Source organism: Thrips palmi, unplaced genomic scaffold (assembly GCF_012932325.1).
Source record: "Thrips palmi isolate BJ-2018 unplaced genomic scaffold, TpBJ-2018v1 HiC_scaffold_10, whole genome shotgun sequence".
NCBI lineage: Eukaryota > Metazoa > Arthropoda > Insecta > Thysanoptera > Thripidae > Thrips > Thrips palmi.
This window is the reverse complement of record NW_023144621.1, coordinates 7,856,688-8,403,273: the sequence shown is the minus strand read 5'-3', so window position 1 is coordinate 8,403,273 and position 546,586 is coordinate 7,856,688. Positions and strand designations below refer to the sequence as shown.

Sequence of the window (546,586 nt, the reverse complement as noted above, 5' to 3'; positions counted from 1 at the left end):
TAGCCACCAGCCTTCGCGCGAGCGTAGACAAACACGCAGGCCTGGTTCCCTGAGTCTCGGACCGGCGTCCCCGATTCGTTGCTTGTGCCGGCCAGTCTTGGCCCCGCCGAAGGTGTGAACCTGTTGCCTCGTTGTCCACTCGTGCCCATCATCCTCGCGAACAGTGGTGGACAACCGGTCGCTTGACCCGCGAGTAGATTAGGCGAATCGGCAGTGGCGGCGGCAACACTGTATGCCTAGGCTTGGTCCGGTACGGCCCTTGGCCCGGCCACAAAGGGGGAGGGGGTCGCATTCCGTTTGATCAGAGGCGGAGGAGGATCTCGCGGCGAGAGGGGGGGCATCGTCCAGTGCAGAATCGTGAGGTCCCACGGCAACCCACGGCACACCGGCAGGACAGGTCCTTGCTCCTAGAGCTGCTACTACTGGAACTCCGCGAGCCGAGCCGGACCGAGCCGAGCCAAGCCGAGCCAAGCCGAGCCGGGGCCAGCGGCCGGCCCGGATGCCGTGACGAGTCGAGCCGGAATCCAGGGACAGAGCCACTGAGCCGCGCGCGAGTCCGTCGAGCCCAGCCGCGCCCTGCGGCAGGGGGCCGAGCCGGGCCGAGCCGAGCCGGGTCGAGCCGGGCACCGCGGCGGCGGGCGTTGAGCCGAACGGAACGGCATTGCAGACCAGCTAGGCCCTGGCGGGGCCGCGGGGCCGCGGGGCCCAGCCCGGCGGTGCCCTGGCCCTGCCGGCCCTCGGGATAGCGGTTAGGTCGTGTTCAGGTTATGCACATGCAATGCACCGCGGCGGCAAGGCGGCACGGCAGGCGGGGCGATGGCGGTGCGGCGTGCAATGCGACGCGAGGCTTCGGGAGGGAAGTCCCTGGTCGGGAGGGCGCGCCGACGGGCCGGTGGGCCGACGGGCGCGCTCTGCTTCCACTCGGGTATCGATTAGCCTCCGCGGAAAGGCGGGGGCCGCGTTCGAATACCGGTGGATGCACGTTTCGTCGCGTTTTGTTGTGCAGTGAGAGGTGCTAGGGGAGGGGAGGGGGGGGGGGCTTGGGGCCGAGGACCCGAGAGGACCCGAGAGGACCCGAGAGGACCCGATGGGAACCCTACCAGTGCAGCGTGAGGAGTGCGCGCTGCTACGGCAGGTGTGATGTGGCTCGTTAGAGGGACAGGGCTGCGTTGCGTGGGGACCAGGGAGACCCTGCGGGAGCGAATAGGATCCTCTCTGCCTCTGCGGGGGCGGCGGCGTCGAGCCAGCGTACGGGGGCGGCACGGGGGCGGCACGGGGGCGGCACGGGGGCGGCACGGGGGCGGCACGGGGTGAAGGGGCGGCGCAGAGGCATCCGGCCATGCGCTTTTGTGCGAGCGCGGGGCGGGGCGGCGGAACAGACAGGGCGCGTCAGCACCGAGTGGGAGAGAGAGGGCGGACGGGGAGGACGCGCTGGGCCCGAGGGCCGCGTGGGCCAGGGCGAGGTCCGGGGGGGTCGCGGGGGGTGGTTTTGATGAGGCAAATTGTGTTTGCTACCAAATCTGAGTCCACACCGCGTCAACGCGTGTCACACCTGCCATGTTTACTCTCGAATCAACGCGTCACCGCTTCCGTGGGTTTCTCTAGTCCAGCCCGTGCACACCACCGCGTAGAAGCCACTGTGGCCAACCCCTCACAGCGTTTAAACGCCACATTAAAACGCCGCATTAAACTCTGGTCGGTGCGCCTCGCACCACCGCGCCCCGCCACGCCGGCGCGCTGACATGTAACCGAGCGTGTAAGGGCTGAGTAGCAGTAGGGCCATGCCCGGTCATGCCAGGTAGGGCGCGCCGTGGCCGTCCAGGGTGGCCGGCGAGGGGTGGGGCGGGCGCGGGGCCCAGCCCCTGGCAGCCCCCGGCGCGCGGCCCAACGCCATGAGGTCGATACGGCCGGGGCACGCCGGGCCCCGGCCGGGGTGGCGCCGCGTAGTACAGGAGGCGCTGGATGACACAGGAAGGTGACGGAGGGGGCGCGAGGCGGGGCGAGGCGCGGGGGTGGGCCGGGCCGCCCTGACCGTCATGCCCTAAAGTCTGGCCGGGCCTCTTGACCACTCCGCCCCGCCCACGCCCTAGGCCCTAGGCAGACCTAGAGCGGCTCGCACAGTGGCAAAGACGCTCGAAACGACCCATAGGCCGCGCCGTAGGTCCCTCCTTTATTCTGGTAGTTTTGATTCTCCCCTGCACCCTCCAACCCGCTCGCAGGCCGCAGGCCGCGCAGCCTTGGACATGGTCGAGGACCTCTCCGCTGTGCCCTGCTTGCCCTTCTTGCCCTTCTTTTTCCCTTCGTCTTTCGCCCTTTCCCAGAATAATGAAGTCAGTCCTCCCTTACCCCTATCCGCCCCCTCCGGGCCCCTGTCGGCCCCTCCCGGGCTCCCGGCTCAGGGCGCGGCGTGGCGCGGCGTGGCGTGGCGTAGCGTGGCGTGGTATGGCGTGGCGAGGCGTGGCGCGGCGTGGCGTGGCGTGGCGTAGCGTGGCGTGGTATGGCGTGGCGAGGCGTGGCGTCTCGGCGCTAGGACAACCGCTCGCGGCGAACTGCCCTCCTTCCACTACTTTCCCGCACCCTATGCTCCGCGCGCTCCGCGCTGCTCTGGGATGGATCGATCTACGCTCCTCGGGCATGTGTCCGACCTCGCCACGGCGCCAATCTGCCGTGTGCGGCCGAGGAAGCCGTCGAGCCGCCGCCAGGCTGACCCTTCCCGTCAACCTCGCCGCGCTCCAGCAGGCCGACGTCAGCCCCGGGACGTGACGCAAGCCCTCCCTGCGGGGCCCCTCTGGAACCGCCAGGGGAAACCGAACAGCAGCCGGCGACGACCCGGACAGCTGGACCGGCACCGGGCCCAGTCTGCCCAGCCTGCCCAGCCCGGCAGATGCTCGGCGCGTCTTGATGACCGCCTTGTGGCGCGTGGCGAGGTGGCCGGGGGCGCGGGCGCGCGGGCGCGAGGGGCCCCGGTGGAACAAAGCCGACTCCTGTGCCCGCCAAAGCCCGTCTGTATATTGCACCTGCCCGCCGCGCCACTCGCCGGCCCGGGCCCCGAGTCTCCAGAGAAGTCGACTCCGAATTGCCCGGCCAACCCTTTTCCATCTTCGTCGCGCTGCAGGCAGGCAGCAGGCTGATTCCGAACAGTGGCTTCGCCGCTCTGTCTTCCTCGCACTCATAGAGAGCGCCGTAGGCGTGCGAGAGAGACAGACTGGAGACAGAGCGACGAGGCAATGTTCGGAGGCACCCTGCCGGCAGGCAGACGGGCGACGCCTCGAGGCGGCCGGTAAAAGAGTTTTGTTTCGTTTTGTGTATTGAAGGGCGGCACGAGGCACCGCCAGGCCGCCAGGCCTCGTCGAGGGCGGGCGGGGTGGCGGGGTCGGGCGGGGTCCAGGTGGGGCGGGACGGCGGGACAGGGGAGCCACCTGCAGACGACCAGTATGGCAGCGGTGTTGCCGCCGTTTCCAAAAGTAACCCTTTTCCCCCTCCTACATCCCAAAGCGAAGCGCATCTGTGGCGTTAAAGCCCGCATCAGGGATTTTGTACTCACACAGCGCCACGCGCACGCATGTGTACACCCACATACACACGTATACCAACACTCAGGCAGAATTAATAATGGTAAACCGCAGGCAGGCCGCCCCCTCCCCCGCGCCGCGGGTGCTGGGTGCCCTCGCTGTATGTGAGCCCTGTATGAACGATTATTCTGGGCTGGGTTATCAAGCCGCTGGGTGGCGGGGCGCGGCGGCGGCTTATCGGGGGAAAACACACCTGTGCGGCGCGGGCGGGGCGTACCATGGTCTAGCGGCGGGGCCGTGGCGAGGCGAGGCGGGGCGGGGCGCGGCGGGGCGGCGCGCTTCCCCCTTTTGTCGCCGGCCGGCCTGCCCCGCCTAGAGACCTGCGCCGCGCAGCGTGTCTCTTCGTCGACTTCGCTTTTATCTCCGGGCGATATTTGGTATAAGTGCGGCTTGCACACATTGCCTGGCTTATCAAGCTGACGTACGCAAACGAGGTTCACATAAGGTGGCCGCTCGGCGGGCGGCGGTTCGGTCCGGACGGTGGCGGCGCGCTCCACGACGGTACCTGTTGTTGCTGCAGTCCCGGTTCGGCTCCTTCGGCTCGGCCAAGTCCCGCAAAGAACTGCTCTGTCGTGCCGCGGCCGCGCCGATGCCGTCCCCTGCGGTCCAGTACGGCCCCTTGCCTACGCCTAGAGGCAGGCAGGTCAGGCGAAGCCTGGCGAAGCCCGTCTGCAGAGCCATTCCAAGCATTGCTTTCGTCGCTCGCTCTCTGTCGCACTCATGGGGCGTTGCGGCGTTCCGTATGGACGAGAGAGAGACGGAGCGACGAGTTCGGAATCAGCCTCCTGGACGCCGGCGGATCTAATCTGCATCGCGGATAAACCGCGCGAGGGGGCGGGAGGAGGGGGGCGTCAGCAAACTACGAGATCCGTTAGCCTTGTTGTCGGCCAGAGGATGCCCGGACGGCATGGCTTTTCTGTTTCTTGCGCCCGGTGCCCGGCGGTGCCCGGGCAGTGGCAGTCCGGGCAGCCGTCGTCGGCCCCTGTCCTCCATCGGGCCAGCAGGGCCCAGCAGGGCGCCGTGCACATTAGAGCAGCGGTTCGCATCGGGCTTGTCCCGCCTGGCTTTCCGCACCGTCTGGCTCTGAACCGCGGCAACGCGCGTCCAGGACCTCAAATGAAAACCCTGCGCGTTTGGATGACAAGATGGACCGTAAATACAGTACTAGTGACTAGTACACTGATTCGGTCGCCGCTGCGGTCAGACGCAAGGCTCCCTGCGAGGAGCGGCCTGGGATTCTTTCTGGCGACTGCCTTTCCCTTCCGCACAATGCATCAATGCCGCGACTCGACGAGTCGACGCGTAGAAAGTACTCGACCTTACCGACTTACGTACTCGGCTCTGCTCGGCCCGTCCCGAGGGCGGCCCAAGCCGAAGGCTTCACGGCCCATAACACAGCGCGCGAGGCCTGCCCGCCCGGCCTGCCCGTCCTGGGCCTTCCCCGCGCTCCCCGCCGCCACGGGCGCCCAGGGTCACCTCTGAGTGAGCAGTGAGCGGCGGCCTGAAAACAATTGCCCCCGTCGCTACCCCACGCCGAGGACGCACGGGACGGACGCGGCGCGGCCGCGGCCGCGGCCAAGAAGCCTGCCTCCATGAATCGGGGCGTAGCGTCGCTACCCCGCGCCGGGACGCACGGCGCGGCCGGGACAGGAGAGAGCGTTGTGCCCTCTGCCCGCCACGCTGCCGCGTCCGGCGAGCCTGAATCCTTAATTCTGTTGCTCCGGGTAAAGGCGTGCCTGGGCATGCACCGCGACGGAGACGGTCTCAGGGAGGAGGTGCAGGATGACATGAGCGAGTATCGCGGAATACTCTTCCGGGGCGGGGCGTGGCGTGGCCGGGCGGTGGCCCCAACTGGAATGCGCGGAGATGCATGGTGAGAAGCAAACCTATTGCCGCGCTGCCCGCCCATGGCAACAGGAATGCCGGACACGGCGCGGTGCGCGGCGGGGCGGGGCGCGGCGCGGCGCGGCCTGGCGGCATCGAGTGCAATAACACTAGGAGCTCCTCCGGCGTGGCGGGGGACGGCGCGGGGCGTCGCGGGGCACGGAGAGGACGGGCGTGGCGGGGCGTGGTGGGCCGTGGCGGGGCGTAGCGTCCGAGGCATCACCAGGATAATGGGCTGTGAGAAAGTAAGGTCCCGGGGCGAAGCCTGGCGCAGCGAGCTGGACAGTGCGAGCCAGTTGTACACGACGGCAGTGGCGTAGCTACGCTAGCTACGCGGCCACGACCGGCGCTGGCCTTGGGAGCCTTGGGCGTCGTCTCTGTAGCTAGCGTAGCTACGCCACTGGGCGGCGGGGGCGTCAAATCGAAGGGAAGGCCGCACTGCCGCCGCGTGAGGCCTCTTGAATTATTCCGTTTGAAGCGAGTGAGGATGGCGAGGATGCTGTCAACGCGGCGAGGCCGCCGACACGCGACGCAGGGCGCACGCCAGCGGCCATGTACTCGGCCTGCATCTCCGGGACAGGCCAGGGTGGGCCGGGCCCGGCGGCGTGGCGGGGCGTGGCGGGGCGCGAAGCCATCCCCCGGACCACGGCGCCAAAAGCGCTCTAATTTTTGGCCGGTGCACCGAGGCTTGGCTTGGCGGCGAGGACTGGCTCGCCGCCTCGCGGCGGCCGGGGCACCGCGCCGGGTAGGTGGATGACCTTGCCGATGTTGCACATTTAAAATACAGCGTGAAGGAGTAATAACCAACAGCCACGGCGACGGCGGAGCTGGCGGGGCGGAGGGAGCGGGGGTGGGCAGGGGCACCGTGGCATGTTTCCACGGCCTGGCTCCACGGCTCTACTTCGCCTCCATGCCGCCGCTCCTCGCGCCGCTCCCTCCGCTAGGCCCTCAGAGCTAGCTCACGCCACGCCCCGCTCCTTGGCCGATGCGCCGTGCCGTGCCATGCCCCATGCCCCTCGCGCCCCGCGGTCCCGCGGCCCCGCCCGCTGACCCGGCTCGACTCGGCTGCTGGCTCGGCTCGGCTCGCCTCGACTCCGTTCGAGATGGTAAACAGATTTCCTGTGGCCGCCACCAGAGTCCGCCACCCGTCCGTGGCGTCGCCGGCGCGCCGTACCGCGTAGCGTACCGCACACACCTCCTTCGACCCCACCAGCCGCCGTCCGCGTCCGCGAGAGGGCGGCCGGGGCAGAGGCTGTCTCGCTCGCGCTCGCGGTCCGCCGGCCCCACGGTCGGTACGGTCGGCCTGGAGCGACAGAGAGGGACTTCCCTCGGCCGCGCACTCGGCGCTCGGGCCGAAGGAGTCGCTCGGGTCCTCTTCGTGTTGGCCTCTTGCGGCGCGTCGAGCCGAGCGCTGCTCAGCCGAGGCGAGCGGCCGAGCGGCGCCGAGCCGGGGCCGAAGAGGAGCCGAAGTTGAGCCGAGCACCGCGCGGCGCGGCAGGCACGGCGTGCGGCACAGCAAGGCCCATTTGTGACTGTGTACACCGGTGCCCTGCCCTGGAGTGGTGGAGGTGCGACCAAGTCGACGCAACTTGGATGATTCGGGAGCAAGTTTCCCCCTCCTCTCGGCCTGCTCTTTTATATTATTTGTCTGTCCTTCTTGGTGCGCATTCTTCCAGACGGAGCCGTATATGTTCGTCGCACGAGATTTTGTGTGTGTGCGTGCGCGTGTGTGTGTGTGTGTGTAAGGAGGAAGGCGAGGGCCGAGAGTGTGTGGTCGGGCTCGGGCCGTGTAGGTGGGAGACTTGTGTTCTTCCAGTAACTCCGTCCCTTGAGTGCGTACGTATATGTACAGCGTGTTGCAGAGTGCCGGCTTGGCCCGCCCTACTTTCGGAACAACTGGAGTGGTTCACGTGCCAAACTTGGCGAAACTCACGTCTTCCGGGACTTAATTTGTCAGCGAGATTCATCCTGTTGCCGTCGTAAGAGCATGCCTACAGAAAGCGTAACGAAGTAACGAATCGCATCCCATTTTTCTCCGCGGGTTTATTTATGCTTGATAGTCCTCACCGATGCTGCAAATTCGTCCACTTGTCCCTTGACCCCGACGATGCCTTGATCTAAGGACGCAATCATTTGTTTCTGCGATGCTGTGGCACGCTCTGGCCAACATCGTTCTTCTTTGTCCTGCCAGCCAACACACCACGCGCGCGCGTACACACACACACACACACACACACACACACACACACACACACACACACACACACACACACACACACACACACACACACACACACAGGGGCCCCGGCGGAGGGGCTGGGGTTGGCTCGATCAGAAAAGTGTTGGAGGAGGAAGGGAAGGTATGGCATGCGGCTGCCTGGGCCATGGCCGGCCATGGCCTGGGCCGCCCAGACGCCAGCTATTTTTGTGTCGTTCGGCCTGTATTTGTGGCGTCTAATTTGGTGTATGCGTGTGCACGCGGGTACGGCGGTACGACCCCGCACCTCGCCGACGCTGCGCCGCGCAGCACCCCCGGGACTTGCAATCGCCGCGTCGTCAGCCGTGCAGGCCGTGCAAGCCGTGCAGGCCGTGCCGCATGCAGGCAAGCAGCATTACAGGGTCCTTCGATTGCAGGCGCGTCCAGCGCGTCCAGCCTGCTCCTTTACACACACATCCGTGGTTTAATGAACTCGGGCGCGACGAGGCACTGTGAACGAAGGAGGAAGAAGAGTAAGCGGCGAGGCGAAGAGGCGCGGCGCGGCACGGCACGGCGTGGCACGGAATGTGTGGGTTGGCCTTATATCCCTCGGACACCGTGCCGTGTCTTGCCGTGCCGAGCCGTGCCGCGACCAGGGTCCGTCGCTGCGGCTCCCAGAGACTCCCTCGACATACCTCCTCTTCTGGTCACATCTTGCTCTGCTCCCGGTGTGGTGTAGTTCCCCGGCGACGTCGCTCAAGCATGCACCGAGCGCGACTCGCTGGCGGCACGGGGGAGCGTAGTGCAGTTACCACAGGAAACCGAACGAAAACTAGAGGCCACTCCTCGAAAGAGTTTCACCGATAAGAACAAAAGGCTTGGAATAAACCTTTTCATCTCTGGACAGTTGACACAAACGGCGCGCTGCGTTCCTGATTTTTGGTTGATTTTGTTCTTCATTCGGCCACAATTGAGTCAAAGGGACTTGGTGGGTTCAGAACGCCTCAACGAAGCTGATCTTGCGATGCTTGACGTTGGCGATAAGAGCGGAGGACCGCGGCGCCTGGCGGCAGTGCTTCGGCCGGCTTCGGCGGCAGCGGGGCGCGATGAGCGCGAGCAGCAGCGTTGGAAGCGGCCGCGCTAGAAACTGTCCTTGGAGTGCATCCTGGATGTGCAGTACTGTTGACTTTGAGAGCGCGTGAGAGAAAGCTGCGGCCTGTGGGCGCCGCCGAGTCGAGCCGAGCCGCACCGCGACCGCGCCAGCCGCGCAAAAGGAGAGCTGCAGCATTGTGTCATCGGGGGGAAAGAACGCCGCCGTCGTGTTTCACCAGCGACGCACGCGCGCCCGCCCGGGCCTTTCACCGTTCAAACTTTGCAGCTCGCTCTGTCTCTCTCGAACCCATGCGGGGTGTGCCATCAGTGCGGGAGAAACAGAGCGACGACAGCGGCGCGCGGAATCAGGCAGCCACTCAGTCCCGGGGCACAGCGACGGCGTTGCTGCGTGGTGCGCGACGGTGCCGCACTCGGCCTGCAAGGCTTGCTATATACGAAACGGCGTTTTGTCGCTGTGTCTCTCTCGCTCTCATGGGACGTCCCGTAGGGGTGCGAGAGAGACAGCCACGAAGCAACGATTCAGAATCAGCCTGCCGCGTCTCGGCTTGGCCGCCCGCTCTGCGGCGGCGGCGTTTATCGCTCAAAACATGTCAAGGTTCTGGCTCTGGCCGAGAGTGTGTGTGGCTGTGTTGGGGCGTTGTCTGGCCCAATGAGGTTACCTCCTGAGCAGCGGAGCAGCGGAGCGGCGCTGCACAGGTTATTCCCGCAAGTGCGCTCGGTGTTTGTGTGGGCTTCCATATCGCAACGCGGCCGTGCCACAGGCCGTGCCACAGGCCGTGCCACAGGCCGTGCCACAGGCCGTGCCACAGGCCGTGCCGGTCTCAAGCATTCTTTTGTGGCCTTTTACTGCCTCGGCTTCTGATCCTGCTCGAAGAATTAGTCGGAACCGAAGCAGTAAACTCGGCGAGCGCTCGCGTTCCAAACCCAGCAATCTTCCCTCTCGCTCCTCGCGGCCGTACCGCGTACCGGTCTTCTCGCTTGTTGTCAATCTGGGGCCGCCAGCTTCGCCGCCAAGAACCGAAATCCGATTCCGAACATCGCTTTCGTCGCTCGGTCTCTCTCGTGCACATGGGGCGCTCCGTAAGGGTGTGAGACGCCGCGCGAAATCAGTCTGCTGGCGCAATGAAGGCGCGCGGTTACGGTACGGGCGTCTCAAACCGAGTCCCAAGGCGCCACCGGCCACCACCTCGGCAAGGCTGAGTCCGAACAGTGCTTTCGTCGCCGCTCTGTCCTGCTCGTACCTCTACGGAACGCGCCCGCGAGTGCGAGAGAGACAGAGCGACGAAAGCTCTGTTCTGAATCAGCCTGCAGTACGTACGTGGAATCCGTTTCGTTATCAATAGCGAGCGCGGACTCCAGCCGGATTGGTGTTGGTTGTGTTGGTATATGCCAAGGCCGGGCCGGGCACCAGTACGTACACCAGCGCAGCGCCAGAGCGCCAGGGCGAGCGACCTGCATGACACAATACAGTGCCCGCAATAAACGCGGTCGACGGCGACCTCGCGCGCGAAAACGGGACCGCGCCACCTGCAGCGGGTGGACTTCGTCGTCGCCGTCGTCCACTTTGGCGACAGGTGATCCTGGAGGTGTGACACTCGCGAACATTCTCGTCGACGGAAACCGGCCGCTCCGAGCGTGCACTTCACGTGCATGCCTGTGTCGCCGAGGCCCGCAGGCCCAGGCAGGCCCAGGCAGGCCCAGGCAGGTAGGCCCCGGCCCCCGGCCCCGATGCATTCTCGTCTCACATTAGTGGACGCTGGTATGTTGCTGTGGCCCCGCGCGGCCCCGCGGGGTGGCAGCCGCCTGCGCCGCGAGGCCCTTATAAGGGCCTGCACACTGATTCCGAAAGTCACTTTCGCCGCCGTCTCTCTTGCTCTCATGGTGCGTCCGTGCGGGTGCGACAGAAACAGAGCGACGAGAACGACTGGCGGAAGGCGGACGGCTTTTTAGGGTCACCGCCGGAGGAAAGGGAGCAACGCACAGCCGCACGCCCATGGCGCAGTCATGGCAGTGCTAACCAATGCAGAGCAACAGCAAAACTACTCGTTTCTCGTCTCCCAGTTGGAATTATCTGCCGCCGCGGTTTCGTTGGCCGCCGTGTTGTCCAAGCTAATCACCCATTGCACCGCGCTGCACCGCGCCGCACGCACGCAGTGCAGGCGGTGCACGCATCGCAGTGGTGGCAGCGAAGAGGAATAGAGAAGGAGCCTTATGTCGCGTCCCCTCCCCCCTCCCCCTCCCCCGTTCCACGGCGTTCCGCGGCGTTCCGCGGGATAGGTGCGGCGTGCAAGCAAGGCGAGCAAAGGCAGGACGGCAGCAAGTAGAATGAGAATAAGAGCAAAGACAAAAACAAAAACAAATGGCACGAATAACAACAATGAGGAGGTGAGCCAGAGGAGTGGGGGAACCAGGAGGGACTTGTCCTCCGATGACCTGGCTTCACGGTGCCTCGGCACATGCCTCGGCCGCCTGGCCTCGCGGTGCGTCCAGTCGCTCGCATGTACCTCCGCGATGTATACCCGGGGGGAGCTTCGACCGCAGCAACGGCGGCGCGCACTTGGACGCCCGTGCCCCTATAGCCTCCAGAGGGGTTGGAGGGGGTTGGTGCACCACCAACGCCGCCTCGCCGTCGTGGAATCTAAACCGAGGAAGTACATGTGAGGGGAGGGGGCAGGCCCGGGGCCAGGCGATGTAGGCCGCCTCACCCACCCCCGCCCCGCCCTGCCCCGTCCCTCCCCCGTCGTCCCCTGCGTTTGTCGCGGCTCCCGATCGATAGAAGATTCCCCCTCCCTCCCCTTGTAATGCCCTCAGAGCCTTCCCTGCCTTCCCCACCCGCCCTCTGGCCGCGCCGTGCTGTGGGACTCGGCTTCCACTGTCTTTTTTCGCCGTCCCTCTTTCTTACTCTTTCTGGCCGCCGCGGCCCTCCCCTCCGGCGTCTCTCTCGCTCCTGCAATGAGGTCTGAGTGCGCTGTCCCGCCGGCTCGTGCCGACCTCGCCGCCCGCCGCGCCCCGCCGCCACGCCCCACCGCACCCCATCGCGCCCCAGCACCCCTTATTACCCCACCTTACTCCACGCAGCGCCTCGAAGCCTCGAATCCGCGGCGTTCTGGACTGCGCTCGGGTGCATTGGCGTGCATTGGCGTGCAATGTACACTTTGGCCTGTCCGGAGGGCCGAGGGCCGTCGAGGGCCGCCGAGGGCACGGGCACGATCAAGGCGAAGAAGGGCAGGAAGTAGGTCGCCCCGCGGTGCGGCGTGGCGGCGGGGCCGCGCGGACATGACCCCTACCACTCTCCCCGCACCCTCGCCCAGTTTCCGTGTTTCTCTATGATAACAACAAACAGTCGCACGGCGGAAAGTTGGCGATTCGTGTTGCTCCAGTCGTAGTCTTTTGAACGCTGCGTTCAAAAGGCCGCCTCCCTCCAGCAGCCTCAGCGACCTACAGCAGACTGATTCCGAGAGTCGTTTCCGTCTCGCTGTCTCTCTCGGAATCAGTCTGCTGGAGTGAAGGCAGTGATCTTTGTCTGGTTGCTGCAGTGCTCTGGCAGTGCTGGAGGACTGAGACCGAGGGTGAGCCTGCCGGAGTCCTGGAGAGGGACGGAGTCCCGGAACTTCCCGGAACTTCCCCGGGCCGCCGCAATCAATACAGCGCTACTGTCGTGCCGCGGAGAGGCGGGTGAAGCGGGTGACGGGGTAGCGTGGCGGGGAGTGGCGGCTGTAGCCCCGGCTGCCTCGGCTAGCTCGGCTGTAGCCCTGGGTGGCGTGCGGCCGAGCGGGGGTGGTAGCGCTGCGCGGGCCGGGGTTGGCGGGGGCGGGCGGGGGCGGGCGGGGGCCGGGGCGGATCCAGCCTGGGATTGGATACTTCCGTCTGTTGCTGGCTGAACCGCGACAGGCAAGTGCCGCATTCAGCCATTCAGCCCGTGGCGCCGAAGAAGTCTGGCGGACCGCCGTTTTGTTTCCCCGAACAGCCGCAACCCTCCGCCTTGCAGTGCGTTGCAGTGCCTTGCAGTGCCTTGCAGTGCCTTGCAGTGCCTTGCAGTGCCTTGCAGTGCCTTGCAGTGCCTTGCAGTGCCTTGCAGTGCCTTGCAGTGCCTTGCAGTGCCTTGCAGTGCCTTGTAGTGCCTTGCAGTGCCTTGCAGTGCCTTGCAGTGCCTTGCAGTGCCTTGCAGTGCCTTGCAGTGCCTTGCAGTGCCTTGCAGTGCCTTGCAGTGCCTTGCAGTGCCTTGCAGTGCCTTGCAGTGCCTTGCAGTGCCTTGCAGTGCCTTGCAGTGCCTTGCAGTGCACGCACGGCTCCGCGATAAGCACGCATAGCGGCGCTCGCTGATCGCTGCAGGCTGTTCGTTCGTTCGGCCTGTGGCAGCACAGTGTGGCAGCGTAGTGTGGCAGCGCAGTGTGGCAGCACAGTGTGGCACCTGGACTTTGGCTAATCCTTTGACGAGATTACAATCGCCACTTGCACGGCAAGCATTGACACAGCACTGTGAGGACGAAGGCGCTGTTGCTCGCCTCTCTACTTTTCGAACGGGTGCTTTGTGCGCCCAACACGCGCCCTATGCCCCTCAGGCCCTCCCGGACTTGCTCCAGGGCGTGGGCGCGCGCTGGAGGCGTGGCGGCACGCGTGCGTAGGCCGCGTCATGACGTCATCGGCCCCGTGACGTCACGCCGTGCGCCCCGTGGGCGTCACAACCCCCACTGCTACCCCCGACTGCCCCCGACCCCCACCACCACGTCTCCGGCCGAGGCCGAGTGAGGCCGAGTGAGCGCCCGAGCGGGGGCGGACAGGGACATATCGGCCAGGGCGGCTTCCTCGTCGCCTCGACCGTAAACTAGGAGGACATGTCCAGGAAACGGAAAGAAAAGTCGCTCTGGCCAAGGCGCGGCCCCGCGCCGCCCCTTCACCTGCCCGTCACGCCGACGTCGCCGGGGCCGGGGCCATGGCCTGCCATAGGGCCGAGGGGCCGAGGCCGCCGCCGCGCCGTGCGTCCGTCTTCGGGTCTGGGCTTCGGGCCTTCGGGCCTTCGGGCCGGCCAGCGCTCGGCTCGGCTCGAGTCCTCGCCGCGCTGGAGAGCTGGAGAGCAGCGCGCGCCGCCGTGCGCCGCTTCTCCGGGCCAGGGGGAGGGGGGAGGCAGGCGGGGCGGCCCGGGGTCGTTCACTCCGACCTGGAGGGGGCAGGGGGGGGGGCTCAGCAAGGCCTGCAGCAGCAAGCTAACCTCGCGGACAGCAGCAACATTTAATCGTGCAGTGCAAGCAGGAGAGAGGGGAAAGGGGACGGGGAGGGGGTCTGTTGGGGCATGCAAGCAGCGGTGTGTGTTTGTGTGTGCGCTCGCGCTCGCAGTGTGGTCGCCGGCCCCTGAGCGCCGCTATGCTGCGCCACGCCCGGCCACGTCCTGCAAGGCTGCAAGCAAAGCCCAGACGGGCTGCTTTGTTAGAACCGCAGAACCGCGACACGGCAAAGTTTTCGACCATCGAAAATGAGACTCGTTCGCCGGGCGGAGGCGATCTGCTCAGCGGTGGAGGAGTGGTAGAGGCCGAGCATCGCGAGCTTTCCATTCTCATCGCCTTGCAACGCGCGTTCTCTTCTAGAGGGCGCTCCGAGGGGAAAGAGGGAGGGAAGGGGCAGGACGGCTGAGAGACAGCGGGACTCGGCGACGAAAGAAGGAGAGACAGAGAGACAGGGGTCGGGCATGGTCGGGCAGGGTGGGAGGGGACAGGACGAGTTCACGCTACCCGCGAGAGCGGATTGCGTAGAGGCAGCAGGCGGTACATAGTGGGGGCCGCGCGGCCGCGCCGTCGCTGTCCTTGTCGCTCTGCAGGCTGCAGCAGGCCTGGCCGCTGCGCCGCGGGGCGTGGGAGGGAGACGGCGCCCCTCCGGACGCGGCTCGGGGCACGGCGGGGCACGGCGGGGCACGGCGGGGCACGGCGGGGCACGGCGGGGCACGGCGCGCTGCGGCGAGGGCGGGGCGGAGGCGCGCGGAGGCGCGGACATTGCACCTTATTGACTGGCTAGCCGGTGCTTGCCGAGCCAAGCCGAGCGCTCCCGAGTCCTGCCGAAGCGGCCGAAGCGGACTCGGGGGCCGTGCGGCGCGGTGGGGCGTGGCGGGGCGCGGTGGGGCGTGGCGGGGCGGGGGGGGCGTGGCGGGGCGTGGCGGGGCGTGCGGGTGGGGCGTGGGTGGGGCGTGGTGGGGCGTGGTGGGGCGTCGCGCCCGACGGGTCGGCGCCTCTCCTTGCGCCTTGCGGGCCTTGCGGGCCTTGCGGCGTGCCGGCCTGGATGGTGGCGCAGCGCAGCCGCGCAGGCAGCCGGGGCGTAGCGTAGCGGCGGGACGTATGGTGCCGCCCACGACTCTGCTTTGCCCTGCTTGGCCTGCAGACTGATGCTGAGCAGGAGGTCTCTCTCGCACACGCTGAGCGTCCCGTAGGGGTGCGACAGAGACAGGCCGACGAGCCCTCGCTCTCGGAATCAGCCCCTGCTCGCAGTGTCCGATCGGCATGCACCCCCATCCATCCCGTGGTTCCATTCCATTCCCCGGGTTCCCCTCGGATCGCTTCTCCGGGCTCCCCGCTGCGGCCCTCTTGAGTCCAGGCCGCTGAGGCCGACGCCGACGCGGTGGGAGTCGCTAGCTTGCGCTAGCTCAGTCCACTGACACGCCCTCCCCCTCCCCTCGCCTCCCCGCGACGCTCCCTGGCCCTGGCGCTATGCTGTCCGCCTCGATGCCCTCTTCCCCTCTCCTCCGTGACGCCCTGGCGGCCCTGGCGTCGCGACGACCAGCTTCGGCGGCCGGAGGCGCCACGCCGCGCCACTTGGCCTGCAGACCGAGCGGCAGGCGAGGCAGGCGTCTCTCTCGCACTCAGGGGGCGTCCGACAAGAGTGCGACAGAGAGGGTCGACTCGGAATCGGTCTGTTGGCGGTAGCGTGCTGGACTGGCTGGCGCTGCGCTGCGCTGCGCTGCGTCGAGGTGATGGTATTGGTCCGGCTTTCACCATGGTGAAACGGGGAGGGGAAGCGGCTTGCCCAGGCTTGCCATGCAGTGAGTCGTGCTTATGGACGGTCAGCGCGGCGCGGCGGCTCGCAGTGCAGGTGAAACCGAGCAAGATGGAGGAGAAAGGGAGGAGCGCACCACGATTAACCAATCACTCTTTTGCGCCCACTCACTGCACTGCGAGCACAGCGTGCGCAGCGCCGTGGCTGGAGAGGCCCTCGACCGCCTCCTGGAGGGTGGCCGTCGGGGTGGCCGTCGGGGTGGCCAGAGGGTGCGGCCCGGGATTCCCGGCCACCCCCAGTCCCTACCCAGTCCGGACGCACGGACATCCCCATGCCGTGGCCGGGGCCTGGCCTGACCGAGACGGTGATGAAGTTAGTAACCACTGGGCCGAAACCGGCCAGCGCTGTCGCTTTGTCTTTCTCTTTCTCTGTGAGTGCGAGAGAGACATAGCGACGAAAGCACTGTACGGAATGAGACTGCTGCCGCCCGAGTACCGTTGATCGGGCATCGGGCGAGCTACGCCGCCTCCTGAGGCTACAGTGGCTGGCTACGCTACTGGCTGGGCCAGAGCACCAACGTGCTTCTATTACTGTCGGGGTCTGATGGCTAAAGGCCTGTCGGTTGGCTGCCGCCCCGCCGCCGCCTCGCCCCGCCGCCGCCGCGCCCTCCGCGCCCCGCTGCCGCGCTGAGGCCCCACGAGATGATTGGCAACGTTGGAGGCCATCATCGAAACCAAAATACGAACGGGCGTAACACCCTCGGTGTATTCGGGGGCGTCGGCGAGTCGGCGGGGGAAAGACTTCCTGCTGGTGTAGTGTCCACCTCGCGGCCTGCCTGGCCATTCTATTCTGAGCAGTGCAGGCGCGGTGCGGGGCGCCGGGCGCCTGTGTGCGATGTGTCTACAGTTCGATCTATCGAATCGAAACTATCGAGATCGATCGCTCTGCCAAGACTGGTGCGCGCGGAGCAAAACCAATCGGTGCGGGCTGCAAAGCAGGCTGTCCAGGGCCTCAGGGAGCAGAGAGCGTCTGCTTGTCGGCGGTTCGTTTCTTTATCATGACCAGCTGCTACTCAAGTGCACAACTCCCTACCATTCATAACCTCCGCCGGGCTTGGCTTGCTTCGCTTGCTTGGCTTCTCTGACACAATTTCACCGCGTGCGCACGCGGACGGCGACGCGGCGCTCTGACAACGCCGCCTGTACGTGATTCCAAACCGAAGGACTCTTCGTCGCTCTGCCTCTCTCGCTCCCCCCCAACACGCCGCGAGTGCGAGAGAGACGGAGCGATGACACCGACCGACGTGCGGAATGGCTGTCCGCATCCTGCCGGCCGTAGCGTAACAGTGTAGGGGTCGCTGGCCAGCATTTTGGCGCCGCGGCGACTATTTTGCTCGTCGATGAATTCGCTTCGCTCGCCTGGGTTCCACGGCTCGTCGTCCGGCGTGGCGCGCATGGCACCATGGCACTCGGCGAACGCTCGGCGAGGGCCTCTGGAGCGATAACGCACGCGGCTTTGTCTGGTGACGTCAGCGCGTCAGCGTCCAGACACCAATTGCGCCAACCGACTCTCCGCGTCACGCCCGCACGCGCACGCACCGCCGGAGTCATTTGGGTTCAGCTACTGTACCGGCAAACCCAAGGTGCTTCCATGCTGCCTGCGTCCCAGGCGAGCTCGGTGATTCGTCGCTCTTGATCCCTAGATACTAGCTGCCTGGAAGGTAGGCAAAAGACCACGCTCTGCCCCCTGTAAGTCGTCAAAATTCTCTGCCCCACAGTAAAGAACTGATGATGATTTTCTCAGCGCACCACTAGGCCGAGCGACTTCGGGGAAGGCCGAAAAGAAGGATAGCGCCCGAAGGGCTCCCCCTAACCTGCGCGCTCCCACCTCAGTTTGTGTATAGAATAGAGTTAGACGTTTTCAAGTGTGTTACACACTTTATTGTAAATGTTTACCCGCCATGTTTTGAAAATGTGCGGTCAAAGCAGCCCCGGCCGCAGTGGCTAAAGTTGCCCCAGTTTACGACATCCTCGACGGGGCGGCGCGTCGGTCGGTTCAACTGGTGGATTGAAAGCTTGGTTTGCCTCCACTCCCTGCGGGTGTGAGCCAGAGAGAGAGAGAGAGAGAGAGAGAGAGAGAGAGAGAGAGAGAGAGAGAGAGAGAGAGAGAGAGAGAGAGAGAGAGAGGCGCGGCAAGCCCCGCCGCGTCTTCCCTTCGACGTCCGAAAATAATTCAAGGAGAAGATTGTTGACGAAAAGGTCCTGGCGTCCTGGCCCCGCCCGGCCCGTCAGCAGCGAGGCGCTTTTGGACGGACGGCGCCTAGGGGGCTGTGTCGCGCTTGGGCGGCACCGCGGCGGCACCTCGGCCCGAGGTTCGAAGCCCTTCAGGCACTGCAGGCCGTGCTGCAGGCCGTGCTGCAGGCGTCTGGCGTCTTCCGGGCTCCACGGCGCTCCGGAGCGGCGAGCCTGAACTTCACGCGCTGCCTGGTTTGTTTTTGCTGGCTCTGCGTTCTGATAGCACGCCGGCTGCGTCGCTGCGCCGTCGTGTGTGTTCATGTGTGTGTGTGTGCGCGCGCGCGATGTGTGAGTGTGTTCCCCGACCCGTCTCGGCTGCCGCTTGCCGCTTGGCGACTCGGCTCGTGTCGGCTGAGCTGGCTGAGCCACCACAGGCAGGCTGGCAGGCTGCAGGCTTCGTCCGCCGGCCGGCTCGGCTCGGCACGGCACGGGGTGCATACTGGGCGCGAATGAGTTGCTGCTTGGGTTCCTTTCCGGTGCGTGCACTCGAGTCTCTCGGCCTCCGCCGCGCCCCGCCACGCCCCGCCACGCCCCGGCAGATATATTTAGTGCGCGGCCAGAAACTACTGAAAAGAAAATGTGAGCGTGACGGCGGCGGATGGGAAAGCCGGCCTCGCTGCGCGGCTTCGCGGCGCAGCACCAGCGCACCATCGCCATTCCAAAACGGCGGACTTCCCTGCCGCCGCGTCGCCGCCGTCGCCGCGCTGCCGAGGCACGCTGACGCCGTGCTGACGCGCTGACGCCGGGGACGCTGAGGCTGCCCGTCGTGGCCGTGCCGTTTTACGGCAGCAATCCGATCTCGGTCGCACGTCTTCGGACACTCAGACACCCGCGAGTAGAGCTTGTTCGCGGAAGAGTTCTTTCCCGCCGACCGGGCGGAATCAGGTCTGCCTTCCCCTCCAAAATAGCCTTCTGGACCCACCCTTGAGGGGCCCTTCGGGGCGGATGGGGGGGCCAGAACCCACAAGGCGGGGGGAGGGGGCCGTGGCCCTGCGTTGCTGCGTTGCTGCGTTGCCTTGCCCAGCCATTATGAGGGACAAGTATTTCGGGAAGCGGGTCGGGTCGGGCCGCTTGAGAAAAAGGCTGCCTGGCTGTGCCGCTGTGCCTGGCTGGCAGCAAGGCTTGAGGCTTGACTTGCCGCGCGCGGCCGATGCGGCCGATGCAGCTGCACCACGAAAACGAAAAGAAGCGCCGCAACACCGGCAACACCCACTTGCGTTTATTTTCCGAAGGGAAACCGCGGGGCCCGAGCGCGGCAGAGCGATTCCGAGCGTCGCTTTCGTCGCTCTGTCTCTCTCGCACTCAGGGGCCGTTCCGGCGGGGCGCTGTGTGATCAGTCTGCAGCAGCGCAGCGGAATCGGCCCAAGGCCTGCCTCGCCTCGTCCGGTCGCGCACCTTACGATGCGGCGAGGTACGCCTCTCTGGTGCGGCCTCTCTAGAACGCCCGCGCGGTCGCGCTAGCGAATCTCACCGCGCGAACGCCGCGCCGCCGTGCCCCCCGCACCTCAAGATCCCCGTGGGCCGCGAGTCGCACGCGCGCAAATACAAACAACAGACAGAAATAACGCCTCTGGCAGGGGCCGTCCGCGCGCCCGTCCTGCCCGTCCACCCTCCGGCCCGCAACACCCCCGCCACGCCCCGCCACGCCCCGCCACGCCCCGCCACGCCTCGCCACGCGGTGCTATATACAACACGACACATTTCCTCAAAGCCGCTAAGGCGCGGACGGCCGGAGCGATGAATAGTACACACTTCTAGCAAGGACTGGAGTAAAGAACAAGAAGAATAACATAAGCCGGAAACAGTTGCAAATTACGCTTATTCTCAATCCAAAAATCCAAAAAACCCAAAAAGCTTAGTTTTATAATACAATTTGATTTAAACCAGCCAAAACCCCCAAAAAGCCCGATTTCTTGTACTGTTTCCGGTCTATGTTCTTCTTCTTGTTCTTCACTTCAGGCCCTGCTAGAAGTGTCTATTGACGCAGCACGACAACGTTGGAGGACGCCCTGCCACCCAGCCGCGCCGCGCCCACAGTCCAGACGACTGACGTCGGCCACGTCGGCCAGGGTAAAAACGGTGCGATGACCGCCGTCATTTCTCATTCAAACCAAACCGGGCTGAGCGGCCGAGCGGTAGCGGCGCTGCACTGGCGCTGCCGAAAAGGGCCGCGGAGAAGTAGCACCGCGAGCACCGCCCGGCATGCTCTTCGGTGAATACAGTTATCGCCCCGTTTCCAGCCCGCGGCGACTCTGCGCCTGTGTGCGTCCGTGTGCCGGGCGGCGCATTTTGGTGCAGCTGCACGCGAGGAGAAGGCCCCTTGCCAGGCTGCCCCAGGGCTGCCCCGAACGCTAGACGGGCCGACGGACCGGCGGCCCGATCCGCAAGGCTGTCTGCAGGTCTGCAGCCGGAGGCGGCGCGGAGCTGCGGCCCGATTCCTCCGAATCGAGCGAGTTGAGTGCAGTGCTGTTGCGGACTGCGCCGTGGCTGCGCCTCTAAGCAGCCGGCAAGTAACTTAGAGGAACAATCGGCAACAGCGTGCTTCCCTCGCACCCGCCCGCCTCGCCTTCCCCCACGCAGGCCCCGATGAGCAGACGTGTGCAGACGTCGCGGCGGCCTCAGGGGCCCAAGGCGGACCTGGCGGCCTGGCGGCCTGGCGGGCCGAGCGCAGTCAAGTGTACTTGTTTGCATTCCTGCCCTGCAGCAGTCTGATTCCGAGAGTCGTTGTCGTCGCTCTGTCTCTCTCGCACCTGCTAAATGGGAGGCCTCACGAGTGCGAGAGAGACAGAGCGACCAAACGGGCTCTCGGAATCGGTAGGAGTCCGGGCACGGCCGCGAGGACGCTCCTGGAGGACTCCTGGAGGACTCGATCGGGACCCCCTCCCTCGCGGCAACCCAGCTTCGCCCAGTGAGCTCGGCGTGCCGCGGCTTGCTGCCGGAGAGGACTGGGAGAGGACGCCGTGGCGGCGACCTGGCCACCCAATTGGCACCTGTCGGCGAATGAGGCGTCTGGAGGCACGTTTGGGGCCGTTGGGGGCCTTGGGGGGGCCTTCGATTGGCCAAGCCTCGGTGGGGGCATTCCGAACAACATCGCTCTGTCTCTCTCACGCTGATGTGATCCGCCTTCACGAGCGAGAGAGACGGCGCGATGAAGCACTGTTCGGAATCAGTCTGCTGGGCGAGGCAAGCAGACTGCCCAGAGACTGCCCCTGCCCTGCCGCCCCCACTGGCGACACCGCGCCGCTATTTCGCTGCCGAGCCGAGCGGTCAGGGAGGCCAGAGCTGGGCCGTGCGCGCCGCCTGCACCGCGCCGAGCCGAGCCGGGCGGGCTAGCCGAGGCTAGCGCACTACAGTACTTTGCGCCGCGGTGCTCCTGCTATGAGGCGCACGCCGTGTCCATGGCGTGTCCATGGCGTGGCGCGGCGGGGCGTGGCGGGGCGCGGCGGGGAATACAGAACCAGCCAGGTCCTACGTCGGGCCGTGAGGCGGGGCGCGGCGGGGCGGCGACGGTGGCGATACAGTCAGTGAAGGACAAAAGGAGACCAGGGCGTCACGTCTCGCCGACTCGGCACTCGGCGGCGGCGGCGGGTCGCACGCAACGCACATGCACGGACTCAGGACTCAGGTTGGGCCGCCGCGACTGTAGATGGCCGCCAAGCCGCCAATCGTCCAGCCCTTTTCTCTTAGGCTGGGCGTGGGAATGCGCTTCCAAGTGGGCCGTGGCAGAGGCCGCGCTCTCCGTGGCCGTGCCCGCCGAGGCCGTGCCCGCCGAGGCCGTGCCCGCATGCAGCGCCACCGCCACCCCATCCCGAGATCGAGTTAAGATAGTGCCGCACATCAACGATGACCGCCGCCGCGGACAACGCGGGCATGGCCGCGGCGCGCGGCGTGGCCATGGCGGGGTGGTGGCTCCGCGCTGCAGTGGGTGGTGGGCGTGGCTGCGACCGCTACGGCGCCACGGCGCGCGGGGAATAGGGAAGGCCCTCGGCCGCTTCCGGGAAAGCGATGACCTCCGTGAAACGCGTCTCGTTCCCTGGGGATCCGCGGGGAACAGCCATGAGCTGGCCGCCGGCTCTTATCTAACTCCCGTAAGCCTTCCATGCGCTGCTTTTCCGCAAAGAGAGCAGGCGGGGCGGGGCGGGGCGGGGCGGGGCAGAGGCGCCTAGCTGCAGCAGTCTCTCGCACACACGGTCCCCGGATCGCCGGCCGCGAGAGAGACAGAGCGACGAAGTACTCATCGAAGCTTCAGCGACCGTGGTGCTGAGGAAAATTGGTGGCGTTTCTGTCTGGTCATAGAACACCTTCGCGGCGACGCCGGCGCCATGAAGTGACGTTGTTTTGACTTGTTTTTTCTCGCTTCGATTACCCTTCTCGAATGTCACATGCGCGTGGCGTCGTCGGCGACGGCGTCGTGGGCCTTGCATGGTCATTTCGAGGACCGCCGCCATGGCAATAACAAAACCATTTCGCGTCACCGCGCGTCCTCTGTGCGTCAGGCCCGCGTCAGGTCTGTCACGTGACGTCAGGGAGTGTGGTGGAGCGGCGGGGCCGAACGGCCGAACACAGGCAAGCAAGCAGCGATCCTGGATCTGCCTGTGCAGCAAGCAGGGCCGCGTCCGAAAATGACTGGACGGCCCCCACCCTGGCCGCCCTGTCCGCCCTGGCCGCCCTCCGCGTCGGCCGCGGGACAAGGCCTCGGGAGGCGGCCGCGTCCGAAACGCTCGCCGCGGCGCCGTCGCCGTCCTCCTCGTGCTTCGCGGTGCTTCGTGTCACGCTGTCTCCGCGAGGGAAAAAGACGGCGTGCGTAGCTCAGCGCGGCACAGCGCGGGCGCGGCTCAGCGCGGCATAGGACTATGGCCTCATGGCTGGCAAGGCTGGCAACGCCGCAGCGCCGCCGCGGTGCCGCCATGGCTTTAGCTGCTTTGGCTGCTTTGGCTCTCCCGTGGCTGTCGTCGTCGCGGAGCGGCTCTGGACACGAGTGTCATCAAGTCGTCCATTACACAACGCCATGACACCCGGAGACAGACACCGCGGCCCCGCGGCCGTTGGAGGGGGCTCCTCAACTTTGAACCGCGCGCTAAAAAGTCTTCCGAGTACGTATGTCTTTCCGCGTATGCCTTATGGAGCATAGTCCACGATGTCGCTCGGCCCGTCAGTGTCTGGGTGTGCTATGTATTTTCGCGTGCGAAGCCATGTTTCTGCTTCCTGCAAGTCATGTCCGGGCTGTCGTGCGCTGCCGCCGCGGCATCGCGGCTAATACGCGGGCTTAGAACACGCGCGCAGTGCTCAAATGGAATTGGTGGCGTAAAAGCGCCCCTGGAAAATGAGCCAGCCGCTGCTGGGCAGGGTCGGCCGGCCCGACCAGCACGAAGCGGGTGGGGGCACGGCGTCGACGGCGTCCTTCGGTATTGGCGGACGTCAGGCTTGTTCCAAGGAGAGTCTTCACCGCTCTGTCCCTCTCGCACCCTCCCGGAACGCCACACGAGGGAGACGACGAGGACACGCTAATTCGGAAGCAGCCCGTGGCCCTGCGGCCCGGCGTCGACAGCGCCCCGCTCGCTGCGCGCACGCCACCGGGAGCGTTGGGGACTTTACCGAAAAGAGAAGAACTCGGCAATGACTTGACCGACCTTCAATGGGTCCGAAAATTGGAACGGCTGCGATGTTTATCGCCAACATGCACTTGTCTGCGTGCGCGGCGCACACGTGTACGACGAACTAGCACGGCAACCTGCCCGTCGGACGGCGGACGGTGTCCACGCCACCGCGAAATGCACCAAATGGACTGAGCAGCGGAGCAACGCGGGGCAACGCGATGGCGTATCGCGAGCTTTGTAATGTGGACGCCACTGGCTGCCGCTAGCTGCCGCCACTGCCGCGCACGTCAACGCAAACACGTGCCAGGAAGCGGCGCGCGAAGCCGCGAAGCACGGCGATGCGGTGAAGGGGCGCGCGCCGCGCACATCCTGGTCGACATTTGGATGCTCCTTATGCTGGACTGAGGAGGCCCAAATCACGATTTCAGACATTTGTCGCCGTTTTGCCTAACTTTGCGGCTTCACAGCCCAAAGATCTCCGCTCCTCCCGAAAATTGTGGCAACCCTTACGCATCGGTATCAGAGTGCAGCTCGGCTGCGCGTCTCCGGGAAACTGAGACGGAGTAACCGTCGCCGGCATTTTTGGACCCCTAGTTAGATTGGGTGGCGGCGTCGCGTTGTTTATTTCAGTTTAGTGGCAATGGAATAGCTGGACCGAGCGGGCCGTCTCGAATTCGAAAGAAATCCTTAAATAGAGGCGAGAGGGGCAGAGAGGGGAAGGGGGAGGGGGTTTAGTCATTCATCAGTGTCCAATGCGGCACTCTCACACATAAAAGCGTTTCCTATTTTTACGTCCTTCCCCGCCCTGCTGGGCCGCAGGGCCGCTGCTAGGCCTCCGCGCTCGAAAACGTTCCGTTCCGGCAGTGTAGTGGAAAGGGCGGAATGCCGCCACCCCGCGATGGCTGAGATGGCCGGGGCCGTGCAGCCACCGCAGCCACAGCGCACCGACGAAATCTTTAAAACACCAATGAAAATGGGTGTCCGGGTGCGGGCCAAGCGCGGCGAGGAAATAATATGGGGACAGAACGCGGCAGCGCTGCATGCTGCTTTCGGGCTGGAAAATGGGGAAAATAAAAGACGCCTGCGGCCACGTGTGTGTCTTTGTGTGTGGGGGTGGGGGGGGGGGGCTGGGCGCGGCCGGGGCGCGGCGTGGGCGGTGACATTCGGCCTTGTCGACCAGGCTGATTAGGCTCACGCAGGACGCAGGCAGCAGCGCAGCGGTCAGCGTGGCGGCCACGCTCGCTCGGCAGGTTAGTTTCGCCTCAAGATTCCGCGACGTGAGCTGACGACATGGAGCGGAAAAAATCGTCGATTCTGGATCGGCGGTCCCCTGTGCAGCAGGCGTATACTTCCAGGATGCGCCGTAGACACAGCCGGTAAAAGAGGGGGGGGGGCTCCTAGGCCAGACCCCACGATGTCGTCGTGGGCCTCTGGACGAAAATAAACCTCATCCACGTCATCTGGGCACTCTCCACACTCCAGCTGCCTGCCAGTCAGCACCTTCCTCCGCCACTGGCTTTACCGCTTTGAGACCGGGCTTGCTCCGCCACTGCATCGCCTGCTCACTCACAAAGGTGTTTGAGCACGAGCCTCCCCACTCCAACACACCGCCGGGTTTCTCGGCTAGGTCTTTTGCTCTTCTTTGTGGAGTTTTACATCTTTTGTGCTCGAGATGCGGCAGGAAAGGGGAGGGGGCTGCTAGCTGCTAGTCCACTCATCGCCTCATCGCCGTGCTCAGGGCAATCTGTGGTCAGCTGCCTAGGAACCCCGCGCCTCGGCGGGTCCGCCTGGTCCGGCAGGACAATTGTCACCCAGCTCTCTCTCGTCATCAACCAGGCTAAACATGACTGGGACTTGCAGGTACCCCTGGTGCTGCTTAGCCTTCGGGTCTCCCCGCACGTCCCGGCTCCTCTTAGGCCGGGAGCTGAACGTCCCGCCTACCCTGGCCCGTGGACGATGAGACAACCAGTGGCGAATCCATAGTCGGCCCGGGAGGGGGGGGGGGCAAAGTAGCACTTTTTGCCTACTTACAGGGGCAAAGTTGTGCTTTTTGCCTACCTGTCAGGCGGATATCTAGGGGTCAGGGGGGGGGGAATTGTCCTTTTGCCCCCCCCCCCTCTGGATCCGCACTTGGAGACAGCAGAGGACAGCAGCCCGGCACGCGCGATGAGGGTGTGGAGCAGTGGAGTATTCTTGCGCTGCGGAATGAAAATTTGAACCCGTGGCGTGGGCTGCTGCATGCTGCATCCTGCGCTCAGTGGCGGGTGGACGGCAGACGCGGACGGCCACTTGTGCAGCCAGGGGCAGCCAGGGGCACCCACAGTCGGCGGGTCCAGTTTGGTTGACAGGTTTCGACTTCGACAGTGCCGGAGTCGTCGCGGCATGGCGTTCTGAACGCAAAGTGCCGCTCGGTGTCTGGCTGAAAGCAACAGGGCTTCCCTTGCTCTGTCTCTCGCGGGGCGCCTCGCAGGGTGCGAGGGAGCGAGGCAGAGCGACGAAAGCGCTGCACAGTGGGCCAGAAGGCCGGTGAAGGTGGCCCAAATCCCGCGGACGCGTTTTGAGCTGCAGAGTCGCTAAATGGGACTGGAACCGAACGCGTGACCCCACCAATGAACTGCTCTTCGAGCGAGGAATCCATTGGTGGGGCCACACGCTCCGTTCGAGCCCTGTTTTAGCGACTCTGGAGAAACGCGTCAAGAGTTTTGGCTGCCCGGTGGCCCTACTGTACAGCTGACGCTGTCCGGAATCAGCCTGCAGCTTCGATAGAATCGATGACACGCGTCGCGTGATTAGCACGGCGTCACGTTCCCACTCGCGGTTGGTTCCCATCGACCAATGGCGCGACGCTCGCGTGCGTCTCACGCGCGTGCCCATCGATTCCTCGATGTCGCAATTAGCGCAACTCGATACAGTACGCGCCCTTCTGAACAGCCCTTGGCATTGCGTGTCAGCGGTCGAGTCGGTGCGTGTCAAGTGGGCGCGCGGTGTCCACCTCTGAAAAGCGGTTGGCATTTACAATTGTAATCGCTATCGACGCGGCCGTGTATTTGTTGTTTTTTCACAACGAGGCTATACACGGAAGACCAGGAGTCATTTACGGACCACCCCTTTCGGTTAGCGTAGATATGGCCGAGGTCTGGGCCGTGTCGTTTACCGCAGAGGGGCTTGCCAGTGCACGTGCGTAGGGGTTGCTTCACACACACACACACACTCACACACACACATGTACGCACGCACGCGTGCGCGCACACACGGCGCGCCATCTGGTCCGAGCCGAGCCGAGGTCAGCCCCCAGTCCAGCCGAGTGGCCCAGCACTCCATGACGAGCGGAGCCGTCAGCGAGAGCGAGCGCAGCCGAGGCCGGCGCGGGGAAGCACAGGGCGGTGGCGGGGGCGAGGGCGAGGGTGGCGACGGACGGCACGGCGTGCGTGGCGCGGCGCGCGGCCCCGAACGAGCATGAACACCGCTCGCTGGTCCGTGCCGCGCGCTGCCGCGCCATGCACGCGGCCGGCGTGCCACGCCACGCCACGCCCTGCTTCTGACCGAGCGGTGCCCTGTCCTGCCCACCCGAGCGCGCCAGCCGCGCACCCGAAGTAACGCCGAGCCGAGCGCGGCCAGCGACCGAGCCCAGCCGAGGCCTTCGGGTGGGAGCCGGGCCGCCTGAGCCAGGCCGCCAGCGCGGGGTATGGCCGGTGGCGTGCCGTAGCGTGCCGGTGCCGGGGTGGCAGCCGAAGCGAAGCCGAAGCCGAAGCGAGCCGAACCACGGCGGCGACGCGGCGACGCCACGCTGCGGCAGGACAGGCCGGAGCCAAGCGCTCCGCTCGGCTCTGCTCTACGCCCATCCCAGAGGCAAGAGGCAAGGCAGGCCAGGCAGCTCATGCCCTCCCCTCTACGCCGCCGCGCCGCGCCACGCCACTCCGCGGCAAAGCGAAGCGCGAGCGCGAAGCAGCGGCAAGCCAAGCGGCCCGGCCCGCCCGGCCAGACCCCCGGCTGCCCCCGGCCACCCCGGCCCTCCTCTGCTCTGGGACTCAGGGCTCTCGGCGCGCGGCGCGGCGCAGTCCTTCCATGCCTCAGTCACCGCCCGACGCGCTACACAAGCACACGCGGACCGGACGGCCGCGCCCTGGCGCTCTGCCGAGACGTGCCGAACCCCGCGAACCACAATGCGATTCACGTAAACACAAAGTTGAACGCTTGATCCTCGCCAAGGACAAGTGCCCCCGTGTTAGCGGCTTTGCTCGCCACCTGTGTGGACAGTGACAGGCGCTTGGACGCCGCAGAAACTGATTGACACTGTTTGGATATCGGACGATCGTGTTCGACAAGTGTGTGTGTTGAGTGAGATTTCCGTTTCTGGAAGACGACAGTGATTTGAGTGTGCAAGGCCTTTGCGAAGCTGACAACCACTCCCCTTTGGATGGATTACTCTTCAACTCCCAACGGATTCATGGAGACTCTATGAGCATAGCTCCCAATGCTGGGATACAGCCCATCGTACAGGTAGATACCATCACGCATTCTAAGACCATCCACCGAGTGGTCCCGGGACGGGAAAAGCTGTCCTCGGACGAAAGAAAGTGGCGGCGATCGGCGCCCGCGCCCGGGCCAACACGGCCGGTGCAGGGAAGTCCGTGCTCCCGGCCCGACGGGCCCGACGGCGCTCCGCAAGGCGGGCGGCGAGACTTAGCCTCGCGCGCGTCGTCGCGCCACCGCGCCGGCCCCCAGGGACTTCCCTCGAGAACCTCGCGCGGCCCGACGGCGAGCCAGCGGCACCATGGAAGGACTGCAGCGTCGCGGCGTGGACTTGGCCGTGGCCCTCTGATCACATTCTGGACTTTTCGACTTGGTGATGGTGACTTGGTGACTTTATGTGCGACGGGATCGCCGCCCTCCGCGGTTGGCTGGAGGCTGCACTGTCCGGCTGGAGGCTGCAGTTGGTCCTCGCCCCGCCAGCTGCACGCCACTGCACGCCAGCCCCGCCAGGCTTCACTGTCACGTTGTCGTGGCAACACTGCGCCGTCTGCCCCGCACGCGCCAAGTGACGAGCCACCCTCGCAATCAACAGTTGTTGGTGTCGATGCGAACGAAATGCACTGCCTTTCTGGGACGCGGGTTATTCGGCATTATTTAAGTGCAACGAGAAACTGAGCAGGCAGGCCACGGCGGTGTTGGCTGTGTCGCACGTGCAACGCTGCCACCCCAAAGCAGTGCTGTGATAAGCAGCGAAGCAGCGCGTGTGTGAGCGGGGTGGCGAGGTGTAGCCTGTCTCCTTCCTGCCTGCCTACGTGTGTGAGTGTGTGTGTGGTGGGGCGGGCGACGCGCCGGCCGGCGTGGTCGTGGCGCATCGTAGCAGTGAGTGGCGTAGTGGTGTGAGTGAGCCGTGTCGAGCCTGTTATACCAACCTCCTTCCCCTCCCTCCGTGCTTCCCCTCCCCTCCCTCTGTGCTTCCCCCTGGCCTGGCTCGCCCCTGGCTTGGCTTCCCCTCATTCTCGCATTAGCATCAACATTGTAATATTTTCATCTGCTCACCCCTTCCAGAGGTGGACAGTATTGCCACTCCGACTGACTGGCTGACGGATGGCGGCACCAAATCAAATATTGTTCGCTGCGTTCGCTGGTGGCGGCCCCGTGTCCCACCCGGGGCCTTCCTGACGGCGAACAGGTGCCCCGAGGGTGGCTACGCCAATGCTCGTCGAACTCCTCCGGAGCCGGTGTGGCTGGCGGGGACCCAGGCTAATGCGTCGGGTCGAGAGGGGACGAGGCTGCAGGCCTGCAGGCGCTGCAGGTCGGGGGGCGGGGGCGGGGGGCGCTGCACATCTGCCCGGCCTGCTCGCCGAAGACCCCAAGACACACCGGTCGTGCGGAGGGCGGCGGGGCCCGTGGCGGGGCGCGGGTAGCGCGGGCCGGGCGCCCAACGGATTGCCGGATTGCCTCGCCCGGCGACGCAGTGCGCTGCTGCCGCTGCTGCCGCCGCGGTGACGGTGACACAAGCCAGACCGGACACGCCTGGAGTCCTGGAGACGAGACGCGGAGGCTCCCCTCTGCATCGTTGGCCCGCTGCTGTGCGCCCGCCCAGTCAGCCCAGACCGCCCCCACCATCAAATTCCTCTCGTTTGAGTATGAAAGGAAGGTGTCTCGTCCGGGCCGCGCGCGTTGTGTCGTTGAGTCCCCGGCTGCCCTACCTGTCCACCTTCGTCGTGTCCCCGCCGCATACCTCCGCCCGCCCGGCCCGCCCCGGGCGTTGTCATGCCCCCAGCATTTATAATGGTCTAGAACGCGTGCACTGCTTGCTGTGCGTTTGCATCCTCAGACACCGAAGGCTGCACCCACGTGCCGTGCCAGCCCGACGAAACCGTTTCGAGATCGTGTCAGGCGCGCACGCACGCTCACGCACACAGGCGCGAGCGCACGCACGCCGCCAATCGATATGAAACAAACAGGTCCTGCAGGCCGCACCGCCGCGGCCAGGCTGTCAGAGACGAGCCTAAACTCCTCCTGATGGCCGGCGTGCGGATTGTTCCTCGAAGGGGTGGTGGAGGGGGTAGGCGCATTCCCCGCGCACGGCGACGTTGCAACACTGTTGAGTCAGTCCGTCATGTATAGTGCTACTGAGCAACCCCCACCCCTCCCCTCCCCACTCAGTCCTGCCCGCGTCGGTGCGTTGTTCCCACACTCCCCTCTCTTCGCCTCTAATCAATGGCCTTTTTATTTTATGTATTATTTTCTTCTTTTTTTCCGGCGTAATTCCATTCTTCTGTCCCTCCTCGCGCTGCGGTTGGTTGGCTGCCTTGCTCTTCCCCTCTTTGCTTTGCTGGCTTTTGGCGGAACTGTTTCGCGAGTCGCGTCCTGCCGAGTCCTCCCCGAGTCCTGCTGCATGCGCTGTGATTCTGTGATTGACCTCGCCGGGCTGTTTTGTTTCGTTAACAGACGAGCGTTTCGAGGCTCTGTCTCTCTCGCACTCATGGGACTCTCCTTAAGGGTGCGAGAGAGACAGGGTGACAAAGCGATCTTCTGAATTGCTCGGCAGACGAAGCCAGGCGAGCCGGGCAGCCCTGCCTCACTTTTGGCGGCGCGCGACGTCGGGAGACGGTCTCCGCCGTGACGCCCTTGTCGTAGACGCCGCGGTACACCCCCTGCCGACCCTAACGAGTTGTGCGCCACGCCCCGCCACGCCGCTACTTCCTGCAGGAAGCAGATGTTGATCCCCTGAGGGGAAACGGAGCTGGCCGTGAGGTCAGGTCTGTGGGCTGCGGCGCTGCCGCCGTGCGGTGCGAGTTGGGTAGGTTAGTCGGGACCGTCGGCACGGCAGTCAAACAGAGAGGCCGGGTGTTATGGGTGTCCGGTCCGCAGTCCTCAGTTTCCGCCGGAGCGTCTGACACCCTCGGCGAGGTGGTCGCGGTGCGCGCCGCCGCCGCGGTAGCGCCGCGGGGAGGGCCGTAGAGGTAGGTCGCGAACAAGTACCGCGCCGCGCCGCGCCCCACCCCACCCCACCCCACCCCCACCACTCGGCGGCCCCCGGCCCCGCACCGAGGCCCTGCGGCCCCGCGGCTGGTCGGACGGCTACCTTGCACATTTTGGCAATGCGGCGCTGGCGTGCTTTTCCGGATAGGAATGGAATTTGCTACGTCCTTGCGCCTTGCGGCCGATCGGCCGGTGCTGACACGGTAGACACGCAGGCCGCAGGCAGCCTCAGGCCATGCACGGCGTGCAGGCGCGTTGCAGGCCGTGCGGCGCGTCAGGTAGGCTGCCTGGCTGCCTCCATGGCTGCAGCACGCTATTGTTCTTCATTTGGCCGTTGTGCCTCCCCTCCTCCACCTACTCCGCCTTCCCCGACCCGGCCGGCCCGGCTTTGCACGGTCTTCGCAATCAATGACTGACTGACTACCGCTGCTCCGCTGCTGCAGGCTTGCTTTGCCTGGCCGGGCTGTCTGCACCGGCGGACCGGCAACAGGCGGGACAGCCCGGGCTGGCGGCGCGGCTTAGGCAGGGCCGGCAGGGCCCCCGAGTGAAGTGACAAAGGGTGCTTGGCCTGGTCCCACACTGTGTCCCATCACGCACGGCGCGGCGGGCGCGGCTCGCCACGGCCGGGCTGCCCGGGGCGACACGAAACTCCATGAGCCACGGAAAGGTCGAACAGAGGGGATATGACTTGACGACCTTTCATGAGGACACCATTGTTTGATTTAGGTAACAGGTTGGGGGCGGGGCACTGGGCCCGGGCATGGCCCCGGCGGCGGGCGCGACGGGGCGGGGCGCGGATCGGGTCGGCCGGTCGCTGTGCCCCCATGCCCCCCGTGTCTGGCGGGGCGCGGGGTGGGCGGAGCGCGGCGTTTGTGTGACGCACAGCACGGCGCGCCGCACCGCCGCGCCGCACTGGGCTCGGTGGGCCTGGCGTACACACATCTCGCAGGCGGTCACATCGCCGGCCGGGGGGCAGTGGGGGCCCTGGGAGGAGGCCGCTCTGGTTGGCTGCCGGCCGGTCCTACTTAGGTGAACGTCCCTTGGGCCCCAGCCTCGCCGGCGTCCTCGGTGGCCCCTCACCGGAGTTTCGGGGAAGCAAAGCATGTGGGCCCGTCGCCACCCAGCAACGTGCTACGGTTTGTTTTCGAGGGAACCGGCGCGGCCACGGGGGAAACTTGGGCGAGACGAGGGTAGGACTCTTTTTCTTATTCCTCCGTCGCCCCGCCTATAATTTTTCTCAGCCGATCAACGCCTTGCCGGCCGAAGACGCCGAAGACCGAAGTGGTTGTGTTGGGCCGCTGCTGCGCTGTTGCCCGCATTGCATCCTGTTTGGCCCCACAATGCGTGCCTGCGTGGCCCAGGGATGCACGTTATATACCCTTTACCCGTTTCTTGTCGTTTTGTTTGTATTGTGAGCGTTCTGATGTGTCACCCACCCCGAGCACCGTCCCGCGCCCCCCTGCCCCGCCACCTCCGTGCCGGCCGTGGCGGCGAGCCGTACCGAACCTCTCAGCCTCCCAGCCAGGACCCAGGACGCTACGCTCCCGAGGAATCCGTCTCCATCCGGTTATGGCTCGGTGTCGAAGCAGGGCTTATCACCCTCCCCCCCCCCTCTCCTGCAGGGCCTTATCGAGACCGTTTCGGCGGGGAAACATAAAGCAGAGGAGGGGACGGAGTCATAAACGGAGTGAACGCTCTTGAACGCGGCAACGTGGGCCTGTCGGCCTGCCGGAGTTGATTCCCCTCTCCCTCCTCCCGGTGCCGCCCAGCGCCCAGCCAAACAGACCAAAAAACAAGAGACAGCCTTCCATGAGTCGCTGCCAGAGACCTGGCCGGCTCTGTCTCTGTCCCTCTCGCACTCGTACGTGACGCACATGAGTGCGAGGGTGACAGCCGGCTGGCGTTAATGAATGGTGCTCTAATTGTGTCGGCAGGCGGCTCCGGCCAAGGCCCCGGCCCCAGGGTCAAGGGTCGCTAGGACTCAAAATATCGCTTCTTTTCTGTCCGTGCCGGTGGCTGTCCTTGGGTCGCGATGGCCCCGCACCGCCTCTCGCCGCCTCGCATGACGTGGTGTGACAAGGCTGGTCTGTGCTGTGCTATGCTACGCTACGCCGGCTACGCCCGACCGGCGACGCGAGTAGACCGTTCGGCCTGACCGCCGGGTCCGGCTGGGCCCGGCTCGCCGCGGCCCCCCGCGGAGCCACATCGCCATAACGCTTATCTGGCGCTGCGTAGCGCGTAGCCGCGTAGCGGTCCGAGGCGTCCACCGACCGTCGCGGACTTCCCTGTGGCGACCGCGAGCCGGCAACGCCGCGCGCTACAGGTCGCGGCCCTCCCCGTCGTCGTGGCTGGCGTGGCTAGCGTCGCTGTCTGTGGCGGCGCCGCCCCCTACCGCCGCGTGCTTCACTTCGAGTCGCCGACGCCGTGCTCGACGACGTCCAGGCCACCCTGGCAGGCGCTCCAACCACCAGCACGCCGCACCACCGCCTCCATGCGGCGCGGCCGCGGCACAGAGCCCCCGCGCGGCCCGCGGCGTGGCGCGAAGCGGCGGCTCGCCACGGCCGGTTCCTCCCCTCCCCCTCGCGTATCAGCTGTTGTGGCGCGACGGCGCGGCGGGGTGGGGGAAGACGACGCGCCGTGCGGCGGGGGTGGTGCGCCGCGGGGTTTTCGAAACCCGGCGCGGGTCTGTCTTCGTCGCTGTCGACCTTTTAAACCCGATTAGTGGGTCATAAGACTCGGAACCCTTTGCCAAGCAGCACGCTGCAGGACGTCCCACTCGTCGAAATGCTGGTGGAGACACTTGCCCGCAGTGCCGCAGTCGCCAGAGACCAGTCGCGACCTGGTCCCACCGCTCCACGGCGGCAAGTGGACGACGACGGCGTCGACGGCGGGCTTCACGGTGTGGCGCACGGCGCGGTGGCCTTCCCTTCAGCCACCCCCTACTCCGCGACCGCGACCCGGCTCGACTCGGCCGCGGGCCGCGCGCCGGCGGCTCGGCTCGGCTCGGCTCGGCTCGGCCCTCCTCAGTCCTCAGTCAGTCTGCAGCGGGCCGCCGAGGCGCGCAGAGTGGAGGGGAGGGCCCCGTGCCCCGCCGCCGCGACGCCCCGGCCACGTGCGCCTCGGAGCCCCGCGGCGTGCCTCTGGCCGCGGCGGCGAACGCGGCGAGCGCGCTGGCGGGGAAGGGCGGCGGCGCTGGCCTGAGTGTGACAGTCGCCTAGCTCACACTGTCACTCCTTGCGTCGCCGCGTCGGTCCGCGCGGCAGCGCTAGCTCTGAAAAATAAATGACCGCCACTTGGCCGATGACGTGCAATTACTTGCGCCGTCCGGCCGTCCGGCCGCCACACGCACCGCCGCGATGACGCTCCGTTATGGATGGACGGACGGCAGACTGGTGCTCGAAGCGCGAAGCTCGAATCACATGCTGTCTGACGCGAAAGCCGAAGCCGTCCTCCTCCGCCCTTTCCACCTACGTCCCGGTCGCTCTCCTGCGGGCTGACTCCGAACTGTGCTCCATCTCTGTCGCACGCATTGGGGCGTCATGGGGGGGGGGGGGGGGGAGGGGAGGGAGAGAGAGACAGCGCGACTGATCGACATCAGCCTGCTGCCCCCACTCCCCCGGGCCGCGTTCTCGCGTTCTCGTTGACTGACACCCCCTTATATTTGGCCGCGAGCTGCTCGGCGAAACAGCGAACCTGAGGAACACACTGTAATTCTCGGGGCCGTCACGTCGCGGCGGTGGCGGCGCGTCGCCGCCGTTCGAGGGCGTCGGGGCCGTACCGTGCGGCCATGCGGTCCGCAGGGAGTGGCGCGGGGCGCCGCCGAGGCCCGGTTAGGCTAAGGGCGGGACCCGGCGGGACCGGGCGAGACGCGCCACCGCCGCCTATAGGAAATCAATACACCGCAAGCGTTACTCGTTGCACGTGTGCTCCGCGTGCTCCGTGTGCTGGTCGGCCGCCGCCATAGACAACGCCGCTCTGCGACGCGCCCTTCAGGAGGACACGCCTGCCGTGCTGCCGGCCGAGCCTGGCCGAGCCACGCAGAGTGGTTCCCACAGTTAATTTCGCTAATGGGCCGATGGCATGGTCCCCGCGACCTCTGCCGCGACCCGCGCGGCTTGGTCTGCTGGAGCGCGCGCGCGCCTGTTGCAGCCCGTGTAGTCGTACCCGCCAGCTACAAGAGCGATTCCGCACAGCGCTTCGTCGGCTGTCTCTCTCGCATCCCCGCGAAACAAGCCGTGAGTGTGAGAGAGACAGGCCGGCGATAGCTTTGTTCGGACGCCGCCCACAGCCTCGTATTAGCTCACGGCCCCGCGGCCCTCCTTGGCGGAGGTGTCGATGCCGCGAAAATGCCGGTGCAGGGCGCGGGGCCGCTTACTGGCAGCTTGCTTACCGCTGGCAGCGCGCCGAGTGGAGTGGCCTGGGGCTGCCGTGGGGCCGCCGCGGGGCCGGGCCGGGGTTGTGCTGGGTGCTAGCGGCGTCCTTGTCACTTTGCGCCGCGCTGACCCGTGCGCCCGCGACGCCCCGCCCCGCCCCGCCCCGTCCCGCCCCGCCCCGCCCCGCCCCGCCCCGCCCCGCCCCGCGCCGCATTTCAGTTGGCATCAGTGCATGAGGCGATAGCTGCTGGCGCGCCCCGGCCCGGCAAAGTGGCGGAGGTGGAAGCGAGCTAATTTTAAAGAAAACCCACCCACAAAAATATGCGATGGTTGTGATTGCTTCGTGATGTGTCGGTCCGAGGCGAAGCCAGCGGCTTGCCCCCTCCCGTCCCCTCCTCCCGGGGGCAGTAAAGACCGCCGCGCTGCTTTTTTGGATGATTGCCCCGGTGTCATAACAGCGCGCCGTCTGCTGCCAGCGTGCACACGCGCGCGCGCCTAACCTTCCCCCAGGTGCGCGACCCGACCGCGTGCATGGCCGTGCCCAGGACAGCCCGGGGCCCCGGGCCACCCGGGCGGAGCGCGGCGCGTTGGCCAAATCGATCGGATATAGGCCGCGTCCTGGCGTGTCCTGGCGTGTCCTGGCGTCCTGGCCTATCGTCTCCGAGGCCCGTCGCCGTGGCCCCCGATATTGCGTAACATAATGACGAGTGACGCTCGGCACGCCACGAGCGGCGCGGCAGCTGGGAGGCGCTTTGGAGCGTTTTACTGCATGCTGCTTCCGAATCGAACAACGCTTCGCCGCTTTCTCTCTCTCTCTCTCTCTCTCTCGCACCCCTGCGGTACGCCTCAAGAGTGCGAGGGAGGCAGAGTGATGAGACCGCTGGTCGGAATCAGCCCTGCAGCCGAGAGGTGCGCGTCCGCAGCGTTATTCAAAACGGGGCGGACGTCGTCGTCTTCGTCGTTCTTGCTCTCTCGCATCCTCACGGGGCGCCTCATGAGTGCGACAGAGACTGCGCGACGAAGGCGCCGTTCGCAAGCAGCCTGGAGTCAATAGGGTGATGTGGTCGATGTGGGTTTCGCAGTGGTGCGACGCGCCGCCGCCGTCGGCCCGGATAGGGTAACGTAGCGGATACGGGGACGGCGAGGGCGGCGAGGGCGGCCAGGGGGAGGTCGGGAAGGGTTGCGCCTGCGTGGCGGCTGGCGGGTGTTCCGGTGCGGGTCTGGAGGAGTTGTAAGACTTCCGGTGGTGCGGGCGAGCGTGCGAGCGTCTAGGTGGGAGAGGGAGGGGGCGGCCGTGTGGTGTGGTCCCATGCGTGCGTCGTGCCCTGGTCGCAGGTCGCACGAGCAATGCGGTAACCGCCGCCTCTCCGGCGGCACTTGCCGCGTTGTTCGGCGGTCCTCGCCGATTCGACGCAGCAGTTCGCGGAAGGGGTAGACCCTGGCCGGTGTCGGGTTGCGGCTAGACCAGCGCGCCGGCGGAGGGGGCCTCAGGCTGCAAACGCGTAGGCGGCGCGATTTTCAATCCATTTCTAGCGTCGCGGCTGCGAGACACACGTGCAGTCGTTGGCGGCGGCCCGGCGCGGCCCGGTCGGCCTGTTCGGTGTCGAGTTGCCCCCACCCCTCCCCCTGCACCCGGAGACGACGCCGACGACGCCCAAGTCCAGGCCGGAAGACGCTCGCGGGCGGTCGCACTGACTCACACGGAGTGACACGCCAATTGACACGTCAAGCGTGCGGTATGGCGGCGTGGCGGTACGGCGAGGCGGTCGCAACGAGAGCGAAGCGTGAGCTTGCGTCCTGGTGAGTCACCGCATCGCCGTGCGCCAGCGGAGAGGAAATCAAAACTCGACCGGTCGCCGTCGCCCTTCCCTCGGAAGCAGCAGGTCGTATTTGAACCCGGGCTGCCGCGGCTGACCCGCAGTTTCTCTGTCTTTGTGCACGCGCACAGCCTGGCACAGCCCGACGTGACGTGACTGGGCGATTTCACCTGCCGCCTGCTGCCGCCCGGCACCGCCTCTCCGCACCGGAACCGCGCTAGGCTCGGCTAGACGCGCCCCGCCGTCGGCTCGGCTCGGTTCGACTCGGCTCGGATGGAGATCTCAAGTGATTTCGACTACGCGCGGTCCTCGTGGGTCCTCGCGGTGCCGCGGGGGGTCTGCAGGCTGCGCTTTCGTCGCCGTCTCTCTCACACTCGTGGGGCGTACGGTGTGGGTGCGAGAGGGACAGCAACAGTTCGGAACGAGCCTTCTGCGCCGCCGTGGCCGCCGTTACCGGCGCCGTCGGCCGTTTCTCTCCATGAGGCGACCGCCTAATGTCGCCGCCAAGGACACGCCGCCCGTGGCTTATTCTGTTTCCAAGCCGACTCCGTTTTGACTCGCTCTCTCTCTCTCTCTCTCTCTCTCTCTCTCTCTCTCTCTCTCTCTCTCTCTCTCTCTCTCTCTCTCTCTCTCTCTCTCTCTCTCTCTCTCACTCTCTCACTCTCTCACTCTCTCTTTCTATCTTGCTCGCTCGCCGCCCGATGGGCCGCAGAAGTGTCGGTCCGAAACTGCCGCGCGTCAGCGAACCAACACGAGTCCGCGCGAAGGCTGTGCCATGGCTGTGCTACGCGCTGCTACGTGTGGCATTGAGGCGATCTGGGCCGGCGTGGCCTGGCGGGGTGGGGCGTGGCGGGGCGTGGGGGGCGTGGCGGGGCGTGGCGGGGCGCCGTGGGGCCCGCCAGCAGCGCCGCGGTGCAGCCGATGCAGCTGCACTGGTAATTGGAGCCGCTGTGCCACGCCGTGGAGTTCGCGCTGCCGATGGCTTACCTTGACGCGGTGTCTGCTGCAGTCCGCTGCAGTCTGCTGCCGGATTCAGGGTCCGCCCCGCGGCCCTCGAGGCCCTAGCGGTGGCCCCGCGGTCGGAGGGCCGCCCAGCGGAGCGAACCGAGCAGTAGTGGGATGGAGAAAGCTAATTTGTTTGGCATTCCTTTCCGGGGGGCGGGACAGGGCGGGGGCGGGCAAGGCGCTTGCTGCGCTGCTGGACGCGTTGCAGGATGTGCTACTGTACCAAGGACACGTGCTGGCTCGGCGCAGTCGAGTGGAACTGCCGTGAGCCGTGCCGCGGTGACCTTCAGCGACTAGCGCGCGCCGCCGCCCGTCGCCGGTCGGTCGTACTTGTGTTTCGCGTCGCCTCGATTTGGCGCGGCCGAACAGCCGAACGCGACGTCCAGCGGAGGAATAGAAATTGGACGAGGTGCTGGCTGGGCCGTCGGCGGGCCGCTCGGCTGCTTGGCCATGGCGCTACAGTAAACACGGCCACAGCGCCGCCGCCGACGCCGCGCTCAGGGACCGCGGGCCGCGGGCACTCTGCAAGTGCATCGGTACGCCTCGCCTCGCGCGCCGCGCGGCGCCGCCACCGGTTCTCTCTAGAAGTAGCTAGATCCACGGCCACGCCACGCCCTGGCCTCCTCTTTTCACAGGTCGCCATCTCTCTTTCTCTCCGTCTTTTCTCTTTTCTCCTCCTGCCCGCTGTGCCTGCTGCTCCCCCGTTCCATGCGGCTCGCCACGGCCCGGCTCTCCTCCCGGCACGCCGTGGCACGCCGGCCGAGGCGTATTGAAACGGTTGAGGTCAGCTCGTGGTGAATGTAGCCACGCCGCGACAGCCTTCTAGCCGCCCCGCCCCCCTCCCCCGCACTCCGTGGGGCCCTAGTGAGCCCCTAGTGGGGCCCGGGCCGGCAGGCTACGGCAGGCTGGCGCAGCGGTACAGCGCGGAGGAGCCCCTCCCCTCCCCCGCGCCAGGCGCCTGCCGTGGCCTGCCGTGGCCTGCCGTAGGCGCCCCGTTACACCGGGCCTAGCCGGCCGCCTCGCTGAAGGTCGGTGGCTGGGGCTCTCCGCGCTATTCAGCTATTCACTTTATCGGATTGGATTGGGTAAACATTCCCGCCGTCGCGCCGTGGCCGGCTGGAACCCCTTTGGTCTGACTCGGTGCTTTGTTGTGGGTGAATGTCCCCGGAATGTCCGGTAAGCATCAAACTGCCAGCGCGTTGCGTCAGCTTTCGGCTTGCTCCCCCTTCTCCCTCCAGCCAGCCTCCTGCCAGCCCCCGTGTGGCCTGACCAACCTGACCCAGTGGGGCCAATGGGACGGCACAGTGTGTGTCCGCGGGGGGTGGGGGCCTCGCGGGGCCGCGTGCGTGTGTGTTGCACGGCCCGTCACTCCGTAAGTGTGTCCCCATGTCGTGTTACTGCAACTCTGCGGCGCGGGCTTTCTGCTCCGCGCACCTAACCCAACCACAATCACCCCCCCCCCTCTCTCTTTTTCTCTTTTCTCTCCCCTGTTTTCATTTCGCACCCGCCTGCGTTGCGGCTTGGCTCGACTGAAAGTCACCTGCATTCCGAATTCCCCCGGAGACAGCGCTGGAGGGCCGCTGGAGTCGCTGGAGGCTGGAGGGGCGTGTGAGCGATACGAGGCGAGAGAGCGGCAAGGCTCCCCTTTCCCTCGCGTCACGCGGCGGGGCGGGGCGGGCCTTTTGACAGGCCGCGACTTTGAGCCGCCAAGCCGCCAGAGGCTGTCCAATTTGGCGGCGCGCTCTGGACCCTCTTCCTCGGCCAGCTGGAACCGCTGGAACGACGCTCCCTGGCGCCCCGCGCCGCGCCGCGCCGTACCGTTTGAATGGACGGACAGCGTTGCCGGCTGGCTGTCCGTCAAGCCATGCAAAGCCTGATTGGGCAACGCCGTCGTCGCACGGCCACACGGCGCACACGGCGCCAGGCTTGCATGGCGCACGAGTAGCAACAGCAGGCCTGGTTCCGAACAGCGCCGTCTCTCTCACACGCGCCTGAAGAGCCCCCATGAGTGCGAGAGAGACGGCGATGAAAACATTGTTCGGAATCTGCCTGCAGGCAGGCCGGCCAGGCCCTCCCGCGGCGCGACCTGCGCTGCGCGGTCAGTGCGCGGTACACGGTGCGCGGCGGCCGTCCGTCGGTCTGTTCCCCGGCATTCGATCAAGCCGTTGCGCCGTACCGCGAAAGTTCATCCCCACCCTCCCGCAGTCTGCTGGCCCTGCTGGCGGCGCGGCGCGCGGAGCGGCCACCGCAGACCAATCTGGAGCGAATGTAGGCGGCGGTGGCGGTGGCCGGGCCGCGTAGCCGCGCCTAGAGAGCCGGGCCGCGCTGCCGCGCCGGACCCTGCGCGCACTACGCGAACCGTGGAACGGGGTATATACGAGACGACAGCCTTACTTACTTGCAACCGAACTGGCTGTAAATCCGTCCCGCGGTGCGGCCGCCCGGCCCGGCCCGGCCCGCCATCGACTCCTTGACTTACTTTCCACGCGCGGCGTGCCGTGAGTGGGAGAGAGACGCACACGCGCACACGTACACGCTCACACAAACGCGCGCACACACGCGCAAACTGGGATGGTTCGCTTTGATGCTGTCACGGCGCGGCCTTTTGTTTCTTGCCTACGCCCATGGATGCGACAACGCCCGGCCGGCTGAGCGGTGTGTCGCTCTGTCTCTCTCGCACCCTTGTGGAGAGCCCCCTGAGTGCGACAGAGACAGAGCGACGAAGCGACTCTTCTGAATCGCCCGGCTGGCCGCGCTGGGCTGAGACGCTCCGGTGCTGGTGGTGGCGGTGAAAGCGCAGCGAATGCGTCCATACTGTCGCGCGCACTCGGCGGCCTGCTGCACGGCCTGCTGCAGCGCGGCCAGGCGCGGCCTCGAGCGAAGGGCTTGGCGCCGTCTTCGTCCCACGACGCGCCGCGACGCCCCGCCCCGTCACTCTGCCGGCCGCGGTGCGCGAGGCGACGCGAGGCGACGCGAGGCGGCGCGGCGATCACTTCCGGAAGCGCTTGCAGTGTAGCGTCCTCGCCGGAAGTGAGCAGGCCGAACAGTGACGGCGGCCCGCCACGGCTGCGCGTGTCACGTGGCGGAAAAAGGGCCGAGCAATGTGGCGGCGGCTAGCGGGACGCGAAGCCGCGCCCCGGAACAGCAGCATGGCTGTGCGTCGTGCGGCAGTGCCGGCCAGGCGGGCCCATTTCGCGCCGGTTTGCCTTTCATTGTCGTTGCTTATCTGCGTGCGCGCCATACTCGTGAGTGTGTGTGAGTGCGTGAGCGTGACGCCAGCGCCTCTTCCGCGTCAGGCCGTCCCAGGCCGTCTCCCCGCCCCGTCGGTCCGCGGTCCGCTGTCCGCACAAAGGCTCATATTTGAAAGAAAACGGCGCCGCGCTCCGCGTTGCGTTCCGCCACTCGGCGTGTGATTCGCCGGCGCCACAGCGACTCGCACAGCGACGCCGGCCGCGCTGCTGCCGAACAGTGCGCTGTCGTCGCTCGCTGTCTCTCTCGCACTCGCGGGGTGTCCCATGGCGAGAGAGACAGCGATGGAGTACTTCAGTTCGGAATCGGTCCTCCTTCTTGGATCGCGTGACGCCGCCGATGGGCCTTGCCTGGTTGGTTGGTCCTGGTTGGCAGCGACCGGAAATTCGACTCGAATCTCGGAATGAGATCACCATATGGGCCATGGGCCGCCATGTTGTGCCCTCGGCCCTCGGCCATGCGGTATTCTCTCGGCGTGTGGCTCTTCCCCGTCGTAATTCCGTCGACGGGCACACACACACACACACACACACCCCCCCCCCCCCACACACACACACACACACTGAGTCCCACTCGCCGGCCATGTGCGCAGGCTTCAGGCCCGTAGCGCCGCGTAGCGCCCTGCGAGCTGCGAGGGCCCAGCTCTGAACAAAGGGCGACAGTGCGTCGCGGGGCGGGGCGCGGCGCGGCGCGGCGCGGCGGGGTGACCCTTTGGAAAGTAGGCAATGGCTCGTTGTGTCACGGCGGCGCCCCCGCCACCTCCCTACCCGCGCCTCGCGCCCCGCGCCCCGCCACCGCCTTGGTTTGTATGGCTCCGAGCAAACAGGAAGCGGAGATCGGGTAGCGATCCACTGCGGTGCCGACCGGGGCGACGCGACGCCGGGGCCTACACTACAAGGGCCTGGGGGGCCTGCCGCGGCCTGGAGGGGGTCCACAGGGAGTGGCAGCCTGGACTGGCGGCGCGGCGCGGCCCCTTCGACTCCCACACATTACTTACACCATCACCGCCATGGCCACGACGACGCGCCGTGCCGCGTCCGTCGCCGCGCCGCGGAACGGGCCGCTCCCGTTTCAGAGCCGCGTCCTGGCCGGCCAGGACTCGCGCGACTCGCGGTGGCCGACGTGCCGCGACGTGCCGCGACGTGCTGCCGACGTCTTGCTCCTTTTACACCCCGCCTTTTGCCTTCGCCTTGGTCATTTGACGCTCGGCCCGGCAGTGCCAGTGGCGGCCCGGCTCGGGTGTCGTTTGGTCCGGGAGCCGCGCTGAGTTTCGGCGTGATCGTTTTCAGAGCCGTGGCGACGCGGAGAGGCACTTGGAGAGGCGGGAGCCGTTTTGTCGCCCTGACTCTCTCACACTCATGCGGCGTCGTGCGTAGGTGCGAGAGAAACAGCGACGAAAACGGCTCACGGAATCAGTCTGCAGGACGGAGCGGCCTGGCCAGGGAAAGTGAAGGGAACTGCCCCACGGCGGTGCATCAGGTGCCGTACGCGCGTACAGCGCTTCCGTCGCCCTGTCTCGCTCGCACCCGCCTGGGACGCACCAAGAGTATGAGAGAGACGGGTGCTGTCCTGCCGATGGCCGAATGGCGTGCTCATGGGCGGGGCAGGGACAGTGTCCCAGGGACACAGTGGCCGAGGACGTGTCGCGAAAGCCATCCCATGTGCAACCGGCGCGGCCTTGGGCCCTCATGGCCCCCGCATGGCCCCTGGCCCCGCCTCGCATGGCCAATCAGGCCGGTTGAAAGTGGACTGCCGCGGACTTGGTGTGTGGATTTCGCTCGTCGCTCTCGTTTCGCTGTTTCCTCCTCCTCTTCCCTCCTCCTCGGCCTCCTATTTCCTCCCAGTCTGCGTCTCCATTTTGAAGGCGTCTCGGTCGCGCGACGAGGCGTGACGCAGGCCGGCGATAAGGTATCGACGGTGACGTGCTTCGACTGTTTTTCTGCCCTGCAAATCATCCTGGCCATCCTCGCGGCCTCGTTAAATTTACTTCCTCCTCCTCTCCTCCTTCTTCGGCACCGCCTTGGCTCCGCCATGGTACCCGGAGCCGAGTGCCGAGTGCGCGCCAGAGGCTCCCGCGGCGGCGTCTGCGACTAATTGATCGAGCATCGCATTTGGTTGCCAGAGTCGTTTCGGTTTTTTCGCTCCTTTTTTCCCCCTCCCGGAATGGAGCGTTTGCCATGGACTGTTGCGAAATACGCGTCAAACAGTACCGCTCTGCTTCGAGGCTGAGCGACGTCGCGTGTGTGAGTGTGTGAGTGATGCGTGTGTGTGAGTGTCGCTTCGCGTGAAGGCGATTCTCAGCAGCAGCCATGGGCGCGTCACGTAAGACGCGCGCAAATGCATGCACACGGCATTGAGCGTGACATCAAACGCAGCAGGCTGATTCCGAACTGTGCCTCGTCTCTCTCGCACTCCCATGGAACGCCCCGTGAGGGCGAGAGTAAGAGAGAGACAGCAACTGTTGGGAATCGGCGTGCAGCCGGTCGCGTCACGCCGGTGACACACTGTATCGCACGGCGCGGCGTGGCGGCGTGGTGGCGCACTGGGAAGGCGACGCGCTCTATCATTATACGGCCCCTTCTAGTCTCCCAGGCCTTCCAGGATGCGGACGCCGCGGACGCGAGGCCAGGCCGTCGGTCCCGTCCCCGTCGGCCACCTTCAGGGCATCCCTGGCCGTCGTCTGGGTCTCGGGGCGTTCCCACCGCTCGCGCGGTTCGGTTCCGCTGAGCGTGCCGCCGCCGCCACTGCGTCGGTGTGCCGGCCGCCTGGCGGCGCCGCTTGCCGCCGCGCCGCGCTGTCGCGCAGGGCTGCCTACCCCCGCTCTGGCGGGCGCTCCGCTGCTCCGCTCGCGCCGCTCTCTGTCTCTCTCTTTCTGTTTCTCGGCGCGGTGCTGCCGGTCGGCACGGGCCGGGCCAGGGCAGGCCGCCGCCACGCGCCGCTGCGGGCCACGGGCGCCACGGGCCACGCGGTTGAGCAACAGGCGCGGCAATGGCACCTGTCTAGCCCTGTCTCCTGCAGAGCCGCCGCGGCGCAGCGCAGCGCAGCGCCCACGATGCAAGCGGTAACGGCAAGCCCAGCCTGGCGCTGCCTGGAGCTGTGTGAGGCAAGGACGTCGCCGCCCACGTCCACGCAATCAAATTTTGTCGCGCGCGGCGGGGTGGCGGGTTCGAATCCTGTCGGTGCTGCTGCTTTTCGATGTGCGGCTTCGAAGGCCCGCCTGTCCTCCGTGCGAGTCCGGCTTGAACGCTAGGCGGGTCCCAGACGCCCCTCTCGTCCGCCTCGTCCTCGCTGAGGGCAGCGCGATTTGCAAGTGAGCAGTGTTCGGCGAGGCGGCGAGGCTGCGAAGCTCGGCCGTACAAGGCCTAGGCGTGGCCAAGTAGCGTCGGCTGTCTGCTTATGGCGCAGTGCGGCCCTGCAGCTGCAACGCCGCTCGGCCCCGCGGCTGGCTGACAGGAGACGCGACCACCGCCGCGCCGTGCACTGGGATGTCAACACGAGGAGGACGAAGATGATGACGCCGGGGAGTGGCGTGGCGCGGCAGCGCGGCACGTCACGACTCAGTGAATGAGAGGTCTCCCTGTCAGCACCACGACGTCGACCGCGTCGATCCGATGCGAAATTGGATTGGTGGGAAGTGGGTCGCGGCGTGGCCGAGCGCGGCTGCCCCTCGGCCAACTCCATGATGCCCGTCACTGTGAAAACTTTCGCACGGGGGGCATGGCATGGGATCAGCGGCGCGGCGCCATGCTGGGCCTTATCCACGCTTGTCCCGCTATCTATATCTATTAGCGACCTCGACCGCCTTTGTGGCGCCACGGCCCTCGGCCTCTCGGCCTGCTTGGCCTGCTGCAGCGGGCGAGCCAGTGCGTGCTAAAACGGCCCCTTTTTGTCGTGTTGCAGGGAGTGGCCGGGTCCATCCGGCCCTGCTGGCCCCACGGGCCCTGCTGGGGCGCCCCAGCAGCTTTCCGTGGTGACGTCGGTGTGGGGCAACCCCGGCGGGGTGTCTTCCGGCAACGCCGGCAACGCGGGCAACGCGGGCAGCGGCGTCGGCACCAAGCAGACGGCCTGCACCACCGCCCCCACCACGGCGGCGACCACCACCACCACCACTAGTTCGGCTCAGTTCCACAACGTGTACCGGCAGACGCCCCCGACCAACGGGTAAATATCTCTCTCCTTGTTGCCGCGGCCGGGGCACCTTGGCGTCGCTCTGCCCTGTCCTGCCCTGTCCTGCCCGCCTTGCCTGTCGGTGGGCAGCGGCCTTGGACACGGCGGCCTTGGGCAGGCCTGCGTCGAGGCCTCGGCACGCTTTCGTAACTCTGTTTCGGCCACTTGCGTTTCGTTTTCGTGCAGTCGCTTGCTTTGGTGCATACCTTTACGAGTCTGTACAGTGCACGGGCCCGTCGATAAGACCTGGGCGTATTCTATCGTGGCTCATGTTGCACCCATTGCACCTGTCGTAGGCACTAGTCTGCAAGTACTGAAGTGAAAGGAAAATGGCCTCTAGTAAAATGAAAAGTAACCAAAGTACAAGATAAATATTAAACCGCTTGGTGGGCGCGCCACCTGTAGCCTCGCACTGCGTAGCTCCGCGTAGCTCCGCGTCGCCCTGCGCGGCTCCCGCTTCCTCCATTAGCACGCCTCTCTCTGTGTTGTAGCGTACCTGGTGCCTCTGGACCAAGGGCTCGGCCTTCTGTCCGCAGGGCGGCGGGGGCGGGCTATGGTCCTTCGGGTGGAGGCGCCGTCGGCGTCCCCGGGGGCGTGGGCGTCCCTGGGGCGGGCCCGGGGAGCTCCGGCGGGCCGGCGGGGGTGGGGCAGATGAGCGCGGGGGTTGGCACCCCCGGCCAGCCCCCATCTGGGGCCAGCGACGCCCCGCAGCAGCCCAGCAGCGCCTCTCAGCCCGGCCAGGGCGGCGCGGGCACGCAGTCCCAGCAGCAGCCCCAGCAACAAGCCCAGCAAGGGCAGCCCCAGCAACAGGCCCAGCAAGGCCAGCAGCCAGGCCAGCAGCAGCAGGGCCAGCAGCAGCCCTCGCAGCCCGGCCAGCAGCAGGCGTACTCGTCGTCGGGGATGGTGGCCACCAACACGGCCACCTCCACAGCCTCCGGCATGCAGCACGACGGCAGCGGCCAGTTCAACCAGGTCAGTGTCCTGCCCGTCGTCCTGCCGTCCTGCCGCGCGCTGGCGCAGGAACACTGCCTAGCTGATAAGCCCCATTCCAGTCGCGTAAAATCCGTGGAACGCCGCGGCGATTTACATGTCCAGCTCTAAATTGGATGAACCTCCGGGTCCCTGGCCGCGTTAGATATATTCCTCGTCGACAGCCATGAGGCGGGGCGCGGAACGCGGAGCACGGAGCAGCGCGGAGCAGCGCCAGCGGAGTGCCGGAGTGGCGCAGTGGCGGCCGCCCGCTCCATTCCGGGGAAGGACATCAAGGGCTTTGGCACGCGTCCACCGCGCGCCGCGCGCACCCCAGCGGACTGTGTCGCGCTGTCCCTCTCGCACTCACGGTGCGCCCCGGAGGCGTACACGAGAGACGGAACGACGAAGCAGTGATCGGAATCGCTCTGGTGGCGTTTTATTAGAATGCCCGGCACGGCAGGCGGCGCGGCGCGCGCGGACCTACCTCGGATTATGGAAACAGTCTGCGCGACCGAGACAGAGACAGACACGGCAGACGCGCATGGCAATGAGGCAATGACGACCCGCGGAACTTTCCGCCGCGCCGAGCCGTCACGCCGAGCAGACGCGACGAGTAGGCAAACCTCGCGTGGTCATCTGCCAGATCGCGTCCGAGTCCGCGTCCGCTGCAGCGTCGCGGCGCCCAAATGGCGCGGCGCACGTGCCTGGCCGCGGCGGTGGCGCCGCGACGCCGCGCAGCACCGCGCCATGGTCGCGCAGCGTCCGGTGGGCATTCCGGCATTTCGGCATCGCCGATAAGAATGACGCTGACATCACGGCGGAATTGTCGAAACGGAGCGTCATCGTGGCGGCCGCAGCCAGGCCGCAGCGCACCGCGTTCCTCGTACTGGGCCCGGCCCGGCCCGGGCCTTCCCCTCCCGTCCGCCCGTCCGCGTCCGCCCGGCTTCCCTTCGCCCGCCGTGCCCGCTTCGCTCGTCTCGCCTTCGCCCCTCCCCCGATTTAGTTCAATTTGATTCTGGTCGGTGCCAAGCGCTCGAAAATAACCGGCGGGCATTACTGCTGCACGGCCAGCCGGGAGCCGCCACGCGCGGCGTGGCGTGCCGCGCCGCCGGCCGGTCGGGGTGCGCCGCGCGCGGTGCAGTGCGGGCAGGACGAGGCGGGGCGAGGCGCGGCGAGGCGCGGCACTGAGACGTCGACGACGCGCCCGTTATAGGGAGCGCAGGGAAAGAGTTGCTGTGCTGCGCCGTGCTGCGCCGTACTGCGGCGGCTAAAGAGCGTCGAGCCGAGGTCGCGCGGGACCAACAAGCCGATTCCGTCTCCGTCTCTCTCGCTCTCGTGAGGTGTCCCGTTTGAGTGCGAGAGAGACGGAGCGACGAAAACACTGCTCGGAATCGGCCTGCAGCCACGCCAATGGGTGGATGGAGCTCGCGGCTTGCGGCCACAGAAATAGACAAAGCGCGCCGCGCCCGCCGCACTCCCCAAGCAATGACTCGAGCGATTTCACTCTAATTTCCGTGTCCTGTCCGGCGCGCCGAGGCGGAGACGCGGTGACGTACGGCCGGGGAAGACCAGCGAGTAACACCTCTTGTCTCTCTGTTGCAGATGGGCCATGGCATGCAGCAGGGCGGCCCGGGCCAGTACTACGGCGGCCGCAACCACATGGGCATGGGCATGAACGGCATGAGCCCCATGAACTCCATGAGCCAGATGGGCATGATGGGCCAGCACGCTCAGCATGCCCAGCACGGCAATATGATGGGCGGCATGGGCGGTATGGGCAACATGTCTCCCGGCATGGGCCCCAACATGAACAACATGGGCCACATGGGCATGGGCCCCAACGGCAACATGAACCACATGAACATGAACATGAACAACATGGGCATGGCGCCGAACATGGGCAACATGGGCCAGATGAACAGCATGGGGCCCGGCAGCATGAACAAGATGGGCATGCAGGTTAGTAACCTTGTCGTCCTGATCGTCATGATAAAGCTGTGCTTTGGGTGCTTGGGCGCGCGCTGACACTTTGACTCTGTTTGTTGCAGAACCAGATGTACCCCCGGAGGCTGGCGCCGTACCCGAGTCCAGCGCTCCACATGTCGCAGAAAAGACCCGCCGCCTACCCCACCGGCCAGCAGTACCCTGGCTACACCAACAGGCCCAACTTCCAAGGACAGTACCCCCAGCAGGCCATGGGCCCTGGCGGCAACATGGCCGGTAGCATGGGTCCCGGTGCCAACATGGGTGCGAACATGGGCCCCGCAGGGGGCATGGGCCCCACTGGAGGCATGGGCCCCGCTGGAGGCATGGGCCCCACTAGTGGAATGGGTCCTTCAGGAGGCATGGGTCCCTCTGGGGGCATGGGCCCAGCCGGGGCAATGGGACCTTCTGGTGGCATGGGTCCTAATGCAGGCATGGGGCCCAACACTGGCATGGGTCCCTCCGGAGCGATGGGTCCAACCGGAGGCATGGGCCCCACCGGAGGTATGGGCCCTGCCGGGGGCATGGGACCCAACGGGTCCTTCCCTACCGCGGGCGGGCGCGGTGCCATGAGGCAGTCCACGCCGCCCTACACTGCCGCTAGTCAAGGAGGCCACCAGTACTTTAGCAGTGGCAGCAGCAACCTCCCGGGCAACATGCCCAGCAACATGGCGGGCAGCATGCCGGGCAACATGTCGAACAGCATGGCCGGCAACATGCCCAGTGGCATGGCCGGCAACATGTCGGGCAACATGTCGGGGGCTATGGCCGGCGGCATGACCAACAGCATGTCCAGCAGCATGCCGGGCAACATGAGCAGCTCCATGGGAAGCAACATGTCCAGCAGCATGCCGGGTAACATGCCCAGCAACATGGGGAACAGCATACCTGGCAGCATGCCTGGCAGCATGGCGGGCAGCATGCCCGGTGCCATGTCTGGCAACATGCAAGGACCCATGGCCACCTCCATGCCCAGCCACCACAACGGCAGCAACTGTCAGCCCTTCTCCAACCACCACCAAGGTAAGCTCATCACCCTCTTTCTCTTCTTTAAGGTTTGGAGTTCACTTCCAGTGCCCCCAGAGACTTGACGTCGTGACTGTTTCGCTCTCAGGACCCGGCGGGCCGGGCGGCTACGGTGGCTCAGGCGGTGGCAGCGCTTCAAGTGGTGCGGGTGCAGGAGGAGTGGGGCCTGGACCCTACGCCGGCGGGGTGGGCCCTGGAGGCCCTGTAGGCCCTGTAGGCTCGGGAGCAATGAGTTACCAAGGGAATGCTGCGGCCAACAGCCCCAGCGTCGGCGTCGGCTCCGCAGCGGGGTCCGTTCAGGGCCCCGGCACGACTACGGGGGGCCCCGGACCCGGACCGTACACCTCCGGGTCAGGGACTATGAGTTACCAGCATAGTCCGATCCCCGGCAACCCCACACCACCTCTGACGCCTCAGCACCCGGGCTCCATGCCCTACGCTAGTCCGGGCGGTGGGGACGTCAAGCCAGCGCTACCTATCCAAAGTAAGTGCAGGGGAAGAGGTTTCAAGGACCGTTGTTCCTTAGAAGAAGGACAACATTGTTTTTAGTTCCATTTTACTGTTGGTTTTTAAACTGAAATATGTTGTGTTTTCTCCTTTAGAAGACGACGAATTGAGGCTGACATTCCCTGTACGGGATGGCATAATTCTTCCTCCTTTCCGACTGGAGCATAATCTTGCTGTGAGCAATCATGTTTTCCAATTAAAACCCACCGTTCATCAAACCCTCATGTGGAGGTAAGAGCTTGGGACTCCTTATGTTACGCCTCACTTATGAAACAAGATGAAAACTTCTAAATATAATTGTCTTGTCTCTTCTTCTTTCAAATTTTAGGTCAGATTTAGAATTACAATTAAAGTGCTTCCACCATGAAGATCGGCAAATGAATACCAACTGGCCAGCCAGTGTGCAGGTGTCAGTTAATGCTACACCTCTCTCAATTGACAGAGGTGAAAATAAAACCAGTCACAAACCCCTGTACCTAAAAGAAGTCTGCCAGCCTGGAAGAAACACAATACAAATTACAGTTTCTGCATGCTGTTGTGTGAGTCTTCATAAATTATTATCTCTTGAAATTATTGTATGGTAACTTCAAATGTTGTTCTATTGTCTAATTTTGTTTTTTTGTTTTCATGCAGTCCCATCTCTTTGTCTTGCAATTAGTTCACAGGCCTAGTGTACGAAGTGTACTCCAAGGTCTACTTAGGAAACGATTACTTACAGCAGATCACTGCATCAATAAAATTAAAAGAAATTTCACCAGCGGTGGTGGTGCAACGGGAACAGGATCTGGTACTATATGCTCTGATAGAGACGGTGTTGAACAAACAGCTCTGAAGGTAGTTTACTTGAGGACATTCTAATATTGTCTCTCAATGAAAAGTGGTTGTTATTTTTCTTTTTTCTCTGTTTATAGGTATCATTAAAGTGTCCTATCACATTCAAACGTATCACTCTACCTGCTCGTGGCCATGACTGCAAGCACATTCAATGTTTTGATCTCGAATCCTATTTACAAATGAATTGTGAACGTGGTTCATGGAGATGTCCTGTGTGCAAGTATGTACAAAGCCCGTAGTTCGCGCTTTGAAAGTTACACAATAATGAATACGTTTTACTCATATCATTTTTTTCTTACAGTAAACCAGCACAACTGGAAGGGCTAGAAGTTGATCAATACATGTGGGGTATTCTAAATACTCTCAATTCCTCTGAGGTGGATGAGGTCACCATAGATTCAGCTGCTAACTGGAAACCTACCAAGAACTTACAACCTGGCATAAAGGTAGTGTACTATTTGGAGCTAATTATTTTCTAATACTTAGCAGACTTATTACAGGAGTAATACATTTATTTTTTTCCTTCTTAGGCTGAGGATGGGGAGAATGACACATGTGGTGCTAAACGACTCAGCAAGGCTGTATCACCAAGCAGTATGACATTGCCCACCATGAATAATTGGGATACCACTCAAGCCATGTCACCTTATATTCCACCTGACATGAATAGTAAGTGCTTGTTTTCTGTTATTTATTCACTTCATAACTTTAAAATAAAGTTAAAATTTTGTGATTTTTTTCCCTCTCCTTTATTCTAATGCAACTATGTTGAATATTACAGGTATAGCAAGTGGATCAATGATGAGCAATAACACATCTTTCAATAATAGCAATATGCAAAGAGGAGGAGGCGGCCCTGCATCCAATAGTGGTCCTGGCAGCAATTCATATGACTTCCCTGGTAGTGGGTCAAACAACCAAGGTAGTAATGATTACAATAGCCCAGGTGGCCCACTATCACACCTAAGTGAATCTGTGAACTCTCTAGACCCCTTAAATGCAATGGAAAAGAGTTTAAGTGAACAGGTCAGTTACAACGCTTTGTCATTACTTAAGATTTTAAATTTTACTTGATGTGTAATGCCATTACTTATCGCCGTTTTATTGCATTTTTTTTGCAGATGCCACACACTCCTCACACCCCACATACTCCTCATACACCTCACACTCCCAATGGTCCACCCAGTGTACCACCACCTGGATCAGTCGATAACACCTCTAGCACAGCAAATAATAGCGCCAATAATTCTGCAACAACCCTCACAGATGCTGATATTCCATCAGATCTTAACTTTGACCCAGCAGCAGTCATAGATGGTGAAGGAACAGGCCAGGAAGCATTGAATGTAAGCACAAGGCAAAGATTTATATGGTTTGGTATTTTCTTTATCCCTTACAATTTTGACCAACTGTTCTGCCTTTTATTTTTCTGCAGCTCCTCCCTGATAGTATGGTGGATCCTATGGAGCTTTTGTCATACTTGGACCCACCTGACCTGGCAACACCACCATCTTCTGGGGCCAGTAGTAACGGCAACAATGTCAACACCACCTCTGATGATATTCTGGCGCTATTCGAGTAGTTGCCAGACTCCTAGCCTAGACAGCATTCTGTGATCATAGACCTATGGACCCTTTCTCAAAACATCAATGCACTTACATTCTTGCCCAAAGTTCAAGGACTTTTAACTTTGAGCAAACTTGATTTGTTTATTGAGTGTTCTGTGCAAAGACAACAAAGAGAATATTTATTTATTAAATAGTAATTTTTAAAGAAAAGAGCAACTTTTATGAAATCAAAATCAATCTAAGATGAAAATAGGTGAATGTATTATTAAATAATAATAATATTATTATTATCACTATTATATGAAAGAGTTCCTTTTGCAAAGTATTGCTAGTGTGAGAACAAAGTGATAGCAGAACATAACTGTTCATGCATTTTTGTTTTAATATAAAGTTACTAATTTTTGAAAGGAAATGTTGACAGTTGTCATACATGATATAGTGATGTGTTCCTTCTTACAAAGACTATGTGACATACTGATTGACAACATGCCATACTGTCAGTATGTGTGTGTCTGTGTCACTGCCAGTGTGAAAGAAGATGTGTATATTGGCCCCCATCAAATGTGCCAACTGCTCTGTATCATGTGGACACTGTGCGGACCAGTCTCGACAAGGGTGCAGAGGAGTCAATGTGCAGATTCAACTTGTCAATTCAGAAGATTTATGCATCCTATGGTCCTGCCCCCTCCTCTGTTCCTAGGGACCAACAGGGCCGCTTAATCAATTGCATCTCATGAATACAGCTGTAAGTCTGCCACTATTTGCTGGCACTATTCAAAAAAGCAATTTATAAACAATAAGGTATTGCAGCTAACTTTGAATCATTTTGGCATTGCAAACTATTGTGAGGTGGTCCACATAATCACATTTAATACTTAAAGCAAGTGTGTGGCATAGATTTTTGTAGTGCGTTTTACATTGCATTTAAAATAATAATGAGTAGCATTTGTGGCTGGTTTTCGAGTGTTCCTCTTCACTGAAAAAATTTAGAGCATTTGTGTTTCGGACCTTGAATCCTAAAGCCTTGCATTGCAGACAAGCTAAATTTTTGAAAAGAGCAGTTGAGAGTGTGGTGTTTATGAAGTTCTTTTGCTCGCAAGTGAATCTAAATTATGAATCCAATAACAAAATTAAAAATTTTCTTATGGCACAAGGAAAAAATAGTCAATGTCATCAGGTTTAGCCAAGCGATTGAGGAGGATTTTTTTATGTCTTTGGTCGTCTCATTGGTGGTCAATTAAAAAGTGACACTTAGCTGTAAAATTTATGCCCACCTAACGGCAGTAATTTTATTGTGATATTAATTTTATCAGCTTTAGCACTTTTGACTGGCTTAAATTTCAAAATATAAAACTGAGTTTAAGGAATGATTGAGATTGTTTTTTCTTGTCATTTCCTAGGTTTTGAAGTTGCCCGAAAATTGATTCATCTTGAGACTTTATTATGAAACTTTATACATCTGGCAGTGACATACTCAGGTTGTCATCAAAAGACTGAGAGGGGCCTCAAGTGGGGGGAAAGCCTAGCAATACCACTTTGTGTTATTGTTGTACAGGAGAATCAAATAAGGCATTATCTGTACCCCTACTGCATAGTTTTGTCAATTTGTTTAGATACCTGTAATCTAGTTAAAGTGGATTAATTCCTCTCCTCCATCTTCATGTTATTGATTTTCATATGATTTCACCTCAAGAGAGCTACACATCATAATATGTAATATTCATATTGCATAGTTGCACATATTACATTCTGAAGGAACAGCTACCCATGAGGGCTACTATCCTTCTCACACTCGAAAAGAATAACAAGGATGAGATCTTTCAAAAAGAAATCTGCATTGTGGTTTGCAAGACATATGATTGCCAAATTCTAAAGAAATAATCTGTGATACTTTTGGTTTTGTGAAATTTTAGTAAAGTAAGTGTGCTGTTTGCAAATATATTTGTTGCCATTGTTAATAATAATGTATGAGCAAAAGAACTTCACAGCAATGTGTCTTCTGTGTATGCATATTCTATTTAATTTGTGGTTTGTCCCAATGTGGTGTGACTATACATTGAAGGACAGATTGTTTTTATGTACCTGACGGGCAGATGTAGGGATCAAATTCAGTTCAAGATAGTCTCTTGAGTAAGTATATCTGCTCATTGTTGTGGCAGGGGGAGACACAATTTTTATACATTTTCATTTGCCCTCCACCTTTTCTTTCTTCATTTTTTTTCTATTTTGGTATCAAATTGTTTAAAAGCTTTAAGTTACAATTGGCTATGTTTCTGCCCTTAGAATGCCTTCATTTTTCAAACTATTCATTAAGATTATGCTAGTAGTAGGGATTTCATGTCATATGCTCTGAGGGCTGTATTTTAGATGAGAAATAAAAGCTTTGTATTATAATTTTGCAGATAAATATTAATGCAATTGTATTTAAAAAAAAAAAAAAAAAAACTCGCTTCAGAGGGTTTAGTCATGAAAGAGGGAACCCCTTTCTTTTCAAAGAATCGGACTTTCTGAGGCATTTCTATAGAATATGTTTTGTGTTCCTAAGCATTCCGTTTGCACCACATTGTGACAGACCATAAAATTTGGAGTTTTTAGAAGAATCACAAATCATTTCATAATTGTTGTCCCTCTATCCAAATCTTGAAAGAAAGGGATGCATGCCCTTTAATGTAATTTGAAATCCTTTTAAGCCAATTTTCTTGTTGATTGGAAAGTTGCAATTCAAGCATAAATAATCAACCAACTGAAGAAGTGATTTGTGATGAAATTTAGAGTCTGCATATTGTGTGAGTGAGTGAGTGAATGAGTGATATTTAAAGTGGTTTGATTTTAAACTACTGTGAACAGCCCTTGCATTTTCTTATGATTGGCTGTGCATGTATAAGCATGCATGGTCTACACTTCCATACCAGCCTGTAGTGATTATTGAGGTTCATATATGTTTTAATTTAATGAGAATTTATGGTTTTTGCCATTTTCTATGAACAATTGATTTCAGTACAAAAGAACCAAAATTGTATTCATATGACTCAGAGGGCTGAGTTATGGTACCAACCCTTTCAAACTTGTATGTTCTTCAATTTCTTCCATTTAAATAGAATTTGTTCGCCACAAGTGTTAAGTCGCTTGAGTTCTAGGGGCTTGAAGAGAATCTAAGGACAGTATATATGTGTTTGGAAAAATTAAGATCTCAACATTCTTTAATTTATTTTTAAAGTTTTCTTTCATTTGAATCTAACAATTTTATTTGCACCATCGAAGCTTTAAGCGAGCAATTCTGTTCCCTGGATTGGCCTTGAAGTACTTTATTTCCTCAATTACCAAGGAAAGAATAGCATCCTGTATGTAGTTTGGTACCAATTAAAACTCTCCAGCCTCATTTTGCTTAAGTCAAAGCGGTCGGAGACACTAGCCAAAACAAACTTTTGTGTACATATTGTATGTATTGTCAAATTGTGAAAATGTAAATGCAGCCAAGAGATGTTTTTGTTAATAATAATGAAGAAATATTCTGTATGATTTGTAACTGACTGAAAAGGAAATAGACTCCAAAATGTCCAGATTTTATTGATTCCTTCCACTCAAACCTCATACAGTATTCTGAACTTTTCAAGAGCACACGAAGTTTCTCAAAAAGCACTTTATTCATGTAAAGTTTGCATTGTGTTATAAATATAATGACATCACAAAAGAACACATGTTCAATAACAATGTTTTTTAAAAAATGTTAAAAATAGTGCAATTTTGGCTTCTAATACAATACCTACATAACAACAATATAATATAGTTTCATCAACCTTATTAAATATTTACCACAGACTGGGAATCTCAGTTCAGTATTCTGACCATTATAAGCAAAAGACTGGAAATATATGTCAACACTGCTAGGTATTTGTACTAACTATAATCTGAGCAAATAGCAATCTGACATGATAATCAAAGAGTACATAAATATACAATTCATTTCTGTTTCCAATTTTTAAAAAAGTACCAAATCACTTGCATTGAATTTAGCAGAAAGGACTTGGTATAAAGATAGTTATGCTTACAATCCTTTCTCATACTTGAGGAACAACTGAGTATCTTGCAACAAGAAGGACATGACATTTATCACATACCCGGGCAGGTTTTGGAAGAGAAGGCAGTGGCATGGTATTGTCTGAGCAAGCGTTGCAGAAGATATCACCACAGTTTCGGCAATGATGCTGCAATGAGAATTTGAAAGACATTAGGCATTGTAAAGACAGCACAATCATTTTCTGAATGTTAAAGAACAATGCTGAAAAGACAAAAGGGAATTGCGCCTATGGCTACCTTTCTTCTGGTCATATTGAATTCTTTGTCACATCCTTTGCAATGAGTAACTTCCTTATCACGCATCCAAGTGGCATCACTGATACCGGCACGTCGGGCATTGTCCACCTCCTCTTGTAAATCAGCCACTTGTAGTTTTGATACACGAAGTTGAGATCCCAGCTCCTCTAGGGTGAGCTCATGCTGATTGCACTGCTCTTTTAATGCATAGTAATCTTCTTGCAGGTTTACAAATTTCTGTTGAAGTAAGTAAAGAGAATTATTTAAAGGCAAGAACTTTCAGGATAAATGATGATAACTCTGCAAAATCTTACCACAGAAACTTCCCGCAGTTGAGTCAATTCCCTTTGAAGTTCAGCAATACGATTACGGTCTTTATTGACACTTTGCTCAAGGGACACACGCCACTCTCTTTCTACTCCAAGCTCCCCTTTCGCTCGAGTTCTTTCCTCTCCAGCTTCAGCTGATTCTTGCTGGAGCCTTGCAGCCTGGTTCTCCAAAGCACTACACGTCTTCAAGCATTCCTGGTACCTGGAGGCAGCAGGCAGCACCACATTATCAGTGAGGGTGTTGCAAAGCACAGGAGCAGAAAAAAATCATAATACAAAATGGAGGATAAAACGAATTCCCAAATTTCACCAGTGGTACAATTTAAGTGTTGTTCAAAATTTAATCTGGATGATTGATTGACCTTGTGGTACTTAATTAAAATTTAAGAATTACTATATTTTGGACAGGAAAAAAAAGCAGAGTTCAAGAAAGTTTAGGCACAATTTTTTTCTCACACCCTTTGATAACTGTTTTTTTGTTTGTGCCTGCGCCCTTAACCATTAATGGTTTATAGAGTAAAACAAAAAACTCAATGCTTTTTTCTTTCCAAAGGTAAGGCAAATTCTGATTTGATAGTTTTTTGTCTGCAGAAGAATGTGCTCTAGCTTGTGATACTATAGTTTTCAGAAATATTGTTTGTTTGTCTCCTAAAATTCTGAGGTGGTAGTAAAATTTTATAACTCTGTTGTGAAAATGTAAACCAAAACAAGAAGAGAAAGAAACAAAACTCGTCTAAACTACCTCATGCAAGAGAGTAAAAACGGTTGACAGTGAGTAGATAGATTTATTGGATATAATTGCTTCTACAGGCAGTAAGCATAACCAAATCTGTCAATACATGTCAGATGAAGCCAAACATTTACTTCCAGGTGTCACTCTTACTTGATAGGCTTATAAATCTAATATCACATACAAGTCTTAAATGTCAGTCTAAGAGAACACAAAGCATATTGGCAATACTGGCGGCGGCGGCGACTGCAGTCAAGTTAATGCCAATACCTCCCATTACTTGTACATCTCCTACATTTCCATCTTTGTCCTTTAAGAACAGGCCCTTTCCCATCTTTAAAATGCAAAAATCTTTGCAAAACATCATCTCTTAACAAAAGCAGCATTATTTTGAAGACGCATTGATAAATTACAAGAAAGCATTTACTTTACGCCTATAATGGAAAAAATTTGGTTTTGTTCCATATTTAATATTGACTACATAATTTTTTATTTAAGTACCACTGTTCCCAAGAGCCAATGGCCAAATGAAAGTTCCTTGCGAGACCTCGATGTGTGCTCAAGATAGCTTAACACTGAACAAGAAATTGATTATTCCTCTTAGTCCAAAGGGAACTATGCAGAATATACAGCAGACAAAAGAAGTCATAAATGATCGATGTTCTATTTTTTAACCTAAGATTGATGCTAAAGCTCATTAATTTATAGATTCATCCAGCATGGCCAGATTGATTTTGGTTTGGCCTTTTTTCCTTAATGTCCTACATAGTATGAAAGAGTGCAAAAGTTGGGATTCAATCTCAATCCATAGCATTAAATATCATGATTTTTTTCTTTAACATAAAATGAGACATAAAATGAGAGTAAATGAGTATAGCAATAACATACTTCTCATCCAGTCTCTGCACAGTGTCAGTCATTTCTACACTCTTGGCTTCCAGTTTAGAGATTAGCTCCGTTTTGTGCTTGAGAGAACTGTCACACTCCTAAAACAAAATAACAGCCGACTATCATCCCATTTCCACAATTCAACATTCAATAATCCAGTTCTCATCAGAGATGAAACGCAGTTGCAATATTTATGATCTTTCACAAGCAAATATCAAATACTGAAAAGTAATATTAATCCAGTACGCTATGAAACAATGTACTTTCAAGGCACAAAACAAATGAAATTTGCAACTCTGAACTTTAAAACACAAGTCAATCCTGAAAGTGTGCAGGGCATGAAAACAAGACAAAACTATCACATTAAAAATATGAACACAAGAAAGACATGAGGAAAAGAAAGAAAGATCATTAGTAAGGCAGAAAAACGAAGAATGCTCCATATCACAAAAGGAAGAAATACATGCAATGAGTTCACATAGAGCAGCCAATGTTAGAAGAAAATGGAGCCATAAAGCAAGACATTTAATATGAAGGCTACATTATTCATTTCTGTGGGTCATTCAGAGATAACATGGGTTTTGATTGACTAGGTGTGGTTGCTTTCCCTCCACCAGATTGGTTAGTATTTGATGTTGGTGTCTTCATACTGGAGCCATCAAATGGAGGAATCGGTGCAACTCTGTAGGCACTTGAAGGAGTCGCTGCTTTGTTGGAACCTGTTGGTGTGTTAGATGAGGCTAATGGTGTTGTTGGGGAGAAGAGAGGTAGAGTAAGAGGTTGCCCTCTGGAATCCTTCACTCCATTACATTTCTGCAGACCATTCAGAAGGTTGCCTATCTGAATGGTTTTCGCCTGAAGACGACTCACCATCTCACCCTTTTGGGTCAGTTCTTGTTCACACTCCTGCGGTAAAGCATGCTTGTCATCAAAATGAACTAAATTCTACGCAAAAAACCACCCCATGAAATATTCAGGACAGAATAAGTTGATACCAACATCAAACTATGTTTTGGTTTAGAGGAAGATAAAATACAGAAAGAAAAGAGAAAATATTTCACCAAATTTCCAGGTGGTAAAAAGACAAAAAAAAAAAAAAAATGAAAATTTGGTGAGTAAAAGATATGGCAATCAGTTGATCGTACCTGTAACTTCTTATACATGTCAAGATTGATCAGTTTTATGTCCTCCAGCTGCCTTCTCAAAGAAATCACGGTATCCTGCTTTTCATGAATATCTTTCTCCAACAGCTTCATTGCTACCTCCATTTCAGCTCGCAGACTTATCTGTCATAGAAATTCACCAAAATGTTGTTATGAAAAAACAATTTTAAATTTTGCACAAGGTTGAGATCACTAAAAATGAATAAGTTACCTGTATATCAAGTTCCTTTTGTAATTCTGCTTTTTGTTTACGTTCAGCTGCAAGCTGTTGTTTTATTTCATCAACATCATTGGAGCTATCCGAAGATTTTTTTGATATTGAATCAGCATTGGCCTGCAAAGGCAAAGAAAATAAATGATGAAAATAAGGACTAAGGATGACTTATGATTTATTCTTCTTTTTGTTCTTAATTTTCTGTACCATACTACTCACATCATCAGGAGTTTTAGACAATGGTACAGATCCGGACTGAGCTGAGTCTAATTCTCGCTTAAGACGATTATTTTCCTCAAATAACGACATGAGACCATTTTTGGATATAGCTAGATCTTCCTTCATTAGAGCATTGGTAGTGCTGAGTGTTTCAACCTTTGCTTGTAGATTAGTCACAGTAGCACTAAGAAAGAAAAAGTGTTAGTAAAAATGAGTGAGCAAATCCAATGGGTCCTTGCCCAAAGATAATTATTATATATTGAGGCTTAATCCTACTTTAGATGCCTGTTTAGTTCCTCTATATAATTTTTCTGATCAAGCACTGTGCTCATGTTGGAATGATTGTTGTCAGGATGATCAGGGTCAGTTGAACTGACAGCATGTTCACCAGGACAATGATGAGTTGATCTCAAATACAACGAGAAATCTATAACACCTTGTGGACAGTCTAAGTCTTCCTCCTAACGAATGATAAAAAGGAACCCATAAATCAAAAATAAATTTAAAGTATTAACAGGAAAATGAAAAACAAATGTTGCTTGTACCCACCTTCACACATAAATTACAGTCTATTACATTTAAACCAACCAAGAGGCCCATAATTACTATAGCTTCATCACACATGATAAGAGCGTCTGGTTCAAAGTAATCCCTCAACACATCATCTCTGTGATCAATTAATACTTTCAGGTAGTCTGCAAGTTTCTTCTGCATTAACGCAAGCCTTAGCCATGCCCGCGCTCGACCCATTGCTGTCCTGTTGAGAAAATTATTTCAAAGGTTTAGAACAAAGAACATTACTAGTTTCAAAGAATGACACATCAGGAAGAAACAAACCTAACGGTGGGAAGGTCTCTAACACTACTTGTGATATCTTGCGCCTCTGGTGTATACTTTTCCACCAATTGTAAAATATCCCATAACTCCTTTTTGGGACCTAGTAAGCCCTGCAAGATTGGAAAACGAAAAAAAAATTAACGTGAATTGGAAGGAAAAACAGGAAAAACGTAGGGGTTTTTTCTTATTGAAACAGCTGTAGCTCTTCTCAGCAATAAATGTCCAGAAACAAGGAAGCAGAAATAAAGCACCTTTTTGGGGCGCAGCCCGTGTCGCAGCACGTGCTCCAGCACGATGAAGAAGTGCTGCAGGGGCATGTGGTCCGAGTCCAGCATGCGGCCGTACTTGAGCGATGTCTCGATCAGCTCCTTGACGATCAGCTTGGAGATGTTGAGCAGGTTGCTGCGCTCCACGGCGGCCGGGTCGCGGGCTGCAACACACAACGAGTGTTAGCGGGGCCCACGGCGAGGCCTCGGGGGCGTGGCGGCGTGGCGGCGGGACCGCTGGACGGACGCAGCCTTACTCAGCATGCTCAGGAGCATGGGGCCCGGGTCGTCGGGGGAAGGCGTGGAGAAGGCAGGCGACAAGCTAGGGTTGTCCGCCCCGCCGGGCTCCAGCCTGTCCAGCTCCAGGCCATCCTGGTCGAGCTCCTTGAGGCACAGCCACTCGCCGTCCACCGACACGCGGAAGTTGCACAGGTAGATGGTGTCCTGCGCACCCGGGATGCCCGCCACGGCGGGGGCTCCGTCGTGCAGCTGGCGACCCGCGGTCGGGTGCGCCACCTGGGGGCCGTGGGGGCCCTCGAGCGCCACGGGGTGCATGCTGCCGCTGCTGCTGCAGTGCCCCTGAGGGTGTGCCGACGCCCCTACGGCATGGCTCTGCGACGTCTGCGACTCCGAGCGGCGGGCGGGAACGTCGGCAACGTCCGGGACCCCCTGGAGAAGGTCCGGGCGCACCAGTCGCGCCCCGAGCGCCTCAATGATGGTCCTCGTTTAGCCGGGCCGGGTTGCTACACAACAACGGGACCGCGGTGGCCTGTTAGAGAGAAGCGGTCGGTGAAAATAGTGAGCCAATCTGAGAGAGGGCGTGGGAGTGGGAGCGGCGGATGGCTTCTCGTGTGTCGGGTCACTTTGGCGGGCGCGACATTTAAAACTGGGGCGGCATTTGGTGGATGGCATAAGCCTGCCAACGGGCACTGGCCCATCATCGGCGGATCAGCCCATCGGGAACACTAGATGCAACAGACGGCCATCAAGGACACGGCGGACAGGCGACGCCGCTCTGGGACGGACCGAGCAACCGGACAAGCAAGTCGCACTGAATCGGAACAAGGGAATTGAACGGGTAGGCGGGGATACCCGCGATGTGGAAACCCTTTTACCCGCGGCACCTGCCCAGGCGGCGAGGCGGCGCGAGAGGCCACGGGGGGTGTCAACAACGGCAGCGCGCTCGCGGCCTGCGCGGCCTGCACGGTGGGTCACGGGGACGAAGCCATCCGCCGGACCAGTTAGCGGGGTACGGCGAAGTCTTTCTCGTACTGCACCTGGACGACCGGGACGACCTGCACACAACCAGCAGCACCGCGACCCCCTCAAGGCTCTCGTCGAGGGGAAAAGGGCTCCTGGAGCAGACGACAACCACAATGGCGGACACGGGGCTAGCCAGGGCGCCAGGGCTGTGCACACTGTGCACGGGGCGCCGTGGGGTGGGGCAGCGAGGGTCGCGCCGCTCGGGCCGCTCGGGCCGGCAGAGGGGTGCTTCCCAGCAGTGTTTCGTCGCTCGGTCTCCCTCGCACCCCTACGGCAGGCCACACGAGTGCGAGCCGGACGGGGCGACCAACGCACGGTTCGGAATCAGCCTGCTGGCCGGGTCGATACTGCCGCCGCCGTCCGACTACGTCCGACTACGTCCGACCCACCCCCCGAAAGAGAGGGCATGAGGGTGGGGCGCGCGGTCGGGAAAGTCGGGTCCGTCCCGAGTGCAGCCCTTCGGTACCCTTCGATGAGGGTTGGGGACTAGAGGCGCCACTAGAGGCGCCACCGAGCGGGCGCCACCGTCGAAGGCGCGGATCCAGGACTTTTGCAAGGAGGGGGTGAAGTAATGCTTTTTGCCGACCAAAGGCGCTAAGCGATGCTCCCTGCCTAGCTTCCAGGCGGCCTATCTAGTCAAAGACAAAGGGCTAACTACCCCTACCCCTCCCCTGCACGGCCACCGGGACGCAGCGGGCGGGGAGAGAGAGGCAAACAGTCTGACGATTCAGAAGAGTCGTCTTCCTGCTCTGTCTCTGTCACACTCATGGGGCTCTCCATAAGAGTGCGGGAGAGACAGACAGACCGACATACAGCTCTTCTTGGCTGGATGTTTTAGAGTCTCTCTCAAGAGTCGACATGGGAAGAAGGTGGGTGATGTGAGCAAGCAGCAGGGTCTCTGCACACCAGAGGGATTACAGGATGTGAGGGCGCTCTGATTTTTTTGTTTTTTTTTTTACCATTTTGCCGACAGTCACTAAAACTCAGATGCTCACAATGAAAACAAGCAAATAAGGTTCACATACACGTTCTCACACCAAATCAAAGAACATTGAAGTACACAACCTGAACACTAACAAATACTAACATATAAAACAAGCTGAAAATAATGATTTAAAAACTGTTGCAAAACAATGTCATGAGCAACATTGGTAGACACAGTACACTTGAAAAGGCATGACAAAGAGTGGAAAGGACAGATAATAAACAAAAACAATTTTTCAAACTGAACGAAAGCACAGAACCAAGGACAGTGGCAAAACAGATAATATTTTAAAAAGCAAGCATCCGCAAGAGCATTTCAAACAAGTGACACATATAAAATAAATTAAAAAACATGCTTTGACAGCTGGAAAAAAAATGGGATGGAAGCAAAATTTTACCCTCAATCTGAAATATTAGAGCTGCACATGGAAACGCCTAGTGTAACACTGCAACCCGCATACACAACGCAACCTGACAACGTAAACAAAGAGGAAGTAAGGTTAGGTGGCGCGGCGTGAGACCTGAGATACGGCGGGGACCACGGGGAGCATTCCACCTCGGACACGACATTTCAAGAGGAGGTCAAACAAAGTAGCCACGTCGTGTTCGAGACGACGCTGTCCGCCCCAGGGAGGAGAATTGGAAAAGAAAACGGAAGTCGCCTGTCACTCACCATTCTTGTACTGGCGCACTTTGGACCTGTTCCGGGACACCAACAGCTCGGGCCAGCTGTCGAAGCGCAGGGACGAGATGGACGGCGACCGCGAGATCGCATTTTCCTCGAACGAATCCTGCGCACCCACACTTTCTCTATTTTCTTTAGCACTTGGCCCTGAATCCGGACTGCCAGCCGCCGCCGCCGCCATTTTCAATAATAATAAAACAAACGCCTTCTAAGAACATCTGTTGAATCGGGAACGCCCCCCCAGTATTCGCAGGACAGGCCCTGTACTGCGAACTGCGAATAACGGAGAGAGAGGGAAGTCGTAAGTCGGATGTCCATTCCCGCCCCGCCGGAAAGGCTAGATGGAAAGCATGGAAAGAGAATCGCAAACAGCAAAATAAATGGACTCGTTTGCTGCAGTGTCCTGCGATGTCCGAAAAATGAAAAAAATTAGCGGAACGAAAGGAAATTGGCCTTCTGCAAAGAAAGTGGGGTGACGATTTTCATCGACACAATTTGTTTTTATTTCGTTTCATTTCACCAACCATTCTTCACGTCAGCGAAACTTGTCAGGTTCTTATCAGACTTGTGTGATGTGAGATGCTTTTGTTTTTCTTCGTGCTATTGATCCCGTACCGTTTTATCTCCATTTCCCGTTCATGGCATTGGAGGTGTCAGATCAGCGGCGAGTTGCCTATCTCTATCTTTCTCTCTACCTCCTATCTGTCCGCATTACATTGCGATTGTTCCTGTGCATTGCGTATATTTTTTACGTACATGAGAGCGCCTGTCAGCAATATTTTTTTTGTCATCCTTATTTTTTTGTCGGCACGACACTGTAAATCATTTTTAACACTTTTGAAACAATCAAAAATACCGAGTTTGCAACTCCCACGATTTATAAGCACTCTGGGGTACAGTTATTGTAATATTTCACTATAACGTCTAAACAGTATGCATTGTTGCAACATTGCATTACTGTGTTTCTTACTGCGAAATGTGAAATGCGAAGTGCAGTTTGAATGATAGTGTAAGAGCTCTTATAACTGATGAGACTTTGTACAATGGGCAGTGGCCAGTCCAATATGCCGCAGATAAGTGGCTCGTGAAGGCGATCTTGTTGTCGAAGCGTCTACTGCGCAGTTGCTGCACGACGGGTGGTATAACGTCAAAGACAGGCCCATGTGAATGGCCAGCTCGCTGATTCCGAGAGCCGTTTTCGTCGCTGCGTCGCTCTCGCACCTACACGGGGCGCGCATGAGTGCGAGAGAGACGGAGCGGCGAAAACGACTCTCGGCATCAGTGTGCTGAACGAGGCCCACGACTGTGTCAACGAGGAGCTCGGGGCGAGCACGGCGAGCACGGCGGCGAGCGCCAAGGGGAGCTCCTCCCTCCGCCACCGCGCCACCGCCGCCGTTTTGGGCTTATGTGTACAGACAGGCACACGGCCTACAGCACCTCTGTCTCTCTCGCACTTGTGGGCCGTCCTTTAGAGGTGCGAGAGAGACAAGGCGACGAAGCGCTGTCCGGAGTCGGACCGCGGCGCGAGCCAGCAGGCATGCAGGTCTGCAGACCCCCAGCGGGGCCCAGCGGGGAACAACAACTACAATAACGCTGACAGGTGCAAAGCAAAATGGGCCGGAGCGACGACGCCATTTCGTCCTGGCTGCGTCTGGCTGCGTCCCTGGCTCGCAAATCGGTGCGACGCTGTCAATTGGGACCAAGGAGAATCGGTGACGTCATCCAGCGTCGGCAGTGCACGGCCAGCCAATGGCAAGGCGCCGCGACGCCGTGGCTGCGCCGTGATAGGCAATCGTCTCGCAGCCTCGGCCGCGTGACTTGTGAGCCTCGAGTCAGCCATCGTCGCTCTGTCTCTCTCGCACTCAAGGGGCGTTGCCCACAGGTGCGAGAGAGACAGAGCGACGCAACTGCAGCCACGTGAGCGCGACGGGTCCGACCAGAACCCCCGCTAGGGCCGTTCCGTGTTGCGGTATAGTTGTTTTTTTTTTGTTTTTTTTTTTTTTCAAAAGATAAAACACGAAACATCTTTGTCTGCGCTCGCTCTCACACGTGGGTTTGAACAAGATAGTCGAAGCGGGAACCTCTGCATTATTGGCACAGCAGAGGGACCGCAAACACGTGCAGCTGTTCGGGTCGCCTCGCGCTCGAACCGACTCAAACGTGACGCAGCTTCCGTTCAAGGTCTGTGCCGCTCCAGTCGCAGCGCAAGGTGCGCGCGCTGCCGTGCACCCGCGGAGCAGCTCTTCCAGTCGTCGCTCTGTCTCTCTCGCACTCGTGGCGCGTCCCACCGGCCTCGTGGGGGTGCGAGAGAGACAGAGCGACAATCTGCAGCAGCACGAGCTGTTTTCCTTTTCCTCCGCCCCTCCAATTTTCTTTTCTAACCACCGCCAGGACACTCGGCGGGCGACCCACTTCTCCACATCCTCCGCTAGTTCTCAGTTCCCGCCACGCGGCTCGCGGCACGCGGCCTGTTGTTGTGGTGCGGGGGCCGCGGGGCCGCGGGGACGCCGGGACACGTGACTCCGCGGCGTGCACGTGACCAACGTGACGACCCCCCTATCACCAAGCGGGACGGCGCGGGGCTCTGAGGCGGCCGACGTCGCCCCGCAGACCGAATCGTCGTCGTCACTCCGTCTCTCTCACTCATGCGGCGCCCCGTGTAGGTGCGAGAGAGATAGAGCGACGAGAACGACTCTCTCAGTCGGGTGAGAGACGAGGATGGAGGAGAGGCTGCCTTCGACGCGCCCCACGAGTGTTGCCCCCTGGAACGCCCCGCCCCGCCCCGCCCGCCCCGCCCGCCCGCCCCGTCCCGCCCCATCCTGCCGCCCCGCCCCGCCCCGCTGCAGCCGGTTCGGACGACCACGAGCCGGACCGACAAGGCAGCATTGGGCTTCCCTCCCATGGGTCACTGCGTGGCGTGCAACTCGGGAAACTGTGGCGCTTTCCACCTCCATTGTCAATTTCTCAAAGCAGACCCAAAGTTCCGAAAAAGAGTTTTTTTCTGCGCGGAACTCCAAGGCGCGCTCGGTGCTCGGTGCGATCGTCCGAGATAAAGAAATGGTCGAAAAACGTGCACGACTGAGGTCAATATTGAAATAAAAGGCCGATGAGGCAGAGCGGGGCGGGGCGGGGCGGGGCGGGGCCCTGCCCGTTCACCTCGCACGTGGCGACGACGCTTTATGTTTTGGCTGGGGATTTTTTCTTATTTTTTCAGCCGGCTGGGGCCCCCTTCTCGCGGTACCGTCGCGGAGCAAGACGCGATTGGGGGAGAGGAACGGGAACGATTGGACGTTGCCCCGTTGACTGTTCCGCCGTTCGCTTGGCCGTTCCGGCCTGCTGCCGCGTGATTCGTACACTGTAGGCCCTTGACTAATTCCGAGTGGGGGTCTCTCCGAGGGGTCTCTCTCTTACACTCACAGGGCGCTCCGTATCGGTGCGAGAGAGACAGACCGACGACGTTGTCCCCACAAACCCGTCTCGCCGGGCCAATTAACCTCAGCTGCTATCATATTTCACTCCGTGGCGAAGCGACCCCCGTTGCAGCTCGATCCCGACCGAACACTGCTCTCGTCCTGTCTCTCTCGCACCTCCACGCGACGCACCGTGGGCGCGAGAGCGGCAGAGCGACGGGAGCGGCTGCTGCTGCCGGTGACGCGAGCCGCGAATATGGATGTCGATAAGTGGCGAGTTGCATCAATTATGCAATCGGGTCTATTACTGTTGTGGCCGCACCTAGGCTGCAGCCATGCAGTGGCGCCATGTTGCGACGCGCCGACCCGCCCGACCCGCGGTTGCGAAGAGGAACACAAAGAGTTCCATTGCGGGCTGATTCCGAACTGGCGGCTGCAGTCGCCTGCAGTCGCTCTGTCTCTGTGGCACCTTTACGAGGTAGGGCGACGAAAGCACTGCTAGGGATCGGCCGGGCCGAGGCCGGGCCCCCGCTGCAGAGAGGGCGTGGCGCCCCGTGGCGCTGGACACGGCCATGCCATTCGTCGAGCCACGTGTTCCACGTGTCTCCGCGTCCGTCGCGGTCGCGGCGTCGCGGCGTCGCGGCCAGAGGGTTGCCCAACCTGAAATTCGAGGCGCCCAGCCCAGCCTAGCCTAGCTGCTCCCGCGAGGCTGCGATTCAAACCAACAACTTTCCAGTTCGCGCGGCCCAGCCCGTCATCCCATCCCGCAGACCCCCCGCATCTCGCCACCACAACACACAACGCGACCGCCACCGCCGCTGCATCCGGCGCGCGCTGCAGCAGCGGGGCAGCGCGACGCACAGTGTTGCCAACGAGCCTGCCTGCCACCGCGCCACCTCCGCGTTCAACGCGGTTCAAAACCGGTGCAGGACTTTTTGATACTTTTGATCGAGACTGCTGCTTGCTCCTTATCGCGACCCACCCGGTCAAGGTGAAATTTCGTCTTATCTGCGCTTCAGCAGGGCAAGCAGCAGGGCGCCGCGAGAGAGACGCGCCCGGTGAAGTGAGCACGCTGAGGTGTTTGCTGTTGGTCCGCTGCGGGTCATAGGGGTGGGGCGGCGGGTTGAGGGTTGGGTCGGGGAGCGGAGGGAGGGGAAGAGAGGAGAGACGGGAGGAGGAGGGGAGGAGGGAGGGCACGACGACGCAGCCCGATCCGGTGCGCACCGGTGCCGGCGAGATGGAATGGGTTCGGATGCGTGCGGCCAACAAGACCCTCTACTTCCCGAGGAGGTATTCCAGACGCACACGTAAACAAACACACGCACACACACACACGCACGCACACACACACTGCTTTGCGGCGGAGTTCCCGCGCAGCATCAGCAGGCGACAGCACGATAACAGGTTCCAGTTGCACTAGCAGACGCAACGTTGTCCTTTGTTTGAGGAAGGAGACGACTCTCTGAAGGCTGCCGCCGAACGGAGCTTTCGTCGCTCAGTCTCTCTCTCACACACACCCGAAACGCCCCGTGCGTGCGGGAGAGACAGAGCGACAAAACACGGGGCTGCCTGAGGGCGTGTTCCCGTGACGTCACTCCGAGTCGGCCAACGCCGCCAACGTCGGACTACACCTCGCCGCAACGCAGCAGACAGTCCGCCGGGGGCGTGACGTCATTTGGCGGCCCTTTCCGCCAGGACGGCCGTCATCACAGGGCGCCACTCGGAGAAAGGCACGAAAGGGAGCAAGTGCGCTGGAAGTCGAAACCCGAAGTGTTTACGGCGAAACTGGGCTACGCCAGAGATGTTCGAACCGGCGTGCGTGTGTGCGTCACGGCGAGGCCGGCGGGGCCGTGCGTAAGCAGCATGAGTCACGCAACAGGCGGCGGCCGGCAAGTCGGCTCATTCCGAGTTCTATCTCTCTCGTACTAGGCCGCCGTACCGTAGGGGTGCGAGAGAGACAGGCGGCAGGGGCCGTCGGCAAAGCGGCTGGCCGTAAAGAGGCGCGCGGAGTGCGGAGTGCGGAGTGCACGCAGAGGGGGCCAGCGACCGACCAGCCGCCTGTCATCCAGCGCGTAGGCAACCCCAAGTCTCGCGTGGGGAAGAGTGGCCTACCTGGCAGGGGCTCCGCTCGGCCCACGCCCCCTGACAAACTGAGGGCCAGGTCAACTCGGGGGTAACTCGGGGGTAACTCAGGGGTAACTCGGGGGTAACTCGGGGGTAACTCAAGGGGAAGTCGGGGGGAAGTCGGGGGGAACTCGGGGGGAACTCGGGGGGGAAATCGGGGGGAACTCAGGGGCAAGTCGGGGGGAACTCGGGGGGAACTCGGGGGGAACTCGGGGGGAACTCGGGGGCAAGTCGGGGGGAACTCAGGGGTAACTCGGGGGCAAGTCGGGGGGAACTTGATCGACTCGCCCAAACACTAGAAATACGCTCCAAACTAGCACCGTTGCCTTTGTCTCGTTGCCCCGATTCTAAAAGTGCCCCTACTTGCCCCTCTAGCTCAGCGGTACCCAACCTTGGGGTCGCGACCCCAAATGGGGTCGCGAAAAAATTTTGAGGGGTCGCGGCGAGGTGGCTGGGGTCGCCTGGGGTCGCGGTGGTTTCCCGGCTGGCCCACACGCCGAGCACTGGCTGCTTAAATGCCGCAAAGTTGATCAAAACGGTCACAAATGTGTGTAAAAGATCGTGTTTTGGGTCGACTTAAGCATCCACTGCTTCTGATCCGAGGCGGTAAATCGCCCTCCCTCAACGGGCAATTGGTCTTTGGACCTTCCTTTTGCATGCCTTTGTTACGGAGTGCAATTATCTGCCTCAGTTTGGAAGCAGTTTTGCCGCAAAGTTGGTCAAAACGGTCACAAATGTCTTTAAAAATCGTGTTTTGGGCCGACTTCAAGCATCCACTGCGTTTTGATCCGAGGCGGTAAATCGTCCTCCCTCAACGGGCAATTGGTCTTTAGGGCCTTCCTTTAGCATGCCTTTGTTACGGAGTGCGATTATCTGCCTTAGTTTGGGAGCAGTTTTGCCACAAAGTTGATCAAAACCCCAAATTTAAAACGGTTTTGTGACCGATTTGATCAACTTTTCGGAACTGATCCCCTAAGGCAGGAAATCGCCTCCGTAACGGGCAATTGGCTTAAGACCTTCATAGCCATTTCCGTTACGGAGGGCGATTTCCGCCTTTGGTTGGGAGCAGTGGATGCCCTAAAGTGGGTCAAAAACGGTCACAAATTTGAAACTGTTTAGACCAACTTTGCGGCAAAACTGCTTCCAAACTAAGGCAAATAATCGCACTCCGTAACAAAGGCATGCAAAAGGAAGGTCCAAAGACCAATTGCCCGTTGACGGGGGGACGATTTACCGCCTCGGATCAGAAGCAGTGGATGCTTGAAGTCGACCCAAAACACGATTTTTCACACATTTGTGACCGTTTTGATCAACTTTGCGGCAAAATTAAGCAGCCAGTAATCGGGGTGTAAGGCCCGCAGGGGAAAACCACCCGCGAAACCCCTCGGCGACCGCAGTGGATGCTCGACGCGACCCCAAAAGATTTTTCACGACCCCTTTGGCTGTTAGACCCCCAAAGTTGGGAACCGCTTGAGCTGAGGGGGAATAAGTGCACTCCGTAAAAAGGGCAAAAAGGAGGGCCAAAGACCAAGGTGCCCGTTTGGAGGGGGATTTCCCCAGGATCAGGCAGTCGGGTCAAGTTTCCCCCCGACTTTTTCACACCATTTTACCGTTCTGATTTCCCTTGCGGATTTGCCCGCCAGTTCCCCGCGTGTGGCCAGCCGAGAAACCCCGCGACCCCCGACCCCCCACCTTCCCCCCGCGACCCCCAATTTCCCCCCAGTTTTGGGTCGCGACCCCCGGTTGGCCCTGAGTAGAGGGGCAAGAGGGTTTTTAACCAACGAGACCCGGTGAGTTTAGCATTTCGAGTGTTCGGCGAGTCGATCAAGTTCCCTCCACTTGCCCAGGGACCCCTGAGCCCGCGCCCCGAGCCCCCCGGCCCCCCACCCCCCACCCCCAGTCCCCCCGACTTGACCCCCTCCACATTCCTCCGGATTCCCCCCGACTTCCCACCGACCCTTGGCCTTGAGTTCCCCCTTAGCCCGAGTGATGAGGGCCCCCAAAGGCCGGCCCCCGGCGGGGGCCCCCAGCCCGCGCCCCGTTGCCGCCCGCGGGGCCCCCCCCCCCCACCTCCCCCTTTGGGGCCCCCCGACACTCCGGGTCCATTTTAATCGCCTTGGGGGGGCATTTGGCGGGCAATGCAAGGGGGGCCCCAGGCCCCACCCGTGCTTGGGGGGCCCAGCCCCCCCGCCCCTTTTGTTTTGGGTTCTTGGGGGCAGACTTCGAAAGAGTCGCCGTCTCGCCACTCGGTCTCTGTCTCACTCGTGCGGCGTTCCGCGAGGGTGCGAGAGAGACAGAGTCACGAAACGACTCTCGGCTGTACAGTCGCCGCTGCGCGCTGCGCCGCCTCTGCGTTTGCCGTTTGCCGCGGTTTGCCGCCACTTCGAGCCCGCTGCCGCCGCTGCCTTGACATTGCTATCAGCAGCTGCGATGCCCAGCTGCACGCTGGCGGACGGGCGGGGGGCGAGCGCACGTCAGTGACAGCAATCGAAGAAGAGAATCGATTCTCGAAAGCGGCAGCGACGAAAAAAAGACGTGACGCCGTGCGAACCGGCCGACTGCAGCACGACAGCGGCGCCAGAACAATCCCGCTTAATTAATCTAGATAACACCACCGCGCGATTGCAGTCATCGTTTTCGCGATCACGCGGTGAACTCGGGTTCAAATACCGCCGAGAGATAGTGTTTTTGTTGCATCGAAACCGTTATCTGACGCTTTTTATCGCAAAAAGTGCATCCTGGTTGACTGCCGTCGCTGGCGGAGCGGGCGGGGCAAGGGGCGGGGCGTCACTGCCACACCTGTCAACCCGCGACGGCGATGAGTGGAGAGCGTTGAGAGCGTGGAGAGCCACCAACCGCGCGAGCTGACTGTTATCACCGAATCGCAAACTACGTAAGCATTTCAGGCTTTAGCCTAGCACACGTCGCGCCCGGGCGCGCCGGGGTGGGGTGGCGGGGGCCACGCTAGGGACGCAGCCGCAAAACAATAAACAAAGGGACGTTATCGAAGCCAGACTCAACCAGACCTCTCAGCCAATTTCATGGCAGCCCTGCTGTCACTCGATGGGCAAAACACACGCTGACGTGAACGAACCAAAACAGTGCCTGCTCCCCTACCACCACCGCAGCCAGAGCCTCGCGCTTTGTTTTTGTCGGTTTTTTCCTTTCTCGCGGTTTCCCGGTCATGAAAGCTGCTGAAAGCCCTCATAGCTTCCAGCGCGGCGCCCCACTCCGCCCCGCCGGCCAGGCGGACACAATGCGAGTCCCCGCCACACAATACCACCGTGGCAGTGCTGGCCGCGTCGGACTTCCCTCGGAGATTATCCGCATTCCCCCATGTGAAGTGCCGGGGGATGTACAGCAGGACTGGGGCCACGATGGGGGCTGGGACGGGGCCCGGACGGGGGCCAGGACGGGGGTCTTCCAGAGGATGGGGCACAGCTGCACCGGCCGGGGAGGGAGGAGGGGTTGGTTTGCGCCACTCCCCGCACCCCAGGGCGGCCCAGGGCGGCCAGGGCGGTGCAGTGGTACAGTACGCGCGAGAAGAAGCCGCCCTGGAACCGCTCCCACTTGGCACAAATCATGATGCAGGAGTCGCAGCAGAAATAAACACACCTGCCCATGCCATATTGTAATGGGAGTTTATTTTCATGCTTCTTATTGCCGCGGCGGGGCTTCCTAGCGCATGTTTTGTTGTCGGTGTTTTGATTTAGCGGGGCGGGCAGGGTGTACAGAAAGGTGCATGCTGTCTGCGCCGGCGCTACTCATGGGTTTCACTTCGGGGTGCTCTCCGAGGGTTGCGAGAATGAGGTTGACTCGAGTGGAGGGGGCGGCGCGGGGGCGGACGCGGCAGCGCGGCAGGGGCGGGAATCGATGTGGGGTAGGGGGTGGCGGGGGGCGCACACCCCGCGCAGCCCCAACAAGCGGCGCCACGTCCACGGCAGGCCCGCCAGCCCGCCAGCCCGCCACGCCAGTAGACGCTGAGCGCTTGGCGCGACGCTTGGCGCGACGCGAGGCGTCCACAGCCCCTTCCCGGCCCTTCCGCGGCCCTCGGCCCTCTGCCGCTGGCAGCCATGCAGGTGGAACGGCAACCAGGACCAGCGCCGCGTCAGCCGCGTCCCACGGGATAAGGAGAAGCCGAGCCCAGCTGTCCGCCGCCCCGCCAGGCCTGGCCCCGCCCGGCCCCGCCACCCCGCCCCGAACGCGGGCCTAAACAGGCCACCCAGCAAGTACAGCCGACCCCAGCCGGACAGCCGCGCAGCCAGCCAGCAGCGGCAGCCGGGCAGGCAGGCAGCCCGACGGCGGCGACGCCGTCCGTTTATAAATAGGCGCGGTGGTGCGCGCACTCGTCACTTGGTGACGGACTCGCGCCGCGACCACGCTTCGGAGCGCACGGCTTTCCCTAGGTGGCCTTTCTTTTCACCGTTGAGTGGATATCGTTGTATGGGTGAGTACTTCTAGTTTGTTGTGACTGCGCCATGCTGCGCCATGCTGTGCCGCCACCCACCCCCTTCTGCGCACGCGGTCCCCACGTGTCATCGTCGTCGGCATTGTCGTGCTTTCCTCGCCGGTCGGGTCGGCTTCCCACTTCCCTTCTGCTTCTTGGCAGCGGAGTGACAGCGGCCAGCGAACCCCGCCGACACACCGCGACACCGCGTGCGCTGCCGAGCGCTGCCGCGTTCGCTGAGATGGAAGAGTCCATCAAGACCATCATGGCCCAAAACTTGGAGGATGCAAGCTTGCTTCATGAACCAACTACTTGGGTGGCGGTCATGACTCTTTCATTCTCAGAGTGGCCGTGCTGTCACGCGCGTCACGCGGTCCGCGGCCAAGTCGCGCCGTGGCGCCGATAAGGCGATAAGTGGTCGTGTACGTGGAAGGGCAAGGCTGGGCAAGGCTCCACCGCTTCGGCCGCCCAATTGGCGGGGCGGACAGCGCTCGCCGCTCGCCGCGGGGTGTCGTTCGTTGATCCCCATCCCCGCCACAGTCACAGGGCGAACCAACACCCAACCGCGACCTGCCTGCCTGACCCGCAAGGGACAAAGCCCTCCTGCCGCCAAGCCATTTCGAACAGTCACTCTGTCTCTCGCACTCGTGCGGCCGTGCGGGGCGGGGGAGAGTGCGACAGAGACAGCCGCTTCAGAATCAGTCTGTTGGCCCCGGCGGCGAGGCCGGCCCGGCCAGCCCTCCGCGGCCCTCCGCGGCCCTTGGCCCTCGCGTGGACAGAGCATTCCTCCCCTCGCGTGCCGCGGCGCCGCCTGGGGCAAAGCCCTTCCCGCCCTTCCAGCCAGCCTTCCCGTGTTCGATGCGAGACAGCCCTTTGGCGGCCCTTGGCGCTGCTCGGCACGCGTTGCGAAGCGTTGCGAAGCGTTGCGGGGCCTCCCTCTTTTGGGCCAGCGCGATGCGCGGAAGGCAAGCCTGCCTTCCGTTAACTTGGAGGGAAATTCTGGTGGGAAGGGAAGCCATGTGGCAACGTGGTGCTGCCCCGCGTCATCGGCGTCATCGTGTACGCCGAGTGCGTCGAGGACCGCGTCGGGTTTCTCCGTCCACTGCGTCTCCGCGGAGGGGAAGGACGGCGCAGGGAAGGAGGAGGGGAGGGGAGAGTTCCGCGGACCAGTGAATCACGCTCACGCTTCACTTCGCGTTGCTTCGCGTGCTCGGCGTTCGGTGCGGCTGATTCACTGAAGCCCTATCGTCACTCGGCGCGAGCGCCGTGCCGCGGGCCGAATGCGCAATGCGCAATGCGGCCTCGCCGAACTTTCCGCAGTACTCCACTTCTGTCGACTTCTTTGCTTCGCGCTCCAGCGTCCTACTGTACAGATCAAAGCGGGCCGCGACGGGCGGGCCAGCAGCCGAGTGGCCTGCCTGGCCTGCCTGGCCACATCACGTGGGGCGGCTCGTGGCTCTGTCAGCCTGTCCTTCGACTAGATCTTGGGCACGTGACCAAGGAGGGGCGCGGCGGGGCGCGGTGGGGCGGGGCGGCACAAGGGCAGCAGCTCCTTACACAAGTTGCGCGTGGCGCGCCTGGCATTCCCTGTACTGTACTGACTGTACTTCTTCTTCCTTTCCAGATCAGGAGAAGCTCATCAAAGCGGAGCCCCCTGTAGAGCCTATCAGCAGCTACAGGGATGAGTCAGGATACGTGCCTCTGGTGGGCCGATGGGGCAGCGAGTGGCCGAGTTGACTCGAGAAGACACGCGATGATGCCTCTCCACTGAGAGGGGAGCCGGGAGGGGGCTGGCCTCAGGGCCACCCTCTTCCGCTCCCCGAATGGGAATGGGACCCCGGATGGGGCCCCTCTAGCCCGACGGCGGGACGCCCCGATGAGGGGCGCCCCGGACGCGGGCGGGGGCGGGGGTCGGGTCGGCCGGCCGTGCGCGTCGCCACCGTGGAGGCCTACGAGGAGCTCGCGTCGCAGGTGGAGCACACCACACAACAACTGCTCCGCGACCACCACTACAACACCGTGGGCAACTTCCTCAGGTAAGCTGAAGCACGGCTGAAGCCAGGCAGTCGAAGGGACCGAGTCGGCGGCGTGTTTCCGGGTGGCATTGCTTCCGGTTCCTCCGGGGGCCGGAACGGATAAGGGCAGAGGGCAACAACGGGAACGGGACGGCACCCTCGCCGTGCCCCGCGCCATGCCATCCGATACGCCGCGCCCGGGCTAGGGCCTAACCCTCGCCGCCCGCTCCCGGGGGACGGGCCGACGAGCCGTTCGATCAATCCTGACATCGGTTGCGCAGTTCGGGCAGTACTTGGCCTGCTTTCGGGAATCGCGGTCGATATGCGTGCGTGACGTCGGGCTGGCTGGCTGGCAGGACTAACCCAGCCCCTTGTTGCAGGTTCCACTCAGCGTACGAGGAGCGCGCGGGGCTCGGCGACCATGACGTGGGTCGCCTGTACCGCGAGTACCAGCCGCCCATCACCGACGAGCACCACACCTGCGTCGGGCTGGGGCTGACCCTGATGCGCCAGCTCGCCAGCCTGCGCGTCCCCGTGCCCTCCGCGGGGGTGGCGGCTGGCGCAGCGGCGGCGGCAGCGGCGGCGGAGGCGAGTCTTCGCGACGCCCTGCACCTCGTGTCCTGCGAGGAGGCCATCGAGAACCCGGCCGTGTACTTGAACGAGGAGCCCAGCCCGCAGACGTCGGAGAAGGAACACGTCCTGGTGGCCGCGCGACTGGACATCGGCGGCCGCCGAGGCCTGCTGCTGCTGGACCCCGGCTACCACGTGGCCAGAGTGGTGACAGTCATGGCGGACGGACTGTACCCTCACACCGGTAAGCACCAGAACAAAAAGCAAACCCCCCTGGCTGGGATCGAACTCACACCGACCACCTGAACTAACTGACGTTTCTTATCCCCAGGTTGGTTCACGCAGGCGGACGAGCCCGACGTGCGGCGCGAGTACATGTACACGCTGTCGCCCGACGAGAAGTACGTGCTGTGGACCGTGCGCGAGACGCGCGGCGAACGCCAGAGCCTGTCCGTCAACCTGGTGTACATCGAGAGGGCCTACTTGTCGGCCGTGGACGTGACGGAGCGCAGGAACATCGTGTACAACTTCCGCACGCTCCTGGCCAGGAACACCAAGGGCCAGCTCACGGCAGGCGTGTACTTCCCCCTGGCGATCGTCTCCGCCGAGGGCGGCCCGGCCTGCACCATTTTCTACACCGAGGGCACTGCGGCCGGCAGCCGGAAACGAAGGGTGAAGATCCCCTTCCAGAGTCTGCTCGACCCTGCCCAGGTAAGGACGAAGACGAGGCACTGTCTGCACCTTCGTCGCCACTTGCTGGCTTATCCTAATGGTTGCCTTTTGCCTTGGCAGGAACTCGGCGAGGAGCAAGACCTGGCGCTGGCGCTGTGCAGCCAACAGCTCGGCCTGCACGACGACGGCCTGGAGGAGCTCCTCACCAAAGTGGCCTCGGTGATGGCCGACACGGCCTTCATGCAGCAGGTCCTGGACATCAACAGCAGCATTGAGGAAATGTCTGAAGACAACTAAGGAGAGTTGTTTAGAAAGATCTGAGGGTTATTATTTTTTTTATTTGTATGGTTGGGAACTATTTTACTTGGTGTGGTAGAAAATATATTCAGTTGAGCACAGAGGAGATACTCTTAATTTCAAGCATTGGTTCTATTAATTTACAGCCTCAAATGTAGTTTGTTAACTTATCAAGATTAAACTGAGCAGCTTCCATTTGAAATTGATGTTCTTTGATTGTTTGTGAGCTTTCTATTGTTTTTTCTCATGTTATTGGGTCATATACATTATGTTGAATAATGATTAAAAAAGGCAACAACATATAAGGAGGAGTGAGAATTTTTATTTCTTTTTTCTCTCAATACATTCATCCCTGCTAGATATAAGCACAAGTCTCTACAGAAACACCTTTTTTGTTATGGTATGTTAAATCATGGCTGTATGCTCATGAAGACAAAATTGCGTCTGAGAGACCACAAGTTAATTGTAAAGTTTCACTTAGCCACAAGCGAACTAGACACTAGGACAGAACTTTGGTTAACACGAATGTAATACACAATGGGCCTCGGGTGAAAACTGTACAATAGGAAAAAAGTTGTCTTCAGTTCCCCACCAGAGATCGTAATCCATGAAATATACTGCAAAGTCTTGCATTGGATGGTGCACTATCTAAACCTACCATACCATTATTTCAATTGACCACAACCATGACAGCATTTCAATAATATCGAGTCAAGACAGGGAGAACCAAGTTTCTTGAGTATTTCATACAACTTGGCAAGATAATAGATTTTCCTCCTCATAAATTGAAAGTTAATTATAGATTAATGAAAAGCTCAACATGAGCCAAGGAAACCTTACATATACATATTTAACAGATTCACTTTGAATTGTTTTGACAAAGATGTAACCAGTAAACACAAAAACAGAACATTGAACTGTTGTTTCTTACCTTAAACAGATGACATAACTAACTATAGGGGAATTATCACAATCCTTCCCTGGAATTGCCATAAAGTTGCATTTCCCACCACAAATAGAGAATTGATGAGGTGATGCACATGGTGACCCACAGTTGAATGCCTCATTCAAAGTAGCGAAAACCTGTTTGCTTTTTCATGTTTAAATATTTACAGGAAATTGATAACAGAATCTCAGTCCCTTCAAGATAAATAAGTCTATAAATCTGCCTTATACTGGGTACTGGGAATAAAATATGTACAGTGGAGGAGATCTTGTGAGAATTACATTAAAAACCACTTTGTCATTAAATTCTGCAAAGGATAAGAAATACCAATAAAATAATCTTTGGATAACTACTTGCCAGAGGCTTTATGGAAAAAGAGACCCACAGTAAAATACTAAAATGCCAAGTCACCCTAAATAACACAAAGTGCAAGCACACAGACCAGAATGGGAGGTTATTATAATTTTAAAAAACACTTCATGGCATTGAATGTGAGATGGACTCTTTCACATAACACCCAGACCACATAGTTACATCAATGACAATTAATATGGTTTCCTTGACTTGTGGTGACGGCGCCTTTCTTCATGGTCATCTTCAAGATCCCGCTTGCGAGAACCCTCTTGGTGCTCTTGAATATGGGTCCGTCCTTGAGGGTGATACCTTTCACGTTCTTTACCTTCTCTTCGTGGTTGTGAGTTGCTGGAAGAGGGATACTCGATGATAGGGCTTGCACTGCGCTCTTGGCTGGGAGAAGTTGCATCTGCATTGTCGTCATCGTCTGTTACCTCCGTAATCTCCACTCTGAAAAAATAAAAATAAAAGCAGATACTCTTTAAAACATGATTTAGGGGAAAATGGATGTCAAATATTCCATTAGCTGTTCTGGAGATCGCCGACATCTGTTAGTAGAAAACTGCATATTGCGAATGAACAGCAAAGTGCCACAATAGTGGCAGCATTCTTACAGTTAATATAACAGTTAATTACACCATTAATATTCTAGACACAACCATAATTATTTTAAATTATATTTAAACAATTCTCAAGTAAGGAGTAAAATGCTGATATATTCTGATCTTTTAATATAGATAAGTAAACCTGCCATTAAAGTAGCTAACAAAGCTCCAAAGGTTCCCTGAAAGAGGTTTCAGAGTCTGCGAAATCCATGAGATAGTCCACTGCAACTACAGAGTAGCCAAGCAAGGCAGCTCAGTCAACACAAAGCATTCATTCTCAAGGAAGATCAACAGCAAAGACCGCTATTACAATATAAGAAAGAAATCCTAAGCATTAAATTTCAGTGCGAGTGGTATGGCACAAGCCAGCTACCTCACTCGTACTTACATGGAAGCAAGACCCTGTCACCTCTAAAAGTTTTAAGAAGATCAGTATTTCCCCGAGTACCTGAAAGAAACAGAGCTTCTCAAACATCACCCTGGTATCCCTCCAAAGGGACAGATTTTACCAAAACCACTTTGAAAATAATTACAAGTTACCACAGAAAGAATGCATGATGAAATCTAACCATGCTACACACAAAAGCACACATTCAAAAGGGGAACTTGGTTTTTCCCAAATAATTGTTATTATAAGAAAGCTTTGGCAGGGATGTTACACACCTTGCAGGGAACATTAGGCAGGATAAGGTGACAGCTTCTTTCATGTTTCCCAACCCACAAAAATTGTTAACCAAATATTGAGTACAGAACACACACGGACATGCATAAAATATGACAAGGTATAGAATATCTTTTGGAGAATAATCCAGGGTTACAGTCCTTGCTAAAGGACAATTATCACCAAACAACCAAACTCAAACCCAAATCTTACCTAGAGGGACATGCTAATGAAAGTTGGGACCTTCTTGCTCGGGCAGCAGCCCTTGCTTTTGCCCGCAAAGAACTATGACAACAGTACAACAGAATGTTACTGAACTACATCAACATGCTGCAAGAATTTCCAAATAAGCTTTCTATCATAAATTTACCAGATTTTTTTTTTTAAATAATCGATTTAACAAATATTTTAATTTGATTTAAATTATACCAATTTGATTCAAGACCTTTTAATATAACATAATGTAATATGATATAGAGAAGGCTTTCCCAAGATGGTAGAAACAGTTCAGCAAAGATTTCCTAATGTCACATGAGACTGGTAAAATACAAAGTTAAAGGGAAGTAATTTAAATGCATGAATTATACAAGTACCTTGTTGTGCTTGGAGAAACTGGTGCAGTTGAAGGAAGTGCTAACTGGTCCTGGTATCTGCTTCCGTTGGATCTCCCGTAAGTCACAGCACCAACACCAACAGTGCCAGTCTTCTCTTCCCATTCACGGTTAAATACAGGAGCTTCATCTGGAGGAATAACCATGGGCATCATTGGAATCAAACATAAATTAGATAAATTGTGATTATAATGGACTAGAGAACCACATACCTTCATCAAGATTGACAAGGTCCACCCGCTGCTCTTGTTTCCCAGTATAAACATTTTTTTCCCTTTCAATAATGTGTGCTCTGTCACCAATGTGATGCCCTATGGCCATCTTCTTCACTCCACTGCGAGAATCACATACAGTTTTCTTTGTTTCTTTGATACCACCTGGAGCTGAGCGAGTGGTTGATGATGCTTGATATACCTGAAGCAGGACAACACAGTACGGTTACAGATGCCCAACAGTCATACAATTTATCGAAAGTAAACTGAACGAAATACATACCTGAGGTTGACCATTTGGACCGCTGCTCATTGTCATAACAGTGCTACTACTGAAGGAGTGGCAGTTTGGATCATTTGAAAAAGAAGACTGTAGGAAATCACATTATGATTAGAATATAACTTCTAAATATATTGATTGGCACATGTACTGACAAACAATAGCAGCAAAACCTTACCATATTATCAAACAAATTATTCATAGGTGGAAACCCCAGCATACCACCCCCCATCATTCCTCCACCAAAAAGGCCTCCTCCAAACATGCCACCAAATGGTGACATTTGGTTCATTTGACCCATTGGGCTCAATTGAGTCATTTGATTGGGGTTGGAACGAACTCGTTGGTGGGCATGGCCTGGCACACGATGTCCACCCATAAGACCATTCATCATGCCAAATGGATCATTAAACATGGAGTTGATCATGTTGTCCATGGTTCGCATTGACCTAGGTATTAAGAAAATGAGCAAAGAAAAAATTTAATCAAATTGTAAACAAACAGGGAAAATGTCAGGATCTCCTCTAGGATAAGAGTAGTGTATCTCACAAAAGAAAGCTAAATATAAATCAAATATTTGCAAAGTTAGCACCTGTAAAAGAAACCAACTTTTGCAATAGTGACGAAATACAGAACAAGAAGTTAGAAGAGACAAGAGCCAGGAAAATATGTCTTTACAAAAATGTCCTGCTGACAGAAATATGTATTCAGTTGCGTAACTAACTAACCCGTAGAAAGGATCGTCATCGGGATCGCCCATGCCCATCATGATGAACTAAACGAAGAGTACCGCACAAACGCAAAAACGTGCAGGCAAGAGACTTGACACAAAAACACACAGTGCTGATGCGTATCTCGTATGTTCCAGACTGGTAAATGGAGAAGGTGCACGGTGCACGACGACGCGAAGAAGAAGATGGGAAAAAGAAAAGGAAAGACAGGTTGACCAGCACAACCAACTTCCGACATGTTCGAAATGTGCCGAAATGATCCAATATTGTTCAAATTATTTGCATAAATCTACCAGGGGAACTGTGAAACAACTAGCAGCATATGTCCGAGTGAAAACAATAAAAATACCCGCTTACTTGCGACTTGCCACAGTCAAATTTCGAACCAGATAATCGACGACTGCAAGAGTTACAAGATGCGAGGAGAACGTTCGAGAGGCCTAAGTAGGAGGAAATAAGCAAATTTCTGACGTTTTCAAAAAGGGGTTTGCCTCCCCAGCACTAAGCTTAGAAAATGTTTTGATTGCTTTCGTCCCATACAGCTTTTGTTTGTTTGGTTACACTGTGCTACAGAGGTGCCGCGGAGTTTACCCAGAGTTACCCTCCAAAAACTCCAGGAACTTCCCTAAATATATGGATGGATTGGTGATGATTATGGATGCTCAAAAAGAATTCAGGAAAATGTTATGAACTATTTAGAGAAACACAATGCAGTGAAAACTGTTACAGATCTATTTAAGTCTTTATTCACAAAAACTTGCAGCCTAATGGCAACATACTGAAGAGTCTATGACAATGTGTAAGGGGTTACGTACAGACAGACAATGAATACATATCCACTATGATAAGAGAACAAAAAATACATTGTAAAATTAACAGGAATGTATTGCATCAAATCGAGCATTAACATTCTGTAAACAAGTCAGAAACTAATTTGCATACACAGAGTTGCATATGCTCTTGAGTGTACACATTACAAAAGACAACAAAGGTTCTTAAGTGGCGGTGTTGTTCCTGAAATCTTGGTCCAACGTTGTGGAGGGGTTTGCACCACGATTGTTTCTTCCACAACACATCACACTCAATTTACAAACCAAACAGCCGGCCTAATATTGTCATAAAAGTACTATTTCAAATTCTAGGGTAGTAAAACAATTGTGATTATCATAGAGATTGTTCAAGGAGTTGAATGGAAAAGAATGTTTCACCTTCCGGACAGTAAGTGATATGCTTACAGGAGAAATCAGCTAATTAAACTAATAACAATAGGCATCAAAGACTAGTCATTAAATATAAAAACAAATTTTAAAGGATCACAAAACAAATTTTAACAGGAGTGGGGGATGAAAAAAATGACTTAGTAAAGAGGACAAAACTAACAATTTAAAACAAAGAAGTCAAAACCCCTTGAGATTTAAACAACAAAATTCAGTCAGTTTATCTTTTCCCCCAAAGTACAAAAACTAAACAATTTAAAAAAAAAGAACAAAAAGACAAGCAGTTCTTATGAAGCAAGGAGTATTGATAATACGGTATCAAAGGATTACACATATTTGTTAAGGATACAACTAGATACACTGAGGGAAAACTGAATAGGTACATGATCCCAAACATAGGATAAAGGATGTCATCACCAATAGATCACAAAAACTAACAATTTCAGACCAAATATGAAAGGTCATAAAGTACATGGCATAACAAAGGAGTAACAATGTCACATCTTGTTTATTCAGAAATTCAAACATGGATCTTAGCCAGTTAAAATATAAGGGTAAAAATTCCTCAGAGAGGATGGGATAATTCTAATGCATATCCAGACTAGAATCAATATGTTCTCACCTTAGAGACTTCACACAGCATATTTGGCACAAAAGGGGGGAGAGGGCTAGAGTTGTTTCAGATCTACCATTATGCAGTATAAGTGATGATGATCTACAATTGTCTGCAATGGACAAAGTTATTTCGTGAATGACCCAAAATGGTGGGAGAGGATCAGAGCAGGATAGGCTTACAGTCCAAACAAAAATAAGACAAAGATAAGGTAAGATCACATCCAAACAAACCAAACATGGAGATTCAACAAAGCTTAAAGTAACTAACAAACACAGCAAAATTTTGTTACCAAATTATGGTTTTCCTTCCGCTTGAAGCCCAACACATCATTTTCTTTTTTAACAATACACATGAAGAAGGAATTAAGTAATATCAAATGAATTAATTCTTACTAAATAGTACAGGACATAATACACTTATAATTTAACTACCTGTCCAGGCAAAAAATGAGTAAGTCAACAAGATTCAAATGCATAAGAGAATATACAGAAAGATTACGTACAATTTGTCTGTCTATAGGCATTTCATGCAGCCTAAAGCAACAACTAAGCATGCCCTAGTCCCATCAGTAAAACTGGATATAACTAGCCACTGGCTCTATAGATTTGAGCACATTTTAAACCTAAAGTAACAGTAACAGAGATGGATTAATTCACAAAAGCAATAATCAACAGTGTTTTAAGTCACTTAACAGTATCACATGTAATGGGCCTCACCCAGAACACAGTTTGTAACAAGGCCAGTTTATCTGAGTATTCATTTAACTTAATCTGTACCAATAATTGGTGTTATTCTATTTGAGACAATTGCCCTATACTACTAATTATCACAGATAATTCTTAAAAGCTGCTCTTGAGAATCATGGAGATAGGACGCTAATCTTAAATATTTAAGTACCGGTACCATGAGAACATACAGATTATTTCCTGAGAGCCCGCAATCTTATTCTCATTTTCCACTAAGTCAAACCATTGGAACATAGTCATCTATTGCAGAGAGATGTGAAGTTTTCAAGGTCCATTATTTTCTAATGTACTCCAACAGCATAAGAATATAACACAGATGATAGAATATCACAAATAATGACTGTAATCTGATTTTCTTCTCGTGGGCCATTAAACTTCAAACAAAAATGGTACTTCTGAAGTGTTGCAAACACTTGAAATAATTCCCCTTATCGCTTGCCCCACCACGCAAGTGAGGCAAGCTGACCCCATCACCTGGACTCTGATATTTCTACTAGAACCCAAGTGTAAAGCTTATTCAACTTCAGTTCTTGACGTTGATACTGTAGGTTGTTCAGTCCATCTGTATTAAATCGTTTATTTCCGTTGTATAAAAACTCATGCCTGTAAAAAAAAAAAAGATTGATTAGAAATGCTAGCAGTGCAATGTTATTATAAAAAAGTGTGTTAGCATAAAAAAATGGTAATGGTACCTTTTGGGATTAGCTGGCTGCCGCCTATGTGGAAGCATCTTATAGCGAGCAATATTAGCTGGATATCGAGAAATATGATAGTCATGATATTTAAGGCGGTTTGCCATATCATCATCCTCTCCACCCCAACCCCAAAATTTGTTACTGAATCCATTCACAGTTTTGAATTGATCCAATGTGAGAGCACTAACTCCACCAAAAATGTCCTTGTAAGGCAACCTGTTTCAAATGTTTTTGGTTATTCTTTTAAAACTAAATATTAAATTAAAATAAATTATATAAAATGGAACAAATGAATTACTTGTATTTGAGTGTGCTGACAGCAACAGACATGTGGCGGGGCTGCTCAGGACAGGTGTACAGGTTGCGATCATCCTCTGGCAGGAGATCCACATCATGGAAAATGAAGCAATCGTACTCATGAAGCTTTTGAGCCTCTACAAATCCAATATTCATGAGCATAGCACGGTTGAAAGGGCCATAACCTGAGGAACAATCAAACAAAACAATTCACCAAATTGATGTCTGGAAAATTAGTAAAAGAGAAAATAGAAAGACAGTACAGTAATCACATATAACTTACCTGCTTGTTCCACAATAATGATTCCATATTCTAACTGTTGTTTTTGAAGGAATGGGTGCATGTGATACAGAAAAGCGTTGAGTTGAGACGGTCTATCTCTGTATGGTATGATAAGAGCAACTCTGCTTCGAGCTTTGCAGCTCTGGGGAGTATAATGCCCTCCAGGTTCTAGATTGTCAAACAAAAGTTCTAATTGGTCCATGGTGTGTGCAACATCACTGATTCCTACAGGTCCTCTGAGATCAGTTGGAACCAATGGACAGAGTGAAAGCTGACTTGTGGTCAAGTTCTTGAATTCAGATCCATTCTTGTTTGTTATATTGAGATTGTCAGCTATACTATGCAAAATAAGCGTCTCAGCAGTAGAAACAGCAGTGTTTGCTGTGAGATTCATCAGTAAGAGAGCTGCTGTTGATGAATTGGTGGCATTGTTTCGCATTGCATTGTGCCAGCTTAATGAATGGCTCGGGTGAGCACCTCCATGGATATAAAACAGCGTCTCATGGCGGTAAGTGTGAAATGTTCCACTGAACATGTACTGTAATCCAACAAGGAGCACCCCTAAGCAAATCAAAAATTTGCAAGCTGGTGCTCTCATCCATGGCTGAAGAGACATGCCTGAAACTGATACAGACACAAACTTTGGTTAAAATCTTTGACAAACATGACACAGCTTTGGGAGTAACAGCACAAAAATGTCATGATGATCGATTCAGTTGCATTAAAATAAGCTATGGGGTATCAGACAATCCACTGATAGCAATAGCACTGGCAGCAAAACCTTTCTAGCAATCTTGATATTGCCATCAGATAACCCGCTGATGGCACTTCAAAGCGACAGTACCTTCCAGGCGATTGTGATAATATTATCAGATAGCCACTTATCAGATAATCCTGAGTGATACTGATAGCTTCAGAAACTAACAGGAAATCCTGACAAGAGTTCAGTGAGCTATCAAAGAACTCTGGAAGACTTTACACCTGTGTTGAAGTGGAAACTGCCTTTATTTACATTATTGAGGAAAGTTCATTCCAGCCCCCATCCGATATGAATCACATGAAACTTGTCAAATGTTTATAACAAATGGACGCAAGGACGTGCACATAGGTCACGTGATATTGCTTTTCTAACCAGACAGTATTTCTGCCAAAAAGTCGGAGGTTAGTGTCAACATCTTGAACTTAGGTTATACTCGGAAAACCAAAATATTATAGGGTACATGTATCTTTTTTAAAGAATCCACAAGGATAAAGAAACCCTTTCTAGCGCTCCGTGTCAACAATCAAAAACTAGTTTTAAGAGGAAAGTTCACGCAAGAACATCCGTTCCCGACAGTAGGCGCCCATATACTTACAAGGGGATTTTGAGACAGGGTCTCGTAACACGGGCCGCTCAAAACAGTAGAGTTGACATTATGCTAGGGTTCATTCAACGCGGTGCGGTACGCGCGGGAGCCTTTAACCCGTTCGAGGGGGCGGATACCCGCGTGGTGCCTTTCTGCTCCTCTCGCCTGCTACTGATACAGAAAACACGATTGTGACGTGACGTCACTAGCAGAAGCACAAGCAGAAGCGGGCCCGTTGGGTTTGTTGGGTCGGCGCAGGTCGGCGCCCCCCCCCCCCCTTTTCCCTTTCCCTTTCCCACCCCGGCCGAGCTTTGAGGGGGTGTAGCAGCTAGTCGATGAGGGGACAGCCGGGAAGGGAGAAAAGAACATGAAAAAAGGACGAGAGGCCTTGATTACGATTACACCTGCAGGTGTAAATTGATGAAACCGTACCAAATATTAGTGAGGATGAGGTACATATTCAAAAAACCAGAAACCAACAATTTTTTGAGATGCTCTTATTTAATTCATACCCAGTACGTTCATTTCGTAAAATCACAGTCAGTTGTCTTAACTCATAGGTGCACATAAAAATTATAATTTACAGGTACACGATTGGTACATCGTTGGTCGGACGTCCACAGCAGTTAAAAAAATATAACAGACTTTAAATAACACAGTATATACAAATTGCTTTTTCCTAACTACTTCTAACTAAACTTAGAATGTCTTTGGAATCCGAACTCGTTCGGCGTCGCATATCACAGGAGGAGCCCAGTTAGCAAGGACGGTGCAAAATTGCGCCTTCTTACTAGGGGAAAAGGACGACCGGTTTCACCGGCCAGTTCGACTTTGAAATATTTACACTCAGAGAAAATTACTAACAAGGTAGTGCGAAATCGCATGAAGTTTCACGACGCAGTAAGAAGCCGCGCGGGTCTTGTTCTTCTATAGCGCCAGGACGAGGCAAACGAGCGTCGCAACAAGGGGCGTCCACGAGACCGGCCCGCGCCCCGCGAGGGCGTAGGCGTGGTCGCGGGGCGCGCGGGCCTCGCGGGGAGAGCTCGCCGTCAGCGCCGCCACCTGGCGTGGGGCCTGTGAGGGTGTCTCCAGAACGTTGTACTGAAGGTCCGGCCGCGCCGGGTCCGAGATGTCCCAGCGCTCGTGGCTGACGGACACGGCCTCGGACTGGGCGACGCGCCGCGACGACGAAGACACGCGCATTATAAACTCGCTCACGTGCCTCGCGCCGGTCGGCGCCTCGGTGGCGGAAGCCTCGTCCGCGGAGGCCACCTCAGTCGTGCTGTCCACTGCATCCTCCTCCAAGACCCCGTACCGACTCGCGTCGTCGGCCAGGGTGCCGTCCGCTCCATGCACCAGCAGCAGCTCGGTGGTGTCGTCCGCGTCGGCGACCTCGGTGCTGTCTTCTTTGTAGCTAGGCGTGGACATCATGGTCTCGGCGATGTCGGTCGCCTCGGTGGCCTCAGTCGCCTCCGTGGCCCTTGGTTGCATGGTGGTCGTCGGTGTCGTGGCGGCTGTCGTGGCGGCTGTTGTGGAGGTGGTGGTCCTCGGCGTGGACGACGGCAATGGCGCGGGAGGCGGCCCTGCCTTGTCTCCGAACGTCAGCGCCCCTTGCAGCGCCCCCAGGTCCCGGCCGATGTGGTTGCCGACCACCGGCTTGTCCCCTAGTGCCGCGTCGAGGACCTCGTCAACGTCCACGTCCTTGTCGGCATCGCCAAGCCAGTTGTTGTTGCTCCAGTCGCCGCACTGCGGGAAGCCCTTGGGGACGGGAGGCATGTCCTCGTGCTCGCCCACCTTGACGACCAGCGCCATGCCCAGCTCGACGTGGAACTCGATGTGGCAGTGGAACAACCAGTAACCTGCAAGCAGCGCAGTCAGAGGCAGTCAGCACGAGTCCGGGCGGTCCACCGCGAAGCGCCTGAGCGGCCGGGGGTAGGCAACCAAAGGCACAGCCCTGCCCGCAGGCGGCCTACCGCCGCTCTGTCGGGGGCCCCCGCCTTCCCGATCCGAGTCCCTGCTTACCGGGATTGTCGGCGTGCACGCGCAGCACGGTGTAGCCGCCGTCGGGCACGGTGACGGTGTCCTTGGCAGGCGGGTCGCGCAGGTTCCGGGGAATGCGGCCCTCGGCGTCCAGCCGCTGCACCTCGCTGACGTTGATGCTGCTGCCCAGGCGCTCCAGCGCCACGACGCGAAACGCGTGGCCGTGCAGGTGGAACGGGTGGTTGGCGTCGTAGCGGACGCCTGCAACATTTACAGTGTTACAGAGGGTCCAGGACGTCAAGGAGGGCCTCCTCCCTCGCCCAAGTGGCGGTCGGCGACTTACCTTGGTCGACAAGCACGATCTCCAGCACGCCGCCCAGCGGCACGCGCACCACATGCGTGCACTCGCAGTACTCCTTGGTGCAGTCTCGGCCCTGCGCGGCCAGCGACGTCTCATTGCAGAGCTGCGGCGACGTCGGCGTCCTGGGCGCGTCCAGGCGGTCGCGGCCCGGCAGCAGCGGGAAGGCGGGCAGGCTGAGCGAGATGTGGTTGAGCTGCGGCGTGAACACGCGGTGCGGAGAGCTGGGCACTGCGGGCGAAGCGTTCGATGCGTTAGCGCTGTCGCGGCAGGATTTCAAGGGATCCAAGGGATTTACAGTGTACCCACCTTGCGAGATACCGTACAGGCCGGCGCGGTGGATGTGAGGGTTGTCCACAGCGTAGAAGTCGTACGACACGAACAGCTGCACGTCGGCCTCTGGCTTGAGCGCGGGGTCCGAGAGCTGCGTCGCTTCGGGGAGGGCCTGCAGCTCGGCGGCGGTGATGGTGTTGGGGTCGGCGGAGCCTCGGTTCAGCGGGTTCACCTGCAGCCCCGTGCGGCCCGTCGTCCCCGAGTGCACGTCGTAGCTCGGCGGCGGCCCCGCGGGCTCGGTGTTGGGGTCGGCGCCCGCGTAGCGCAGGACGGCGGCCTCGTGCGCGCGGCGGGGCCCGCAGTCCAGCAGCCCGTGCATGCGCAGCCAGTAGTTGGCCACGGGCTGGTCGGCCTCCACCACCACGTCCCAGCGTTCGCCGGCGTAGCTCACCAGCGAGTCCACTGTCGGGGAAGGGAAAGGGGTGATTTATCCCGAGGAGTTTGCGACGGTGAATTGTTCAGGATTCGGGAAGCGGGTGGCGGGTAAAAAAACGTGCTTATCTCGACCTGTTCTGGTCACCCAGAGCTGCTCGTGAAAGTCGCGCGACAAGTCGGGGAACGACAAAAAAGCGTGAGGATAGCGATTTGGCCTCAGACAATCGCAAAGCGTTATTCCGTGTCGCCGTTCGGCGTTATTACGTACCTCGCACGGGTTTAACGTCCGCGCCGTCGCTGGCGACCACCAGCAGAGTGTGGTTGTCGATGGACAGCTCCAGGGGGCAGTTGAGGAAGCCGGCGTTGATCAGGCGGAACCGGTAACGCAGACCCTGCGAAACAGGACGGAGAGATTTATGTGAATTCAGTACAACACATAACGAGGCCAAAAAGGGGGAAAAAGTCAGGTTGTCGCAAGTTTTTGCGGGTTGTCGTAAAAGTGGTGCAGTATCTTCGCTGTCATGATCATCTGTTCCTCCTCCATGCTTTTACGAAATCCAAACAGGACGTTGGTTCACTGACACCGAGATCCGCTTCCTCACCTTGGTGACGGTGAAGACCTCCCGGGGGGTGAGGACGGGGCTGCCGTCGGGGGAAGGGAAGCGGCGCGCCGCACCCTTCCCGTTGATGAGCACGGAGTCGGCCTTGTTGTCGTCGCCGGCGTGGTGGTGCGCCAGGAACTTGGAGGCGGCGGGGGTGTGCGTCCAATCCCACACCAGGATGCCGTGCTCGGGGAGGTCCTCGTCGTACAGCGGGCCGTGGGGGTCCTCCACCTTGGGCACTCTGACCGTCAGCATGCCCAGGGCGCCGTCAGCGCGCTGGCAGCCTGGGAAACGAAAACGCGCCCCGTTAGTCGTGCCGTCATGTTCTCCTGGGTTCGAATCCCGGAGTTGGAACTTTTTCACTGACCGGTGTGCGAGTGCCAGAAGTGCGTGCCCGCGTTGTCGGCGCGGAAGGAGTACCGGAAGGCGGAGTGCGGCTGCACGGGGCACTGCGTCACGAAGGGCACGCCGTCCATGTAGGGGGTGCCGTGCTGCTGCAGGCCGTGCCAGTGCACCGACGTGCTCTGCTCCGGCATGTGGTTGTGCACCGTCACCTCCAGCCGGTCCCCGAGGCACACCTGGACGGGGTGGCAAAGAATTTCAGAACAACAGTGCAAAGGAGCAGAATCGGCGTGTGGGACAGCATCCGCCGACGCCTACCTGGAGACTGGGGCCCGGCAGCATGCGGTTCACGACGACGAGGGCGCGCGAGGCGCCGTCCGCCGCGATGCAGTCCGGGCGCGCGCAGTCGGTGGCGTTCCAGGGGCAGCTGTAGCACGCCTTGCTCATGGAGTGGTAGTTCTCCACGTGGAAGTCGTAGCGGCACGTCATGGTGCGGCCCGGCGCGCACGGCCGCGAACAAGGGTGCGAGCCCAGCGGCACCTGCTGTGGCACGGCCCTCACCCCCTGCAGCACCGCCAGCGCCGCCAGCGCCGCCAGCAGCGCCAGGGACGACGACGACCACCTCGGCGTCCTCCTGCGGCGCGAGAACACAATTTGAATTGACATCTTATTCTCGATGAGCTGCTTTGATTTTCACAACAGCGACGTGAACACAATAATACGCTTGAATAGTCGCCCCCTTAATCAGGTGTCCACTTTTTTGCGCGAAAAAATGACACTCACCACCTATTTTCGGTATTCCGACCCATCCTGCCGGTCCGCACCGGTAAGGTTATCACTACTGCTTGCGGCACCTCACTTCACTGCACTGCACTGCAGTGCACTATTGCACGGAGTACACTGTTGCACTGTTGCCAGCCGAGCCCGGCGTGTCCGCGTGCGCACGTGTCCGGGCCGGGTGCCGCGGCCGAATGATTCGTGCGAGTGGATGCGGTAGACTGAGGAGCCCCGGCGCCGGGACAAGTATAATATACTTGGAGGTGGCAAGAGCCGGCAGTCCGGACGGTCCGGACCGCAGCAGGGGCGGAGCCAGGCGGGGCCGCGCCGCCGTGGTGCCGCCCGGCCGGAGGATGGCGATGACGCGCTGCCCTGGGTTCTACCGTGGTTCTACCCCGCCGCCCGTCGCCCCTCCCCTGCCTCGGGCTGCCGTAGACTGCCGGGGCTCCACGATGACGTGGGCCGCGGCCAGGAGACTGACAGCAGCCGGAGCGACGCCGAACCGCCATTATCTCTCCCGAAGCGCCGCATCGCGGCATCGCGCACCGAGAGGGCCGAGCCGAAAGCGAGAGCGGGATGGGAGCCGAAAGCCGAAGCCCCGGTCGGCCGGCGGGAATTCCCTCCAACGGGAGTTACGCCCGAATCTGAATCGGATTGAATTCCCCGCGGAGCATCCGCAGTAACACGTGATCTAAAAATAGCGCTCCAGTCCGTCCGCCGCGATGCCGCGTTCTATTCGCGTCGCCGTCGTCGCGGCGGCGCCTCTAGCCGGTACAGCACACCCGGGCCGAGCGGCCGAGGGAAGGACCGGGCGTTCCGGACGACCGCACGCACGCGCGCCCGCGGGCCACGCGGACTTTTGGGCGCGATCCAAACGACCCACATCTGCCGCATTTGCACACCGATATCCATTTTAATTTGGTGCAGGGAACCGGTTCGGGTCGCCGCTGCAGAATTGCAGATCCATTGCCGCCACCGCGGTGTCTGGTTTCGCGGCGAGGCGACGCCGGCGCTCCAGGACTGCATGGAGACAGCCGGAGGGGTGGCCGGACCACTCTGCATTTTCTTCGGGAAAATTTATCCATTTTCGTAGATTCTATTTTTATTTTTTCTCAGTATTTTTTCACAGCATTAGTGCTGCGGTTACAACGACCGCGGCATGCCACATCTCATTTGAATTTTGCCGCGAAAATCTGAGGAGCGAGAGCGCTCTGTGAAAGTAGAGCGTGGAGAGGGTCTTGTCGGGGGGAAGCAGCAGCAGCGGGGAAGTCCAGCGGCCCGCGCCCCGGTTCTTCCCGCCACGCCGCCACGCCCTCGGCCGCGAGGACGGGGACGGGCTCGATGAGCTGGCGAAGCTGGCGGACACCACCAGGCACCACACCAATAAGAACTGACGCACTTGTCCAGCTGGCGGGCGGGCGCGGCGGGCGGCGGGTGGCTCAGCGGGCGGCTCGGCCTCCCCCGGCGGACGTCGTGGACGTCACGCGCGGCGAGCGGTGAGAGGAGAGCGGCCCGGCCGGCCACCGGCGCGGCACGGCACGGCGCGGCACGGCACGGCACGGCGCGGCGCTGTCGCACAATGGAACGCTTGTCCGACAACCAGCCGGCCAACAAAGACTCTCCGGGTTTGCCCACACAAGGGCCCGGTCCGGCCCGGCCGCGCGGCAGCGCGATGGGCGCCGTCCAAGTTTTGATTGGCCACGGAGAAGACCCGCAGCCTCTCGTGACGTCACCAGGAACCCCATCCGCCGGGCCTCCCGCCAGGTCGTCTTATTAGTCGGAGTAATGGCGGTCTTTTAAAACCCCCTTCGGCGTGACGCGCGGGCGGAGCGCGGACCGCCGTTTCCAACACATTTCGTGAGAACCTGAATAAATAAGATTGCTCGGCAGCCGCCGTTTCGTTTCGGAATAATGAACATGCAGAGACGAAGACTGCCAAAGTAATTGCATGCGTGCGACAAAATTAGTGCGAGCGAGGCTGGCGGTCTAAATCCGTCGGATTCGACTGGGTGGGCCAAGGGCAGACCGGAGCTGCGTGTGACTTGTTTGGCTTCGTGTGTGTGTGAGTCAGTACTTAGTGTTTTCGTGCGTGAGTGTGTGTGCGTGTATAGGCGTGTATGTGTGCGCGCGTCCGAATCACCTTGCCGCCGTCATGAAACTCTTCAAACCGGACACTTATCAGGCGCTTCTTTAACCACCGCCTGACTGGAGTGTGATTGATCGACGCGTTAGGTAAGATGCGTCGCCGCGAAAAGTGCAGACGTTCCGCCGCACGGCTGCCTTCCAGTGCTGTCGCTAGGGGCGCGCGCGGGGCGGGGCACAGTGGGCGAGAAGACGGCCAAAACTCTAGTCGCGTTTTGAGCTTCCAGAGTCGCTAAACGAAACTAGAACCGAACGTGTGACCCCATCAATAGATTCCTCGTTCGGAGAGCAATCCAATGGTGGGTTCGGTTCGAGTCCAATTTCGCGACCCTGAAAACCGAAACCCCTCCACCAGTCTTCTAGCCCACTGTGGGGCGTGCCGCAGCGTCTCCCGGACAAGATGTCGCTGAGCACTCGAGGCAGTGCTTCCCCGGCGTCCGGGGTGTCCCGGCGTCCCGGGCGTCGGTCGCGTGATTCACCGGAGCCTCCATTGATCGCCTCCTCCATCGTCGCTCGCCTCGCTCAGGGTCACGCGACTCGGCCTCGGCACTGCTGGAATGCTGGAGTGCTATCACCAGGCCGGGCTGGGCCGGGCTAGGCTGGACGGGACGACAAACTCAAACCTGAATCGTGAAAGATGCATGCGGTTCTCGGAATAGGCCTCACGGCCAGCGCGGCCGGCGAGTCATCACGACTTGACAATCAGACAGCAATAAAAAGGCCGGCCGGTGTTCCTCTCAGTTCGGCTGGGGCCGCGGAGGCGCGGAGGCGGATTGGGCGAAACCGTGAAGTGAAGCCCATCGACGGCCGCGGCCACCGGACAAAGTTTCCGTCCACGTGCACGGCGTCGTGCTTGCCGTCACGTGTCGTATATCGTGAGCCGCACGGTTCGAACGGCTTGAGTGGGAGGAAGTGGGGGGGGGGGGGGAGTTGTTGTCACTCGCGGGCCAGCGTCATTTTCGCGGTGGTCACGGGGTCACTGTGCCCGCGCCGCTTTTCACGGCCAGCGGACCGATTCCGAGAGTCGTTTTCTGTCTCTCTCGCACTCATGCGGCGTCCCGTATAGTTGCGAGAGAGACAGAGCGACGTAAACGACTTTCGGAATAAGCCTACTGCCGGACAGCCGGCCGGGCGTCGAATTGGCTCGCGGAGCACGGAGCGCTGCGCTTCGTACCGGTGCCGGGTGTACAGTGTACAGCCCACTCAAAAAGCAGCTCTCGTAGGTCGATGTCGAGCACAAGGGAGCTGGGCATGCCGGCCTAGGCAAGGCCGAGCCCGAGTGTCCACAGCAGGACGGCGGTTAGGGCATTTGTGTGCCGTTTTGGAAAGACCTCGCCTAGCCCCGAACGCTTGCTTCTCGGCGAAAAAGGAGTGCCGGACACGGAAGCGTCGTTTGGTTTTGACGGCGAGCAGATTGGGGGTGGTGGCTCGGCCTGTCGGCCCCGCGGGGCGCGGCGGGCGCGGCGGGCGTCCGCAGTGTCAGGTCGGCCGCGCCTCCCCCCTCTCCCCCTCTCGCCCGGTGAGGGGGCAGGCGCCATTCCAATAAGAATAGATCGACCAAACAAGTCGCGCACAAAACTATGATCAGCACCTGGAGGCCTCCGCCACTCCGCCACGCCGGGCGCCACCCAGGCCGTGCTGCAACGCGCCGCCGGTGAGGCAGGTAAGGCCGCCGGGGAGTGTGTCTCTACGGCCGGGTACCCGCTTTAACCCGTTTACGGGCTGAACCGGTTGCGGGCCGGGCCGAGGCATCGACCTCGCTGCAGCAGGCCGTGCTCGCCGTCCTCGTCGTCGAGAGCGCCCCCCCGAACATTTCGACCGGGCCGCCACCGCGACGCAGCCGCGCGCAATCAGCACGTGTCACACTGCCTGCCTGGCCTGCCTGGCACCTGTCGCACGGATTAATGAGGGGAGAAGGGGGAGGGCTCTCGCTCCCTACGGAGCACCCCATGAGTGCGAGAGAGACAGAGCGACGAAAGCGCTGTTCTGAGTCGGCGTGGTTGCAAGCCGTGCCGCCTGCGAGCGCCGCGATGCCCGCCCGCAACACGCGGCTGCGCCCTGCGCCGCGGGGCTGCCTACCCTGCCGACCACAGGCGCTCGCTCGGTCACACTCATCCCCTATTCGCGATACGTCTCGCTGCTCCGCCAAAACACTTTACTTTTATTTATAGAAGCAAGGAAGTGGGCCGCCCGATTCGGAGAGGTGTTATTTTTTTTTCCGGCCGACCCTGGCCCTGGAGCCATGCCGGGTCCGGGTCCGGGGCGCCGGCCGGGGCGTTGCCTGCTATTACTGACGCATAAGTGTGCCTTGGCTGTGTTTTGGCTCGGACCGCCGGCACCTCCGGGACGGTGCACTGGCGGGGCCCGGGGTGGCCTTGCCGCCTTGCCCGCCTCGGCCGCCACTCACGGCCCAAGTCCTGTCCGTCCTGTCCGGCCGTGGACAAGACAAACACAAGGCAACAGCAGACAGTACAGATCGCCGCCCCGGATTACACGCACACTCGGCGAACTAGGAACTCCACCTCCTTATCGCCTTGCCGTCGTGCCCCTGCACTGCACACTGTTCGGGGTCCCGAAGCCGGGCGGCGCCGGCCGGGGCCGGGTCAACGGACGCCGTTACGTAACACGTGGGCCCCATCAGCAACGGCACCTGTTTCACGGCCGGACGGAGCAGAGACGCGTTCGGCTGGGCGTGTGAGTGAGTGCGAGTGAGAGCCGCGATGTTGTTGTTGTGTCGGTTTCCTTGCTCTTTGAGTCGATCAAGCATGAAGGAACCGTTTTGTAAACACCGTCGGTCGGCGCGCTAGGGCCGCGGCCGCAGCGGCGGCAGGGCACGCTCCTCTCCTCACCTCGAAGCTCGTGGCCGTCCGGCCGTCCTGCCGGTGTGGGGAACGTGACCGAAGTCAGCGCTACACCTGCCGCGCTGGATAAGGCGTGCGACAAAGACAAGGACGAGGAGCGAGCATGTTACCCCTTGCCTTGCAGGCAGCCAAAATTTAAATGTTATTTTCGCTTCAAAATTTTGTTTTTAGCTGATGATACCTTCACTTTTAGACTAACTCCTGGGTTCGAGTTCTGGAGTTTGTTTTTGTTGCTCTGCCGTTCCGCGCAGACCTGGGGCAAGGGCAGGGCAGACGCCTGCGTCACCACGCATCCACGCTGGAGAAGGCTGGAGCGCCGGGGCGTGCTGGAGTAGCCGGAGTGCAGGCTGCTGCAGCGTATGACGTCAATGTAGCAAGTGCAGCCACGCCCCGCCACGCCCCGCCAAGCTCCTTCCCGCGTCAACAACAAGCAGCTGTCAAGCTGTACGTGCAGCTGTGGCCAGCTTCCGCGCGGCACGGGGCAGAGCCGAGGGCAGAGCCCTTCGGACTCCGGGACCATGCCTGCCGACCGGCGCTCCAAGACCCAGGTCGAATTCCTTTCGTGTCACATGCGACCCTAAGGCCGGCGGGCTGCTTCCGATCAGTGCCGCCGTCGCTCTGTCCCTCTTCCACTCATCGAGTGTGCCGGAGGGGTGCGAGAGAGACGGGGCGACAGTCAGCCTGCAGCGGCGTGATGACCACCATGACGTCAATAAGCGGCTAGGCACGCCAGTGGCTCGGCGCCGCCCTGGCGAAATGCCAAGGCCCGCAGAGGGCTTTGCACTCGCTGGGCATGGACATGGGCATGGGCATGATCTACAGTGTGTGCGCCGCCGCCGCCACCGCGTGTCGTTTCGGTTTCAGAGTGGCGGTTCCCAGCGATCCGCTCTCCGGCCGGCGCGGCCGTGAAGTCCGCCACGCCAGCACTCCAGGGCCTTGGCCCGGCTGGGCCTGGTCGCTCCCTTCCCGGAGGCGTCCTGCGTCTTCCAGGCATAAATCTCCCCGCCTCATCGCGCCGCCGGTGCCGGCCGGCCCTCAGGCGGCCCCCAGGGCTACGACTGGCCAGGCCGGAGCCGGCGGCGTCGCTCCACGTCGCTCCCGGCGGCGGGGCGTCTCTCGGCTGGCTTGGCGTCGCCGGGCGCCCCGACGGGCCGGCAGCGAGCCGGCAGCCTGAAGGTCCCAGTCCCGCAGCCTCTTCGGCGAGTCTTCGGCCTTGCAGTGCAGCCGCAGTCGGACGAGACGGACGAGACGGACGCGACAATAATGGCGGCAGTCTCCGTGGCAAAGTGGCGAGGGAACCAGAGGGAACCCCGAGGAGCGGCATGGGCATGGCCAAGCCCGCCAAGCCGCCAGCCCGAGCAGCCTGGCAAAGCACAGGCAAAGCTCATCACGCATGTCCTCGCCTCGCGGGCCGTTCCGCCGCACCGCGGGAACGGCGGCGGTTGCCTTGTACCGCGCGTCTCGCGAGCAACACCGTCATCCAAAACACATGCAGCTAGCGCCGCCGCGGTGGATTCAGATGCGGTCTGAAAAGGAGTGGGAGCAGTACTTTTTGCCAACCTTTCAGGCAACTAGCTAGGGGGTCTGGATGGGAAAGGGGAAGGGGCGGGGGTATTGTCCTTTTGCGCCTCCTTAGGATCCGCGGTTGAGCTACCGCGTTGCGACTTTCGAGTATGCCGCCGGGAATAAGTAGTCGCACAGTATTTGAACCAGGGACCGGACTGGGTCAAGGGCGGGCGTGCTGGGGACACCGCCTGGGAGGCTCTTCCGGGCCGATCCCAGCGGCACCAGCAGCCAGTCGTGAGTCGTCTGCTCGTCGTGTCCGAGGTGTTTTGGGCCGCCGCCAAAAGAGGCTTTAGCACGCGCCACGCGAGCCGCGGGCCGCGGGAGGGAAGCGTGGTGGCCGAGGGGCCGCCGGTCGGCCAGGCCGTTTAGGTCTTGTATGGCGGCCCACAGTGCTTAAATCGTAATCGTAACAGAAATGAAGTGAGACCCGCTGTCCGTCTGTTCGGCCGGCCGGGGTCGCCTCGCCGTCGCGCACGGCGCCTTCCTTCCTAACTTGCCCTTTGGCCGACAACAGGCCGATTCCGAGTGAGGGGCCTCTCTCTCGCACTCATGGGGCGTACCTTATGGGTGGGAAGGAGATAGAAGAGACAGACCGACAGGACCTCCCCCTCACCCTGCAGGCCGACCGCCAGTCGGACCGTTGTCATGGGGAGAAGGTTGTACATATTGAATGGGGTCGCGGTCAATACGCCGCAAGTCGAAAAAAAAATAGACTGATGCTTTAATTTTAAATAAAAATATCGTACACGCTGCTGGAAATCGAACTACCGCAAGGTCTTGTGGGAGGCTATCCTATGTAAATACCCAAAACGAGGCATGAGTAATTTTCCGAGCCGTTATGCCAAAGGGCTGGGCTGGACACACATTGAAGCCCGTCTAGCTCGGCAGACGGCAGCTTGGCCGCGCGGGCGTAGGAGGACCCCGACCTCCGTGACTGGCGTTGAAATTCCCTCAATTATTTTGTTTGGATTTTTTTTTCAGAGCTGCGCTCATTGCGAAGCGTCCGTGATTTTTTAATTCAATTATTTTTGTATTTATTTTGTGGTTAAATAATTTTGAATCGGTCCGAAAAAAAATTTGATACCCAACGCGACACGCTTTGGAAATCTTGAGCCGGCGGGCATTAGGCATCGTTACTCACATTCTAGCTGAGCTGGCTGTAAGTCCTTAATCCGCACTGATCCTGGTTCGAGTGCCAACACGCACTGTTTGCACTTCTGGAGACACTGCTGGAGTGCAGCTCGCACATCGCACCCGGCTGGAGTGACCAGGACGGGTACCTCGACGGGGAGCTCGACCACGCGGGAAGGCGCGGCGTGGCGCGGCGTGGCGAGACGGGGCGGGGCGAGGCGGGGCGAGGCGGGGCGGGGCAAGGCGGGGCGAGGCGGGGCGAGGCGGGGCGGGGCAAGGCGGGGCGAGGCGGGGCGAGGCGGGGCGGGGCGGGCAGGGCCCCTCTCCCCCCGGGCCGTTCGCTTCCCTGACGCACGCCGCGCTCCAGCAGCGCTCCAGCAGCGCTCCAGCAGCGCTCCAGCGGCGTCCTTTGCATTTCGGAGGGAATTCCCCCGCGTCCCCCCGCTCCTCCAGTCACTCCAGCCTCTGCCACCGGCCGGGCCGCGCGGTGTTTTCCAGCCCTCCCCCCCCACGCTCCAAAATCTCCAGGACCGCTCCAGCGGCGCCGGCTCCAAGATCCCAGCTAGGCGTAGCTAGGACCCGATAAAGACGCAACGACCGGAGGCTGCCCTTGAAACTGGACGCAGACGGAACGCGACTCCCTGATGAGATTGCCACCGGGTGGACGTCGACCGCCAAATGTGCCTCAGCCTCAGGTTGTTTCAGTGTTTCGGCCGTTTCGGCAAGCGGGTCCTGCCCGGGCCGCGCGGTCGCCCGCTAATTGCAAATGGTTTCCAAACGCGCTCCACACGCCAAGCGCGGCCGCGCGCGCGCCGTCAACAAAAACAAGGCGCCACACGCGCGCCGCACGCACGCCGCACGCACGCTACACGCACGCGAGCTGCAAGTGTGTGTTGTTTCACAGTGATCGCTGCATTGCATTCCGAGCCACGAGGATCCGAGCCAAGCGGAGCCTAGCGGAGCGGAGCGGCCTTGGCGACTCGGCACGCCTCTCGCGCCTCCGCCTCGCCTGCCACCGCCTTCTCCTTCTAGTTTAAGTGTCTTTTGCTGCTCTCCGACACTCTTCGGCCCCACCGGCACCAACGTCGAGCGACCGATTAAACGATCCGCGGGAATAATCGCAGCCCAGCGCTGCTGCAGTGCATTCGTCTAGTGCTCTGTCTTTCTCGCACTCACGAGGCGTGCCGCCCGGGGTGCGAGATAGACAGCCGCTCATAAGGCCCAATTCCAGGACAGTTTCGGTCATCCCGGAAGTACTTGGTGTTTCACGACAGGACTTCCCTCCCGATCGGCGAGTGCGGCCGTCCGCTGCGCGCGCTGCGCGTCGGTCCGTGTCCGGGCGGCCTGTGACGGTCTGTGAGGACGCGTCCTTTCGGCCCAATCCGGACCGCGATCCGGGAGTGAATCCGATCCAGACCGATTCCGCCGGCTCGTTTCGTCGCTCTGTCTCCGTCGCACTCACGGGCCCTTCCGTTCGGGTGCGAGAGAGACAGAGTGGCCTAAGCGTGGCGGGCCAATGTCGGTCGGGGAAGTCCCCGGGACGGACAACGCGTCCTGTGGACGGGGTCGACGGCACCGCATCGGTCAGCTTGGCCAGCATCGCCAGCATGGACGCAAGGAAAGCGCCACCCGCAATTACAGTACAGACCAGGGAGAATCGGAATTGAGGCGTTCTCTCCTTCGTTTTGGTTTCGCACTCAGCCACGCCGCACCACTCAACAAGCGTCACGGGAAAAGTCATTTTCACTCCGAATAGAATGTGCTTAAGACCATTTGCCACCGGTCATCTGTTTCGTAGACTCAGGGCAACGTTTCATATCAATTTCAGACAATTCTGAGGTGGCTGACCATTTTTGTCGAAAAAAAAGCTAAGGTTTTTGCCGTTTTCGGCCAAAAATTTAAAATGGCCCAAACTATGGCATGTTGTACTGGAGCACTCCCCAATGATTCTTGGTACAATTTCAAGGACCATTTCGGCCATTAGCAGTCATTTTCTGGCGAAAAACTGGAATGATTAGAGCCTGCGCCAGAAAGTCAGGCAACCCATCGTCCACAGCTTTCAGCCGCGCGATGTTCTTCTCTATGCCACCGCCGATTACCACTGAACGCCAACGGAGCGGAGCAGCGGCTATGAGGCCCGAAGGTAAGGTGTCGAATGGGTTGCGTACCCGGCAGGCGCCGGGCACTGTGAAATGAAAAGATTTGATTGCCTTAGTAGTTTTATTTCTAAAAAAACAAAAACAAGAAGGGAACATTTTTTGGGGCAAAACAAGGCCACTTCGAACAGCAACTATTTCATTCTCAGATCAATTTAATTGAACTCCCTTCCAGTTAAGTAGCGCTCTTTCAAGAGTTGATAACACTTCTACCTTTTGAAAGTAAGATTCAAGCTAAAATGTGCCCAACAATCACCAAAAAATGCTAAACCTCTGAGCAAAGACTTCATGACTACATAATGGAATGTACCTCTTGCAGCCAATGAGTCACAGAGTTGTAACTTGACAACACTAACAGAGGAATCTTGAGCTCAAAAGCTATGACATCAACATTTCTTCATAACCGATGAATGCTGGATGATAGCCCCAGCAATAATGTATTGACATGAATAGACAATTATATCAGAGTGGACTAGACATTTAACTTATTGGCAATGTTAGCATAAGAATTACTAACAACTAAAATACTTTATCAAGGCCTAATCCAGAAATTTCACATTTCAGTTAGCATAATTGTTCAAAAATACACTCTAAATGCACATGATTGTTGCAGATAATTTTAACAGAAAAAAATGTGTAACAGGTCTGCTTGAAAAGTAAAGATGAAGATCATGTTTTAAAGCGTAAAATGGAAACAAAATTTTCTAAGGAACATGAGAAGGGCATTCACATGTGCACTGCACGCCATATTAACAATCAATATTTACAAGAGGGGACAGGATAAAACTAATGTATGATATGTATGAAATAAAACTTGTAACACTTGTATAATAAACCAAGAAAAGAATGCTTAAAACAATATCAGCATTTTCCACATGTAAAATATACCAAAAATTAATCATCCTCTTTCAATAGAATTCACAACATTTTGTGAATTGGTCCCAACTAATTCTAATTCAATTGGACGGCTTCACATTTCCTTTACATGCTCGCTTATCAATACTTGCCAGGAACAGCACAACATTAATCATTGAGGCATAAGTGAAAAGTGTAGGCTAATTCATTGATATCATATTGTTCTCACTCTGGCAAACAAATCATTACAGATTGTGATGTGCTTTTATCAAAAATCTCTTGGAAATGGAAAAAGCATGTTGTGCCGTAAAAGCTTTCCACCTGGAAACTGATACCTTTGTAATCTTGTGGACTCTTTGAACAAAAACAAGTGCACAGAGTTTATGATATTCCGCTCAGCTCAGAAAAGCAGAATAGTTCTGATATTTCCTAAAAGTAAATCACACTTATCTGTCTTACCTATTACAAACTAGGTATAGATGGTTTTTCCCGACAAAGGTCTATCACTTTCATTCTAAAATCCATAAATTTAATTACATATATCTGTTTCAATAATCACTTCTGAGGTTTAGTAATTTCTTTTGGTGGCTATGCAGGCACCAAACAGGTACCAAACTATTCCTACCCCAAGTAATCACTTTCCATAAATTTTCATTCGTATCATACTATGAGACAATTTTGCAAAATGTGTATTTACAAAGCACGACAATGATTGTCTTTCTTAACTACACTATTCATGACTGGTTCAATAACATCAGAAACATCCTTATTTATCTAAGTAGTGGTGAGATACTGTCTGCTTTCGTTACAAGACAAAAAGGTTGGTGAATGTCCATGGGTCACGTTAAAGATTAATACCAAATAAAAAAGGGGGAAACACCAACCATAAGTAATTACTCCTCTATCAAAATTTTTTTTTTTTTAAAATCAACTTTTCTTTGTTTGTAGAAGCTTCAACTGTAACTGTCTTATCTCACCATCATACTATACTTTAGAAAAGACTAGTATTCCCCCTTGCTATCCCCTTGCCAATGCACTCCCTGATGCTTATTTGGTTCACATTATCTAGGCCCACTCAGTTAAATACTGAAACAGTAGAATTTTTAAAAGGGTACAGGTGGTGTCTGTCAAAAATTTTTCAAAAAGAACACCCAGCATTTGACTTTGATTTTTTGTCTAATTTTTTTTGCTGGTGTCCTTGCTAACACATAGTCATGACAAAATTAACCATTTACTGTCACTAAAAACAGGTACAGTTGTCTCACCTGCGACAGTGACTTCCAGGTAAAGAAGAGATTCATTGACATTGATACTATTCTTGCATACTGTCAAACAGCAGAAACTAAGTTACATTATTTTCTAATACTTTCATCATCTATAATTTTTCATTCATTCATTCACATATCAGAGTTTCGCAGCATTTTCACATCACAAGGCAATGAAATGAACCTCAAGTCCTGATACTAAATCAGTATGAGGGAATTCTAGGATACATTTGGATGTTGAAGCAATATGTTACAAGTAATGCAATGAACCTACCGCTTTCAGTGCCTATAAAAAAAAATCTATGGTGAACAAATAATTTTCATCCACCGATCAAACGGTCTACTTAAAAAATAAAGTATATATTGACATACAAGAACAGTTACACTAAAAATAATCTAATGTTATGTTTATTTGTAAGTATTGTCCAGTCAATCAATATTTACAGAAACTCTCATAGGACTCCTATTCATTTACTCAGTCATTCACTCAATCATTCATTCATTCATTCATTCATTCATTCATTCATTCATTCATTCATTCATTCATTCATTCATTCATTCATTCATTCATTCAATCATTCTTTTCCTAGTCACTGAAAATTATGTTCAAATTGCAGGCACTCAACACAGCTTGATGATCACAATAGATTAATCTTGAGTAACATCAAGTCCAAGGGAATTCCTCAGAAATCCAAACACTACATGATACTCTGACCTAACAAATGCGACCCTCCTAATGTCAGCTACCACAAGACAAGGCCACCTTAATAATTATATCACACTGAAATTCGTCAACCTGCCTACGTAGGGGAAGGCTCACCGTTTCAACAGCAAGAAAAAAAAAAAAAAAACAGATAAAGAAGGAATGTGCCTCCTTTGTTAACAAGTGTGTTGAAATGATGCCAATTCTTCTGCCTACAGCCTTCACTTTCTGTGGCACGACGATGTTGATGTCGTAGCAACAAATAGACTTGGCGCAGTTTAGAGACTGCCTACTCTGCCCTGCACTTTCTAACACTCACACGCCGAGGCACTGCCATCATGGAAGATTTCGGCGGAAGGTAGGCAAAAAGTCGCGCTTTGCCGATGTAACAGGCAATTTTCGGTACGTCGCGCAGGCTTTCCGTGGATCCACAGCTGCTGGCAGAGGCAGTGACTCTTTCCTGGTCTTCCTCGGGCGCGCTTCCCCTGAATCCAGATTCCCAACTGCTTGGAGCGTCCTAGGAGGGGCCTACAGGCCTGCAGCAGCGTTGCAGGCCTACAGGGGTGACTCCAAGTCGTAGGGCTGATACTAGGGCTTCAGCTTCTTGAAGCCCGCGCCGTCCTGGCCGAGCTTGAGCTCCTCGTAGAGTGAGGGCGCCACCTCCTGCTGCTGGGCGGGCACGTGCAGGCTCTCCTGCTTCCAGCCGACGCCGCCGGACGCCCCCGGCATGCCGTTCCCGGTGCCAGACAGCGTGGACAGGCCGCCCGCGCCCGCGGACCCGTTCATCGCCGAGGCCAGGGGGTTCTCGCCGGGCTGGCCTTGAGGAACCTGCGAAGCGGCGAAACACAAGCCAGGCAGGCAATAAGCGAAACGCCCAATCATTGAAACGCCCTTCATTGAAGAAGATAAAAAAAAAACAAAAAAAAACAGCGTACCTGAATGTGGTCCATGTTGACCTCCCGCAGGTACGACGGGTTCTCGAACGCGACGCCTCCCGGGTGCTTGCGTCCCAGCAAGTGTCGCGACCGGACGAACCAGACGGAGCCAGCCACCACACCGAGCACGATGAGCAGGGCCAGCACCACGCCGACGGCCACACCCACGTGCGAGGAGTCGTCGCCTGCAACAAGAGCACCGAGTTGACGAAAGGGAGCCCGGGGTTGGAGTGCCACTACACCGACTCCCCCCTTTTCTCACCGAGGCTGCTGGACGTGGTGATGTACTTGTCCGAGGCCGTGTTGAACACGATGGGCTCCGTGAGCGTGGACGTGCCCAGGTGGTTGCCAGCCTTCACCACGCACTCGTAGTCGGCGTTCTCCTTGAGGCCGGTCAGGATCACGGACGTGGCCTTGGTGTCGTTCTTCAGCGCCTTGCTGCCGGCGGCTTGCTGGCGGAAGAACACCCTGCAACCACAGCAACCGTTTGACAACTTAGAATTTTTGCTCAAGGTGAAGAACTCTTCAAAGTCCGACAGAAAAAATCCTGAAAACCCAAAACTGATGAATAGGTTTTATGAGATGCGGATGCGTACCTGTACACCTCGACGGTGTGGGGGTTCTTGACGGGCGGCTCCCACTTGACTCGCACCGAGTGGCTGTCGATGGGCTCCACCTGCACGTTCTGCGGCGGCCCAGGCAGCTTGTCTGCGAAGGAAGGAGGAATCATGAGTGGAGTCACGAAGTCACACAGCTAGCGGCCTAAGATGCAGGACAAAGCCCTGTAACAGTTGGGCAGGCAGGGTTTTTCTCACCTCTGTTCTCCTGGAAGCAGCTAACGATCTGCTTGGTGTAGGACAGCACGCAGAACTTGCCGTTGAGCAAGGGCTCGCCGCGACACCAGTCCAGGCATCGCCGGGGCACGCCCCACTGCGCGCAGCAGGACCGGTGGTCCGACCCGTCTGCGGGGGGCGAGTTCAAAGAGGGCGGTAATGAGGTTAGTCTGGGTGCAGGTCGCTCGGCCCAGCGGCGAGACTAGAATTCCATTTAAACGGGTCTAGGTACCTGCGGCGCACTTCATGAGCTTGTCGAACTCGCCGACGCAGGCGGGCCTGTCGATGACGGCGTCGATGTCCAGGTAGAAGGAGCAGGCGTCCATGCACGACGAGGACACGTTCTGCTCCATGCAGCACTGCGTCACGTTGTTGGTGGCCGCCACGTTGCGGATGCGCACGGACACGGGCTGCGTGGAGGAGCCGAAGGCGTTCTCGGCGTGGCAGTAGTACTCGCCCTCGTCCGTCTCCTTGATCTTGTTGATGGTCAGCTTCATAGTCCACTTGCTCTCCTCCTGCGGAGAAATGCCAAGTCAGGGACGTCGCAGTGTCTCTGTCGCACCGGCCCCATGAGAGCAAGCGAGACAGAGCGAGCTACTCACGTCGCGGGCCTTGTTGACGTTAATGTTGTACTGGCCGCCCTGGATGACGGGCATCCAGCCGGAGGCGTCCTTCCAGAACAGCATCTTGGGCTGGGGCTGCGCCTCCACGGTGCACTCCAAGTCCACCGTGTCACCTAGCACGGCCATGGTGATGCCCGCCGCGGTGATGTGGGGGCCGTCTGGAGGCGCAGGACACTTTTAGCATAGACAAACAGTACTTAATTTCATTTTTGGCGCTGAGTCACTCACGGCTGATGACGATGCGCTTGGACGCCTGCATGGGTGTGCCGTAGCCGTTGTCCGCGTAGCACGAGATCTCGTTCATGTCCCTCGTGACGTTGCTGATGACCGTCACCATGTGCCTGGTCGTCTTCTGGCGCACCAGGCGGCCGCTCAGGTACAGCGAGATGGTGGGGGTGGGGGTGCCCATGGCGATGCAGAGGACGGTCATGCTGCTGCCTTCGATCACCAGGTTCATGGGGTGGACGGTGGGCGGCTGCGTCAGTATTTACAATTTTCATTTTCATGAGACTCTAATGTTGAGTTAAGTTTATGGCGCAGTTCGAGTACGTACCTCAACGTGGGGTGGCAGGGCGGGCTCGGTCCAGGCCAGGAGCGTCTCAGAGGGCAGACTCTCGCCGGCCTGCGACACGGCGGACACGAACATGATGTACTTGGTGTTGGGGGTGAGCTGCTCCAACACGTGCGACGTGACGGTCGTCTCGATGACCACGAACGAGGGCTCGTCGGCGGCCTTGAAGTGCAGGCGGTACGTCAGCTTCTCGGAGGGGTGGCTCACTTCGGGCGGCTGCCAAGACACGGCGACCCAGGTGGCGGAGTGGCCCGAGACCACCACGGAGTGCGGCGGCGAGGTGACGCCCTTGACGGTCGAGTCGCCGGCGGCCTTGGTGATCTTGACCAGGATGACGGCGGAGGGCAGGGAGGTACCGTGCTTGTTCTTGGCCACCACGAAGATGTTGTAGTGCGCGTCCTTGTCCAGCCCGGACAGCACGATGCTCGTGTCCGTCGTGTTTTTCTACGAGAGCAAATTAGGGCGAGTGAGAGAGAGCTCGGTGGCGCTGCGGCGTCAAAGGGTTGGCGGCGACTTACCTTGGTCAACGGGAAGAAGGGCGTCGGCGACGTGGCGTTGTCCACCTTGGAGTAGTGCACGATGTACTCGCTGGCGTTGTTGGACTCGACGGGCGGCTCCCAGGACAGCGTCACGGCGTCATCCGTCACGTCACGCGCCTGCAGGCTGCCCACGGGGCCGGGCAGCAGCCCCGTGCCCTCCTCGAAGCACTGCACGATGTTGCCGATGAAGGGGATGCAGCGCGTGGCGGTGGCGATGAGCGAGTCGGCCACCACGCCGGAGCACAGTGGCATGCACTCCGGGGGCACGCCGCGCCGCCCGCAGCAGGGGCCGTGGTTACGCCCACCAGCGCCGCACCTGCGGAGCGAGCACGGGTCGTGGGTTCAAATACTGCCGGACGCCAAACCATATTTTTCACACTTGGGTTTCGGAACGTACCGTAGAAGCTTGTTGAACTCGCCGCCGCAGACGGCTCCCAGAGCCTGGATGTCGTTCATGGACGCGTCGTAGCTGCACAGCGGCAGGCAGGCTTGGCTGAGGTCGGCACTGACGCAGCACGCCGTCAGGTTGTACACAGCCGCGTCCTCGATCTGGGCCTCCTCCAGCTGCGCGACAAACGCTGGTTACATTTGGGCGAGGCTACCTGTGCGACGCACTGGCAAGGTCGCCGACTCAGGGCGCTAGCCAGGCCAACCAGACGTCTTTTCTTCGATCCTTACCTTGCTCTTGGTCTTGAACACGACCCTGGACGACGGCTCACCGGGCCCGTGAGCGTTGACGGCCTCCAGGAACACCTCGTAGCGCGCGTCCGACTGCAGGCCCTCCAGGATGAAGGGGCTGTGGGTGGCGGCGTCCACGGTGTAGTCCTGGGGCTCGTCGGCGTCCAGCTGCCGGTAGTTGATGAAGTAGCTCTTGACCTGTTGGAGCAGCCAGTGCCAAGTTAGTCTACACGGCGCGGTGGCGTTCGCGTCTTTGAGGGCCAATGAGGGGGCCGGGTGCGCAGGGACCCAGTGCCCGGCGGGGCCCAGACGGCAGGGCATTCACCAGGCACAAGTGAATAACAGGACCCCATTCGCCACCAGAATCGGGGGTTCTCACGAAGCATAATTCAATCTGCCCCGCCCCGCCACTCCCCCGGCGCGGCGCGACAACGCCCTCGCTGCAGCTGCTTTAGGGTTTAGTTAATTGATTCCGGGTGGCTCGCCTGGCGCAGCGCGGCGCAGCGCGGCGCAGCCTGGTCGCGTCGGGACTAATCCCGCTGCTTTCCCGCCCTCCCCAACCCACCGTCTCTCCCAGCGTCTTGGGCTGGTCCCAGTGCACGATGGCGAAGTCGATGTCCTCGTTGGAGACGTACACGCCCGTGGGCGAGCTGGGCAGCACGCCGTAGCCCTGCAGCAGGCAGCTGGAGTACGAGTCCATGTACTGCACGCACCTGGAGGCGGGCAGGGTCGAGAGCGTTAGTACAGCGTACACTCAAAAAAGTCTTCGAAGCATCCGCTTCGTCACGGTACCCACTTGAAGTAGGTGAAGTCGATCTGGGTGACGTTGCCGGAGCACAGCTCTTGGCAGAGCTCGGGCAGCCCGCGCGCCTTGCAGCAGTTGGTGTGGTCCACGCCGTTGGCCAGGCAGCTGAAGGCGGAGGCCGCCCAGGGCGCGCAGATCATGAGGTCGGGCACCTGCACGGCGGAGTGGCGCGCGGGGTCGCACAGCTTGTCCACGCACCTGCAGCAGCGAGAGGCCAAGGGCCGCCAAGGGCCGCCAAGGGCCAAATGAGATGCAGGCAAACTTGCGGCCGCCGGCTGAGCCGAGGGAGGGGCAGCGCAGCGCCCAAGTGGAAACAACTCCGAAATTAGGTTGGCGCAAACAAAACACTGAAAGGATAACTTTTAGAGGCCCAAGAAAACAGTAAAATTATCACATAGAGGTTACAAAAGTCGGGCCGACGTACCCGCCGCGGGAGATGTTCTTGGCGACGCAGCAGCTCTTGATGTCGGGCAGCTTGGGCGGCTTGGCCACGGACGACGGCTTGGGGGCGGACCGCGGCGACAGCGTCAGGGAGCGGATGGCGTCGGAGGGCAGCGAGGAGCCGTGTTTGTTGAAGGCGGTCACGCTCACCTCGTACATCGTGAAGGGCGTCAAGTCCTTCACCTCAGCGGACAGGTCGGTCGGCGGTACCTGCAGAAGCAATGTTACAGTTAGCTCGTCGGAAAGGGCGGCGGGCGCCGGGGTTCGAACCCTGAACCCTCACCTTGATCTGCACAGCGTGGGGCATGACGATGCTCTGCGAGCTGGGCGCCTCGGTAGAGCCGGGCCCGCGCTCCAGCGGCCGGTCGTCGAACGTCTTGAGGCTCGTGAGGTTGACGACGTAGCCCGTGAGGGCGCCGTTGGCGTGCAGGGGCGCGCGCCAGTTGACGCGCAGCGTGGTCATGGACACCGACTCGACGAACACCCTCTCCGGGCGGGAGGGCAGGATCTCTGCGGGGAAGCAGCGCGTCCGATCAGAAAACGGGAAAAGAGAGAAAAGGAGGAAGAGATACGGACAGCATGGCGCGGCGGCCCCCGGCCTGTCTGCGAAAGCATGGGTAAGATCAAAAAATGATGAGCTCCATGGCTCGGCCAGCTCGAGGGCGGGGCCTTGGCTCGCCCTCCCAGCAGGCCCGTGCTCAAATAATGCCAACAGGCCGTATGAATATCGGGGATAGATAAACCGAATTCGACCAGCCGTGAGCCGGCCGGGCTCCACTTGGACAATGAAGTCCAATAAATATTGACAGTTCATCCCATCAGGACGCGACGAGACGCCGTGCGCCGCGTGCCCCGCGCACTGGGCCTGACTGCCAATGACCCCACGAGTGCCGGGCCCCGGTGCCGGGCCCCGGTGCCGGGCCTGCAGGCTGGTTCCAAGAGGGGCTTCGGAGCGCTGCTGTCTCCCTCGCACCCCTTCGGACACATTCGGCGAGCGCGAGGGAGACAGAGCGACGATAGCACCGTTGGGAAAGAGCCTCCTGGGCCGCCCTCCTGCGGGCTCCTGCAGGCTCCTGCTGGCTGCGCGGACGGTCCGGTCCGCGGTCCTCGCGACGTCCGTGCCGTCCGTGCCCCCGCGTGAGCAGGGCCATATTAGGCGCCGGGGACCGGGGACTGGGACCTCCTCGCCGGCCTGGTACAAGCGGCCCAAGATCCCAGGGCTAAGGGCCACACTCCGGGAGGGTCGAGCCCAGCGTAATCCGCGGACCAGCGAGCGCGGACCAGCAGGCCGAGCGGGCCGGACCGAGAAAGGGAGAGAGAGAGGAGAGTGGCAGCTGGGGCTGGCTGGGCTGGGCAGTCTCAGCTCAGGAGGAAAGCCACCCCGTCACTTTGACTGGACCAGCGGAGGAGCTTTCCCGCTGGCCGCGCGCCGCTGCGCTGCTGCAGTCCGTCTCCGTCTTCTCTCCGGCACCACCGAGTGCAGGTCATGGCCCCGGCGTCCCCTCCCCCTCAAACAATCATGCACCCCGTCGCCCTGTCCCTCTCGCACACCCCCACGGGATGCACCCTGCGAGAGAGAGAGAGAGAGAGAGAGAGAGAGAGAGAGAGAGAGAGAGAGAGAGAGAGAGAGAGAGAGAGAGAGAGAGAGAGAGAGAGAGAGAGAGAGAGACAGAGAGAGAGACAGAGAGACCAAGCGCGTTTCGGTATCAGACTACAGCCTGACGCCACACACAAGTGCGTTGGTGGGTACGGTCGATCGGATCGGGTGCCAAGCACTCCTGCCGCACTCCCGAGTGGAATCACAGCAGCACGACGGAGGAGAGAGGGGGGAAGGGGGAATTGCAGTGGGCCATGTGCCCTGCTGACCGTTCAGTTTTACGATGACGTCCCGTCGCGTCGTTGTGGGGCCCGCTGGCCCGCCACGACACGAAAAGGGGCACGGGGTTAGGGGACGGGGTGGGGCGGCCCAGGAGGCGGCGACGAATGGCGGGTCGGTGTGCTGACAGTGCCCGGCTAGCTCTAGCGAGCTCTAGCTCGGCCCGACAATATGCACCATTAGAAAGCGCCAGAAAGGCAGATAAAGTGCACGCGCGACCGCGCACTCCGAGGGGGCTAAATCTGGTGTCCGGGTGGGAGAGAGAGGGCAGGGGGTATGGGGGTGGAAGTCTCCCTTGACTGATGGCTCAAAGCGCGCCTTCAGATTTCTCATCCCGCCAGTCCAGAACGGCCCGCAGTGTGCACTTATCCGGATGTCGCGCGCAAGGAAAGGGGCAGGGGGGAGTTGGGAACTAGGCCGGCGCTCTGCCTTCGCCCTTCCGTCCGCCCGGCTCCATTCTTGGACTGCGCTCGCTGCTGTCGCACATCAGGAAACGAGGCATGGGACGCATATGCATATGCATCACGCATCCTGCGCCTTCCTCGCGATGCCCCCTGCCGCCACTCATCCCGTCAGGCGAGGAGTAGCTCCCTGAATGCGTCAGCGCGTTGGTATGGAGCTGACTGCAGCGCGCAGGTAGCGCAGGTAGTCATGCTGGAGCAGACAAACGCGGAGTACATCGTTTGTACGACCTCTTTTTGTCAGAACAGGTGATAGGAACAAACCTTCCATCGCACTTCACAATTGCTGTGATAGCAGAGAGGTAGAGACGTGGGATCGAGTTACCGCAGGCCGGCGTTCGAATACCAGCGTCACAAAAGTTTTTTCGACTTGCTATCCTAAGGGTGGTTGTTCGAGGCCATCAGAGCGGAGCCGTGTGCAACAGGCCCACATGCCGGAGGTTCGACTCCTAACAAATATTTCCATTTAATTTTACTGCCTCACCCACTGCGGTTCAAACCCGTGAACGTGAGCCCACTTCGAGCGTGGGACGTGGTGGTCCAGGGAGTAGAGGCGTCGGTTCCCAGTGCTAGGGTCGGCGGTTCGACTCCCCCAACTTCTTGCGAAATTTTGACCGGGTCGGTCGAGTCCTGTTGCGTCAAGAACCCACCTCACTGAGCTTGGGGGGGAAGGGGGCTGAGGCGGTGACAAGGTCGGACAAAAAGAGGTCGTAGAAAAATATAACAGCGGGACGAATTTCGGCAGGTCGGACAAAAAGAGGTCGTACAAACGATGACGCACAGCACGCAACTCACTCGCAAACACACTTAAGAGAAACTTAAGTGGAAAGGCAGTGTACTGACCGACGCCCTGCGCGATGCAGGCCAGGGTCTGCTCCGTGTAACGGCTGCACGAGAAGTGCGTCTTGATGTTGTCCGTGATGACGGTGTACTCGCCGCGGCACACGTCTCGGCAGATGTCCGGCACGCCCGCGTCGATGCAGCACGGCACGTGGTTGCGCCCGTCTGCACCAGAAAAAAATCTCTTTAGTTCCACTTCTGGTTCATCACAGTAAAAAGTTGAGGGAGCATATCGCTTCGTCTGGTCAAAAGTTTCAAACTAATTAAATTCATCTGCGTCGTCTGCCTGCAGGCCAGATGGTCTAGACGCGCACTCCTTCCTCTGTTGCGAAAATAAACAGCCAATGGAGTGCAACTTGCTCCGAACCTCACCTGCCATGCACTTGACGATGGCGGGGAAGTCGGCCTCGCAGTTCTCGGGGTCCTGGCCGGTGTTGCCCTCAAGGATGCTCTGGATGTTGCAGAAGCCGAGGCAGGTGACCTTGGCGTCCACGCAGCACTGGGTGTAGTTGTGCACGGGCGGCGCGCGGCTCGGCTCATCTCGGATCCGGGGCGTCGACGGCGTGGTCGTGAGTGCGGAGGAGGCGGTGGGGGCCTTGGTGGCGGCCGGCGGGGCACTCGTCGACGCTGGCCTCACTGGAACGTCAAATTAAAAAATCAATAAGAGAAACTTCATCTTTTTTTTTGCGGAACGGTAGGCTGGAAACCAGGGGCGCAGTAGGGGCCAAGTCTGGCGGCTGATTCGTCTCATCGCCGTGATCCTCCTGCTCCTCCACACCGTCCCTCCCCCTGCCTCCCTTCCTCCGCCTCGGCCCGGCGGCCGGTCGGAATGTCTTATTGGATTGTGGAGTGTGGAGGCGCGGGACGCGCAGAGTGTCTTTAGCGTCTTGGCTCCGCAGCGGGCTCATCTCGTCGGTCGCTCTCTCTCGCACCCTCACGAGGCGCCCGACGAGTGCGAGGGAGAGTGCCGCCGGCTCTGTTGGCATCGACAGGCATTAGCCGGGCGACCGACACCGTGGCCCTTTAAATTGTCACGGCGGAAACGATTACGGCCCCTCGCTGCCGAGAGCTGCCGAGGGGCAGCAAAGGGCCGCCGTCAGAGGGGCCATCTCATCGACCTTCTTGTCGGCGACCGGGATCGCGTCGCAAACGGCGCCAAGAATTCCGAGTGAAACTTTGCGGAGGGAAGAAACCGGGGAGCACAAGAAATTAAAATTAATTAAAATTTATGAGGAGCATTTCTCTGGGGAATCGCTCACGCAGCATGTTGGTTGAAGGGAGTCCGGCGGTTGCAGTGATTCGACGGGTCGACTGGTCGACTTAGACTCACCGATGAGCTCGTGGAAGGAGCGCTGCAGCGGCGTGGTGTTGAGCTCGCAGGTGTAGATGCCGGCATCCTTGGTGGTGGCGTTGAGGATGGACAGCACCCACACGCCGCCCCCTGGAGCACACGGAGGAGAGCGTGTCGCTTTCAGATCTTTCAACAACTTGGTCGAGGGCCTTGCGGACCAAGCCCAGCCCTTAGCGCGGTTCCCACTCCTTTCCCACTTCCCCCTGGACAGGGAATTAATGAGGCGGCTGGCGCCACTCGGACAAACACCTGCGGCAGCGGGGCGGGGCGGGGCGGGGCGGGGCGGCACTCCCAAATTGTTTGCGGCACCACTGGCTGCGTCGCGGCGTGGCGGCACCACCACCGAGTGGCGTGTCTTTTCGATAAAACCGATACTCTGTAGCGGCGCTCTCGGCGTGCCGCAGCCACGCGACGCCGCCTATATACACTTGACAAATAATTATTATTGAACGCGCGCCCCGCCGCGGCTTCCCCGAACCACTTTACGGCCTCGACCTGCCCTCGACGATTATACACCGCTGGGTCTCGGAGCCCGAATTCAAAAACAAATTACAAAAAAAAGAAAAAAAATTAAAGGCAAAGAGGAAGAAAAATAATGTTCTAAGCGCGTTTGTTTCTCGAATGCATTGCAAATACGTAGTGGCCTGCAGGGTACCGCTGCTAAAAGGCACACGCGGCAACGAAGAGAACACAACGCCGTTGTGAGAGGAAGAAGTAAACAAGCAAAACAAAACAAAAACACGTACCTACTTAGGACATATTGTGCATCGGCGGACTATGCAAAAAGAAAAACACTTCAAAAAAAAAAAAAAAAAAATTGCACCAATCGAAAAGCTCGGTGCGTCTGGTCGCGTCCAATGGTCTAATCGCAGCGGTACGGTACCGCGCGGGCCCCGACGGCCACTCAGTCACCCACAAAAGCAGCCCGCAAATCTGTTTGCGACACAAAAAGAGGCTTCCTAAGAGTTCGGTTCTAGGGCCGCTTGGCCGTTCGGTCCTTTGATTCACGCGAAACGGCAAGTGTTTGTCTTGCCCTTCACTCCCAGCCTCCCACCCTTCGCCCTCTTCCTCAACAACTACCTTTCGGCACACCTAATAGCGCCCCACTCCACCCACTCCCCGGCGCGCCGGCATAGCAACCCCGCACCGGCCGCACCACCCGGCCCGGCCAAGCCGGCAAAAGCCGAGACCGCAGAATGAGTGCGCAGACCATGGACTGCCGCACTGCCAGGCCACGGCCAGGCCTTGGGCCAGGCTGCCACAAGCGGCCCTCTTACATCGTCCTTGGCTGCCTTCACGCACTCCATCGCGAGCGGCCGATCAAAAGGCATCACACGCGCGCGCGCGCGCGACACACACACACACACACACACACACACACACACACACACACACACAATGGCGCCGCTCTTTTCGACGCGGTCTCCCGCGAAATCCGAGCCACGCCGTCAATCGGCTGGCCGCTCTGCTCCGCTAGGCGAGGCGAGGCCAGCCGACCGATTCCCAGTCGTTTTCGTCGCTCTGTCTCTCTCGCACTCATGGAGCGTCCCCTATAGGTGCGAGGGGACGCTCCATGAGTACGAGAGAGACAGAGCGACGAAAACGACTCTCGGAATCAGCCTGCTGGCTAGGCGAGGCGAAGCCGTGGCGGCAAACCTTGCGAATTATAACGTCGTGGCGGTCGGATCTCCTCCAATTTCCTCTCGCCCCTCGCCTTATTGTCTCATCCCCCTGCACCCCCTCCCCTCCCGACAAGCCTAACCCTAACCCCGGCCTGCGCCGCTGGACCGCACATAATTTTTTCCACCCCTTTGCCAATGCTTCGGTCGGCAGGGCAGCACCCTGCCTCGACCCGCCCTGCTCAGTCGCTCCCTACTTTTTATTTCACTTTCCTTTCATATTTTGAGAAGTTGCCTGCCCTCTGCAAAAGCCCCCACCCCCTCCAAAGGCGCGGCGCAGTGCAATACACTTTTAAAATGTAAATTTGCCACGTTTAGACTCTGGGCACAACTGCCTCCCTGGCCGGCCGGCTTCGGGCTTCCCCTCCTCCCTTCATCCTAGCCAAAAGGCCCTTCAGATTACCGGCGCCGTATTCCGCCGTTTTCGCAAAGCGCGCGCGCCGCGCCCGGGATTCGAACCCAAGACCGGTGCAGAGCGACGCCGAGCGACGCACAGCCTTACCCGCGTCGTGCAGCACGCTGAAGCGCGGGTCCGACGTGATCCTGGTCTCGCCGGCGGTGAGCACTCGCGCCCGCAGCGCCTCGGGGTTGCCGTCCTGGCCGCGGCTGATGTACTTCCAGAGCACCGTGTTGTTGGCCACGTCCGTGACGACGCACGTCAGCAGCGCGTCCGAGCCCTCCAGGGACTCGACGGGCAGCGACTGGCGGCTCATGCGCGGCTCCCCGCCTGCAACAAACAGACAAAGCACGCCGTCAGCACGCTGCGAAAAAGCAAAGACACCCACACAACACAAACGCTTTGTCTTGACAGAAATCACCGGCAATTTCCCCTCATTTCCGAGCGTGCGGGGACTGTCAGAAATTCCCCGCTCGTGAATAATCATTCCAGAAAGTCAGACAGTTCCCTCAGAGCAAGAAGACGCGCATCTACAGCACGCGGGCGCGACACGCCGCCGTATATATTCCTTGGCGGGGCGAATTTTCGCTACTTTGCTCAAATTGGAATCGACTTCTCGTGCACTCCGGCGGCGCGGCGCGGGGCGGGGCGGGGCCTTCGGTTCCACACCACACGAGCGGGGCCTTCTCGGCCTCGAGGGGGAAAGTGAGTCGCGGGCCCCGCCGCGGGCCCGCCGCAGGCCCCGGCCTGGAGCGGGGCGCAAAAGATCCCCAGGTGCGATACCGCGGCCCGCGGCACCGCCGCGCCGCGCCGACACCGAGAGGGCCGTAACCCTAACTGAATCGGCCCGACCTCCCCGCCGCGCCGCCCCGCGCCGCGCGTGACCTTGGAGTCGCTTTTCCGGCCAGAAAATCACTTTGAGCGCGTTGCTTTACTTTCGCTTTTCGCCCTCGGCGTGGCTGGGCGTGGCTGAGCGTGGCTGGGCAGCCCCAGGGAGGGGGAGGCCCGACTCAAACACCAAACACCCCCGCGATTAGCTGGGCGAGCACATAGGCCGCGCCGACGCCTTGTTCCGGCGACGCTGTCTCTGTCGCACTCGAGGGGCCTTCCAGGGGTGCAACAGAGACAGGGCGACGAACCGCTGTAGAAACTCCTTCGGCGGCGCGGCTTGTCAGAGCACTCGACTCGCGAGGAGGAGAACTTGGCGGCGCGATCAGCCTCCGGGGAGCGGCGACGCGTTCGGCGACGCGTTCGGCGGCGCTCCCCGCTCTCCGCTGCGAGAGATAGATCGCCGGGGGAAGTGCCACCGACAGAGCGAGTGGACGAATGGGGCTGCGGTGCGCCGCGAAAAAGCCACAAAGGCGAAGGCGCCTTCCTTGATCCGCACCTGGATCACCGCGACAGCACCGAAGGCAAGGCGGCAGTGAGCGAGTTCCAGCCAACGGGGCGGTCGCTCTTTCTCTCTCGCACTCGAGGGGTGTCCTGTAGGCGTGCGAGTGAGACAGCACGACGAGGCGCCGCTCGGAATGAGCCCGCTGCCGGCACACCGTGCAGGCCTGCCGCGGTGGGGGCGCTTTGCCCGCTTTGCCTCATTTGAATGATTGTTTCCAGCCGCCTGGCCATAATCAGGGCATCAGTCTCCTTGCCGCCGTTCGCCGCGCGTCGGCCCGGAAGCCCCGCGGCCGCGGATCACTTCCAGGCCCTTCGGCGAGTCCTTGGCGCCCTCGACGAGGCCCAGGTGTGCTGCGTCGCAGTCACACGCGGGTCGGGCGACATGCACTCTCACGTGCCGAACAGCGGCCCGGAAATCTCATTTAAAGTTTGAGGCGCGAACGGGACTTTGAGAGCACTCGCCGCCGTCGCCCTGGGCCCGGCGTCTCGCCGACTGCCCTTCACGCCGCGACACGCGCAGCGACGCGCAGGGCCCAAAGGGCCAAGGGGGAAAGGGCTCCGAACATCGCGGCCCGTCTCCGACGATCGGGGTGCGGCCCGATCACCCCCGTCCTGCCTCGGCCTGCCCTCCACGTCGGCTACCAGCCCCCCGCCCCACGAGGTTCATTCTCCTCTGAATGCGAATCAAAGTGAAACTCGTCGAGTCGTCAATGGTCCCCGCCCCGCTCCCCAACCCCCTCACTGCGTCCACTTTACTCGGCATCCACGCCCCGCTCACTCAAAAAGGGCTGCGAAACATCTGCTCCATCACTGATGATTGCTTCGTGTTATGAAGAAATGCCTCGTACGACGAAGAAATTTGATTCATTATACGAAGCATTTCTTCTCAGATTTCTCTATGCATTTGCTTTCTATGCACTGCGAAGCGACGTCCGTGGACTTTCTTCTTTTACTGTGCCTTCTCTTCTCGCCGTCTCTTCGTTATTTAGCGCTCTCCCAGAATAGCCAGCGGCGAGCGCACGTACACTGGCCGGTCCCCCGGAGGCCGGGCGAGGCAGGCATCTGTCGGCCAGGCTGCACTGCACCCGTTTCGCAATGAAGGAAGCGACGCCCCGGCATCCTGTCCGCGGCTAGGGCTGGTACGGCTGGTAGCGGCGTAGCGCCCGCGTAGCGCCCGCGGAGGGCCGGGTAGGCCGTCCCGCCGGACACGCCTGGGCAGCGGGCGGCCTAACCGCCGCATCGCAGGCGCGCGCCCTCCGAGGGGATAGCAGTGTGCCCGCCACCCGGCCACACGTGTCCGATTTGGAGCAACACACACACAAACACACACACACACACTGACAGACACACAAAGCCGCGGCGGAAATGTTTTCCCAAGTTGGTCGTCGGCCCCTCTCGTCCCCTCCCCTGTCCTCGCCGGGGGACCCTTGTCCTCCGCGTCCCGCCGTCCCGGCCCACGTCATCGGCGGGCCATCGCCATCAGAGGGCGTCCACGGAGCCCCAGAAACACTCCCATTTTTTCCTCCCTTTGCGTAATAAGGCGGTCGAGCGGTCCTGGCGGGCGTGACGGCGTGCGACACTGTAGGACAGGCTAACAGTGTAGATGGCGTTGTAAGGCCGCGGCCCTCCTGGCGCGGAAAGAGGGCGTCCTCCAGGCGAGCAGCCTATGGGGAAACTTTGCCACCAACTTTGCGACGGCCTGGCGGCGTGGCCCTTGGCGTGGCCGGCCCCGGGAGGAGGAAGCAGGACGCGGCAATACCGTAATAGTGATTTCATTCGCCAAGTTTAAGAGCCGAAAGGAAAGGCAAGGCAAGGAGGGAGCAGAAAGCGATGCCGCTCCGTATTCACTCGCCGTCATTTCGTTAATTACGCGAGATTGATGGCGCTCGGTGACCGCTCGGGGAAACAACGTCGCCGCCTGGGAAGCGCGAAGCGCGCCCTCATCCCTAATTCTTCTGCAGCGGCGAAGCGGCGGCGTCCTCTTTGAACGAGTTCCCGCTTCGCGCTTCGCGCCGACGCGGCGCTGTCAACGCGGTAATAAACGACGGCCCGTTTAATTCCTGGACAGCGCCATCTTGCCCGTCACCCTGTACGTGCCGAGCCGAGCGGTGCCGAGTCGAGCCGAGCCGAGTGCCACTCGCATGGAGCAGGCAGCTCGCCCCGACCCGTCTCTCTCATTTCCGAGGCGGAGATGTATTCATCTGCAGGTCGCGAGTTACAGAGAAAAAAGGAGGGCGGAGCGGCAGAGCAGCGCGCGGCCCGGGGCAAAGCCTGGGCAAAGCCTGGGCAAAGCTCGGCGGGGGAGGAGAGGGGGAGCGGCGGAAGAGATGAGAATTGGGAGCAAGTGAGGTAGTTACCTCCCCGCTGCTCCGCTGCCACCCCGCGCAGCATTACCAGAGCCTTCCTGCACCTTACACTTCTTTCCCTGGTGACTGGCTGGCTGGCCGCGCTGCTCTGCGAGTAGCCGGGAAACCTTCCGGGGTCCCCGCCACGGATTGGCCAACTTGCACCTCTCTCTGCGCTCCGCGGCCAGCCAACTCCCTTCACTTCCCGGCCCTCTTAAAAAGATGCGGATTTTAGCCGAGGCGTAACTAGATCCCCGCCGCTTTGTCTCGCGTCCCGCGTCTTGCCCGCTTAGGCGGTTCGACTGCCGGTCGGCCGCCTCCCTGGACACCCAAGGCAAAACAGGCGAAACAAAAACAACAAACTGGCGGTGGGGAGATGTTTGAACGAGAACCACCAACGCTGCCAAGCACAGTTTGGTTAAAGCCCCGCAAAGAAGAAGTTTATCGAATAAAAAGAAAACGGTGGATTTGTAGCCTGAGAGGGACATTGTTTGTAATACGAACGAGAAAAAGTCCTCCGAAGAACTTCTTTGCAAAGGTGTTTTCTTTCACAAACAACTTCGTAGGCTACGAAGCTCCGTTTCCTTTGTACTGCAAAGACCCCTACCCTGCGGGAATTTAATTGTGAGGGTGGTGCACGATTGAGCGATTTCAAGTCCGTGTTTGATTGAGAGGATTGCCAGGCGGTCTGCCAGTCAGCCTGCCAGGCGGGCGGGCAGGCAGCAGGGAAGGTCGGCGTCCCTTGGCCTGCCCTGCCTCGCCCTGCCTGCCCGAGGCACACGGACTACAAGTTCCTACTATGCATGCAAATGGCACGGCTCACGGCAGAGGATCGTTGCCAAGCCAGCCGAGTGCTGGGCAATGCCGGGCCGTGCTGGGCGATGCCGCCGGCCCGAATGCCACTCGCGAAATCTCAGGGTCAGGGCGATGGCGGCAACGCCAGACCACGCCGGGCCAGGAATGAGGGCGATGGCGCTGTGGCCGCCGGGGGCACTGCAACAACAGCTGGCGCGGGCCCCGCCGAACACCAAGGCCCCGCGGGGCGCAGACCCCACTGGCCGAGGCCCCGCCAGGCCCTGCTAGGAGTCACGGCTTCCGTTTCGGCCGTGGCGCGCCACGCCGGAAGGGTCGGAGATTCACTTTCTGGCCGAGTGGACGGGGAAGGGACGGGGGTACACGCCGCCAGGCCGCCACCGCGACCACCGCGGTGGAGACGGTCGCGGTCCGCGGCGCCGTCGGCGGGGCATGGCGGTTTGGCGGCTCGGCCCGCAGTCGTTGCGGCGACAACGCGCGGCCCGCGACGCACCGCCCCGGGCGCCTCGGGCAAGCCGGAGCCCTTCCCTCTCTTTGACGCTGCCGATGTGTGCGTGTGTGTGTGATGATATCGCTCTCGTGCTGCGACTTCAGACACTCGGCAAGGAAGGCGGCGGCAAGAGCAAACAAACAATGGGCACCGCCTGGAGCGAGGCGAGGCGAGGCGCCCTGGCTGGCTCCTCTTCCCCGTGACTCCGTGAGTCGTTTTCAATAAAAGTAGTACCACTGGCGCCCACCTCCCGTCCCGCCCGGCCCGCCTGCTGGAAGGGAATCCATCGCCGAGGAAGCGACGTGTCGGACAGTTTCAATAACCCGAGAAGGGCTGTGGGCTGCGCTTTTCCGGTTTCATTCCATTCGTTTTTTTCGTTTTTTTTGGTCAGAAACTTTGCCTTATCTGGCAGCGCGCTGCGCCATCCCATTCCATACCCGAGCGCACCAAGAACCGAGGGCCCATAACAGTAAACAGCAAGGAAAACTTTTGAACCAACAACGTACACCAGCAATTGATCCGCGTTAATTGATTAGAAACTCGGCGTGCGTGCTCTCGAAATCCTTTTAGCGGCGAGCGTGTATGACGGCAGCAGACGGCAGCGCGCTGTAGCGGATAAACGAAGGGCTGACGGAGGCCAAGGAGTGCTGCATTGTGAAGGCCCCAGGGAGTGGAGGGGCAGTGGAGGGGGAGGGGGCTGACTCCGTGTAGCAGCAATCCACTCCGGGCCACACACTGGCAGCGCTAGCAGCGCACTGAAAAAAGGCCACCCCTTGCCTTAACCGAGATGACGAACAGGCGGTCCGCTTGGCCCGCTCGCTCGGGCCCCGCAAGTCAAGCAGGGACTTCGGACCGCCCCGCGTCCCGCGTCCCGCCCGCATAGTCCTGATTGAACGGGGCTCGCTCCATCGGCCGGGCGGGGCCGGGCGGGGCGGGGCCCCACCATCGCAGCGGACGAATCAAGAGATCTGCGAGGCCCCGGATGGAGAGCGTTTCCATCGCTCTATCCCTGTCCAGCCCCTACGGGGCGCCCCATGCGTAAGAGGAAGAGCAACGTTTGCGACGCGGCATCAGCCTCCTAAGGGTGGACCAAGCAAATACACTCCACAAATGACACACAATGGCCCGTGTAGAAGAAAGCGGCGAAGAGGGCGAGCGAGGACGTCAAAGAAGTCGTCCCGGCGATGAGAGGCCGTGGAGGCCGTGGAGGGCGTCGGAAGGGAGATTGCACCTCGGCGGCGGCCCAGGTCGCCTCGGCGGCGCGGCCCCTGCGGTCCCTGCGCGGTGGCTGGTGTGGCTCCCAGCCGCCCCCAGTGCAGCACCGGCAGCAGCGGCAGCAGCCTCGGGCCGGACAATCGGGGCGAGGCGAACAATAGCGAAGAATAAGGCGGGAAGTCTCGAGGGGCCCACAGCGCGCCACAGCGGCGGCGTCTCCGCCCCACCATCCCCAAGGGGGCCAAGAGGCGCATCAGGCCGGAGTGGGGCCGCGCAACGACCGGAACACAGATGTAACATAATTTGCGTGATCGTAGCAGCCGGCCTAGGGCCCGGCCTAGAGCCCGGCCTAGGGCCTGGCCGGACCGGCGGTGGCGGCGACGCGACGCAGCCCTGGGGACGTGCTGAGCCTGCAGAGCGCCGGGCCGAGAGCCGAGGGCCGCCGCCGACCAAGAAGACATTCACATGTGTTGCGAAAGGCGGGGCGCGCAGGCTCGAAACCCGGCTTTTTGCCAATTTCTTTCTTTTCCCTTTATCCGGCTGTGCGGCTGAGCGCTCCCCCCGCCCCTTCTACTACGCTGGAAGTTGTGGGTGGAGCCTCCTAAGAGCCATCGCAAGCGCAGCAGCGCAGCCAGGAGCGTTCCGGGCTCTCCGCGCACCTGGGCTGGCGCAGGCACTGCAAGTCGAGCTGGGGGCCGCAGGGGCCGCGCCGGAGGCTGCCATGTCACGGTGCGCCGGGCCTCGGGCCCCACAACTACGAGGAAGCGCTATATTCTGCTCCTTTTAGCGGCTGCTTCCGGCGCCGGAGCGAGCGACCCTCGCGACGGGGACACCTCGCCGGCGCCCCGCCGTCCCGGCCAGCCCCGTCCCGGCCAGCCCCGTCCCGGCCAGCCCCGGCCCGGCCGCAGTGCGACCAAGTTAGGGCACGGCCTCCTCCCCGCCGCCCCGCCCGGCGGCCTCGGACGCTCGCTCGGAAGCCGCAACTCCACGCCCATTGTACCAGGCAGGCAGGCAGCCAGCCAGTCCAATTAACTGCAGGCGACACCTTCACGGCGCAAAATAGCCAGCTTGCCCCCTTTCCCTCGGGCTGCAGGCTGCAGCAGACTGATTCCGAAGAGCCGTTTCGTCGCTGTCTCCGTCGCACTCGTGCGGGCGCCCCGCAGGAGTGTACGAGAGACAGAGCGATGGAACGACTTACCGCAATCGCTCGGCTGCACGGCTGCAGGCTTCTCACTCCGCACGAGTGGCACGAGTGGGGCGCTGGCGAGTGCATCCTGCGCGTGCTTCAAGGGCCGAGCCGTGAGCGGGGCACTGCAAGGCACTGCACTGCAAGTCGAGGCGGGAAGAGGGATCACGGCAGAGGGTCGAGGAGGCAGCGAGCTAGGCTGCAGCGCCGAGCCTGCCTCATCCAATATCCAGCCCGCCAGCCATCGGGCGGCACGGCGAGGCACAGCACGGCGACACTGCAGGGGAGCAGGTCGTCAACTCTAAGTGCCTACCCTGGCGGCCGGGCCGAGGGCCGGGCCCCGGCGTGGTGCGGCGGTATCGGATAAAGGCTTGGCGCGGCGCGGCGTTCTCTGCGGGGCGAAGAAGGCGCGGCACGGCGAAGAAGGTTCGATGAAAACGGCCGAATTCCGGTGACGTCGACATTCCGCGCCGAATGTTTTCCCGTTGGCCACGCAAACGGCGGCGCGGCGACTCAAAACAGACTTGGCCGCCTCCGCAACGCCGTCGTGAAGGCCGTGAGGGAATCCAGCCGACGACGTGGACGCGTCCCCTGAGCCGCGTAGAGCCGCCTCCAAACAGCCCATCGAGGACGCCGCCGAGGACGGCGGCAGCTCGGAAACCAAAGCGTGGCGCGCCATTCAAAACCGCCAACGCCCCCGCAGCCCCACAGCCCCGCACGCCATTTCGGAGTCGCATCGGCGCGGCCGGCAACGGCAAGGCTGGGCAAGGCGCGCTACCTTCCAAACCGTTCCAAACCGCCAGCAGTCATGCTATCTCCGACAATGCCGTGCCTCTGCTGCGCCAACCCTTTTCCCGGCCACACACACACACACACACACACACACACACACACACACACACACACACACACACACGCCCACGCGCAAACGAGGCGAATAATTGCGCCCCAGCTACCTCCAACCAGGCTACCAGCCAGCGAGGCGGCGAGCGCAAGATGTTGGCGCCCCCGTCAGGCTCTTCACGTTAATTTTCATCGCCCGCCATCACTGTTTGCGGTGCAGGCAGAGGGAACCACCTGCCTCAACCACCGCCTTGATTTCATTTTCACGCGGATGGCGGCAGTTTTGCCTCCGAATCTTGGAGCAAACATCGTTCGCAGCGTGGCCATGGCGTGGCCGCCTCGCCGATCTCCAGCTAACGGCTTTGGCCGGCTTTGCCGGTCCGCGACGGTCGAGGCGATGCCTGGCGATGCCTGGCGATGCTGCAATGCGCCCCGAGCACGCAGCACCGCGCAGCACGCACCAAGTGCGGCAAAGGCGGCAAGGCGGCTTGCGATAAGCAAACGACCGGGGCTCCCCGCCATAACGAGGACCGCGTCGAGGCCCCGCGATGGTCAGCGCCATCGCGCTCCGCTCTGGGGCCCGCCCTGGGGGCTGCCCTTCAGGCCATGGCCCTTCAGCCCCTCGGCCCTCAGGTCGACCCTCAGGGCGACCCTCGAGAGGCGAGGCCGGCCGGCCGCGCCAGGTACGGTCAGGTCTCTGACAACAGCCCACCCCAGCCCCGTCGCCCACGCACGCCTCACCCTGGCCGGGCTGGGCCCAAGCTCCGCCGCTCCGCCAAGCAGGCCAGCCGCCAGGTCAGCACACACGGGATGTAATGAGACAGCTTACCGCGCCCCACCGCGGTCCCCGCCCCGCCCCGCCCCGTGTATCGGAGTCGCAGTGGCGGGACGGGTGCGGCGGGGCGCGGCGGCCGGGGACAGGAAAAGGCTTTTATTCAAAGTGGATTGGACAGGCAAGAGGGTTCGGGACTGTCTTCGGCTGACGGCGTCGTCGGGGAGGGAAGGGGTAAGAGGGGGAGGGGCGGTGCAGGGGGACGCCGGGCCGGGGACGACCAGCCGGCAAGAGTCTCCGCCCCGCCCCGGCCATCGTGTAGCCAGCTGATTCAGCGGAAAGGGCGGCGCTTTGTAAATAGCCGCCAGATTTTCGTCTTCCTTCCGTCTCCTTCTGAATGGCGCATGTAGCGGGGGTAGGGGGGGCAGAGAGAGAGAGAGAGAGAGGAGAGAGAGAGAGAGAGAGAGAGAGAGAGAGAGAGAGAGAGAGAGAGAGAGAGAGAGAGAGAGAGAGAGAGAAATTAAAAGGCGAAGCCATACCATTGAGAATGGGCTGCCGGCCAATGATGGGGCGGACCGTGTGGAAACGTGAACAACGTAAGACGTATTGTTTTCCCGAGTAGAGTGGAGAGAGAGAAACAATGCACACACACACACACACAATGCAGAGATTCTAGGCCGTTGCACGAAAGTCCCCACGGGATCACACCCGTCTGGACTAACATCGTCCCCCTCTCTCCCCCTCCCTGCCGGGCATGCCTCTGCCTCCCTCGTCGGCGTCCTCGCTGTCGGCACGTCCCCCCGTAATCCCCCTCCCCTCCCCTCAGTGCGGAGACCCCAGGTCGCCCCCAGAGGAATTTAATAACAGTCTTCCAGGTCTCCTTACTGACTCGTCAAGAGGGAAGGGGCGTGGGGGCGCGCGGCGCGGCGCGGCGCCGACGCAGACCGTGGACGATCTTCACAGTGTAGCCGTGAGAAACGCGGATACATGAATGTCGTTTATGAAAGACATCTTCGGGGTTTGCGCGTCCAGTGAACGGTGTTACCAGAGGAGTGGCTAGCTCTAGCTCCCGCCGACCCGCCCCGCCCCGTGCTGCCGCGCCGTCGAGGGATTACATTCTGAGGCGAATCCGCGTGAGACCCTGTCAAGAAATGAGCCCTCGCCCCTGCACGGCGTGGCCGGAGTGGCCCGCGCCGCGCAGCCCCTGTGCGTGGTGAACCGGCCGTCACTGAAGCTTCCCTCGTACTTCATGAGGGGAAAGTCCCGCATCACACAGCCAGACAGGCACACAGACAGACAGACAGGCTGACGGACGGACGGGCGGACAAACACACTGGAATGGGATTACTGCCTGTCAACCCGTCGGGCACTGCCCACAATCCGATACACTGGAGCAATTACAAGCCGCTGCAGTGCTGCAGCGTGCTGCCCCGGACCCACGGCGGCACGGCGACGGGGAACTGCCGTCAAACTACCAGTGGGGAGGCCGGCCGAAGCTCCTCGCACGCAAAGTGGCCGTAACAGCCACACTCTGAACGGCCGAAGGGCGCGGCGGCCAAGTCCTCGTCCTCGCCCTCGCGCCGCACTCCTCGACGCGGAGCGCGGCAAGCCCGGGCAAGCCCCGGTCGCGCGCAGCCATACCGCCTAGGCCTACCGCCGAGCTCGCCGACGGGGAGATGACACCGCTAAAGCCTCCCGCTCGAGCTCCTGCTCCCCCTCATCATCCCAACTTACTTACCCGCGGCACTTACTCGCTTGGTTATTCAACTCGCGGCATATCCGATGGGAGCGCCTCGCCTCGCCCCCGCCCCGTCCCCACGCGTACCTCACACAGCGCCGCGCCGCCAACTTGGAGGGCGTCATTGCCTCCACCTCGCGCAAAGTCCGGGCCGCCGCTCCTGGATACGGCCCGGGATCGGGAGTGAGAGAGAGAGGGAAAGAGGGAGGGAAGAGGGAGGGGAGGGGGAGACAGTGAAGAGCATAACGGCTGACTTGTGCATGAGCGCGGCGCGTGTGAGAGCGGTCGGCCGTACCTGCCTGTGCTGCCTGCCCGCCTGCCTGATGGCATCATGCATTAGTGAATCGGGTCGGGGTTCGCTGTCACTCTGTCAGCCAGCCAGCCCGGCCAGCCCGGCCCCGCCCGTGGAGGCCGCTTTCATGCCCTTCTCGCTCTCGCTGCACCGATGAGTGCTTTCAAGCGCCACTGGCTTATAATTCCCTCATCCGCCTCCTTTTTTTTCCTCTCTGCAGCAGGCCGATTCTGAACAGTGGCTCCGTCTCCCTCGCACCCCCAAGCACCACCCTGACCGCCCCCATGCGCGAGCGAGAGAGGTAGAGCGACGAAACCCTGTTGAGATGAATCAGCCTGCTGCGCATTTGCGCGCAGCTTTCGTCCCCCGTGACGTCATCCTCCCCGTCGCCGCCACCCTATCAGCCCGCCGTCAGCCCGCCACCCTCCAGCAGGCCTCGCCTCCAGCCCCCGCTTATTTCCTGTTCTTTCAACTTCAAATCACGTGGGCGGCGAAAATTGGACGATCGCCGCCAACTATTTTCGCCTCCCTCGGCTCCCCTCCCCCTCCCCTCCCCTCCGCCGCCACTGGCGTCAAGTGGCCGCTCGCTCCCGGGTGCTCAAGTCCGGGCGGGGCGGGGGTGGACCGGCTACAGTGGCGGGTCAGGTATTGTTCGTGGAGAAGCCGGGCCGAGCCAGGCCCAGAATGCCACATTCAAGACGCCGCCGACACCGAGGCAAGGCAGCGCGGCAAACTCGTACTCGTCGCTCTTGTCGGCCACAGTGTGCCACAGTGTGCCGCAGTGTGCTCCCCAAGCCACTTCCAGCAGCCAGACTGCGCCGCCGCTGCGCCGGCCGACTTTTCCCGCTGACAAAAGCGAGTGAGTGAAATCTGCTTTGCCCGAAATGCGAAATGCAACGCGCTCCATTCAGGAGATGGGTTTAGGAACAAACAAGAAGGAGACATGTTGAAAAACGAGATAAAAAAAAAGCTTTGCCGCGGGGAGGAGAGGAGGAAAAATGGGTGCGACTTTGTTTCGCGTGGCACTGGCCACTCTTTATTTGGCCTTCGGAGCAATTACATCACCCCCTCCACTCGTGCAGCGGCACACAATCCATCAGGCGCAGGTGCACGGGCGGCGCGGCGCGGGGTGGACCGGCCGCCGCGTCCAGGCATGGATGCGACAGCGGAAATATACATGGAGGCGACCGCAGAGGAAATGGGTTTGCCCTTTCTGGACCGCCTGGCCTGTCTGGCCGCCGCCTGCCGCTGTGCGATGCATCGTCCGCTGCACAAATGCAGTGGAGTGAGTGCACTCACTCACAGTGCGGAAGGCACGGGCCGCTCCAATTCCACGGCAAACGAAACGAAACGAAACAAAGCGCGCCGCAAACGGCTGCGGCATTTACATTGTGGCGGCGGAGTGTCGCTTTTTGCGACCGCATCCGGTCTCTTCCCCCCCCCCCCTCTCTCTCACACCCGCAATGTATTGACGCCACGCCCCGTCACGCTCGCGTCACGCCTTGTAACGCCCCGCCGCCACGCTCGCGGCGGCCACGCCACCGCATTTCGATGAGGCTGTAAATACACGTCGCCGCGATGTGGGTCGCCCCCTCCCCCTCACGGCATCTCACACCTGGGCCCGAGGCGCGACGGCCGTGGTGTGTTTGGCCAGTGTAGTAGAAAGAGAATGACACCTCCGCCAATACGCCGCGAACAAAAGACAGACTAAAGTGTCACTTTGGCGGCGGCGCGGCGGACGGACGGGTATCGCCGCGCCGTCAGCAGTTCCTTCTTCCCCGCCAGTGGAGTGCATGGGCGTGAAACACGGCGAGGGTAGAGTGGTAAAGTTGACACTCTCCTAAAATCCAGTCCGTGTCTCTGATCCTCTCTTGAAATTTTTATCAACTTTCAGACTATTTTGTGTGCCGTTTTTTTGGGAAGGTGTTTTTAGCCGTGGAAAGCCGTACGATGCCCGGTGCGACTCGGATCCGCACAAATGACAGGACTTTCTTCTTCCCATTGCTCCGCAGGCACAACGGCTCGAGCGGCAGTTTTCCAGCGCACACTGCGCCATATGCCGCAAGCGACCGCAAGCGACTCGAGAGTCCCTTTGCGGACTCCTTCAAAAGCCCCAAGTCAGCGCCCCGGCCAACCAACTAGCACGGCCACCAGCCGCCGCACGTCGTGCGCAGACTTGGCGAAAAGACGTCGTATTTAATTAAAATGATCATTACGCCAATTCCGGTAATGACGTGAGTAATTGCCCTGACGCGCTAGCGGCCCGGCGGCCCGGCTGGCGGCATGTGGTCCAATATCGCCCCGCCAGCCAGCCAGCAGCCAGCCAGCAGCCAGCCAGCAGCCAGCCAGCAGCCAGCCGCACGCGCACAGGAACGCAGCCGGCGGTGAACCGGAAGGGGGAGGGGGAGGACGGGGAGAGCCGCCTCACTGGGATGGCGCGGCAGTTTGTGGCCGCCTTGAGCCCGCCGCCGGAGCGCGCAGCGCGCACACGCACGGCTTTGCAGCAGGGCTTTGCGCTGCTGCACTACAATGTGCACGCCGCCACGACGCCACCGCCACGCCGCGGCCGTTCTTTGAGGCGGCGGCGAGGGAAAGACGGCGGTGCACGGGAAAAAATGAATAGCCGAGCCGGCTAATTCGTTAGCTTGCCCGGTGGCGGCGGAGGAATAAAAGCAAAAACGGCAACCCCGTCGGCGAAGCGCCTGGCGGTAGGCCGCGCGCGGACGGCAGGGCAGCCCTGTGCGGCGGACGGCCTACCCGCCGTTCGGCGGGCGCGCAGGCGTCGGTCGGTCGGCAGGCTGAGGTGTCTCTCGCACTCGTGGGCCTCCCCGTAGGGGTGCGAGAGAGACAGAGCGACGGAGCACGCAGTTCGAGTCGGCAGTGGCGCCAGGGCCTGGACGGCGGCAGTCCGGTGGACACCGGTCACGTCGCTGGCGGCGCAGTGCCGCGGTCACCGACCAGCCGCGGCCATACATCACTCAGCGGCAGCGGCAAGGCACACGCACACCAAATACTCGGCCCGCGTCAGCCGGAGAGAGGCGGGGCGGGGCGGGGGCAGGCGGGGCCGGGCCGCGGGGCGGGGAGGGGCACTTGCGGCTTGATTAATCCCGCAAACCAACATTCCGTCCCGGGCCCCGCGCTTGCCCTGCGCTTGCCCTGGGCTCGGCCTTCCCATGGGCGTGGGCGGCGCAGCGGCGGAACAACGACAACAAACAGCAAAACGAAAGCAGAGTGCTGTCGAGCACCTCGCCACGCAGTACGCACGCGCCACGCCAAACACGGTGTACCGAATTTGCGATTCCGACTGCTCGGGGTGGGGTGGGGTGGGGCGGGGCGGGGCGGGGCGGCGTGTTCCCGCGGCAGACAGGCGCACTCGAGGCGCACTCGTCGGCCCGCTTGTCGCGCCAGGTGTGTCAGCCTACGACCTGACAGTGTGGCAGCCAGGCGCAGCCAGGCGCAGCCGAGCCAGCTGAAGCGCAGGCGCGGTTACGACCGCACCACCGCACCACGACCGTGACATCACGCCGCTGCGAGGATGAATGTCAGATGAATGTTTTACAGCCTGCCCGTTCGGGCTGGTGCAGCGCAGCCAGCACCGGCATCGCGGCGAAGCCTCCTGCACGACCCGCCACCGGCACACCAGCCGCCCGCCTGTAATATTCATCCAAAAACAAAAACACGCCAGACAATAACAAAAGTTGGGAGTGGGATACCGGGAGCAGGTCGGCCTGATGGCGCGGAAGCATGCCAAGGCTCGCGTGCGGCGCGCGGCCGCCCCGGGGGGCTGCCTGGCCGGGCCTGGCCGGGCAGGGCAGGAATGGGGACAGTCACCCCGCAGCCGGTTATACCAGGAATATGCCTCCCTCTGTTAAAGCGCGTACGCACGCAGGGCCGCCAAGGCGCCACGGCCGGCCCGGGGTGCCCTAGGGTGCCCGGGGGTTGACGGACTGCCCCTGTCGCGCCAGTGCGGTGCCGCCAGCACGCGCGCGTCCTCGTTCGCCTGCTGCGGGACGTTCCGTCGGTCCTTGGAATGCAGGCAGTCCCCGGCGCCCCGGCCGCAGACTCATCCCTGGGAGTCGTTTTCGTCGCTCTGTCTCCCTCGCGCCTACAGGGGACTCCCCACGAGTGCGAGAGAGGCAGAGCGACGAGAACGACTCTCGGAATGTGTCTGCCGGCCGCTCACATGGCCGAGGGCGACGGCCTTCGCTTTGGCGACGCCCACCCCCGCCAGGAATGCGGCCACTTCCCGCGGCAGGCCTCGCTCGCCACGGCCTCGGCCAGCCTCGGCGTGCACTTCCGGTATGCCGTCCTGCGCGCCAGTGTCCGCAGAGGCCGAGGCCGGTCTGCAGTGGAAAACTTTGGCGACGAGCCGAGGCCGGGTAGGCCGGGCAGGGCAGACCGGGCCACTCGGCCAGGTAGTCGCAGCGGAAATTGCACCGTGAGGGGCTGGGTGGTGCGGTGGAGGCTGCATTCCATTTTCCGAGACATTTGCTGTGCGCTCACGTCCGGTCCCGGCTGGCTGCCTGGCGGGCTGGCTGCCTGGCGGACGGTGGATGCAGTGTGCTGTCCGGCTCGGCCACAGCCGGCACGTGCTGCACCAGAAGCCCACCGGACGCGACCTATCCGCTAATAATATCGCCAGGCACGCTCTGCGTCGCTACGCGTCGCTCTGGGCACGTGTGCCACGCGGCGAAGGGTCGCTCTAAACGCGGACGATCAATAGGACGGGGACGGGGTGCGAGCGACCGGCCGCTTGCAGCCCAGCCGTCAGGCCGGGCCAGGCCGGGCCAGGCAGGGCAGCGCGGCCACAGCCGGGAATTATTAATGGATTCACTTGCTACACCGGCGGGGTGGGCCAGCGGGCTGGTTCCGAACGGCCGCTCCAGTCGCAGTCTCTCTCTCTCGCTTGCACTCAAGGCGCGTCCCGCAGGTGCGGGGGTGCGAGAGGGACAGAGCGCAGTTCGGAAGTACACAGGAAGGGCCAGGGCCTGGGCCAGGGCCCGGCGGGGGTCAGCGACACGGCCCGGCCCGCGGCCCGCCACGTGATTTAAAGGCAGGGGTGCTACGCGGCGCTACGCGCTAAAGGCTAAAGGCACGGGTAAAGGGTGTCGTTTCCAAATTGCAAAACAGCGGGGCTATTGACGACGCCCGAGGGGCCCCCGTGGGGATTGCGGGTCGGCTGGGGTGCGGTGGGGCCGCGACAGGCTTTGAGAGACTCGGGCTGGGTCAGTCAACCCTCCCCGCCCCGCCCCGCCACCGGCCGACCACCACCGCTCGGGCCGCCACGCCACACGCTGACGAATGGCCCACATCCCTCTCCGAGGGCTGCACTAGGCCCTTGGCTGGGCCCTTGGCTGCGGCGGCTGGTGGAAGTACTGGCCAGGTGCCTTATCCCAAGATCGCCCACCTCCCCCTCCCCCCTCCACTTTGCCTCGCATTATTCGCAGTGTGGGGCCCATCACATTACCTGCTGACCCACATCACATCACATGCCGAGGGGGAGCCTCGCACTCCACGTGCGTAAGTGTGTGTGTGTGTGTGTGTGTGTGAGCGAGTACTTAAGGAGGCGGTCGCTTCCGCCTTATCTCCTCCCCCCTCCACTCGGGGCGAGGGGCGGGGCGCGCGGTGCGTGCGCGTATTTACGAGGGCTGTTCACGCTCGCACAAGTCGCGACCAAGTTGCGCGCCCTGCACCCGCTTTAGCCGCCCCGCAGCCAGCCACCCGGGTGTGATGGAGCCTAAACAAGCGTCGGTGCGAAAAACAAACGGCCGGGATGAGAAGCAAAGCCGCGCGCACACGACGTCGCTCCCTCTCTGTCCCTCTCGAAGGGGGGCGTCCCTGTACAGGAGAGTGCGAGGGAGACAGAGCGGCGACAGCGCCTCTGCGGCGAAATGAGGCGGCAAACCAATGGCGTGTTTGTTTGGTTTCGCCAAATGCAAGCACGAGTGCGAGCACTAGAGCGGCGCCCGAGGTAGTCCATATGTGCACGCCTCTTTGTGGCATCTCTTTGTACTGCCCCCTCCGAGCACAAGTTCGACTTTCTTTCTGTTTTCATATGTTCTGTTCTGTTTTCGCGGTTTTTTTTGCACGCACATAAAGAGCCCGGCACACGGGAGAAGTTGGTGTGTGTCTGGTCGGCCCTCTGTGTTCCACCGGCGCGCCGTTCCAGAGTCACTCCAGCAACACTCCAGCGGACCCTCTAACGATGCAACCCCCTCCCTCCCTCCCCCTCTCTCTCCTCTCTCTCTCTCTCTCTCTCTCTCTCTCTCTCTCTCTCTCACACACACACACACACACACACACACACACACACACACACACGGAGGACCCTCCAGTAAGCTTCCTTCCGGTCCCAACCGCGCCGTCGTCACGTCTGTCCCTTCGTGGAGGTGCTCGCCAAAGGCACGCGCCAACAACAACAACAGCAAAAACAGCAACAACAAGTCGCAATGTCTCTGGCGCCGACCCAGTCCCAGCCCGCATTGACGGCCCTGCAGGCTCGCTCCGAAATGCCGATATGCTATGCGTCTCTCTCGCACCCGCGGCGTCCCCGGGAGCCGTTCCTAGCGGGGTGACAGAGCGCGCTGCAGTTCGGAATCAGACTTGTCCTGCTGCTCATTAGCGCCGTTGCGTGGCAGTGTGGCAGTCTGGCAGTGTGCAGCCCGAACTAGCTTCCAGGAGCCAAGCGGAGCCGACTGAGCGGGAAGCACGGCGGGCAGAAGATTCAGATTCAAAATGGGGTAAAAGCAAAAGCACGGCGAGCAGGAGATTTAAATTCAAAATGGGGTTAAGCACGGCGAGAAGAAGATTCAGATTCAAAACGGGGTTTAAGCACGGCAAGCAGAAGCACGGCGAGGAAGGGGAAGGGGTATGGGGTGAAGCGAGCCAAGCCACACACAAGGAGGCGCGCAGATGCTGCCAACCCCGTATACACGTTCGCTTCGGTCGGGCCCGATATGTGATACACGCGAGAGGTAGTGTTTGTTAGAGTGCGCGCGCGCAAGTGCCTGTGTGTGTGAGGGCGGGGGGGTTGTTGTGCGGCTGTGTGGGTGCACGCGTTGTGCTTGCCGAACAGGAGGTTGGCGCGGTGCGGTGTCTAAATGCATCCCGAACCCCTTGCTTGGCTACCCACACAGCCCCAGTCCGCCCACCCACTCGCTCCTCCGCAGGCCGCGACTGCCGGCGCCGCCCACAAGTCCCGCGTGGGCCTTTGCGGCAGCTCGTACCACGCTCACGGCCTCACGGCGGTGCTTTTCAATGTGTGTCGCCGTGCGCGGCAGGGAGGCAGGCAGGCAGGCAGGCAGGCAGTGCTGCCCCTATCTACCAGTTTCTGAGTGAATGCGCACGGGACAACAGGGGCGCGGATATTCCGATCAGCGAGGCCTGCCGCGTGCCGCGTGCCGCGGGTGGGGAGCGCGTGGTACGTGCGGCAACACCACGTCGCGATGTTGGCGCGCCTGCGGGAAATCTCCACGCAGCCCCCTGGTGCGCCGCCTACTTCGGGCGAAAAATGAAAAGTGGAAAGTCGAGAGTTGAGCGCCGGTATCGGTAATGGAAAGCTCTGACTACTTATACGCACACACCAGCACCGCGACGTGCGTCACGTGTGTGTGCGTGTGGGTGGGTGTATTCACGCATTGCGCCGCCCGAACTAATCTCCCTCAATTAGCGCGGCCCTGTTTTTTTGGTGTTGTTGTTTTTTGTTTCGACGAAGCTGCCCGATGAAGCTGTCGGCCGGCGTGCCGGCATAATGAAGCAAAGCCGAAGGCTGGCACGCTGGCCGGGCCGCCATGTCGGGCCGCCATGCCGGGCCGCTATGCCGGGGCGGCAAAGACGCGAGCGCGGCGCGGAGGAGGCGGCGACGCGGTCAGCCTCATTACTGGCGACTTAATTAAACGCCCGCAATCCGCGACGGGGAAGGGGGAGGGGGGTCGACACCCCCACCCGTCCGCCGGGCTGCCCTTTTGGCAGACGCCACGCCGCCAAACGCTTTTATTGCGGTCGCGCGTGTACAGTGTAGAGCACGCGTGTACAGCACGCAAGCAACACGGTCGTCCAATGGGCGGCCGCTCTGGGGTGTGCGAGAGAGAAAGAGGCAGACGGAGAGGGCGAGTGAGTGCGTGCGAGCAAGGGAGAGAGATGGAGAGAGAAGGGGATGGGGGTGTTGTTGGATTAAGGGGTCGGAGTTTTGTGTTTGACAGGAAATAAATAATCACGTGATAGGGACTGCGGTAGTGGTGGTGGGAGTGTGTGTGTGTGTGTGTGTGTGCGCGCGCGCGCGACTTGTGTGAACCGAGCGTTGCAGGAGTTATATGGCGTTATTTATTCTTCGCAAGTTACCATAAACAAGTTCCCATGAAAAACAACCGCGCGAGGAGATGAAAGGAAGGAGAACATGGTAAAGTCGGATTACGTGTGTACAGTGGTGTACAATGTGCAGCTCCGTCGGGGGAAGGGACAAGCCCGGCACGTCGCTGTACCGTCGCGAATGATAGACAAACAACGACTTGGGCTTGCTAATTGGCCTCGTGACATGGGGCGCTCCAGGGGTGCGAGAGAGACAGAGTGTCGAAGCCGCACTGTGTGGAATCGGCCTGCTGAGGGAGGGCGAACTCGCACGGCAGCAGACAGGGAGCCCAAGTCGGCCCGGCAAAGCCACAGCATGCTGATCGCAGACGCACGCGTTGTGCCGGGTCGCGGCTCCAGCGTCTGGGCCCGGCCGAGGCCGTGGAGGCCGTGAAGGCCGTGTTGGCCCGGGGCGGTGCTCGTTACGACGCCAGATCGGTGGAGGCCGCCGGGCCGAGGCAGACGCGCTGAAAGCCGCGCGGCGCGGCACGGCACGGCCTCGGCCCGGCGGCCCAGGTGCGGCTGCCGAGGCCCTCGCGGAGGCCGGGGCCGGGCCGGAGACAGGCAGGTTAAGAGAGGAAAGGAACTGCTCCCCAACCGCGCCCCGCTTTCCATTAAACTTAATGAACTTTCTGCAGCGGGGCGCTTTGGCCCTTTGGGGCCTTGTCCTTTGGAGACCCTTAAGAGCGACAGGGCGGCCCCGCGGCCCCGCGGCCCGGGAGTACAAAGACCTGCCAGCGATACCGCGGCGCGCAACGCCCCGGATTTATCGCGCAGTGCGACAGCACCGCGCCGTCCGTCATGACGTCATGTCGACGGCGAGGTGCCAATCAGAGCGCGGACACCCGCAGCCATCCATCGGCCGCGACCGCCAAAAACGCGCTGGCCGCGCCCGGACTCGAACCCGCGCCAACGCGGCGCACGGGGCCGCTCACACGCGACACTTGACACGGATTGGCGCAAGGCGGCGAAAGGGCGAAAGGGCCCGCCAAGGACCGCACACAGCTTTGAAACGGGTTCAGCCCCCCGCTGCGCCGCGCACCGCCACGCACCGCCACGCCCTCCACACCACGGCCCTGGCCTTGGCTTACCGTTGCATGCCCGACGGCCCAACCCAGTCCAGGTTCGCGGTGACGGCCGGGCGACCAGGCGGCCGCCCTGTCGACGGCCAGGTAAGCAAGATAAACGACGGCTTGAGGGGCGGCCGGGCGGCGGAGGCATTGTATCCCTTTAACGCGGAGGAGCGGCCCTCCACCCTTTAGTCCCTTTAGGCACGAATGCCGCCGGCTCTCAGTTCGAATAGGGGACCAACCTGGCGCGCACACACTGGCAAGCCCGTCTACCTCTCCCTCTTTCTCCAGGGGCACCAGCTCACTCACTCCCGCAGTGCACGTAGGGACTCCGGGACCGCCTGGGCCGGGTTGGACTCGGTTCGGCTCGGTTCAGGGTGCGGGCTGCGGTCTTTTGCTGCTTCCGGAGGAATTGCGGAACGTGCCCACTATGCGGCGCCCGGGGGCAAATTATTTTACCTCAAGTGGCGGTGCGGGGAGAGGGGGAGGGAGGGTCGTGTCGCTGTCCTGCTTCCGTCGTCCTAAATGTAGTGCGGCCTTCTGGCGAGGAGTTGGGCGGGGTGGGGCTGCGCTGCTCCTCCTCCTCTTCCTTCTCAGCGCCTCTCGCTCACACAGTCTGCGGTCGAGACGGAGTGAGCGAGAGAGGCATTTCCAAAGGAAAGGGGATAATCGGGCCGTTGCTCCGAGCCGCTCCAAGCGAACAGAACCGGGGGGCCGGAGATTGAGACAAGTTCGTCTGCTCCTCCATGCACGCCGCCGTCGCCGCCGTCGGTCCGTGTGTCTGTCTGTCTGCCCGTCCGCCCGTCAGCACTGGAGGGAAAGGCCGCCAGACTTGATTACCGCCGCCCGATTGGTCTCGAAAGGTTGACAAGCTTTGCGTCGCTTCGCGTGTCCCTGGCAAAGCGCCCCCCCCCCCCCCCCCCCCCCCCCGTGAGCCACCGCCGCGGCATCGCTCATTGCCGAATCGCAATCGACCTTCCCCCCGCAGGCGATGACGATATCGAGGCGCACGGATACCATCGCGAAGCCGATGTGACCCGCACCATTCCGCCCGGCACCAGCGCCTAAAAGTGAGAAGAAAAAATACCGAAAAAAAGATGAAAGTGTCGTAAAAATACACACGCGCGTCGTTCGATGAAAACCGTGCGAAAGCCAATAGAAAGGCAGTGCGGGGCGGGGCCAGGCGGGACGGCGCTGGCAACATGGCGGCAGCGTGAGGCGTCCCGACGTCCCTGGCGTGACAGCCCATTGGCGGGCTGGAGGTCGCCGACGATAAAATTGAATAAAGAGGGCGCGAGAACACGCGCAAAAAAATGGACCAATAAAGTTAGCATAAAAAATGACTGTCTGCACGGAAATTCCTGCGGCCGACTTCGGCCACGCCAGCAGAGCAGCAGTCCGACGACGGAAGGGAGGGAAGGCCTCCTCTTCTCCCGTGGCGACACTATCCCGGGGGCTTTTTACAACAGCCCGAGAGATAAATCCGATGAAACGCGCTGACGTTTACAGCGCGCTTTTTGCCGCCACATCGTTCACATCTTCCAACGCACGCCTCGCGCCGCCTCGCGCCTCGGCCGGCCTCGGCCTCCAGATGGCGCTGCCGACGGCACCGGCGGCCTGTTTGGCTGTGGCGTTTGGCGAGCCTGCGGCGTTCAGCGCGCCAAAGTGCAGTCTGCGTCTCTCTCGCACTCATGTGGCGCTCCCCACGGGTGTGTGTGTGAGAGAGAAACGGAGCGACGCAAGCGCAGTTCGGGATGAGGCTGCTTTGGCGCTGCACTTATTCGCCTTGCCAGCGAAACGGGGTCGCCCCTCGGGTCACCCACAGTGCGCTCTGTCCCTCTCGCACCCCTGCGGGACTTGCCGGACGCCCCGCGAGTGCGAGAGAGACGGCGCGCAGTTCGAGCTGCAGCGCGCCGCTCACTTGGCCGCCGCCATCTGCTTCTGGTTTTTCCGCGCCGTGCCTCGCTCCTCGCGCACACCCTCCTTCTTGTCGACGCGGAACGTGTCGCGGCGTCGCGGCGGCGCTTTCATGAACCAGAGCAGCGCCTCGCCTCGCCGGTCGGCAGCGCGGCAGCGCCGAGGGAGTGAGAAAAAAATCAAGCAATATCCTTTGACACGCGTTTCGCGGCGCGACCAACTACCGCTCGCGGTGCGGCGCGGTGCGAGGCGCCCCTCCCCTCCCCCCTCCTCCTTTCCCCTTTCACACGCACAACTTGGGCACATCGCCGAGTTCCGTCCCGCCGGTGCGTGATGGCGGCGGCGAGTCGAGATAGACGCGCGACCGCGGATAGAAGCCGAGCAGGCAGGCGGATAGAGGGAGAGAGAGAGAACCTCACAATCGCAGCGCAGCGGGCTCATTCCGAACTGTTGCCACATCGCTCTGTCTCTCTCGCACCCCTGCGGAACGCCCCACGAGTGCGAGAGAGGCGGAGCGTGGTTCGAGTCGCAGAGCCATAGCTCGAACCTCATAACGGCAGCGAGATTGGCCTCCGAGGATCCTGCACCGCCGCGTCGCCGCCTCGCGAGGATCACATAACTCACGCCGGGAGTCATTACACGCACCTGGAGGCGGGCCGGGGCGGGCTGGCCGCGGCTGGCGGCGGCGGGGCGGCCGCGCGGATACGAGCACTTATAGATTCGCCGCCCCCTCTGAGTACGCCCCAACCCGACACCCCGGGCCGGGCCCGGTGAACGCGCTGGCGGCGCTGGAAAAGGGCTCCAGTTACAGTGCAGGCCACGCTGGAGCGGCTGGAGCGGATGGAGCGGCGGCCTTGTTGTCGGGGCGGCAGAACCGTCCACGCCCGGACCACACAACTGCGAGAATTTGTTATCGCTTCACGACAAAATCACGGATGACATTTTGCTATATGTACGCAGCAGCACAGCAGCGTGCGGCGCTCGAGGCGGCGCTACACAGCCGCCACTGCAAAATTTAAAATTTACAGTATATTTTTGGAAGTGACTTACCGGCCGCCGACGCGAGGAGGGCATGGAGGGCGAGGCTGAGGAGCAGGCCCGCCGCCGTGACGCGCAGCGAGCGCAGCCAGGGCTGCTGCGGCCGCGACCAGGTCATCCTACGCCTCCCGACCCTGCGAGGAGAAGAAGAAGAAGAAGATGAGCCACAGGGTGCGAGAAAGGCGCGTGCAATCCGCCGTCCGGCGCAGCGTCGCGAGGACGCCGTCGTGGATGTCGCTGGGGGTGGCGGTGACAGCGCGTATAAATTGCAGTCAGGTTTCCGGGAAAACAAGACGGAAAAGAAGTGATAAGCTGGGCGCCGGGCGATAGGGGTGTGGGGTGGGGGGCTTCGTCGCCCCACTCAAGGAGGTGCTAAACACACAGCTAAAGTAGGCTCTCGCTGTGTATGTACAGCCTGGAACACCTGAGCCCTGCGCGCCCTGCGCTGTGGCCATGGCCGCCTCCACGGCGTGCTGCGGTGCGGTTTGGTTTGGTTTGGCTTTCCTGACGACGCGAGTCAAAGTGCGACCGACCCTCAGGTCCCTCTGCTTCGGCCTTCGGCGGCCCGAACGAGGTGAGGGCGTGGAGGACGACGGTGAGGACTCAACTCCCCGCTCTGCGGTCTGACCCGCCCCGCCCCGCCTCGCCTTGCCCCGCCTCCGCCCAACGCAAAACCTTCAAAGCGGGCCAACTTTCGTCACCTGTTTCTGAAGCAGCACCACACCGCGCCAGGCCAGGACTCACGTAGGGGAACAAATGTGCAGAAATCGTGGTTTCAGCTGATTTTAAGCAGCTACTGCGTCCTATCTAAGGCGGGAAATCGTGCTCCCTCAACGGGTCGGTGGTCTTTGGACGTCCCTTTAGCGTGTCTTTGTGACCGAGTGCGATTTCTAGCCTTAGATTAGAAACAGTATTGCCGCAAAGTTGGTGAGACGGTGTCAACTGTGTAGAAATCGTGGTTTAGGCTGACTTTTAGCAGCCATACGTTATACTTAAATAGTGCTGGGCTGTCCTGTGTAACGCGGACGTGCAGGTATCGAGCCGAGGCCGTGCAGGCCGTCCGAGCGACGGTCGGGTCGGGACGTGCACCTACCCGCCGCCACCGCCATGCCATAGGCCGCGCCGCCCCCTCCCCGTCACCCCTCCCCCCCCCCCCAGTGTCTGGAATGCCGGGAATGGCGATAAATAAACGCTGGAGGCACAAAACTAAAGGGTCGCCGCACCACCACGCCACCCTCGGGGCCTCCACGGCCTGCACGGCCTGCACGGCCTCCACGGCCTCCACGGCCTCCACGCGGCCCCAACGGCCTCCACGCGGCCCCAACGGCCTCCACGCGGCCCCCACGGCCTCCACGCGGCCCCCACGGCCCCACGGCCTCCACGCGGCCCCCACGGCCTCCACGGCCTCCGAGCAGCTGGCTCGCGGACAGTCAAGGCAACGAAAACAGACAAAATGACAGGAGGACGGAAAAACAAGAAAAAAAGAACGACCGAAGTGAAACGACACTCGTGTTTTGAATATCCCCGCACCTTTTTTCCAGTGTACGTGTCCGACAGCGGAATCGCAAAAGCCCACTCACTCAATTTTTTTTTTTCTCTCGTTTCTGCGGCTCGAATCACTTTCCGGGGTCCGAACACGACGCGCTGACACACGCGCGTGTCGTGCTGCCCGCGGGGCGCTGCGGGGGGCGCGAGGGAGAGGGACAGAGAGAGACGCGGGCGTGACTGCGTGCGCGCGAGACAGAGAGGGGAATCGGACCGGACCGGGCCTCCGGACGGAAATAGGTCGCGAGACAATAAAAATGAAAAGTAATAATGGCGGCGAAACCAGTCCGGCCTTGTTTTTTTCGGGGGAGGGAAGGGGGTTGAAAAACCAGCGTTATCAGCTTACCGCGTGCGTTCGGGGCGTGCCTAAAGGGCCTAAAGGGCCTAAAGGGGCTGGAGGCGACGCTGCTTTGAAGCGAGTATTTCTGTTAGGCGTCAGCATAAGCCACTCGCCATCCATCATACGGACGAAAATCTGAGCGTGCCCCCTCCCCCTGTCGCCTCCGCCCCCCGCCCCTCCCGGGGGGCTGGGGGCAGCCTCATTCATCAACTAGCATGTGAAGCATCTTCATAACAGCCACCGCCGAGTACGCACGCGGCGCGGGGCGGCGCGGGGCGGCGCGGGGCACAGGGAGCACGGGATGCCGAGGGGGCGGCCCACTGGAATGCCGAACGAATGGAAAGCGGGCTGCGGACTGGTTCCGAAGCTCGCTCCGTCTCTCTCGCACCCCTACGGGGTGACTCGTGAGAGCGAGAGAGACGGAGCGACGAAACATGGTGCGCGGAACCGCTCCGCTGCTCACGTCGCTGTAAATCACCGGCGGCCTCCTTAAAAGAGCATCAGCCGCTTGCATCCCCGCGTGGGCGGCCGTGGCGCCCTCAGACTCTGCCTGCCGGCCTGCCTGCCAGACTCTTCCGCACGCGGCGGCTCCGTAAAGACTTGACAAACTCTGCCGAATCTTGTTTGCAGAACGGATTAGTCCGGCCTAATTTCTTCGAGGCCACCCGCGCGGGCGCGCAGATAATTTGAGAAACTTGCTCAATGACCCTCCGCGGCGCCGCCCCGCCCCGCCCCGCCTCGCCCCGCCCCGAGCGTCGTGCCTCACAATGACGACTAAGTGACTTACTTCGGGACGGCTCGGCTCGGCTCGGCCGCGGCGAGACGCGACGCCGCGGTGCGCGCGGTGCGGGTCTCCAGTTGACCCGGCAACAAGTTGAACAAAGCGTCAAACGGAAAGCCTCAGAGACTCGGCGGGGCGGAGCGGCGGAGCGCGGGTCGACCCTCAGGGTGGAAGCCGGATCCCTCACCCGCCAGAAGGCGGAAGAGACGTTTCGACGCTCTGTCTCTCTCGCACCCCTACAGAACGCCCCACGAGCGCGGAAGAGACAGAGTGACGAAACGTCGCTCTCTCTCTCTCTAATTGTTTGCTATTTTTGAAAATAGGACGGGGGAAATATCTGAGCAATCTGCGAAAACGTAAACGATGCCATAGCTGACATTGTCCTCTCTCCCTCTGCCTCTTACTTCCTCACGACAGGCATTCCTGATACTGTGGCATCCGTTAAGCCGAGAGGAATCCTCCCCTTACAGGACAGGGCGGCCGTTAGCCGGCATATGGCATAGCTTTCGCTGCGATAACCCTTGAAACAGCCCAGATCTCTCTCTCTCTCTCTACCTCTCTCTGATCCGCTCACACACAGACACAGGCACAGTCCGCCATCCGTCCTAGGGTCCCTTCCCTAGCCGCCCCAAGTCAAGCAAACGCCCCGAAACAAACGTCCAGGGCCGTGGCGCCGAGGCTGTGGCGCTGTGGCCGTTTGCCCATGAACGGGCCATTAATTCGCAGGCCGTGCATCTGTCGATGGCGTCGTGGGCCTGGCCGGGCCTGGGTCGTGGGCACCGTGGCCCTAATTGCCGTCGCAGCCATCGCCCCGTCTCTCTCGCACCCCCACGGGACTCCGGGAACGTCCGCGAGTGCGAGAGAGACGTAGCGACGAAGGCGCGCACTGCTTGGAATCAGCCAGCTGCTGCTCCTCCCCATAAGGCAGTCCCGCCGCCTGCCTGCCACGGCCTGAGGCACGGCCTGCACAACTAACTCGGCTGTCTCTCTCGTACTCACGGATAGCGTCGCATGCGGGTGCGAGAGAGACAGGGCGACGAAAACGACTCTCGGAATCAGTCCGTCGGCGCAGCCTCGCTCCATGGACGACGACGGCGACGCGCGGAGGGACTCGGAGGGACTCCCCGAATTCGGCTTCTCATTAGCGCAGTAATCCTCGGGCAGCCGGATAATGAGGCTTGAGCATACGCGGCGCTCGAAAAGCTGGGCCTACACTCGAATTTCAACCTTTTTTTGCGATCCTACGTCTCTAACCTTTTCCCAATGCGGTGTTCGAATGCCAGCATCTCAATTTCTTTCGACTGGCTGCCTTTTTGGGAACGGTTTGAGCGGAGCCATGTGCAAAAGTGCGTCTGGCATATTTCTACTAACTTAGTCGGTCAAAAATGCCAATGTTTTCATCGATTTATTTAAATTTAATATTTTCTTTTAGGTCCGTCAAAACTAGGTAAGTCTATTTTTGTCGGTCTAATTTAGGTCTGTCATGATATAGACCCTTTAAAACCTGCTTTTCATTCGGAGGCTTACAGCTGTCCTTTTTGTTGCCAGTCCCCGAGCGCGGCGGATGTGTACCGGAAAAACGCTCCTTCTGTAAGCGGAAACAGAGACACCCCCACCTCCCAAGTCCGCAGTCGCGCGCCGACCTTGTCTGTCTCTCTCTCGCTGGCGCATTTTTTTCTCCTCCGACTCCCTCGCTCTCTGCAGCCTCTGCACTCTCGGCCGGGAAACTGGGAAGCGCAAAAAGTTGGTGAGGCGTCATTTGTCACGCGTTGGCGCACATAATCCAGCCAACGGGATTACGCAAGGAGGCCCTGCGCCCGCCGCACCCCGCCCCACCCCACCTTGCCCCACCGCACCCCGCCCCGCCCGGGAACAAGACGGGGTATATTCGTGTTTCCCGGTTTAATTCCATTTAAAGGCGCGCGATGACGGTGCGGTGGCTCGCCGCTATAGCGCCGCTAGCGCCTGCGAGGTCCAGGGTAGGCCGGCCCGCCGCGCAGCCCAGTCCGCGTTCCGAGCGGCGGCCTACCCAGCACGGCGCCCTTCCCGCCCCACCAGCGTGCCTTGCAGTGGCTCAGCACTGCCAGCACTGCCGACCGGACGGACCGGATCCCACGAGCACGCCATTTCATTTCTGGACACGTCTGGAAAATTTGCAATTCCGCGGCCCCGGCGGTGGCGGCGGCCACACGGGGCGGTCTCGCCCTTCTGGAGGGCCTGGAGGAGCTGGGGGTCGGCCGTCGGTCTGTCTCTCTCGCACTCGCGGGGCGTCCCGTAGGGCCCGTAGGGGTGCGAGGGAGACGGGGCGTGTCCAAGCGGGCAGGTCGGGGCGCGAAAAGCGAAAAGGGGCCGCGACTCGCAGCCGCAATTTCACGGCGAATTGGACGACGAAGAGTGCGCGACGCCCGGCCAGCGCGGCCACGCCAGCGGACAATGGGTAGCCAATCACACGAGAGCAGTCGCGCCTCGCGCCAAGCCTCGCGCCGCCGCACTGTAAAAGGCCACCGCCGGGCCAACGCCAATGTGGCCGAAAAGAATGTCGCTTCGCGCGGCTTTAAGGCCTTATATCAGTATTTTTGACAATGGCTGTCCGGCCGCCACCCCTTCTCCTCCCCTCTCCCCTCCCCCGGCCCAGAGAGTGACTCGACACTCGTCGAGGGACGTCGAGGCGGGCGGCGAGTAGCAGACACGCAGCAAGAGGGTGTTCACCTCCACCTCCCCCGCGCCGCGCCTCCACCGGTAAATACCCCCAGCGCGAATAACGCGCGTACCTCTCACATTGCGGCGCACTCGGAGGAAAAATAAAAGAGGACAAGTAGGAATCGCGCGCGCGCGCGCGTGTGTGTGTGTGTGTCCCGACTCCCTCCTGCCCCAGGTAGCGAATATGGACGGACGTAATGTAGCTGCTGGCTGGTGGAGGTGGAGGGAAAACGAATTTCTCGGACAGTCCAGGGGATCTACGAGCCACGAGCCTCTGCCCTCTCGCTGGCATGCGCCCTTAGACCGTCGCCATCTCTACCCAATTCACATTCTTCCTCTGCGCTGCTAGCGCTCGCGGACGCGCGGAACGGAAACTATTTTCTTTTCTTCGTCTTCCGACTCCACAATGCCGACTTCACTCTAAAAAAAAAAAATTAAGTCCCATCGACTTGAACTCCTAGTTGACTGGATCTTAGTGAAGAAGAACTCGTGAGGTACTCTCGAAATGATTATTATACTTAGAAAGTCAACCTTGAATAATTTGACTTAACTTTGACGGTGTGACCAAATGAAAATTGCACCAATAATTCCAAAGTTCTAAGCTTCATTTTTTTTGTGGGTCAGCTCGGCGACACAACTCACACACCCAGCAGCCCTGGCCGTCTCACAGCGGTCGGAGGAACCCCTGGTAAACAAATACGCGCGAGGGAGAGGGAGGGAGGGGGTGTTGAACCAGAAATCGAATCGGAATCCATTGAGGCCGCAGGCTGAGCCACGGGTTATTTGGCTTTCGCCGCGCTCCGCCCCGCCCCGCTCCGAAGAGGCCCTCGTGGGGCCCTCCTCGGGCCCGCGGGGTGCACTGTAAGCCTGCAGGTGGGCCGCGGGGCACGCCGCGGGGCACGCCGCCAGCGACTACTACACTGCACTGCACGTCCCCACCCCTTCCATTCCCATCCGCATATCGCATCCCGATATTCCTCTTCCCGCTGGTTTCACCAATACCATGCACCGGGAAAAGGAAAGCAAGAAAAACAAAACGGGTAAAAAAACGCGGAGACAGAAGGCGAGCAGAGTCCTGCTGCAGAGTGTGTGTGTGTGTGTGTGTGTGACGGGACGAATCTCGGCGTGCTTCGCCCAGCCGCCGCCATAGCGGGCCGCGTCCGGATAGTGGCTCTGTCTCTGTTGCACCCCTACAGAACGCTCCACGGGTGCGAGAGAGACAGGGGACCTGGCCGCCAGCGCAATCAGACTCGTCGCTATAAAGCGTCAAATTAAACGGTCGTCTGCGGTCGTGATTCATGGATTCATGGGCAGCCAATCCACGTCACCGCCTGCCTGGCGGTGCAGTGACAGCGCGCCAGCCGGTGTCTGCGTGGGGTGCACAGTGGGCCAGAAGACTAGTGGGGGCGGCCAAAACTCTAGACGCGTTCGGAGCTCCAGAGTCACTAAACAGGACTCGAACCGAGCGTGTGACCCCACCAATGGAGTGCTCTCCGAACAAGAGCAACGAGAGCGTGTGAACGGGTCACACGCCCGCTTCGAATTCCATTCAGCGACTCTGGAACGCGTCGAAGAGTTTTGACCACGTCCACCAGTCTTTCTGGACCACTGCGTGGTGACGTGTAAGGTCAGGTAAGAGCATCAGGGAGGTAAAAGTTGCATTTTCACATCCAGAAAAAAAACGCGGTGCGCTGCTCGTGGTACTCACCGGTATCGCGTCCGTTTGCAGTGTAGTTCCTGCAACAAGCAGAAGAAAAACAGAATTCAAAACGGGGAGCAAACGACCAGAGCGACATCAGTGGGGAACGGAACGGCTCCGCTTGCTATGCTCCGCTCACGGCCAGACACACGTCGCTTTAAAAATGCACGACGAATGCAAGACGGCGGCGGCGCGAACGTCTAGAAAACGTCTAGAGAGAAAGAAACACGAGGCTAAGAGGAAAGCGATGGCGAGTGAGGGGATGGGGCTTTGCCGCGCCGTGCCAAGCCGAGCCGGAAAGATATCGCAACTGTGAGGGAAACGCGGCGCGCGCAAGGAGAGCCGAGCGGAACGAGCCGAGCTAAAGGGAGGCCCAGCCGAGCGAGCCGACCGAGACGGCGCGAGAAGTGTGTAAACAAGAGCAGCGCAGCCAATACGAGACAAAAGCGGAGGGAGAGAGAGGGAAACCACTCGGCCCAGACCACCGGGAGGCGCGCAGGGCGCACCGGCCGCCGTAATATAGCGGAGAGCTCCTAAGGACCTCGACCTTCACTTGACGGACGGGGCCCGCTGGGTACACGGCCCGGCCCACGCGGCCTCCCCTTCCTGAAATCATACGAGGACACGAAACGAGAAACAACACGCGGCCGCCAAAGCGCTCCTCCTCCAAACCCCCAAACGTCAAGCAGCACACACTGTGGGGCCTCGTCCTCCTCGTGTTCCGCGCCGTGGCGTGGCCGTGGCCGCTCGCTGCTCGCCGAGTGCCAGACACAAGAGGTAGGGCCGCCTCGGGGGACGAGGACGAAGGGACCAATTTTGAGCGCCAGATCCACTTGCCCGAAGATGGGCCGGCCCGGCCTCGTGCCCGGCGGGCGGCGCGGGCCCCTGAAACACTAGCCACCTCGTCACAGCGCCTTGCCAGAAAGGGACAACGAATACACGGGACAATTGGGCCAAGAGAATGCGAAGGCGGGGGCGGGAGAGAGAGAGAGAGGGGGGGAGGGGGTAAGCGAATAGGGAAACATGATGGGGGGCTCGCCGGCGAAAGAATGAAGGGGGTTAGGGGCGCACTGCGGGCTGAGCCTCGACCGGTGGCCTCGACGCCCCCCCCCTCTTTTTTCCCCCTCCAACAGCTGCAGCGGTGCGAAGCCTGGGCTCGGCAATTAGGGGATTCCTGGGCCGAGAAAACCATTATCAGGCGCGAAATATCTCGCACATTTCGTCGCGCGGGATGGCGTGGCTGGGCGTGGCGGGGGAGGGAAGGGGAGGGGGTGTCTTGGACGAGGGTGTAAAGCTTCTTTCTTAATTTCTTGCCCGGACGGCTGGGCTCAGGGCGGCGCTGCTCGCGGGGCCGGCGGGGACGAGACGCTGCTAGCGGGGCCGGCGGGGACGGGACGAGACGCTGCTAGCCTTCAGCGCGTTCTTGCGGAGAGCGACGTGACGGGGGGGAGGGGGTGGGGAGGAGCGCCTCAAATCATGGCGATCAGACAAGCCGCCGCCAGCCCCGGTCGTTTGGCCGTCTTATTAAAACGCGCGGAATGTGTCAACAAGCGGCGCAAAAGTTTCATTCTTTAGAAATTAGCGCATATATTTTCCCCCCGGGCGAGCCGAGCGGCGAGACGCGGAGCGGCGCGCCCTGCCGCTGCTGTCCGTTGCGCCTCCAGGATTCCCAGCCATGTCGTCTCGTAATCCCGCACGTGCACGGGGGGCCCGCGGGGTGGGGGTAAGAGGGTGCTAAGTGTAGGTGAGGGCCATGAAGGGAGTTTCGCAGTGCCGTGGCGCCGCGGCGAGGCCGGCGAAGCCAGCAGGGCGAAGCGTTGTAAGCGGGTTCAGAGCGAGAGAGACAAGTCCCCGAAGACAAATTAAAAGCGCGCGCGGAGACAATGCTGCTGCCTGTGAGGCGGAAAAGGCGCGGGGGCGGCGCGAGGGCGGTGCGGGGGCGTGGCGGAACGCCTGGGACATATTTCAGGGGGGACACGCCGACGACGAGGACGACGACGAGGACGACGACGAGGACGACGACGAGGAGCACGGCGACGACGAAGCGCGAGGAGGGGACGCGGAGGGCGATACAATGAACGCCTCCAACAAACATGCCACGCCAGGCGGCGCTAGGGGCACGTGCACACGTTCCCAGACGGCCCCGCGGGGGCGTAGCAGTGTAGCGGCGTGGCGCGGAACGCACGGCGGGGGCCGCCGGCCGGGGAATGGCCCGTCCCCGTCGCGCAAGAATCAGTGTGGGTTTCGACGGCGCAAAACGGAGACAAAAAATAAAATAAGTAGGAATGAAATTTGCAGCGCGGTTGGGGGGTGAGTAATAATACCCGCGCCAGGCAGGCAATCAATTTAATTTAATTCCGGCGATCGGGACGATCTTCAGGACCGGCCGGGCACGCCGCAAATGGCATGGCAGTGGCGCGGCGGCGTCGTTTTGCCTCGGCGAGGCCGGGCGAGGCCGGGCGAGGCCGGGCGAGGCTGCAAGGCGCCTGCATCATCGGACAGCCAATTACGAGGCGATACAATCAGGTCCCTTTTTTGGGGGTGGCGCGTAAATAAGGCTCAGCAGGGGTTGACGGGACAGCGCTGGCAAGCGTCTCCGCCGCCGTCGGATGGCTGAGGGAGGGAGAGAGAGAGGAAAAGAATTGAAATCGAAATTAGCCATTACTCTGGCGGAAGCCAATTTCGGCGCCTTCCGGGCACCGTTTCGCCGTTTCCGCGAGACCCTTTTGCACACGACGAGGCGAGGCGGGGTGCGGCGGGGCGGGGCGGGGTGTGCCGGTGGCAGGCGTCCGTCTAGAGCAGTCAAACAAAATTAACAGACTGTCCACCGTCACCGCCCTCCGCGCCTCCCCAGCCAACCCGCACAGCAGTCCTTCCGTCGCGCTGTCCCTCTCGCACTCATGGGCGTCCCGACGGCGTCTCGACGGGGTGCGAGGGAGACAGAGACGAGAACGACTCTTCGGAATCAGCCTGCAGCGGGGACACCGCTCGAGGCACTCAAATAAACGCTGCAGTCTCTCTCAGCGGATACAAGGGCACAAAAGGGAGCCCAATTTGGGGCGGCACACTTTGCGGGCTGCAAAATGCGCCCATCCGTCAGGGTGGCCGGGCCTTGGCTGGGCCTCCTGCCGAGGTTGACGCCCACAAGTCGGCAACAGCCGAGTGATTCCGAAAAAAAAATTCAGTTGCTCTGTCTTTTTCTTCCTCCCACCCTCATAGGGCGCACCATAAAGTGCGACAGAGACAGAGCCACCCACTGTCACTTTTAATCATGCCCTCCTTCCAGGACGAGCGCGTGCGTGCGTGCGGTAGTCGGGCCGCGTAGGGCCGCGTAGGGCGTGGCCCCAGACAGACAGTGGTGCCCCCGATTCCGTCGTGGTGGTATATTTGTTGCTGAAAACATACCCCGCGCTGTTTATTACGCATAACCGTTCCAAATGCCCCCATCTCGCACCCCCCGAAGCTTGGAAATCTATTCACGACGACTCCTCCCCCCCCTTCCCCCCCCCCAACTGCCCGGCGGCCCGAGCCGCGCCAAATATAGTGCGGGCGGAAGCGAAGCACGCCCGGAAATACGACATTTATTTATTTGTGATGGAGAGAGGGCCTCGCCTTGCCCGGCCCTGCCCCGCCCGGTCTGGCCGCTCAATCCCTCGCTGGCTGAGCTCACTTTATTTTACATACACATCTCTCAAATTGGATGGCGCCGGGGCGTCCGTCCGCGGCTGTCGTACGGCCCGGCCAGGCACGGCACGGCACGGTCCGCGCCATTTCCAGGCCGGATGACGTCATCGGAATAGCCAATAACGGAGCGCACACACGGTTCAAAATAGGGATGCCAAAATAGATGGGGACAGAGGGAGGAAAGCGGTGCCGACTTTGCCGGAGGTTTAGGCCTGAGTGCCGGTATTTCTCACGCAAGGAGCCGCATGTCAAAAAGTCTGCCAAAACGGTGTCCACTATGTTTACAGTGTATCCAGAAGGCGTAATAGCGCCTCGGAAGAGGCCACGCGCCACGCCACAACATATTAAGTAAACAAGACGCAAAATAGATTCCCCGTTACTCCCAGCGCAAACGCGCGAGGATTCAATTTCCGAGACTTTTGTTCTGCTTTGCGATGCTAATAACTAATAACTGGCATTTATTTTTCTTTCATTTTTTTCCGTTATTTTTACGCGGACTTGTCGTAAAGGGCGCGCGCGCTCGCGCGGCGAGCTGGAAAGTTGGTCTGGAGTTTGACGAGGGCTCGGCGCGTTGCGCGACGTTGCGCTTGGCGCTTTGGCCGTCACTTGATTGCGGCAGGAGGCCATGTCGCCGTCGACGCCGTCGTCACCGCGCCGAGGCCGTAAAGCGCGCTATCGCAGTCTCACGACGATCGCGGCCAGCCCCAGGCGCGGCCAGAGCGCGGCCAGCCCCAAGCGCGGCAAGCCCCAAGCGCGGCAAGCCCCAGGCGCGGCCAGAGCGCGGCTAGCCCCAAGCGCGGCCAGCCCCAAGCGCGGCCAGCCCCAAGCGCGACCAGTCCTAAGCGCGACCAGCCCCAAGCCTTTTAAGACTGGAGCTAGCTGGGAAGAGCTATGATCCTCGAGGTGTCATCGGAGTGGGCCGAGTGCCACGTGCACAGCACTGCTGCCTCTGCAGCGCGGGATGGCGTAAGACAACAATAATGAAATATTTCTATATCAATATTTATAGATTAGAAATGAAGGTAGGTCAACTGGAGCGGATGCAGGGCAACGGAACCCTGGTGGATGGAAAGAACAACTGGGCTGGAATGTCCGGGAGAAACTGCCAACAAAGGCAAGGACTGCAGGCGCACCGGGGGTGGGGGTGGACCGGCCTCGACCGGCCACCAAGGCGCTGACAGTGACGGCGACTCGAACCTGGCTGGAAACTACCACACTACCAAAACTGTCCAATCTCCCGGCTATTTTTGTCCTCTTTTATATGAGGTCGATGGTCGATGTTGACGACGCAGCGCGCTGGGCTGGCTCGTGGCCGCGGAGCAGGCGGCCTGTTTAGTAGTCCGTTCCGGCTGCCGGGCCCTGGCCAAGGCCCTGGCTCTGCCCCCGGGGCCCTGGGGCCACATTAGCTTTAAGGGCTGTGTTCCCAGATTGCGCCGGCAGAATTAGAGCTGTCCTCGAGAACGGAGCAGCGCCCCGACACAGGGCCCTGACTCCCTGACGACGAGCCCTTATCTATCTAGGTCGTTGGAGCCGCCACAGGGCAGCCACAGGCTGACATAGGCTGGCATAAGGGCCGCCACGAGGCCGAGAGAGACAGCGATGAGAGTGCAGCGCGGACTGCCTCCTGGTGCGCATCCTGATTGAATTACGCAACCCGACGCCGCGATCACCTCATCGCCGGTCTCTCTCGCACTCACGAGCGGCCCCAGGGGTGAGAGAGAGACAGGGCGAGCCTGCGGGCAGGCCGTCGCCGTCAGCGATCTGCGGGGGCGGTACAAAGCGGCCGCAGTTGGCAAACAATGCGTAACACGGCGCGGATGCCGGGACGCTCGGATCTGGAACTCGCAGTGTTGTGTCGGAATAAAAACAGACGCCCGAGGGTCTTTGTGGCACCGCGGCGGCGAAGGGTCGCGAGGGGGGGGGGGGCACGTGAATTGGCCGGGCAGCACCACCGCCTTGCCGCCTTCTCGCCGAGCTGGCGAAAGCCACCCAGAGCCAGCCAGGGCGGTGGCGTTGGCGGAGGTGCTCGGACCAGCACGCCGCCGCAAACACACATACGTACTTCTCGGCCACGCCGCGCCGCGCGCCGCAAACGGCTGGTCATAACCCTCAACACTTTTGTCTCGCCAAGTGAAAAGTGGCCCCGTATAAAGCGCAGTAAAGTAGACTCCCTTTTAAATAGCGTGGGGCTGCTAGCCGCGCTGGACGCGCTGGCGCTCCGCCACGGACCACGAACGCGCGGCCTCCGCGGCCTCAGGGAGGAGAGGGTGGCCTCGGACGCGGACGAGGACGACGGTAGAACGCAAGGACTTTTCCACGCCGCCGTCAGAAACGGACCTCGCACCCCATACGACAGGCTAACTCTGCCCAGAGTGTCGCCGCTCCTTCTCTCTTGCACTTGGAAGGCGCGAGAGGGACAGAGAGAGAAAACGTCCGGCCCTCTATGTCGTGAGGCGTAGCTGGCGTAAGTCACACGCACACGTACGGCGCGCACGACACAGTGGCGGGGCCACGAGGGGCAGCGCCGCGCCCGAGTAAATATCCCAGACCATTTATTGTTTCGGGGCGATAAATATCCGTTCCGCGGACCGCGGCACCGCGCACTACACCGTACACCGCGCACTCCAAGCAGGGCCAGCGAGACTAGCCGATCCGCGCTCAGCGGCACTACCGCAGCCAAGGCACTGACATCCGGTGCGGCGTGGCGCGGCAAGGCGCGGCAGTGGACTGCGAGTCGACGGTCGCGTTTAGCATAACGGCGTCGTCCAGGCAATCAGTCGCTATGCACCCTTCGAAATGGAGTACATTATTGTGCTTGTCTGTCTGTCTGTCCGACTGTCTGTCTGAGCGAGTGCCACTGGGTGCATCCCACCCACGTCAGCGCCGCAGCCACAGACCATGTACCGCGGGAGACTCCGGCTTTCAGTGCACGTCCGGCTCTTTCCTCACCCGACACTCGTAATATTCACGCACACAGACACACACACACGCGCACACACACACACACACACCTACACAAACGCACGCACACACACACTCACACACACATACGTGCAGCGGCAAAGCAATAAAAAATTGGGCGGACAAAAGGAAGCAGCGAGCCTCCCCGCGCCGCAGTGTCGTCGTATTTATTGAAGTTGGTCCGCCAAAGTAATCCGACGCCTCGCCGCCAGAGCCAGAGGTCGCCTTTGGCACCGACGAGCACGGCGACGAGGACGCTTCAACGGGGCCTGCACTTGAAACTTGTCTCGGAATGCGCTGAAAGTTGGACTGGTCGTCGAGTCCGTGCCCGGCCAGCATCGATCTAGTACACAGGCACGCGCCGTGGCACACGGGGCATTGGCGGTCTTCTGGCCCTGAGAGGCCGTCGGGGCCGCCGGGGTCCTCCGGGGCGGCTGGTCGATGGTGCGAGCAGCGAGCCCCGCCAGTCCGGCCGCCCGGCGCGGCGCCCCTCAAACCCTCGAAGGTCCCTCAAGGGCAGTCGTCATTGGCCACAATGCAACATCCGCCCCACCGGCCCCACCGGCCCCACCGGCCCCACCGCCACGCCGGCAAAGGTATCCTGCCCGGAGCGCCGACGGCGGTCCCCGGTGCAAGGCAGTGGCCCCGTGTGCATCGCCATGCATCCCCGTGCGGCGTCCGCGCGTCAGCGCCCCGGGGACGGCCATACGGGCCGACGGGGCCCGGAACAGCGCGGCCCACAATAGGCCCCTTGTGTCGCCCCCCCCTCCCCCCGCCCCCAAGCCCCGCCGCACCAAGCGCCATAATCACGATTAGCATGGGTCAGACCAGCTCAGCCTCTGACCGCGTTGGGTGGCCTGCTGCACCCTGGCTAGCCTGGCCAGCCTGGCAAGCAGACCCATGTAAAGTGACCCCACGGCGGTGGCAGCCGGGAGCGGCGGGGGCGAGGCGAGGCGAGGCGCCAGCAGATGAAACTCCCTCCAGATTATCACGTTATAATCCGGCCCACCCAGTCCCCAGTCCCGCCCGGACGAGCCCAGCCGGCAATCAGGCCGCCGTTTACCCGCGTCGTCCCGTGGCGGCGTGGCGCAGTCGGCACCGCACGGGCCCTTGGCACCGCGGATCCGCGGATCGAAACGGCCTTTTTTCGCGCCTTGGTTTCTGATGACCGTGGACATAAAGAAGCCGGAGGGGCTTTGATTCGTGGCGACCCTTCCGTCTTTACAGGGTGCGAGAGGGCCTCCACAAGGGCCTCCATGAAGGGCTCCACGGGGGCAGCAGCAGACTGCCCAGCGGCACGCCGATAGATAGCGCCCCTCGGGGCCCGGGGGTCGGGCCGGTCGGGGCGGGGCGGCTGCCATGCAGCCATGTGTCTCGATTACACGGATAGCCATTACGTGGTGGCTGCGCACCGCACCGCAGGGCCCGCAGGCCTCCCTCCAGGCCTCCCTCCAGGCCTCCCTCCAGGCCTCCAGGCACGTACCGCACGGCCGAGCGACGCCAGAATAGCCTTTTCGTCGCTCTGTCTCTCTCGCAGTCCAACGGGACGGCCTGCGAGTGCGACAGAGACGGATCGACGAAACGCGTCCCCGACATCGCTCGGCGGGGCTAGCGGGACCACGGACGGCGAGCGCCTGCACTGCCGAGGATGCCCGCCCGCAGCGCAGGCGAGCCGGCCGGGTTGCCTTCCTCCACGGCGCTCCCCGCCACTGCGAGTCAGGACCAGGGCCGGGGCCGGGGCCGGGGCCGGGAGGGAAGCGAGCGGACCAGATGCTTATCGCTGGGATGCGGGCGCAGCGCCAGTTAAGGGCCCGCCAGCCCCGCCAGCCCCGCGATGGCTTCGATGACGACGTTGTGGCGGCGTCGAGGCGTCGAGGCCCCCCAGCCTGCCCCAGCCGGGCCGAGAGCCGGGCCGCCAACACGGTCGGTAAATTCAGACCGAGATAAACTCCCTTTTCGGAAAGTTAAGCGCGAAATATTTTTCCTCCTCCCAGAGACAGGGACGCGCCCACCCTTTACAGCCAAAGGGGCTTGCTTTCTGAATTTAAAGGGCACAACACAAGGCGGCCGAATTACAGTGAAAGGCCCGCCGCGCTCAAGGGCCCGGGGCGGCAGGGCGGGAGGGCCTCGGGATGTCCAAACAACTTCCACGCGCCGTGCGCTTTTCAACCCCGGCAAGGCCCTCGGCTCGGCTCAGCTCGACAGGCGCACAGGTCGCCGAGGTCGCTTGGGAAGCCCTCGGGGGGCCGCGGGGACCACCGCCGGCACGGCTGCCGTCATCAACGAGAACCCTCTGCGCGGCTTTGCGTGTCGAGGAAAGCATTTTACACGCGGCACAACCGAACGCCGCGGGGAACGCTCCGCCCCGCCCCGCGTGTGGCCCTGGTCGAAAAATCCCACCCCACCGCCGAGCATGCATAATTACAAAAGGGCGGGGCGGCCAAGGTCGGTCACGTCCAGCGACAAATGATGCATATGGAACTCGTTCCGCGCAGCTGCGGAAAATCCGCCGCCGCCGGAGGGACGCGAACCGCTGTCGTCCTTCTGGCGAGTCGCGCACGCGTCACTCCGAGCGTCACTCCCACCCGCATGCACTAGCATCTCGCCGCGCGGGTCGAGTCGGGTTTCACCGGCTGATTAGGAGCAACTGGCTGCCTGCCTGGCCGGCTGGCTGGCTGCAGCGAGGACCGGGTGGCCCTCGCGAACGTTAATTTAATTCTCATTCCCGAGACAAAACGCGCAGACAGGGTAGGCTGCCACGTCCTCAGAGTAATTGCATGGCAATCAATTTGTTGCCTAAGTGCCGGGGATCCCTGGGGGCCCTGGCCGCGGCCGGCCCGTCTCTTCCGCGGCCAAACTAAACAGCCGGACGGACGGACAGACAGACAGACGGACAGCCCAGCGTTTTATCATCACCCACAACAACGCACCCGAACGGCCTTACTATCCCTAATACTCCGGCCATGCCGCTGAGGCTGCTGAGGCTGCAAGGCCTTCCCGTTCGTTGGCTCGGCGGAGTGACGGAGAGGAACTACTCTGGCAGCGCGGACACTCCTGCAGAAGGCGAACGAGTTGGTCGGTCATTTGGAGTGTGACTTCACCTAGCACGCGTGGGTGGGAGTGCGCGATCTTTAAGCCATTGCCGGCGGGCCGCGGGGCGTGTATTTACTTGTTCAATGTTCGCGCGCTCCACTCGAAGTCCTGCTTCGCTTCCTCCGGCAGCTGCGGCGCGTCGCTCCAATGCAGCGAGGCAGCAATGCAGCCCAGTCCAAAACAAACGACGGTCGCTGCACTGCTGCTGCGCTTCGACCCGCATCTATCTTTACCCGCCGCCACGCTGTGAGCACTGCAGGCCCATTCCGGACGGCGCTCTCTGTCTCTCTCGCACTCGCGGGCCGCTCCACGGGGCAGCGAGAGAGACAGACCCCCGTTCGGGAATAGCCCGGCGCTGGGCTGCACGCATCCCGCACAATAAACGGACTTCACTTTGATCAGTGCGGTGTGAAGAGCGGGGCGCGGAGTTGCACCAAACTTGCGCCGAACTCGGCAGTACAAGCCGAAGCCTTGGACCGCCTGGCGCCTCCGAACCGCCGCGCCACCGCGAAACCGAAGCCGAAGTGCATCGGGGCGGGCACAGCGGGCACAGCGGGCACACAGCGCCACTCCCGAAAAGCAGCACCAGGCGAGGCGGCAGGCACTGGAAGGTGGTCCGTTCCGGCGCGTTTTCTCAGTCGCGGGCCGAGCGAGCTGAAGGGGCCTCGATCTCCCTCATTCCATCTCTCTTTCTCCCTCTTTCTCCAGGAGGTGGAATTGCTCCGAGAGACGTTTGGAGGGCGCGCCGGGCCGCGGCACGCGGTCTTCTTTCCCGGCGCGCGGGCCTCGCGGGCCGCCGGCCCGCACGGACGGCATGCCGCATTGCCGACGGAGGCCTCTCTGTTTAAATTCCTAGGCGAACAAACTTGGCCTTCATAATGAAGGGCGTGCTGGAAGCGGGCTTAGCCCTGCAAGGGTCCGGCCATGCGAGTAATGCCCGTGGCGTGGCGGGGCGTGGCGGGGCGTGGCGGGGCGTGGCGGGGCGTGGCGGGGCGTGGCGGGGCGTGGCGGGGCCTCGCCGAGTTTCGGACACCATAAATACGGCAGGCCAAAGGGGTCGCGGGGCGCGCGGTGTGCGCTAACGGCCTGCCTGCAGGCCGATTCCGGACAAGGGCGCCGTCGCTCTGTCTCTCTCGCACTCAAGGGGCGCCCCACGAGTGCGAGAGAGACAGAGCGGCATTGTGCGGAATGGGCCTACGGGCGCGCATTCCGCGCCATGCCCTTCTTGCCCGAGTTATGCTAAGGTTTTCATACTGGCCGGCGGTGTCGGGAAAGCCTTGCGCCACTCCACAGCGCCCCGTCAACCAAGCCCGGCCGGGCCGGCCAGGCCAGCCCAGGCCAGCCTGGGCCAGCCCCCACTCGACCCACTTCCCCGGCAAAGCGTGTGTCCCGGCCGGCGCCCCACCCCGCCCCGCCCCACCCCGCCTCGCCCCACCCTATGAGTGGCTGATTTACATGAACGTCTATTGCAAAGAGGCCCTGCCCGGCCCGCGACGCGATAAGCACGGGGTGGATGGTGTTGGCGACGAGGGTGAGGTGGGAGAGGTGGAAGGGGAGGGGGGGGGGGTCCCTCATGAAGCGGCACCACGAGGTAATGACATGCCGGCGCGAAAGAATGATAAGACACGAAAATGTGGGCGGATCGACCAACAACACCACACCCAGCGCAGCGCGGCCGACGGGGTTGGGGAGGGAGAGAGGAGAGAGAGAGAGAGAGAGAGAGAGAGAGAGAGAGAGAGAGAGAGAGAGAGAGAGAGAGAGAGAGAGAGTGCACGGGGACGCCAGGGACGCCGAGGAGACGCGACCGGCATGGCATCCCGACCCAGAGAGGATGCAGCCGTCAAATTACTTCCCTGCCACCGCAAAATCGAAAAATAAGAGCAAAGAACAAAAAAAATTTCCATACAGAAAGAAACGAAAAGGGTCGGCAACGGAAAGCCCGAGCAGGGCCACACTGCTAATTGAAACACTGCAAAGAATCAGAAGCGATACTGTAACTGTTCTGCTTGGACAGGCGGATAGTCACTGCAGCATCAGAGAGGATGCAGCCCTCTTCCTTCCTTTTTTTTTGAGGGTGGGTCGGCGGCGATGGTCGCGGTTGTCGCGACGCCGAGTGGAAAATGATAACGACGCCTCGGAAATAATGTAAACCCCGCGGAGCCGAGGTGGAGCGGGGCGGGGCGGGGCGCCCAGGCAAATCGGCAAACTTGTTTCGGAAATCGAAGCGGCGGCGTTGCGGTGCGGGTGGAGCTGGGCGACGCAGCAGGGTGGGCCGCCGTCGCTAAACGAAGTCGTTTCTTCGTTTCCGCCTCGCGTTCGCGTTTACGTTTGCGTTCACGTTCGCATTCACGTTCGCTTTCGGCGTCCATCCGCACTTCGCCTCGCTCGAACAAACAAACGGTCGCGAGCAGGCGGAGCAGGCCATGTGGGCCGCGGGCTTGGCGAGGGCGGCCGAGGCAAGCCGAGGGCTGATTGGCTGGAGCAGTCGGGGCTCGGTAATGAGGACCGAGCGCCCGAGCACGACAAGCAGTGCCGCAACAACTACAACAACTACGACGCTTTGTTTGCCAGTCCTCCCCGCGAAATGATGCGGCCCGGCAGTCGCTCTGTCTCTCTCGCACGCATGGGGCGTCCCGGTGTGGTTCGAGAGAGACAGCGCGACGAGAGCAGCACCGCTCCGCTCCGCTCTGTGTGATGCTGACTGACGGGGTGAGGCTCTCCGCGCCAACTCAACTCGCTCGGCATCATCTCCATGGAGCGCATCGATTAGAAGAAGGGAACGAGGAGGAAAACAAGACGCGCTGAATGCATGCCAAGCGCGCGCGCGCGCGCGTGTGTGTGTGTGTGTGTGTGAGCAGCTGTGCATATAAATGTTATCAAATTAGCCGGCCGTGTAATTGCGGCGCGTAAAGTGGTTTTAAAACTCCACAATCACGGCCTCTAAACGGTTTATAAATTGAATCTGTGGTAGTTCAAGGCGCCGCCTCAGCGGTGGCCGCCGCCGACAGCAGCCAGGATGAAGCACTGAGCTTTACGCCGCGTCGATCAAACTGCACGAAATTTTTATCGGTTCGCCGGGAGGGAACAGAAAGAGGGAGAAAAACACGAGGCTCTGGCGTTCCACCCGCCGGCCCGCCGGCCGCTCCGCTTGCAGAGCAAGCTGATTGAGTTACTGCAGCTCTCATGCCCTATGCACCCCTTTGCCGCCGTCCAGCCGTCCCCGTTCGGCTCCACGGCCTGGCCCTGGCTAGGCCCTGGCCGGCCGGCACGCCTCGCTGGAAGGAATGACAGGTGAAGCGCGTAGCGAGGCCCGAGTCAAAGCCTGCTGCAGAAGCCAGTCGCATCGGAATTATGCACCCTGGGTCAGCAGATGACGTAAAAACAAACAAAAAGGAGTTTGCCAGAAAAAAGGGACGGTGACGTCCACACGCCACGGACGACGGTGGCGGCGTGGAGCCACTGCGCGCCAAAGTTTAAATTGGCACGCCCAACACAACGGCGTGGTGGTCTCTGCACCGCGCCTCGCCCCGCCCCGCTCACCTGCGGCAACTTTCCGACGAGGAGCCCGCACGATGCGTCCACTGCTAAAACCGAGGGGTAAAAGGGGTGCCCGTCAAGCCATGGACGGGAAGGACGCGGGCAAGGTTAGGTCCACCAGGACGCACGACTCACGGTGTAGGAGCACCCCGTCGCCCTCACCGCAAAACGCAGCGGGCTGGCGGCGAGATCGCCGAGGTTCGGCCGATGTCGGCTGCACTGGTAAATCACAACACCGAGACTTACTCCTGCACCAGCGTCGTGGCGGCGGCGGTCTCGCAGGGGGAGGGAGCAAGAGGGTGCCCAGGCTGCTTCCGCGAACCGCTTACGTCGCGGTCTCTCTCGCACCCGTAGGGGCTGCCGCAGGGGGGCGACGCGGTTCGGAAGCAGAGACCACGGCGAGGGGCCGGGCGGTGATTCACGTGTCCGCCGCACGCCACGCCGGCCGTGTTTACGGGCGGTCGCCGTGACAACGCCGTCCAATATGAATACGGTGGCGGCGGTCGCCCTCCTCGGCACACATTCGCGTTCGCATTCGCCTTACCGCACACACAGCGGCGCAGCGCCGCGCGTGACATAAACTCGCCGATGAGATTCCCGCGCTAATCCGCCGGTAATCCGTCCCCGCCGTCCCCGCCCCCGACCCTAATCGGTGGGTTCGCAGGGAACGCCGATTCGACGCGGGGACGCAGCTCTGTCTCTCTCACGCTCACGGGGCGTCCCGCAGCCCCGCAAGGGTGCGAGAGAGACAGCGCGTTCGGAATCGCTCTGCGGCGGCGAGGGCTGCACGACTGTGTGTACACCGTGCGCGAAAAGCGGGCCGTTCCTCCCCTTCCCCCTCTTCCCGGGGAACGAGCTCGCCAAAAGGGCCGCTGGGCTGCTTGATGTAAGGGCGGACTAATGCCGGCGGATTTCACACGGTTAAAGGGAGTTAGGGCACTGCAGTGCACAGCCAGTTCGGCTGCTTCGGCCCTTTGAGCGGCTTGCTTGCGGCTCCGAGTCCCTCTACGAGTCCCGGCCCGGCTTGGCCTGCTCGCCCCACTACTCCGACACTGGGAATATCGACTACACTACAAAGCGGGCCAAAGTGGTCACCGGGCCGACCTGCCCTCGGCCTGCCCTCGGCCTGGCCCCTGGCCCGATAACAAGGGCCGAGTGGCCCGGAGGGGCCGACGGCCGCGGAGTCGACCCCGTTTCCACCGGCCAAAGGCAAATAAATAAAAACGCCGCGCGGCTCCGTGGGGGTTTGAACCCGCAACCCACGCAGAGCAAGGCCGGGCCGCGTGGCGCGTGCTGGCCGCGTTCCAAAGGCACGCGCGTGTTGCTGCGTGGCGGCACGCCGCACGGCCTGGAGGCGGCGAGCCAGCGCGGTGCCAGCCCGCATGCAGGCACCCCGCGGGCCGGGCCGCGGCGCGCCGCTCGGTCTCGTCGGGGAGGTGCAGACGGTGTCCGCGGCCAGGCCGGATTGACGTCACCGGAAGCGGGCCTCGGTGGCGGCCGTCGTTGGAAATCAATAGCCGAACCAAACCGCGGCGAACACGGCCCACCGACAGGCGTAGGGCCTCGCCGATGACGCCGCGCTGCCGCTCCGAAAGGTCACGGCGCCGCGTCGCCGCGTCGGCGGGGCCCTCTGGCCGGGACGCGAGGGGGCACCGGACCGCCGCAGCGTCGCACCGCACCGCGCATCGCAGCGCCTAGTCGGCTCAGCCTCCCAGACGACCTCCATCACGACCAGTGAGTCACTGCCAAGGCCGCGGCGGTGCACGGCCACGCTCATTCCGAACAGGGCTCTCTGTCTCTCTCGCACTCACCGGGCGTCGCGTAGCGGTGCGAGAGAGAGACAGAGCGACGGAGAGCACCGTGCGGAGTCAGCCAGCAGCTACTGTGCATTTCGCTCGTCATCCGCCGCCCGCTCGCTGCACTTGGCGTTTGGCACTTTGGCAGAAACAGTATCCCCCCCCCTCTTCCCGCCCCGCCCCACTTCCTCTTCAAATCGAGAGTGAATCGAACACCACGCGCAAGGCTGCCCCGTGGCCACTGCCAAACATTTCTCCGCCCACCAAACTTTTTACAAAAAAAAACATCTCATTTGACATTTGACCTCTTGAATGTTTTACCTCAGTCACAGTACGAGTTTCGGTTTCGACATTATTTTCAGTCACAAAATCGTTTACAACTACGTTTACAGTGCAGAAAAAGGCCCGATCGCAAACCAGTTTCCCGCAGTTTGCTGAGGGGAAAATAGCTTCCCGATGGACACTGATCGGCGAGCGAACAAGGAGAAGACGACAGATCGAGAGAGAGACGCGACGCGACGCGGCGGAGCGGAGGGAATGTGCGGCTTGCGAGGCTTGCGAGGCATTTCCCACGGGCGTGTTCCCCTCAATCAGCTGCCAGGCACACTGGTAGGCAAGTGCACTGCAAGCACGCTGCAAGCGAGACTGCCTGGCAGCCGATGCGTATCGACGGCACTCTTGGCTGCAGCCAGTGCAGCTGCCAGGCAGGCACTGCAGGCACTGCGCGGCCGCACCATCCGGGCCCATCCCATCCCGACCGCGCCGCGTCGCCGCGTCCTAGCATGACTTGGCTAGCACCGTGCGCGGCCGGGCGGCCGTTCTGTGCCGCGCCGTGCCGCGCCGTGCCGCGCCGTGCCTTCAAGGTCACATCACCTGCACGTCCCGGCGTCCGGACGACGCGGTGGCGATCTGTACCACGACGCGACGCGTGGGAGCGGCCGCGGCCGGCGGCAGGTTCACTCCGGAACGGTGCTTCGTCGCTCTGTCTCTCTCGCACCACCTCGGCGCGCCCCACGAGTGCGAGAGAGACAGCGCAGCCACTTCGCCACCGACGCGGCGCCCTCTACACAGGAAAAGTAGAGAGAAGCCGCTTGCGTAAGGTGGATGAGGAGGTGGCGTCACTCGGCCAGTGCAGCAGACTGATTCCGAGTGTCGTTCCGTTCGCTCAGCCTCTCTCGCTTAACTGTGGGGACGCTCCATGAGTGCGAGAGAGACAGCGCGACGAAAACGACTCTCGGAATCGGTCTGCTGCCAGGCCATTGTGCAGCGTGCCGCACCGTGGCGCGCCGTGCCGCGACACCGCGCATCGCCATCGCCTCGGCAGATAAAGTTTTAACGCGGCCGAAATGGGCGTCTTCGGTTCGGCCTCCGACGACGTGGCCGGCCGGCCGCCCGGGAGGGACATTGCACATTGCTCACGCAGAAGCACGCTGTGATTACAAAAAATACAGTAAAATAAAGCAGAGGGAGGGGATTTTCCAATTATTTTCGTTCCTGCGAGGCGCGGCAATGCGGCGGCTTGCAGGGCGAGTCGGTCGCTCCCCTTTCCCTCATCTGCCACAATTTGGTCCGTCAAACCGTTTCGTCTCCGCATCGCATCAGAATAATTCGGCCGCGGGACATGGCCGCTCGTTCATGTTTATTTATGCCGCGATTTTACCTCGTCTGGCGAGCACCGCGCCGAGGGGCGAACTTCCGACCACCGCGACCACGACGGAGACGTCAGAGAAAGACGGTGGCGACCCCCGAAGAAGACAACACACGCCTCGCAAAAATAAACAAAGGACACTTCCAGGACAACCAGGCGGAAAAAGTGGCCGAAGCGGTGGAGGAAAATCGAAATCAAATTCCAGCCGGAGGTATCGGGAATCCAGGAATGTGACGTATCACGTTCGTTTGAATGAGGCTCGGCGAGGCTGCGACTTTCGGTTTGACGTAATATTCAAACGAAGTATTCAAACGAATGTGACGTCAAATTTTCGGGTTCTCAGTGAATGTACGTGCAACCGAAATAGTGCCAACCGAACGGCAGCGCGGACCAACATGTTTACGAGTGGGGCGCCTGCGAGTTGTATTCGGAGAGAGAGAGAGAGACCGACCCTGCGGGCTGCCGCGCTGCCGCCGCAGGAGTTGGAAGCGGGGAGTGTGGGCTCTCCTCTCCTCTCCAGTCCCGGCCGTGGTGCGCTGCACGCTGTTCCCGCACTACTTTAAGCACCTCTCCGACAATCCGGAATTCCCCGCGCAGTTGGCGCCAAATCCATTAAACATGTGAGGACACTTTTCGTCCGGGAGAGTCGAGGGTGCTTGCCCCGCGCACCGGGCGTGGATCCAGGGGGGAGCGACGGGGGCGTCCCCTCCACCATCCCCCGAAGGTGGCGAAACAAGTCGCACTTCGCCACTGTAGGTAGGCAACTTTGGCGACATCCCCCTCCGACCCGTCTCTGGATCCGCCCTCACCGCGCATCGCGCACCGCCCGGCCTCAGGTGCGTCTCGCGGTTCCAAGAAGCAGGCCGTCGAGTCCGTCTCGGACAAAGGGGCGTCGCAGTGTCACCGACAGCGGACTGATTCCGCGCAGTGCGCTTTTGTCTCTCTCGCACTCGCGGGGCGTCCCTCCTTGGGTGAGCGTGCGAGAGAGACAGAGCGACGAAGCGACGATTCTCGGAATCGCGGTGGAAGGCGAGCCAGCGGGCCGGGCCACGGCGCTTACCTGGAACAGACAGAGAGAGAGGAGCGTTACAACGTTGCCTCAACAAACAAGGCATCCTCGCGCTTGGGCGGGCCGTACGTCCGTTTAATTGAGTGACTGGGACGAGCAGAGGTCAGAGGCGGCGGCCCCGCGGACGGGCCGGACACGTACAGTCCGCTTCACAACCAACGGAGATGAGATGCCCGCACGCCAGTCACCCTTGCGGTGGAAACAACGCCAGCTCGCGGCGAACTAGCCCGTAAACGGTTGGCCACCCTCAGTGCCACCACGCCGATGGAGGCCACACTGCGGGCCATCCCGAGCAGTGCTTTTGTCGCTCTGTCTCTCTCGCACGCCTACGGACCGCCCCATGAGTGCGAGAGAGACAGCGGGATGAAAACACCGTTCGGAATGAGCTGCGCCGGCGCGTTACTGGCCGACTCTTCGCCACTGGCGCGCTTCACGGCTTGGCGGCTTGTCGCTCCGCAAACATCTCCTACACTCTACATATTCCAAGCAGCGCCGCCGCGACTCAAAGATAAGCAGCTGTTCAAATACGGCGCGGCCACTTTGTTGTGACGAGGGGCTGGTGGTGGGCGCCGCCGCGGTGCAGCGCCGGGGTGGGCCGGGCCGGGCGGGGGGTGGCTGCGGTGCTCAACAGGTTGGCGGCACCACACTGACACGCCGCATACATGCAAAGCATGCTGAGCAGCACTTGAAGAAGCACACATACATCGGCCCGGCGGCGCGGCGGCGCGGCGGGCTGCAGCCTGGCCGGGGTAATTAGAAGCCCAGGTGGGCTCGGCGTCGTTAATCATCATCGTCGGCGGCCTTCGAGGACGCCGACGACGACGCGGCCCGTACCAGGCCGACGCCGACGTCGTGTTGCGGGTCCGGTCGTCCGCGCCGTACGCTGAGCGGGCTTGTTCGACCCTGACGACGCCACCACTGCCACTGATGCATCAGCTCTCTTCTCGGGAAGATGGTCCCAACTACCCTAAGACAGGCGTCCAGATTCGGCCACCAGGCCGGCAGGAGGCATGGCGGTATCGGGGTCCGGGCGTCGAGCCAAAGCGAGCCAAAGGGTCTCGAGGGCCTGGAGGGGCACTCCGGACGCCATGAATGCAGCAGCCGTGGCACCAGCCAGCAGACTGGTTCCGAGTGGGAGCCCCCCCCCCCCCCCCCACTCACTCTCCCTCTTTCTCTCCGTGCAACGCGGGCAAGGCAAAGCAGGGCGGGCAGGATGAATAACTCGCAGGCAATCAGCCTTGATAAGAGCAAAACGCTTTTACTTTCAAGGCTTCTTGTCCGGCCCTGAAAGGCTACGCCAAGGCTACGCCGAGCCAGGCGTGGTCATTGCGCTGAAGAAGCGCTGCTCCACTGTCCGACGCTGCTGCCGCCGCTGAAAGACCGAGCGCGCAAAAATAAGAAAGGGAGGAAAAAATGAATGATAAACAGGCAAGTAATAGCGGCCGCAGTCCCCAGCGGATAATGAGTATTTGAGGAGGGATGACGCCGAGAGGGAGGGGCGAGGAGAGATTGCCAAGTTAGCCGTCTTTCGCCTGCTTTCGCCTTATTGCCGCGGGCTTCGGTTTCGCGGGCAAAGTTGCTGGAAGGGGTAAGGAGCTCAATTATTCGCGAGGGGCTCGTTATCGGACCATTACTAGCGCCAATACGGCGAGACCAACTTCGAGGGCCGTCGTGTGGCCGAGGCCTTGGTGACAGGCCTGTGTCCTCTTCTCATTCCAGCAGTGGCTTCGTCCTCTCTCTCGCACCCCTAACCAAACTCCACGAGTGCGAGAGAGACAGAACGATGAAAAGCCTGGTGGGGGGCCCACAAGCCCCGTTCGAGAGCGCAGTCCCGTCGAACGGGGCTGAATGCGGGACTGCCTACCCTGCGGCGGTGAGGCGGGGTCTGAACGGGATAGCAATGACGCGCCGCGGACCCATTTGACCGAAAACAGCGTGGACCACGAAATACTCTTACTTACTCGACGAACCTTGAACCTCTAAGAGGCACAGCTAAAGTTCCGACACATTTCATTTTATTTTCCGTTTGTCCAAAGCCACCAAACCAGCAACAAGCGCGACGCGGCAGCGGGGAAACACAGGAACGAACGCGAAAACCTCCCGAGGCTCCGCGCCCGACCTGTTCGCACAAAGAGCGGCAATACCAACTGTGTAACGCGACAATAATGCGCTTCACACTCATTAGCATACAAATGGCGTATTTGCCGTCCACCCCTTTTTCAGTCGGACGACTGGAAGTATTGTTGTCAAACGTCCATATTCCTTTCCGAGTCACACACTCACACAAACACACACTAACACACACACACACACACAGCGTCAAAAAGCGCCAGCGGCACCTGTCCTTTGACGCGAGTGTGATAAAACGCAATCGCCGTGGTGGTCACTGGTGTGGCCGACGCGTGCCAAGCGATGAGAAAAAGGAGGGGTCTGAATTCAGCTAGCGGCGTTGCGTTTTCACTCTTCAGACCGGTGAGAAAAGCCCCGGAGACAGCGTTTCGGCATGTTTTTTTTCCGTTTCCCCCCTTTTCCACCCGCCTCCCTTTTCGGAGGAGAGGCCCTCAACGCCGTTCTTGCGGTTCACCATTCGACAATGAAAGCGCCAAACAGACAGCGCAGCGCTCAGGGTGGAGTTTTATATTACGTCGTGTTCGGCAGGGAAGGGGTCGGGTCGGGGGAGTTTACCCCTAACGCGACTCACAGAGGGCGCCCCCTAAATGATGTTTGCTCAGGAGCTGAGCGTCGGCTGGCTTCGCGATGCTTGGCGATGCTTCGCGGCCACGTGCTTGGACGCACGAAGCGGGGCTCGGGGCGGGCTAGGCAGGGCGTAGGCTGGCTAGGCGCGCCCAGAAGAAGAAGAGGAAGGAGAAAGGGAGCCGTTTCGGGACGTAATAAAGCCGCTTGCATGCTGCGTCTGTCTGCGATCAGGCCCGCCACGACTGGGGGCGGGCGGACCGCTGCGTGCCCTCGGTGGGCTGATTCCGAACCGTCGCTCTCTCTCGCACGCCTCCAGCCCAGTGCGAGAGAGACAGGCCGACGAGTTCCCTGTTCCGAAGCGGCCTGCCGGCCGTCTGCGGCGCGCCGGAATTCAGTTGTATTGGGTGGCGCGCCACGGCGGTCGCCGCCAGGCTCGCCGTCAGCGACCCTCAATCATGGCCGGATTGGCCGAGGCCTTCGTCGGGGTGCTCGGGGTGCTCGTCAAACGGCGCTAAGCACGTCAGCGCCCTGTTCCTGCTCCGCTATTCACTGCCGAACTCAATGCGCGCCGCCCGAAGCCCGATGCACGGCGCACCGAGGTCTGTAAAAAGAGGCAAAAGGTGCGGTGCGGGACTCACGGTGTCCTCATTCCAGTCAAGCAGAAAGAGGAAAAAATGTTTTCATCTATTTGGCCGCGCGCTATTCAGTACCAGCTGCCGATCCATCTGCACCTTTCCCCCTTTTCAAACCCGGCGCGCGGCATAACCAAATCCCAGGAGGCTGATGCCGAAGCGTCGTTTCGTCTCTGTCGCACTCACGGGCGTCCCGTGAGGGAGCGAGAGGGACAGGGCGACGGGGCGACCGTTCGCTATCGGCAGTGCAGAGGTTCCCTAACGAACGAAAACGGGAAGAGCACTCACACAGCTCAGCGGGCTGCAGTGGCTGCAGAGAAATATTGAGGCAGGGACCTGGGCCAGGTCACGTGGGACAGGAGCGCGTCAGAGCCGAAAGCAGAGACAAGGAGGTTGCCCCAGTGTGCCCGACTGATTGGACCTTCTGCTACACAGCACTGAGGGCGGGGCGGAAGAACACACAGCCTTTTCGGACGCCCTCCGCCTTCCGCCCTGCTCGCCCTCTGCACACACACACACACACACACACACACACACACACACACACACACACACAGAGAGTCTAACCTTATGAAGCACCGCTGCTGGATGTGCCGCCGGTGGAGCGAAAAGGGGGGCAGTGGATGAAAAATTTGATGGATTCCCCTCTCCGATACCGTCCCGGAATAAGCTCTCCATTTCTATCTCTTTTTCTCTCTCTCTGCAGAAAGGGAGCTCCGGACCCAAGACGGGGCCGCTCGCCCAAACGCGTCATCTCCCAGCGCCCTCTTCCCTGCTGCTTGCCCATTCACCACCACTCATTAGAATCCGATACAATAAAGCGAAGGGAGTGCCTTGTATTTCTTTTCGGATTCGGAAAAGAACGCGCTCTCCCTTTTTTCCTTGATTTATTTTGAGCGCGGCTCCCGATTATTAGTCAGTCCTCGAGCCGGCCGCCTGTATCGGATGCAAACAAAGTCACTGGGCTAATCAGTGCTGCAGCGCGTCGCTCTGTCTCTCTCGCACTCGTGGGGCATCCCGTTGAGGTGCGACAGAGACTTCTCTCGGAAGCATGAACTAGGTTAGCATCTGATGTGCTCCTCTTGCTTTCAGTAACTCGCCTCTTTTACAGTGCCCAGGGCGGCCAGGGCGGCGGCAGGGCGGTCGCTAACCAAGTCGCGGATGCCGGGGCTGCCGCTAAATCTCGAGGGCCCAGTTCCTAACTCTTATTTGAGGATTAAGCAACTTTGGCGATTCCATTCCGCGGCTCGGTTTGGCGGGAAGGACCTTCGACGTGCATCGCTGTGTTGTTGGCAACCTCACCGTTGGGGCTGTCCAGCTGGAGGCCTTGACCCGCCCTGCTTTCTCCAGCTCCAGCGAAGCCGTGTCGCGCGCCAAACGACCCAGAAATCTCCGGTCCCAGTTCCAGGTGGTCCTGCCGCCCCTCCGCCCCGCGCGGATTAGCGCGGTGCAGATCAGACGCGCGGCCCTGGCCAAGGCCCTGGCCAAGGCCCTGGCCGCCTGGCCCCCTGGCCCTCTGGCCCGGAGCATCGCGCGACTCCAGCAAGGGATGGCTCGGCTTCACAAGCGCGGCGCACGGTTCGTTACCTGTCGCCCCGTTCGTCTGGGCACCGCATAAAGGAGTCCGTCAGGCAGCTAAGCCCTCCTCGCGAGCAGCGGGTTGGGGCGAGAAGGAAAAGGGGGCGGCGAAACAGTTTCAAAAAAATAAACTGGAGGGTACAAAGAGAGAGGGCCGGGGAGAGTGTTACAATTATATGCTGCTTCTCCTCCTCTGGTTCTCATTAAGACCTGGTGAACGCGCGCAGCGCACAGCGACAGGCAGCAGCACCGCGGCGTTAGGTTGTGAGGTTGCCAACAACACAGCGATGCACGTCGATAGGTCCCCAACACGATAAAAAACAAAACAAAAACTGTGAAAATGTTGGTCTTCCTGGCGCTTGTTTGAGATTTGTGACGACACTGAGTGGCTTTGACGACGCGTCGAGCGCCCCCAAGCTTTTTTCTCTGCCGCGCAAATGTTTGAAAACGGGCTGGCCACCGCACTTCGTCCGGCCGCATGAACCGCGTCCAATTTACATAATTTTTCCATCTGCGAAAGATAAGGCCCCAGACGTGGACGAGGCTGACGCCGCAGCGCCGGGCACGCCAGTGGACTGCCTACGAGAGTCTTTGTCGTCGCTCTGTCTCACTCACCTGTGCGGGACGCCCCATGAGGGTGAGAGAGGCAGAGCGATGAAAACGACTCTCGGAATCACCCTGCAGGGTGGCTGGCCACGGTGGGCCGGTGCCAAATCACGCCCCATCCCCTCGCGGAAAAATAGGGAAACAAAAGAGTTTCGCAGGGAAAGGGAGATGATGCTGCAGCCGCGATGGCGGCGGTGCCAAATCACAGATGTAACCCACTTCCTACTTCATCCCGCCGACCACCACAGGCAGCAACAGCGACACACGTTTTAATTACTACAAACTATTTCACACCTTTACGAAGAGAGTTGTATGCCTTTACGGACCAGTTCTTCAAATAACGAAGTAAATTTATAGTTTGCCTCTTATAGAACTTCGTAAGATTTTCACAGTGCCAGTGCACCGTAGAATCACGTGCAAAAAACAACAACAAGGCACCATAGCAACGGTGCCCTTTTAAATACTGCTGATGAAAGAATAGCGAAATGAATGGAGTGAAAAAATGAATGGCAACTAGACGGCCTGCAAGGCAAGGCACGGCGAAGCACAGCGCGGCGCGAACAAGACGGCCAATCGGACGATCCAATTTGCCTCGTCGCCATTAATCAGACGGTCGCAAATAATCAGCGGACGGATTCCGAGTCGCGGCGCAGCGTCCCGTCTCTCTCGCTATCGCGAGGCGTCCCAGAAGAATGCCAGAGAGAGAGACCGCACTGTTCGAACCGGCCACGGCACTCGCACACAAGCGCCGTCGCCAGCGCGCCGCAGCGCCCGTTAGCGCGCCGACGCACTGCTTCTTGTTGCTGGAGCACTTGCACACCTCGCAAGGCGTCGCGCCAGCTGCAGAGTCAAGTCGCCTCACGCAACGCAACAACAAACGCGTGTCTAGATGGCGGCATGGCGACGGTGTCTTCGCGCGGCCAGGCAACAAGGCGAGGGCATCACGCGTCATCAATCTACATTCAATCTTGTTTTTATTTTCAGCATTCCATACGCATTGTATATGCATACAAGTGTGTGTGTGTGTGTGTGTGTGTGTGAGAGAGAGAGAGAGAGAGAGAGAGAGAGAGAGAGAGAGAGAGAGAGAGAGAGAGAGAGAGAGAGAGAGAGAGAGAGAGAGAGAGAGAGAGCCTGTCTGTCGTCCGTCGCTTCGTATTGACATGTTCGCATGCGCTGCTGCTAGCTATGCTTTGCTGCTCCCGTCGGCGCGACCTTGGGCTCTCCCCGCTGATGACTGCTGGGCTGGCCGGTGGGCTGGGCCGCGACCGGGCCGTATGCTCCCCGTGAGAACGACGACGCCCAGGTAATTGCCGTAGTCGAAGTCCGCTCCATTTTGCCGGCGCGAGACGAGCCGCGGACGTAGCCGCGGACGTGGCCCCCACAGCGAGCACTTCGCTGTACCGACGGTTCGGATCCAATTGGCGCTGCTCCGCTCCAGCCTGACGCCGGCTAGGCTGGGCGTGTCTGGATCAAACAAAGGCGCCGCGGCCAACCACCTCCGCCGTGTTCGCCGCGGGCCAGGCCATGGGCCAGGCCATGGGCCAGGCTGGTGTCGTCTGCTGTATCATTACTCGCGCGAAGCGGCTGCAGCGGTGGCACGAACTTGAAGCGTATAGTCGCAGGCACGCGCCGACCGACCGGCCGCGCGGCAAGGAGCTCACCTCCGTTGTCTCGGCGACTCGTAACTCAGTCACTTGTCACACTGTCACGCCGTCGCTATGCTAGTCCGCAACGAAGGCGGCAGCTCCACTTCCCAACGACGTCAATGAAGGACTGTCCGGAATCGGTCTCATCACGGGGCCGCCGTCGTGCGTCCAGAGTTCAGGCTCGGACTGGCCAGGGCAGACAGGCAGAAAAATCTGCCGGGGCCTTTGGATTTGTGACCAGTAACGTCACGAAGTTGGTCAAAAGGGGATTGAATCTCCGAAAGTGGCCGTTTTCGCTGAATTTGAGCGGCCACTGCTTCGATCTAGTAGCCGTAAAAGGCCTCCCTCGACGTCCTAGTATTCTTAAGACCCTACTCTTTCATGCCCTGTATCGGGAAGACGTTGACCACAACGATTTTGCCTTTGACCGCAACGATTTTGGGACCAAAGTTGGTCAAAAAGTGGTCGAATCTCGGAAATTTGCTGATTTTGCTGACTTTGGGGGCCACTGTGTCCAATCTAGTAGCCGTAAAAGGCCTCCCTCGACGTCCTAGTATTCTTAAGACCCTACTCTTTCATGCCCTGTATCGGGAAGACGTTGACCACAACGATTTTGCCTTTGACCGCAACGATTTTGGGACCAAAGTTGGTCAAAAAGTGGTCGAATCTCGGAAATTTGCTGATTTTGCTGACTTTGGGGGCACTGTGTCCAATCTAGTAGCCGTAAAAGGCCTCCCTCGACGTCCTAGTATTCTTAGACCCTACTCTTTATGCCCTGTTCGCATGCGTTGCCACTAGATTTTGCCTTTGCCTGCAACGTCTGGGACCTTGGGCTCTCCCGGTGATGACTGCTGCTGGCCGGTGGCTGGGCCGCGACCGGCCGTATGCTCCCCGTGGAACGACGCCCCAGTAATTGCCGTAGTCGAAGTCCGCTCCATTTGCCGGCGCGAGACGAGCCGCGGACGTAGCCGCGACGTGGCCCCCACAGCGAGCACTTCGCTGTACCGACGGTTCGGATCCAATTGGCGCTGCTCCGCTCTCAGCCTGACGCCGGCTAGGCTGGGCGTGTCTGGATCAAACAAAGGCGCCGCGGCTAACCACCTCGCCCGTGTTCGCCGCGTGCCAGGCCATGGGCCGGCCACGGTGGCCAAAGGGCAAAGTGGTGCGATCTGCGTGTATCATTACTCGCGCGAAGCGGCTGCAGCGGGGCACGAACTTGAACGTATAGTCGCAGGCACGGCCGCCCGCCGACGCGCGGTCAAGGAGCTCACCTCCGTTGTCTCGCGCGACTCGTACTCAGTCACTTGTCACACTGTCACGTTTCGCCTATGCTAGCCGCAACGAAGGCGGCAGCTCCACTTCCCAAAGACGTCAATGAAGGACTGTCCGGAATCGGTCTCATCACGGGGCCGCCGTCGTGCGTCCAGAGTTTCCTGGATACCCCGTGGTCGGACAAAAATTCGTGCTTCGCCCTTGTGCTTTGCTCAAAGTTGGCAACTTTGGCAACATGAGCCTGGTCACTGCATCGGCCCGTGGGTCTGACCGATTGGCGGGCCGCTGCTGCGCTGCGCCACGCCCGGCCACGCCGCGCCAAGTTCAAGGCCCTCCCCCCCCCTTGTTGCTTTACGGCTGGATTTGGCCTAATCGCAGCGCCGGCCGGGATTTCGAACCAGCGAGTAATCCCGCGCCGAAACCAGCAAACGACGTGGCCGCGCCGTCAGAGCCGCGCTTCGTCGCTCTGTCTCCCTCACTCCACTACGTGGTGCCCCACGCGTGCGAGCGAGGCAGACAGCTGCGCACAGAGACCGCCGCCACACGATCTGCTGATTTTGGGCCGAAGCCGCCGAAATCCCGGAACGCCAGCAGGCGGGCCAGGCGGGCCAGGCGGGCCAGGCGCCAGGAATCACAAGCCGGGCCGGATCACTGAATCCCCGATGGGCTCGCCGGGATTGGCGGTCCATTGAATCGCGGCACCGCGGTACAGTACAGTGCAGGCTCTCAAAACCACTTTCATTGTCTAGGAAAACAGCCCCGCAGTGGCAACAACGCCCTTCTTTTGCCCGGGGACTCGCAGTCTGTTATTTCGGCCGGCGCCGTCTCGCTCTCGCTTCGAGTTGGACAGATTTAATCGGCTGCGGAGATCGTCCTGGACGCAGAATGCTGAACACGCGCGCTATCTCGTATTGGCTTGTGAGGAATTTTGAGCGACAAACACGTTAACATTTTTTACAGCGCAGGCTATGGCACGTGTCTTCCAGCCCTCTATACAGTCAACACGGCAAAAACGGTTCCTGGTTTTCCCAGGAACTCCCTGGAAATCAGCTATGTCTTCCCTATGGGCTTCCAGGGAAAGCCAGGATCCGGTTTTGCCGTGAATACACGAGGAGATCCACCTATACGAGCTGCAGTCGTCGACGTGTGTGTCTATGTGTGTGTTTGTGTGTGTGCCGGTTGCTACGCAACGGCTCGCCCTTTAGCCGAGCAGCCCTGGCTTAGGAGGGACTCCGCTCGTTAGATATTGCGTGCCTATCACGACAAGACCCGCCCGCTCTGGCTATACGCGCTACACGCCCCGTCGGCATCCAGTTCCCGTTTCCACAAAATCATTTTTCCTCTCTTTTTTTCCGGCTAATTATTTACCTCCCCCGGAGCGCGTCGAGCGCGCTGGCATTGAATTAAGCGTATGTCCCGGTAAGCGCGTTGTGTGTGTGGTATACAGTGTGCGCGCGCGTGCCAGCGTCCCGATGATGGCTCGGGGCGGGGCGGGGCGGGGCGGGGCCTTTGGACCAGGTAGAGCAGGAAAAGGAAAAGCCAGACACGAAAAAGCGCGCACCGATGAAAAGCGCTTTTTAAACTCGACGCGAGCGGCGCTGGAGACAAGCAGTCCGTATCGACCCTGTGGCAATTTGCAGATAAACGCTCGTCGCTGTGTGTGTGTATGTATATGTGTGTGTGTGTGTGTGCGCGCGTGTGCGTGCGTGTGGTGATGGCACTTTGTGTCGGATCGCATCCTGGCGCCGCTCATCACCGTCCTCGCGGTGATAGCAGCGCGCCCTATCGGTCCTCTCCCTTCATTTTTCACGGCGGGGCGCCCAAAAAAGAGCCAACAGGGCAAGTTGACACTCGAGTTGATCGCGCGGGGCGGCCCGGGGTGGTGGCGACTCGCGGGGCTGGCCGATCGCTCCGTCTCTCTCGCGCCCTTACGGGGCGCTCCTTCGAGTGCGAGGGAGACAGAGCGATAAAAGGGCACTGTTTCGGAATGAGCCTGCAGTTCAATAAGGCTGTCAGTAAACGCCTCGCGGTGGCACTCTTTGACACAAAGCTCTGGCCGAGAAAGGGGTGCGGCTCGATGCTTGGACCGTGTGAGCTGCTGCCGCTGCTCTGTGGTGTGTGTGTGTGTGTGGGGGGGGGGGGTGTTCGGCCAGTAAGGACCGTGCCGTTGGCGTCGTATCGCCGGTTCATTGTGTCCAAAGAGTTCCAGAAAAAAGGGCCAAAGCAGCAAACGTGCCAGTTATTGGGAGCCCAAAGTTTGGGACCGCCAGCATCCGACACCACACACACACACACACACACACACAGCGCGCACTAACACACACACACGTCCGCGCAATCTCGTGCGGTGTCCCCCTTGGGAACCGCCAGTGCTGATGTTGGTTTCGGGGGGTTGAGAGCTTAAGAAGAAAAAGACGAAGAAGGAGGAGAAGAGGCGGCGGTGATAGAGAAAAGATGACGCGGGGTGAGGCGAGGCGGGGCGAAGCGGGGTCTCGTCACCCCGCCTCCGGGGAGCTGAGCTGTTTCGCCGGAGTTCTGCGGCCAAATAAGACGCCACTTCGTTTAATTCCGATGCGGCGGTGCGGCGACGGCGGCAGCGTGCGAAACACCTCAGCCTGCCGCCGCCTGCCGCCGCCCGCCGCCGCCACCCGATCGGAAAACACAAACTCAGCCCTCCGCCGACGGGAATCAAGTTGGGGGTCGACGGGGAGCTCGGAGGGATGGTCGAGGTGGCGCGGCACGGCGCGGCAGGGGATCGGCGCGCGGCCCTCCAGGGTGACAGCGCCCTTCAGCCCTGCGGTGCCATTTAGTTAGTAGTGAGTTGGTGCGGCCAAGTCCTGCGGCCGAGGCAGCCGAGCCCTGCGGCCCGCCGTGCAATCGATAGCTGTGAAGGGCCTGGTAGGACGTGGGGCGTGGCAGGCGGTAGGGCAGGGCCCCGAGACCCTTTCGACCCGACGGCGACCCTTCCTGTTTATCGCTTACTTTGGCGGCTCGTCACGGCAGCTGCCTCTGACGGGGGCCTCGTGACGGGTCGGCCGCGCCGGGGCCCTCCAAGCACGTCGATATCATGCTCGGCCGCCTCCACCTGCCCCCTCGGCCCCCTCGGCCCCCGGGCCCGGCCTTCACCGCGACCCGCGCGCCGCACTGGCGTACTATGCGGTGCAGCGGGGCTGCAGCCGAGCCTGGCGGCCGGCCTGACGGGCAGGGGTAGCGGCGGCAGGGCCGGGCGGGGCACACTAAGTGCCCCCCATCCCCGTGGTGACAGGGCGACGGCAGCGACATGGTTCGGCCATCACGACCGCCACCGTGTAACAGACCGAGCAGGTCAATTTTAATTCCAGGCTCCGACCGGGCAGCCAATCGGCAGCGATTCCGAGCGTCGCTCTGCCTCTCTCGCACTCTACGGCCGGGGCAGTCACACGCCGTGCGGTACCCGTCTGCAGGCGGACGGGCGGGCGGCGCCTCCAAGTGGAGTCCCTCCGCGGTGGGCACGCCGCCAAACGTCTTTCGCGGGTATGATACACTGGCGGGGCGGGGCGAGGCGTGCATCCGGACGGGCGGTTCGCGTTCTGAGCGCGGCGGGGCGGGGCGCGGCGACAGATGCAAGGGAGTGGGCGACAAAGCCGCCTTGTGTCGAGGGCGCCAAGCCTTGCCGAGCCCTGCCTCGAGCAGGCGGCCCAGTGCGTGGCGCTGGAGGGCGGCCTTTGTCCCGGACACCCGGATGCAGTGAACATGAACACGGCCCCGAACTTCCACTCGCCGCCGCGGACGTCTGCTGGCGCGGACACAGCTGCAAAAACGCGGCAGTGCAGTGCAGGGCAGGCCCTTTGTGGCAGTGACTGCCCTCGCCCTGCCCGCCCTGCTGCAAGTTTCAAGGGCCCGAACAATGTGCGGCGCGGCGGCGCGGCGATCCCTCCGCCCGGCCGGCATCGGCCCGATCACCGGCATTGGCCGCCGGGCCACCAACTTGCGGTGATTAACAAGTTTAACGAACTGCGCGCCGGAGTCCGAGGCTGGACGGGGCGAGGGATCGCCACCGACGTCCTCCGGGTGCTGGGCCGCCGTAACAAGGGAGTGCCCCGCGCCCAGCAGTCGGACCACCCGCAAACTCAGGCTGCTTCAGGCCGATTCCGAACCGTCGCTCTGTCTCTCTCGCACCCCTGCGGAACGCCCCATGAGCGCGAGAGAGACAGAGCGACGGTTCGGAATCAGCATCTGCAGCAGCCCCGCCGTGCTGATACTTGCATTTTTAATTAGAGCCGCTCGCTGCAGCCAGGACGAGCGAGCAAGACAAAGCCGGCTCTTGACCACTTGAAAAGCGCGTTTGAGGTGGGCGGGGCGGGGCGGGGCGGAGCACTTGCAACCCCCGCGGGCGCCCGGTTCCACCGCTTCCGCCGACAAATCGCGTCGAAAGAGGCGGCGGCCTGACGGCGTCGCGGTGCTCCTCGCCACCCTAATGGCAATGCCAATGCCGCCAGCCTTTTACGATGTAGTCCCACTCCGAAAGGAGCTCTGTCTCTCTCGCACCCCAGCGGAACGCCCAATGAGCGCGCGAGAGAGAAAGAGACATAGTGAAGAGAGCACCGCACGCACTGTTCGGAATGAGCGTGCCGGGGCACAGCCGAGGGCACAGCGCCCAACACCCTGCGACGCGCCGCGACGGGCAGCCTTGATTACGCGCCGCATCGCAACGCCCCAACGCCTATAATGGGACTGTCTCCAGCAGAAGTCTAAGGGCAGGAAGGGAAAGAAAATGGGGCGCGCCGGCCGGGGCTGGCGGGGCCACAGCCCAACCCCCTCGCACATTCCCCTCTCCCCGCCCCGCGCGTGCCGCTCGGCACAGGCAGTGCCGCAGTCTGGTTCAAAAAGTGATTTCGTCACTGTCTCTCGCACCCCTACGCTACCTGGGTGCGAGAGAGACAAAGCGACTATCGACAGCAGCCTGAGGTCCGGTCGACCGTTGGCCGTCAGCCGTCAGGATGAAGCAGGTGTTGGAGAGCACCCCGCACGCCCCCGTCTCGCGCCGTGCAGGCAGGCAGGCAGGCAGGCAGGCCGGACAGGCGAGGCTGGCAGCCAGCCGCACGGACCAAGCCGCGTCATAGATTAGTGTGCACAGCGATCCATCAGCACGCCATGCTGGCCGTGCCGGCCGTGCTGGCCGTGATGAGAGATAGCGAAAAGAAGAGGGTGCTGCTGCTGCACGTTTACACTAATTTGAATACGCGAGTTTAACGGCGGCTCTGATTAAATGCGGGAGACGCTGCGCAAAACGGGGAGGGAAATCCCTCGAGCTCCCCCGCCCCGCCCCGCCCCGCCCCGCCCCGCCCGGTACTTGAACTCTGGCGGGGCTGTCATAACAGGAAATTTTGCAGTTTTGTATGCCAGAGTGCTTTGGGGCGTATTGGCTCAGCGTAGGTACGTACGGGCCCCACTGCTACGTCAAGTCACCGGTCTCCAGCGTTTTCCGAAGAGAATCGTTACGGATTCTGCCACCAGCACTAACAGTGTGGCAACCAACCCAAGTGCGGTGGAACGGATACAACGGCAGCGTTCGAAGCAAACGCAAACTTTCGGGCACCAGAAGCGCTAATAGGTTCTCCCAGTGCATGACAACGGCCACCCCGCCCCCGCGACGGTCTAAGTGGCTGCTGTACTCACACCAGCGCCACCCCCGCCCTGCCCGCCGCCATCTCCGGCGCCGCCGCGGCCGCAGTTTCCTCGGCAATCTCACGATCTGCAGATTTGTCTTGTTGCTCTCCGCGGCGACGCGGCGACGCGGCCATGGAGCGCTCTGCAGTAGTTCTTCCTCGAAAGCCACTTCTCTGGCCGCGCGCCGCGCATTGAGCCGCCCGCGTTATCATCATCCCCTGCCGCCTGAAGGATCGCTCTGTCTCTCTCGCACCCTTGCGGAACACCCCGTGAGTGCGACAGAGACAGCGCGACGGAACGATGCCCCGGACTGAGACGGCTGGCGCCGCCGGGCCGTCTGCCAGCGAGTCCGTTGGCCGGGGCGGCGGGGCGGGGACGGCACCGAGGCTCATCCCTTGCTGCTAGCAGGAGCTCCTTCTCCACCCGATTCATTACACCTGTGTGTTCGCCACACCGAGGGTATTATCAGCAATACAGAGGTAGCTTTCGTTTCTGAGAGAAAGCAGCAATCCAATTTGTAGAAAGGTAAGAAACCGACATCTTTCCGTGAAAAACTTGCATCTCTGCGCGTTGCCCGGGCGATGACTACCATGATTTGAGTTAATCATTCAAGAACAAATTTGCCGATATACGGTTAATTGATTTGTGTTTTGCGATGAATGCCCCTTCTGCTCTGTGGAGGACGGCGGCTCTCGGACTCCTGAACGCGCGACCCTTCGCCCGCACACGAGGGGATAATTAAATATCGACGCGCTGGCCCGGAGTGGCCCGGGGCGGCCCGGGGCAAGCAGAAGCAGCAGCAGGGCTCCGCCAATGAAGCACGACATCATCAAAATAATTGGAGCACGTCAACAAACCCCAAGGATCAGTTCCCTGATTTCGCGCGCGTGTCCGTTTCCCGGAATGTAGTGGCTGTTTGTTCCACCTTGGCGGAGTATCCTGCCTGCACCCAGTGCTGCCCATGGTGCTGCCAACGCGGGGAAGTCCAAACAGCCAGTCGGTAAGTTAGTTAGTTCCGCAGCGGCCGAAGCTCCAACCCGCAGCAGTGGAGTGGATCCGCCTCGACTCTTTCACGCGAATAAAGCCTGGACAAACAGACGGGCCAAAGTTCGGCGCATCAGAAAGCAAGCATCCTCACTAGCAGCGCCCGAGTCCGCGGAGGGCTGCTGCCGGCTGCTGCGGACGGAAGCTGAGCTGTGCGGACGGGGTGCCACTTCCCTGTTGCAAGTGTGTGTATGTATGTTTGAGTGAGAGTGTGTGAGTGAAGCGCGAAATTCACTGGAAGTTTTTTTTTTAGTGTGCAGCCAGCCAAGCTGTGACTGTGTTTACGGCACATAATATCATCCCCGAACTAAGGCCCCACCTCACCCGCTGCGTCTTTCTCACACTCGGAGTGTGTCGTGTGCCTCGCGAGGGTGCCAGAGAGACAGAGCGACACAGCCTGGTGCTGCATATCGCGCTGCGCTGCAACTCGCCGCCGTAGTTCTTCTCTCCGTGTCTGTAGCCGCGGCAGACGAGCCCAGCCCAGCCACGTCGAGGAGGGGGAGGAGGCTGCCGCTCACTCACTGCCGGCGACACAAAAGAACACGGCGTGCGTGGATTTCCCGGTCGCGCGCGGGAATTTTTGTTTGTTCTCCGCAATAGTGAAAAGGAACAACTTCCTTTGGCGCCATTATTAATACTACCGCCATGTTGCAGCGGGCTTAATTAAAACGAGAGGGGCGGTGCCCCCTCTCCCTTCCACCATGCTTCCACACCTGTGCGAGGGGGGGAGGGGTACCACCGAGAACCGAGCCAAAGAAGCCGAAGAAAGTCTAATTAGTGCCGAACCAGGAATTTCTTCCTCTTCCTGGTGCCCGCGCGTCTCCGGCTGGGTTCATTCAATATTTTCCAGGCCGCTCGTTCTTTTTCGCCCCTTTTTGTACTGCAGTGCCGCGCTGCCGCGGTCCTTGCCGCTCCGCGCAAATAAGTGCCTGGAAGCCACCCGCCGCAGGAGCTGATTTGAATAATACTCCGGGCACAATAAACAAAAAAGTTGGCGAGTTGGAAACCTTTATATTTCTCGCACAGGCTTAGAAAGAAGTCTGAAAAAGTCGATTTTTCAGGGGATCCGCCAGGACTTGCCCGGAAGGAGGACACGCGGGGGCTGCAGGCCCTTGGCTTGGCCGCCAGGCCCGGACTATACGCAGGTGCGTTGGCGTAATTGAACCGGCAGTGTATCAACGCGAAATAAACAGCCGATGTAATGAGCAGCGGGGCAAATTGGCAAAACTAATTGGCTGTAGTGTCACGTGGCCCCGCCCCAAACTCACTCGTCTCATCGGCCGGGTCGGCAGGCCGACACAGAGACAAAAGCGGGGCGCTTCGGCGACGACACGCCACTCGCCGCTCCATGGACCCCTCCTCGTGTTTCCAGCCAAACTGGCCCACAAACACTCAAACTTTTCCGTGACACGGCCGGGACGAGCGAACACGCGCATTAACCGCAGGGAGCGGCACTGCCTCCGCCCCGCCCCGCCGGCCCGCGCCGCACGGACGAACAGAAGGCCGTCATCAACTTTGTCGACTTTGTCCATTCACTGGCTCGCCGAGGCACGGCGTAGCACGGCGTAGCACGGCGTAGCACGGCGTAGCACGGCGTAGCACGGCGTAGCACGGCGTAGCACGGCGTAGCACGGCGTAGCACGGCGTAGCACGGCGTGGCGCGGCGGGCCTTTGCGACAAGCCACAGCCCCGTCCCTGTTGGCGTCGATTGGCGCGAATAATAAGACACCCTCACACCGGTGGGCGGGGCCAGCGGGGCGGGGGCGGAGGACAATGGCGGCGGTGGAAAATTATTTGGGCCGCCGAAAGAACAGAGCAGCCACTTACAGCGGTTGGCTGCCTCCGAAGCGGGCCGGACTTTTTGTTCGGAACAGGGGAAGGAGGAAGGATGTCGACAGCCACCGGCTAGCGTAGCTACACTGGAAGGGTGCGGGGGCGGCAGCGGCACCACCACCACGACCGCGACGACACCGGGCCTGACAAGGATCCGCGCCCGGCCTGTCACACTGCAAGCTCATTCCCAACAGGGCCTCGTCCCTCTGTCTCTCTCGCACTCGCGGGCGTCCCGAAGGGGTGCGACAGAGAGGGAGCGGCGCTCGGAATCAGTGTGCCGGACCGCTGCCTGCGGCGCTGCGGCCCTCTGCTCTGCTCAACTTGAACCAACTTGTCCACCCCGCCGCGCCGGACCACCCTGGCCGTTGTCCACCCTCCTGTGAGAGTGTGTGTATGTGTGTGTGTCCAGAAGGTGCCGCACGCCGGGCTGATCATCGTCTGCTTTATTGAGCCACTCGACGCCCAAGCCCTCCACACGGAATCCAATAACACTCCACCAACTCGAGGCGTGGCGTCGCGGGTCCGCCTTTCGGGTCCGCCTTTCGGGTCCGCCTTTCGGGTCCGCCTTTCGGGTCCGCCTTTCGGGTCCGCCTTTCGGGTCCGCCTTTCGGGTCCGCCTTTCGGGTCCGCCTTTCGGGTCCGCCTTTCGGGTCCGCCTTTCGGGTCCGCCTTTCGGGTCCGCCTTTCGGGTCCGCCACCACCGCGGCGACAACAACGAGGCAGTCGGGGTGGCCGAGCGACCGCCGTGCCGATCCGATCCATTCCAGGGCACCGCCTCCCAACTTCCTTCCACCCAATAAACTTTCCGGCGGCGGGGCGGGTTGGACCCGGCCGCTTTGAAGACCTCGATGGCCATCGGTAACGAAATGAGAATAATGAGAACGCAACGCGGCAACAATGTCACCGGGGCGTCGGGAACGTCACGACAAACGGGACGCGGCCACGGCGAGCCATCTCCGGACACAATGTAACAGATGGGGCGCGGCGCCATGGGGCACGCGGCACGCCGTTCGGAAAAGCGGAGTGGTTGTCCTCGCCGCTGTCGCCACCGCAGCTGTCGCGACTGCAGCCCGTGCATCCCGCATCTGCCGGCCGCGCGCGCCACGCTGCAAAAACAGGACGCAGCGGCCGCGTGTCGGGCGACAGTGGGCGACGGCCTCTCACCCCGCGGTCGGAGGGCGGCTAGGCTGTGGCTGCCAGCCGGCCTGCCTGCCAGCCTGCCTGGGCGGCAGCGGAGTGCGTTTCGGCCGGTTTACGCTACGCGGGCAACCACTGCACGGCCGCGCAGCCGGGCCACGCTTTTCAGGCGGAGTGTATACGTGTACGTGCGTGAGAGTGCGAGTGTGTGCGTGCGCGCGCAGCACGGCGATTTAGCGCCATCACGCAGCCGAGCCACGCACCAGGTCGGCGCGTCAGTTCCATGAACGCGTACGCCACGGCAACACCACCAGCCTGCTGCTGCTTGCTGCACCGTCCGCGCCAACAACAACAGCACCACCACCACCAACAACAACAACAATGGCCGCAGGAATCTCTGGTGATTGTCCTGCCAATCGCAACGCGGCGCGCGGCCCGACCGACCGTGCGTGTCATTCACTGCGCCAAACACGGCGGCGGGCCTGCCGCTGGAGGACGACATCCTCGTCGTCGAGCTCGTCGTCCTGCTGCACGGCGGCACGCGCTTCCCGGAGGACGATGAGGTAGATCAGGCGCGTGTGCTACCTGATTCCGAACAGCGCTTTCGTCCCTCTATCTCTCTCGCCCCCCTTCGGGACGCCCCACGAGTGCGAGAGAGACACAGCGACGCAGCCTGCTGGTGGCGGCGCCGCGCATAGTTTGGTTCCGAGCGGCCTGCAGCCCTGTGCCGCTGGCTCCGTCCAGAGGCACGGCCCGGGCACGGCCGCAACCAGAAGGCCGCGCGCCGCGCATTAATGGCAGGAAAAAGAAAACTCAACACTCACACACACAGACGCCGCACGCACACCGAGACACGTGTGAACATTTTGGCACGGCGGCTGCTGACTGCGCCCGTCCTTGCCGCCCATCGCGCTGAGCGCAAAACGATACGACTGCACGCGCGGCACGTCCAGAGGCACTACACCGTGCGTGGCGTGGCGTGGCCGCTCCGCCGCTTCGGGCAGTAAAAGCGCCGCGGTCGCGCCCAGGTCGCCGAGTAGGCGCGGTGCGACCGACGGGGGCCTCAAAGGCCTCTGTTATGGGCGCTACCAAACACTACCAAAAGCACGCCCCAACGCCGCGAATCCGTGCCGAGCCGAGCCGAGCTAGGGGTTCGCGGGCAGTGTATATCCCGTGTGCATTGGCAAGCCAGCCAGCCAGCCAGGCAGCCAGCCGGTGGAGGGCTTATAAGCACGGCGGTGTGCGCTACGCGCTACGTACGCCGGCTGGAATGTTAGCAGGTGTGAACCGCCGGCCGAATGCCGCCACGGTCTTTCGTCCGTCGCTCTCCCTCGCACTCGCCCCGTCCCGCACGGGTGCGAGAGAGACAGAGCGACGAGATCCCTCGTTCGGAATGAGGCTAGGCCGCTCTGCGCCGCTCTGCGTCCGTCCGAAAATAAACGGGCGAGTGCCCCTCGGCTCGGCAGCCTCGCTCCAGTGCCGGTATGCCGCGCGCCGCGCCCAAATACGTGCACGCGCCGCCGGAGTCATCAATCCATCCCCATGCCGCCAGGCCGCCATCTAGGAGGCCAGGTACTCCGACCGATTAGTCCCCCCCCCTCTCCCTCTCTCTCGATCTCAGTTCCTGTGACCACGAATCACAGGAGGCAATACAAAAAACCGCTTACGCTAACGTGAACTTAAAACGAGGAAATTTTTGTCTAATTCGTATTTTTTGCATCGTCAGCTAAAAAGATAATGCAACTTTTTTGTTGGTGTTGTATTTATTCTTTTGAGAAATTTTACCTTTGTCTCAGCTCTCCAGTCCAGACAGTCCACGCACATTACCGCGAGCATGACGTCGGCCAGAGGAAACTCCGCCGCGGCGGCCGTGAACGGTTTACGGACAAACTTTGGGCCAGACCGCGCGAAGAGAGTCGTACCGCGACGCCTCATGTTTTCTGCGGCTGCCCGCAAGAGACCGGGCACCGCGCGCCGCGCCTCGCTGTGGCTGTGTTCGCGCTCCGCGCAGCGCGGCTGGTGTTAATGAGCCGAGTTTCAGGTAAAAACGCGGCGGCCAGCTGTGGCGGACCCAGCGGGCTGGATCCAGGCAGTGCTTTCGCCGCTCTGTCCCTCTCGCACCCGTCTGAAACGCTCCACGAGTGCGAGAGAGATGGAGCGACGCAGCTCTGTTCGGAAGCAGACGACTGAGAGCACGTCCCGTGATATATCTCAAGGCAGGCCCAAAGCACACCTTAAAGCCCGCCCGCTGCTCGCCAGGCCAGGGCAGGCGTATTGCAAGTAGTTTGCCCACCACTCGGACTGGCCATCTATCAAGAGGGCCCCCATGATCAAGGCCGCACACACACGCGGACACACACAGGCGCGCCGGGTACATTAGGCGAGGCAATGACAAAGACCGTGACCAACGAGCCTCGTATTGGCCCGGGCGTACGCAAACCACTCGTTGGGCGGCACACGGCAGGCACGGCACGGCACGGCACGGCAGGCAGGGCGCCTCGAGGCGTGCCGATCGCAGGCCCCGTCCTGTACAGCAACGCTGTACCTGGCGCACCCGGTGTACCTAGGCCTCGGGGCGTAACCAGCGGGCTGGCAGCAGGAAGCACGCGAAGCAGGCGAAGCACGCTTGGCCCAAGTCAAGGTCAATCGAATTGCAGACAAGACGCATCCACTACCCGGCAAAGCAAAGGACGGCGTCGACCTCCTGGCCGTTGTGTGTGGGAGTTGTGGAGCGATACGCCCCGTCAAGCCGCCGGGCGAACGGCCGCCGTCCTTGGCCGGGCCGATGTTGACGTCCGGAAGGCGCCCGGCCCGCCGCGCGGCCCGCCCTGCCATGACAGCCGCCGGCCGCGGAATTACAGTGCAGCACGTCGCCGTCGTCCGGCACAGGGCAGAGTCCGCGCGCCGTCCGCGTTCGGCCGCCAGGCTGGACCCGAAACGGCCCATTGACGGCATCGCAGGCGCCGGCCAGGCCGCCAACAGGTGTCCCAAGTCCCGTCCCAGGAGGAGCAGGGCCGAGCAGGGCCGAGCAGGGACGAGGTGACGGTGACCTCTTCGCGCTCCTAAACGACGTCGTGGTGTGCGAGGAACCGCTGCCGACCTTTGAGACCGAAAACCTTTTCCGCACTTGCCGCACCAATGCCCGGCCCTCGGCCCGGCCCCTTCCGAACGGCCGCTGTCTGCTCGCACGCACGGGGAGAGACGAACGCAGTGCACGCCCACGCGCGTGGCGGCGCGAGGCCGCCTCATCAGCACGCGGCACTCACCACTCACCTTTCACTGGAGGGGACGAGTCATCCAGGCAGAGAGCGCAGCCTGGCAGTCTGCAACAGAGAGAGAAAGAGAGCCGTGAGCACGTGTCATCTGGAGCGACGGCGAGGGGCTGGGCTAGGCTGGGCCGCCCGGGCAGTAGGCAACCCGGCGACACCCGTGCGTGGAGCGCGTTAGGGCTGCCTACCTGCCGGGCGGCCAGCCGCCAGCAGCGACCGCAGCCATCCTGATCCTGGCCAAGTGGAGCCCAAGGTGAAGGCTGCGCGCTGCGCGCTGCGCCGTACGAGTCTGGGCCGCGGGCCGGGTCGGCCTCCGCGCCTCGAGCAGCCTCGCTGGAGCAGCAGGCCGCCAGGCTGCCGCATGGTGCCTGCCGCAGGCAAAGCATCCCACACTCTGCGAAAAACAAACCCCGTGCCTTTCCCACGCCGCGAGAAAACGGCGCGAGGCAGCCCGGCGCAGCCCGGCCGCCCGCGGTTTGTTATTTAACCGCTCCTTTACTTGCAACCGGAGCGACGCCTCGCCGTCTGTCTAACGCATTTCTACGTCCACGTGCATCCTTGCGCTGATTGCATCGCTCCGCAAACGGCGGGGCAAGGCCGGCGCACGAGAGCAGCGGCGTAGCGCAGTGGTCAGCGTGCTGACCTGCGGAACTAGAGGACCCTGGTTCAACTACCAGCACTTTCGGATTATGATTTTTATTTTTAGCAGAAAATCTTGATCAGTCAGCTTGGACTCCCGATCGTAGCGACCTCTAAACGCTCTAACGTTCAAAATTGATAAAATCCTATTTCCTGTTTTATTTTATTTTTGAAAACCATAGCAGAGAAAATATATTTTTTTCTTGTTGTTTTTTTGGTAAGTCGGGTCTAATAGACCCTCTGTCTCTTCAAATTTAATCAGGTCACGTTCGTCACGAATAATTCGAGTCAAGGGAGGCTCGGCTTCTGAGCTTCCGTCATAGCTTCCGGATAGAGAAGGGTTCAGGGGGGATGTCGCAAAATTTGCCTATTTACAGGGGTGAAGTGCGAGTCTTTTCTTACCTTTCAGGTGGCTCTGCCGCCTATACGGTGCCTCCCTATCCAACGGCCTACCTCTCCCCCTGGATCCGCGCCTGCTTCCAGGGCGCTGCTGGTCCTCCGGGCCACTGCCTAGCCTCCAGCGGGCCTCCAGCGGGCCTCCAGGCTTCCAGAGGGACGGCAGCGCACTGTCCAATCCCCGAGCCGCGCTCTACTTGACACGAATCCCCTCGAGGACGGACCGCTTCTTGACATTGACAGCGCCCCCCCCTCCCCCCTCTCCTGCCCGTTCCGCGGCGTCACAGCGGAAAGTTCATCAGCCGCTCGTCGCGGACGTCGAGGCCCTCGCCGATTTGCAGGGCAAACGCCACCAGCATCGCGCTGGACTGGCACTGCCAGTGCAGACGCACCAGCGCGAGTTCGCGGATTGCGTCATCGACACTGGGAGACTGTATTAGGTTTAGCCGCGAACCCAGAGGAAGTGGAGCTAGCCGCGCAAAAGCCAAAGGGGTCATAGAAGCCAAAGCAAAACGGCAGAAGGACAAAGGCCACAGCCAAAGCGAGCCCTTCGGGCCCGTCAGCGGCATAGCGCCAGCTGCGCAACGTCCCTCGGCTGTCGCGGAATGGCTGGCTGCTTGTGTGCAGCACTGCAGCTGTTGTTTTCCTCCGATCCCCGCCACATTTCTCGCCGCGCACCCCTCCTGCACCATCCTGCCGCCCCTGCCGCCCCTTCGACGGCTAATCACCTCCTCAGAAGGCGTGGCACCGCCTGGAGGCGGATTCCGCACCGTCGCTCCGTCTCTCTCACGCGCAAGCGGCACCAGCGGTGCGCCGCACGAGTGCGATAGAGACAGAGCGACGACAGCGAGCGGCGCACCGACCTCCCCGCGACAATGACGCTGTAATGAGGAGGGGGAGGGGGGGCGGAGAAGCGCACCGACGACAACACGACAACACAACCGCCGGCGCGGCCGCCGCAGGTGCACACCTGCAGGCCTGCAGCGCGAGGTTCGCGGTGCGCGGTGCGCGAGGTCTAGGACGAGGTCTTCGGCGACGTGAGCCCCACGCCCGCGTCGCGCGCATCACATCGTAAAGCACGGCGGCGGTGTTGTCATCGGGTCGCGGCGTGACGCCGTGACGCCGTCGCCAGGGTGATGGGCGCGAGGCGGCGAGGCAACGCGCCGATGTGGAGCACGGCCACCGTGAGGACGGCGGGGACGACGCGGTGCTCCAGGCGTGTGGCGGTCGCCGGGGGCCGTCCGTAATCCAATTACTTCCGCCACTTGCCGCTCGCCGGCGCCGCAGACTGTCGCGAACCAGCTATCGAATCCGGCGACGGCAGTCGCCAACTTTCGGCGGGGCCGGAGAGATGGACGAGTACGGACGTGCCGCGAGACAAAAGCCAGGTTGGGCTGTGTGGCGTGTGTGAGCTCGTCATCCAGTCGAGCGATTCCGCCTCGCTCTGTCTCTCTCGCACCCCTATGGCAGCATTGCTCGACAATCCCCCGGTCCTGGTGTCCGGACTGTCCGGACTGGTGTCCGCGCCGCGCCAAGTGTCTTGTCAGCGGGGCCCTCCCATTGTGGCTGGCTGGCGGGCTGGCTGGCTGGCTGGCTGGCTGGGTCCAGCCGCTGGACGGGATCAAGCGCTGTTAACGCTGCGGGCGACGTGCGCCGCCACGAGTTAAGCTGATGGGCCCTCAGATTGACGGGCCAAACGGGGTCGGCCGGGATGGCCAAGGACACGCCGCGCCGCCGCCCCGCTGTGCGTTGCCGCTGTGCGGTGCCGCACGCCGCAGTGCCCGGCAGTGCCCGGCGAAGCGACGATCCGATTACTCTGATGAGTCAATCGCAAAGCTGCTGCCACGCAGCGGGGCGGGGCGGGGAGGACTGGCGCCGACCCGGGCTGACCCGAGAGGTGTCTAGCCGCCGATGCGCCAAAGACCCACCTCGACCCACCGCGGCAAACAGGTTCACCCGGCGGCAGGCCGCGGCAGGCAGCCCCGCTGCGCCGCTACGGCCGACGACCCCGGCTAGAACCTCCGGACCTCCGGACCTCCAGGACGAGCAGCGCGCCGACCGGAGCCCTTCACCGCGGCCACCGTAAGCGCGTCAGCGGCACAGGGCAGACATGTTTACGATAACCACAAACACGAAGCCGAAGCAGTCGGGCTTTCCGTCGTCGTCGCTTCGAAACCGTCGGTTTCCCCGAGTTATCGGAGACGGACTCCAGACTGTTCTCGCCGCTCTCGCCGCGCTGGTGGCGGCGTCCTCAAGGAGTCCTTCGCGGACGTCACCGGGACCGCGCCGCCGTGCGACACCCGACCGCGCTGACCACCACAATGGCGGCGAAATATAACGAACCGCCGAAAAACGATATCGGGTTGCCGATGCTGCGCGCTGCGGTGTCCACAGTCCACGTCCACGCGGCACGCCGCGGCACGCACAAGGGCCGACGCACACCACGGCTGCGGTGCGGCCGCGTCTGCCATATATTTTCCAGCCGCTTTTCCCGCAGGCCGAGCCAGCCGGCCAGCCAGGCAGCCAGGCAGCCGGCGACGCGGCCAGCAGGTGTGCTCGTTCCCGTGCCTCGGCAATAAGCCCCTTGTTCGGGTGCACACACACACACACACACACACACACACGCATCCTCTTGGCGCGGGGTCGGGGTGCCGGCAACCCCGCGGCACCGGTCACCCCGCGAAAGCAGCGCACCGCGGTCTCCAATCAGCCGTGCCGAGCCCCGGCCAGAGCCCCGGCCAGGGCCCCAACGCCAAACACACGGAGGATGTCCCGCGCCAGCACACCCTCTCTCTCCCTTCTCTCTCTCTCTCTCTCTCTCTCTCTCTCTCTCTCTCTCTCTCTCTCTCTCTCTCTCTCTCTCTCACACACACACACACGTCGGCGAATTAAACTTGTCCTGCTGAGTACCGGCAGGTCAAACCGGGCCGGAGTTTCAGAGCCGCATATCCATATCAAAGCCTGCACCCTTTCTGGCTGAGGGGCTCCACGAGAAACTCCATGAGGGCACTTGCAGCGCAGCTTGAACTTGATGAAAGCAGCGCACCCTGGGCCTGCGGTTTCGGGTCCGGGCCCGGGCCGTCCCAGCGTCCCATGTGCCGCCAGGCTGCGCCAAGGGAACCGCCTGGCGGGTAGGCATCCACGCCCGGCACGCACGCGCGATTGCGCGAGGGCTTGCCTACCCGCCGGGCGGCCTGCCACTTGCAGTGCAGTGCACTGCCAACTGCTCTTCGTGCGGCGCAAAAGGATTGCGTGTTTCGCGATGCCCAAAGCCCACCCGCCAAATCGGCCAAAGCGGCCGTCCAGCCGTGACGAATCAGAGAGTCGCGGAGTCCGAAGTCCGGCCGCCGCTGCGACGCCAGGCGACGCCAGGCGACGCCATGCAGAGCCTGCTGGCAAGCCCGGGCCGAAACTGCACGCCTGCTGCGTCACGTCACCACGTGACGTGTCCTTGACCCTTGCCCTGCACTGTCAAGGCTCCCCCCGCCCCGCCCCGTCCCACGTTGCACGCGCCCAAAGCCCTGAAGCCCGCCAAGGTGCCATCACCGGCACTGCCCCGCGCCCCACCCCGCCCCGCCCCGCCGCCCCGCCCAGCCGAGTCTGTGCACAACGCGACGCCGTGCCCGTGTCCTGGGCACGTGAGCTCGTGAGCAGCCCCCCTCCCCTCCCCCCTTCTAGGCAGCCGCAGAAGTTGTGCAGGTGTCCGCCCCTGGCAGTGGAGTGGACTAGCGTCGCTCGGCACGGCAAATGAGACGCCGAAAACGAGCACAGCACTCCGGACACTGGGCTGGACTTCGCTTCGTCGCTGTCTCTCTCGCGCCATGGGACGCACCACGAGTGCGAGAGAGACAGCGCTCCGAAAGCACTGTCCGGACGGAATCAGTCCCCAGGCCAACTACTCGATGACAATGGGAGCGACCGGCCGGCACCGTCGACGACGCCCGGCCGAGCCGAATCCGGCGACCGGCAAAGTCACGACACGACGCCGTTCGACACACTTGGCAGTGGAGCGCGTCCTTGGTGTGACCTTGACGCGTCCTTGGCGCGTCCTTTGCGCGTCCTTGGCGGGCGCTGCAACCCGCGTGACAAAACGCTTCAGGCGACGCCGACGCCGACGTCGTCTTGCGTCAGTGGCGGCGTCCTTATGGCATTTGTGCCGTGAAAAACGGACGAGGAGCGGGGAAGAGGGGGGCGATCATACTCTCCCTCTCACACACATACACAAGCGCGGCACGCTCGCGGCAAAGAGATTGAATTATTAACACTTGACTGCGACGGGGCCACATGAGTGGCCCACACTTATTCCACAATGGCGACGGGTCCACATGCGTGGTCCCACCGGTCCTAGAGCCATTTCGGATCATGTTTGGTCATTGGGACCACCACCTTTCTCGCCTGGGACCACAAGACCCTCACCGGCAACACTCGCGCGTCGCGGCTGGATCGGGTGCAAAGTGGGGCCACACGCGTGGCCCCACCGCCCCGTAGGAAAGTTCACCTGTGGCCCCACCGTATCTCGGCCATTTCTGGTCCGATTTCGCTCGGAGTGGGCTCAAACGATTCGTGCGGACCAGGCCAACGTCCTCCATGCCATGAAGTACGAGTCCGTAGCCCCGCGGGGCCACACGCGTGGCCCCTCCGTATCTCGGCCATTTCGTGTCGCAGACCCAGGTTGCGACCACTCGTTGAAAAGGTCTTATCATTTTGAACTCGAATCAACCATAAAAAAAATTTCTTGGACGACCCCCCTTTTCCCAGTATACAGTTTTTTGATCGATAAACTGGAAAAAAAGGGGGTCGTCCAAGAATTTTTTTTATGGTTGATTCGAGTTCAAAATGACAAGACCTTTTCAACGAGTGGTCTCAACCTGGGTCTGCGACACGAAATGGCCGAGATACGGTGGGGCCACGCGTGTGGCCCCGCGGGGCCACGGACTTAGTGTGCATGGCGTGGATGGCATAGTCCGTGCGAATCGTTTGAGCCCACTCCGAGCAAAATCGGACCAGAAATGGTCAAGATATGGTGGGGCCACGCGTGTGGCCCCGCGGGGCCACGGACTCGTACTTCATGGCGTGGAGGACGTTGGCCTGGTCCGTACGAATCGTTTGAGCCCACTCCGAGTGAAATCGGACCAGAAATGGCCAAGATACGGTGGGGCCACGCGTGTGGCCCCGCGAGATAAATATAGAAAATCCCGCAGTGGCGACGGGGCCACGTGAGTGGTCCCACCCTTCAAATTTTGAAAATCGGCCTCGCCACACGGGAATCACTGGTCCAAGACCCCGTCGCAGTCAACGTGTTAAGGAATAAATGAGAGAGACCGCGGGCGAGGCACCGCAGTAGGCCGGAGGCGGCTTTCGTGCTTTCGCAGTCCTAGGGCCTGCGTCAAGCTCCACACTCGCCGACGGCTGACGGCCGGGGAGACGCGCGGGGCGAGGAGGACGCGGCGGCGGGCAGCCCGCGGCGTCCCGGGCATCGGCAAGCGTCGGCAAGGTCGTCGCGCCGTCCGCGGCATTCCGCCATCCCGCGGTGCAAGCGCCGCCAAGAGCGGCCAAGAGCGCGGCTTCCATGTAGAGCTTTTTCTCTCGCGCCATCGCCGCCGCCATCATCGCCGTCGTCGTCGTCGCCGCCGTGGCCATCGCTCTCCGTGCAGCTCTCCGCGCCAGCCCGGCCAGCCTGGACGGCCAGCCTCCGCGGCCGCATCTTCGCGTCGAGCCATTCAACAACCGGTTTTCGCGCACATGTCTGGTGGCTCCTCCTGCCGCGGGCAAGCCGACCCGACCCGGCCTGGAGTACGCGCACACACACACACCTGCACGCACGCACATACAAACGCGCACGCACACACACGAAACAACTTACGCACCTCCACGCACATAGCTGGCATACACACATAGTCAACCGCACACACACCTACACGGATGGAAGGACGCCAAAGGATATCTGATGAAGCCGCGTGTGTCTTAAGCAGTGACCGCCCGGAGAATAATAATGAGGGAGAGGAAGAGAGAGAAAAAAAGCATCACTCGTCAAGGACGCTCGCGCGAGCGCACGAGTTTGAACGAGTGAATATATACACAAAATAATAACGAGCCCCGAGTGAGCAAGAGAGAAAGAGACAGAGAGAGCGGGCGAGGCGGTCTTCGTGAATTAATACTCGTATCGATTTACGTCCCAAACAAGACGAGCCTTATCACGCAGGGGCCGGGCAGGCCGTCGCCGAGGATCCCCGCTTCCAATAATCAAGCCAGCGCGGCACGGCACGGCACGGCAGGGCACGGCTGGTCGGCAACTAAAGTCGCTTCTGCACGACTGAGCTTCTGGCAACACAGTAATTCCCGATTGAAACGCCCCGGTGACGCTAGGTCGGGGGAGGGGAGGACGCGTAGTGGTGGTTGTTGTGGAGATCCAAATGATTGTCCGCTGAACGCGCTCAACGCCGTCCTTAAGGACAAGGGCGTGGTGGCGGTGTGGCAATGCCGCAACAAGGATCGCTTCGGGCCCGAGGCCTGGAGTCCTGGGGTCCTGGGGTCCTGGGGTCCTAGAGTCCTGGAGTCCTGGAGCCGACCGGCTCGGCTAGGGCGATACCCCGCACTGCAAATCTCCAACATCGCTGATGCCCCCCGGCCCCCGTCGGCTCTCCAGCCCAGCGATGCGATGATCTGACGAGAGAGACGGAGAGAGAGGGAGGGAGATAGAGGGAGAGGTGTGGAGTTGGGAACAATAGGAAGAAGGCCCCCCCTGGGACACATTCGCGAACTGGTGGCGTGGCGCGGCTCGGCAGGGCCCGGCGCAGCGGAAACTGGTTACACACTTACTCCTCTTCCAACATTCTAATTGCCCCCCAGTTCCAGCAGATCCAGCCAGCCAGGCCGCGCCAGGCATCCAACCTCTTTTCAGAGTCAAGGTCGGGACGCCTCCGCGGCTCCGCGGGCCTCACCTCCTCGCCTCGGTACACCGTAAAAGACAAGCGGCGAGGAAAAGGCGCCGACAAAGAAGTGGACCGGAAATTCACTGATGAATGAACGGAAGACGGGATGAAGCTTAATTCAGAACGGGCGACGGATTTGAATTTTGATGCGGATATTTGTGGGGCGTTCGTTTTTAGGGGTGTCTGCGGCATTCTTTGCTGATAACGAGGCGGCTAACGAATCGCTCCAGCCTCGGACGCCTCGGACATTAAGGCGGAGGATAACCTATCGCGGCGGACACGCGACGCTCGGCCGGAAACAGGAATAGAAAGAAAAGACGCGTTAATCCCGCCAACGCGACGTTTTTCGTCCTTCTCTTTCTTCCTCGCCGCCGCGGCGCGCTTTTAAGAAAGAGTGAGCTAGCCTCATTACGGCAGAGGCCCGCTTCGGCCGGGAAATCGGCAGTGCCTCGGCAGTGCAGTGGCGCCCTTCCACCGCGCTTGCAATAAAGCAATTTCACTTTTTTGGGGCGGACACGCTGGGCGCACGGCGCGTGGTGTCATAGCTGGATGGCCTCCGGCTAGCGTGGCTCGATTCTGAGAGTCGCTTTCGTCGCTCTGTCTCTCTCGCGCCTACGCGGGTCACCCTGTGCGTGCGAGAGAGACAGAGTGACCCTCGGAAGCAACCCGCAGGTCCGCCCCTGGGTGGCGAATCGGAAACGAGTGCCGAAAAGCACGGCGGCGACGAGGCCTGCCTCCGAAAAGGGCTCACGTCGCTCGGTCTCCGTCGCACCCGCAGGAACGCCACAGCCACGATGACGGCCCTTCGGAGCCAGACTGCAGGGCCCGACAGTGGCGTTGGCCAACGCGGCGCGCCGCGGCCGATTCGCTGGAAGCCGAATTGGCGCACTAGGTCAATGTTTTGAAGCGATAAAAGGAAACGCCGCGGCGGCAGCACAAGTGTGTGTCGCGGCAGTGAAGGTGAAGGCCACCGGCCAGGACGCCACGCCATGACGGCCGCGCCGCGCCACGCCGCGCCACGCCGCGCCACGACGAGCCATCGCAGCACCTGACAACGCGACGAACAGCATGCCGGTGATGGACATCGTCCACACAATGCTAATAACGATCATGGATGCTTTTATAGGATACTCCACGGCGCGCCTGCGGTTGGTGGCGTGAGTGTGGCTGTGTGTGTGAGTGGACACGGCCAGACAAGAGTCGACGAGTACATGGCGAGTCATTTGTGTGCCTCCGTGACAGCTTGTGTGAGCAGTCACATGATGGAGAGGTGACATTACAGTGCCGCGTGCATTTTTTTTTTCACAAGGGAGGGAAAGGCATCTCGCTGACTGACGCTCTGCTCACTCGTTATTTTGCCGCGTCGTTGTGTGAGTGCGTGTGTGACGCGCTTGTCATAGATCGCCACGCTCACGCGGCTTATTGTGTCATGCCAGTTTCATGTTTCATTCCATTTCAATTCATTTCTCGCCTTTCTGGAAAGGGGGAAAATAATGCGGATGCTCGCCTCCTGCTGCGAACAGCGCATCCCTACACCGGATACTCGGAGCCTTCTCTATCGTCACAGCGATCGTCATCACGCGCCGTCCGTTTCATTTCGTTTTCTTAAATCGCGTTCGTACACGCTTTTAAACAGACGGACAGGTAGATGGACAGACGGATGGACAGAAGGACGGACAGGCAGCCGGACAGGCGGACGGGCTTCACGTCAGCAGGACGTCGTCGCGACGCCTGCACTGCGCAGAGCGGCGCAGTCCGAGCTGAGCCACCGCCTATAGGCTCCGTCATTATTAAATTCCACTGCACGGACAGAGAGCTGCATCAGCGGTCGGTGCAGTGCAAGGGAGGGCAGGCTGGGGGGGGGGGGTCAGGACCAAACTGGGCGGTGGCGTGGCGGGGCGTGGCGGGGCGTGGTGGCGCCCGGTTTCCGAGCACATGAGCGACTCCCGGCCGCTCGGCGTGGAAGCCATTGACCTTTTCGCAACGTGGACCACAGACACCGGCGGCATGGGTTCGAATCCCGGCCGCGCCAAACGCAGCCAAACGCAGTAGCCCTTCCGGCGGGTCTGCACAACTTGGCACAACTTGGTTCAGCGGCCGACGTCGGACGCCCCGAGTTCAGGGGGTCCCCGTCTCCCTCGGGACCCACGCGGCCGTCAGAAACACTGATCCGGCTCGACGGGGGCCTCGCCAATCTATGAATCCGTTTAGCGGCACGAAGCGCCGCGAAGCACCGGGTAAATGGATGTTATCTCGGGGACCGCGAGGCGTGGCGTGGCGCGGGGCGTGGCGGTGCGGGGCCCGCGAGGCACTGCCACTGCCAGGTCTAGGCGGGCCTAGGCCGGGCCCGACTACTCTGGGCGGCGAGTTCGATGAACCTGGCGGTGACGCCCCGGCCGAAATATATCGCCACACATACACAAAGCCAGGCGAAGCCGGGCGGAGCGGGGTGGGGCGTGTCGCTAACCTCTGCGAGCCGTGGAGCCGTGGGGCCGTGGGGGCCGCCACCGTGGGGGCCGCCACCGTGGGGGCCCACCACGCCGCGTCTTCGCCGAATGACAACAACACAGGTCCGGCCAACCCGGTCCCCGGCCATCCCGCCCCACCCGTCCGGTTCACCGTTGCCGTCATCGCCGGCAGGGCTGAATCCGAGCGGGGAGGACCCTTCGCCCTGTCTCTCTCGCTGCCACACAGGGCGCCCCTCGAGTGCGAGAGAGAGCCTCCCGCTCGGAGTCATCATCGGCGGCGTCCAGCCGCTCCAGGCGCTGCGGGCCCGGCCGGCTTTTGGGCTTGGTCCAGGCTGCCCAAGCCGCCGGGCCAGGTACGCGTCGTCAACAGGTTTGGTATGCCGAAAGCTGCGGCAGTGTGCGCCAGTGTTCCATTCCGTCCGACTTGGCCGTCGGTCCGTCGGCCGTCCAAGGCGGCGAGTTCTGCGTGTTCTGCAGACCCGGTCGGCCGCCGCGCCGCGCCGCGCTCTCCGCGAGGCTGGACGGCTGGACCGAGTGCTGCAGGAGGTCGACGAACTTGCCCAGCCCCCGGCTGCCCCCGGCCTGCTGCGGAACGCTGGGCCGCGGAACGCGTCGGGACGTTCCTGTGCGTGTGTGTGTGTGTGTGTGTGTGAGCGCGAGCTATGTATGGAACTCGAAAACCACCACACTAGCCACGTGGCAGGTGCATGATGCAGCATAAGTACCGGCCTCCATTTAGCCGAGCAGCTCCGGTCGAAAAAGATATTTGTTGGGTGTCGTTTTTGGCGGTGACGGGGCTCGAACCGCAGTCCGCCACAAAAGCGTCCATCTGCATACCGCGCCACTCGCCTCGAACCATCCTCGCGGGGAGAACCGTGCTGTGCCGGGCCCTCCGCCGCTCCGCCGTGGAGCCAGGCAAGGCAGGCAAGGCAGGCAAGGCAGGCAAGGCTGCGAGCTCGTGGAAGTTTGGCGACACCCTGTGGAGCGGTCCATGGCGCCACCCGCGCCGCTCTGGTCGCGTTTAAGTAACGTGCGTGATGGGGTGAGGCGGGGCGGGGCAGGGCGGGGCGGGGCGCGGCGGGGCGGGGCGGGGCAGGGCGTTCGAGATGGATGGGACGTGAGACGGCAGCGGTCGGATCGGGCAAGGGGCTCACGTCCGTAATTAACCGCGCCGATTTCATCTCTCTTCTTTCAGCACTAATTCGCCACGCCCCGCCACGCCCCGCCACCGTGCGGCCACTGACCTTGCCCTTGGCCTTGACCTAGGCCGGGGGCGGGGTGGGGCGCCGCGGGGCCGCTGACCCCGGCGCTGGCGCGCTGGAACTGGACTCGCGGTGCGTCGCGGTGCGTCGCGGCGCGGGAGGCTGTCGGCGCTGGAGCGGGCGGCACGGCACGCGGCACAGACACCGCGGCGCCACGGCGGCGCCTGCTAGTCCGGGCCGAGAGAGTGAGGTGCGCCGCGCTCGCTGCGCGGCATGGCAGCCACGGCGACGGTCTTGGACTTCCCGCCGAAAGGCCGAAACCACGTCGCTGCTCAAGGCGTGCTGAAGACCGGGCGCCCCTTTCCTCTTTCCCTCCGAATCGCTTCACATCGCGGCTCCGAGACTCCGAGGCTCGCTCCGGAAGCGGGCAGGCCAGCAGGCCGCTGCCCCCGAGGCCGGAGGAGGCTGCCGCCGCTGCCGCCGCTGCCGGTGCATCGCGGACCGCAATGTTGATGCACTCTCCGCCGCACCGCCGCGCCAGTGGGCTCGCTCCGAACAGCGCTCCGCGTCGCCTCGTCTCTCTCGCACCCTTACGGGACGCCGCGCTAGTGCGAGAGAGCGCGTCGCTCCGGACGCGGCCTGCAGCGTCAACGACTCGTCACGGCGAGGAAGGATGTTGCATGCGGCGGGCCGGGGCCGGGCCGGGCATGCGGTCACGGAGCACGACGACGGGACAGGCCGTCCGCCCCGTCCGCCATCCGCCGCCGCGCTAAATAATTGCCACAGGTGACAACCGTTACGGCCGGGCCAGCCTGTCCGGTCCGCCGAGAAAAAGAAAACATTAGGCAGTCTGGCGGCGGGCGGTCGCGAGAGAGCCGAAGCCAAAATACGCGACGGATCGGTGTGCTGAGAGGCGCGCGGCCACGGCCAGGGCCTCGGCCACGGCCAGCCGGGCCGGCAAGGCCGGAAAAATGCGCGGCACTGTAATGTATGCACGGATGAATACGGGTCATCAATTTACCTGCGACCGCATCCACCGCACTGTATGCAGCAGGATGCGCGCGGTGTCTTTTAGCGCGTGGGGCCTCGTGAGGGATGTATATCGTTTGCCCGACCTTCTTCTCAACCCGAGGGCATAGGACTGACTTTTGAACGAACTAAGCACACATTCTAAATATTTTTTTTCCAGTGCGGGTGCCGCGCGATGGCTGGAGGGGCGAACTCCGACAAGTCCGAAACGGAGACAAAGACCGTCAAGACAGTCGCGCACACAAAGCTAGCGGGAAAGACGTCCAGGCTGCAGATGCGCCCCGGACCGCGACGCCCGCGACGCCGCGACCAGCTTGGCAGCTTGGCATGGGGCGCGGTGGAGCAGGGCGGGCCCGGCGGCCCGGGAGGACAACAATGACAAAAGCAAACACACAAACAGACGCACAACAGGTTACGTCAAACAGACCGAGTACCTGAAGGACGCGCGACGGCGCCTCGCGGCCGCGGGGTCGGCGGACCGGCCGCTGCTCTCCTCGGCGCCTCGGCGACGTGGCGGTCTCTCCTTCTCTCTCTCACGACGCTTTTACGGGGATCGTGCCCCGTCGGCCCCGCTGGCCGGCTGCAAAACGCGGAAACTTTCGAGACATTACCGGCACGCCGCCCAGACGGGCAGCCAGCCAGCCAGTCTCCAGTGGCCGCGCCGCCGCCGTGGTGACGGCAAAGTGCATCACGGAGATGATGACCCCGACGCGCGCGTGTGTCGCAGCGTGGCGGCGTGAGTGCAGCAGTTCTGTCTCTCTCGCACTCCTCGGCAGCCTTGGCCTCGAGTCGTCGTCTGGCGGCGATACCGCGACTTGACTTCTTGGACGGCGCGATACGGTAATGACACGTACCGAAACGAAACGAAACGACGCGGAATGGCAACGGCAATGGCACGGCCGTGGCTCCGCGATGGGCTTGTCCGCTTTTAGGCCTTTACGCGCGGGTGACAATTCGCTTTTAGCGCGCCACATCATCGCAACGCCGCCTCTAACGAATCAAAAGTCGAAACCCAAAAATAGAAACATGAAAATCAAAAATTTAATCTTTGGAACACTTGAAAATCAAAAACTCAAAACTTAGAAATCGCAACTCGAAAATCAAAGCTTGAAACTCGAAAATCGAAACTTGAAAATTGAAACTTGAAAATCAAAACTCGAAAACTTGAAAAACGGCAAACGCGGCAAACCCGGCGCCTCGAGGTGGCCACATCGCGGGTGCCGCTGCAGTGCTACGGTAAAGTGGCCGAGTCCAGCCGAGTCTCGGACCGGTCGACTGCAGCCCGGCCTGCAGCCCGGCCTGCAGCACGGCCTGCAGCACGGCCTGCAGCACGGCCTGCAGCACGGCCTGCGCACGGCTGCAGCACGGCTGCAGCACGGCCTGCAGCACGGCCTGCAGCACGGCCTGCATGCACGGCTGCAGCACGGCCTGCAGCAAACGGCCTGCAGCACGGCCTGCAGCACGGTGCAGCCACAGGCCTGCAGCCGGCCTGCAGCACGGCCTGCAGGCTACGGCCTCAGCACGGCCTGCAGCACGGCCTGCAGCACGGCCTGCAGCACGGCCTGCGCACGGCTGCAGCACGGCCTGCAGCACGGCCTGCAGCACGGCCTGCAGCACGGCCTGCAGCACGGCCTGCAGCACGGCCTGCAGCACGGCCTGCAGCACGGCCTGCAGCACGGCCTGCAGCACGGCCTGCAGCACGGCCTGCAGCACGGCCTGCAGCACGGCCTGCAGCACGGCCTGCAGCACGGCCTGCAGCACGCGGCGGCTTGGGCGATCGGGCAGCAGCACGTCCATAGGGGAAGTCGATGCGAGCCGAGTACGAACGACTTTTGAGAGCTTGGCGGGCGGTCATCGTCATCATCGTCGCTTTTAGGTCGCATACAGGCCTGTAGCAAGGCCTGGCAAAAATAAACCAAATTTAAAGCGACCTAAACAGTGAGATTACAAATCAATGAATCAAAATAGTTTTGTTGCGTTGTTTGTCTTGTTTTGTTTTGTTTTAGCACGCCCGCGAAGACGCCTCGCTGTGGACTGCAAATGCAACGGCGCTGCTGGACCCTTGCCATGCGTGGAAGGCAGGCGGCGGGGCCCACGCGGCGCGCAGGGGCATCCTAGCGGGGCCACCCGTCCCGGAAGCCGCGGCTGGCGCGGGGGTCGCGACGGTTCGCTGCAGCCGGTGGCAGCGCGAGCGCGGTGGCAACCTTATATTTGCCTTGCGGGGTGGCCATTTACCAGTGCGGGGCATCACCGCGGATCGCGCGCCTGCTTCCGGTGCTTCCGGTGAGGACGTGCAAAGGCCGCGACCGGCACACCCGCATCAAACAGAAACACGGTCACCACACGGCAAAAAAAAGAGTGAGAGAGAGCCGTATCAAAGGAGCGAGTGAGTGCTCAACCCACTCCCTGCGCAGGACATTAATCCACGCTCCGCGAGTGCCGGCCAGGGGCAGCCAGGGGCAGCGATGGTGACGGATGGCCGAACAGGCACCTGACCAGGAAGGCGCCTCTCACGCACGCACGCTCGCACACACGCACACACGCGCGGGAGTTGGTAATGACACTGGACACGTTCCGTATTTAAGCATCCTCTCACGTCGCGCCGCAAAACAACGCCAACACAAAAGGCGCGGACGGCGGACGGCACGGGACGGGCGTCCTTGGGGGTGGGCCTGGCAGGCCTGGCAGGCTGGTCGGGCTGTCGGTAGGCAACCTGTATGGAAACGGTCCGGAGGGGCTGACGGCCGCTGTCGCGCCACTGTCGCTCAAAAGGAGCGGGCCGGGGAGGGAAGCCCCCTCGCGAAAACACAGACAAAAAACAACAACGACAAGTTTATTTTGGCTTTCCAAATGCGACACGGTTCCCGTGTAGGCACCAGACTACCTCTGAAAAGTCGTTCCGTCTCTGTCGCGCTCATGGGGCGTGCCCCGTATTGGGTCGCGAGAGAGACGACTTTTCGGAATAACTCTGCGATGCGGGCGGCCGAGCGCGTTTCGCTCACGCTAAACCGGCCGATATAAAGGATAAAAAACCGAAACGAAACAAATGGCAGGGAGCTGTAGAAGCAATTTCAAGTACGATTCGACTTTAAACCCGGCGGCGCGATCCCGGCCGGCCAGGCCTTAGCCAGGCCGCCGGGCGCTGGGAGATCCCTTTACCCCGAATCTGAATCTGAATGCGCAGCGCAAAGAAAGGGCGCTGCGCTGGCTGCCGCCGTTTTCCCGCCACACCTGCCTTTGTTTAGCGTGGCGTGCCGGGCGTGCCGGGCCGGGTCAGGCCAGGCCGGGCCCAGCGCGGCCCAGCGCGGCCCAGCGCCCTGAGCTCCGATTGCCATTCATGGATGCCGCGCCTCGCGGTCGCAGCAGTCGCGGTGCCCTCAATCCCTCCGGGCCGGGCGACCGGGCGCGTCTCCAAGAGCCTTCTTGACCTCCAGGATTATCCCTTCGGTAACCACACGGAGGCAAGTCCGCAGCAAAAAGAAAATGGGGTGAAAAAAAAAAGTTGAACGTTTGGCAAAGGCAAGACTGATTCTCATTTTCTATTTTAAACTCTACCTTTTCCACAGTCCACTTGAAAAACCTGTGAGCTTTGAAAAAAACAGATGGAAAAAAGTGGCAAATGAATGAGCGGGTCTGCAACCTACCTCACGATCCGGGACCCGACGAAGTAACCAAATTACACCGACGTCCCCCGCACGCTCCCCGGAAATAAAAATAAAAACAAAAATTTAAAAAAAAAGTTTCGGCGCGCTCCGCTCCGAGAAATCCTCGCAATCGGGCGACGGTCAAAAACACGCGCCGGCGGCAGAGCAAATTGAATGAGAGCCGTCCGAGAGAAATCCGCGCCCTAAAGCCCCTAGCCAGGCAGGCAGGCAGGCAGGCAGGCAACCAGCCAGCCAGCCAGCTCAGCGCGGCTCAGTCTGTTTTGAAGCGACGCCTATGAGGGAGGAGAATTAATTGCACTTCCCCGGGGACGCGAGGAATCGGCCAGGCCGGCGGTGCGGCGGTCCAGGTAAAATAAATAATGAATCGTTGGCCCTTCGGCCTTCGTACCTACACCGTGGGGCCACCGCGCGGGGCCACTGCGTATGCAAACAGGCAAGACGCTCCACATTACCGGGGCCTTCGCCGCTTCGCCGTTTCGCCAGCCAAACTGCGTTGCCCGGCGTTGCCCGAGCAGCGCGCGCAGCCCTCCGGAGATTCTGGGGGAACCGGGGCAACGTTTATGATTTGCGATTTGCGCCACTCAGAGGCACTCCGAGACCGGGAGGCGGCGGGCAGGGCCAGCAGGGCCAGCAGGGCGAGGTCAAGACCCCCGGGAAGGAGGAGCAGCAGCGGGCGCAGCGGGCGCAGGTCGAGGTGCTAAACCTCGACGGGCAAATGTGGAAGGCTTTCGTTTTCACATGTAAATGTATTTTATTCTCCTTTAGCACCTCTCCTCCGTCGCGTCTGCCCCGCCCTCGAGCCTCCCGCCCCGCCGCCGCCAAGGCCGCCAAGGCCGCGGGCCGATGTACCAATCGGACCAATCGCCGTCACGTCGTGCCGATGAGATGACACGGAGTCCGCGCTAAAGCCGTGCTATCAGTGGCAAAAGGAATTGGCCTGTCGCTACTCCGCGGTGCAGGGACTCACAGCCCCGACCCGCCGACCCTGAGCGTCCTCGGGGCAAGGGGTATGGACGCGGCAGGGCCCTGTCCAAGGGCGTATACACTTTGAGGAGCCGTGTACAGACTACTCGGCTACATTAGGGTGGAATTACGCGGGTATTACGGCATTAAAATGCTACAACTTTGTCAAATTTTGCACCAAAACGGTAAACGCTTGCGCGCAATACGCGTAAGAGCCTGTGAGTTCAGGGTATTACGCAAAAGCCACGCCCTTCGCGACTCCACATGCATCTTGTAAGTACGGTCGCAGATGGGCACGCAGTGCACGTTCAAAGCCCCGCGCAGCAGCAGGAGTGGGGACTTTCGTTTTCAACTTTTGATTCACGTTCGCTGGCCACCGCCAACACAAAGGCTTGTAACCCTTTGCCGAGACGGCACGCGGGAGCGCCATTAAATTGCGGCCCTACACCCTGGGCCTGGGCCCGCCTGGGCCTGGGCCGCCCTTGGCAGTGCACTGGCACGGCCTGGCAGCGCCCAGCCGACCGTGCCGCGGCACATCACTTACTCGGGGATCGTGGCCGGCCCGGCCCAGCCCGGCCCAGCCTCGCTTCGGGGGGATTTGTGATTTGGAGCCCGGGGCCGAGTGAGTCCGTCTCACGAGTGGAAATAATAAGAGAAGTTTTCGCAAAGAAGGAAAAGGGGGCACAAAAGTCCGGTGCGCGCCTGACAAAAACAGAGGGAAATAACAAAGAAGCAAAAATAGGAAGTAAAATAAAAGTTTGGCTACTCGTATGCCAGCCACGCGCGCGCGGAAGGCGGCAGGCATTTCACGATGACGAGCTCGTCGAGGAGGAAGAGGAGAAGGGGACGCGGATGGAGAAGAAGACCCCCAAGCCTGACAATGCTGATCTAGTCGCGACGGGCGGCTTTGTTCTCCCAGCCATTCATCGCTTGAATCGCGCCGAGTAAAGAAAGCCAGGTGAGCGGGTGTGTGTGAGAGAGAAAGAGTCACACGCCGAGTCGCACTATGTGTCGCACTGTCGCAATACGGGGCGCGGCAGCCAAGCGACGCAGGAACAACAACATCCTCATCAGCGACAACAGGTAGACACACTGTTGACTACCCTCTCGGGTATTCAGAAATTCAATCACTTTTAGATCAAATTTGCGACAGCTGGTCCCACTGAAGTCGCACAAGGACTCGCACAGAGGCGTGTGTGTGCGTCTTCGGGGAGGTGAGTATCCTCGATGGATGGAAGTCCCCGCGCGCAGCATAGGCTCGCTCCGAACCGAACCGTGCTCTCGTCGCCCTGCCTCTCTCGCACTCGTAGGGGTGCGCGAGAGACAGAGCGTCCAAGCCCATTTCGGACTTGGCCTGCAGCCCGGGCGTCCATGCGAGCACCGTTCGCCCTGTTCCCACGACATTGAAAGGTTTCCCTCCGCGCGATTCGTTTTGAAAGACTGCCGCGCGCGCACCGACACAGACACCGACTCAGACACACACGCACGCTCACGAATCACGCGTGCCTCCGAGTGCCTCCGAACCGTGCGAGTGCACGCCCCGCCCAAGGAGTGTTCGAGCCGACCAGCCCAGGCAGCCCAGCACAGGCAGCCCAGCCCAGGCACAGCAGGGCCGACCTTGAGCACGACGCATCATTTCTTGCTTCGCCTTGCTTCGCCTTGCATCGCTGTGCTCAGTCTCCTCAGTCTGCAGATTGGGTTGAAGGTTCGACACCCGGCCGGCGCGGCGGTCCGCGGTTCAAGGAGGACCGCCGCCGGTTCGCTTATCCCTTTCTTCCTCGTCGCGCATTAAACATTAAGCATGAAGCCCGGAACGCGGCGAGCGCATCTCCCGCGGGCTGGTCCGCTGGTGTGGGCAGGGCAGCCCGTCCGCGACGCGAAAATAAAGGAAAAAGATTGCGAGACGGGATTCGAACCCGAGATAGTAGTACGCCTCGCTGCGGCGTGCTCACGACGCCGCCGCCAGCAACAACGGCAGCAGCAGGCGCAGCAGGCGCAGCAGGCGCAGCAGGCGCAGCATCAGCAAATGGTCATCACATCAGTGCAGCCGCGGGGCGGGGCGGGGCGGGGCGGGGCGCACAAAGCAGCCCGTCCAGCAGGTGCGGTCCAAGTCCAAGGGCGAGGCCGGCCAGCCAGCCGCGCCGCTGCCGGCCGAGCAGGCTGATTGCACAGCACACCCCTTTGCCGTGCATCGGCCAAGTACTCTGTTCGCCAACAACTATCAAACTAGCATTCCCACACGAAAACTTTGCTTTTCTTCCCACTTTGCGCGCGGTGCTGTGCACGTGATGTCCATCACCACCACACCCCATCGTCTCCCCCTGGAGCGTTGTTTCTTCGAACACCGCGCGGAGGACATCTCGCTGTGTTGGCTGCAGCAATCTGCAGGTGTATGGCATTCCGATCGGCGGGGCGGGGCGGGGCGCGGCGCCTTGCGTCACTCATAACATTGGACCCACGCGAAGCGAATAGCAGCAGAAGCCGAGTGTGACGGCACGAGGCGCGGTCAGTGCGGGCAGTGCTGGCAGGCCGCGGTGTGATCCACTCCACTGGCAGTGAACAGCGCAGCAGCACGGTGGCCTCGACGGCCTTCACGGCGTTATCGTGGCGCCGACTTGTCTGCTGGAACTCTGCGACTGCAATCCCAATTTCAGCAGTGTGTGTGCGTGCGTTTCGCGCACGTCCACGCCGCCCTGCTCCACTTCAAGGACCCCGACGGCGGGGAGGTGGCGGCGCGCGGCGCGGGAGGGGCCGACGCCAAGCTGCTCGTCCCGCAGTTTGCCGTGCCGCCGTGCCGCGGCGCGTAATGGATTTAGTTCCGGCCCTACTCTGTCCGCGGCACGCCACGCAGCGGCCCCTCCACCCGACTTGGCTGCTATTGATTAATGTCTCTCAATCAATTAGCTCCGCGATGTGCCGCCGCGGTTCCTCCCGAGGACGCCGACGTCCTTTGGTCTTCGCGGCCGCGGAATATTGCGCGCCGCGCTTGGCCAACCTGGTTTCGAAAAGGGCGCAGCGCAGCGCGACCAATCGGCGGCGGTCTCGCGTCGCAGCGAGCGCCTGCGGTGGGCAGTGCCGCCGAGCGCGGCCGCTGCGCGGGTCTGCCTGCCCCGCTGGCCGCCAGGCGGCGGCGGCGGCCGGCCGGCTCTCTTTCATTCAAGCGGCCAGCGCGGCGTGCATTTGCATAACAGTGCGCCCATCAATGGCGAGGCGCACAGTGCACTAGCGCCGCCAGTGCAGGCTGCAGTGCAGGCTGCATTTCAGGCTGCAGAGCGCGGTGGCGGGCGTGGCCGCAGACGCGGTACCACGCCGGCGGGCCAGAGGCCAGAGGCCGCACAGGCCAGCAGGTCCATTCCGTCGGTCGGTCTCTCTCGCACGCGCAGGGGATGCCCAATGAGTGCGAGAGAGAGGCCTGCCACTCGGACCGCGTCTGCAGGCCAGAAAGCACTGGGGCGCGCTGCCGGCGCCGGGATCGGAGCGGCCAGGCGGACAGTTTCTGAACGCTGCTTTCGTCGCTGTCTCGCTCTCACTCGCGAGCGTTCCCTTGGGGCGCGAGAGAGACAGCGACGGAGCGCACTGTTCGGAAGCAGAATGCAGAGCGACCATCATTGTCAATTCGCTCCGAGGGAGATTCTCCTCTAAAACGGGCGCTGGGGGGCAGCGCGGCAGCGGTGCTGCTCGCATCATTACCAGGTGCAGCCCGGCCCCGCCCTCTCTCTCTCTCCCTCTCTCTCTCTCTCTCTCTCTCTCTCTCTCTCTCTCTCTCTCTCTCTCTCTCTCTCTCTCTCCCTCCCTCACACTCATGGGGAGACTTGTGTGGGTGCGACAGAGATAGCATATTCAGGCACTGTTCGGAACCAGCTTCCAGCACCGGCGTTCATCACTCTCCTGGAGCCGAGCATGTTAGGCCCCTCGGCTGCTGCCATGCTTCACGCACAAAAACACTACCGATAACTATTTGTTCTAACCAAGTTAGGTAGGTGGGCCAACTCGATTCCCGAGTGTTCGTTTCTGTTATTTCTGGCAGGGACGCGAAACAAACGGGCGCGTCCTCGCGCACAATCGCGCCAAATCGCATGGCCGGCATGACGGTGCGCCACTCGTTCGTCTCTCCCTTTCTCTCTTTCTATTTTTCTCCATCTCTTTCTCTCTCGCAGCAGCAGTCCCGCGGGAGGCAGGGCGATGCAGTGCAGTGCACCGGCGCGTGCATCGCTGTCCGAAATCACGCCAAGCCTTTTGGGACGACGTGCGGGGACGTTAGAGGCCTTTCCCCCCCCCCTCCCCAGGACGTCCCCGCCGCGTGGGTCACTCCCCGCCGCGCCCCGCCGCGCCCCGCCGCGCCCCGCCCAACCAGGCCACGCCAGACAAGTCTGTCAGTCTGTCCGGCCGCTGGACAATTGCTCAATTGAACGGACGACGCGGTCCGCGTTGAATGCATTTCTAACCCGCGCTGCCGCCACCGCCACCACCACCGCTACACTACCACCACCGGCAGACCAACGCCATACGGTCACGCCGTAACGTCCATTTCCGGTTTCCGATTTCCTCTCTGGCGTTTCTCTCGCGGTCTTCGTTTCTACGACCCGAAACACACATTTGCAGAGGAAAGGGCCGTGGGGCGTTCGCACGCACACACACTCACTCACACACACGGCGTGGGATGCGTCGCACTACTGATTGATCCCGCGAACACCGCGCTGCGCGACTCGGCGCGGCCGATGCCATAGTATAGGTGCGGCCCGCCGCCGCTGTTCGCACACACGTGTCCTCCGCACACACGCGCGCACGCACACGCACGGACACGAACCCCGCAGCCGCACAGCCAGCACGCACCTGCAACACAAACAGAAAATGGTCGATCATTTGCCTGCAAAGGCACTAACGACACTACACCGGTAACGAGGCGCGCACCGCACCGCGCTCTAGCGGCTTTCGCACTGCTTCGCCTTCGCGGTGCTTCGCCTGCTGAGCCCAGAGAGGCTGAGCTGCCGCGGCCTGCCGGCGAGGTCGATGGAACGCGTCAAAGGACACGGCCATCGTCCTCGTGTCTTCTATTGATCTTCGCCCCGTTTTTATTTTCCTCTCTTTCTCGACGAGCACGTGTTCGTTAGGGAGTCGAGGGGGCGTCGAATTTTCGAGGTTTCACGCTGAGATGGTGAGGGAATCGAACTGGGCGCAGCCTGTCCTCCAGGTGGCTTCAGCCTGAAGGGAAGGACTCTGGCTCCAGAGCCTCGACTCTGCCAAATCATTCTTAGCACTGGAGCCAAAGCACTTCCCTTCTAAGGCCGAAGATATACCTTCGTCGGCTCAGGTCCACATCAAAACCACGTGACTCAAATACTCCCCGCCAGTTCAATCTTCATCTCCAGTGAACCTCGCCTAAATCAAACTGTGGCCGGGCCGAGCCCTGCGCCCTATGCCCCGAGGAACGGGACAGCTTAATATGGGACTGATAAATGGCTTGTCATTGGCCAGAAGGCGGCCTGCGGGGCGGGAGGGGGAGGGGACTCGAGCTTTCTTTCCTTCTGTATACACCCTTGACTTCCTTCCTTGACCAATCCCCTTTTCCTCCCCAGCAATCTGGGGCCTACGTCCAATGAGGCGTTCCAAACTTTTTCCCGTCTCCCTCTCTCCCTTCCATCTCTCTCTCTCTCTCTCCCCTCCACAGCAACAACCCTTCCTGCCCCTTCCTGCCCGCCCGGCCGCCGGTCAGTCGGCCTGTCTGGTCTGCATGCCGCGCCACACAATCCCCCTCAACTATTTACGACTGCAGTGAGGTCTAGCCGGGCCTAGCCGGGCCTAGCCGGGGCCTTGCCTGGCCGAGCCTGGCCTAGAGCCCAGCCCGGTCGGCCCGGAGACGTCACTGCGATCAATCAAAACTTTGCTGGAGGCTCGCGGGGCGCGGCAACGCCACGCCACGGGAAATAATTCAACCAACAAGACACAATGTCTTTCGTTCCCCCAACTTCCTACAGGGCCGCGCCCTGCCTTGCCGCGCCACAGTCAGTAGTCTAGGCGTCGGCGCCGCAGCTGGCTCAGGGCCACTGTGCGCCGTGTCAATATTCATGTCAATATTCTCACTGCGTCGCCGCCCCCCCCCCTCCCCCACAGCCAGATGCCAGTCAAATTAATAACGAAAAGCAGTTTAGCGGCGCCGCCGCTTCTCAAACAGTGCAGCCTCCGAGACAGCCTCGTTGGTGCAGCCAGTGGCCTCTGTGTCTGCCCCTCGGTCTGCCCCCTGCCACCGCGGCACCGCGGCCTACCCGGCCTCCGGGCGGAAAAGTGAAAACCTCATTCTGCTCCCGGCCGGGGACGCCCTTGCCCTTTCGTCATCCCTCTGGCAGGTTCATCGGCCTCGTCAAGGGCCTGCGAGGGCCTGGAAGGGCCTGGAAAGGGCCTGGAAAGGGCCTGGAAGGGCCGAAGGGACGTCCTGGAGTCCCTCCGCGAGAACGCGAGGACGCGGCGCGCTCCAGGACTCCAGGTAGCGCCGCACTCCAGTAGTAAAACACCTTCCACTCCACACACGCACACACGCACGCTGGATTCATATGGGAGAACGACGAGACCGCCCGCGGCCTTCAGGCTAGTGGGTGCGCCGCGCCGCCGGGCCGCCGGGCGCACTCACACCCGCGCGCTCTCTCTCTCTCTCTCTCTCTCTCTCTCTCTCTCTCTCTCTCTCTCTCTCTCTCTCTCTCTCTCTCTCTCTCTCTCTCTCTCACACACACACACACACACACACACACGCGCGCGCGCGCTCTCTCACTCACTCTCCGTCTCTCTCGAATACACACACAAGACGCGGAATGAAGTAGTTCTGGGTCGGTCAATCGGACGTGAGGCCGCGTGGACCGCCAGCCAGACCCTATTCAGTCATATTGGATAAACGCAGACCGACGGTAGGGAGCGTTCGCTGGTGGCCGATGCGACTGGCGGCCCCGCCCCGCCCCGCCCCACCCGAAGCAAGGAATGAAAGATTCGATTCGAAATGTGGCTGCCTTGCTCTTCGCCGCTGCTTCGCCCAGGTGGCGCGCGTCGCGCGCGTCGCCAACTACCCTGAAGCTCCACAAGGGCGAAGGCGAGGCGCTTCGCGAAACAGCCAGCGTCACGGCACTCGGCACGCACAGCGCGCGGCGCGCGGCAGTTGGCTTCCGAACGGCGCTGCCATCGTCGCGCCGTCTCTCTCGCACTCGGTGAGGAGTCCCTCAGGGCTGCGAGAGAGAAGGAGTGACGAGGGTTCAGACCCGCCGTACTTAAATTCGGACTTGTTCACGATGACTCGCCGCGTTGCCGCGTTCAGCCGTCACCGTCAGGCCAGAGGGCGCCACTGGGGCAGCCAGGCAGCCAGCAGCAGAGCTCCCTAATCACCACCACGCCCCCTCTCTCCCTCTCTGTCTCTCCGTCTTTCTCTCTCTGCCGCCCGAGGCTCGCGCGGGGATCGCGAATAATTTGTTTCCCTTTAGAGGGAAAGGTGGGACCCGACACGGAAAAAGGGAAAGGGGGAGGGGGCAGGCTGGGGCGCCTAACCCTCCTAATGGAATGTGCAGGAGCCAAGCGCGCCAAGCGTTTACATCCCGGTGATTTACACCTACACCACCGCGCCGTGCCGTGCCGAGCCGTCCCCTGCCGTGCCCTGCCGTGCCCTGCCGTGCCCTGCCGTGCCCCGCTCTGCCCTTCTTCGTCGGATGACACTGCGGTTTTCCAGCAGCGACGTCTCGCCACTCCATAAATAACCCCCCTTCTCACCTGGCGGCGTCGTCAGGTCGCGAGCGCGTTTTGCCGCCCTGCAGACTGATTCCGAGAGTCCGTCTCTCTCACGCCCACAAGGGACGCACGGGACGCCCCGTGAGTGCGAAGGAGACGGTGCGACGAAAACGACTCTCAGTCTGTTGGGCATAATACGGGCGCGTTTCCGTTTCCGCCGGAATAAAAGGACGCGCGGAATAAGATACAGTGGCGTGTGTGTGTGTGTTGGCCAGGGAGGGGGAGACAGATGGCGGGCGACTTGATTTGACCGGGACACTATCCGGGACACTGTACTACTCGGAGAGCTCCGCGTTGCTGCGCGCCCGGGTCGCCCCGCCCACTCCATCTTGCTGTCCCCTGCACTGCAAAAGGGGCGGCCAGCGGAGGCCAGGGGCTTCCCTGCTCCGAGCGGCCCGCACGACGAGGAAGGGGGGAGGAGAGGGAGGGCAGATTTGGCGCCAAAAGGCGCTAGGCAGGCCGGCGAGGTGGTGTGGATGACTCAGCCTAGCTTGCCGCTTGCCCTGGCTTTGGCTCCGGCGGCACCGGAAAGGTCCGCTCCGACCTGGCCTAGCGGCTTCGCCACTCGGTCTCTCTCGCACTCAAGTGGGGCTCTGTACGGGTGCGAGAGAGACAGAGCGGCGAAAATGACTCTCGGAAAATCGGTCTGCAGGACAGTGATCCCAGACTTTGCCATTCAGCGGGTGGCGCGGCGCGGTGCGCGGTGTCGACATGCAGCAGGCAGACGGTGCGGCGGAGCGGCGGAGCGGCGGAGCCCCCGCGGCCTTGTGCCAAGCGCCAAGTTCACTGACGTCCTGGCCGCGCGCGCGCGTGTGTGTATGTGTGTGTGTGTGTGTGTGTGTGAGTGTGTGCGGGGAGGGGGCTGAAAAACGCGCGACGAGTGCGTATGGAAGAGGGGACGCCAGCAAAGCACCAGCACAGCCTCCAATCAACAGGTCTTAATGGAGTCCTGAGAAAGGTATGGCAAAAGGGATTCCATCAAACAACGACCGGCTCGGCTCATTACGTCGTCACGACTCCAGCCGAGAGGCCACCATTTTTTGCACTGCCCTTGCTAGTGTGTCTGTGCGTGTCTCTGTGACTCTGTGTGTGTGGTGTGTGTGCGCGCGCGCGCGCAGTGCGCCTAGTCAGTGTCGTCCCTCCGACACGAGAAATCCGAAATATTTACGGTACGCAGAGACGCCGCGGCGCGTCCGAGCGAAGCGCGCCAGCACACACACGCACACACACACATTACTCGCCGCTGAATCGCAAATGAATGCGCCTGCCTGCCTGCCTGACCGCCTGGCTGCCAGCTTGCCTGCCGTCGCCGCGCCAAATGCTTTTGTTTATGAACGGCGTGACCCCGGAGTGTGACGTCACGCGTCACCGGGGTCGACCGCGCTGCGAGCAGGGCCCTCAGCCCGCCCCCCGGCCCGCCCCCCGGCCCGCCCCCGGCCCAGGGCGGATCGCATCGTTACATCGTTACAGCGACAGAGGCCCGTTCCGATAATTGTGTGTTACGCGTAACGCCCAGGTGCTGCGCACATCATCTTCACGCCGGCCGTAAACATCAGGGGCTGGCCCGGGTCAAAGGCAGCAAAATAAAGGAAAAATTTTTATAAAAAAATTCGCAGCGAGCCCAACAAGACGAAGGAGGAGAAGTGCGGCGCGAAAACCATGAGGGCCGGGCCGAGGTCCTCCAGTGTGGTGGTGGCGGCGGGGAGCGAGACTGTTGCGCAAAAAAACGGCCAACACAAATAAGGGCGTGTACTCGTTATTAGTAGACGAGGCGGCAGGACCCTTGGGCAAGCGAGCCGTGCGAGGCGCCGTGCCGTGCCGTGCCGTGCGATGCGAAGGTGTGGCGAACAATAAGCGGCGAGTTGTCGTGCCGTGTGTGTGTGTGTGTGTGTGTGTGTGTGTGTGTGAATCTGCCAGTGTGTGCCTCGCTCGCCCTGTCTCCGCCGGGAGGTAGGTCATCCATCGACGACCTCAATGCATAGTTAGGCATACACGGCTGGACTACACCCCGCCCCCTCCTTCCCCCCCTCCCCGTACTCCTCCCCCGGGGCCGCCACGGGACGACACAGAGACACAGCCACCTCCCCGCCACGCCCTGCGCCCTGGATGCTGGCCGTGCTGGCCATGCTGGCCACGCTGGCCCAGGGTTGCGTCGCCTTACCTTTGGCGCCTGCGGACTGATTCCGAGTCGTTTTCGTCGCTCTGTCTCCCTTGCACCTTCGCAGAACGCTCCACACGCGCGAGAAAGACAGCGCGACGAAAACGACTCTCGGAACCAGCCCGCTCGGCATCGCTCGGCATTCGTTTAGACCGGGATTTGAGCGGCACACACAGCAGGCAGATTCCGAGCGGTCTGTCTCCTTCGGTCTCCCTCGCACTCGTTGGGGACGTGAGAGCGAGAGGGAGAGAGGCTTCCCGCTCGGCGCTGGGTGCATTACTGCATTACGCGCGCAATGGCTGGAAGGCCCTTCTCCATGGCTCCGCTGCCTCCCCTCCAAATTAGGGGAAAGGGCGGAGGGCGCATTTTCCAGCGCATCAGCCTCCATGCAGTGCGTCGCGGCGCCCAAGCTCTGTCTCTCTCGCACTCCCGGGGAACGCCCCTTGACGAGAGCGATAGAAAGAAAGAAATAGAGAGAGAGCCGTTGGTAGAATCAGCCATCAGCCCGCAGAGGACGCGCTGGCGGCGAGCATATCGCAGTGCCGTGCCGCGCCGTGCCGCGCGCCCCCGAGGCGTGACAGTCACGACCACGACACGACTCACGCGGCAAGGACGGCCGAAACACGTGTCGCTCCGTGACCGCTCGCTTTGCACTCTTTTCTGGACCAAACTCGCACACACAAACAAACAAACGCATGCAAAGATCGGGAACACACACATGCCCTCACACACATACACGCAGAAGGGAGATGGAGTGTTGTCATTGTTTGGCGTCGCGAGGTGCGAATATGCGCCGCCTGCACGCCACGGGGCGCCAGAATGCATGCGCACACGCACACACACACTCAAGCAGACGGTGTACACCACGGCGACGCCACCTGCAAGGTGATGCGGGGACAGCGCGCGCGGCATACATGCGGGGCGGGAACGATGTGGAGTGATCGGACGGAGGAACGGACGGCCTCACGCGCCCGAAAAAAATTAAGTCTGGACGAGAAGCACTGGCGACTTGCCATTGTTCGCGGTCCGCCGTCGTCCGCGTGCACCTCGTGCGCCGGGCACGGCCGGGCACGGACACGAGGGCCATCGCCATTGCCCGCCAGGCCGCCAGGCAGACGGTCCGCTGGAAAGGTCGCATCGTCGCGGCACGAGCCGGCCTCGCCGCCAGGCCCTGCCACTCCCCGGCCCTCCATGCGGACCGCCCGTGCCACCCGTGCTCGCCTGGGACGTCCTAGTGCCACCCAGCACCCAGCGCCGCCTAGGGCTGTTTCGGCACCGAACGCCTGCCAGCCGCCAGGCCCCGTGCCCTGGTTGCCTACCCACCGGGCGCTGAGGCCGCCTGCAGCGTAGGCAACGCGCTCCACTCCCGTGCCCTGGTTGCCTACCCACCGGGCGCTGAGGCCGCCTGCAGCGTAGGCAACGCGCTCCACTCCCGTGCCCTGGTTGCCTACCCACCGGGCGCTGAGGCCGCCTGCAGCGTAGGCAACGCGCTCCACTCCCGTGCCCTGGTTGCCTACCCACCGGGCGCTGAGGCCGCCTGCAGCGTAGGCAACGCGCTCCACTCCCGTGCCCTGGTTGCCTACCCTCGCGGCGCTGACTCAACCGGGGAAAAGGGAAAAATTTTAAAACAAAAAGACACAGTATATTAATTTTTTAAAGTTTGTTTCCTTATGCCTCCTTGTTTGCCAAGCAGCTCCCTTAGTCCGAAAATGCCCTTTCAAACAAACAGAGTTTAATCCATTGACTCCACCCCCGCCCCACCTCCGTGCGAACCACTTGAAGCAGGGCCAGTCGACGCCCCTGGCCCGCTGGCCTGCCCCTGACTGCAGGCCGCGCGTAGCAGAGCAAGCAGCGCCCGGACCGACGGAGGAGAATAATGATATAATAACAATAAAAGCCGTAAACGAGAAACAAGAAACGCGAGACGAGAGGACGCGGAAACAAAGCGGGCGGTTAACGGCCGGCCGGCCGGGCCTAGGCCGCACTTTGGCCGCACTGGTCCAGACGGCCGGCGTCGGCGGCGGTTAAGACGGGCCGTTCGTTTCCGTTGCTTTTATTCCCCTCCCCTGCCGTGAACCGCGAGCGGTGACCGAAAAATGGGCCCGATTCGATAGTCGCTCCGACCAGAGTGACTCATCCGGGCGCGCGTTCGACCCATTTGAGGGGCCCTTCGCACGGCTAGGTGGATTGTGGGTGTAATTCGCGCGGCCCCCCCGCCACGCCCCAAGGATTGCCCCCCACCCCATCGCCCGCAAGAAGCACCCCGTCTCGGTTCTCATTTCTCGCGCCGCTCGTCTCATGCGGTCCTGCTTGTTATGCATAAGGGCAACTAAAAATTTAATAAGGGTCGAGGAGTTTTGTAGGTGTTTTGTAGACGAGGTTAAGGCAGTGTGCCGCGCCGTGAGCCTCACCGTGCCGGACGCGGGCAGGCGCGAGGCGCGGCGGCGTTATAGGGCGGGGTGGGGCGGGGCGTGCACAGGTTGTTTCGCAGCCGCTCTGGTTTTAACGCGCCATGAACAGTGCCGCCCCCCCCTCCTCGGTGTTGCTTGTGTACAACCCACCCCTAATCTTGGAGGAGGGAATGCGTTGTGAAGAAGAGCACAAGGCGCCATCAACTTGCCCTTTATGACGTGCTGACGGTAAATGACAGCGGCTGCTGCCGCCGCAGCCCGGAGCGCCCATTTTCGCCGCGGCCGTTCGTTGGAGTGCAGCGAAAAATCAAGGTGAACCCATTTGGCGCACACAATGGGAAATGGGACGAGCAGGCCGGGCCGCCCTGCCAGGGCTGGCGGGCAGCACCAGCGCCAGCGCCGCCACACGCGCCACCGTATCCCTTTGTCTTGGTTTTCGGCCAATCAGAGGCGCCGAGGACTGGAGGACGGACAGCACTCGTCCCGAACACACAGTGCCTCGTCGCGCTGTCTCTCTCGCACCCCAGCGGAAAGACCCACGCGAGAGAAAGAGACCCGCTGTTCGGAATGAGTCGTGGGTGCCCCTCGCGCCGGCGGAGCCCGCATGGCCGCGTGGCCGCGTGGCCCTCACGCCTTGAGTGATTGGCGAAAACCCGCGAAACATGGTCACCACCACCACGCGGCGACAGAACGAAAGACGGAAAATTGCATCAGCGCCCTCCGCGCCCTCCCCGCCCTGCTGCCGGCCTGCCGGCGAGGTAATGGAGGCCTTGTCGCGCTTCGCCAGGCTCCGCTTCGCGCGCCTTCGCGCCGCGGCGGCCGAGGTGCGAGGCGGTGCGGGGCGGTGCGGGGCGTGCGAGGCGTGCGAGGGGAGACTGCGGCGCTGCGGCACACACGTCCGAGCGACGCCGAGCGACGCGACGCAGCAGCCGCGCGCACCGTATTCAAAACAACGGGCGTCGTGCCTGTAGCCTTCACCTGCCCTCCTCTTTACCGCCGTAATTTAACCTGGTCTGACAAAAACTGAAAAAAAAACTTACTGTTTCAGTGCGCGATGTGCTTAAGTTGTGACCCGCGTTTCCGGTGCAGGACTTCCCCGCCGCCGCGCCACTCAGCTCGGTCGAAACTAATCGCAATCCCACACCTGTCCCGCCAGGCCGCGACGTTTGTCGAAAGCGAGCGGCGCAAGAAACGGGCCGGCAGCAGGCTGCAGCAGGCTGGCCCGGGCAGGGAGGCCCGGCCAAGTCCACACTGTGTGCGCAGTCTACTAGAAAGCCAATCAAACGGCTCATTTCTCGGCCGCCGAACCGCCACACCGCTATTAGAGCATTGGCGACGCGATTCGCAACGTCCCCCGCCCCGCCCCGCCCCGCCCCGCCCCCGCACCCTCCCCTTCCGTTCTTTACGGCGAGGCTACAATACGACGCAATATCGGTTTGCTTCTGTCGTGCGACGTTTCAGCCGCGCCCCTCTTGAGGGGGACGCCGGAGTCAGCAGCCTGCAGACTGATTCCGAGAGTCGTTTTCGTCACTCTGTCTCGCACTCGCGGGGCGTCCCGTGTGGGTGCGAGAGAGACAGAGCGACTAAAACGGCTCTCGGAATCAGTCTGCTGCCGAATAAATTTTCACTCAAATCCCCGGGCCGCACAATAACCCGCCACTGAATAAAATTAGCCTGCCAATGGGCCGATGGGCCGATAGGGCGGTCGGCGCGCTGCGCGCTCTAGAGTCTGGAGGGGAAAGGGCGGCTACCCGAGGAGACTCCCGGTCGCCGCAGTCCGCGAGGCCGAGGAAACGGGTCGTGTGCGTCGAACTGTCGAACGCACCATAGATCGGGCAATAAAGGCAGCCACAGCGCCCAGTGCGGGGAAAAGTAGCAAAAAACGCGATCGCTCTGTGTGGTTTACGGGCGCCGACACAGTGCGCTGCACACTGTACCGCGCTTCCGTGTGGCAGACGCCAAGTACGCGTCGACGCGACCGCAACACCGCATCCTCCCATCCTCATAACCCGCTGCCCTTTCGATCAGTGACATTGGCGCGCACCCCACCCCGCCCCGCCGCGCCCGTGTTCCGGTCAAGGTTCCATCCCAGGACTCCCTTACATAAGCGTCGCCGTGGCGTCGCCGCGGCGGTGGCGTGGCGGCGCCGTGACGACGAGTGAGGACTCTCCTCATGAGTCACGACCGCGGCCGCGGCGCCGCGACCATGCCGCCACCATGCCGCCACACCGCGCCGAGACGCTCCGGGACGACCGCGGGAGATTCGCCGGCGGCGACGCGGCAGCTGGGAAACTCGCCGCGGGGCCGGCACCGACCGGTACACTGTTTACAACTGTCTCTCTCGCACCTCTTCGGGACGCCCTATTAGTGGGAGAGAGAGAGAGAGCGCGACCCTCGGAATCAGTCGGCAGGCAGCGCCAGAACCGGCCACCCGGAGGAGGCTCCCCGGTGGAACACGCCCCCCGAGTCATAATAAAAGGGAGGCTTCTAGGAGGCGACGGTTTTACGGTTCAGCGTTCGGTAGGGTTCCCCGGGACGTCGGGACTCCGGGACATGCTCGCCCGCCGCAACAAATCTCCGTCGACGCCGCCGAATCCGGCGAGCGCGCCGCCCCCGGCCGCACCCGGCCGCCCCCGGCCGCCCCCGGGCGATTGGGCAAAGGAAGGGCGGCAAAGGCATAAAGGAAAGGAAAGGACCTGTTGTCGGCCGGCACCGCCGCGCTCCGCTTCGCCTTGCTTCGCCTTCGCATTGTCTCGGCACCGCGCTGCTGACGCTCTGACGCCGATTCGCCGATTCGCCGATTCCAACGAGAAGGCGAAGGCGGCACGTCGCGCCGTCGCGACCTTGGCCGGCGTTCTCGATAACGCGGTATGAAAAATTTATCCCGAGGCGCGTTTCACAGTTTCACAACGCGCGCATTTATGAGTGCCGAAAAAAAGGACGCGCCGAATCGCTGCACTTGGCGGAGGCATAGCCGTGGGAAGGTGACGGGGAGGGGGGCAGGACAATTCCCCGTGCAGCAGTTTTGCCAGTCACGCCCGGAGATTAAAGTCATCTCTACCCGATGGCGCGGAGGTCAAGCAAGCAGTCGAGTTCGATGATTATAATGTCGGCATTCGACACGCCTCTGTTTTGTTTTTTCCTGTGTCTCCGTGCGCAACCGTTTAAGGCGCGAGACAGAGAAAAAACAAACGCACGAACCCGCAAGATAAACACAGGCTTTGATAACCTGTGGAAGTCCTAGGAACGCCCACCCGCCATGACGCGCCCGGCAGGCCGCCGCCGGCGGGGGCGGGACACATTTGTAGGACTGCCGGGCCTGCCCCCTCCCACTGCGAGAAGCCGAGAAGCCCCGCATTATTGGAGGGCCCCTTGAACCCGCCCCGCGGCCTCTCTGGGCCCCACGGCGTGAGGTCAGGTCCGGCCTGCAGGCTGGACAGTGACTCCGACGCGCTGTCTCCGTCGCACCCCAGACAGAGAGGGACGCCGTTCATCGCGCAGCAGCAGGCCGAGCAGGCCGAGCGAGGCACACAGGAAGGGCAGCACACAAGGGCGCTGCCCTCGGTCCCTCGGTCCTTACGGCCGCTCCTCTTGGCGACCTCTTGGCCACTTAGACATCGTCGACGTTGTCGTCGCCGCCACAGGCGTTCGCGGTTTGGTCCGCGGCCATGAGACGTGCCTTGCGATGGCGAACCGCAGCGCCGCGCGACGCACCGCAGCGGCTGGACCGCACTGAAAGAGACAGGAATAACAACGGCCGAAGACCCGAAGGCCCGAAGGGCTGGGATTGGCTGAGACGCTCGGAAGGAAGTGCCCCAAGGCAAGCGACCGCCGTCAGAAAGGCGGCCGCTTCCTCCCACGTCCGCGGCCTTCGTCCTTCACACACTGGTTCGGGTTCCCCTGGCTCCTCTCCGTGCCCCCGAGCCACCGAGGGACTGTCGCGCGGCGCTGCGGTCGCCCGTCGGCGCTGGAGAGGAGAATGTCATGACGCTGGAGGCTGCTCTGCAGCCGTCCAGGCGGCCTGCCTGTCTGACCCTCCCGGCCGGCAACGCACACAAGCCTCTCGCAAATTAGTGCGGTGCCCTTCGGCTTGAGGAAGCGACGCGGTGCTTCTCCTTGGGCAGGCGCGGGCGGCGCGGGCTGCCAGCCGAGCGATCCAGAAGAGCCGCGGTTCGTCGCGCTGTCTCTCTCGCACCCCTACGGAGAACCCCATGAGTGCAACAGAAACAGCAACGAACCGCTCTTGCGAATCGCTCGGCAGGTTGGCGCAGCCGCAATGGACCGCGCGGTGCGTTTGCACCTCGCAGACTCAATACGGTATCCTTGGCGTTGCGCGTTGCCGTCATTGGCCCGGCCGAGGGTGTGCGGGCGGGGTCCCCTCGCAGCGCCGCGCAGGCCATCGACGGGGTCGGCGAGGGTGCACACTGCCCCGCCTCGCGCCTCGCGCCCGGCCGCCCGGCCCGAGGGTGCAGGCCACCCCCGCCCGCCCCGCCAGCAGCAGCAGCAGGATGGAGGACGCAATTAAAACGTGGCGCTCAACCGTGGCCGCCGCACTAACAGGGACTGTGTGTGTGTGTGACGGCGACGCGCGTTCCGAGCCCCGGGGACGACATGGAGGCCCCGCCGCACGTGGTCCGTCGCACCATTCCTTACGGGGACGCCCATGAGTGCGAGAGAGACAGAGTGACAGAGCATTGCTCGGCATTAGCCTGCAGGGCCGGCCAAGATGGAGACAAACGCGCGCGGGGCGGCGGGGCTGACGCGAGTCGCATGACGCGCACGGGCCAATTTCCCGCCAAAACGGAGGCAACCCCTTTGACCGCCGACTGCGGTCTTCCGGCCCTTTCGGCAGCGCCGGCCAGGCGGCCAACGCAGACGTGGCATGTACGCCTTAATGTGCCGCTAGGTGCCGCGTCCTGTCTCTCTACCACCCCAACGGCACGCCGAGAGACAGAGCGGCGGGTGCCCCATTCGGAAGCAGCCCCTGCTGTGCTGGTCCCTGTGGGTCCCGGCGGGCTGACGGCGGCGCCGCCCTTGGCGGGGCTTACCCTGACGGGGGCGTGCGCAGTCACGGCTGTCACCCAGTGTCACCCAGTGTCAACGCGGCGAGGCGACGGGGATCGTCACGCCCGAACACGCCAATGGAAGTCCCCCCCCCCCCCCCGGCCCGCTCCCGCAGTCCTGCACCGCGACACCGCCAAGGAGGCCGGCATTGTGTAACCGATTAGCACGAGGCTGGCGCGGCTGGCGGCAGTGGCATGGCAGTGCATGGCAGTGGCGTGCACTGTGCGCGCCGTGTATCGCCTGCATAGTTGTGGCGACAGCCGACGGCCACGCCAGCGCCCCAGCGGGGCCGGCTAGACTCACTTTTTAGCGGGAACCGTGGAGCGCGGGCGGTGGCGATGACGGTGCTGCGGCGGCAACCGTCAACCACTGTCGTGGGGGGCGCGTCACAAGGCGTTACCATGCGGTGCACGCCTCAATCGGCCAACGAGTGTAAAATCAAAGCTATCAGCTCGTGGATGAAGTGGACAGGCGCAATGGCGTCGTCGCGTTTACCTTGGATGGAATTCCCTTTCGTGGACACGGACTGAAGCAGCACCAATGCACTCCTTAAGCACCACGAGCACGCACCCGAATGCACAAACTGAGAAGTCGAAGGTGTAAATCCAAGTGGGTTGCAACGAAAACCGGCTGTCGAACAGCTAAAGTCGCGCGGAACACAGAACAGAGGCCAATGCCGGCGTGACTGGGTCTCGTCGCGAGAGAGGGCTCGTCTCTCGGCTGCCTTCGGCGCGCGCACACCAAGCAGACCAGAGCGCACTCCGCGACGGTTCGCGAGAGACTGACGGAGACTGGGCCCGCCACCGCCCGCCGCGCGCGCGCCCCGCGCGGGCCGCCTGGTAGAGGGGCGTAGGGGCGGCCCGGAGCGGCTGGCGGCGGCCCGGCCACGGCAGGCACGGCGACCGTGATGCGCGGGGCGGGGCAGCGGGATGAGCCCGGTGAGCCGCGGACGGCAGGCGGGATGGCACCTCACCAGCACGACAATGGCTTCGTCTCCTCCAGGGGTAGTAGCAAACCTGTGCAGGACCTGCTTGACTGGGGACGGGGTCCGCTGTCTCTCTCGTACCCCTACGAAAAGCCCCGTGAGAACGAGAGAGACAGGACAACGTTCGAAGTCAGACCTGATGCTGCCGTGTTTTGGAACTACAGTGAGCAATAGGAGCAACTAATGCCAACCAAGACGCGAAAGGCGTTGCCGAACTTCCGTATCAGATCAAATCAGATTTTAAGCACCCGCATATCTCGTGGTGCCACAACCATGGCAACCACAGCCGAGGTGACGGAGTGGCATTCTTTGTTGTCAAGTGGATCATTTTCATTGCTGATAGAAGTCTGATTCTGAGAAGTGAAAACGCGTCTGGGGAACGCATCATGCTAGTGGCGTTCGCGGCTTCCTTCTCTGCGGCTCGTCGAGCTTCAGCTTCTCGAGTGGCGAGCGCTTGCCGTGGAGTCCCGAGGTACTCCTCGGACTCAGCACATCGCCGCATCAAAGCCTCTGCGGTAAGTGTTTTGAATCAAGCTCGACCCAACGCCCTCGCACGGCCTTGACCTTGCCCCACCTGCAGGGCGCAGCACTAGAAGCTCCCACCAGGACCTCGAGAGAGCCATACCGGACGGTGGTCCTCGCGTCCACCCCACGCGAAAGTACCCCGCCCAGTGCCGTGGCAGGCGCGTGCGCTGGCCCAGACGAAGGAAGGGTACGTGCTGTCCTGGGACTTGTTTTGGGCCTTCCGCTGCCTTCTTCTTCGGCAAGAGTTACTGTAGCATGTGACTTTCAAAGCATCAGCTTAGCTTTGGTAAGTACCCCTCTAACTCTCTGCAGGACCACGAAGGGGATCCTGCTGTGGTGGGTGTGATGGTGGACGAGAGGGATCCCAACCTAGACATGCCGTGCCATGGTGAACCCGCTCCCAACCGCTAAGCAGGTCGGCTGATGACTCACCCAACCATCCCCATTACCAATGCTTTAAAGTTTTTTGGTTTTTTTTTTATTGCAGAGTGCCATTTGAAAGGTAGTAAGTAATGAACGAAAACAACAACAAGAATCTCACAGGTATTTTTTTTTTATTTTATTCTTACATCTTTTGTATGACATCTGAAAAAGAATTGGACAAAACTCTACTGGTATATATTCACACTGTTTTCTACATGAAGATTGCACTAAATTAATTACAGAGCCACAACACAATCATGGCAATCAGTCAAAATGAAGTACACAAAGCTAATGAAAAACAGAATTCACACTAATATCTTAAATAATCAAGGTATAATTGTGCATCATACAAATTGTATGACTCATAGAAACAGATGTTCTGTTTGCTTGTTTGTCGCAACTCTTACACAAAGCCTAAAATAAATCTTTTGAAACAGATGACCTTAAAGGCAACAATATAAATGGGCTAAGCGTAGGAGGAAACAGCAGGTAAGCTGCTGATATATTTTTATGCCCATGTGCACTTAAAAAAAAAAATCAGAATGTCCAACAAAAGTCTTGCCGTCCACAACGAGTATTTCAAACTAATTCAGAAAGCAGTAAGATAACTTCATGTTATAATGTGTGCATAAAATAAGTTATAAACATGCAATAAATCATGGAAAATCTTTTTTAAAGAATAAATGACTATATATAATATTGAGGGGTTACTTAAGTTAATTTTCAAGTAAATTTTCAAGTTAATTTTTTAAATAGTTAATTTTGAAGAGGTCTACATGCACTTAATCAGGACCCAGAAAGAAATGATGTAGATGCAGCCCGCATCAAATCATGAATTCAAAAAAACAAGACTCTGCACAGGCAAAGTAATTATACATACATATCAAAATTTAACATTGAGAGCCTACAGAAAACGACACAGTACACCAATGTGTGATGCAAATTACAAGTTATATTAAGACCTTGCTTTGAACACAAGGCAGTCAGTTATATGGCACATGCAAAATAAGCTACAAGGAGGAAATAATTTGATTCCTTGAAATTTATGAGTTTTAGATGTATTCATTTGCATTTTGTAACTATGAGAGCAACCAAAATAAAAAGGAAACAAACAAGGTAGAAATCTGTCAATATTCTTCCCTCCATTTTGTTGCTATCACAAATTGGGCAGTCTCCTTTCATTCTTCACAATTCCTTCAAAAAAATATGCAGCCACAGTGAAGGCCAGATACACATACAAAAATACACACAACTCACTTATTCTTCGATTACATGTGTAATGATGGAAACCTACTCTCATCACTTACTGCAAGAACAAAACAAACAAAACTTTGACTCTTCCTTCTCCATTTTTGTCAAAATGAAATCTTGGAAATAAGTTAATCACTAAGTATAATGAAATTCAGAAGACAGTTCCACATGACCAACAGGTACTTAGACCACTCCTATTGATAAGACTATGAAAAACAAGGAAGAAGAAAGGGAAAAAAGAGAAGAGACAAATAGCACAGCCAAAGTCAACTCATCTTGGTATGTGTTTGTTACAAGTAAATCCATTGCTTCCCAGAGAAATTAGAACTGCATCAAATATGGCTCAGTCAGTCTCAACGAAGATGCTACAGAATTGAACATCATCATTAACTTTCTCTTCATCAGGTAAGAAATTGTTAAAAAGGTGTTTTTTTTTTTTTGTTTTTGTTTTTTTGAAAGGGTTTAAATCCATCAACAAAATTTGTCATTTTAAAAAGAGAGAATAGAATTTCTCAAAATAGAAAAGAGATAAAGAGAAAAACAACTTGATACTTTTCTACATATCAAGAGACATGAGATTTGAGACTCAAAGGAAACTTGATCATAATGTAGTATCATTATAATATAATGTGTAAAGAACACTTTACAAATAACAAAAACAAAAAAAGGGGGAGGGGTGTAAACCTACTTGCTACAAAGTGTGAGAAGAGATCAACTTCCACTAATATTAAATAAAAGTCTGTGGCAACAATATACCTACTTCCTACCTATTAGAAAGAAGCAATCGTTCACATTTTTCAATAATACATCAACAAAGTGAAGATCAAGGTAACATAATGATATTTATTGAATCAAACACTCAAAACTAGAATAAATCAATTAAAATAAAGTCATATTTGAGCAAAAGAAATCAGAAGAGCACAGTGAGAGCAATGTCAAATACAAAATGGATAGTCCATGACATGTGAGATCTGTAAATATTGAGTTCATACAAACTTCCTGATTAATATTTACGAATGACTTAGACGAATAAAGTTAAATCAGTAACTTCCAACACGGAGGGATGCAGGGAAGAACAAATCACACAGGAAGAAATAATTGTAACTGGCAAATATTCGTCCTTGCTTTTCTTAAACATGCAAAGTAAAACCACTAGATTCATGTTTTATTTTCCAAACAACCGTCATTTAAAGGGAGACTTAATGCTCTTTCAACCATCACAAAGCTAAACATAGGAATATTTTTAAGGTTTGGTGGCTCTGCTGGAAGAAACTTCAGGCAAAGAGAAGGATGATCGTTTCAGATACAGAAATGCATAGTACATGAAGAGATCAATCCAAAGTTGACTTATAAACCAGCTTGACTTTAACCACTGATCTTTCAAAATTTAAGTTTCTTCTGAAGTGTCAAGAGTTTAACTCGATACAAAATGTAAACACCATTAAATTGTAGTAAGAGTCGCCCTTTCATTTATTTTTCAATTATCTTGAAGTTAGCTGAGAAGCTTTACAGTTTAACAGAATGTTTGGCACAGTGAGAACAGAATGATTTGGTCCAAGAAGAGCAATTAGCAAGGATAAAAAAAATGTGAAAGAAAAATGAAAGTCTTCCAACAGATCAGCCATAACAAAAGTATAAATAATAATGAGATATGAATTGGCTTTAATTCTAAAAGTAACTAAATTGTTTAACACATAGTTATTTGTAATGTGGCATTTGTGCTATGTTCCACAACCAAACCATGAAATATCACATATCAAAAGAAATGTTAATCCAAATATAAGCCCTTAAATTACAAGATGGGGTGTGTTTCTTTAATGGTTCTATTTGACATTGGAATATTGACAAAGTCTTAAAAAAATATAGGAAGTAATTGAAAGCAACACAGTACAGTAGGGCTCAAAATGGACAGAAGCAAATGAACAAATACAAGCAATGAGCAGCATGAGAACTCAGAAATAAAACATTGACACCTTCCTTTAAAAAATGAATACATACATTCTGGTAGAACTGAATTATTGCATCAATTCTAGATGAATAATTGCAAAGGTTAGTAATTCATTAAAAGTACAGGAAAATGTCAGAATATAAACAACTCTGTAAGTATGAAAGGCTAATGACAGTATAGTGAGTACAATCGAATACAGTATTATTGCAGTAACAAACAGTAGAAAGAATGACAGAATGAAGTAGGGTGCATATCACAACATAAACCACATCAGGGAAAGAACATACTATGAAGAACACACTGAAATACAACCAAGACTGCAGTCAAATCATCAATCATACTAATGAGCAAAACAGAAAACCTAAAATATCTTTTCAGAAAGTTTGATTAAATGTACTACAATCATGATGGAAATTTCAGTGGAAGCATGCTGTTTCTGACACTTAAACATCTCACAAAATAACACACTTCTTGCGCCTTGTAACACCTCTCAACCGCTTACGCTTCTCTTTGCCTCTTTGTTCTTTATCCTTTCTGATTTCCCGTACCAGTGTATAGAAAGCATCATCAACACCCATACGAGTTTTTGCAGAGGTCTCAACAAACGGAATATTGTACGTTTTAGCAATATCCCGAGCTTCTTCCATGTCTACATTCCAAGATTGCAGGTCACACTTGTTTCCAACCAGAACCATTGGTACCTCCTCTGCATCTTTTACACGTTGTATTTGCTCCCTGTAAGTGCCAATATCTTCAAAGGATTTAGCACTATTCACTGCAAACACCAGCAAAAAGCCTTCACCTGTACGCATATACTGATCTCTCATAGCACTATATTCTTCTTGACCGGCTGTGTCAAGGATATCCAGTAGACACGTCTCGCCATCGATGACAACTTGCTTTCGATACGAATCTTCAATAGTTGGGTCATACTCATCCACAAAATGATTTTGGATGAGTTGGATGGTGAGGGCACTCTTGCCTACGCCTCCCGCCCCAACCACCACTAACTTATATTCCGTCATTATTCTCGAAAATGAGAAGCACTTATAAAGTTTCACCAAAGACTCTAGAATTGGATCCAGGCTGAGGATTAGAACGAAGCCGGTTCGTCCTGGTAGAAGCAGAAAACGTCAAAACAACTCAAACAACAACGACGGCCATTTTCAAGGTTGATCCGCACATAGCCCACTAGATTTGCATGGAAAATAGAAATGGTCAAAATACGTCCGTAATGGTAAGCAAGGGATTGGAAATGTTTCGAAAAAGTCTGAACACACTATCAAATGGTGCCATTCAAAGATTTTGATGTTTTTGACATCCAATTTACGAAGATTTTGTTCAGCTTCGGAATCCAGGTTGGAGTGGTCGAAGTGGCGGCAAATTCGATATCCGAGGATGTGCTTTTGTAAACTTAAGATCAGTATGAAAATTTTCGCAAATTTTTTTTTATTAATTTTTACCTTTTGGAAACAGCCATAGGGTCAAAATAAAACCAGGAGCAACATCTTGCTAGCGATTGTGTGGTCTCAGAAGATTGTTTTGAAAATCCCGCGTTGAGCGGCTTCCGTTCCGGCAAGCAGAAAGGGGAAGGGGCGGGGAAGGGCAGGGAAGGGCGGGGACGTACACACAGGAAGGTGGACAGACGGACAGAAAAGGAAAAGACAGACAGACAGACAGACAGCAGCAGAGAACCACAACCGTACTGTTGCAGTGTGTTGGTTTTATTGACTGATTTCGTTTCTGCTGTGATTTTGAAACAGAACAGTTCTGGTTCGAACGTAACAGGTTAATTTGATTAATTTGCCCGCACCAGTTGCCAGACCCAGCCGTAGATATGTCCAATAAGTTTGACGCGTAAGTATCTTGTTGTTGCTTTCTTACAGTTGTGAAGCAATCAGTATTTACATTTGAACACGTAAAGGGTCTCATGTCTCGACTCGAGCGGTAAAGTTGTGCAAGCTCTAGGACCCTTATTTTTATCTTCCCGGGGTATAAAGCCCACGTAATTTTGAGGTTAGGAAGTGGTCTTGCAGGTCCACACTCGTGTTGTTGTTTAATGTGGAAATGCCACTTACACTTAGTCTGCCCTTCATTGAGGAAATACTTCCATACAAATTATTTGTATGAACTGTCAGTCCTTCAAGAGTTTCTTTCCATTCCAATTGTGAGTTATGTGTCTGTATAGCTTACTTGTAATTCTTTTTGTGTTACAGCTTGAAAAACAGTGACGATAGTGGTGAAGATGATGTTGGCAAAGACCTACAAAGTGTTGAGAAAGAACCACTGGTAAATAGTTTTTCCTAATTGAATCCCAAATGTGTTCTTTGACCTGCTTATTCATGGTACCAATGATTTCTGTCCAGCCTCCTCTAGTCATTCCAGAATCGGATCATAAGCTTCAGTTTGCTTACTGGCTATGGTTCAGCCGAAGATCTCCAGGCAAACAGGCATCTCTTCAAAGCTATGATCAAAATCTTAAGCTCATTGGTCGTTTTGGCTCAGTTGAACAGTTCTGGGCTCTTTACAGTCACTTAGTACGGCCCTCTGAACTTCAAAGCCATAGTGATTTCCACCTTTTCAAAGTTGGCATCAAACCTATGTGGGAGGTATGTTCAAATTTGTCTTTACAGTAAGCTCGCTCTTCTCTGCAAATTTTTTCTATTTTTATTTCACTTCTATAGGATGAGGCAAATCAGCGAGGGGGTAAATGGATTGTACGTCTACGGAAAGGTCTGGCATCCCGTTGCTGGGAGAATTTAGTGTTAGCCATGTTAGGAGAACAATTCATGGTTGGTGAAGAAATCTGTGGGGCTGTTGTTTCCATTCGATTCCAGGTTTGGCATTGTTTATAATTAACAACAATTGCCTCTACCATTATTTTAACAGAGTAATATTGTTTGTGTGTCTGTTCTTGCAGGAAGATATAATATCAGTCTGGAATAGAACAGCTTCAGATCAAGGCACAACAGCAAGGATCCGTGATACCCTGAGACGAGTGTTAAATCTCCCTCCTAACACAATTTTGGAATACAAAACTCACAATGACAGCCTCAAGTAAGACGTGTGCTTTGCATCATGTGAAGTTGCATTGAATGGTACTTAAAAGACAATTTTGCTCTCCATTTTTCAGGGACAATTCTAGCTTCCGCAACACAGATGTTTTTACAAGGTAGCTGATAATCCTCAAATCGACTGCGAAGCAAAAATTACCTTTAAACTAAAATTTGTTTTTCTTTCTTTTTGCAATTTCTTTTTTAGAAATCCATCGTCTGCCTTGATGTAATTACTGTTGGTCAGCGAATCTTTTTTGGTACTTAAAGTATTTCTAAATCAGCATCAAGGTGTGTTATCATCTTTTTGCTCTAAGAGACCCCATGTGCCTGATATTAAGCAGTTTACTGTTTTAGTAAAAAGTGTGGACTTGTGTATCATAAAGAATCATGTTTGTTATGCAATATTGAATGTGACTTGAAAATGAAACATTTCATTGTAATGTATATTTGTTACCAAACTATGCAAATCAAAGTGAACTAAAGCTCAAATAACTCTCTGTTCTATGTTTCAAACCTGAAAGTGCCCCTGTTCTGTACATACATCATGCATAAATGAATTTTGTAGGTAAAGTATGAAAGACAGTTACAAAATTTAATGAAGAAATACATGTTGGCAACAGATCAAGGCAATTAACTAACAAAAAGAATAATCCCTATGCTTACATTGGGGAATGAAAAATAAATTAAGAGAAACAAAAGACAAGATCTACATATCATAGCCAAAACCTGCTCATTAGAAGTAAAAGTTATGCCAGTCATAATCATTATCCTTAACAAAGTGAAAAATAAGAGCAGATACCTTTAAGTCAATAAATTCAAGTGCAGTACTAAAAATCTAGCCTTCTTTGTAAGTTACATAGTTACTCAAAACCTGTCTGAGATCTTCTGATAAGGGTAATTCAGTCAAGTAAGGCCCAAATGCACTACATAAGATATACAAGCTCCGTTTGACTGCTGATGTAAGTGCAGCTTTCAAACGCAGGTCTAATGAGCCAGGACGAAGGGCTCGTTTATGATGATGGAGAGGTAAGCGTTCTAATACATTCTTCAGTTGAACAAGTGACTTAATTATAGCTGGAAGGTCTTTTTGCACGACTCCATAAATGTCTCTCTTCAATGAAGCAGCAGACAAGTGTGCCAGGGCCTGTGCTCCCCAAGATAGGTGTTGGCTGTGCAACAGCAAGTGTCTGGCATTAGCATCTTCCATTTCACCAAAAAGTAAATTGATGCCAGGTTTGCGACGAATCCATTGAAGAGCGTTATTCAGCTGAAAAAGGATCATTAAAAAAAGGCATTATTACACTAGAACAAAAACATGACACATGTTAACATAACAAAAAGCCATTTTTATACCTGCTGCTTTGAAGCTGCCATCAAATCCAAGTCCTTCTTTTGTCTTGACTGAACACTGTCTGTAGTATAGAGCATTGAATTTCCAGCGACACTTGTGTTCAGATCATTGGCCTGATAAATAGACATGTTTCTCATACGAAGAGAAGGTGAAGTTGGTGATGATAGCACCGGAGATGTGGGTGCTATACAACTTTCATTTAGTTTCTTGGATTTCTGCGGTGAGCTTGGAAGAAGGGGGCCATTGGATGCTCGATTTATATCACAGACAGCAACACTAAGACCAGATGAAAAGGAATCCAATGCCCTCAGCACTTCTGTGACAACTCCATTCCAGTTGTGAGGATGACCTCCAGGAAGGCTGAGAGAGAAAAGTTCAGCTTGACGAGCAGTATCCCTTTCAGCGATGTGAAGGAGATCCAAGTAACCGAGCCGCTTCATCAATGGTAATGGTGATACCAAGACATCATTCAATGTCACCTGGTCACCGGAAGTGTCCGTGATTGGAAAATGACATCTTTCCGTCAAAAAGACCTGCCCCAAAGCAAAACAGAAAACACAAAAGTATAAAAACTTAAAGCATGGTTAAATAATTTAAAGACAGCTGGGTTCCCTAAGTAACAAATATACCTGAAACAGCATCTCCATTGTCCGCCCAGTCAGGATGATGATTGCGGAGAAAAGAAGGCAACGCAGGGTCAGGAAAGGTTTCATCCAGAAGAAGACTGGTATGGCAGAGTCTTCATCAATAGGTAATCCTATAAACCCTGACAGATGTTCTCGTAGGTAGCCACCACACCACCAATATAAAATGCAAAAGTAAATATAAGGCAAAACAGCTTCCTTAAAAGACTGCAGAACTGACTGGCCAAGTCTCATCTTCACTTGAGAGGACTTCAACTGCTGCACCATTGGAAACATGACACAACGAACCTCCCAAATTTGCCGTTTGGTAGCAGCATAAAAACCGATCCAAATACCACACGATAATAGGTACAAATTTCTCTCATTGAGGCACTTTCCATGCTCACTCCCACACTTCCTGCTCAAAATGTTAGTCTCGTCACCCAACAAAGCTGAATAATATGAAACAATCATTGCCCCAAACACCATATTCAGAACAGCCATTACAACGTTTCTGGGCTGGAAAGCACTGCACAATATGCCAAACCTTGTTCGCACACAAGATGCTTCTGTCATTAAGTCTTTGCTCATGAGAACTCCTTGAGCAAAAGTCATGACACCCAAGGGAAGAAGATAAAACCAAGTTCCAATGCTGCTGATGGAAGTGTAAGCATTCTTGATCCACTGTAAGGGATGCAGTATGTCTGTGTTCATCAAGAACAACACGTGAGAGACGTAGACACATTGTAGCACGATGCTCCATAAAATTGCCTTGAGCATTCGGGAAACAAATATTTCACGGGCGTATTTTCCTTTGATAGCGGCATCATTGCCTGTTGATGTTGACATCTTCACACACCGGCACACCGACTCACTAGTGGACTACCTAACCTATCACAACAGCACAGCCTTTCTCTTGTAGATTCTTCAGCCGAAGGCAGCTTTACTGTGTATTCAGTCGATAGTTCTCCGTCAATATTTTCCTTTATCGTATCATTAAACTGGAGAAAGTCGTCAATTGTTAGCCCGTTGCCTAAACACCATAAAACTAATGCAACATTTTAACTTTTGCGCCCCACAATCAGTTTCGCGCCCGATGTGACCACACAAACGCACATTAAAAACATCGTGTGCTAGTGCGGAAACAATGCCACTCTGCCAGTTTCATGGGTGTATTAAATTCTAACACTTTGAGTAAACTAATAATAAAGCGTCATGAACTGAAATGTTTTACTTCATACAATCCCCTGCGTTATGTTGATTGAAAATTTAGTTGCGGATTGTTGGCGCGCTGAACATTTCAAACGCACGCGGGACACCTGACCCTGACGTGACGTCAGTGAAGGATGCGCGTGCCAAGCGAGGTACCTCCCTGAGGAGCGCGACGGGGGCGGCGCGGGGAGGGGCGGGGAAGCGGTTAAACAGCCGAACCGCCGAACCCCTCCGGGGGCCTCGCGTTACGTATAAGGGTTTTAAGGGAGCGTTGTTCCGAGGCTGTTTGCCACTCATGGTGGCACCAATTAAAGGCCTGCATATAGCAAAGAAGGAACCTAAGCCGCAGACACAGAAAGAAGCCATCGTTCGTATTCAGAATGTCATCAGGCAATCAGTCGTCAGATAAACCCTTGGCCACTGACAGTACAATAGTAGCAAATTGAGAATTGCAGAAGAAAATGGTGAAAATTGATCACAGAGGAACACTGAAAGGTTAAACATTTTAATATTTCAACTCTTTTTTATCTACTAGAAAGCTCCGAAGTGCGCGCTCAGCAGCAACGCCCTCTGCCGGATGACTGCAAGCAGAAGGGCGGGCCATTCAAAAACCCTCACCACCCTCACATGACGCAATTCCGGGGCAAGCGGACGGCGCACGCGCTGCGACGCCGGTCGGCCGGGGGTGGTGGCGGGGGGTGGGGAGGGTTTACGCCGGCGCGCGAGAGGTTGCATCAGTATCGCGCTACCCGAACGCCTTTCCTCTCAGTTTCAGAAATGATCCCGGCCAGGTACGTGTTCGCCGTGCTGGGCTCCATCGGCTTCGCCATCATCTACGGCCTCAAGGTGAACCTGAGCGTGGCCATCGTCGCCATGGTGAACCACACGGCGCTGCAGCAGCACCACGGCGGCGAGCACGTCGACGAGGTGGCCGCCGAGTCCGTCTCCAAGGGGGCCGCCAGTGGGCCGGCAGAGCCCGCGGTAAAGTCCAGCTCGGTCAAGTCCTATCGAGAAGGTCGCTTTGTCGCTCAGAGCGCTTCCATGATCTGAGTGTGTGTTGCGCCTCGCAGGGTGGCGTCCAGGGCGGCCAGGACGGCCAGGACGGCCCGTTCGCCTGGAGCGAGACGACGCAGGGCTACATCCTGGCGTCGTACTTCTGGGGCTACTTGCTGACGCAGATCCCGGGCGGGCGCATGGCCGAGCAGCTGAGCGCCAAGTGGGTGATGCTCGCCGCCGTGCTCGTCAACGCCGTCTGCACGCTGCTCACCCCGGCCGCCGCGGAGCTGCACGCGGGGGCGCTGCTGGCCATGCGCGTCGGCGAGGGCTTGGGCGCGGTGAGTACAGCCTAAGTACCTACCTGTTTACCCGTGTACCTGCGTGAGCAGGACCTCAGCACGGACCTCCTCAAATATTGCTTCTTGCAGGGACTGACCTTCCCCGCCATGCACGTCATGATCTCCAGGTGGGCTCCCCCCGACGAGCGCAGCGTCCTGTCCTCCGTCATCTACGCCGGTGAGTATGAGTGAGCCTATCATGCCGTTCATGCACTTTGTGTACTTCGGCTGGGTAGCGATTCCGAACAGGGCTCCATCGCTCGGCCTCTCTCTCTCACCCTTTCGGAATGGGTGCGAGAGAGAAAGTCGGAGGCGAAGTTCGGAATGGCTCTTCAGCGGCGTCTCGGTCCCTTAGGCACGGCGCTGGGCACGGTGGTGTCCATGCTGCTGGCCGGCGTGCTGGCCGCCACGCTGGGCTGGGCGTCCGTGTTCCACGTGATGGGGGCCTTGTCGCTGGTGTGGTGCGTGCTGTGGCTGGGCCTGGTGGCCGACTCCCCCGCGCTGCAGCGGCCTGCACTCATCACGCGCGCCGAGCGGGAGCTCATCGAGCAGGCCCTGGGGAAGCACAAGCAAGTGCGTCGCGAAGGTCGCGAGGTGCGTATACCGCCAACCATGGCCATCCCAGCTCCGTTCTCCGTTCCCCTGCGCGCCCGCGGAGTCGAGCATAGGCAACCCGCTCGTCCACTAGTGTACTGGAGGGAAGGCCGATTGCCTCGACGCCTCGACCTACCTCGACCGAGCTGAGCTAGTAGTGGACGCACACCGTATCCTGGATGGATTGTGGTGCTTCTCTGTTCGCTCAACCATGATGTATTACTTTTCAAAAAATTTCAGGCTTCTCCTGTCCCGTGGCGAAATGTTTGGAAATCTGGGCCGTTCTGGGCCATTCTGGTGTCTCATGTTTGCAGTAATTTTGGATGGTATATGCTTCTGATTGAGCTGCCAACTTACATGAGGCATATTCTACACTTTAGCATAAAGGAGGTAAAACTATTCAATTTGCTGGTTAAGGAAATACGTATTATTGCCATCGTAATTTCGTTCAATCAACTCCTAAATATTATTTTTTTTGTTACTTTTTAGAATGCTGGTTTGTCTGCCCTGCCCTTCCTCTTGATGTGGCTCTTCAGCATGTTTCTTGGACGACTTTGGGAGTGGTGTCAGAAGCGGGGCTCATTGTCCACTTCATCTTCTAGAAAAATAAGCACCTTAATAGGTAAATTATTTTTCAAACTGTTTCCTGCCTCATGGGATTATTATCATGGTAAAAGAATGACGAAGATTCCTGGCAACATTTCATTGCAGCTTCATTAGTGCCAGCCCTGTGTCTTCTTGCTGTGTGTTTTGTGGGCTGTAACAAACCCATAGTGGTGATGCTGATGTCAGTGTCGGTAATGAGTGTTGGAGGCATGTTTTCTGGATTTTTATCCAACCACATAGATATTGCACCAAATTTTGCAGGTACCAGTTTAAATGTTATCAATTTATTATGGGTTTTAGTCTCTTTATTTATGTCTCTTAAACTACATTTATTTATTTTTAATCTAACTTTACCTCTAATATTCTACAGGTACATTGATGGCCATAACAAATACCTTTGCAACCATTCCTGGATTTATTGTACCTATCTTTGTAGGACAAGTTACTCACGGAAATGTAGGTGACTCAACTCCATGAGACTTTTAGTGACTTTTTCAGATCTTTCTTTAAAGTAACCTGTTTTTTACACAGCAAACGATTGATGCTTGGCGTACTATATTCCTCACAACAGTTGGCTTGTTCATCTGTGAGGCAGTTGTGTATGTTCTCCTGGGGTCAGGTGATGAACAGGAATGGAATGATCCTAAAAGGAATGAAGAACCACTTCAAGAAGAAGATGAAATTGAAGCTGATGTCACAAAATAGCCATGATAAAAGGATAAGTCAGTCAAATGTTTTCTTTCCAGGTATTTATTCTTAAGTAAAATACAAATGGCATGTGCTGCAATAAATAATAGGAAATGTACGTATAGTTCGGACTGCTGCAAGAACTCTTAGTGTGTAGCAATTAAACTGAAGAGCATTAATGCAGCCTTGACCATTCAGTATTTTGTGGAGTATAATTAGTTAATAAATCCGTATTCACGACAAAAATAAACAAAGAAAGTAAAAGGCAGGCTTCTGGAGTTAACTGCAAGAAATTCAGGCAAACTTAAGCACAATTTCAAATATAACATAAGACGTTTGAATGCATCACAAGTATATGTCTGATAATTCAACATGTCGTTTTTGATTAAAAAAGCGATAACTATTTTAAGGCTCTAATATTGTGTAAAGGAATTACTTATCTGCTTCTCATGATGGTTAGAGGAGTGCGAAAGAATTAAAAACATCTACATTAATGACAATACCCAGTTACATATAAAAATATTTCATATAAAAAAATACAAAGACAAAGAGTAACTGCAATGAAAATTATATAATTAGTTTTACAGCAAGCTAGTTACACACGAGCTGGGTTCCTTCAATTAAAAATCTACAAATGGGAAAGCAACTGCACACTCATTCACCACTTCTTGGATGCCTATATCATGGGCAACACCTAGGTCTTGATGTATTATTTATAATAAAATTGGTAACATAAAATAAATAAGAAGGGCAACGCACAAACAAAACATAAACAAATGTAGTCCAGATATACGTAAAATGTGAAATGACAGTTCCTCAGAGTACTTATGAAATGTAACAAATTTGTTCAGTAGAGGTGAGACTGATGATAAACAACAAATAGCTATAGAACACTAGGCTTGGATAGGCAAATCACATCACTTTTCATGCTATTATCACACACACATAAAACTTGGACTAGATGAAAGAGAGAATTATTCACCACATTTAGGTCATATATTTTTAAAAACAAAGAATCAATCTCTAAAACATTTTTCGTTTAAAGAAGCATGACTCAATTTAAATGTGATGGGAAAAACATCTTGAGAAATCAAAAGTGAGACTGCCTCCAAAGGAGCCAGCCACTAAAACACTATCCAAGGCCCGAGCTTATCACAGCAATTACACTGAAAGGCAGAGCTTTCCGCAAGAATGTCTAATATGCTAAAATTATAAATTGAAAATTGCTAGATGCACTTGTTGGACTTCTTGTGTTTGAAGGAATACTGCGCTGGAGGTGCTGGGAAGTAGTTTAGTCCTCATCTTTGAACCGCCGGTAAATGGACTGGACGTAGGTGAAGACGCATTTCCAGTCAGGTCTCTTCATCATCACCATGTCTTCAACATCCAACAGCGGAGCAATATCTGCCCGTTCCCTAAAAAGACACACAAATATAAAATTTTGAAATGTTAACTTATCAAACACTGGGATGTCTAGAACATGTTCAGAGAACATATCCAGATTTATAAAATGGAGTTTACTTACTCAGCAACGCGGAAGGCTAGCTCAAAATTCTTGCGGCGCTGTGTTGGCACAAGGGCATCATAGTCAAAGGCATCCGGAATGAAGTGGTGAATGAGTGCGCAGAAAGCAAGCCCATCGCTCCAGCTGCCCGAGAAGTTGTCTATTTTAATATTCTGAAAAAGAAACGAAGAGAGTTATTTACTGACAGGAATACAGTAGAAAACAGTGCCCATGGTTGATAAAACAGCCGGATTGTTAAATATTTCCTGACCAATACAACACACAAACAGGTCTTCCCAATCATAGCATGCCACTAAAGACCGTCACCGGAGGGTCTCTACATGCTACAATATGCAATGTGCAAGCTTACAGTTACAGTATGCGAACAATTTCATGTGGATCATATAATGCAACAACAATAACAAAACCCATCATAATAAGCCATGCATATTATGCTAATGCAGGATGGTACCAAATTCACGGGTTAAATTGAGTGAAAAATGTACACCAATAAGTATATAAAGAGGGGAAGACTATAATGATAAACTAAACTAGTGACTTGCAAACATTACGGATTGGTGGGCTTCTTGACTTAAATTAACAATGGTTGATTGTTTCATAGTGAAAGAAAACCACTTTGTGCTGAAGCAGCTGCAATATCACACAACGTGTACACAAACTCTTGCACTGCGGTGGGTGAAGTGGTATGCAGGTCTCGAGACACTAGCAATGCAAGCACAATTTCACCACACTGAACAAGCACAACTCATTTGTACCTTGTAAGTCTTGGTCTTGCACTGACACCAGTACAGCAAGTTGTCCTTGACACTGGATGCAGACCGAGCCAACTTGGGATCGGTGAATTTAAATATGGGGCTGCCCGGAGCACCAGGTGTACTGGGTGTCTTAGGGGAGCTGCCGTAAAATGAAAATTCAATAGGCTCAGTTATATGACCTGCCTAATACCTTATGACTTCGAAGTGCTAGTCCTGAGTAAGGCCATAAGAAGCAACTCCTTGAGAAACAATAATCCACAACCTGCTGCTGAATGCACACACATTGCACCCAAGTCAAATGATAAAAAGGTAATTAAGAAATAAACATAGGTACAGGAACCGCCACAGGGTTAGCAGAGGTAAAGTGCTGTCCATATTAGAAGAACAACCAAAAAACCAACCCGAATAAAAAAATGCCTACATTTGTTCGTTAGTACAATAAGTAGAGATGATAAGTGTGGCTAGAGAATTTTAATTAATAAACAAACATATGTAATCCCCTGAGCATCATAGTCTAGGCTTCACATTTGACTATCAAGTTCAAATGCTCATCCACTCATGCATGTCTTCAGCCTAGAACCAAAAGTCTACTTCATGTGGATGAAGGAAGAATACTGGAAGAAATTACCTGGGAGCTGAAGCTGCTGAATTCTGACGATCCAGCTGCTGGAATTTGGCAAATGGGGAGATGGGCTTAGGGGGTCCACCTGTAAAAATGAAAGACAATTAGCATTTTCATACATGAAATTATTTTTCATTTTTGTCATAGAAAGCAAATAATGCAAGAGGAGATGACAAACCTTTGTTAGTAGCCATGCTGCTCGTTGAGCTGAAATGAGACGTCTTTGTCCTCACTGAAAAAATTAACAAATTATCAAATAACACCTCTTTATCATAAGTACAGTTTACTGCCAAGCTGTGTGTGATCATACCTTCTGTATGAGTTGTGCTATTGGCGTCAGTTGAGGTAGAACTTTTAAATGACTCGCTCTTTCCTGGAATAACAGAGAAAAACAATGCGGTCAATACCATGAGGAGGAAATGTTTAAAATTCAGAAGCAATTTGATTTTCTCTGTGCTCTTAAGTTAATCATATTTTAACAGTTGAAGATTTTTTAAAATTTTATTCTGAATTGACAAAATGAAGATCTTACACAAAACAACATAGAAAATCAAACCACCAAGAAATTTTTTGGGGAAATACATTGATAGACAATCACATGAATTTTGTTAAGGGGGCAATACACATATGTACACGGGAATAGAGAAAATAAGGATGAAGAAAACTGTGAAGGAAAACTAAACACAAGACCAAAGATTTTCACATAAAATCAACACACACACTCCACAAGCAGGAAGCATCCTACACCTGGCATCCATCCAAAAGAGAAACCAACAGTGTGACGCACTAACACCTTAAATTAAAACAGGGTAGGAACTGCTGGTGTGAGAACACAGGGAACCAAAAATAACATTGACATTGAAAATAAGAAGGAATAAAATTGGTGAGAGAGGGTGAGGCAATATCAACCATATTTCAGAGTTAAAGAAAGGGGACATCACACTTAAAATAAATAGGTAAAAAGAATAATTGGATGCATTGAATGAAAGCTCATCATTAATTCCTACTACTGCTAAATAAGCAATATACAAGACAAAAAAGCCAAATTTCAACAATAGATGATACAATATCTGGTGATCAATATCAGGAGACATTAACACAGGTAAAACGAAATAAGAATTAAAGACTAAAACTAAACATTAAAATATTTTTCCAGCAGAAAAAAAAGAAGTTACAGTTGAAGGACAAAATTTGGTTCAGAGTTTTTTACATTCACATCTTGCATGACAATAAACCATGTATACTAGTCTAACAATACCATACATGTACTAAATCAATGATATTACAGATGGGTTCTAAAAATATATATCTAACAAATCACAGCAAATCATACTACAAAATAAATCCATGGGCCAAAATATGAAAGCTCATCTAAAATGCATGAATGCTGTTACGCAATCAAACTTATTAGCTAACAACTGGCAAGGCACAAACAAATCACAGCAGATTGGGGGGGCAGAAATCAGCTCACTTGCTGCACAAGCACACTGCTACTACACCACTTCTGCAGGATAGCAAGTCAATTAATAAATTATAGCGGCTAAGGGCAGGGCACAGGGCAGGGCAGCTAGGAGAGCAATGTTACTGGTTGGTTTGGGGCACACCATTAATCAAACTTCCAACAAGGGCAGAGAGTTTAACTCACAAGAAGAAGGTCCCGGAGGCAGGCAGCGCACAGATGCTTCCCCCATGGCGGATCAAGACGGACTCTGGGCTTCCCACTTCCAAGCTATCAAAACCTCCACGCCACAGCCAGTGCCAACACCAGCAACCGGCCTGGTCGAGCTGGCAGCCTGGCAGGGGCTAGCCAGCACAGCTTCTTGGCAGCGCACCACTATTCGGGGCGCGGGGCCACTTCGCACACAAAGGCCGCCCGACGGGGCAGCCAGGCAGCAGGCAGGCCCGCCAAAGTTGTCGCCTCACCCCTTTATGCCTTTACTTGTTCAACAGCAGATTTTGGTTAATTGCTCGCTATCAGTCTAATTAGGGATGGCCACTTTACGAGACCTAGTCAAGTGGTCCCCGCGGAACTAGTTGAGCAACCAAGATGTGACTACGATGCGACAGATCGCAGTGGGTGCGGTTAATCTCGTATTGGAAGCTTTCCAGAGAACAGAACAGTTTTTACAAACTCAAATTGAGTAGGACTGAACAATACATAATGTTACAAAAAATTGTGGAAGTTAATTGAAGCAAAAACATGTTTGACTGGTTTGCCTGTTAATTTCTACGAGTGTTCACAGTACTAAAAGTGGTGCAGCAGATCACGTTATTCCCTCCCAATAAAACAACACCTCACGACTCGGAATTAGTGATTCGGCCCGTGGCTTCTACTTACTGCCCCCCTGCACACTAGTCCTCGCAATGTAGCCGCCTGTAGCCACCTTGCCTTTCGACAGCCTTCTCCGGGAGGCGCCCTTGCCCTCGGCTGAGATCTGGCGCGACAAAGTCCTGCCGTCACTGCCCACGCTGGCCGCGAACAGGGACTCGAACGCTTCGTCCACGTTCTCGAGGTTGTCGTCTACGAGGAGCACCTCGACGGGCGTGAGGGGCTCGTAGGAGCTCTTCTTGCTCGAAGTGGACACAGAGAGCGACACGCTCTTCTTCGAGATCTGCTGCCTCATCCTGACGCTGCCGCCCTGCGGCGCGCGGTCGTCGTCCGCCTTCTTGAAGTACTTCTCGACCGTCTTCTGCTTGACCTGCAGCGCGTCGGGCTTGATGGCCGCCTCGAACTGCTTGGGGAAGGCCAGGCTGTGGCTGGACTTGGCCTTGGGCAGGGCGGGGGAGCGGTTGGGCGCGGTGGGCGGCAGGTCGGGGCCGTGCATGCTAAGTGGCCGCGGGGTGCGCGGGGCGGTGCCGGACGACGCGCGGCTCGCCCCCAGGCCCGTCTGCTGCGCGGCCAGCTGGTGCCAGGACTCAGACTTGCGCAGCACGTTGCCGGGGTTGGGCGACACGGACGGGCTGCGCTCCTCGCTCACGTACTCCTGCGCCTGGCTCTGCGTGTGCTGCACGTAGCGCTGAATCGTGTCCTGCACCTTGTTGACGGGGATCTGCAGCCGCGTCGTCACCACCGACTCGCCAGAGTCGTGCATCTCCTCCGTGCTTGTGATGAGCGAGTCAGCGGACGACGTCCTGCTGCGCGGGGGCACGGCCGCGGCGGGCCGGTTCACGGACCTGTCCGCGCCCCCGCGCGTCTCCGCATACTTCCTGGCGGCCTGCGTCCGCGCCTCTTGGTTCACGTCCACCGGCTTGGCCGCGCTGATGGGGATGCTGCCGGACCTGCCGGTCTTGGGGACGGGGCTGTGGGACCACTCGGAGCCGAAGGAACCGACGGGGCTCTGCGAGTGGTTCGAGTAGGGCGTGCCCGACGGAGTGCCGACCGGGGAAGGCCGAACGGACGTCATCGGGCTGCCGTTGCTGTGCTGGCTGTGTTGCAGTCGTGTCGCCTCCGCAATGGCGCTCTGGTTGGGCTCGCTGGCGTTGCGGTACCGCGAGCTGGACGGCGCCTTCAAGGCCTGCGGTTGATTCTGCCGCGGTGGTGGTTGCTGTTGCTTTTGCTGCTGATGCTGAGAGCCGCCAGACCTCGGCGTCGGGGAGGTCTCCTCCTCTGACGAGAATTTGTGTAGAACGGAAGTGAGGTTCAAAGCAGCCGTGCTAACGCCACCGCCACCGCTGCCTCCGTCGTCTTCGTAGCGGTGCCGCATCTTGTTGGACACAGTCACCGCCTTCTGGCACTGCGCGCCGCCCATGACCCTCGCCACGGCGGCAGAGTGCTCCTGGGCCTCGGGGGTGTTGGGCACGCTTTGTTGGACCGCGTACTGGCCAGCGTGCTGCGGCCTGGGGCTGGACGTCGTGCTGGCCGCGTCCTGCACCACGAGCCGCGGCGGCCTGGGGGGCGGGGGCTGCTCGTACGGGGGTGGCGTGGACGAGTACGAGTCCGGCGTGGACCTGGCCTGGAAGTGGCCGTGCTCGTCGTGCTGCGGGGTGGGCACGCCGAACACGGACTGGCGGACCGTGACACCGGCGCTGAACGTGGGGATGGGCGTGACGCTCTGGCTGGGCGACACGTAGCCGTCCGCGTTGCTGCGCAGCGTGCTCAGCACCAGCTTGTTGTCGGTGGGCGGCATGGGCGCGTCCTCGGGGTCCGAGTCGCACTGCCAGTCGTGCGGCGTGTGGGTGATGGTGGGCACGTACTGGTTCGACTTGCTGTGCACCAGGCCGTGGCCAAAGCCGGGCCGCGTGCTGAATTCGTGCGCGAACGCGCTGTGCGGCGGCAGCACGGGCGTGGGTGCGGGCGCTGAGGCCTGCTTGGCGGCGAAGGTCTGCGTGCGCGACTGCACGTGGCCGGTGGAGTGCGTGGGGATGAAGGCGCGCGGCGGGGGCTGCGGCGGCGCGGGCGTCCTGCCCATGGACATGCCCACCACGATGCGGTCCTGGCTCTGGCTGCGCATCACGGGCAGCAGCTGAGGCGACGTCTCGCGCGACGACATGGACTCGAACTTGGCCAGCGTGGACGTGAGGTGGTGGCCGTGGCCGAGGTCCTTCTTCCAGGGCAGAGTCGGCATGGTCGGGCTGATCGGAGAGGCCGAGGCCGCGGGTTCAGGTTCCGGGTGCGCGGGCAGAGAGAAGACGGTCCTGGCTTGCTGAGGGTGCGCGTGGGGGTGCTGCTGCTGGGGGTGCATCGGCTTCGGCGCGTGCACGGGGGCGGGGACGGGAGTAGGCAGCGGCGCGGGTTGTTCAAACTTCTTGGCGGCGAGCTGCTTGACGCTGCCGGTGGATGCCGGAGTACCCCAGGGCGCCGACGTCGTCGGCTTCTTCTCGATGGGCTTGAAGGCGGACATAGGCGCGTGGAAGAACTTGTTGACGGGGCCATGCGGTGCGGCCGCGTTGGCGTTGGCCGCCGGCCGGTTGGTGGGGACGGTGAGCGAGCCTACAACGACACCCTGCTCGTCTTGGTGGTCCGGGTCCGCCCACACCGGCCTGTGCTGCTGGCTGCGCTCCTGCTCGTGCAACTGCTTGAGGAAGGCGCTGCCCTGTTTGGTGAGCTTGGGCTCGGCGCTGCCGTTGCGCGCGCCCCTGCCGCGGCCGCGGCTCTTGAGCATGGCGGCCGAGTCATCCGCCGACTGCCAAAAGGAGCGCGCCCCAGACTGCTGGCTGCGCTCGTTGTTCAGTTTGTTGTGGTGCTGCTCCCTGGCCGTGTGGCTGGCGTTGTTCTCGAACGCCGTCTTGATGTTGGAGAAGCGGTTGTTCCACTGGTGCACCGCGCCGCCGCCGCCGAAGGGGCTGGCGCTGCCGTTGTGCTTGTCTTCGGCCCCGGACCACATGGAGCCACCGCTCTTCCTGCCCGAGTTGTGCTGCTCCAGGAAGGCGAGGAATTTGCGGTCGTTGTCCGTGCGGGGCTGCTGCGGCGAGGGCTCTCGCTGCGCGTCTGGAGTCACCCGGATCGGCCCGCGGAGCGCCAGGTACGCCGCCCGCTTGTCGGCCACGCCGCCGTCCTGGGCGGGGTGGAACACGTCGTCGCCGGAGGTGGCGTCCGTGTCCTCCTCCACCTCGTAGTAGTCGACGGGCTTGGGGATGTCGATCGTGTTGGCGCGCTTCATCTTCTGCTTCTTGTTGTTCCGGTTGGCGAAGCGCCCGGCGGTCTTGTCGTTGGTGGCCATCTTGAGCAGCCTCTGCGCCGACGAGACGGCAGACTCGTCACCCTGCAGCGTGTCCGAAGTGTCCGACGCGTTGGACTGAGTGTCGAGGGGGTCCAAGTCCCCGCCGGATCTAGGCACCTGCTGGTTTGTCCACGCTTTCTGCTGAGCCTTTGTCTGCTGCTGTTTGAATGAGGGCTTCACCTCTTGCTCCTGGCGAACCACCTTCTCTTCGACGTAGACGGGATTTTGCACCATAACTACTTGAGGCGTTGGAGCGGCGTTTTCTTTCTGCAGTTGCTGCTGCTTCGCCTCACTGTTTCTCCTCTGCACGCAGCCGATAATGCTCTCCGTCGGCTTGACGGTGAACGTCTGGTTCCTGATGACGCCTGGCGGCGGTTCCCTCGCGTCGCGGTCCTGGGCCGCCTTCACAGCCACGTGCTCCACGTCCTCGTCGACGTCGTAATAGTCTTCTTCCTCTTCAGTCTCTTCATCCGCCGACTCCGTCACCTCGCTCTCCTCATCCTCGCTCGTCTCGGAGCCTCCCTTCACGGCCTGGCCCGGCTTGCCCTCAACGGAGAGCTGCTTGTTGATGGCCGCCTTGTGCACTGCGATCTGCACGGACTGCGCGGGCGTGAACAGCTTCTTGCTGGGGTCGTAGTCCCTGCTGTCTGCCGCCACCACCACCACGTTGGCATTATCATCCAACACCCTCTTCGCGTCCGCCTTGTCGGTGGTTACGTCCTCGTCGTCGTCTTCCTCGACCTCGTCCTCGTCGTCGTCGTAGGACTGCGAGCCGATAGACGAGTACGACGAGTGGGGCGTCTTCTTGTTGGCGCGGCCGGCTGCCTTCCGCCCGACGCTGCTTTGCGAGGAGCTGTGACTGTGCTGCGCGCGGGCGTCGTCCTGCTCGGACTTCTCGGACTGGGCGAGCGAGGAGCCGGAGGCCGAGGCGGAGGCCGGCACGAACTTCTTGGGCATGAAGTGGGTGGGGCGGTAGGCGCGGAAAGTGGACGCGGCCGCGAAGGTGGGCACGTCGCCGGCCGAGCTCTGCTTCTGGAGGTGGTACGGCGACCGCGCGCGGGTGAGTGGCAGGGGTAGCGACACTAACAGCGGGGCGGGCAGAGCGGTGACGGCGGGGTCGTCGACGACGGACTCGGTGGTCCGGGGAGCTGGCTGTGGACTCGCGGCCTGCGCGACGGCCTGGGCGTCGTCGTGCTGCTGCTGCGCTCTGGCCTGTGCTTCCTCGAGGAAGCGGCGGGCGTCGGCGAGCTCCTCCTGACTCACGCCGACAGTGTGCCTGTTCTGGCGGTTTCGCTTCCCGAAGCGCCGCGGCGGCACTGCGGGGGCCTGGGGCTGCGGCTGCTGCGGTTGTGCCTGCGGTGACGGCGACGGCGCGCGCGTGCTCAGCGACGTCTTGAGGCGGTTCACGAGCTGCAGCAGCGACTCGCGCCGCGATTCCTCGACCTTCTCCCTGCCCACCACGCCGGACAGCAGGGAAGCCTCGAGCCGGGAGAGCGCCGACTGCACGTCGTCGAGGAGGCCGTCCTGGCCTTGTCCCTGGCCTAGTCCTTGGCCCGGGCCGGGGCCGTGCGGCTGGGTGGGCGCCGCGAGCTGCGCCGACGACTGCTGCCGGTGGAGTTCGATGGAGTCCCGGAGGCCGGCGGCAAGAAAGCGCAAGTCCTCCCCCGACTCGGTGCCGGAGTCCTCGATGGTGTGCTGGCGCGCCTGCAGTCGCTGCTGCTGCTGTATCTGCTGCTGTTCTTGCTGCTGCTGCTGCTGTTGTTGCTGAAGGGACGACCGCAAGTGTTCCACGAGGTAGGGAAGCAGGAGGGACTCACCGTGCACAGAGGACGCCGACGAAGCAGTGTCCCCGTCAAGCGATCGGTTCTCGTCTCGGTGTGCCGCGGCCACGACGCCCTCGCAGGCTGCGAACACCAACCCAACCAAGGGCGTTACACCCACACTGCGCAGGGCCCCCTAGTCCCTACCCCTTCCCCGTCCAGAAGTCGCGCGCGCCCTCACGAAGGGCCTCACGGAGGGCCTGGCCCATCGCAGCGAAAGCCACACCACCAGTAAGTCGCCATTACCTTTCTGTTCAGCCATGACCGTGCGGAGGCGGGCCCGGATCTTGCGGCGGCCCTCGTAGTCCGAGCAGGCGTCCAGCTTTGCGTGCGGTACAGGGCAGGCAGAGCGGGGCGGGGCAGGCACAAACAACAAGCAAAACACAGTCAGCATCCACCATCGTCTCACCGTCTCCAAGCAACAACAACAACAACAAAAGTATCAGCGACGACAATTTCGTTTTCTTGGAGCGCGCGCCGGCTCCGACAACAGGTGTCAGCAGGCGCGGTCGCAAGCAAGCAGTCCGACTTTTCGGAGTAAATTTGGCAATACGCTTAGCGCCTCTCTCACTGAGCCGGCAGCCAGAGGGGGCGTGTATATATTAAAAGTTCACTGGTAAAACGAAGGCATTAGAAAAACTACGCCCTTTAGATCTTTCACGCCTGCTAAGAGCGTAATACGGTAATGCATGTACTTTCATGGTCTATAAGTATTGACATTGTCAAACACCTGTAAGCTATATAGAATTTGATACATAACTTACACCTGTAAGAAGCATCAATACTTACGAACCGAAAGCCCATAAGCATTTTGGGTGTCGAGTGGGAGGACCAATGGGCCAGTCCTAATGAATCTGAGTGTTGAAGCCCCAGAGAGAGAGAGAGAGAGAGATCCCCAGACCGCGTGGGCAGAAGGCACCTCGAGAACCGCGGCCAAAACGACTGCCAAAAAATAGGAAGCCCATTGCGTGCGCTGGCGTGCGATTAAGGTCTCGTCACTGTGTGCACCACCAGGTGTTTGGCCAAAATATTGAAAAAGAAAGAACAAAAATACAGTGAAATTATTGGGATGCAACAAAAGAAAAAACAAAGAAGAAAAAAAGTCAAGTCATAATCACAATCGGCATTCGGCTTTCTTTTAAAAAAATGGATGAGAAGTTCCTACATCATTGTTGAAGCAAGTGGTGTCAAAGTTCGGAACGTAAGGAAAAAGGAAAACAAAAATGCTTAGCGCTGCCATAAAATCAGGACAGATTCTCAAGAGACCATTAATGTTAACAGAATAACAAGATAAGTAAATGCGATTCCATCCCGAGACGACACGTCAGGCAGGCATGGCATTGGGAGGGTCGATGCTTACCAAAGTCCGTAAGTGACCTTCGTCCCAGATGGAGTCCAAGTCTGAGATGGGGTCCTTCGCCGCTCCGTTGATGACCTGCTGGGCAAAGGTCGGAAATTAGGGCGTGGACCGGAAAGGGCCGAGCGATTCCGGTCACTCGCCTCTCCGGAGCGCACCTCTGGCACCTCTGGCCGTGACCATCGCCGAGCCTTGCGCCGTGCCGCCCGCTGGCTTCAAGCTTCGAGTCGGCGGCGTGCGTTCCGCTTTCTGCGTGCATCTCGCCGCCGGCCGCGGTCCGCGAACACGCACGCACCGGCTGGGCGACTCCGAAGAGGCGCTTCCTCGCCGTCTCGTCTCTCTCGCACACCAACGAGCCGCGCCGCCGTGCCGGCGCGCCTCGAGAGCGACAGAGACACGACGAAGAAACGCCTCCTCGGAATGAGTCTGCTGTGCGCTTTGTCACACTGCAACGCACTGCACGCGCCGCGCGGGGAAAGACGCGTCGCGGAGCAAAGAGGGCGACACGAAGCACAGAGGCTGCTTCCGAAACGGTGCTTCATCACCCCGTCTCTCTCACACTCACGGTGAGTCCTGTGGGTGTGCGAGAGAGAAAGCAACAAAGCACCGTTTCGGAATCCTGCCCCCAATGGTCCTGCTGTGAAGGCGCAAAGCTGCATGTCCCTGATTCCATCGTCTCCGCCCCATAGTACTTCCTCGACCACGTGGCGCCGCGGAGGCCGCGGAGCGAGGCGCGGCGTCTGCACTTCAAAAATAGAATAGAACCGCATCGGTTCCCTTTATTCGTCCGCGCGTCCGCGTCTCGGTGGAGAACCGAGAACCGCGGTGCGCACCCGGAGCAGGGCGGGTTCAATCAGAGTAAGACGCCCAGCCCAGCCAGCCAGCGGGGCGCACCGCAGCGCGCCATTGTCCTAGGCGCAGCGGCCCGACTCGCCTCACCTACATCAAGTCCGGGACCGTGATAACCTTTATGCTCCCGGACCGCCACCACCTTCAACAAAGCCGTGGCCGAGTCCGGGGCGTGTCGGGCCTGCCGCCCACGCCACGAGGCCGCACCGACGGGCGTCGACGGGCGCCGCACGCCGCGGGGGAAGGCCTCGGCATCCCCGCTCGGGCCTTCGGGGCCTTCGGCTCGGCGATCGGACCGCGGCTCGGCTCGGCTCGCCGAAGGCGAGGCCCATGGGCGGGCGGACCAAGTTGGGAGGTGCGCGGTGAGGCCTTCCCCCCGCCGCACCCCCACGCCACGCCACGCCGCGCCACGCCGCGTCCCCCTGGCTAAATACAGCACAGCATGGGCTGCACGGTGCGTCGTGCTCACCGTGCTCGCCGGCCTCTCGGTGCCGCCCCGCCAGCGTGCGCCAAGCCCTCGCTGCCAGGCCGCCAGCTCGCAGTGTAGCGGCTGCGTCTCGGCCGCCGCGCCCTGCGCCCTGCAGCTCCCCGGCAAGGCCGTCCTAGAGGCCGTCCTAGGGGCCGTCCTAGGGGCTGTCTTACCGGCCGCACCTGACACCGACGAGGAGAGCTCAATCCCACCCACTCAATGTCGGCGACTGAAGACCCCCCGAGGACACGCCAGGGGATTGTTCCGGACGTCCCTTAACAAAACTCAGCGCTGGCAGCAGAGAGTAATCTGACTGACACCGAACCAGAAACTCCACTCCACTCCTCTTCCCGAAGCTCGCGGGCAGTAGACGTGCGCTAGTCTTGAGTACACTTGAGCCCCCTTCTGGCCGCAAGCTGGCTCTCGCCTTGAGAGGAGGGGGTGGGGCTCTGGTGCTTGTCGCGCCGCACCGCGGCATGGCAGGGAAGTGCCGGCCGCTGTCCTCTGTCAACAGTCGTCACGGCGACGTCGTGCAGCATTCACAAGGGCAGCAGGTGACCCAGGTGACCCCACGAACGCCCTGCCTCGACGGCGCCTCCCTAACCGAGCCAGGCTTTCCCGTCGCGGAGCCCCTATAACCTGCAGGCAGACTCTGCGCGGAGTCGGTATACGACCAATTGTGATCTAGCCCCTCAGGTCAAGTCAAAGGAGGCTGTCAACACAGGCAACCCGGCGTGCATGTGCGGCGTGCGGCCACCGCCACTTCCTCGGCCTCTCCTTGCCCCACTCGGACAGCACGCCAAACGTCGCCGGCAAGGCTGGACCGGCGACAGCGACTACCTTACGACCAACCCAGTGGGCTCGGTGCTGCAGACTGATTTCGAGAATCGTTTTCGTCGTTGTCTCTCCCGCACGCATAGGGCATCCCGTGTAGGTGAGAGAGAGACAGAGCGGCTCTCGGCATCAGTGTGCTGGCCGGCGGCGGGGCGAGGGGTGGCGGCGTGCAACGCGCACGGGCCGCGCGGCCGGGCACGGGTCCACGCGCTTTACGTCAATGCGCCGCTTGCCAGACGCTTCGGCACGACGACGACGTGTCCATCGCGAAGCTGGCGAAGCGCACCACCGTCGCGGTGTAGGCCAAGCCGTTGACGACGATGGCGCCGTTCTTGGCGGCGGCGAGCGCCCCGAGCGCCCCGCCACCGCGCGATCTTGCAGGAAAGTGGACCGGGAGTCCGCTCCTTTCCGTCGGTATGCACTGTCTGCGTGACGCACACCGCGAATTAAAGGCAAATAAGAGACGGCCCGGCAGGGAGCCCACGCGGGGACGGAGGCGGGGCAGAGGGGGCTCTTGGCGAGCAGAGGACATCCTAACGCCAGTTTCGACGCCAGTCCCACGCGCTGAGTCAGCTGCACAACGCCGCTTATTCACGCCGCGATAAAAGACACCCCTCTCCACGGCACTGCGTTGCACTGCGTTGCAGGCCGTGGCCGATCCGAGTCACCCCCATGGAATTGCACACAGCGCTACACTACAAAGGGCGCATGACGTGGCCCGGGCCAAAAGCGCCCCGCCGCAGAGCAGGGCTGAACCGCGAACCATTCTTCAACTTTGACGCACACCACTTGCTCACCACCGCGGCCTCCAAACACACACGCACGTGTCTTCTCGACTCACTTCCAGAAATCAGCCACCACTCCGCTGAGAGCTTACGGGCCCGGCTCTCGACTTATCCGGACTACACTCGACGTCGCGGATTCGAGTTCGGCACGACCGACGGAGAGGTAGGGGAGGACGGGGTGCGGCTGCGGCGGTTGGGCCGCCTGTTCAGCACGGTGCTGGTGTGGGACTGAGGCCCAGCGGAACGCCACGCCGCGGAGCCGCGGCCAAGCGCGAACCACGGCGCAGCGCGCAGCCAAGCGCCACCGCCGCCGCCGCAGCAGGTCCGCGCCCAGTGGATGCAAGAAGGAAGGGGCACATCACATCCACACGTCACCATCCGCCCGGCCGGGTTGGCCGGGTCATCCCTCAGCATCAAGCAGGGCCAAAAACCGAAGGCAGCACGGGGCCGTCCATTGGAACGACCTTGCGAGGCTCGCGATACGCCAACCTGGAAATAGGGGTGCCACCAGGCGGCAGTGGCCTGGACATACCAGACAAGAGGCGTCAATATAGAGGTGCCACACGGCGGCAATGGCTTCATTCTCGGCAGGCCATTATAATACGGCAAACGCGTCCCCAGAGGGGTTGCCGACCCCGATCGCTATTTCAGATGCAGATGCCGGGGATGCAGCGAGCCAGGCAGCCAGGCACAGCGCGTGGCGGGGAAGCGCATCCCGAATCTCATGCGACTCGCACCCCGCCGCGCCGTAGCGTGCCGCACCTGGGCGCCGACATCGCAGGCCAGACCAACGCACTGCGGCAACGCGGCGTTAAGGGCGCCAACGAGGGCGACGCCTCTCGGCCGCTCATATTTTAAACGCACGCGGTCTTGGCGCAAGGCCGCGGGCCGGGCTGGGCCGCGCGATGCACTCGTCACTTTCGCAGCGACGACGGACCGCCACTGGACGACAACGACGGCCACCTCCCGATGGCGCCGTCAGCACGCCGCTGGCCGGCCGGCGCGCACTTCCGCGTCAATTGATTCTGCACCACTTCATAATTGGCCTCATTACGGCCGCGGCGCGCATCGCGGCCGGCCGTTCCTCCCCGACGCGGTGCTCTGGCCGCGCAGCGCGCGCAGCCCATGACGGCGAGGGCGTGGCGGCGCGCGGCGCAAACGACCTGGGCGTTGCAGGCCGCACCGGGCGGCGGCGGGCGGCAAAACGCGGGGAGACAATGAAGGCCCTGTCCCCGGCCGCGTCCGGGACAGGCCGGTCAGTGAGGTAAACAAATGACCGGGAGGAAATGGAAAACGCAGAGGGCGTCCACCGGGCCCAGGCCGCACGGCTCCACCCATGGGTGCACGGCTCCCTGCTCCCTCACGTCCCGCCCGGGGCAGGGGCATGACGGGCATGACGTCGACGCGGGTTTGGCGGCATTGGCAGTCCCCGGGACTCGACCCTCGCGATTAGCATCGGGACGACATTAGCGACGTGCCGACTCCGACCCCCGCCCGCACGCCTTTTTCGGGGAACCATCGTGCTCTGCCAGGCAGGAGCTCGCGGGACAGGGACAGACGCTCTACGCCAAACTCGCTCAACTTCCGCCGCCATGCCACCGTATTGCCGGACACGGCCAGCAGCAGTCCGGGCCGTGAGTGTGTGCGTGCATGTGTGTTTTAGGCACACAGCGACCAGCGCCGCTTCCTAGAATACTCCGCGCATGTTTAGCGCACAGAGCCCCTCCCTCCCCTTCCGAGCCGCGAACGCCGCGAACTACTAGGAGACCCGAGTCGTAACGGACCAACAGCTGACTCGTCTCTCTCTGCGGAGCGAGAGCGGGCGGACGCAGGAGGGGGCGGGGATGCGCGCGGCGTACACTGGTTTCATGGTCAGGCCGGCGACGGGACGCGCCAGTGTCGAATGAAGAAGAGGAAAAAACGTGTAAAAATAGGATCGAAAACGACCGCCAGGCCGACAGCAGACCTTTCCGCACCGCGCGCTAAGTGGACTCGCCTCGCCCTCGCCTCGGACCATTCACGACGACCGCACCCGAGGACGGCCACGCTGGGCCACGCACCCCACTGCAAGACAGGCGCACGGTACACTGCACGGCGGGGCGCGGCCCGTCCGTCCAAATTCACAGTTTAAAATAAATGCGCGCGACGGCGGCCAGGCAGTGGTGGAGTGGGCGTCGCACTGTCGCTCCGTCACGCCCCGCCAGTCGACCGGCCGTAGGGACGCGGTGCGTCGGCGGCAACGCGGCCACACGCACGCCGCCGGCCACGTCCTCAAGGCCGGCGGCGAGGTAACGACCAAATAAGTGTCATGTCCGGACGGTGTCACCCCATCGCCGCTGTGCCGCCCACTACACCGCGAGGCAGCCTTCAGCCTTCGGGGGGTGGTGGGGTGGGGATACCCGGGGGCCGGCCGCCAGACACGCCTGCGTTCACGTTGCCTGCCCTCCCACTTAGCGCCTGCGAGGTAGGCCATCAGTCCGTCCCGCAACGCACCGCTGTGGAGACGGTGGCCTACCTCGCCCCTGAGAAGACAGCAGGGGCGAGGTAGGCCGCCGTCTCCACAGCGGTGCGTTGCGGGACGGACTGAGGGCCTACCTCGCAGGCGCTACAGGTCCCGTCCCGCAGGGTAAGAGAGAAACAAAACGACACTGCCTTGTATGCGGCATTGCTGGGTCCTGTTCGTGTGCGCGAGAGCCAGAGCGACGAAAACATCTCTGAATCGGTCTGGTGCGGGCGGAAGGAAGGCCCCGCCGCATCCCCATACCGCCAGTGCGGCAGTGCGCGCGTGTACCAGTGTACCGGCCGCGCAATGTGGACATGAACAGGGGGTGGGGGAGGCCCCAGTGTCGCTGCCGCATTCCGCGAGGCGTGCACTGCCAAACGAGCTGGCTGTCCAAAACAGCAGTAAACGCGCACTCACACACGGAGCGCGCGACAAAGAGCAGCGTACCGTCCTTACCCCGAGACGCGGTGAACCTTCAAGGCAACGCGGCCAGCGGCGAGCCGAGCACTCCAAATTGCCATCTGTCGCTCTCTTACTCGGCGCGGCGCAACGTTGGAGCGACAGAGAGAGAGCGACGAAACACGTCTTCGAAATCGGCCTGCAGCACGCGCCAAAAGCCTTCCTCCGCCAGCCAGTCACATTGCCGCTTTTCGGGGAAGGCGAGGAAGGTCGTCGCGGCGTCCTCGTCCTCCCCGTGGTCGGTCGCTGCTGGCGGCTCACGGTTCGCGGCCCGCCCTGTCATTCACCTTCCTTTCTCTCCTTGCCTGCCTGCCGCTCCGCCCCACCGCGGGATTCATCGCACCCCGGCCCAGGAACCGGCGGCTATTTCTGCGCTTCCCTGCAGCGGGGCGCGACGGGCCTTTATCCGAGAAAAACTGCTTTCACAACAAGTCAATGACTGCGACTGGCCGCGGCCCGCGGGAAGGGATCACTGTACGCGGTGTGCAGGCGAGGTCCGCGCCACCGGTGCAGGGACAGCAGAGTCCGCTGGGCAGGGTGAAGGACCCTGTCAAGCAGGCGGGCAGGCATAGAGTGCTGCAGGACTCGAGCGTCCGAGGGTGCGACTGAGGAAGCAGTTCGCCAAGCCCAGGGCATTTCCTCCCCAGACGCCGTGCACGCGCCACCAGACTAGTCGCTATCTCTCTCGCGCCTGTGGAACGCCCCATGAGTGCGGATGGGAACCGACGTGGTTCGACCGCGACCAGGACCATCACGGCCAGCGCGGGGCCCACAGGGCCCACAGGGTGCGGCGCGGAAGCGGAGGCGCTGCATCAACACAAACAGAGCCGACCGGTCCGGCCATGTGTGCCGGCTGCTCGCTGTACTGCGCATGCTGCGTCGCGGCGGCCAGTAGACTGATTCCGAGAGTCGTTTTCGTCGCAGTCTCTCTCTCACACTCGTGGACGCTTCGTATAGGTGCGAGAGAGACAGAACGACGAAAGCGACTCTCGGAATCAGTCTGCAGGCTATTGCGAGGCTGGCCGGGAGGGGCACCCAGCTTGCCCAGCATCAAAGCGCGAGTAGGCCGCGGCGGGCCGGCCAGTAGCGCCATTCCGCACACTGTTTTGGCACTGTCTCCCTCGCACCCCAACGGCACACATCGTGAGAGCGAGAGAGGCAGAGCGACGAACTCACTGTCCGGAATCAGCCGGGAGAGGCTGGGCTGGGATCACACGCCGCGGCGTGCTAACTGCCCCCATGGGGACGCACTGCGCCAGCAAGGCGCCTGAACGCCGGCGAGCACGAGGAGGGGGCGCCAGCAGAGCGACTCCCACTCTCCCCCTCTCTCGTCGGCCTGCAGGCTGCAGGGAAGTCCGAACGGCAGGCGTCGAATGGGTGGCCTACCCCACGGCGCTTCGTGGCTGCGTTTCTCACCTTGGCGCCGCTAAGCCGCTGCCGCTCCACCTGGCTGACGAGCGCGGCCGAGGTGGTGCCGCCACCGCCAACGATGGTGCGCCGGGCGCTGCTGGTGGAGGTCGACGAGGCGGCCGTGTGCTTGTCGCCGACGAGGGGCTCCATGCCCTGCAGGATCACAGACGCGCCTAGGAACTTGTTGAGTAGCGACCGGGCCGCTTGGTCCTCCGCGCTGTCCCCGTTCTCCACCACTGTAACACGGAGACATCGTAGTATTTCATGAAGTTCTCGAAGAAAATAAGTAATTTGAAACATCGACCCCCTCGCCTTTGCACTGACGGCGCAGCAATTACCAATGTCGGCGTTGCGCATCCTGGTGAGGACGTCCTGGACGTCGGTCACGGCGGTGCGGTCGTTGAGGAAGGACCTGGACTCGGTGGCGGTGCTGCCCGGCGTGGACGGCAGGGGCGACGCCACCGGGGAGCCGACGCGCACCTCCATGGAGGCCGACTGCTTGAGGGTCGGGTTCGGACCTGGGGAAGCGAGGCACTTCAGTACAGCCGTCCTTATAAGTCGGTTGGAGAGTAAGGCTCACCGCTGGTCAGAGAATATGTTAGATCTCCACAACAAACATCCACGAGTTTAACTTTCAAGTGATGAATTTAATGAGGAGAGACCCAGGCCCCCGTACGTACCCGCTTCCGGCGTGGACGGCGCACTCGGCTGGTTTGGCGAGGTCGGGGTGGCAGGCGCCGAGCCTTCTCCACTGTTTGAGCGGAAGCTGGCTGAGCGGAAGATTAGCCCCGCCTTGGGGTAAGAGCGGTTTGATCGGGTGCTGTCAGCGCTCTCGGCTACCGGGTTAAAAGGTTAACATTCCAAAGTTACTGATTAGCAATCGACAACTTTCGGGTTAGCTTCTGCGAGAGAACAAGCGACATGACTGATCGTTTAATGGACCCAGACTAAGCTACGCCTATGGAGTAATGATTCGAGAAAACAATTTACGTCGGTTCATCGGGGTTATGATCTGGCGCTTTAGTTCCAAAAACAAAACATTTCAAAAGCCATCGTGTGAGAATGATGATCAGGGGACTAAACGTTAGATGAAAGTGTTACCGAGATAAGTGGAAATAACAGAGGCGAAAAATAGAACGAGAACATATTGAATAAAATAAAATGGCGTTGTAATGAAACTAGCTTAAGATGCTCAAACTTCAACAGCAGAGTTAAACAGAGATAAATTTAATAGCTGCAATCTTAAAGAATGGCCAAAGATAGCATTAACAGTTACAGAAGCTATTAATTTATGTATACTGAAGATATTGTTTTATGTCTAATTTTGAGGATCCCACAAAGAACCTGCAAATAATTAATGAACGACGTCTGAGCAGGTTGACGAAAATTTGAAAAGGGAAAGGAATCTTTATTTCCACTTCATTCAAAAAATGTGCTTTGGGTACAACGCCACTCCACTCGAAAAAAAAAACAGACGCACAGGTGTTTCAAAACAAGAAGGAATCACAGGAGTACCCACAAACCACACTACATGAATTGACGAGACATAGTCAATGTAGTTACCTGCTGCCTTCTGGAACTTCTCCTGCAGAGCTCGCACCGAGCCCCGCTGCGAGGTCCTGATCAAGCTGCAGGCGCTGGACCCTTCTTCGGCCACGTCCTCAGCGGCAGAGGACCGTCGTCGTTCGAGATTGGAAGAGCTACTGGTTCGAGAGGTCGAAGTGCGCGACGAGAACCGATTCGAGGATTTCGATTCCGTGGTGCTGCCCGAAGACCATTTATCACTCGTTTGCTTTTTCGCTGAATCTCTGCTGGGAGATTTCTCATTTCGTGTGGGGGATGAACTGTGGCTAGAGGTAGTGCTCCTATGAAGAGGGACAGGCAACATCAAGATTACGTGAGGCACCGCGATAAGTAACCGCTAAAGAGCAGGGCTGTCTAGGTGACTCACTTGGTGGAGACGGACGTCGACTCAGACGTGACCCCGCCCGACGCGCGGCGCTCCTTCGTGGTCGTGGTGGTGGAGTGGGTGGTGGCACCGCCCTCAGTCTTCTTGCTGGTCACCGTGTTGGACCATCGGCCGGACCCCTGCCTGGCCACCTTGTCGGCAGCGCGGCTGTCCGCCTCGTCGCCGTTGGGGGCCGCCTGGGCGGAGTGGCCTTTCTCCTGCCGGATGAACTCATCCTGGCCGGACGTTCTGCGGTAGGAGCTGCTAAATTTGTTGTCCTCTTCAAAGTTTCGAGATGACCTGGGGCAAGGCAAACACAGACGTATTAGTGGAGGCGCGTTGCACGGCGACAACTAGTTTCGCGAGTGGAGCGAGAAGGGCGCAACTCGTAGGCAGTAGTATTACGCACCTCTTGGAGCTTTGAGCGGACTCGATGAGGACGCGGTCGGGCGACGGTGAACTCCTCCTGCTTCCACGAACCTCCTCTTCCTCGCTGTCAAGCTGGGTGATTGACAGGGTCCTCGGTTCAGGAGATTCATAAGCATAGTGTTCACGGGAGACGTTGGTGACGGGCTCCTGCCCGGACTTGGCGACAGTCTCGCCTGCGGACATAAACGAGACGGCGGTGAGCTCACGGCTCCGGGGTGGCGTCGTTCGGCGCGGCGCGCCACGCCAGGCCACGCCCCCACCTGGGCGGATGACGCCGCACAGCAGCAGCGCCGCGCCGAGCAGGACCACGGTGGACAGGAAGGTGCAGGTGAAGAGGGCGAGCAGCGAGAGCAGCGCCCAGGCCGAGGCGCGGGCCGACATGGAGGCCGACATGGACCACGGCGGAGGACGATCAGGATCAGGGAGACGAGGGCGGACGCGGTGCGGGGGAGGGGTGCGGAGGCGGACACTCATGGGGGGGAAGCACTCGACCGCGGCCATGGCGGGGCACCGGAGCCATGCCTCGGACAGGATGGGGACGGTCTTGGGGAGCACGCGGCGCTCCGCGGCGCGGTGCTTGGGACCCGGGGACGCCGCACGCACTGCCCGGCGCTGTCGGCCCGTCGGCAGGACAGGGCGGGGTCCAAGCCCAGCAGGGTCCATCGAGCCTCTCTGCGGCCGGCAGGGCCGGCAGGGCGGGCCGAGGGGAAACTAAGCTAAAATGAAGCGACGTGGCTGGGAGGGTGCCAGGCTCCTTGGTGCCAGGCAGACTGCGGCTGCAGCCCCGCGCCGTGCTGCGACACGCGACACGGCCAGCAAGTGGCCGAGCTGCCGTCCACTAGACCGTCCACTGGGCGGCTAATCGCGTTGCCAGTGTGGATGCACCACTTGAGACCTTCCACTTCGGCGGCAAACATGGCGGCAGTACGGCGGACCGGGCGGACCCACACACAAGGCCCCACCTGCAGCGCCATTGCCATTCCCCCTAAGGCACTCTTAGAGCCTAATCCTGATGCACTCTAACTTTAGCCAGTAATGCCACAAGAAGACGCGCAAGACGCGGTCTATTTTCGCGCCGGGCGGCCGCAAGAGCCTGGGGTCCTTTAAACGCGCGCGCGTGCACGCACACTCACACACAAACCATTGAACGCGTCACTAGACCTCAAGCTTTCAGCACGGGGGGACTCACCCCTCCCCTTCCACACCCTTTCAGTCCCTTTGTTCGCGGCTCCGCGGCGACTAAAAACTCACCTCGGATGACGTCCCTGGTAAGAGAGACGGTGCCGTCGGGGGCCACGACCTGCCGCTGGCTGACGACGGTCGAGCGCGAGTACGACGAGGAGGTGCTCTCCTCCCTGGGCTTCTTCAGGATGCCGCGCCGCGAGTCGAGGAACGACTCTCCTGAAGGCAAAGAGGATCGTCAGCGTGCTTGGAGGCAACGCAACAGCCCCACGCCCTGCCCGAGCTGCTTACGGGAAAGGTCCTCGTGGCGCTGCACCAGGTCACGCAGCGGCGGCGAGGCGGGGCCGGCGTGGCCGTTCAGGCCGTTCCGGTGGTCCACCGTGCTCGACGTGGTGGTGGAGCTCGTGGTGCTGTTCATCTTGAGCGCGCGCAGGCCGCCGAAGAGCGGCAGGCCGGTGGAGTCGGTGATGTCCGCAGCGCGCGGTCTCGTCGACGCGGCGGTCGTCGCCTGCTTCGGGGCCTCGGCGGTGGGCTCGGCGTCTGCGGGCAGCGGGAGGGCCGGCGTTACGTACACCGCGAGAACAACCACACCGCTAAATTGGCCGGTTGAAATCACAGACAAATTAGAATCGAGGGTTCAGTTACTCACCCTGCAGCGTACGGTTCGTGTTGGTGCGGCGCAGGGCCTTGAGGCCGAACAGCGGCCTGCCCCTGTCGTCCGTGGGGCCCACGCCGTAGCTCGACGTGATGGAGTCTGTCGGGCAGGCCTCCCTGGCCGACTCACGGCCCGCCAGGCGCCCTGCAACGGCAAGGGAAACAACATCAGCACGCGGCAGGGCGGAGGCGAGCGCCCGCGATGCAGGCAACCCAAACGGCAGGCCTGCGCGTCGGGCGGGGCGTGCCGCGAGGCAAGGCGGCGGCCGTGCGCCACGCCTGGCCACGTCGCTAAACGTGCAACACTCCGCCAAACAGACAGGGGGCTGGCCGACGGGCTCGGCGCGAAGCGCAAACACGGCGCATGGAGCCAGCCGTGAATCTTGGGACGAAGCTCGTCAGAGCGACACGCGCGCGATAAACGCACCACTGCCAAGCCGGCCCAACAGTTATTGACGATGCACCGGAATGTGCACTCGGCGGGGCGGGGCGGTTTGACCCTCAGGTAAGGCCGCGCCAGACGGGCCGGGCCGCACGACGGGCCCAAGTGCTTTGATTCCATACTTTCCCAGACAGGTTTTGTACTCTTTTTTGCCGCGTTTCCGTGCGAACAGTCCCACGCGGTGCCGGCTGTACCGGATTGCACGACAGGTCTGCGGCGCGGAGCCAGAGCCGCGCGGCGCGAAGCTACGCGAAGCGGCCCGGTGCCGTGTGGGTCTCCGAGTGCATTCCGTCGGCGGGGCGTCCGGCCGGCACGCATCGCCTTCCGGGCCCCCAATTTCTTCTGCATATTTTAGGCAGCGCGCTTCACACGCCGCGGCTCAAACTGCCTGCCGTTTTCGGCGAGCTTGGCCGCTCCCGCCGCGGCCATCCGTCCCACGGCGGTCACGCTGCAGGCCGCGGCAGGCCGCGCCGAGGGTAATCATCCGGGTAATGATTATGATGTAGTATGCATACGTCCCGCAGGGCCGGCGGGGCCGGCGGGGCCGCGGCTCTGGCGCAGAGCGAGTGACTGACTGCGCGCGCGGAGCAAGCGGAGCACCGCCCCCGACCGCCTCTTACCGCACCGCGCACCGCGCTCGCCTCCCTGCTCGCCGTGACCCCGACGGACGTCCCGACGTCCCGTCCGTCCGACAGGACCCTGCAGCAGACTCATTCCGAGAGTCTCTCTATCTCTCGCACTCATGGGGCGCCCCGTATAGGTGCGAGAGACAGCGACGAAAACGAGCGCGATGGCCACGGCTAATGGCTAGTGCCAGCCGCGGCCAGCCGGCAGTGCAACATGCTGCACAGGTTGACCGCAACCTGGAGTCCGCCACTGGCCACTGTCTCTCTCGCTCCTCTATGAGGGAGAGACGGAGCGACGTAAGCACTGCACGACTGCCGGTGCCGGCGCTCCGTGGCCGCCACACCGTGAATCACATAGTTCAGTGCCCCACCTGGTGCAGCCATCGGCCGCGAGGTGGCGCCACCCTCGGCCCTCGGCACGCGTGTCAACGCGTCCAACTTCGTCGCCGCACGCAGCCGCCTCACAATGCACTTTCTCACCGTGCAAAAGTCACGCCGCCGCGCTCAGCGCCACTTCCGATACAGTGCCCGTCCCAATGGCGCGAGTGCATTCCAGCCGCGTGAGAGTGTGTGCGTGCGCGCCGCGTATGTGTGTGTGTGTGCGTGCGGGAGGTCTTCCTGCAGGGACACGCGTTCCGAAAAGAGAATGGGATGAGAGAGACACCAGCGGCGGTCCAGGACATTCAAGCAAGACCGGTCCTCCGGCAGGCGGGCGGGCTGAGGGCGGGCGGGGGCCTCCAGGCGGACCAGCCTTGTTTCAGGGCGTTCCAGGCAATGTGACAGGAGGGCCGACCCCAGGCAACAATGGGTGCAAGTCCCGGGGGACCCGGCGGCCGGTTCGGGGAGTGGCGGTGCCAGGCGGTGCCCTGAATGCGAGTGTTGCGGGTGCCCGCCGCTTTGGGTGTGGACGTGTGTCCCCCAGCAAGCATCGAATGCCCGTCCCGTCCTATCGCAGCGCGTCGCCAGGTCGCCACAAGAATGAAGCCATTGGGACGCCGGCCAACTCCCACCGCCGCACTGCACTCCATCATGGCGCCAACGAGGGCCGCGCCCCGCACCGCCAGCACCGCCAGCACCGCCCGGCCGACGCACCTGGACGCACCCCGCGGCCCTTTGGCTGCCCGATTCCGGAGAGCGAGTCCGTCTCTCTCGCACCCTCCCCGGAGCACCCCGCGAGTGCGAGAGGGACGGAGCGAGCCCGGAACCAAGCCCGCTGTGACTTACGCCTCGTAAACTAGGCATCCTCGGCGCGCATAAACTGCAGGCCGAGTTGTTCCTAATAACAGCCTCCGATTCGCCGGCCGGCCGGGCCTTCCTTTGGCCGGGCCTCCGGGCCACGCGTCCACGCCTCGCCGTACCGAGAGGTAATTACATAAGGCGACTTGGTTCAAGGCCGCGGCGCACTTTCACACGGGCCGAGCACGCCGGCCGAGCGGCACCGCCCGGTCATACATAGTTTTCGACTTACGGCTGCCCCGCTCGCTCCGCTCGACCAAGAATAATAATAAGCGGGCGGCGCTGCGCTCCGTGCCGCACGGAATGCACCGACGACAGTGGCCGGAAGGCCGGACGGGCGGACACCGCGTCAGCCAAACTCGGCGTACAGAGAACAGATAAGCGGCCGGGAGGAAAAAATCCGTGCAGGTCCGCGCGTCTCCCCGGCGATAAGGCGCTAAAACCTGCAAGCCTGCAGCCGCCGTTTTTCCGCGTCGCGACGCCCTATCAGTTTACGAGACGCCCCGACTGCCGTCCGACTGCCGTCCGACTGCCGTCCGGCATGCCGCCATGCACACGACACGTACGCCGCACGCCGTGTCGGCCTCTTCCACGAATTTGGTTCAACCTCGCCGCCATGCCCGCTGCAATCACCACGCAGCTCGACGAAACAACGCGGCCTGTGACGTCACGGGCCGCGCCGCTGCGTCATCCGGAGCAAGACGGCGCCGTCCCGGCCGTCACTCCGGAAGGGAAACTGGTTCCGCGCAGGGGTGGGCTAGGTTGTCCGCGAGGCGTCGGGGGGTCGCGACCTCCCCGTCGGCCGGGATTCGAACGCGGGGCGGCTAGGGCGCCCATAAGGCCCCGGGCGGCGGCGTCTAAGGTGTCCACGAGGTCCCGGGGAGGGGGGGGGGGAGCGTGACCTCCCCCCGCCGCGACGCGAACCCGCGGCCGATCCATCACGCCGCGGGCCCCGGGCCCCCGGCCCTGTGGGACGGTAACACGAGCCCTCGCATACCGCTCGAGGACCTCGTCGAGGACCTCGTCGAGGACTTGCACGGCGGGCCTGGCTATTCATTCCAATCCAGGAACAAGTAGGGCGTCGTCGTGCACCGCGTGCTGCCTGGTGCTGCCGCGCACACAGAGGCGGCGGAGGCGCGCCGCGGCGCCGCGGCCAACGGGGACAGACCAACGGGCTGCGCTGCGGGCCGGGTCACACTAGCTGCCCGCGTCCCGACGAGGCCGCCGTGGAGGCCGTGTTGCACGTTACGCTCCACGCTGCGGGGTGCCACCCCTCGCGGGGAAAACAAGACGGCGGCGGCGCGGCGGGGCCTCGACTCTCGGTTCGGCCCGTGTCACAAACGACATATCCACGGGCACGGCCAAGGCACGGCCAAGGCACGGCGCGGCAGCAGCGGAGAAAGCGAACAGGGCGCAGCAACGCGATCAGTGCAGGGTAAAGGGAGCAGAGCATGCTCTGGCAGTCCACAGTGTAACGGACCGCGGGCCGGGCGCTATCAGCCGGCCCGGCTGGACCCGTAGCCTGTAGGGCCGTTGTGTGGCGACAGGCCGCCGGGCCGCCACGCCGGAAGCGGCGGCTATGACAAATTCAGCGTGACGAACTCGCGAGACGGCACAGGACACCCACAGGTCCTGAATACTGTACCGGTAGGTAGCCACGCTGGCTGGACTCGCTGGGGGCCACGCAGTATGCAGGGCTGCCGCGCGACTGCCTCGCGGCTACGCGGCTACGCGGCTACCGCGCAGCGGCCTCAAGTATTCCAGCATCGAACACGACGCGTGCACTATACAGCGCAGCTTGACTCCGAACAGCGGTCTCCCTCGCACTCGTGGGGCGCCCCGTAGGGGTGCGAGAGACGGAGCGACGCCGATCGGAGCGCAGAGCCCGTCGCGGCCGGTGCAGTATCGAGGCCCGTGCCAACGAAAGCCAGGCGCGCCACGGCACAGAGGTGGCAGCCTGGCAGCCTGGCGGTGCGCTGGCTGCTCGCTGCGCTTTTGCGGTACAGTTAGGTCGTAAACAGGGGCCGATCGCACGCAACCTGGGTGTGGCGGCGTGTCGTACAACAACAGCAGCAGCGCTAGCAGCGCTGGCCGGGCCGTGTCTTTTACAGCGGCAGTCTATCGGGGCATTAATGGCTCTGCTTTACGGTAAATAGTAGTGCATTAGCCCCGCGCATGCGCGTGTGGCGGAATGCATGCGTCATGGGAAGGGACAGAGCGCTCCAGCCATGGCCAGCCACGGCCAGCCATGGCCAGCCATGGGCACCCAGCTTGTTATTCCCTCCAGCGGCTCCCTGCTGGAGAACGTCCATGCCAGCAGAGAGGAAGACTGGTCGCGCGGCCGCGCCCCGCCACGCCCCGCCACGCCCCGCCACGCCCTGCCACGCCCCGCGGGGTGATTTTGCTCGACAAAACGTGGAGGTCGTAGCAATGAGCAGGCGAGCGTGCGCACGCACGCGCGCGCACACACACATGCATGACAAGTGGCGATAGATGCAATGCTCTCTCTCTCACTCAAACACACACACAAACACTCTCTCTCTCTCTCTCTCTCTCTCTCTCTCTCTCACACACACACACACACACACACACACACCACAATCGTCGCTTTACATAGGCACGCCAAGGCGTTCCAGTGTACCAGTGACATTCCATAACACACGCCGCGTGTCAAGTACTTTCACCGGCAACGCCGCACCGAGCTGGGGCTATAGGACGCTCGGCGCGGCCAGGACGCAGGGCCCCCACGGCGGCCCTCGCGGCGCTCATTACAATGCGGTCCGTACGCAGTGCGCACGCCATACAAACAAACCCAAATTTATTTCCGAGAGCAAGGCGCCGCCGATAGCATCGCTGGGGTATGTATGACTCGTCTTCCCGCTTGTTAAGTTGCGCGACGTATAGAAAGCGGCTAGGCGGCTGCACTGCGTCGTGGTGCAACACTCCGCGCTTTACAGCCTTAGCCTTACAGCCGCCATTTGCGAGGGAAGTCCGGCCGGCCCGGCCGAAAATGGTTGCGGATCGTGTGTGAGCCGGCCTAGCCCAGCCGGCCTAGCGACCCCGGAACTCATTCGCGTGTGAGCGCTCGATTGCCGTTTGGAACGGCCCGGCCGGCCGGCCAGCCGACAGCGCTGACATGTGATTCCACCGCCAGCCCGACCAGGCCGTGAGCCAGGTCAATACAGGCCCTCCCCTCCATGAGGGCGTCGAGGGCCATGAATGCCGCCCGATGCCGCATTGTGCGCGGAGCACAGCCAAGCAGCTGTCTGATTTCGGTGCTGCGTCTCCGTCGCACCGGGCGCCTCACGAGTGCGAGAGAGACGGAGCGTCAAAGGCAGTGCCGGCAGCCGGGCGAGTGCGCAGCGGGCAGCGCGCGCCGTACCAGTTTGATGGTATCGGTATCACGGGGCGGGGCCAGGCGGGGCCGCGGCGCGCCGCCTGTCCGGGCCTTGCGCCTCGGCGCCTCGGCGGTGCCGGTCTTCCTGCCTGGCGACGCCCAGCTCCCGGGCGCGCTGCTCACGGCCACATGTCAGCCGAGAGGCAGTCGGGAGGCTGCGGTGAAAGGGCCTCTCCACGGCGGCGCTGCGGAGCTGTAAATCCCGGGCCGACGTGGCCGACGTCCTCGCCCAGGCGGTCCGTCACCGGCCAGGCACACACGGCCAGGCACACAGCACACACGGCCAGGCCGAGCGCCGCACCCAACGGCCGCCACCAATAACCCTTCGACCCGAACCGAGTCACCTCCGCCGATTCCGTACCGCGTTTGGTCTATCTCTTTCTCTCTCCCGCCCATACGGAACACCCCGGGGTGCAAGCAGGACAGAGCGACCGCGATTGGCCGCGGTGAGGCGATCACAATCACGGCGGCAGCACTTACTCGCACGCCGCACGGGTGAGGCGGGGCGGGGCGGGGCGGGGCGTCCACCTGTCCTGTCGGCGGGAGGGCGAGCCAGCTGGCCTGGCCGCCGCACTAGCGCACTGCAAGATGGCAGGACCGCGAAGCCGCCGCCCTCGTCCAGGCCGTGGCCTTGGCGTGACCTATAGCGCGCACGCCCCGACGCCCCGCGGGGTGCGACCGCAGGCTGCGTCCGAGTGGGCCGTTCCACTGGCCTCTCTCTCGCACCCACACGGGAGCCCCTCGAGTGCGAGACAGAGCGAGTGGAATTAGTCTCGGCTTGCCGCCCTGCAATCCTCGCCCGGATCGCTGGCGATGAATGAGCGCGGCCTCCTGGGCCTCTCTGTGACGAATCCAAGCAGACGATCGGCCGATAAACCTGGCGATCGGGGTCGTATGGAATCACGCTCAGGGCGCCGCTACGCTAAAAGCTCGCGAGTCTCACGAGAGGAACGAGCGGCTGGGCGCGTCTCAGATGGAGCGCGGTGACCCGGCCGACCGCCGCCGTCGTACTTACGGCATAATTGTGACGAAATGCGTGCCAAGCCGTTCCAGGCCGTGCCAGGCCGATTCGGGGAGACGGGACGGGACGGGACGCGCCACCCGGCCGAGTTGACGTAACTACGAACGCGTCATGCCCTGCCCTGCACCTGCCGATCGGACTGGAGCACACTCGGGCCGTGTCCTGGATACTACACTTGACTTGGTACGCGCACACAAAGCAGCTACATGCCCCGGGCAGCCCCGGCCAGCCCCGGCCAGCCCCGCCACTCGGGCCGGAAACGGCTCCAATTATTACCACACACTGGTCGTGTTATAAAGGCGGCGATGAGGATAGCGTCGTCGTCGTCGATAAGTCGTCCGAAAAACACGAACCTGTTCCATCCGTCCTGTTTCCGCACGGCCTCTGCCGCAGCCTCCGGCAGCAAGCCGGCAGCCTCGGCCCGACCCCGAACCCCGACCTACGTCCACGCCCCGCGCATTGGGCACCCGCACCGCGCCGCACCGCCAGGGGTAATTGGATTGGCCCAGTCCGTCGGGCCAGGCCCGCCAGGCCCAGCAAAGGGGGCTCGTCGCTCTGTCTCTCTCGCACCCCTACGGGACGCCCAATGTGCGGGTGAGAGTGAGAAGGACAGGAGAGAGACCTCCCGCTCGGAAGCAGCCTGCAGTCAGGCCGAGTCAGCAAGGCACCGGACCGGCCGGACGACGCCCCCGGGGCCCGCGAGATGGGGAGGGGGAGGGGGGGCATCGAAAAACGAAAACGAAAAGGGGCACCCTTTGCTGGCCTCACAGCAACACGTGTGGTATCAACATAACTCCGGCAGCCCAGTTTACAAAACTCTGGCCCGCGGTAGGGACCCGGCGCGGCGACCTCCCCGGAGTACATACATAATGCCACTATACATCGTGCACACGTGGCGGTTGCGTCACCCAGGTCATTCCCTAACGACGATGGGCGATGCGCGGACGCATGATGGAACCCTTCGGCCATTTGGCGTCGGCATGCCATTTCACAAGGGGGTGTCAGGGGCCCCGCCCGGGGCCCAGCTCCGGGAAGCGGCGACAGCAACAACAACCTGCACTCAAACAACAACTCCAACAACGACAGCGGCCGTCGCTGCCAACGGCGTACTTACAGTGCACCGCTCACTCAGCCTCTCAGCCCGGCCCGAAGACAGGTGCCCATCCGTGAGCCAATTGAACGAGTAGCATACGGGACGAGTCCGGGGGCAGGTCTGTGCAGCAGGGCCATTCCGAACAGCGGTGCCGTGGCTGTCTCTCTCGCACCCTGACGGGACGGCCCACGAGTGCGAGAGAGACGGCCACGGGGCAGTGTCCGGAGTCAGCCCGCCGGCCTATCCGGGCCGCGGCCCCCCAGGGCGAGGCGGCGAGGCGGCTAGCGCGGCGCGGCGGGCCTAAAGTGCATGGATGGCGACGATCGCGGCACCGCGGCACCGCGCGGCCAATCCCAACGCGGCGACGCGCGGCGAGGCGAAGCGAAGCGCACTCTGCCGGCGGCGCTGGGAAGCAGGCGAAGCAGGCAATAAGAAGGTAGGTCAGGCTCGGGCCGGCCAGCCCGCGGCCCGGCAGCCAGCCGGTGCACTGAACCTGCCCCCGACGCGGCCCGGCTTTTCGCCGCTCTGTCTCTCTCGCACCTGTGTGGGACGCCCCATGAGTGCGAGAGACACAGAGCGACGAAAACGACTCTCCGAATGAGTCCGCGGCCCAAGGCGCGGAGAAACACCGCGTATCGGGCGCACGTGCGCTTTAGCGCGTTATCCGGCAAGCTGGCCGTCAGCGTGGTGTTAGCGCGCCGCCGGCCAGCGCAGCAGATTACTGTTTGCCGAAAACGCGCGCGCGGCCACGGCGTGCCAGCGCGCGTCGACGTGGACCACGTCACGGACAACGAGGGCGTCTCGGCGGCCCCGCATTCCGGGGAGCACGGAGCAGGCACACCGCGAGTACGTTTTTCATTACCGATTTCACAGAAGAGAACGCCTTGGCCGGCGGCGACAGGCAGAGAGCGACGCGGTGAATAACCAACAAGAAAGATTGCACTTGACCGTCGTCCGTCCTCCGCGTCCCGCACCCTCGCCTCGGCGGTCACCTCGGCGTGAAAGCGGATGTGCCCCTCCCCTCCGCGCCGCTGCCACGCCCCAGCGGAAGTCCCACCGCACTGCAGACGAATCCGCACCGCTGCGGGACGCCCCGCGAGTGCGAGAGAGACGGCATGCCGAGAGCGGCGTCCGGAATCGCTCCGCTGGTCAGCGCGTACTCCTCGCAAGGAGGCGTGCTGCCCGCGTCGCCAGCAAACCGCCGTTGTTGCGCTTCGCGGACCTCGCCGCCCCGCCGCCCCGCCGCCCCGCCAGCAGGCCGTGGTATCGATGTAATAAATAGCGGCCATTTCACTTTCGTTTCGTCTGGACCGTGGGAGGCCCTCCCTCCGTGTTCTGAATGTGTATCGCGAGGCGGCGGCGCGCGGCGGGACACCGGCCGGCCGGTGCCCAACGCAACGCACGGTGGACCTGCGGACCCCGCCACCGCGTCGAGCGGCGTCGAGCCACCCACACACGCACCGCCACACGGCGAGGCGCCGCGACGCGCCGCGAGGACCAAGGACGCGGACTGAAATACCGAACACCGCACCGGCCAATCGAGCCAATCACTGCTTGGCCACGCTGCTCCCGGCAGCGCTTCCGGCACCACCACGAGTACGTGTGCGAGACGCGTTGCCGATGCGAGGCTCGATGGCGCCCCTAGGATGGCGCCTTGGCTGTGGAGCAGACTGATTCCGGGGGTCGTTTTCGTCGCTATCTTCTCCCTAACACTCGTGGGGTGTTTCTTAAGATTGCGAGAGAGGCAGCGACGGAAAAGACTCTCGGAATCAGTCTACTACACTGGGCAGTGCTAAGTTGAGTGGCGAAGCACGGCAGGCAAGGCAGTGGCGCGCCACGCCGCCAACCACCCACGCCCCCGCCTCCTCCACCACTGTAGGCGCCGCGTTCCGCGTTCCCTCGCTCATTTTGGCGGCGTCCACTTCGACTTTCGCGTCCTGCCGGGGCTGCCGGGTAGCCTTCCACACACTCCCTCTCTCCCCAATTACGGAATCGCCGAATCCATCACGGCGATAGTGCGTGCGGCGCGGCCACTCGCCGACAAAGCGGATGGATAATCCGAATTCGTTCTTCTTTCCCCGTCTTTCCTTTTCCTCGCTTCGCGCGGCCGGGCGATTCAGAAGATCGGTCCCTCCCTCGCACCCTTGCGGAGAGTCCCATGAGTGCGAGAGCGACAGCTTTCAGAATCGCTCGGCTGTTTGAGTCCACCTCTCCTCGCGGGCCGCCGCCGCCACCGGCCGCCAGAGGCTCGTAAAGAGCCTCATGGCCTCATGGCCGCCTCTAGGCCCGCTACAAGTGCAACAAGCCAGCGGGCTGCCAAATGGACCCGGACCGGCTCAACTTTGCACTGCCCGGCTCCACCAGCATCGACGCCCGCCAGCAGACTGAGTCGGAAAGTCGTTTTGGTCGCTCTGTCTCTCTTGCTCTCATAGGAGCGAGAGAGACAGAGCGACGAAAAGTACTCTCGGAATCAGACTGCAGGCACTTGCACTTGACGACGCCCGGGCGGGCCTAGGGCGGGCCTAGGGCGGGCCTAGGGCGGGCCCGCCGCCTGGCCGCGGTCATGCACCCGGGCGGGGGAACGCGCCGACTTCAGGATCTCGTTGCTCCCAAAGCCAAGTTTCAACTTCTCCGAAATAAAAAGTACTTTTTCGCTTTGTTCCTCTCGCAGTCCCGTAAAGGTGCAAGAGAGAGACAGAGCGACGAAAGCACTGAAGCCGGCATGCTCCGAGTGTTTGGCCACGCGCGTGCCGTGTGCCAAGAGACACGCAAGCCGATAAGCGAGTCGTGGTGGTCCTTGTTGCTCTAGTTCCTAGTTGTGGCGTTCTAGACTTCGAGTGTAGCAGAAGGCCGCCGCGGCGGGGCGAGGCGAGTTAGTGGGCCGCTAATAATCACTGCCAGGTCCGGCTCGCCAAAGAAAGCGTCGACATTGGCACCGGCAGTGCTGTCGTCGCTCTGCCTCTCTCGCACTCGTGGGGCGCCCGGCATGGGAGCGAGCGAGACAGAGCGCAGTTCGGAATCAGCCTGCGGCAACGCCAAGCACAGCACCGCGGTGGCGCCCCTCCTCGCGGCGCCGTGGCGACTGCGTAGCCTGGCGTAGCCTCGACGGCAATCTTTAGGTGCTTAGCTGCGCCGCTGCGCCCATGGCGACGCCGCCACGCCCCAAAGAGGCCGCTCCACGCTCCGCCCATCAACGCCATCGCGGACCATGTCCATTCCCATGCATGATGGACGCCTATGGGTCGCCTGTGGGTCACCGAAGGGACCCTTCGGGGCGTCTGCGCCGGCAGTTTTCAACGTTTTCTGACTCGCGACTTCCAAGACGAATCACCCTTTTGGCCAGATGTGTCACTCTTTGAATTTAAGTGCGGTCGCATATGGGCGCCGCCTATAGTCGCCTCAGCCGCCACGCTAACCGTGTCAAGGGGAGAGAAAAGACTAGCTTCGTGGCCGACGGCTGCCCGGGACATTCTCGGAACGAAATTTCCTCACACACTCATCACACTCACGCGCTCGAGACGAGGAGAGAGGGAGAGACGACGACGACGCGTGGCCATGGGCGTTTTTGCTTCCAGATTTGGCGCGGCAGGCGTTCCTTCTCTGCGGCTATTGGTCTGGAACGAGCGGCGCAGGCGTCGCGACGCCTCGCCTCAAAAGCGGCGACTTGACTCACTACAGTGGCGTAGCAACACGACGATGCAGGCGTGACGCATGCGTGACGCAGGCAGGGTGCAAGAAGCAAACTGCAGCCGCGCGAAAAAGAGCTGCGCTTCCATGTAAGTCAAGTCCTGCAGTCCGCGACATCGCGTACCTCTCGACTCGGCGACGCTGGGCGACGCCAGTCCGTCTCCATCTGCCGTCTGGCTTGTCCATCTGCAGCGCGCCGCGAGGGCCGCGAGGCACAGCGCACATCATGTGGCCGCGGAGCCGCGGGCGAGCGCGGCATGTGGACTTCCCCCTCCCGGCCGGCCGTCCCTCGGCATGCTTGCACTCAGCACTGCTTGCTGCTTCTCGGGAAATGAAATGGCCACACCATCCATCGTCGTCGTCCCTCGAGCGAGACGGAACGACAAACGCCGCGCGGCTCGACCAGCCCAAGCAGACCCGACCCAAGCAAGGCGGCGGCGTCATTCACTTTGGCGCCCCGCTAATGCCCCCGTACTAAACGGCCGGCCCGCCCTCGGGCCCGCCACAGCGTTCCCCACAGCGCTTTCGTCGCTCTGTCTCTCTCGCGCTCGCGGAAGCTCGCAGGGACGCGAGAGAGACAGAGCGACGAGGCACTGTGCGAAATCAGGCTATTGAGCGGAAACGGCGTCCCACCGCCTACAAGTCGGCCATCGCCTTCCAGCATCTGCGAGGTGGCGATCCCGAACAGCGCTCTCGTCGCTGTCCCTCTCTCTCTCGCACTCGCGTGGCGTTCACCGCGGGTACAAGAGAGACAGCTTGCTGCTGACCGCACGGTCGCGATAGCGCCGTCGGTCCGTCCGGGACTCACGCGCCAAATTCAAATCAGCATTGCGCATAGCTGGGAAGGTGCACCGCGCCTACAGTATGTGAAGTGAGGTTCCGGCTGCTGGAAGCCCAAGGAAAGTCCAAAGGGAAGTCCGAAGGGAAGTCCAAAGGGAAGTAAGTCCAAAGGGAAGTAAGTCCAAAGGGAAGTCCAAAGGGAAGTCCGAAGGGAAGTCCAAAGGGAAGTAAGTCCAAAGGGAAGTCCAAAGGGAAGTAAGTCCAAAGGGAAGTCCAAAGGGAAGTAAGTCTAAAGGGAAGTAAGTCCAAAGGGAAGTAAGTCCAAAGGGAAGTAAGTCCAAAGGGAAGTAAGTCCAAAGGGCAGTCCGAAGGGTAGTCCAAGGGAAGAAAGGCGCGCGTGGAAAAGGCGTGCGCTTCCGCGGCGACCTTCCGCGGCGACCACGCCCGCGCAGAGCACGGCGGAGCACGCCCCGCCCGCGTCCCGCCCGCGCACCGCCCGCTGCAGAGGGGCCGAGAGGGGCGGCTTGGCGGCCTGGAGGGTTCAACGCACCGCCACAATGTTTGGAGCGCGGCGCGCGCTACCGCGAAAACCAGTCGGGTCGGCGCGGCGTGGCGCCTGCCAGTGTAGGCCAGTGCAGCGTGACCGCGATTATTTGGAATTTCCGGACGATATTCCGGGCCGAGCAGCATGGCAGCGACGACAACGCGAGCACGCCCCGCCGAAAGGCGTTTTCGTCGCTCGGTCTCTGTCTCACTCATGGGGCAATCCGTGGATGCAAGAGAGATAGAGCCCAGCCAGCAGCCAGCCCCGCCCCCGGGCATGCACCGAGCCGGCATGGTCACCGACTGCAGCGCGCAGCGCGACCGGACCGAGAAAAAAATATGCAAAATTCCGACGCGGAAACAAACAGACACGTAGGCGAGGGCGGCACGGTGTCCGGTCCAGCTGCCCCCTCGCGCCAGGCCGCCCCACCACCAGCGTCGGGGCCTTCTTGTACCTACGCGCCGCCAAACGCTTTATGGCAACCAACAACAGCGCCTGGGAACGCCGCTGCAGTACTACACTGACAATCCATGGGTAAGTTTGCTCCGTTTTGAATGTCAAAATTTGGCCTTTTGAAATTGAATGGGGAACTGCAGTATATACTGTGAACAATGTATACAGTTTGGAGCAACAAGACCAGTAGGGGCAGATACCAGGTCAACGCGCCCAACCAGGCCAGGTGCCGCATTGTTTCCTGCACCGCCCTGCACTGAATCGGGGGCCAGCGACAAGGCACGGCGAGGGAACGGGGGCGGGGACGGCGGGGACGGGGCTGGTGGGGCGGCTGTCCCGGGGAATTCCGAGGAAACACAAGGGGCAGGCCGGCAGCCGGCAGGCCCCGGCGGCTTGTCGGCGGTACGGTGCCACAGCCATTCACCCCGCGTCCACCGTGTTGCAGGTGACTCACGCCGGATCCTGCCCAGCCCCATCAACGGCCACAGCATCCCCGGCCGCCGTATGCCGCGCCGGCCGCGCCCGGAGGCATTCCCGGAACGCAAGTGCGTCTGCCGCCGCCCGGCCAGCGGCGTTGGCTGCCCAACCGAGAGTGTCCCTGTCTGTGTTCGGACAGCGCGGGGCGTGGCGGGGCGTGGCGGGGCGTGGTGGGGCGGGGGCGAGGAGCCAACCAACCTGTCTCGCGGCGTCCGAGTCCTCCGTGGGTACGCCTGGAGGCAGGCCGGCAGGCCCCGCGGGCCCAGGCACACAGTCAGACGGAGCACTGCGTCGTCCACCCGCTTCGGGGAACTGGAGAAAAGCCGCCACATTCCGAGGGCGCCGTCAACCGCGCCGCGCTGGGCCCGGGGAACAGGAACAGAGACCGCTGCGTGGGAAAATGAATCACCGTGGCCGGATCAGACCGGGTAACGAGACTCTGGCCGTCAGCGCCGCGTCGCCGCGTCCGTCCGGCGGAGCGTCTCTCGGACAGGTATACGCCCCACCGCGCCCCCCGACGGCCCCGCCTTCGAGTCCGGAGCGCGACGGACGGCCGAGACACAAAAAACAGGCGGCGACGGCACTGCACGGCCCAGCGACGCAACAAGAGCAAAAGGACGCCGTCGAAGTCGAGAGGCAAGCCACCACTGCACCACGCCCATGCGGCGCGGCGCGGCGAGCGCGGCCAGACTGCAGCTCCTTACTGCAGACAAGAGGGGCTCGCCGTTTCGGATTCCGCGAATGCCTCGATGGCCGGCAGCGGCGGCAGACGGCGTCCACGGCGGCGGCGTCACTTTCCTCGCGCTGCACGGCCTGCAGCACAAAGCGCTTACCGATCATCGGGGAAGGCCGGTGCGCCGTCTTGACGGCCGTCGCCATGGCGGAGCACGGCGGGCCGTTCCCTCTTCAAGACGCACTCGACACTACTGTTGGCGGCGCGCGGGTGGCGGACAACGGAAAACCGCGGCGTCGGCGGCGTCTGAAGCGTCGCGACGCCGACGTCAATCACACTGCGGTCCGGCGTGGCCTGGCTGGACGGGGCGTCCCTACACCTGACCGGCGCGCAGCAAACTGAACCGAACCCACTGAGTACCGGCTTGACTCGCCGGCTGGCTGGGGCCCTCGCCGGCTCGAGGGAGCGGTGGGGGACAGAGGGGCCGAGGGGCCTGGTGCGGCGGCCGCCTCATCGGCCGAGGCGGAGGGGAGGGGGGAGGGGAAAGGGGGCGGGCAGCAGGTTGCCAGTGTTTGTCCTGTAATACGTGCTTGAGGCGGTGCGGGGACAACGCGCGACAACGAGTGAGGCCACATTGGCCACATTCATACATCGCCAGCCTACACAATTTTCTTGCATTTCACACCTACATTGTCTGCCGCGCGACCCTGGCTCGTGTAACAAGACAAAATACAGAAAACGGACAGCTCGGTTCGGCGGGTCACGGAGGAGACACGGGGAGGCTCTCAGTACAGTTAGGACTCCGGTGTGGCACCGTTGCATTGGATAGTCGTGACAGTCGGGAGATACTGCATGTAAAGCCCCTATGACTCGGCGGCTCTAACCGTGCCCCTCCCCGCTTCCCCGCACGGGGGTTATGAGCTGCGCTGTGTGGTCCTAGGCCGGAGAGAGAGGGGAGAGGGGAAAGGTGTAGGTGAGCGTGAGTCAGGTCGGGTCGTAAAGAGAGAGGAGGGACGATGGGCTTAAGACGGCATGGACACGGCGCCTTGATGGCGTGCCGTGGCGTGCCGCCCAGCCTCATGGATACCGCGATGGACCCATTCCAGCCTACAACCCCACCCGTAGAGCCAAGCCAAGCCGACCAAAAAGCCCCGACGCGTTCTTCCTCTGGGGCCGCGCGCCGCACGAGCTGCGTGGGTTTCGCTGGGACACCGGCACGTCCTCTCGTCTTGGGCACGACCGGCCCGACCACTTCGCCCAATCCCATCCTCAATCCGATCGGACGCCCCCCCCCCCTTTTCCCCTCAACCTCACACACACTCGCTGCTTCCATAGTAGGGGGCCTCGAATGTGCAGGTATGCACACCTGCGGTGAACGCTGGGGACATGCAGGGGCGTAACTCGAAACTCGATGCGCCGGGCGGCGCGGCAGCGGTGCGGTGCGACCATGGTGCGACGGTACAGTGTGCCACAAAAGTCACCCCTCGCGGCGCTACGTGGCGACCACCCTCTGCGCGGCCCGCGTTGCACCTCCAGTGCGGTGCGGAGCCTAGAGGATGGGGTGGGGTGGCGTCCCTGGCCGGCCGGGCCGTGACGTTTGGTCGCGACGCGTCGCCAAGCCGCGCGGGCCGTGGGGATGACCGCGACGGTGGGGTGGGGCGGCGCGGTCGGCGCGGTGGGAGGCGTCATGCTCCGAGTCCGCGACGCGCGACGCGGGACACCTCCTCGGCGGAGATGACAGCCTGGTGCAATCTGGCGACACTAGCGCCGCCTCCACGGGACGGTCCCGGCCGCGCCACGCCACGCTCTGCCTCGCTGCGGCGCTGCGGTCGGTGGCGGAGGCCTGTCCTGTCCACGGAAGGGGAGAAGGGACTCACCGGGCGTCGAGGCCGGCGACTTGGTGCGGCCGGCGCTGCTGCTGGAGCTCGTCTTGGTCGTCATGCTGGTGGTGGTGGTAGACGACGTGGACGAGCGGCGGAAGTCGGTCGTGTCTCTGGCCTTGGACGTCGACGACGTGGAAGACTGCAGAGTGCAGAGCAAGGATATGCTGACTAAAGAGAACCTCCCTTGGACAGACGCGGATCCAGAGGGGAGGGAATACCCTGAAAGGAAGGCAAAACGTCGCACTTTGCCCCCGTAAGAGGGCAAACTTCCCCCAGAACCATTCCCTGGATCCGCCCTTGCCTTGAATTACAAACATGAGTCGTCAGTCCGTCGATGTACCTTTCTAGTGGAGGACCGTTCAGGGGAGCGGCTCGGAGACCGTTCCGGGGACGACCGTGACGGGGAGGACCGCGTCGGCGAAGTCGAGGAAAGACCCTTGGTCGGCGACCTGGTGCCGCTGGTCGTGCTGGACGTGGTGGTGACCCGGGTGGTGACGACCTTGCTGGTGGGTGACTTGGTCGTGGTGGTGGTCGTCACCTTCTCCGTGACCGTGTTGCCCGACTTGCTGGAGGTGGTCGTCGTGGTGGACGTGGTGCGGCCGTCCTGCTTCACCTGCTTGTCCTTGCTCAGGACCTGCTCCGCCTGCACGGTTCCCTCCAGCCGCTCCTTGGCCTTGCGAATTTGGGTGCGGATGCGGCGGCGCTGCTCGTAGCCCACTACTCGCTCCAACTAGACACAACACACGGACAGCTTCTTAGAAAAGGTTCAAAAAGTACAAAGTTCAAGGCTGAACTTTCAACATGCGTCTCTTTCAGGCATGAGCTTCTCGCTGTTCTACACACAATACCATTTTCTAGTTTTGCAAAATTTTGTCAAATTAAATTTACTTATCAGAGATTGCAGTCACATACTATCTACTAATAACACCCACTAATCAAAAGAATACCAACAATGAGTCTATCCTTGAGTACGTAGCCGGAAAGATTTGACCAAAATTCTTAGTCAATGACAAAATCACAAGGTTACCAGAGTGACACAACTGTCAAAAGTATTTCACTATCTTTTCATGTTTGTTGCATTGGCCTATATTTTAGACAATACACACACCCAAACCTAATGAATAATGGATAACGCATCATCTTTTCAGCCCCTTTCACCTACTCCATATAATGTAATTTGTGAACAGACAGGGTTCTGAATGCAGCCAAAATGCTATATTTCCAATCGGGCAAATGATTGTTATTATTGAAATCTATGATGTTTCACATTCAAACATGAGCTGAGCAACGGCCGATATAAAAACCCTAACCTATAAACTAGATTACCTGTACTGTGCGTAAGAGCCCATAAACTGCACTACTCAACTCGCTCACATGAAGTTCAAGGCAGATTTATACCATTCCAAACTTAAATCATAGTCACGATAAACCATAAAGACCAAACGAAACAAACACCAAGCTCAAAATCGGTACGGGACAAAAACACTCGTCACCGGCTTGTCCAGACAGGCAGTGAGAGGGGGGCCTGCTGCGACCTGCCTGTGGGAGAAATGGCGGGAAAACGGTGGTCTTCCACCGGCAGCGAGAGAGTTGGTTGGGCTGCCTACCCACACGGCGCTCTTGCCCTGCAGCTGCGCCCTGGCGCGCTGGACCCAACTATTGACGGAAAGCATGTCTGCTCTGTTCTATTTTGGCGACTCTTTGCTCGCTGCTCGGGACACTCGGGGCCTGGGCCTCTCATTCTCATTAGGATGTCGGGTCACGCCGCGACGTGCCGCGACGTCCGCGCGGCTCACGCTCACCCACCGCGTTGGCATTATGCAAGCACGGCGAGGCGTGGCGAGGCGAGGCGTGCGACCCGGCCGGCTTAATTGGACCGGATCGGCCGAGGCTGCATTAACAACTCATTTATTCCGAGGCTCAGGGGCGTGATCCCGAGGCGGGGACGCCATGAGGCTTCGTCGCGCGGTCTCTCTCGCACTCATGCGACGTCCCGTCGGTGCGAGGGAGACATGGCGAAGATGCACTGTCCGGAACCATCCTGCGGGCTGCCCCGGTGGTACTCACGATGGTCTCGAGGAACTCGAGGTCGTACACCTCCTCGATGTCCACCTCTTGGCCGTCCAGGAAGACGGCGCTGCCCCGGCGTTGCTCCGCCGCCTTGGTCGTGGTGGACGCGGTGGAGGCCGTGGTCGCGGTGCTGCGGAGGTGCACGCCGAACTTGGTGCCGCGCGCCAGGCTGCTCTCCGTGGGCCGGTCCAGCGAGGAGGCCTTCGGCCTGGTGGGGCTCTTGGGCTGCTCCGGGAGGGTCGTCGCCGTGCTAGACGTGGTGGTGGTCGTGGAGGTTGTAGAATCCTTGGCCGCGGCCATCATCTTACGGCCTTGGAAAATGGACGGTCTGCTCAGGATGTCGATCTGCTTGGGCTGGCTGCGCTGCGGCGACGGTGACCTGGCCGGGGACCGGGTTGGCGACGACGCCTTGCTCGCGACGTCCTTGACAGGGGACGCGGTGCGTGAGGACGAGGTCGACGATGTCGTTTTGATGGTAGAGCTCGTGTCCGTCCGCTGCTGCAGGGAGCTGCGGCGCTCGCCGTCTAAGAAGGACGTCGCCGTCTTGGTCGTGGAGGTCGTCTTCTTGCTGGTGTCGGGGAAGAGCTCCCTGCGCACAGAGTCTCTGCGGGCGGGGCTGCTGGCGTCTGGCTTCTTCGGGGCGGTCTTGATGTCCTTCGGCAGCGAGTCCTGACGCACGGGTGTCGTGTGGCCGTTGAGGCGTGCGGGCTGCGGAGCCGAGGGCTGTGGCTCGGCGACGGGCTTCGGGCTGAAGGTAAGGGCGAAGCTAGGTGGCTCGGGGGACGGGGAGCGCTTCCTAGGGATCGTGTCCTTGGCGATGGTGACGCCTGGCGGCAGCACTGGCGCGGTGGCCGTGGTGGTGGTGGTCTCCACCGTGGTCTCCGTCAGCACCTTGCGGCCCTCGAAGATCGACGGGCGGCTCAGCACGTCCCTCTGCCTGGTCGTGGCGTCCGCGCTCTGCTGCGACTCGTGCTCCTCCTGCGTCTCGAGCTTCTCCGTGACGGTCTGGCCGCTGGCGATGGTCTCGAACATGGCCTTCGCCTTGCTCACGTTGCCGGGGCTGTCGGTGGCCGGGGCCGGCCGGTGCGGCGTCTTCAGCTCCGAGATGGACAGCGTGCGGGAGCTCTCCATGAAGCGATTCACCTGTCGGAACAATTTATGCATTACCGCCAAAGGTCGTAAAGGCAACACTGTAGAGAAATGGGACTTTCCCCGCCACGCCGCTTTACCTTGTCCGACACACTGAGGTTCGCCACGTCGTTCTCGTCGTCCTCGTTGTTCTCCAGTTCCCGCTGCTCGCTGGACCTGCGCTCGTCCAGCTGGGGCAGCTTGTTGACGGAGCCCTGCCGCGGCCCGGGGCCCTCCTCGTCCGACCCCGGCTCGCTGACGCGGTCCGCGTAGCGCGGCCGGCTGCTGTCCGACTCATCACCGGCCGTGCACACGGAGGGGGCGCGCCCGCCGGGCCGCCCGTCCGGAGAGGACTCCCGCGAGGACTTGGGCAGCTGCACGTGAATGGTGGCGTTGAGGAGCACGTTCTCCTTGTCCGTCACCTGCAACGGCATTCTGGGTGAGTTGTGTTGGGTAGCGAGATTCCACCCTAACGGGTAACCAACTCAAGTTCAAGTTTATCATGTACTACTGAATGATTGAAATAATCGAGAATACTATATTGATAAGACGTGAATACTTTTGGTTATTTAATAATTATGAATAACACAGGTTACAGGAGGTTTTAAATGATGTTCATTATTAGGGATTTTTTGATGTTTTTGGTGTGAGAGGAGAGAGGTGAGAGTTTTTGCTAACTTTGGGTGACCACTGCGTCCAGTTTAGCTGCGGTCAAAGGCCTCCCTCAACGCCTAGTATTCTTAAGGCGCCACTCTTTCATGCCCTGCCTCGGCAAGGCTTTGACCGCAGCTAGTTTGGAAGCAGGAGCCTCGCAAAAATAGTCAAAAGGCGATTGAGTCTCCTATGATTGTGACTATTATGATGATTATTTTACTGGTTACGAACTGGACGTACACGGTTTATCTCGAGTTGGCTTCCTTTTGGGTTCCTGTTCTATCCTTACCTTGCGCGCGTACTGCTCCTCTTGCCGGCGACGCATGTCCTCCAGCTCCCACATGTAGGCGTCCACGCCGGTGGGGGTGTCCGTCTGGTCCGCGTTCGGCACGTCTGTCTCGTCGCCCGAAGTGAATGACTCCTCGCGCCGGTGGTGCCCGTTGGTCATGGAGGTCTGGTTGGTGGAGGACGTCACCGTCGTGGTGGTCGTGCTGCTGCTGCCACGCCTTTCGCTGGTGGCGTTCTGCTTCCCCGACACCTTGTCCACCTTGACGGTGAGCTTGCTGCGAGAATTGTCCTTCTCGACGGTCTTCTTGGTCTGCTCTGTGGTGCCTCCACAACGCACGCAGCGCCAGTTCTTCTTGAGCTTGATCAGCTTGATCTCCTCACCGCTCGCCACGCAGCGCACGTGGAACTTGCGCTTGCACTCCGCCGTGCACTGGACGGTATCCTTCTCGGCGCCCAGCTTCAGGTGGCAGGCGCCGCACACCTCAAGCACGGTGCCACCGTAGATCCTGGACGTGCTCGTGCTGGTGGTCGTCGTCGTGGTGCCCGTGACCAGCTCAGGCTTCGAGGACTGCCGCTTGGGCGTGGGGGCGGGCTGCTTCTTGACGACGTTCCTGTCGCTGTTGGTGCGCGTCAGGCTGTCCAGTCGGGACTCCTGCCTCGTCCCGCGCCGCTCGCCCTCCAGGAACGCCTCGTTCTGCTCACGCTTGCTGCTCGTCTTCGTCGTCTGCTTGGTGGTGGACGTCAGGTCGATGTCGTCATCGTCATCGTCGACAAGAAACTCTTCAGGGGGCGCTTCGTTCTCCAGGTCACTGTAGTAGTCGCCCGTGGAGATGGTCTTGTCCTTGACCACGCCGCACAGTGCGCTCAGGTCGATGCGGTCCTTGGACTCCCTCTTGTTGGACGTGGTGGTGGTCTTGATGTCCGTCAGGGCCACGCCGCTGGGCCGCAGAGGCGGGCTGGCCGCGGACGAGCGGTCACTCTCTGCGCCCGAGTCGGCGAGAAAGGGGACGCGCTTGCGACTCCCGTCAGACGACCGCCGTCTGGTCAACGTCTTAGTTATGGTGGTCGTCTTCTTTGTTGTGCTGGAGGTCGTCTTGATGGAGTCTCCACCGCAGCGCACGCAACGCCAGTTCTTCTTGAGCTTGACCAGCTTGATGTCCTCACCGCTCGCCACGCATCGCACGTGGAACTTGCGCTTGCACTCCGCCGTGCACTGGACGGTGTCCTTCTCGGCGCCCAGCTTGAGGTGGCAGGCGCCGCACACCTCCTGGGACATGCCGCCGTACAGCCGGTGCGACGACGGTGTCCTCGTGTGGCCTCTGGGCTTGTCCTTGTCGGCGTCCTCTGGTCGCGGGGTTGTCCTCACGAAGGCCGACTTGGACGGCAAGGGCTGAGCCGGCTTGGCGGCGGGCCTGGCGGGACTGGGGCTCGGTGCAGGGACGCGCACGTTCGGAGTGCGCACGTTGGTCTTGTCTGCGAAGGGCCTCTTGGTGGCGGGCAGGGAGGATGTCGACGGCGTGCGCGTGTCTACGGGGCGCTTCCCCGCGGGCCGCCCTGCCGTGGACCTGGGCCGCTCCGGGCTGGACGACGACGACCGCCTCTGGCCGGGCACCTTCCTGGAGGGCGTGACGGGCGCGGACGCGTCGCGCGGCCGCTGCGTGGGCTTGCCGACAGGATGGGTCCGCTGGCCCGCCGCCCTGGGGATGCTGGTCACCCTCGTCGGCTTCTTTGACGGCGATGCTGGCGCCGCGGCCGCGGGTTTGCGAATAGGCGAGCGCTCCGGGCTGCTAGTAGGTGTACGCGGGGATGCCCTGGTTGGGGCTGCAGAAGGCCCCGCTGGCCGCTGTGCTACCGCTCCCGGCCTGGAGGGCGGGGCGGTGGCGGGGCGTACCGGCGAGCGTTCGGGGCTGGTGCAAGGCGAGATGCTGGACGACTGTGGCTCTCTGGTGGGTGTGCGTCGGGGCGGTGAGGTCCGCGACGGTGACACTGTCGGCGCGGTGCGGCGGGCTTCCTCGCGGATGAACATGGCGGTCTCCGTCTGCTTGGTCACGACCTCCGAGTCCTTCTTGGGCTCGAGCACGCCGCCCTCGGGAATGGTCCGGAAGCACTTGATGGGGGTGAAGCGGTCGGGGCTGGTGGCGTCCTTCTTCTCACCGCGCTCCGCGCGCTGGAACAGTTCGCTGGCCAGCGAACCGTCGGAGCTGTACTCCGGTGACTTCTCCCGCTTGTACGGGGCGGACGGCGTGAAGGACGCCGAGGGCTGCGGCTTGGAGGGCACGTCGCGCACCGGCGACGTCTCCTTGCTCGTGGAACCCCCCTTGAGGGTCTCCGACGACGACTTGCGGGCGAGTTCGTGCGTCCAGGTGGCCGACGACGACACGGACGTCTTGCTGTTGCTTCGGCGGCGACCCGCGGTCGAGAGGCAGGCGTCGCTGTCGTCCGCCGTGCTGGACGTGGGGGACCTGGACCGCGGCCTGGTGCCCTCCCGGGTGGGGCTCGCGCGGGGCGAGGCGCCGGGCGTGCCGGAGCGCTTCTTCGTGGCGGCGCGAGACGCGCTGGACGTGAAGCGGCGCTTGTCCTTGCTGGTGCTGCTGCTGCGCCTGATGGTCGACGAGTCGAAGCTGGTCGTGACGGACTTGGTCGGAGAGGGTCCTCGCGGTTTGTCTTTGCACGGCGACGCCCTGTTACTGTCCGGCGTCGCACCCCGACTGCTCTTCCTCGGTGACGACGGTCGTGAAGAGGGCCGCGACGACGTGGTGGCCTCACGGTCCACCGAGCCCCGGGAGTCGAGGGCGCGTGTGGGTGTGGCGCGTGCCGAGCTGGGCGCGGGGCTGGCGCGCAGCGCGCTCGCGAAGTACTGGTGCGTGGGGCTGAGGTCCTCGCTGATGCGCTTGCTGTTGTAGGAGGACGCGTAAGTTGTCACGTACTGGTCCGCGTCCACCTCGGTGCGCGGCCTCTGCGGCTGCGACTTGGGTTGGCTGCTGGGCCGCTGGTGCTGGCTGGTCGAGTCGTTCGTTCGTTTGTCGCTTTCTAGTGTGGTGGTCGTGCGCTGCTCGATGACGGTGGTCGCCGTCTTCTGCACGTCGCCGTTCGCGGCGGCATACTTTGGCTGCGGCGTCGCGTCCAGGTCGGTGGTGGCTGTCACGGTGGAGGTAGCCGTCGTGGCGGTGCTGCTCAGTCTGTTGCTCTCCTTGGTGGCGGCGGACGTCGCCGTGGTGGACGAACTCGATTCGAACACGAACTCGCTCTTGGCTTGCACGGCTGGCGCCGCGCCGGGGGCTTCCGAACACACGCTGCGCGGGCTCACGGGGGTGTTGGTGGACCCAGTCGCGTTCTGCGTGGACAAGTACGAGTCCAGCTTCCCGATCTCCGTCATGATGCGCTGGTCCACGCCTGCCTGCTGCTCCACTCGGCTGCCGCTGCTGGACGTCGTGGTGGTGGACACCCTCTGCGTCGCGTCGCCCTTCGTCTTCTGGTCCGCGGACGAGGTGGAGCTGATCTCCTTGATGACGACTCCAGGCTGGTCGCTGCTGGACGTCGTCGACGACTTGGTGGTGGTGACGGCCTTGGAGCTGGAGGTCGTGGACGAGCTGACGGCGCGCTGCTGCTGCTGGCTGCTGCTGCTGGTGGCGGTGCTGGATGTCTTGTACGTGGCGGACTGGCGGCGAGTGATGCTGCCGTCCGCGTTGTGGATCACGGTCTCGCCGGAGTCCACCAGCTGCATGCCAGACGGCGCCACCAGGGCGGCCTGGCCGGCCGGGACGGCGACGGTGCCGCCCTTCTCGGTCCTGCTGCTGGTGGTGACCACGCCCAGGTCGTTGGCCGAGTCATAGGCCGCGGAGGACGACTCCCGGACCACCTTCCAGGTGCCGGTGCCGCCCGTCGTCGCGGAGGTGCTCAGGGCGTAGTCCTGCTGGCGGCGGTGCAGGTCGCGGGTCGGGGACTCCGAGTCGCGCACCTCCTTCGACTTGAGCGACGTGTAGCCGCCCTGACCCTGGATGGACTCGGTGTGCGAACGCATCATCTCGCCGCCCTCCTTCATCGACGAGAAGGAGGAGGCCGTCTTCTTGGAGATGATCTGCTGTGACTGGTGGTGCCGCTCCGCGTGGCCGTCGGCGTCCGTCACCGTCTGCAGGTCCCGCAGCACCTCGCCGGTCGTGTAGAAGTCTTTGAGGCGCTGCTCGCGCAGTTTGTACATCCTGGCGCGAATCTCTTTCTTGCGGCCGAAGTCTTCGGTTTGCTGCCACTGCAACCAGAGAGCGAGAAAGGGGGTGTAAACTCGTGGGGCATACCACTCTAGAGTCCAGGACGCCTCACTCACCATTCTGCGCAGCAGGTCTTCATCTTGGATCCCGCCCACGTCGTTGGAGATAATCTGCAGCTCCTGGCCCCCTCCGGAGCCAGACGTCACCTCCGTCGTCATGGTTACGGTTTGGCCCCGCCACCTGCAACAGCGAAAGCAAAACGTTGAAGCGTCTCGTCCCGTCTCACTTCATGCAGCGCCCGGCGAGGCCACCAGGGCGCGCTGGTGGTGGATGGGTTGCCTGTCCGCACGGCGCGAACCGCGCCTGCAGTGTACTTCTGCCAACGACCGCACCACCAACGGCACTTCCGGCGACGCATAGCCCCCCATAAAATTGCATATTCTGTTAATCTGCGTCTCAATCGACGTGGACGTCGTAGGCGACTGAGGACACGCGGCCACGCGCTGCTCAGTGGGCTGATTCCGAACAGTGTTCCGTCGCTCTGTCTCTCTACGCGAGGTCCCGTGGGTGCGAGGGAGACAGAGTGACGAAACGCAGCCTACAGTTCGCTCCCGGCACAGCCGAGGCAATGTCACTCGCGCCCATTAATTAATATGCAGATCCGATCACAAAAGCCGCGCCGAACACGACGACGCCCCGACGGGCCGGGCCACGCCGAGTCGACGGCGAGCTGGTGGGCCGAAATCGCGCAAAGTCCGCGTTTCGGGTTTCGGGCGCCAAGTTCGCCGGCCAAGTGTCTGGGAACGTCGCCGGCGGAGCGCGGCCAGGACTGCGGCCGCCTCCTAATACGGGGCAGGGCGTCGGGGACCGTCGCGGACCTTCGCGGACCGTCGCGGAACCGAAGGCAAAGCGCCGAAACGGCTAGGATTATGGCCGGCAGGCGTCGCGACGGGCAGGCCGGGCGGCGCCTTCTCTGCTTTCCGTGCAGTTTTCGAAGGCCGTGGCCATGGAATCTCATTACTGTCAGTTTTTGGGACGGACCAGGAAAACAGGAGGGAGTTCCCAAAGAATACTGTGAATCCGCTTTCCAATACACACCCTAGAAGTCGCTCAGGGGCGATTCTGCCGGATTCTGCTCTCAGCTCCCGCCTACCGTACGGAAGGCCTACTATCTGGCCGGCGAAGCGAGGCCCGCTGGCCGGCCCTCCCCCGCAAACCGCAGCCCAGGAGGTCCGCGTTCGCAACGCGACAAATGGGCTCCCCCCCGGCGTAGCTTTCTCGTTGCCCTCGCGTTGCTCATGGTGGCGGACAAGGCCCGGTCCTCGACATTGGCAACTCCGTGACATTGGCCCAGCCTAGCCCGACCGGCAGGGCGGACGCGCCGGACGCCGCCAGCACAGGCGACTCCAACGAGGACCACGCCGAGCCGGGGCGCGCCGGGTCGCGGAGTCGCGGCCGGTTCCCGGTTCGCCAACACACGCACGCCGCGCCCACTCACGGCCGTTCGCTGCTCCGTTCCTGCAGGAAACCCTCGCCGAGGTAGCTCGGGGGTCCATTCCGATTCGTCGGGAGGTGCTGATGAGTCCTTTGAAGCTGGCCCAATGACTTCATGGTCGGAAGAGAGCGTCGTCGGACAGCGGGGGTATCAATTTAATGCGGCGGCGCCCGCGAACGCCGCTCCACTGTTGTTTGCAATTATTGGCTTTAGCGAAAACAACAGGAAAAACGAAGCCAGCCTCCGCGAGCGATGCTCGTTTCGTGGAAGCCGTGGTGATGCGCGAGTATTGGTCGCCTCGGGGATTCGGGGACCGTGGAGGAGGGGGGGGGGGTCTGCAGTGGGTGCCGGAGCAGCGGGAGGGCGGCGGGGCGTAGTGGACCCGTCTCCATACAAGGCGACGAAGGATGCCGACGATGAGCCAGCAGCTAGCCACACGACAACGACGGCGGACCGGGGAGGGGAGGGGGCACTAGAAGGTGGTGCAGCCAGCTGAGAAAACGGCTGCAAGCTGCCCGCTCTGAGAGCGGCCGGCAACGCCGGCAACGGCATGACGTTTGCGGTCAGAGGAATGCGCCAGCGTCAAAAACACGAGAGGAAAGACGCGGCAGGACGCGGCGAGAGGCCGCGACGACGACGGCCTCACTCCGGCGTTGGCAGCCTTTTGTCTCGGTGACACCGCGGTGACACGTCGGCCTACGCCCCCGCTGCCGTCGCCGCGTGACGAGGCGAGGCGCGGCCAGCCTTCGCCGACGTACTCTGCTTTGCCGGTCCGGCGCCGCTAGCCTCCAGCCAGCCTCCAGCCAGTCTCCAGGCAGCCTCCAGGCAGCCTCCAGCCAGCCTCCAGCCAGCCTCCAGCCAGCCTCCAGGCAGCCTCCAGCCAGCCTCCAGCCAGCCTCCAGCCAGCCTCCAGCCAGCCTCCAGGCAGCCTCCAGGCAGCCTCCAGCCAGCCTCCAGCAGCCTCCAGCCAGCCTCCAGCCAGCTCAGCAGTCCAGGCAGCCTCCAGCCAGCTCCAGCAGCCCCAGCCAGCTCCAGCAGCCACCAGCCTCCAGCAGCCTCCAGCCAGCTCCGGGAGCCTCCAGCCAGCCCCCAGGCAGCCTCCAGCAGTCTCCCGGGTCCTCCAGGCCTCGCAGCCCGCAGCGCCAGCCAGACCCGCAGACCCCGCCGCTAGCCACCAGCCCGGGCTCGGTCCTCGCGAGCACTGCGCGCTCATCGCCCCCACTCGCTGCCAGCGCGCCGTTCGCTGGTCGCGACAGGGACAGAGCAACATCCTCGATGGGCCTAATCCGCGCTCGCGCTCTACGACCCGCCATCCGCCGTCTGGAATAATAAACATATCACGGCAGGTTAAAGTAAAATGGATCAAACTGTCTACGGCGGCCGCCCACGAGCGCCCCGCAGGCTGAGCAGCGCTTTCGTCGCTCTGTCTCTCTCGCTCTCGTGCGGCGTTCCGCGGAGGCGCGAGAGCGACAGAGCGCCGTTCGGACTCAGCCTGATGATGGACGGCTAGACGGCGGAGCGCGTTATGGGTCCGCGATGACGATGGCCCCGGCCCCGCGACGGCCCCGCGACGGCCCCGCGATGCCCCGATGCCCTGCCGCCCTGCGCTGCACTCACGCAACACGGCCTAATCGAGCAACGTTTTCACATGACTGACAAAACTCAAGTGGGCCCCGAATTACCTTCCTAACTGGGCGACGCGTCCGCGCTGGCTCGCCTCTGAGTGCGTGTGTGTTGGTGTGTGTGTGTGTGTGTGTTTTGTGTGCGGTGTGTGTGGTTTGTAAACACGCCTTGTACGTCCGAATATCCCTTCGCGGGGACGGACGTGTATATAGTATACTAAATGAGTCGCGAAGACATGTGTGTCGTTGAGTGTCTGCGACGCCGTTGCTACAGTGCGTTTCGTACGTGTGTGTGAGCGCGGTGTCTGTGTGCCGAGGTCGCCGGGTACGCCCCGCCGCCTTGTATGGGCAGTGACCGTGCGCCTCATGTCTCCCAGCCCTGCCCTGCCCTGCCCTGCCCTGCCCGTGGCTTCAAGTACGGCCGAGCTGATCGATAGCTGATTGATCAGTCGCGTCAAAAACGCAAACTTTACTCTCGCGGTGAGGCCGGCACGACTCCGTAAACAAGAACACACGCACACACACGCACAGATATAGACAATGGTCAATGAAATTATACGGGAGGACGCGGTTCTTCGTAGGGAATACTCAGGACGCGTGCGGCTGCCCCCCCCCCCCACACACACACACGCAGGCACACACGCAGCGCTGCTGGAGCCTCAGGAGTGAGGATTTGATATGACCCCCGCGACGGGGCGAGTACCCCGCGAGTACCCACAATGGGCGCGTGACAGAAATTCAATGAGACACCTGCTGCGATGTCGTCAGGTCGCGAGGCGGGGCGGAGCGTGGTGGTGGTGGTGGTGGTGGTAGTGGATCACGAGAGGCGCGAGTGTCGTTGAAACCGAAGAAAAGCAAAAGTTCGCAACCACCGCGGAGTTTTTTTTGTTTGGTTATGAAAAATGTCGATGCAAAATAAAAGCAGCGTGAGAACGAAGGTGCGACGGGCGAAGGCGGTGGCCACCTCCTCAGCGCCGCGGGGCACTGCTCCTCCTTCTCCACGAACGCTGCAATTTTCGCCTTCGCCCGGCGCCGCGTCCTCGGGCACGGCCAGGCAGGCCAGGCCAGGCCGCCAGGGCGGGGCGCTCCGGCCGGTCGCTGCATTTGCATCCCGAGTGGACGCCAATTGCCGATCGCACAGTGGGCCAGAAAACCAGGGGAGCCAGTGCAGCCGCCACTCTGTCACTCTCGCACCCCTTCGAGACGCCGCATGAGTGTGTGTGAGATTGTCCAGAGTTGTGTGCTGCCGCTTGCCGCTGGCCGCTCCTCACAAGGAGTTCCGCCAGTTCCGCGCCGCGCGACACATCCGCAGACATAAAACTGTTACTCTCGAAGGCTGTTCCCTCCAACGCGCTCGCCGCACCGCGCCGGCCAGAGATACAGCCGCCGCCTGCGGACTTACTCCGAATTCCGGGCAGAGCAGCCACGCTCTGTCTCTCTTGCACTCATGGAGCGTGCCGTTTGGGGTGCGAGAGAGACAGAGCGTTCGTAATCACTGGCCTGCACTGAGAGCGCCTGGAGGGCAGGCCGTCCGCGCGCAGGGCTCGTCGGCGGGCCTGCCTACCCGCCGCCACGGCAGGCGCTCCGGACCGCGACTCGGAGACCGTTCGTGTCTCCTGCTGCTCCCCGCCGTCCTCGGCGGCGTGGTCAAAGCGGTGCGGTGTCCTGTAGAGAGTCGTTTTCGACGCTCTGTCTCTCTCGCACTCATTGGGCGCTCCGTACAGGTGCGAGAGAGACGAAAACGACTTTCGGAGTCAGTCTACAGAAATGGACACGCGGGCTCTCGAACGCACGGACGTGCCGCTCAGCGTGGCCGATTCGAGGAATCGACTATGCAAGCCGCGCGGCGCAGCACGCCACCGAGCGCAGGCGCGTGGCCGCGTGGCCGCGTCCGGGACCCTGCTGGGCACGCTTGCGCCCTGGCCGCTAGAAGGCACTGCAAGGCGAGCCGCAAGCGGCCGCAAGGCCCCAGGCAGGGTCATGGAGGCCGTAGTTTGACGTGCAGTGGCCTCATTCCGAACAGTGCTTTGTTGCTCTCTCCCTCGCACTCATGGGGCGTTCCGTAAGTGCGAGAGAGACAGAGTGAGAAGCTCGGAGTCAGCCGACGCGTCGACCGACGCGTGAAACAGTGGTGAAGAAACGAGTCCCGTTAAACTTTTGCGGGGTGTGCTGGAGAAAACTCCAAACAAATACGGAGGGCGCGGTGGCGCCGGTGGCGTGGCACCGCCCACGACGTCTCCGGCTGGAGTCGGCTGGAGCGGCGCTGGAGTGCTGGAACAAACTATCGGACTGACTGCGGCAGTGCCGGGCAGTGCGATGTCTATCGCGCCGACAAGGAACAAAAGGTTGTTTCACGTCAGTGGTGCCGGACGCGTGGTCCTCCTGTCACCAACTAAAGTACTTTCGTCGCTCCGTCTTTCTCGCACTCGTAGCGCGCCCCGAAGGGATGCGAGAGAGACAGAGCGACGAGGCATCTTTCGGAATCAGCCTGCTCTGTCGCACTCCTGTCGTGCGAATTTCGCTGAGCGTCGGCATCGTCGTCAAGGCACGCGATGAGAGGTCCCCGTCGGCGGACAATGTGTGACCCCGCGACGTAGCCGAGCGATTCCGAAGGCTCGTTCCGTCTCTGTCTCTATCGCACTCGTGGAGCGCCTCGTAGGGGGGCGAGAGAGACAGAGGTGCTTCGAAGCCGCCCGACCGTACCGCAGTATCGGCAGGCAATGGGCTGTTAAAGCCCCATCAAGGAGCGCAACAAAAGGCTAAAGGCTCGGCCAAGCCGAGGGCGGCAGGGCCACGGCAGGGCGGCCGAGGGTGGCGTGATCCCGGCCTACACTCGACATGGCCAGCACGGCCAGCACGCCAGCACGGCCACGTGGCCAGTCCGGCGCACTGCACGGAGCTAGCCGGCCTGCTTTGGGAGGAAGCAGGGGGAGGCGGCGAGTCGGTTATTGTTGGAAACGCGTCGGGGCGTTGCATAACCCAATCCGTCGCGAAACGACGTGGACGGTGCAGCCCTGTGTGCACACTGTGCAGCCCCGCCAACACCGAGGCACATGCAGGGCCGCCAAGGTGGCGCGACTGCTGCCAAAGCTGTCATCACGCGCGGAGCAGCGAGCGCCAAGGGGCTGGGCGGCGCGAAAAAAGGCAAGAAAGCAGCAGACAGACAGACGGACAGACAGACAGACAGACAGACAGACAGACAGACAGACAGACAGACAGACAGACAGACAGACAGACAGACAGACAGACAGACAGACAGACAGACAGACAGACAGACAGACAGACAGACAGACAGACAGACAGACAGACAGACAGACAGACAGACAGACGGACAGGCTGACAGTCGATTCGGCGGGCGAGCTAAGCTGACCCGAGGCGCACGTCGAGGACCAACACGATTTATCAAAAGAGCTGGCTCGGCCCGCTGCCCACGCGGTGCGATTGGCCGGGGCCGGAGCCATCGGCGGGTCATATAATTACCACGACACTGTAACGCGCGCGACGGATTGGATTGGGTGATTCATGGCGCGCCGCCGCTGCCGTTGCACATCCAGGACATCCCAGAGAAAGGGGGACGTGTCAATTTGCAAGTTTTTATTTTGTTTACTCGCCGTGGAGGGGGCATGTCTCTTCTTGCTTCGCTCCAGCCGACTGATTCTGCGCGCTTTCTCTCTCGCACTCACGGGGCGTCCGGCACAGGTGCGAGAGAGACGGAGCGAGAAATGGTGGTGCGGAATCGGGGGAATCAGTCTGCAGGCGTTCGGTAAACACGGTAGCCGAACGGGGCGGGGGGCGGCGGCGGCAGGCGGTGGGCCCGGATGTCTCCGGGGCGTCCCGTCCCGTCCCACGCGCGTTTTGACACTCCGATGCAGACGCCAGATAGCGTGGCAAAGCGTAGCGCGCGGCGCAGCGGCCAGCACACCGCGCCCTGCGAGCCGAACGCAGCGAACGCCGCCAAACGAGTGCATCATCAAGATGGCGTGCCCGTCGGCCGTCGGCCGTCGGGCGTCACACCACTGCAGGACGCGCCGCGGGCAGGGCAGGGCAGGGCGGGCAGGGCAGGCTCGCCGCCAGTCGCATTATTGGGCGTAAAAGTTAAGCACCCTCAGCGGTGGACTGATTCCGAACTGTGCGTTTTTGCCGCCCTGCCTCTCTCGCACCCCTACGAGTGCGAGAGAGGCGAGAGACGAACCCCTCGGTAGGGCAAGCCGCAAGCCTAATTCGCAAAGAGTGACCAGCTCGCGGGCATGCAGATGAAGTGGGCAGGAGGCGCACCTTTTACCCACAAAAAAAAATACGCGAGCAGGAAGAAATGGCAGCTGGTTAGGAAAATGATTGGAAATGAAGAATGTTGCAGCAAGGCGGGCGCCGTGCGCGTGCCACTACAAGTTCGTCTTCATCCACCACGGCCGGTACGTGCCACTGGCTCGCTGGAGTAGTCTGATTCTGAACAGTGCTGCGTAGTCTCATGCCCCTCTGCCTCTCTCGTTCCCCCGCAGACTGATTCCGAGGGTCGTGTCCGTCGCTCAGTCCCTCTCGCACTCATGGAACATCCCTTCTTGGTGCGAGAGAGACAGAGCAACGAATGGCTGGCGTGTCGGGCCACAATGAACGCTATGTCAGGGGATTATCGCGGGCCGACTTGTATCTCTGTCTCTGTTGCATGCCAACCTGCTTGTCGCTGTCCGCTCCCAAGGCGACCCGACTCCTCGGCCGCTACTGCACTAGAAAAACCTCGTCCGCCCCACGCGAAAACGGGAAAGCGGGAAGGGGAAGGGAAAACGGGGACGATAAGACACGCGGCGCGCTCTGCGATACTTACGGTGGCGTCCCTTGCGAACAAAGTGCCTGTTTCCCTCTCTCGATCACTGAACTGCACTACAGCCGGATAAAATAAAGACTGCCGATAGATGCTGCGCCGCCAGCAGACTGACTCCGAGAGTCGTTTTCGTCGCTCTATCTCTCTCGCACCCAGGTGGTGTCCCTCATAGGTGTGAGAGAGAAAGAGCGACGAAAGCGACTCTCGGAATCGGTTCGCAGCCACCGTGGGCGCGGAGAGGGCATGCCGAGATGTCTCGATATGCTAAATCCCCTCGCCTGACTCTCCCGTGAACGAAAACAAACTCCACCCAGCTCCCAGCCTAGGTCAGCAGAGGTGCGAGAGAGACACAGCGACGAAAACACTGTTCGGAATCAGCTGTCCGTGCTCTGCAGGCTTTGCATACGGTGCGTTCAAGTGTGCCATAATGATCGGTCGACGCGGGAAGGTGTCATGTTTAGCCAAACAGCCTCAACCTCCGAGTCGAGTAAGTGATTTTCGCTTCGATAGTATCGAATGAGTCGCCGGCGCGACACGCCGCCGCTCTAGCGCCGCTCTAGCGCCGCCCACCGTGTCAGCGCGCCACCTCGGTGCGCCAGTCCAGCCTATAGAGTCGCTCGCCTCTACCGTCGCCCCGGTGGGACGCCAAGTGCGAGAGGGACAGAGCGACGTGTGCTGGTGCTGCTTTTTGAGGCGCAGGACGATTGTCTGATGGGACCTCAAAGATCCAAAGCCTCAAAGTCTGAAGGCGCGACGCCTCGGCGGGTGGCGAGGCGGCTGAGACGACGGACAATGTATTGCCGAAAAAGCAACGCCGGCATCGTATTCCCTCTGCCGTGCCGTGCCGCGCCGTGCCGTGCCATCCCCCACGCCGCGCCATGCCGCGCCATGTCGCGATGTCCGATCGGGCCGCGGAGATTCTCCGTCAAAGAGCAACGAGGCGAATGTGGCGGCGGCTGCTTCCGGAGACTGCCGACGTCGCTCTGTCTTTTTCGCACTCACGGGGCGTCCCATGGCGGCGCGAGAAAGATGGGGCGACGAGGCACTGTTCGGAATCAGCCTGCCGGAGTGACAGACGGGTGGATGGGTGGTCGCGGTCGTCACTCGCGGGGTCGCACGCGGCCTCGGTGCATTCGCGCACCGGAACCAACAGCAACAAAAGCAAGACGCATGCGAGAGCAACAAGAACAAGAGGCGGAGGAGGCGACGGTTTGGACCGGGTGGGCGTGTGGCCGTGCGGTTCGCCGCGGCGGCGGCGGAGTCTTTTCGCTGAGCAGAGAGGGCGTGCAGGATAAGGCTCAAATTTGCAGCCCCGTTACATTATTGCCTCTCTCGTAGCCCAACGGGCTAGTGGAGTCATTAACAACCCACCGGGGCACCAATTGCTTTTAGCTCCTCAACACAAATTGTGTTTTTTTTTTGTTTTTTTTTGTGTCCCTGAATTTGCCATCATAGGTCTTTTTGTCAAAGGCCCTGGCGCAAATATTTAATTTTAAAAGTGTTTTCTAAAATTTCGCGTATTTGGTGTTTGCGTATCACGTCACCCCATCAGTCGTCACCGCGTCCTCCACGCACGCGCTCGCGGAACAATGGGCGGTGCTGGCGGTCTTGGTGGTCCGGCGGGCGGCCAGCTTTGGGCTGCTGTGCGCCATGCGCCATGTGGCGAGAAGCAGGGAGGGAGTCTCTCCGCGGACAGGTCGGCTCGTCTGCAGTGTCCGTCAGTGATGTCATGCGCGTCCTTCAGGCTACCCTGCGCTAACCTCAGCCAATGGCCGAGCCGCAACCTCAACTCGCTCGGCTTACCCTCTTGATCTATGATCCCGAGCGACCCTTCTGCCGCTCAGCGCCCGAGGCCGAGGCGCACAGTGGGCCATAAGAAGACAGCGGTTCAAATCCCAGACGCGTTTTGAGCTCCAGAGTCGCTAAATAGGACTCGAACAGAACCTGTGACCCCACCAATGGATTGCTCTCCGAACGAGGAATCCATTGGTGGGGTCACTTGTTCGGTTCGAGCCCCATTCAGCGACTCTGGAGCTCAAAACGCGTCTAGAGTTTTGGCGCCGGTCTTCTGGTCCACTGTGCGGCGGCGCGGCGGCCAGAGAGACTCGGCTCGTCTGGGCGCGGGAGGAGAGAAGAGCGAGGAGCGACGGCGGCGCCTTTTCGAGCAATTTTCGAAATGATACAATGGCACACCGAGACACGAAAATGACACGCGTCCCTCGCGATGCGGAAGTGGACCCACGGCGGGCTCGGCCGGCCCGTCCGCGAAGTCCGCGAGGCGATTGTCTTTGGCCGGCCTATTTGCACCTGTCACGGCGCGACGGTGCGACGCTCCACCCAGTCATGAACACGTTTGTCGGCACGGAGTGACGAAGCGGGGCGGGGCGGGGCGGGCGGGGCGCACGGGGTGCCAAGGAGACAATGGCGTCCAGCAGAGCTGCCCTATTCGGGCATGGAGATGAGCACTAAACAGGACCACGCGCGCAAAAGAAACAACAACAAAAACAACACGACAACTTGATGACAAGCTTGAGACCAAAGTAAAAGCCAAGTAATTTTTTAAGGCGTAGCGATAGCCTGGCTGCTTTTGAAGAAAAAGCGAATCGCATCGCGTGCGCCGTGTCCAGTTAGCTCGTGGCCGTGACTCAAACTGTTACGTGTCTAATAATACGGACTCCGGGCCCGTTGTGCAGGGCGGAGCGGGAAAGGTGAGGGGGGAGCGGCGGGGCTGGCCTACTTGTGACCATATGGCAGGCCGTACTCCAGCGCGGTGACTTGGCGCCGGGGAAAGGAAGGGAGGGGAGGGGGCGGCGTGACAATGTCTTCTTGATAAGCGCCATGAACAGGTAGCAGCAGCAGCAGCGCGTCTCAATCTCACACCTCGACGCCGAGCTCGCCAAGCCCGATGAAGGATGCAGCCCTGCAGCTGCTGATGAGGCGGGACAGGCTGTCCTTGTCGTCCCCGAGGCGCCGGCTGGTTCTGCAGGCGGATTCCGAACGTGGTTTCGTCGCTCTGTCTCTCTCGCACCCATATAGTACGCTAGGGGTGCGAGAGAGAGATCGGAGAGCGGTGTCGCCGAGTGCCTTATCTCCACTAGCTCGTTATGGCCGTCCAATTTGTCGCGAGAAACACGTGTCCGCGTGTCGGCGGCCGCGGCGTGTTGCGCCAGCTCCGCCACTGGAAGGACGAGTTCACACTTTCCAAATTTGCAGTGGCGGTCTGATAGCGAATGGGTTGGACGCGCCCCCACCAGATGGCGGGATGGCGCCCCCGCTGCCCCACCTGGCGGTGCACTGGCGGCGCCCTGGCAGTGGTGCCGCACACCCCGACCGCCCCGACGATGCCCGCGATAGCCGAGCGCCTGTTTGGTTTATCACGCTGTCGCCCCGTCCGGCGCGGCGCCGACGCGACAGCCCGCCACCGCGTCGTCGGCGCGGTGCCAGCGAGGCCAGAGACTGCTCCTCGCCGACGACCGCCAGCTGGAGGTGCACAAATGCATCGGCCACGCCGCCGCTCCGAGCGCCCGCGGAGTCGAGGGCGGGCCGCCCCGCGGTGCTGCGGCGTCTGGCGGCACGGCCTACCCTCCAGGCGCCCTCAGCCCTGGCCGCGCCCCCTAAAAGTGTTGCCACACAAGTAGGCACAGATTCCCTCGCCCGTCCGTCCCCACGATGCACACGAATTCCTTTTCCTGGGAATGTAAATGCTGCGGGCGCGCCGCTTTTCTAGGATAATCAATGCTGGATCGCGAGGGAAATAACAAAACAACGCGCGTTCCCACTGTCACAGAGTCACAGGTCCAGGCCGCGGGCGGCGGCAGGGCGTGCCCGTCCTGCCGCACTGCCCCGCCACGCCGCGCACCGCCACGCCCAGCCACGCCCCACCACGGCCAGTCCGACCACGCGCGCGTCGCGCTTGGCGTCGCCGGGCGTCGCTAGGCGACCCAGGACGTCCTCATGGTGCGTCGCGACGTCCTGCCAGCCGTAATGCGTCCTCTCCGGCCGCCGCCCCGCCCCGCCCCGCCCTGCAGTGGAGGAACAAAGTGGCGCCATAACTCATGGCTTTCGAGGTGTAAACGGGCCAAGGCCTCGTCGCGCTCCTGGTATGCTTATGCGCGCGAAATAAGGACTTATACGGCGCGGCGTGATGGGTCTTGGTGGCAGCGCGTGACACATTGGGCCGCCCTGCTGGCCCTGCCTGCAGCCCGCAGGAGGCGGCTTTCCCCGCGTGCTCGTCAGCAGGCTGACTCCGAACAATGGTCTCGTTGCGCTGTCTCTCTCTCGCACTCACAGGGCTTTCAAAAGGGGTGCGAGAGAGAGAGAGCGACGAAGCGCTGTTCATAGTGAATCGTGCAGTGCAGGCGCATGCAGCTCAATAATAGCGCCATTCCATTGTTGAGCAGTCTGCCCCCGCCGGGGTTCGAACCCGCGCCGGCGGTTTTCGTGCCACTTGCTGGCGGTCCGTGCGTGGGCCGCGCGCACGCACTCTGGCGGAGCATGACTGTCCAGCAAGTTCCGTTTCCAAGAGTCGGCAAGGTTAAGGACGCCCCCGACCGGTGCGGAGATTCCAGTGCATGCACTCGCCTGGAGTCTGGAGTCTGGCGTCGGGGACTGGAGTGCGGGGCCGGCTTGGCCGGGTGGCGACCGGGCCGCGTGGGGGCGCCGCCAGCCGCCGCAGCACCGCGCCGAGGGGGTCCTCCAAGTCCAGCGGTCAGCGACCATGGACCGGGAAGCGACAGGTAGGCGGAGCGGGGCGGGGCGCGGCGCCGCAGGATGAGGATCGCGGCCGGCGGCGGCTCCCACCTCCCCGTTGAGGAGGACCGCGACGTCGCCGAGGTAGCGGTGACCGCGGCGCGTCCATTAGGCCAAAACGACTGGCGGCCTGTTTCGGGCCGCCGCGTTAAAAAGTAACGCGCTCATTTACTGCGCGAAGACGAATGGGACGGATGGCGGCGCGGCGGCCTGGCGGAGTGATACAGTACAGTGTCGACGCGTGCCGGGTGGCGGATGCCGTGGCGGATGCCCAGCCCTCTCTCCCCGAATCGGGAGGCCGTAAAATCGGCGAGGGGATTTTCGTGACGGAAGGAGGGCGGGTCGCGGTCGGGAGCAGCGGGGCCACGGCGGACGAACCCGAACCGCGCAGAGAGCAGAGCCGTGCGGCGCCGACGGCGGCGGCGAGCGCTTCGCGACGCGTAGGTGGAGGCGGGCCGGGGCGGCCGGGGCGGGGCGAGGCGGGACGGGGCGGGGCGGGGCGGGGTGGGGCGAAGCGGCGTGGGGGCGGACGGGCCTTGACATTGAGGACACTGCGGAGACTCGGAAACGACGCCGGCGACGGCAAATCAGAGGCCAGCCGGTCAACCCGGCCCGCGGGCAGACAGAAACCACGAAACAGAAAGAAGGGGGCGTATTCTAAATGTGCCCCAGCTAATGGAGTCGAAGCTAGACAAGACTTATCATTTAGACGCAAAAAATAGAGTACCAGGAAAAAATCGACGAAGAAAATTTCAGCGAAAGAGGGCACCCCGACGAACCGGCCCTCTTCCCTGCGGGAGTGGTACTCACCAGACAGTTTCCACAACTCACCACTGGAGCAACCGGAGTTACAACAACCGCAGTGGTACCTCATCTGTGATGTGGAGGAGTCCTGCCTTTCCCACCTTTCCCAGTAGGTGTCAAAGAAGTGATTGAAGCCATGGGTACAACCCGCAATGGTATATGAGCCTGAGCCAGTAAAAACGTGTCGACGTAGGGATTCGATCGCCCGATCCGGGCGTCGTATACGGACGCCTGTCCGCACTCGGCCACCAACGTGCTTTAAATGCATCAGTTATTTTTTCGCCAGTGTATAATATGCAAGTAAAGCTCAGGCGGACTGACAGGTAACTGATCCCCCCGGATCCGGTCCCGGTGAAGACAGAGTGATCGACTTATGCCCCCGATGGTTATGAGAAATATGGGCGCAGCAGGTACCAACAGAAGGCGTGCCTCGCGATGGTCTCGCGGGGGGCGACGGGGGCTCGGCGCGAGTGGTGGTGTGTGTAATTGATTTAACGACCGTCGTACAGGCAATCATCCACGAATGGGCAGCACGTTCGTTAGTCGTGCGGTAGCCATGCACACGATCCCCGAGACGGCGCGTCGGTGTGTGCGTGTCTGTTTAAGTATGTGTGTGCGTGTATTGTGCGCGCGTGTGTGCCGGTGCCAAGTCGTCGTGCCCCGTACTCGTTTCGAGTCTGATTTCTGCGCCACGCGGCCAGCGGGCTGATTCCGAACAACAGTGCTCCATCACGCCCTGTCTCTCTCGCACCCCCTACGGAGCCCCATAGAGTGAGAGAGACAGAGCGACAAAGCGCCGTCCGGAATCAGCCTGCTGCCGCGGCCGCGCACACAAACACAAGATGAATCAAGATTGCGCTCGGTGATCGATTTAGAGGGCGCGGGGCGTGTTTTGGTGGAGGCGGGTCGTACGCCAGCGCGCCGGCCGGTAAGTCATGCTCCTCATCCTTCTCGGTGTCGGCGGGGCGGCGGGGCGGCGACCGGCCGCGCGTTTTCGCGGTTTTCGCAGACATGTCGCACCCGTGCGCGGCGCGGGGGCGGCACGGCGATGGCGGCACGGCGATGGCGGCACGGCGCCTTGCCGTCGGAGTCGTGCTCTGGAGGTTCATGTCCCCGCCGTGTACTGCCGTGCTGCCGTGGTCCAGATGGGACATCCCTCCCGCAGCCGGCCGGGCCTCTGCGGTGGTAGGCCGTGGGCGAGGAGGCGCGACGAGGTGTGCGGTGCGTCACGCGGCGAGCACGCCGTGCAGGCCGAGGAGCAGGCCGTGGCAGGCCGTGGCCAGGCCGTCGAGGACCGCGGGGTGATTGGTTTGTTTTGCGACGATAACGGCGGCCTCCCCGCCGGCCCGCACCTGTTTCGTCTACCCGCCTCACTCCGAAAGGATGTTTTCCTCGCTCTGTCCCCCTCGCACCCCTCCGAAACGTCCCACGAGTGCGAGAAAGACAGAGCGACAGGCGGCAGGCGGTGCCGCTGTGCCGCTCTCCAGTAAGTAGACCCCGTCCAGTATGGCGCCGACTACTCGACCTGCAGGCTGACTCCGAACAGTGCTCCGTCGCTCTGTCTCTCTCTGTCTCTCTCTGGCGCGGACGGGAAGCCCCACGAGTCCAAGAGAGATGAGATGATGAGGGACGCGCGTAATTTGAGGGTGCGACGGGCGGCCGAACGTCGCCAGGCTATGTAAGGCGGTGCGTGGCCGGGGACTCCAGCGGTGCGGGAGGTGGCGGCCGATGTCCGCGGGGCCTTCGCATCGCAGTGCTGTCGTCTCTCTCGCTCCTGTTCGGACCGCCCAATGAGCGCGAGAGAGACAGAGCGAAGCGACGACTGCTCGGAATCGGTCTGAAGTGTGTCGAGGGTCCTGACGCGAAGCCAATCACAGCTAATTGTCGGATTGTCGGCGAGGCGCGGCCGGGCCGTGGCGAGCCGCCGCCGAGGCGCGTGGAGAACCACCGCGCCCGGAGTGCACAGTGCGACTCCACCAGAAATGCGCGATTTATGGCGAGTGGATCGGCCGGCAGCAGCGCCTCTTCGCTCTGTCTTTCTCGCTCATTAGGGACATCTCGCCTGGGTGCGAGAGAGACAGGCGTTGCGAGCGCTGCGTGCTCCAGCGTAGCCACGGCAGCAGAGCTGTAGCGCGTCCCACCTGTTGGCCGCTGCCCTTCCCTTCGAGTACTCTGCGAAACCGTTTAGACGCGTATCGTATGAGAAAGCCAAATATAGAGCAGGATTTTAACCTTCTCTTTATGTTGTCGTCATCATTGTCGTCACCGTCGTTGTTGCTGTTGCTTTTGGCCAGCCGGCCGGCACTCCGAGTCCGCCGGCCTTTGCCCCGCTGGACTCGCTGACTGGCTGGACTGCAAGAATTGGGCGGTGGAGATGCGGCCCGTCACGTCGCGATGCTAAGTGAGTAAGGAGCCGTCGGACAGCCGCCACGCCGACAAGCGCCTCTCCATCCAGTAAATTGGTTACGCAAGTTTGCCGCGCGCTGCGCGTTCTGGCTGGACCACGCCGAGAGACACGTAGGAGCACCAATGAACGACAGGAGCACGGTGACACGTCCCGATACTCCACAGCCGTGGGCGCTGCAGCACCGATTCTACGATCGCACGCCAGGGGGGTCGATACTCCTCACACGGTGCCAGTTTTTTCGCAAATATTTTCGGCTCTGCTTTTTGTTTAGAAGTTGATCGAGAACGTGGGCGCGGAAAGGAAGTCTGCGGGAGACACTTTCCGCTCCTCGGCGTGGTGGATGCGTGGCTCGGCTGGGGCCACGCCGTGCTGGCCGTGCTCGACGCCCACCTGCGAGGTTTGCCGCCGTCCCCGCCGCGTCCCCGCCGCGTCCCCCGCCCCACCGGCAAGACGCCGAGACGCGGAGCCGCGCGGAAATGCACGCCAAATTCAATGAGCGCCCTGACTCACTCCGCGGAGGAAAGTCAGTGGGCCGCAGTAGGCAGCCGAGCCATTCAGAGAGCCAGGCGGCGGGAGCTCGGGAGACCTGCTACCCACAGCGGATGCACCACCTCCATCATCATCAGCAGCGCTGTTCAGCCCTCAGCAGACCTTTAACGTTGAGTCCGCAGCGTGATTTTTCGACTTGTCAAAAACTTATTACGCCCCGAGTTGCGTCTATTAATTGCTGTTCGACTGGCGATCGGCGTGCCCCCACTCCACTGCTGGCCGCTGCTGGCCGCTCTTGGCCCGGTCCGGCGCGGCAGTGGCGTGGCGGCAGTGCTGCAGGTCACCGTATATGGGTGTGAACTGTCAGCCTGTCGCTGTCGGCCCCGTCGTCCCCGTCGGCGTGCTCGCGGGGCGCACCGCTCCATGTCGCTCCGACTGGTCCCTCTCCAATACCAATACCAGCCGCGCAATCAGCGGGCCGCCCTGTCTCTCTCGCTGCCCTGCGGGACGGGCCGAGGGTGCGAGAGAGACAGAGCTATACGAATGCGCTGTGCGGGACCAGTCCGCCAGGACACGCGTAAACGGCGCGACAAACGAGTGCGGGTCATTTGTCCGCTCTCGCTGTGGACACAAAAGAGCGTATCTTGCGCGGGCTGCACATGCGACTACACTGTTGTGTGCCACTGACTGTCAGTTCAAGGGACGGCTTGTTGCCGACGTCTGACCCATGGCCCGGTCCCGTCGGGATCAAAATGCGTCGCTTTTGTTCAGTCACGACGCAAGTAAACGTGCGGCAAACTAAACTTCAGCGACGCAGTCCGCCTGAGGCGACACTCACTGACTCACCCCTTTTGCTGGCGCGGGTTGGCAACTTCCTGGGACGGGGTGGCGGTGGTGCTCCGGGCGTCGGATCCTCAGTCGAATGTCACTTTGTTCGGCAGTGCTGCCAACTCCTCTGGGTTCCAGGTTCCAGAGGTCGAGGGGTTCGAGTTCGATGATTGCAGGCCGGCCTAGGGCCGCGCCGTCCGGGTGGTGCAGTGCGTGGGTGGCCGCTCACTGGGGTGGTATGGCTTCGGTGGCAGACACGCGGAACGCCGGCGAGCGGGGGCGGTGGCTCCCCGGAACGAGTTTCACGGAAATGGCGGTTTTGGTCACTGGGAGGGTCGGAGGAGGGTGCCAGGTTGGGCCCGAGGGCCGGGCCGGTGCCGGTGCGCGGTGCAAGCCTTGTCCAGGCGTTCCTTGTGCTGCTGGGGGAGCGGCCTGCTTTTGCTATGCGTTCTGGCGAAGCTGATCGGGGACTGAAGGCTGAAGGACTCGACGCCGGCTCGGCGGACCGCGCGAGCTCCCCCCGTGGCTAGCCTGCCCCCTCCCCTCTTCCCCAAGCCGGCTGGAGTCCCCGGCCTTCCCTGCCGCGCTTGCAGATCCGCCCGTGTGTGTGTTTGTGAGTGTGAGAGAGAGAGAGAGAGTGGAGGGGGCCGATGTCCGTCCGTCCCGCGCCGCCCCGCTATGCTCCAGCCGTCCTGGGGCGGCGCGGCAGGTGTGTGGGCGTTTGCTGGGAAAGAAGACCGGATAGAATTGGTCGCGTTTAACGTGACAAGTACTGCCAAGTCCAACGGGAGTCCCACCCCACCGTCGTGGTCGCTGCCAACCGGTAGTCCCAAGCGGTGATCCACTCTCGACGGCCTCTACCCCGGAGCTTCGGACAGATCACGTGACGCGCGAAGAGGGCCGCGAGCCAAGGCGTTACGTCGCCGAGGTCACGGAGCACACAAAGGAGCCCCCCGTCATGCTTTCCTCCGCTGCCCGCCGCTTGTTCGGGTCGTACAGTGCAGGGCGCCGCCCTCCGGAAAATTGGAGCGCCGTGGCTGGCTGCTGGGCTGGCTGCTGGGCTGGCTGACTGGCTGCCCGCTGGCTGACCGGCGCCCGGGCTGCCGCCACGCACCGCCACCCCGCGGGGTGCAGGCAGCACAAGCGCCACATTACGCATACAATGCCGCACCGGCGCGCGCGTGACCGAGGGATAAAAGCAGCGCCTTACAGAAAAAGAGAGCTCCAGTTGTGAGTACAGTCACGCACGCGACGCACGCGCTCCGAGGCCTGGCCGTCCGTGCCATCGAGAGGACGTCGTCGATGAGGGGTGTCTTGGCGACCTGCCCCGTGGCGTAGCGTGGCGTCCTTGGCCGCGACGCAGGCCGTGGAGCCGGGGGATGGGATGGCACCATGGCGGCGACCGAGGCGACGGCGATGCAACAGGGCCTGGCGCGGCTCGGCGGGCCTGCCTTGTATGGACACAGTGGACCACATACTGGCCCGTTTGTTTAGTCTGGCTTCGGTGCAGCGTGCAGCGCAATGCAGCGCCGCCCCCCTTCCGCCCGCTTCCCGGGTTATCTACGCAAATCGGGCCGGTGCCGACGGCTGGCTGCATCCCGTTCGGCCGGCGGGCGCCCCGTCGGCGTGGTCCTGAAGGCCCTGCCTGTGGCGGAGTGCGCTTCCAGGTCGAGGCCGCCGCGCCGTGTCTTCGCCGTGTCTCCACCGTGTCTCCGCGTGGCCCGGCCGGCCCGGCCGCACTGACCACCGCACCGACCACATTGGCAAACTGGAAGCGGCCATTTCAGGACGTGTGTCAATGTGTGCCAATGTGCGCGGGCCTTGGGGCCGCTGCAGCCTGCAGCACGACGTGCGGCAAGTGAAGGGAGGGTCACTTTCAGGGCGCTGAGTCTAGGGTGGCCACCCGTCCGGCCGAGCGTTCTTCGGGGGCGTGCGCTACGACGGCGGCACGTTTTCGCCGGAAGAGATCGGATGGTGCTACACTCGCCAGGATGGGAGACAGCCGTCCGATCGGCCAGCCTCACTGTCACTGCCAGCCCCGCGCGGCCACGCGGCCCGCTCTCTATAGAAAGCCACTGCCAAATGTAGTCTGCGAGGGGCGACGCTCCGGCGCCATCGTCTAGCTAAGAGGTTTATGTGTGACGACGGTGCCGAGCAGTCTGGGTCGTTTCCTCTGTCGAGAGTGAAATTCAAGGGATCTCTAATCGCGCAGGGATTTTTCGACGTGTTTTTATATGGAATTTTATGAATTTTTACGAATTTTACTGTGGGTTTTCGGATGGATTTTCACACTGGACATTTGAAATTCACCGAGACTCTTCAGTCCATATGTATATGCCTATAGACCTACAGAATGATCAGAGTGATTCATAACGAAGATAAATGACGTTTCGGCTCCCCGTAGTAGACCCCACAGCTGCCAAAACGTCATGACAATCAAACCACCGAACGGCAGCAGGCCCATGGCGTCCACGGCCTGCAGGCTGCCAAAAGCGACGCTAACCAATCGGTACGCACGGCCCATGTCGGCGACTGCCAGCCCCGCCAGCCCCACCAGCCCCGCCAGCCCCGCCAGCCCCCCCAGCCCCGCCAGCCCCGCCAGCCCCACCAGCCCCGCCAGCCTGGCCGAGCGTCGTGGGCCAAGCCACCAAGCGGAGGACCCCGGTCCTGCCCTGCCCGGCACGGCCCCTGCCGCAGCACGGCGAGCACGGCCGCCCGGACTGCGCATGCGCAACCTCGCCGAGCAGACGACAGCCTTATTTGGAAGAGGTGTAACGCAGTAACGCAGCACTGTAACGCCGACAAGCCTGGCGGGACGAGCCGGACCGGGCCGCCGGGCGGGGCAGGGCTGGACGACGATCGGAAGGGGACAGACCCGATTTTCACTAATTTTGGTGAGAGTTTTTGACTGACAAAATAATCGCAATACGTGCTACTAGCGCAGCAACTAGAAGACCTGCTCAACACAGCCCTAGAAACGGGGTGAACAAAGGGGAGTGTCAGACTCGGCTAAGGTGTGTAGGGGTGAACGGCCAAACGGCTGCTCCTGCTACATACCCAAATTCTGTGGGCGTATGAACCCGGTCTACCGATAAAGCCACTACTCTCAGTAGGGACGACCCGTCACGTGCTGGTGAATCACTGACATGGCGGGGCGGGCCTGAAAGCCAGACGATCAGTTGTGGTCCAGCCATTAATCGCAATCGCAATCGCCTGCGAGGTAGGCCAGCGGCCGTCCCGCAACACACCGCTGTGGAGACGGTGGCCTACCTCGCCCCTGTCTTCTCCAAAGGGGCAAGCTAGGCCGCCGTCTCGACACCAGTGTGTTGTGGGACGGCCGCTGGCCTACCTCGCAGGCGCTACAGCCTCCTTCAACTTGAACTTGAGATGGCTGGACTACAATCTCACGTGGAGTTCCATAGGGGTGCAAGAGAGACAGAGCGATGAACAGCGGCGATGCACCGCATCAGTCGACTACGAAGTGCGACCAGTGGGGCGCATCCTGGCCGCCTAAATCGACAGGGAAGGCCCTTGGGTGGGATCCGCTGGTTCGGCCCGCCCCGCGCCGTTTCAAATGTTGCCGCGGCGAGACGCGGTGCGGCGGCGCGGCGGTGCGCCGAGGACGCGACGCGTCCCGGTGACAGCCGAGGTGCGCGGCGCAGCGTCGCGGTGCGGCGGCGCGGATCAGACGAAGATGCGGCGGAGAGGGGGAGGGGATGGGGAGAGGGGGAGGTGGGGAAAGGGAAGGCGCGACGCGGCGCCCGCGGTCTACCTCCTCGCGGCACATGCGCGCCGCCCACCTCGCGACGCACAGCGCTGCCGCCCCGACACGCTCGCGCTGACTTGCGCCGCGCCGCGCCCGCCACTGGCGTGTCGCCCAGGCCCGCCAACTTTGAATCCGCGTTTGGCGCGACGCGGCTGGCGCGCACTGGAAGCGCGCATGCTGGAAGTGCGGTCCGCTAAGGCTGCCCCGGCTGGACGGCAGTCGAGGGCAGTGCAGGCTCGGAATGAGGGACTTCTGCCAACAAACAAAAGCCAAAGAAAAGTGCGGAAACGAGGCCGAGGCTGGCCGAGGCTGCTGCTGTTTGTTTTGCTTGTTCATTAAGTCCGGACGCCCCGCCACACGGCCGCCACTCGCCGCACTTCCCTCGCCGTCGCCTACTCGCGCTAGTTCTGCCCGTGCCCGCCAGGGGGCGCTGCGCGTCCCAGGTGACACTTCATTCATTAGGCCCCCTCCCCTCCCCTCCCCTCCCTCCCCCGTCGTCGGCACGTCGAAGCCGAAAGCCCACGCCAGTACTTTATGGCGAGTGCGGCTGTGTTCCTAAGTCATTGTGAGCGTGAGGCGGCCGACGCGCGGTGGTCGCGCGGTCACTTTGGGGGTTCGCGCTCGTCTGCCGCCCTGTCGCCCAGTCACGCCGCCCCGCCCCGCCCCGCCCCGCCCCGCCCCGCCCCGCCCGCCCGCCGAAACGCCGTGCAATAGAATTTGACGACCGCGACAGCGCGACACTCGACGGCGCGTCATTTGGGCCCGAGAAATATGGACGCATTTTACGGCGAGCGGGCTGGTTCCGAACGGCAGTGTCGTCGCTCTGTCTCTCTCGCACTCCCGCGGCGCTCCGTAAGGGGGCGAGAGAGACAGAGCGTCGGCCCGCAAGGGTCATCGCGCTGATCGCCGCGTAAAAAAGAAGCGTCCCTAACATACATCCCCGACCAATTTCCGAAAAAGGCGCGAGAGCACATTTACATTGGCGTGTGCATTCACACCTGCAACGACGTAGCCACCTATAAACAGCGGTCTGGCCGGTCGAGGGAGCATAAAATGAAGGCGCTTGTCTTTTCGGCGCGGCTGGAGCGGTACTCGAACCCACGGCGGCCGCTTACATTATTTGCCAAAGCCCATTCATCACACCTCCGCCGTGCATTTCGGCACATCACCGACGATTATGCACACCGTATGTCTTCGGCGCGCGTCGCTTGCGAATCGTGCGGACGTCGTCGGGTCGCCGGAGTGGAGGTGGCGGCGTGGAGGTGGCGGCGTGGCGGCGACGGTGGAGATCATCCATTACCCGGATAATCAGCGGAGAGCTCACCTTCCGATTGAGTTGTTGTTTCCCGGCGTCGGCCCGGCTTTTCTCATCGGAACGCCACCCCTACCCCTGTCCCTCCCCTCCCATCCCCTGCTCCCCTCCCCACGACCCGTTTTAACGACTTGGCGCTGTCCGGCGTGCGGCCACGCCGTGCTTAGCCTCTTCGCGGGGGGCCTTCGGCCTTTCGGCGTGTTGGTTGGACGGGACGTCCCCGCCGACGTCAAGCAGCCCGGCTTCTTGCACAAGTCCGCCTGCTCCCTGCCGGCCATAGCCGCCCCTGCGCCAGTCGGGGCCAGTCGGGCTGCTGCAGGCGCCGGCAGGTGCAACACCGCGGTGTTCTGCGCCAAAATGTGATATAAGTTTGATCTCGGGCGATCTAGGGTAAGCCGGCCTGCCGCCCAGACCGCCGCCCATCCAGGATACGACGCACGGACCTCGCTTGGCCACGCCTCAGCCACGCCTCGCCACCCCCGCGGCCCTCATTTGTCATGTTGAGGCGCTGTTAATGTTCGGCAACCCACCGCCGCCACGCCACCACCAGCACGCGCTGTCAATCGTCCGCCGTGTGTGTGTGTGTGTCTACGCGCGCTTGTGTGTGTGCGCCTGCGTTGTGCATGAGGCTAAGACTTACATAAGAATCATTTATGTTCATAAAGCAGAGCGCTAGGGTAAAAATAAAAGATTTAAAATGTGTCATCGTTGCGAGTCGATTGCTTCGCCCACGCGGCCACGGCTACGCAGAAAAACAGGTGACTTCATAGTGTCTCCCCGTTGTGCGCGGCGTCCAAAGTTGGCACCTCCTCGTTAGCGAATAGAATATTAAATTCCGATGAATTCGATTTGGTGTTGACGGTGACCCAGACGTCGTCAAGTCGCGAGGACTGCCGCGGCGGCGAAGGCTGGGCGTGTCCGCGGCGTCTGTTCGTTTCCCAGGATGAGGTGGCCGAGAAGGCCGTGGCCCAGAAGGCCGCCGTCGAGAGGCGCCGCGTGGTATGGTGATTTAAGCAGGGCGTCGAGACGCGGCGTTCCATTCCGGCCATGCCCGGCCATGCCCGGCCATGCCGCATGACGCGGTGCGCGCGTTACGCGGCTCGCGGTCGAGCCCACCCTGCATGACGCGCTGTCTCTCTCGCACTCGTGGGGCGGTCCGTGCTGGTGCGAGAGAGACAGAGCGACGGATCGCTGTGCGGAGTCAGTCCGCCGCTCTGCCTTGGCCAGCTTTGGCCTTGGCCGGCGTCACCGCCGTCGTCACCGCCCTGCCCGAGGATGGGCGACGGTTTGAAATTCATACATTACACTGTCGCGGCCCCTCCGTCCCCTCGCGTCGCGGCCCCTCTCCGCGGCACTGCCTCGCATTGCCTGGCATCAACTGGCATCCCCGACGCGCTCCTTCCGGTCGCACGGACTCTCCACGAGGGACTCTCCCTCCACTCTTACAGTGCAGCTGGCCGGCAGGGCAGCCCGGCAGGGTGGAGTCCACAGGCCACCTCTTCCTTCGCCTCCGTGCCGAGCACCGCCCGAGAATCTGGAGCAAGAGGGGGACCCGAAGGGCCAGCAGCCTGCAGCCCGGGGCGGCGGGGGCCGGGGCAGGACCGCGGCGGGGGCGGCGACGGCGAGGGCGGCGCGGACGCGGCGGGGGCGCCCGCGGAGTGGGGGCTAGGCAACCACGCACGGCAGGGCTGCGCGGCGGCACTGCCTAGCCACCTCTTGACAGGCGTGCGGCCCTAGTGCCGCCCTTCGACGTCCCTCCCGCCCCACGGTCCAGCGGCCCTCCACCCGCCTGGAGCAGGGCCTGCAGGGCCTGCAGGGCCACGGCTCACTCGGAGTGGGTGGGCAGGGCCATGCTGAGCGCACGGAGGCGGCAGGCGGCATTGCGCGGCTGTGCGGTGTGGAGTCCCAGCGCGGCGCCCTAGACTTCTCTACCAAAATGATGAAAACTGTTCGGAAGAAAGCGTTCTCAAGCACGGCGATACTGCGCACTTTCCTCGCGCCGTTGCCGTTACTCCCCGGAACGAGGACCCAACCGAAGATCGCGGGGCGTCGCACGGCGCTCGGCCGACGCGACGAGACCAAGACGCGGTGCCGTGAAATAAGAGAGTCGCTCGCGCCTCATGGAGGCGGCTGAGTTTATGTGGCCACGCCCCGGCAGCCCCGGCCCGGGCGCACCACTGCCAATGTCACCGTCGTGGAGAAGGAGGCGGAGGAGTCCGAAACGCGCTTTCGTCGCTCGCTCTCCCTCGCACTCGTGGGGCGTCTCCCCGGGGCGCGAGAGAGACACAGTGCACTGCTCGGAGTTCGGAGTCGATCGGACTACCGGCAGCGCGGCCCAAAGTCACTTCGTAAATCACGGATCCTCGAGTAAAACGCGAAATACGACGCCTGGTCGCTCACTGGTCACTTCGGCGCCGCGACGCAGACGAACGCACCAGGACGCACGCCACGCTGGCCGAGGCCGAGGTCCATACATGGCGACGGCACCACCGCGGCGACCGCGGTGCACCGCCACCGACAGGGCCGACAGGGCCGACAGGGACAGGGGCTGCTCTCGGGCTGCCCGCCGGCCTGGCCTCGCCTGGCCTCGCCTGGCCTCGCCTCCCGGGTCTGCTGCGTGCCCTGCTTGCCGTATGCCGTCGTCCACCGCTGGCCTTCCAAGCCGTGGCGGCGGCCGGGTTCGAATACTCGCCTTTGAAACATTTTTTGGTTGAGTGCGAAGCCGCGATACCACCAGAGCATGCGTGTCTCGCTGTTATCACCGAATAGTTTGGACCTGATGCTCGAATTTCTCTCCCAAATCGACGGCTAAAGTCGCGCTTGACCTTGCCCTGAGATGTGGCGCAACAGCCTGTTGAGGTTATTTTTTATGTCGTGCTTTTCGCCTGTTGTTGCATTCATACTGCCCGGCATGGCGCGCGCTCGGCTCACCGCGTCGCGTTGTCCGGGGGCGGTGCGGGGCATCCGTGTCGCATGTCTGTCTCTCTGTCTCTCCGTCTTGCCTGACTATCTGGCCGTCTCCCTCCGCCAGGACTGCTCAGCGCCGAAATCCATCAAGCTAAACTTGACCGGACGGACCGTCACAATTATTATTAAGGCGTTCGGTCCGCCGGAGACGGACGATACGTGTCCTTTGTTGTTGTTGTTGTTGTTGTTGTTGTTGTTGTTGTTGTTGTTGTTGTTTTTTCGTGTTTCCTTGTTAATGTTGTTGCTGCCGCTCGCCTCTCATTGCGCGGCTTTTGTTCCTGCGAGACACACTGAAGGGTAATGGCGTGGCAAACGTGAGGGAGGGGGCTCGCACAACAGTCGAGACTTTATTCCCAACAACGTCCTGTTTGAGGGACACTCTCGCGTCACTCTTGATCCCCCTTCCAAATGGTCGTTCCAGGGGTTCCGTTCCGTCAGTCACAGGTACTTGGAGAGCCGCTGCGATCCTCGTTCCCACTGGCAGCGTCAAGTCTTTCCGTTTAGAAAAGGTTTATGATTATCCCCCCTTTTAGGTACTAGATAGGCCGCCTGGGAGGTGTGCAACAAGCACCACTTTCCTGTTGAAAGTAGGCAAAAAGATCAGCTTGACCCCTCCTTGGGAAAATCCTGGATCCGATGCGGCGCGTTGGCGGATGATCGCGCGCGTGGAGTGCGCAGATCCAGTATCTTGTTGCAGTGTTGGCCGGTCCGTTACTCCAAAGTGGCTTTGGCTTCAGCTTCATTTTCAGTTGCAGGCCGCGCCGGGCTGCGCCGGGCCGTACCGGGCCGCGCCGAGCGCCGCGAGACGCCTTGTTTTACGGCCGTGTGGGGGATGAGGGGACACGGACGCCGGCTGAGGCAGGCTGAGGTCGACAAAACGGGATGCCGGCAAAAAAATTCGCACTGCCATGCGGAAAGTTGAGTGAGGACTGCGATGACTTACTTGACGAAGAGGCTGAGGTAGTGAATGTTCAAAGGGTGACCCTTGAAAGTGTCTCGCGCGGAGAGCAGGAAAGTGTCACTGGTTTTTGTTTTGGTTCTGCTAGTGAAAATAATATTTCCTTGCTGTTTTCTGTCAGTGAAAATAATAAAGGTTTTTTGTGTGTTTCTGACAGTGAAACTGATAATGTTTCACTGCCTGCTCGGACTGAAAGGTCAGCCGCCATGAGGGATGGGCCACCGCGACACCACCGCGGCGGCGTGATGCGGCCGTGTCGGGCCGTGTGCACCTGGCCGTGGTAGCGTGGCGGTGCGACGCGCGGTGCGACCAGGCCGCGCACCAGGCCGCGCACCAGGCCGTACCCGCCACGGTGTACCATTGCCCACCATTGCCGCCCACGCCCATTGGGTCAAGGCGCCGAGCTCCGCTGCTCGCGGCTCGCAGACCGATCCCGCACCGTCGCTCTGTCTCTCTCGCACCCCTGCGGAACGACCCATGGGTGCGAGAGAGACGGAGCGACGAAAGTGTCGTTCGGAATGAGCCTGCCGACGCCCGGTCGGGTCCCCGGCTCCGTTCCGTAGTGTGGCCGAGTCAGCCATCGCGCCGCCGCCTGTCGCGGACGCGTTGCAATGCGTCGCCTCCAAAAGCGTCCCGGCCAACGCGCCTCAACCTCATAACCAGGAAACGGACTATCAGGAGCAACAACGCCGTGAAATGCGACTGAAGTGAGTTCTTTATTCGCAGGTCGATCTATACATTTCTCTCGCTCCCACTCTGTCACTCGCACCAACACTCACTCACGTACTCACGCACTCACTCTCGACGACACCTACACACTAACACCTCACTTTCATATGACTAGTAGGTCCTACCACTTACAAAATATCCTAATTATAAATACAATAAATAATGACGCTTAAACCTAATTTAAAAAAAAAAAGAAACTTGGGGCTAGGTCGTGGATGGGTCATCCTGGTTGACGGGAGGCACTGGCGGCGCCGTCGTGCAGAAGCACTTGTTCTCCTTGCAGTTGCCGCCATGGAAGCCCTGCAGGTAGCAGTTGGAGTAGCACTCGTCCGGGTCGCACTGCCCCGGGCCCAGCTCGGCGTCGAGGTGAGTCAGCGGGGACTTCCCTGAACAACAAACGGGACATCAGCCGCCGACCACTTCACCAGATGTTTAGGATACTAAAGACATTCGACACTTAAAATGTATGTTTAAGAATTTTTGAGTGAGAGGGAGATGTATATCCCATCCATAATGCATTTAGCTTCTCGTCCTTGGGAAGGCAGCGAGATTAAATGTAGGTCAGCGTTCTGCGGACGGCTCGTGTATCAGTCAGTCAGTCAGTCAGTCGACTGAAGGAAAAGCTCATTTCTGTCTTTGGCCGATGGCCGAGTTGCGCCACAAGTCGATACGGCGTGTAACTGCAACGACGTACTCGGTGACGCGATTTAGACTTTATAGCCATCGTAAAACGAAACGGAAAAAGTCGAGATAAAAACGGCGGGGGCCACCAGACTCACAGCATCAGTGGGCAATGGGCAATCGGAGGCGGAATCTGCCCCAGAGACGAGAGCGAGAGAGAGAGAGAGAGAGAGAGAGAGAGAGAGAGAGAGAGAGAGAGAGAGAGAGAGAGAGAGAGAGAGAGAGAGAGAGTCGAAAGACTCGTTCGAGAGACTCGTGTCAGGCTCGTGGCGATTCATGGTTACCGCCGTTATCGCTATCGCATTGCCCGCCGACCGCCGAGATGTGTGTGCTCGCGATATCGCGATACCGCCGGCATGCGTATGTGTCTCGCCTCTATCGCCGAATAGTGTGGAATCCCCTCCGCGATATCGCTGTTTTCACAACATTTCGCACGTTTTTGGACACGCGCGCAGAGAAAGTTTCCGCGACTTTTGCAGCGTTACAAAAGTTATATTTGTGACGACGTAGTTTAAAAAGACAATTACAAAGCGAAGTCACTCTCTGTACAATTTAGTGCCACGAGCCAGATAATCGCGTAAACTCTCTTTGTTTACTAGACACACGATCCTTGAAAAAATTCGAGTTATCTCTTTTTTACACAATACAATTTCATTGAAAAGAATTCAAGTTAACCCTCCCTGTTTTCCCAGGTAATTTTTATTTTTCACGCGACCCTCAGTGATATTTGCAAGCCACTGGGCCCAATGGTATGCACAGTGTTGTACTTACGGAGCCACATTCTCCTGTAGTGCGCGCGCAGGTAGTGCGTGAGGGCCTCCACGTCGCTGGCGCGGACGTTGAGCACCACTGAGTGCGCGGACGGCGGCGGCACGGCGGACGCGGCCATGACGCCGGGCTGCGGCTCACCGCCGAGGACGTCGAGGCCCTGGACGGGGTCCACGATCGTCGGCGTCCTGGTGGAGGACGGCGACGGCTCCTCGTCGAGGACTCGCTGCTCCGCCATCTGCAGCGACGCCAGCGACACCAGTACCGCCAGCAAGCGCATCCTGGGCTCCAGCGTGTTGGGCGCGGACACGGTGGTTTACGCCTTCAGCGGCACCTCACTGGACACTTCACTGGACACTTCACTTGACACTTCACTGGACACTTCACAGGACACTCCACTGGACACTTCACTGGACACTCCACTGGAAACTCCACTGGAAACTTCACTGGACACTTGGCTGTGCTGGAGCGGCTGGAGCGGGAGGTGGGCCACCGGACGGTCCGGACGTTGGCGCTGCAGCCGGGCGGAGTGGGTCCAATCTGCAGCAAAGCGCTGGCCGCCAACGCCATCAAGCCAATGGAGGCCTTATCACGGTGCTGCAGCCTCGGCCGTGTCCGTCAAGGCAGAGTGCGGAGCGTGCCGAGCCAGGGATCGACCCCCTTCCCCTCCCTACCCCTCCGCCCCGCCGCCGCCCCGCTGCTGCCCCGCCCCCGACGCCCCCGTGGCTACGCAGCACGGCTTCAGGGTTTTCCGAAGCTGACCAATCCTCGCCACGGCTCTTTCCCTTGAGACTTCCGGGCGGCCTACCCGGCCTGCCTATCCCAGCCCTAAAATCCCCGGCGCCGCCCCGGTGCGGTGGCGCAGTGCCGTAGTGCCGCGTCATTCTGCTGATAAGACCGGACCGCCCTCCGCAAACCGCTCTCGCTCCCCCGCTGCCTCCAGGTGGCGTGCTTTGCGCAGTGATGCTGCCTACCCCGCGTTCGGCCAGGCGACCGGAAACACCATTCCCATCCCGGCTCAACACGATTTATTGCGAAAATTACTATTATTTTTGTATTTGTACTTATGTGAGCCGGAATAGGACCGGTGGACAGGCCAGGGCGCCTGCAGCCAGTTGCTCGCAGGGGCATCGCCCCGAACGGGGACCTTTCAACCCGCCACCACGCACCACGCTTCGCTGCAGGCTGCGCAGCAGCACGCTGGCGCACTGCAAAAACATCCGCAGTTTGGCGCGGAAAATGGAGTACGTAAAAAGGGCGGTCCCTTCGTGCTGGTTCTCACAAGCATCTCATGTAAACTGGTACGGAAAATACGTATACTACAAGGTTGCAAAGATTGTTATCTTGCAGTTTGCAGATTCCATGCCCTGCCCAGGGCGCCACCACTCAAGTGCATGTTTACGAAGGGAGAACCCGACCTCCGAAACACGTCATGCCACAATGTCCACAGTTGTTTTGTTACGTGTACACCGGTAAACATGTGAGTCGGCTACTTGAGTTGATTACATTGCTATCTTTCTTCGGTTCCATCTCGATTTGTTGGAAATAGGGTACACAGGGTGGCCGTCTTCGCTGTGCTGCGCCGTGGTCAGGGTTGTACGTGATCTGCCCTGCCCACCCCCACACCCACCCCGAAGGGACGGCATGGCCACGGCCGCGGCCCCGGCCGCCCCTTCGCCGGACTCGTACTTTCGCCTTTCGAGCACCCCGTCAAGTACGCCCTGCCCTTGGCCTTAGCGACGGCTTGGCGGCCAAGGCCGGTTGCCAGCCGGGAGGGAAAAGGCAAGGACGCCCACAAGGACAGTCCATGCCGAGCGATGATAGTGCCTTTTCTCTCTGTCTCTCTTGCACTCCGACGAGACGCTCCACGAGTGCGACAGAGACAGAGCGACGCAGTCAGCCCGCTGAGGACGGCCACGGCCACGCGCCTCGGCGCCACGCGCCACTGTTGATGAGTGCGGTGCTCTCCGTGTAGCGAAAACAGGCGAACGCGGACAACAACAAGCCGTGACGAGTGCCCTGAGCACTGCTGCGCACCGGGCGGCGCCTATATCAAGGGACGCCAGGGAAGGCCTGGGCATCAGTCGGCAAATCAGTCCAGGACCAACTCGCCGATACCGCCGCCGCCATGGCCCTGCAAACGAAAGCCACCCCCACCGTGCTGCTGCTGCTGGTGGTCTCCGCCGCCATCGTCCTCGCCAAGGCCGTGCCCGTGGACGTGGACCAGTCCGCGGACTCCGCGGTCCTGTCGAGGCCCGCGTCGCTCTTGTTCGGTCACAACAGTGGTGAGTTCGAAATCCCGCTTTTCCTCAGGCGAGCTCTGGATCATCTTTTGCAGCTGACGCTTCCTCTCGAGTTCCAGTTGCCCTCAATAATGACGCGACTGTGGCGTGTTTCAGAAGTGCGTGATGCCGGTGCAGGGCATGCCGCCGCCAACGTGCTGCAGCCGCTGCTGCTGACGTGTGAGTCTGCCGCCTGCACCAGAAAGTGCCGCAGCCAGTGGCGCAGAGGAGGGTCCTGCGAGCGAGGGCTGTGCATTTGCCGCTGAACGGCGCCTATCCATCCAGTCTGCGAGCGCTCCACCGGTCCGGCTTGGCCCGGCTTGGCTTGGCTCCACCGACTTTCAGAGGCTCAGGCTCGCCTCGCCATCACCGCACTTCAAGAGCGAGCCGGTTTGGCGTCTGCACACTGCAGCCGTGAACATGAGCTTGTTGGGTTGCCTACGCGTTACCCGATCAGGGGCAAGGGGCTCCCGCCCGAGGGGTAGGCAACCCATTTGACGCCGTCACGACGCTGCTTCCGCCAAGAGCGCGTGCTTTTTCTGCGAACTGCACCATATGCGACACTGTGACACTTCAAATTGATCTCGATAGTTTTAGTTCGCGATGATTGATTTATCTGTCTTGAGAATCTCCCGCTTTTGTTTTTAAGGGTATTTGTTTTATAATGGTATGACCTTTATTTGGTCTAACAATAAGGAGTAACTTTGAATTTGCAAAAATAAACTTGTTCTATTGCAGGGGATAGTTGCTGTTTTTTGCGACAATGACCCAGACAGGAAAGGTTGACAAGAAATATTCATAAGTGTTTATCATTTTGATGTTTTTATTATGATTTTTTTTCATAACATTAACTACTCTCTTCCCTTACAAAAAGGAAATAAGTTAGCATTTTTTAAAATATGATTTTATTCTTTTGTTACGAAATTCCCTGATAGCATTCAAGAATGCTTGACACAAAGGAGCATCTGGCGCAACGCCATCCAAAACGGACTACCAACTTGCACATCTATATTCAACCATAATACAAATTATACAAATCCAATAAAATTTTAAAATTTCCTTTGAAATATCAAATCGAATTTCTACACAAACAGTACTGTACAGAGTATTTCATTTATCATAATCATTATTTTCAAACAGTTTTTACAAAAATGAAAATGAACACAACAAAATAAGCAAAAGAGATGTGCAAGGGGGAGTCCGTCATGCCCCACAAATATTATCTTTTTGTACTGGTTGTTTTTCACTGTCTGCTGCCTGGTGCTTTTTGTATACTTCCCTTTGAGGTGAACCACTGAGAGAGGTGCCGCCCACCACGCCATACAATAACTATACAATTGTTCAAATTTTGACAGTGAGCGTTGTGTGTTCTCCTGCTGGAACCATTCAGGACATTTTAAGGCCCTTAAGAATGGGACTTGCACAGGGATTTAGTAAATAAGAGCTCTTACATTCTTGAACCATCCGTAACCAAAATGCACAGACTGTAAAATAATACTATACAGAACTGTTCACAAAATAATCCCATCTTTTCTGAGTGTCTTCTACATCAGGTAAGTTGAATGCAAGCACCATAAAACGGTGCTCACAACAAAATTGTAGACATACATCAGATAAATGGGCTTTATGGTTTAAGCTACCACAGTTAAATTCAGCAATATGCAGCACTTAGTACCTTAAAACGGTACTAAGCTGCATATAGTGCTGAAAGGTAACTTTACATACAGTACGGGTACTTAATACAAACAACACAGTTAACGTGGTGAGAGGCAAAGGTGACTGTCCTTCATTGTCCCAAAAGCTGTCACTGGGGGTCAATGAACATTCCTAAAGAATTCATTTCAAATTTAAAGAAAAAAAAAGAAAAAAAGAGAAAAAAAAAGGAGAAAAGACAAACACAAAATAGCCAGATGAAAGAAAACTCAAGATCTATGCTTCTTTCTACAAGAATGAACTACAAAATTAAATTAAAAACAAAAATAATATGAAGTAGAACTGCAAGCAGCAGGATACAAAAACACAGCACGATTTCAAAAAAATTCTTCTGCAGTTTGAAATCAGAAAAAAAAATTGAGATCATGAACAGGACAAAGATATTGCAATGCTTTTAACTCCAACATAAATGCTTGGAAGTCCACAAATTGCTCCACAGTACTCAAATGTTGGTAGCATTAAAAAATAACACTCCTAGTTACATGAAAACTAAATAACTAAATTACTGGTTTTCAAAATTACCTTGACAGCATGCAAATTAAAAAATATTCCATGGTGGTGTTGAAAGAGAATTAGCCACAGTGACAGACACAGCAGCACTAGCCCACAAGATTGAATCAGGACAAATAATTTTTAGAGTTAACGCAAAGCAAAATAAAGGGTTTAGTTTGAATACAGATGACAAAAAATGCATTGGCCTATCTATGATAAACCAGAGTCCTAAGAATTGAATGAGGTCTCAAAACACAAACTTTAATTTTCTTTGAGCGAACCAACCAAGAGTACCAAATGATATTATTCTGAGTCAGCAGCACCATGAAAGAAACGAAATTCCAATGAAGACATTTTCTTTACATGCAACTACACAACAGGAGGCTGTGCATTAAACAATTTGCAGGTAGCCTTCAGTTGGTAGTCCATGCCAAGCTTAAGTGAATGAAGAAATGAAATAGTATATTGTCTTTTAAAGAAGCAAGGCATGCATTTAAGTTGATGTAACTCAAAAAAGAGAATTCTTCCAGTCCAGGATGAAGTTCTGATACTACACCATGATAATGTTTGAACATAAAATATCACATTTCATTTTAGGCCCCAGCAACAATGTTGCTGAACGGCAGTAACACACAGTGATTCACCTCGAGAGCACAGCTTTACACAGCACCACACATTGGACAATTAATTGTCACCATGAGGAACAAACAAAACAAATATTAGCCTGTGTTCAACACAATGTCATATTCCCTTTTATCTTCCGGAGATTTTACACAGGGATTTTCCCCATCCAAGCCAGAAGTGAGATTAAAAAAAATCTATACAATATCACTTGCGGACTTATCCGTCTTGGAAAAAGAACATTGGCAATACATTCATTATTCAGCAGTGAAGGATCTTCTGGAGCATGTTGAGTCAGCCTTATCGCATCAGTTCAGGTCCCTGTCTTCTAAGTACTTGTATTCAAATGTGAACCCTTCTCTCCTGCGCTGGATCCAATTATCAAAGTCAAAGAATATGTAGGAGCCCTAGAAAGAAGAAATGTAGTTGTTACTTGAATGTGGAGAAATTGCCAAACACCTAGAAACATCCAATTCAAAAAGGAAGAAAAGTTGAGCAGACCAAAACCATAAACCAGTGCTCACCTGTTCATATTCATCATTGATAACTCTTGGCTCTTCATGGCGCTGATACCAATGCATTAACTTTGTATGGAATCTCCAACTTTGCTTTTTCAGGGCCTTGGCTGCAAGGTACTGAGCCTTGGTCCCCTCCATATAATAGAATATGAAGAAAAGTGTTTCGTTCCCCAGCCGCTGATAGAACTCTAGGGAATCTGTATCAGGCAAAGGAACCTAAGGAGGGAAAAAGATTTATTAATAAACAACGAGTTAAGAAAATGAAAGTTCTTCAAAAATTACAAATACAAATTTTAATGAGAGCTTACCTGAGGATAATACGGTGGTGACGGACATGGAGTTCTTGCAAGGTAAGATCGTAACTTCTCTGAATCAGATGGTAATGGCAAATGATAAAATGCAGCGTCAAGCATCTGGAACTGACGTTGGTGCTCTTTCTGAAGAGGGACAGGGCCTAAAGGTGCTACTCCCAATAATGGAGGAATATGAGCTTCTGTAGTTACAGGCATCATCATCTTGGACTCCAACAAGCCTGATGAAAATAACAGAATGTTAATAAAAGCTAATAATAAACAGATCATCCAACATCTTGTGCCATGAACATCAAATAAATCTTACTTCTATTTGTCTCTGGAGGAGGAACCTCAAGACCTGCTCTATCAATAGCTTGCTGTGCAATACTTTTAAGTGAAGACAGTCCGGCAACATCACCAACATTCGGTCCATTTAATGTGGGTTGCTGCGCTGGCTGCTGTTGTGGCAGCTGTTGCTGCTGGCTTAGTGGTTGCGACTGTAGCTGAAGGGGTAGTTGGGGCTGAGGAACAGGCTGGGGTTGGCCTGACTGCTGCTGTGTTTGAACTGGCGTTGATGTGGGCAATGCCGTCACTGATGACGTGCTAAGTCCAGACGTGGGTACTGAGGTTACAGGTGATGGTGACACCAAGGCTATTGGCCCAGCTGATGAAGCTGTGGCTAATGACGCAGCTGATGCACCTAAGGTTGGTAGTGGTGAAGCTGCACTGCTCACAGGAGATGGAGGCGATGAGCAATTTACAGTTGAATTATTGTACTGGTGATGATCCATAGAATTGACCAATCCCTGGAGCCCTTGGAGCCCCTAAAAATGAAAGAGTGTGTTTAAAAATTGTATATATGTGAAAAGAAATTGAGATGATTGATTTTAGATTATGGGAAACAACACAGTGATCGACCCTTTAACTCACCTGCATTCTTAACTGTTTGCTGCCAACAATGGATGACAGTTGATTATTGGAGGAAACAGCAGGGGGAGGAGTTGAACCTGCAGATGCCTGTTGTAAGTGAGGCGGGGGATTGCTTGTGCTCGTACTGCTAACATTGCTGGTACTGCTTCCGCTACCCACAGCACCTAACGGTCTTGTGTCAACCAATGAGAGTTGGGGAGCTGGATGGTGTAGCTGCTGTTGATTACTCGATGATCCAACTGTGGTACTTAAGCTTGGAGGTTGGCTGTGAGGTGATGAAACTGGTATGGTTCCATTTTCTGTACTATGTGCTGCAGAGGAAACAAGGAAATGATCATTTTAAAAAAATATAGGGCCGTGTTTAAGTAAGTTTCACCCACAAGATAGTCAAACTGTACTTACTTGATTTACTGCTGGTGATATTGTTCGAATTATTGGAAGTTGGAGTGGTAGGAGGTGCAGGATGGCTATTTGCTGCTGCTACAGCAGCAAAATTACCCACAGAATGATTCAATAGTGAGCTTGGAGAGCTATTGTTTGGAGTTGAATGTGCCACCCCTGTACTTGTTTTGCTTGGCGTAACCATTACAGGTTTGATGCCAGGAAGGCCAGAAGTGTTTATAAGGGAATTTTGCTGGCTGGCTCTCACTGCCGTTGGTTTCACAGGCTAAATATGAAAACACAGTTGTGAGTGAGAAGACACAAGAAGCCTTAAACCAAAGTGAGAATGAAAAAACACCGAGCATACTTACACTAACTTTGGCCATTTGTTCATCTCTCTTCTTCTTTTCAGCATCAAGGGTAGGGCTCTCACTGGAATGGTTGAGATTTTGTATCGGGGAAGTAGAGGGTGATCCACCTGATCTTGTAGATGTAGGTGTTCCACCCGTATCGTTGCTGTTATTACTGTCTGTTGTTGCAGATGAGGGAAGACCTACACCAGAAAGTTCTATCTCATCAAGACCAATGATGTCATCATAGATAAACTCATTTTCTTCAAAGTCTGGCTCTTGCGAGGCTTCAATGTAATACTCCACATCATCTTTAATTTTTCTTATCTGAAAATATAGAAGAAAAATATTTTAACTCTACTGACAACTTAAGTCTCAAAATCAACAAAGAAAGGATTCTTTTTTTAAAATTACCTGCCCTACTTCCACTGCAGTATTATCCAACATCCTTAGAAGTGTCTCCAGCTTCCGGATATGGAAACGATGTTTCTCTAACTTTCCTTTCAGCTCATCCATACGATCTTGCTTGTCTTTATCTAACCTCTTCTTCTTGCCCGCAAGGAGGGACTCGATTTCTGACTCAAATTGGTCCAACTGTTAGGGGAGAAATCAATTAATTACTTAGCAAACACTCTATCAATGAACACACATAAGAACATTGCCATAGACAAGCATTTCAGCATAACATTATTCAGTGATCTGATCATTTGAATGATGCACGGGCATAAATTAAAACTGCAAGAGGCAAGGATAAAACCCATCAAACTGTCACTAAACTCATTTGATGACTTGCCTGAATATTGAGCGCGTCGATGGATGTGACTAGCCAGCAGCTGATCTCCTCGCGTTCCTTCTGCGCTGGATCCAGTTTTTGTGCAGCTCCGAGACCCTCTTTGGAGTAAGCTTTGGTTTTTGTTTCCCGCTCCACTACTTTAAACCTCTCCATTTGCTAAGAGGAAATAGAAAAACAGTAGAAAATGTGAAAATTTCTGTCTGAAATTAAGGCCCAACAAGATCTCACAATAACTTACAGTTTCTATCCACTTTCGGTCTTCAATGAGCGGTCCCTTGTCCTTGATATCCGGAGAAGCAATCCACACTTTAAGCTGATCCCGTAACCTCTGCAACTTTTTAATCTCCTTCTTGAGATCAGCCTCATATTTCTCCTTTTGGTTACTGTTTGTGGCATTGTGAACTTTGTGCCAGATGTCTTCAAACGTTTCTACGCCTTCTGCGACTTTCTTATGACACCGGTCTATTTCACCTGGAAAACGAGGCAATGAACACACATAAGAACATTGCCATAGACACGCATTTCAGCATAACATTATTCAGTGATCTGATCCTTTGAATGATGCACGGGCATAAATTAAAACTGCTAGAGGCAAGGATAAAACCCATCAAACAAACATGAGTAATGCACTTTGCAAAAAATGGATCAGTTTATGAGAGTGACATGAACCTAGAGAGAGATTGCCCAATGCCAGCAGAGCATATTCACACAAATATTTTACCTCTCGAAGCCAAAGGTGCATATTCGGAGGCAAGGCGTGAAAGAATAGGAATCACTCTTTAAGACACGAATCAAGGAGTGTTTCATTGAGAAAGGGACACATTCAAAGATTAGAAGATGCAGCAGGATGTTAACAATTGGACACCTAACCTCACTTTAAGACTGCAAGCAACCGTGAATAATGGGAGTTTTCTTCGAAACTGGAGTCTATCAGGATAATGGCAAACTGATTTAAGACCAGGAATGGGTCATGATCCTACGAAAATTGTAAAAATGGTACTGCCTTCCAGGAAAAAGAAAGAAAACACAATGGCATCATAGACCACAGAAGCTGTCATAGCCCTGAGATGGTGAGCAGTTAGATGTAAACCATTCAGGCGAGGAAATTTTAAAGCCTGAAACATTGAAAGGAGGTTCCACTTGGAGAAAGGACAAGGAAATTTGTTAAATTATGAGCAGACCGTTAGGCCTAGGCTGAGCTTTCATCTGTGTTGTTGTGGTGAGTTGAAAGAGTCTGTGTGACCACACACAAGTTTGAGGGTTATTGGGGCAAAGTTTAATAGTAGCTTAGAAAAGAGTTATTCATTACGACTCTAACCGGCAGTTTTGGGTTTCATTTTAATTGATAGTTGCCTCTCATTAACTGTACACAAACTGTAAACAGGTCGGAGAGAGGTCATGTATTTCTCATCTTTTAAGACCTTTCCTCTTACCTTGGAGCTTTCTCGTCGCGGCCATGGCTAAGTTAACGTGTGGTACAATAATTCTGACATAGTCCAAATCTACAGAATGAAGACACAATGCGAATAGTAACGAATATTTTTGTCTGAATTGTGTTCAACTAAAGCTTTGTTCATACAAGATGGCTACCTCTCCTATCAGTCGATTCACCTTCTTTATCCGTATCCTTCCACGACGAAAGATAGTACGCACTAGCGTGGAAACAAAAAAGTGCTCGAATGAAAGTAAGCAACCATTAGTTGAGAGAATTTCGACAGAGAAAAATATTTGACAGGTGAAAAGACATCAAGGAAAATTAAATAGCTTCGCAGAAGACTTTTCAAAGACAGCAACTTTACTCCACGAAGGCCGTGTTCTTCCGCTTGTGGGACTTTCGCGGTGCGCAGTGCCTGGCGAAAAACAAACGAGGCTCGAAGCAATCAGCTGTTGTTTTTCTGATTATCTGCATTAAGCAACTTTGAAATGTCATCTTCAATTAGTCTTCTCTTACTCGTGATGAATATGTGTTCTTTCATTCTCAGCCTATTTTATTCGGCTGCCATTCGTTTCTATCCTCACAATGACGTGCCGCTTGCAGCAAGTGAGGTTATGTTTCCCTGTGGGAAATCACAGCATCATGTTTTGGGCACAACCTCTAGAGAAACGACGCTCAGCTTAGTGAAATTACTTCTCTTTATCGCACCCTGTGCAGGTATGCCCGTGTGACTGTTTTAAGTATTAACTCTAATTTTTTTTAGTTCTGAATTTTGACAGCGTTTCGCTTGATTGTTTCTTTTAGATATCATATATTCCTGTATTCAGAAGATCAATCATCCCTTTTCTTAATTCGATTGCCATTGTCTATCGACACCTTGAGACACTTGGCCGCAAATCTACCCGTTCGGTTTGAATTTGGCGGCTTTTTGACAATGCCCAGTTCCGGGAATGACCACCAGGGGCGCTGAGTTCGAGTTTGTAAACAAATGTCGGGGCAGCGGTCTGTGTGATTTTGAGCGCAAGGAGAGACTGCAATAAAAATCGGTGCCGTAGGTATTCGGTGCTGCGGACTGACTGGTTTTACTTTCCATTTGAAGCAGGGCTTCTACATTCGTAATGAGGAGTCTGTCCCAGAATGATAGAGACCTTCCAAAATGTGGAAAGTTGTCGAAAGAAGGAGAGGGGTCAGACCTCAGTCTGAGTGGATCGCAGGTAATATTTTACACTACATGGTCCATTAAATTTATATATGTATCTTTCTTAATTCAAAATGCAGAGAAATTTACCACTGACCGAAAAATTTTATAAAGGCAAAACAACAATTGTGTGACATTCAGAAATCTGAAATGTATGCAAGAAGTTGTTTGTATTGTTGACTCCTTATCCATTTCAAGGCTTCAATAATCACATGGTAATTTTTGTCGTTCTTGTTTTAGGTCAGCCTAGTATCAAGATCTCGCTCTGTGGTAGGGAAAGCAAGTTTTCGGGCCCTCAGTGTTTCTGGTCCAAGAGTCAGAAGGCCAATGTCTGCTGTCCCAGCCTTGTCATTCACAGTATGTGCTTTTTCTTTATTCATGCAACTCAATTAAGTTTTTAACAAAAACAACTAAAAAATTGCTTCTTTTTTTTTGAAATTTTGAAGGAAATCACTCGTGACAAGCGGAGACCGTACTCTGCTGATAGTCAGATGTTACTTTCATCATGTCAGCAAAAACGAAATAAACTTTCTGCCCGTTTTTCTATGTCAATAGACCCTATTGGATTGTCCCATCATGGTAAGGAATTTGGTTTTCCTTTTCTCAACTGAAAATTCCTGCCTCAAAACTGACTTATTCTTTATTTTTATTTTTTACATGATGTTTAAAAATATTGTTATTTCTTTTAATGTTTAGATACTGAGACTGATGGAGACATAGAATTTTCATCCTCAACACTGGTTAGCTCTCAGTTATCTGATCAATTGGGTGGAGCATGGATGGAGCTAGAAAGGAGAGGACTCTATTTGGGGCAGTCCAGTGCACCTCCACCCTCATCTACAGACAATGGCTCAGATTTGCTGTGTTACAGTGATGCATCAGATGAACGTCCCAGATCTGAAAAGAGCTTGGGTGAGCGTATCCAGGCCATGGCCCGGGACCATGTGCAGCAAGATAGGCCATCATGTGCCCCTAAATCGGTGCATGAGGAAATTTCAGATGGGATTCAATTGGAAAAATACATGAATGGTGATGACCCAAGAAAGTTGTCAACAAAAGAATTGCACCTCAGAATGGTGGAGTCTGGCCTTATTTCTGTTTCTCCTCAACAGTCAGCAGCATATGAGCCAAAAAGCAATGACTCATCTAGGTTTAAATCTGAATACAGTTGTCATGCAGACACCAATCCAGACCCATCTCAGCAGAAGACTGAGCTGCAGGGAAGAATTGGAATGGGACGCCCTCTGCACCCTGATATCCTTATTTCAGAACCAGGACCTAGTGAGTTTTGGAATGAACACCAAGATTTCTTTCAGGAAGGTATGAATTCTACTTGTATTGACCAAATAAGCTTTCCAAAAGAACATGATGTGGATTCATTTGAGGGTGATTCAAGCTGCAGTAATAGTGGTGTCAACTCACAGAGAAGAGGCAGAGATGTTACCACTTCCTCACTTTTTCTTGGCCATACCAGCCATGAAAATGATAATCCTATTAGTTGGCGGAAAGAAGATTTAGCACCTGTACGATTTCAGCAATGGGTGACAGATGCTCAAAAAAGTAGTGGAAATGTTTCAAATAGTGCAACTGTGACATCTCCATTCTTTTGTAATGTTCGTTCCTCTCATCCTCTTGGTGATAAAAAATCTGTGGATCTTGATTGCACTGTTGAAGAAGTCTACACCGATTCTGAATATTCCAAGATGTACGATTCTTCAAGATTCAAAGAGAAACCTGTAAAGTGCCCATCTGAAACTGAAAGTAATGCCACTAAAACAGCTTCAAATTTTGAATCCCATATTGTCTTGAAAGGTGATAGTGAAACTCTATGCTCTACTACTACAAATGTAATGAAATCAGAACAAGATTCTAAGTTTAGAAGTGATTCAGATGCTAGCAATATATGTGATCACTCTGCTATATTAGAGCCCACTAAACTTGCAGCAGGGCACACTGACGGTACAATGAACCTTCGTGTGGCTACCAAGCCATTGACTAACATTGATTCTGGAGAAAAGTGTGGGAAAACTACCTCAAGTATTTTCAAAGAAGAACAATCCATTGACAAAAAACCAACAAAATCTAATTCTTTCTCTGAAAAAAAAATTCATAGTCCAAAGAATGATAGCAAAAAGGAACAGAACCATCAGGTAACACTTGGATCAAAGAGGAAAAATGAAACCAAGATAGTAAGTTCCATTTGAAACTGAAATATTTTCTGTACACTGTAATTTTTTGTTCTGTTAAAATTTTTGTTCTAATTTCTTTTTTCTTTTCAAAATTTTAAATGCTAGAACTCAGTTGGAAGGCGTTGCGGCAAAGGTCCTCTGAGCCATCGCAGTTTAAGTCAACCCAAAGAAGAGGTCTTACCTGGAGAAAGTCAACCTGAATTACTCTCATGGATGGCAATGTGTTCTGATGAGCTTGAAGACAGTACCAGACCTTGCAGTAATTTGCAGAATGAGATTTGTGAAGGAGAGAAGGATGTAGAGTCTCCATACAATGAAATTATGACAATATTGAGGGTGCTTGAAGAAAAGGAAGATGAAAGTTCTTGTGAGTTGTATTTTAAATCTTTCTGAGTGTAATTTTTTTCTGAATTATGCATTACGTTTTATCTTATTACCTCAGTGATGAAAATACTCAACAAAAGAAGTGAGTTAAAGACACCAAGTGAGACACCATCACTGCTTGGAACTCTTATTTCAACTGCAGAGAGTGACAATGCATCAAGTGCAGTAAATCAGAGAGAATTTGAATATTCAAGATCTTCACCCTGTGTTGATGGAATTAATGCTGGAGTACATTCTGAGTTAAAACTCACCACAAAAGTTGATCCTTCAAGCAAACCTCAGAATTCTGCTGCATGTGTTGGTGAAGTGAGCCAAAAACAACAGCCGTCTGTCCAAGGAGAATTAAGGTTTGTAATACCACATAAATAATTTTGGCTTCAAGGGTTTCCTCATGGGATTCTGCAAACTTTTTTGCAACCTCAACAATGCAATACTATTTTTAACTGCATGCTCTGAAATCCTATTTGATTGATGTACAATTGAAATTATTGTTTTTTCTTTTTTTTTTCCATATAGAGATCTTCTGACATTTCTTGATGCTGTGGATCAGAGTTGCTCTTCAGTTCTTCAACCAAAGATCACACCTAGTCCAAGAGCTTCTCCTTCTCCACCTAGTGCATCAGAAGATCCCCACAAGTAAGAATGGTCCTCAACCAGTACTGTAATGTGTTTTAACAATCTGTTTTCGTTTCAATCTTGACTGCTTTGAACCAACCTTTTAGTTTAGAGGAACTGTTAATGATGGGACGTTCTGAATTGGCCCAAGAGATTGTCTCACTGAGACTGGCCTTAGAAGATAGAGATGCAACGATAAATTTGCTGCGCACCGCACTTCGGGAACAAAAAGACTCTCAAGCAAGGCAAAATGCTGCTCATAAGTCAGAACTTGAGAACCAGATGCGTCAAGTGAAGGCTGAGTGTGAAGCAGTAATCAAGAGGCATCAGAAGTTTATTGATCAGGTAAAGGAAGTGGCTAGTGATTGGCAATAACAATTACTTAATAAAAGTTGTAATCATATCACTTATGAATTTCTAGTTGATTGCTGATAAAGCATCTCTAAGCAAACGTTGTGAATCGTTAGTGCTTGAAGCTAAAGAGACCGAAGAAAAGCATGTCAAAGCACTTTCTAACGTGGAGGACAAGCATAAGGTTGAGATGCAAAGGATTAAAGACATAACAGCAGCAACAGAAAAATTGAAACGAGAACGTTGGGTTGAAAATAAAACACAAAAAATCAAGGTAAATTTTTTATGCAAATTAACTTTTTAAAATTCATATTGTGTATTCAACTTATTTCATACCCTCAAATTGTTTGCAGGAATTAACTGTTCGAGGATTAGAACCAGAACTTACTCGACTGAACAGCCAGCATGAGCAAGAAATGTCAGCTCTACGAACCTTGCATGCTCAGGAACTAGAACAAATGGAAGTCCGCGCTGCTCGACGAGCAGCGCAACAAATGGAAGTTCTTCGGGAACAACTTGTTCAGGAGAAAGAAGAAGCACTTGCAAGAGAGCGAGATATGTTAAGACAGAGGTTTTATTCTTTTTCATATTTTTAAAAATGATTTTTGACTGTCAGTTAAGTAGTGTAATTGGTATTGTTTTTTTCTAATCTGAAGAATGGAGAAGCAACAGCTTCTTTTTGAAGAGGAGGGTGCAGAGCAGCGCCGCCGCCTAGTTGCTGAGGTTCGTCGTGAGCAAGATAGACTTGCTACCTTGGAATCAAGGCTTGAAGTGCAATTTGAGGAAAGAAAGCGAGCTCTGGAGAGAGAAGTAGAACAAGAAAGAGAGCGCATTCGCCGAGACTACGCTGATAAACTCAATGAGATGCATCGGAAGCAGCAGGTATGTGTTGTTGTAACTGTCTGTGTAGTTGATAGAATTTTCTCTGTATGTTTCTTTCTTAGGCATTTCATATCATTTTTTTTAGAATGAAATGCTCCAGTTTCGTGAATCGCTCAAAGCAGAAAAAGAGGCATGGGCGGAGACATATCAGCAGCAGCAGAAGCAAACTCTTTCACAGACGACCAATGAAATTCGAGATCAGTTAAAGAGGGAGAGGGATCGAGAAATTGAGGTGGTAATTGAAAGACTGGAGAGTGAAGCTACTATCTCACGAGAGGAAAGAGAGAAAGCTGCTGAGAACCGACTGAGGTAATTATTAAATCGTTTTTCCATTAGAGAGCCTATGCGGTACTCATGTAATTCATTAAAGAAACCTCTAACTGTGCAGGCGAGTTCGTGAACAATTGACAGCTGAGCTAAGAGATGTTGAGTTATCCCTGAACACACTCAAAGAAAAGCATGCGGAATTAAGAGCTCAGCTGCAAGACAGAGAAGACAAACTTGTTAGTTCAGAAGCCCTTAATCGCAGTTTGCACACCCAGTGTGTAGAAACACGGAAGGCAAGTCAAGAAACCAAAAAAAACCTATTTATGAGAACTTTAAAAAAAACAAATAATAATAATAATAAAATGTTTACCTGTGCAGATAGCGGATCAGTTATCTGCCGAGAGAGCAGATTTAAAGCAGGTGTTGCAAGCTGAACTCAGCAGTGATATGGAGGCTCTTAGACAACAACTATCTGAGCAGCACTCCAGGCATCAACAACAACTGCAAATACTTGCTGAGCAATCGGAACGTGAGAGGCAGACACATCAACAAGAATTGCAACAGTTATTTGATCGGTATGATATATAGTTTCCTGGGCTACTGTGTGTTGATCAAGTACATGTTTGAGAGCAAGCCCTGAACAGACATAACGATGCAGTATTTTTATTCATTTAAAATTTTTCTTCTGTTTTTCAGGGTAAAATTGGCCATAGCCAAGAAAGAGGATGTTGTGAAGGTTGCAAAAGCGAGGCAGAGGGCTGCTGAGGACCAAATTTCACATCTTCAAGCTTTGTTAGAGCACAGAAGAAAGGAATCTCTTCTGTCCTAATCGATCTTAGTCAGTGCGTTTATGTTTTGAAAGCGCACCAGGATTAATTTGCAGTGGAGTCTGGGCTTTTCATACTTGCAAAGACTGAGTCAAGCATTCTAGTCATAGTGGTATTATGGTGTATCATAGCTGTTGCATGAATTTTATGGTGCATTTCTTTGAACATGATAACTATGTTGAAGAAATTAATTTTTTTGAGAAATGTAATCCTTTTCTTTTTGTTTTTGCTTATCTTGGTTTGCTGTAGGTCATTTCCAATCTGTTTGTTTTTTCTTTGTTTTGATTTTTGTTGAGCTTAGTATTGTACAATACAGATCATTGAAAACATAACTTCTCTGGGTTTTCATTTTTACTTTATTTCTAAGATGATGCCTTGTACTTTTGAGAACAGCAAACACAGTAGACGAGTACAAAAATTCACACAAACATTTTTGCTATTAAAGCAATGACCGTGGTTTCTAAACAAATTACAAATGTAGAAGAACATAAATAACCCTACGATACAAAAACTAAAAGACGAGAAAGTTGGCATTTCATACAAAATGCATAAATTAATTGGTTCAATGGCCTAGTTTTCTACTAAATCCTAAACAACAACAAAAAAATTGATTCAAGTTCTGATTTATTACTTCTGTAGTTTCTGGGACCCCATTTCCAAAATGCGAGTAAAATCGGGGAAGTATAGACATAGAAATTTGATCTGATTATGGTTATTGGACGGAATTCAAGAAGAAACGGTGTGCAGATTCAACTTCTAGAATGTGCAGCTGTAACTTTTGTATTCATTTTAATATTTAAAAATTTTGTGTCCCAATCTGACTAGCAAGAGTGGATTACACGATCTCTACACATACTTTCAAAAGTCACCCAATGAAATGCAAGCTTTATCACAGGCAACGACGACACTCACGGGCATTAGTTAAAACATTGATTTATCATTACTAGTTGTGGCTCTGGATGGGTTCGAGAATAATGCCTTGCGCTGATTGAAAGCGATCAAATATTTCGTGAAGATTGTACATTCGTTGGGACAAGCAATGTAGAGTGACACAATACCAGGACGTCTATCTACACTGAGGACCTAAGGTAATCCCAGGCAGAACAGAAAGAAAGAGGAGGATGTCGTTTTGGGAAACATAGCGAAAGCGCCTGACATCCGTGGGGTAGGCTAGCCCGCTCAACACGGGTGTCCTGCAGGCATGCCTACGCTTGACTTCGCAGGCGCTCGCCCGGGATGCAGCCTTCTCTTTGTATATTGACCAAAATGAATTGGTCATTCGTTAGTCCTACCCAGGGGGTACCGTCACCGATCGGGCAGACAGAGGTCCTGGTGCCGTACGACACCGAAAGCTATCACACATTGGTTTGAATGAGGAACGGTATAGCGGCCCGATGCCCGCCCACCGTGTTTCCATTTATCCGGAGGCCGTTAAGTGGGTGGCGCCTTGCTCGGCCTGCTCGGCCTGCTCGGCGCGAGAGGAGAGGGTGAAGGCCCCCGCTGCACCGGTCGAGCAGTGCCCCGCCTCACCGCACCCCGCCCCACCTCACCCCGCCTCGCCCCACGCTGCAGCGGCGCGGCCTGGGCGTCGCGAGAGCTCTGCACGTTCGCGACTGTTCTGCATCGTGTTTTTATGATCAGCGCGAAGAGGAGACGGAGCTGGGATGCGGCGCGCTAGAAGAACAAGGCGCACACCGCCATGGTAGTTGGACAAGGTCCGGCGGCCACGGATTGACGGGCTGGCTATCGGGTTTGGCCGTCTGGCCGGCCGGCGGACTACGGCGGGCTGGCCTCAGCGCCTCGCGGTGGAGTGGCTGGTGGCTGGCCTACTGGCGGCCGGCGAGCAGGACAGTGAGGGCGACGGGCACCAGGGCGAACAGGGTGACGGACAGCCCCGTGGCGCCGTTGCATCCCTCCGCCGTGCAGGCCCCGCAGAAGGTGTTCTGCACCAGCTCGGACTGCATGGCCTGGCTGACGCGGCGGCAGTGCTCCTCGGGGTTCTCGGGCATCAGCACGCAGCCGCGGATCGTGGTGTTCTGTCGCCGCGACAGCGCGTTGGTCACTGCGGGAAGAGGCGGGTCAGTAAAAAGTCAAAAGGACATCCAAAAGGATCGTTTGTCGTCTAAGCTACTTCAAGTCAAGTTAGGGCGGGTCGCGATGGAGGCACTTACCGAACACGTCGATCTTCTGGCAGCCCATGGTGGACTGGCCGCCGCCGTACTGCGCGTACCGCTCGCCGAACGCGTCCACGCCCAGGCCAGCCGAGGCGCCCAGCACGTTGGCCATCTGGCGCGCGGCGCGCTTCACCTGCTCGACGGTGCACTCGGTGGGCAGCATCGTCTTCTCCATGGGATCAGCGCAGCGGGGGTCGTGGTCGGAGCTGCAGGTGTAGCAACGGATGGCCTCGGAACCTGCGCGACAACAAGAACAGGGTTAGCCTCAGAGTCTGGAAACCGGACGCCATCGACTGCACCGATCGAGGCTCTGCTGCCACCATCATAACAAGTCTACTTTCCGCGAGTGTGGGCGGGGCGCGTCCAAGGGGCAAGGGCGGGTCTTAATGAGAGGACTTCCTGACGGACGGGCCGCGCCGCCGCGCCGCAGCGTCATCCAGTTAGACAGTTAGACCGCACGGCGTGAGTCACACAGCCTCGCAGTCAGCCGCAAGGACCGACCGGCTGACCCGACTGACCCGGTGGGCCGTGGAGGTCGCCGACAGGAAATGCAACCCAGCCGGCCGGCCGCAGGGCAAGGACTCGCCGGCAGCACGCGGTGACGCGTGAGGAGCTCGGCTCCAGTGTACCAGCATGCCGGCCGGCGCGTGGAACTTGGGCCCCAGTGTACCACGGTGTACCAGCATGCCGGCCGGCACGGAGGCGGCCGGCGCGCGCGGAGCAGCGGTCCAATTATTTCGTTAGGAAGGACGAGGATGGGGATGGGGGAGTGACACGACACGAGGCAGACGAGCATTTACCAGGAATTAGGGAAATGAGCGAGACGCAGTGTGTATGGCCCGGCCGGCGCGGTGCGGCGAGGGCGTGGGTGAACCAGTGAACATGTCCTGGTAGACTCTACCCGCGCGCCAGCGCCGGGTAAAGTGATTTCAATTGGCGGCACCAGCACCGGACACGACGCAACTCACGGCGCCCAAGTTCAAATCTCGGCGCGACCAGGGTGGCCGCCGACACCTCGAGAGGAAGTGCCAAATTATGACCTTCACGACATAAGGTGGTGATTTTGGAGGAGGGGTGGGGAACCCCGTTGTGCCTTTAATTACGAACAAAACTCTTTGGCTCAAAGAAATGATTCGTATAGGTTCAAAGACCTTTCTTTTCTGTTGGGTTTTTATTTTTGTCAGTGCAGGACGCAATGATGCATTATGGCCCTCACGACACCAGCCATTGTCCGGATAGTAATAAACGGGAGCAATAAAGTAAACTCGGAAACTCTTATTTCGTTTTTCATCAAGCAAGAGCAGCGGGCCCCGGCGAAGGGAAACTCTTATTTCCCGCCCACGCTCCTAGTAGAGTCCCTAGCTTAAGGACTCCCAACTCCGAGCCACGAGGCACGCAGCAGGCCAATGCCGAACAGCGCCTTCGTCACTCTGTCTCTCTCGCACTCATGGAACGCACTCATGGTCCCGTAAGGGGTGCGAGAGAGACAGAGTGATGAACGAAACCAGCCAGCTGGCCGCCACCGGGACACTGAAGACCCCACCGCCGCGCGCTCCCGCTCCCCTTCATGGTCAAGGAAAACCTGCCCCCTTCTGAATGAACACCAGCCGGGCGCCTTGCGTCAGGACGGCCAGCACGGCCAGGACACCAGCTGGCACAGGTGCAACACTCGCCCCGCTCGCCACAGCAGGAGGGGCGGAAGGAAGTCCCTTCGCTTTCGGAGGGACTTCCACCGTTTCGTCGTGGCCGCTGTTTTCCCGTGGCCGATCTGGTTCTGGCGCAGCTCGGTAGCACGCAACTCAAGACTGGTCCGGCGGATTGGACTTGCTGGATTAGCGCCGTGCCGTGACGGGGCCACGGGCCACGGGCAGCACGGGCCACCATTGGGGCCACCATTGGGGCCGCGGGGCCGTGAACGAACAATGGGGCCTCGGATCGCGCTTAATGGCCTGCATCGCGGCCTGCATCTTGGTCTTGGTCATCACACCGCACCAGTGCCGCGTGCCGCCCGGGCGTCACCCATAGTGCCCCCTCCCCAGTCCCTTTTTGGGCGAGCGGGGTGCTCCATGCCCGGACGGTGAGGCTTCCCAAGCACCTGCTTCCACAGGTGCGCGGACGGGCGGACACAGGACGCGCCAGCCACCCGAAGGGCCACCCGATCCGCCGAGGTGGCAGGAGGCGGGCGTGGGTCGGAATCGCGGCAAGGCGCCGAGATTTTTCATCCGAGTGGCGATAGTCGAATCAGCAGCCAATCGGAGCGCCGAGCGCAGCGCGGACGCGCGGCAGCAGCCGTGGTGCGACTTTTCAGGAAAGGAGCGGCGAAGGACTCCGCAGGAGGCGCGGCCAGGTGCGGCGTGCGGCGCCAAGGTGCCCTCCACGACGGCGGCCTCGCCACCGCCGCCGCCAAGCAGAACCAAGCCGAGACCCGTTCAGACTTGTTTGTTTAGCCCGGCGCAGCGCAGCGTTCCACTTGGATACTCGAATCTCATCTGCCATTCATTCAGAAGCCAAAAGTCGATCTGAAATGTCGCAAGTCGGTTCGCGAACGCTGCCTTCTCGGCAGGAAGTCCCAGGCACCCGCCGGTACAGTCCACTCCAAAAACCGCGTTGAACCGGAACCTCGCGTTGCGGCGTTCCAATCGCAATGCGCAGCCTCGCGGAAACTGGAAACCGGAAACAATCGGAGAGGTCGAGCATCCCGGCCTTCCCGGCGACGCGAGTGCGCCAGCCAGCCAGACCGATAGGGCCGTGGGCGAGGAGGAATGGCATCGAGGCGACGCACGCCGTTCAAAGGCCGCGCACTGTCCTGTCCGGCCGATTGAGGAATGTTCGCCGACGACCACGCGTTCCACGTCGCGGCGCTTCGATTCCAAACAGTGCTGCTGTCTCTCTCGCACCAGTAAGGGTCGCCCTATGAGTGCGAGAGAGACAGAGATAGCGCGGACTTTGCAGGGCCTCGAAGGCCGCGCAGAGGAAGCGATGCACCGCGGCAGCACGCCGTCGTCCACTTCCTGGCCCTACACTGCATGAGGAGTCCCGGAGGCTCGAGGGGAGGCGGTTGCGGCGGTCAGGTTAGCGAGAGGAAGCCAGAAGCCGTACAGGGGCCGGGCGTGCCGCTCGCCGTGCCGGGTGGTTCCCCGACAACAAACGACAGGATTAGCTCAAGGGTACAATGCGTTTGCACTAACGACCGGCGTTACGTTACGTAGTTCATGCACGTCCCGAACGCGATGCAAATGCGCGCGCTATCTTGCCGTCCAGCGGGCCTGGCCGCCTGGCCGGGCCGCCCTGGCCCTTACCGGCCATACTTCTTACTTATGACTTCCCCGCTGCCGCCACTGCCGGGCCGCTGGCCGTGCCCGCCCGGGTAAGGTACCCCCAAAGCAAACCGCTTCCTCTTCCAATAACCATGAACCACGAACCTCCCTCCTCCCCGCGGCCAGTCGTTTACAGCCTCGGCTCTGCCGCGAGCCGCCCAACAGCACACGGCATTTCCTTCGATTTGGGCTTGGGCGGCCTGAGACTTGCAGAACTTGCCGCCCAACTCCATCGCACTCATGGGGCGCTCCGTAGGGGTGCGAGAGGGACAGAGCGACGAAACGATACTCCGGCATCAAGCGGCCGTTTGTCGTTGGGCCTTCCCTCGCGGTGACGTCACCGTCACGGCCGTGCGGCCACGGCTTGCCACGCCGTGCATGCTGATGAGATACGGTTCGTTCCGAGGAAGGGCGAAGGGCTTGGCGAAGGACTTGGCCTGCCGGCCGGACCCGCCACAGAAAAACAAAACCGGTCGCGGCCCTCATTGCAGCCAATTAATTACAATAATCATGAGTGCACCGCGCGCGCCGCCGCGCCACCGAGTGTTGGTCAACGTGATGGAGTACGCCGCCGCGGCCACGCGTGCTTTGGCGCGGCGTTCCAGGTCGCCAAGTTCAGCCAAGCGTTGTTGCGTGGCGCGGGTCAGTCTGAGCTGATTTACCGGAGATACCGTTGTTCGGGTGCCGGTGGAAATGTTCCCATGGCGCCGGACTTGGCCTGGACTTGGTGGGTATTAGGATAGTGCACCGCCACGCTCTGCCACGCCCACCAGCGTGACCTTGGACTCAACCAGAAGCAAAAGAAACGCTAATTTTTGTTTCCTTGCCGCCGAACAGTGTTGTTGGTGTGTTCGGCGTGGGCTGGCGGCCGCCGGCCAGGCCGAGACTGACTAGAGCTGCCGAACCCTTCGCTCCCTCCAGGCCGTCCAGGCCGTCCACCGTGCGGCGAAGGATCCCGAGGGATCGTTGCGTCGGCAGGCGGTGTTTCGCTTTGGAGTTTTCGCGTGCCGTTCCAGCCCGCCGTCCCTGCGTCCTGGGGTGACAGCGTGCTAAGCACGCGCGGCCCAGCTAGGCTTCACCTGCTTCACTTCACCTGCTTCCTGCCCGGCTACTAGCTTGCCCGAGGCCTTGCCTTGCGTTGGGGGTGGCGGCCGGCGCCAGAATCGCTAGAATCGCTGGAATACATCAAAAGGGGTACCGCGGCAACGATAAAGGGGCGGACATTTTTATTTCCGTTTTCGCAAAAGTTTATGACGGTTTGAAGCCTTGGCCGGGCGACCTTGCTATGGGGAAAAAGTTTGGTCGGCTGTGACGGTGATGATGTCACAGCTACACACTTATACACACTCAAACACGCTGGCGCGCTTTCGAGGACGATCAGCGGCGCGGCGTCGCAACGTCATGCCCCTCCTCTCTCTATCCGGCCTGGTGACACCAGTGACACACATACACACGCACGCGCGCCGCGCACGCCAACATACATTCGTACATCATATACGTACCAAAATACGAACACACACACACACACACACACACACACAAGCAAACACAATCGGCAGACCGCACCCGTGGCGGCCACGCCCCTATACCCCCTTTTAGGTCAGCCGTGCAATTACTGCCGCGAGGCCCCCGCGGCCCCCGTGCCCCCGTGGGCCCATCACTCCTCTCGCGTCGTTTCGCGGACGGCCATGATGGGTGCGATGCTCCACCGTAATCAATTTGCTGATTGAAGATTGACCGCCACGCCGCCGGGGAAGCACCACCGCGAGAGCGGGGCCGGGGGGACAGGAATAGGGAGGGAGGGACGGGGACGCGCGCCGTCGCAGACAGAGCAGTTTGCGTACAGCTGTGAATGTGTTCAAATGCATGAGCATGTCTGTGTGAGTGCGGGGCGGGGGACCGGGGGGGGGGGCGCTCTGACGAATCGCGGCGCTCCCAAGGGCGCCCCCGCACAGACTGGCCCGCATGCACACAGCGCGCGATGCACATCGCGGTGCTCGGTGCCGCGGCCCCCGCCATGCCGTGCGCGCCGACGGAGACACTACACTAGACACGGAGGCGCGACGGGCAAACCAATTATTCGTTCAAAAGGCGCGCTCGCGTGGTCCACCTAGGTCCACCCAGGCGCAACGGGACGACGCCCGGAAAAGAAAGTATGCCACGCGGCGACGAGGGGAGTCGAACGCGCGACCTGGCTCAGCGGACGATGCAATCCCGATCGGGTCACGCTGCACCGGGCAACCGGGCGCCAGAGCACGGCCTGCAGGGACACTCCGCGGTTTGTTTGGTAACCCTGGCGCGCTGCCCGCGTCGCTACGCCCGCCGTCGGCCGGGCAAGCGCAGGCAAGCCCAGAGTGGCCCAGAGTGGCGCAGAGCCTCAAGGTGCCCCGTGCCCGGGCCGTGGCCCCACGGCGGCCGGGGGGCTCGGCCCGAGGCTTGCTTCTAGCGGCGGGGTTCGCTGATTCCCTCGCGCCCGCCGCCACGCCTACAAGAGGAGGGGGATGCAGACCACCGCAACGCGAACGCGTGTTCACCAAATTTACGGAGCGGACTCCGTCCCATAGGCCCGTAGGCCCGTAGGCCCGTAGGCCCGTAGGCCCGTAGGCACGAAGAAGTACGAAGGCACGCGACGCTGCGGCGTTGCGGCATCCGCAGGGTCCAGTCCAGACGCCCGCATGTCACGCACGTGTGCACGTTCAACATGAACCGCGGCACGCGACTCCCCCCCCCCCCCTCCCCCGCACTGGCCGCACTGCCGCGGGCTGGTGAATCACACCCGCCGTTGCTCGGAGGGCATTAAGTTCACTTGACGCAGAGTCCAGTACACTGCGAGGGCGGCCGCGGTTTGCCGGCCAATGCCGAACTGCGCTGCCGTTGCTCTGTCTCGTGTCGTGGGTCTCTTACGAGTGCAAGAGAGACAAAGCGATGACACGCTGTTCGGAATCAGTCTACGGAGCGTGCCGAAGAGTGTTCTTCCTGCAAGGTCCGCGCCTGACAAACCCTGCCCACCGTCAGACCGTCGGCCTGCCAGACGGGATCCTGCACCTGCCCGGCGCGCATAATCTGTCATTTCCTCTCCGGCTTCCCGGTGGGTCCTGGTGGGCCGGAGCAGCCGGAGCGCCTCGCCTTCCCGGCCGGGTAGGGTGTCCGGGGCGACGCCCTCCCCCCCCCTCGTTTCATTGCTCGGATTTTCCTTCCTCATTCTGGACGCGGCCTACCGTTCCCGCACACGCCGAGCTTGTTCCTACCGCGCGCACCGCGCACCGCGCCTCCACGGCGGTGCCTGTCTTCATGGGGGCGGTGTTATGGCGCGACCGCACGCGACGCCGTGCTCGACGGAGCGACGGTGGACAACGGGGCAGGCGGCGAGCGCGCGGCCCGGATCCAGCGAGACACCCCGAGACACCCCGTCATGAAGACCCGCAGGGGGCTCTCATCCCTGCAGCCGACCGGGAGGGTTTCGGGCCGCTTCGCGCCCACGCCCAGGGCCACGCACGCATCCCGTGCGGCACGCCACTTTTGGAGGGACGTCGAAAGACCCGGGCCTAGACGGCCGGCCGTCCGACCGGCCTCAACGGCCTCAACCTGGTGGCGGACTTGAGGGCCTAGAGGGCCACACCCAGAATAGCACGGACGAGTCGGACAGCGGGGACAGCGCAGCGCAGCGCCGGGACGGGCGTCGGCGCCGAGCCGAGCCGAGCCGAGCCAAGCAGGCCGGCCAGGGAGGCGGGGCAGCGCGTGGGCGCGGCGTTTTGGGCCACCGGCTCCACCGCCCCCCGCCGCGCCATCGCCCCGCCGCGCCTCGTCATAGCAGTCATAGGCAGACAGCGAGGCATTCACTTGACAACACACACAAACATCCACACCTCTGTATTGCAGCCACGGGGGCGTGCGCCTTCGCTTTGTCTCGCAAGGATCGCGCTTGCTTCGCGTTCGTGAACAAAAACAATAACGAAAACAAAAGTCACCCGGCGCTGGGAGTTTTTATATCGAGCAGAAAATAAAAGGAAAGGAAGGAGTCGGATTTACATGCGACCGCGAAGCCGAGGCAGGCGAAGCAGTCTGCCGGACAGTTTGTCCATTTTCCAACGAGTCCGCTTGCTTGCCGTGCTGGCCGCGGTGGACGCCGGGCAACGCCGGGCAACGCCGGGCGGCACAAAGGCATAGCCAATACCACACGCGCACACGTACACACATACGTGCACACCCACACACACACACACATTTGACACGCACGAACAGACTTCTCGCCTGACATTCAAAGACGGCAACGTCCGCTGCACGCAACCCGTCTAGCGCCTGACCTGTGGCAGGCAGGGGGCTGGCAGGGGGCTGGCAGGGGGCTGGCGGCACCGCGCGGCCCCCACGCCGTCCCCGGAGACCCCTCACCTCGCCCTGATAGTCCTGATGGGGGTCGACAACCCCCCGCCCTGCCGGACACCGGCCCTTGCCAGCCATGCCGGCCCCTCCCCGACGGACCCCACTGAGTGGCTGAGCACCGCGAGCAAAGTGGCCGGGCCGGCGGGCCCCTTCGCGACCCCCTCAGGCCTCCGGGCTCCGGGCAGGGCGCCCCTCCCCCCTTGGCGTCCCTCACCTCTTTGGCCCGCGCGGCGCGCGCCTCGCACTCAGCCAGTCAGCCACATCCGAATCGATTCCCTTGTTTTCGCACACGACACGCTATTCTTCACACTTTCCCACGGAGTGCCTTGCCCCGATTGAGCTCTGTTACTCCAGGCTGGACGACAGACGGAAAGCTCCCTGTAGACTCTAGGACAGCGCTGCAACGCAGCGACGTAGTAATCAACGCAGAGCGTGCCCCAGCCCCAGCACAAACTGCAAGGCACTGCAAGGGCGGGGGCCGAGGGGCTGTACTTCCCCGGGACTTCCCCGCGGAGCGAGTGACCTTTTGTCGCGGCCCCCGCCAGCAACAGCGTTCTCCCTGGGATGGCCACGTACGCAGCTTCGTTCGAGAGGGTTCCTCACATGAGAGTAAAACCGCGTAAAATAGACACGCATCCTAGTACTAGTACTTGTACACGTCGAAGTCACCTCGTCTGCAAAGTCGCTTCAGGCAGCCCTTTCGGCAAAATCCGCAGATTTGAGAGTCGAGCCGCAGTGCGTGCAGGCAGTGCAGCACCCACCTGAGAGCAGTGCCACGGCGCAGAGGGCCTGCAGCAGGAACATGATGGTGCGGTCCATGGCGAGGAGCGGCGCGGCGAGCAAGGCTTAGTGGAGCGGGAAGGACGCCGGGCCGAAGACTGACGCGACGCGCTGAGCTGCGCTGGGCACTACGCGACTCGGGACTCACGCGGCTTGCAAAGCGACGGCGTCGCCTCCACCATGGCCGCCACCGCCACCGCCACTACCACCACCACCAGCGGCGCCGCCACGCCCTCTACCGTGTGGCGGCAGTAGCATGGCGGGTGCGGGCGGCTCCCGTACCGATGTCCTGCTGTCATGCCATGACGGCGCCCTCGCTGGTACACCGGATCCCTCCCCTTCTCCGAGGACTGACACCCCCTCCTCCTTTTTCCTTTCCCCTCTCCCCCTTCTCTCTCTGTCTCTCTCTCTCCACCTCCTGCTCGCCCAGGCGCTGGATCGACTTCATTCTACCTTGGCATATAGTAACACGAAGCCAAAGCTTCCCACCGACATGATCCATGAGGCGGTAAAGAGTGGAGTCCCCCCTCCCTAACCGCTCCTCTATCACCCCTCCTACCTCCAACTTCCTTCACTTGCATTGCGTACAGTTCTCCTCGAGGAAGGAAGTTGTCTAAAGTCCGCATTAAAAATGACGAGTGGGCACATGGGCGCTCTCCGAATAAGAAGTTCTGTGTAATTTCGGCCGTGTTATACATGCTGAAGCCTTCCGAATCGTGTGAAGCACACCAACTTGCTGCTTTCGGAGCGGAAGCCGGTGGCCGTACGGCGGAGGTGGTGGTAGTGTCGGTGGTGGTGGTGGTGTTGGTGGTGGTAGTGGTGGTGGTGGTGGTGGTGTGGTGCGCACGCCGCCATCAACTTTTACGTCCATTTCACTTTACATGTTAATGGCCTCGGCCACGAAAGCCTTTGCCTTCCAGCTTTCTAGCCCTCTAGCCTTCCAGCCTTCGACCGACGGCGCGTTACGGGGAAGTTCCGTTTCCTGTCACGTGGGCGGGGGAAGGGAGGGGAGGAGCCACCCCTTGCCCACAGTCGTACTACATATGACTCTGCCCCTGCCCTTGCCCAGCTGGCGCTGTTACCATTTGTTGCCTGTGTTGCCAATTTTCGAGCTTGCCTCCCCAGTCGATATTCGAGTTGAGTACAGTCACCGCGATTTTTTTTCTAGTGTGGTGACGCCCATCTGCCGTGCGCTCCTCTCTAGCAGGCCGCCGGGCCGGGGGAGCGCGTTGGGTTGCCTACGCTCTCGGCGCGGCGTGGAGAACAGGCGGCACTGACATTCAGGTCCCAGCCCAGCATGTGTTTTAAGTTTTCTTCATAACATGGAAAGGACATGTGTCGTCCTGTTTTGTTGTAAACTGCATATCTGATCAATTTCCAGTGCAGGACAGGAGATTGAAAGTCAAACCACTTGAACTAAAATATTATTTATTTGCGACAAATGCGTTCACTAATTCACAATGAGCTCGTGTGTGTTTCGCGACAAGTTTTTATGATCGCCAACCTTAACTCATTCTGATGTTTTAACACAATTACCATCGACACCTACCCAGCCATTCTGCAAATCCAAACCTTGGGTGTATTCTTGCGAAAACATATGCCCCCAGACGCAGGAAGTTCATCTCTAGTATTCGCACTTCCCCGGGGCCTGCAGCCTGGAGGGCCTGGATCACGAACTATACGCTTCTCTGGACTCCAGGGCACTCACTCGAATCCCTCGTCGGTGAGGCATTACAGCAGCATCTTACCCGTTGCGCACGACGGCAAGCCCTGAGGGCCGCGCGTAAGTCCACCCTCAAGGTCATTTCTCAAGGCCACCCTCAAGGCCACCCTCGAGGCCACCCTCAAGGCTACCCTCAAGGCTGCCACAGCGCGCGGTGGAGGCCGAGTACAAACGCGGCGACCGCTGCCGCCACGCTGGAGGCCCTGGCCGTGGAGGCCGTGTTGCACCCGTCGCCGTCGCACAGCTCGCAGGACTCGGTCTCCCCCAGGGCGGCGGCCAGCGCCTCGCACGGATCCTGGCCCAGGATACGTCCGGGCGCGCAACCCCGGTCCGTGATCAACTCCCCGTCCACTGCAACATTCAGGCCGAAAACTCGGCCATTACTGGAGTTCGAAGCAACGCGCGCACGGGAGGCATGATGGCTTGCCGATACCGGAAGTAGGACAGGCAAGCTAAGACAGCTAAGCTACTTCACAAGCAGTGCGGACTCACCCTCCATGTCTACTTTGTGGCAGGCCGCGTCGGGGTCCTGGTCGTCGAAGCCGCGCTGGCTGCCCCTGTTGCCCTGCCGCTGGTTGCCCTGCTGGTTGCCCTGCTGGCCGCCTTGCTGGCCGCCCCTCTGGCCGAGAAGTCCACCGCCGTGCTCACGGCCGTGCTGCTGGCCCTGCCCGGAAGACTGCCCGGGGAACGCGCCCGCCGCCGCCAAGCTAGCTTGCGTCGAGGCCTTCACCGCGGCCCAGACGTCCCCGCCTCCTGGAGCGCGCTGCCCGAGGCGCGACAGCAGCCCATTCACCTGCAGGCACCGCGACGAGGAGTCCGTGAAGGCCTCGAAGGCCGCGTTCAGCTCGGTGTCCGCTTTGTGGCCGCAAACCCTTCACAGGGACAAGGTAGGCCACCGTCCTCACACCGGTGTGCCGCCGAGGACGATGGCCCACCTGGCCGGGCTCCGCTCGTCCGAGAGGCGCTCTCGGCCAGTTCCGCTATTCCGCTATTTGGCTATTCCGCTATTCGGAATTCTCTGCGAAATTCCTTCAAGACGCACGAGTGCTTACCGCATCCATCGCCTGCCGCACGCTGTGAGCCACTTTGCAGTCCACCATTTGCAGCCCCTCGTTCTGCGCGTCGTACTGGTTGTTGTTATTATTACTATTTTTGTTATTATCATTATTGTTGTTATTATTATTGTTATTGTTGTTGCTGTTCTTGCTGTCACTGGCGTCGCCGTCCTGGCCCTCGGCCGGCTCCTCCGCGGCCTGGATGGGGTCGGCGCAGCGGCTGTCCGCCTTCGAGTTGCACACGTAGCAGCGCAGTCCTTCGGCTGTGTCAGAGAGAGACAGACACAGTGTCAGTGTCAGCCTAACGTGCCGATTTCGGATTTCGTGCGCACCAATGGGAAATTTCTTTCGTCACTTCCGTCACGTGGACTTCCCCAGAGGAAACTCACTGGCGGCGACGAGGACGGCGAGGACGGCGAGGACGAGCAGGCAGGCCGCGCCCCTCTGCCCCATCCTCGGTGCTCTGCGGCGCTCTGCGGCGTACTGCGGAGCACCGCGCTGCTGCAGGCTGTCGCGCTGTGGCTGTGGGGCCCTTGGGGACCTTCGGGAGGCCTCTGCCAGCCTGCCGCTGTGCTTGGGGTGTCTGTCCGGCTTTGGGCCATGCACTGGCCGAGGGGCTCTTTGGCCGGAGCGGGTGCGCCAGGAGTCCGTGTGCGCCGCACCGGCCACGCCAAGGGCGCCAAGGGTGGGTGGGATGCTCGGGTGGGCAGGGCATTAAGTTTTCATCCACTCTGTCTCGCGGTCTGCACGGCGGTGCGCGGTTCTGCAGAGTTGCCGAGAGTCCCTTTCGTCTCTCTCGCACCTACTATAAGGGACCGCCCATGAGTGCGAGAGAGACGGAGAGGCGAAAACGACTCTCGGAATCGGTCTACCGCTGGGTTCTGCCCGAAACCCGAAATAAGGCACACCCCGCGCCGCTCTCTTCCAGTCGAAGGCCTTAGGAGGCGGGGTGGGGAGGGGAAGGGGGCCCACACGCGACCTGCCAGTCGAGCTGACCAGAAGGAAGGGCCAATGGCTGGAAAGAGCGTCTTGCATTATTAGCAAATGCCAACTGAATTTGGTGTCGGAGCACCACTCTCGTAAAACGCAAGTCGATTTCTAAAATATTTAGATTGTCGAAATGACTCAAGTCACACATAATCTTCTGCAGAATAAAGGACCATTCACTAAGTACGCAACGTAGTTTACCGCTCCTCCCCCTCTTAAAACCGCTACCACTGGATTTCCTTCCTTCTTAACAACAACACGCCCCTTCCAGTCTCGAAACATTCAATTCCATACCCCAACATTTGAATGTTCCCGCTTGTTTTGATCCCCAGATGATGCGCAGGTCTTCCCCTTGCACGACGTCGTTGTGCTAAGTTTTCTAATAGGTCAATAGGGTAATTTTAAAAAAATCCTTTCTTAGTTGAAGTTAAAACAAATGTTTGTTTGCAAAAGTTCAACCAAATGATTTTTTTTCAAGTTGGGCATTGTGTGTGTGTGTTTTTTTTAGCAGGTTGGTATACTACGCACACCTGTAGGCGGATCTTTTCGATTTTATGAGGCAATGTTTCTTCCAAATGTGTCATATCAGATAAATTCCTTTCCTATTTAATATCCTTGCCATATTTTGCGGATCAGTCTTTCAAATATTGTTTTTACTGTCGCAGGCGATATGTCTCTCACAGATGAGGAATACAAAGGTAAGAGTCACATTAGTTTTGAGTTTAACCTGTACTTTTTCTTGTAAACAATACAACAGTTATGTTGTTTTCCAGATCGATTTAAAGCGTATGTCATGGCTAACCATGAAGTTGAATTAAAAGATATAATGTCCATAGAGGATGACCTGCAACATTATGCAGTCACTGTCAAGTAAGATCCACCATTTAACTTTAAATCTGGCTGCCTCCGCTGTGCTCCTTCTGTTGTTTGTTTACCAACAAATGTTTGATATATTTTTTATTACAGTTTTGTTACGCTGTTTGAAACGAGCACCGAATTAGGGGATGGAATTTTATCTCGGCCAACTCATCTTTTGCCAATATTTGATTCAGCGCTCTATGAAGCACAGAAAGCAATTTTGTTGAAGGAGTCTTCAAAAGGCGACTTCTTCCTAAAATCCCGAATTCATGCACGTCTCACTGGTAAATATTTATTTTTCTCTTGAGGATAAAACTCATGAAACAAAGTTGTTGCCTGGAATTAATTTTGATATTCTTTTTTTCACTTCCACTTTATTTAGCTTTGCCTGTCTGTCCTGAGTTACATAGAGCAATTTTCCCTCGAAATGATGATGTTGGAAGTTTTTTGAGAGTGTCTGGAACAATTGTACGCATTACAGCTGCTAAAATGCTTGAACACCAAAGGGACTTTATTTGTGCTAAATGCAAATATTCTTTCACTATCAAAGTAAGGAATGACAGTCTCCTATTGAGTGCATTCGGTCTGACACATCTTTGAAACGTTTTCTTCTTTCTGAATGTTTCTATTCTCTTGCAACAGGCAGAATATGAGCAATATTATTGCTTCTCACCCATCACACATTGTCCAAATCCAGAGAAATGTAAAGGAACCATTTTCAACCCCAATGAAAAAGTTGACCACAAAAATTACAAAGACTATCAGGAAATAAAAATACAGGTACTTACAGTGTTTTGTTGAGGCATTGATTGGAGATATGTTTATTTTCACGATTGTTATAATTTTCCAAAGGAACAAGTGAGCAAACTGCATGTGGGAAGCATGCCTCGCTCTATGTGGGTGACTCTGGAAGATGATCTTGTTGATTCATGCAAGCCAGGAGATGATGTAGTTGTTTGGTAAGTTACAACACTTACTTGCTTCAATCCTTGCGTTCAGTACCTTTAGCAAGATTTCATTCCTTGCTTTTCAGTACCTGAATCCATTTTATACAATTAGTGGAAGCCATTGAAACTTTCTATTCAAATCCATATCACAGTGATTAATTTTCTATGATTTTGCATGTGACAATACAGTGGAACAGTGTTAAGGCGGTGGCGTCCATTATCAGCTGGGACTCGATGTGATATTGACCTAGTTGTTCAAGCAAACCATCTACAGGTTTGCAATGATCAACGTTCATCAGTCCTTGTCACTCAAGAGATAAGAGATGAATTTGAAAATTTTTGGAAATCTCAATTACATGATCCTCTTGGTGCAAGAAATCGTATTCTTGCTTCATTTTGTCCACAGGTATTGAGGTGTACTTGATTGTTGTGATACAAAAGTTCCCAAGTGATTGATATGGAACACTTTTTGTTTTTCTAGGTTTATGGATTATATTTGGCAAAGCTAGCTGTGTGTTTGGTTCTTACTGGAGGAGTCCAGCACTGTGAAAGTTCTGGCAGTCGTATTAGGGGTGAATCACATCTATTATTGGTCGGTGACCCGGGCACTGGAAAGTCTCACTTACTTCGATTTGCAGCCAAAGTTTGTCCACGTTCAGTATTCACCACTGGCGTTGGGTCCACATCTGCTGGGCTCACTGTCAGCGCTGTCAGGGTAAGATATTGAAAAATTTTCTAGTTCCTTTTATGCAAATACATTATGCGATTATCATTTGGTTTGATGATTTCTTGTGTCTTTGACAAAATTCTTAATATGATTTGTATTTCACAGGAAGGTGGTGAATGGCAACTAGAGGCTGGTGCTCTTGTTTTGTCTGATGGTGGAGTATGTTGTATTGATGAGTTCAACTCAATCCGTGAAAAAGATAGAACAAGTATTCATGAAGCAATGGAACAGCAAACAATCAGTGTTGCTAAGGTTCTGTTTCAAAAATTGAACATTATTTCCATTTCAGTTAAAGGACAAAAGATGCATAACATTTTTATTTTCTGTTTAGGCCGGAATGGTGTGCAAATTAAACACTCGTTGTACCATTCTTGCAGCCACTAATCCAAAGGGACAGTATGACCCCAATCAACCCATGACTGTAAATGTTGCTATTGCTAGCCCGCTCTTAAGCCGCTTTGACTTGGTGTTGGTCCTTTTGGATTCCTGCAATCAAGATTGGGACAAGTACGTTTTGAATTCTCCTTTTAAATGAATATATGTATAATTAATTTTGTTTGAATTTATATCTTTTGTATTTGTTTCATGTCAGTATGGTGTCAAGTTTCATACTTGAAGGCAGAGATCCACTGTCACAGTCAAATATTAAAAAATCAAAGTCTCAGGCTAATACCTCCATATCAGGAGGAAGTCTTCTGTCAGGCCTGTGGACACTTGAACAGCTACAAGCCTACTTTTGTACCATCAAGACTTTGCGCCCTGTTCTTAGTTATAACGCAAATAGAATTCTTGGTTCATACTACCAAGCGCAAAGGAGAGCTGATTCTCGGAATGCTGCTAGAACAACAGTAAGAATGCTGGAGAGTTTAGTGCGGTAAGTTGCATTCCTTTCCTTTATCAAAATTTGTTGCTTAATTTATACCTATTTATGGGTGTTTACATTATTTACATACTTTTCTCTCCCCCGTTTTCAAATATCTAGTCTATCTCAGGCTCATGCCCGTTTGATGTTTCACCAAGAAGTGACAGTACAAGATGCAGTCATTGCTGTTTCACTTGTGGAATCATCGTTGCACAATGACGCCATTGTATCAAATTTAAGTGCACTTCACACATCATTTCCTTTGAACCCAATGGAAGATTATTGGAAGCAAAGTTAGTGTAACAAGTTACCCAACATTTCTTGGGCTTCAAAATGGGTTGTTAATTTGAATATTTTATTTTATCTTCTAGTGGATGGTTTACTACGCAAACTTAATCTGTTGGACATTTTAGAGGAGGAATGTAATCGCTGCAGACAAGAATGTTTCGGAAGTGATAATGATCAACAAATACCAGAAGTAAGAGTTAATGTTCTTTCGCTAATGCATTTTGCTTACAATAATGATATTAACTGTTATCCTTTGGTATTTTAATTTTCCTTTCGCGACAGATGGCTGATACGGATGACAATGAAACAGAAGAGGAAACATCTCCTGCAAAGTGCAACAAAGTATTTACCAATCGAGAAGCAGCTAGTCATATGAGAAGTATAGACCCTGCTTCAGATTCAAATTTAACCAGGCAACCCTCCAGTGAAGGTGAATTACCCATTGCCGGTGGAACCTCAGCCATATCAGAAAAATTGAGTTCTGTTCTTAGCAATATTCGCCACACTAGGAATCACAATTTATTAAGAACTGTTGAACAGCAGAGTTCAGTCGGTATTAAAAGAAAACGAACATCTGTGAAGGAGAAGTCAGCTCCAGATGATACGAGGGACTCCTCCAATGCCGAGTCTCCTCAAGCTAGCAGGAAGAAGGCAAAGACTGGGTCACGGGACGCAGCTGGAGAACCACCCTCAGTCTCGACGTCACCTGTAACACCTTCATCAAAGGGAAGAGGAAAGAACAAAAAAACAGGCAACGCTAGAACAGATGTTCTTGATGAAAGCAATTTTGATCCGAGTGCCAGTGCTTCCAATAACACTACCAAAGAATCTCCATCTATCCGATCCAAAGTGGAATCTTTAAAGAAGCTCTTCACTTTTTCCAAAGATAAGAACAAAATAAAGAAAGGAGAAACTTCCCCAGACCAAGAGAAGAAAGATAGTAGAACAGGAGTTCCTTTAAATGAGAAGAACAGTTCAATAATTGATGGGAACCTAGAGGAGTCAGAAAAGTGTTCGTCAAATGATGAATTGCCTGCAGCCACATCAACACAAAACAAGATCAACATAGCTGATGAAGAAAAGATTAAATGTTTAGAATCACCAAGTACTGTTGAAAAGGTTCAAAGGAATCCTCTAGCACCAAAAGTGGCCATTTCCACTTTAGCTTTTCTGAAACTCCAGAAATTCAGGAGCAAGACAGATTCAATTAGTTCAGATAGTGGTCACAGCAGTGATGGGAACCCTCCCCATTCTAAAGACACAAACATAGCTGACAATTCACCTCCAAGAGTTGATGTGTCTGCCAACCCTGTTCCTACAACCCAGACAAAGAACAACACACATGACGCATTCAAAGCCATTAAAAGTCTTGGGAAGAAGCTGCATAGCTCTCAAAAAATGAAGGTGTCCACCAACTGTGATAATCGTGATGCTTCGCAAAGAATTCAGCCTAGTCAAGGGTCAAGATGCAGTTCTCAAGTATTTTCTGTTACTGGAGATGATTTTGACGATGTTGACCTTGAACTGTAGATTTTTATTTCCTTCTAATTAGTTTGATTGCATGTAATAAAAGATATAAGATTTTTTGTTTTTGTATGTATGTGTAATTTTTTTTTGTCTCCAAGTGCCCTTGTGGTGGGATAAGAAAAGGGACTACAGTAAATGAAGAGTTAAATAGATTTAATGAATATGTATTTTGATTTCCTGATGAAACTAGTTCCTCCACACTCATCTCAGGATTTAATAATTGAATCAAGGATATTGTGCTCTCTTTGATGGGCCAACAAAATCTAGGTGATACAATGCAACAAATATTCTTGTATTATCACAGCTCTACCAAATAAACTTGTGTGCTACCCTATTTAACTTTAATATATAAAAATAGCCATTGCATTTCACTTCCACACATGATCATGAAACAAACAAAAATACTCGAAGGTGTCTCATTTTCCAATAATCAAAGGGTCTCACTAGAAGCATTGTGTTCTCATGAGTAAACACAGCAGATAAAGGATAGCTGATGCATCAAGGTTTATCGAGCAGGTATCAACATTTGTGTGCAATGCTTAACACATTTCTAAAAGTAATATTTAATTCTAATTAGCACGCCATCGATTTGTATAACTGTGCCGACGGCGCACTTATGCAATGGTGACATTCAACACGAAACCTCCAAAATAAAGATTTTGAACCACTCATTAACTCAACACACGGTCCCATCGCTTCGAGACTTGGAATGGCGCTTAGATGGACAGGGCGTGCCACTGCTGCACCTGCTGCATGGGGTTGCCGAACGACGTGTTCCAGTGTGTCAGCGCCTTCCCGCGGGCGAACATGTAGGAGCCCAGCACGCACTTGCCGATCAGCTTGTCTGCAACGGATCCCATTGTCGGTCACAAGGAAAGCATAACGTACCAGCAGCAGCAGCCTGATTCCGAAAGTCGTTTTCGTCGCGCTGTCTCTCTCACACTCATGGGGCGTCCCGTGCAGGTGCAAGAGAGACAGCGCGACGAAAACGACTTTCGGAATCGGCCTTGAGAGAACGACTGCACTTACGGCCGCGGCCGTAGCGCGTGCTCGGCTGCTCCAGCTGCAGCGCGAGGGAAGAGACGTCGATGGAGGCGGCCGGCACGTGGAAGTTGAAGCACTCGGAGAAGTTGATGTTGTCGTCCTGGCAGCGCACCGTCGTCGTCCTCTTCACCTTCACCTGGCCGTGGTGCTGCTGCAGGATGACGCGCACGTACGCCTCGCGCCGGTCGTCCCGGAACTGTGACGGCAACGAGGACACCAAGGACACTCAGGACAGAAGGGGAGTCAACACGGACCGAAGGGCACAAGGCTCAAAACGTGTCCGGACCGGAGTGGGTGGAGCCGGCCGGGCTGGATCAACGCTCATTCCGGACAGTGCTTTCGTCGTCCTGTCTCTGTCGCACGTAGGGGGTACTCCCTGGGGGTGCAACGGAGCCAGAGCGACGAAAGCATTGTTTGGAATGAGACTGCCGGCGCCGGCTGTGCTGGCCTTCCCCTTACCTTGACGCGGCGGGCCTCGATGACGGCCACGGACAGGCGGTGCAGGTTCTCGTTGTACAGCAGCGACACGAGCATCTCGCCGAGGTCCGACAGCATCTCGGGCGTGTCCTGTTGGGCAGTGCCGTCAGCGTGAGCGCATGGAGTAGGGCACGGGGATGGGGGCAGGCACCCCCCTCCCCCAACCCCACCCCGCCGCGATACACGAAACCATTTTTCTAGCGGTGTCAATTGGGTGCCCCCACAGCTTGTTTTGCCTCATGTCTTCGGCGACTAGGAGACTAGGGGCCTCCCGTCGGTCCCCGGACCCCTGCCAGCCCCCGTGCGACCCTTGGGCGGGACAGTATTCGATAACCTGATGCAGAGTGACAGGTTCAGCGTCTGGAAAACCATCAGGATGATAAGCAGTTGGATAAGTGGTAGGGGTCAGAGACACGGAGGGTCGAGGTAGAGGGGCGGCGAGCAGAAAAAGGCTGCGCCGAATTCACCCCCTAGGTCTAGAGTCTAGTAAACATAAAACAAACACATTTTTTGGGGTGAAAAAGTAAAGAGAAAGCTAGAGGGTTGTCCCATGCTGTGCTTTTTACCACAATAAAGAGAAAACATGCGGTGCGGGACAGGCGGGGCTGGCAGCCCGGCGCTAAGTGAAGCTGCGATGGGGACGGCGCGGCGGGGACGTGATGACGCAAAGCCCGGCCGAGCGCGGCCACTGCGCGGCCAGGCGTAACCGTCTTTGCTTTTGTTTATCACAGACGCAGCGGAGTGGTTGGCACGGGTTGGCACCGCAGGGGGCGCGGGGGGCGCAGGACGCGGGGCGTTGCCTCTCCCCGGCCGACGGTGGCACTGCTTGTCAAGCACCCCTCCTCCGCGCTCCGCATTACCTTCTCCAGGTCCATCTTGTACACGGCGGGCGCCGAGGCGTCGGCCAGCCGGCTCAGCGGGAAAGTGAGGTGGCCGATGACAGCCCTCCGCTTGTTGCGGCCCGTGTCCACCACCGTCATGCGCAGCGCGTGGTCCTCCAGATCCTTGGACGGCACCTGCCGAACAGAGTTCCGCCAGCCAATTTATTGTGTGACTGTGCTGGAGGCGGCGTGGCGTCAAGGCTGCGCCCCGGAAAGGGATTTGCAAGGCCGTACCTGGAACACGAACGTCTCGTCAAACACGGGGTTGCAGGTCTTCTTCTTCTGGCGTGACTGGAGGTGCCTCCGCTCGTCGGGGATGAGGTGGAGCCTGGAACAGGAGCAGCCTTGCCTGAGCCTTGACGCGCCGCCGGGGCGGGGCGGAGTGGGGCGGGGCGGGGCGCGGTGAGGTGAGGTGCAAAGGGCAGAGGTCGACCGGAGTTTGGCGCCAGTTTGTTACCAATCTCGCGAGGCTCGCGAGGCGCGCGCCGCGAGGCAGCGAGCCGCGGAGACGCTAGACGCCTAGACGCTTCACGCGCGGAGCAATTTCTCATCTCTGATTATCCGCGCGCCCCACTGCTTAATTGGGGGCTTTGTGCGCGTGTGGAGGCTGACGGAGAGAGAGAGAGAGAGAGAGAGAGAGAGAGAGAGAGAGAGAGAGAGAGAGAGAGAGAGAGAGAGAGAGAGAGAGAGAGCAGTATAGTCGAGTTCGAGCGCGCCGAGCTGCAGAGTGATTTCGCACAGCGCTTCGTCGCTGTCCCTCTCGCACCTACATCGGACGCAGCAGTGCGAGAGAGACAGAGCGACGAGAGCGCCGAGCAGATTCGCTTTTCTGTCAAAGAGCGGTGAACGTTTATCAACATCACTGCCTCGGCTCGGCAGGGTGAGGCTGGGGCATGGCGCCGCCGCCGCGTTGTCGTACCCTCCTCACGAGGCAACCAATTTTCCCTCTATTCTCCCCCTTCCCCTAACTCATCCTAATCATCGCGACAGACTCCGCATCGCTGCCTATCAAAACGGGCCCGTCCTACATTTCTCAACAGAGTACACAAGAAAAATGAGAAGAAGTGGGGAAGCAGGGAAAGTCGGCCTCTTGCCTCGCTTTTGTCGCCCTGGAAGACAAGGCCTGTTACTTCAGAGACCACTCCGTCTGGCCGCCTCCAAGTGGCATGGGAGGAGAGAGAGCTCGGCTGAGATAGTGCGCGAGACGAGACGAAAGTCCCGGCAGGACGGTCCCCGGGGTCCAGCCGGGAGGCCAGCCCAGTGGCCCAGGCCCACTGCCGCCCCGCAGCTTGTCATCTCGCCCCCGGCACTGTGTACATCGTGGGACACGGTGTCGCGCGTCCGGAGCGCACTGCGCACTGCCGCACTGAAGTGCGGTTGCGGGCCGTCCTGATGAAGTGTTGTGATGCGGGTTGCGGGTCCACGCGGTCGCCCCGTGGGTGAAGGGGAGGGGGAGGGGGGAGGGGCGGTCAGTAAATGGAGGCCGATGCTATCAAAGCGGACCGTAAACCCTTTACGATAGGCAGACGAGGCTGCAGCGCGGCCGGCAGCACGGTGGAGCAAGGTGCGAACGAGCGCGGGAAAGGGTTACTGCAAAGAAAGACGGCGGTAAATCGTCGAGAAAGCGATCCGCGTGGAGAGGAGGAGGGGGTTAAACCCCAGACAGGACAAGACAGAGAGGAGTGCGCCAACAACAGGCTGCTGTAAGCCGTAAAGGGCGGGGGCCCGCGGGGTGGAGGGCAGGGGCTGTGGGACAGGCCGCAACAAATGCTGGATTTAGATGGAGGTGAGCGCGGCAGTGCGACCCGGCGGTGGCTATGATTCTCTGAGGCCGCAGGAGACGTGGTGACCGAGAGGGCGGTGACCACGATCACGAACACGGGGCGACAAAGCCGGCAGTGCCGCGCGGAGCGGCAGAGCGCCTGCGGAGCTCCGGGTCGGCAACACTGCGACGCGCGTGTGTGCCGGGTCGCCTACCCCGCGTTCCGCAGGCGCTTCTGGCCGGGGGAGTTCTTGCTACGAGGGCTGTATGTTCGAGGCAGTTCGAGGACTCGAGCAGTTCATTCAGATGCAAAACAAAAGCGCTTTCCCAGGCGGGTACTGGAGTAGGTACGTAAATAGATAGATACACTTTTAGATCTGAGCCCCTCAGATCGGGTTGGGATCCGCTCCGCGACAGTGGAGGCAGGCCGCAGGTATTCGCGGTCGGGGCAGCAATTTTCTGCTGATCCCAGGTGGTACCGTGAGAGAAGGGTGGCTACTGAGGCTCCATATCACCGAGCCCACCACGCCACGCCCCCGGCCTGCGCTGCGGCCTACGGCCTGGCCTAGCCACTAGACCCGGTGGTATAACAGCGCGGCATAACGCAATCGGGAGGGTCCGGCCGGCCAGGCGGGCCGGGCTGCCGGGCTGCTGGGCAGGGGGGTTTCAATCACGGGCCGTCCAGCTCCATCAGGGACGGGGGGGACGTGAGGGCAGCGAGCTATACGGGCCGGCCCCTTCCTTCCGGCTTCCCCCCTCCCCCAAACTCCCCAAACTCCGCCACAAGGTCCAATCTAAGGCCTTATAGTGCCTCGTTGCCCCGCAGAGCCTCACGTGTTCCAAGTCGGTAGGACATGTTGGTGCACGGCCACGATGGCTGGCTGCGCTGCGACGCGGCACGGTGCGAATCTCTCGTTTGTTTGTTTTCGTCTCCGGCGTGTGCCGCCCTGCTCGCGATGATTGGCACGCGTGGCCGCCTGCGCCATCCGCTGGACCGTGCAAAGGCCGCACCTCAGGCTGGGGCTGCTGGGGCCGCCCGGCCACAATAAACAACATCATAGCGGCATAGCGGCCGGCGGATGTTTGCCTTGCCGAGGACGGGGACGGGCCCGGGCCGGGGACCACCCGCGAGTGACGTCATGTCTGCCGAACGCGAATCAAACTGCGCCGTAGTCGGAGCGTCCTCCTGCTCGTCCAGCTCGTTCACCGAGGCAAAGTAAACCTGTAGAATCTCTCTCTCCCTCCCTCCCCCCGCCTGCAGCACAGGAGCGCCATCGCTTTAAATCTCATTTCCCCATTTTCCTATTTTCGTGTTTGTCAGAGTGCCGCACTCTCGTCTTTCTGACTCCTGCTCTCCGCTCGCCTCACTTACTTAGACGCTGCCGCGTCATCCCCTCCGCTCCCCCTTTTGCTTCCGAGCTCTCGATCCATCATGGCACCGCCGGCCCGTTGCCGGCGTTGCCGGGCCCGCTAATTTCTTATCAAAGCTTATTGTCCACGGGTGGGCGCCTCGACCGGTTCCCGTTTCAAAGAGGAGGAAAACTGGAGAGCGAAGGGACAGGAGAGCATAATGAGAAACTCGGAGGGATTTTATTAACGGCGCCGGGGGAGAAACATGCCGCAAGGTCGCCGGAGCGTCTTCGGCAGTCTTCGATCGGCGTCGCGTCGGGGCGTCGGGGTTCGCGGGTCCGATCAGGGGCGGGGCAGCACCGAATCAACAAACGGCAACAGCAAACAGAGGGGCCGGGGCCGCGGCGGGAGTTTGCCCGCGACACGAGTAGCCACGCGAATCGCGAATCAGCTCGCCCCGAGGCTCCAGGCTCCAGGCCGGCCTGACCTTTGTCCAGCCTTCGCTCGGACACGGCGTTCAATTATCGGGGCGCCGCCGCCAATCGCCCAGCGGACTAGCCGGACGGGCCGGACTACAGCGCTACGAGCGGGTCGGCCGAGACGCGGCAGGGCGGCCGTCTCTCTCGCACCCAAGCGGGCCGCCTGGCGAGTGCGAGAGAGGCCGAGCGATGACAGGGACGTGCGGAATCAGTCTGCGGAGCGGGCCGGACCGCAGCGCGGCCGAGATCAACCGCAACACCAGGGGGAGGGGTAGGGAGGGCGGTCTGAATGTGGCACTTCTCTCTCTCGACGACGGGGTGGTGTTGTGGTGGTGGGCGTGACAGTTCCGCCACCGCTATACGTCGCCGGAGATGCCCAAGGTGAGCCGGCCGTCGCGTCGAGGGTGGACGGGGAGGGGGAACGGGGTGGGGCGGCAGGGGGCGCTGGCGATACACACACAGCAGCGGGATTGGCGCGTATCAGGTTCCAGCCGTGCGAGTCTCACCGCTCTTTGTACGGCCGTCCTTGCGCGCGCAGCACTCTTTTGTGCCGAGCTCTAAAAATACCAATGAGTCTCCCACGTCGAAGGGGTTGGGGGTTGGGGATCGGGGAGGGAGGGAGAGCCAGCATTATACCGGGAGGCAGCGCCAGACCGCGGCGCCACCACCCAGACTCGCCGACACGCCGCGCCGGGGAGTCGCATTTTAATAATTCGCTCTGCTGAGACACGAAGCGAGAAGGCCGAACCGAACCGAATCGACATCAGACACTGCGATGCAAACACCCGGTCCACTTTCCAATCACAGGCGAGGAGCCCCACGCGATGAAAGAGGCTCCGCGGCGGCCAAGCCAATAATTATTACGACTGGGGAAAGGGGAAAGGGAGGGGGAGCTGGAGGTTCGTCGTCGCCGAGGCAGAGGCTTTGCGGAGCCAATGCGGAGCCTCAGCCGCCGCACAAAACCACAAAACAGTCTTATTCCGCCGCCGGCACTCGCCCCGCACACAAAAGGAGCGGGCGCCGCTCGCCGCTCGCCGTGTGCCGAGACGGTGGAGGCGGCGCCGAGGCGCGCCGAGGCCACTGCGGGGTGAAAGGGCGCATGTCCCGTCGCGCGGGGCCGCGCGGGCCGCGCAGGGCAGGGCCCCGTGAACAAGGGGCACTATACGGCGGCAGCGCTAAAAGAGGCACGAGACGCGAGCCGCACGCTGAGCAGAAACTGTGTTCCAGTACACCGCCGCCGCCGTCGCCGCCAACGTGGCGCAGTGCCCGGGGCACCGTCTTGTACCTGGCAAAGTGGGTGGAACGGTGCGCGAGGGGGGGGGGGCGTATGAGCAGTTGTGCGCCAGCCACCGAGCCAGCAAGGCAACCGGCTGCCCCGTCCTTGAAGTGTGGCTAATTCGCAAAGAGAAGACGACGACTCTCTCCGGCGGCAACGTCGGCGTCGGCGGCGATGGCCCTGTTGCTTTCCTCCCCCACCGCCACAAGGGCGATGAATGTATCAATGTCGACGAACTGGAGTGCGGAGCGGGGAATGGGGAATCCGAGCACCTGTTATCGCGCAGTTCGCCTATTCGCGTGGCGGTGTGGCGGTGGCTGGGCGGGCGGACAGCGGGTCGAGCGGCCCGGGGGAGGTCTGCCGTCTGGGGGCCAGCGGCAGCACAGCCGCCAGCAGACTGATTCCGAGAGCCAGTTGCTGTCTCTCTCGTACCTACACGGGGACGCCCCGTAAGTGCGAGAGAGACAGAAAAACGGCTCTCGAAATCAGTCTGCTGTCTGCCTCCCCGAGTTGGACGGCCCGCCTGGTGGCCCGCGGACAACTTCTGCCGCGCGCTGCGCGCTGCGCGCCCCAGCGTCCCCGCCGGAGTGCTTCACTCATGAAACAACATCACGAAGAAAAACAAAATCGCTGAGCAAGGCCAGCGAGGCCAAGCGAGGCCAAGCGAGGCCACTTACCGCACGACGGGGTCGCAGTTGTTGGCCGTGGCCACGGTCCTGGACTGGAGGTTTTTGGCCTTGATGATCGTCACCGTCAGCTTCTCGGCCGTGGGCTCGTAGTGCGCGCCGAACCACAGCCGGCCTAGGTGGTCCTCCGGGAACAGCATCTCCTCCTCCAGGTCGGCGGCGCCGCCGCGGTACAGGCTGGGGTCCAGGGAGCCGAGCGCGCAGCCGCCTGCGCCAAAGAAGCGGTGACAGTGTCTGTAACGACCTGGCCGAGGCCAAGAAGGCCGTCGCCGATCGGTGGCGGCTCTGATGTCTGATCGGTGGCCTCGACGGCCTCGGCGGCATCGGCCAGGCGGGGGCGGCCTGGGGATAATCAGGGCCGATGTGTCTTCTTTTTTGCCGCGTGACGTCCGATCGCGCAGCCAGGGCACGCTCGGGGCGTGACGGCGTGCGGGGGAAAACACGCAGTGGCAAGAACGGGGGGCTGGGGAGGCTAGTCATTGGCCGGGGCGGGGGCGGCGGGGGCTGCGCGAGGGCTAACTGCCCCGTCCGGGCCGCGCGGGCACTGCGGGCACTGCGGCAGGGGCCAGAGGCGGCCAGAGGGCACAGGGCCCAGAGCGACTAATTTGCATGAGAAGATTGGGCGCCACCGCGCGCTTTTTCCGGTCCGACATCCACTCCGCTTGCCGCTTTGGCGCTTCGCACTGCAGGGAGCAACGCATCGGCCACGTCCGGCGGGAGGGGGGGGGGAGTTGTTCGTCTGCTACTTGCTGCTACTCGGCCGGCCCGCCGGCTGGCCGGTCCCAAAGGACCCCAATCAACCTCGCTGCCCTTTACCGACAGCCCCCTCCCCCTCCCGTTGAGCAAGCACGGGACCAGATGAGGACGAGCGAGCAGTGCGCGAGGTGAATGTGGTCTGGTACGCGCTACGCGCTCCCCACTCATCAAAGGCTCTGCGCGGCATTTCACATCGGAATAATTATTTTCGTCGCCATGGCAACGGCTCGGTCCCGCTCGGTCCGCGGCGAGGCGAGGCGAGGCTGCGAGGCGGGGAGGGCGGGTGGCGTCGACACGGCGGCGGCCGCCAAATTGTGACCACGGGCCAAACGCCACCGGGTCGGGCCGGAGGTCCAGTGGTCCAGTTTAGGCGGGTGGCGGGTCCACTCACAGCGCGCCTCGAACTGCACAACACAATCTTTAAGTGGGACTTTAAATGCAGCCTACTGGTCCTGGTTCGAGCCCCTGCGAAGCTCACAGTAGGCAATACACGGCACGCGAGTCCGGCGGGTTGCCTACGCACCGCTCTGCAGGCGCTTGGTGAGGCGTGAGGCGGAGGGATGGAGTGAGACCGTGTATTCAGAGCCGTCCGTCGGAACAGGCCGTTTGACTCACTATGTCGCTGCCCGGTCCTGTCCGCTCGTCTAATTTAAAGCGTGGCACCGGCGACAAGTTCGGCCCGCAGTGATAAAGTTGCGCCACACGGTTAAAAGGTAACGAACCAGCGGCAACAACCCCCTGGCCTGCAGCACCGGCGTTACGACGTCAGCGCGCGCAGCAGGTTCCGCGAGTCGTTTTCGTCGCTCTGTCTCTCTCGCACCTGTAGGGATCGCCCCGAGTGCGAGAGGCAGAGCGACGAAAACGACTCTCGGGTTGAGGGGGTGGGGGACGAGGGGACGAGGCGCGACAATGCCAGCGACACTCACTGAACGAGTTGGAGCGCTGCGAGTGGCTGGAGTGGCTGGGCGACAGTGTGCTGGCGCTGCCCGCGCTGCCCAGGGCCGCGTTGGCCGACGTCACGGTGCACGTGGACGCCGACGTGGCGCTGCCGCCGTCGTCCGAGTCCAGCAGGTCCATGGCGTCCAGCGAGGACGTGTGGCGCAGCTTGGCGATGGGCGGCAGCTTGAAGCTGATGTCGCTCGACCTGCGGGCAGTCCAAGGTCACGGAGTGCACGGAGTCAAGGGCGACGCAATGAGAAAACGGCAGAGCTCGGAGCGCTGTGTACGCTGTGCACTCACAGGAACTGCGGCCCCTTGCCGTGGTAGGACGGGTAGACGACGATGCTGGGGCCCAGGCTGTCGTACTCGCCGTGGCGGCCCTTCTTGTCCTCGCGGCGCCAGCGGTAGCACAGCACCACCAGCACGGCCACGAGCACGGCGCCCAGCGCAGCGCCGCCCAGCAGCAGCGCCTGCACGGCTGCAGCAGCAACAACAACAATGGCATCAGGCTCGAGTTGCCGTCCCCGCAACACCCCGCACGTCGTGTCCAGCCCTCTCCGCAGACCCCCCGGCCGCGTGCCCCGGCCGGCGACGGGCTCGGCCGAGCTCGACCGGGCTCGGCACACAAGCGCCCCGCCAAAAGCGTCAAGTTTGCAAGTTGTGCCAAAGTTTGAGTCCACCAATGAAAGCGAGGAGCGAGGCTAGCGAGGCGGTGTCGTGTCGCCTGGCCCAGCAGGGCGGCAGGGCCTACACTAGCGAAGAGGAAGTGTGGCAGTGCGGCGCACCCCCAAATTTGCAAAGTATTTTGGTGTGTGCTTTGAGAGCGGGCTACACTGTACGGCGACGCGGCGACCTTGCGAGGGGCACAGATGCTCCTCCAGTGTTTGGGGTCGAAAGGTAAAGCAAAACAAAGGGGGTTTAAATTGGCTGCTCTGCGCACCGCACTGCTGCTCGCCCCAGGACTCGCCTCTCGCTTACTTGGCCACGAGGCTTGCGAGATGTGCCTTGTCGTGGGCCGGGGGTAGGGGGCGGGGAGAGCCTTGACGAGACGTGGAATGCAGACAACGGCAGATTCTGACAACAGCGCCATCATACTCTCCGTGCGACGCCGGATCGTTTGTGCCCGGGTCTACACCGTTTGGTTCTTCAAGTACCCTGCTTGACCATCCGCACTTCATAGTCGATGGCAGGCGTGAGCGTAGAGGCACTGGCACGTAAGAACGAGGTTGGGTGCTCGAGTCCCACCGTTTCTTTGCTCTTTTCTGCACGCTAACAGGGCGAAGCGATCAAGCCTGGCTTCATACACACCGCCTTACCATTTGGTCTCCATGAGCCGCGGTGGCTGAGAGTTTTCACAAACTAAATGGTTTTTTTCCCCACTGTAACTTATTTATTATTAAAGTTGTTTTATTTTTTAAAAAAAGGTTGTCGAAAAGGTAACAAATGTGTAAAAATCGTCGTTTGGGCTGACTTTCGGCAGCCACTGCGTCTAATCTAAGGCGGCTAATCGTTCTCAATCAACGGGTGGGTACTCTTTGGGCCTTTCTTAAGAACACCTTTGTTACGGAGTGCGATTAGCCGCCTCAGTTTGAGAGGCGTATTGCAGCAAAGTTTCTCGAAACCGTAACAAATGTGTACAAATCGAGGTTTGGCGAGACTTTAGGCAGCCACTGCGCCCAATCTAAGGAGGCTAATCGTTCTACCTCAACGGGTGGGTACTCTTTGGGCCTTCTTTAAGAACACCTTTGTTACGGAGTGCGGTTAGCCACCTTAGTTGGGGAGCGGTATTGCAGCAAAGTTTGTCAAAACGGTAACAAATGTGTAGAAATCGTGGTTTGGCCTGACTTTAGGCAGCCGCTGCGCCTAATCTAAGGCGGCTAATCGTTCTCCCTCAACGGGTGGGTACTCTTTGGGCTTTTGTTTAGAACACCTTTGTTACGGAGTGAGAATAGCCGCCTTAGTTTGGGAGTGGTATTGCAGCAAAGTTTGTGGAAACGGTAACAAATGTGTAGAAATCGTGGTTTAGCCTGACTTTAGGCAGCCACTGCAACTAATCTAAGGCGGCTAATCGTTCTCCCTCAACGGGTGGGTACTCTTGCGAAAAACTGCGAAAAATAAATGCGTGTGTTTCTTTGTGTCCGGTTGGGCAGGGTGTGCGGTGTAGTGATTGGGCACGTATTAGACGATAAGCCTGCTGCCTGTTAAGGGGGAGGGGAGGGACGGGGCTGGGGGTAGCACGCGTAGGTCGCGTTATAGCCGTCCCACTTAGCCAGCCGATCACAGTGTGCCGGCCCCACGGCCCCAAGGCCCGAGCCGCTTCGGGTGGAGAGGGTGGAGTGACGCGCGGTGCGCGCTGCCCACTGCCCCCTGACGCGACCATCAAATCCTTCTCTCCATGCGCCTTGCGCCTTGTGCGGGCCGTCTCTTTCTGCGTCTTGCCGGTCTTGCGGTCGATGAAGTGCAGTGGCTGTCGCTGCTGTCGCTGCTGTCGCTGCTGTCGCTGGGCATTGGTGCAGACGGCCAGCAAAAAAAGGCGTACCGCCGACCTCGCCTCGCGCCGACCGCAGTCCGCTAGCCTGGAGCCCAGAGCCTGAGCCTGGACGGGCTGAATCCAGACACCGTCTCTGTCGCGGTCTCTCTCGCACTCAGGTGAATCGCTTGCCTTCGTTCGGGGAGCAGGGCGAGTACTCACCAGGCTGATCGAAGTGAAGATCGCTGGAGGGTGCGGGCGCCGCGGTGTCGCTGGGCGGCGCCTGCTTCGCGTCCGCGGGCCCCTTGGAGGGTCCCGGCAAGGGCCCCGGCATGGCGGCGGGGGCGGGGGCGGACCGCAGGCCGGACCAGCCCGCCGCCGGGCCGGCCTCAGCCATGCGGGGCCTGGCGGGCCTGGCGTCCCTGTCCCTGGCCAGGGAGCGGCGCCTCGCGACGGCCATCTGCAGCAGACAAGCACGCCGCCGTCAGCGCGTCAGCGGGTAATCCACCGGCCAGGTCCACTCTTCATGCCTGAAAATCTAGCCGGTGCGGACATGAGAGGGAAAACAGAGAGTTTCTCCGGCCCTGCGAGCGACGGAGTGGGATTCGGGATTTTCGCTCCGGTATTCCTGGGGATGACTCGCCTGGAAGCCGATCGCAGCTTGGCGGGGAGACGCTGCTACGCTGCTACGCTGCGCGCGCGGCGACGTGTTGAATACTCAACAGGGTGCCACCGCCGTCGTAAAGAGAGTGTCCCGGTCGGCGGTGGCCTCGGATGGCCTTGCACGGCGGGGAGTTGCCTGCAAATGCGCCAGCGGGTTTGGCGCCCCGGTCGCCGCCACGCCGCCACGCCGCCACGCCGCAAGGACTCCCTTTGCCGCCACCGCCGCCATGCATGGACAACTTCCTGACCCGCCCTCGTCGCCGTCATCGTTAACTTTCGAGTGGACGGCGCGCCCCAGCGTCCCGCTAACCGACATCCAGGACACCAGCCAGGACCAGGCCGGGACTCCACTTGGCCGACACGGCGCCGTCGGCCGCCGCTCTAAAAAAAAAGATGCGAGTCAGTTTGGCTGGGCCTTTATCATCACAGCCCCCTCGACTCCCTCGCCCTTGTCTCGGCTATTAAATCATCACCCTCCATCCCCCTCCCCCGATGGCCCGCGGCGAAGGGGCGCGGGGGCCGCGATGGGATGAACCGAGCCAGAGGAGGCCATGACTAGCAAAGGGCTGCTCTGCTGGCCGGGAGGCGAAGCAGGCGAATAGGGCAGCTGATCAAATCACAAGTATCTGAGTGGGTAGCGGCGTGGCGGCTCAGTGACCCGAGCCTCGCCGCCCCCGCCGCCCGCGCCGTCCCCGCGGACCGGGTTGCTTGACCCGCATCCTGGCCGCCATCAAGTTAAAGTTACAGCAGGGCGGCCCTGCCTGCCTTGGTATGCCTTGGCAGTGCCTTGGTCGCCCCCGTCGAGGGCGGCCCGGCGGCAAGCCGAAAGCGAACACCGAAGCCCGGCGGGGTCGGCCCAGGGGTGGCCGTGCCAGATGCAGCACCTCGCTGTGGCTGCAGTTCGTCGTCGTCTTCGTCGTCGTGGAGCTCGGGGCCCAGGGTGGGGTGGGGGCAAATTTACGCCTGGGGTCCACCCCTCTTGGGCCCTGGGGGACGCCGCGCTACGCTGCGCCCTGGTCGCCCAACGGAGCACCCGCCCCGCCCCGCCCCGCGCCCCGGTGCAAACTGCACGGGGCCCACGCTAAACATACGGCACTAGATATTCCCTCGGGGAACAAAAACACGGAGCCGGGCGAGACAAAAGACCGGAATTACAATGTGTTCCTCCACGGACACAGCGAGCACATATATAAGAATGCGAGGCAGGGGAGAGCTTTGCAGCAGTGCCGTGAGTTGTAGCGTGCCTCCGTGTGTGTGTGTAGGTGCGAGTGTGGGTGTGCGTTGGCTGTGCTGCACCGCACTGCGCCGGCCCGGGCTACGCCAGGGCTACGCGCTCCCAGGGGGGTGATAGGGGCAGCTTCGTACAGTGGCGATGCGAGACGTAGCGAGGCGCTGTTTTGAAATACAGTGGTGGTGGGACCCGGGGTGGGGGAGCCTGCTGCGCCCTGCCCGGGGCGGTCCAGGCAAACCGAGCCAAACCCAAACTCGGCCTGCCCACGAATGTCCTGTCCCGTCTGGTGGTCTGGTCGGGCTTGTAGGGATACGGCCGGGCAAACCCACACGTTCACACATCCACACACACGCTCTGAAAAACACACTCCGGCCGGCCCTGGCGCTGTACGTGATCCTGCGCATGGAATATTTGGGGTGTGTGGGTACATCGGTACGGCTCCCCGCGTGCTCGGCCGAGGGGGGCTCCCCGTGGGGCCGTGGGGGGCTCCCCGCCGGGCCCCGAAAACATTCCCACGCCCCGGAGAGCCCCGCTTCATTGGCCACCAGGTGTGCGGCGAGACGGCGCGAGGAGAGTGTTAACCTTTGCCGCGAGTCGGTGCTCCCCGCAGGCACACCGACACATCCTCCCCCACCCTCCCTGCCAACCTGCTCAGCTGTTCTGTCTTTTTTATCGCGTTCTTGTTGACACGGCACAGGGAGGAACGAGGAGAAGCGTGCGTTTTTGAGAGCGTCCTCGTTAACACAGCCGCTCTCGACTGGACCGCGGCGTTCGTTCGCGGCTAGGCCGCAACAGTCTCCCAGGCGGCCGTCGCAGTGGAGTGGAGGCCCCCAACAGCGAGACAGAAATAAGACAAGAGTCGCAGCTGAGGCTGCAGGCGGAGCACGCTGACGAGGTCGACGGAGTGGGGACTAATGCAAAACGGATTGCAGTGTCGAGCACGGGTTTCACGAGGCGCTGCTCCCTCTCTCCCTTCCTCTCCCCGCCACGCCTCGCCGTTACGCTTTCCCGAACGCGCCAGCTCTAGAGGGGTTGGTTTGCTTACGACACAGCCCCGGCCGCGCGGCACCACGCGGCACGCGCCGCGCCAATGGACCAAGCGCAGCAGCGCAGCGCCTATCTGCCGCCGAAAACTTCGGTCGAGTCACTTGGCTGCTGCTGCGCAACAAGCCTCCCCCTCCGCCTGTTTTTCGCTTCGACCGCCTCGCTCCGGCTGCAGTGCGCTTCCTCCGAGGCATCGGCATGCCGCGCACGCCTCTCGGTGCAGTGCAAGGTGCAGGAAGCGCGCAGGCAGCAGGCGATTGCCTGTTGATGTGGCCGCCCCTCAGACATGCCGACGGACCGCGCTCTATCAGGGAAGCCACAAACATCCCTCTGCCTGCCTGCCTGCATGCCTGCCTCTGTGCTTCAATCCCCCAACCCAGCCGCTTTGGAAAACGCGCACTTGCCATACACATCTGAAATTGAGTAATCCAGGGCTGTTACTTTTCCCGTCGCCAAAGAATTTTTTTGTGCGTCACAACTCGCGACACACACTCCAGCCCGTAGTTTGCCTGGCTAGCACGCCGCAAAGTGCTTCAAGCATACTAGCTCAATGTAGAAGGGGCTTCAGTGTTCTGGAAGGCACACTACTAGTGTTGTGCCCGGGGCAGCACGTTAGCTGCCTCCAGGTGTGAGGGGGGGTGAGAGAGACCGAGCGACGAACCACTCTTCTGAATCGCACGACTGGGGGTGGGGGAAGGCGCTGTGTGGCGCCGTGCCAATCCCAATACCCCAGTGTCAATGGGCCAGGTGTGGACTCCGCGTGACGCCTTCCACTCTGCTCGGCGGGGGGAGCTGTCTCCCTCACTCTCACTCACTCACTCACTCTCTTTCCCCGCCGCCTCTTTCTGTCTCTCTCACTCTCCCTCCCCGGTGCCGCCCTGTCGCCGTCCCACACAAAGAAGAGACGCGCGCTATTGCGCGAATTAATAAAAGCGGATCCAACGCGCGGCGTGCCATTTATTTTCCACGGCGCATTCTGACACACTCAAAACGACACGACACTGTATGGAATAACGCGGAAAGGCCGCGAGGTTTCCTGCACTACCATCACCATCATCACCAGGGTCACCATCCTCTCGCTTAATCCCCGCCGAACTAGCGCGGCACTGTATCGGCGGGCTTACACGCTTCCGCCGGCGGCAGGGCCAGGCAGGGCCAGGCAGGGCGCGGCACGGCCGAGGGCTGCCGGGGGCACGGCGGCATTCATCAAGCAGCATTTGGCGGACAGCGCGCCGCAGCCGCAGCCTTGTGACAAATTTCACGCGTCCGTTCTCTGTTATTGCCTCTTTTCGCGCGCGTGTTGGGCCGGGAAGAGATTGGCGCAGGTGGGAGGGGGATTTGGGGAGGGGGGAGGCTGTCGAATGGGGAGGAGGCATGGCGTCGGGAAGGGGATGGGACGGGCCAGCGGCTGCCATCTCTCATGCCATGAAGTATGCACGGTGTGCCCGGGTAAACCATATTAGCCCTAGTTGGCTATTTCTTGTTCGCGGCTCCGCGGCCCCACTCCGCGGCCCGCGCGTCGGCCAGCGAGCGCTCGCTCTGTATCCCCCCTCCTCTCTCTCCCTCTGAATAGCCGTTCACCGCTGCTCTGTGGCTCTCCATGGAAAAGCGGAGTTGGATCTGTGGTGGGGCAGCGGGCCGGTAGCGGGCCATGCTGCGGTGCAGGGGCGCGCGCGTCAAAGGTCAAACAGGAGCCGCCCCGCCCCGCCGCCCACCCCGCTAGTCCGTAGATGCGTTGTTGTCGGTCGGTCGGTCGGTCGCGCTGCACTGCTTGGAGTGCTGGAGTTCCTGGAGAGTGGCGTCAAACTTTCCTTCCAGTGGCACTTCCCGTTCTGCGGAACGCCTTTGACCGCATTCATTACGCCTTAAAGTCGTTTCGCCGGAGCGCGGCGTAAATGGAAAAGACCGCGGTAAAAACTCGAGCGTAATGAGGCGAATGGAGGAGGGGGAGGGGAGGGGAGGAACTCGAGAGGGCGGCCGCGACGACCTGGCGCGCCGGCGTCGTCCCCCAAGCCCAGACTCTCGACTCCTGCTGCGGCCAGGCTGCGGCCAAGACGCCGAGACGCCGAGACGCGGCGGGCGACGCGGGGCGACGCACAGCGCGCGGCGCGTGGGCGCGCTATGGATTATTCAGCACTTCGGCCGGAATATGGGTCTCGGTGACGGTGGAGCGACAGACTCGACGCAGCCACCACCAGCGCCCCGCCGGGCCGGCGGGCCGCGAGAAGATTCTGGGAAAAGGCGGCGACGTCGACGTGTTTGTAGCCATGCCGGGATATATCGTGAAAATGAGAAATCGCGACCGACTCCGACGCCACGGTGTTCACGGTGCTCGCGCGCTCCTTGCAGGTGGTGGTGACGCGTTCCGTCGGCACCGCGGACCGTTTAGCGAATCGGGCGCCGCAAATTGAGTCACGTTCGGACCGCGCGCCGCCCATTACGGCGGTCATAAATAGCCGCGCCCTTCCGCCTCGCCTTCCGCCCTTTACCCTTCGCCCTCCGCCCTTCCGGCACCACCGCGCCCTGCCGCCAGCCCGAGCGCCAGCCGCCCTCCGCGCGGCCTCGGCTGGCTGCGCGTGGTGGCCTAGCCCTTAATGGTAATGGTAAGGGCGGCATAGGCAGGCCCGCGCGGCGCAGCCTCTCGCCGCGCTGCCTACTCTCGGCCCGACAGGCTGACTTGATGACTGGCGGCGCGCCACTGCAGCAGACGGATTCCGAACGACCGTCGCTCTGTCTCTGTCGCTCTCGCAGGGAGCCCCGAGGAGCGACAAAAACGCTGTTCGGCATTATCGTCAGGTAGGCCCGAGGAGGCTGGGGAGGGAGAGCGCGGTGGCCTCCACGCCGGCGGGGCGGGCGGGGCGGACCGGTCAGGCGGGGCGGTGCACGGAAAGGGCAGAGGGCAGGTGTGCCGCTGTGAAACTTCCGGGCGGCCAAGTTGGATGGAGTTCGGCCTCTTCGCAGAGCGGGCCGTCAAGCTGTGTACAAACACACACGCACACAAACGCAGCGACACGACGACGCGGCGGTGGTTTTTCGACGTCGCTTTTTGGCAGTGGTAGGCTGCCGCCTCCGCACGTGCAGCAGGCCGAGTTGACGGGAGAGTGAAGGCTGTCGCGATGCTCAAGGCCGTCCGGGCGGCTTGGAGCCAGAGGACGGCGTCTGGGGTGTTTATCCAAGGCCGATCGGACGGCGGGGATTACAACGCCGCGGCGCGGAGCAACAACTATCTCATGCCGAGCTAGCCTCTGCCAGAGAGAAGGCAAGGCGATGCAAGATTCACCATTGGGGAGGTTTTATACGGCAGCCAGGCCCGCGAAGAACCCCAGCGGCCATCACGCCGCGCGTGCGCCGTTTCCCCCGTGTTCCGCGAACCAAGTCCATCCCAGTTCATGAGGCGTGCCGCGGCCGCGCCGTCTCCACCGAGGCGCACCGAGCGCGTCTCAGGCTGCGGAGTGGAGAGACCGGGCGGTGCGCAGAGCGGGGCCCTTCACCGGGGAGCTGACCTCAAAACTTTGAGCGGCGACTGGTAGGGACAAGCAAAACAGAATATCCCGCTTTGAGTTGGTTTTCAGAGTCTTCAATGAGTTTTGGACCAGGTAGTCCCAAGGCCAAAGCCGGCCGCTGTGGCTGCGCCTGGTCACAACTAGCAAGGCCGCCATCAGGCTGCAAGGCCGCCGTCCTGGTGCGCTTCATGGACGCCAAGAAGCAGCCCAGCCAGCCCAGCCGCCGAGTGGCGCCCCGGGACTGCGGACGGACAGACAAACGGACAGACGGGGGCGGAGGCGCGGGGGCCACAGAGCACCTCCGGGCCGCGCCGGATCCGTTCCTTTTACGTTCAGGCGGCCTGCCAGCAGCCAGCCAGCAGCCAGCCAGCAGCCAGCCAGCAGCCAGCCCGGGCTGAGCAGCGATTTATGGAAGCACCCCGCACAACGGGCCCTCGGTGTACTCTGTCCATCCGTCGGCCTGGCGGCGGGCCCCGCCTCGCGCGTCTTCGGCCGCGCATCTCTCTCCGTCTCTGTCACTCGCGCGCTCACACACGCACTCACGCACACGCACGCGCACTCCAAGGCAGTGACACACGTTCTTAAGCACGTGGCGCACGCCATGTGGCACGACAGTCCTTTGATCCTGCGTGAATATATTTTTGCAAATCACCAAGGTCGTGCATGAATGTGTTCGTGCGTTTGTGTGTGTATATGTGAGTGCATGTGTGCGTGAGAGTGCGCGGGGGGCGGAAAGGGCACAATCAGCTCGCTGGAGCGCGCCGCGGGGCCCGTGGGTCCGCCCGTCGAGGCCCGGCTGGCCCGGCAGGCCCGGCCACTGTAGGCGCCCCACGCCTCTGCTCCCTGGCGACCACTGGAGACGCGGCTGCTCGTGCCGAGCCCCGGGGAGCCGACTCTGGGCGCTGCACGCGGAACCAGTCTCGCGCTTCGTGCTGGTGCTTCTTGGCCTCCACCGCCTTCTTGCCAGTGTTGTTCCTGCCGCCCTCGGCCGCCTCGTCGCGCCCCGGCAGACAGCAATAATGGTATTCCTCCCTATACATACAGTACTCTTCTTCGCCCCCCGCTCCTACTCCTCGCCCGCTTCCTGTGTTTACCTCCCCTCTCGGTTCGTTTCCCCGCGTGTTCGTCCCGGGGATGCCGTCAACGGGGCGGCGGGTCGACATGTTTCGGCTGGCTGCTGCGCAGGGCTCGCCTCGCGCCGCGGCGTAGTACGATGCCGTCGTGAGCCTTTGCCTTCGGGGAGGCTTTGCCGCAGTTTGCTCGCCCGCCTGTACGCGTTTGTTGTGAGAGTTTGCCGCTGTCTTCACCCCTCGGCCACTCCGAGGGCCACTCCTTTGGCCCCCTCCGCCTGACACGCCGCGCCTGCTGCAGGGCAAGGGGGTGACAAGGAGCACGGTGAGGACGCCAAGAAGGCCGCCGCCACGGCTGCCTTCACGCGCATCTATTTGCCTTGCTCCGCAAATACTACTTGTTTGGCGTACCGGGGATATTTCCCCGTGGAAGGCCTGCCCTGCCCTGCCCTGCCCAGCCCTGCCGAGAGCGCGGGAGGTACGACTTCATGGACCACCACTCCATGCCGGGGGTGAAATTCCACACCGACAATTATTCAACGTGTGCGAACTCGCGGGGAGGCAACCTGCAGTACCAATTCGGTTTGACGGTTCAATAGACTCTCTGCTGGAAACGAAACTTTTCGCTAACCAAATTAATGTGCGCGCCAAAAAACAGTTTAGAGTGGGTGGAATTGCACCGGAATCATGCGAACCGGTCCAGTCCGAAGTGTAAATGTGGCGGGCGATATTTCAAGCCAGGCCCCAGGGGCTGCGCGGCTACGCGGCCCACCTGCTACTTCCCAGTGAAGCCGCGCCGCGCCGCTCCCAGGCCCAGCCCAGCCCAGCCCAGCCCCAGCGCGCCAGCGCTAACGCCAACGCCCAGCCCAGTCTAATGACCCAGCGGACGCTCGCGGGCCCCGGACTGCGATCGTTTTACAAGACAATGCGCCTCTGTGCCTCTCTGTGCCTCTACGGCAAGTACCCTCCGGACGAAGGGCCAAAAACAAAGCAACAGGAAAGAATTTAAGAGACAAACCGACGAACAAAAATAGGGAGGTGGTGGAGGTCTACCTCTCGGTAGACCTACACATTCCCACTCTGGAAAAATTGATAGGAATGTTATATAAATATTTTTCTAAAAATTATTTTCATTTTCAAAATTTATATTTCTTGAAGTTGAAGTTGAACGCGATTATGGGTAGGCAATCCGCTAGACAGCACGCCGTCGCAAAGTTGCCTACCTGCTGTGGCAAGCGCTTTGGCGGGTTTAGCGCGGCCCCGGGGTGCGACCGGACCGGGCCGAGCTGCATAACTTCGGACTGACCCTGGGTGCCCTGGGCCCGGGGGGCGACCCCCAAGGCGGCCCCCGCCCCGCGGGCCACTCTGCCTTGCATAGTTTCCATCTTGTTGGTCTTTGGAGCGCGCGGGCGACGGGCCGGAGGGGTCGAGTTCAAGGGAGACAGCGTCGCCGCCGTCCTCGCCGATCCGCGGACCGCGATCCTCGAACGACCCAAATCTTTTTACAAACTCGGCCCGCGGCGGCGACACCAACTTCCGCCTCCCACTTCCGGCGTCTAATCCCAATCGCATCCGGATACCCCTCGACAAGTGCCGCCCTCCCCGCAGCTCCGCAGCTGAAACCGATCCCGGCCCGCGAGGCGCCAACACGCAGTGGTGTCGCTTCGAGCGGCGCCATCCCGAGAAGAGCCGCCTTTTGTCTTCTTCGTCGAGCGAACCCCTTTGAAGCTCCCGAGTGCCATCATTGTGGCCGCCGTCCTCACCGCGTCACTGAAAGGAGCCGTCTCTAGAACCAAGAAAATTGTGCTTGCGACACGTGAATCGTCTTGAGACATTCAAGTCAATTCACTTGTCGCAAGTAAGTTTTCTTGGTTCGAAAGCGACTTTTTCGGCTGGTCCCGCTCGTGACGAGGAAGCAGTCAAATGGGGCGTCCATAAGGGTGGCCCCGCTGCAGGGCTGCAGCTGCACTGCAAAAGTGTCGCTGGAACGTTCTCGTCGGCCGCCGAGGAACTCTTTTGACAAAAACGGCGCGACGCACCGGTAAGCACAGCGAAGCACAGCCAGCGCGGCATGAATTGTTAACAAAGCCCCCCCCCCTCTTCCCCCTCCCCATTGAGCCGTGGCGACCCTCACAGAAGCTGCTTTTCGGTTCTCAAGAAAGCCCCCGGACGGTCAAGCAAGAGCAAGAAGAGGAACCGGCGGCCGAACGTTTACCTTGCGCTGCTGGCTCTGCTGCTGCGGGGATGGCTTGATCCGCCAGTCACATAATCAGGATGCACACCCGGCACGTGCAGGACACGTGCAGGACACGCGGTCGCTGGAACGGTCTGGAACGCCCTGGAACGCCCTGGAACAGGGTCACTGGAAGTCCTGCCCGGCGGCGCGCTGGAACAGGACTGGGCTCCGTGATGCTGCGCTCCGTGGAAGGGGGAGGAGGCGCGGGCTGGCGCGGCCGCGGGGTGGCAGGGGGCGGGGGCAGGCGGGGGCAAGCCTCCCTCGGGTAACAGGTGGGAGGGAGGGGAGGGTAGCAAACAAACCCACTCAGGGTGAGTTAGCTCGGTCGCGTGAGTTCGCGTTGCAATCAACCGCAATCACCTTTCTTTTCGAACCGTCGTGTTGTCATTCACTGAAAATAGAAAGGTCAGACTTTTGACCCCTATAACGGTCTTATTGAAATGTACGACCGAAAAAGGGTCATACTGACATGTAAGACCGAAAAAAGGCCATACCTCGATGTTTGACCGAAAAAATGGTCATACTTTATAGTGTATCACAGGCAAAGGCTGATATATCCCCAAGCTAAACAATAGCCAGTCTCGCTGATGTGTGACCTTTCTTTGGTCATACATTTAAGTGTGACCCTTTTTCAGTCATACATTTGCGTATGACCGTTTTTCGGACATACTTTTTGTATCACCGAAAATCAGTCAGATGTCTCACCCTTCGAATTTCAGTGTTAGGAGCTCAAAGAGGAATGAGTGAAAAGAGAGAAAGATCTTTGCGCGGAGGCCTGGAAGGACCTCCGTGCCGTAATACAGTGCAAGAATGAGAGAAAGTTTTTCACGTCAACACAATAAATAGCCTTGCAATGAGGAACCAACACAAACAGGGGGAAGGGCTCAGTCGCTCTGTCAATACGCCCCGCGTGGAGTATGCCTGCTGGCTGGCTCTAGAGGCTCAGGCGCGTGGGATAGCGACGGACAGACTCTATTCGCTGGCGATGAGAACACCTCTGCGTGGGCTGCACTTGGTGAGTTCTCCAAACTTTACGATAGGCTGTCAGAGTGCAGGCTCAATTAGATGAATGAAAAATGCATTGGTTGAGACTGAAAAATTATATTAGGAAAAGCTGTAAAATTGTTCTCATGGTTTTGTCTTGTTTTCTAGTCCGGTGTTTAATAAAGCGTCTTGGACGAGTATGCATTGAGCATAAATCTCTCGGCGTGAGTTCACTACTCTTGTTTCGTGTTCATTAGTCTTTTAGCAGTGATAACCTTTAGAAATTCAAGTTAAAGTGATCGAAGTCCGACGGGCCGGCGCGGCGCGGCGGCGCCGGCAGTCCGTTTCGCTTAAAAAAAAAGCGCGCGCGGCGCGTTCGACCTCCACGCGAGACTACCGTTGTGGCTATGAGAAACCGCTGGCTCGGAAGCAACCTCGAACTCGGAGCGACAGATGGCGCCACCAGCTAGCCGCCAAGTCCCGCGAGGCTACCATTGCCACTATGAAAACATTCATCAAGTTTATGATCTTTCAGAGCAGCAAAGACTGCCAAACGTTTGAGCCATCATCTAACTTCGCTTCTTACTTTACGAAATGCCATTTCAGAGCACGATTCAACCGTTTGGTTTGTGTCTTACGTTGGTTCAAACGTCTTTAAACCTCTGAATGTTTCAGGGAATGCCATGATAGGATAGGTCTACGTTTTACCGTACTGATTTGGAACATAATTTGCGTTTTTCAACATATTTGTTGTTCCCATCATTTTAAAAGAAATTTTAAAAGAAACTTCCAGCCTTGTTCCCGAGCACTCCGCCCGTCAGTGGGCGCTCCTGGATTCTGGTCGTGGCCCTCGCCGGGCTGTGCCGCGCCTCGTCGTCGGCGAGCTGCAGAGGCAGCAACGCAGCGCAGCAGTGCGCCGACGGACGGTGCCCGGCGCGGTCGGGAACGGAGCAGCTCCCGCTTCGATCGACGCGGGCCGCGGTGGGGCGCGGTGGGGCGCGGTGGGGCGCGGTGGGGCGCGGTGGGCGGGAGGAGAAGGGAGCCATGGGGGCGCGCTGCATCCCTGGCGTCGAAGAGCCGTCGCCACCCCAGTGACACACAAACAGTCGCCAGGACATCACGTCGCCGACGTCGTCGCGGGCGTGCGCCGAGGAGGCGTGGAGCAAGAGCCGGCACATGAAGTGCTCGAAGAAGGACCGGGGACGCGCACGACGCGCAGGTGCCGCACGGGCCGGGCCGAGACGGCCGGGACGGGATGTCGATGAAGGTGAGTCGGAAGTCAGGTTAGGGCGTCGCGCTGGCCGCTGGCCGCTGGCGCATGGTGCTCGCGGTGGCTGCGGCCTCGTGCGTGGCCGTGTCCTTCTCCACGCCGAGGGCGGCCCCTCGTCCACCTCATTATCGTGTCCTGGCGGAAGCGCGGGGGGTCGACGTGGACGTGTCGTCTGCTGGCGGCCTGGCGGTGCACACAGACAGACAAGGCTTGCTATTCGCAGGCCAGGCCCCGGCGGCTGGCGCGCATGTGCGGTGATGCTGCACCGGCTGTACTGTGTACTGCCGCTGGGCCCACGACGCCTCACCGGCGTCCGCGCGGCGCCACGACGTCGACGCCGGTGGCAATACGTAATTCGAGTCGATGCGCGGCTGCCGTGTCCCGCGTCTCGGCGCGGAGTCATTTTCCTGCCTGCCCTTTGCAAGGTCTCGCCACGCGTCTCGCGGCCGCCACGCGCGTCAGACTGATTCCGAGAGTCGCTTTGTCTCTCTCGCACTCGTAGGGCGTCCCGTTCAGGTGCGAGAGAGACAGGGGGACTCACTGAATCACTCTCCCGCACGGCCACCTTCGCCTCGATAAGGCGTCGCGTTATCGCGCTGCAGGACGAGGACAGGCTGCGGCATGCCGGCCGGCCGGCCGTCTTATCCTGTGTCCTGCCTAGCAAGGCCTTGGCCCGCTCGACCTGCAACTGCAACGACGTGCCAAGTTCCGTCCCTCGCAGCACCGCCTGCGTCCGTTCGCCAGTGGACTGATTCAGAGAGTCGTTTTCGTCGCTGTCTCCCTCACACTAATGCGGGACGCCCCGTGAGTGCGAGAGAGACAAAGCGACGACTACTGGGTCCACGTCCTCGTCGCCTCGAAGCGAAGGGTCGCCCCTAGCCCCCTCTGGAAGCAGGCGATGTCAGGCGAGGCGCGGCGAACGAGGCAAAGAAAACGGCTACAAGAGTAACGAATCGAGGGCTGGGGCCCTGGACTCGAGCCAAATGTAAATGCCGGCAACGGCAACGGCCTGCCCGCGGCGCGGACCGCGCGGACGGCGTCGACGCCCTGCACCGCTTGATGCCCGCAGGCCGGCCGGCTGGGCTGCCATGCAGCGGCCAGCAGCGGCCGGCCCTCCGGGTCCTAGACCCGACCGGCCAAGTTTAGAACGCTTTGGAGCGGTGGCGTGGCGAGGCGTGGCGGAGCGTTGCGGGGCGGGGCTGGGCTGACCGTACAATATCACGGGCCCGTCGGCTCGACGGCTCCGAAACACGGCACCCGTGGGTACCGGCGCCGCTGGACGCGCACACGGGCCCAGGTCCAGGCCACCAGGCCGTCGGGCCGTCCAGGCGCCGCGCAGCGCAGGGTGGGCACCACCGCGACACACGGCCGCGCGGCGGTACGGCCTGCCGTCCAGGCGCTCCGAGCAGTGCACCGTGCATGCCTGCGGCGCGCCGGACAGATGATGACCGCAAAAGCGGCGTTTCTCGGAACAGTAAAGACTGGAACGGATCGGGGGGAAGGGGCCGAAGGGGCCACAGAGCCGCGCGGAGGCTGGAAAAGAAACGCGAAACGCGCGGCGTGGCGCGGCGTGCGGCGACGACCGCGCAGCCCGTCCGGTCCGCCATTCCAGGTGCACTTCACGTTCGCCGTCGCCGTGGAGTCACTTTCCTCCCATGATTGATCCGAGAACGGATACAGCGGCGCCGAGCGACCGAGCGGCGCCCGCCCGCGCGCTCGCTCGCCTTTTTTCTGTCTCCGCCGGCCAGAAGAACAAGAGGGCCTCGGGCGGTCGGAGCGCGGGTGGCTAGCGGGCCAAGCTGCAATGCGGCCCTGCCCGGAGGCACGCCGCGGCACGCCGGCGCCGCCATCGAGGCCATCGAGGCGCGTGGAAGCGGCTGCAGCTGCAAGTCGAATGGGATTGAGGCGAGTCGCGGAATTGGAGTCGCCGGCGGCTAAATGTCAGGCGGCACGGCGGTGTGCCGCGCACCGCGCACCGCGCACCGCGGCCACGGGCGAGTTTCGGGGGAAAGGTCGCCAGCGGCAAGCGAGAAGCGCGGCAGTACGGCAGCCGTTCTGGCCCAGGCGCGCTGCCGTGGAAGCACAAGACACGAGTAATACGAATTTCACGTGCGCCCGATGGGAAAGGAGGAAAGGGATAAAGAATGAGGGGGGAGGGGCTCATCAGCTGCGCACACAAGATGGACGCAAACACATCCCCGATGTAGTCGCGGCGCTCGCACATCGCCGCCATCCTCCTCCCCCTCGTCCTCGTCCTCATAATGAGAGTTCAGTCAACTCGTCGCTGGATTTCCGAGGGGCTTCGCGGCCCGCGTCCAGGAATCCCAGCATCCTGGAGCGCAGTGCAGCGCAGCGCGTCCCCGCTGCACGCCGGCTCGGCTGCCGGCAGCCCGGCGAGGACTCTAGGCACGCTGGAACGGAACGGAACGGAACGGCAGGACTGGTTTCGCGCGCCGAGGTAAGGGCCGATGGGCGCTGAGAGGCTCAACACTTTTTAAGCCTGCGCGGCGCTGCGCGGCGCGGTGGGCCGCGGTCTTAACTACTGCCGAGGCGGGCGGCGCGGGGCGCGGCGTGTAGTTCCAGCGACCGTGCACCGTGCCCAGGCCGGCCTAGGCGGGTAAGCGGGCCGAGCACCGAGCCTGGCAGCAGACTGATCCCGAAGAGTAGCTCTGTCCCTGTCGCACTCGTGGGGCCTGACGTGGGGGTGCGAGAGAGACAGAGCGACGAAGCGACTCTTCTGAACGGCTGGCTGGCAGCATTACAGGCCGTCTCGCTCCAACGATCTCGCCATCCGATCGGCCCTTCCAGTCCAGGCTTCCAGGCAGGCTTCCAGGCCCGTCGCTCGCCCTTGGGGGCTAACGGCAGCGGGGGCCCTTCCAGTGACGGCGCACCGCGAGGCGCACCGCGACTAAAAAAGACATGCGTTCCGAGGGCTGGAAAACGAAGGGGAAACGCCCGAAACGCCAGGCATCCCTTCAGTTTGACAGACGACGTCGAGCAGTGATGAAAGCCATGTGTCCACGTTGCAGCGGTGTCGCACGGGTTGCCTACACTTTCAGCCTGCCTCCGTTTTCTTTCACGATTGAGCCGATAGTGCCGTTGTGCAGTGGCTTGCAGTGTGCTTGCAGTGTGCAGTGGTGCGGCTGCGTGCGTCCCGCGCGGCGCTGCAGCAGGCCTGGCCGCCTCAGTGACGCGATTACCCGCTCGACCAGGACGACCAGGACGCGCGCACTACACCGCAAAAAAGATGGCGGCATACCACTATGCAGTGCTGTGGCACGTTTTCGCGAAAGTGCCTCATGCCCCGCGCGCTCCCACTTCTTGTTCCAGAAGGAGTCCCCCCTGGACGCGCACCTCCACATCGCCGCCCTGCAGGGCGACGTGGCCACGCTGCGGAGGGTGCTGGACAGCGGCCGGGTGCATGTTGACTGCAAGGACAGGGTGAGTGGACACCGCCTGCGAGAAGTTATCAAGTTGGAATCTAGTTGTAGCAGCCCGCCGTGCTCACTACGTCCCCGAACCCGTCGACGACCTTGTCGACGACCTTGTCGACGACCGCCTCGTTGAGTGTTTCCCGTTTGCCGGCCGCAGGATGGCACCACGCCGCTCATCCTGGCGGCGGCCAACGGCCACCTGGACTGCGTGGAGGAGCTGCTGGAGCAGGGCGCCAACCCGCGCGCCAGGAGGACGGTGAGTGTGCAGTGCAGTGCGCCCGCCACGAGGTGGCCTCGAGGGCAACCTTGCAATACGCTTCCCTCCTTTCCCCGTTGCAGACCGGCACCACGCCCCTGTTCTTCGCCGCCCAGGGAGGCTTCCTCGACATCGCGCAGGCCCTGCTGGACAACGGCGCGCAGGTGGACTCGGCCAGCGTGGTGGGTATCGACCAATCCCGTCGCTCGTATCGGCCGCTGCAGTCAGCCAGTCAGCCTGTCTCCGGCCGATGACGCGACGTGCCCTTCGCGAATCATCCGTCTCTGCCACGTCTCTTCCCGAAAGACGAGCAACTTCCTCAAGCAGCGGTAGACTGATTCCGAGGGTCGTGCTCGTTGCTCTGTCTCGCTCCCACCTAGAGGGACGCCTATGAGTGCGAGAGAGATAGAGCGGCGAAACGCCGTGGCGGAGTCACTCCGCTGGCGGGAGGTGAGAGCCACGCGGGGAAGTCCCAGGCCCGCCGAGGCCCGCCCAGGCCCCAGGACGCTGATAACGGCTCAGCTAACCGTCCCGGCCGCGCGCCCGGCCCCACTAATGACTCGGAACTCTGACGGCTTCGGCTTCGACTCCCCTTCACTGCCTTCGCCGGCTCGCCCTTCACTTACACTGCAGCGCTGAAATAGCCGGCGAGGTGCGCTACGCGCACGGGCCCCTCGCTCTCCCTCTCGCTCTCTCTCTCCTCTCCTCTCTCTCTCTCTCTCTCTCTCTCTCTCTCTCTCTCCCTCTCGCGGGTCGCGGTAGGCCTATTTTGGAACGCCGCTGGCTAAACCACCCGCCTTCCCGACGGGTTCTCTGGACACGCGGAGTGTGGTGGTGGTGCGCGGCGCGTCGACGGAGGGGTCGGAAGCCGAAAACAGAAGCCGAAAGTAGAAGCGCGTCGTTGTATTTGTTCGGCGACCTTTTTCCCCGCCATAGCGCGGCTAGCTCGGCTCGACGCCCCGCGGCCCGCGACGCGTCTGACCCAGTTTAAGCGGTTCGCGCCGCGAGGTTCACCCTCCTGCGGGGCCGGCCATAAAAAACGCCCCTCCCCGCCCCCCTCGGCACACCGAAAGCCTCCTCGAGAACTCAAAATTAGAACGTGTTTGGTGCTTTGCGCGCGCCCCCTTGCACCTGTGTGTTCTTTGGGCATTACCGCGCCGTTCGGCGCTGTTCGGGGCCCTCCGGGGCGCATGCCGTGACGAGGGCACGACTGCACCGTAAGTTTGGGGCCCCTCAAGGCTGCAACTGCTGCTGCACCGCGACAAGGCGGCCGCTGTGCCGCCGTGTTCCCGAGTGACGCGGCAAACGCCAAGGCTGCGGATGAAAGGTCATGATGGTGCATTCGGCGGTGCCTGCACGGGATCAGCTGTTCCGAATCAATCGCGACCAGGATCCTCCATGCCGCGCCCCGCCCCGCCGCGCTCCGCCCTCCGCCGCGCCCCGCCCCGCCCCTCTCGCCAACAACTGGCACAGTACCGCGGCTCGGCGCGCGGAATCGCTTACTCGCCCAATTTACCATAGGACCAGCACTGCCAAATGCTAAATGAACCGCCAAGGCCACGAGTGGAGTCTTTTCGTGGCTCGCGCGCCTTTGGGGAAACGACATCCCCACAGCAAAAGAAAAATAAAATAAGTGGCCACGTTTTGAAATGCCGCAGTTGAAAAGCAACAAGGCTAATGTGGAATTCCTTTCCCCAGGATGGAGGCACGCCGCTGTTCGTCTCGTGCCAATGCGGCCACCTTGACGTCGCCAAGGAGCTCGTCAACAGGGGCGCCAACGTCAACGCGCACATGAAGGCAAGTCCCAAGTCCCTCCCTCTCCTCTTGTTTTGTTTTTGTTTTGTTTCCATGGCGGCTGCCCTTGCCCGTCACGTGCAATCCATCTCGTGACCTTCCCGTCTCGTCCGGGGTGTGTGAGCGACGGGCAAACCACAGCCACATGGCAAAACAGTATCCTCCAACAAGTTAACCAAAGAAATCCCCCCTCCTTCCCTGCCCTTCCTCCGAGGGGTGATTCACTAGCGTTAGCTCACACTCACAACTTTTTCTGAAGAGCCTGAAACCAATTTTTTGGCGCGATTTGGCATTGCGAAAAAGGCGTGAAAAGGAATAAAAAGTGTAAGCCAATCGATTCCTCAGAAAGATCGGGGCGGGGCACATTGAAACGTGCGATGTGACTTTCAGGACCGCGCGACGCCGCTGTTCATGGCCTCGCAGAACGGGCACGGGCGCGAGGTGCTGTTCCTGCTGGAGGCCGGCGCCGCGGTGGACGCGCGCCGCACGGACGGCGCCACGGCCCTCTGGATCGCGGCGCAGATGGGCCACGAGCGCATCGTGCGCGTGCTGCTGCGGCACGGCGCGGCCGTGGACACCACGCGACACGTGAGTGACCCAAAAGACCAACCGCCTGCCGCCGGGGATCGAACCCGCGACCAGGAATCACGATGGCCGTTTTCGTTTTCCAGGACGGCGCGACGCCACTGTTCAAGGCGGCGCACAAGGGCCACGCCGCCGTCGTGGACGAGCTGCTGCAGTACAGGCCCAGCCTGAAGCTGCTTCCGGTGAGCAGCGCCAAGCCGACCGACCGACCGACGGGCTGGACCAGGACGATGAACCACAGTGTGTGAACACGCTCTTGCTCTGGTTGCAGAACGGCGAGAGCGCCCTCCACGCCGCCGCGCTCTTCGGCCACGTGGCGGTGGTGCGCAAGCTCCTGGCGGCCGGGAGCGACCCGTCGCTGCGCAACCAGGAGGGGCTCACCGCGGCGCAGCTCGCCGCCGACAAGAAGCACCGTGCCGTCGTGGACCTCCTGGTGCTGGCCGCGCAGGCCAGCCGCAGCTAGCGCGCTAGCGCGCCGCAAGAATAGAGAGAGCACTATTTTTCTGATATTTTTGTACGTTATGTGATCACTTATTTAAAGGTCGACCTACTCCACCCTGGCTCGCAAGTGCCCCGAAGCTGTGGCGAGTGTGATTTGTTTAGTATTGTTATATTGTAATGTTAGTTATGGGTCGTTTGGCGACCTCGGTAATTTATGTGTCTTTGATTATTGTTGCATTCAAAAGTGTCGCCCATTCGGCACGGCGGCAAGGTGGGCATCATTGAGGAATGAGATGTGGAAAATGAAGTCTAGTCGGACAGTTATTTTTGTTTTAGTTGATCCTTTGATTTTTTTAGTATGTAAAACGCGTCACTTCTACTGCCAGTGTGAAATGCATATCCGCCCTGGTTAAGCGCCACAACTATTTTTTACGACTGTATGTAAGAGACTTCTTAATCGTAAACGGACACAGCAGGATATATATTTATGAAACGTTCTTCGTTAATAAACTTTGTTGTTGAACCAAACTGAGGGCCCCTAATTAACGCCCCATCCCAGAGCGTTCCAGCATTACTGCCTGGATCCGCCGGCGACGTGAACCGTGGTCCCAGGGAATTCCCCCGGGGCCGACGCAGCGGACGCAGCGCTCGTGGGCGTCCGTCCGTCCAGGCAGTCAGTCCAGGTGTGATGCTCCACGCACTCCGTGTGCTCCGCGGCTCCGCGTGCCCGGGCGGCTCCCGCCCACGCCCCCAGGGGCTGCCCATGTCGAGAAGCGTGTAGCCCACCAACTTTCTGATGCAGACCAGGGCTGGCGTTTACATTCCGGGCCAGGGAGGACCCAATGCTGACAGCCCGATGCCTCTGACCGCGTGGAGCGTCGCGTTGTCGGTCCCGTCAGTGCCCGACTCTAGACTGCCTGGACACAGACACCCGCCTGATTGAGTTACAGACCTCACACGACACGCGTGCCGAGTGCCGGCCCGCCCGATGGCCCGCCCGATGGCTCGCCCGACGGCCCGCCACCCCAAGTAGGCCGTCCCCAAGTAGGTCGTGCCGTCGAGGGCCTCGGCGCTGCTCGTCCCTCGCGGTGATTATTACGCTGTCGTGACATCACTTGTCGCGCTGCCAACACTGCCAACACTGCGTGCGCAGCGTGTACACTGTACAGGCGGGTTGATGCCCAGCGCCCAGCGCGTCGGACCGGCGCGTCGGACCGGCGTGGCACTGCGGAGCCTCAGGACCGCGAGGCACTGCGCTGGCCGTGGCGGTGGCAACATGCGGCCTGAAAAAACAGCAGCAGGCAGTGCATGGTGCCGAACGCGGCCCTACACCAGCAGGCCCTGGTGGGCACCAAGTGCTCGATTAATGACTCATGGCTGCGGCGGAGAGGCGGGAGCAGGCGGGAGGCGACAGCAGGACAAGGCGGCTGCTGAATCCAGGCGGCCACTGGCAAGCCAGCCAACTGCGCCACTCGCCAGTACGGCGCCAGTACCCGCAGCGCGTGCAGCACCAGCAGGCAGTACCACGCCAGGCCAGAGGCAGGCCAGAGGCACCGCCGGGCCAGGCGTCACCGAGGCGCATCGCGACGCACGGGAAGAATGCAGGGATAGGCAAGGCCGAGACTGCAGTGCAGTGCCTGTTGCAGCGAGCCAGCGTCTCCAGGCGTCCTCTCCAGGTGCCCGCAGCGTCCGCAGCGTCCGCCACTCCCCGCCGCCACGCGTGCCCGCGCCGCCGAGCGCCCCGCGCCCACGCCTCCGAAGCTCGAGGCGCGCCGTACCCGGCCACACCGCGTGAAGCGTGAATTGGGAGTGCAGCACACGTCTCCGCTCCGACGCAACGCGCGACGCGGCCGCCGAGTCTCCGCACAACAACAGTGTCCGCGATGCCGTCGGTACGCGTCGTCGCGGCGGCCGTCGCCGTCCTCATCCTGGTCGTCCCGCTGTGCGGCGCCCTGCGATCGAGTGAGTGTTGCTGGGCTCTCCCCCCAGCGAGCAGACAAAGAATCGCCCCACCCACGTCGGGGACATTGACGAGGCCGGCGCTTTTGGCTCCGAGTGTCCTGCCGCCGCCTGCCGCAGTGACAAAGGAATTTTGACGCCGTCTCTCTCCCTCCGGCTGCGTGCTGCGGGCGGTGCGGGTCTCTTTGTCCTTGTTGCCTGAGCCCTGCCTGTGTCTGTGTGTGTGCAGGTGCGAGCTGCCAGCAGCAGGGCAAGTTCTCCTGCCCCAACGGCAAGTGCATCTCCGGGTCGCTGTGGTGCAACGGCATCAACGACTGCGGCGACAACGCGGACGAGACGTCCTGTCGAGGTAGGCAGGCGCGCGATTCACAAGAGCTCTCTCTCGCACCATTATGGAATGCCGCATGAGTGCGACAGAGCGACGAGATGACTCTTCTGAATCGCTCGGCAGATCAAGAAACGCCAACGTTTGGCCACATACAAAGCACTGTTTCATTCTTGATTGTGGCTTGTAGCGCCTGTGAGGTAGGCCTTGGACCCGTCGCGCAACACACCGGTGTGGAGGCGATGGCCTACCTTGCCCCTGTCGTCTTCACGGGGGCAAGGTAGGCCACCGTCTCCACACCGGTGTGCTGCGGGACGGGTCCATGGCCTACCTCACAGGCGTTAAAGGGGACAAACGACGAACAAAGATCTTGTAAAAGATCTAAGTCCTAAATTTCCACAAAAAAGTAGCAATGCTAACGTGAATAATTTCACCTCCAACTTTCGTCAGTACATCCCGCCTTCAGCAAGCAGTTTACGCTCCTTTGAGGCGTTCCTGTGTTGCCACAACGTTGTAAATCACGTCCATTTATTGGTTTCCTTTCTCTCAGTGAGGTGGCTCTCATTTTGTTTGAACTTCTTTTGTTTCAGTATGCATGAGTGGATCTGTGAAGTGCAAGTCTTCCAATCAGTGTGTGCCATCGGGAGCCAGGTGCAATGGCGTTGAAGAGTGCCTTGATAAGTCGGATGAACTTGGTTGTGAGGTTGTTGTGACAGGTAACTATAAGACGGGTATTGAAAACGAGAGAACTTTGTGCTGGATGTTGTTCATATTGTGACCTGTTTTTTTTGTTTGACTCAACAGAACAAAGTACAGAACCAATACAGACAGCAGTACAGGCCCATGAAGTACGAGGCAGTCAAATAACAAGTGGATCATCAAGGCCTGCTCTGTCAATATTTTTCTTGACAGTTTTTGTAGCTGCATTGATAAGGTGATAATGTCATGTAATATTGAAGGAAAAAGCACATGTACTTTAAGTTTCTCAAATTTATTATTTTGAATGTAAAATAGATTGAATAAATATTTTGACAAAGGTTTTCTTTTGTTTGCATAGTTCTGGTTGGAATATGATGTGCACATTAATTGAAACAGACAAATGGCAAATAATAGCTAAAGTCACGACGAACAAGAATACAAATATCACAATATTGTCAGTTCAACCATCGCTTACCGAATAAAAAGCTAGTAGCCATCATTTGTCCAAGAAACATTGTAATCAGGGTATTCCTTTTTGAGCAATTCAGTTGTCACCTCATGATCAGCTCGACCGTAGCCCTGGGAATACCCGTACACTTTCAGTTTCTTTTCGCTAGGGTTGTGCTCAATGCGACCACCACCCACACATTCAGTTTCAAAGCCTAGTTTCTCAATTTTCTCTTGAGTAGCTTCATAGATGTCTGCATGGTATGGACCCCACTTGAATCCACGAACAATAAATTTCTCACTGTCCGTAGCACCTTCTTCCGTTTTGTGAACTTTGATGAGGACATATTTGAAAACCCCTTCGTTGTCGATGGAGACAGTTGGGATGGTATTCAGTGCGTCTGCCATTGCTGCAAAGAGACGCAAATGGCAAGGCTTAAAAGTGGGTGATACAAGCAAACGAGCGAATCTCAACATTGAGTGCAGGCACCTGGTTGTTTGGTTATGCCGATGAAGTCAGAATTTTTCAAATGAGAAAGGAGTTCAAAGTAAAAGACTCCACCAAGCAATTGTTCAAATAAGAAAATAAAGAATCATATTTTGAAATGACTTTACCGAAACTGTGGGAGCAAACTGTCACGCTGACTTGCCGGTAAAAAATAAACCTGAAAGTGGCAGTTGTTGTCTGTCTTTCTGCTTTTGCTACTAACGAGCTGAATTTTTCATACTACAAACAAGATGAAGTGACAAAAAGACCCATATTGCTATTGGGATAAGTTAAACGCGGCTAGCATATATTACCATTGCAGTTCGATGGTGTTTTAGGAAAGAGACTAGCCTGTAAAGGAGGGGGAAATGTATGAAAACCTCTCATCACAACAAAAATGTATTTTGAGTCGTCTGAATTAGCATGAAGAAGTCTAGGAGCAGGTCAAGCGCAAAGCAGACTTTACATCAGCTATTAAACACAATTGTTTCATAACGCGAACGTAGGGAGTGTTTTATAAATCAAAGTCTTACGAACCGACAAGTGTTTCATATCTTCCAGCCGTGTAGCCTGCCTAGTCTCGCGCAAGGTCCCACGCGGCTGCATGGGCGGCCATCTTGCTACTGCCACCTCCACCGCTCCACCGCGGCGGGAGTGGCGCGAAGCGGGAGTCGGGAGTCGCGAAGACCGAAGTCAGTTGGCTGTTGGCTTCGGCGCCGAGCCGAGTCCGAGCCGAGTGAACGTCACCGCTGGAGCCGAGCCGAGCTCATCGGAGCGAGCGCGGACGCGGTGCAGACAGCCGCGAGTGTTTTCGTTGAATTTGTTTATCGCACTGTTGTTTCGGCGGATCTAGGCTGAGTTGGATGTCTCCACATCCCACCGGATTCCTCCCCTGACTGCAATCAACGAACAGGTGGGTCAGGTGGGAGTTTGTGGGAGCAGATAGAGGCTAGGGTTGGCGGGCGGGCCGACCTACCTGTCATTCAGGACAACCAACAGAGGTCCTGCAGAGGACGACTTGTCGGTTGAGTGTGCTTGTCTCGGGAAGATGTCACGAAGGGATGTTCGCTCCTTTCTTAAGTGTGTCCCCCTGATTGTCGGTTTCGCTGGGTGTGGGTCTGGAGTCATGAAACGCCGGGGCCAGCCTGGTAGGCGGGAAATGTGTTGGGTTCAAATTTGAATATGGTGAGCCAATTCGATCTCAGCCCATGGGATTTCCCTGGGCCGTGTGGATTTCTGGTGGCGGCGAATGTCTTAAGCTCCTTTAAGTAATGAAAGGGAGGATTTCTGGATTTTGTAAAATAAATAAATTAACACAGATACCAAATTAAGCAGTACTTTACATGCATGTCCCTGCAGAGGACAAAATGATGGTCCCGATCGACGCTGGTTGCGTACCGGGCTTGCATGTGCCTTGCAATCAGGTGACGCCACAATCTTTGTCCACCAGCTTGCTTGGCTACCGCCAACTCGGCTTTCAAACTGTCATGTTCCTCGAGGCAGTTACTGTCTCCTTAAGCTTGTGAGGTTTTAATTGCGGGGCAAGAGAGGGGAGGGGAGGAGGACACTGTCAGGTCAGACTTCGTTGTTTTTCTTAATCAGTTATGCCCTTGCCTGTCCTGTACGCAACTTGTCGTATCCGGCTGGACTTCGCGACCCCTTGAACTTGAAATGTGGACGGATCCCAATGATCGCACTCACCGGGGCGATGACGGCTCCCCGGCGAACAGTGGTTCCATCACTGTCTCTCTCGCACAAACAGTGGCTTCATCGCTCTGTCTCTCTCGCTCGAGCACGGCGATGAAACCACTGTCCGGAATGGCCCTGCGCGGGGCGGGGCACGGCGGGTGTGAAACGAACTAATTTCTGGCGTGTCGAAGCGGCCGCTTAATTGCCTTGCAGTGGCTAGCTGCCGGTCTCTTTTTGTGGTGGAGCGCAGCCAGCGCAGCCGGAGGGACGGTGGTGGGCGGCCGCGGTGCCGGGGCTACGCCACTGGTCCCGCAAAGCGCGCAGCGCCTCTTGGTTTGCAGCAGGTTTCTTAGCGGAACCTCGTCGACAGGCGTCTCATCCACGTTCTCGGCGTCTGCATGCAGACTGCAGACTGAAGGGTGTCATCGTCACCCTGACTCTCTCGCACCCATACGGACGGCCATATGAGTGCGAGAGAGACAGAGCGACTCCCCGTGGGAGTGCATCGCATGCAGTTTGGCCGCTGACGACGCCGACGGCGATTGCACCTGCATGGCGCCTGGCCGCCCCGCCCCGCCCGCCGCAGACGCAGCACGCCGTGCAGGCCGTGCTACGCCACCGGGGGAGAGAGGGAGAGAGACGGAAGGGTACTTCCGGACGGTGCGGCGCGCGGTGCGGTGCGCGTTGCTGGAGCGTGACTACACTGTACCGGCTGGCTTGGCTGGCTGGCTGGCTTGGCTACTCGCACTCGGCCCGACACAGCCTTACCGGCCCTCCTGCCCGTTGTCTGTCCCGGCGTGTCCTGCCCTCCCCTCCACCCGCTTCACCCCTCAACGAGAACCAGAGAACCGGTAGATGCGCCGCGACGCCGCGACCCGTCCCGCCGCATCGGGCATCTGTTTTGCAGTGGAATCCTGGAACACGCGTAAAGCAGCATCCGACCGACGACGTCCTGCGGGCCGATGGTCCGATGCCTTTAGTGCTCTGGTCGCTCTGTCTCTCTCGCACTCGTAGCGCGTCCCGTTTCGCTTTGAGTAGGTACGAGAGAGACAGCGACAGCCCGCAGCGGTCAAGATGGCGGTGTGACGCTGGCGTGCTCTACATACGCTGCCGCGTTTGGGCGAAGTGGCCGCCACGCCACCTGTCGCTGGACCGCGGCACCGCGGCGCTGTGCTTGTCTTCCGCCGGAGATGAGTGAGGCTGGCTGGCGCTGGCTGGCGCTGGCTGGCTGGCCGCGACTGTGGCTCTAGGCCCCACGGCGGCGTGGGCAGCGCGGCAGCGTGGCAGCGGCCCACTCCACTCGCGGCCGCACGTCGCCGATGTGGATGTGCCCCTGCCGAGCTATTCCGCACGGCGTGTTTCGTGGCTCTGCCTCTCTCTCGCACCCACCCGGAGCGCCCCATGCGCGCGAGAGAGACGGGGTGAATGGGCCGGGCGTGCACGTGGTGCGGCCGGTGCGTGTGGGCGTGGCGGCGGGGCGTGGCGGCGGGGCGCGGACGGCCGGAGCGGTAATGCCAATGCTGGATGCTGGCTGCTCCCTGCGGTCGAGATTCCAGACGATGGCGGAGACTCATGGAAAGGAGGGCAAGAAGTTCGGTCCACTTCTAATTGCGCCCCGCCAACGTTCTCAAATTTGGAGCCGTTGATTCCCGTCATTACAACTCGCGTTCTCGTTACTATTCCTGTTCTGCTTCATTTGTAGAGTCGCGTTATCTGAGGTGAAGGAGGCGGCGGGGCGGGGCGGGCGGGAGGGAGGGGCCTTTTCAGCAGATAAGTGACGAAGTGTGCGGTGTACTCGCGTCGAGGCGTTTCCTTGGAATCGCGACGTCAAGTGGGTCTCTTTGTCCCGACCGACGGCTTGCGGGTTTTTGGTTCCGAGTGGGTGTCCGTCAATCGTGCGTCTTTACGGTGTCATGCCGTGTCATGTCCTTGTTACACCCGCAACAATTCCTTGCAGCGGTTTTGTCGCTGTTTCTCTCTGGCACTCACGAGGCGTCCGGCGTCCCGTAGGGGTGGAAGAGAGACGGAGCGACGAAGCGCTGTAGGCAGGTTACGCCCCTGTAGCCGCGCGCTGCGCGCTGTCACCGAGCCCGAGCACCAGTCAAACGTCTGGCAGCGTAGCGACACGAGGGCTGTGGCGGTGAGGCGAGGGCCGCGAGGGCTCTGCGGATTGGAGCCAGGACTAGGGCAGGACTAGGGCAGGGCGCCAGGGCGGTGCAGGAGGCACTTGCTTGGCCTCGCGCCTCGCGTCCGTCCACCCTTAGTTCCCTCAGTGTGCCACGAAGGGCGGGGCAAGGGCCGAGGGCGAAGGGCTTGAAGACCCACGGCATCGCCAGCGGGGCCATTCCTCAGTGCTTCGTCGCCCTGTCTCTCTCGCACCCTCACGGCGAGCCCACCGCGCCCACCGCGCCCCGCGGCGTGTATAAAGGGCCAATCAACTCGCCGGGACGGTTCGGCGTGACGCGCGCCAGTGAGAGTACAAGGACCGGCATGACTGCAAGGACTCGGGGGCCGCGGCGAGATAAGCCTTTCGCAGATAGCGCGCGTTCGGATGGAGTCATGAGGTACAGGGGGCTCCCGAAAGGCTACGGCCCAGGTGGGGGTCTTGGTGGCGGAGAGCGAGCGAGCTGAGTCCTGGAGGCATGGCGTGCGCCGTCATCGCAATGTCCTGGGCGCCTTCCAGGAGCCGCCGCTGGAGGACCCCGTTTAGGGGCACCTCTGACGTTGCCGCGGAGCCGCGCTCTGGTTGCGGTCGTCCGTCCCGTCCGTCCGCCCCGCCGTGTCGTCGCGATGCCCGCACTACGCGCCGCCACGCCGTGCCACTTCGCCGCCCTCGCCGCAATGTTTTGTCGGCACCCAGTGGCGGCGCGGCCAGCGGCGTACCTGGGCGTAGCTCGGCGTAGCTAAGCAGGCCGTCGTCGAGGTGTCGGCGGTCGGCGTTGTGGCGCACCTCGCCGCCGCGGTCCCATTGCCTGCGCCGATGATGAGGGCCGCGGGGCGTGGCGGGGCGGAGGGGCGGCAGACTGGCGGTTTCGGGCGCCTCCGCCACTATCATTTCAGGTGTTTATTGAAGGTTCAGCCTCAACTCCACAGTTGCGCGCGCGTCGATTTTTGCTTTCTCGGGAAGTATGGGATCACGAACACGACTTCCATGGGCTTTTCGAATTGCAGCGGCCGCCAACCCCGCGTTCCCCCGTGCCGTGGCGCGCCGTGGCGTTGCGCGTTGCGGCGGGCGGGCGTCCCTCGCAGCGGATGTGACGCATCCAACCTTGGTGCGGGGCGGGGCGGGGCGGGGGCGACCGTCCGACCCGACGCCCTGAACGAGGCGTCGCGACGCGGGGGAGGCACGGCGGCCTGCTGGGACTGCTAGCCTGGGCGCGACGTGAGCGAAAACTGGCGCGAAACTCGTTCTGGACGGTGCCGGCGTCGTTGGCGGTGCCCGTTTCCATGGCGACGGTTTGGCGGTCCGAGACGTACAGCTGAGCTATTCCGAAAGACAAAGACAGTGTAGGTCACTCCGACGCCCATGAGTGCGACAGAGACAGCGACCCTGCAGTGCGTCCAATTGGCCGCGCCGCCGCGCCTCGCTCCTCTCCTCGTTTCGACGGCTCAGTCCTAATGAAGCCTTGGTCCGCGAGGCCCGCGATGCGCTGTGATGCCTCTGTCGGCGACGCGACGCGAAACGCTGGGCCCGCCGGGGCCCGGAGTCCACAAGCTGTAAGTCGAAAAGCAGTGCCCAGTGACCTGAGGCAAACGCCTCTGTCCCTCTCGCATTCGTGGGGCTTCCCGGCAAGGAGTGAGAGAGCGACAAACGACAAAATCGACTCTCGATCTTACCGCAGGCATCGAGAGTCACCCCGTGGGGGCCGCGACGCTGCTGGTGACTCGGTGACTCCTGCCTGCCCCTGGCCGCCGCGCTCCACCGCGCCGCCGCGCTGGGTTGCCGCGGGTTGCCGGGTACAGTTGGTGCCGTCGGTACAGTGCTCACGCTCGGAGTGACGGTGCGGCAGCCACCTGCTCTGTGCAGGCAGCGTGTCGCGCCGCTCATGTGCAGTCACGTGTCGGCGGCCCTCCGCCGTCTGACCCCGCGCCGCGCTCGACCCCCGCGGCACATTTTGGCTGCGACTGTACCACTGTACCGCCGCGCCGCCGGTGGTGACTTTTGTGCCGGAAGTAGGGCCTCTCCGGAAACACGCTACCGGGACCGGACCGGGGTGCCTGCCTGGACCGAAAGGTTGACGGCGTGGCGGGCCCGGCGGGCCTGCCTACCTGCGCTCGGGGCCCTGCTGGCTTGCTGCAGTAGTACTGCCCCAGACTGAATGTTCCCTCCCGTCGCGAGACAGCTCACAGCGATCCGTACAGTGCTTCGTCGCCGTGCCTCTCGCTCGCCCAGCCACAAAAGCACTGTTCGGAACGAGTCTGCGCGGCAAGTCGTGCTTTACCGGGATCGGGGCGTCCGCGGCCCCCTAGGCCCCTCGTGGCCGGCCCATCACAAGTGGACCGGCAGGGCGAGGGGGGAGGGAGGGGGATGCTGGCCGGCGGACCACTTCGAGGCACCGCGCGGAGCCGAGCCGCGCAGCGCGCAGCCAGCGCGAGGCCAAGCGGACCGCTATCCTCGCCGCGCTGCTGCGCTTGGCCACGGCACGGATGCAGCGCTGCAGCGGCGCTGCATCGCGGCCAGCCTGTCCTTTTGCTCCGCCAGTGCGCCAGCTCGTTGTACAGTTAAATGCACTCGCGGCACACGTGCGGCCTGGCCGTGCCTGCACTCTGCACTGCCTCTTGCAGCCGAAGTCTAACGCAAGGAGCCTACTTCCTATTTCTGCTTTCGGGCGTTTTGCTTTTGCCTCGGGATGACTGGCGCAGCTGGCGCAGGACGTGACGGTGGAGACGGCCGTGACCAATTTGGTTTCCGGCTGCATGGCTCTCGTCCTCTCGCACTGTCCAGCTTCCATTGTTTGTCGTCGTCGTTCGGGTTTGTTTTGGTTTGGGCCGCCGCCGCCATGGCCGCGCTGCCGCGGTCCGAGGTGCGTGGGAGGCTGGCCGGAGAATCGGTCGTTGTCGCGTCCTTCTGGGCCTTTTGCCGAGGAATCTACCATCAGCGGATCGGGGCGGGGCGGGGCGCGGCGAGTTAGCGTGTGCGCGCGCTGCCCTCTCCGTGCAGGCAGCCGGCCGGCCAGCCAAGCGGTAATAGGCGGACATAGGCGCGTGCTAACTGAGCCATTGCTGCGCTGCCGGGCGCTGCACGCCGAGTGGGATTCCTCTGGGAAAGTGAGGTAGTAAAGCGCCTTGTCTCGCACGCCGCACGCCGCGTTTCGTAGGAAATGAAAGGAAATAAAACGGACGGGGTGCCAAAGTCATTTTTCCGCTCGGGTGCCGGCGGGGCCTCGCCGCGATGAGGCGAGAGCGGGAGGCCGCGGTGCGGTGGGAGTTATTGTGGGGGACGTTGCTGCTGCACTTCGCGGCGAAGGAACCCTGAAAAAATTGAGATCGGGGGATTCTTTTTCGGTGTTTGGTTTGGAGCAAGTCCTCCAGAAGGTCAGTCACACCGAGGCGTCCTGGAAAAGTCCCTCTGAAAAGTTGTCTTGAAAAGTTCTCGCGGTCACCTCTCGATAGGTCATCCTCCAGAGGTCCCTCGTGTTCTGGAGGCCCCCCTGGAGAGATTCCCAACAGTCCCTCGCCGAGATGGTCCCCTGGAGCGGTTCTGGTCAAGGCTGCGGCGTGCCTGCTGATTGTCTTCGCATTGCCGGCAGTAAGGATATCCTTGCATCGCGCACTCCGTCCGCGTCCTTCCCGGCCAGTTCCCGGCGTGCCTGGCCGGGGTGGCTGACCAAGCTAGTGGTTCGTGACTGGCCTGGTCGGCGGAAGCTTGCCCGCGACTTGCCCGCTCCGGCTTGCCCACGCTGCACCGTCGAAAAGATCGACCAGCTTTGTCGCCAGGACGCGCGTGCATGGCGATGTCGCCGCCAACTTAACGGACTGCACGGCGTTCCTCGGCGTCCCGCGTGCCGGCGGTGGCTCACGCCGTCGTCGTGCTGGCGCGCTGCGAGGCGATGGCGCCGCAAGGGGCGCTCTGCGGCTAACGAGTGCCGTTGCTCTCGCAAGTGGATTAGAGTGCCTGGAGCCTGGAAGCCTCGCTGGAAGCCTCGCTGGAAGCACCGCGGGGTTCACACGAGTCACGAGTTGCACTGCTGCAGCGCAACCGGGGTCCTGGGAACGCAGCAGCGCCAGGCGGCAACTAAGCGCCCAGCGCCGTGGGTGTGGACGACTTGGACGACGCCCCCGCCGTCGCCGCGGCCGCGCTCCAGGACGCCGTCGACAAGTAGCACTCCGCCGTCGCGGTATGCGCCAGCCTGCGGTGCAGACGCCGCGCGGCGGAGCGGTGCGGTGGTTCTCTAATTTTCAACCGCGCCGCCGAGGGCCGCGGGGAAAGGGGCGTCCGAACCGGGGCGCTGCGGGTCGCGGTGGCGACGGCGGCCCTCGTCCTGGCGGTCATCTCGCTGGTGCAGATAATCTCGCGGGCAGTGCCCCCTCCCCTCCCCGTCGCGCACTGCAAACCGGTTGCCCGCCGGCCAAGATAGGCCCTGACGAGACAGCCGTAGGGCCGCTAGGGCAGGGCCTAGTGCTTGGCGCTGCGGCCCGGCCTAGCGCGGCCTAGCGCAGCTCGTCGTGGGGCAGGGCCTCGGGCAGGGCGGCAGGCGGCGGGGCACTGTACCGCAACTCGTGCCCGGCCGGGCCGGCCAGCTCCACGGTGCCCGGCGTGCCCGTCGTACCCGCCGCTGTGAACAGCCCGGTACAGATGAGGCGAGCCATAAAGCCCTGCCGAGCCGAGTCCAATCCGAGAGTCGCGTCCCCCTCCCTTCTCCTCCGCAGGACTGCATTGCGAAGCATAGGGCCGGCGAGCCGCGGCGAGCAGATGAGGCCCTTGGCCGCGCGGAACAGTGGCGGCGGTGTTCCCGCGGCGTGCCCCGCCGCCCGGCCGCCCTGGCCATGTAGGGCATGTTGATGAAAGACGGACGCTGCTGCGCTCGGACGGTTTCCGAAAAAAGTAAGGAGCAGAAATCGGAAGCGACAGTGTACGCCAGTGTGCCGCCTGGCCTGCGCGTCTGTGCGGAGACCCAGAGGCAGCCTGCGAGGTAGGCAGCCCGACCGCTCCTGTGCGCTGTAGGAGGGTGGTTGCCTACCCCGCAAGCTGCAGGCGCTTGGTCTGTGTCAGTGCTGCCGCCAGGGCGCAGTCCTCGCCTCATCTTTCTCTTGCTGACTGAACATGCTGAACGAGTACTATGTGCCTGTGAATAGCTTGCAACTGAAAGTAAAGACGCATAGATTTGCATTTCGATTTGATGGAACACTTGTTGAAGTGTTGACGCTATCATCGTTTTCCCCTTGCGGTCGCGCGCAATGTCGCTTCGCGAAGAACGCTCTCGAAATAATCCCTGTTCCTCAGCCTATCCTGCCCGCTTTTGTCCGCTCTCCGCTCTGGCCCGGGCTGGTTGTACAGCACACCGCGTAGCAGTGTCCCGGCGCAGATAGGCGCAAGGGGGAAAGGGAGGGGGAGGAAGCTTGCACCGGGCCGTCGCCGTCGCGTCGTGAATCAGGCATCGAGCTGCAGACTGATTCCGAGAGTCGTTTTCGTCTCTCTGTCTCTCTCGCACTCATAGCGCGTCCCGTTTAGGTGCGAGAGAGACAGCGACGAGACCGACTCTCGGAATCAGTCTGCTAGGCGGCCGGGCCCCGCGGCGTGGCCCAGCGGCCCGGTGGGACTTTGCGCAGGGACTCGAGCTCGGTTGCGTTCGCGTCGTCGCGAGAGCGCGCTCTGTGCTTTCGTCGCTCTGTCTCTCTCGCACACGCGGGGCGTGCCGCAGCCGGCCGCGGAAGCGCTTGCTCTCCGGCGGGGCGTTCTAGGAAGCCTCAGCCGCCACGGACTGGTGCTTGCCGTGCCGCACGCGCACTGCCGCTGCAGCCACACGGGGTGCACGTCGACGCGTGCAAGCGTGCGCCGCGTGCGCTGACGTCACGGCGAGTCGTGGCTGCGTGCGTGTCGGCAGTGCACACCGTGCACACTGCCAAGGCGGCGGAGGTTGGTGGAGCAGGAACAGCCGGTGGAACACCTGTCGCCACGCCGCGCCGCGACCTCTATCAGCTGATAAGCCGGCGCGTTTGGCCGCGGTCCACGCCGCGCTGTTTAAATGCCGAAACAACGCGCCGCGAGAGGGTAGGCCGTCCTGTGCATTCGCAGTCGCGGGTCGCGGAGACCGTCTGTTGTCCTTCCCGCAGTCTGCACTGCAGTGCCGCGGCGCCATGGGCTGCCATGGGTTGCCATTGGCGGGCGCTCGCAGCTCGAACGGCACTGCGGGCACTGCCCACAGCCGGGCTCCTTTCCAGTCGCTTCGATTGTTTTCGTAAGGCGAGCCGTCCACGCACGACGACAGTTGGAGACAGCGCGGCCCGGCCACGCCACGCCATCCTGGGGACGGGGCACGACGGCGACCTGGTTTCCCTGCCGAGCGTCGACCCCTCTGCGGCGCACAGCACGGCCCAGCAATGCGCTGTGTGCGCCTGGCGGCGAGGGGTTCGACGGGCACGGTGCCGTGCACCACGGCGACGTCGCTCCGACGCGGGGCTCCCTGAGAAGCATGTACAGCGGCCAGCAAAAACGGCCAAGCGTAGGAGCTCGTCGTCCTCTGGGATGTCCGCCTGGCTTACGGTGGTCTGGTCGGCGCCTTGCTTGGAAAAAGCGTGGCGAAGAACATGGCGTGCTTGGCCGCCTGCAGCCTCGTCGCCTCGTCTCCGGACAGGCTGAGCGTCCGGGTCGTGCGGCTCGAGCGGCCAGCGCGGCCAGCAGACTGATTCCGAGAGTCGTTTTCGTCGCTCTGTCTCTCTCGCACTCATGGGGCGTCCCCTCTAGGTGCGATAGAGGCAGAGCGACGACTCTCGGAATCAGTCTGCTGACTGGCTGTGCCGCGGCGGTCGACGCTCGCAATTAGAGTTGCCGGGCGCATCCCTGCTTTCCCTGCCACTGGCGCTGGCTGTGGCACTGCGGACTGATTCCGTCGCTCTGTCTCTCTCGCACTCAAGGGGCGCCCCGTATAGGTGCGAGAGAGACAGAGCGACGAAAACTATTCTCGGCCTGGCCTAGGCGTGTTGGCGTGCTGACGACGTCCGAAGGGGCGTGTCCAGCACACTGTCCGCGAAGCGCGAAGCACCGCCAAGCCACGGCCGCGGCCAGACTGCTGCGGGCGACAGAAAGATGATCGGAAAAAGTGGCGGTGCCTTTTGCGTCTTGCGACACGCCGTAGCAGGCGGACTCTTTCTTGGTCGGCGGAGGTGAAGGTGCGACGCCCGCAGAGTTGCCCTATCGAGCGATGCAGAAGGGTGCTGTCTCTGTCGCCCTCTCGGGGCGTCCCGTCAGAGAGGCAGAGCGGCAAACCACCCTTGGCTCGGCGACGCGACGACGCGGCACGGGACAGGAGGGCTGAAGAAGAAGGGCTGGGCCGGCTCGGGGTTCGGGTTCGGCCCTCCTCGGCGGAAATGGGTCATGAGGCACTGCCCTGCACTGCCCTACTCTGCTTTGTGTGCGAAAGGGCGCGAGGGGCGCTGGGAAGGGTGGGTCACGCGCCGGCACTGGCAAGTGCAGTATTGGCAGCACTCGTAAACACTGCCGAAAACGGCCGAAAAGGCGGGCTGCTCGCGGCCACACCTGTCTGGCCGCGCTTGGCCGTGGCACGGCGGCACGGCCCATTAGGGCACTGATTGCCTGGGAGCCGCCACGCCACGCCGTGCTTTGCCTCGGCCACGCCCAGCCGGCCGCCCTTTGGCTTCGGCCATCATGTCGGCCAGCTCGCGGCCAGCCCAGGGGTTGGGCGTGGGCACACCGCGGGAGGTCGCCCCTCGTTCCGTCTCTCTCGCACCGATACAGGCCACAGGCCGCCCCGCCCGGCCCCGCCCCGTGAACGCGAGAGAGAGAGAGAGAGACAGTCCGCTGGCGGCGCGTGGCCTCGGCCTCGGCCACCAGGTATGGCCCAGCCCTGTCCGTCCCAACCCGACGCGACCCCCGGCCGACTTGTTTTCGTTGTGTTGCCGCCTGCCTCTTCCTGGTGAAGCTCTGGCCGGCCTCGGCCACGCGAGGTTTTCGCGCTTTGGCGGGCCTGTCCGCGTGTCCGCGGGGCTGCTCTAGATTTCCGCTAATGTCTGTTGCGTCAGGCGGCGTGGCGTGGCTCGGCGTGGCGCAGTCAGGGCGTGACCGGCGTGGAGGGGGCGGGGCGGAGCGGGGAGGCGGTGGGCTTTCTTCCATTGTCTGCGCTTGCAGGGCTGCGAGGCCTATGGCGTTGCACGCGGCCGCATTGCAAAGCTATTTATTCGCCATTCCCTTCGTTCCCTTCCCTTCGCTCGGGACCGTTGGTTGCTGCTGGGCTGAGGGCCGGACAACTGGACCACCACCAGGACCTCCAGGACCAGGGCCTCGGCTGCCTCGACGGCGGACTGTGACGCAAGCAGCAGTCCCGGTTGGTCCCGGTGCCCGGCCTCCTAATTATTGACGCAGGCCGCGCTGTCTGGGTCCGGGCAGCCCTCGGGGCAGCCAGGGCAGTCTGCTGTCTCGCTCTGCACTTCCGGTCCTTCCGTCCTTCCGGCGCACTACACTGTAGAGCACTTCTCCTGAGGAAATGGCGACCGGCGTCCAGGGCTGCGGAGGGCGGACGCGTCGCCGCCGCACATCTCGCGTCTCGGCCGGCGGCAAGCTAGATGCCGAATCGCTCTGTTTCTCTTGCACTCGTGGGGCGAGGGGATTAGGTGCGCACTAGGGGTGCGAGAGAGAGCGCGTCGAGGTCTCTGCTCGGAATCAAACTGCAGGGACTCGTTGACGGCAGTGACGGCGATGACGTTGGCGGACACTGTGTCCGGGCCGCGCTGCCGCGCTTTGCTTGGCTTGGCTTCGCTTTGCTTCGCTTTGCTGCGTCGTGGCGCGTTGGCGTCGGCGTTACCTCATCGCTGTCACGCTTGGGGGCGCGGGGCGGGGCCCGGGCGCGTGCCGCCGTGATGCCGGAGCAAGACGGTGCAGAAAGTGTGGCGGGCTGCGGACTGCGGAGTAGGCGCGAACCTTTGCAGCGAGTACGCTGCGCACGCGGCACGGCCAGGGTGCGCGCGGCACCTCGACGCCCCCACCCCCGCCACTGGAAGGAAAGATTGGCGGCACTCGTCTCGAAGCACTGAAGCACTCCACTCGAAGTAACGGCTGCGGCCGAAAGCGTGGTGCCAAGCCCCAAGGCCCAAGGGTGGGTTGGGCCGCCGGAGGGCCGAAGGGCCTCGGGAGGACAAGAACGGGGCGGCGGGGAAATGGGAAAAGGGGAAAGGGCAACGCGGCCTGCCCTTTGGTGAGATGGTTGTCTGCGCACCGTGTGCACTGACAGTGTGCACTGTGTGTGACGGAGAGGGAAGAGGGGGCTCGGAGGGCCGCCGGGCCGGGCTGGCCGGGGTCAAGTCTGCTCCGTACCCGTGCTCCGCGACGGCGGCAGCGCTCCATGCCATGCCGTGGCTGCCCCGTCTGAATGAAAAGGAAGAAAAAAATCTTCTTGAATTAATGTGGTTTGTTTGTCTCACTCCAGGATGGAGCGGCAGCGCGTCTGGATCCCGGACGCGGTGGAGGGCTTCGTGGAGGGCACGGTGGTGGACCTCGGCCTGGACGAGGTGACGGTGGAGCCCCTCGACAGGAAGAAGGCCAAGGTGACGGCCACGCTGGACCGGGTGTATCCCGCCGAGGTGTACGACAGCAAGGATGTGGACGACAACTGTGAGTCATTCCTTTGCAACAGTTTATTATGGCCACAGTAGAAATACACAATTTGAAAATTTTCTACAAGTGTACTGTTTAACTTGATCTCTATTATTTTTTATTTAGGTTCCCTCATGCACCTTAATGAAGCAACCCTTCTTAATAACATCCGAATGCGATACAAGAAAGACAAGATATATGTGAGTGAGATGAATCTCCTCTTGGAATGGGATTTGTAAATAATTTAAAATATTTACTAACAGCCTCTTAATTATTTTTTTCAGACATACGTTGCAAATATTTTAATTGCTGTGAACCCCTACTTTGAAATCAAAAACTTATATTCCAGTGCAACAATTAAGACTTATCAGGGCAAGAGTTTGGGAGTGATGCCACCTCATGTTTTTGCTATAGGTAAAAATTGAAAATTTTTGTCTGTTAGGCAGTCTATCTTTTATTCTCTAACCATTGTTACCTGTTCTGAACTTAGCTGACAAGTCCTTTCGGGACATGAAAGTCTTGAAACAATCTCAGTCGATCATTGTGTCTGGAGAGTCTGGGGCGGGAAAGACAGAATCCACTAAATATCTGTTAAGGTACCTGTGTGACCTATGGGGCTCGTCTGCTGGCCCCATTGAGCAACGTATTCTAGATGGTAATAAACAATTAATCTCACCCTCTGTAAGTTCTCATCTTATTCAAAAATATTTATCCTATCTTCTTCTTTTAATTGCAGCTAATCCAGTTCTGGAAGCATTTGGAAATGCCAAGACGACCCGTAACAACAACAGCAGTAGATTTGGAAAGTTTATGGAAGTTCATTTTGACTCCAAGTGTCAGGTAAATATGATATGCATCACCATTCTAATCTATTTCTTCAATATGATAATTTGGTTTCGTAATTCTAATACAAATATTTACTTTACTGTGCAGGTTGTGGGTGGCTTCATTTCTCATTACCTTCTTGAAAAGTCAAGAATTTGTGGACAGTCACCAGAGGAGAGAAACTACCACGTTTTTTACCAATTGTGTGCTGGTGCTCCCGAGTCACTTCGTAAGAAGTTTGATATCACAAAGCCAGATGATTATCATGTGGGTCTAATGGCATAGATTCAGTATTATTCCTTTGTCATTAATGTTGTACTTATTTTAACTGATTGTTTTCCTATCTCTAGTACCTGAAGCATGGTTGCACCCAGTACTTTACATCATCTTCTACAGAAAAAAGTCTCTCTGCAAACCAGAAGAGCAATGCCCATGCCAAGAATGGGTCACTTCATGATCCACTTTTGGATGACATCAATGATTTTCATTCGATGGATCAAGTAAGAGTTGAAGCACATACATTCCCAATTTAACTATGACTGATAAAAAATTATCTTCAATATTCTTATTTTGTATTGCTTTGCTTCTCCCCCTAAAAAAGGCTCTAGTACGACTTGGCATTACTGAGGATGAAAGACTAGACATCTATGCTATGGTGGCATCAGTTCTTCATCTTGGAAATGTTTCCTTTGAAGACAACCCTGAGGATACAAAGGGAGGATGTCAAGTCGCAGGCAGCTCTGAGAAGTCTCTCTCAACAGCTGCCAGTCTCATGGGTGTTGACCCAGAGGAACTCCGGCAGGCGTTGGTTTCCAAAGTGTTGATGACGAACCGCGGTGGTCTCAAGGGCACGGTCATTATGTAAGTTTCTTGTTCCTATAGTTTATTGTGTCATAAATTTTACAAACTTGCCTCATGTCTGAAATGATTGTGATTTAGGGTCCAGCTTAAGATATATGAAGCAAATAGTGCCCGGGATGCTCTTGCGAAGGCTATATACAGCAAGCTCTTTGACTATATTGTTCAGCGTATCAACAAGAGCATTCCCTTCAAAGCGTCGAGTTACTACATCGGTGTTCTCGATATTGCAGGCTTTGGTAAATATTTTAACTTGTTCTAATATTTACTTCTTGTTACTAATGTTAATATCTCTAAATGGTCTTTGTTTTTCTTGTTCTCTTTTTAGAGTATTTTACTGTAAATAGTTTTGAACAATTTTGTATAAACTATTGCAATGAAAAGCTTCAACAATTTTTCAATGAGCGCATTCTCAAGGAGGAACAAAATCTGTACCAAAGAGAGGGATTGCAAGTGAAAAAAATCGAATTTGTTGATAACCAGGATTGCATAGGTGATGTTTTGTAATTTTTAATAAGTTGAATGAAATTTTGTGCCCCAATTAATGTTTTATATCAATATGTATTTTCTTTTCCTTTTCAGATCTGATAGAAGCAAGTAAAGTTGGAATCTTGAGTTTACTTGATGAAGAATCAAAACTTCCAAAGAGTGCTGCTGATCATTTCACCACTGAAGTGCACCGTCAGTGGAGCAGCCATTTCAGAATAGGGTTGCCTCGTGCTTCTCGATTGAAAGCACATAGAGAAATAAGAGATGACGAGGGTTTCCTCATTCGACACTTTGCTGGAGCAGTTTGCTACCAAACTGTAAGCTCTGTTTCATTCTAATACTCTGTGAATTTTTTAAACGTTCAATCATGCTAATCAAATAAATGTTTCAGGCTCACTTCATAGAAAAGAATAATGATGCTTTGCATGCATCACTAGAAGGCCTGGTTCAGGAGAGCAAAAACCCCTTCCTTCAAAACTTGTTTGCAAATTCTGCTGTCCCAGCAACACAAAAGGGTAAACTTACATTTATCAGTGTTGGTAATAAGTTTAAGCAACAACTTGGAGAACTTATGGACAAACTGGGCAGCACTGTAAGTAATTTATTCTACTTTCGGATACCTCAGTTGTTATTTTCTTGAAAACAGCAGGTCTGTTTAATGAAAAAAATAATTTTTTCAGGGCACGAACTTTGTAAGGTGCATCAAGCCAAACCATCGCATGGTGGCACATGACTTTGAAGGAGGATCAATTCTATCCCAATTACAGTGCTCAGGAATGACTAGTGTTTTGCAACTTATGCAGCAAGGCTTCCCCTCTCGTGCTCCCTTCAGTGAGCTCTACAACATGTATCGAGGCGCCTTGCCTCCAGAGTTGGCTCGTTTGGATCCGAGGTTGTTCTGCAAGGTTGGCATCAGGATTGGAACTTTCCTGTCAAGTTGAAAAACCAAATGAAATTATGTCCATGTTCTATTTGGAATTTTTATCTTTACAGGCACTGTTCAGGGCCTTGGGCATGAATGAAAATGATTATCGGTTTGGCATCACAAAAGTATTCTTCCGTCCAGGCAAATTTGCTGAAGTTGATGCTATTATGAGGTCAGAGCCTGAAAATCTTGCTGCAATGATACAGAAGGTTAAAAAGTGGTTGTTGATTTCACACTGGAAGAAAGCCCAATGGTGTGCTCTTTCAGTTATCAAATGTATGTATCTTCTGTTAAAAGTTATTATTTTTGTCTAAAACAGTAAAGCATTAGAAGTTAACTTACTTTTATTATAATTTATTTTGCAGTGAAAAACAAAATCCTATACCGCCGAGAATGTCATGTGACCATTCAGAAGAACATTCGTATGTATTTGGCCAAGAAGCGTCATCGCCCAAGGTACCGTGGAATAATGAAGATCAACAGCTTGCAGTCCAGGTTAAGTCGTATGGAGGAAATTATGAAGCAGCTTAGAAAAGATCGTGAATCAAGTGAGGCTCAAGTAAAGGCTCTGCATGAGGACATGACGTCAGCTATAAGAAAAATCAAAGTAAGTGGAGATTATTTTCAATAGTACCAAATTAGCTTTGAGATTCTGATTATTGACATGGTGTTGATTCCTCCTTTGTTTCTCACCAGACCAATCCTCGGATAAGTAGTGGCGAGATTGATAGTCTTTACACACAATTAATGAATAAATCCAATGCACAAATGGGTGCTCTCCAATCCAAACTAGAACAACAAAAGAGTGCTGAAGAGCAGGAAAGACTCCGAAGGATTCAACAAGAAATGGAAGAGGAGAAAAGACGTAAGGCTGCAGAAGAAGCAGCTCAAAAAGCCATGGAGGAGGACCGCAAACGGTAAAGAATGTTGAGGGTAACATGCTGCATAGTTTTAATCACATTTTTAAATATTTTTTTAATAACGTTTTATTTTGATGTTGTAGAAAGCAGGAAATGGAAGCCAGACGCAAGGTTGAAGAAGAGCAGAGGCGAAGACAAGAAGAGGAAGATAAAAAGACTGCAGCTGCTCTTCAGGTTTGCCAGATTCGTCATCATTCTTTGCACCAAAATTATTATTGCTCCGTCATATGTGTACTTATTGCCAATTCCAATTTGCAGGCTCAGTTGGAGCAAGAGGCAATGGCAGACGCTCGATTTAGAGATCAAATGGAACAAGAGCGTAGAGATCATGAATTGGCTCTACGGCTGGCTCAGGAAACCAATGGTCAGCTGGAGGATGTTTCCCCACCATTGCGAAGGTATCTATTCACTTTCGTGCTTAAAACTATATTAGAATTAGTTCCTTGACGTTTTCAAAATGGAGACTGTGCAAGATTTGTTTTATGAATGGGAGGAGAAGCTAATTCATTTGTATATTCCAGGTCTGAAAGCACCCGAACTTTGGATGGAGCAGAGAAGAATAAATTTGATCTGTCTAAGTGGAAGTATTCAGAATTAAGGGACACTATCAACACTTCCTGTGATATTGATTTGTTAGAGGTATGTTCAGTTCCAATTAATTTTTCTTAGCTTAGTATTCTTTTGTCTTATTTTTTGGGGGTTCTTCTCAATCAGGCATGCCGTGTCGAGTTCCATCGGCGACTAAAGGTGTATCATGCATGGAAGGCAAAGAACAGACGGCGGACTACAATGGAAGAAAATGAGCGTGCTCCACGATCAGTTATGGATGCAGGTAAAATTATTTATTATGTATGATTCCATTTTTTAATTAAGTTTGAAATTCAAATTAACAATATTCATTTCTCTTTTTCCAGCTGCACGGGCTCCACGTTCTCAAGTGAAAGCCCCTGTAGTCCCCACTAGCTCCCAGCGCTATTTCCGAATCCAATTTGTCCGTCCCACATCCAATCAAAACGGAGAACTTAATCAGAGCAACGGTCACACTGAAGTTGGAACTGGCCTTTCGGAGGGGAGGAGGGGCTGGTGGTATGCCCACTTTGATGGCCAATTTGTTTCCCGCCAAATGGAGTTGCACCCTGACAAACCGGCGATACTACTCACTGCAGGTAAATGTGACAATACCACCAGATTTTCTGTATTTTATAGTTTCGGTTGTTTATATTGGTTAATAATTTTGCCCTCAGGACAAGATGACATGCAGATGTGCGAGTTGAGCCTTGAAGAAACAGGTTTGACAAGAAAACGAGGCGCGGAAATTTTGGAACATGAATTTGAAAAGGAATGGGAGAAACATGGTGGAAAGCCATTTATGCGAATGGCAAGGCCAAATAAGTAGAAAATGAGCTATTGTTGTCTAGCATCTGTGATGTCTTCAAGTTTAAAACAACTAGTGTTATGCAGTGTTAAGTTTATATACTCTGTACTATTGTGCTGTGCAACTGCAGAACTCCTGTCGTGTGTTTTACTTGAAGCACTTGTCCCTTTAAAAAAAAGAGTACTACTGTTTTAATTACAAATAAATAATAATTGTTGTTAAATCTGAGACATGAGATATCTCACTTATTAAAATCCATTGTTTATTGATGTGAATGACAATTTTACATTTTTAATTAATTGTGTAATGTAATATGAATATTTGTTGATTAATCGAGCTTTGCAAGTTACCTCTTGTTATGATCAATTCCAAAATCTTGAAAGTTAAGACTTGATTCATTCATTCCATGTACATTATGCAGACACACTATTAAGAATCAAAACTATTTTGTGAACACTATTCCATTGAACATTCAACATTCCCATTTGCCTGAATTTTAATAAGGCTGTATTTTGTATAGTTTTGAGGTATCATTTGTGCTGTAGCTAATTTGCAATGCTGGAGTGATTTATTTTGAGATAATTTGTGCACTTTGTTATTGTTAATAAATGATTGGAACGAAGCACAGTTGCAAAATTTCCTTCCTGGTGACTTTATTGTTCACTTTTATTCTTTGCACACTGTTGGTAATGGCTGTGGGGTGGCGGCCGCCGCTTCCCTGGCGGCGATCTCGACGTCCTCCTTGGTAGGCGTGGGCCCCTCCTCCTTGTCGTCCTCCTCGTAACGACCGTGCGCGAAGCAGCAGATTGCGCCACACACTGGAACACGCGGACAGCAGAACTTTGGAATGCAACATCCAATGAAATTAGCAATTCCAGCACCTGCTAGGAAAATTGGGACTCTTGGCCGCACAGTACTGTGACGGAAGGCCTCAACGCCTTACGAGGGAGGAAGGCCACCGTCTGCACAGCGGTGTGCTGCGGGACGGCTTGGCGGCCTACCTGCCAGGCGCCGCGGTCTACGAGCCGTGCGCAAGAAACACCGGGGTTGACGGCTATGCACTCTCGACCAGAGTGACCTAGGAGACCAATAGGGAAGTGGGATGTTCGAGTGTTGTCGCATGCGAATCACACCGGGAGAGCCAATTGAAAAATGTGTTTTTCTTCGCGGGGGCAAGGTAGGCCACCGTCTCCACTGCGGTGCGTTGCGTGCCTGCTCGGTGGCCTACCTGCCAGGCGCTTCGGGGCTGCGAACGGGAAAGGCGGCAAACGCGTCCCTGCTCAGGGGGATTTTGCCCTAGTTTCTTCCTTACCGATGGCCATGCTGAACAGAAGCATCAGGGGTAGCTCGCAGGATTGCTCCAACAGGTACCCCATGGCGAGGTTGCCCATGGAGCCGCCTAGCCGTCCGGACAGCATGACGCTCGCCACGCCCACGCCACTGTAACCACCAGTACGCCGTCAGCGCGTTGCTCATCTTCCATAAACACAACGCGATACCAGAGGCACACCAACCTGGCGCGGGCTGGGAAGATGTCCACGATCATGCCGTTGATGCCGATGCAGCCCGTCTCGGCCAGTGCGTTGAAGAAGATGGCCACGGCGACCACCTCGAGGGTGGAGGACGCGTACAGCAGGCCGAAGCCCACCGCCCCGGACAGCAGGTTGCACCCGGCTGCAACGACAAGCACGGCGTCCCTCAGTCCCTCACTCCCCAACCTTACCCTCCAGCGGTCCGCTTTGCCTGGCTTTGCCTACCGGACAGGGTGCGGCGCCCGATGTAGCCCGTGGTGAGCGTGGACAGGAGGTTGACCGTCATGGAGGCACTGTTGATGATGGCCGTGTTGAGGAAGGCCGAGGGGTCCACCACCGTCGCGTCGCCGCAGCTCGTGGCGCCGTCCACCTGGGGTACGCGACATGGCGTCAAGCACAGCTATTCCGGTCCGTGGTTTAAGGGGCATACCAGAAGGGCACGAGAGAGACAGCGGCGAAACCGCGGTTCGGTCTGGCGCGTGGCAGCGAGTGGACCTGGCCTGACTCACCAGCACGGGCACGGGGCTGCTGGAGTTATGGGCCGCGCTGAGGACCGCGCAGACGTACTCGCTTTCGCCGGGGTGGGCGTTGGCGTGGAGCTCGAAGCGGTTCAGCAGCTCCGGGAGCCAGTAGCCGAACCCATACAACCTGCAGGCCGACAGGTGGTCCGTCAAAGCAGGGCGACTCTCGAGTTAGAGTCAGGGGCGGCACCCGCATTTCCGGCTACTCACACGAACATGCTGCAGAAGTAGATGGTGCAGCAGAGGGCGGTGCGGTACAGCACGGGCGGCTTGAACAGCTCCGCGGACAGCTTGAGCGTGCGCGCGAGGATGTGCAGCACGTCCTTGCCGTGCGCGTGTGCGTGGCTGGAGGCCTCCACCGCGTTGGCCCTGGCCTCGGCCCTGGCCTCGGCCCTGGCCGAGCTGGGAAGGTGCAGCCGCTTCACGGGGTAGCCGTCGGCGCTCTCGCCCGTGTTTGTGGCGTAGATGCGGCGGTACACTTTGAGCGCGTCCTCCTCTCGACCGGCCGCCTGGAGGAACTTGGGGGTCTCGGGCATGTAGAGGGCGAGCCCTGCGGCGGTGAGGGTGGGCACGAGCAGCAGGGCCAGGAAGGCGCGCCAAGACTGCAGGCGCACGCCCAGGAAGTCCACGGCCCACGGCAGCGGGATCACCACCCAGGCCAGCGCGGGCAGGATGATCCAGGACGCGATCCACATGGTGCCCATGGCCTGCGAGAACGCAGTCCGCCTCCGGTCGCAGACGAACTCGCCGAGGTACAGGAAGGCGAGCCCGGCGGGGGCCATGTTCCTGCGGGTGGGAATCGGGAGTAGCGTCACACAGGCCGCGTGAGTGTTTGTTATTGCTGTTGTTCGTGGACCTACAGCATGCCGCTAAAGAGGCGCAGCACCGCGAACACGGTGAAGTTGGGCGCGAGGGTGGAGGCGGACACGCAGACGGCATCGATGAGCAAGGCGCCCGCCAGGACGGGCCGCCGGCCGTACGAGTCGCTGAGGGCGCCCCAGAGGTGGGCCGACAGGCCGCCGCCTGCAACGGGACAACAAGGCATCGATGTAGACCGGCACCTCCAGCACCGCGTTTACCTGCTCCAGGATGTACTCTACCTCCGAGGAAGAGCGCGTTGAGCACGCCCATCTGCGAGTCGCTGAGCTGGTAGTCGCACTTGACAGAAGGCAGGATGTAGGCGTTGATGCCGCTCTGCATGCCCGACGTGAAGTAGATGAGGCCAGCTGTGAGGAAGGCCACGTACTGGAACTTGCCGTGCCCTGCAATGACGCCGTTAGGGCTTCCACTGTTCGTTCAAGTTCCATCCACCATACGGCGGCAACGTACCGGCAGCGTCGATCGCCGTCGAGAACCTGGCGCCGTCCATCTTGCCGCGGACCGTGGCGGTGGTGACCTTCATCTTGGAAGGGCACGGGGCCGCTGGAAGGCTTCGATGAACTTCTTCAGAAGTGTTGGGAGGCCAAAGACGTAGATCCTGGCTCGGGGTGCAGGTTGACTAAGAAGCGCAGAAGATCCTGTACAGATGGAATAAAATCTTTCAGTCCTCGGTTGTCGAAATGGAGGGTAGGATTGTGCTTTGAATCGGCTGCTAGACAGCGCCTGTCTCAACCACCAAACCACCCCTGGACCCCTCGATCCGAACACACCAACCTCGGCGATGCGGTTTGTCTCTTCAGATGCAGTCGCGGTCGCGGTGGGGCCAGACCACTGCGAAGAGGACGCGGAGGCAGCTGTTGCAGCAGCAGCAGGTGGCACTTATCATAGCGTCACGACGCACGGCGCGCACGGGGCCATGGAGACGGGCCGGCCCGGACCATTCAGACCACTCGGCACCCCTCGGCGAAACGTCCTTCCTGAGCTGCCACTCGATGTCGACCGGGACCGGCACGGCGGGGCGGGGTGGGGTGTGGTGGAGCGGGGCGGGGCGGGGCGGGGCGCGCTGGGCTAGGGGCTGTGCAGACGTCTGCGAGTGGCAGCCGGCAGATGGCAACTGGACGCCGGGCGCCGCGACGCCGCCCTTATAGGCACCCGTGATGGTGAAAGGGAGGGGAGGGGGCAAGGTAGGCTTGGTCTTACAGTAGCAATCCCGCGGCCTGGCTGCCGGCGCCAGCGCACGCCAGCGCGCTAGAGAGGAGCGGAGGCTGATGTCACATTTATTTGATGGGTACGCGTGTGTAAGTGTGTATAGTGAGTGAGTGAGTGTGCGTGCGTCTCCCTTCAAGTCAGAAGTCCCTGAGGGTCGTTTAGGGTCGTTTATGCTCTGATTGTTTCAGTGGCTGCATGTGATCGCCAGCGTGGTCACAGTGCATCGGCGGGTCGGGGCCAGCCTGCCCAGCCTTGTAGACGCGTGTATACCGTTTGACCGCGAATGCTGCGCGCGGCGAGCGGTTGGGATCCGCGGAAGCTAATGGGAACCAGGGGGAGGTGTTGGGTTGAGTTGTAACTCCCCCTTGCGCTGATGAGCGACGAGCTGGCTAGGCAACCCCTGTAATTAAGCCCCCCCCCCCCGGTGAATTAAACTAGCCACCGCGTGAAAGGGGATGACGATGATTCCGATTCCAAAGCTCAGGATGGTGACGACGGCGACGACAACATTGTCACGCGGACATTGTCGCGCTTCGTGTTTGATAAACACGGTGGCCTCGAAAACAGCGTCCGCGGCGCGTAGCGCGTAGCGGCGGGCGAAACGCGTGGCGGGCTGGGATCTGCTTTATCGTGGACCTTTTCGGGGTCGCCAAACTTGGTCCTGGCGGCCTGGCGGCCCGGCCGGCCGCACTCGGCGCCCTCGCCCTCCACGCTGCAGGCGGATGCACGTCACTGTCGTCGCTCCGTCTCCCTCGCTCTCCTGGAGCGTTCCGTAGGGTGCGAGAGAGACGGGCAGCCTGCTCCACTACTGGCGTGACATTGTAAGGCGCCCTCGACTTTGCATCATGCTATCGCACACGACGCGGCCACCACACGTGAAGGCTGAAGCAGAGGGACGCGTGTTTATTCGGCACACCGACTCGGTAACTCGGTTACGGTCGAGAGAGATGGAGATAGAGATAGTTCCACGGATTCTGCGGAGAGTCGGTGGCAAAGCGGCAAAGCAAACGAAGGGTGCCTGTTGACGACGTGGGCCCCGGGCCCCGGGCTGGATGCTCACGATGCTTGATGTACGCCAGGCAAGACAGACAATCGCAGATGAGGACGCCCTGCCTGAGTCACTTGTTTTCAACCCAGCGGGCCGGAAGTGTTCTTGCCCGGGGTTCAAACACCGCATGGCGCACCCTGCAAACTCTGACAGACTCGATCGACAAGTCGGAGCGATTTGGGAAGGAAGACACTCTAGTCCGACGGTGGGGGGTGGGGTTGGGGAATGGGGGGCTGGAGAGGATGTAGCGCCGTGGACTTCCCCGGCGAGGAAACTCTGGACGTTTCCACGCCGCGGCCGCGGGGTTGCGAAAGACGTCTGCCTGTCGTCTGTATACTTAGGTTGGTGATAGTAGCGGTAGCAGGTTTTCACGACATGCGTCACAGTTATCAAGTGAAGAGCCAAAATTGGCCACTTTTTGGACGTGCCCTCGGGGGCAGCAGAAAGTCATCATTCGTCCAAAATGACTTTCTCCCCATGGGGCATTCCCCCGTCGCTGGCACAGCGTGGAGCGTGAAGGCTCGGTAAATTGTTGTGCTCTTGATTTGAGTGGCGCGATTGCGACGATGCTTTTGAACCTGCCGCCGCGTGCCGCCGCCTTGGACCGCTTGGACAGGGCAAGTTGGCGCTTTGACGGACAGGATGCGAATGCCCATGGACCATGCGGCTCCACGCACCAATTGGCAATGTCACTTCGCATGAGGAGCCTCGCGGCCTGTCGTGGTTTGTCGCGGCCGGGGCACGCGTTCGCCGCGTTCGCGACATGCTGCGTGTCGGCTCGCACTGCCACTGGCTGACCAACACTGGAATCGGAATGAAGGCCTCGATCGGCACCTTGCAGAGGAGGGTGGGTCGTTGGCAAGCAACTGAATTGAGTGATTTGAGTTGATTTATTCACAAGTAAATTCCATTTCTGAGAAACAGTTGACGATTAGTCATGTTACAAAACGGTGAAACACATATTCCTAAATTTTATTTTTGTTAGCAATTTGACAGTTAACAAATGAATTAAACATATTTTCTTGACAATCAATCGAGACTAGATTTAATGACTCAACTCGATAAAAATGCACAAGGTAAATTTCATTTGTGTGCAACAGTTAACAATTAATTTAACTTTTTACAAAATTACTTACATAGATAAAGATTGTGACCACAAGACTTAAGTGAACTGGAGTTGATTTGTTCACAAGTAAATTTCATTAGTGTCGTAACAATTGAACGTTACACAAAATAAGAAACAAAATTAAATATTTTCTTTAACAATGAAAGAATAAATCAAAGTTAAAACAAGAACATGACTTCGAAAAAAAAATGTGCATGGATCTTGTTTAATAGTCATAACAACAAAAGTCACCTGATAAAAATATAAACTTAACAGATTGAAGCTAGATGACTAGAATTGAACAACGCGCCAAAATCAAGTGTCACCAGTGCGGATGGGCGAGGCCCCAACCCTTCCCCAAGCAGAGGCTGTACTCATGCACGAGCGAGCTCAGCTGGAGTTGATGGAGCACAGCGAGCATCACAGAGGAAGGAGTACCGATGGAAAGTGCCTCGGCCGCACGAGTCCGACAGTCAGTCAATTGGGAGACTGGGCGACAACCGTCGTGCGCCCTCGCCATTGGCCCTCGCCATTGGACCAACGATTGGCGTGGAGTGGAATAGGCGGCGACTTGGCGGCCTGCAGGTGCCGAGGCCATTTATAGCCACGGCCTCGACGCCATGGACATGGACAGCGAGTCTAGGGGCGCGCCGCCTTGCTCGACGAGTACGAGCTGATGAGGGTCTGCTTGAGGGGCGCCGGGGTGGCGGGGCGCGCCTGCTCGTCTGCGGGGGCGGCGGGGGCCGCGAGCGCGCCCTGGGACACGGCGTGGCTGCTGACGTACGCGATGCGCCGGTAGTGCGCCACCTGGCCGGCGCTGATGGCGCGCATCTTGAGCACCTGCATCCTGGGCAAGCGCTTCGACGGCACCATCTCGAGCTTCTGCCTCTGGGTGAGTTTGGGCCCCACGAGGCAGTCGCACCTGCAACACGATCGCCTTGAGTTGTCCACCCGGCTCCGAACAGTGACGGCCCAGCCACCCTTAACCAGCAAGTGCACTTACACGACAACGGACCCCACGGGCGGCGGCGAGAGCGGCCGGTCGATCTCCCAAAAGACGGACGAGACAGTGGCGGCTCTGTTGTCCAAGCCCCGGAGGCAGATCATCTGAGAGCTGTACCACTGGCCGCGCGCCACCGAGTCCAGCGAGCCTGCAAAGCCAGACAGAAAAACACAACCGTCAAGGCACGACCAGAAAAGGACGAGGGAAGGGAGGAACGGCCACGCACCCACGATCTCGAACAGGATGTTGGGGCGGCCTCTTCGCTCAGCTTGCGGCCCCAGTCCAGGATGTTCTCCACGGTGCCCGTGATGATCCGGACTCCAAGGTCGATGTTGGGAGTGGCCTGAAATAGCAGAAACAGCGAACAGTGAAGCGACTGGACTGACATTGCTATCTTATCGGTTCCCGCGTAGGGGTAGAGAGAGAGAGAGAGGCGACAGACGTCGGTGCTTACCCTTCCGGACTGGCGAGGCTGGCGAGGCTTGTCGGCCGCCGAGGACGGCATGGGTCTGCTGCTGCTGGACTGCGGCGACTGCGAAGCGGCCGCGGGCTGGCTCAGGGTGGAGGCCTTCACCACCGAGGCAAGAGGCACTACTCTGCTGCCCCCAGGGCCGCCGCGAGGCGCGTTGGGCTGCAGGCCAAAGAAATACAAGATGAGTCCCCGCGGGGTTGGAACCTGGATGCCACGGCAGCAGTGGGGCAGTTCCTGACCTCGTCCTTCACCACCTTCGGCGTGGGCCGCGTCCACACTGGCACCGCCGGCACCACCTCGGCGGCCACGTGGCGCTGCTGGCGCTGCTGGCCCGGCTGTCGCGGCGCCTGCTGGGGCGGCTGGGGGTTGGCCGTGCTGGCGGTCTCCGAGGCGCGGGGGTAGCCGCGGCCCGTCGATGTGGAGGTGCACATCGAGTTGGTCGCCGGGGCGGCGCCGCTGGCCGTGATCGGTGTGCTCTGGGGACGAACCGACTAAAAGAGATGTACATAGAAACTCGAAAGGTGCCTGGACCTACCTTGACTAAGAAGCCTACGCACCGTCTGCGATGGCGTGAAGCCAGAGTAGCCGGACGGGGGGGTGTCGCAGTACATCCTGTCGGCTGCTGGGACTCCTGCGTACCCTGCTCCTGCGACCGGCATGTCGCCGACCGGGTAGAGAGGCCTGCTGAGCATCGGGGGGTCCTGGGGGCAAGCCTGGGGGCAAGCCTGGGGGTAGGCCTGCAGCTCGTGCCCTTGGAAGCGGCGCGCGGCCGGGCCTGGAAACCTCATGTCCACGTCCCCGAATCCCTGCTGGCCGAGCTGGCCGGGCTGGCGGTACGGCTGGCTCGGAGGAAAGTCCGTGGGCTCGCTGTAGCCTCGGCCGAAGCCGTGGGGGCGCTCGAAGTCATGAGGGGTGTACATGTCCATGGGCTGGGAGGAGTACATTAGCGGCTGGGAGGGGCCGTGGTACTGCGGCAAGAAAAACAACAAAAACGAAACAAGTTAGCTCGCTGGCGGCCAGAAGAGGGTTGCGTTGAGGCCCGCCCCTGCGTGCAGAACTCACCATCTGATGCTGTGGCCTCATCTGCTGGCTATTCTGAACTTGCATGGTTTGCAGAGGCCGCCGCGACATCCTAGGGAAAAACGAAACAAATTAAAGAGCAAAGTCGTCAGGAAGACAAGGACACGTGGAGCCAGTTTACATACTCCTGTTGAGGGTAGTAGGTCTGCCCCGCTGGATTCTGGGACGAGCCATGGCCGTACACTGAGCCGGCGAACTGGTTTTCATTACCGCCCGTATGGCCAGCACCCCCGACTTTACCGCGGCCTGAAACACGCGCCAACTTGGAATCAAGAAACTGATTTCCAACGTCCAAGCCGACTTCAAAATCTAAAGGGCCTCAAGATGGCGTCCTGAGCCATGCCCAGCCTACTCACCGGGTTGAGAGCTCCCGCTGTCCGGAGGATAGTTGTAAGAGTTGCTGTACATTTTTATCGAAATGCAACGGGAATCTTGGAGAGTACAATAAATTTCCGTGGTTCCGTGTTCCAAGCGCACTAGAACTTACTCAGATTAAGCACGAGTCCCGTCCGATCACACACAAAGGACCTGTTCTTTCAGCACTACTTCAGCCGCCCGTAACCGTCACCTTTCGTCTTCGAAAACGGCGGAAATGAAAAGCTGTCAAAGCTGCCAACCTCACCACTTTCCCGCGCGAATCTATTTTGGCATGTGATCATGGTACACTAAAAATAATCGAGCTCAAATAATTTTTTATACAAATCAATATTTTTTCATCTCTTTTCCCCAATAACCAGCTTGGAAATATTTAATTTGTGCCCAATGTGTCTTTGTTGGTTGTCAATCATGACACAGTGACCTGCGTGCGACTGTCGTTTGTCCAGTGTTGAACTTTGTTGACGAACGACAAAAACAAAGCGGCATGGCTCACGTTGGAAACTTAATTGTGGTCGGAACTTACGAGGAGTTTGTCTTGGGATATGCAATAGTGCCCGAAGAATATGACGAGGTATGAATTTTATGCATTTGAACTGTTCCCTTCTAAATCTTTCTTCTATGTTGAATTAATTTGGACTTGACAGCAAACCTAACCCCTCATCGTCTGCTACCTTAAGTGTTCGCTTTTCCTTAAATGGTCCATTAGTTGCTGCTTTTATCTCGGTAGTCTTTGATTACGTAGTTTTTTTTTAAGCAAGTAACGCTTTATCTTATCTTTTGTTCCTTTTCCAAATCATGTTTTATTTCTGTTTTCCAGAAAAAGCTTTCATTGGTACAAACTTTTGCTTGCCACTCACACCGAGCAAGTGTTCGGTCACTTGCTGTTGGTGGCGTACATTTAGCATCAGGTAGCACCGATGAAACAATTCGATTATACAACACTTTAAACCAAGTTGAATCTGGAATGTTAACACACCACAACGGTAAGCCCCTCAATTCCTTTGATATGCCCTGCTGGAAACTTTGTGCAAGGGCCATACTTGAAAAAATTGTGCTTTTTGTTGGCTGTTTGAACGACGTCTGGTGAAATCCCTTAGTAAACACTTCTCATCTCTGTGATTTTAGGCTCTGTGAATGCATTAGCCTTTACTGAAGACGGTACCCATCTCATTACTGCTGGAGACGACGGAATGATTGCTGTAGTCCAAACAGGTTCATGGTTTGTGGAAAAACAATGGGCTGGGACTCATAGTGGTGCAGGTAATGTTATCCATAATACTCGTTTGATTTATCAGCTTTTCTGTTTGTCTTAAACTAAAGCTGTGAACTCATTTGTAGCTGTAACTGGACTCTCAATTCATCCTAGTGGTAAAATTGCTCTGTCTGTGGGAGCTGACAATCGTATTGTTACATGGAATTTAGTGAAAGGCAGAAAAGCATATGTCGCCAATGTATCTAGGTGAGAAATAATTTGGTATCTTGTTTTTAACCCTTGCTGTCCTTTTTTATTTTTATAGACTTCAATTTAGGAAAAAAAAAGAGGTTAAAAGTGGCCTCAATTGGGCTACAACACATCAATTAAGCTTATTGTTGCCTTTCTTCCAGTCGTTGCCGGAATGGCTGGGGCGTTGGAGATGTTCAATGGTCCCCTTCAGGATCATGCTACGCTGTATTCATGGCCACTCATGCAGAGGTTTACTCTGTTGCCACAGCCGGAGTTACTCACACTATCACATGTAGTAGCCGAGTCACCTCTATGACTTTCCTTGAGGTATGCTGTAGCTTCAAGATTGAATCAGAAAGCTACCAAGAGCAATTTTGTTCATTCTTAACTCCTGAGCAATGCAATCTTATTTGTGTTTTATTTTTGTGTCAGGATGATATTCTCCTGGTGGGAGAGGAGAGCGGAGAAGCATCAATACATAAACTCATGCCTTCAACATCAGCGGGTCAAGAGGGTGATTTGAAGGAAATTGCACGCTTCCAGGCTCATGAGAAGAGAGTTAAGTCGGCCCGCAACTTTGGGCCAGTGGTAGATGGTGCTCGAAGTGCTACTCAGTTTGTAACTGCTGGGGGAAGTGGCCGTATTTGTTTATGGGAGCTTGAGGTATGTTTATATCACTTCTTCACTTTATAGACAGGTTATTTTATTCTAACTTACGCCTTCATTTTCCCTATTTGCTGCAACTAGGATTCTGAAGTTAGTAAACTTTGTGAAGTAGGCACTGGATGTCGAATCACTAGCATGGCAGTTGTTGATTTAGATAAGGAGCTTAAATTAAAAAAGGAAGATGACGCTGCTCAGTAAGTATTGATTTATGTCTTTTCAGTGGTTTTGTTTAGCTTACATTGAATTTAAAATTATTGTCACACAGGAAAGCATTACTGTCTGACACAAAGAAGAAAATAAAAAATGAAAATGAAGCAAAGAAAAGAAAACATGCTGATGTTCAAGAGGTTTCTGGCAGTAGTAATGGAAACAAAGCATCCTTGAAGGTAACTAAAGCGAATGGTAGAGATTCCTCTCAAAAGAAAAGGAATGGTATGAAATTCTCGTGTGAATTGCAAGAGGCAAAGCCAACTAAAAGTCCAAGAAAAAAAGCTAAAAAAGTAAAGGGTGTTAATGCTGGACAATGGGTTGTAACCCCTTTAGAGTAATTTTCAATACATCTACTTAGGGTCTTTTATGAAATATTGTAATGGCTGTGCCCTTTCCTTGAAATTGGTTGTCTTATTCCACAGTTATTGACAGAGTACAGTAGTGAGCGGAATGGGTGGTGATTTCCAATCATAGGCTATTATTCAGTGCTTACATTTTATTCAAAATTTTGTATCACTGGGCTTGTGTTGTTGTTTTTCTATGACAAAAATAATCAGAGGAACTAATACTAACATTTATCACCTGTGTTGTAACTATGTTAGTACACGTTGAATGCTTTATTTACAGCAATAGTGGTACATAAGTAGGGCATCTACTTTAAAAAAAAAAAAGTCTACATGACTTGTCATGAAACATTTGTACAGATTCAACAGTTGTTGAAATTGTAATTTCTTCATAATATTCACAGACGAATGAAACTTTTTTCATGCCTCCATGATTTTGTCAACTGTGGAGTCACAACTAAATGTCCTATACAGTATTGGCAAAAAGATGACTACAGACTAGCTACTTTTGAAGATGTTACAAAATTGAATGTGTAATAGTAAGTTTCAAGCAAAGAAAGGCAAAATTTCCTATGGATCAAATTCCTTTTGCTTGGAAAATTTCTACTTGAATAAAACTGATATGATTGGCAAATAGAATGTGTCATACATACTTTGATAAAGATGAGATAAATTTTAGTTACTTAAATTGCTACAGTAAAACCCGTTTAAGGCCTTTATTTATGAACTATATTTAATATCAAATGGTCCCTAGAGTTTCCACTGCAACCATGAATTCAGTATCACTGCAATGTAAAACAAATAAAGAGGATTTGTGTGCACCAAAAGTGATTCTTAACTTTAACATAAACAATGTTTTCATGAAATAAAACTTGTTTAAATATCACACTACTAAATTCTAGGCATTGCTATGCTAACCTTTCTAAACTCATAGTTTCAAAGAAACAAAATACAGTGGGTTAAGTAAATTTAATACTCTATGTATGTTATGGACAAAGACGAAGCTTCAACTCTCTTTAGATGAGGGGAAAATATTTTGAGGTATTGCTGGACATTCAATGGGGGCTACTGTTTTTTTGTTCAACATAGAAGGCAGCAAGAATGTAAATAACAAAAGCCAGGTCTTTGGCCATAACATGTACAAGCACCCTGGCAGGACACAATATTCTGAATGGAAATTAAGTAGAGAAGACATAAAATTCTACCAATCTTATGGTAGAACAGTAACTACCAAATTAGGATAAAGAGTTTTTTTTTGTCACCAAACATCAAATTTAAATTTTCTTTTCAAACAGAGATCTTGTCCAGTACAATTTAAAAATTGCGCTGATGTTCCTAGTTTAATTTGGTTATTCTATTGCACTTGTTGCCAAGATGATTGCTTTATACATTGGCACAGGTACTGCACACACATGAGCCATACCATAAACTTAATCAGTCTCTAGTAATAAAGACACAGCCAAATCACATTTGTTACTTCCAATAAATAAACATTCTCTGTCAGGAAAGAGCAAAGCTGTGCAAAATACACGTTTCATTAAACTGCATCTTCAGGATCTACAGTGAACTGGCTCTCTGGAAAATTCTGGAACTCTTGGTACTCTTTTAGCTTAATGCACAATTTTTTCCACAGACCACTGTACATTTAATTAAATATGTTAATTTGTCAACCAGTGTGAAGTGGGATGGAACCAGTTAATGGAACCAGTTACCAGTTGCTTTATGACGGTCTGGGTTCACTTGGATTGAATTAGGATTTGGACCCTCACCGGGAATCTTCCACTGGTCTTTTGACAGAGTAGTTAATCCATCAAGGGAATGTTTTACCTTGCTGATCCTGTCGTTTAGTCTCACCACAAAATACACTTTTCTTGTGGGTTCATTGGACTACCCTTGGGACAGTTCCAAGCTTCAGCAAACTCTTTTGAGTTGGAAAGTGTGCCTACAACTCTGAATCGATTTGGACTGTGAACCCCTTCCACAAGCTTTGACTTTAATGCCCCTGGTGTTGAATGGCCACACCACATCTAGAACAACAGAATAGAAGTTTACATATTGTTACATGAATATTACACAGAAAGTGAAGTTCAGATCAACTTACATGGGCAAATCCAACAAAGAAGAGCTGTTCTGGAGAGTATTGACTTAAACCAGGGAGGCGCACTGTGCCATGTTGTTGAGGAGGCTGTTCATCATGCCTCACTTTGGCAATTCTCGCTTGTACTTTTGCTTTAATTTCAGAATTTTCAGTGGCATTTTGTGTTTGATTTGAAGTTAGTTCTACATCCTGTTTTCTAATCTCCATTTGCGGCTGCTGTGGTTTTCCCCTTTGTCGATCTAGAAATCGTCTGTATGCACGCCAAGCTTCTCTCAATCCACCATTGTCCGCTATGTTTTCACCCTGTGTGTTTATACCATTCACCTGGAACATAAGTATGTAGTGATTATTTGTACATACAAATCATAATCAGAACTATATTTCATCATGTAGAAATTAACTAAATTCATTACTGTGAAATTATGTCCTAGCTGTGGTACATGGTACTGTCCGTATTGCTTTACAATGCACTGAACTCGGTTATGGTACTCTTGTAAAGTAGATTCTGTCCACCATTGCTGTAAGTTGCCATTTTTGTCGTATCTTCGTCCTATAAATTTGAATTTGAAAAATGATAAGAATAGAGAAGAAGCACTGAAGGCCATATATTGTACTATACTCATGCTATAGATTAAAATTGATTAGATATTGCTCTTAGTACCTTGGTCATCAAATCCATGGGTTAATTCATGACCCATTATGGACCCAATGGCTCCATAGTTCAATGCCCTAAAACACAAAATTTTGTTAAGCTATGTGTATTTGAGAAAAATAAAATGAACCAAAAACATGCTGGTGCAGAAAATTTCGCTGAAATAGGTTTGTGGTTGTACATACTCTAGACCAAGTCCATAAAATGGAGGCTGCAAAATTCCAGCTGGGAAAGCTGTTCAAAAGGGGAATAATTATTTACCACTGTACCAATATTCGGTTCAGATCAAGCATTATTATGTTTATCAAATTACTTACTGACTGAATTCAGAACTGGTGAGTAGAAGGCGTTTACAGTTGTCGCAGCAGTTACCCACCTTCACAAGAGTAATTGGAAATAAATTAGCAATGAACACATCATTTTTATGTTCTTGTGACTCTCACCTCACGCACTCACCGATCATGGTCTGGAGCCTTGCGCAGATCTTCAAGGCTTTTCTTCATTGAACTGCCAATCAATTTTAAATATGTCTCAAAAAGTTTTCCCTCTGACACCTCAGCCTGCAAAAAAATTTCTTGTAAGTTTTGCATTTGAAAATTGTTTAAAATTTTTGTTTCCTTAATTTTTTTATAAGTCTTACTCCTTGGAAATACTGCTCAAGCTGACCAGGAGTGAGCAGCCAGCCTGGGAAACCTATGAATGGTCTCATCGCTCGCACTTTATCCAACGTTCTATTCTTAGTCTCCATATCCATCCACTGTAATTCAGCAACTATGTCAGTGAAAGCTGCTTCAATATCTTGGACCATCTCAAGGGCCTAAAAATGGAAAAAATGACTTATTAGGTTTTGGACCCTACCAGCTCAGATAGGTAATTCTTTTTTTCTTTTCCAACCTTTTTTCTTGAGCGATCGTTGAAATGCTTTTGGACATAGAGATAGCTCACAGCCATGCCAAAGTTAGTATTGACATTTGAAGTGCATCTTTTCCACCTGAAATCACAAATATTTTACAGTATTGTGTGATTGGTGCATCAGAAAACAACTCATATCAAACTTGGTTGGTAGCTTACCGTGGTGTTTTCTCAGTAAGACCAAAAACTTTTTGAGTAAAGCGGAAACCTAGATCTCTGAACTCTTGAAGTGTGAGGGGTGCTAGAGATGAAAAAATATTCCACCACACAAAACGTTCTGGAAAATAACACATAGGAAAATTGATACTACAGAATGTAAAGTGGCAGCATACTTTTGAAATTCCCTTGATGGTCATTTACCTAGTGTCGTGTGGTTTGTTGTGCCTATGAGCGAGGCCAGTTTACGGAAATAACTGCTATCCATGAGTACAACTGTGTCTGTATCAAAGTCAAGAGTTACATTGGTTTCCTCCAGAACTAGAGAAACATAGCGTGTCCAGTTGAGCTGTAAAACAGGAAAGAAAGAAATGATTGAAAATCTTTTCCCTCTTGAGAATTACAACTTCCGATGTTAAAAATGCAGGACAGTAAAAACCAATATAAACCATTAAAATTGATTTGGGATCCTGAAATCGGCCATACTGTACCTTGGCCCCGCTGCCACCATCAGCGTCGGTGTGTTCTTGCAGCTGTGCCACCGTCATCTCGTGAAACTGCGATTTGACGTCGCGACGCTGTTCCGCCGTCGTCATGATCTGTCACAGAAAATAACCGCACGATCGCAATTGAAACAAGTTACACATGTGCAGTCGGAGAGGAATGAGCAAAAGTAAGAGGACGCACCCCTGCAAGCTGCGTGCTGAAGCTCAGGACATCCTCGGCGAAGCTCTCGGCCGTGCCGTTGGGCGCGGCCTGGCCGGTGCGCTGCAGGAAGACGCGCACGATGTCCGTGATGTAGCGCCGGTACTCGGCCAGCTCGCCGCCGAAGCGCTCGGCGTCCAGCAGGTAGCGCTCGCTGAAGCCGGGGGAGATCTGGTCCACCACCATCAGGTTCCTGCGGCACGGCACGGGCAGCAGCTCGTCAAGCTCGTCTCGTCGAGTCCACAGCTTGATTTAATCACGCCATCAGTCCCAGAGTCCCAGAGGGGCGGCGTCGGCAAACGGCCGGGCCTGCCGTAGGCCCGAAAATCGCGCACCCCCTAACTTATCTCTCTCTCTCTCTCTGTGCCTCCCGTGGCAATTGAGAGGCCGTCACCGACACCCGCTCGGGGGACTGATGAATGTTTAACGGCGCCGAAATTGTTTCGGGCGGGGCGGAACGGCCAGCGAGAGGTATCGCTCTCGCACTCATTGGGCGCCCCGTTCCCGTGTGGGTGCGAGAGAGACAGACGGAGCCGAGTGCTTCAGCGGCACCGCGGCACGCCTAGAGGCACGCCGACAGTGCTGACACCCACCTGCTGGTGTTCCGCACGTCCTCGTTGACCCAGAAGCCCAGCAGCACGGAGTGGCCCAGCATGCGCTGCGCCCGCGCCGCGGTGTACAGCCAGTCGAAGTCCACGGCCACGCCGAGGCCCTCGACGGCGTTCTCGCCCGGGATGGACAGGCCGCGCGTGGGCAGCGCCGTGCTCAGGTTGAGCTTCTTGAGCGTGGCGACCAGCGGGTCTAGGCCCAGACGCTCCAGCTCGCCTGAAAAATGAAGAACACAACGCGGTGGTCGCAGTTGTAGTGCAAAACAGTGCAGGGGCATTAAGAGGGTGGATCCAGTGGCGCCACCTCGCGGCGATGCTGGAGGCTGATAATCTCTGGACGTACCAGTGTCGAGGCAGGTGCGGTACAGCGCCTTGGCCTGCTTGACGGGGCCCGGCTCGTCGGCGGTGCTGTCCTCCTCCAGGATGTCTGCAACCAAACGAGGGCTTCCTCTAACACCGGACCGAGCCGCAAAGAGAGAACGGCAAAACGCGACGTCGTGGAAGCAGACCTCTGAGGTCACGGAGTAGCTGCTCGCGCAGGGACCGGAACTGATCCCAGGAAGTCTGCGACTCCGGAATGGGGTTCCTCCTAAGCCAGCCTCCGCAGGCGAACTGGTAGAAGTCCTCGCAGGGCTGCGCCGCCGTGTCCAGGGAGTCCAGGATGCGCGCCGCTGCAACCGAGGCGCCATGCTGTCACTTTCTTCCTACGCCCGGTGGCCAGAGCAACTCCGCACTTTAGTCTCTCGCACTAATGGGGTGCTCCACACAGGAGCGAGAGAGACGGAGCGATGAGACATAGCGGAGAGCGCCTGGGAGGTAGGCCGCCCGCCGGACAGCCGAGCGCGCGACGCTGCCCATTGCCTACCTCGCAGGCGCTCTCTGCTGAACAGGCCGGCCGAGCTGACCTCACCTCGTGGCGGCTAGTCTTCGTTCTCTCTTGCTGAAAAAGTGGTGGCTTACCTGTCTTAACGCAGGCTTCGGTGAGGCAGTAGTCCGCGCCTGTGTCCCGCTCCCCTGCAACGTGGAGCCATGACTTTAGAAGACGAAGACGCTCTCCTCATCAATCAGGAACCAGGGCACTGCGCACCGTGCGCACCGCGCGCACCGCGCCGAGGGCGGGGGAGGGCGGGAAAAGGCGCCAAGAGCCAAGGGCTCTCCGAGGCTTTGAGCGCGCCGCGGCAGTCGAAGGCGATGACGGGGCGGCGCGTGGGAAAGCACATCGCAACCAGCCGCACAATAAGGCCCGTCTGTATTCGCGGAGGGAGAGAGAGAGGGGGGGGCCTTCATGCCACCGGCTCGTTCCCGTCGCTTCTTCGCTGACACGCGGCCTGACCGTGGACCCTGCAGGCTCATTCCAAACTCTGTCTCTGTTGCACCCCTACGGGTCACCCCGTGAGTGCGAGGGAGACAGAGCGACGAAAGCTCCTTTCGGAATGAGCCTGGCGCCTGGCGCTCGGCGCTCCGCGCTCCATATTCGCGTCCCCCTGGGCGGGCGTGCGGGGCGCGGCGCAGAAGTCATATACCGGCCTCGGCCCTCGGCGTCGCATGCAGCGCCACGCCTGGCCACGCCGCGCCACGCCGCGCCACGCCATGCCATGGGTGGGCATGAGGGAAATCCCCGCCAGAATTTGAAATAAGGTGGAACGCGGCAAGGCAGGGCGCGACACGGTGCGACACGGCGCGTTACAGTGGTTACAGTGCGACGCAGGGAAGCGACTGCGACTCGCCTCGCGTGTACGGCAGTTGTTGTGTCCTGCGTCGGGGGTTCGCGTCGTTGCAGAAAGGGGTTACGGCGGCCTTGCGGCCGGCCAGCTTCACACGCCGTGCCTTGCAGTGCCGTGCAGTGCCGCGGCGCTTGTCCGCTATTGCCGCTAGTTGGAGTCCCGACCGGACACCGCTTCAAGTCAGCCCTTTGTGTCGCGGGGATGAAAGGCCCTTTGGCGAGGCGGCGGGCCCGACCGAGGGCCAGGCGGTCGAAGAGGAGGGCTCTCGAGGGCGGGACGCGGCATGGGGGCGATGGGGGCACGCCGGAGCACGCGGGGCTGGCTCCCTCTCGCTCGGCCAGCGTGGCTGTGCACCAGTTTATTTGGCCAGCGCGGCGCTGGGGTGGAACCGGGAGGGGGGAGGGGGGCACGTCATGTAAATTCCAGCTGTCCGTCCGGGTCCAGAGATCGGCATGCCGGGAATGACGGCGCCGGGCCGGGGCGCAGCACTGACAGCCAGCAGGGGCAGCACGGCCAGCCAACTCTCCGCTTTGACTACTTCGGCCGCGCTCCGCATTACGCCGCGCCAGTTGACTGATTCCGAGCACGCCCGCTGTCGCTCTGTCTCTCTCGCACTCAGGTGGGGGGTTCTGGATGCGAGAGAGACAGAGCGATGACGCAGCCCGAGAACCACCCCGCCGGCCGGCCGGTCAGACCGAGCTGGCGGCCGATTGGGGCGGCGGGGAGCGCGTTCCCATTCTCGCCGGCCTCGCCGTCGTTCTGCGACTTATTGCCTTCGTCCTTCGTGCCCGTCCCCTGCTGGTCCTGCCGGGATAAGGCCCCCTCCCCTTTCGCTTCCTTGCTCGCTTCCTTGCCGCCCCTTTGTTCCCAGCCGGGGTCAGGTCGGGCTCAAGTCCTGTTGGCGATGCGAAACACGTCTTCGGGGACCTCACTAGTAGTTAGTGTGGCAGCCGGGGGAGCGGATGAGCCCCGCCGTGGCGCGGCGTGGCGTGGCGTGCCACTGCTGCCGGCGGCTAGGCTTCCTTCGTTTGCGAGTTCGGGAGGAGAGGATGAAGGATGCGGAGGATGTGCCCGACGGACATCGCATCGCGCTGCAGCAGTGACGCCCCAAAGGCCCAAAACAAACGGCGGGAACACCGACGCCCCCTCCCCGCTCGGGTGACGTTACGGGCGGCGCCTCGCCCCCCGCGGGCTCATAACCTATCACAGAGCGCCCCCCCCCCCCCCCGCCTCTCCGCTCCATTCAGCGTTGTTGACTTTCACTCGGCTGCCGCCGTGCCGATATCGCGGTGCAAATCCAGCAGACGGGCCGGCGGGGCAGGGCAGGGCGACCGGGTCGCTGTCTCGCGCCCACCGACACCTGTCTCCCGATAATTTTTTGCAGTGGAGGTTCGCCGTCGTGAAATGGCAACTGGACACACGTCTTTCCGCCGTCCCCTCCCACTTAGAAGAGATGAGATACATATGATTGTTACTTCACGTTCACAAAGTGCTCAGCAAACTTTCCGCAGGAAAAAAATTCTCAGCCTCCAGCGGTTTCCTTGCCGTCCGCGCACGGCACGGCACTGCTAATAGATTCCAATGAAAGCCCTGAATGCCGCGCGGCACGCACCGACTGCTTTCGACGAGGCGAACGTCGGCGGGGCCGTCTGGGCCAGGGCAGTTCGCAGTTCGCGGCGGTAAATAGACCCCCCCCCCCCCTCCGAGGAATCACAGCGCCATTGTGCGCTATATTTCATCCGCCGCAAGTCTGGGCAGTGAATCCGAACAGCGCTTTCATCAGGCTGTCTCTCTCGCACCCACGGATGCTTTAGAGTGCGAAGGAGAGAGAGAGAGAGAGGAGAGAGAGAGAGAGAGAGAGAGAGAGAGAGAGAGAGAGAGAGAGAGAGAGAGAGAGAGAGAGAGAGAGAGAGAGAGAGAGAGCTGCCTCTTGGAATCAGTCTGCTGGACGCACCACGCCGCGGAGACCGAAAATAAAGAGCATCATCGGCGAGGCGGGAGGGGAGGGGGTGAAAGGAGGGGAGAGTGCGATTTCGCGTTCGAACATCTCCGAGCGCCAGCGCTGCGTTCCGTTCGGCCGGGCCGAAGCAGCCGAAGCAGGCCGAGGCCGCGGAGGGGAACTGCTGCGGATAGCTGCGGCGTGCCTGAGGCTGCACTTCACTCACTGTAGGCAGCCAGCAGGGTGACGGCGGCCAGCAGCGCCACGGCCGCGGTGGCCAGCAGCACGGCCAGCACCACCAGGCGCAGCTCGCGCGACGACCTCGGCGGCCGCTTGCCCAGCGTGCCCAGCACCGACTCGTCCCTGCAACAAGGAAAGGTGCACAGTCAACTAGCAAGCAAGGACAACGTCGTCTTCGTCGCGCGCAGTGTCAGTTTTTCCGCTGCACATGAACACTACAATGTATTGCGTGCGGGGGAGGGGTGTGTCCCCCGCGCGCTCTTACCCCGGCCGAGAAGGGAGGTGCGCAAAAAGTGCGGCTCTCCGCCCCTGGGAGCTGCGAGCGACCCGAGCACGCACGACGCCACCACCCCTTCCCCCACCCACTGCACTCGCTTCTGGATCCTGGATACGAGTCTCTGGTGGTATTTTGAGCTACTCGAGCCAAGTGGTCGGGATAAAGTACTGCACCTCGCAGGAAAAAGTACACGCGGGGAAAATGAGAGGGAGAAAATAGAGAATCGAACACGAGTTGCCCTTACAGAGGGCCATCGGCTACCCCAGCGGTTTCCAACCTTTTTCGTCTCGCGACCCCAAGGTGGGAACCGCTGGGCTACCCTCTGTTCAGACTCTGCGTGACGCAGGCAGCGAGCAGGGCGTTTCAAAAGCTTCAGACTCACCTGGGCCCCATGTCCTGGAGGTGCGACGGCGACGTCCTGCCGTTAGCGTCGGTGACCTGCAACCAGAAGACACGCCGTGAGAAACTCTAAGCTGGCTGGAAGGCTGGAAGCTTGAAACTGGAAGCTGGCGGCTGGCGGGGCGAAGCGGGGCGGACAGGACAAGTCCCCCGCCGCTCTTTTACGGGGCGCCGGAGTGTTCCCGGAACAAATTAAACCGAAAGCATGGCCGCCGGCACCGCCACCGCCAGGGCACCGCGCTGCATGGCGAGCAGGCGAACTTGCCAGCGGGGACTTGTTGCTAAACTTGAGCATAGCCGGCGGGGCGACTCGTAGGAGCGGCGCCCGGATAGGGTTGGACGGGGCGTGCCCGGGGAGGGGAGGGGCAAGTTATTACACCAGGGATGATGGAGGGCGTAATCGCACACCGGCCTGGCGACGCCCCTCTATATTAACGGATCCATTCCGAGGCCAAAAACACAATTAGGGTGGGTATCGCTCGATGTCACCCCGGCGGGGCGTCGCGCGTCCAGGGGGTGGCTTCTGGGCCTCTGGGCGGCGTGGTGGGGCGGCGCGGGGCGGCGCGCTGCGCGGTGGTCCACGCGGTGTCGCTGAGGCGGCGCGGCGGCGCGCGGCGGTCGTATTTTAAGCCGCGGCGCGCTGCGGAGCGTGCGCAGCTAGGCCAGCACTGGCGGACATGAACTCCCGCGGGTCTTAAACACCACATAAACACAGAGTGGGGCGGGCGGGCCGGGCTCGTGGCTCAAAGTCCGTCCGCGGACAAAGTTCTCGCCTCTCCGAGGCTTGGTCCAGGACTTCCAGGACTCTCGGCCCGCCGCAGTGAACGACGACACTCGCAACACAAACTGCACACAGACACAGACAGACACACACACACATACACACACACACCTTTCTGACCGGCAGGGTGCCGCCTGCCTGGCACATCCTGCCCTATCCGGTCTGGATTATGGCACCGGTGACGGCACTGGCTTTGCAAGACTCGGCGAGACGCTATACCGGCGCGCGCGGTCTGCGGGACCTGATCCGGGCGAGCGCGCCCCGGGCCACCACCACCACGGCGACGACGACGCCGAGCCGACTTCAAGACAGCTCCAGAGCTCCCAGCGGACTGGCGGCGGACGCGATGCGATGCGGCGTCGCGGACGCGCGCGCTTCGACTGCAGACGCCGAGCCTTGCCGCCATAAGTGAAACTACACGCCGCGCCGCGCCACGCCGCCGCGGCCACCACCGCGACCGCCACCGCACGGGGCGACGGTGCGCCGCGCCAGCCGCGCCCCCTCCGAGGGTTCTGTTTTGTACCCCCACCCTTCCCCTCCCCCCGCCGGGCCTACCCTTGCCCACCCCTTTCCGCCCTGCCCGCGCCTCCACACCGGGCCAGGACCGGGCCAATACCCCTTTGCCTGCCGAGAGCAGAGACCAGAGATCTTGAGCCGAGTCGAGCAGGGGCCGGGCCGAGTCGAGTCGAGTCGGGCCGAGGAACGGGGAGCCGGCACACACGAGCACTTTGAGGTTCTGTTACATTCATGTGGACACGCACACAAAGAGACCGGGGGAAAGGGCGGCGAAAGGAGGAAGGGGGGGGGGGGGACGCCGGGCCTGGCCAGGCCTGGCCTTATGCAGTGCTAGAGGCCTAAAGGATTCAATCACAGCTTCCGGCCCGGTCGGGCCAGGTCCAGTGGGGTCTCTGCTCCGAGCTCTGCTCTGAACCAGACGAGCCGAGATCACTGGGTCGCTGGGAACGCAACGCACTGGCGGCGGCTCGTCGCAAAAGTGGGAGGGGGGGGGGCTCGTCCTTCGCCTCAAAGAGGGCGGCCTTCTTCTCCACTGCAAAAACAGCCAGGCCGGGACGCGGGTGGTGCCGGCGGGTACCAGGGGGTTGTTTTGTGTGCTGCGCCTCGGAACTCATCAGATCAGGAGGCGGGGCACGGCCCGCCCGAGTTAAGGAAAAGTTATGGTAAACATTTACAGTCCATTAGAGGCCTGATCAACGCCCAGCAAGCAGAGGAGTGTTTCCGGAGAGTGTTTTCTGCGCTCTGTCTCTCTCGCACTCGCGCGGGGCGCCCCAGGGGCGCGACAGAGACAGCACGCCGAAAGCACTGCTCGGAATCAGCCGGCAGGAGGGCCAAGCCCCGTTCCGGCCTCAAAATTATCTCAGGAATCCAGGAGGGCGGCGCCTCGCCTCCGCCCTTCTATCGGGGGAATGCCGGCGTCCTCGGGGAGCTCGGCGTGCCCAAGGGCGTGCCGGCCGGGGCACGTGCGCGTCGACGGGCGGCCTGACTTGCACGTCGGCGACGTCGGCCAAACTCGCAATTTCTCATCGCTGTGTACGGCTTGCGGGTGGCGCGCCGCGCGCAGCCCATTGCGGCTTCACGCGCCGTTCGCCTCCGCGCCGCGCTGGCCGCGCTGGCCGCGCTCCACTCCGCCAGCCTGGCCGGCCTAGAGGCCGTGCCGCGTCCGCCGCGTCACTGCGAAAGGGCAGGCCGACCGCCGGCCGCCGTGCTGGGTACAGTATTTGGGGAGAGGAGCGCGTCAAGCCTGTGAAAAGCGTGCGCAAAGAGCGCCACGCAACACCTCGCCGCGCCGTGCTGGGACGCGACGCCCTGGGACTCTCTCCCCGCCGACGTGTCCTCGTGGCCGCCGTCAGGGCGTCGCGTCAGCACCGCCAGGGCCGCCAGGTGAATTGTGGGGAGTGGCACGGAGTGGCACGGAGTGGCGACGCGTCGTCCGCAGACAAAAGGACCAAAACGACTTCACCAGCACGCTGCGGGCGATTAGCTCGCCCCGGGCTTTATGGCTTTGCTTTGATTCATGGCGGCCCAGCCCAGCGTCGCCCTGTCTCTCTCGCACTCACGGGACGGGCCGCAAGGGTGCGAGAGAGACAGAGCGACGAAGCGCCAATGTACCGTGTGTGCTGGTCGCGGCGATGCGGTGTGCGTGCCGGGGCCGCGGGTCGCGGTCGCGGCGAGAATGCCGAACCGAAACCATTTCCGTGGAACGCCGCACCGCGCACATACAGAGAGCCAGGCAGCCCGGCCAGCCCGGCCAGCGGACACAACCCCGAGGGCGTGTGGGGCTCTGTGTTCTCAAACGGAAATCGAATCGAACATGTGACAGAGCCAATGGAATGCCCGCGTGCCCGTCGAACGAGGAACCCATTGGTATCGTCACGTGTTTGCCTCGAGTCCTTGCTCACATCATGTCCCGAGTTGTATCCGTCCGCCTAAACTGCTGTCTGGTCCACATCGCGCTGCCGAGTGCATGAGGAAGGGGCACTGGTTGAGGGAGCGGCAGAGGCATAGGTCGCCAACGGGAACCTATTTCCGGTTCCATTCGGCGCCCTGCGAATTCGGCCGCCGTGCGGACCGGTGCGGGCCTCGCCTCTGCCTCGGGTGGGTGGGGTGGGTCGGGGAAGAATGAAGAATGCGACAGCAGAAGTCAACAGTCACTCCCCGAATGGGAGCACGGCCGTGCCCCGCAGAGCCGGGCCGAGCCAGGCAGCCACGGGCGTGAGAGAGAGAAGGACAAAGAGAAGAAGCGCCGCGGTGGGTGGAGTGTGGAGTGCCGACACGGGCTGAGATTTATACGGCGGGGCGGTGGCGGTGCACTCGCAGTGGTGCGCGGACTGACTGCGTGGTGCGTGCGCCGCGGTGCGCCGTCCTGGAAGTAACGAGCCAGCCAGCCAGCCTTTTTGCCGCGGGCTGTCCGTATCTGGAAGAGGGATGGCGCGGACGGAAAAGCCTCGCCGCCGGCGGGGCGCGAACCACGTCCTCATCGGTCGATGGGATTTGTGGCGCCAAGCGGAGTGCGCGGGGTTGGGCACGGGAGCCGCGTGGCGCGAATTCCTCGCTCAAGATGCCCGAGATCCTCGAGATGCTCAAGATGCACCGTGAGGCGGCACGCCGATTGTGCCGGGGGCGTGTGCTGCCTGACGGCCCGACGGCGACGGCGGACAATCGCCAACGGGTTCCTCGTGAGTCACCATAACCCGCCTCAACTCGGGCGCCGCCGCCACGCCGCGCCGCGCCACGCCCAAGGTAGACAAACTCAGATAGACGGGGTCGCCGCCGTCGCTCCGGCAGCGTGATTCCGACAGCCCTCGCTCCGTCTCCCTCGCACCCTTGCGGTCCGCCCCGTGAGAGCGACGAAGACGAAAGCACTGGCCTCCGCCCCGGGCCATGGGTGAGAGGCTGCAGTGCAGGCAGACCGCAGGCAGATTATGGGATCATGCTGCGGATTCGTACCGCCGTGCCGCCGTACCGCCGCTCGTTCTTTCGAAACAACCCCCCTACATCACCGGGCCCGACGTAGCCTACAGACCCGGCGCGGTCCTGCACGGGCCATCAACTATTCCTTCCGCGGTGGCGCTCTGCGCTCTCCTTCTTCAAAAGCGTCCTCGCCATCCGTTCCTCGGGCTGCTCTGTTCCTCCCGGCCGAGCGAGGCTCCCCAGGGCGCGGGTAGGAAGGCCCCGGCGGTGATCGGGATACAGGCCCTGCAGGCCCCACAGGCCCGGCGGGCGCGTTCTCCGGGACTCCGGGACTCCAGGCAGGGGCAGTGATCGGCGAGGCATTCGCCGGTCCGCATTATCCGCTGCTTTCTCAGGTGATTGCCCCAGCGACCGACAGCCACGCCCGAAGGTCAGGGGACCGGGGCGGCCGGGAAGGGGCAGCGGGTGGAGCGGGGCGGAGCGTGGAGCAGCAGAGCGGGGTCATCGAGGCGGCCAGGCAGTGACCGGCCTGCCCACGCCCCAATGCCTCGTGCGTAGCGCCGAGACGGCCTCATTTGCATCGAGTGTGGCTGCCCGGCTGCGCGGCACCACGCCGCCTCTGTTTATGTTGTGGTTCGCGCGCATCCGACCGGACCGCCGGACCGCCGGGCGGCGGACGCGGCGACCGGTGGCGGCAGCCGGAATCTTCCAGCCCGAGGCAGATATTAATTCGGTACAAGACCAAACTCGTCATTCAAGCGCAAGCAAGACGCAGGGGGAAATCCTAAATCCTTGATTGTGGCGAACGCGGCCCGGCCGGCATATTCATTGTCGCTCTGTCTCTCTCGCACCCTCCGGGACGCCCCATGAGTGCGACAGAGACAGTGCGACGGGATGGGATGGCTCGAGGAGATAAGACGGGGACCGCGACGGGGACCCGCCGTACTCCGGGCCGCGCCGCCGGTGTAGCGCCGCTCGGCGGCGTCCTTACCCAATGGCGAGGCCGAGCCATTTGCATACGCGGTAATCCTTACGCTTCATAACATCACCTACGCTCCGCCCACCGCGATGTGTGCGAGTGAGTGTGAGCGTGTATGTGTGAGTGAGTGTGTGTGTGTGCGCGCGCACCCCGTTCACGCGAACACAGACTGGCCTACGCCCAGTGAAAGTGATCGGGAGAGGCGCGTGCCGCGTGCCGCGTGCCAGGCTGAGGCTGGAGCAGCGGGCCGCGGGCCGCTCGCGTACATCAACCTGGCGCGCGAGTCAGCCAGTGTGTGTGTGTGGTGGGGAGGTAGGGGGCGTAAGCAAATCGATACACTCGATCATCACGTCCAACTTGTTATTGTTGTGCGAGAACAACGAAGTCAGTCCAATTTGTGGCAGCCGGCGCGCTGGAGCACTGACCCTCAGCTATGCACGTCCCATTCAGTCGTCGCGCTGTCTCTCTCGCACCCACACGGAAGGCCCCAGGGGTGCGAGAGAGACAGCGAACCAGCCTGCTGGCAGTCCCTGGCGGCGGTCCCCCTGCCGCGGGGAGAATGTCAATGGCGGGGCCCAGGCAGGCCGGCCAGGCCGCGGTGTCGCCGCCGTGTCGCCGCCGTGTCCGCGTCGCCGCCGTGTCCGCGGAGTCGTCGCTCGCCGAGTGAGCAAGGAGTGTCGCCGCTTGGCGCTTCGCTCCTCCACCAATTGAACCGTTTTCCTGGCGAAACGTCCAGAATAGCGATGAGCGCGTGTGTGCGAGCGTGCGTGTGTGTGTGTGTGTGTGTGTGTGTGTGTGTGTGTGTGTGTGACATGTTTAGCGGAGGAGCAGGGCGCCTCGAAGGACTCCGTTCTGGGGTGGGCTGGCAGACCTCAATCAAAAAGACATTAGACACATTTTCCTGGGCTCTTTGCTGCCAGGGCCTATGGATTATGGACTTGAGGGGCGTGTCTGCTCGTGTGAGTGAGTGTGCACTCCCTCTAATAAGAAGCGTGTGACACGGCCCGGCCGGCGCCACAGCGCGTGCGCGCGCGTGCGTCCCGAGTGGCAATCACACACCGGATGAGATGCCGCTGCCGGCCCGACCCGCTGGGTCACGCACCGTTGGACGCGCCGCGACGCGCTGGCACGTGGACGGACGCGATGCTGGTTCTGCCTCACTAGAGCCCTGACCAAGGCCCTGACCGCCCTGCAGGCTGATTATCCGAACAGTGCTGTCTCTCTCGCATCCCTCCGGAACGCCCCATGAGGGCGCGCGACTGAGAGAGACAGAGCTTCGGAGCCCAGCCTGTTGACGGAAGCAAATCCTTTTGGTGGTTCGATTTTTGGTCGTGGAGCGCGGCGACGCCTCGCCTGAACGCGCTGCTTAATTTCCCGAGAGGTATCCTCGCCCAGCCCCCCGCCACCCCGCCGCAGTCGCAGTCCGCACAAAGAAACAAAAGGCGGCCCCGGTGGTATTTGAACCCGGGTCCAGTCCCGGGTTGATTGTCCGCGCGCGACTTTTCCGCGTCGCGTCCGGGAATGCGCGCCACGCGCCGCGCGCCGCGGAGAGGCGGGACGCGACTCGCAACTCGCATCGCGGCAACGCGCCGAACGCGCCGTGCACGTGAGGCGGAGAGCCGTTCGGAAGCGGGGCGCCCTGGACGCGGGTTCAAATTCCGACGCACGCCGCTGATTTTTATTCGGCTTCACGCTTACGTTTTGTGTGCAAACAATCACCGACGTGCTGGGTGGGTGGGTGGGGGTTGCTCAGCTCTCGCCGCAGGGAAGGCTGACTCCGAAAAGTCGACTCGTCGCTCTGCCTCTGTCGCACTCATGGAGCGGCCCGTAAGAGTGCGAGGGAGACAGACGGCGCTGCGGCGTCGCTCGGCGGGTGGGCACAGGCCGCACAGGCCTCTGCGAGACGCAGCAGCGGCATGTCTGCGTGTCTGCGAAACGGAACATCGCACGCCTCGCCTCGCCTCGCCTCGCCTCTGCAGCTGACAGCGCTGACGGCGCCGAATCGGACAGAGCAGCCGCGCAGCAGGGGGTTGGGGTCCCGGGGGACTAATACGATTCGGTCGGGCAGGCGGGGCCGGCGGGGCAGGCGGGCAGACAGAAAGAAAGGCAAATCAACTCAACAGCCGTCGGTCGTCCGCCAGTCCGCCAGCGTCCGCCAGTCAGTCAGACAGCGGGTGGATGCTGCGCTCTCGATGAAATTCAAAAACAACATCAAGCAATGTCTTTGTTGTTATTCCTATTCCGCCGGGCGTGATTCAGTGATTGAGTGATTGAGGCTGCGCAGCGCTCCGCGGCGCTACGAGGGCTTGTTCCATTCCTTCTTTATCCTTTATCTATCTCCATGCACTGTGCGTCTCGCAGCCTGCGCTCATTTCTCTACTGTACCGCCATGGCGCGCCATCGCTCCGGCCGCACTTCCTTATTGTCGCATCGTGAAGAAAGCACTCACGCACACACACTCACTCGCACACACCTGCTAACACATGTTTCTTTACAACTTCGGGATGAGCAAAGTTTTGCAGCCGTTCGACACGCGCGCGCTGCGTTTAAAATGAGCCGTTTTGCCGACTGCTGGTCTCATCGTGGGAAAGCAAGGAAAACTGTTCCTGTGCGAGGCGGTAGTGATGGTGCGCGTCTCGCACGGCACGCCAGCCCGCGCCAGCCATGAGGCATGAGGCTGAGGCACTCGATGGCCACGCGCGGCACGGCGCGGCACGCGACGCCCCGCGACACGCGTCGGGGACGGCCAGGACGCACAGCCTGGCGCAGCGTGGCGCTGCCTCGCCGGAAACGGCCCCGGCGCACGCGCGTGCCTCCTGCAGGTTGCAGCAGTGCGTCCCCCTCCCACTCACGGGGCGCGCCGTATGGGTGCGACAGAGACAGAGCGACGGATCTCCGTTCGGACGCTGCCTGCTGCCGGCGGTCCGGACAGGAACGCGCGCGTCTTCATACGGGACACGACAAATGACAAATGAGGTAGGAAACAAACGGCGGGGAAAATGACGGGAAATTAGTTCGGAGGCGGCCGGCCTGAGCGGCATGAATGGGAACGGCTTGAATGGCACGGGCAGCGGCTGAGGCTTTGAACAGCATGCACGGCAACGGCCTGAACGACGAGAGAGGTACACGATGAACCGCGGTGGACGGCGTGGACTGCGTGGACGGTGTGGACGGCGTGGACGGTGTGGCGGCGTGGACGGCGTGGACGCGCGTTTTAATGAACGGCCGTCGAGTGGCGCGAAGTGCGGCTGAAGTGCGCGCCGCCGATGGCAGCCAATGGTCTGCCTGCCTGGGCCTAGCCAGCCGGAAAGCCGACGAAAGTGAAATAGGACTTTCGCTCTCCTTGGCGAATGAATGGGAGAAGGCGAAGGCGGCGGCGCCGTGCCGACGGCCTGGCCTGATCGGCGGGGCGGAAGGGGCAGGGGGGCGTTTTAGGAACTCGACTAGTCCTGGTCACGAGTGGGCACTTGCTCGCGGCTGTTGCATACGGCAGACCGCACAGCGTTTCTTCGCTCCGTCTCTCCATGAGTGCGAGAGAGACAGAACGGCGATGGCGATGTTCCGGATCACCGTGCTGGCGGGGCGTCCTAGACAGACGGCGCGACCTGTGGCGCCTCGCCACGCCTCGCAGTCCTCGCAGCGGGGAGCGCCTGTGAGGTTGACCCGCCCGTCGAGCGCCGCAGTGTCGCGGGGCTGCCCACCCCGACTTCCACAGGCGCCGTGGCGGGCGGCCGGGCGCGGAGCGCGCGGAGCCAGCACGAAAGCAAAAACACCAGCCAGCCACGACGCAGCGGTGTCGCAGCATCCTAGGATCTGTTCGGAATGGCCAACGTTTTCCACAACATGTTTACCTATTGACGACAAGCTGCGGCAGGCAGGGCAGGCATCTGCATACTAGCTACAGAGCTATTGTTGGCGTCACCCGCCCGGGCCGGATGGACGTTCGGTTTTCGCGGCGGCGGGGAAAGCCGAGCCGGGAAACGGGAAACGGGATCGGGGCGTTGCAGGCGGTGCAGGCGGTGCAGGCGATGCATCTCTGCCTCTGCACATAATGCTCGCGCTGCACCGGCCTCGCCTCTCGCCTGCGCCGCCACCGCCATGCCGCCACCGCCCGCCCATCCGCGCCCTATAACAAAACAGCCATTGTGCGCTTTCTCCTGATGTATGCCCCGCCGCGCCGCCGTGTCGCCGGCCTCCCCACATGCAGCTGCAGGTGCGCCACCGCTTCACCCAGCTGCAGGTTCAGCTGCAGGTTCAGCTGCAGGTTCAGCTGCAGGTTCAGCTGCAGGTTCAGCTGCAGGTTCAGCTGCAGGTTCAGCTGCCCGCGCGCCTGACAATGGATTGATGCATGGGCGTGTGTGTTGTGCGCGCGCGCTCATCGTCGCGTCCTCATTCGTATCGCTCCACGAACACTCGCGCCGGTCGTCGCCAGCGTGGTGGGGGCAGGGGGATGAGAGAGCCCACCCCTACCGCCGCGCTCGCGGCCGGCCCCCGTGGAGCTCTCGCGCTCGTCCACTGCGCGCTGCGCGAACATGGCGGATCCTCAAAGGGAACACGAACGCGAGGTCGAGTAAAGTTAGAGGAGAACGAGGCGATGCCGCTAACTCGCTCGCCGGCCCGTCGCACTGCGTCGCACCGAGCACCTCAACAATCGCGTTATCGAGTTTGGGCCGGGCGAGGCCGGGCGAGGCGGGGCGGGGCGAGGCGAGGCAGGCCGCAGGGAGTTGCTGGCGGCTGGCGGGACGCCGCGCAGGACTGGAGGACGGCGGGCTGTCCGGTCGGCCCGATGCCCGGCGTGCTCAGGCAGGCCGATGAACCGCTGTCCAAAACGGCAAAACGCGCCTGGCAGTGAGGGCGTCACGTCTGTCTGCCCAGCCAGGGGGGGGTTGGCCGCCTCGCCTTGGCCCTCGCCTTGGCCGCCGCGCCGAAACGCGCCGCGCCAAAACACGCGCCGCTTCCGTTTCGCTTTTCGAGTGTCGCCGGTGACCGACGGCGGCGGACGGGCGGGCAGACAGAGAAGTACAGACAGACAGACAGGCGGAATTGTTGGCGGGAACTTTTTGGGCGCGTAGAGTGGGCCACCACTCCCACCACACTGGCTGGCCAAAAGTCGCTCTAGGTGAATCCAGCGCCAGCGTGAGGCGCCAGCACCTCCTGGCGCCCCATCCATCACTAGTACTTGTGCGTGTGTGTGTAAGTGTGTGTGCGAGCGAGTCTCAGAACGAGCTTCCGCGCACATTATGCGGGTAGGGCGATGCTCAGATAGGAAAGAAGCGCAAACCAAACACACACACAGGGGGTAGCAACTGGTAATAGTCGGGTCACTGCTCTGTAATAACAAAGTAAATCCGTAAGACGGCGTTAACCGTGTCGCGTAATATCGGTATAATAACGAAACCGTAATATTTTCGTAATAGCCCCGAATAACCGCGTAAAAGGTCAAAAGCCCCTTCAGGGGTATTGACAGTCCCTGATGGGTTGGCTATACTCCCCCTCACGGGTTTTCGGCATTCCCCAAGTCGGGTGTAGGGGGTACACTGTACAAAATGTAGGGTTTTCCGTGAATTTTTTAACAGGATTGCCGATTTGAAGCACGGTGTTTACTGTACCTAGGGTAACGTTTTCTGTGCCTGGAAGGACGGCGATCACCTTAATTTTTACAGTACATTGTCAAGAGGCAGTCATTTCAGACATCAAAGTCAGTTTAGCGATTTTGAAAAATTTTCTAAAACTTTGGAAAAGGGTTTAGCCCGAGATCTTTTTAATTTACGTTACAAGTGCCGCCTTGAAAACCATCTTGTAATATTTCTCGCGGTTTGAGTGAATTTTTCCAAATTTGGGCCAAATCAAGATCTTTTACAGAAATGGATTTGTCTCGACAAACAAAAAAAAAGTCTACGTATGTCATAGGTTTGGATGGAACATGAAAAGGCTTTCACCCAATTGCAAAGATGGGCAAGAAAAGCCTTTTGGTACTTTTAAAGCTCAATAACGTTGTCATTCCCCCCAAACCTTGGATGTGTTGACATTTTTTTTTTGTCTTGACGAGACGAATCCATTTCTGAAAGAAGATCTTGTTTTGGCCGCCCCCATTTCTGAAAGAAGATCTTGATTTGGCCCACTTTGAAATTCGTTTGTTGGGAAACCAGTTCTAGTAATAACTTCGAAAAACCTTCAAAATAACCAAAAAAGAAAAGAAAAACTGTCCCACTGCAAATGAACAGGGGGATTTTCAAAACACGATTTGGGGCCCGGAAGGGGAAGAAACCTTTGAAAGTTTTGGGGCGCTTTTTTTCAAAGCGTAAAAAACCGCGTAGCACAATAGTCCGAATAGAACGTAATAGCCGCGTAATTAGAATTCCCATCTATTACGCGTAATAGTCTCAAAACGTAATAGTCGGGCCGCGATTTTTGGGAGTTGCTACCCCCTCGCACACACATACACACACACACCACACATACACATGAGGTACTGTAGAAATAGAACAACATGACCGTGATCAGTATATGCCGTCCCGGGGCTCTGAGGTTCTGTGACGGCCCGCCCTGTGTTCACCCTTTCTCCTGTTACTCGGGGCAGTGCTGGCTACGGTCTGAACAGTGCTCCGTTCGGTCGCTCTGTCTCCCTTGCACCACCACGCACGCCCCTCGGCTGCGAAGAGACGGAACGACGAAAACACTGGCCGGGATCAGCCCCGCTGGTTCGGCATGCACGCCTTGGAGGCCCCAAGACGCAAGGCTTTGACGGGGGCACGGGGCTCGTATCGGGAGCCTTGTCTCTTTGCTGCGGATTCCGGGCGGGTCTTCGGCCGGGACTCCAGCAGTATAGGCTCCGGGCTCCGGTTTCAAAGCTCCGGGTGGCCGGATCTCCGGGGGGCGGCGAGCGAGAGAGGTAGAGAGAGAGAGGGGCGTATGGCCGTCTCAAAGCCGGTCCGACCCTTCCCGTCATGCCTCGGCTCGCCATGGCCCGCCAGCAACAGGCGTGTTGACGCTTGGGACGCCTCATGGTGGGTCCGTCCCTGGCAGTCCCTGGCAGCCCTGGCAGTCCCTGGCCCGAAGCTCATGGCAGTCCTTTCTTGGCACCCTCGTAAACGATGTCGTGCAGCCCGCCCCGCCCGCCGTCCCCAGCAGTACTGTACCGCACGGCGCTACGGTCCGGGGAGGGAATTAAAAACTAACGGCTTGGCGGGTTGGCCCGCCTTGCGTAAAAGTTACATAAAAGCGCCTGGCTGGCTAAAAGCTGGCTCCGCTCCGTCGCGTTTTCGCGCGTCCCGGACCGGATCGGCTAGTCAGTCACACCTATTTTATTTCGGCGTCGGCGGAAACCCGATCGGCTGCTGACCCGGCCCGGCCCGCCCGGCCATAGGCCCACCCGCCCGAAACGATTACCAACAGACGAATCACTCATTTCCCCGACAGAGCTTAATCGGCGGGTAATTCGTGTTTTGGTGAACGTTTGACGCGGCATCGCCATGGCATCGCCATCGACGCGTCGGCCGCCTCTGCCCCCGCCTGCTCCGCCCCCGTCGGAATGTTGCTCTCATTACTGGCGGCACAAATATTGATGGTCTGGCCGCGCGGCACCGCGCAGTCTGGCCGCGCCGCGCGCAGTTTGTTCGGAAGTCAACAAAACAGCAAAACAGCCAAAAAGGGGAAAAGGGGAGGGGAGGGGGAATTCCAAATGAGCGCCGCATGGCGGCGTCGGACGTCTAGTCAACAACGGCACGGCGAGCATGGGGGCAGTCGTTTGGATTGGAACTCGATGGCATTGCTTCACTTGTTTTTCATTAGAAGGCCTAACCCCTTTCCCCCACGCCGGATGGAGGATAGCGTCGCCTGGCGTCGCCGTGCGCGGCCCGCCAATAACCGTTCCTCGCGGGGTGGCTCACTGTAAAATGTTGTGTTTTGTGTTAGGAATGAGTAAATGTGCTGCAGTTGGGCGAAATTTCTGATGTGATCTCCACATATTTTGCCTAACTACAGGCGTTTTCACCGCCCGCGTCCATATTTTGTACGTACGGAGTTGCCCCCCTTTAACACTGCCGCTTCGTTGCCTAGCCTTTCTTGCACCCTCACGGCGCGCCCTGCGAGTGCGAGAGAGACAGAGCACTGCCGGTCGGCCCGACTCGTCAGCGCTCCGTTAAAAGTTTGGCGGGCCATTCGGGGGCTGCTTTACTGCGAGCCTCCTGGCCTCCCCCGGCGTGCGGCATGGCAACGGCAGAACCGCTGGCAGGCACTTGTTGTCCTCGTCCACGGCCCAGCGCGGCCGCGCCGTTGGATTACACTCCACTAATGGCAGCGCCGAGGCCAGCGCCGGCCTTGGGTCCTTGGCGGTCCTTGGCGGTCCTTGGAGGCGGCAGGCAACCCGCTGGGCAGTCCGGAGGGGTTGTTTTGCGGCACCGCGGGCTCCGCGCCCTGAGTCATTCGGCCGGCCGACTGCGAACAGCGGGCTCCATCTCTCTCGCACTTACAGGCCGTTCCGCGTTGGGGTGCGCGAAAGACAGAGCGACGAACTAAAGCACTGGCCGTTTGTTTACCTTGTACCGCATGCTGTTGATGGGCATGGCGGGGTTGGCGCTGGCCGGGGCGTCGCTGCGTCGCTAGTCTCGGTGGCGGCGGGCCGTCCGGGCTCGGCGTCGCCGCGCCGCTAGTGCTGGTGGCGGTGGCGGCGGCACGGACAGTCCCCGTTTGGAGCTTTGTCGCCGTGTCGCCCTTGCACTCCCTGCTCCGCGCCTTCACCGCCTCCTTCTCCTCCTTCTTGTCCCTCTTTTCCTCCTCCTCCTCCTCCTTCTTCTCCTCCTTCCCTCACGGCACCTGCCACTCGGCGAACGCAGTGATGCCTGCGACAATAGAGAATAAAATTAGATACTGGCTACTGTGGCACACATTGTGCCTTGACGCATTGGCATTGTGCATTAGTCTTGTACGATCGTCTGTGTGCGTGCGTGCGCTCTCACGTGTATGTGTGTGTGCATGCCTCGTATCAACTAATAACCCTACCGCACCGCGCAATCGCGTCGACATATGCACACACACACACAACACACACACACACACACACACACACACACACACACAACACACAGAGTCTGCGCGCGCACACACACACTCCGAGTCACGTATCGGTGCTTCTCCACAGTTGAACGACTGTACTCTCCGCGGCGACTTGTGCCTGTCGAGACGACTTCCCTGATTGTGCAGGAATCGGATAATCGGCCGTGCGACGGCAGGGAAGGACCAGCGGCGGCGATTTCGTGATCCGCGAGCTACGCGCGGACGCCGCAATCCGGTGGCGCGGTCGTCCGTCTCCGGTCGAAAGACAACGTCTAACCTCCAGTCCAATACTGCGGTACTGCACTCCACTCTGCACTTGCCGACAGCGGCAGGCTCGGCGGCAGACGAGTTGATGGCGATCGGAGCGCGGCGATGGCGCGATGGCGCGACCTGCAATGGCCCCTCGACTCGCGCTGGACTCGTGCCGCCCGGAGTCCGGAGCCGAAGCGCCAATCGTCGTGGACGTTAAATGTGTTTCCAGCGACCGAAACGGCTTCGCGCTTCGCAGCCGCGAGCAGAACAACACACAAAGCGAACAACACCCGCCTCTGACATTTTTAGTCGAGGCAAGAAGTTTGGGCCTTAACTAAGTCGACCCAGGGTGCGCGCCGACGAGTGTAGGCATCTCATCTCTCGGTCAAATGGGGCGTCCCACTGTGGCTCGTTGGGGTGCGAGAGAGACAGAGCGACCAGTCCGAGATCAGCCTCTGATAGACCGAGGAGGTCGACGGAGGTCCAGGGGGATGCAAAGGATGCCGTGAGCCGCCTTTGAGGGCGTACCGTGTGCAAGTGTGAGTGTATGAATGCGTTTGTGGGCTGAGTGAGTGAGAGTGTGTGTGTGTGTGTGTGTGTGTGTGTGTGTGTGTGTGTGTGTGTGTGTGTGTGTGTGCGCGCGCGCGCATGTCTGTCTGCGTGTGTTGGCAGGGGTAGATTGATTTCCCTCCAGCGGCGAGGAAGGCCGAAGGAATAAGTGGGTCGCGCTCCTGTGTCCTCCCGCTGCGCGCGCGCGCGCGCGCACACACACACACACACACACACACACACATTAACTAACAGCGTCTCAAAAGGACCAAGGGATGCGTGTGCGGAGATGGAGGGGTGAGCCGTGAAAGGGATATGGGCACATGTGTGTACAGCGTTGGAGTTCTCAGATTTTAGACGATCATTTGAAAGAGACTGCTTCTCCGAAGCGGCCGAGACGCGCGTTCAAGCTACAGTGTACAGTCCAATACAGTGCGAGCACTTTTGCGAAGCCACGGGTTGGATGGGACCCAGCCTCGAGGAGCACCCGAGAGGACAACGTAGAAGCACGAGGCATGTGATTGGTTTTCGCCAGAAAGAATAACATGTGGTTTCCGCAGACACACGTAAAATGGGTGTCGGCTAAGTACCTGTGTCGACACAGGCTGCCAAATTCTAGTGTCATCGGACGGGTCGGAGTCAGAAAGTTTGTTGACTTTTTTCCGTGAGAAGCGGCAGTTCCCCGCGATTCAAGTGTGGCCAACTTTGGCACGTTGCAAGTCGTCCTCTTGGCCTCTGCCTTTGCTGCGGCGCTGCGGCGCTGACCGCCGGAGTAGCTGCTTGTTGGTACAGCACTCGAACTCGAGGCGCTACGCGGCGCTACGTCCACTCGGACCAGACCGGCAGACCAGCGCTTGTCGGCGCTCGGCGTCCGCGCTTCCAAATTGTTTGCCCGACGTCAAGCGTGCACTTCTCGCGGTCAACAAGTTCCTGCTGCACCAGGGTCGAGGCGGGCGGAGCCGAGAGGGGCGGAGCCGAGCGACGCGGGGGACGCGATCCCATGGCAAGCCGACGAGAAGGCGGTTCAGGCGATCGTCAAACAGTTTCCCCGGTGGGTGCGTGTCGGTGTGTGTGTGCGTGTAGGAGTAGGTGTGATCCAGGCTGAGTGGGCGGCTCGCCCAGGGCTGGGGTGGTAATCCTCCGGGCTGCTGGCTCGGCTGGCTTCTGGACTGCTCCTGGAGGCCGCGCGTGACACGTCACGCAGCGGCGGGGCTTCTCCAGCAGGGCAGGCCGGCGCAGGCGTGTCTCCAGCGCGGGACGGGGGCCTACGAGACATCACCTGGGGGCTGAGCCTTGCTGGAGCCTTGCTGGAGCCTTGCTGGAGCCTTGCTGGAGCCTTGCTGGAGCCTTGCTGGAGCCTTGCTGGAGCCTAGCCTGGAGCGCGGCAGTCAACTGCAGGACTAACCCCGGCGACGCCAAGTTTTCTTAAAACCTCCCTCTGTTTTCCCGCGCCGCGTTGGCCAGCCCCGTGTTGCGAACTATCTTAATTTTGCGCCGGGGCACTCCATCTACTGCCGGATATTGCCGCAAGGGACGCGGGGCGAGGGGCGGCGAGGGGCGGCGAGGGGAGAGGGGTGCGAATCCTCGTTGAAGCGCCGCCACTTCGCCCCGACCCTCTTTCATTAATCTTTCCTCGAGCCATTCCTCAAAAAACATGTTTCTCCTCGGCGCGGTTTTAATATTGGACCGCCGGCCGAGGTTTTGGTTTTTCATCGCGGTTTCATCTCCAAGAGGCCGTGCCCGGCTGCGTCCCCCGCTCCGCTACCCTGGCAAACAATATTACTCTCGGCGCGGTTAAAATTAAGTGTGGCGGCCAAAATCAATAAATTGGGGTTGTTTGTGAATCAAAACGGCCATCGAAGGAATGTTGTCTTTTTAAATTGGACCGCCAGCTTCTGCTGGTGGTGTAGCCCGCCCCCGCTCTGCCTCCGCCCTGCCCCGCGCGAAGAAGTGCGTCTCCGTCTGCCGAGACGTTTACCACCAGAAGGGGCCGACAATGCCGGCAAACGCCTTGGCCGTGGCCTTGTAAACATTTGACCTCTTTTCCATTGGCCATATCCCCCCTCCCTTCCCCGCTATCCTGCAGCTTTTCAGCGACCTTGACCTTGGCTAGGAGCGAGGCTAGCCCGGCCAGCGCGCCGTATGGGCGTATGGTAATCTCCCAGGTGGATCCGCAGCCAGAATTGCCCCGCGTACACACACACACACAAGCTCGCGCACAGACACACACACGCTCACAACAACGTGCTCACACACGCACACTTATTGCCCGAGCCGCATCGTTCTCGTGCCCTACACTCCGACATCGTGCCTCTAATTGCCATACACACACACACTCACACACACATTCGCACACTCTATTAGGCGCGTGTTGGCTGGCTGGACCCGATGGCCAAGTTTCCCATTCTTTTCGCTTATTCATCAGCCCAATTGCCTCACTCGCCTTTTCGGAGCTACATTACTTAGCGCGCGAGATGACATTGCCGAAGGCAATTAGACTGTCTGTCCGTCCGTCCGCTCGAGCCGTGTCCAGTAGCCGCGGCTGGCCACGGCGGGCGCTTCCCTGTTCGCCACAATGTACTGCAGTCTGGGCCAACTTGACTCGCCATCATCAATAATCATTACCCACTATGCGGGGATGGGATGGGACCGGACCGGAGTCCCGGGGCACCATGGCTTCATGGCTTGGGGCTACGGCGGGCTGTCTCCGAACAGTATGCTTTGCGTCGCTCTGTCTCTCTCGCTCTCATGGGGCGTTCCGCAAGGGAGCGAGAGAGACAGAGCGAAGGAGCACTGTTCAACATCGGCCTGCTGGCCGTGCGCGCCGCGCCGAGCCCTCGCACTGAGATATGCGGGCGGGGCCCAGGCGGGGCCCAGGCGGGGCCTTGCCTTGCCGTTCCCTGCAGTGCAGCCACCATTGTCTCTATTGTAGCACCCTCTTCTTCTTTGCATGCCACCAGCGCCGCCGGCCCCGCCAGTCTCCTTTCCGCCCCGGCCTTGCCGCCCTTGAGGACCGAATATCCATTCCGATCCATTCCATTCCCTGATCCAATAGGCGGCGACACGGAACAGGCACGCCGGGCACGCCGGGCACGCCGGGCACGCCGGGCACGCCGGGCACGCCGCACGCCGCACGCGTCTGCCGTGTCTCCGAGGGGCGCAGGGCGCATCCAGCCGCGCACTGTTTCGTCTCTCGCACTCCCCACAAGAAGCCCGAGTGCGATAGAGACGCAGCGACGAACCCAGTGTTTGGGTTCGCTCTGCAGGGAAGCAGCCTGAAAGTTATTGGTCAGCCTCTCAGGTATTCGTCCGGGCTGCTGCGAGCAGCTATCCAATAAAACTCTCAAAATCTGGTGAAAACCCGAAACCAAATCACGCCGTGAAATTGATCCGAAATGACCCTGTGCATCCACCTCCTGCGGCTTTCGGCTTTTGGCGAGCTGAATTGGCGCCTCGTGTCGCCGTGCCACGCCCTGCCACGCCCTGCCACGCCCTGTCCCGCAGCATGCAGTGCCGTGCCCTGCCGCGCCCTGCCACGCCCTGCCACGCCCTGTCCCGCAGCATGCAGTGCCGTGCCCTGCCGCGCCCTGCCACGCCCTGCCACGCCCTGTCCCGCAGCATGCAGTGCCGTGCCCTGCCGCGCCCTGCCGCGCCCTGCCACGCCCTGTCCCGCAGCATGCAGTGCCGTGCCCTGCCGCGCCCTGCCGCGCCCTGCCGCGCCAGACACGCCACATCGACAGGGAGCTGGCACGGCGACCCTATCGGGGCCTATCTGGTTCACAGGCGCTGCCGAGCGGTTCCAGAGGATCACTCTGTCTCTCTCGCACCCCTGCGGGCAGCTCCGTGGTTGCGAGAGAGACGGAGCGATGGGACGATTCTTTGCAATCGGTCGGCCGCCGCCCGCCGCTCCCCTCCCCGCCAGGGCCTCGTCCGCCAGGGCCAGGCGTCTGCGGCCCGGCCGCCCTTTTATTCAAAACGGAGGATTCTGGATTCTGCGTTTTCAGCAGATAAGACAGGGCCGGGCTGGGACTGAGGCTGGAGGGCAGCAGGCTGACTTCGAACAGAGCTCCATCACTCTGTCTCTCTCGCACCTAAGCGACACCCCATCGCATGGATGTGACAGTCGGCTTGCTGGCAGTGCAGGCACAGAGCCGCAGCGCGAGCCTTTTTCCGGGCCGCTAGCGCCGAGACCCAAATCGAGGGGTCCTATTCAAAAGATCTTATCTGGGCGTTCCCCCGAAGACAATCTTATCTTAAACGCATGTGGATTTTACATAGTTTGATCATTTGGTACAGCTACTTATCAACATATTGAGAGTTTGATCGCGTGAATCTAAAGATGGAAGTGCAAAGAAACCAAAGTGCTGTAGAAGTGTTTGCTTGTCGTCCTATATTGGTTGACAAATGTGCGAAATCTGCAGGCGTTTAAGATAAGATTGTCTTCGGGGGAACGCCCAGATAAGATCCTTTGAATAGGACCCCTCGAAATGTCTGCGCCCCGTTCGTCCAGCCGGAGAGCCGGAGTCTGTCGCGTGGCGTCGCGTGGCGCCGCGTGGCGCGGCCCGCTCAGCTGGCTCGGCCGGAACACGCCGATTTAGCGCGCGGCCGGACACGCCCAGTGACGTCACTCCGCGCGGGGAATGCCCCACCGGGATCATCCCGGCCAGAGGTGAGCCAGTCGCTCTGTCTCTCTCGCACTCGCTGGGCGTCCCATGTGTGGGGGTGCGAGAGAGACAGAGCGGCAGTGACCGCGTCCGGAATGAAAATCGGCTCCCCGAGGAAAGCCCCGCGTCGTTCCGCGTCGGCGGCGCATGAAAGTCGAGCCACTCGTCACTGACTCGGCAATTCCATTTTTCTCGTTTTTTCTCGTTTTTTCTTTATCTTTATCGGCTTGCTCGCCTGCGTGGCTTACGCACCTCGTTATCCGAGTTCACGGCTCAGGTCGGGCCGGGCAGTAATTGGTCCAATTCGAGCAGCCAAGCGGCCAAGCCGAGGGCCAAGCCCTTCCCTCTCTCCCTTGTCCGGCACTTCCGCTTCCCCCATTCAACGGCAGAGGGTCCCGAAAGCACCCTACGTCTTTTTAGCAACAGGCTGCGAAAGCAAAGTCTATCAACGCAACGCGCCGTCCAAAACTTTTCTTATTGCCTTAGGTTTCCATCAGAGGGCTGAGCAGGGAGCGCCCTTGGCCCGGCCCTCGGCTTGGCCCTCGGCGTGCCTTTCTCCGCCAAGCCCTTTGCTGGTGGCCACCCCATTGTGCGACTCCCTGCCCGGCAACGATATCCGGCAGGGCAGCGTGGCCGAGCGGCTAGAAGCAACGACCTCCAACCGAGGGGCATGCGTTCAATACTCAACATTTAATCTGATTTATTGAGGCGGTTCCCGCGGTTTCCACGTTGCGCTCGAACGTGCTTTGTCCTTCCCGCCCTGCGACCAAAAGGATTACACCGTGAATGCGCCCCTTACAGTTGACCAGCCACTAGGCGGCGTGTAGCTCGGAGGCAACGCCTCTGATAGCCCGACCGCCAAACTTTTGCCTGTTTTGCCTGCTTTTGCCGGCACGGACCGGCCAAGTTGGCTCACTCACAGGCCGCGCCGCAGATGTGGGACTGCGGGACAGACAGACCGAGGCAGACTGTGGCGCTCGGTGCGAGGCTCGGTGCATCCGGGCGACCCGACTGCCACCGTGCCGCCGCCGTGCCGCCGCCCGCCCAATCTCGCGACGAACGCAAAACATGTAAAGCGTCACTTGCGCTTTCTTGATGCGAGTTGTGCTCCAGTTTCCCTGCAGCGCTGCACGGCGGCCGCGGTGAGGGATGGCGGTGGGGAGGGGGAGTGGGAGGGCACGCAAATAAATGTGACATCAGGGCGCGTCGGCCGGCTGACGCCGCCACCGGCACGCCCATCAAGGGCATGCCCATCAAGAGCGGCCCGCAGGCCTCTTCTTACTCTTGTCCCTCCGCTTGCTGCTCGCTTGCTTGCCGCCCAGAACAACCCCCAGGACCCCCAGGACCCCTTCCTCCAGGACCCAGGACATTAGCAGTGGGGCCGCGGCCGGCCGCAGGTCCGCAGGACGCATGCCTTATGCAATACCGTAAATATTTTGTGAGCGGCGCGATGGCTGCGGCGCTGAAGGGTGGCGGGGCCGCGGGGCCGCGGGGCCCAGGGCCGAAGGGCTGCAGGCCGCTGGAGTGGCCCTCTGCCGCTGGAAGCGAGGCCGGAGGCTGATGCCGCACAGCGTGTCATCGCTCTGTCTCTCGCCACGGCAGGCCCCACGAGAGCGAGAGAGAGGGAGCGACGCTGGAGTGAGGCTGGAAGCACCAGCGCGCCACTCCAGAATTCCGCGCGCGGATTTATCCCGGCGTTATTATGTCGACGAAAATGGAGAGCGTCCCTCGGCGGCGCGGCGCGACCAGCGCGACTAGCCCGACCAGCGCTCTCATTCAAATCCCTTTTTCTCGAGACTTTCTATTTCCGGTGTTTACTCTTCCGCGCCGCGCCACGCCGGGCGCCTTGCGTCCACGCAGCGATCGGCGCGCAACAATTATATTACGGCGAGGCTCGCGGGCTGCACGATCATCCGGACGGATGAAAAAAGTAGAAATAATAAACGGAGACGGGCAGAGGGAAAAAAGAAAAAGGGCGGCAGTAATGGGCGCATGCACCGCGGGGCCGGCGGGGCTTGTGCTAACACTGCTCGGCGCGAGGAGAAACTTTTGCCATCGGGCCAAAGGCAAGCCAACGGCAAGCCAACGGCAAGCCAACGGCAAGCCAACGGCAAGCCAAACGGCGGACAAGGCTTTGCCGGGCTTTGCCTGCGCGCAGTACGGACCTTACCGCGCCATCGGAAACGGTGATTCCATTTCCTCTGTCCCGCCGCCTTCGGCCGCCTGGACTCGGGGGATTCGATTATCGCACGATTAGCGAGAGGAGAGGGACCGTTTTGCAAGTCGCCGCCGCCGCGCCGCCGCCGCGATCGCGCGAGCTCGCGTGCTAGTGTGTTAGTCTGTCTATGCGCGCGCGCGTGTGTGTGTGTGTGTGTCTGTGTCCGTGTGCGCACCATGCACCGCCACCGCGTAGGTGTCTCACCTCCACAACACGTACACAAACACACACACACACACACACACACACACACACACACACACACACACACAAAACAACACACACACGTGCGAACCCAAACAGAAACTCGCGTCGTTCTCAACTTCCGCGGAGGAGGGGGGAGGGGCCAAGCCGAAGCGAAGCGCCTGCTTTCACGCCCCTCCCGGCAGGCCAGGCCAGGCCATGCCACCTCACGACAATGACTCCGGCGGTATGTGTGTCCGTGCGTCCCCGGGGACGGCCTGCCTGCGCCCCGCCCGGCCGCGCCGCACAGGTCCTAGACAAGTCACCTGTGCTTCGCCAGGCTCCGGGCTCCCTCAGAGTGTTCCCTTCCGTGTTTTGGCAGTGTGTTTGCGGGCCACTCGGGCCGCCGCCTGGCCGCCACGGACTGTGGCAGCAGGGATGGACCTAATTAGGCCGTTCTGGGCGGGCCTGCCGGTCCTGGCGGTGGCGGTCCTTGCGGGGACGGCCGGCCTGGCTTTACGCCCGTGGGCTGGCCGTGCGGTCTGGGCTGGAAGGCAGGCAAGCCACTCCCCCCCTCCTTCCCTAGGTCCAGGCCGCAATGAAAGTAAGAGTGACTGTCAAGTCAAATGTGGGGCCGTCCTCCCGCCATGCCCTCATGCAGGGCTCCAGCGCGGCCCGCTCGGCCCTCCCCGGTGGACGTAGTGGAACACGGCCCGGTCCGCCTCGAGGTCCGCCTCGTTGCGACTTGGCAGCCTTACGAAGGGCAGTGCCGGGCAGCGCCGGATGGCGGGGACCTTAAGTTGAAGTGGTGCCGTTGGCCCGTTGCGAGCCTAGCCCGCCGTTTCACGCAGAAGTGCCGTCGCGACAAAAACATGCTGAAATGGGCGAGCGGCTCATAACCGCGGCACTCAGCCACCCAGCCGTGGAGCACCGCGGAGCAAGCGCCCGCGAAGGCGAAAGTGCGAGTGCATTCGCGATTCATCACGCCGAGCCGCCACGCCCTGAACCCGAAGCGCCGGAACGAGCCGCGCTAATCGTGGCGACGGCCATCGCGGAGCCGAGCCACGCGGAGCAACGCGGAGCAAAACGCCCGGCCGGTAGACAGTCCCGCAGCACACGGTGGACCAACGGCACTGCCTGCCCTCCAGGCGCTACAAGTCATTTAAGATCGGCCACTGTCCTTTCCTTCCCCTCAGTCCGCAGCCATTCCCTCCACCAACTGGCGAGAGCCTCAGCCAGCCTCCAGCAAGCCTCCAGCAAGCCTCCCGCAAGCCTCAAGCGAGCCTCCAGCGAGCCTCCAGCAAGCCTCCAGCAAGCCTCCAGCAAGCCTCCAGCGAGCCTCCAGCAAGCCTCCAGCGAGCCTCCGGTAAGCCTCCAGCAAGCCTCCAGCGAGCCTCCAGCAAGCCTCCAGCAAGCCTCCAGCAAGCCTCCAGCAAGCCTCCAGCGAGCCTCCAGCAAGCCTCCAGCGAGCCTCCGGTAAGCCTCCAGCAAGCCTCCAGCGAGCCTCCAGCAAGCCTCCAGCAAGCCTCCAGCAAGCCTCCAGCAAGCCTCCAGCGAGCCTCCAGCTTCCACCGGGAGCGCGGCTTTGACCACCGCGCCGTGATGATTCCTCGACAACAAACGGTCTGGCCTCCCGCCGCCCCGGCCGCCCTGACCGTCCTCCATCCCGGAGAGGAGCCCCGCGTGACGGCCTCATCAGGCCGCAGAGCAGGCTGCATGTAACGGCCGACGAAAGTACGAAAGTGCGATACCGGTGTCGTGTCTGCGGGCCAGGGGGCGAGGGGGGCCAGGGGGCGAGGGGGGCCAGGGGGCGAGGGGGGCCAGTCGGGACCAGGCGGGGCGTGCCAGGAGGGTGCAGTGCTGCGGCCGCGGCGCGGTCACGCGAAAACTAAACATGATTATCCGGGCTGCCCGAGAGGTCTCGCCAGAGAAATGCCACGTCCTTCTTCCTCCTGGGGAGGCATCTCACTTCTCGTTCCCTTCCCCCTCTTTCGCACAATTATCTAACTGTAACCGCGTGTTGGGGTCACTGATGATGACCTCTGGTGGAAAACCCTACCCATTCACAGTAAATCGAAAAGGCAGAATATCTTTCTTCTGTCGAGCTGCAAACGCAAACGGCCAAGAGGCCCGGCCCCGCCCGGCCCCGCCCGGCCCCCCCGCCCGGCCGCACACAGCCTCACAGTGCGACACGGCTTGGCCCGGTTTGGCCCGGCTTGGCTCGGCCTGGCCTCACGTTTTCCTGTTTTCCTGTTTCCCTGCGACTCGGGAGGGCGGCCCACCAAGTTGGCGCGCTGATCCGCGAGGAAGCGACGCGGCGACGCGGCGACGCGGCGAGGCGCTGCGCTGTGCGGCAAGCCAGCGGCAAGCCAGCGGCAAGCCAGACCAGGTTTGGCGCGGCATTCAATTAGTCGGGCCGCCGATGGAGCTTTGGCGCTTTGGCGGGCTTTGGTGTTCCACCGCTGCTCCTCGGGCCGGGGGTCTCTGTCTTCGTACCTTCAAGGCTCCCCAAGCGCGTGAGAGAGGGTGGCCTGCTCGGAGTCAGTCTGCCGGTGTTCCTAGCTCGCTCCGGCCTGGAGATTTCTGCTTCCGAAGTCACTTCGTCGCTCTATCTTTCTCGCACCACTGTGAAGCACCTTACGGGTGCGAGAGCCGCGAGAGAGAGAGAGGAAGGGTACTGCTCCAGATCAGCCCATGCTGCTGGCTGCCGCTGGTACCTCGTCCAATTTGATAAATATAAAATGGCGGGGCGATGTAAAGCGAAGGAGCCACGCGCGGGGAAATGAAGGGGCTGGGCGAATCACATTTCCATACCGGCACTCACACATACACACCGAGCGCGCGCGCGCACACACACACACACACACACACACACACACACACACACACACACACACACCCGCCAAACAAGAAAGCCTGCAAATTGATATGAAATCGTAAAGCGCCTCGCAGACCCGCACCTGGTTTATCCGCTCAATGTGTGGGTGTGTGTGCTCCAGCATTTTGTGTGTGTGCGTGCGTGTGAGTGCGCGCGCTTCAAGCTTCGGGCACGGAGCTTCGAATAAACACGCAGAATGCTGGCTGGCGTACACACACATGCACGCTCATTCACACACACTGTCGCAGCGCAAAAAGACACGAGGGACTGTCATCCATCTCCATCTGCCCCATCTGCCCGACCGGCTCATTCCGAACAGTCGTTCCGTCGCTCTGTCTCTCTCGCACTCTTGGGGCGTCCCATAGGGGTGCGAGAGAGGAAGACGAAACGACGGACCGCTCGGCGGCAGACCGGCGCCGCCGCCCCAATCCCTCCCCCCTCCCTTTACATATACACATTTTGCTTTTGACGACGGTCTACTCAAACTCATGAAAACGCGTTCCACGCCCAAACACGCTGGAAACGGATGGAGATCGTCGAAGGCACTCATTGCCGTTCGATTAGCATATTAACTTTGCTCATCAGTTTCAGAATGTATATACGCAGGGAGGGCCAGGGAGGGTCATGCGCCGTGTGCGAGATAGCCCGGCGACGAAAGCGTTGGCGGCGCCGCGCAGTGATCAGCACTGCAGCACTGGGCTAAAGGGACAAAGCCATCATCAGGCGAGTGGAGCGTGAAATCAAGGTTGGCGTCGAAAGCGCCGCGACGGCAGCGCGCCGAAGCGCCCCGCCGAAAAAAAAAATAGAAAATTAGCCGGCGACGCGACAGTGCGACAACCAACAGCGGCAGCCAGAGCGATTCAGAACAGTGGTTGCGGCGCTCTGTCTTTCTCGCATGCACGGCACGCCCCGCGAGTGTGAGAGAGAGAGCGACGAATCCACAGTTCGGCATCGGACCACTGATCGGCGGCGCGGGCCGCGCCGTGCCAGAATCGGTGCGGCACGGTCATGGTTCGAACCGCCCGCGCGCCCGCCCAGTCAGCCAGCCCAACGAGTGCAATTTCCAATTGACGACAGGCTCAGCAGCACGGCGGCACGGCGGTACGGCGGCACGGCAGACGCAACGAGCCGGCAGCCGTTTCCTCACGCCCCGCGCCAAGCCGCCAAGCCTCACCGCAGTGGCACGCAGCGCCGCCGCAACCGGGTTTCCGCCGGGACAAACAATCTGGCCAAACAATCGCCTGGACCACCGATGTTTCAGATCGTTTCCTCAATTGAGACAATTTTGTTCTGAGACATCAAGAGCGGAAAACTCGTCGAAACCCCACTGAAAAATCAATGATATTTTAATTATCTTTTCGTGGGGTCAGCAGACGGAGGCCTCCACAGCAGCGATGGCCTGTCTAGCTGGAGAGTCTGTCCTCTGCAGTCCCGCGAGGGCCGAAGTGGGGGCAGGCACTAATCAGGCTATATCTGTTTCTATGCCTCACCCGTCAATCTGCTGGTCCGCGCGCTGGCATGCAAGGGGCACGGGAGCGTGGGCCGCGCGCACGCACGCGCCTCGTCACGGCGCCGTCACGGCCTGGCCACGGCGTGGTGGTGCCCGGTGGAGCCGCGGGGGCGGCGGTGATCGGCGTCGTCTGCTAGGCGCCGGGCGGCGCTGCGGCGCTGGCGACGGAGGCGTGCGCTGCGCGTCGGCGCGTCGGCGTGGCGTCCGGGGCGCCCTGCGTCTTGCACTGCGGACTGGCGGCCGAGCGGACTGGCGGACTGCGGAGGGAAGGACCCGGCCGGCACGCTGGGCACGCTGGCTGGGGCCGCTGGGGCCGCTGGGGCCGCTGGGGCTGGAGTACGCCAAGGTGGGGGGTGGGGGTGGCGCCGCCGCTCTGGGCCCTCGGCTAGGGCCCTCGGCTAGGGCCCTCGGCTAGGGCCCTCGGCTAGGGCCCTCGGCTAGGGCCCTCGGCTAGGGCCCTCGGCTAGGGCCCTCGGCTAGGGCCCTCGGCTAGGGCCCTCGGCTAGGGCCCTCGGCTAGGGCCGCCCCGCCGCCAGGGGCGCCGGAAGTGGGGTGCAGGGTGGGCAGGCTGCCCCCCCTGGAATTTGGCAGGGGGGGCATCGCCCCCCCTGGACTTTGGTGGGAAGCTGCGAAAATCGAGCCAGGCGGGCGGGCACCGGTCGCGCAAAGTATCTCCGCAGTGAGCGGCGAGACGCGGCGCGGCGGCCTCTTCCCCCTCCCCCTTGAATTGAATAATTTATATTAGTATTAGGGTCAGTTGGAGCAATTATAGGACACGGGGTAAAAATGGGACAGCATATTCCAAGGGGTACCCGACTCAAGATAATCATTGCGCGTCTAGTTGGTAACCAGTGAAATAATCAACATCATCCAATGAAATGACAATCATACTTGCGGAGATTCAATCACTTTTGACAATTTTTGCGAGACCACTGCTCCCAAACTATCAGCGGTCAAAGCCTTCCCGAGGCGGGGCATGAAAGAGTAGGGTCTTTAGGATAGTAAGGCGTCGAGGGAGGCCTTTGACCGCAACTAAATTGGATGCAGTGACCGCTCAAAGTCAGCAAAAACGATGATTTTTTGAAATTCTTTCACTTTTTGACCATTTTTGCGAGACCACTGCTCCTAAACTATCAGCGGTCAAAGCCTTCCCGAGGCGGGGCCTGAAAGAGTAGGGTCTTTAGAATAGTAAGGCGTCGAGGGAGGCCTTTGACCGCAACTAAATTGGATGCAGTGACAGTTCAAAGTCAGCAAAAACGATGATTTTCTGAAATTCATTCACTTTTTGACCATTTTTGCGAGACCACTGCTCCCAAACTATCAGCGGTCAAAGCCTTCCCGAGGCGGGGCATGAAAGAGTAGGGTCTTTAGAATAGTAAGGCGTCGAGGGAGGCCTTTGACCGCAACTAAATTGGATGCAGTGACAGTTCAAAGTCAGCAAAAACGGTGATTTTCTGAAATTCATTCACTTTTTGACCATTTTTGCGAGACCACTGCTCCTAAACTATCAGCGGTCAAAGCCTTCCCGAGGCGGTGCATGAAAGAGTAGGGTCTTTTTAAGCACCTTTTTTGGTGGGGGAGGGGGGTAATTAGGAACGTAGGATTTAAAATTGTTTGCCCCCCCCCTGAGGAAATACACTTCCGGCGCCCCTGCCCGCCGCGCAGGCCGCGGGCACAGCCAGCCGCGCACCCTTTTCGCGCCAAATCCGAGGGCCGCTCGCGGTGCCGATTCGCCTCGTATCCTGGCCCTGCCGACTCGCGGGCGGCCAGCGCTCTCGCCCGGCGCGGCACAGCACTGACGGATGTGGCGGTCGTGTGACGGACAGCCTCGGACAGTCGGGACGAGCGGGATGGCGTTTACCACGCCGCGCCACGTTGCCGTGGCGCGCTGTGCGGCAGGCCGGCAAGCCAAGGGGCGCTGAAGCACGCCGTCGCAGCCGTGTGAGCGACGTGCCAGCGGCGGCCTTGCTAATGGGGTAGCTCTTTATGCAAAACCGAGCCGAGCAGCCGAGCCGTGTTCCAGCCGATAAAGCACCGTTCTACGCCGCTGCAGGTGGCTGATTTAGCCCCGCTAAGGGTGGCGGCGCCGTGCACTGCCCTCCCCGCTCCCCGTCGCCGAGCTCACCGAGCTGCAGGCTGACGCCCGAACAAGTGCTCCGTCGCTCTGTCTTTCTCGCTCCTCTGCGGATCACCCCCACGAGTGCGAGAGAGACAGCCGGTCCGAGGCCAGAGCGGCCAGAGCGCAGCGGCTGGGATTCATCACCGACGCATTAGCGCGCCCGGCTGCCCGGCCGGCACCCTCAGGGCACCCTGGCACACGCCGCAACGCAGCCTCGTTAAAAGTGGTTCAAAACAAAAACAAACGAGAGCCTTGCCGGCGAGGGCAGCCGCCACCGCGCGCACCGAGCGCTCCGAGCGGAGGCAGAGGGAGACGCAGACGGCCGGTCGTGCCGTGCATCCAGAGCATCCAGAGCGCGGTCGCGGGTGCTCCACTCCCCCTCTGTTCATGTCTTCTTTTCGCTGGCAAAGGTGCCTGATGGGCACGCATGCTACACCCTCGCACACACCGACGCACCTTTTACATTGCCCATTCCAAAGGAGCTTTGGGAATCGTTCGCTCGCGCTGACGGCTTAGGTTACTCAGAGGCGGGATATATACGCTTACTGTTACAACGCAGGGGGAGGGGTCCGCAGGGTGAGCGTCCTGTACACTAAGTTGCTGTTGTTGTTGTTGTTGCTGGTGTTGTGCCCCTGATCGGAGACCCAGACGCTCACCCAACTTTGACCTCTTTTTGAGCTCTTTTTGAGCTCTTTTTGACCCTTGTACCATATTTGGGTACAAATCGATCTGAGCCACGGGCACGCTGCTGCAGGTGCATCATGGTCTACATGGATGAGAGCCGCCATAGGCGTATAAGAGCGTAAACGCTTGGCCTTTGTTGGGGAGTGACGGTTTTGCGAGAAAAACAGGGGCGACACCAGTTCGACGGATCAACCTGCAGGGGTGGGCGCCCGTTGTGTGCATCACTAATCCCAGAGCTACCGCACTCGAGGACGACGAGACGGACGAGACGTCGAGACCGGGGGTGTCGGACTGCTTCCGAGAGTCGCTTCCGCCGCTGTCTCTCTCGCACGCACTCGGGGCGCCGCAGGAGAGCGACGGAGACGGAGAGACGAAAACGACTTTCGGTATGGCTGGGGCTGGGGTTAGGCTGGGGTTAGGCTGGGGCTGCGGGCACTGCGGGTGCGGGGCCTCCAATCCAGCAATCCGGCCAACCGCCGTAATAACGTTTCGACGCAATCTTCGCCGCGTAACGCGATTTGATGGTACGCCCGCCCCGCCCCGCCCTATCCTGTTGCGCCCGCGCAGGTAGACAACTCAACCTGCTCCCTACGCCGCCGCGTCGCTACCCCGCGCGCGGGCCAGGCCGCCAGTCCGAGGGGAGTATCGCCGTCCGCCCGCCCGTCTGGCCGGGGAGTCTCCCGGTCGCAGGGTATCGCCGGCGCCGGCCGGGTAGGCAACCCATTCGACCCGGCTAGTGGAGTGGCGGTCGACGTCGCGGGGCAGCGAGTGGCAACTCTAGGGGCAAGGAGGCTCGTGATTGTGAACGCACTCGTTATCAGCGGCTCCCCTCAAAAAGCATTGTTTTCTTAGTTAGGCGTTTTTTAGGTGAATTGAGCGGCGTTCGAGGAATCGTGACGCGTGGCATCTGGCACGATCTGGCACGAGGCGCCGCCGCGTCCTCCGCCCTCCACCTGTGCAAACGGCGGAGTCGTTGCGTGTCGCCGTGTCGTGTTTCCTCGGGGCTGTTTGGGCTGGGGCTGCGCTGGCTGCGCTGGCTGCACCCAGGAGTCGATTAGCGCTGCGAGTCACACATCAACGGTCCGGAGAGAGGGGAAAAACAGCGACAATGAAATTAAACTGCGCTCACCATTGCGCTGCGCAGGCGCGGCGGGTGCGTGAGAAACAGAAAGAGAGAGAGAGAGAGAAAGAGGGAGAGCGTCCCAGGACCATTAGGCCCCATCTCGCTGCCACCCGTTCCCGGGGCTAACGAACCAGCGTGGCGTGCCGGCGACTCGCAAACACAAGTTCCGAACCGGTGCTTTGTCGCTCTGTCGTTTTGCGGGGCGCCCCATGAGTGCGAGGGAGAGGGAGCCGATTCGGAATCAGACCCCGCCCTGGCTGCGGTCTGCAAAGGTCGGATTACTTCCGTCAAATATTTCTTTAAAATGCTGCAAGCTGGCAACGAACGCGCGTTCCTCCTACATAAGGGTTCTGCCCGCGTCTGGTGGCGGTGGGGTCGTTGGCGGCACAGCCCGGCCAGTCAGTGCGAGGACAGTGTAGTGCCCACAGAAGGCCGCTCGCGCCGCCCGCCGTCCAGATGAAAGCGGGCAAGCGCCTCGAATAAACAAAACAGGTGAAATGGGAATGGCAATGCTTGCAAGCCGCAGCCTTGCCGATCTAGACGATGATGCTGGTGCGTTGCGCAATGGCGTAGCCAGGAGCCGCGCCGCCGCGCCGCGCCGCGCCGTGAGCACGCGGGGAGGGGAGGGGAGAGGGAGGGCAAGGGCGTAGCTAGTGCGGAACCTCCGGATGATGTCTTCTCCAGAAACCTGCCCGGCCGGCGCTGGAGCCTGGACGGGCCTGGACGGGCCTGACGTGTGGAGGGGCAAGTCTGGAGCCGGCCGGCCAGCCGCCCTGGCTGGGCCTGGACAGGGCAGGCTAGGCAGGGCGGGCTAGGCAGGGCAGTCAAGCGATGGGAGAAAACGGAATGGGCTGCCGTCCCCGGCACCGCGAGGCACCGCGGCCTGGAAGGCGGCCTGGATGGCGGCGTGGGGGCGGAGCAGCAACAGCAGCGCCTGGCGGCGTCTCTGAACAATCGTTGTGGTTTCAAACTCGGCCGTACCGAGCCAAGGGAAATATTTGAGTTTGTTCTATCCCTCCCCCCGTCTCCTTTCATTCGCCTCTGGGATATCTATGGGTGCCCCACGCAACGGCATATGCTGAGCACGGGGCAGCCGGGGTACTATTTGTGTCCGGCAAGAGCAGGCAGTGGACGACCACGTCCTGGACGGCAAGGGACAGCACTCCGGCCGCGCCGTGCGGTGCATGCGGTCCCGCGTGGAGGCTGCCTTAACTTTCGGAACCATCTAGCATCTGTTTACACGCAGCAGAAAGATGGAAATAAGACCTGACTCTTGTTTTACCGTACTAGCCGGGCTGGGAAGGGGCGAGGCCCCAGCTGAAAGACGGCCACAGTTAGTTTTGAACGAGGCGCGTGTGTGTACTTCTAACTAAAATTTCAGTTGTTGTGTGGTTGAAAAACGGGGGGAGGGGCAACGAAGGACACCGGAAAACTAAAATTTAAACCTTGTGTGGAAAAAATGTGAAACATAATTATTAAAAAAAAAAAACAGTGGCGGGGGCGGTTGTGATTCCCACGCAAGTCATTTTAGCCTGCCTCTGCGATACAATCAGCCTCTCTCACATTATGGCGGCCCCTGTGGCCACACTCATACACACTCGCGCGCGCGCGCACACACACACACACACACACACACACACACACACACACACAAGCACATCAACGCAAACTCACACTCACGCACGCTAAGTATGAAGAAATAATGAGCCCTACAGACCCTGCCATAAGTTCCAGCACGCTTTATTTCTTTCTTTTTTTCCCTGGGTAAAATTCACAAATCTGGTGGTGCCAACTCGAAAGAGCCTCTTCTATACGCGCTCTCCAGCTTCAGCATGACCTTGACCTTCCCCGCGCTGGCCGTGGCGCTGGCCGGTGGTCAACGGCGAGGTGGGGCGGAGGCCGGCGGGGCAGTGGAGTGGCTCGGGCGAACTTTACGCCCAAACCGCTGGAGACCACGAGCCGGCCCGACCAGCCACTGGACTCAAAGTGGCATGGCCGGAGTCTGCCTGGAGTTTGACTCCTCTGTGGCCTCGGAAAGGGGCGGTGCTCCTCGCAGTGCTTCTGTCTCTCTCGTACTCTCGTGGGGCGTCCCTTTCGGCCCTCAGAGAGGCCACGCAGGGCCAACAAACATAAAGCTGCGCGAAGCTGCTCCTGTGCCAAAAAAATATTATTACGAGTCAAGTCTTACCCACGCGTCCAGCAGCAGCCCGCCCAGCCCGTCGGCGGGCGTGCCCAAGGGCTGCCGCCATGGTGTCACCCGGGAGGGCCATCTCGGAGGGGAAATTGAAATCGGGTCGACATGCCCGACTCATAAACCTTGCTGGCCAGCGGTCTGTCTGTACAGTTAGGCCTGGCAGCGGCAACTACTCGGACAGCGCCAACTACTCGGACACAGCGTGAGTGTGTGTGTGTGCATGTATATATGTGTGTGTGTGTGTGTGTGTGTGAGTGCCCATCGTCGAACGCTGCAGAACCACTGCGAGTGCCTCTAACTCGGCTGCCCATGCTCATTGGCTGGTCCGGTCCCGCTTGCCAGCGCTGCGTGACAAATTCGCCCAAAGTGGGACAATCCAGCATCATCACACTCTTGCGAAAGGGGGGCGCCTGGAAGCGCCACGTCACCGGGCGGGATGGAGCGGCCTGGAGCGGCCTGGAGCGGCCTGGAGCGGCCTGGAGCGGCCTGGAGCGGCCTGGAGCGGCCTGGAGCGGCCTGGAGCGGCCTGGAGCGGCCTGGAGCCGAAGCCCACCGCGACTCACTTCCTCCCGGTAGCGCTGGCTGGCGGTAGCGGGCTGGCGCGGTATAGCGTTGCAGGGAAGTCCGGAACAAAGCCTCCCGGAGCGAGCGAAACGACCCCCCTCCCCCTCCCCCTCCCGGTTGCCGCTTTTGCAGCTTGCTCTCCAGTTTGACCCGCGGATGCCCCTTTGAGATTGCCGTAGACATAAAAACGGCGATGCTCACCGCGCGCCTCCGGCTTGCAGCGAGCAGTGCGATTCCGAACTAGCTTTCCTCGTTCGCTCTGGCTCTCTCTCTCTCTCTCACTCGCACTCACGAGGCGTGCCGAATGGCTGCGAGAGACGGAGCGACGACTCGCCGTGCGTCCGTTTTCGGGGCCCGGCAGTGTGCTAGTCTTCAGTGTAGGCGTGGGTGGATGTTGGACGCGAAGTGCACGGCCGGGAAGCCAAGCCGGCAGGCTGGCACGCTACTCCAGTTACCGCGAACGTGTTTCCCGCTGCCGATGCGGCGCGCGGCGCGTTCAATGGGAATGCGAATGTGAATATGAATGCGCGGTGCTGGGGCCTCGTCTGGGGCCTCGGGGGGCCGAGTGGAATGAAACGAGGAGTTGGCCGTGTTACTGCCGGCTGATTCCGGGCAGCGCGCGCTTTCGATGCTCTGCCCCTCTCGCACTCGTGGGCCGTCCCGTCCCGCGGGAGCCGCGGAGTGAGACAGAGCGACGAAGCCCTGTTCCGAATGAGACTGCGCCGGCTGTTCGGGCTCCGGCTCCTCGGCCAGGCCGGCCAGGCTCCAACCCAAACCCTGTCGGCCTGTTGGCCGGCCAGCCGGCCGGGCCAAACAAACAGCGGCCTGCCAGACGATGCGATGCGAGGGATGCTGATGCTGCGCGAGGCGGGCGAACCATGCCACCCTGCCCTCCACCCTGCCCTCCACCCTGCCCTCCACCCTGCCCTCCACCCTGCCCTCCACCCTGCCCTGGCCGCCGGGAGCAACGAAACGACCAGCGACACCGACCGCAGTCCTGAGCTAAATGCGCAAAGTGCAGCCGGGCCTGCAGGGCGGGGCTGGGCGGGGCTGGGCGGGGCTGGGCGGGGCGGGCCGGGGCCGGCCGCGGGGACAGTGCAGTGCAGCGCAGCAGGAAGCGGTTTCCAGCAACTTTCGCGGGAATGGGGCATCGGCTGGCCTGGCAGCGGTCCTCTGGCCCTGTCCCTGCTGGCCTCCGTACCCTTGCCACGGCACTGCCACGGCACTAGCAGCGATAGTGGCGCCAGGACGCCGACGATTTGCGCGCGGGTCGTCCTCGGCGTCGCCGCGGGGACCTCGCTCTGCCTCGCAGGAGCCGCGAAGCGTCGCCTGCAGACTGATTCCGAGAGTCGTTATTTCGTCGCCCTGTTTCTCTTGCACTCGTGGGGCGTCCTGTTGAGGTGCGAGAGCGGCGGAGCGACTAAACTGAATCTCCGAATCAGTCTGCTGGGCTTCTCCGGGGCATCTCCCTCTTGACGACGACGGCCACCTCCGGGGAGAAGACTGCGGCGGCGGCGAAATCGAGTCGCACCTCGCTGGAATGGCGGCGTCAAAGAGCGGCAGGGGGCGGGGAGGGGGAAATTACGCCATTTCACGGGCGACGGTTTGGCGGGGAGGGGGCGGACTAGTGCGTTACTGCGGTTGCTGGAGTGTCGTCACAGAGTCGCAGGGCTTGCGGCCCGTGCGGCGCTTGCGGCGGCCTAGCGCCTGCAGTCGGCGGGGTAGGCCGGCCCGCCGAGCTCGTCGGCGTGGCGGTGCTGCCTGCGCCGCGTTCGCAGGCGCTCCGGGCCGCCACCCCGCCACCCCGCCACCCGCTGGCCGCTCGGCCGGCACCGCTTTCCCGGTCCTGGCAGGCCCTGGCAGGTCCTGGTCACTGGACGGGCTTTTCCCGCGGTTCGCGCAGGGCACCGGTGCCAGCGAGTCGCAGCGAGTCGCAGCGAGTCGCAGCGAGTGCCTCCGGTGGGAGGCCCGAACAATCATACTTTCCAAAGATCATGACACCGTGACACACTCAAAAACAATGCGCGAGCTGCGATCATTTTCAGGGGTCGTGAGCACAGGTAGGGAATGCGGTGGGGGTCTCGGCAGCCTCGCAGCGGCCCAGTGGCGGGGCAGCGGGGCAGCGGGGCAACGGGGCCGCGGGCCTAGGCCACGCTGCGGCGGTCCGCGGGGGGCGGTGAGGGAGGGGGAGGCACGCGCCAGCCCGGCGGGGCACTTGGCCACGGCGCGCGCGAGAGGCAACGTCGCGGACCGTCCGCACCGCCGAGCCCCCGCCTTGGCATACCGGTGCGCCGTCGTACGCACACCGGTACGGTGCGCCTGTCTGTGCGTCTAGGAGTGTCATCCAAGTGCATGTGAGTGTGTGCGTGTCTTTGTGGGGGTGTCTAGTGCGTGCCGACGTCGTCTGCTGCCGCGACGGTTGCTAGTGCGTGTGTGCGTGTTAGGATGCGTGTGATTGTGGGGGTATCTAGTGCCTGCTGTCGTCGTCTGGTGCCACAACGGTCCCTAGTGCCCCGCCGCCAGCGCCCGCCGAACGCAGCATCGTCGTGTGATCGAAGTGGAATCCATCTGATCGACTCGATGACAGTTCGCGCGCCGGTTGGAGCACCGTTAGCGCTACGTGCACTGTGCGGCGGCCCGCGTCCCGCAGGCGGCGTCCTCGGCCGGCACCTCGTTCGAGTGCGTCATCGTCATCATCGTCATCGCGAAGCCCTTGGTGTTATCATCTCCTGTACTCATCACCGCACTCCACGCTCGTCAGCTACTCAGCTACTCACCGCACCGGTACCCTGGGTACCCGTAGGCCGTGGCAGGCCGTGGCAGGCCCGCACGAGTGCTCGGCGAGTGTTCGTCGTTGCCTCACGGTCGTGCGATGCGATTGCAATTGCCAGCAGGGCGTGGCTTGGCTTGCCGCGGCCCGGCACCAACGTCCCGGCCTTGTTGGCGTTGGCCTGCTCGCGGCAGATGCATACGGCAGGCGGCAGGCAGGCCGTTGTTGGGGTTTCTCGTGAGAAACGATCAGTAGCGAGACAAGCGCAGAGCTGCAGAGCAATACCCACGCCACTCTCGCTGGGCAAGCGGGGCGAGCGAGGCGGGCGAGGCGGGCGCCGCCACCCTCCAAAGCGAAATACAATAGAACGGCACCGTGGGGAGGGCGACGGAGTGAGCGGCTTTGGACTTCTACGCCTGCACTCTGGAGCCTGGAGCGCTCGAAAAAACAACAAACCTTCCCTCCGGCCCTGCCGGCCCTGCAGACTGCGCGAGAAGCGAGTTGCGCGCACCGCTGCCGGAGGGCACTGACCCCTCGGACGCCGGCAGGGTCAGGCCGTCGGGGAAGTGCCGTGGGCTGTGCGTTATCACGCTGCCATACGGGCTGCATCGGCCGCATCTTCGCCGGGCGGCAAGCCGGGCGGCAAGGGCGAAAAAATTACATCACGGATGGCGTGCCGCGTGCCGCGCCGGGGTGGCCGGGGCTGCCGGGGCCAGCGATCCCGAGAAAGTGGCTGTGACCTTCTCCCCTCCATGCTCATCCTCGACGTCGTCCTCTGGGCCATCTCCGTCTCCGTCTCGGCTGTCCTGCGGTGCCGCGCTGCGCCGCCTGCACGCGTCGAAACACAAGTGATTTACGCCGCGGCCCGCCAGGCCCGCCGTCCCCTGGAGAAAGGGCCTTGTCTCATCCTGCCGTCCTGCGCCGCCTCGCCCGCCACGCCGCCCCGCCTGCAGCGAGCAGCTAGCGAGCAGCCTGCGGCCCGCGTCATGGCGCCACGCCGGACGGGCCGGACTCCGAACACCAGTCGGTCCAGCGGCGGCCTCCTCTGCTTTTCGTGTATTGGTGGTTGCTCATTTGCATCCCTTGGAACGGAAGTGGCGCGAAGTGGCGCCATGCCAGCCCTGGCCAGCCCGGCCGGATGGGTGCTTCGACGCGAGCTTCAGGGAATGGATTAAGATTACACCGAATGGAAAACGGGACCCCGGGGTGCAGGGCAGCAGGGCGAGTCCTTAGGCGGGAGCGGCCTGCCGGGGAAGTCCACTGTCTCGTCCACTGTCCACGCCCGGCATCGTTGAGAATGGCCGGTTTTCTGGCAGAGTGCAACGTCGCCTCGCCTCCGCCTTGCCCCCGCCTCCCCGCGGCGCCGCGTAGCTGCTCGTGGCTGTTGTAGCGGTGGCACTGCGAGTGATAAAGGTGCCGCTCGATAAAACGGAAATTTGGCGCGCCTCGCCACGTGACACGCCGAACGAGACCAAAACCGAGAACCGTGATTAATTGAGGATGGATCCAGGATCGGCCTAAAAGGGGGGGGGGAGGGCAAAGTGGCACTTTCAGCCTACGTACGGAGTGGCAAAGGGAGCAAATGGGTTGATTGGTAATTCCCCTTTGAATAGAAAACGCACCAGGAGTAGCGTTATGAGGCGTGGGGCACAAGTATAGATGCCCTGCAGGTACCCTATAGGTAATCACGCGCACACACACCAATGTGTCCCAACATTTCCCTCTCTCTGCCTCTCTCCGCAAGTCGCTCTCACACACAGCCGCTGACGTGTGCGGCAGCTGTGTGTGCGCTAAGCTCGCGCGGTGCTGCCATCTGGCGGCGACTTCGCCAAACAACTTGTAGACGTAGTGCGCCCTGCTGGAGAGAAGTGACAGCAAGGTTGTCAAAATCCATCCTGGCTCCTCCTGGTGTAAGTTGCAACCCCTCGGTGCACCGTGATGCATTTGTGGCGTGGATTCGGCCGATGCTCTGGAATCCTCGGCGTCCCTGCTCCTGCCCCTTGCGCAGGTCCGGCCAGGTCGCCATGGAGGAGGCGTTGAGGTCCTGCGAGGTTATTGGCCTAGGTGTTCTCGCCTCGCGCAAGGAACAAGGACCGAGGGCGGCTGCCGGCTCGGTTTTCCCTTTTTCGCCCCGCCAAATGCCCTTGCGCTGAACGCGCTGTCGTCGGTAGGTCGCGACTGGATTTTAAGGGCCGAATCCAGACCCTGCGCGACCGCGGGTCGTTTAGTTTGGGGGCCTGTCTGTGTGTTGTCTGTCAGGTCGCCTGTTGGCAAGTTTGTTTAGTTTATTCCCGCCCCCCCCCCAAGATTTTTTTTACAAATTGTCATCTGTGTGCTTATTTTTCTCATCTTGCATCCTGTTCCTTAGCCTTAAATGTCCTCATAGTTCACCAAACATTAGTCGAGTTTTATTTACAGCTCTTGATGTATTATTTTACGTCTCTGGAATGTGATTTGATGTGTGGATGATTAATGCTAGATAATTTTGCTTCTTTCAGGATGGGCAACATATCACCAAATTAGTCATGCTGACAAGCCAGCTTGTGAGAAGAAATTGGAGCATATCACCCAGATCAAATGAAGATTAATTCTACAAGTGCATAGCTCATCACATGGATTTTTGTGCTTTCAAACCAACTCTTACACAAGCTGAACACTTTTATCAATGTCAGTCTTTGCATATCAGTTCTAGCGCTAGGAAATAGCAGCCTACTTTTATCATGTTTCGAACAAAAGTACGCATTCATACATGCAAAATCATTTTAATTACCTCCTTGGTTTGGATTTTAGTAGATGTGGCACTACTTGCCTTTTACTCAGACTGCTTAGGTGGAGGCGGCTGGAAGTGTAAAGACAATGAAATTAATGCTGCTGCGGGATCAGCTTCTGCATTGCATTCCGACGGAGGTGCTATTTTAAGTAATAGTAAGGGCCGAGGAATTTTGTATGAACAGTTACACGACAGAGGGAAGGCTGAAGAAGATAAAACATACAAACCATCACAGTTACGAAGATGGAGAGTGGTACCTCCAGTTCCAGAAAACCCTGGCATGCCAGGGGAGAATGGAAAGGCTGTTACAATTCCACCAGAAAAAGAAGCTTTGATGAAAGAAAAATTCAAGTTGAATCAATTTAACTTGCTTGCCAGTGATATGATATCATTCAATCGTTCTCTTGCTGATGTCAGATTAGAAGGGTACTGATTCTGCATCATTATTTTGTATTATACAGAAATTCAACTTCAGTGGTTCATACTTAATAAATTTTATTCTTCTTTCCAGGTGCAAAAGCAAGAACTATCCAAAACTTCTCCCCACCACTTCAATTGTCATAGTATTTCACAATGAAGCCTGGTCCACTCTTTTGAGAACAGTATGGTCTGTTATCAATCGTAGTCCAAGACCCTTACTACGGGAAATAATTCTTGTTGATGATGCCAGTGAAAGAGGTAATCTACCTAATATCTTTGGACTCACTATTTGAAACTTTCATATAAATTGAAATGTACATCTCAGTACTAGCTGCATTAGTAACTAGAAACAATTTATCTTAATTAAAAATGCATAAAAAAATTCTTTACAGAACACTTAGGAAGGCAATTGGAGGATTATGTAGCCAAGTTGCCTGTCCCAGTGCACGTATTCCGTACTGAAAAACGCTCCGGCTTGATTCGTGCTAGATTGCTTGGAGCCAAACATGTCAAAGGAGAAGTCATCACATTCCTTGATGCACATTGTGAATGTACAGAGGGCTGGTTAGAGCCTTTACTTGCTCGCATAGCAGAAGACAGGTATGCGGAATCTATTTCAATAGCATTATCAGAAACCACTCACAGCTTATTTATTCTTTTGTAGACCTACTATACTATAAACTTTCTCTACTTTGTTATTTTTTCCTTTGTAGGACAACAGTGGCCTGTCCTATTATAGACGTCATAGCTGATGACACATTTGAGTACATCAGTGCTTCTGATATGACATGGGGAGGATTTAACTGGAAATTAAACTTCAGATGGTGTGTCAGACTTAATATAATAATTTCAACCAAGAAAAAATTTCCTCAAGTAATTCTCAAACTAACTTCTCAATTTATTGCTTTAATTAAACAGGTATAGAGTTCCACAAAGAGAGATGGAAAGACGTGGCAATGATCGCACAGCTCCTCTTCGCACCCCAACCATGGCGGGTGGCCTTTTCTCTATTGACAAAGACTATTTCTATCATCTTGGATCCTACGATGAAGGAATGGACATCTGGGGAGGAGAAAATCTTGAAATGTCATTCAGGGTAAGTTTGTCTTCACCATTTAAATTTTTGTAACCTCTTTCACTTTTTCCAGCAGTTTTCCTGTTTTATACTGCTTTTTTGATTCTTCAGTATTGACTTGACTATAAGGGCATTAATTTTCATTTTGTCCTTTTTTCTTTTAAATCAAAAGACAGTTATTTGTATGTGTTATATAAAAAAGTAGTAAAAGAAGATTGAAATGCAGTATTCCTAATTAAATTTGGCCTGCTGTTGCTTGTGGAAATGTCATCTCAGAGTTAATTTCAGGTGTGGCAGTGTGGTGGGATTTTGGAGATAATTCCGTGCTCACATGTGGGACACGTGTTTCGGGACAAATCTCCATATACTTTCCCGGGTGGTGTGTCCAAAATTGTCCTGCACAATGCAGCCCGAGTTGCTGAAGTGTGGATGGACGAATGGCGAGATTTTTATTACGCCATGAATCCAGGTAGAAATCGGGTTTCACACATGTGTTGTGTGTTTGCTTTGTGGCCTGGGTGGTTTGTTGTTGTTGTTTAAAGCAAACTGTAACAATTGTTACTAACCAAGACACCTAACCAAATTTCTAACACCATTGTACCTTACTTGTGTTTCTTCTGCTTGTTTGTTGAAGGGCTGTTATGTTGGGGAAGTTGTTTATGGATTTGGTCCTGAAAGGAATGGGTGTAAATGTAATCAGTTCCGATTAATTCTGTGCTTTTGTCGCTCTTTTTTTTCTATTTCCTCTTTAACAAGAAATTAGGGGTGGATCTCATTTTCCTTAACCTGGGTTCCTTACAATAAACATTTACAGTTTCTCACATTCTCTTTTCTCATGAAGTTGTTCCCTTTGCTTGGGTTCTCCTAAATTTGCAAAATTCACATTTTTTTAATTTTTTTTTTTGACCTTCTGATGCCTCTATGCCCTTATAGTGTGCAATCTAATGTTCTCATGTCCCTTTTTAACTAAAACTATCCTGAAAAAGTCTATCTCTGTCTATCTGTATTTTAAAATAAATTTAACATGTTATTAATTTGCATGTGCTTTGTCTGGTGTATGGTGTGTGGTGCTTAGGTTTGGATGTGTGGAGGTCAAGTGGAAATAGCAACATGCTCTCATGTTGGCCATGTTTTTCGCAAGTCTACTCCTTATACCTTCCCTGGTGGAACGTCTAAAATTGTCAACCATAATAATGCGCGTCTGGCAGAGGTGTGGTTGGATGAATGGAAAGAGTTTTACTACAGCATTAACCCAGGTTAGACACACCTGTTGTTCATGAAAATGTGTAAATTAAGTTCACATCGTGATTTTTTTTTTTGCTTTGATTTGTGTTTGTCCCTTATGTAGAATGACTTTTAATTTTGAAAACTTAGCATGTTTTTTTGGAATTGTTGAGAAACATCAACTTGACTTACATAGTACATTTTAACTGGACTAACGACTGTGTGAGAGTATTGTGAGAAGTGCTTCTGCTATTTACCTTTTTTCATTGTGGGGATAGTTCTGCTTTTGTGTTTGTAAGAATTTTTGACTAACCAATGGGCTAAGCACCCACATACCCACAATGTTGTTGGGCCTTTGTCAGCAAACGCTTTGACTTAAATTTTAGAAGGGGCAAAGGAACTTTTTGATTACTTGCATGTTAAGTGAGGTTTACTTTATTTCTAATTTGGAGATCATGTCTCAGTTATGTGATCATTTCTTTTTTATTGGTTTTAGGAGCCCGCAGTGTAGATGTGGGAGATGTGACTCAGAGGAAATCTTTACGTCACAAATTAAAATGCAAGAGTTTCCGTTGGTACCTAGAAAATGTGTACCCTGAGTCACAAATGCCTCTTGATTACTATCATTTAGGAGAGGTGAGCACTGATGGACATGCTTTTATTATACCAAGCTCATCTTGCCCATGAACTGACAAATATTTGTTCTTTTCAATATTTTTTAGGTTCGCAATGTAGAAACTCAAAACTGTTTGGATACAATGGGCCATAAAAGTGGTGAAAATCTTGGAGTGAGCTACTGTCATGGCCTCGGTGGTAATCAGGTAGGCTAAAGTTTTGATATTCAATGTGATTTTTACTGTTCCTATTTAATTAATTTTCTGTATAACCAAGACATACACCAAGAGCCAAGACCCTTTTGGGGTATTTTACTTGTGATCATGGCAGCAACAATAATTCTTTTTGCATGTGCTTTAATGTTTGCTATCATTTATTTCAGGTGTTTGCTTACACTCGTCGCCAACAGATCATGTCTGATGACAATTGTCTTGACGCAACCAGTCCTGAAGGGCCTGTTAAACTTGTGCGATGTCATGGTATGGGTGGAAACCAACTTTGGGTTTACGATAAAAATGTATGTATGATATAATTATTGTTGTGTATTCTATTTTCTTTCAATTTGCTAATTTATTTTTATATTTACTTTCAGGCTCAAACTATAAAACATGTAAATACAGGACAGTGTCTCACAAAACCAGATGTTCGGGACACCTCCATGCCTCTCCTTAGACCTTGTGATGGAAGCATAGGTCAGATGTGGGTCATGAATAGTAAATTTAAATGGCAAGCAAACTCATTATAGATACCCTTAAAATTCTGAGTCAAAATTCTAAATTTTCCCTCTTCATTGCATATCAAATTGTGGTCACTAATAAAATCTGAGAACTATCCTATTACTGATTTGGGATTAGTAGTTATAATTTACTTCATTTTGGTAACTTGTTTGTTTGGGTGTATCTCACATTTAATATGTACAGTACTAATTCAATGCCTCTTGTCCCTCATGTACTGTGCCCTTAAGGTCTATCCTAGATAGTTAGTTATTTCTAAAATAGATGCATTTTTAAAGTGCTTGGATGGTAGTGTAGTAACCTTTGTAACATTTGTCATACAAATGCTAGTCTCAAAGCTGACAGCTTCTTTTCTGTACTGGACATATCTCTTATTGGTCCAAGCTGTCTTCATAGCCGTAGACCTTTTAGTAGTGGTCTCATTTGTGGTATTTTAACGAGTATTGGTCTTGTATGAAGGACCACTTTAGACTGTCTTCCGAACTCTTACATATTCATTTCATATCACAGCACTTCTATTTCACTAGAAATTTAGGTAAACATATGTCTAGTTTAGCTACATCTAAGCTCGTTTCTCTTATACCTTTATGGAAGAGAAATTAAAGGCAGTCCAGCTCTTAACAACTGGGTGCCATTTTCTTTTTTACTTGGAAGAGAACAATTTATTACATGAAAATGTGTATGTGTGAAGCCTTATCGATTTATTGCTTATCAGTTACTTAACTAAAGACCTGTTGGCTGTTAACAGATGCTTTCCAACTGCGTTAAAATTAATCATACGGGCTTGTATATTTGATTGTATAATGACTTATATTTATTACTACATGGTTATTAAGATGGTGCCTGTACTTTTGTACACTTACTTATGTCATTGTGGATATGTACAGCAAATGAATAGAAGAGTGATAAATTTTGTACATTTAGGAACCTAGGCAGTGTTTAGGAAACATTTTGTAGATTAAATAAGAGTTTTTAGGTGAATTGTTTCTCATTCAAGTGACAATACTTCAAGAGAAATTTAAAATCATTCCCGCAGTTTGTGACAATTAGAATGCAGCATACAGTAGTTATTAGAGGTAGGAATCAGAGGTATCAATGCGAGTTAATAAGGCTTATCGTTCTTATGACACATTCTTCATTGGTAGATGAAATCTAAATTTGTTACAAAGTATGTCTGTGATCATGGTTGATTCGAGTACTCTCTTTTGTCTTTACTTTCCCTTGGTTCTTATTTCTGTGCCTTTTGTACCTTAAGTTAATGGATAATATCCCCTGTTTTTTTAATATTGCACATTCCTTCACTTCAATTGTTTTGATGCTTTCCATCTTGCAAAGTGTTATTTTTTCTGTAATCCTGGGGGGGCTTAGATAAGAGGAGTGTTCAAGTGTTCGCTGCAAGCGTTGTAATTATTGTATGTTCCACATTACATTTTTTCTATTCTCTATTGGTTAACAAAATGTACTGACTACTGTGTGTGCTTGTTTTCTTTTTAAGTTTGTTTGTGTGTTTGTATGTATTAAATTCAAGGTGTGAAGAAAGTCATACTGTACATGCTAATTTTATTTTGTTGTCTGTTCTACATGATTACCTGTAAGTTGAGGTTTTGAATGAGTATGAAAGACAGCCTGCCTGTGATTTTGGCTGGTGTTTCCAATGGAATTAATTTGTTTGTTGTAACGTATTTTAAATTTGTTGTCTTCTTAACAATATTTGGTGCAACATTCAAAATGTTTGTCTCTCTCAAGTTTTGTTACTTATGAAGTATCATCATTTTTTACTCAATCTATTGTTTTAAAAGTCTAGCAAAATTTTCTTTAATTGACACCTCCTTTGACCTTATGGGTGTAACTTTTTATAATTGTTTCTTTTTATTAGTCTGCAAAATTCAGTCTTGTTGTTTTACACATGCCCGTTGAAGTTTATTTGGTGAATTGTAACAAAACATTCTGAAAGTCATCATAGTATATTGTTGGTAGTGGTTTGAATGGATGTACTAAAGATGTTTTCCACTTTAGGTTGCACATAGTTTGCAGCTCTGTGTGGATGTAGAAAGATATGTTGCCCGCCACTGCAAACCACAATGACTTTCTTCCATGTTGCTGTGTAAGATTACTGTAAGATGAGTTTATTTTTGATGCCACTTGTTATTCTATTTTATTATTATTTAATTTAGTTATGACACCAATCCTGCCATGTAGTACTGTTAAGAATTCTGTGCATTTATTAGCTTTTAAGTTTCCTGCATAATAATCCACATGGATATTGGCAAACACTATTTTAATAGGAAATCAGATTTGCCTTGCAATTTAAGACAGTTGTCCATCTGTGAACAGTGTTTGGACTTCCACCCAGCTGCGCACAGGTAAATGTAGAGGGCGGACCTATGGCACCATTCTGACAACGACATTATTGCTAGCCCTGAGCCAGTCCTTTTTGAAGCCATGTATTTGCAACCAATCCATCTAAACATGTGGGTGTGCATAGAATACTTTCTTCTGTTTCATCTTTGGGTTGGTTTCTCAGAACACACTCCTGTTGTATAGTTGTTCTCATATTTGTTCCATTTACTGGTAATGGCATTGTGTGATCTCTTTGGTTGTTAAAAGTTGCATACTTATCTGACCAAAAAGCTCTATCCTGTCAAGTTGAGAGCGAAAGGACCAAGATTATGTTAACTTGATTTATCGTAATGAAATTAAATTAAGAGTAGTGGTGGTTTTGGCACCAATTCATAATTAATGTTATTTCTTAACAGTACTCTGGTGTATTTGTGTTTTGAATTTTCTTCCGATTTGTGACTTCTAATGACTGAAAATACCCTTAGTCTGTTGTAAGACTCAGGTCATCAGAAAATGTGGGAAACATCAGTTTCTGACCACAATGAAAACTCTACTTGTCATTGGTTTTATACAACATGTTAACTATGTATACATGTTCAAAACAAATAAAATATTGTATGTTGTTTATTCTGTTAAAACTAAAACTCGTTTAAACTATTTAATCTGCCATCAGCTGTTTAACAAAGTGTGTCTGTTTTTCAATGCAGAGATGGTTGATGATGAAATATCTTCAAATCCCACTACCAGCGGCTGTTCTTCACCACACATCTTTAGGTCCAATAAGCAATTCAAATTGATTAAACGGCACTGAGCTTTTTCCAGTTTCTAGAAACAGATAAAAGGGTTGTAATGTCAACATGATGTGTACTTGAGTGGATTGAGTACATTGAGTACATAAATGACCACCTTTTTCATTATCTCTTTTTTCTCGGGTTGTTTAACTACCTCCTTTTTCATTTCATTTAGTGCTACTGCAGTCATTCCAAACAATTCTTCTAGAACCTTGAACAAAATAGGCAAAGATAAGACAAATTTATTTAATGGTACAAGAGAGATGAGAAAGAGAAGACTGCTGTCTCTTTTTCCCCAATTTATAATTTTACTCACCTCATTTGAAAATTTTACAACTACATTAGCAGATCCATCACTTATTTTAGCAGACAATTTCCATTTATCTTGAGAAATAGAAAGCTTTTCTATCACAGTTATCACAGCTGCTTTCACTCTATATATAACAGATACCTTACTTTGGTTAATTTGCGAAAGATAAACAAACGGCTGAGGAGGTAAACTTATTGGAATGGAGTTCGATGTCTCTGCGGGGTCATCAAAATCTAATAGGTCAGGTGCAAGATAACTTGTATCAGTACTAGTTGCATCAGTACTAGATGTGACCTCTTGAGATGACGAAGTTTCTTTTCTGCGCTTTGCAAAAAGTGGTTTTCTCAGACACTCTTCAGGAAGAGCAGATGAAGCCAACCTTTTAGAAGAAACAGCTTCTTCTTTAGTATTCTTCTGAATAATAGGGACACTAGAACCTGCATTCTTTTGTGTTGCATTAGATTTGAAGCCTTTGATTTCATTCTGAGCTAAGCTGGACACAGAGCTTTCCACTAAGCTTGCTTCTGCTTGTAATAGCAAAGCTTCATCACTTTCGTCAAATTCATTCAAAAATTCAGCAGCTGAGGAGGTTGCACAAGTTGATCTGTTAGCATTTCCTGTTCCCCAGTTTGATGTACTTGATTTGCTGGCTGAATTTATTTCATCTGGTTTTCTTCTCTGAGTTGGAGCACTTTCATAATTCATTTCCTCTGCCCAATCTGCAGGATCCAGAGGAATGTTCATAAAGTCTTCATCATTCCCAGCAAATTCTAATGACTGAAAAGAAGCAAAGTAAGAATTCATTCTAAGATCAACTTACAAATACAGTATAAGCTCGATGTAGCATAGGTTTGTAAGTTTTTCTATACTCCAAAGTAATTTACAAATTCGAAATTAGAAATCCTCTATGAAAATGGCATAAATGAAGTGTTTTCAACGTTAAGTGGGCAAAAACAGCGCTAGGTATGCAGGAAACGCCAATGAAGTCAACCTTTGCATGGAAAAATTCCAGTTTATAGCGTTGACTTTTGCTTGCTTGTAGCACCAACACTATATCGAGCTTATACAATGACAACTGGTCACCTACTGGAGATTGGGAAGGATTGGCCTGAGCTGGTCTAGGTTGATTAGACCAAGAGAGAGCACTTTGTACTAATTTTTTGGGTTGCTCGGAAGCTCTAGCAGTTCGAGGCTTATTTTGCGGCCTTCTGTTATCAGTTATTTGCAACACTCGTTGATTTGCATGGGGTGTTGGTTGATTTTGCTGTCTTCTGTTATCAGTAATCTGTGGCGCTCTTTGATTTGCCTGGGGTGGTTGGTGCTGCTGTCCTGGCTGTTGAGCTGGAGGAGGCAGAGGCTGTGGCTGGACTTGAGGGACTGTAGGCCGAGCTGTCATATTATAAGGATCTGGATTTGCTGGTATATTTCTGAAATAAAAAGAAAAATAGATAGTTAATGCAAAATTATTTGGTAAAACATTTTTTTTTTTAAACTGCAACTTACAGTTTCTTGGCAAGTTCATTTTCATAGGCATTGACAATGGCCAATGCATCAACTTCTCCTCCAAGAATGGTTACATGTTTCTCTTCTAACAGGAGAACACCCCTTCTACACTCGATGGGACCATGGAGTAAAATCTGAGAAGAGGATAAACAAAAGTTGTCTAGTTTCCATTATCTTTCCAGCGATTTGATACCAAAAATATGAGTACTGTAAAATGCTACCTTTAGTCCTGGAATCATATCTGTTTTTAGGAGACTTATAAACTTATATTCTATAGCTTTGATTGTTTGCACCCCATCACAGAGGGTGAATTGCAGACAACGATTTGACTTTGGTTCCCAGGATTGTTGATATTCTTTGTTCTCATCAATTTGCGAATTGCCAACATCTTCTTTCCTCACTCTCTGCATCTGGTTATAGGCTGAATGGCCAATGTCGATACACGATTCAATCTGCATACAGAAAATTATTATCATAGAGCTACAAGATCAATCATGGGCAATAAATTGTACTGACATTACTGATACCTGACAAGCCATTTTTCCTTCCACTGTTGTTTTCAAAATGTTGCTGAGATTTGGAGGTAACGACCCAGAGCTGGCTATTTCCCGAAGATCACCCAGTAGCCATTGATCGAAAACAAACTTTTCCAAATCTTTGGGAGAATACTGAAAAATGGGTAAAACAAAATATGAAACAACTGGATTTTTACATGCTCGGAGAACATAGAAGTCAGTCAGTTGGCACAAAAAGAATGTGCCTACCCGATTATTTTCTGAACGGAAAAAATTTACACATTCTGTAAGCCAGTCTCTGTTGACATGACAACCATGAGATTTCAAAGCTGCCAAGGTAGCTGCCAAGTCTCTGCCATTTTCACTCATTTTAAACCCTCAGTAAAACATGAAAATATTGACTAGTATCACAGAAATCAGTAACCTCACTTATGAAAACTAAAGGTCTAATTGGTCCATTCTGATCTATTACTACAATAAATTAACAAAAGGAGAGGAATTTCGCATTTTTGGAGGACTGGTGTTCAAGTGCTTAAGCACCGAGACCCGTGATATTTCACGAGTAAACATGGGAAGTGAGAAGTCAAGTCTTAAAAACACTGTGCTTCCTTCGGTTCAGGTACAGGTTTCGCGCTGGTTTTTGAGTGGAGTGGTTTTCTTTTTCTTCCTTTCATCTTTCTTGGACCGCACTTGGCTATGAGACATCAGGGCTACTTCTCCCACTTCTCCTTCTCCCCTCCCTGCCCCTCCCCTTTCACTTTTCACCTCCCCCCACCTCCCTCTTTCAGCACGTTCCCACATCCGAGCTGAGCTGAGTCGAGTCGTTTCTGCTCGTCTAACCAAACCAAATTTAGGTCTTGGTTTGGCTGGGGCAGACAGACACACCCGAATCCCACGGCGACAAGGGTCGTGTGCCCGTACGTGTGTGCGTGTGTTTTCCTCCGTGCGGCCCAGTTGCGACCCGCCTGTCCATCATGTTCCAGCTCAAGTCCATGACGAAGATCGCCACGGCGCCTCAAAAGATCGATTTGAAAACATTCTTGAAGGTTATCCCGGCCGCCGTTCAAGCTCAGTCGGCGAGAGGGTATGCCCACGAAATTCCCGAGAAACTTAAGGATGTGCCCACCGCCGAAAATCCCCGTTTCTTCGACATGGTGGAGTATTTCTTCCACCGTGCCTGTCAGATTGCTGAAGACAAGTTGGTGGAAGACATGAAGGGAAAGATGTCAATCGAGGACAAGAGGAAGAAAGTCCGTGGCATTTTGATGGGAATGCAGCCCTGTGATCACATTATTGAAATTGCATTCCCTGTACGCCGTGACACTGGTGATTATGAGATGATCACTGGCTACCGTGCTCAGCACTCCACCCACAGAACCCCTTGCAAAGGCGGTAAGTAGTGCTCTCAACTTGCATACGTGATCTGATTAAATTACATTCTCTCTTTATTGATTATTATACTGCCTTCATTCATGAATAAGAAATTATTTGAGTACACTCCTGATATACTCGGTTTGATAAGTTGTCATATCGAACCACATACTTATCTGAGATTGGTTCATGTTTATTGCAAACTGCCTCCATCAAAGCTGTTCGTTCTTTCCTTTTGATCTAAAATGGTTAGTCGAAGACTTCATCTGTGTCAACTGTTTTGTATAATCTAGCGTTAAAAGAATGTTTTTCAGATGTTTGTCTAATTATCTCAGGAAGTAATTCAATGATGGGAGACTGTTTTGACAGTGTAGTGTGGCGTCCCAAGCAGTGGCCCATCCTCATTTCTTCCTTATCTTTATTGGAGCGTTGAGTTCATCATAGTGCCTGGTGCACCTATTTTGGCTGCCTTGGATGCGTCGGTGCAGCCAGGAGGGTTGTGCCATTGACTTGTGGCAGAGCCCAACGGACTACACCGACTCTCCTCGACTCGATTATAAATATCGGCAGTGTTTACCGTCGGCTTCGCGTCATGCAGTGCCGTGCGGTCACGTAAGCCAGGCAGCGCGGTGCGGTGGTTGCGGTGGTTACACTCTCGACGCACGCTCGTGACGTCATGCGAGGCGCCTCACCTTGACGGGCCGAAAGACCGGGCCGCACCGCACCGCGCACCGCACACCTTGGCGACGGTCAATCAATGCCGTGAAAACAGCCTGCGGTAGTTGAAACGGGGACAACAGGCCGAATCCGTCTCTCTCGCACCCTCAGGCCATCCCGTACTACGAGAGAGACAGAGCGACGAAAGCACTCTTCGGAATCCGTCCACCGAGCCTCATGGCCTCATCCACGCACTCCAACCCGAGCCCCGCGATAGGACATTTCGGACTCGTGCAATCGCCAATCCCGTCCTCGTGGTTGGCCGGCCAGCTCGGCCAGCTGGTAGTCTCGGTGGGCCTGACCCGGTGGGCCGGTGCCCTGGTCAATCAGGTGCTCGCGGTGACCACCGGGCCAGGCTGCCGGCCAGGGCCACGCCGGCCTGCCAGGGCCACGCCCCCCGCGGGGCCCAATGGGCGCGCGATGCTGCGGCGTTGCGGCGGCGCGGCCGCCTTGTTTTGCAGCGATAGTGACGTGACGAGTGTCGCCGACAACCGGCACACGCCAGCACTCTGGCCACGTCGCGACCAGCACAGCTCAGCGTTTCGCCGTTCTGTCTCTCCCGCACCAATGGGCAGTGTAAGCGCGCGCGCGAGAGAGAGACAGATACGAGAGCCATGACATCGCTCTAGCACCGCTCCGTAGGGAGCCGCTTGCAACAGCGTGACGGGGCGGGTGGCTGTTTACCGCGAGCGCGAGCCTGACGAACTTACTAGAGCCGTCTCCGTCGCTCTATCTCCCTCGCTCTCATGGGTCGTTCCGTATGGCGTGAGAGACAGGCGTGAGAGACAGGCGTGAGAGACAGAACCAGTCTGGTGCCAGCCAGTACCCAGCCTCTCGAGTGGGCTCAGCCGGCTCGACAGTGGAGTGGCGGATTTCCGTGACTTTGCTGTTGCTGTCGCCAACCGAACCGGGCTCGACCGGGCTCGCACTCACGTCGCGGCCTTGGGATGGGACGCTCCAGCTTGACTCGTCTGGGCCGGGCCGGTCCGCCGTTGTCCGGTCACGATGCGGCCGCCTGGTGGAATGAATACATAATAGTGGACCGGTTGGATCGAGCCTGCGCTCTCCGTGCGAGGCTAGCGCTAGCGCCTTAACCAGCCGCCAAGGCCCGGTCCGGCCGGCCGCCTCCCGAGTCCGAGTCCTGGCGCGATGGTTAGCGTCCTCGCCGTCCTCCCCACGCCCACTGTACGCGAACTGGCACAACTGGCGGCAATTTCGCCGAGCCATTTTGATCGATCCAAGTTGACGCTCCTCTCATTTTTATCGGGGGTGCGGGAATGGGTGGTCTAGTGTATACTCTGAGCCACGTACCCCTGAAGTGCAGTGCAGGCTCGCCAGGCCGGTCCCGAAGTTCGCGGTCCAACCTCTCAAGTTCAAGTTCAGGAGAGGAGGCCGGCGGCCCAGCGCCCGCCGAACGGAGCATAGGCAAAACCTGCTGCGCGCTGCACCGGAGCCAACCGGGTTGCCTATCCTGGAGTCGTCGGGCTGACGGTGCGCGCTGCGGCGCTGCAGTGCTGCGGGGTGAGGCGGTGGCCTCTCCAGTCCAGCGCGAACCAACACCAACAGAGGAGCGCGCCAAAGTCGACGTAACTTCGAGCCCTAAAGCTTGTTTGCCTTAACGACAGCCATCCGCGTCCTAGAAACTTCCCCGTTTTCTCTTTATTGTCGCTTCTTTCTCGCTGACGTTCGCACCAACGCTAGTTGTAATGCGGTGTCATTGCCGCAGTGTCGCGCAACAAGCGCCACTTGTTTTGTGGCGGCCGGACGTCCCTCGGCGTTTCTTCCAATTGCGGCCCCTGCGGCCCCTGTTGCTGCGGGGCTGTTTCTCCGGCCGACGGGTCCGATGACACGATGGCGCCGTCGCTCGATCTCTCTCGCACCCTCACGAGGACAGAGACGTGTCTTCTGAATGGCTCTGCTGACCTGCACCAACTGCGCGGTGTTACAGCGTTGCAGAAAGCGATTAACGTCGCCAGGTGCATTGCCTGGGTGTAAGGGGGCCGCCTGGCGCGCCTGGCGCGCCTGGCGCGTGGCCTGGCGCGTGGCCTGGCGCGTGGCCTGCGCGAGGGGTCGTGGCCCTGTTCGGGGCCGTGTTCGGGGCGCCGGCTTGGCTGGCGGCCAGATGCCGCGCGGGGCTGCGACGTTTGAATGGAGCAGCCCCGCGCGGCACCTGGGGAAAATCGACGGGGAATGAATTAACTTGGAAGCGGCACCGCGGCATGCATGCACCTGCCTTGGGACGTGGCGTGGCTCGCGAGGCCGGCCGGCGTGTCGTCCGAAATGTCCACTTGGTCCTCGGACTGTACGCGTCGCAGCCAGGCGCAGCCAGCCAATGGCGAGCGCGGCAGCCCGATCCCAGGCCAAGTGCCTGTTGCCCCAGTGACCCGCAGCCCCGCAGCGGGGCCGGCAAGCCGCGGCAGGGTCAGCCGGTCGTCCTCAAGGGCTTTGACAGCTCGAGGCGTCGCGGCCGCTGCCCTGTGATCCAAAAGAGCGGTTTGTCTCTCTCGCACCTTTGCGGAGAGCCCCGCGTGAGTGCGACGGAGCGACGAAACGCCGCTTCCGAATCGCTTGCCTGGCGGTCGCTAGGTGGCAGCCCGTTGGGCCGCGCGGCCTGGCCGGCCTGGCGGGCCTGGCCTCGGCCGCGCGTCCTTCGAATGTGTCGTTTCGCACGCCAACTTTAGAATGTGCTAGCCAGCCGTCCCGGCTGATCGAAGCTACGAAATATTCCATGCGTTCGAACGTCTCTACACTGTTGCACGGTTGGTTCGCTCAAAGTGGCCCGTCTCCCTCCCGAACTTCGCCAGTGCGCGCGTCTCGGCGCGCGTGCAGCCGGGTGGTGCGGCCCTTGGTGCGGCCGCTCATGGCAACACGGTCGTTGCTCTTGCTACACCGCTTACCGATTTTACTCCCGCTAATTCTGGCTGTTATCTGTCGGCGGGGGCGGTGCCGCCTCGCCTTTTCACTGTGTACCCGCCTTTTCTGGACGTTATCACGCCGACAGCCGACACGGGTGCTGCAACTCGCCACCCCGGCACCCCGCGCGCTTATCAACCGCCGCCTCGCCGCTCGGATGACTAGGATGCAGCGCCGTCGCCAAGAGTCGCGCCGTCTCTCTCGCACTCACACGGAGAGCCCTGAGAGTGCGAGAGAGGCAGAGCGATGAAACCACGCCGACGACGTCGCTAGTTACAGTCGCTGTGTCCGCGGGTTGCCCACCAACTGCGGCCGCTACCTGGCGCCCTGGCAAAGCAGTCTGAGGAGGCTAGCACACAAGGCGGTACAAGGCCTCCACCCCGGAAAAAATATCTGCCACAATGCTGGTGCGCAGCCTTTGACCCTAGGGCTTTTAGAGAGCAGGAACGGAAAAGCGAAAGTGCGACCTGGCTCCGCGGCCCTGAACTTGTTTCGGGGCGGCCTGCCTTGCAGCCTCTTGGCCTGGCGGCACGCCTGGCAGGCAGGAAGGGACTGATTAAACTTGGCGCCACCCCATGCGGCACGGCATGTAATGCGACATGTGGGACGCCGACAGCTGTGTCCGCCGCGTTGACGCTTCGCGTTGACAGTCCGGTTAATGGGGGGCTTCCCTTCATTCCCTTTGGCATATTGCAATGTGTCACGCGCTGTGGGAAGTTTCCATTGGGTCGGTAGCTGAAGGTGTCTCGTCCCGACTTGTTCTAGGTATCCGTTTCTCGGAGGAGGTGTCCCGGGACGAGGTCAAGGCGCTGTCGGCGCTGATGACCTTCAAGTGCGCGTGCGTCGACGTGCCCTTCGGCGGCGCCAAGGCTGGAGTGAAAATCAACCCCAAGGCGTACTCTGAGCACGAGCTGGAGAAGATCACCAGACGGTTCACCCTCGAGTTGGCCAAGAAAGGATTCATTGGTGAGTTTCGGTGGGTGTGCTCGGTTCACTGCAGTCCCTGACCCCCCTCACCCCTGTCCTTCTCCAGATCGTCCTCCATTCCAAATCACACACCTCCGCCACCCGTCTCTTGGGTTTGTATTTATCAGCTTTGTAATTAAATTGAGATGAAATGCAGACGCTAATGTGCGATTGTGTCTTCATTCCAGGACCCGGTGTCGACGTCCCTGCTCCCGACATGGGAACTGGTGAAAGGGAAATGTCATGGATCGCTGACACTTATGCTAAAACCATTGGTAATTTCAGACATTCTAACATTTTCTTTTTAATGTAATGTGAATAAGTTAGTACGTTTTGAAATAACGGTTATGTGTTTTATCAGGTCATTTGGACATCAATGCTCATGCCTGTGTTACTGGTAAACCAATCAACCAGGGAGGTATCCACGGTCGCATCTCCGCAACCGGACGTGGTGTTTTCCACGGCCTAGAAAATTTCATTATGGAAGCCAATTATATGAGCATGATTGGAACTACTCCCGGTTGGGGCGGAAAAACATTCATTGTTCAGGTACATTTTCTCTCATTTTCCCCATATAGTCTCTATTTTAAAAGTGTTGAAAATCTTATTTATGGTGATTTAAAGTACCTAACTCCACTAAGACCTCTGTTACAGGGCTTCGGTAATGTAGGCCTGCACACAATGAGGTACCTCCACCGTGCTGGAGCAACGTGCATTGGTGTGCTTGAGCACGACGGTGCCATTTTCAACCCTGAGGGCATTGACCCTAAGGTAGGTATTAATTTCTGATGATTCCCCACCTTCATTTCAACAAACTGCCTTTTCTTATTGTATTTTGTTCTTCCATTTCTGCATTAGCAACTTGAGGATTACCGTTTGGATGTCGGAAGCATCGTCGGCTTCCCTGGCGCCAAGGCTTATGAGGGGGAGAACCTTATGTATGAGCCATGTGATATTTTTGTGCCTGCTGCATTGGAAAAAGTCATCACTAGCAATAATGCCCACAAGATTCAAGCAAAGGTATCCAAAAGAAATTCCCATTTTCTGTTAAAATAAATCTAATCAGTGAAATATTTTATGATTTGTGTGAGTTTTCTAGTTGATCTGATTTTCAAAATTCAATTTCTGCCACTTTTAGATTATTGCTGAAGCTGCAAATGGACCTACCACCCCCGCTGCCGACAAGATACTTTTAGAACGAAACATCTTGGTCATCCCTGATTTGTACATTAATGCTGGTGGTGTGACTGTATCTTTCTTTGAATGGCTCAAGAATCTGAACCACGTTTCTTATGGCCGTCTAACTTTTAAGTACGAGAGGGAGTCTAATTATCATCTGTTGGGTAAGGCACCCCCTTTCTCTCAACTTTAAAAAAAATGAAAAAATTCAACTTAAATTAGACTTATATCATGAATTCATTTAATTTTCAACCAACAGAATCTGTACAGGAGTCACTTGAACGACGCTTTGGACGCGTCGGTGGGCGAATCCCCGTCACTCCGTCAGAATCATTCCAGAAGAGAATCTCCGGTGCGTCTGAGAAAGACATTGTCCACTCTGGATTGGACTACACCATGGAGCGATCAGCTAGGGTGTGTATTTAGCAATTTTTAAAGAACTTTGTCTGAGGCCAGCCTGTTGATTTATCTTTGACCCCGCCTTTCCTCTTCCAGGCCATTATGAAGACTGCCATGAAATACAACCTTGGTTTGGACCTCAGAACAGCTGCATATGTGAATTCTATTGAGAAAATTTACACCACCTACAAAGAGGCAGGATTGGCTTTCTAATCGCACCAAAATGAAACCACAGTGAGATGAAGACATTCAAGAGAGCTGTGCATTTGTACTTAAATGAATTTATTTGGTGCGGAGTTGATCAACACCTGATCAGTATCAAACTGCCATCTTAGTCATGTTTTTTACCAATTTGAATGGAGCTTGCTAATGGCTGTGCGGGATTTTTTTTTCGCTGCTGTTTCTTGTTTTGGAGTCCTTTTTTCCTATGTAGATGTTAAAAGGCTATGTTGACTTCTGTGTGTCATAATTAATGTGTGCAGATTGTCTTTTACCTACATCTAATGTATGTTCTACTAGTTACTCTTGTTTGGATTTGGAGACGTGTTTTAAAATTGTGCCCTCATTTTTTAATCATTATGGGTTTTTTATTTTTTGCCTGTTCAGCAAATCAGTTCTTTAATTCTCCTTTTTTGTATGAATATTATGCGTACCACTTAATGTCCTAAAACATCTGTGTGTACACTTGCTGTTATTCATGTGGTGTGCATCCATCTTGTTTTAGATTATAGCATTGAAGCGCTTATTGTTTTTATGAAATGTGATTTTTATTTTAATGTGACATACTGTTAGTGTTTGGATCTTCAGGTCTTTTCCCTTAATGTTTTCCTTGTGTTGTACATTTTAGAGCCTGTACAAAATTTTAAAACATAAGCATACTAACATCAACTCTCTAGATTATGAAAGGCTCCAATCGAATGAAGTCAACTTTGAAGTCATTTTCATTTTCTAGCATTAGATGTACCTTTTATGCAGTGTTGCACATCTTTGGTTGCTTCATTTTATTTATCCATGCCCATCATTTTCCATTTATCATTTTTCTGTCATGGACTCCATGCATCATAGGTTGTTTAGAGTATTACAATTTTATAGCTGCACTCATTATTAATTATTTGGGAAATGTAGAGCTGTTTGCAGTTTGCCTTCAAAACTGATTGCATACCTTCTCCATTTAACAAGAATAAATGAGTAAAATTTGAAAGAAGTAAATTGATGTATTGTTAATAAAATACAAATGTTCTGTGTTTTATTTGTCTAAACTGCATTTTTGCTGTGGCTGGCTTGTCAAAACAGTGACCTCAGCGGATGCTATCTGGCAAGTAGGAAAAGATTGTAATGAATTGTGATCACTCCAGCAATAAACATTGTATCCATCATCAGCCTTGTATTGCCTTTCCTTCTTCCTTTTCCATGGAGATAGATACGTTTCCCCACCCATATATCACTTTGTACTTGTGTAAATTCAATAACGAAACAACTTCTTTGACTTCACTAGTTTTTTTATTTATATAGAGATCCACATTCTTAAAGCACAGCTTGATCTAAATGTTGAGTAAATCTAGCTTGGAAGAATTTTCTTAATCACAACGGACATGATTGTGTTTTACTGAAGTACTAGGTGAAGTATTATGAATTACAACAGCTTGAATGTAAACACCTGGTAACTTTACTGCTTAGTTTCAATTACTGGTCCATCCTAGAGTACCTAGACAAAGGACAGCAACAGTGGGAAAATGTAGATGAAGGAGGTGTTTTGACAAGTATGGTCACCAAATCAAATACAATTGAGGACAGTCACTAGCTTGGCAATATATCAAATGAAGATTGACCAAACAGACATGCCCGACAGTGTAAATTTAAGAATTCATTGGTATGATAAATTTATCTGCATATAATTAACAGCAGAGAAATAAAACTGCAGTCAATTGTAATAAAAACTCATACAATGATAACAAAATACAAAAATAACATATAAAATGGATCTGTGTGGATACAGGATCCAAGCCCATTAACATAATTTTTAAAGCCATCCCCTATTTTTACTGATTCTTGCCTTGCATCCATTCACCCAGGCGCTTTAGGGTAAAGTATTATAGAACAAACAAAGACATAACATTTAATAACACTAGCTCATCTACAATTCAAATGCAGGAAAATATCTAAGTTAAATAACTCTGTATTATACAATAAAATTTATTCATTCATTATTTGAATGGTGGAAGTTATCTTCTTTCCCTTATTCCATTTAACATTATAAACATTATTATTTAACAATCATGGCTCAAACTGGCATAAAACTTAAAGTGATATTTCAATTTACACGAAGTAACTCAGTACTTAAAGCAATTTTGAAGAGTAATTGCAATAGTGATTCATACATCCAGCCTGCTGTTCAGTTCAGTTCAACAAGAGGTTGAACGGTAAGTCAAAATTGATAAGATACCATTAATATATACAGAGTAAGTCACATCACAATTTAAATGTCAGTGTCAGTGCTCATCTTGTTTCAAGATGTTTCTTGAGCACACTTAACTGTAATAGTTTGGCTTCCATCTTAAAATCTTACACTACAAGAGTGCACAGTGAGAGGTTTACTATGAGCAAAGAAGTCAAGGGAAAACTTTAAAGTTCATCTTTGTGGACATCATTACTTGGTTGTTCCATTGAAACAAAAGGTGATAAAATTGGTAGAGTTGGGATATTTGCACCTTCTAAGAGAATTCCTTTACTAGTACCCACACCTAGAGACAAAATAAGATAACATTAAGTACAAACTAGTACATTAGCTCTTTTCAAATCTTCTTGTTTAAGTTACACAATCTTACCTCCTACTGGGCTACTCATTGAGTGAGAATGGAATGTCTGAAAAAGAGAGAAAATAGTAAACTTAATAAATAATACTGGCAAAAAAGGAGATACTGAAATGACAACTTTGTCACCATGTTGGCCACAAAAATGCAGCCCTTGTGCTTAAAAAGATAATAAACATGACCAAAGTTCTTTGGCTTCAGGACTTAATAGTCACTTACTTCAGTTAATGGAGCAGTTGACTGATCCTGAAAGAAGTAATGAGATGCTGGAATGAGGCCACCTTCATTTGCATTTGGCATTGCATGAGACAAACTAGTGAATGAACTCCCTCGCATTCCAGATCCTCGAGTAGGAGTAAATGCCTCCATCACTGCCTCAGGGCTCATGCTGACTGAGTGACTTGAGAAAGCAGAGTTTGGATTTGCTGATAAGTCAATAGAACCCTGAGAGACATCAGCCACAGGTGCTGGTGGACCAGTAATTGGTGTTGATACAAGCTGAAACATTCATGAAATGTTTTGATGTGTCTTGACAGTATACCACATGAATTATACAAATAAGGAAATTAAAACTCCAGCACTAACCTGGCCCATGTGGGAAAATATAGTGGGTGGCAATGAAAGTCCTGCTCCTCCAGGCATGGGAAGAGGAGGCTGAAGTATAACATTCGAAATGCTGGAAAACAAAAACAAAATGAACAAAATCTAATAATAATGTGTGTGGGAGCAAACACAAGTAATTTTTTCCATAATGAATGTAACCTGTGCATTGGAGGTGGTGCCATAGAAATAGCTGCTGGATCAAGAATAGGAATGGGTTGATGTGGCTGCATGTTAGGATCAATATTAGGAGCTGCTACTTGTATTGGAGTGAAACCAACAGCATTTTGGGAAAGATCTACGTCATTCCGCAAAATGGGTTCATGTTGTGGACTGTGAGGAAGACTCTGGTTTAATTGCTGTTGTTGTTGTTGGTACTCCCGTTGATGGAGCTCTTGTTGTTGGAACTCCTGTTGTTGCTGCATTTGTTGTTGCTGGTGCTGCAAAAGCCACGTCTCTTGTTCATTTGGAACCACTTCGTATTCCGGACTATGAGCAATTTCTTCAACAGGTGGCTTAGATGCCTCTGCTGATGTGAAAAAAAATAATATATTGGCATATTTTGTCCATAGACACTTCAAAAAAAGGAAGAAAAGAAAGTAAACCATAATACCTGGTGGATGGGCTTTCATGAATTCCATCCTTAATGACGGCAAGAATCTTTCAATGCGTTCCCAAGTCACTGTCCACAAGGGAGAGTAGCCATCTGGAGTTGAGAAAACTCTTGCAGAATCCATCACTAAGAGCATGTTCTTCAATGTTTCAGGGATGGCTTCCAACTAAAAAAGAAAATTGAGACATTTTCAACCATTTTCATTTAATTATGAGGGAGCACAGCCTGAGTGAGTTGAACAAGTTCTTACCAACAAGTCACTGTGATCTGAATGCATATATTTGTCCAGGAAATCCAATATAGTCAGCCATAAAGCAGTAAAATTTGGCAGAGATAGAAGAGGAGTCAAATGATGCAAGAACACCTGAAACGACAAGATGGGCAAGTGAAAACAGTAAAGTAAGTTAGCCTGATATTCTTTCTGCCACACAATGCCTACCTTGCTCAGTAGAGTTGCTCCACGCATTCGAGTTTCTTCTTCGCGGGTTCTGCAGGCGGCATCACCTGGACACACTGGTTCCAGCAGCCGAGCCAGAAGTGGGAATAGGACCTTGCTAAAGCATGATTCCCACTCTTGGGCGCTGAGAGTTTGGAGGTCGTGCATTAAAAGAGCACTTTGAAGATAGGTGATGGCACTCATTCTGACCTAAAAAGGCAAAAAAAAAGGACGGTTCTTAAGATATTCTACAAATCAAATTCAAACATAACTATAAGCATTTCCCTGTCTGACCTACCTCTTTCCGGCTATCACAGCATAAACGTGCTATACCTTGAAGTAAAGGACACCATCCTGTAGCCCACAAAGACGGCTGCTGGACATCACCACTTTCTTCAGCCCACCACCGATATATTTGAGCTGTACGAGTATGCAAAGTGTGCATCAAGTCTAGCAACTGGAATCAAGATTAAACAAAATTAAAGTCCACTCAAGTGCTTACAAAATACAATGTGAAATGAACTTTTCATACCTGGATAGGATATTCTGATGGTAATTCCTCAGAATCACTTTCATCAGCATCATAAGGATTATTCTGGGGGCTGCGTGCTCTTCGTTGTGCACTAACAGAACTAGGATCATCTCTCCTTCTTAGACTTGGAAGCCTTTTACGATTTTTGCCACTAACATCTTTATTGTGACTAGCAACTTTCCGAGACTGTTTCTTGTCAGCTGTAAAGAAAAACAACAATTATTATTATTATTATTATTATTATTTCTAATAGACTTTTAAGGTACTCAAGTGACAAATCACAAATTTGTAAATGTTTTCCTCTTACTCGAATGCAAGCTGGCCTCCACAAATGTTCTGATACAATGGACACAATATTCAAAATTGTAAGGCGTTATGTGAGCTACATCTCTGACGAGAAAAGTAAGGCTTTCACAGCATTTAATGAGAGCATAGGGGTCATGAGCATATAGTTCTCGGTCCCAAGAAGGACTACTTGCAGTCAATCTCAAGGACCTCATAGACACAGGTTGAATTTCACCCTCTCGCCCAACCTGTTTGGGAGTAAATTATTTTTGGTCAGTAAATATCACTTATTATTATTATTATTATATTATTATTATTATTATTATTTTACAAATCAAGAATTAATTACCAGTATCCATCCACCAGTCAATGCATTGCTTGGAGAAAGTTCAGGGCTGTTGGTTGGGCTAAGAGGCTGAGAAAGGATTTGGCTAGTTGTAGGTAGACTACTGGTGCTACGGCTTATTTCAGAATCAGATGTATAGCCCCTTTCAGTTCCTATTCCACTATCTTCTTGTGAACCTAACTGCAATTCTCCATCAGACTTGGCACCTGTAAAAAATTTCCAAGGTACAGAGAGAAATCAACATACTCACTAAAGATACCTTCACAGAATATCTCAATATATCTTTACAGAATTACAATAATAATGAAAGAGTAGCAAATCTCATGATTTAATCATACCTTGGTCCTGAGCACTCAGTTCTTGAGAAGTGGATTCTCCGAACACACGAGGTGGAGGTGCACCAGCTCCAACAACCTCCAGTAATGTGAAAATGACTGACCAGTCAGCATCATTGTGGATATTTGCGGCACTTGTTTTGAGAAGTTCATGAATTCCATAAGCAACATTCCGTGACACTCTTGAGAGGGGAACCCATTTCAGTAGCAGAAGCATGCGTAATGATTGAAGAATCTAGTAAGGATTAAATCAATTAAGGTCAGTGGCGAGGAAAAATGAGATATTCTACTGTGTGGCTACAGATAAGAAACTCACCATAGGACTCATTTCCTCCCGCCGCATCAACCGAATAGCCAATCTCAGGAGGCCAACGACACACCTCTCCATCAGGAAAGGATGTTCACAGGCTGCAGCACCCATCAACAAGCTGTATATGTAATCACGCACATTACTCCACACAGAGGCTACTCGATCTCGGTTTTGAATGATCACTTTAATAAGAAGCTCCAAGAAAAATATTGCAGTGCTTTCGTTTTGTGCAGTGCCCAAGGATGGGTGACCATCTGGACCGTGAGAAGCTAGAATGAGAGCCTGAAAAGTATACAAGAGAGTAAACACAGGCTCAAAACAGGACATGCTGTGAGGAAAGATACTGCTTTCACAACAACACCAACAAGAATATTCATGAGACAAATTAATCAAAAGGGCAACAACAGCACCATTACCTTGACCATTTCTTGAAGGGAATCAATTCTCAAGAACTTTGACTCAGTTATCAAAAGCTCCAGATGGCATTCTCTTATACAGCGTTTGGCTTGCTGAATATGCTCTTGATCCTCTTGAGATACCATTCGCTGGGATGCAGGCTCAGACGACAGAGCAATGTAGGAATAAAGAGAACTGAACAGGCCAGTCTCTGTTTTTTGAGAAGGAGCCTCTTCTCTCATCAGTGATATCTTGCCATTAGCTTCCAGGAAATCTTCAGCCTAATAACATGGGATTAATAAGGATATGTGAGGAGAATTTAACATAATCATAATAATGAACGAAATTAAAGGAAAAAAATAGTAAAATACCTCGGTGAGAGCTTTTGGTAGAAGTTTGCACTTATAAAGTTGGAGTAAGCATTCAAGAACGTTGGCCCAACCATGACGCAAAATGTCCCCATGCCGTTGAGCGAGACCAAAAACAGTGCGGGTGACCAATTGAGCCTTGGGATTTGCTCCAAATGCAACTGGTAATGAATCCACAGTCTGAAAGGAACAATGAATTTTTTTTTAAAATGGTGGTTTTAGGATGAAACCATCCCAAGAAAAGATTATGATCCCACTGTAGCACACTACCTCTGCACTTGTTATTAAGGTTGTAAATTTGCACAAGGAAATGATTAGGTTGTCAAAATCATTGCTCATCCCATAATGAGCTGATATTAATGCACACTTCCTGAATTTAAAAGCAAAAAATTCTATTGAAAAGACAGTTTTTAGAATTAAAACAAAACAACAAAGTCCCTAAAACTATGCCATGGCACTTACAAAAACCCTGATATTGCTTTTTGATACACAGTAGAATCCATACTGCGATCAAATATGAAGCTCAAAGCAGCAACAGAGGGGCCCCAAATAAGTGAGAATAGGTCATGGTCAAACAGTCCTCCGGGTGCATGAATGAAAACCCCATCTTTACTTGCCCCACGACGCAACAAAACTTTCCACAGATAGTTTTCTCTCACTGCACCGGTTTGCTCAGCTGGCATAACAATCTCACAAGATCTGGAAATGAGATTTTTTTTTAAACAGTAAAAAATGATTTGTGGATTTAATTTATGATAGAAGAAATTTGGTCAAACAAACTTGATTGATTTGTAGATTTCATCAAGCATGTCCTCTTCAAAATCTTTGCCTCCGTTGACCTTTTTGAGATTGCGTTTAAACTCATCCGGGGTCATAGGGTTGTTCTGTCTTTTGGCATTGTGATTGTGTTGATCAACATTCAACATGATAACAGCATAGGCAAGAGTGAAAGCAGCATCATTATTTGCAAAGGGCTCTCCATTACATTTCTGGAAGAGAGGAATGATATATTTACTTTAGAAACATGAACCGCCAAACAATAATTTTACTTATTTTGAAGTTGGACTTACATGCCAATGATCTGCAAAGTGCTCTAAAAGGAGAGATATAAGAGGTGATTCACCAGGTAACCTAAATACCTCCAGATATTGACGCAAAGCTTCGTCTATGCGAGTGTCAACAAAATCAAATGACCTGCAAATTTTCATGTTATAATTCTTTCAAACAACAAAGTAAAATTAAATGTAAAACAATGCTTACTTAACAAAGCAGTCAAGCACAGCTAAGTTTTCTCGATTGCTAATGAATTCCCCAATCATTTTCTTGTCTAGCCGTGGATTTTCTCTTAGAAAGTGAACCACCTCACTTGTGTCCAGAGGCGTTGCTAATAAATGATGCTCTTGAAGGTACTGAATGCCCTTTTTGGCTTTAGCATTGAAATGTTCTGTTCCAGTGGCTAGTAACTGAATATGTAAAAACAAATGGAATTATGTCAGTAAGAATAAATACGTAGTATCATGAATTGTTAAAATGGTTACATCTCATTTAGTTGATTTGTGAAAGAAACTTATATGTTTTTACCTTTTTCTTTCTTTTATCTGCCATAAGTTGTTCATGAGTAGGGATATTCAGCGACACATGACACCTCCCCATTGAAGGAGGTGGTGCCAAAGGCTGATGGACTATGGACTTAGTGGCATCTTGGTACGTTTCTGAGAAAAAAATAATTGAAAAACTTCATTTCAGTGGGATATTTTGAATATGATTGGTGGAAGCTTTGTGTAAGGATTGGAAACCTACCTGATTTGGTAACCGAAAGAGATGCTGCAGATTCCTGATGTTCGCTTTGCATACGACTGTGACAATTTCTTTCAATTGACTCAATGACAGTTAGTAAGGCATCAAGTGATAATAGGTGAATGCTAAATAATCCCGATACAGGAAAAGTATTCTGCAACAGAAAGGTGGTCATAAAATCCTCTTTGTTCTTCATTAAGGAAGCAACCTTAAAATTCCAATTGATAAAAATACAACTGTCCTAACCTTGGACAAAAGTTTACATAGATCCTCAAATATGTTGGAGCAGTATAGATCACAGTCATAATTGAGGTACAATTCTGTCACTAAACCTGGTATTCTCCACAATTGCACAATAGACTCTGTAAAATAAGAATTGAATGACGACATAAATACTCATGGGAATGGTTATTTTTCTATGAATAATTAAAAAGTATCCTAAAAAGCATTATACAGACCTAATGCAAGTTCCTTATGTTCATAAGATGTCTTAGGAGAATCAGAAGTAACCATTTCTGCTAACTGAAGTAAGTAGTGCTCAAGTTGGAATTTAAGATGGGTGCGCAATGATTCAAAGAGGAGGAATGTAACCCTCAACGTAGCAGCAAGAAGAGGAATACGTTCTGTAGTCAATAACTGAAAACAACAGGCATAAAATGTAAAGAAGTCTCATCTATATAGAAGAGAGGGAATTAAAAACTTGACAACTTACACAGAACATATTTCTGCACAGATCATCTTTAACAAGCGTAAGAAGTGTTTGATACTGTCCAATACTATCTGCTCCAACTTCTAAAGCCACTGTGAGCAATGTGAGACCAATGTGAAGCTTCTTTTCAGAGTTTTGCTTGTCAGTTGGATTGCAAAGGGAAATAAGAAACCGGAAAAGTTCACAAATGAACTCAATTCCATAAGGTACAAGAGGAGCTGGAAGTCAAAACAATAAAGTAATTAAAATGTGAGATCAGGTAAGTAATAATGAATGAGCCATTAGTGATAACTCACCGCCTTCAATGTCATCATCCTCTCCACTCGTGAAACGAACACCTTGAGGATTAACATATGCTGGCTCTTGGCTCTTGGATTTTGAAGTAGGGCTAATTTTCTCAGTTGAGTTTAACACAGAAGTAGATACTTCAGATGAGGCCTCAACTGTACTGCTTGAATATTCCCCTGACTCTTCAATGGATGACATAGAGTTTTCTGAAAATTAATAAAAATCTGAATGTCTTGTATGCTCTATTGATTTATACAAAAAGAAGTTCTCCCACAGCACTTTACCTGTGGTGTTTGATGTTTGAATAATCTCCTTTTCACTACTTTCAACAATGTGTGTGTTAGATGCAACTTCTGTTTGGGAAACTAATTTGATACCTGCAACATCTGGTCCAACTTGTCCTTCACCAGAAGACTCACTACCAACACTCCCACTAACATTCTGTATTGCTCTTGATCCAGTGCTGGGGTCTACATCTACTGGAGGTTTTGAATCTCCAGCTGAATTTCTTTCATCACATGGAGGAGCAATGTCATTCTGAAGGATAAAGACCAGATTAATATTATCATAACTACTAAATTAAGCTCATTACAATTGAAATTGCAGGAAAATTACCTCAGATTCTGAATTTTTCTCCCTATGCTTAATTTCAGATGAGTTAGGTAGGTCGTCTGAATTTGAAGTGTGAGGTTTTACAAACCTTTCCTCTAGGAAGCAAATGAAAAAGAAAAAACAGTTGAGGAAAATAGGACAGTTGAAAACACCTCTTGAGATGGAAATCTATGTGTCTGAGGTGGTATCTTACCAAGATTAGTTATGTGGGGATCAGACGTTGAAATAGAATCTACTTTTTGATGACCATGCTTGTTGTAACCAATTGCTTTAGTCTTTCGCTTGGAAGCACGAGAAGAATTTTGGTCTACTGCACCTGTCCTCATTTTCAGTTTCTGAAAGTAGATGAAATAAAATGAAATAATGTATGTATGTATAAATATATGTATTAATAGGAAATACACTTTAACAATAATAACATGATTTCTGGTCTTATTTTTTGTTTACTTGCCTTCATACTTGAACGTATTTGGTGGTCTTCAGAAAATTCTGGCAAGCGAGTAAATACCAACTGTACCAAATCCTTCAAGCAATGTTCAGCAGACCGACGTAACAGTTCTGAAACCACCAACCCATAAAAACACTCTTAGAAATAATGAAATGAAATATTAGCATAGTTAATTTAACACAAACAACTACCATGGAATGACAAATTAGGATACAAATTTAGTAATCTAAAAGAATATTACCATCCAAACGCATCTCAAAACATATACGGAAGCAGCTCAGCATAATTTCACAAGCAGTTTCATTAGTCAAAAGTGATCCCACAGGTGATAACATTAGTATCCTTAAGACCTGTAATGTTATAAGTTTTAAACATAAAGAAAACATGAAGAGATTCACTTTGGTACAGTTTTACAGCTCTCTGTTTTCATTACAATCTTTCAGAAACTTACTTGCAAGATTTTCATCAGAACATCCCCATCACTTGCTGTGTCAGTCCCGACAAATCGAGCATGTGTCACTGCATCTGCAATATTTTCAACACAAGCTGCTGCAGTTTTGATTGATGGATCTGAAACAGTAATAAAAAGACAAGAACGTAAAACATTGATAATTTTGCTACAAGTCTTAAGCAAAGCAAAGTAATTCAATATTTCTCACCAAGGAGATTGTACGACAAAAATTTTGCCACTGAAGCAAGGGCTAGACTTGTAACAGGACCAGTTGTCTCCTCTGATCGAATAACTTCTAGAAATGGATCTAGAAATAAAAGGGAGAGGAAGGAATGAGACTGAGATTTGGAAAGGAACTAAAACACAAAAGTCAAACAACATTCTGTTGTGATCATACCAAAGAAGTGGTTTGGATCAAGGTGTCGCAAATCTCCCTCTTGATTCAACAATTCTTTCAACTTAAGAAAGAGGCGTATAAGACTATCATTTTCGTCACCCTGTCAACAAAACAAAAACAATTAGCACTCAGCAAAGCAACAGATGAAACCAGTAGAGTAGTATTTTGACTTTTACTTGTCTTTATTTTTAAAATGCAGAGATTACCCTAAGATGGTATGGTCATAATTTTTGAGGAAAGAAGGAGTGATCTTAAAATTATTGAAGGGACTACGAATTCAGAGTGCCTCAGGATAATAGCAACAGAAAATTCCCCAAAATCAAAGACAAGCAAATCATTAACTCCAGTGGCTTACAAAATTGGAAAGATAAAAAAGCACTTAAACATCTAAAAGAAACAGAAAAATATTGCTCCAAGAGCTGCCTCTGATAAAACAGCTGTCAGCTGTCAAAAACTTTTGGCTCCAGGCAGTACACAAATTCAATGGAGTTGTTAATTGATTTTTACTATCTATGTTGTAACAAGGGCAAAACTGACACAATCTAGACATGTAGCCAGAATAAATAGAGCCATAACCTCTGAACAGTATGGAACAGGGAGGACTAGAGTCGACAACACAAAACTGAACACGATCTCAAAAATATTTGAAAAACGAATCGAAGGCAATAATACTACTGTCAGTTCTTCGAGGAAAGGGGAAAGTTTTAACGACAAAATTAGGGTAAAGACAGGAGAGTGTCGTCTGCTTACCTGGTGAGAGTGCGATGACCAACGGTTGCCTCTTTTCATTGACGTGAGCAGGATGGACATCTCCCCCTGCACCACGTACATTCCATTTCCAGGAAGTCCCATCTTGAGATATGTTAGAGTTTCACTGCTATCCCTTTAAGAGAACCATTTGACGTTTTATCCAGGCACTAGCAGTCGACTTCACAGAAATGGCACGTCTCACTTCCTCCAACACGACTACAAACTCCTTACCAACTTTGTCACGAAATAAACTCGAGGACAGGGTTGAAATGTGTTAGTTTGAAATGTCGAAAGACAGTGAACATGAAGCAACTCATTTGAAAAGAAGTTCAATTTCGCATTTTCTTAGAGTTAAATGACACAGCTTAAAGTTGGTAAATTAATTAATTCACCAAATGTCAAATACCGTCTGCTAGATATGTCAACCAATATATGAAAAATTTCACGTAGTCTATCAAAAATGTCTACTTTGTCTTCGTTTCAACGAGATAAAACTAACTTTCACAAACATAGGCAGATCTTTTCTTTTCTACCAGTAAAATGCTACTAACGATGTTTGATTCAATGTAGTCCCTAGAAAGCACATTTCAAAGAACTATCTTAAAATGTTTGAAGGCTTTATTTCTCATACTAATCTGTTACAATCTTTGCCGACAACATTCATGCTTAACTTATGCTCAAAAGAGACTTATCACGGTATCATGCCAGAAGAATTGAGTGAGATAGATTATTTACTTAGTACTGGAGCTAAATTCAACGATAAATATCCATTCATCTCGACTTGTATATCGACGTCTATTTATTCAGGTTGGACATCCTGCACACTGCCACCAAAGGAAAATGGCGTACGAAGAAGAATTGCGGAAGAATTAATGAATTAATGTAAATGACGTAACCAAGAAGGCAGTGAAAGAATTCTTGTTGTTGACAGCTGATTCCCTTCACCTATGTAATACACAGTTATTGCGATGGGTATAATTTGGGCAAGTTTTAACGCATAATGTGCGCCTTGCACTTTTGTCCTCCTTCATTTTGATGTGTATTGATCCATATTCCGTCTAAATGGAAAGGTGAGGCTTATTTGTGTCAACCAATATTTGTTTTGTAACACTCTCCAAACGTCTGCCTTTTACTGAATCCTCTCGTGACGTCTAGTCTGCTGGTTTTTTGTAAGTTACACGAACTCACAAAATCGTCAGATATCCAGGTGTGTAGTGACGGAAAAAATTATCAATGACTCTTTTAAACTTTTTCCTTTGAACCTTTTTTTTTATTTTGTTGAAAATATTTTTTTAACGTCACTTGTCAAACTCTTGTTTTATGGTTTAGTCCCTTTCTCCCTTTCAGAATAACTTCTGGTGCTAGCAAAGCCTGGTGAAATGATGCAAGTCACCAGAATAGCAACCTTACTGATCTTTAATTTATTGTTCTGTTTTCTGTTGTTTTGTAGATGGATGGATCTGAAAGCCGAGCAATGAGTCCCCTTAAAACGCATGATGATGAACTTCATGAGAAAAAATCTGATGTTTCTGAGGAGTCTACTTTGAAACCTCTTAAAAAGGCTCATTATGTTTGGCAAATTAAAGGCAATTATCACCTCAAAAATTCAAATCACAGCTCACAAGCAAGAGAGAGTTCATTTTCGGGAGCCAGTTCGTCGTCACTTCAAGAAGTGATCAATGGTGGCAGTGAAACTGATGTCAATGAGCCCACCATGGAAGTTGAGCGGGTTCCACACGTTTGTGAGCATCACTCTTCCCAATCTGGAGGAGACAATCCATTGTTAAAATCAAGTGAGGAATTCACTCCACTTTCACCTTTACATATGGGTGCCAGCTCTGTAAGCTGTGTTGTCTGTGATACATTCAACGAAAATGTTAAAAAAGCCTCGTTACATATTGATGAAGATCGGTCGAGAACACCTCCATTGCCTACTTCTCATCCAGACTTGAATGTTCGAAAATGGCAAACTAGACAAATTGCCAAAGCCTTTATGGAAAATACAATCAATAGTGTTTTGGAAGAGATGGGATTTACTCCAGTACCAGAGTCTGCTCCCGATTCTGATCCAGATGATGTTTTGGGCTCAATCAATTTTCCTCGAGTGGATACCAGTGAAGAGGAAGAGGAAGATGAAAGTGTTGAAAATGAGGGAATATTGTCGGCCATTCAGAGACATGGCCTTCACAGGCATACACTGCAATCGTTGCCTGAAGCAGGGTCTCACTTTAGTTATAGTTCTAGTTCTCCCTCCAGATGTTTTTCATCTCCACCAAGACTTTGGGAACCAAAGCATCTAATCTACCGACCTACATTTCTAGACGAGTCACCGTCCAGTCCAGAATCTTTGTCAGTAGGCTCTGACTTTGGAGTGTCAGCCGAAGAACAGACATTGTCTCCAGCAGATATAGAGGAAGATGCTGACTCTACAAGTAGCAGCAATTGTGAAGATGATGCTGATGAAATGCAGTACAACTATGCTCCCCCTTCTTCCTGCAGGTGTGCTTTCTTGAGTCTTAGTAAGAGTAAGGAAGCTGGACCATCATCAGCAGACTCCAACACCTGCACAAGGTCCACCAGTCCTGATGGGAAGGAGTCAAGTCAAACTGAAAGGCCTGATGAGATACCTATAATTTCCAAGAAATGCTCCTCAAGATTAGAAGAGTCTGATGATGACGTTTCCAAGAAACGACAAGGGAAGAGTATTGTCTCATCGTGCATTTCAAAAAGGAGTCGTGTTGAGCCCAATGAATATTCTATCTGTAGTTCTTCCACTCCATCACAGTCATCCCATTCAAGAACATCACCAGGACTTAATGCCGATGCAGTGGCTATTTCTTCCCTTCCTAATGAAGAAAACCCACCAACATTTGGTCACTTTGATTTTATGGACGCTGCTGTCGCAGCAGCCATTCAGAAAAAAGGCCTGAGTGCATTAACTTGTCAAGATCTATGACAAGAGCTCTGGCAAAGCTGATCTTAATTGTGAAATGAAATTCTGGATGATATGTTTACTTATCCATATCAGAGTTATACTTTATGGAGAAATGTTGTGGGATTCATTACTTTATTATTGTGTTCATTTTCTCAATGCAGGCTTCAAAGCCAAAGCTCATGATATATTGATACATGTATTCACTTTTTAAAGTCTAAGTTTCTGCCCATTAATCAGAAAAATAGGGTACCCGTATCAGGAAGATGTAAAATAGAGTCTTGTTTTGTCTAAATTACACCTAATTTTTAAATGATTTACTCACATTTGGTTTGAGTTTGACTGAAACCATCTCTTGCAGTGTGGTTACTAGTAAATCATCCTAATTAAGTGGAGTAATTGATTCATTTGTAAGGTGTCCTTGTGTTCAGGTAACAATTTTTAACTTGTGCTCTGTGCACCGTTTGTGAAATTGCCCCCTCCCTCCCTTTTTTTTTTGATGTGTCTTAAACATTCATTGCTCATTTTACATTAAAAAATTTGTGAAGATAATAACAATAATTTTAAAAGGATTGTGCCCATTATTCAACTTTAGCACTACACTGTAATCCCCATCTATTTTATAAGACATTGAAGACTAACAAACAGTTCATAGTGTCAATATTTGGGAAGATTTTGAACATTTGTTTTGAATGTGGTTCATAAAATGTTGAGTTAGTGGACCATAATGTATGTATACTTGGTGATACGAAAGCCATATTCTTTTTATAGCTTATGTTTTATATGATATGAATTTTTATGACTTTTCAAAAGAATTCATTGTACAGCAAATTATTCTGATCATGCCTCATTGATTTTTGTTTGTTCATACCCTTTTCATTCTACATGTCTGACGTGCCATTGAAACTAAGGAGATTGTGATATTCTTTAGTTAATTTGTATTTCCTGCATGTATGAAAGGATAGAACTCTGAAAAGTCATGTCTAGAGAATTGTCTATCCCCAATATCAAGGATGACCTCACGTCATATTCACCAGAAACTTGTTTAATTGGCCTCACCCCACTTTTAAAAATAGGTAAATTCAGATTGATTGACAGGCAGGAAATTGTTGCACTCAGAGTCACTTTTTAATCTTGAGTAGTAATGTATGTAGTTATATGCTGGCGGGATATCATGTACTTATCTCTCCCACTAGGTATATGGTATGACGATTGCTTGGTTTGCCACCTGTTTAAAAATTGTTCACATTAGTAAGTGCTTTTATCTATAACTTTCATTGCCTACCAGTCTGATCTGCACAATCATTAAGTTTGTCTTCCTGTTAAGTGTGTCTAATTGATGTTCAAAATTGAGTAAGTTCATTTGTTTGACCTTGACCACTTCTTATTTCTCTTCTTAAACTGGTTTGCCACCTGTGTGTTAATGTTGAAGTCCAATTAATTTTTTAAATTTATTTTATGTTGAGTGAGGAAGGAAGGAAGCGCATTATGTAACAGGACTGAGAAACCAAGGTTCAGTACATAAGGTTTGGTTTTTAGTTTGTTTTTTTTTTAATTCCTTTGCTTTGTTACCCCTGTTTTCACATGTAGCAGGTCTCAAAATGTCATCATCTGTTTTCCGTAACTTTCAACTGAGCAATAACAAATATAAAGGATAACAAAAAATGACTACCTTGTTTTCAGACATTAAATTCAGACTTAATGCACATTCTGCAAAATTAGCACTTTGGGAACAGCAAAATACAAATAACTTTTTAAAAAATCATCAAAATGTCAAGTGGAAAACATCTTTGTAGAAACAGTTGCAAACATATAAAAAATCTTAAAAGTTGAAAACTGACAACCAGTTTATACTGGATTCAACAATAAGTAAGAAAACCGCACATTGCCTTTCAATAGGACATATCTACAAACTATGCTTTTGATTTCTGTCTAAAAATGACTAGCTCAGAAAGCCAAGATATTTTACAGGGCAATAACATCTCAAGCCCTTTCTCTTGGTATTATTTCAGTGCCACATATGGAGTATTTCTGCATGGTCGGTTTTACTTCTCGCGCACTTGTAACAAGATTGGTTTTAAGCTGAATTCGCACTGTAATACTTACATGATTGTGTATATAAATGTATATAAACAAACTGAAGAATAACTCAAAATGTACATTGGTGCAATTTAATACTAAGAAATTTTTACATCCAACTCAGAAACAGCATCATATTGCAACATTTTTAACACATTTTATACAATAACGTCACACAGAAAACAAATCCACAAGTAACACCTATAATGTTAGAGCAGTTGATGACAAGGGCACAAAAGAGTACTTGTTATGCACCCTCTTCATTTGAATCAAATCAACAAAATTAAGATATTTGACAAAATAAAATTGATTTTAAAACATTCCATTCCATATATGAAAAACAATATTTAACACAAGATCCTCAGCCAATTGCAGCAAAAGGGCTGCCTGGCAGATAGTACATTTGACTAGGGTGCACTGGTCAAATCTATTTGCCCATTACTTCCATCAGGAAAAGCACCATTCATTCCATTATTTCCCACAGACACATTTGTAGAGCCAAGTCTGGCACAAGCTTTCTTATGTAAAAACCAATGGAGACGTTGGCACTCTCTGTCACAATACTGTACAGCTTTACATTTTGAACATTTCTTAGGAGCCTTTTCTTCTCCACAAGTTGAACAAGCAGAGGCAGTACCATCAGAGAAGGCTCTTTGACCATTTATGGCAGCTGAAATAACAGCTAATGCTGCAGCAGAATCAGACATAGCTAAATTTGTTACCTGTGAAACAATGAGAATTTCAGTTTCAAGGGAGGGTCAAATAAAAGCTATGAATAAAAGTTCAGTTTCATAAAGGGAAAGAAAACAACAACCATAAAAGGAAACTGACCATTTGTCGCAAAAGATTGCTTTCCCGGTATGGATACTCCCTCACACATTCCCTGAGTAAGCGCTCTTGTAGCTCTGTGGTGTGAGGTTTCCCAGGTTGAGCTGGTTTCAACATATTTTTAATGAAAAGTTCTATTGGGTCCCATTTTCTGTCCTTCTCATCTACTTTATCGTCTTTCTAATGTTGGTACACAGGATTTTTTGTGTAACAAAAAGAAGGTATAAAACGTTAGCTAGGTACAAAGAAAATATTCCAACAAGTTTCAATATGGAATACAAACCTCTTTTAATTTCATTTGTGTTTGTTGCTGCTGGTTTTGTCTTTGTTGAATTTGATAAATTTCAGTTGTGATATATGAGAGGTAATGGAACTTGAAGGTCACAATTTCATTTGTCTCAGCTCCCTGGCGTGCTTCACGATCACGCATGAGTTCCAAAATTTTCTTTACTTTGTCTAAGTGGTCTAATAGGGGTCCATGTAAATTTAAAGCAACACGTACTGGATGCATGTTGACCTGCAGATGAAAAAAATGTTTCTTATGAGAGACAGATCTTTGCAAAAAACCATTTAACTTGGATACATTGGTTGAATTTCCCCCTTAAATTCCATATCTGGCTGGATTAAATCTATTCTTTTGCAAACGTTTGATATAAAGAGGTTTAACTAAATTATTTTCTCTTCTGATATCCCTAGAAACTGTTCTCATCTTCTGAGATATAAAGCAATTATGAAGAGTTTTATTGGCTGTACTTGCCTGCATGACAAACTTATGTAAAGGGGCAGCAAGAAATGGCGGAAGACGAGGCTCTTTCTCCAAGCCTTGCGGTACAGTGTAATAGTCAATGGAAGCTCGTGGTACAAAATTATTGATCACACTAACACATGCGTGATTGCCTAATGGAGAAATTTACATTAATACCATCGCACTGGATTTCTCACAAAACATTAATTGACCCAAGAACTCACCCACAAAAGCAGCCATCTGCGCAGGTGTGCGTCCAACTGAGTTAGTGGCATGAGATTTGGCTCCTGCAGTGAGAAGCAGTTGACATAAATCTGCATTGCTGGAGAGAGCGGCAAAGTGAAGTGCAGTATACTGATGTTCGTGTTTACTGCTATTGACATCCGCACCCTGAAATCAGACAATGCACAATTTTTGCTTCTGGCATTTGTATCAAACTACCCGGCGGGAGGGTCATGGTCCCCACCATCACCCAAGGTACCAAAAAGGTACCAAATTGATGGCCATGGCCAACAATGATAATCTAAAGCCAAGAATAATGAAACCCAGCTCACCTGATCCAATAACATTTGAGCTATTTCCTTGTTTCCCTTGTAACAAGCATGCTGAAGAGGAGTCATTCCATTCTCATCTGTAAAGTCTACTGAAGGCAGTTTTAAATCCGCAAACATACTTTGAATACCATTAATATCATTGGAAGACACTTTATCAAAAATATCTTTCTCCGCGGAGACTGGCGCTTTATCCATTTTGACAAATTCAAAATAAGTACTTGTTGTGCTTTAAATCGATGGAAATCAACTCACTACTCACTACCGCACGCACACCGTGTGAGGCAGAGAATGAATGAAATGAAAAGGAAAGTCTCATTCTCTGCTCTACAACCTTCCCCCCCTTCTCCTTCCCTCCTCTCCCCTTTGCCTCAGCTCAGCTGAAGTGAAGAGCCTAGCGTTTATTTGCAAAAGCCATCGTCTTCAGCCGAAACCACTCTAAATCTTGTAACGCCAATATTTTCAACAACCATGAGTGACAGCTTTTCGAGAACAGAAATATTGGCAGCTACTGTGAAGCTGTCGGTGCTCGCTGCATTCACATACGTCACCCTTAAATTCATTCTTGGGCAACTAGATCCAGATTCTGAATCAGAGTCTACGTATAAGAATGCACGCAAAAAGGTAACATAACCAAGTTTAATGAGAATGAAAATTTCATTAAATTGATGGTACTTTTCGTCTTGATTTGTTCCTTGTTCATTTTGATTTGACCAGTATATTTTCATTGCAGGCTAAAGCCATTTTGGAACGTCTTGGTTTATCAAACGAGAAACATCTAAAATCGGTTGGTGCATGACATATTCCCTCGAGTTTCCTCGTAGACATTTTCATTCATTTCAATTATTTATCAATTGCTTTGTTTCAGCTTAATCAACATGAGTTGATGATTGCTAAGGGTCTGATAGACCCTCGTGATATTACCACTACATGGGATCATATTGCTGGCTTGGATAATGTTCTGCAAGAGTTGCGTGAAACTGTTATCCTGCCGATTCAGAAAAAAGAATTGTTTGCTGATTCGCACCTTACTCGGGCCCCGAAGGGTGAGCAAGTTCTCTTTCCTCATTTTAATTGGTGTCACCTCGACTGAAGAAGTGTTTGCCTCCTGCAATGCGTTTTTAATTGCTTTCCTGATTTGTTCCTTGTAGGAGTACTGTTGTACGGGCCCCCAGGATGTGGTAAAACTATGATAGCTAAAGCTATTGCTCGGGAAGCTGGCTGTAATTTCATTAATTTGGACATGTCATGTTTAACTGACAAGTGGTATGGAGAAAGTCAGAAGCTTGCCTGTGCTGTGTTTACTCTGGCTGTGAAACTTCAACCATGTATTGTCTTCATTGATGAAATAGGTGAAAGCTAACAACTTAAATTCCATTCCATGCAACTTTTGATGGCTATGGCCATAGTGCTTCTCTCATCTTGTACCCTATCTCTGCTTGTAGATTCTTTCCTGCGTAATCGGTCTTCATTTGATCATGAAGCAACTGCCATGATAAAAGCACAATTCATGTCTCTGTGGGATGGTCTTACTACTGATCCATCATGCACGGTTATTGTTATGGGTACCACAAACAGACCACAAGATTTGGATCGAGCTATTTTACGTCGTATGCCAGCTTCCTTTCATATTGAGATGCCTGTACGGGTGATCGCTTTTAACTTTGAAATAACTGTATACGTTACTTTATTGTATTTCTTTAAATCTTCAAATCTTTAATAATGATTTCAGAATGCTGTTCAGCGCCAACAAATACTTGACATAATATTAAAGACAGAACCAATTGCAAATGATGTCAACCTACATAGACTGGCCGAAATCACCGATGGGTTCTCAGGATCAGATTTGAGGGAATTGTGCCGCTCAGCATCAGTCTACAGGTTGAAAGATTTCATGAACAACAGTCAAAAAGAAAAAGCGTAAGTAATAAGTCCTAAAATTTTGAATAGAATTTGTCTATTTATTTTTATTATTCATCAGTCCAGTGTTAAAGTACGTTGGCAAAAGAATAAAATATGAGCGAAATTGGGCTTGTATAATATACTCGTATTCTTGTTTCAGAAATACGTCAAATGAATCAGAAGATGAATTCCATGATGCACTTCGTCCTATCACAATGGAGGACCTGTCAACTGCCTGTTTAAAATTGCGCAACTCAAAGGACTTCTGTGGAGCAGAATACTCGCGTCAAGAAGTCAGTTGGAACAGGGTTTAAGCTTCTTTAGTTTTAACTTTTATGTTTGCTATTGAAATTATGTAGTTGGATAAGACATCACGAGCTAGTAGCCCCAACTCCTCTTGTGGTAATGTGTACTGTTCCATCATAATAGTAATTATTATTTGTTTGCAAAACTTATGTTTAATTGTTTAAAAATTCCTTTTTTTTTTCCATTTGTTATACAATTTCTAATGACTCATGTTTTGCAAAGTGCGTCAGAAAATGCTTATGGAAACAGTTTTTAGAACTTATTACAATTGCTGAGGTTATTTTTTGAAGACATTTGTGCCATTTTTGATACACTTGATGTTGTCTTTATTTGAAGTTTGGTACACAAATTGACATTGACTTTGCAAAGTCACGACTAAAGTACAATCTGTATTGTAATTTTTTCCTCCCAATTAGTGACAATGAAACAGAGTTAGAAAAAATGTAGTTTTATCATTTTTTGTAGGATTGATGCTGTTCTTTTTCTATGAGTCAACTTACAATATTGTAGTGAAATAATGTTCAAGCATAGTGAAAGTGTTACTTTTTTCTAATGGAGGTAATTTGAGAAGCCCCAAGTGAGAAGTGCTGTGAATAGTTCCAAGATCTGTGATGATAGGTATAATGACCTTAATTCATTTGTTAATATCTAAGGGTGTGAAAGCCAAAGCAACTCCACACATGAGAAGATTATTTATTATTTCAGGAATTGTGTTTTTGTTACTGTTGCCTTAATTGAAGCCCACCTCCCAACAAATACCTTTTGTTTGGGACTATAAGGCCATTGTTTCTTTCAAAAACATTGACTTTTACTGCAAATGATCAGAAGTTGCTTGCATTTCTGCTGTGTTAGTTTGAGTGTATGTTGGGCACTGAAGTAGTTTAAATAGTTTTCACAAATAGTTGTGTCTATGCTTATTTGAATCCCTGTAATTAATAAGCAATTTCCCAAATGGTTCTTAACAAACTTATGGGAATTCCAAACGATTCACACTGACTCTTTTAACTTCGAAAAGTTTCACTGCCTGAGAAATATTTATTGTCAAATGACACCAACACTATTCTTTTTTTTCCCTTAATTGTTCATATTACATATATTTATTTGTTTCAGTAGATATGTCAAATTTAATGCTGTGCTTCTCTCAAAACTGTCTTCACTGTGCTTTCAAACTTCACAGTATTACCAAATACTTTGCATTTTACATGTGTAAATACAAAATATAGTAATTGCCCTATACTGAAGTCTGTTAATTCCCGTTTCCAACTTATCAAGGGAACAATTCATGAAAATGATTAGAGATAGTATTGTTGCATTCGGGCTCTCTAAAACCCAGACAGCGGTTTCCCGAGTAATAACCGGGTACGCGGGTAAACCTGTGCACTCGGGGGATTTGGACCTGCGGATTTAGCCGGAGGCTAGGGTCCGCCTATGCAGTTGCAGTAGGCAACACGCAGTTTACTTGAGTAGGCTGTGTTACCTGCCTATAAGGGGACAGCATCAAGGTCGGCGAGACGGTGTAGACGGTGTACAGACGGGGCCCGGGGCCTCCGGGCGGGTGGGTAATAGTAGAGGTGCTGCCGACAGCATGCCATCGACGCGCTCGCTCGCCTGGGACCCTTCTGCCACTTACCCAAGGAAAAAATTGACGGTAGAGTCCAGGTCTGTAAATGATTTATTTTCAATGAGGATATGGCCAGAAAGTATGGAAATACACTTTGCTGTCACAAATATACGAGTAAAAAGACTTTTCTATTGGCTATACAGAAACAACCAGAAATGTCACAAAATAGGTGGTCTTTTAAAACAAGAAATAAATAAATTAATTGAAACTTAAGAAAACTCTGAAAAGGAAATTTCATACTCTGCAGTTCTCTAGGCTCAGATATAAGGGAGTACTTGTGCTTGGATCACCTCACATTTTCAACACCATTTGAAGAAGAAACTGGACATTTTGTTGCTTCTTCATGATTAGAAGATACCACCATCTGAAAATAAATATGAAGAGACAAACTTAGTCAGCTGTTAAAGGGTATTTCACGTTCGCTACTAAGAAGAATAAGTGCAACATTTTCTCAATTTTTACTTACTGAGTGGTTAGGGCCGACAGGAACAATATCTAAAGTGGTGCCTCTTTGAACGACAAAGCCTAGCAAAACATCACCGTCATGGAGCCCTTTTCCTGGAAGAGAAATCAATTTATTCAATCAATGAATAATATAAGATAAAATAAATCCATCATTATTAAGACAAATCAAAAGCTTTTAACAATAGCATTTGCAATAAAACATTCTTTTACCTGAACTATCCTTGATGTAACTCATCAGAAGTTCCTGGGGAAGAGGAAGAAGTCTTTCTTCAGAGGGGTTAGTTTGAACTGGCATACCTAATGATGCTCCCCCACTTTCCATGTGCATAGTCACTTCAATAGATTTAACAGGTTCTTGAATTGCAGTAGGGGTATTTGAAATTACTATTGAAGGTGAGTGAACTGTAGAATCCATTTTGGACTCTAAAATTCCTGCTGAGACAACTGATGCCAGCAGTTTGTCAGAGGAGCTGGATGAAGTGGGTGAAGCTGGCGAGATTTCCTCTGTCTTCACTGCAATCTCAGGTGAGTTTTTTCGGTCAGATGCCAACTTTGGAGGCCATTCTGCTAGTATTTCATCTGAGAGAGGAGTAGTCCCAGAAGGAAATTTGGATGGGATCGCAGTACAGAAGAGGTTGGCATTGGCAGAACGCTTCCCATAATCTTCATCTGTAAAATGTTCTGAGCACACATATCGTATCCTAAGTGAATGTAACGGCAAATAAACGAGGTCTTCATAGCCAACAGCCTGAAGCCACCGTCTGCACCTGAATAAAAAATGCATCCTGATTAGTTTTGAAAAAAGTTGCGATGATTGTGACAGCAATGGTTAAAAAACAAAGCCATTAAAAGCTTGAAAATTACTGTATGGCATATTTGTATAATTTGCTTGAGAGCACTTGAGAGGCTGGTAAAGATCAAAGAAATCATATACAAGAAAATAAGAAAAGCTGCCTATACCTGTGACATACACTTACCGCTCAGGATTTTTCACAGGGAATGCATGGAAATGTGAATTCGGTTTTCGCGTCCTTTTCCTACTGTTGATACAATGTGGAACCCAACACCTAAAGCTTAGATTTTTAGGCATTATCAAATAAAAAAATAAGAATGAATGAACTCTCAGTCCAACACTCAATGTAAACAAACAACAACAGTACAACAGTAACAACAACAACAACAACAACAACAACAACAAACCTGGCAGGCACCGCCTTTGACTATAACTTTATAACCTCTCCAACTTTGTCCGAGTTGTTGGGCAAGGCTGTGGCGGTACTTGTGGCTTTTTTTGTGACGTGCGTGAAGTAAATTGCAACATATTTCGTTGTGTCCTGTAGTTCATTAGCCTTGGTAAGTTGTTAGAAAGTACCTATCACGAGACGAAAAGTTTCTTTTCCCTTCTGTGTTAGCGTGTCCGCATTAAAGGAAGTAGTTGTGGAGTTTTTCCCTATTGACTAGCTGTTGCAGGTCATTTCTCACACGTTGCTCCAAGCTCTCTCTTGCGGGTATCTATTTCTTTATGGCAGGGCCCGTTAAAAGCCATCAGTGTCTTTCATTGCAATTTTAAGATTTGAAATTCACGTATTTCAAAGAGTTTGTCGAAGTTGTTTGTGATGTTAGAGATTGACACTGAAGCTCCTAACCTCAATCATTCTCTTGTCGGCATAAACCCAATTGAATGGTTACTTTTATTTGTGAAATTTATTAAATTAATTAGTGGATGGTGTTCGTATTCCGGGCTTTCGATATCACTCTTTTTGATTAGAGCTATTTCCAAACTATTCCTAATGGATAGTAACAACACTATTGAGTGATGACAGATTCTAGGAGGCAGAACTAGTCAGGATCCAACTGGATTGAGCCTTGATGCGTCTCTGTGCAATTGTTGCAATTCACTGATGTGAAGGTCTTTATTGAAGAGTGCCAGTCTTGGAGCATATGTTCCAGTGACACCTTGGCTCCTCACTATTAAGTTTTGAACAAGTGAGGATATTTAACTCTTCAGAAATGATCATTATTGAAGGATTCTGTGGAAGAAAGACTCATCTTTCGTTCCTTCGTTCCCCTTCGAACAGATTAACTGGATTTGTTTCCCCCTTGTCAATAACCCCAGCAGTACATTATTAAGTTTCTTTGCCTTTTCTTTTGTCCTGACAGAACCATGCCTGCAGAGACAGTGAAGTCCAGTTGGGCTGATGAAGTTGAAGATGAATCCAACAAAGGACCTCTTCCTCCAAGTACAGAAGTCTTTGAGAATGGATTTAAAATTGTCACCGAATATAAATTCAATGATGATGACAAGAAGGTAAAAATTGTTCGTACTTACAAAATTGAGAAGAGGACAGTCTCCAAGTCTATTGCTGCACGCAAGACATGGCCCAAATTTGGAGCTTCCAAGGATGACAAACCTGGACCAGACCCCGCAACAACCATTGTTTCAGAAGATGTGTATATGCACTTCCTGTCTGCTAAAGAGGAGGAAAATCTGAAAATGGAAGAAGATGCTTTGGAGAAGTTAAAAGCTAATCCTGAGAAGGGTGCTGTTAAGTGCCGAACGTGCAATGGAGAGCATTGGACCTCCAAGTGCCCTTACAAGGGCTCTGATGCTTTAGCCAAGGTTAACATGGATAAGAAACCCATCGGCGTTCCTGGTGCTATGGGTGATAAGGCAGCAGCGCCTCAATCTAAGTACATCCCACCCAGCTTGAGGGAGGGTGCCAATAAACGGGGAGAGTCCATGAACATGAAACGAGATGACACACTGGCCATCAGGATTTCTAATTTATCAGAAAGCGTTGTTGAAAGTGATCTTGAGGAATTGGTCAAAACCTTTGGCCCCATCAGCAAAATATTTTTGGCAAAAGATAAAGTTACTGGAAACTGCAAGGGCTTTGCCTACGTGCACTTCAGATATAGACAAGATGCCAGTGCTGCCATTGTTGGACTCAATGGCCATGGTTATGATCATTTAATCCTCAACGTAGATTGGTCCAAATCTCAACCTATTAACAACTAAACTATCTGGTGCTTGTATTCTTGTTTTTTTTTTTGTTTTCTTTTTATAACAGCTAATGTAACTTGTTTTCTATTTCATGGATTGTTGGTGTGAATCAACAGTGCTTGTCCCATTCAATGTAATTAATGTATAAATTACAAATTATTCCTCATCTTAAAAAAATATTTGTATGAATTTCCTCTATTGTCAGCCTTGCAGCCAATAAATCATCATATACCTACTTGAAAATTATTTTGACACAGCTACCTTGAATAATTGCATAGCCAATCAGAAGGAAAATAAGGACAAATTAACACATCAACATTTTATTATACATGGCAGTGAAAATGCCTGCAAAGAGGCTTACATATCACAATGTAATGGAGATAGTAGAGATTTGATGTAAACCCCACCATAGTGATCAATCTGCTTCTCTGTGAAGACATCATGATCACTATAGTGGTGTTTACATATGAACAGAAACAATATTCAAACAATACTTTCAGAAAAAATTCATAGCAGCGTTTGCACATGCAGCACCATCCTTAAAACTATCTCACTTGAATCTTTTGAACAACAGTTGGATACATGTTAGAAAGTGACTTGCAAACACATCAGTCCATGAGAGTGATGACAATTAAATACTGGACTGAATTAAGGCTGCAACAAACACAAAAATTAAACTGGCAAAGATCACCACGTCTATATACAGTTCATCTCACATTTCAAGCATTGCTCAGGAACAATATTCCAACTATCACTAATTTTCTTTCCTTCTTCCAATGAAAGTTGCGAAAACTTCATTATCATGCTCCGAAGTGCATCCATATGGAATGAGATCTGTTCTTAAAATCACAATAGACTGGAAAGTAATTGTGTACTCTCCATCAATAAGGCACATTGAGATTTCCTCAAGGAGGACCAGATGCACATTGTGCAAAATAATGACTAATTAAAAACTAATATCAGTCAACATTAAATGAGAAAAAAAAAAGAACAATGAAAAGAGTTTATACTCGTTTAGAGTACTAAGTTGCCATACAAACAGTACATGCAACAAAAATGACATAAAATTAAAATAATGCAAAATATTTATAATTTCTCTTTAAAGAAAAATGCTGTAATTGATGTAGAAAATGATTTGAAAACTTGATTTGTGCACAACGAGAAATCTTTGAACTAGGTTCAAAAAAGAATCAGAGGAGCAGACAACAAAGAAAGTTACAGTGCAACAACTAACAAGTACCACTCCAGTGGTAGTAATTCATACCTGCAAACTGAAAAGATATAAATAATTTCCAGATGCAGACAGGAGGTTCTTCTTGCACATTCAAGATGAACACACTTATCATTTCCCCAAGATTGTCAGCCCCTGAACTAATTCTCTAAGTCAGCCACCATTAAAGCAAAAACAAACCCAAATGCTACACTAAACTAGAAAATGAAGAAATTGGTCTTTTAAAAATAAAAACATCTGAAATAAGATGAAAATGTTTACAAAGGAATGCAAAGAGTAGCCATTAGTCTCGAACCCTCAAACCCCAAATGCTTGTTCTTCTTATGCCAACAGTGGGTCTTGCAATGCTGGAAAATTCAAATTTGTTGATCTCTATACTTGGTAAGCTGAGCACTAAATTTGGTATGTACTTCTCCAGCCCAAACAGATCCAAAAATCTTAAGGACGGTATTGTGCCAAGTTTTCTGTAGGATATAGAAAGCATTAACATCAGATCCCTTTCCGGGTAAAGGAAAGAATAAATTTAAGATCTGGCAATACTTACAGCACATTCTGAGGGCAACTGGGATTGAATATGTGATAGCAGCGACTAATGGAGAGATGTTCCAAGTTCTTAAACTGACAGAGTATATCAATGGTTGATGGTGATATATCGTTAGCATCGCTTATATCAAGCTCCATGAGCTTAGGGCAACCTCTTACAAGTTGAAAGACATCTGATGGAAAAGCTCTATTTTACACTTTGTCCACATTTAACAAACTGTTTAAAACAAAATATTTATAAAAATATACTTACGTCTATCTAAAAACTGTTGACGGCACCCACTCAAATTTAACTGACTGATATTTGGAGGTAAACAAGACATAAGGACATCAAGTGCCTCAACAGTCAAACCACTCCACCCCAAGTTTAAAGCAACCAGCCTGAAAACCCTAAAAGTTAGCAACTGGAATCTCACTGAAAAAAGGATGCATGGTTGATGACACTCACCGCCTGCAATTCGTTATAATTGTTCTCAAGCCATTTGGTGACAAGGCATACACCATGGTCATATTCAGAACTTCCAATTGAGTGTTTTGTGCAATTGCATCACATACTTCATCACTAACGACACAGTGTTCCAAGCTGAGTTTAATCAGATGCTTTGTTCTCTTCAACAAAGCTTTCAATCCTTTGAAAACAAAAAAAGAGAGCATTGTCTCAGTATACAGTTTACAAGCACTCTAAGCATGGATTCATTAATCTCCATTCAACAATAAAGACTTGCCTTGATGAGAAATGACAGCCATACTAAGGTCCAAGAATTGTAGTCTGCTGACATAATCATCTGGGAAAGTGTTGGGCTCAAAAGCAGGTTCTGGAATCTACAACAGGAAATAATGAATTAAAGAGGATCAGAGATAAATTGCTTTGCTAGAAGAAGAGAGACAAAGAACACTGACATCAGCTTGGGCTAGGCGCAAAATCCGAACACCACTTTTAATTATGTCTCCCAAGTTCCCTGGACAAAGTGTTTTGAATCCAAGATCCAAACGCGTCCACAACTCTTCATCACGAGCAATGTTACGCCATCTTCGACAAACTAAAGCACATTGCTTTAAAGTCTTTTTAGGGAGCCATCTGAAAACACTCAGCACCATTTCATCCGACAATGTTCTGAAATGATCTGGAATGAAACATACAAAACATTGTAAATAAGGAATTATTAAAGAATTAAATATGAAAGTAATACTAATGGCAACAAAGCAAGTACCTTCTCCTGTGCGACCATTGGATTTCTGTCTCCTGAACATCATGAAATTATCTCCAAATGGATCGTTGAAAGTATTGATATCTTCATTGACCCTACTCAGCAGTTTGGTTTCAGTATTGTTGTATGGACTGCGCATTGAAACCATGGTCTGCAATCAACATAAACCATCAAGTACAAACAGAGCAATAGAAAACCATAATACTCATTGATAGAAAGCTAGAAAGGTCTAGATAAGATGATCATAACAAATCTTGACTTACCTGTGAATCGCCTGCAGATAATGGCTCATCCTCATCTTCTAGCATAGCTAAACCCATCTCCATGAGCACGTCTGGTTTCATACGCTTACTATAATAATGAAAAACAAAAACAATCAATATAAGAAAATGAGACATTCATTATGTTTCTCATGGAACACCTGCAGCTTTAAAGAGTGTATAAAACCAACAGGTGGCCAAAGAGACAATAGGGTTAGATGGAATTAGATAAAACTGAAATAGACCGACGGTAGATAGTACATTACATATATTCCATAAAGATGATATGAAAATTGAGATGCAGACTTACAAACTGTCCATAAAAATTTGTGGATAGGAAGATAAAAATAAAATGTAATCTTCACAAAGTGAAAACAGGTAGGTTGGGTGAGTGCAGAAAAGGGTTGAATTTGAACTCAAAAGGGGCCAGACTCCATAATATTGACATAAAAACACACTGTACTTTAATCAGATTATCAGGCAACCAGGAAAGACCCAAATCGACAGGAGCCCCGAGAATAAATCTACGATAACTCTGAGATGAAATTATTTTGCCGCGAACACCACGTACACACATGCCGGTAGAACACACCACTTTGTACTTTACCTTCCATTAATTTCACATCTAAGTCCGAAACATGAAGATAAAACATCTCGAAGAAACACTTACCACTCAGGTTCCACCACCAGTTCTTCGCGATTTGGCAAATTTTCCTTCATTTCCGAATATTTCATGTCACACTCTCCTTTCATTTTTGGCGGACTTCAGCAGAAGAAAAAAAAGAATAACAGTACAAAACATTGGAAAGGAGCAAGAGCTACCAACGTGACAAATCTGAAAAGGTGTACTATAAAGAAACAAATGAAAACAAACCTTAAACAAAACGAGTGAATATTTGAAAAAAGTATTAAAAATACACACTTTGTGTCGCAGAGATTTGTTGTTGTTTTCCATTTAATCATTTTGTATTTAAAATTTAAAATTTCAAACGTTGGTGCTAAAAAACCTCATCAGATGATCCTACAATTAACTCGTTTATTGTATCTGGTTTAACTCGATATTTTTATTTCTTCTTTCTACCTAATATTTCACAACGCAACCTCTTGTTTCTGCCAAAGAATTCTGCCAACTATGGACCCTCGAGATAAGGCTGCAAAAAGGGCGCCAAGGGCGTGGTGCTTTGAATTGTGGCGCGCTACGGTCCTTCAGGTGCGCAGTTGAACTTGCTACGCAGCTACGCCCGTCGTGCCGGCAACCCTTCGGTCACCTGCTCCACCGTCTCGACCATGTCTCGACCTTATCGAGCTTGCTGGCGCTCTGCGTGTGTGGAATCGATTCCAATGCACTGACATGCACTACTACAGGATGCAACCGTGCTCGACCACCGTGCTGTGTCCTTTTTTCTTGCGTCTGTGGGGCGAAGGGTGGTGGGCAATTCTAATATTGAAGAATGAAGTTTTTCGGCGGGCCCGGGACGGTGGCACACAGACTGGTCGGTAAGGCGGTCATAGGTCAGTAAGTCAGGATTGTAGTGTAGTGGCTCGGCGCTCGGGGCCCTCTGGCCTTCTATCCTCTGGACCCATCCATTAGGGCCGGGGGCTGGGCAGTATTTCACGCCGTGATGTAACTCGCTTCGGTACACAAATTATAGTGGCGACCACGCGCGTGCCGTGCGTGCGTGTGCGTGTGTGATCGTGCGTGCGTGGACGAGAGCGTCCTGCAGTAACGCAGAGTGGCACGGCCCTGGGTTCCAGGAGTGATCTCTGCCGGATCTCCGCGTGTCGCGGCCGCTGCAGCCTGATTCTGAATCTGTGTCTCCCGCGCACTTGGACGTCACGAGTGAGGGTGCGAGGGAGAAAGAGCAACGAAGCACTCTTGAGAATCAGACTTTTGGGTCGCCTGTATCGGCGAATGTCGCACTGCCTGGGCCGGGGTCGAGCTAGCGCGGCCACAGCGCGGCCGCTGCTCCGTGGCGCGGCCACAGCGCGGCTCGCTGCCGGGCATTTCGGGGCGGCGCCGAGTGTAGCCGAGTGTAGCCGAGTGTAGCTCGTGACGGCGCGTCACTACAAAGTCCGATCCACATAACGACTGGTACCGGTTTAGATGTATTGGGCAACAAGCGGCGCAGCTGGACGTCCTGTCGTGTCGCTGCAGGCACTTTACCTTTACCTCGCCGAGGCTTGATCTAGTAGTGCCCGTGCGCGCCGCGCGTGTGCGTTGGTGTGTGGGCGCTGTGCCACTTGCGGCGCGGCCGGGGGCCGTCCAAAACCCCGGCGGACCTCTTCGATCCGCCCTCCGCCCCCACTCCGAGAAAGCGGTCGGTCGGTCGGGTCCCTTAGAGGGTCCCTTAAAGGGTCCCTTAAAGGTCCCTTAAAGGGTCCCTTAAAGGGTCCCTTAAAGGGTCCCTTAAAGGGTCCCTTAAAGGGTCCCTTAAAGGGTCCTTTGCTGCCTTCATTGCCACTAAGGACGTGTCCAGCGTGTCAACGAGGCCCTTGATCACGTCGGCAGCACTGCCCATGCGCTGCCGACCGGCAGTGCTCCGTCGCCTTCTCTTTCTCTCTCTGTCGCGGGGCGTTCCGGAAAAGTGCGACAGAGACTGAACGACGAGACCACTACTCAGCCGCAGTCAGTTTCACTACCGACTCCACGGTGAAGACGACGACTGCCCATAATTTCCGGCCGGGCCGCGAACTCTGCGGCCGGTGTCGGTGCGCGGGGCCATGACGCGGAGCCACATCGCCTCCCGGCGCCACGCCCCGCCACGCCGCGGCCTGTGCAGCGAGGGTCCGTCCATCTAGGCCCGGTTCACGCCACGCCACTACTTGTGCGCCAGGACAGCCGGGACCGCCGTGCCCCATGACGGCCCCCGGGACCGCTCCTGCATGGCCCCTGCCAGCAGGCTCATTCCGAACAGTGCTGCGTCTCTCTCGCACCCTAGCAGACAGCGAGAGAGCGACGAAGGCCCTGTCCGGAGCCAGCCTGCAGATGGCCGCGTGGCCGGCCAGCACCGCCTCGGCAAAGCCCAGGCAAAGCCCAGGCAAAGCCCAGGCAAAGCCCGTGCTCGGCGGTGGAACCGGGTGGAACGACAACAAATGTCAAAAGTGCACCGCAGCCGAGTGCAGTGCCGCAGCCGCAGTGCACTGGGTGAGCGTGCGGCGCCGAGCTTCGGTCCCAACGACAGGCAGTCGCTGTTCCCGCCGGCGGACGCCGGACGCACGGGACGCGGACTGCGGCGTGCGGCGCGCGCTGCCACACGAGCCTAGCGCCTGACGAGCCAGGGTAGGCAGCCGCCACGCAGCGGTGCGTTGGGTGTGCCTACCCGCCGGGCGGTAGCGCACAGCGACGGCGCTGCGGCAGTCTGACTCCGAGACTCGGTTTCGTCGCTGTCTTTCTCTCGCACCTCGAGCAGAGGTACGAGAGAAAGACAGAGTAACGAAAACGAGTCTCGGAATCAGTCTGCAGGTGTGACAAGGAGAGACTCCTGCAGAAGGCGCATTTGTGCAACGACGGGGTGGCGTGGCGACGAGCAGCAAGCTGTTTCCGAGCCGTCGCCCTGTCTCTCTCGCACCCATACGGGGCGCTCCATGAGTGCGAGTGAGAGCGGCACAGGCCTCCCGCTCAGAGTGAGTCTGCAGTGACGAGAGCGGCGCTCATCAGGACTCACCGCACAGTGCGGCACGGCGATGCGGCACGGCGATGCGGCACGGCGATGCGGCAGGCACGGCATGGCGCACAGGCTCGGCGCGGCCGCCTGCTGCTCGGCTGGGCTGGAGTCTCGGCCTGGCGGCGGCCTGGCCGGCCGGTCGGTCGGTTCGGGTCGTCGTGCGCTTGCTCCTCGGGCCGCCATGCTTGGCCGTGCCGTGCCGCTCGGTGCTTTACGTAATTCGAGTTGAATATTGAATAACCGAGCCATAGCTGGCCATGTGTAGCTGTAGCTACCCCGAGGCCCGCGCCGCGCGGAAAGGCAAAATCAAGGCTGCGCCTTTTCACGGCGGTGATGTCCTGTTCGCGGAGAGGGAAGTCCGAGGCCCTCCTGCCGGTGGCGGCCGGTGGGTTCCGGCCGGACAGCGCGTCGCCGCTCTCTCTTGGGCGCTTCGTCGGGATGCGAGAGAGACAGAGCGACAGAATCAGACTGCAGTCCGAGGCCCAGCCGAGGGGCTTATTGGCGGCGTAAAATAGAAATGATATACTTCCCACGGCGTTGCGGCCCGGCACGCCTCCGCGCCTCCACGGCAGGCCGACGGCGGCCGGGCATCGACGCCGCCCTTAAGTGTGAGTTCTCGGAGAGCCTCGCCGTAAAAAAGGCAGTAAACTATTTAGCTCGGTGTTACGTGGCGTACAGTGGAAACACTACTTGGCGTGGACGAGGACGACGAAGATGTGCAAGAGGTCAGGACGGGCTTCTGGACGGCAACGGCACGCCGCGGCAGGTGCAGCCTGGTGCAGCCCCGCGTCCCTATTCACACTCGCGACCCGCGCGCCGCGAGCGCCGGCCGCCCAGGTGCGGATCCAGGGTCCAGGGGCGGATCAGGCGGACCAGGCACCTCATTATCCTGGCTGAGGACAGATTGCCCCTCCCCTGAAATCTGCACCTGCCGGGTTGATGCCACGGTAAGCAAACTGTGCGAACGGAACTAGAGCGTGGTCACTGCGGCCAACAAGTGTGCCTTGGCCTTCGCCGAGACGGTCACGTCCAGGCCCGCAGAGCGTCCTGCCGGAGTGCGTCGAGCGCCCCGTGGGGCGTCCCGTGGGGGTGCGAGAAAGGCAGCGGGTGGCGCCGGGCGCCATCGGCAGTGAGAGGTCACGGTGCGCTGCCCGTCCTGCCCGTCCTGCTCGTCGTCGCGGTGGTCTCGGTGGTCCCGGTCCGAGGACTCTGGCCGTTGGCGGCGGGTTGACCGGTGGCGGTTGCCGCGGTTGCCTCACGGTAGGGCCGAGCGAGCCTCGCCGCGCCGCCGAGCAGTCAACTCACCTCTCGCCTTGCGAAAGAGCCGCATCAGAACCCTGCGCCGCGGAGGGGAGGGGAGGGGCGGGGCTCGGCGCGGTGTGGCACACGGGTTGCTTCACTACACAAAACGAGGAAACTCCCGTGAAGTCTCGGCCAACCACGAGCAAAACGCGTCGCGCGTTTTCGGCGGCCTGCCCGGCCCACCCAGCCCGGCTCGCCCGTCTCCGCACCCAAAGGAAGAGCCCTGCGCGGTAACCATGGAAACCGCGGCTTCCCCCTGGCGGGTAGGCAGCCACGGCAGCCAGGCGGCGGGACGGGGCTGACGGGGCTGACGGGGCGACCCCCGCGGTGGTGCGGCGCGGTTGCCTTCCCTCTTTCTCCAGGCGGCCGAGCTGGCCGGGCTGGCAGGGCTGCAAGTATGTATATTACATGGCTGTGTTCGCAGTGCGAGCGAGTGCGAGTGTGACCCCCTTCCCTCTGGCTGCCTCTGGCTTGTATTGCCTTTGCCTCCCCTTCCTCGGACCTCGGGCCACTTTTCCTCCCAGTCGAATAGGTCACAGAGCCGATCTGACCGCCCGGCGCGCCGCGCTGTACGCCAGACCCGTGCACCGGCAGGGCCGACAGGCTGAATCCGAACAGCGCTTTCGTCGCTCTGTCTCTCTCGCATCCCCGCCAAACACCCCGTGACACTGTGAGAGACAACTGCGGAAAGTTCCGTTAAATTTAACACAGTCTATTATTAATTAATCATAAGAATTTAAAAAAAATATTGGCCAACCCCCTTTTTTAAAAATTCTAATTTGTAAACTAGATTTTAAAAACGGGGGTTCAAAGGGAGTTTATTTGGAATCAGAAAACAGTTTTTTCGTCGCTATGTCTCTCTCTAGGACTCATGGGTCGCTGAGTACGGCCGCGGGACAGACGAGACGAAGCCCCGTTTGGAACGAGACAGTCTGCAGCACCTGCCGCATGGCGCCGCACGGTGGAGGGGAGGGCCGTGCGCGGCGTGCGCAGTGCGCGGCGAGGCGTGGGGTGTCAATCCACGCGGACCAATGCGCCAATCAGCCATTGTGGAGGTATTGACTCGCCGCCTTGATTAGCCTGACATTTCTTGTTTCCAGTGTCGTAATTGGGTCAGACGCGTTGCAGGGTGAAACAATGTCCGAGAACAGTGTCGGCAGTATAACACTGGACACTCACACACACGGACAAACACACCACACACACACACACACACACACACACACACACACACACACGTGCGCTGACGTGAGAGTAGGCCGATGCGCGCGTGCACACAAACACACACACACACACACACACACACACAACGGGCCCGAACGTGATACACAAAAAGACATTCATCCTCTCCAATCCCCGAAACAAGCCGCGGAGGATCCGTCGACATCGAACGACGGCGCGGCCACGGCGCGCGGCCAGGAGGGCGAAGGGGGTTTCCAAGGCGTCCAGGCAGTCAGTCCCAAGGACGCGTCGGGACGCGGCGACGGCTGGGCCGGGCTGGGCACCGCAGCGGGCCGATTCCGAACAGCCTGCTTTCGTCACTGTGTCTCACTCGCACCCTGAAGGAGCGCACCACGAGTGCGAGAGAGACAGATGAGCGACGATGCCCGTTCGGAGTCAGCCAGCTTAGGCGGGTGATGGAGAAGGTGATGAGAATTGAGGGGAGGCTGAAGAAAGCGGCCGGCCTTCGAGCTTTGTGGGCTTTGTGGCCGCGTGGGCCTTGTGCTTATCGCACCGCACACAGCGGCGTGATTTCACCGAGCAATACACACACACACAAACTCATAAAAAACAAACAATTACTCCAACGAGTTAGTCTTGGTGGATCAGAAAGCGAGTGTAGCAAAAAATGGATTCGGCGTGATTGAAGGTCGGATGCGCTGGCCAAAGAAGGTGCTCGGCGCCCACTTTGAGTCGTGTTCTCGTTGTTGACTCTGAAACGCGTTCCGGTCGCTCTTAGCGATGCTCTTAGCACCTGCTCCTCCCGGAAGAGCATACGCCGCGGTCGACCTGCCGCCGCCGAGGTGACCGTCGAGGTGGCCGTCAAGGTGGCCTTCAAGGTGGCCGTCAAGGAGGTCGTCAAGGTGGCCGTCAAGGTGGCCGTCAAGGCGGCCGTCAAGGAGGCCGTCAAGGTGGCCGTCAAGGTGGCCGTCAAGGCGGCCGTCAAGGTTGCCGTCCCACCAATATCAAATTCTGAGGGAAAACAAAAAAAAAAAACTATCCATGTTTGTTAAGTTGAGAAAGTTCTTATCAATTCAGTGGCAGAAAGAGCCCTTTTCGCAAGAACTAGCGTCTGGGTCGCACGTTGCCGCAGTGCGGTGTGCAAAATAATGAGGGCGACTCGGCGCCCTTGACTCGGCGAGCACCTCTTGGCGCGCCTCGCCACGCTTCGCCCACTGCATGTGCTGCTCCAGGACACTCCAGCAGGACGCCCCAGGCCGCAGGCACGCCGCCGTGGGCATGCCGTAGGCACGCCGCAGGCAGCTCCAGACGGCCATGACCTCCTCCGTGCGCACCGCGTCTTGCAAGAGGTTCCGTCTCGGATCTGAAAGGCGGACCCGTAATCCCCACGGCCTACAGGAAGTGCATGTGGAAGTTCGAGAGCACCCGTCATGCCGTCAGTGTCAACAGTGGTGCGCCCCTCTTGGCACCAATCACACCTCGCGGGGGCCGTCGCAAACAAGGCTGCAGCAGGAGAAGAAGTGTCACGTGACGTTGGTGGCCGTCGGACCTGGCCGCCCGCCCGCTCCCCGCGCCACGCAATGCAGTGCAACGGCCACGACCAGCGGGCACTTCGAAATGGCGACGGAAAAAAGGGGTGTCCTTCGGCGAGCATCATCGTCTTGCAAGCACTGGCAGGGGGCGGGACTGCCTGGGCACTGCCAATGCCTGGCACTGCGCGAAGACGCCAAGCCGCTCAGCGACAGCCAGCACGCCCATCACGGCCTGCTCCACGGGCCAGCGAGCAGGCCGGCTCTTTCTCTCTCGCACCCCTGCAAGACCCCCCACCAGTGCAAGAGAGACAGAGAGACGATAGCCCTTGGGAGGCAGCCTACCGGAGGGCCGTCCGTCGGCCCGACGCTTTGGACTCATGTGGGCTAGTCTTGGTACTCGACGTCCACGGCGGGTTGTTGTTGCCGCCGCCATGCCGCCCCTGACCGGCTGCCGGCTCCCTGACCCACTGCCCGGCCCCAAGCGCAGCGCCCCGAGCCCGGACAAGCGGCAGGCAGGCGGAGCAGGCCAGGCAGGACGGCCGCAAATTGATATTCCAAGCGGCGCGCCGAACGATGATAAAATGATACGGAACAAGGTTGGGAGGAAGAGGCACCTCTTCAGCCAGCAGCAGCATCCTCCGGGATATTGATCGCCGCGTCCTTGGCTGCATGAAGTAGTGGGTGAAGCAGGACAGCCGCCGCCTCGGCAGCTTGAAGTAGTGGGTGAAGCAGGACGGCCGCCCTCGGCGCAGAAAAACGTCGGCGAGGCGAAAATCCGGCGTCGGCCGGCCGGCCGGTCGCACAGTGACATTTGCAAGCGGCGCGTTGCAGCCCGTCACGGCGTCACGGCGTCCCGGCGGACTCATCCTGTCAGCCGGGACGGCACCGACGGCACCGACGGCACCGGGACGCGACGGACGCGACGAGTTGCACAACCAGCCTCTCATCCCGTGCCCCTGCCGCCCTGCTCACGCTGCAGTGGGTATTGCTAATTAACCGGGCCGTGAGGTAAACGCCAATCCGCCCAGCCGGCCTGTTTTTACCTCGTCTTCGTTGCTGCGCTGGTTAAACTCGCCCTTGATGATGTTGGCGATTGGATAACGGCAAGGGACGGGCGGAGGGGAGGTGCGGAAACTGTTGCCACACTGCCATCGCACACATACGACAAATGCGGCCGCTCGCCTCTCATCCTCTTTATACTTTCTCTGTCGAGGCTGAACGGGCAGGCAGCTGCTGCAGGCCAGCAGCGCGAGCAGGCTGCCTTTGAGTCGTCGTTCGTCGCTCGGGCTGAGGGGCCATCGAGATGGGCCCAGTTGGGTCACCCGCCGGTCGGTCTGTGCAGCCGCCTCATTCTCAAGGGTCGTTTCATCGCTGTCTCTCTCGCTCCCCCGCAATACGCCCCACGAGGGTGATAGAGACAGAGCGACGAAACGATCGTGGGGTGGTGTCGGGTGTCGCACCGCTTGCTGACGAGATGGTTCGTTACCGTTTCAGCGAGGTGGCAAACGAAACGACCCTGCTGCCGTCAATACTCCTCACGCAAGCGCACTCCTCACGCCTCAACTAAGCCCGCGCCGCAGGCCGATGTTGAACAGTGCTCTCGTCGCTGTCTCTCTCCATGGGGCGTCTCGGATGGGTGCGATACAGACCGAGCGACAACCAGTCTGCTGAGAGGCTCTGCGTCGCTCTGCGTACGGCGAGGCGGCGACGCGACTGCCGATAGTGCCCGCGCGAGCGCCGAGCGGTCCCAAGAGCGGTTCCCGACACGCCGAACACGCACACAACCACCTCCCCGGCGCCTGCTGCCTGCCTGCTTCAATCAGAAGACAAGCAGGCTTGATCGTAACTGAGACTCGTCTTGACGCCACACCACACTACCACGCTGCGCGACCCGACTGGTTTCACTTTCCTTCGCCGCATCTCAAATCAAAAGGTCCCGTGGCAGGGACACTGTGAAGCAGTGCCTCTGCCACCTCACGCGTGTGCGAGCATGCGTGTGTGCGTGTGTGCGTGCACTCGCGTGTTTGGTGAATAAACATGCGGGTGACAAACGCACACATGGTTTACAGCTTCCTTGAGTGTGTGCTGGCCGCCAATATTTGCTCGGCGAGGCTAGTGGCTTGCCATGCGATTCGCGCTGTTTCAATATCTCGAACACGTTCAGATTTTTAGCAGATGATACCTTTACTTTAAAAGATACCTTGAAACTACAAGACTCATAAAGGTGTCAGTTAGCTTTTACTCTCGTTTGATCGACAAAGAAGGGCGCGCATAGCGTCGTTTTCCTTTGGGGCACCAAAAGAATTGACAGTCGGAATGAAAACAGACGTGTCCTCCCAGACGGAACCACGACTCCTTTCTCTCCGCATGGAAGCTGCAGCAGCCATCGTCATTTCTCTGCGACTCGCGTGCTTGCCTCACGCAATAACTGTTTTTCTGTCGATTCCCGCCCGTTTTCCGGCACATCGTTATTCGCAGTGCACACGCCGTTATTCGCAGCACACTCTTCGCAGCGCCCCCTTTGTTTCCTGGCGTGATGGAGCGGGGCGAGGCGGGGCGAGGCGGGGCGAGGCGGGGTGGGGCGGTGTGGCGTGGCGCCGGGGGCCTGCGGTCTGACAAAACGCTGACTTGTTTACAGCCCGGAGCCCCCGCAGTCCCGTAGTCCTTTCTCCAGCATTCGGTAATTCGGAAACGAAACGAAACGGGTTCCAGGGGGTCGAGCGGCTGGAGTCTGCTCCGTGCTGCTTCAGGCTGCCATGCCGTCGTGACCCCCGCCGTCCGCGCCGCTCGGCACGTTGGCACACACGCCGCGCTGGGTCACCGAGTCTTGGTGCTCGCCGTGTCGGCCGTGTCGGCCGTTTTGGCCGTTTTGGCTGTGTTCGCGTCCCCGCCGTGCCGGCCGCGGTCCGCGCTTCACAATGGCCCGCCAATGGCGGCCGCGCGGCTTCGGGCTGGTCCCGAACAGCGCTATAGCTCTGTCTCTCTCGCGCCCCACGGGACGCGACGGCCCACCGTGAGTGCGAGCGAGACAGTGCGACAGCCTGCCGGACGACGCCGTGCTTTACGACGGCGTTCTTGACCGGCCAACAAAGAAGTGTTTCTCGGCGCGCCACTTCGCCACTTTGCGAGGGTCGTGCATGTGTGACGTAACACGCTCGGGGGGTGGCCGCTCCGTAGACGCTCCGTCGACGCTCCGTCTCCGTCGCACCCGCGGCTCGGCCCGCAGGGGTGTGAGAGAGACAGGACGCAGCTTGGAATTAGTCTACTGCAGGCTGCAGGGCTCGGCCTCTCGGGCGTAACCAATCACCGTTTCCAAACTGATCCTGTCTCCGATTTCCGATAAAGCAAAGTCGGGATGGTCGTGCGCGGCGTGGCCTGGTGTGGATGATGGGGAGGGGAGGGGATGTTGCATAAGGCCGCTTGACCGCCGCGCTGCGCTGCGCCCACGCACGCTGCACCGATGCGTCCGCTCCGTCCGCTCGCCGCGGCTCGCCGCCCCCTGCCTTTCCCGCCGATCGCGATACAAAGCGGGGCGAGGCGCGAGGCGGCGCGACCCGGCCGGGCTGGGCAGCATGCGGCAGCATGCGGCAGCAGAAGGCACGCTCCTAGCGGACTCATTTCGAACAGTGCCGCGCCGCGCGCGCAAGAGACAGAGTGCCAGTCTGCTGGGAACAAACGAGGCGACTCTGGGAGACTGCAACGCTGGAGGCAGGCCTAGGCAGGCAGGCAGGCCGGGGGCGCGTCGCGTCCCCGGCGCGAGAGCAAGCCGACCAAGGGAATCTGCTGGGGAAACTATGCAATGGTGTGACCGCGTGGGTAAAGCGGACCCTTCTGAACCGTGGACTTCCGGGCTCGCATCCCGAAATTGAAAAACCGCAAAAGTTGACACCTGTCGAATCCGAGAAACAAGGCGAGTCTCTGGCACGCCGTGGACGGCACTGTCTGTCTGGCTTCCTTTTCAGTTCTATTCCTTCCGATCCTGAAGGTGGCCGCTGCCTGGCCTGTCGCGGCGCCGGGCTAGACCGGGTAGACCGGGCGGAGTGGCGCTGACGGCTGTTTTTGGGACGAACTGAGGCAACCCGTCTCGACCCCAGCCTGCCCCAGTACCGCGGGCCAGGCGCCTGCGTGACCCCACACTAGGGAGGCAGAGAGAGGAAAAAAGAAAAGAGAGAGACGGCGTGGAGAGTCTCACCTGGCGTGGCGCCGCGTACAGCCGCCATGGCGAGATGACGGCGACTCGAATAGTGGCCATCAAATTGATTGCTACTGGTAGACGTGCCGCGCGGCACCGTGGCGGCGTGGCGGCACTGCAGGGGGTCCAGTGGGGAGGGGGAGGGGTGCTCGTCTCGTCCAGGCCTCGCAATACGTTCCAATTGGTCTCTGCGCGCGGTTTCGGCGCCGCCGCCCCGCCGCCTCGCCGCCTGCCCTCTGGGGTGCAAGACTGCAGGGGCCAAGGAGGGGTCGCTGGAGGCGGGGCAGACCAGCCACGGGCAGGGTGGGGTGGGGTGGGGAGTTTGAACCGCGGCCACCGCCAAATTTTCCATCTCACGCACGTCGTTTTCGTGTGGAGGCTCTTGATTTGCGGGCGTGCCAGGCTGCCCCGCCAAGATCAAGACGGTGCACGTTGCGAGAGGTCATTTGAAAGCCACGAGCACGCCAATTGGGGAAAGACTGCTCACATTCATTGTACAAAAGCAGGCTAAATGTGAGTCAAATCAAGTGGAATTCATACCCATACCGGCACAATCATTGTACATAAAATCGTCCAGTGGGTCACTCCTTGGGCGGAGAGGCAGCGAGGCAGAGAAACAACCAGTTTGTTTGGTTGGGCTTTTGTTGTCCGGGACTGGTCTCCGGTGTGAGCAGTGAGCATGTCACGCCATCGGCGTGCCGGGCCATGCCGGGCCATGCCGGGCCGTGCCGGGCTCCCCAAAGCCCCTCGTCCCGGCGGCCAAACAGCCTCGGCCTCCACTCATCCTCGTCCACACCTCGAGAAAGTCAGCCCGTTAATGTGTAAGTGGCATCCAATCCGCCGGGGAAGGCGAGAGGAAAGGAGGAGGCACAGGGCCTTACGGGGCGGCAGCCATAACGCCGCAGCCGGGCGGGCCTGCACCTTGTCGCCAACGAAAACGAAGACGGAAGGAAATCCCCGGGGCTTGCATTGCCGGCTTAGCACTGCAGTGCCAATCGGCGCGGCGTGGCACGGCGAGGCGTGGCGAGGCGCGGCGCTCGAACTGGGTGACGCGACGCGACGCGTGCTGTTGGCACACGGCACGCGTCATGGCCCACCGACAATGGCACGCCACCGCGCACGCCACCACCAACAGCGAGACAATTAAATCGAGGAGATTGAAACAAGTTCAGCGAAACCAACGAGCACTGGACGCACCAAAGACTTATTGAGACACTGCAAGGTGTGGGAGGCGGCTAACGTAAGGTAGCTCCGGACCCTAGTCTCGTCTCTGATTGGTCGGAACCTTTCTTTAACGGGAGCGAGCCTTGTGCCAGTCGCCTTCGGTAAGACTCCGCCTGGCTTTGGATAGAAAAAGAACAGCCGGCTAGTATCTTTTTTTTTCGTTTCTTCGCCGAAGGGTTTGACCGGACGGCGGCGGCAAGTCTCGAACGCGAACGTGAACGCGCGCTCAAATGTCATCCACTCGACCGGGCTCCGCGCGCCGTGCTCCGCCGTGCTCCGCCGTGCTGCCCTGGGTGATGGCGCCGGGCACCAGGAAGACGCGACGGCGCAACGCCACCGCTGCTTTCCCGGCCGTCGTTCCCACACGCGGTGACGAAGGCGCTTCGGTCGCTTCGGCCGCCGCGCCATGCCGGAAGGCGCTGTTTTTGTGCGTGGTGGCGGCCGGCTTCAGGTGCCTTGGCCCGCTTGGCCGCCTGCGGAGTGGACTGGCCCGCCGCGCGGCCCTGCCTGGCGGCGCGGCCTACCCCGACTTCCACGACTTCCACGTCCACGGCCTTCGGCGCGGACGCCCCGTGTGGAGGTGCGGACCAAGGTGCGGACGCCCTCGCCACGCCAGCGCATAGCTAATGTCAGCGCGGTCGCCTCTTGCCCCAGCTCCTCCTCCAGGCCCTGCACCAGCTGGCCAGCCGGCGCGATGCTGCAGATGCTGCGCGCTGCGCACCCCCCTCCGGGTCCTCGGAGTCCTCGGACGGGCCGGCGCGGGCGGCGCGGCGCGGGAGCGCTCTCTCCAGGATGTAAGCGGCTTGTACCGCACGCCGGCCCCCACCCCCACCCCACCCCATCCCCACCCCCAGGGCCGCCTGACGTCAGCCCCTCCCCGGCGGCTGGGCCGTGGACCCGCGGCCAGCCAGCGCCGGCTGTATATATACTGATGTTAGCGAGGAAGAAGCCAGTGTCCGTCGGGCTCCCGTCCTTCCTACTCCAAACACTCGCCATGAAGACTTTCACAGTGGTAAGTCTGTGAGTGCTGCAAGCCAGCAAGCAAGCAAGCCAGCAAGTCACCCAGCAAGCCCTCGCCGCCACTGGATTTACGTCCACAGCCTCTTGGATACCATTGTGCTGCCCGGGGTGCCCGGCCTGCCCGGCCCTGGACTGTGACTGTGATTTTGTTTGTGCATCCCGAGACCCGCGACCTGTGACGTGCGACCCACTACCCGCGACCCGCCGCGTCGGTCTTTTTTGTGACTAATGCAGGACGTTGAGCCTCGCGGCTCAAACTTTAATCGCCGGCAGGACTCAAATCTACTTTTGTGTGAATTTTGAACAAAATTGTCTGAAACTGCCTGTTTTACTTAGATGAGACAGAAGAAGCGTCCTCGACTGATCTGGAAGCCATTGTTTGTGCTGTTAAATTTGCCTTAAAGTCGTGCATTGTAGTGCAGTTGATTGCGTGTAGAGCTCCTTCAATCGGTTCGAATCGTCTGACAACGCGCGTCCCGACTCAGCGCCTCTCATTGGCAATTAGTTTGTGAATCATCCAGCGATACCTCTTCGCGTGGAGAGCGGTCGCGAGACAACGGGCAAGGCGTGCGGGCTTAGAATGGATTTAGAAAGACGAGGGTACAGGTCTGCCCTCCGGTTCTCCGATGCTGTCCAACGCGAGAGCGAGACAGAGACGCGCGCACCGAGAGGCGGGCGGACATCTGTTTTCGATCGTATCGAATCGAGTCATCGAATCGAGGCTCGCTGTCGGGCGATCGACTGCCCTGCGCTGCCGGCCCTGCTGCCCCGCGCGCTGCGGCGCAGGCTTACGTAAATGCCTCGCGGCCCTGCAGCGCCCGGCACTGCAGTTGCAGCGCCTAGCAGCGCCTTGCAGCGCCCTGCCGCCGCGGCACTTACGACCCGCGGCTCGCCGTTCATTGACGTGATTGTTTTCCCGGATAGTGTGGGTGGGTACGGCCCTCAGCGCGGCCCTCGGCGCGGCCCTCGGCGCGGCCGGCCGGGGTGGGATAGCCGTGACGCAACTTCCGCGATCGTAGCGCCGCGGTGCCGTTCCCACGATGTGCCGGGTGCCGGCAAGGGCTGTCCAGTGCTGGTGCTTTTCGGTCTGGGCAACTCGGCAACGCTGGGCGAGCCAAAGGCGTAAGGCACTAGGCACGGTCCTTTCTTGCTGCCTTTCCAAAGGAAAGCACCCGCCCCCCGCGTGCGTGACCCCTGGCAGGGCCTGGCCCAGCTCTTCCGCGGCCGGCTGCCGGCTGCCTGGCCTTGCGTAACGTTGGATGACCGCGTCCGGGGTCGGCGCGGTCGGCGCGGTCGGCGCCCAGCTCGCCCAGCTGATGCAGGCAGGCTCGGTACCCCCGCAGCGTGCTGGCCCGGTCCGTAGTAACGCGTCGGGCCGCGGCTCCGTGACGACGCAGTAGCCGCGGGATGCTACCTTGTGTGAGCTTTTTGTCACTGCGCGTCCTAACCATCTTTCTGTTGTTGCAGTGCTTGCTCGCCGTGGTGGTGGCGGTGCAAGCTGAGGCCCCCGGCGGCTACAGCTACAGCAGGCCAAGCGGCGGCTACTCCGGCGGCGGTGGCGGCGGCTACTCTGGTGGCGGCGGCTACTCCGGTGGCGGTGGCGGCGGCGGCTACGTGCCCGTCCCCGTCGGCCCCTCCTCCAACGAGGGCCAGAACGTTGACCAGCAGCTGCTGGGCCAGATCCGCCAGATCATCCTGCAGCACGAGAGCCAGTCCTCCGGCGGCGGTGGCGGCGGCGGCTACTCCAGCGGTGGCGGCGGTGGCTACTCCTCCGGCCCGTCCTCCAGCTACGGCGTTCCCTCAAGCAGCTACGGCGCCCCCGGCGGTGGCTACTCCAGCCGCGTCGTCGGTGTTGACCTCGAGGGAGTGCAGCCCGCCATCCAGGTCGCCCAGTACGAGCAGTCCTCCGGCGGCGGCGGCGGCGGCTACTCCAGCGGCCCCTCCTCCAGCTACGGCGCCCCCGCCCGCTCTCCCAGCTCATCGTACGGCGCCCCCTTCTAAGGAGTCAGTCGCACGCGCCCCCGCCCGCCCCTTAACGCCCCCAATTCCACCCACCGACCCCCTCGAAGACGCCACCGGCGCTCACGCACTCGCCACGGGTACGGCAGCAGCGAGCGCGGGGCGGCGGCGCGCGTCTCGAGCGCAGTCCGGGGGCGGGCACCCCATCACCACCCTCACCACCACGGTGATCACCACCATCACCATCGCAGCAGCACGCTCGCAAGTCAAGCGGTCCAGGGGAGGACCAGGAAGGATTGTACATAGTCACTTCACCTCATCTCATCACATCCCCTCCGCCTCGTCGGTCGGCGCCCGTGCCACCTTCCCTGACTCGCGCGCGGGGCCGAGACACTCACCGCGACCACGACCATCGCGACCACGAGGAGCAAGCACTTCATGTCATCACCCATCATCGATGTGTCGAGAGTTTTCGTACGTGTAAATAGTACAACCATCTTTTTTATATAAAATAAAAAATACATGAGCCACCGTTAAACCCCTGTCTTCTCGAAAATGAGGCGCTTGCGTCGCACCCTTGACACGCCAAGCGTTGCCTCAAAACTGAAAAAAAACCACTCCCACTACGGCGGGCTAGCGCTACTTACAAAGGAGGCGCGACTCAAGGCGCCACGGCGGCTCTTTGCTAACCCGTGCCATTGGCAGTCTGGCTGGCCTGGCCGCCCTGGCCGCCCTGGCCGCCTGGCCGCACTGGCACGGCCGCAAACTCGGGCCAGATGACGGCCAGACAATCCGAGAGGTCCTCGGACACACGGCCAATGGGGCTGCACCGCGGGCAGCAGGGGCGGTGTTGAAACGCGGCTTATTTGGAAACACGCCGCGGGGAGGGGCGGGGGACCGCGGAGCTGGCACAAGCTTCCATAGGCCGTCTCGGGCTTATGCAGAGTCACCACCTACATCCTCGGGGTCAAAAGTCAGAGGGTCATTTGAGGGGGAGGGGCGACGGCATGTTTCCTCACCACTCAGCAGATGTTGCCTCGAAAGGTTTCCTGGTTCGGTGAACACGTTTGCGAGTCGGACCTGCACGGCCGGCGCGGCGTCGCGGCGTCGGCGTTGCAAATCCCGGCGGCTGGACGCTGGACACCCCGGGGGTCGCCGTCGACCGGGCAGTGAAGACATCCTGACGACATCAGATGAGTAGCCGCTGGTTTGCTTTGGTACACATACGTATCTCGAGACAAACCCATAGGCGAAAATGAACCCACAAAAAAAGGATTAACGACAGTACGAATTTTTCTGAACATTTGAGATCACTGAAAGAAAAGCAAAACCCCACAACCAAAACAGGAAGAAAAAACAGCAATGAAAGGTAGAGTGCTGACCAAAGACTCAAAACTCAAACTCATTCCAGCTTGAAATCTAACCATCACTCTTAAAACCTAGTAAAACCGAACAAAGCCAATGAATTCGAGCATCTCACAGTTGAAAGCGAGAACGCATTGCCCTGCCCACAGTGGCGTGCGTGAGTCAGCCACAGCGCGCAAACTCCAGGAGAAGGGCGCGCGAGTTCGTTGGGTTGCCGAACCGGCAGGAGCAGGCCAAGCAGGCCGACCCCTCGAGGGGCGCACCACCAGGGCCTTCGGGAGCAGAGCAGTACGAGTCGAAGCGACTGTCCCCTCCCCACCTGAACTGAAACGGGCGCCGAGTATGCAGGCAGCCCAACGCACGCAGTGCAAGTATGTTCGGCTGCCCACCCACTCGGGGTGGTGAACGCACTCGAAGAAAAAGTGAACACGAACAGATGTCAAATTCTAGTGATTGCATACCTTTTGCGCACGGTATCTCCGAGCGGAATAGCATACGACGCACATGGATGAAAAATACTGTAGGGCATGAATTGGAGGACTCTGATTGAAGGCGTGGCATGCTTACCCGCTCGGGGGCTAACGCAGCGGTTCTCAACGTTGGGGTCGCGAAAAAAAATTTCGAGGGGTCGCGGCGAGGTAACTGGGGTCGCTTGGGGTGGCGGCGGTTTCCCAGCTGGCCCACACGCCGAGCACTGGCGGGAACAACTTTTAAGTTGATGAAAACGGTCACAAATGTCTTTGAAAAATCGTGTTTTGGGCCGACTTTAAGGCATCCACTGCGTCTGATCCGAGGCGGTATTTCGTCCTCCCTCAACGGGCAAATGGTCTTTAGACCTTTCTTTAGCATGCCTTTGTTACGGAGTGCGATTATCTGCCTTAATTTGGGAGCAGTATTGCCGCAAAGTTGATCAAAACGGTCACAATTGTCTGTGAAAAATCGTGTTTTGGGCCGACTTTAGGCATCCACTGCGTCTGATCCGAGGCGGTATTTCGTCCTCCCTGAACGGGCAATTGGTCTTTAGACCTTTCTTTAGCATGCCTTTCTTACGGAGTGCGATTATCTGCCTTGGTTTGGGAGCAGTATTGCCGCAAAGTTGATCAAAACGATCACAAATGTCTGAAAAATCGTGTATTGATCAACTTTGCGGCAATACTGCTCCCAAACTAAGGCAGATAATCGCACTCCGTAACAAACGCATGCTAAAGGAAGGTCCAAAGACCAATTGCCCGCTAATGGAGGACGAAACACCGCCTCGGATTAGACGCAGTGGCTGCTTAAAGTCGGCCCAAAACACGATTTTGTAAAGACATTTGTGACCGTTTTGATCATTTTTGCTGCAATACTGCTTCCAAACTAAGGTGGATTATCGCACTTTGTATCAAAGGCATGCTAAAGGAGGGGCCGCGTGGGGTCGCGAAATTTTTCCTGGGGGTCACGGAAATTTTTTGCTACAAATTTGGGGTCGCGAACCGAAAAAGGTTGAGAAACGCTGGGCTAACGTGTGTGGTTTGAGCATGCGCGCCGCGTTGCCGGCCGCTGACTGCGCAGCGCCGTTCGTCACCACTGGCCGACATGCGGCTCATTCCTGTCCGCAAATTTCTTAATTTCCTGAAAAGAACCTACACAGAAAAGGCAATTGACGTGCTTGGACGCCATATATCCAGCCTCCTGCCTCTGCCGGTGTTTGCTGAGCGAGGCGCTGTGAGCAGCCACCGAGGTGGCGGCTGTATCCCGGCAGGTAGACAGCCCATCCTGCACGAGTCGGATGGGAGGTCTACTGTCCGGCGGTGGCGACGAGCGACACGACGAGAGTTCGGCGAACACGAGATCGCTGCAAACTAGTGGCTTAAGTTTGAGCGCTGTTCGTGTGATCAGTAAAACATCGAGAAGCTTCAGCAGATGCAAGTCGGGTACTTTTGGCACCCTTCAGCGCCTGTGAGGTAGGCCACCAGCCCCGCCTACAACACACCGCGGTGGAGATGGTGGCCTACCTCGCCCCTGTCATCGTCACAGGGGTGAGGTAGGCCACCGTCTCCACACCGGTGTGTTGGAGGCTGGGCCGATGGCCTACCTCACAGGCGCTACACGCCAGACTGTAGGACTCAGTTCCAGGAGACGGCAGCTGCCAAGCTCACGATGAAGCTGTGCGTGTGGGGCCACAACACTGTCAGTCACCAACATGACGTCATTCAGTCCAACTTAATGGGGGTGTTGAAGCAATGCCAGCGTCGCTGCTATTCGAATGTCCAGCTCTAGCAGTGCCGGCCTGCCGGGCCGCCGCCGGTCCCCGCTCGTGACCGGGCCGAGTCCTGGGCGCCCAGGGCGTGGCTCCGGGGTCCGGTTTATTTGGTTTGGGTGTGGCTCATAGCCGGAAACAGGAAGGCGAAAGGTGTGAAGCGGCGGCGCTGCCACCGATACCATATTTAGAGCGCCGTAATGCGCGTTCGGCCGCCGTCAGCGTCGTGGAGCTAAGCCTAGCCTAGCCTAGCCAGCCTGTGGCGGCGCGGAGCCCTGTCGATTCGATTCCCGCAACAGCCGCGGGGCTTCGCGGGGCCGCGCTTCGGAGAAGTCGTCGCGAGGTGCGGTAGCGGCGCGGTGGCGGCGCGGTGGCGGCGCGGTGGCGCGGATAGATAAAGAGGAATGGCATCCTGGACTGCTGGACGGCCGCCACTCGAGCGCCTCCACCGCCACCCGCACTGGCACCAGCACTGGGATCTGCCCTTCGCGTCGCCAAAGACCTGCAGGGAACTCTTGAATCCACGATGATACGCTGAATTTATTACGCGAGAAAGTGAGGGAGAGACATTTTGAAATGAATCCAGTTGCTTCTAATTCAAACTGCCTTTTCTTTGAAATTAAACAAATTTAAGTGCACACAAAAGAGACAGGAGCAGTGGCAGATCCATGAAGAAAGATTACTTCAGCCCGCCCCATACATTTTGATATTTTGCGGACTTTCGCGTTCTGTCTGGAAATCATCAGATCGGTCTCAGCCAACGCTGCAACCTTGCGTGCGTGAAAATGGGATCTGAAATGGTTGAGGCGAGGCGATTTAACCCTGCAACTACATTCCGTCCTTGCCCCGGTGATTGCCCGTTTCTGAGTGCCACTGGACATGTGATACTCAGTGTCTGGGCATTTTGAGGGAGCGAACAATCGATACTCACGACAATATCAAGGTTAGTTTGCGGGGTGGGGCAGGTGGGCAGGGCGATGTTCGTTTGGAGGGGATCAGAGCCGGTTCGAGACGGAAGGGAAGCCCAAAGTGCGTCGACCCCGTCATGTTGGGTTATGTTAGGTTATGTTGGGTTATGTTGGGTTATGTTTGACAATGTTAGGTTATGTTGGGTTATGTTGAGTTATGTTAGGTTGCAGGCGGAAGGGAAGCCCCACAGCGCGTCGAACTCGGTCGAACCTCCCGGCCAGGTTGGGGAACCTTGATGCTGTGCTTTAAGATGGGCACATCCAGTGCATGCTCCCGTAGGTAGGCAACTTGTGAGGCTGTGGCCCTCCCTGAAGCCACGCCCAGCACCACCGGTGACACGATTGCACCACACTTGAAGCACACCAAAAGGGGCGGCGAAAGGGGGGAGGGTGAGTCTTTCTCAAGACCATGACCATGACCACGACAAGTGACGTGAACTTGAACGAAGTCTGCACCTCTAACTTGACCGAAGTAAAAGCGCCTGGGCGGTCACTCTGTGATCCCCGACCCAGCCACTCCGCAGCACTGCCAGCGCGCTGCCAGCGCCACATGCGTCCGGCGCGAGCAGTGCGGGCGGGGTGGGGCTGGGGTGGGGCTGATCTGCTCTGGTATGTCCTGTCCCGCTCCTGCCGACTCCCTGCCCCGCCCCCCGCCGCGGCGCTGCGCAGCGCCCCAGACCTTGGTCCGGGCGTGGCCGTCCTTGGCTCGGCCGCACACACGGCATTGTTACGGCACTGCTGTGGCTGCCGCCGTGGCTGCTGCAGCAGCGGTGGTGGCCCTTTTGACGGTGATGCTGCTCTGTTTACAAAGCGGTCTCTATCAGAAATCTCGGCAGTGCTCGAAAATTAGTGGTTAAAACTGTGGCAAAGTGAATGACAGTGTCTGGGGGCGTTCGGCGCGTTTCCGCACCCACACACTTGAGCCATGAATGTTATCGCTCACGTGAATTTCAAAATTGACTGCCGAGCCATCATCAATCGGGATAACTAAATTCATTTGAAATGTAAGCTTATGGCTGTTCGGATTCTCGCCACATACTAGTCTCTTTTTCCAGAACGAATCAAAGACACCCCTTGCAACAAAGTTGGGAGTGGCTCGGCGGTCCTGGCCGCCACGTCAGACCGGATGAACGCCACTTGCCCCGCGTCGCAACGCGTCGCAACGCGTCATGTCAGGCTGGCTGGACTGGCCGATCAATCAGAGCGATCAGGCGTGTCTCTGCGGCGCGATGCGGGCGGTGCCGGGCTGGTGGTGCTGCAGCCGGGGCCGTTCGAACACGGGGAGCAAAGTTCGCTCTCACCCGGACTGTGCCCGCAGAGTCGATTTTCGTAACGACGACATCAGATTGGTCAAAACGGTGAAAAATGTGTCGAAATCGGGTCTTGGGCCGATTTTCGGCGGGCACTGCGTCCCAGCCAAGGCGCGAAATCTTTCTCCCGTTACGGGGCATATTTCTTCGATCCTCCTTTCAGCATGCCTTTGTCAGAATTTTTCGCGAATACGCAGCGTGAGCGTTGGACACATTCCCGGTTGGCGGCCCTGCTCGATCCGGGTTTGCAGCAGGGCGACCCGCCCGAACCTTTCCACGGCCGGGAATGCATCGACACCTGTCTGCGAAGGGCGAGGCTGGCCATGCCTGGCGCAGCCTGGCGAGGCTGCTTCCGGGAACGTCACTCAGTCCGTCGCCCATTACGGCCATTACCGGCGTTCTCGTTTTGCGCCTTCATTTCATATTTTGATTGCGGTGCATCGGAATGGTTGATTTATATTTTGCCCGCGCCGTCATCGTGAGTATTATTTTAAAGTTCCATCACCTCTTCATGTCGCCCTTGATATGGACATTCGCTGAGTCAGACGGCCAAGGGGCGGGTGCAGGGCGGTGATTGGGGCGAGGTAGGGGGGGGGGGACTCAGGAAGGGGGAAGGGATGCACCCCCTTGACCCCCGTGAGACGCAGGCCCGGACCAGCCACGCCCAACGCCCCGCCGCGCCACGCCGCGCTACCGCGCCACACGGCCAATATTGCGTTCGGTTCTCGCTGCTTGAGGCTATACCATAAAAAATAATGGCAGCAAAAAAATTGTTTGTCGGCGTGGGCCGGGAAGCTGGAAGCAGGGGCTTAGCTGCGCTCTCGCGTTTCTCCAAAGCTCCAGAGCGCGTGCCGACGATTCCCATTGTGTGCAGTGGCGGCCGAGTGGCGGCCGAGTGGCCCATTGGCCGTTGGCCGCGCGTGGACACAACGAGCTCTCGAAACAGGGGCTGCACGTCGTTTGGGTGTCAGAAGGGCTGCCAGAAGGGCCGTTTATGTGAGAAAATAATGGTGGAAAGAGAACAGTCGTGCGATTTCATTAGGTCGGCCGTCATTTGGCTGCTTCGGGGCTTCCCGGGAACTCAGCAAAGCGCCATTTCGGTAGCAAATAAAATAAAACAGATCGAAGAAGTCAGGAGTTCTGATTAAAAAAGGGTTGTATCTTTCAAATCGGAAGAATTTTATTTGGAAGAGGTTTGCCCTCGCCAGTTTTCTGCCAGTTTTTATGCGTACAAACTCCGTCTGCTTCCTTTCTGAATAGAAAGTCTGTCTAAAGGGGCTAATTTGATCTGTACAAAGAAACGAGATGACTCGTCAGACAACAAAGAGCGTCAAAAAGCAGAGTGCAAACTGTAGGCCGCGCGATGTCGGTGTGGTCATTTTATCGTGGTTTCCCAGTACGATGCGCGACGATGCGTATCGCGCCCAAAAATATCGTTTCGGTCGTGATGCTATCGATTCAAGCATGCCAATATGTAGAGACGAAATTGCAATTTTATTTCGTTTTTACATGTAATGATCTGCCCTCTTGATGGACTAGTATAAAGTCTTAGCCCTGCTTTAGTGCCTCTATCCGTTTCGAACCAGAAAGTGGCCTTTACCTCACAAGGTTTTTCTGAGATCTCTCAAAAACAAGGCTATATCAAGTTAAGGAAATTCACAGTTCACAATTCACAATTCACAGTTCACAGATAGGGTGAGGGGTGAGGCGGGGAGTATTCACAATTCACAATTCACAGCTCCCCGCCTCACCCCTCACCCTATCTGTGAACTGTGAATTGTGAATTGTGAACTGTGAATTTCCTTAACTTGATATAGCCCAACAATCAAATACCAATCAACGAGAGGTCGTTTTGCAAATGCCTTCTTGGTGGCCGCGCCAGTTTATTTTGTTCTGTCCAACCAAATTAAATACTCGTGCGCACACATGCGAACTCACACCGACAAGGTTATTGTGTGTGTTCTCTACAGTACACACACGCATCTACACACTCACACACACACACGCCGATTGGGCTCCCCCGCAACGCGGTAGCGCCCCGGCCCTGTCTGCCTATACTGTGTTTTGAGGAAGGCTTAGTCTGGCCGGAAAGCGCGATTGCAGATCAGGTGTCCGAATCAATAATGGATCAACGACTGACAGGTGCTCTGATAAGCAACAAGAAATTCCACGCCTTGTCGCATCCGGGTGTGGCTCCGCATTGTGTGTGCGTGCGTGTCGCCACGTGTGTGTGTGTTCTCGCGAGTGTGTGAGTGTGTTTGTGCGAGCGCTGGAGGGGACCGGAGGGGACCAGGGGACCGAGACTGTCTGCCGTCCGAGAAAGCATCTTCCGCTGCCATTCGAGCTCCCCGGGGCGGCCTCTGCCCGCTGTCTGCTTTCAATACTCTTCGCGTTTGGAATGGCCTCTGAAAAACAAAGCAACAAAAACAACATTGCAACACCAAGTACATGGCACGCGCGTGCTCAAAGGCAAAAGAGATGTTATTGCTGGTTTTAGGCGGTAAATGGTAGACCTCGCGTTTACCTCCCGCCACCCAGTCGTCGATGCTACGAGTACGATAAAAGGGACGGCGGGGCGCGGGGCGAGGCGGGGCGTGGCGGGACGCGGCGGGGCGTGGCGGAGCGCAGTGGCCGGGCACGCGCCGTATCGTTGTTGTGCTTAGTGTCGCAAGGTCATCATGGCGGAAACAGAGCACTTGAGTTCCCATTTGGTGGCGTTCACCAGTCTGGTCGCGCGGCGTGGCGTGGCGCGGCGCGGCGATGCAGAGTTGTGGTGCCGCATAAGGGACTGGTGGCGCGCTGTGCGCAGTGCGGGTGGCGTCACAATCAATGAGGGCAAATGAGGCCGTTAATGGCCCTACAAGGTGCCGGCCTGCCCGGCCTGCGAGCAACCCGTCCCGTTTGCGGAGTAAATGCGCGCCGACCTCCAAGCAATGCACTGAATGCAGACACTGTCAATTTACTCCAATCATGAAACTAAAACCTTGCGCTGAAAACCATGCATTGTCCCAACAGACGACATTCACTTTGAAAATTAAAGCGCCGCTTTTGAAGCAAAGAAAGTTGAAAGCGGGCTGCTGCATTTTGTTAAAAGTCCAGAAGAGCGGCTTGGCGACGGTCTTCCTGAAACGGGCTGAAACGCATCCGCAGATTCACCCCCAGCCCGGCAGCGATTGGACGGACACCGAGCGGGCGGCCATCCGGATGTCGTGTTTGGCTAAGCCGACTTTAGTCCGGGCAATCTGCGTCAATCCGGAGCCCAGCCAACCGCGCCAATTCTCCACAGAAGTTCATAGAACAGCGTGATGGTCTCGAGAAATCCTCATAACGAGGCTGAACCGTACCAAAAAAGAGCAAATTCGGAGACCTTAACGCACGAGTGCCATGAGAGTGGGATCTTGTTTTAGGCTTTTCGATAAGCGGATTTCATTTCGCATTGAAAGAATATGGCGTGGACAATAACACTGAATGCACAGAAATGACTATCGCCAAAGTTTCATGAACTCAAAACATCCAAATTTTCTCAATTGCCGAAAATCTTTGAATCCTTTGGAACAGCGCCATGGGTGTGTTGGTGCTTGAGTCACTAACACTCGAATGGTCTACAAGTCTCGCTTGCTCTCTACAGAAAGCAAAACATGAGCTTAATCGTCGTCATAGCCAGAGTGCGAATATTGTTGATGGAGTTGGCTCGAAGTGGACGTTTTTATCAGCGCTGCGTATCGGCCTTGGAACCCCTTTCACACCACAGATACGCCCCCAATACAGACACACTCACCTACACACCTACACACACACACACCTACACACACACACCACCTACACACACACACACACACACACACACACACAAAGCAGTAACAATCTCATGGAACCTTGTAACGAAAATTGTAAATTTAGTTTAAGAAACTATAAACCCAGTAAGACTGTTAAAGGCAGAAAAATCTCAGCATTAATTCAAATTCTCGCCAATCGATATAGAAACATTAACGAAACAAGGAATTGCAAACCATTACGACATGAAACCAATCAATCAATTTTAAAGTCAATGTCATGTCGAAGCGTTATATATTTTGATCTGCGTAAACCGGCCCAACAAATTTCAACAATATGACTCACTGTCCCATAAATACGTCAAGACTTACAAGGTAAGTAACTGAAACGTGTCACGCGATATTTCGATAAAGCTACGGACCACTGGGTACCTTAATATACTTTTAATTCTTTTTTTTTTGTGCGTGGCATGGCACACGCTTTGGTGTACTTGGTTGATCGGCGCCACGCTTCTCCGGTTCCGTATGCCTCGCCGTGCCTCATTGGCCCGCCGCCCGTTCCGCCCCGCCCCGCCCCGCCACGCGGCGCCACGCCGGTGTAATTCCCTTTAATTGGGTGCGAGTCACGAGTCCGCGGGATCAACGCGCGGGCGGAACCACTGGACGCGATCTGGAGATCACTGCCCCCTCCCTGCCTTCCCCCCGCGGGTCCGCGGACAAGGAGGGGAGCCCCTTGGCCCTCGGACGCCTGGCGGTGGCGAGTGTCTCGGCCGCGCCCCGCCCCGCCCCGCCCCGCCTCGCCCCACCCCGCCGCCCCGCCAGTGCGTGATGCCTGCGGAGCATGGTGGCAGCCTCGCAGTCAGTCCGATCCGACCCGGCCGTTGGCGCGCAGCCGCCGCCTGTGCTGATCCGCAGCCGAACGCGACGCAACGCGACGCGACGCCAGCCCACTCAACGCCTTAGCCAGTGCGACGCCCGCGACGCCGCGACGACCGTGTTGTATGGTGCGCGTGTGTGAGTGAGTGCGTGTCTGTGCGACGCCGTCGAGTGCGTGATGGCGGCCCTGCGGTGACGCTAGGTGACGCTAGGTACGAGCGACCACCCCTCGCCATGGCCTTGCTCAACTACAGCGTGCCGTTCGCGGCCGCGCCGTCCACGCCCGCCCACCACGTGCTGCCGCAGGCCTTCTACCCCCAGCACCAGCAGCACGGCCTGGACGGGCTGGCCACGGCGGCCGCCGTCAACAACTTCCTCTACACCAACGACCCGTACCACGCGCAGCGCCAGCAGCGCCAGCAGCCGCTGCACCGCCAGCCCGCCGCCCCGGCCGCGCGCCAGCCCGACGTCGTCTACGCGCCCACGTCCTCGCCGAGCCGGCGCGGCGCCCCGGCCCGCGATCCCCGGGACCCGTACCGCAACCAAGTGCCGCCGCAGCAGCAACAGCAGCAACAGGCTAGGTACTACCAGAGGCAAGCGCAGCAAGTGCAGCAAGCTCAGCAGACTCAGCAAGTGCAGCAGGTGCAACCAGTGCAGCAAGTGCAACAGGTGCAACAAGTGCAGCAAGCGCAGCGACAGCCCGCGGCTGCGGGCGCTACCCGGTACACGCGGATCGACACGGGCGCAGGGCAGGCGTCGCCCCGCGCCAAGACGACCCTCCACGCCGTCATCGACTACGACGATGACTTCGCCGAGGACGAGTACTACGACGACGAGGAGGCCGGCCGGGCCGGCGGGCCGAGCTACGTGCAGCAGCAGGGCCAGGGCGTCCCGGGCGTCCCGGGCGTCCCGGGCGTTCAGGCCTTCCAGCGGACCGGCGGCAGCAGGAAAGGCTCCGCGCAGCAGCCCCTGGAGCAGCCCCAGCCCACCGTGACCGCCGTCACGCCCATCCAGGGCCCCATCTACGCCAAGAACGGCAGCGTGCCCGTCGTGCCCCTCTTCTCCTACCCCGTCCGCAACAACGGTTCCTACGTGCAGATCCCTGTGAGTGCACTTCAGAGAGAGCAGGAGCAGGGAAGCGGCCTTGCTAAAATGCAGTCAGTTTTAGAGTCTCTTTGGCACTGCCTGTACTACAAGTACGAATCAAAGTGGTAGCCTATTTTGTCACAGAGGCATCAAGCCACAAATCCCCCAGTTCCGCGGTCAAATGCCCTCATAAAAGTGGAAGGGGGTTGGAGTGGGGGTCAGAGTGGGGCCGAACCCCCAGCACTCTCACTCCCGGGCCACCGAAATGAATGAAGTTATCGCCCTGTTCTGTTGGTCAAGGTCGAGGCCGGGCGGCAGCGAGAGAAACAGTCAGTCAGTCTGACCGCCCGTCCGTTCGTCCGGTGTCTGTCTCTGTCCGTCTGTCTACCGCGTTTTCCACGTGTTTTTTGACTGTCTTTCTGCCAGCGCTCGTCTGCACAAGGAAACGCGACAAAAAGCGTGGCGGTGGTGGCCCTCGCCTCTAAAATAAGATTTAAAAGCGTTGACACATTTGGCCTCGTTTCTTTTCGTTTTCTGGTCTATTCGCCACGCTGGCCGAGGTGACGTGAACGGCACTTCCAGCAACTCGCTCCCGTGGAAGCTCCCGTCTCTCTGCTACTGTGGAGAATATACTTTCACGGTGCGAGTGAGTGAGCGAGCGAGTGTGAGTGAGAATGAGAGAGTGCGGGAGTGAATGATGGCCAAAGTACCGCCAAAGCAACGTTTAATCCGGCTTTCGTCGTTGTTTGGATGCCTCTCCTGTCCGATCCTGACTGATGCGCGAGGCGTGCTTGTGTGTGTTTGCTTGACAATGACGGCTTGTTTCCACGTGGGCACGGCGGCACGGCGGGCCGTGGCGTGCCGGCATCCTGACTCAAGCCACAGCCCGTCCCCCGGCTGCCCCGGCCGCCCGGCCAGGCGGCGGCGTGGGGTGGCCTTGTGACGGGCCGGCTGGGCCCGCCGGGCTGGGCCGGGCTGGCCGGGCTGGGCCGGGCACGCGAGTGGACGCTGTGGACGGCGACGCTGCACACCGCAGGGTACCACATTCTGGCGTTGGTCAGGTTAGGTTGCACGGAGCACTCAGCAAGCACTAACTGCAGGTAGATCACTGCAGCTGCGAACCTGCGTGGAACCGCGACCACACCGTTTGCTTCACGCTTCCAAGTGTCAATACTTGTCTTGCACTTCAAAATGGAAGATTCGCAACTCAATAAAAAGTGTGAAACGGACAGTGTCCCTCGTTAGGTCCTACGTTTCAAGGCAGGACAAACGTGGTCGTCGTCACCAGAACGTGAGACATTATGGCACACACTTATCTAGTGCGTGCCTGTCGCACACTGTCATTCTAGCAGTGCAGACATCTAATCATCAAAATGGCCCGAATTGCGCAACCAGCCTTTTTCTGTTGTTTTGACGTGGAAGAAACCTAAACATCGAGTTTCGTGTTTTGCTGTAAGTGTGTCGCGGTGGCCACCACGGAACGGGTCGGACAGGAAGTATTATAAGCTAAGTTGGGTTTGTGACTCCATCCAATGAGTCCACGGAGGATTTTAGCAAAATGATCACGCTGTGGACGTTGTATCTTTGCCTTTCTGTACTTAAACGTTCTGTAGAAACCATACCTGGGAGAGCATCCGTTCTGCTTGTCTAGCATATACCTTTTCCTCAGGGTAAGGCGTATTTCAAAGGATGTGTTTTTGCTATCTGCTTAGACTCCAGGATAGTTGCAAACCATTCGACGTTTGTAGCATACACTGTTTCCATCGCGCTGTTCAAAAGGGGTCTCCGGAGGTGCACTCAACTGAGTATGACACTCTTGAGTGTACTCTTGCACCCAAGAGAGACTGAGGACACCGTTGATTTAGCTTAATACTGTCGCTTTATCCCTCATGTTTACTCCAGCTGGCCTTACACGGTTTAAATAGCTCAAGACTTTTCTAGGTAATGAATCAGTTTCCTCTGAAACGTCACGCGCCCCGCTCGACATGACGTCAAAACGGGGCACAGGAAGTTAAATGTTTGTCGGTCATTCATTAGGCTCCCTGGGTAATTGGAAGGCAAAAAGTGTAATGGGCCGGACAGGAGAGAGGGGGCAGCGACATTGCCGGGCGAAACGTTTATCACGCTCACGGCCTTGAACACCCTGACCTGAATGGTGCCACGCAGGCATATTGGCACAACCATGGCACCGCCATGGCACCGCCATGGCACAGCCACCACCGTATAATCGGCCGGGAAATGCCAATAGAGCAGTATAACTTTTTCGGGGGCCGCGGTAGCGCGCTACCGTGCGGCGGGACAGGCTTGTGAACCTGGTGCTGCTGGTCTGCTGGTCGTCTTGATGGAGACAAGTCCATTAAGGACGACCGAGCCGCCTCTTACTTTCCTCGCAGCTTTTGACTGCCGGCTGTTTGCTTCTTCTTCTTCTTCTTCTTCTTCTTCTTCTTCTTCTTCTTCTTCTTCTTCTTCTTCTTCTTCTTTTCTTCTTCTCGCGTGCACACAGTGCTCCGTTTAATTGGTCACTTGCGGTGCCGAATTTCGCAAAGCAGAGGCATAATAATGTATTGCATTGCGCAAGTGAACCGAAATGATGCGGTAGCCGTCGCAAGTGTGTGTGTGTGTGTGTGTGTGTGTGTGTGTGTGTGTGTGTGTGTGTGTGTTTGTGTGGCGGATGCATGCGGTCACTGCGTGATATGGATGGAGGCTGACCATTCTTGTGCGCGGCTCCCTGTGCTCCCTCCCGGTCACCTCTGGCACTGCCTGTAGTTCGATTCAAAACAGTTTGTGCTTCGTCAATCTTTCTTTCTTGCTCTCCTAACGGGCAGTACGCCGCCGGAGGTGCTGGAGAGAGACAGCGACGAAAGCACTGTTCGGATTGCTGGTGGCTGGCGGCATGGCAGGGTGGCGGGCAACCGCCTGCAACCGCAATGAATGCTGGACTAATGCCTCTCCCTCCACGACGGCCGCAGCGGGCCGCAGAGGGCCGTGGCGGGCCGCGGCCGGTGCATGCACTGCTGCACCATTTCTCACCTCTTTAATTCAATTGCGCGACGCGTCGCACGAAGACTACACTGCGAGACCAGGCGTGGGAACAGCATGCTGAGTGCAATGCGTGGCCTGGTCGGGCCTGTGGCTGCTGTACGAAATCGCCATCTGCGGCGACGCCTCCCAGGGCCGAAACTGGGTCAGTAATTGTCAGTTTACTGATCGGGGGTCATCTTCTATTTTATCCTCTTAACCTCGTCTGGCAAACGCCTGCAAAACGCTCTGCTGGGCACGTGTGTATAGCGGGACAGCCTACCCACAGGGGGCTCAGCCCCTGGGAATCTGAGGGTAGGCATGCCCGCAAGTCTCCGACGCTTAACGGGCCGAGGTGCCTTCCAGGCGCTCAGCGACGGGAATGCTTTGTTCTGGTGTCACACGCATCAACTCAGCATAAATTTCCGCGCTGGGGTTTATTTGGCCATCTTATCAAACCTACAAATAGTTCTTGCTTTTCTCTCTTTGGACAGTAAGTGTCCGAACTAACGCGCCCGAAATCACTGAGGCACCACCATTGGCTGTCTGTACTCGTGTCCTAGCTCGGTGGCCGTGCGGTTGCCGCCGAGCTAGATTTACGCTACGATTAGCATTAGCCTACACTGTTCGCCGGCCACGCCACGCCCTGCCACGGCCGCCAACCTTGGTCTACAGCAGCACACGCCCTGCCACGCCCGGCCACGCCACGCCCTGCCATGCAACGGCACGCAACGGCACGCAACGGCACGGCACACAGCGGAGCCGCATGACAAACTAAGAAATCATCGCGTCAATCTTGGGATGCTGATGTGGTGGGATCGCGGCAAGTGCGTCGCTGTAGACAAACCGCGAAACGTTGTCCTGTCGGCAAATCACCTGCAAGCTCGATGATATTTTCTCGCAAGTATGCCAGTAACGAAAGGGTTGTCACAGTGGATCCAAAGGGAGACGGGGCCAGATCGTTTCAGCCTTTGCTTTGGATGGACTAGACTCGAAAGTCAAAATTGGATCACCTGGAACATGGTTCCCGAAACCAGCTGGAAAATGTTCTATAAATGAGAGACGTGACGTGAGTTTTGAGTGTTGTCCTCACGCCTCCAGGCTGGGTCAGACTCGTCTCACGGATTCTTCTCTCCGTTTTGGCAGAGCCTACGGCAGAGCCTTTGGCAGAGCTTGGCCGCGTCCTGGCCGCGTCCGGCCCGCGCAGGCCGTTACCGCATCGTCTCGCAAGAAGCAGCTGGGCAGGGCGGACAGGGCCGGCCAGGCTTGACTTGGCGGGGACGTTTACACGCGTTATGTCAACGACCAGCGAGGCGGCGACGACGCGTCACGGGGCATTCCATAAGCATAACGCGGCCGAGGGTTGGCGACTGAGACGGCGTTGCACTTGACCCCAATGTAGGATGCAGAAGAAGAAGCCTCTCGAACAAGTGTTTTACATCTTGCGTTCGTTTCTGCCGATCGGAGTGGCACGCAGGTCAACTCAAGTATCAGAGGCATCTGGTGCACGCGTGGAGAACTTGCTCAGAGAACATTTTGCTCTTGGAATCTTCTTAAAAGAATCCTCGTTTTAATAAAACAATTTCTAACTTGCCATTGATATGACAGGGCCGATGATGAATGCGTTTTAATATATACAGCTGGTACTCACGTACAGCACACTTTATAGTGAATAATGCAATGATATAGTGATTCGCCTGGAAACTTACTGTAGATGTCTTCTAGCCCGTCGGGTTTCGGGTGTTCGGCGATGGTGGCGAGATCGGCGCGATACTGGCAACGCTGTGCGAACGCGCGAACACCGACAGGAAGCCATCTCGATCCAATCGCCTCTGCGCCCATTGCTGTTGCTTGCTGCTCCCGTTTAGTTCTGCCTGCGTCCGTGGCCAATGCGCCTCGCCGCGCCATCAGGATATCGGTCTGCTTGACATCGCTCATGATGGACGCGCGCGGCAAGCGCAGCAAGCGCGGCAAGGACGCTGTAATGAGTGCCGTCCTTTCGCCTCGCGTCCGCGTTGGCTGCTTTCGCTGTTCGCGGATTGGCCCTCTTAAGTTTTGGCAAACAGGGGGTGTACTTTACAGAGAAGTGGACAAAGGCGAGAACGGGAGGCAAGAACTCGTCTCCATTTTCTCGATAGATGTCGTATATCCGACCATTTTGGCTGACGAGCTGAGGGCTAGTCACATCACTACTAATGTCTTGTCACAAGCCAGCCTTGCACATGCCAATCATTACTTGGCAGAGCTTCATCCCCCAGCATCCTCCAGATACAATGGCATGGCCTTATTTTGATCAAAATGTGCTTGTGCCAAGTTCATTCTTTGTTCCAAATAGTATTCTCAGAGACGTAGAGGTCGCTGCTCCAGTGACGCGGTGCGCTGACCGGCGGAAGAAAGCGGGTCAGGAGGATGACCAGGCTCTGGTCAAGCGATCAGACCACGCCCATCTCAGTCCCCCCCCCCCCAAAAAAAAAAAAAATTGCTTTCACACAATAATAGCGTCCGGTTGCAGTTTTTTAAAGTAACTTGTTTTTCTCTTCTAATGTTAGACGGGTGGCTTAGATAAGGTGTCCTTGATTTGACGTAGAATCGATGAAATGTCCATCAATTCTAAGGAGAATCGATGTCGTTTTGATCATGTTATTCTGGCTAGAAAGGCTCCTGTTGCACCGATGATTGCATCACTTGACAAACTGTTTACAGGGTGCCATACTCGCGCGTAGCTGAGCTCAGACAACTGGAGCGGACCAGAGTGTAGACCTGAAGGTCAAGCATCGACTCGTTGCAAAGCGCCCTGCCCTGCTCCTTTCTCTTTGGTCTGTTTCCGTTCAATTATTACCCAGTCTCTTTTTTGTTTGTGATGCAAAATGGCCGCCATCGTAATCATTGTCCAAAGCATAAACCTGGTGAGACAGGCATTGCTAAATCTACTGGTCAGTCAAATAGTATCACAATGAGCCAAGCTGTTTTGAATGGGGGGAATATGTGGAGAAGTTTGTTTGGCGTAGGTCAGTGAGCGTGAGACAACTGCGGCGCAATGAGCCAGGTCGCTGCATTTATCATCCAGAACACGACACAGGCTGCAGATTTAGAAGAGCTCCATATTCATTCTTTTCTATTTCCCCCTCCAACTTTTATTTCTTTATTGCTGGCCGTTACCGAAAAGATCAAGGTCGGATGTGCTGCTCCGCCCTGTTCGTCACGTTTTGGCTACCGGCGAGTTCATTCCGAACAGCGGTTTGTCGTCCCGTCTCTCTCGCACCTCCACGGAACACCACATGAGTGCGACGGAGACAGATCGACGTCAGACGTCCTTGTGCACGCGTCCCGAGTCGCGTCAACCCGTGCGTTTCTCACCTAGCTGCAGGGGTCAACGACCGCGCTTTGCTTCGCTTTGCAGAGCGTCAAAAACCACCAGAACACGTGCGCCTCACCCATGAGAGGAACGGAAAAGACAACCGAATCCACCACCTGCTAAACGGTGTTGCCACGCCCGAAAAAAGGTGTCAGTATCCTACTAGAGATGCGCTTGCCGAGATCCAGAGTAATCACTTCGTTACACCGTCTTCACCACAAAAGACTGATTGATACATTAATTTGTAATGGAGTGCTAAGTGTCAGTTGGTATACCCTCTCATCTCATAGCCAACCAACCGTTTTCTTGCGGTACAAAGCCAGCCAACTGAGGCGGGCTCAGCGCGCAAAGTTAAACTAACTTACGAGCCTCCCATCTTGCCGAGCGCCGCGTGCTTCAACTCCAGGACTCGTGAGGTCGCAGGGGCTCTTGTGTGGCGGCCGCAGCGGCTAGCGAGGAACAAATGGGACAGGTGTGTGTGTGTGTGGGTCCTGTCGGGCCGTGCCTCTTTGACGCGTGGTCATCAACGCTGCGAGGCAGCCAGCCTGCGCCTCATGCGTTACACAAGCTGCCTCCCTCCCTCTCTTTCTCTCTCTCCCTCGCGCGCACACACACACACACACACACACGCGCGCGCGCGATGCGTGTGCTCGAAATGAATGGCGGTTTGATTATCAATGAACTCAGTCGTACTGTACGACGCTCCAGTTGACCAACCTCGCCTCTTCTCTTCGCCCCCACGTTTTGCAACGAGTGAGCGTTGCCCGGCGTTGCCCAAATTCCGTGATTGAGAAGTCGCAATCGGGACGACGCTCCCCCACGGCATGACTTGGCCCGATTTTCCTTCCCTCTACCTTTTGTTTTCCCTTCCTCCGTCTCTTTTCCCGCCATGAGGCCATCTGGTTTGCGTCCCGGTGGAGAGGCGGAGGGGGGCGGTGCGTGGATTCCCCCGGAGGCCCCAAGCCCCAAGCCCAGGCCCCACCGGTCCGCGGAACCTTGTATCCCGTGAGTGTGACCTGGCCGAACCTAAATCGCTCTAACCTTGTTCAGCACCTACGAATCGACGCAATGCGACGCAATGCGACGCAATGCGAAATGGCGGCGCTGCCCGCAGCCTGCCCGGAGCCTGCCCGGAGCCTGCCCGGAGCCTGGCCGGAGCGCGTACCGAACGGGTAGGGTAGCACATTCGCCTCACACGGGAATAGGAATCCACATTCTCAGCTTCTCAGCGCGGCGCGGATTGCAGGTCACTATTATAGTGGCGATGTAATTTATTTTTACTTTGCTCCAGCGGCTTGCGCGTTGAGCAAGTGTAGCCGGCTGTTCAGAAAGCTGCACGACAGTCGCGGTTGTGAACCCAAAGAAAGGAGTTGTTTTTAGAACCAAACTCAATCAACCTGGAACAGAGTGAATTTCATTAAAGAATTCAGGTCACAAGTTTCAAGTAAGTAATCTTGCTAATGCAGAGGAACCACTTTCTCAGGTGCGGGCGAAGGGCGCAAGCCGCACGGTCCGCGAGTTGCGCGGCGCGGAGTACGGCCCGGTGGGTAGGCAGCCCACCGTGCCTCCGTGCGGCATGGGACGCGGCGCGCCGGGCGCAGCGCGGTCGCTGATGGCGGGAAACGTGTAGGCGTTTGTGTGTGAATGTGTGGTGGTGGAGTGGGGTGTTTGCCCGTCCATTTCATTGTGTGCAGGCAGCCTCATTTGACTTCACACCTGGATCGCAGTGGTGTTTACAGAAAAGGCTACAGTTTCCTGCAAGAGGTCAGCTCCCTCCTTCTACACTATTGTAAACATGCCGAGCCTTGCGTCGCTGATTATTTTCATGTTTTATTTTACTAGTTAAGCACTCGGAGGAGGGCAAATAGTTGGGCACATGCCCTAGAGTGCACAAAGCAAAGCTGAACGCTCCTGCTCCTTTATCGAAACTTGCAGAGAGCATAAAAATTGATGCTCGGTGTTTAACTGGAATGGTGACGCATGTCCCAGCCAGATAATGTCACGCCCCGTCCAGTTCAAAGTGAGTCAAGCGGTGGGCTGATAGGCAATCGACTAGTGGGGCGCTGGATCTTTACAGGTAGAGTGAATCACGGCAATTCCAGCGGAGGCCATTGAACGCAGAGAAATCAGCGAATCAGCGGCGCCGGAGATGTTTTGAAAACCCGCAGGGTTTCCCCAAAAGTAAACAGATAGACTTGGTTTCAACAATTTTGGAGTGATATAGAGGGGCTTGTCGGTCAAATTCGCTCTGTTGGTGGGACTGCCAGTTAATCAAAACAAGCAAATTTAAACTAAACGAGTATAATTTCTACTATCCAGGTGAGAAGGCAACGTTAACGGTTTGCCAACCAGCTGAGGGCGATCCTGTGCGAAAAGAGGACGTGAGAACTGTCCAATAATTGCTTCTGTCCAAATACGATGTTTTTAAAAGAAATTGTTACTTAAACTTGTTCATATACCCGACTTGGCACTGTGTCACCCGCTAGCGACGTTCTTCCCCAAACGCGTAGTTGTGGCTTGCACTCAAATAGGCCATTCTACGTGGGCGTCGCCTGCACGTACCGAGTATTCCGCCCCGCCACCGCACACGCTGGCAAGCCTGGCCCGACTAATTATTACTGAATTCGCAGAGCAGCTTATCAATCGCGTATGTAGCCACGCAGCGCCACACGCTTTCTCTCTTCTTCTGCGAAAACAGGCGGCGTGCGATCTTCGCCTTGACAGTGTGTCTGACTCGTCTGTCAGCAGGGGATGGACGCCCCGCCATCAAAAGGCGAAGCAGAACATCGACCCCTAGAACGACGACTTTGCTTCGAGGCACGTGACCCAAGACGAGGAGTGTGCAGTGAACCTGCTGACTGCGTCAGGGGAAGGGGCCTGATGACTTACACAGGTGTTTTGACCGAATAGAGCCAAAAATACGGTCTTCAGTTAGTTTTACCTACGTGATGTGCGGGGCACGCTTTGAGCAGCTGCGGTCACTTGCACAACGCGACCCAGCTTGGTGTGGTCGAGTGGTCAAGTCGGAATGACCACACCTGGTCCACCCGTCCCCTTGA

At 57.6% G+C, this 546,586-nt stretch overlaps 39 protein-coding genes across 71 annotated transcripts; 18 read left to right on the top strand and 21 right to left on the bottom strand.

Annotated features, from left to right (window-relative positions):
* The first annotated feature begins 46,486 nt into the window (after window positions 1-46,486).
* Window positions 46,487-56,159, top strand: LOC117639081 (zinc finger MIZ domain-containing protein 2-like). Its single transcript, XM_034374470.1, has 13 exons — window positions 46,487-46,679; window positions 48,282-48,638; window positions 48,728-49,685; window positions 49,777-50,172; window positions 50,291-50,426; window positions 50,524-50,734; window positions 50,829-51,029; window positions 51,107-51,249; window positions 51,331-51,475; window positions 51,560-51,698; window positions 51,811-52,055; window positions 52,151-52,375; window positions 52,465-56,159. The coding sequence occupies exons 1-13, from the start codon at window positions 46,608-46,610 to the stop codon at window positions 52,609-52,611; spliced, it is 3,375 nt and encodes a 1,124-aa protein (XP_034230361.1). The 5' UTR covers window positions 46,487-46,607; the 3' UTR covers window positions 52,612-56,159.
* On the bottom strand, window positions 56,145-64,702 carry LOC117639083 (RUN and FYVE domain-containing protein 2-like). 5 transcript variants are annotated; one of them, XM_034374472.1, is made up of 14 exons: window positions 64,478-64,606; window positions 61,815-62,326; window positions 61,543-61,721; window positions 61,292-61,401; window positions 61,004-61,211; window positions 60,731-60,915; window positions 60,455-60,638; window positions 60,233-60,355; window positions 60,004-60,144; window positions 59,729-59,764; window positions 58,859-58,956; window positions 57,226-57,442; window positions 56,912-57,148; window positions 56,145-56,802 (listed from the first exon to the last, which is right to left on the bottom strand). In XM_034374472.1, the coding sequence occupies exons 2-14, from the start codon at window positions 62,110-62,112 to the stop codon at window positions 56,656-56,658; spliced, it is 2,163 nt and encodes a 720-aa protein (XP_034230363.1). In that variant the 5' UTR covers window positions 62,113-62,326; window positions 64,478-64,606; the 3' UTR covers window positions 56,145-56,655. The 5 variants fall into 5 exon arrangements, with proteins under 5 accessions (XP_034230363.1, XP_034230362.1, XP_034230365.1 ...); XM_034374471.1 differs by lacking the exon at window positions 64,478-64,606 and adding an exon at window positions 62,835-62,981; XM_034374474.1 differs by lacking the exon at window positions 61,815-62,326 and having other exon boundaries at window positions 64,478-64,702.
* Window positions 64,703-76,207: 11,505 nt separating this feature from the next.
* Window positions 76,208-78,329, top strand: LOC117638904 (the record flags this gene model as incomplete). The annotated part of the gene is made up of 4 exons (XM_034374075.1): window positions 76,208-76,506; window positions 76,866-77,299; window positions 77,387-77,766; window positions 77,848-78,329. Coding segments are annotated over 4 exons (1,290 nt in total), but the record flags the coding sequence as incomplete, so codon positions are not given.
* On the bottom strand, window positions 78,327-82,612 carry LOC117649175 (myeloid leukemia factor 2). 2 transcript variants are annotated; one of them, XM_034391670.1, is made up of 7 exons: window positions 82,422-82,612; window positions 81,872-82,142; window positions 81,697-81,783; window positions 81,414-81,615; window positions 81,184-81,331; window positions 80,804-80,875; window positions 78,327-79,774 (listed from the first exon to the last, which is right to left on the bottom strand). In XM_034391670.1, exons 1-7 carry the CDS (start codon window positions 82,460-82,462, stop codon window positions 79,516-79,518), a joined length of 1,080 nt encoding a protein of 359 aa, XP_034247561.1. In that variant the 5' UTR covers window positions 82,463-82,612; the 3' UTR covers window positions 78,327-79,515. The 2 variants fall into 2 exon arrangements, with proteins under 2 accessions (XP_034247561.1, XP_034247569.1); XM_034391678.1 differs by lacking the exon at window positions 80,804-80,875 and having other exon boundaries at window positions 82,422-82,606.
* A 530-nt stretch (window positions 82,613-83,142) lies between these two features.
* On the bottom strand, window positions 83,143-87,834 carry LOC117653271 (beta-1,4-N-acetylgalactosaminyltransferase bre-4-like). Of its 3 annotated transcripts, none has more exons than XM_034398853.1 (5): window positions 87,634-87,834; window positions 86,279-86,902; window positions 85,997-86,180; window positions 85,696-85,914; window positions 83,143-85,606 (listed from the first exon to the last, which is right to left on the bottom strand). In XM_034398853.1, the coding sequence occupies exons 2-5, from the start codon at window positions 86,892-86,894 to the stop codon at window positions 85,474-85,476; spliced, it is 1,152 nt and encodes a 383-aa protein (XP_034254744.1). In that variant the 5' UTR covers window positions 86,895-86,902; window positions 87,634-87,834; the 3' UTR covers window positions 83,143-85,473. The 3 variants fall into 3 exon arrangements, with proteins under 3 accessions (XP_034254744.1, XP_034254735.1, XP_034254753.1); XM_034398844.1 differs by lacking the exon at window positions 87,634-87,834 and adding an exon at window positions 87,592-87,615; XM_034398862.1 differs by lacking the exon at window positions 87,634-87,834 and adding an exon at window positions 87,291-87,524.
* Window positions 87,835-88,057: 223 nt separating this feature from the next.
* LOC117654085 (laccase-like) lies at window positions 88,058-100,210 on the bottom strand. Of its 2 annotated transcripts, none has more exons than XM_034400257.1 (9): window positions 100,102-100,210; window positions 91,933-92,248; window positions 91,640-91,850; window positions 91,273-91,556; window positions 90,939-91,062; window positions 90,272-90,697; window positions 89,948-90,193; window positions 89,647-89,865; window positions 88,058-89,483 (listed from the first exon to the last, which is right to left on the bottom strand). In XM_034400257.1, coding segments are annotated over exons 1-9 (2,760 nt in total). In that variant the 5' UTR covers window positions 100,104-100,210; the 3' UTR covers window positions 88,058-88,551. The 2 variants fall into 2 exon arrangements, with proteins under 2 accessions (XP_034256148.1, XP_034256147.1); XM_034400256.1 differs by lacking the exon at window positions 100,102-100,210 and adding an exon at window positions 92,398-92,633.
* Window positions 100,211-102,297: 2,087 nt separating this feature from the next.
* On the bottom strand, window positions 102,298-222,230 carry LOC117650973 (Ig-like and fibronectin type-III domain-containing protein 1). The gene is made up of 24 exons (XM_034394652.1): window positions 221,956-222,230; window positions 186,777-186,826; window positions 147,631-147,659; window positions 140,569-140,690; window positions 117,205-117,429; window positions 115,003-115,113; window positions 114,045-114,308; window positions 113,676-113,837; window positions 110,779-111,005; window positions 110,479-110,705; window positions 110,046-110,252; window positions 109,815-109,962; window positions 109,250-109,447; window positions 108,969-109,135; window positions 108,551-108,887; window positions 108,015-108,476; window positions 107,690-107,936; window positions 107,441-107,619; window positions 107,071-107,353; window positions 106,821-106,967; window positions 106,602-106,713; window positions 106,268-106,473; window positions 106,006-106,190; window positions 102,298-105,898 (listed from the first exon to the last, which is right to left on the bottom strand). Exons 4-24 carry the CDS (start codon window positions 140,672-140,674, stop codon window positions 105,659-105,661), a joined length of 4,440 nt encoding a protein of 1,479 aa, XP_034250543.1. The 5' UTR covers window positions 140,675-140,690; window positions 147,631-147,659; window positions 186,777-186,826; window positions 221,956-222,230; the 3' UTR covers window positions 102,298-105,658.
* A 575-nt stretch (window positions 222,231-222,805) lies between these two features.
* On the top strand, window positions 222,806-223,490 carry LOC117648018. The gene is made up of 3 exons (XM_034390150.1): window positions 222,806-222,960; window positions 223,026-223,256; window positions 223,458-223,490. Exons 1-3 carry the CDS (start codon window positions 222,832-222,834, stop codon window positions 223,467-223,469), a joined length of 372 nt encoding a protein of 123 aa, XP_034246041.1. The 5' UTR covers window positions 222,806-222,831; the 3' UTR covers window positions 223,470-223,490.
* Window positions 223,491-223,507: 17 nt separating this feature from the next.
* On the bottom strand, window positions 223,508-227,945 carry LOC117648016 (GTPase HRas). The gene has a single exon (XM_034390134.1). The coding sequence runs from the start codon at window positions 227,615-227,617 to the stop codon at window positions 227,045-227,047; it is 573 nt and encodes a 190-aa protein (XP_034246025.1). The 5' UTR covers window positions 227,618-227,945; the 3' UTR covers window positions 223,508-227,044.
* Window positions 227,946-228,227: 282 nt separating this feature from the next.
* On the top strand, window positions 228,228-230,145 carry LOC117648013 (eukaryotic translation initiation factor 4E type 2-like). Of its 2 annotated transcripts, none has more exons than XM_034390119.1 (7): window positions 228,228-228,449; window positions 228,809-228,881; window positions 228,959-229,201; window positions 229,277-229,429; window positions 229,513-229,649; window positions 229,726-229,764; window positions 229,854-230,145. In XM_034390119.1, exons 1-7 carry the CDS (start codon window positions 228,430-228,432, stop codon window positions 229,876-229,878), a joined length of 690 nt encoding a protein of 229 aa, XP_034246010.1. In that variant the 5' UTR covers window positions 228,228-228,429; the 3' UTR covers window positions 229,879-230,145. The 2 variants fall into 2 exon arrangements, with proteins under 2 accessions (XP_034246010.1, XP_034245999.1); XM_034390108.1 differs by lacking the exon at window positions 228,228-228,449 and adding an exon at window positions 228,586-228,725.
* An 81-nt stretch (window positions 230,146-230,226) lies between these two features.
* LOC117648011 (nucleoporin Ndc1) lies at window positions 230,227-232,738 on the bottom strand. The gene is made up of 3 exons (XM_034390092.1): window positions 231,629-232,738; window positions 231,002-231,532; window positions 230,227-230,915 (listed from the first exon to the last, which is right to left on the bottom strand). The coding sequence occupies exons 1-3, from the start codon at window positions 232,469-232,471 to the stop codon at window positions 230,484-230,486; spliced, it is 1,806 nt and encodes a 601-aa protein (XP_034245983.1). The 5' UTR covers window positions 232,472-232,738; the 3' UTR covers window positions 230,227-230,483.
* Window positions 232,739-233,248: 510 nt separating this feature from the next.
* LOC117654519 (sialin) lies at window positions 233,249-236,110 on the top strand. Its single transcript, XM_034401201.1, has 10 exons — window positions 233,249-233,329; window positions 233,604-233,815; window positions 233,905-234,168; window positions 234,259-234,346; window positions 234,524-234,762; window positions 235,003-235,152; window positions 235,252-235,384; window positions 235,474-235,629; window positions 235,739-235,824; window positions 235,900-236,110. Exons 1-10 carry the CDS (start codon window positions 233,296-233,298, stop codon window positions 236,071-236,073), a joined length of 1,536 nt encoding a protein of 511 aa, XP_034257092.1. The 5' UTR covers window positions 233,249-233,295; the 3' UTR covers window positions 236,074-236,110.
* On the bottom strand, window positions 236,101-301,658 carry LOC117654518 (mucin-5AC-like). Of its 10 annotated transcripts, none has more exons than XM_034401194.1 (25): window positions 301,205-301,658; window positions 284,090-284,213; window positions 279,770-284,014; window positions 278,928-279,248; window positions 277,696-278,841; window positions 275,969-276,358; window positions 275,623-275,767; window positions 259,312-259,461; window positions 258,954-259,202; window positions 258,732-258,881; window positions 257,461-257,653; window positions 257,055-257,351; window positions 256,667-256,968; window positions 255,784-255,939; window positions 255,442-255,621; window positions 255,110-255,339; window positions 247,798-247,875; window positions 246,684-246,759; window positions 246,435-246,521; window positions 239,268-239,330; window positions 239,136-239,189; window positions 238,964-239,042; window positions 238,336-238,474; window positions 237,581-237,732; window positions 236,101-237,470 (listed from the first exon to the last, which is right to left on the bottom strand). In XM_034401194.1, exons 2-25 carry the CDS (start codon window positions 284,189-284,191, stop codon window positions 237,347-237,349), a joined length of 9,108 nt encoding a protein of 3,035 aa, XP_034257085.1. In that variant the 5' UTR covers window positions 284,192-284,213; window positions 301,205-301,658; the 3' UTR covers window positions 236,101-237,346. The 10 variants fall into 10 exon arrangements, 6 of the variants coding, with proteins under 6 accessions (XP_034257085.1, XP_034257086.1, XP_034257087.1 ...); XM_034401195.1 differs by having other exon boundaries at window positions 247,798-247,872; XM_034401196.1 differs by lacking the exon at window positions 246,435-246,521.
* Window positions 301,659-310,886: 9,228 nt separating this feature from the next.
* On the bottom strand, window positions 310,887-313,003 carry LOC117648663. The gene is made up of 2 exons (XM_034391320.1): window positions 312,371-313,003; window positions 310,887-311,304 (listed from the first exon to the last, which is right to left on the bottom strand). The coding sequence occupies exons 1-2, from the start codon at window positions 312,645-312,647 to the stop codon at window positions 311,123-311,125; spliced, it is 459 nt and encodes a 152-aa protein (XP_034247211.1). The 5' UTR covers window positions 312,648-313,003; the 3' UTR covers window positions 310,887-311,122.
* Window positions 313,004-313,462: 459 nt separating this feature from the next.
* LOC117645506 lies at window positions 313,463-315,442 on the top strand. Of its 2 annotated transcripts, XR_004587728.1 has the most exons (4): window positions 313,463-313,611; window positions 313,718-313,847; window positions 314,343-314,652; window positions 314,767-315,442. XR_004587728.1 is itself a non-coding variant. In XM_034385766.1 (2 exons), the coding sequence occupies exons 1-2, from the start codon at window positions 314,496-314,498 to the stop codon at window positions 314,913-314,915; spliced, it is 306 nt and encodes a 101-aa protein (XP_034241657.1). In that variant the 5' UTR covers window positions 314,361-314,495; the 3' UTR covers window positions 314,916-315,442. The 2 variants fall into 2 exon arrangements, 1 of the variants encoding a protein (XP_034241657.1); XM_034385766.1 differs by lacking the exons at window positions 313,463-313,611; window positions 313,718-313,847 and having other exon boundaries at window positions 314,361-314,652.
* Window positions 315,443-316,157: 715 nt separating this feature from the next.
* LOC117645491 (CCR4-NOT transcription complex subunit 3) lies at window positions 316,158-322,337 on the bottom strand. The gene is made up of 11 exons (XM_034385744.1): window positions 322,174-322,337; window positions 320,979-321,211; window positions 320,741-320,896; window positions 320,362-320,541; window positions 319,969-320,274; window positions 319,619-319,883; window positions 319,217-319,527; window positions 318,612-319,110; window positions 318,302-318,525; window positions 318,000-318,209; window positions 316,158-317,882 (listed from the first exon to the last, which is right to left on the bottom strand). Exons 1-11 carry the CDS (start codon window positions 322,196-322,198, stop codon window positions 317,784-317,786), a joined length of 2,508 nt encoding a protein of 835 aa, XP_034241635.1. The 5' UTR covers window positions 322,199-322,337; the 3' UTR covers window positions 316,158-317,783.
* A 48-nt stretch (window positions 322,338-322,385) lies between these two features.
* Window positions 322,386-329,185, top strand: LOC117645469 (centrosomal protein of 131 kDa). Of its 4 annotated transcripts, none has more exons than XM_034385708.1 (18): window positions 322,386-322,425; window positions 322,723-322,892; window positions 322,980-323,177; window positions 323,278-323,389; window positions 323,614-323,730; window positions 323,820-323,952; window positions 324,070-325,562; window positions 325,668-325,929; window positions 326,005-326,293; window positions 326,463-326,582; window positions 326,669-326,906; window positions 326,983-327,186; window positions 327,266-327,483; window positions 327,569-327,794; window positions 327,880-328,103; window positions 328,183-328,354; window positions 328,440-328,636; window positions 328,758-328,890. In XM_034385708.1, exons 3-18 carry the CDS (start codon window positions 323,164-323,166, stop codon window positions 328,888-328,890), a joined length of 4,152 nt encoding a protein of 1,383 aa, XP_034241599.1. In that variant the 5' UTR covers window positions 322,386-322,425; window positions 322,723-322,892; window positions 322,980-323,163. The 4 variants fall into 4 exon arrangements, with proteins under 4 accessions (XP_034241599.1, XP_034241606.1, XP_034241612.1 ...); XM_034385715.1 differs by lacking the exon at window positions 322,386-322,425 and adding an exon at window positions 322,481-322,579; XM_034385721.1 differs by lacking the exon at window positions 322,386-322,425 and having other exon boundaries at window positions 322,586-322,892; window positions 328,758-329,185.
* Window positions 329,186-329,224: 39 nt separating this feature from the next.
* On the bottom strand, window positions 329,225-339,711 carry LOC117645497. The gene is made up of 3 exons (XM_034385756.1): window positions 339,521-339,711; window positions 331,060-331,299; window positions 329,225-330,950 (listed from the first exon to the last, which is right to left on the bottom strand). The coding sequence occupies exons 1-3, from the start codon at window positions 339,576-339,578 to the stop codon at window positions 330,715-330,717; spliced, it is 534 nt and encodes a 177-aa protein (XP_034241647.1). The 5' UTR covers window positions 339,579-339,711; the 3' UTR covers window positions 329,225-330,714.
* Window positions 339,712-343,824: 4,113 nt separating this feature from the next.
* LOC117653446 (DNA helicase MCM9-like) lies at window positions 343,825-348,665 on the top strand. The gene is made up of 15 exons (XM_034399117.1): window positions 343,825-343,863; window positions 343,970-344,002; window positions 344,078-344,174; window positions 344,271-344,446; window positions 344,545-344,711; window positions 344,805-344,942; window positions 345,015-345,121; window positions 345,299-345,515; window positions 345,591-345,824; window positions 345,942-346,088; window positions 346,168-346,343; window positions 346,429-346,710; window positions 346,819-346,991; window positions 347,070-347,176; window positions 347,269-348,665. The coding sequence occupies exons 2-15, from the start codon at window positions 343,975-343,977 to the stop codon at window positions 348,514-348,516; spliced, it is 3,297 nt and encodes a 1,098-aa protein (XP_034255008.1). The 5' UTR covers window positions 343,825-343,863; window positions 343,970-343,974; the 3' UTR covers window positions 348,517-348,665.
* On the bottom strand, window positions 348,662-358,591 carry LOC117653454 (synaptotagmin-15-like). Its single transcript, XM_034399128.1, has 8 exons — window positions 358,464-358,591; window positions 358,151-358,368; window positions 356,460-356,676; window positions 351,150-351,243; window positions 350,895-351,050; window positions 350,017-350,124; window positions 349,543-349,753; window positions 348,662-349,357 (listed from the first exon to the last, which is right to left on the bottom strand). The coding sequence occupies exons 2-8, from the start codon at window positions 358,299-358,301 to the stop codon at window positions 349,230-349,232; spliced, it is 1,065 nt and encodes a 354-aa protein (XP_034255019.1). The 5' UTR covers window positions 358,302-358,368; window positions 358,464-358,591; the 3' UTR covers window positions 348,662-349,229.
* A 13,772-nt stretch (window positions 358,592-372,363) lies between these two features.
* Window positions 372,364-379,672, top strand: LOC117654132 (ankyrin repeat domain-containing protein 29). 2 transcript variants are annotated; one of them, XM_034400333.1, is made up of 8 exons: window positions 372,364-372,631; window positions 375,968-376,075; window positions 376,226-376,324; window positions 376,408-376,506; window positions 378,023-378,121; window positions 378,509-378,706; window positions 378,790-378,885; window positions 378,975-379,672. In XM_034400333.1, the coding sequence occupies exons 1-8, from the start codon at window positions 372,620-372,622 to the stop codon at window positions 379,164-379,166; spliced, it is 903 nt and encodes a 300-aa protein (XP_034256224.1). In that variant the 5' UTR covers window positions 372,364-372,619; the 3' UTR covers window positions 379,167-379,672. The 2 variants fall into 2 exon arrangements, with proteins under 2 accessions (XP_034256224.1, XP_034256223.1); XM_034400332.1 differs by having other exon boundaries at window positions 372,365-372,631; window positions 375,965-376,075.
* Window positions 379,673-380,905: 1,233 nt separating this feature from the next.
* Window positions 380,906-382,468, top strand: LOC117649034 (complement factor I-like). Its single transcript, XM_034391406.1, has 4 exons — window positions 380,906-381,106; window positions 381,333-381,452; window positions 382,019-382,144; window positions 382,233-382,468. Exons 1-4 carry the CDS (start codon window positions 381,028-381,030, stop codon window positions 382,364-382,366), a joined length of 459 nt encoding a protein of 152 aa, XP_034247297.1. The 5' UTR covers window positions 380,906-381,027; the 3' UTR covers window positions 382,367-382,468.
* On the bottom strand, window positions 382,401-383,347 carry LOC117649042 (14 kDa phosphohistidine phosphatase-like). 3 transcript variants are annotated; one of them, XM_034391427.1, is made up of 2 exons: window positions 383,190-383,347; window positions 382,401-382,984 (listed from the first exon to the last, which is right to left on the bottom strand). In XM_034391427.1, exon 2 carries the CDS (start codon window positions 382,980-382,982, stop codon window positions 382,614-382,616), a length of 369 nt encoding a protein of 122 aa, XP_034247318.1. In that variant the 5' UTR covers window positions 382,983-382,984; window positions 383,190-383,347; the 3' UTR covers window positions 382,401-382,613. The 3 variants fall into 3 exon arrangements, with proteins under 3 accessions (XP_034247318.1, XP_034247309.1, XP_034247327.1); XM_034391418.1 differs by having other exon boundaries at window positions 382,401-383,064; window positions 383,190-383,320; XM_034391436.1 differs by having other exon boundaries at window positions 383,065-383,205.
* A 389-nt stretch (window positions 383,348-383,736) lies between these two features.
* On the top strand, window positions 383,737-402,532 carry LOC117649015 (myosin heavy chain 95F). The gene is made up of 23 exons (XM_034391385.1): window positions 383,737-383,974; window positions 396,351-396,535; window positions 396,644-396,717; window positions 396,802-396,931; window positions 397,008-397,172; window positions 397,254-397,357; window positions 397,451-397,609; window positions 397,693-397,842; window positions 397,944-398,203; window positions 398,282-398,439; window positions 398,529-398,693; window positions 398,783-399,006; window positions 399,081-399,281; window positions 399,370-399,594; window positions 399,683-399,890; window positions 399,980-400,221; window positions 400,311-400,531; window positions 400,618-400,708; window positions 400,793-400,932; window positions 401,056-401,173; window positions 401,249-401,366; window positions 401,449-401,700; window positions 401,779-402,532. Exons 2-23 carry the CDS (start codon window positions 396,352-396,354, stop codon window positions 401,928-401,930), a joined length of 3,741 nt encoding a protein of 1,246 aa, XP_034247276.1. The 5' UTR covers window positions 383,737-383,974; window position 396,351; the 3' UTR covers window positions 401,931-402,532.
* On the bottom strand, window positions 402,533-405,907 carry LOC117649027 (synaptic vesicle glycoprotein 2A-like). The gene is made up of 10 exons (XM_034391393.1): window positions 405,616-405,907; window positions 405,292-405,479; window positions 405,063-405,224; window positions 404,823-404,985; window positions 404,173-404,748; window positions 403,951-404,089; window positions 403,667-403,811; window positions 403,424-403,583; window positions 403,222-403,349; window positions 402,533-402,727 (listed from the first exon to the last, which is right to left on the bottom strand). The coding sequence occupies exons 2-10, from the start codon at window positions 405,362-405,364 to the stop codon at window positions 402,576-402,578; spliced, it is 1,698 nt and encodes a 565-aa protein (XP_034247284.1). The 5' UTR covers window positions 405,365-405,479; window positions 405,616-405,907; the 3' UTR covers window positions 402,533-402,575.
* Window positions 405,908-408,969: 3,062 nt separating this feature from the next.
* Window positions 408,970-411,410, bottom strand: LOC117650372 (extensin-like). Its single transcript, XM_034393756.1, has 9 exons — window positions 411,115-411,410; window positions 410,884-411,004; window positions 410,741-410,810; window positions 410,236-410,646; window positions 409,918-410,169; window positions 409,661-409,837; window positions 409,433-409,549; window positions 409,207-409,354; window positions 408,970-409,125 (listed from the first exon to the last, which is right to left on the bottom strand). Exons 1-8 carry the CDS (start codon window positions 411,164-411,166, stop codon window positions 409,307-409,309), a joined length of 1,248 nt encoding a protein of 415 aa, XP_034249647.1. The 5' UTR covers window positions 411,167-411,410; the 3' UTR covers window positions 408,970-409,125; window positions 409,207-409,306.
* Window positions 411,411-411,547: 137 nt separating this feature from the next.
* On the top strand, window positions 411,548-414,436 carry LOC117650366 (p21-activated protein kinase-interacting protein 1-like). The gene is made up of 8 exons (XM_034393743.1): window positions 411,548-411,707; window positions 411,954-412,119; window positions 412,262-412,396; window positions 412,475-412,595; window positions 412,742-412,907; window positions 413,013-413,243; window positions 413,328-413,440; window positions 413,512-414,436. Exons 1-8 carry the CDS (start codon window positions 411,621-411,623, stop codon window positions 413,792-413,794), a joined length of 1,302 nt encoding a protein of 433 aa, XP_034249634.1. The 5' UTR covers window positions 411,548-411,620; the 3' UTR covers window positions 413,795-414,436.
* Window positions 413,938-424,438, bottom strand: LOC117650357 (neprilysin-4-like). The gene is made up of 20 exons (XM_034393731.1): window positions 424,403-424,438; window positions 423,494-423,549; window positions 422,821-422,957; window positions 419,892-419,945; window positions 419,441-419,602; window positions 419,275-419,358; window positions 418,917-419,148; window positions 418,306-418,516; window positions 418,110-418,217; window positions 417,823-417,967; window positions 417,622-417,739; window positions 417,445-417,541; window positions 417,191-417,367; window positions 417,007-417,110; window positions 416,868-416,926; window positions 416,736-416,784; window positions 416,560-416,627; window positions 416,312-416,448; window positions 415,902-416,222; window positions 413,938-415,827 (listed from the first exon to the last, which is right to left on the bottom strand). Exons 1-20 carry the CDS (start codon window positions 424,436-424,438, stop codon window positions 415,651-415,653), a joined length of 2,532 nt encoding a protein of 843 aa, XP_034249622.1. The 3' UTR covers window positions 413,938-415,650.
* Window positions 424,439-458,911: 34,473 nt separating this feature from the next.
* LOC117647071 (polypeptide N-acetylgalactosaminyltransferase 5) lies at window positions 458,912-469,266 on the top strand. 4 transcript variants are annotated; one of them, XM_034388582.1, is made up of 11 exons: window positions 458,912-459,045; window positions 461,960-462,657; window positions 462,743-462,909; window positions 463,044-463,251; window positions 463,365-463,475; window positions 463,570-463,747; window positions 464,015-464,195; window positions 465,447-465,586; window positions 465,673-465,771; window positions 465,948-466,082; window positions 466,158-466,310. In XM_034388582.1, the coding sequence occupies exons 2-11, from the start codon at window positions 462,182-462,184 to the stop codon at window positions 466,308-466,310; spliced, it is 1,848 nt and encodes a 615-aa protein (XP_034244473.1). In that variant the 5' UTR covers window positions 458,912-459,045; window positions 461,960-462,181. The 4 variants fall into 4 exon arrangements, with proteins under 4 accessions (XP_034244473.1, XP_034244491.1, XP_034244463.1 ...); XM_034388600.1 differs by lacking the exons at window positions 458,912-459,045; window positions 464,015-464,195 and adding exons at window positions 461,215-461,371; window positions 464,802-464,982 and having other exon boundaries at window positions 466,158-469,266; XM_034388572.1 differs by lacking the exon at window positions 458,912-459,045 and adding an exon at window positions 461,215-461,371 and having other exon boundaries at window positions 466,158-469,266.
* Window positions 469,251-472,425, bottom strand: LOC117647064 (recQ-mediated genome instability protein 1-like). Its single transcript, XM_034388559.1, has 8 exons — window positions 472,008-472,425; window positions 471,771-471,911; window positions 471,465-471,695; window positions 471,244-471,377; window positions 470,828-471,167; window positions 469,747-470,517; window positions 469,546-469,641; window positions 469,251-469,464 (listed from the first exon to the last, which is right to left on the bottom strand). Exons 1-8 carry the CDS (start codon window positions 472,125-472,127, stop codon window positions 469,309-469,311), a joined length of 1,989 nt encoding a protein of 662 aa, XP_034244450.1. The 5' UTR covers window positions 472,128-472,425; the 3' UTR covers window positions 469,251-469,308.
* A 307-nt stretch (window positions 472,426-472,732) lies between these two features.
* Window positions 472,733-480,682, top strand: LOC117647093 (glutamate dehydrogenase, mitochondrial). The gene is made up of 9 exons (XM_034388611.1): window positions 472,733-473,150; window positions 477,525-477,725; window positions 477,914-478,000; window positions 478,087-478,274; window positions 478,380-478,496; window positions 478,584-478,745; window positions 478,864-479,068; window positions 479,164-479,318; window positions 479,400-480,682. The coding sequence occupies exons 1-9, from the start codon at window positions 472,733-472,735 to the stop codon at window positions 479,514-479,516; spliced, it is 1,650 nt and encodes a 549-aa protein (XP_034244502.1). The 3' UTR covers window positions 479,517-480,682.
* Window positions 480,683-480,946: 264 nt separating this feature from the next.
* LOC117647052 (Golgi-specific brefeldin A-resistance guanine nucleotide exchange factor 1) lies at window positions 480,947-492,142 on the bottom strand. 2 transcript variants are annotated; one of them, XM_034388545.1, is made up of 36 exons: window positions 491,787-492,142; window positions 491,037-491,136; window positions 490,848-490,946; window positions 490,640-490,758; window positions 490,430-490,538; window positions 490,192-490,298; window positions 489,934-490,075; window positions 489,744-489,835; window positions 489,413-489,665; window positions 489,137-489,334; window positions 488,844-489,058; window positions 488,590-488,767; window positions 488,378-488,493; window positions 488,135-488,285; window positions 487,916-488,046; window positions 487,595-487,797; window positions 487,405-487,528; window positions 487,115-487,323; window positions 486,797-487,033; window positions 486,605-486,704; window positions 486,338-486,514; window positions 485,987-486,247; window positions 485,577-485,852; window positions 485,264-485,495; window positions 484,929-485,131; window positions 484,602-484,827; window positions 484,295-484,494; window positions 484,061-484,219; window positions 483,766-483,972; window positions 483,577-483,690; window positions 483,327-483,492; window positions 482,876-483,239; window positions 482,699-482,789; window positions 482,333-482,611; window positions 482,129-482,165; window positions 480,947-482,044 (listed from the first exon to the last, which is right to left on the bottom strand). In XM_034388545.1, the coding sequence occupies exons 1-36, from the start codon at window positions 491,886-491,888 to the stop codon at window positions 481,926-481,928; spliced, it is 6,096 nt and encodes a 2,031-aa protein (XP_034244436.1). In that variant the 5' UTR covers window positions 491,889-492,142; the 3' UTR covers window positions 480,947-481,925. The 2 variants fall into 2 exon arrangements, with proteins under 2 accessions (XP_034244436.1, XP_034244428.1); XM_034388537.1 differs by having other exon boundaries at window positions 482,876-483,242; window positions 491,787-492,139.
* Window positions 492,143-492,609: 467 nt separating this feature from the next.
* On the top strand, window positions 492,610-496,256 carry LOC117647100. Of its 2 annotated transcripts, none has more exons than XM_034388624.1 (2): window positions 492,610-492,856; window positions 493,237-496,256. In XM_034388624.1, exon 2 carries the CDS (start codon window positions 493,237-493,239, stop codon window positions 494,740-494,742), a length of 1,506 nt encoding a protein of 501 aa, XP_034244515.1. In that variant the 5' UTR covers window positions 492,610-492,856; the 3' UTR covers window positions 494,743-496,256. The 2 variants fall into 2 exon arrangements, with proteins under 2 accessions (XP_034244515.1, XP_034244524.1); XM_034388633.1 differs by lacking the exon at window positions 492,610-492,856 and adding an exon at window positions 492,857-492,993.
* A 619-nt stretch (window positions 496,257-496,875) lies between these two features.
* Window positions 496,876-499,233, bottom strand: LOC117647124 (ankyrin repeat and MYND domain-containing protein 2). Its single transcript, XM_034388665.1, has 6 exons — window positions 498,925-499,233; window positions 498,595-498,760; window positions 498,383-498,522; window positions 497,909-498,142; window positions 497,629-497,805; window positions 496,876-497,519 (listed from the first exon to the last, which is right to left on the bottom strand). The coding sequence occupies exons 1-6, from the start codon at window positions 499,117-499,119 to the stop codon at window positions 497,205-497,207; spliced, it is 1,227 nt and encodes a 408-aa protein (XP_034244556.1). The 5' UTR covers window positions 499,120-499,233; the 3' UTR covers window positions 496,876-497,204.
* A 39-nt stretch (window positions 499,234-499,272) lies between these two features.
* On the top strand, window positions 499,273-502,365 carry LOC117647131 (ATPase family AAA domain-containing protein 1-like). Its single transcript, XM_034388677.1, has 7 exons — window positions 499,273-499,545; window positions 499,655-499,708; window positions 499,790-499,967; window positions 500,073-500,273; window positions 500,367-500,563; window positions 500,654-500,841; window positions 500,984-502,365. Exons 1-7 carry the CDS (start codon window positions 499,393-499,395, stop codon window positions 501,135-501,137), a joined length of 1,125 nt encoding a protein of 374 aa, XP_034244568.1. The 5' UTR covers window positions 499,273-499,392; the 3' UTR covers window positions 501,138-502,365.
* A 418-nt stretch (window positions 502,366-502,783) lies between these two features.
* On the bottom strand, window positions 502,784-504,372 carry LOC117647144 (THAP domain-containing protein 4-like). The gene is made up of 4 exons (XM_034388713.1): window positions 504,193-504,372; window positions 503,426-503,982; window positions 503,217-503,308; window positions 502,784-503,114 (listed from the first exon to the last, which is right to left on the bottom strand). Exons 1-4 carry the CDS (start codon window positions 504,303-504,305, stop codon window positions 503,037-503,039), a joined length of 840 nt encoding a protein of 279 aa, XP_034244604.1. The 5' UTR covers window positions 504,306-504,372; the 3' UTR covers window positions 502,784-503,036.
* Window positions 504,373-504,410: 38 nt separating this feature from the next.
* Window positions 504,411-506,451, top strand: LOC117647139 (eukaryotic translation initiation factor 3 subunit G-like). 2 transcript variants are annotated; one of them, XM_034388690.1, is made up of 2 exons: window positions 504,411-504,568; window positions 505,376-506,451. In XM_034388690.1, the coding sequence occupies exon 2, from the start codon at window positions 505,380-505,382 to the stop codon at window positions 506,232-506,234; it is 855 nt and encodes a 284-aa protein (XP_034244581.1). In that variant the 5' UTR covers window positions 504,411-504,568; window positions 505,376-505,379; the 3' UTR covers window positions 506,235-506,451. The 2 variants fall into 2 exon arrangements, with proteins under 2 accessions (XP_034244581.1, XP_034244591.1); XM_034388700.1 differs by lacking the exon at window positions 504,411-504,568 and adding an exon at window positions 504,611-504,723.
* Window positions 506,452-506,523: 72 nt separating this feature from the next.
* On the bottom strand, window positions 506,524-510,271 carry LOC117647115 (S-phase kinase-associated protein 2). Of its 2 annotated transcripts, none has more exons than XM_034388644.1 (9): window positions 510,132-510,271; window positions 509,465-509,552; window positions 509,205-509,352; window positions 508,894-509,117; window positions 508,719-508,815; window positions 508,442-508,622; window positions 508,247-508,374; window positions 507,995-508,166; window positions 506,524-507,914 (listed from the first exon to the last, which is right to left on the bottom strand). In XM_034388644.1, exons 1-9 carry the CDS (start codon window positions 510,212-510,214, stop codon window positions 507,734-507,736), a joined length of 1,302 nt encoding a protein of 433 aa, XP_034244535.1. In that variant the 5' UTR covers window positions 510,215-510,271; the 3' UTR covers window positions 506,524-507,733. The 2 variants fall into 2 exon arrangements, with proteins under 2 accessions (XP_034244535.1, XP_034244545.1); XM_034388654.1 differs by lacking the exon at window positions 510,132-510,271 and adding an exon at window positions 509,772-509,991.
* A 13,252-nt stretch (window positions 510,272-523,523) lies between these two features.
* On the top strand, window positions 523,524-526,075 carry LOC117649209 (loricrin-like). Its single transcript, XM_034391744.1, has 2 exons — window positions 523,524-523,570; window positions 525,046-526,075. The coding sequence occupies exons 1-2, from the start codon at window positions 523,553-523,555 to the stop codon at window positions 525,577-525,579; spliced, it is 552 nt and encodes a 183-aa protein (XP_034247635.1). The 5' UTR covers window positions 523,524-523,552; the 3' UTR covers window positions 525,580-526,075.
* Window positions 526,076-546,586: the final 20,511 nt, after the last annotated feature.

Coding starts and splice junctions, on each gene's coding strand:
- LOC117639081 (XM_034374470.1), top strand. CDS start 46,608: ATGGTGGCCACCAACACGGCCACCTCCACAGCCTCCGGCATGCAGCAC. Junction 49,686..49,776: donor CTTCTCCAACCACCACCAAG/GTAAGCTCATCA, acceptor TTTCGCTCTCAG/GACCCGGCGGGCCGGGCGGC. Junction 50,173..50,290: donor GCCAGCGCTACCTATCCAAA/GTAAGTGCAGGG, acceptor TTTCTCCTTTAG/AAGACGACGAATTGAGGCTG.
- LOC117639083 (XM_034374472.1), bottom strand. CDS start 62,112: ATGCACCCCGTGGCGCTCGAGGGCCCCCACGGCCCCCAGGTGGCGCAC. Junction 61,722..61,814: donor CATGCTCCTGAGCATGCTGA/GTAAGGCTGCGT, acceptor TGTGTGTTGCAG/CCCGCGACCCGGCCGCCGTG. Junction 60,356..60,454: donor TGTCTAAAACTCCTGATGAT/GTGAGTAGTATG, acceptor TTGCCTTTGCAG/GCCAATGCTGATTCAATATC.
- LOC117649175 (XM_034391670.1), bottom strand. CDS start 82,462: ATGATGGGCATGGGCGATCCCGATGACGATCCTTTCTACGG. Junction 82,143..82,421: donor GATGACGATCCTTTCTACGG/GTTAGTTAGTTA, acceptor CTTAATACCTAG/GTCAATGCGAACCATGGACA. Junction 81,616..81,696: donor GTCCAAATGGTCAACCTCAG/GTATGTATTTCG, acceptor GTCCTGCTTCAG/GTATATCAAGCATCATCAAC.
- LOC117653271 (XM_034398844.1), bottom strand. Junction 85,915..85,996: donor GTCAGCACACTCAAATACAA/GTAATTCATTTG, acceptor CATTTGAAACAG/GTTGCCTTACAAGGACATTT. Junction 85,607..85,695: donor CAGCCAGCTAATCCCAAAAG/GTACCATTACCA, acceptor TTTTTTTTACAG/GCATGAGTTTTTATACAACG.
- LOC117654085 (XM_034400256.1), bottom strand. CDS start 92,423: ATGGGTCGGAATACCGAAAATAGGTG. Junction 91,063..91,272: donor AGGTCTTCACCGTCACCAAG/GTGAGGAAGCGG, acceptor CCTGTTTCGCAG/GGTCTGCGTTACCGGTTCCG. Junction 89,866..89,947: donor GATCGTGCTTGTCGACCAAG/GTAAGTCGCCGA, acceptor TAAATGTTGCAG/GCGTCCGCTACGACGCCAAC.
- LOC117650973 (XM_034394652.1), bottom strand. CDS start 140,674: ATGACCTGGTCGCGGCCGCAGCAGCCCTGGCTGCGCTCGCTGCGCGTC. Junction 111,006..113,675: donor CTGCATCGCGCAGGGCGTCG/GTCAGTACACTG, acceptor GCTTCCCCGCAG/AGATCCTGCCCTCCCGCCCG. Junction 108,888..108,968: donor GAGTTCAACAAGCTTCTACG/GTACGTTCCGAA, acceptor CTCGCTCCGCAG/GTGCGGCGCTGGTGGGCGTA.
- LOC117648018 (XM_034390150.1), top strand. CDS start 222,832: ATGCTAGTGGCGTTCGCGGCTTCCTTCTCTGCGGCTCGTCGAGCTTCA. Junction 222,961..223,025: donor GCCGCATCAAAGCCTCTGCG/GTAAGTGTTTTG, acceptor CCCCACCTGCAG/GGCGCAGCACTAGAAGCTCC.
- LOC117648016 (XM_034390134.1), bottom strand. CDS start 227,617: ATGACGGAATATAAGTTAGTGGTGGTTGGGGCGGGAGGCGTAGGCAAG.
- LOC117648013 (XM_034390108.1), top strand. CDS start 228,652: ATGTGGAAATGCCACTTACACTTAGTCTGCCCTTCATTGAGGAAATAC. Junction 229,202..229,276: donor GCATCAAACCTATGTGGGAG/GTATGTTCAAAT, acceptor TCACTTCTATAG/GATGAGGCAAATCAGCGAGG. Junction 229,650..229,725: donor ACTCACAATGACAGCCTCAA/GTAAGACGTGTG, acceptor TCCATTTTTCAG/GGACAATTCTAGCTTCCGCA.
- LOC117648011 (XM_034390092.1), bottom strand. CDS start 232,471: ATGTCAACATCAACAGGCAATGATGCCGCTATCAAAGGAAAATACGCC. Junction 231,533..231,628: donor CAATGGAGATGCTGTTTCAG/GTATATTTGTTA, acceptor GCTTTGGGGCAG/GTCTTTTTGACGGAAAGATG. Junction 230,916..231,001: donor TGGCAGCTTCAAAGCAGCAG/GTATAAAAATGG, acceptor ATCCTTTTTCAG/CTGAATAACGCTCTTCAATG.
- LOC117654519 (XM_034401201.1), top strand. CDS start 233,296: ATGGTGAAAATTGATCACAGAGGAACACTGAAAG. Junction 233,330..233,603: donor TCACAGAGGAACACTGAAAG/GTTAAACATTTT, acceptor CTTTCCTCTCAG/TTTCAGAAATGATCCCGGCC. Junction 234,763..235,002: donor TGCGTCGCGAAGGTCGCGAG/GTGCGTATACCG, acceptor AAAAAATTTCAG/GCTTCTCCTGTCCCGTGGCG.
- LOC117654518 (XM_034401194.1), bottom strand. CDS start 284,191: ATGACGACGGAGGTGACGTCTGGCTCCGGAGGGGGCCAGGAGCTGCAG. Junction 259,462..275,622: donor GTCGCCGGCCTCGACGCCCG/GTGAGTCCCTTC, acceptor TTGCCGTTGCAG/GGCGCCTGGCGGGCCGTGAG. Junction 258,882..258,953: donor GCGCCACGAGGACCTTTCCC/GTAAGCAGCTCG, acceptor CTTTGCCTTCAG/GAGAGTCGTTCCTCGACTCG.
- LOC117648663 (XM_034391320.1), bottom strand. CDS start 312,647: ATGCGCTTGCTGGCGGTACTGGTGTCGCTGGCGTCGCTGCAGATGGCG. Junction 311,305..312,370: donor CTACAGGAGAATGTGGCTCC/GTAAGTACAACA, acceptor TTTGTTGTTCAG/GGAAGTCCCCGCTGACTCAC.
- LOC117645506 (XM_034385766.1), top strand. CDS start 314,496: ATGGCCCTGCAAACGAAAGCCACCCCCACCGTGCTGCTGCTGCTGGTG. Junction 314,653..314,766: donor CTTGTTCGGTCACAACAGTG/GTGAGTTCGAAA, acceptor GGCGTGTTTCAG/AAGTGCGTGATGCCGGTGCA.
- LOC117645491 (XM_034385744.1), bottom strand. CDS start 322,198: ATGGCCGCGACGAGAAAGCTCCAAG. Junction 320,542..320,740: donor TCGACGCGCTCAATATTCAG/GCAAGTCATCAA, acceptor CTCCCCTAACAG/TTGGACCAATTTGAGTCAGA. Junction 319,528..319,618: donor TATCACCAGCAGTAAATCAA/GTAAGTACAGTT, acceptor TTTCCTCTGCAG/CACATAGTACAGAAAATGGA.
- LOC117645469 (XM_034385721.1), top strand. Junction 323,390..323,613: donor TCAGTCTGAGTGGATCGCAG/GTAATATTTTAC, acceptor TTCTTGTTTTAG/GTCAGCCTAGTATCAAGATC. Junction 326,583..326,668: donor GCATCAGAAGATCCCCACAA/GTAAGAATGGTC, acceptor CCAACCTTTTAG/TTTAGAGGAACTGTTAATGA.
- LOC117645497 (XM_034385756.1), bottom strand. CDS start 339,578: ATGGACCGCACCATCATGTTCCTGCTGCAGGCCCTCTGCGCCGTGGCA. Junction 331,300..339,520: donor CGCCGTGGCACTGCTCTCAG/GTGGGTGCTGCA, acceptor GTTGTCGCGCAG/GTTCCGAGGCCATCCGTTGC. Junction 330,951..331,059: donor CCAGAAGATCGACGTGTTCG/GTAAGTGCCTCC, acceptor CTCTTCCCGCAG/TGACCAACGCGCTGTCGCGG.
- LOC117653446 (XM_034399117.1), top strand. CDS start 343,975: ATGTCTCTCACAGATGAGGAATACAAAG. Junction 344,943..345,014: donor ATCAGGAAATAAAAATACAG/GTACTTACAGTG, acceptor AATTTTCCAAAG/GAACAAGTGAGCAAACTGCA. Junction 347,177..347,268: donor ATGATCAACAAATACCAGAA/GTAAGAGTTAAT, acceptor CTTTCGCGACAG/ATGGCTGATACGGATGACAA.
- LOC117653454 (XM_034399128.1), bottom strand. CDS start 358,301: ATGGACCTGCTGGACTCGGACGACGGCGGCAGCGCCACGTCGGCGTCC. Junction 356,677..358,150: donor GCAGCGCTCCAACTCGTTCA/GTGAGTGTCGCT, acceptor TCTTTGGCGCAG/GCGGCTGCGCGCTCGGCTCC. Junction 351,051..351,149: donor ACGAGACGTTCGTGTTCCAG/GTACGGCCTTGC, acceptor TCTGTTCGGCAG/GTGCCGTCCAAGGATCTGGA.
- LOC117654132 (XM_034400332.1), top strand. Junction 376,076..376,225: donor ATGTTGACTGCAAGGACAGG/GTGAGTGGACAC, acceptor TGCCGGCCGCAG/GATGGCACCACGCCGCTCAT. Junction 378,886..378,974: donor CCAGCCTGAAGCTGCTTCCG/GTGAGCAGCGCC, acceptor CTCTGGTTGCAG/AACGGCGAGAGCGCCCTCCA.
- LOC117649034 (XM_034391406.1), top strand. CDS start 381,028: ATGCCGTCGGTACGCGTCGTCGCGGCGGCCGTCGCCGTCCTCATCCTG. Junction 381,107..381,332: donor GTGCGGCGCCCTGCGATCGA/GTGAGTGTTGCT, acceptor GTGTGTGTGCAG/GTGCGAGCTGCCAGCAGCAG. Junction 382,145..382,232: donor TTGTGAGGTTGTTGTGACAG/GTAACTATAAGA, acceptor TTGACTCAACAG/AACAAAGTACAGAACCAATA.
- LOC117649042 (XM_034391418.1), bottom strand. CDS start 383,051: ATGTTGAGATTCGCTCGTTTGCTTGTATCACCCACTTTTAAGCCTTGC.
- LOC117649015 (XM_034391385.1), top strand. CDS start 396,352: ATGGAGCGGCAGCGCGTCTGGATCCCGGACGCGGTGGAGGGCTTCGTG. Junction 397,173..397,253: donor TGAGCAACGTATTCTAGATG/GTAATAAACAAT, acceptor TTTTAATTGCAG/CTAATCCAGTTCTGGAAGCA. Junction 400,709..400,792: donor AGACTGCAGCTGCTCTTCAG/GTTTGCCAGATT, acceptor TCCAATTTGCAG/GCTCAGTTGGAGCAAGAGGC.
- LOC117649027 (XM_034391393.1), bottom strand. CDS start 405,364: ATGAAGGTCACCACCGCCACGGTCCGCGGCAAGATGGACGGCGCCAGG. Junction 404,749..404,822: donor CGCCTCTTTAGCGGCATGCT/GTAGGTCCACGA, acceptor TCCCACCCGCAG/GAACATGGCCCCCGCCGGGC. Junction 403,584..403,666: donor CGGGCGCCGCACCCTGTCCG/GTAGGCAAAGCC, acceptor TTGTCGTTGCAG/CCGGGTGCAACCTGCTGTCC.
- LOC117650372 (XM_034393756.1), bottom strand. CDS start 411,166: ATGTACAGCAACTCTTACAACTATCCTCCGGACAGCGGGAGCTCTCAA. Junction 411,005..411,114: donor CAGCGGGAGCTCTCAACCCG/GTGAGTAGGCTG, acceptor CGCGTGTTTCAG/GCCGCGGTAAAGTCGGGGGT. Junction 410,811..410,883: donor ACCTACTACCCTCAACAGGA/GTATGTAAACTG, acceptor GTTTTTCCCTAG/GATGTCGCGGCGGCCTCTGC.
- LOC117650366 (XM_034393743.1), top strand. CDS start 411,621: ATGGCTCACGTTGGAAACTTAATTGTGGTCGGAACTTACGAGGAGTTT. Junction 412,120..412,261: donor AATGTTAACACACCACAACG/GTAAGCCCCTCA, acceptor CTGTGATTTTAG/GCTCTGTGAATGCATTAGCC. Junction 412,397..412,474: donor TGGGACTCATAGTGGTGCAG/GTAATGTTATCC, acceptor ACTCATTTGTAG/CTGTAACTGGACTCTCAATT.
- LOC117650357 (XM_034393731.1), bottom strand. CDS start 424,438: ATGTGCCAGGCAGGCGGCACCCTGCCGGTCAGAAAG. Junction 422,958..423,493: donor CTCCAGGACATGGGGCCCAG/GTGAGTCTGAAG, acceptor TCCTTGTTGCAG/GGACGAGTCGGTGCTGGGCA. Junction 419,149..419,274: donor CCGCACCTGCCTCGACACTG/GTACGTCCAGAG, acceptor TTCATTTTTCAG/GCGAGCTGGAGCGTCTGGGC.
- LOC117647071 (XM_034388600.1), top strand. CDS start 462,182: ATGTTTCGAACAAAAGTACGCATTCATACATGCAAAATCATTTTAATT. Junction 462,658..462,742: donor GCTGATGTCAGATTAGAAGG/GTACTGATTCTG, acceptor TCTTCTTTCCAG/GTGCAAAAGCAAGAACTATC. Junction 465,772..465,947: donor ATGGCCTCGGTGGTAATCAG/GTAGGCTAAAGT, acceptor CATTTATTTCAG/GTGTTTGCTTACACTCGTCG.
- LOC117647064 (XM_034388559.1), bottom strand. CDS start 472,127: ATGAGTGAAAATGGCAGAGACTTGGCAGCTACCTTGGCAGCTTTGAAA. Junction 471,912..472,007: donor TCCGTTCAGAAAATAATCGG/GTAGGCACATTC, acceptor CCCATTTTTCAG/TATTCTCCCAAAGATTTGGA. Junction 469,465..469,545: donor AAAAAGAGATAATGAAAAAG/GTGGTCATTTAT, acceptor ATCTGTTTCTAG/AAACTGGAAAAAGCTCAGTG.
- LOC117647093 (XM_034388611.1), top strand. CDS start 472,733: ATGTTCCAGCTCAAGTCCATGACGAAGATCGCCACGGCGCCTCAAAAG. Junction 477,726..477,913: donor GGCCAAGAAAGGATTCATTG/GTGAGTTTCGGT, acceptor TCTTCATTCCAG/GACCCGGTGTCGACGTCCCT. Junction 478,497..478,583: donor CTGAGGGCATTGACCCTAAG/GTAGGTATTAAT, acceptor TTTCTGCATTAG/CAACTTGAGGATTACCGTTT.
- LOC117647052 (XM_034388537.1), bottom strand. CDS start 491,888: ATGGGACTTCCTGGAAATGGAATGTACGTGGTGCAGGGGGAGATGTCC. Junction 488,286..488,377: donor TATGTAAACTTTTGTCCAAG/GTTAGGACAGTT, acceptor TTTCTGTTGCAG/AATACTTTTCCTGTATCGGG. Junction 486,515..486,604: donor CCTTAATAACAAGTGCAGAG/GTAGTGTGCTAC, acceptor TGTTCCTTTCAG/ACTGTGGATTCATTACCAGT.
- LOC117647100 (XM_034388624.1), top strand. CDS start 493,237: ATGGATGGATCTGAAAGCCGAGCAATGAGTCCCCTTAAAACGCATGAT.
- LOC117647124 (XM_034388665.1), bottom strand. CDS start 499,119: ATGGATAAAGCGCCAGTCTCCGCGGAGAAAGATATTTTTGATAAAGTG. Junction 498,523..498,594: donor GCAGATGGCTGCTTTTGTGG/GTGAGTTCTTGG, acceptor TTTCTCCATTAG/GCAATCACGCATGTGTTAGT. Junction 497,520..497,628: donor GCAATCTTTTGCGACAAATG/GTCAGTTTCCTT, acceptor ATTGTTTCACAG/GTAACAAATTTAGCTATGTC.
- LOC117647131 (XM_034388677.1), top strand. CDS start 499,393: ATGAGTGACAGCTTTTCGAGAACAGAAATATTGGCAGCTACTGTGAAG. Junction 499,968..500,072: donor CCTTACTCGGGCCCCGAAGG/GTGAGCAAGTTC, acceptor TGTTCCTTGTAG/GAGTACTGTTGTACGGGCCC. Junction 500,842..500,983: donor AACAGTCAAAAAGAAAAAGC/GTAAGTAATAAG, acceptor TTCTTGTTTCAG/AAATACGTCAAATGAATCAG.
- LOC117647144 (XM_034388713.1), bottom strand. CDS start 504,305: ATGCCTAAAAATCTAAGCTTTAGGTGTTGGGTTCCACATTGTATCAAC. Junction 503,983..504,192: donor CCTGTGAAAAATCCTGAGCG/GTAAGTGTATGT, acceptor TTTTTTATTCAG/GTGCAGACGGTGGCTTCAGG. Junction 503,309..503,425: donor TTACATCAAGGATAGTTCAG/GTAAAAGAATGT, acceptor TTTCTCTTCCAG/GAAAAGGGCTCCATGACGGT.
- LOC117647139 (XM_034388690.1), top strand. CDS start 505,380: ATGCCTGCAGAGACAGTGAAGTCCAGTTGGGCTGATGAAGTTGAAGAT.
- LOC117647115 (XM_034388644.1), bottom strand. CDS start 510,214: ATGAAAGGAGAGTGTGACATGAAATATTCGGAAATGAAGGAAAATTTG. Junction 509,553..510,131: donor CTGGTGGTGGAACCTGAGTG/GTAAGTGTTTCT, acceptor TCATTATTATAG/TAAGCGTATGAAACCAGACG. Junction 508,167..508,246: donor TCAACAGTTTTTAGATAGAC/GTAAGTATATTT, acceptor CTTTTCCATCAG/ATGTCTTTCAACTTGTAAGA.